This window comes from Callithrix jacchus, chromosome 1 (assembly GCF_049354715.1).
Source record: "Callithrix jacchus isolate 240 chromosome 1, calJac240_pri, whole genome shotgun sequence".
Classification (NCBI taxonomy): Eukaryota; Metazoa; Chordata; class Mammalia; order Primates; family Cebidae; genus Callithrix; species Callithrix jacchus.
In genome coordinates, this window is record NC_133502.1 from 96,324,427 (window position 1) to 96,732,028 (window position 407,602).

Below are 407,602 nucleotides of genomic sequence, written 5' to 3' on the forward strand. Positions count from 1 at the left end.
GGCATAAGTTCTGCTGATCTATTGCACAGTGTACTGACTAGCACAATAATGGACTGTATATTTCAAAATTGCTAAAAGATTAGATTTTAAATGTTCTCATGGCAAAGCAATGAGTATGTAAGGTAACAGATATGTTAATTAGCCTGGTTTGATCATTCCACAATATATGAATGTATTGAAATATCACTTTGTATCCCACAAATATATACAATTATTATTTGTCAATTTAAAGTAAAATTAAAACATTTTTAGAAAGCTTTATCTGCCTGCGGCAGGATTCTTTGCTGCCATGCTGGGCTATATGCCTCATCAGAAAAGATGCTGATAGGCAAACCCACTCAGACCTAAACCAGTCTGCAAGGGAGACAGACCTTCCCTGAGGTAAGATTAAAACCTGTGTTTGTGGCTTGGAGGTTATCTCAGCAACATCCCTTAGTGAAAGGTTATCTTTTCTGAAAGTATCACAGAGTGAATGAAACTCATTATAAAATAGGGGAGAAAAGCACGAGAAATCAAACAAGAAATACCACCTCCAAAAGGGAACAAGTTTATTTAAGGTTAATCTACACGAACAGAAAGACGATTGTCTATAGGACCTTAAAGTACGCAGGCAAGTATGTAGCAGGTGGGATCTCCAAGTTGCTGCTCTGGGATTTCCAACCTTTCACTGTGTAGCCTGAGGGCAAGTCTCTTTGTTGAATCTGTACTTCAACTTCACCGCAGAATACTTCATTTTGTTCTGTATTATGATCTTTTTCAGAGAGTTGCTTATTTCAAGGGAATGCCATATACAACCAAGAGACATCCAGAACTACTTTATGTCAGATCTGTGCAGTTTCCTTGAGACAAAATGGCTGCCCACAGTGTTTTCAAAGGGGCGGGTCTTTGGTCATTTTTAATTGACCTCAGTGCAATTTGACCTGTGTCTAGAGGTTTCCAGGATGTGTGCTTGAGTTTACTTCCTCTTCTTTAAGCTCTCGCAACTCCACCAAGCAAAGCAGGCGATTGAATGATTGACATCTGTCTGCTGAAGGCTCTCCTGGGAACTTCAGGAGCATTCTATTTCTAGGAAGAAAGCAAGACTCTAGGGTCAGGATTTTCCATTTCTGCTTCTGGAAAGCTAAGAAATGCTTTATAGTCTCTCTAATTCCCTTCTTCTGTTCCACCGAAAAGAAAAACTTTCCCCCAAACCTATAAACCCTGAAAGTAGAGAGATAACACAAACAGACATTTTTGTTGAATTTCCTTCTTTCATTTCAGCTTCTTTGTTGGAAACAATTCATGGCCTTTGAAGGTCAATCAAGAAAGTTAAAGGACTGTAATGATCCAAAGTGTACTTTTCTTCTGGGGCTGCTTGGGGGTTGACTTTGGGTTCCACAGCCTGGAAATTTAAGGCAATAAAGAGCAAATAATAGTGACTGCCTCACGAAAAGTTTGCTTTCTCAATGCTCTGAGAGGGGCTGTAGAATTAAAAAAAAAAAAAAATGCTTGCATGTCATTTACTCATAATCTTATGAAGTAGATTATCTTTGCCCTATTTATGTTTTTCAGTTTAGATGATTGGGGAACGGCCTGACTCCAGGGAGGGTGATGTTTCTGGCTTCTTGCCTTGTAACTAACTTTTTAGCAACTCTCAGTTTATTGATTTCACTAACCTTTCCCAAGGCCTTAAAATCTCTTTCTAAGATATAGAATTTTAACTGATAACAAGTATATTTGAAGATAGGGCTGGTAGAAGAAAAAGAGAACTACACAGTAAGTATAACTGCATATGCATATTAACAATGGCCTACATTTATTTTCTAGCCATTGGGCTAAGCTCCTTTATAGGAATTACCTTATATAAAAAATTTACAATAATCCTATAAGGTTGGTACTATTATCATATCCTTATTTTCTGCTGAGGAAACTGAGATTTAGAATGATTGAAATCGCCATTGCAAAATTGTAACTGAGACAGTGAAAGGGATCTGACCAAACCAACTCCATCTTGCCTCTAACCTCCAAGCTGTCCTTGTTCCTTCCTGGGTATAGGCCAAACTAACTTTGGGAGAAGCTTAGTTTACAGTTTATAATTTAAAACAAAGATGATAACAGCCCTTTTCCAAAACACACCACCTTCTTGCCTGGGGACTGGATTGCCACAAGATTAAAAATTATGATTTAGAAGTCAGGGTTGAGCGGTGGCTCAAGCCTGTAATCCCAGCACTTTGATCACGAGGTCAAGATATCGAGACCACTGGTCAACATGGTGAAACCCCGTCTCTACTAAAGATACAAAAAATTATCTGGGCATGGTGGTGCATGCCTGTAATCCCAGCTACTCAGGAGGCTGAGGCAGGAGAATTGCCTGAACCCAGGAGGCGGAGGTTGCGGTGAGAGCCGAGACCGCGCCATTGCACTCCAGCCTGGGTAACAAGAGCGAAACTCCGTCTCAAAAAAAAAAAAAAAAAAAAAAAAGAAGTCATGCAGCTGGAAGCTACAAGATTCTGACGCTCCCTAAACTGCTCCTAAGATGAGTGCTTGAGACACTTTGCAGACCCTGCACTTAATGGCTCAGCTGGCACCACCCAGATCGATAAACTGGCTCATCTGATCTTGTGGCCCCCACCCAGGAACTGACTCAGCACAAGAAGGCAGCTTTGACTAGCTATGATTTCATCTCTGACCAATCACCACTCCTGACTCACTGGCTTCCCCACACACACCAAATTGTCCTTAAAAAACTCTGATCCCCAAATGCTCAGGGAGGCTGATTTGAGTAATAATAAATCTCCCATTTCCCGCACAGCCAGCTCCGCGTGAATTACTCTTTCCGTATTGCAATTCCCGTCTTGATAATTAGGCTTTGTCTAGGCAGCAGGCAAGATGAACCCATTGGGTGGTTACATGTAAACCAAAAAATTTGTCTCAATAATAGGAATTCCAATCCTGTTTTGACAGCTATGGTATCTTGTGCTTAGGAAATGTCACTAGTTAGGCATGAATTGCCAAGAAGAGAAGGATGATGGCAAAGCTTACAGGAAGGAAAAGCATCACGGCTCCTTTCACCAGACAAGGCGATCCTGGAACCCAAAGCTGGAGACAACTTTGTATAGCATCCTTCACATTCCACTCCAAGCTTTCAAACGTATGATAAGAATTGGCCAGTTTAACCAGTTCTACAATCCACAAGACTCTATAGCTTCCGTTGTCCCCTTCATTCATGAAGTCATGCCCAAGCACTCAGCCCTCAGTGATATCCAGTCCCATGATTTTCTGCAGCACTCCCTAGGAATAAAGCTCACTAAAGAAATTCCTTATAGTGTTGCATAGAATGTATTGGGTTTTGTTTTGAGATGGAGTCTCCCTCTGTCCACCCAGGCTGCAGTGCAGTGACATGATCTTGGCTCACTGCAACCTCTGCCTCCTAGGTTCAAGCAATTCTCCTGCCTCAGCCTCCTGAGTAGCTGGGATTACAGGCACGCACCACCACACCTGACTAATTTTTTTGTATTTTTACTAGAAACAGGGTTTCACCACATTGACCAGGCTGGTCTCAAACTCCTGATCTCAAGTGATCCACCCACCTTGGCCTCCCAAAGTGCTGAGATTACAGGCATGAGTCACTGCACCCGGCCATAGCATGTTTGTTTAATTACTGCATTTCATCCCCACTGAACTTTGTGAAGTAGGCTAGAGCATACATTAAATTTTATTTCTTTTCTGTAGATTTGGAAATTGAACCCCAGAGAGGTAAGTTAACTTGCCAAAGGTACTGGACAAGTTTAGGGTAGTGCTGGGACCAGTACTTAGGACCTTCAGCTGTGAGACCTGATTTGTTCTATGACACCATGTCCCTCCCTTCAGCATCAAGAGATGTTTGTCCAGAGCCTGGGAGATATTAGGCCTTTGAGCAAAGCTCTCTGGATAGGAAAACAGATGTGGTCTCCACCCTGCGAAGGATTACTATTTTCTTTGGGAGATGGCCCTTATTCTAATCCAATTACTAACCACACAAATAGTTCTTTGGTTTTTTTGGAACTATATTGCAAGCACAGTCAAGCTTATACTTCTTTTCTGTGCCCCCTGGGGATTTTATACATTGTCCCACACCCAGCAGGTGGTTTGTGAATTGGTTCAATAAAGCTTACATTAGAGACTGACAGTGGCAGCTTGGTAGAACAAGTGGAGATGCTGAAACCTGGCCAATCTTCGTTCACATTTTGCCTCTGCACTTTCTGGTTGTATGACCTAGGCAGGCACCTGATCTCTCAGTGCCTCAGGTACCTCAACTATAAAAGGAAGACCTTAGTACCTACCTCACAGAGAGATGCAAGGACTCTGACATAATACAGCTATGGTCCTGAGTATACTACCTGGCACAGAGTAAGGAGACAGGAGATGTTCACTGTTTAGTTACTATTATTAGAATGTGTACCTTATCATCTTCCTAATAGAGGTTCAGCTTGTCATCATTGAGCCTGCAAAGCTTCCTGTGCGTATTTCAGCACGTGTTTCTGTTGCATCTAACTGCAGGTGGTTCTCTTTTATTTTCATTCAGGCGAGGAGGATGATCACATTCAAAGTGATAGTTCAACCAAGTGCAACTGAGCACTGTAACTTCCTTTTAAGTGCCTATTAATAGGGTGCCTATTAATAGGATCAACCTGGGACCTTCTTGGCAGGTGTCAACTCCACCCACAACCAAGTTCACCAAAAACACAAGTTAAATTTGGAACAGGAGGCTTTGAACAAGATGTCCCTAGTTGCTATGAGTGGTACCCTTACCCTAAATGCAGTGGCTGGGGGAGCTACATTTTAGTGTTATAGATACTTCCAACAGGACCAGCAACTGCTAGAAACTGCTAGAATCCCATTCAAAGGATTCCTGGAGCCCCTTTAATACAGCACATTAGTGTGGGCCAAAGAGTGGTACTCCCCAATCTCCTGTGCCAAAGTCGGGCACAAGGGCTCATAGAGCCTGTCTGCTATCTCACAAGATGTCTCTGAGGCCAGATGATTTCAGCTCAGTAATATCCAATCTACCTGCTTATTTTCACTTCTGCTTTCCTTAAAGCAGCCTCAGAAAAAAAGAAAATGTTGCCTGTGTTGAAATGGGGCCTTTGCTGAAAAAAATAAAACACACTTTCACTGCAGGTCAGTATATCCAACCCTACACTCTCCTCATAATAGAATATAAAGCAACGAAACTCAGGTTCATGACTTGGAACTCTACCAATTTGTCCCCAATTTACTCATTCCTTTGATTCAGGTAGGAGAGGTCAATGATGAACTTGACTTCCAGTCACCTCCCACCTGGGACTTCCCAGGGCCAGAAGCACACTACTTTCCATTGCTCTAACTCTTACTTCCTCTCCCCTGCCCCACTGCATAGAAATTAGCGTAAGCAGAAATATCTAGCTCTACTGTATACTTAGCATAAAATACCTTCAAAATAACTTGAAAGCAGCTCAGCTGTCTCTGGAAGTATACCCAGTTGAACCTTTTAATTATAAAATGTTTGTTGTTCCCCCTGACATTTGAACAATTGCTCCTCTAATTTTTGAACCTACCTGTAGCTATATTTAAACTCTTAGGATATCCTAGGCTCTGCACTGGGATTTACTTGCATTTTCTCATTTAAACCTGACAAAGGCCCCATGAAATAGGTACCACTGTTATATCCGTTTTACTGTTAAGAAAAAAACAAGGGAAATTAAGTAACTCTAGAACCCATAATGCTAACCTTTCTGCCTCAGTTCCTCCCAGTTATAAAAGGCTGTGGGCTTTATTCTCTATGGAAGAAAGCACCTTGAGGGTGGGGACCAAGCCTTAAAATGCTGTGCCAAGTTTTCAGTTGCATCTGCATTACCAGGTAGGTGTTTCACAAATGTTACAATCAGTCCAGTTCTCAATAATAATTTATACAAAGTACATATCTATTTAGAACCTTCCAGGTTTGACATTTACTACACAAAGGAAGTACATAACCTATTTAGGGGATATTAGCCCACATGAAACAGAAAAATCAGGCCAGGCCTGGTGGCTCACGCCCTATAATCCCAGCACTTTGGGAGGCTGAGGCGGTTGGATCACGAGGTCAAGAGATCAAGACCATCCTGGTCAACATGGTGAAACCCCATCTCTTCTAAAAATACAAAATTAGCTGGGCATGGTGGTGCGTGCCTGTAGTCCCAGCTACTTGGGAGGCTGAGGCAGGAGAATTGCTTGAACCCAGGAGGTGGAGGTTGCAGTGAGCCGAGATCACGCCATTGCACTCCAGTCTGGGTAACAAGAGCGAAACTCCGTCTCAAAAAAAAAAAAAAAACAAACAGAAAATCAATTAGATATTTAATCTAAAAATACATGTTTCAGCCTCCAGAGAAAGGGGAGACCAGAACCCTGGGGAAGAACCCTGGAGAGGTGGTGGGATTTCAGGTGGTCCTTGAAGAACCAGGCCAATGTCAAGAAGTGGAGAAGGGGGAGAATGTGGAATAAGGTGTGGGGAAAGGCAGTCTTGGGGGAAGGAAGATGGGAAGTTGGCCTGTAACAATAGAATATGCACATTGTAATTTCTTTCACCATCAAGGATGAGAATTCTGGAAGCCTTATAGAGACTTCTCTTGATTAAAAAAACAAATACTTCTTAGCTCACCAAACAGATTTTTCTCCAGGTCCTGGTAGAGGATACAAAGGGCCCATAGAAGGCAAGTTCCAGATACAGAAGGAACTGATCTTTGCCTCCTTCTGGTTCTGGTGTTCTCCCTTGACCATCCTTTTCTATTTCCAGCTATTTTTCTCTGAATTTAGTTTTTTCAAATGGAACATACAGAAGCTTTATGAGCAGAATAAAACAACCAGAGTTGGCAGCCTCATTCTCAACCCGCTAGCCATGTGCGTCTCTGAGGAGGAGGATGGCAAACCCTGGCTCAGCCTGTCTTGTGTGCTAGGTGATGCATTAGTTGATGTGCCAGGTACTCTGTGTGTGTTAACTCGTTACATCTTCCCAAGTAAGATGTGTCATTACCTATTACCATTGCCCTTTTGTGACAAAACAGAAACTTAGTGAGATTAAGAAATTTATCTAAATTCCTTAATTTGACACTGCTGGTCAGCAGCAGAGGTGGGCCAGACGATGTGACCTCCAAATCTGCTCTTAGCCCACATGTTACTACTTCCCAAGTCATCGAACTTCTTGGAGCCCTAGTTTCCTCATTTGCAAAGCATCCATAAATATTAAATAAATATAGGCCAGGCGCGGTGGCTCAAGCCTGTAATCCCAGCACTTTGGGAGGCCGAGGTGGGTGGATCACGAGGTCAAGAGATAGAGACCATCCCAGTCAACATGGTGAAACCCTGTCTCTACTAAAGATACAAAAAATTATCTGGGCATGGTGGCTCATGCCTCTAATCCCAGCTACTCAGGAGGCTGAGGCAGGAGAATTGCCTGAACCCAGGAGGCGGAGGTTGTGGTGAGCCGAGATTGCACCATTGCACTCCAGCCTGGGTAACAAGAGCGAAACTCCGTCTCAAAAAAAAAAAATTAAATAAATATAATAGCATATTCATAAATATATTCTTTACTATGGCAGAGAGTAGGGAGAAGTAATGTGATAATGTAAGTAAAGCATCTAGCCTCTCCTTGGATATAGTGATTATTCAGAAGGGGCATCATTATTCATTTTCACCATTCAAAAACAGTGAATGCTTAAACTGACTGTCTTGTTTTATGGCTTTACACTTCTTTGAGGATTCTGTAGGCACTCTGGAAGTACGGAGGACACCTAACATATTCTTGTATCTTTCTCAGCCACTGTGATTTTTTTTTTTTAAACAGAGCCTTGCTCTGTCACCAGGCTGAAGTGCAGTGGCACAATCTCGGCTCACTGCAATCTCCACCTCCCAAGTTCTAGTGACTCTCCTGCCTCAGCCTCCTGAGTAGCTGGGGCTACAGGCACACACCACCACACCCAGCCAATTTTTGTATTTTTAGTAGAGGTGGGATTTCACCATGTTGGCCAGGATAGTCTTGATCTCTTGACCTTGTGATCCATCCACCTCGGCCTCCCAAAGTAGAATTACAGGTATGAGCCACCGTGCCTAGCCTCTGATTTTTTTAAAAAATGACACAATTATTTTTTAGCTTCTTTCTTTAGCGTTCTTTTTTTTCTGTTTCTCTTCTGTATAGCTTTTCAGACCTCATTGATGGTGAAACTAGGAAAGTACTTCCTCAGAGGTGAGTCTATAGATAATAAATATGTGGAACAGGGCTCTATTGTCCTCAGGTAAAGGAGGGTGACCCTGGGTTAGGTAAGCCGTTAAATACTGTTCGACCACATACTGGGCAGGTGTTTGAGCAGGTGTGGCAGCCTTGGGGCAGACGCTGAACGTGGCACATAAGAGGTTAGTGGATATAGATATACCTTCATAAAGCAAATGCTGGACTCTCTCCCCTGCCGTGTCTTAGCTACAGGGACGAAAATAAATATTTTAATTAGCTTCAGCTTCCAAAAGAGTCTTAGGCCAGACTTCTGAATCTGCCTCCTATAAGGAAAACACTTTCAAATTCTACCACTTGGCAACAAATCCCTCCCAGATAAAACCCCAAAACAAAAAATTACATTTCTAACTAAACAAGTAACTGTGCTTCTTAGACAGATAGCTTCATTATACATTCAGCAGCTTGGACTGACACAATCTTGGACAAAAGAGGAAGAGGCAAGAGGTGAAGCTGAGCTGTGTTTGGAAGTGCAGCTCAGAATGATGGCAGAGAGATTGGAAGGAGCAGGGAAAAATCAAGGTTGATTCCTACTTTTTTTCCCCCACTGAGCTTGTTTTTCCCCCGAGCTTGTTTCCCCTGACTTGACAATGGTGTTTTTAGGAATTAACATTTTACTTTGTAAATATCACGTTCACTTTTTCAAAGAGCTTTTATCTCTACCCCTGTTGACATAAATGATCACACTGAGTTTTATCTAGGTAAGTTTTAGAAGAGAGTAAGTTCAGGGATTTCTGAGATAAAGAGATTTTTATTTTATTTCTTTGCCTCAGGTAGAATTCAACAGATAAATACTTCTCTTTGTTAAATCCAAATCAAGTTTAACTAAACTTTCAAGACAGTGAGGAGTTGTTATTTTAATTATAACAGGCATCCACACAGACTTCTTTAAAGCAGTGGAGTTTTCCTGGTATTCATGTATTTATTTGACAGGTATCTTTGAGTTCTGACAACGTCAAAACACTGTACTGAGTGCTCCTGCCCAGTGCTGCTGTGTGTGAAATGTGCAGATACAGTTCTGAATCGTGATAGATAGAAGGAGCAGGAATAATGGTGGGTGGAGGAAAGCCCCTTTGTTTCGTGTCAGTCAAAGCCTCTATGAAGAAAGGACATTTATGCCAAGACTTGACAAATACAGGGGACCCAGTTGGGTAAAGAATGAGGCAAAGAGAAGAAGAGAGCAGGAACACATTTCTGGAATAGGGAACAGCATTTGCAAAATTCTGAAGGTGTAAAATATTCGGCAAGTTTGAGAAACAAGCAGTGGGGCTGGAGCATAGGGAATCCAGGAGGAGAAGTTGAAGACCAGGTGGAAGTGGGACTACACTGACATGACCTTTCATTTACTGATAGATAATCACTTCACAGATGATGAAAGAAGTAAGAGCTATCTTGTTAGGAACCCATTGATCATGGAAGAACTATCAGAAATAAAATGATCATTTTCTCCCTGAAATTATAAACTCAGTCATTGGAGAATTGATTCAATTTTCATATAGTCATTTTACCACACAGTTGGATAAATGTGACACGCTTATTTCTGTGCAAGTTAAGAACTTGTTGGGTAGCAAATTTTTTCCCTTTCAATTCTAGGGAATAACATCTGGGCCACAGGTGAAACTGTTGGTCCACAAGCTTACTTTGGTCCACAGGCATAGCTTCTTTGGCCTGGACAGTATTTTTACAAATTCTAAATAAGTTGCAGGCTGGGCACGGTGGCTCATGCCTATAATCCTGGCACATATGGAGGCTGAGATGAGCAGATCCCTTGAGGCCAGGAGTTCAAGACCAGCCTGAACATGTGGAAAACCCCATCTCTACTAAAAAACAAAAATAAAAATTAGTCTGGTGTGGTGGCACATGCCTATAATCCCAGCTACTCAGGAGGCTGAGGCAGAAGAATCACTTGAACTCTAAAGGCAGAGGTTGCAGTGAGCTGAGATCATGCCACTGCACTCCAGCCTGGGCAACAGAGTGACACTCTGTCTCAATCAATCAATCAGTAAGTTACAGTAGCAGAAACTGCTATGTGTTTAGCAAACCTATTTCCTTCTACAGTTGGTGCACAGCTGCACTACATTTCCCAGCATCCCTAACATGTAGAAGGGACCACATGTCGAGTTCTGCCAATGGATATAAACAGAAGTGCTGGTCACTGTTTCCAGGCCTTGGCAGCAAAAATCCTCTTCCCAGCCCTCCACCTTCTCTATCTGTCCCCATCTGCAACTGAATGCAAAGAAGGAAGGAGTCACAGAAGATGGAGAGCCACTTGATACAGGGAGTCTGGCTCCCTGGATGATGGAACAGTCTCCACAATGACCCTCATTGAAACATTATTGTGTTTGCCACTGGGATTTTGACTTTGTTTGCTGCAACAGTGTTTTTGTTTGGATTCCTCCCAGGATCAGGTTCTGAGACATGGATTGGTGCCCAAGTAGTTCATTGGGAGGTGATTCCAGGAAACATCAGTAGACAGGCAAGTGGGAAAGTGAGAAGGAAAAGGGTTGGATTTCAATGAATGGCACATTATCTACCAGTTTGTACTGTGGCAGCTGGAGCTCAGTCACACAAGGAAACTCTGGGAGACATACAGAACATAGCTCAGAGCTATCCTAACTGAGAGGTAAGATTAGCATATTTATGTACTTACCTCTCATTGCCTGAAAGCCACTTGCAAGTGCATTAACATTTTAGCATTGCCACATGCGTTGCATGCAGGTCAAGTGTGTGCACAGTGCCTTAGGGCAGAGTTGAAGGCAGTGGCAGTAGGCAGCCTCACCTGCAGAGGGGAGTGCTGAGTGAATATGATGGAGCACCAACAGCATCTGCTAAGAACATTCAGCCCACGCTGACCGATACTATGGCCAACACTTAAAATTAGGTGACTTCCTCCAAAAATAAGATAGTCAACATTGAGCCTACATTTCTGTAAGGCAATAACTGTCTGGAGCTGACTAGTGACTGCCACTTTAGATTGGGGTAGGGTCTCTAATCTCCATAGTCCTCATAACCCCCCACCAATCCTATTTCTTTTGTTCCCCAGGCTGGAATGCAGAGGCATGATCTTGGCTCACTGTAACCCCTGGCTTCTAGGTTCAAGTGATTCTCCTGCCTCAGCCTCCTGAGTAGCTGGGATTATAGGCACCACCACAGCTGGCTAATATTTGTATTTTTAGTAGAGATGGGGTTTCACCATGTTGGCCAGGCTGGTCTTGAACTCCTGACCTCAAGTAATCCAACCACCTTGGCCTCCCAAAGTACTGGGATTACAGGTGTGAGCCACGGTGCCTGGCCTACCAGCCTACCTTATGATTCTTTCTGTAGGCATTTGAATCTGTAACCCCAGGCCTTCTACTAGAACAAACCTTGTGTTTTGTTCATTCCCTCCCATCTTTCTGAATCCAACTGCATTTTCTTCCCTCCTTACACCACTTCAAAAGCCTCTCAAAATGTACTTTCTTGATGAGGCATTCCCAGACCACTTCACCATACTTCTATGGCCACGCATAGCTGTGCTGTCCAATATGGTAGCCACTGGCCACATTTGGCTATTTAAATTTAAATTTTAGTTCATTAAAGTTAGCTAAGCTAATAAAAATAATTAAAGTTTAAAAATGAGTTCCTCCATCATATTAGGTACATTTCATGTGCTCCGTAGCCATAGGTGGCTAATATATTGGATATGTCATATATTGAACAGCACAGATATAATACATTTGCATAATGACAGAAAGTTCTGTTGGACAGTGCTGACCTGTATCATAATTCTTCTGGTTTTTCTTGTAGGTGCTTTTTTGTTTTCCATAAATATTTACCTCTTAAGGTGAAATCATCTTTTAAAAATGAATGCCAGTGTGTTCCACATGTCTTGTATTCCTGTCCACAGTCAAGCACCTAAGTGATTGCTTGTAGTAATATTGCTGATGTTTCTCAAGTTGCTGAATGAGGTGCCGTTACCAGGGTCCCCCGTAGTCCCATTCAGGGAGACATTGCTGGCTCTCTTGCCCTCTTCAGGCTTAGATGAAAGTCTGAGGATGCAGCCTAGGAAGAAAAGAGACAGAGATTTAAACATCATACTTTTTTAAGACTGGAAGGAAACTCATTAAGACCAGTTATTGTTTCCCACTTTGTAAAAAAGGGGAATCACCATACTTTGGTGATTTAATTTTTAAGTCTTTATTGCATTTAAAATTCAGTCGGAACTGGGACATTAAAACATTAAGGTAAAGCATCCTGATTTGGGAGTTTGGCACACAAGAGTGGCATCCCAGCTCTGTCATTTATTAGCTACAAGATGTCACACCATTTACTTGCCTTCTCTAAGCCTCAGTTTATTCCAAGGAGAATAATAATAATATCTACACTTCATGGACTTTTGATGAGGATTAAATGAGAGAAATGCCAGAGGAATTACTCTTAGCAACAAAAAATTAAATCCAAAGGAAAAGCAAGCAAGATAAGAATAGATCTCCAGTTGTGTGCCTTATTGGAAAAGACCAAAGCATATAATGCATTCAGAAAATTCCAATAGAAACGTGTACACAGCTGCAGGAGGATCATTTTACAAACACTCATTTTCCTTGGAAAATATTAATGTATTTCCGTTAGCATAAAGACTAGAGTTATGGGGCAGGCATTGCACCCTCCCCTTGTCCTACTCTGCCAAACAAGTAATATCGCAAATTAAAGCTCCCATTTGGTGGGGAAAAAAAAAAAAGGATAATGGAAATAGGATCACCAGGAATAAAAGTACTGGAGAGCTCCAATCACTCAGTTTTGGGTCAGAAGATAAAACATTATGAGGAATGTCTTATCTTTTTTTCTGTCTTTGCTGCCCATATGTTTTATACGTTTGAAAATAATAAAACATTCTGAATGCAATTATTGCCTTCATTCTCCAAAGAGATAAATAAGCCTGGGAAGGTTCATGTTCTGAAGCACCTCTGAGGCATGACTGTGTCCTTCTCTTGGTCATCAAGCTGTGAAAAGTCACAGTGCTGTCCAATAATCTCATGGAGAAACAAGCTACAGGCACTTCCTTCTGGACAGAACAGATCAGGCTAGGCCTACCTGCAAATGGCATTTTGGCTAGTGGCCATGATGTCATGATGAAACTTGATTTGGGCAGAGGCTCAGAAGTGGCATTTGGGAGATTTTCCTTCTTTACTGTATACACTTGATTGTTAGGGAAAGATTCTCAAAATTAGTTGCAAAGGGAAATAAAGTAAACGACAAAAGAGGATGTGTGATCTGATTATATTCTGTTACAAGAATGAAAGACTAGTTGGAAAGTATCTAATAGAGTCCTTTGTTTAATGCTACAGAAATTCACAAAAAAATGGAATTTATCAGAAAGATGTGGAAGTTCACAGAAGTATGAGTTAAGTATTGCTGCATAACAAACCACTTCAAACTTAGAGGCTTAGAACATTTATTTAGCTCTTGATGTAAGCTGGTCTCCTTCATGTATCTGAGGTCAGCTGTCTGTGCATGATGTGGTTCTGCTTCTAAGAGCTGGCCAAGACCCCTGTGCTCTCCTTCAAGTGGTTTGTCATCCTCCAGCAGCTGACACCAATCTTGTTCTTGTGATTCCAAGAGAGACTGGAAGCATACAAGCCCTCTGGAAGTTGAGGCCCCGAGTGGACACACCTTCCCTGTTCCAGCATTCTCCTGGCTAAAGCAAGTCCCAATGCATCCAAGATTTAAAAGGTGGGAAACTAGACTTCAGTTCTTGATGAGCCTCCGTCTCTTGCACAGGGCATGGATATGGAGGCCACTAGTTGGGGCCATCAGTGCAATCAATTTATGGTATTAGAATTGAAGGAAAAGGCGAAGAATTAGTTCTCAAGAGGCCCAGGACTCAGAGCTGCTTCAGGTGTTTGGGTGCTACGTGCCAGTGAGTGATCTCACCACGTTCCTCTTTCAGGAGGAAGAACTCCTGCCTTTTCAGTCCTTGAGTCACTTAGTTAGCTACTGAAATCACACCTTGCTCACCTGCCTACTGCTTTCCCAGCAGAGGATGTGACACCTGGATTGGTAGTCCCACTAGAAATTATATTCCATTGATTGCGTGGCTATCCCCAGAGCAAAATGTGGGTATGACTCCCTGAAGAAGGCAGAATGAATGCTGGGCCCTTCATACCAAAGTGCTTTCTCTGTACACTAACGTGTTAACAATAGTAATATCTATATGTCGGATTAATGGAAGAGAGTTTTCTTTTGTTTGTATGAAATCCTAGATTTCTCTAAGGAATGTGTATCATTTATGTACATTTTTACAAAATTATAGGGAAAACAGTTGTAGAAGCCCATAGCGGGACACGTGTAGTGGCAAGTACTTGTACTTCAGGTCTCTCTGCCTCTGTTTTCTTCCTCCTCCCTCTTTTATTCCTCCTCCTCCTTCTCTTCGGCCTTCTCATTTTGCTCCTTCACCATCTCCTTCTGCTACTGCTGCAACTACTACTGCTCGGCTTCTGCACACACATGCACACACACCCCGTCCATCACATTCCAAAAAGGAAACTCTTTTGAGCCTCTGTATTCTCATTTGCAAAATTATAGGAGGCAGAGAGATTGTCTCCAAAATCATTTCTTTTTTATTCTTTTTTTAAAACTTTTTATTTTAGAGATGGGGGCGGGGGGAGAGAGAGAGAGAGAGGGAGACTGTTAAATTCTGGAGTGCAGTGGTGACATCCTAGCTCACTCACTGCAGTCTGGACACTCCTTGGCTCGAGATTTTTCCACCTCAGCCTCCAGAGTACCTGGGACCACAGGCACGTGCCATTGTGCTCAGATCACTTTATTATTTTTATTTTTTTAAGAGACAGGGTTTCACCATGTTAGGCTGCTCTCGAACTCCCCACCTCAGGTGATCCGCCTGCCTCAGGCTTGCAAAGTGCTGGGATTACAGGTGTGAGCCACCGTGCCCGGCGTCTCCAAAATCATTTCTATTAATAAGTAATAGATACATATATAATTCTGATTTTCCAGATAATTTATTCCTATATCCTATTTGACACTTTTTCTTTGATTGTCCTAATAGGCTATATTTTATCTCTAAAAGCAACTCATCTCTGTTCTAAGAGCACACAGAGGGAAAGGTTTTCTTCAGCTCCCTCCTCTTTGGTCCCCATCGCCAGATGCTATGATAGTTGGCTGGAACACTATAGAGATCTAATAGCTATTGGTGCTCCAGGCTCAGGCCTTACCTATCAGAAATCAGTCTCCAAAGAAAACATGCCTTCTCAACCTCCACAACACCTCAGCACTCACGAAGGAGAGAGCTCTCTCTCCACTGATGAGGGCTTTTACCCTGTGGGTAAAATAATTAAGGTTGCCAAACAAAAATACTGGATGTTCAGTGAAATTTGAATTTCAGATAAACAATAATAGTTTGTTAGTATGAGTATATCCCGTAAATTCCAGATATTGCCAATTTGAATGGGGGCATACTTATACTAAAAACGTACTCACTTTTACCTGAAATTCAAATTTCATTTGCCAAATCTGCCAACCCTAGATGGAATAGATTCCTGCTGCTTATTCCCCCTCTACCACCCGACTCAGGAACAGAGAAAATACATCACCTCAGCCAGACATTGGCTAATGAAAGTCCTAAAACTTCTAAATATTTTGAAGTATCTGAAAGAAATCATGAGCAGAAACATTTCATGGGAAGATATTTCTTATTTCCTTGTGGTCATGATAGTCTGAAACAGGAATTAATGTCTGGTTCTAAATTCAGAAATAGAGCAGTTCTTTTTTTCTTGTTTTTATTTTTTCCTTCACAAAGGTATCACATATATTTTTTTAAAAATTTAAAGCAAGTAAAAACTACAATCAACCAGATGTAGTACAAGGGAAGCTAAGTGAGATGTCTGCAGTTTCTTGGATACTCTAATATTGAGAGTGGGTTGCCTTGGTTTAAGGATGTAAAGAGCTCCACCTAGAGATCAATACCCACACTAAAGAAAAAAAAAACAGACATTCTGCTTCATGTGTCAGTTGCATGTGAAATTCATGTGAGTTCATTACTATGTGCTTTCTCATTTCTGAGTGTTGTAATGAGTTTATTGTTGGATTGGAAGGCCAATGGCCAGATCTCAGAGTGTGGAATAACATGAAGACAAGGCCATCGCAGAACAGAGTCTTGACAGTCTTCCTCTAGGTTCACCCAACCGCATCTTCATGCTTTTATCTTTTTTTTTTTTTTTTGAGACAGCATTTCGCTCTTGTTACCCAGGCTGGAGTGCAATGGTGCGATCTCGGCTCACCGCAACCTCCATCTCCTGGGTTCAAGCAATTCTCCTGCCTCAGCCTCCCGAGTAGCTGGGACTACAGGCATGCGCCACCACGCCCAGCTAATTTTTGTATTTTTAGTAGAGACAGGGTTTCACCATGTTGACCAGGATGGTGTCAATCTCTTGACCTTGTGATCCACCCGTCTCTGCCTCCCAAAGTGCTGGGATTATAGGCGTGAGCCACCGCGCCCAGCCTATTTTTCTAACTTCAGCACGCACTTGGTCACCTCAACACTTTGGATAAGAATCAACTGGGAGAAAAATTTTGCTGTGAGCATTCTAGGTTAAAGTGAGCAGGATATTTACATAGAAAGGCTTGGACTTCTTTAATTAATAATTATTGGTAGTAAGTTTACATTGTTCTAAAGTCTTCAAAACAATCCTGGAGACAGGATTTTATAGATATATAAAAATGAGTCTTAAAGGCCCTCCTTAACTTAATTGAGGTCATATCAGTTTAAACATAGGCCAGTTTAACCCCAATATCTATTTTCTTCCCTGCTACCATACTATACTGCTCTTTATTTCTGAGAGTTGCAAGATGTTTTGTAGGTAAATCCAGCCCATGAACTAATCTGACATTAGGCAATATTGTTTCACTAGTATCACTTTTTTTAACCTTCAAATTTGAATGTCTTTAGGCTGGAAATATACCTCCCACTTTGTCAACAGTCACCACCACTTTCCATAGTGTTACATCTGCTGCTAATCACGCATTCATGTTACCTGTCTGCCCCCCACAGGCATTCGAGCTTGCAACTCCAGGTTTGGTGTTTGAAAAGTGTTTTTACCAATATCATTTGATACTCAGAATGACTGTATAGGCGAAATGGTAGATTTTATAAAGATTGATGAAGAAATGTGCTAAGTGGTGCAAGATGTTTTTCCAGAGGAGTCTCCGACCAATAATGAGCAGAACCAGTGCCCTTTTTAATACATAAAGATCAACATCCTACACTGAACATTCTTAGTGACCCATCATCTTGGGTGAAGGCCATTACACCCTCAGGGATTTGCATTAGAACACAGGGAAAGCTAAAGAAAACAGGAGAACTTGGAATTAGAAAAGACTCAGTTCAAGGAGAATTTGTATTTTACTGATATGTTCAGCATAGTAAGAACTCTGGCTCTGCCAAACATCCAGTCTGCCTTATGCATAAAAATTGCTGATCCATTGCAGGAGAAAATTATAGAGGAATGTACTTCAATTGTGTGCCCCAAATAAACTCCATGGGACCCCAAGTAAATGAAGAAATGGCAGTAACTAGGAGTGGTAGTTGTTTCCCTCTCATTGTACTTTTGAATAAGATTCATTGTAGCAACCATTTAACATATTAATATGTTCCTGGTACTGATGAGGTTGGACTATTTTAGCCTTTACTGACAAGGAAGAAATGGCAGGCAGGCAGGTGTCCAAAGCACTAATCTATGAAAGGACAATTTCTTCTGTGTTTGCAACAAGTGGAATGCTTCAGCCGATAGAACTCTATTCTTCGTTATGTTTCCTAAACAGTGCAATTTAAACCTCAAATTTGCCAAGCAGGCCCATTCTCACACCTCTTGTTTATATTATTTCCTTTGACCATTTCAGTCAGAAATCACGAAATCAGAGTCATCTCATTTGTTTTTCATTTCTTAGACACTTAAGTAGCATATCTTATGTGCCAGAGATTCTTTTAAAGGAATAGCTCATTTAAACGTTATGTTAGCTGTATGAAGGAGGGACTGCTATTATCCCCATTTTACTGATAATGAAACTGTGGCACTGAGTGGTTAAAAAACCTTCCCAAGTCACATAGCAAATATGTGGAAGAGCTGATCCTCTTGACCGCTTTTCTGTGTGCTCTTATCTTGGTCATATGCTGCCATAACATGCATATATTGGCTATACCATTGCTAATTCTTCTGATCACCAGGGGATTATATTTTCCTACTATTCCCTTTATACATTTCCCTTGCTGTTTTTGTCCTGAGTTGGCATTGATAAACCAGCCAGGTTTTATAAGTGTTGGGAAAGCTTGCCATGGTGTTCTGATAATAACTGCATGCGTGTCCTGCAGACCTGGTTTCATCCATCACTGATGCATGAAATTAGAGCACCTTTAATACAGCACCTGAGACCCCAAAAAGTTAGGCCAAGTTGGTGCAAGAACACAAAGAACCATGTACTCGCTAATTTTCAACAGATGGCCAACTGCCACCTGAAATTCTGAGTGGGTTTTTCTCTGAGCCCACTTGTATGCTTTACTTCAGTGGGAGGAGGGCAGTGACAAGAAGTCAGCAAGACTTGAAATCCTGCCTACGGAGAGAGAGCTGAAGGAAATGAAAACATTTATCTTGGAGAAGAGAAATATGGAGGCCTCAAGGATTGGTGTCAGGTAGCCAACTCGCTGCTAAGTGCAGTAGAAAATGGAAACTCATGGAAATCAGATTTCAGCGCAATGTAAGTGACTTCTCTTTTTTGTTGTTTTGTAAATTTTGGAGAAAATGGTTTTAAGTGATAAAAATAGAAACATATTGTTTATTAAAAACAAATCAAACAATAACAAAATGTCTAAGGTGAAGAGTAAAAGCCTCTTTTCCTTTACCCACTTCCACTCCCTAGGAATACCCTTGATGTCTACCCTCTCATGTCCCTATCTATTCACATGGAAATGTGCTGTCCATACATCCACATATGCCTACTACATGTCCATATAATTTTGCTGTATTTTTGTTTGTTTTCAAATATATGGCCATAAAATGGACATTTCTCAGAAAGTAATGAACAGGAAAGGCCCTTCAAGTGTAAATTTCTGTGATTTCCAAATGTTATTGTACATAGATGGCCTGCTGAAGGATCCAAAATATATGATTTAAGTTATTGACTGTAAATATTCAAAGTGTTTCACAATTTTAGTTAATCTGATTTGACATTTTTTCACTAAAAGCAAATTACCAGATACCTAAGAAATGGAAGTAGGCATTTTGTACTAATACTTATTCTTAAGAGAAAGGATATTCAAACAATTTAAGCTATTCAAAAATGGATGAGCTGCTTAGACATTTTAGCCACTGGGTATGTTCAAATAGAAGTTGGTTGACCAGTTGGTTATCACATTATAGAGGTGATTAATGCCACAGATGGGAAGGTGGGGAGAGTTGGACTGGTTGCTTTCCAAGATCCATTCAGCGCTCTGATTCCCTAACTTCCTGCGCTCTGCTCACCTGGGCAGTGAGAGACCGCAGGTGGTGCCCTATGAAGAGGAGTGACCAAATGGCTCCTGCTCCCCATGGCAGGAACCACAGGTGCACACACAGCCTGGCTGTGTCCAGGGCCACTCACTGACACGTGGCTGGTGGACAGAAGTGCCTGCAGGCAGCAATTCTTGTTCCAGCTGCTCTCTGGACATTTGGGGCTTTCAATTTTGGTACCTGGATTTAAAAGAAAGCAAATTCCTTTCTAAACACTGCAGGTTTCAAATTGACAGCAAATACTGTACATTCTTAGGAGCCTGGCAGTGCAGGAAATTACTCCTTCACCTGTTTCCTATTTCAACATTTCATAAAGATGGAATTTAGTGGCTAGAAAAAATAATATTAAATATTTGATCTTAATAAAAAAATACTGGTTAGAGTCTTCAGTGTTTAGAACTCCCTCTGCTTGTATATGGGTTGGGTAGATATATTTCTTTTCTTTTCCTTTTGAAAAAAATATGAAGCTCCCAGAGAAGTTGCAAAAAGAATACATAAAACACCAGTATACTTTCACCTGTATTCACCAGTTATTAACATTTTGCTATGTTTGCTTTATATATACATTTATTATTATTATTGTTAGGAACTATTTGAGGTAAGTTGCAGATATCATGACCCTTGCCACCCAAACACATTGGCAAGTGTCTCCTGCGAACAAAGACATAGTGCAATGATCAAATTTAGGAAATCTAACACTGATACGAATCTCTTACTGAACACAATTGCATCCAAATTTTGCCAGTCTCTTTCCAATACTGGGTTTTATAACATGTTTTCCCAATTCCAGGACTTGTATTTCTACTTAGTTGTTATGCTTAAGTCTTTTTTATTTGAGAATGAAGAGGCTCCTCAACCTTTGTCTTTTAAGACATTGGCATTTTTGAAGAGTGTAGGCCTGTAGTTCTCTAACATGTCTCTGGGATTTGTCTGGTGTGAGATGCAAATTATGCACACAATGTGTCCTTCCTGGTGTGTCACATTAGGGGGAATCTGATGTAGTTTGCCCCATTGATGGTGAAGGTAACTTTCGGTCATGTGGTTAAAGTAGTATCCATGTGATTGCTCCACTTCTAGGGAATCTCTCTCTCTTTGTAATAAATAATCTATGGGGAGGTACTGGTGGCATCACCCAGATTTCTTCACTCTAAAGCATTTTTCCTTTGTGGTAATAATCTTCAGGAGGATAATTTTAGACTGGATAAATAGCTTGTTTACAAACAAACTTGTTTTAGCATCCATCAACGGCCCTTGCCTGCCTGAATCATTTACAGTATTGTTATAGTGGATAAATGTTTCTGAAAATGGGAATATTGTCATATTGAGGTTTTCTCCCTGCACTCCCCACCCTCACACATTATCTCCCCTAACACCAAAGGGGATTCCCCAGCCAAACCATCTGGGCAAATACATGCCAGCTATGACTAAAGATCCGTAGTAGCACCTCTTCCCCTCCATCTCCAAGTCTGAGATGTGTCTGAGGGATAAAGCAGCTATGGAGCAGCAAGGAGAGTCCTAGACTGAGACTCAGAGAACTGATAACCTGATCTTCACTTGAAAGTTCCACGGTTGCTCTAAATGAGCATGTCCTAAACTGAACTTCCTTATCCTACCAACCTTTGCCTCCACCAGAGTTCCAATGTGAGTGAATTCACTGCCATTTACTCAGATGCCCAACCCAAAAATCTGAGCAGCATTCTCTTACTCTTTCCTCTTCCCCATTCTCTACATCTAATCAACAACTAAATCCTGAATGATGAGACTTTCCAAATATGTCCAAGAATTTGTCCCCCTTTCTTCATCTCTATCACCACCACCTGGTCTAGGCTACCTTCCTCTCTCACTTGGTCTTCTGAAATAGCCTCCTCCTGCCTCTAAGATTTTCTGTGCTGCAATCCATTCTTCTCACTTTAGCCAGAGTGAGCTTTCTGAAGTATACATCTTATCATGTCCTTCCAAACCCAACCCTCATTGAAGACTTTAGTAGCTCTCCTTCGTTTTAAGGACCATTGGTTAAAGTGATATGTCTAAACTCTTTAAATGGTGTACCAGGTCCCTACAACACAAGAGTTGGAGGTCTTCATCAGAGAAATTTTCGATCATGGCTCCTCTTTCTTGCCTCATTTCTGGCCAGACAGATCAAGATGTTCACAAGGTGACACATGTCTGGAATGTGTTTTTGAAAAAACACGTTCAACTTGGCATGGTAGGCATACAAAGTAATCATCGTTTAGGAAATCATGGAAGCAGTCTTGACTTGGTCATTTCCAGGACTCTAACTGGATAAAGCTGGCCCCAAGCTGTGGCTCCTCTTCTCAGTTGAAAGAGAAGTACCTTGAACAGTTTGTTCTTCAGGACAGGTGAAACCATTTAAAATGATAAGCAACTATGATGTGCAGCATGAGCTCACAACAGGCTTGAATAAGAATGGCTACCACATTTATTATATCTTAAGAGAAAACATATTGCAAACGTATTGAATATATTTGTTTACTCTTTTTTCTTTTTTTGAGATGGAGTTTCGCTCTTTTGCCCCGGCTGGAATGAAGATGCGTAATCTCAGCTCACTGCAACCTCCGTCCATTGGGTTCAACTAATTTTTCTGCCTCAGTCTCCCAAGTGGTGGGGATTATAAGCACCTACCACCACACCTGGCTAATTTTTGTATTTTTTGTAGAGATGGGGTTTCACCATGTTGGCCAGGCTGGTCTTGAGCTCCTGACCTCAGGTGATCCACATGCTTCAGCTTCCCAAAGTGTTGAGATTACAGGCATGAGCCACCACACTAAGCCTATTTGTTTACTCTTTCTGACTAGCATGTACATTCCAAATCTCAGAGCATGCACATTCCTCTATTTTTATGTTATATCCATGGTTTCGGGACAAACATGCAGAGAAATATGAAGTCTTGGCTATTTTTTCTCTCCAAAAAGTCAGACTACATTTCAAATAGTCTCTCCTTACATCAGAACTCTTCATCCATTGAAGAAACTTTTAAAAATCTATAAGGCACATTTTAAATAAATATTTTAAAATCCTCAAGAAAATTGAGAGCCAGACAGAATGATAAAGTATGATTAATATCGACCTCTTACTGAGTATTTACTGTGTCCCAGGTACTATATTAAGAGTTTTCTTTGTATTTAACTCATATAATAAGCTTTAAAGTTAATTTTTTTTGTTCCCATTTTGCAAATGAGAAAACTGAGGCCGGGAGTGCTTCAGCAAATTTATTAAGATCACAAAATTCAGATTTTTAAAATTGATTTTTTTTTTTTGTAGAGATGGAGTGTGACTGTATTGCTCAGACTGCTCTTGAATTCCTAGGCTCAAGCAGTCTCCTACCTTGGCCTCCCAAAGTGCTGCAATTACAGGCGTGAGCTATCATGCCTGGCCCAAAAAATTAGGAATGGAAAGCAGGACTATCAGATGTCAAATACCACATTCCTACTCAGTGTGTTGTATGTCTTGGCAAGCTCTCATCTTTCTCTTAGAAGCCTACCTCCTTCATTTTAGGTCCTCCCTCCCTCCTTCTTCACGTTTACATTGCCAGGTATGACTCCAGAAGCCATCTACCACACTCTATTTTCTTTCTTTCTTTCTTTCTTTTTTTGAGACAGAGTCTCTGTCTCCCAGGCTGGAGTGCAGTGGCACGATCTCAACTCACTGCAACCTCCACCTCTGGGTTCAAGCCATTCTTCTGCCTCAGTCTCCCAAGTAGCTGAGATTACAGGCACCTATTACCACACTTGGCTAATTTTTGTATTTTTAGTAGAGATGGGGTTTTACCACATTGGCCACGCTGGTCTGGAACTCCTGACCTCAGGTGATCCCCCACCTTGGCCTCCCACAGTGCTGGGATTACAGGCATGAGCCACCGCACCTGGCCATCTACCACACTCTAGATCCCAACTGTCCCACTGTTTTCTAGATTTTACCTTCTATTCCCAATCGAAAATGGCCTATTCTGTGCCTCATTCTTTTAGGACTGCTATTTCATGCTATAATACCTTTAGTGTCTGGTAGTCAGATATTCAATAAATACTTATTGAACATCACCATGCGAGACCAATGTGATTCCTGTACACCTGGGGCTTAGCAAATACTTGGTGGATAAATAAATGAATCCTGGTATAATTGAGCAAGGAAAGACTAATATACAACCAGTGACAATAGAGGAAGTTTTGAGTAGAAGACAGAACATGAGTTCTAGAATAAGAAATTTGGATTTGGATTCTGGCACTTACCATTTGGGTTGTACTTAGTACTATTCACCAAATATTTCTGACTGTGGTCATTTCAGCCATTTGGTGGTACTATATCTTCCACTGCTTGGTGTTTTCAAATTTCCAAGAGGCATACGTCTTTGGGATTGGGGAACAAATCAGGATTTTTAGTTCTCAGGAATCCTGAAATCATAAATTATTCTTTATTTTTTATGATCTTTTTTCACATGTTATTTATATAATAATAAGCAACTGCAATAGTGAATACTAAGTCATTTTCCTGTGATAGGATTATGCTATCAGAAGTTTTCTATTAGAAATGACATAATAATAAATGCATGGCTTATTATTACTGTGAATTGATTTACTGCAACAAGAAAACATATTTCAATGCAAAAAGAATATATATTTCAATAACATGCAAAAATAATCTCTTTATATAAACATCTGAGACTAGAAAATATTGAAAGATGGAGAAAATAACATAAGATAAATAGAAAGTAAAAATTATTACTAAAATGAAATATATTACCACAAATATTTCTATAAGTTATCATTATTAAAATGAAAATGTGGAGCACACAAAGCATTATTTGCCTAGACAATTTCCTGTCTTGCATTGACATCTGTTCAATTGTAAGGAGTGCATCCAAAAGCATCTTCAGAAAAGCTCAGGCTGAGCTTTAGAGCACCTATTGCTTCATATAAGTTATTTGCTTTTTTAATAATGAAAATAAAAATATTTGTTTTTCTTGTCTGCTAGGTCTGGTTTTGATTTTGCCATTGAAATTGATATTGCTTTTGCTAATTCAGGTTTTTGTTCAGTCTCTGATTTCCTGTCAGAGTCTCCCACAACATTCATATCATCTGCTCCTTGAATTTCTTCAGTTAAAATATTTACAAAGAACTGTAGCCTAGAGGGAATATTCAAACACTGAAAAACACCAGTCAATATTACTGGATTGTATTCAAATAATATAACATTCAGATCCCTCAGCAAAGTTAACAGCACTAAATAGAACCATGCATTGAAACTGCCAATTTAAAGACATTTATTTTCAAAACTGGTTTCTCAGAACATCACTCATAGGATTTGTATGAAGTACACCACACATACACACTTACTGATACTGATTTTATTTGCAAGAATGACTCACCCAGCAACCAAAGCCATGAATACACACTTATAATATGGCAATGCTACAAGCAAGACTGATTAGATGATTCTTACTTCTCCAGTCCATCCTCCTATCCTGGTTCCTAGAAATATTGATCTTTACCTTTGATTTTGCACATTAGCATTTTTTGGTCTTGCTCTTCAAATCAACATGAGTAATATGTCTATGTTGATTCCTATGCTTTAATTATTGTGGAAGAATCATAATACTCTTTTTCTGTTTTCCCAATTTGTTGACTACATTTCACTGGGACTTGGGATTTGGAAAAACACGTAGATTTACAGAAAACTGCCAGGAAGGAATTCCCTCATGGAACTACTACCACTGCCTTTAAAGTTAGGTGTGGCCATGTCACAGGCTTTGGCCAACTGGACATGGAAAGGAGTGGCCTGTGTTACTTCCAGGCAGAAACTTTGATGACCATTAAGTGACTTGCCATGTTTCCTTTTCCCTGCAGCATTGAGCAGGGATGGACATGTTGTTAGAACCTCCAGAACTAGCATTCCTGAGTAACTTTGATAAGCTGAGACCACTAACAACTCAAGTCAAACATATAATATGCATGAGCAATTTTTGTGTGGTTTTGGAGTTTTCACTACAGCATTCCCTACAGTGACAGGCCCCATGGATCAGGCAGATTACATATCCTCCCTGAGTTTCAATTCCATTATTGAAAAAGAGGAAAAGTAATTTTTCACTTCAATTTTTTTTGTAAGGACTATTAAGATACGTGCGTAGCTTTGAATCTGTCTAATACATAATAGTCAATACATTTTTCCACTTCAAAGGGATAAAAAGAATATTCTAGAAACATATATTTTTAAAAATGGGAATCAGAATGACATCAGAATTCGCAAATGCAACATAGAAAGCTAGATATCCAAGGAGAAAAGCTTTCAAAATTCTGAGGAAGAAGTTTAGACACAGCTAAACTATCAGTTAGGTAGAAAATTCTATACCTAGCCAAACTATCAAATGAATATGAGGGTAGAATACAGTCATTTTCACAACCATTTTCATCCTGTGCATCTTTTCTCTGGCAGTACTTCACCAAAATGAATGAATAATTAAGAAGAATACATGTATTCTAGGAAACAGGAGAATCCAACCTAAGACCAAAAGGATTCCCGTGAAGGGTTTTCCCCACTTGAAGTCTGGACAGAGCTAGTAAGCAACTAGCTAGTCTGAAGCAAGAGAACAGGACTCAAAGGGAGACGTAATCAGGAACAGTGCTTAACTGATAGAGAACCAGATGTATACAGAAAATAGTGCTGAGAGGGAGAATGCAATCTGCTGGAAAGTTTGAGATGAATTCATGAAAGTACATGGCTAACCAAAGGAAAAAATAAATATATAAGGAGATTACTAACTCCATAATCAAGAAAAAAATTTAAAAAGAAAGAAAATGAAGTCATAATAGACTCAGCAGAGAAGACTTGCAGGGTTTTAATAATTTATTTACTAATTACCAACCGAACCAAAAATTTAAAAATAACTGCCAAATATAGGTAGAACAGGGGAGAAGTCGGGAGAGGCTAACTCTTTGTTTTTCAAATTAGGATATGAGTAGATTATGCCTAAAATTGGTAAAACAAGAAATCTACTATTGGCGGATTATCTTAAAATATGGAGGTGCTGCATGTGGTGGCTCACATCTGTAATCTCAGAACTTTGGGAGGCTTTGTGGAACACCTTTGTGAATCATCTGAGGTCAGGGTTCAAGACCAGCCTGGCCAACATGGCCAAACCCTATCTTTACTAAAAATATAAAAAATGAGCTGTGATTGCGCCACTGTACTCCAGCCTGGGCGTCAGAGCAAGACTCTGTCTCAAAAAAAAATAAAAAATAAAAAAATGGAGGCATGTGTCAGAGGAAGCATGGGATAGAGGTGAAAGGAGTTACCTCTGAAGAGCTGCACTTAGGGTTTGAGACCACTGTTTTCTGTTATAAACTACATAGTGCTATTTTACTCTTTAAAATATGGACATGTACTTACTCTGAAATGAAAATCAGTTACTATTTAAAAATTAATAAATACATATGTAAATCCATAAATATTTACATATTTACAGAAAGCCCTAGGCTCCAGGCCTAGGTCAGCCCATGGCAAGTTTTGTGATCTGCATAAGTCCTTTCACCTCTCTGGGCCTTTGTTTCCCCATCTGCAAGGAGAAGGTTTGAATTCCCTGGTTACTGCACCATCACTGTTATCAAGTGCACAATTGTACTAATTCATTATCATCAAAAGGCAGACTTGTAAAATATCTTGAAAAAGGTCTCTCCTTAGTTTTATAAACACATTGTTTTTATTAGCTTCTTCATTTTTGGGACGGAATCTCACTCTGTCACCCGGGCTGGAGGGGCAGTGGCACAATCTTGGCTCACTGCAACCTCTGCCTCCCAGATTCCAGCAATTCCCCTGCCTCAGCCTCCCAAGTAGCTGGGATTACAGGCATGGGCCACTGCATCTGGCTAATTTTTGTATTATTAGTAGAGACAGGGTTTTACCAAGTTGCCCAGGCTGGTCTCGAACTCCTGACCTCAGGTGATCCACCTGCCTCCCAAAGTGCTGGAATTGCAGAAGTGAGCCATTGCACCCAGCCCCAAACACATTCTTTTTCTTAGATAAAATACTAAAACCAAAACTTGTTAGATATTAAAAAAGGAAGTACAAAGGCTTGGACATAGTGGTCATCTATGTTTAATGAAGTAGTTTCCGTAGCCAGGCTCTGTATGAGCTACATTTTTCACTCTAAACAATGTGGGTAAATATGACCTTGAGTGTTCTCATTTTCACATGCCCCATTTTTTTTCTCAAGACAGTTTCAATAGTGATTAAACCAGAATTCAGCATCCAAATGAGCACCTGGGGAATAATCTTCTCACTGAAGAGCCCAATGTGTCCATCGCATGCCTAAGAGGTCTTTGTGGAACTAATGAAGCACTCTGATGGTTCAGGGATTTTCATTAGAGGGAATTCATCTCCACCTCACCTCAAGCTTCATGAGCCGTTTCTCTAGCAGTACTAAACCCAAACAAGTAGCAGCAGAGAGCATTTCCAAAAAAAGAGAGATATCAAAGTCGTAGCTACTTCAAGACAGAGCCTCCCCTCCAGTTTCTGCCTCCTGCAGCTTCTCCTTTATTCATTCTTCTCTGTTCTTTTCATTCATGCACGCTGCCCACACAGTCCATTGCAGACGGATGTGTGGTTCCGGAGATTTAACCTTACTTTCTCCCTTCGGGCCCCTCAGGCGCAATTGAGTCAGAGCTCGCTTTCCTAGCACCAGGTGGTGTGGCTGTGAGCAGGTGAAGTTAGCCGGGTATAATTTTCAAAGTACCATTTATTTATCTGGCAAGAGCAAGCCCCAGTGATCTGCCTCCAATTAAAAGTTCAATCCAGAAGAGTGAATCTGACAGGCCCAGACTTCGGGCCTCAGAAGTCTTGATTAATTTTTGTGCCCAGAGTCTGAGGAGAAAACAAGGGCAGGATTTCCTGGGTTGCTGCTGGAGGTGCATTTGCCAGCCATTACTGCCCTTCCAGCTTCTTCACTCTATTATACTGAGCTGAGGTTTGTCACACTTTGCATAGGTGAACTCAAAGAATACTTTAAAAGCCTTATTCCCATTTTACAGGTGAAGTGACTGAAGCACAGGGCGGTGAAGTGGCTTACCCAAGCTTGTGCAACTAGCCGTCGGTAGCATCAGATTGGAGCTGAGGTCTGTGCTGCTCTAAAGCTCCGAGTCTTTTCCACTAGGGTTGCTTCTTGTATCTCCTTGAGGGCACCGCCTGCTCTGTGATGCCTGGACTGGGCTGGAGGTGGCCACTGGGGTTTCATGCAGAGGGTCAGAGATTTGGTGAGTGAGTGTGGACTGTCCCTGCTTTGGCTGCAGAAATACCGTTCCTCATTCTTCATCGCCCTCATCTTTTTGAACCCCAGGTATAGGTGGAAAGTGACTATAGGTCACATGCAGAGTGCACCAGGATAGAATTCCAGTCCAACTTGGTCACAAAATGCATGTGCTGCTATGCCAAGTTACTGGACATGCATCTAGGGGCAGAGAGTGACTTCACTGCTCCGTGTCTTCTTTGCAGTGCCTTCTGTTTTCACTCCTTCAGCTCTGTCTTCCTGCTTGTGGTGGGGATAAAAGTCTCAGCGTAACCCTGTTCCCTAGACAGGTCTGTGGCATGTTCTCGGCCTTGGCATTGAGACTGGACTTGGACTGGTTTATAATCTGGTTTGTAGTGACCAACCCTCCAGTTTGGGAAGGTGAGTGACAGGGCACTGTCTCCCAAGCAGTAAGAGTAGCCTCTGGGATAAAGTTGCTGCCGTCTCTGTGGGGCCTTGGGGCCCTGGGACTCATGTGAGTGCAGAAGGCTCCAGGTCTTTGAAGGCTGCATCAGACAGGTTCCAGCCTCAGCTGAATGAACCCTCTGGGTTTGATCTTCCATAACTACTCTTAATATTTATTTTTTAAAAAAAGACCTGGCAAGGACTATAAATGTTTTATTTTAAAATAACAATTCTTGGATATATTTTTTTGTGGGGCAGGGTGCAAATAGAGTTCAAATATATTACATATTCATTGCAGAACATTTAGGGGGAAAAAGCAGAAACAAGAAAAATATATTCTATAATTGCAATAATGTAACATTTAAAAATACACATCGCCTTTCATTCATTACAGACCTATCTATATTCACTTTTCTTTATCCAAATGAAAATATATTGCATTTACTATTGTGTTACCTGACAGTCATCTAATTAACAGCCATTTCTCTCCATTCTGGTTTGTGAGCCAACACTGATTTTGTTGAGATGTAGGACAGCCATGTGCTGTGGGGAAAGCTGGGACCTTCTCCTGCCTGGGGGAATGAAACTTAACTGGTCTAGGTCATTCTTGATCATTCCTCTCACCTTGTCAGTGATTGACTTGGGAGTAAGCATGTGACATTATTATGGCCAAAGAGACATCAGGGAAGTCTGTAGGGAACTTCTGGGAAAAGTTTCTCTGCTCTTTAAAAAAAATGACTTGTAGAAAGAACCTTCCCTTTTCAACTCTGGGTATTGTTGTCTGAATGTATCTGAAACAATGGCAGCCAGTTTGCAAACATGAGGGATGAGGTACAAGCTTGGTGAACAAGATCAGAACCAGGACTGCTGTTCCTTTGTTAAACTTCTCAACGTTGCAACCATTCCCAAACTGGACATCTTGATATATGGTAAAATAAATAGCTGTATTGTTTATGCTGTTTAAAATTTTCTTGTTACTTGTAGCCAAAATATCTAACAGAAATTCTCTTGTTTGGTTGATAGGGTGTATCCATAGTTCATTTTTATTGTTGAATGTTACTCCATATGGATGTGCCCCTATTTGTTTTTCTTGAAAATAATGCAGTGTAGAGATGCCAAAGTTTGGAGGAGAAACCAACTTCAAGCTGGCATCATACCGGAGAAGTTCTGTGTGCAGAGTGTACCAGCGCTGTCCTTGGGACGGTGTTTCTGGACCTTCCACCACATGGTCCCTTTTGATTTGGTCACCTAGTCAGTTACCACTGTCGTTATGCATGACAAATTTATCAAGGAACACTAATTGACTTTTTGGTCCATAAAATCAGTTGTAATTTGAGTCCACAATAGCCACAGTCCTTTGAAACCTTGGCAGCATGGTTCTATACTTAAGCCACAGATGGTCAAAGTGGTTGATGTCAAAGTGCCTCTGGACAAGTAATCTGTGTTGTAAGAGTGATCTGGTGGTGTAGCTGCCATGCAACTCCTTCATAGAGGGAGCGATCTGTCACCTCCCTTGAGCAAGACCAGAGATTTTCCATAATGGTCAGAACTTGTTTGGTCCATAAACCGGCTTCTTGAAAATATCTTTGATTCATCAGGACTAGGCTTCCTGTGGGCAAAGCCATGCAGTTGCTGATGATTGTGCAGGTATTGAAATCCCCATCCTCTCCTGTTTGAAGTTTCGTGCATATACCCTGAGGCATTGGCAATCACTTCAAGAAACTTCTCCTGTTGTGTCTGTCTCAGGTAGTTGTATAAGAAGTTATAAGTGGTGGCAAAACCAACCAGGGAGTGAGGAAGTCAGACCTCATCTTAAGGAGCATTTTAACCAACCAATGAGGCTGTACTGCCATTCTCTCCATGTATCTTTGGCCACATCTTGGATTTTAACGTTCTCAGGATACAGCACACAGAACACTGTCAAGGCACCCAAGTTGTTTCCATAAATTTCATTGCAGCAGGCACTATAGTCCTTTGGGTCCCAGGGAGGGAGGTATTCCAAGGGGCTGGACAGCATCATGTGCACAGCCTCCGTGAGGCGATCTGCAATGTGCCCATGCAAGCTGGCAGCCCTGAGCTGCAGCTCCGCCACCTCTGCCCTGGAAAAGTATGGCATGGGGTGGCTGTCGTAGATGACATTGGTGAAGGGAATCATGGCTTCCTGGTTCTTACCAGTGATGTAGGCTGACCCAAAGCAAAGCAAATATATGAAAAACACACTTGGAGCCCCCTGGTGTGTGAGTCCTCATCGTGGCATCAGATCTCCAAATCTCCAAGGCAGTCAAACTATCTTCAAAAGCTCCACTTCCTGCCGAGGCTCTGTCTTCTCTGGTGTCACCTCTGCAGCCTCCAGAGCCCACTCCCAGCCCTCCTCACTAAGGGCACCCAGGCTTCCAGCACCCCTCTTTGCTGCACCATGGGTGCTGGTGAGCGCCACACCTGGGGATGCGCTGGTGCAGCCTTAGGTGGTGCTACTCATCATTAGATATTCTTATACAGTATTATTTCGGTGGCCTTGTACTATTCTTTTTACTTGTATACCATAATTTATGTGACCACTACTTTTTATTTGTTTGCTTGTTTTGGATTCCCATGTTTCTGCTATTATAGCATTGCTAACATGGCACACTTGTGCTCTTATTTCCTTAGTTTAAATTCTGGGTTAAATGTTATGAACAATTTAAAGGCTTTTTATGCATATTCTAAGTTTCCTAGAAGTTGTTAAAGTTGTATTAATGTGTTTTGTACTAACATTTAAAAATCTTTCCAGTTAAGGTCCTAGCCTCCCCACACTGTCTCTCTCTCTCTCTCTTTTTTTTTTTACAATGACATCAATCAGTTCTAAAAGAATTATTGTCAAAAAATACTGTTCCTGCAAGTGTAAACTTAGGTCCCAGAATGAGTTCTGCTTAAGTAAAGAATGCCTTGTAAAAAAAACTTTGACATTTCATGTGCTTCAATCACATTACATTGAATTCAAATGATTAGAATCTTATGATGTTAGATTCCAGGGCCAAGTAAGGTTATATGTATGTTTGGGCTGCCGGTTCTTAACTCTAGCTATACACTTGGAATCACCTGGGGAACTTAAAGAAAAATGCCTTTAATGGTGCATAATTGATGTACAATAAACTGCACATATAAAAAGTACAGAAGAATTTGCTAAGTTTTAATACATGTGTATATACACCCACGGAACCATCCCTATAATCAAGATAATGAGCAGTATTCATCACCTCCAGATTGCAGAGTTCACCGTCTTTGGTTGCCTGATGGTCAGTGTCTTAAAGCCCATTGTTTCGTATATTTTGTCTGCTTTTCCTTTGTTGACTCAGGTGGAAGGGAAAATCCACTCCCTGATATTCTGTCTTGGACCAAAGCAGATATTTTCCAACTGAGGAGTTTTTAAAAATTAATCTCTAGGCTCCACCCAAGACCAAATGAATTATAATATTTTGGGGAAGGCCTTTTGTTTTGAAGTATAATTTATATGCAATAAAATGTATCTTCTTTAGGGTACAGTTTTATAAATTTTGCCACATGCATACAGTCATGTAACTTACAATCCATATAGAAGAGGATGGATTGTAATAGTTCTCCCAAATTCTCCTATGTCCCTTTGTAGTCAAGCTGTTCCTTGCACCCTGAGCTCCTGGCAGCCATTGATATGTTTAATTTTCCTATAGTTTTGTCTTTTCCAGAATGACATAGGAATGAAATCATGCAGTGTACAGTTTTTCAATGTAGGCTTCTTTCACTTAGCATAATGCATTTGAGATGCATCAGTTTGGTTGATATGGTGTGTCCATAGTTCATTTTTATTGCTAAGTGTTACTCCATATGGATGTGCCACTATTTGTTTCTCTAGTCCCCTGTTGGAGAACATAGCCTTAGAAAGCTTCCCTAGGTAATTCTAATGTACCTCCAGAGTTGAGAATCACTGGGCTAGATAAAACTGCTCAAGCGTCTATTAAGGTAAATTTTAGGCCCTTCCCTCATGGCCTGTCTTCTTCAAATCACATCATCCTATATCACTAGCCTCCTCTGCCTTATCAAATAACTCATGATCTAATGTGTCCCCTGGTCAATCCAAACTCTCTTCTTGCCAGCCTATCCCTCGGAAACATTCGCACAACCACCCCATGTGCCAGTCTCCCTACTGCTCATTTTCATGTACTCATTAGAATGCAGATCTCTCATATCCAGTTTCTCAGAAGATTCCTCTTAGATCTCTAAGATGAAGGCATCCAATTGATAATTAATATTAATGCTTTAATGGTATATTAGGATTCTCCAGAGAAACAGAATCATATATGTGTGTATATATACATATGTATTTATGATAAGAGCTGACATACATAATTAAGGAGGCTGAGTACTTCCACGATTTGACATCTGCAAGCTAGACAACCAGGAAAGCTGGTGGTGTAACTTTAGTTTGAATCAGTCTGAATCAAAAGGCCTGAGAACCAGGGTACAGTTAATGTTAAGTCCCAGTCTGTGTCCAGAAGCCAGAGAACCAGAAACGCTGATGTCCAATGGTGAGAGAATATGAATGTCCCAGCTCAGGAAGAAAGCAAATTTGCTTTTTCACACATTTTCGTTCTACTTGGACCCTCCATGGCCTAGATGATGCCCAACCACATTGGTGAAGACAATCTCTATTCAGTTTACTTATTCAAATGTTAATCTCCTCCAGAAGCACCCTTGCAGACACATGCAGAAATAACCTTTCAACAGCTATCCAGGCATCCCCTAGCCTAGTCAAATTGATACACAAAATTAATAATCAAAAATGGGTAATGTTGGCCAAACACGGTAGCTCACACCTGTAATCCCAGCAATTTGGGAGGCCAAGACGGGTGGATCACCTGAGGTCAGGAGTTCAAGACCAGCCTGGCCCCGTGGTGCAACCTTGTCTCTACTAAAATAATACAAAATTTAGCCGGGTATTGTGGTGCACACCTATAGTCCCCGCTACTTAGGGGGTGCTGAAGCAGGAGATTCGCTTGAACCTGGGAGGTGGATGCTGCAGTGAGCCAAGATTGCACCATTGCACTCCAACCTGGGTGACAGAGCAAGACTCAAAAAAAAAAAGGGGGTAAGTACAGAGGTCAATATCAATCTGGGTTTCTTGGAAACACTCAAGAAATATAGCATGGAGACTCAGATCCTCTCAAATCCTCTCTTCATTTTTAGCTGTATATAATCCTGAAGCTAGACTAGTTGCAATCCAAAAGGATGATGTTTTTTTTAAAAAAATCAAAATAACATGCACAGAAAGTTCATCAGCAGATATAAGTGATAAAAGATCCTCCCCACCCTGTAGCACCAGTTCCAAACTCAGAAGTAACAACTGTATCAATACAGTTTTTTAGCACATTTCCAGAAAATCTTTCATGCATATGTCAGCACATAAAAATCAATCTGTATTTTCTCTTTTTAAAATTGTTTGTTTATACAAGAGGGAGTTTATTATATACAATGTTCTGTGCCTTGATTTTTTTCCCTTAATATATTATGGAACTCCTTTCACATCGTACCCACCTCATTTTTATTTTTCAGTGTGTCAGATGAATATGCCTTAATTTATTTAACAAGCTTACTGTTAATAAAATTTAAATTGTTTTCTTTTTCTTTTTTTTTTTTTTTGGTATTACAGTGTTCCAATGAATACAATGCTTGCACATGAAGCTCAGAAGTATGTCTGCAAGGTATCTGGAGGTGAATTCCTAACAGTGGACTCTTTGGATCACAGGGACTATGCATTTACATGTTTTAAAGCTGCAACCAGGTTTGAAAAGTGACACTTTTTAGAGTCCAATTTTTGTTTTAGAATCGTTTTAAATTTACAGAACATTTCAAAGATAGTAGATAGAGTTCCTATACATATTTCACACCGTTTCCCCTATTATTAATATCTTCCATTATTAGTATGGTACATTTATCACAACTATTGGAATAATATACACTGTTACTAATTGAAGTCCACACTTTATTCAGAGTTCCTTAGTGTTGACCTAATGCCCTGTTTCTATCCCAAGATCCCACCTGTGACACCATATTACATTTGGTCATCCATCTCCTCCGGCTGCTCTAGACTGTGACAGTTTCCGGACTTTCCTTGGTTTTGATGACCTTGACAGTTTTGAGAAGTACTGGTCACCTATTTTGTACAATGTCCCTCTACTGGGGTTTATCAAATGTCTTTCTGATAGATTGGGAATACGGGCTTTAGGAGGAAGGCCACAGAGGGAAAATGTCATTCTCATCACATCTTATCAGGGACACATACTATCAACATGGCTGATCACTGCTGATGTTGACCTTGGTCACTTGGATGAGGTAATGTCTGTCAGGTCTTTCCATGCTAATGTTCCCTTATTTCTGTTCTTTCCATGCTGTACACTTTGGAAGAAAGCCACCATTTGCAGCCCACACCTAAGGGATAGAGAGTTCTGCCCTACTCCTGGATGGAAAGTATCATTTAGATTTTGTTGCATGGGATATTTGATTACTCTTGCCTGTTTCGAAGACAGGTACTCTGAAGGGATTCCAGATATATAAGATACATCCTGGAGATGATCCCATAGATTACAGAGAGATATTTGTTGTTCTTTTTCATAACCACATAGCACTGTATTGAGTATATTTGTCTAGCTTAATCAAACAATTCTTTATACTTGGGCATTTGGGTCTTTCTATTCTTTTGCCATTATAAGTAGAGCTGCAATGAACAAAAGTTTCCACACACCTTTTTTGCCTTTGTATTCTGCAGTGTAACTTTGGGATAGATTTCTAAAAGTGTGTTTACTAGGTCAAAAAGTGAGGACATGCACAAGATGCTATATGTTTATAATGTTTGACATTTCCACCAGCCAAGTATGAGAATGCCAGTTTCTCCATTACCTTCCCATAAGGTATTTGGCTAAACATTAATATTCTTGCTCATCTGGTAGGTAAAAAATATCAACCTCAAAGGGTTTTAATTTGCATTTTTCTAATTCTGAGTAAAGCTGAACATCTTGTAATAAATTTTTTTTTTTATTACAAGATGTTGTAATAAAACCACTGACAATTCTTATCTGGTCTATTTGTTACCCACCCCCTTTTCTATAGGATTATTGATTATTTTCTTCTCTATTTTTAGTACTTCCTTATATATTAGGAACATTAACCTTTTGTGATATAATTTTCAAAATGTCCCTGTTTGTCAAATGTCTTCTAACTTTGCAGTGGTGTTTTATTGCCATGCAAAGTTTTATAAAGTAAAATGTATGCATATTTTCTGGCTAGACTTTTAGAAGTAGACTGAAAAATCTTGGCTCTAATGATCTTATCACCTCTCTCAGCAGGAGGTCCTATGAGCATCACTTGTTATCCATCAGTTGTTTTTGCAGATACTTTTGGTGCAGAAACTCAAATGCACCTACTATGCATCAGGAGTTAGTTGGACCTGGTTCCATCCTTCAAGGTAATTATAGCATACAGAAGGAGGGAAAAATGAGAAAACACCCATGTATGGTCCTGTGTGATAAGTCCTGCAATAGAGCAAAATGTTAACGGGCAGGCATTTACAGTGGGGTGACAGCTGGGACAGGATGAAGGAGGGCTTTGCAAAAGAACTGATATTCAATTGTGGTTTTGAAGAGTAAATGGTGTGAGACCAACAAAGGGCATTCCAGCCAGAAGCCACAGGCCTCGTGTGCAAAGGCATGGGGAGTGTGCCATGTAGGAAATTGCCTTGATATAATGGCAGCCTCACAGAACACTACCAGGCAAGCGCTCTCAAAGACAGGGAATAGAAGGCCTCCCAGAACAAAGTAAAATACTTGAATGAGCTGGTTTATTGATTCCATTTAAAACACATAGTGAGAAACAAGGAGACATGTGGAGTAGGCTAACACACTTAGAGAAAGATCTCAGTGGGTGGAAGAGCCCACTGTCTGCACCCTGTGCTAGCAATGTTCATTTGTCCTCTCTCTCTGCTGCATCAGCCTCCCCACCATGTCTCTTGCATGGAGACATGGTCGGATGTAAGCGAGGGAGTCAGGCATATGAAAGGTGTCTACAGTTAGCAACAGACACATTTGTCACTTTGCTGAAACAGGAATAAGCACTCCTGAAGGCAGCGGTAGCTCACCCCTCAGCCTGATGAGAAGCACTATGGCCTTCACATGCGCTTCTTGCGCAGACCACATATAAGGCCAGAATGGCCATCAGCTGGGTTGGTTTAAGGCCTCATGAATATTGACTGTAACATGAACAATAGGTGCCTCTCGCCTCTCTATATTCAGCATTTACTTCTTCTGTATGCTCTAACTTGTCTTGCAGGTATCAAGCTACTTATCCACACTTCCCATTTGTTTTTCTTATCTTCTTTTTTTTTTTTTTTTGAGACGGAGTTTCGCTCTTGTTACCCAGGCTGGAGTGCATGGTGCGATCTCAGCTCACCGCAACCTCCGCCTCCTGGGTTCAGGCAATTCTCCTGCCTCAGCCGCCTGAGTAGCTGGGATTACAGGCACGCGCCACCATGCCCAGCTAATTTTTTGTATTTTTAGTAGAGACAGGGTTTCACCAAGTTGACCAGGGTGGTCTTGATCTCTTGACCTTGTGATCCACCCGCCTCAGCCTCCCAAAGTGCTGGGATTACAGGCTTGAGCCACCGCGCCCGGCCGTTTTTCTTGTCTTCTAAACAAAATAGTTATTTCTCCAATAATACCCAGATCCGCATTACATTGTGACACATGTCAATACCATCTTTCATGAGTAGTTACAGAAAAAAAGATAGAGGGCTGCACCTCTCCAGGAGGAGGAGCACCCTTGGAGCTTTCAGGCACACTGGATCAGTGGGGACAGTGGTAGAGCAACATTCTAATTGTGGAAAATAATAACCATGATACACAAAGCATATTATAGTGCTTTCAAAGGTTATATTGTTTAGTTCTCACTAAAGCCCTATGAAGGAGTCACTCTTATTCCCATTTTCCAGATGAGGAAACTGAGGTTCAGACAAAGTAAATAATTGGTCAAAGCATTCAATTAGTGAGAGGCAGAACTGAGAGCAACCTTAGTTGTTCTGGCTCCAGATCCATCTCTCTTTTTACATATATAGTGGGGATGAAATGGTCTCCACCTTCTCAAGTTCTTTAAAAAGATGAATAGCCCTAGGTCTGAAAACAGTGTTCAGAGATGGGTAGATGGGCTCATGTGAAGTGAAAAGGAAGAATTATCACTGCTTCCTCAATGCATGAGGGAAATCTCACAGAATGGCAGCAACTAAATCTGAAGAAATCCTCTCCATTGCCAACTTTCCCTCACCTTTTTTTTTTTTTTTTTGAGATAGGGTCTTGCTCTATTGCCAGGCTGGAGTGTGCAGTGGCGTGATCTTGGCTCACTGCAACCTCCATCTCCCAAGTTCAAGCGATTCTCCTGCCTCAGCCTCCCAAGTAGCTGGGACTACAGGCACATGCCACCATACCGAGCTGATTTTTGTATTTTGAGTAGAAACAGGGTTTCACCATGTTTGCCAGGATGGTCTCTATCTCTTGACCTCATGATCCACCTGCCTTGGCTTCCCAAAGTGCTGGGATTACAGGCTTGAGACACTGCGCCTGGTCTCCCTCGCTCTTTAAAGTCCTCTTTATATGCCAGAGGTGAATTGTCAGCTGAGACAAGTGCAACTGCATTCAGACCCCTCCTTTGTTTGGGTGGTTCAGAACTTCGATTTGGAATGTGGATGTGGCTGCCAGCTTGTTGGTCCGAGCCCAAACTGAGAGCAAAGATTTCCAGTGCAACAGCCTGTTTCAGCCTTCCTGAGTTCTCAGCTGTAGACCTGCTTGCTGGATTATACATGGAGGCATCCATCTATTTTGGAAATTGACTTTTCTTTAGTCTCTCTGTGCCTGTAACTAAAGCCACTGCTTCTCAAAGTGTGGTCTCTGGGCCACATCAGCATTACCTAGAGACTTTTTGTTTTGCTGAAGTAAACTTCCCATTACATACAATCACATCGAGTACATTCTCAATGTTATGCAACCATCACCTCTATCTCGCTGTAAAATATTTTCATTACTCTAAAAGGAAAACCTATACTCATTAAGCAGCCAGTCCCCATTTCCCCATCACCTTTGCCTCTGGCAACCACAAATATACATTTCGTCTTTATGGATTTGCTTCTTCTAGGTGTTTCATATAAATTGAATCATACAATCTATGATTTCTGTGTGTGGTTTCTTTTACTTAGCATGTTTTGGCAGTTCATTCATGTTGTAGTATGTATTACTACTTCATCTATTTTTATGGTTCTAGGAACCTTTTAGAGATGCAAATTTCCTGCCTTGTCCAGATCTAGTAAATAAGAAACTCTCAGAGGTGGGGCAGGGGAGGGGGTGGCAGGACAGCACTTTGCTTTTTTGTAAGTCTCTTGGTGATTCAGATGCATGCTAGAGTTTAGGAACCACAGACTTAAGGGATGCCAGCTCTGATGTTTAACTCGGAGGAAAGTTGCTGGCTTCCTAAATTCAGTATTTTATGATTCAGCTGGAGACCCATGGTTGATGTAGGCATTTTAAAAACAAAATATATTTTCATTTTTCTTGATGTAATAGATAGCTGTCACCGATCTGGCAAATTCACTTCTTTTCTTAAAATACATATATATCAAATAAACTACAGGACATTCTTTTTTTATTGCATTTTAGGTTTTGGGGTACATGTGCAGAACATGTAAGATAGTTGCATAGGTACACACGTGGCAGTGTGATTTGCTGTCTTCTTCCCCTTCACCCACATCTGGCATTTCTCCCCATGCTATCCCTCCCCAGCTCCCCCGCCCCACTGTCCCTCCCCTATTCCCCCCAATAGACCCCAGTGTGTAGTGCTCCCCTCCCTGTGTCCATGTGTTCTCATTGTTCATCACCCACCTATGAGTGAGAATATGCGGTATTTCATTTTCTGTTCTTGTGTCAGTTTGCTGAGAATGACGTTCTCCAGATTTATCCATGTCCCTACAAAGGACACAAACTCATCGTTTTTGATTGCTACATAATATTCCATGGTGTATATGTGCCACATTTTTCCAGTCCAGTCTATCATCGATGGGCATTTGGGTTGGTTCCAGGTCTTTGCTATTGTAAACAGTGCTGCAATGAACATTCGTGTGCATGTGTCCTTACAGTAGAACGATTTATAGTCCTTTGGATATATACCCAGTAATGGGATTGCTGGGTCAAATGGAATTTCTATTTCTAGGTCTTTGAGGAATCGCCACACTGTCTTCCACAATGGTTGAAATAATTTACACTCCCACCAGCAGTGTAAAAGTGTTCCTATTTCGCCACATCCTCTCCAGCATCTGTTGTCTCCAGATTTTTTAATGATCGCCATTCTAACTGGCGTGAGATGGTATCTCAATGTAGTTTTGATTTGCATTTCTCTGATGACCAGTGATGATGAGCATTTTTTCATGTTTGTTGGCCTCATGTATGTCTTCTTTTGTAAAGTGTCTGTTCATATCCTTTGCCCATTTTTGAATGGGTTTGTTTGTCTTTTTCTTGTAAATCTGTTTGAGTTCTTTGTAAATTCTGGATATCAGCCCTTTGTCAGATGGGTAAACTGCAAAAATTTTTTCCCATTCTGTTGGTTGCTGATTCACTCTAGTGACTGTTTCTTTTGCCATGCAGAAGCTGTGGAGTTTGATTAGGTCCCATTTGTCTATTTTGGCTTTTGCTGCCAATGCTTTTGGTGTTTTTGTCATGAAGTCCTTGCCTACTCCTATGTCCTGAATGGTTTTGCCTAGATTTTCTTCTAGGGTTTTTATGGTGCCAGGTCTTATGTTTAAGTCTTTAATCCATCTGGAGTTAATTTTAGTGTAAGGTGTCAGGAAGGGGTTCAGTTTCTGCTTTCTGCACATGGCTAGCCAGTTTTCCTAACACCATTTATTAAACAGGGAATCCTTTCCCCATTGCTTGTTTTTGTCAGGTTTATCAAAGATTGTATGGTTGTAGATATGTTGTGTTGCCTCTGATGCCTCTGTTCTGTTCTGTTGGTCTATATCTCTGTTTTGGTACCAGTACCATGCTGTTTTGATTACTGTAGCCTTGTAGTATAGTTTGAAGTCTGGTATCGTGATGCCTCCTGCTGTGTTCTTTTTGCTTAGAATTGACTTGGCTATGCGGGCTCTCTTTTGGTTTCATATGAAGTTCAAGGTGGTTTTCTCCAGTTCTGTGAAGAAAGTCAATGGTAGCTTGATGGGGATAGCGTTGAGTCTGTAAATTAGTTTGGGCAGTATGGCCATTTTCACAATAATGAAGATGGCCTTCCTAACCATGAACATGGAATGTTTCTCCATCTGTTTGTGTCCTCTCTTATTTTGTTGAGCAGTGGTTTGTAGTTCTCCTTGAAGAGGTCCCTTACATTCCTTGTTAGTTGTATTCCTAGGTATTTTATTCTCGTTGTAGCAATTGTGAATGGCAGTTCATTCTTGATTTGGCTCTCTTTAAGTCTGTTATTGGTGTAGAGGAATGCTTGTGATTTTTGCACATTGATTTTATATCCTGAGACTTTGCTGAAGTTGCTTATCAGTTTCAGGAGCTCTTGGGCTGAGACAATGGGGTCTTCTAGATATACTATCATGTCATCTGCAAATAGAGACAATTTGGCTTCCTCCTTTCCTATTTGAATACCCTTTATTTCTTTTTCTTGCCTGATTGCTCTGGCTAGAACTTCCAGTACTATATTGAATAGGAGTGGTGAGAGAGGGCATCCTTGTCTAGTGCCAGATTTCAAATGGAATGCTTCCAGTTTTTGCCCATTCAGTATGATATTGGCTGTTGGTTTGTCGTAAATAGCTTTTATTATTTTGAGATACGTCCCATCAATACCGAGTTTATTGAGGGTTTTTAGCATAAAGGGCTGTTGAATTTTGTCAAAGGCCTTCTCTGCATCGATTGAGATAATCATGTGGTTTTTGTTTTTGGTTCTGTTTATGTGGTGAATTATGTTTATAGACTTGCTTATGTTGAACCAGCCTTGCATCCCCGGGATGAATCCTACTTGATCATGGTGGATAAGCTTTTTGATGTGCTGTTGCAATCGGCTTGCCAGTATTTTATTGAAGATTTTTGTGTCTACGTTCATCATGGATATTGGCCTGAAGTTTTCTTTTCTTGTTGAGTCTCTGCTGGGTTTTGGTATCAGGATGATGTTGGTCTCATAAAATGATCTGGGAAGGATTCCCTCTTTTTGGGTTATTTGGAATAGTTTCAGAAGGAATGGTAACAGTTCCTCTTTGTGTGTCTGGTAGAATTGGGCTGTGAACCCATCTGGACCTGGGCTTTTTTTGTTTGGTAGGCTCTTAATTGCTTCCTCAACTTCAGACCTTGTTACTGGTCTATTCATAGTTTCGGCTTCCTCCTGGTTTGGGCTTGGGAGGACACAAGTGTCCGGGAATTTATCCATTTCTTCCAGGTTTATTAGTTTATGTGCATGGAGTTGTTTGTAATATTCTCTGATGATGGTTTGCATTTCTGTGGAATCTGTCGTGATTTCCCCTTTATCGTTTTTTATTTCATCTATTTGGTTATTCTCTCTTTTCTTTTTTATTAATCTGGCTAGTGGTCTGCCTATTTTGTTGATCTTTTCTAAAAACCAGCTCTTGGATTTATTCATATTTTGAATGGTTTTTTGTGTCTCTATCTCCTTCAGGTCTGCTCTGATCTTAGTTATTTCTTGTCTTCTGCTAGGTTTTGAGTTTTTTTTATCTTGTTCCTCCAGCTCTTTCAATTTTGACGTTAAGGTGTCAATTTTGGATCTCTCCACTCTTCTCATGTGGGCACTTATTGCTATATATTTTCCTCTAGAGACTGCTTTAAATGTGTCCCAGAGATTCTGGTATGTTGTGTCTTCATTCCCGTTGGTTTCAAAGAACTTCTTTATTTCTGCCTTCATTTCATTGTTTATCCAGTCAACACTCAAGAGCCAGTTGTTCAGTTTCCATGAAGCTGTGCGGTTCTGAGTTAGTTTCTGAATTCTGAGTTCTAACTTGATTGCACTATAGTCTGAGAGACTGTTTCTTATGATTTCTGTTGTTTTGCATTTGCTGAAGAGTGATTTACTTCCAATTATGCGGTCAATTTTAGAGTAGGTTTGATGTGGTACTGAGAAGAATATATATTCTGTGGATTTGGGGTGGAGAGTTCTGTAAATGTCTATCAGGTTTGCTTGTTCCAGGTCTGAGTTCAAGCCCTGGATATCCTTGTTAATTTTCTGTCTGGTTGATCTGTCTAATAATGGCAGTGGAGTGTTAAAGTCTCCCACTATTATTGTGTGGGAGTCTAAGTCTCTTTGTAAGTCATTAAGAACTTGCCTTATATATCCAGGTGCTCCTGTATTGGGTCCATATATGTTTAGGATTGTTAGTGCTTCTTGTTGTATCGATCCTTTTACCATTATGTAATGGCCTTCTTTGTCTCTTTTGATCTTTGTTGCTTTAAAGTCTATTTTATCAGGGATGAGAATTGCAACTCCTGCTTTTTTTTTTTTTTGCTCTCCATTTGCTTGGTAAATGCTTCTTCCATCTCTTTATTTTGAGCCTTTGTGTATCCTTGCATGTGAGATGGGTTTCCTGGATACAGCACACCGATGGGTTTTGGCTTTTTATCCAATTTGCCAGTCTGTGTCTTTTCACTGGTGCATTTAGCCCATTTTCATTTAGGGTTAATATTGGTATGTGTGTATTTGATACTGCCATTTTGATGCTAGCTGGCTGTTTTGCCCGTTAGTTGATGCAGATTCTTCATTTTGTTGATGCTCTTTAGCATTTGGTATGTTTTTCGAATGGCTGGTACTGGTTGTTCGTTTCTATATGTAGTGCCTCTTTCAGGAGCTCTTGTAGAGCAGGCCTGGTGGTGACAAAATCTCTGAGTACTTGCTTGTTCGCAAATGATTTTATTTTTCCTCCACTTATGAAGCTCAGTTAGGCTGGATATGAAATTCTGGGTTGAAAGTTCTTTTCTTTAAGGATGTTGAATATTGGCCCCCACTCTCTTCTGGCTTGTAGAGTTTCTGCCGAGAGATCTGCGGGGAGTCTGATGGGCTTCCCTTTGTGGGTGACCCGACCTTTCTCTCTGGCTGCCCTTAGCATTTTCTCCTTCATTTCCACCCTGGTGAATCTGAGGATTAAGTGCCTTGGGGTTGCTCTTCTTGTGGAATATCTTTGTGGTGTTCTCTGTATTTCCTGGACTTGAATATTGGCCTGCCTTGCTAGGTTGGGGAAATTTTCCTGGATAATATCCTGAAGAGTATTTTCCAGCTTGGATTCATTCTCTTCGTCATATTCAGGTACACCTATCAAACGTAGATTAGGTCTCTTCACATAGTCCCACATTTCTTGGTGACTTTATTCATTCCTTTTTGTGCTTTTTTCTTTAATCTTGGCTTCTCATTTTATTTCATTGAGTTGATCTTTGACTTCTGATATCCTTTCTTCTGCTTGGTCAATTCAGCTGTTGAAACTTGTGCATGTTTCACAAAGTTCTCGTGTTGTGTTTTTCAGCTCCTTCAATTCACTCATATTCCTCTCTAAGTTGTCCATTCTTGTTATCATTTCCTCAAATCTTTTTTCAAGGTTCTTAGTTTCTTTGCATCGAGTTAGAACATGTTCTTTTAGCTCACTGAAGTTTCTCATTACCCACCTTCTGAAGTCTGATTCTGTCATTTCATAACACTCATTCTCTGTCCAGCTTTGTTCCCTTGCTGGTGAGGAGTTGTGGGCCCTTGTAGGAGGCGAGGTATTCTGGTTTTGGGTGTTTTCTCCTTTTTGCGCTGGTTTCTTCCCATCTTTTTGGATTTATCCACCTGTCGTCTGAGTATTTGCTGATTTTCCGATTGGGTCTCTGAGTGGGCATCCAGATTGTTGATGATGAAGTATTTGTTTCTTAATTTTCAGTCGAGCCCCTCCACTGTACGACTGCTGAGGTCCACTCCAGGCCCTACTTGCCTGGGGTACATCTGTAGCAGCTGCGGAACCGTGAGGGTTGCTACCAGTTTCTTCTTCTGCTATCTTTGTCCCTGAATGATGCCCGCCAAATGTCAGTCTGATGGGTCCTTTGTTAGGTGACTCTTTGGATATACGGGGGTCAAGGAGCTGCTTGAGGAGACTGTCTCTACTTTATACTTGAGGAGATAGTCTGTACTTTATAGGAGCTCAAGTTCTGAGCTGTTAGCTCTGTTGTTCATTCAGGGCTGCTAGGCAGGTACGTTTAAGTCTGCTGCAGCAGAACTCATAAAGCCCCTTTTTTTCCTCAGGTGCTCTGTCCTGGGGAGTTAGGGCTTTATTTATAAGTATCCATTGCACTGTCCTGTCCAGCAAAAAGGCAGTCTAATCACTGCCTGCCTGTAGTGGCTATTCTGAGCTGCCGTGGGCTCCTCCCTGTTGCTGTGGGTTCCACCCTGTTGCCATGGGCTCTGCCCTGCTGCTGTGGGCTCTGCCCTCCTGTAGTCCTGTTTATATGGGTGTGGTTAGAGTTTCCATGGTGATGATGGCCTGCCTCTGTAGTGGTGGACTCTCTCTGTCATGGCGGGTTGCCTCGGCAATGGTGGGTTGCCTCAGCAACAGCAGGCTGCATCAGCAATGGCAGTGTACTTCCATAGGGGTCGAGTGCCTCAGTAATGGCAGATGCCCCTCCCCCTCCAAGCTGCACCGTCCTGGGTTCAGCTGTGCTTGCCATGAAACTCTCAACCCCGAGCATTTCCAATTGCTGCTTTGTTTGTTTTTGTGGGGGTGGGACCTGCTGAGCCTGATCACCTGGGTCCCTGCCTCAGAGCCCCCTTTTTTTTTTTAAGTTGAACGGTTAACTCTCTCCCAGGTGTTCCAGTTGCCTGCTGAAAGGGCACTGGGATCTGTGTGATTTCCCATGCAGCAACCCACTGTGCTGGCTGCAACCACGTTGCTTCCTGGGAATCTCCTGGCCTGGCTTTCTGTTTAAGTCCTGTTTAATCAGATGAATGTGCTAATCTGCCTTCCAAAATCTCCAATTGCCTGTTTAACAGGGCAACTGAACCAGTGTATTTTGTACGGAGTGCTGCTGCACTGTGGCCCCAGCCCAAACAGCCGCGCTGGCCCAAACAGCTACGCCAGCCCAAACAGCCATGTTGGTGGCCCGTGGGACTCCTACACCTGGGAATCTCCTGGTCTGTGGGCAATAAAGATCCATCTGGAAATGCGGCATCCACTCACCATCTGCGGTTTCACTGGGAGCTGCAATCCTGAGTTGGTCCTACAGCACCATCTTCAATATGTCAGACCTCCTCTCCCATTCTTGAGAGAGTGATAGACCAAGAACCTGGAAAAACGTCCTCTCAGGGGAACTGAGGGCTCCCCTGAACTCCTGAACCCCAACATAATGAGGGAAATATGAATGAAAACAACAATGAGATACTGTTATATACCAATGAGAATGGCCAAAAATCAAAACACTGCCAAGACCAAATGCTGGCAAGGATGTAGAGCAACAGGAACTTTCATCGTTTTTGGTGGGAATAAAAATGGTACAGCCCCTTGGAAGACAATGTGGCATTTTCTTATAAAAGTAAACATGCATTTACTATATTATCCAGAAATTATGCTCTTTTATATTTAATCAAATGAGGTGAAAACTTGTGTCCACACAAAAACCTATTTGTTTTTACTGCAATCCATTTTTACCCCTACTCCCACTGAATGCAAGTGAAATGGATAAATGAATTTTTTTTTTTTTTTTTTTTTTTTGAGACAGAGTCTTGCTCTGTCCCCAGGTGCCAGGCACCAGGCTGGAGTGCAGTGGTGCAATCTTGGCTCACTGCAACCTTTACCTCTCGGATTCAAGCAATTCTCCTGCCTCAGCCTCCTGAGTATCTGGGACTACAGGTGCATGCCACCAGGCCCAGCTAATTTTTGTAGTTTTAGTAGAGACGGGGTTTCACCATGTTGGCCAGGATGGTCTCGATCTCTTGACCTCGTGATCCACCTGCCTTGGCCTCCCAAAGTACTGGGATTACAGGGGTGAGCCACTGCGCCAGGCCAATGGATGTTTTATTTCTATTTTATTTTGTTTCACATGGATATTAATAGCAGCTTTATTCAGCATGGGCAAAATGTGGAAGCAACTGAGATGAACTTCAACAGGTGAATGGATAAAACAGCTGTTTTATATCCATAGAATGCCATACTATTCTGTGCTAAAAAGAAAGGAGCTATCAATCCACAAAAAGACATAGAGGAAACTCAACTGCATAGTACTAAGTGAAAGAAGCCAGTCTGAAAAGGCTACATATTGCATGATTCCAATTATATTACATTCTGGATAAAGCAAAACTAAGGAGACAGTAAGCAGATCAGTGGTTGCCAGGGTCTGGGGAACTTGGAGGTAGGAGGGAGGGGTAAATGTGAAGCACAGGGGATTTTTAGAGCAGTGAAACCACTCTGTATAATGCTGTCATGATGAATACATGACATTATGCATGTATCAAAACCCATAGAACTGTACAGCAATAGCAGTTGCCAACCTAGAACTGCTCTAAAAAATAGTCTATTCGTTTTTGAATAATTAATCTAAAAATTGCTAACTTAGAGTCTAACATCAGGGTTCACACTTTCCATCTAAATAGTTACCAAGTCTCTTTCAATCCATTTTTACCCCTTCTCCCACTGAAGGCAAGTCATTACCACCTACGTGCACAGGTGTAGCCAACTCTCTGTTCTCCCGGCCTTAGATTTGACACCAGTCTGTCTCAACCGCATTTTTGTGCTGCAGTAATCTTTCAAAATGCCAGTCCAATCAAATCACACTAAAAGTCATTTTGTGCTTCCCCTTGTCTTTAGGATCAGTCTAAACTGAACCACTGTCCACAGATTCTCCCTATCATACCCCTCAGCTCCTGCCTCTACACCCTCTAGCCAGAAGCCCTAGGGAACTTTTCCAGTTCCTATAACTCACTCTTGGGACTTCGTTTAAACAGGCTTCGTACCATGAGACAATGCTACAGTGGGCCAGCTAGCACTTCCAGGATTTCTCAGCATCTTGATCTTGACATTTTGATGCTAGCTGGTTATTTTGTCTGTTAGTTGGTGCACTTTCTTCATGGTGTTGATAGTCTCTACAATTTGGTATGCTTTTGCAGAGGCTGGTACTGGTTTTTCCTTCCCATATTTAGTGCTTCCTTCACAGACTCTTGTAAGGCAGGCCTGATGGTGACAAAATCTCTCAGCATTTGCTTATGTGTAAAGGATTTTATTTCTCCTTTGCTTATGAAGCTTAGTTTGGCTGGATATGAAATTCTGGGTTAAAAATTCTTTAAGAATTTTGAATATTAGCCTCCACTTTCTTCTCGCATATAGGGTTTCTGTAGAGAGATCTGATGTTAGTCTGATGAACCCCCTACCTTAATTTCATCCCAACTCCTACCTATCCTCCAAGACTGGCTGAGGTCTCACCTCCCCTAGGGGCTTCTTGACCATTTCCCAGCCCAAAGGCATCTTTCTTCTGATACTCTCAACTCTGGCTGTCATTTATTTAGTCCAGTGCTAAAGCACATGGGCTACAGTCAGGCTGCCAGGACCCAGGCTGTGTGATCCTGGACAACTAACCCACAGTATCCTCAGTTTTCTTATTTGTAAAATGGAAATACTCATTGTGCCTACCTTGTAGGGTTATTGTAAGGATTAAATGAACCAGCTACATACTAAGAACTTCATACATCTTAGCTTTTCTCTAGATAGCCTGTATTTTTCAGGTTAGCTTATTCTTATTTTCCTTTACATAGTTTGCATGTTGCCTTGTTAATGAGATTACAGGTCCTCTGAGTGCTACCACTAAGCTCTTGATGGTGCCTCTTTGTTGTCTTCATAGCACCTAGCCAGTAATCTACACAAAGTAGATGCTTAATACTTACTGTTTAAATACAATGATAGCAGTGTCATGTGGTCTGCAAAATAGATCATACTAAAATGTAAGTTATGGGTCACTGTAACTCTCAAAGGCTTCTGGTTTCGGGTAGACTTTGCTGCAACACAAACCAGCCTAAAACATGGTGGCCTAAAAACAACAATGACAATTTATTATTTCTCATGATTCTGTGGGTTGACTGGGTGTTCTGTTAATTTGCAACATTTAGCTGGAGGGTTAGTGGGGCTGGAGGTTCCAAGAGGGCCTCACTCATGTCTACCCCTTGCTTCTGGCTGTTGATTGGGCTCTGTGGTTCTTCTTCATGTGACTGTTTATGCTCTAATAGGCTAGACTAGGCTTCTTAATAGCATGGTGGTGACTCAGGATGAGTCACAATTAAAAGTGTTACAAGCAAAGGTATATTAGCATCAAGGCCTAGGTTCTGGAACTTGCTGTGTCACTTTTGTCATACTGTTGATCAAAGCCAGTCACATGTTTGGCCCCAGTTCAATGGGGTAGCGAAACAGACATCACCATTTGAGGGTAACACATCCTTAGAGGTTTGGTTAGCTTGTAAAATGACAATCTTAATAATCTTTCTGGATCATGCTTTACAGTTTAACAAAGTTGTTTACAAACATTTGCTATTTGATCCTCATAACAACTCAAAATTCCTCTGAGGCAGGAAGGAGAGATGTACTATCTTTAAAATGTGGAGTAGAAGGCTAAATTTACACAGGTTTCTCAGACTCACATGGCCAATTAATAGAATTGCACTCATGCGACAGTTTCCTCTTTTTGTTTTGAAATATTTCACTCCTACAAGTACAGAAAAACAATACAAACACTCACCCATGTATCTTCTACCCCACTTAAGAAATAGGATGTTAGCAATTCACTGAAGCTTCCTGAACATCAGTTACCAATCGCACAGCCTCCATTTCTACATAACTGCTTTCTAGCCATCTTGGATTTGGTGTTTATCATGTCCGTGCAAAAGTTATGCATTTTACACATGTTTTGTTGTTATTGTTGTGTTGTTCTTTTATTTATTTATTTATTTATTTTAAGACAAAGTCTCATTCTATCACCCAGGCTGAGTACAGTGGCATGATCTCGGCTCACTGCAGCCTACACCTCCCGAATTTCAGTGATTCTTGTGCCTCAGCCTCCTGAGTAGCTGGGATTACAGATGTGCACCACCATGCCCAGCTAATTTTTGTATTTTTAATAGAGCTGGAGTTTCACCATGTTGGCCAGGCTGCTCTCAATCTCCTAACCTCAAGTGATCCACCTACCTTGACCTCCCAAAGGGCTAGGATTACAGGCACGAGCCACCCACCGTGCCTGGCCTTTTTTCCATATATGTTTTTATCCATCAGTAAAAACTAGCATATTTCATTGTTTCTAAGGCTATGAGACTACATAAAACAGGGATGGCTAAAATTCCATTTGGAATTACCTGCTGCACTATAAGGCAGTGTGACCACACCCGCAACCCTCTGTTATTGCCAACTCTCAGTAAAAGCAAGGCTCATGCAGCCATATGTGAGTGGTTCTTGGAGAAGAACCAAAGGCAGCTGCTGTTTATGTTGAGCTGATATAGGCAGAAGAAAGAGACAACTGCAAAAGAGGAAATGTGTGGTTAGTAGAAGCAGAAAACTGGAGCAACATATGACTGAGAGATATGGACAGCCCTCAAGAATTCTCAGATATGGATGGAAAGGGTAGTGCGAAGCCGTGGGTAGAAGCTTGAGCCAGTTCATTTGACAATTCAACGAAAATATAAATACATAACAAACGATGCCTCCCAAAGCTGGAAGATTTGGAAACATCCAAGAAATGAACACCTGGGGGACAGTTAGAAGGCAATGCAGACCACCATGTTCTGTAATGCCGCGCTATTAATTCTGAAAAAGACCCAAGAGATACCCAGAACAGCAGTTTTAAATCTGGTCCACAAAGCCCCTGGTTTCTCCAACATGACACAGGGACTTCCAGACAGTCCCCTCAGTTTGGGTCTGTCTTATTCCCTTCACACTGTTGTAACAAAACACCATAAACTGGATGGCTTATAAACAATACACATTTCTCTCTCATCGTTCTAGAGGTTGGGACGTCAAAGATCAAGGCACCAATAGATTTGCTGTTGGGTTAGGACCCACTTTCTGGTTCATAGATGGTACCTTCTTGCTGTGTCTTGACATGGTAGAAGGGGATCTCTTTGAAGCCTCCTTTATAAGGCACTAATCTCAAGCATGAGATGCTCTCATGACCTAATCACCTCCCAAAGGCTCCACCTCATACTGTCACATAATTAGGTTTTAACACAAGAATTTTGGGTGGACACAAACATTCAGCCCATATCAGGCATCTAATCCAATCCTTGCTTCATCTGGAAGAATTTAATCTATATTACATCTTAAGATTCCATGTCATATGTTATTTTTAAAAATTATTTTTGCTCCAACTAACACAAAAAACAGAAAACCAAACACCGCATGTTCTCACTCATAAGTGGGAGTTAAACAATGATAACACATGGACACAGGAAGGGAAACATCACACACCAGGACCTGTCGGGGGTGGGGTGCTAGGTGAGGGATAGCAGGGGGTGGGGGGATGGGGAGGGATAGCATTAGGAGAAATTCCTAATGTAGATGACAGGTTGATGGGTGTAGCAAACCACCATTGGCACATGTATACCTATGTAACAAACCTGCACATTCTGCACATGTATCTCAGAACTTAAAGCATAATAAAATTTAAAAATATATATATTTACTGCTACGCAGAAGAAAGAAGCAATGATATCATCTAATCTCTCAATACAGAAAGGCAAAGTTGATAAATGCTAAGTAACTTGCTACAATCACACAGCAGAGTTGTTAAAAGCCCACTCTAATTTTCAGTCTGCTCATTCCTCCTTCTCAGCTTCGAGACTGACAAAGGTACCAATAGAAAACAGATGTACACTCAGGGTTAGTTTGGCTTCTGCAGTATTAGAGGTTCTCATCAAACAGAAGTCCCCATTGTCCAGAGATCCGGAGTCTTCTCACTGCCATAACCAGGTAGTAGAAAAAGGCTACAAGGATAGAGGAAACTCCTGCCCTCTTTCTGCCTGCTGCAAATATCTATTCTAATACAGGTTAAAGGCTCTAGAGAAAATTTGAGGCCGACAGAAAAGTCCACATTTTCTTAACCTATCATCCTGACAAAGGCTGCAAGGATGTCTTTTTTCCACTCCATGAGACAGTCGGAACTGCCTTCCCTTACATTCCCACAATTTGTATCTAACAGAGTCAACCACCATCTCTCTATAAAATTGAATCTCCTACACCAAAAATTAAATTTTAGGAAAGTTCCAGGCATAATGGAAAGAAGACTGGATTGAGAACCCAAAGACCTGGATCAAAAAGACAGTTCTGCCAATTTGCTGTGTGACCAGAAGTAAGTTGATTAACTGTGGGTTTCAGCTTCTTCATCTGTAAAATGGTTACAATAATACTTACCTCATAGTGTTATTGTGTGAGGAGCAAATGAAGTAAGCCACTTAAAACAACTATCCCAGGACATGTGAGTCATTCCATAAACATCGGTTGATTTTTTCACATTTTAGTTCAACCTCACAAAGTACTACAGTACTGGCTTGGCAATCTGTCATTGGTTCTCCACTAAAGCGAGGAGATCAGCAGCAGCCAAAAGGCCTGTGAAGAGGGATTTTTGTCTGTGACTGAATTCTGAATGTGTTTCCTAAAATCCTGATGTGTCCACACTAAAAGGCAAAGATGTTTGCCAACTTCCCTCCAGAACACACAATCTGAAGAAAAAAAGGCAGAGTTGTTATGTGGTCAGAGTTGACCGCCCGCCCAGACCACTCTTCCTCTGCTGGTCTCTTGTGGTCCAGGAGAAATGTCGACATCACAGAAAATATGTCATTCTGTTGGTTTAAGCTTGTAGAGTGAGTCAGCCATACAGTGCCTCATGAAGCAGGTGAATCCAACCACCTCTAAAGGAAACTCAGCTCCCTTCCTTCCCATAAGACATTTTAGAACAGTAGACCATCAACTTCACATGGCAGCAGCAAATCCATACTCCTCTCTTCCCCTTACACCAGAAACCATTATAGGGCTCTTCCTCAACTGTGTATGTCCAACTAGGCCACTTACCTAATTCAAATAACAGATGCAATCCCTAGCAATGGGAGAACTGCCCCACCTTCCTTGTGATACATGCCCAGTTGCTCAATTGTCTAGTTTGTAGCTCTTCTGTAACCTTACACATAGTCCTCTATCCTGTCCTCAGCTGACAACCATCTTTTCTCATCACACACTCACTACTCTGAATAAATCAAAGTTTTGATTATCATATTTTGTGTTTTTTTTTTAAGTTTCATCCAACTTGCAACCATAAAAGCAAGCAAACTTAATGTATAAGCACAAGCTCTGGGAAAAAGAAATTTACACATAAGTTGAAACACACTTCTTATATCAATCAGCAACTGTCACAATAATGCTGAGTAACAAGCCAACCTAGAACTCCGTGACTACACCTTAAGACTCTGTGATATGGTTTGAATCTGTGTCCCCACCCAAATCTCATGTTCAATTGTAATCCCCAGTGTTAGAGGTGGGGCCTGATGTGAGACCATCAGATCATGGGGGCAGTTTCTAATAGTTTAGCAGCATCCCCCTAGTGCTGTTCTCATGATAGAGTTCTCATGAGATCTTGTTGTTTAAGAGGGTGTAGCACCTTTCCGCTCTCCTGCTCTGGCCGTGTGAAGATGTGCCTGCTTCCCCGTCACCTTCTGCCATGATTGTAAGTTTCCTGAGGACTCCCCAGCCATTCCTCCTGTACAGCCTATGAAACCAAGACTCAATAAAACCTCTTTTCTTTATAAATTACCCAGTCTCAGGTATTTCTTTTTAGCAGTGTGAGAAAGACTAATACACTTTGCTTTAGGCTGCAAGTCAGCTGGAATAACTCTATTCCACAAATGGTCATTCTAGACCCTTTGCTAGAGAGACAGCTGCTCATATCAAAAGAAGTTGAAGCCTTCCAGAGGTTCATGTGAACACATGTGAAGCATCTCAAGACCTGGAATCACAACTCACACACTGTCACTTCCTATATAATCCATCAGCTGAAGCAAATCACAGTCCCAAATCTGGATCAGCAGAGTAGGGAAATACACTCCTCCCATGGAGGTAGTAGGGAGAAAGAGTAAATATTTGCCAAACAATGCTAATCTACAACACCTATATACACATCAGCTAGTTACTCCTTACACACTAAACATTTCCCTGCAACTCATTATTTATGTCTTTCTTGCCAGATATTCCCAGAGTTAGAAGCTAGGTAACACAATACCTCTATAAATAGGGAAGTTATCTCTATAACAAAACCTTCATGAGGCCTACCGACCATTGCCTCTTCAGCATTAGGTAAGAGAAATTACATAATAAACAGATATTAGAGCATTAGGTAAGAGATAAGCCTTTCTTCTAGTTGTATGTAGCAGTCACTAGAAATAGATGCATGTATAATAGATGTGTAATTCAAACACACACACAAACCACAGACATTTTTGCCCAGGGCTTTCTTTTTTTTTTTTTTTTAGGGATGAAGGGAGGAAGGCAGGAAGAGAGGAAAAGAGGAAGGGAGGAAGGGAGGGAGGGAGAGAAGGGAAGGAAGGAAATCAGGCAGTGAGAGAGACATTGGAAAGGAAAAAAAAGGAGTGAAGGAGAGGAAGAAAAAGAGGGAGAGAACAGAAATGTTGCTTTATTCTAAAAAAAGTGGGTATTAATAATGGCCAATCAATATTTCATTTAAACCTATGAATAGGTGTGATGTGGTATTGACAAGAATGTATATTTTGTGTATTTAAAGTGGAGAGCTCTATAAATATTTATTAAGTTTACTTGTTCCGGATCTGAGTTCAAGTCCTGGATATCCTTATTAATTTTCTGTCTCATTGAGTCTAAGTCTCTATGTATCTGGGTGTTAGGATCACTAGCTCTTATTGTTGCATTGATCATTTTTACCACTATATCTTTGCTGCTTTAAAATCTATTTTATCAGATACAAGAATTGCAACTCCTACTTTTTGTTTATTCATTTATTTTTGCTCTCCATTTGGTTGGTAAATCTTTCTCCATCCCTTTAAGTCTTTGTGTATCCTTGCATGTGAAATGGGTCTGGATATAGCATACCATTGGGTTTTGGCTGTATCTTTTGATTGGGGGATTTAGTCTATTGAAATTTAGGATTACTGCCATTGGATGTTAACTGGCTGTTTTATCCATTCGTTGATGTAAATTCTTCTTTATGTTGATGCTCTTTGCTTTTTGGTATATTTTTAGAAAGGCTAATACTGGTTGTTTCTTTCTATGTGTAATGCTTCTTTCAGAAGCTCTTGTAAAGCCGGCCTGGTGGTAATAAAATCTCTGAGTACTTGCTTGTTCATAAAAGATTTTATTTTTCCTTCAGTTGTGAATCTTAGTTTGGCTGGATATGAAATTCTGGGCTGAAAGTTCTGTTCTTTAAGGATGTTGAATATTGGCCCCCACTGTCTTCTGGCTTGTAGAGTTTCTGCCGGGAGATCTGCTGTAAGTCTGATAGGCTTCCCTTTGTGGGTAACCTGACCTTTCTCTCTGGCTGCCCTTAGTATTCTTTCCTTCGTTTCAACCCTGGTGAATCTAACAATTATGTGCCTTAGGTTGCTCTTGTTGAAGAATATCTTTGTGGTGTTCTCTGTATTACCTGGGGTTGAATATTGTCCTGCTTTGCTAGTTCAGGAAAATTTTCCTGAATAATATCCTAAAGAACATTTTCCAGCTTGGATTCATTCTCTCTGATGCATTCAGCTACACCTATCAAACGTAAATTTGGTCTTTTCACATAGTCCCACATTTCTTGGAGACTTTGCTCATTCCTTTTTATCCTTTTTTCTCTAATCTTGTCTTCTCGTTTTATTTCATTCAGTTGGACTTCGACCTCTGATATCCTTTCTTCTGCTTGAACAATTTGAGTGTTTAAACCTGTGCATACTTCTCGGAGTTCCTGCACTGTATTCTTCAGTTCCATTAATTCGCTTATATTCCTCTTTAAGTTGTCTATTCTCATTAGGATTTCGTTAAACCTTTTTTCAAAGTTCTTAGTTTCTTTACATTGGGCTACAACATGTTCTTTTAACTCACAGAAGTTTCTTATTATCCATCTTCTTAAGCCTGATTCTGTTAATGGGATGCGCTCGTTCTCCATCAAGTCTTGTTCCATTGTTGATGAGGAACTGTGATCCTCTTTAGAGGGAGAGGCATTCTGATTTTGAGTATTCTCAGCCTTTTTATGCTGGTTTCTTCCCATCATTGTAAATTTATCCACCTGTAGTCTTTGTAATTACCAACTTTCAAATTAGGTCTCTGAGTGGATGTCCAAGTTGTTAATTCCGAGGGCTGAAATATGAGCAACCCACTGCACCGGCCAAAACAGCGGCGTTAAAACTGATGGTGCTTTTCCGCCCAGGAATCTCCAGTCTGGCTTCCTTCTTGAGTCTGAAATAGGTGACTCTGCCTTCCTGGAGCTCCAAACGTCAGTCAGAAGGGGAACCAGTCCCGTTTACTCTGCACCAAGAGCTACTGCGCCGAGGTGCCAGCAAAACCGCTGCGCCGGCCACAAGAGTTGCACTGGCGACCCATGAGGCTCCTCCACTGGAAATCTTCTGCTCCGTGAGTGACAAAAATTTGTCTGAAAGTGTGGCGTCCTCTCGTTCTCTGCGCTTTCACTGGGAGTTGCAATCCCGAGATGGTAGCGATCAGCCATCTTGGATCGGTCTCCCCAGGGCTTTCTTTTAATAGATATGTGGTCAAAGACACACAGCCAGCCCAACTCCTGGCTAAATATAAATCATACGATCCCAGGAATAGCATTCATAATCTTATGTTACAAAAACACCATCCTTGCGTAGAACACCCAGGACTTCAAACAACTCTATTTTCTTCTAGGAGCCACCACAGAAATAAGCCCATGCTCAAATCCAGCCCCACACAACTATGAAAACCTAAAAACAGCCAGAGCCAGCAACTTGTATGAGTTTTCTAGTTACATTCTTGAAGACAGGCTTTGGGTCAAGTGTGTCCTGAAAGAGTGAGACCACATAAAGTAAATCTTAGAGCAGCAGACCAGGCCTCTGTCTGTCTCAGAACTTCCTAAACACAGAAGCGACTGTAAGTGTCCCTCTACCACCCATATTTCTCTTTAGGAATGAAAGAACTAGTCTGTCATTGCTGGGAGTGCTGCAGGAAGACAGTGCTCAGCTGTCCTCACCCCACAAGGATTGCTTCTGTTAAAGAAAACCTCCACATTCCAGATCACCTCATTCCTGGGGCAGCCCGTGTCTGATGAACAATTATTATGGTGGTGCATCCAGGACAATTCTGAAGGACCATTCCAACATCAAAGCTCCCCATGGGTTGGCTGAGGCTTCTATTGTGACTGCATTGCAGTTCAATTCTCCCTCTGCCCAATCTTTCTTTTCTTCCCTTCCACAACTGCCAATCGCCATAGGACTTCTTAAATTTCATGTGCATTCATTTCCACTCAGAATCTGCTTCTGGGACAGCTCAAGCAGTGCTAATGTTTAGTCACCATACTCTCTAAGAGCATACCTGCTTCGTCAAGTTCTTCTGGGTTAAATCAGAATTTCTAGGACAAAATTTTCCTAGACTAGTATAACAAAAGATGAGAATAAATTGGTCTAGTCCCAGAAGAAGATAGAAAGACCAGAAGAATTGAAGAGGCAGTGTGCAAATGAACACTGCCATGTTTTTTGTTTTTTTACAAGAACTTATTTTGGGATAGATGAAATAGGATTGTCAAGGGTGCTTAGTCTGTAATTAATTGACAGGGGAATGCCTTAGTACTCAAATGTCAAAGGTGTTTGAACCAGAGTGACTCCATCTTGAAAAGGGGCTGGGTAAAATGAGGCTGAGACCTACTGGACTGTACTCCTAGGAGGTTAGGCATTCTAAGTCACATGATGAGACAGGAGGTCACCACAAGATACAAGTCACAAAGACCTTGCTGATAAAAGGCTGTGGTAAAGAAGCCAGCCAAAACCTGGCAAAACCAATATGGTGATGAAAGTGACCTCTGGTCATCCTCACTGTTCATTATATGCTAATCATAATGGATTATCATGTTAAAAGACACCCATACCAGTGCCATGACAGTTTACAAATGCCATGGCAACCCAACCTCAGGAAGTTACCCTATGTGGTCTAAAAGGGAGGAACTCTCAGTTCTAAGAATTGCCCACTTCTTTTCCAGAAAACTCATGAATAATCAAGAGTTGAGCATATAATCAAGAAATAACTATAATTCATCAAGCAGTCCATGCCACAGCTCTGCCTATGGGGTAACCATTCTTCTATTCCTTTGCTTTCTTCTTTTTTTTTTTTTTTTTTTGAGACAGTTTCGCTCTTGTTACCCAGACTGGAATGCAATGGTGCAATCTCGGCTCACTGCAACCTCTGCCTCCTGGGAGCAGGCAATTCTCCTGCCTCGGCCTCCCGAGTAGCTGGGATTATAGGCATGCGACACCATCCCCAGCTAAGTTTTTGTATTTTTAGTAGAGACGGGGTTTCACCATGTTGACCAGGATAATCTCTATCTCTTGACCTTGTGATCCACCTGCCTCGGCCTCCCAAAGTGCTGGGATTGCAGGTGTGAGCCACCGCGCCTGGCCTCCTTTGCTTTCTTAATAAACTTGCTTTCATCTTCCTTTATGGCCTCTCCTCGAATTCTTTCTTGCACAAAGTCCAAAAACCCTCTCTTGGATGCGGGGGGATCTGGATCAGCATCCTTTTCTGGTAACAAAAAGACCATTCTGTCTTCACTTCAGCCCTAGAGACTGAGGTGTTGCTAAGTAATACATAGTGACAATCCTTTACAAGTGGGATGGATCAGGCTGAAATTGAAAACAGGAACTTTATAGGTACATCTCATTCCCAGGGACTGTCACTGGTACCCTGAAATATGGCTCCAGGGATATTAGCAGTTTGAGCCATTAAGATAATCTCTCAACTATATCATTTACAACTGCTCCCAACTTCTAAGCTTTCTAGGTCAGGTTCCCTAGAGACAGAGTCTGAGACAGGGAATATTGTGCAAATGACTGACTGAGGACATGCTTGCAGGTAAAATCTGTAAGGAAGTGACGAGAGGATAGAACAGGAAAAAAACCTAGAGGAAGATGCACGTTAAGCCAATGTCTACACTTTTTCTGCTTCCACAGGGCATTTTGGAGCATGAATAGCACCCCAATTGTCCTACTTTCTCAACAAGCCCAGATGTTTTTATCCACATATTTGTCAGTCATTGGCTGGGGGTTGCCCTTGGTTAGGTGTAGGCATGGCAAGAAACGTACCTCCCAAACATTTCTAGATGACGCAGCTTTCTAGGCCAACAAGAGGCAGAAGTCTGAACTGTGAGCAACCAATGCTCACATCAGCGGCTAACAGGCACCCTGGCCCCATGAAAGGAATCATTAAAGGGAGGAGAACCAACAGTGACTGTAACACTGAGCAAATACCATGTGCCAAGGTGCTGGGCAGGTGAGAAATATAAATGCAAGGCTGAATCACAGCAAGCATAATCTCAGTGTCCTCCTCTGTCCCTACAGCTATGCCAGGCTAGCCATAGGCTTTGGTTGTGTTGTAGGCTATCTCTTGAGAACAATTTCTACTCTTGTCAGGAAGGATTCCTGCAGGAGGTTCCAGACAGGAAAATGGAAAAGAAAAGGCAGTGGTCTCTCAGTCATTTATCAAGAATTACTCTCTTACAGACTGACCATGTTGAATGATCCTTTTAAAAGATTATGAACTTTAGCAGAGAAGTTCATTCTTGGTTTATGTGATTCTCATAAGTCAAGTCATCAGGAATATGTGATTGCAGGGAAGCCCACAGTCCCCACATTCAGAAACAGGCTGACAGAAGTTGATTAAATTCCAACTACAGAGTCATAACATTTCACCTACCTAAATCAAGCATGTAACTTAAAAACATGTAGCTAGTCTCATCCAATACCTGAATGAGAGGCTCAGGAAACTATTTCCACTACCTTTCCATCATTGTACAACTAAATCCAATGCCTGACATAGAAAGGGATGGATCCAGTCGTTAAGTCTTCATGTTGCACTGAGTAAAACACTTCACCTCAACAGACTTAATTTCCCATTTTATTATGAGGAATTTGAATTAAGTGGTTCATTTATTGAACAAGTATCTCTGGAATACCTACTATGTGCAAGACAGTTTGCTAAGAGCCCAGGACAGAATGGCAAAGAGACACAGAGCCACTGCCCTAGTGGAGCTCACAACTAAGTAAGGAAGGGAACCAACACAAACAAGTCCAAAAATATTAATTGCAATATATGCTATGAAAAAAACAGAGGTGATGAAATCAAAAATAATGTCAAGGATGTATTTTGGATGGGATTTTTATGGAAGGCCCCTGTATAAAAGTAATATTGAAGCTGAAACCTAAAGATGATAAGGAGATAATCAGGTCAAGAAAATTCCAGACAGAGGGGCTAGACTGTGCAAAGATTCTGAATAGGAGTGAACTTAGCATGTTTAAGAAGCTGGAATATCACGGCGGATGGAGTATAGTGAGCAAGGAGCACAGAGACACAACACGAAGTTGGACAGAACCAGATTGTGTTGGTCAGAATAAAAAGCACAGATTTATCCTGAGAGCAGTGAGGAGCCATTGCAGGATCTCAAATAGGAGCCCCACCACTGCTGGCAGTACCGCTTGGGACAGGCCCCATCCCAGCCCCCAGCAATCCGCAGCACACCCCAGGAAAGGGCCCCCAACCCTCTCCCCTACGCGGGCTGTGGCGCCTCAAATAACCCCACCCCCCCGACCAGCCCCCACAACACCAGCAGTGACACCCTGGATAGTGCCCACTGCCCATGGCAGGTCACTCCCAAGTCGTCCCCCATGCCTAAGGCTGTGCGGGCCAAGATGGTGAACCTATCCTGCCATCTTACCTTTCTACCTGCGCTGTAGTCTCCGTCAGTGCCAACAACCGCAACAGCGAGGTGAGCTGAGCCAATACCGCAGACTCTAGCCTCCAGCATGGGTGGTGGCGGCTACTCCCACTTCTCCTTGAAGCCAGCTCAGAGGAGGTGGGCCCTCGTCTGAAATGGCGAGACTCCCGCTTGCCATCCTTTATAGACGGGGTTCCTAGACTACATGTTCGGATCGGATGAGAGCAAACTTCAAGGTCTACTCTAATTGGGCTTTATTTCTATGGTCTCATTGGCTACCTAAAACTTGTTCTCATCCAACCCGAAGCTATTCTAGCCAGGCTGATCTGCGGCCCCTTTAAGAGGGTGTGGTGCCTCAGCCTTGAGGGGAGTGCCTGTCAGCATGCGTGCCCTTAAGGAAGCCCACCCGGTCTGGCCAGAGAGAAGTCGGCGGTCCTCGAGAAGTCAGCGGCGGTGGTGGTGGGGACCCTCAAGAAGTCAGGGGTGGCGGCAGCAGCGGTCCTCGAGAAGGTGGCAGTGGCGGCGGCGGCGGCGGCAGCGGCCCTCGAGAAGGCAGTGGCGGCAGTGATGGCGGCCCTCGAGAGATCCGCGGCAGCCCTGGAGAGATCGGCAGCAGCCCTGGAGAAGGCAGCGGCAGTGGTGGCGGCAGCCATCGAGAAGTCGGCGGCGGCAGTGGCCCTTGAAAAGTTGACAGCCGTGGCAGCGGCGGCGGCCCTTGAGAAGTCGGCAGCAGCAGTGGCCCCAGACAGCCCGGCCCGGCCACAGGGAAGGCAGCGGCGACGGCAGCCCCAGCCCGGCCGGAAGGAAGTCGGTGTAGGCGGAGGCGGCCCTGGCCCGGTGTGGAGGGAAGTCGGCATAGGTGGCAGCAACAGCGCTGTCAGAGCGAGTTTCTTTGGAGAAGCGTGGTGGCTTCAACATGATGGTGGAGGATGAGACAGGTCTCTGTAGTAAGTGGCGGGAACTTGTACCCCACCGGGAATCCTCCAGACCTCCCTGCTCCTTCTCCGCGGCTCCCTGCTTTGTTTGGGATGGGTTGGGGGCAGTACGGGGTGCAACACTGCCAGGGGTGAGGGATGGGTTCAGGATGCTGTCAGGTGTGACGTTGCCCCAGTGCGGGGGGGGGGGCGGGGGGGTGCAGGTGTGAGATCCAGGACATCATTGCCCGTGTCTGGGAGCTGGTTGGGGGCACTATCCAAGGCTGCATCACCCACACGGGGAGTGGGTTGGGGGCACTGTCTGGGGCTGCAGTGCTGGCGGTGGAGGATGGTTTGGGGGTGCTGCACTGCTGGTGGGGGGAGGGGTGGCATCATGGGGACTACACTGAGACAGAGGTTGGGGGGCTTGTTGGGAGAGCTACACAGGGTTGGACTGCCTGTGGAGTGGGGTAGAGGGTTGGTGGGGGCACTCTTGGGGCCGGATACACAGCCTGAGTGGTGGGGAGGCAGCGGGTGGGTCAGGTGCTCTCAGGGATCTGCGCTGCCTGGTAAAGAGCGGGTGAGTGTGCTATTCTGGGCTGCGTGGGTTGTGGCAGGGGCAGGTTGGGTGCGCTATCAGGGACTACCCGAGCTAGCCATGGGGGTACTTCCCAAGGTGGAGAGGGAGTTTGGAGTGCTATCGGTGGCTGCACTGCCCGAGGCAGGGAGTTGGTTGGGGGCGCTATCCAGGGCCGCACTGTTTCTGACGGGGAGTGAGTTAGGGCACTCACTATTCAGGGTTGCAGCACCCGCAGTGGGGGGTGGTTTGGGTGCCATATGGGGGCATCACTGCCTGTGGTGGGGGTCTGCTTGGGGACACTATCTGTGGCTACACTGCTCACCCCAGGGAGCCTGTTGGGGTGCTATCTCAGGCTGTGCTGCCCATGGTAGGGGGGTGGTTTGCGGGTGCCATCGAGTGCTGCAGTGTCTAAGGCAGGGGCAGGTTAGGGGCTGCCATGACGTGCTACATTGCTGGTGGTGGGGGATGGCGTGCTGGCGCTATCCTGGGGCTACACTGCCGGTGGCAGCTGGTTAGGGGCTCTGTCAGAAGCTGCACTGCCGGTGGCAGGTGATGGAGGTTTCAGTGACAGCGGTGGTCTCTGCAAGAGGAGTAGTCCTCCTCTCCCCGGACTCTAAATGGCCATCTGCTGCTGCATGGTGGGCACAAATTTCTGTAGCAGATACCATGGGGTGACAGGGCCCTGTGGGTGGAGGTCTCAGGAATGGGAACCAGCACATGGGTGGGGAGGGCTGGCTGGGGCTGAGTTTCTGCTGCTCCTGTTTCCAGAGCACAGCCTGGGTGGTCCCAGTGGTTCCTATGGAGCGGGAAGCCCAGGCACCATGGTGTCTCCAGTCTCTACTCCCTAGCCAGTTTGGGCCAAAGAGAGATGCTGTGGTCTTTGGAGGGTGGGTGTGAGTGCCTTCACTGAAACTGGCCCATGCCACCTAGTGGACAGCAGTGGGGGTCTAATGCTACCATTCTCTTGTGTTCCATTCTAGGCTTTTCTGGCTTTGCCCGCCCAGCTGCTCCATGCCACGAGAAGGAAGAGCTATCTGCTGCATGCTGGAGCCTGGAGTCTGTGGCACCACAGCTCACCTCACTGCAGTGGGTGGCAGCGACAGAGACTGCAGAGCGCCGGAGAGGTAGGAGCGTGTCTGGCTGCCACCAGGGCAGGGACAGGTGCAGAGGTGGCCAGGTGGCAGCCTCTGAGGCGGCCTTGGTCCTAGGGTCCCCCCCTGCTGTTTATGGCAGGCAGAGTTGGGGTTGCCTCTGCTTCTGATGCGCCGTTTGCAGGTGGCAGCTACAGTTGAGCCATAGGGTGGCAGTGCTGGTTTCCGTTCTTCTGTTCCTTTTTGTCCCTGGTCCCAGGTACTGGTCGCACATGCTGGTTACCCTACAGCCACTGGGATGGGGCTGGGCACCAGTTCCAGTCCTCCTCCTGCTGTGGGGCCTGATTTAGGTGCCATAGCAGGGTCTGGCCCTTAGGTCCGCATTGCTGGAGGAAGCGGGCAGGATCAGGGGTTGCCACCACGCTGCCGAATGCCATCTCTAAGTGGCAGGTGGAGCAGAATGCAAGGGAGGCTGCAGGGCTGGTCTCAGACAGCCTGGGAGTCACCCAGGGCACCTCCCCCCACCCTAAGATCCGTGCTTCCTTGGCCCAAGCCCAGAGCGTGGGGTTGTGGGCTCTGGGCCCACGACAGCACCCAGGATGAGTCTGAGTGCCAGTTTCCATTACCCTGTAGCTTTCCAACAAGACTGCATGGCTCACTGGGCCTGACTGTGCTCCAGAGCCTCAACTCTTGCTGTCACTACATCTGACCAGAGCCATCCTCAACATTACAACCAACGCTTCAGCATCCTCTTAGCTCCTTTTCCATGAGAGTCCTTTCTCTCATCCTCTGTACATACCATTTTCTCTTCTTGGAATGCTCTTTCTGTTAAAACCACTCCTTCCCCCCAAGCCTGAATTTCCCTAAGTAACTCTATTTACAATTCCATGTCTAAACTTAGTCATCTCTTTTCCCTGGGAGCCTTCTGTGGCTCCCACTCTCACAGACCCCCATCATCACTGGAATAAGTGCATCTCCCATATCCTCTGTGGCATATTTGACAGGCACTCCCCCATCACAGCATCATCACACAGTGCTAAAATCACCTCTTTGCTGGTTTCACTCTTCTACTAGACTTTAAAGTTTCCAAAATGGAAAAGGAGGGGAACAGCGTCTATCTTGCTTATGGCTATATTCTCACCCAATGTGTAGTTTACACAGCACTCAGTATTTGCTGGATGGATAAGTAAATGAAGCAAGTCAGCACTTGAGTCCAGATCATTTGACTCCAGTCCTTTGCATTTTGTACTACATGTTCCCATTTCATTTAAGACAATTTCTCTTTCTAAAATAGAAATTACTACACAAGCCATCACAAGGGGGAAATGCCAGAGATAAAATTTGGAATTGGGGTATCAAATTATCAAAATTCCTCTAGGTTTGACTGCAACTTCAAGACCTGTAAGTGGGCTCTTGGGTCTAGGCATGCCCTTTACAGCATGAGGAGGGAGTGAAGGAAGGAATCCACTGGGATGGTCCTGTTTGCAGCCAACTGTAATGCACAGCTTGAGTCATGGAAGGCACACCTGGAGATGTTTGAGAAGCAATCAGCCATTCCCAACATAGGATAGAAACAAAATGGAAAAGGTTAAAGTTAACATGGAAAGATTCAAACCCATTTTGGATTATTTCAAAAGAATGTCTTGTGGATTCGGAGAGAAGATGGCACTGTAGGACCAACTCAGGATTGCAGCTCCCAGTGAAACGGCAGATGGTGAGTGCACAACGCAATTCCAGATGGATCTTTATTGCCCACAGACCAGGAGATTCCCAGGTGTAGGAGCCCCACGGGCCGCCAGCATAGCTGTTTGGGCCGGCACGGCTGTTTGGGCTGGGGCCGCAGCACAGCGGCACTCCATACAAAATTCACTGGTTTGGTTGCCCTGTTAAACTGGCAATTGGAGATTTCAGAAGGCAGCTTAGCACATTCATCTGATTAAACAGGACTTAAACAGAAGGCCAGGTCAGGAGATTCCTGGGCAGCAATGTGGTTCCAGCCAGTGCAGTGGGTTGCTGCAAGGGAAATCACACAGATCCCAGTGCCCTTTCAGCAGGCGACTGGAACACCTGGGAGAGAGTCAACCGTTCAACTTAAAAAAAAAAAAGGTCTCTGAGGCAGGGAGCCAGGTGATCAGGCTCGGCGGATCCCACCACCACAAAAACAAAACAGCAATTGTAAATGCTCGGGGTTGAGAGTTTCACAGCAAGCACAGCTGAACCCAGGACAGTGCAGCTCAGAGGGGGAGGGGGTGTCCGCCATTACCGAGGCACTTGACCTCTACGGAGGTACACTGCCATTGCTGACGCAGCCTGCCGTTGCTGAGGCAACCCACCATAACAGAGAGTCCACCACTACAGCGGTGGGCCATCATCACCACAGCAGCTCTAACCACACCCATATAAACAGGACTACAAAGAATTATACATGGCAGCAGGGCGGAGCCCACAACAACAGGGTGGAGCCCACGGCAGCTCAGCATAACCGCTTCAGGCAGGCAGTGATTAGACTGCCTCCTTGCTGGGCAGGACAGTGCGACGGATACTCATAAATAAAACCCTAACTCCCCGGGACAGAGCACCTGAGGAAAAAAAGGGGGCTTTATGAGTTCTGCTGCAGCAGACTTAAACATACCTGCCTAGCAGCCTTGAATGAACAACGGAGCTCACAGCTCAGCACTTGAGCTCCTATAAAGTACAGACAATCTCCTCAAGCAGCTCCCTTACCCCCACATATCCAAAGAGTCACCGCCCAAAGGACTGATCAGACTGATATTTGGTGGGCATCATTCAGCAACAAAGATAGCAGAAGAAGAAATGGGTAGCAACCCTCACGGTTCCGCAGCTGCTACAGGTATACCCCAGGCAAGCAGGGCCTGGTGTGGACTTTAGTAGTCCTACAGCAGAGGGGCCAGACTGTTAGAAGGAAAACTAAGAAACAGAAATACTTCATCATCAACAATCTGGACATCTACTCAGAGACGCAATCGGAAAATCAACAATTACTCAGACGACAGGTGGATAAATCCACAAAGATGGGAAGAAACCAGCACAAAAAGGAGGAAAACACCTGAAACCAGAACACCTCGCCTCCTACAAGGGCCCACAACTCCTCACCAGCAAGGGAACAAAGCTGGACGGAGAATGAATGTGATGAAATGACAGAATCAGACTTCAGAAGGTGGGTAATGAGAAACTTCAGTGAGCTAAAAGAACAGGTTCTAACTCAATGCAAAGAAACTAAGAACCTTGAAAAAAGATATGAGGAAATGATAAGAAGAATGGACAACTTAGAGAGGAATATGAGTGAATTGAAGGAGCTGAAAAACACAACACGGGAACTTCGCGAAACATGCACAAGTTTCAACAGCTGAATTGACCAAGCAGAAGAAAGGATGTCAGAAGTCGAAGATCAACTCAATGAAATAAAACGAGAAGCCAAGATTAGAGAAAAAAGCACAAAAAGGAATGAACAAAGTCACCAAGAAATGTGGGACTATGTGAAGAGACCTAATCTACGTTTGATAGGTGTACCTGAATATGACGAAGAGAATGAATCCAAGCTGGAAAATACTCTTCAGGATATTATCCAGGAAAATTTCCCCAACCTAGCAAGGCAGGCCAATATTCAAGTCCAGGAAATACAGAGAACACCACAAAGATATTCCACAAGAAGAGCAACCCCAAGGCACTTAATCCTAAGATTCATAAGGGTTGAAATAAAGGAGAAAAGACTAAGGGCAGCCAGAGACAAAGGTCGGGTCACCCACAAAGGGAAGCCCATCAGACTCACAGCAGATCTCTCGGCAGAAACTCTACAAGCCAGAAGAGAGTGGGGGCCAATATTCAACATCCTTAAAGAAAAGAACTTTCAACACAGAATTTCATATCCAGCCTAACTGAGCTTCATAGGTGAAGGAAAAATAAAATTCTCTGCGAACAAGCAAGTACTCAGAGATTTTGTCACCACCAGGCCTGCTTTACAAGAGCTCCTGAAAGAGGCACTACACATAGAAACGAACAACCAGTACCAGCCATTCCAAAAACATACCAAATGCTAAAGAGCATCAACAAAATGAAGAATCTGCATCAACTAACGGGCAAAACAGCCAGCTAGCATCAAAATGGCAGTATCAAATACACACATACCAATATTAACCCTAAATGAAAATGGGCTAATGCACCAATGAAAAGACACAGACTGGCAAATTGGATAAAAAGCCAAAACCCATCGGTGTGCTGTATCCAGGAAACCCATCTCACATGCAAGGATACACAAAGGCTCAAAATAAAGGGATGGAGGAAGATTTACCAAGCAAATGGAGAGCAAAAAAAAAGCAGGAGTTGCAATTCTCATCCCTGATAAAATAGACTTTAAAGCAACAAAGATCAAAAGAGACAAAGAAGGCCATTACATAATGGTAAAAGGATCGATACAACAAGAAGAGCTAATGATCCTAAATATATATGGACCCAATACAGGAGCACCCAGATATATAAGGCAAGTTCTTAATGACTTACAAAGAGACTTAGACTCCCACACAATAATAGTGGGAGACTTTAACACTCCACTGTCAATATTAGACAGATCAACCAGGCAGAAAATTAACCAGGATGTCCAGGGCTTGAACTCAGACCTGGAACAAGCAAACATGATAGACATTTACAGAACTCTTCACTCCAAATCCACAGAATATAATTCTTCTCAGTACCACATCAAACCTACTCTAAAATTGACCGCATAATTGGAAGTAAATCACTCTTCAGCAAATGCAAAACAACAGAAATCATAAGAAACAGTCTCTCAGACTATAGTGCAATCAAGTTAGAACTCAGAATTCAGAAACTAACTCAGAACCGCACAGCTTCATGGAAACTGAACAACTGGCTCTTGAGTGTTGACTGGATAAACAATGAAATGAAGGCAAAAATAAAGAAGTTCTTTGAAACCAATGGGAACGAAGACACAACATACCAGAATCTCTGGGACACATTGAAAGCAGTCTCTAGAGGAAAATATATAGCAATAAGTACCCACATGAGAAGAGTGGAGAGATCCAAAATTGACACCTTAACCTCAAAATTGAAAGAGCTGAAGGAGCAAGATCAAAAAAACTCAAAACCTAGCAGAAGACAAGAAATAACTAAGATCAGAGCAGACCTGAAGGAGATAGAGACACAAAAAACCATTCAAAATATGAATAAATCCAAGAGCTGGTTTTTAGAAAAGATCAACAAAATAGGCAGACCACTAGCCAGATTAATAAAAAGAGAGAATAACCAAATAGATGAAATAAAAAACGATAAAGGGGAAATCACCACAGATTCCACAGAAATGCAAACCATCATCAGAGAATATTACAAACAACTCTATGCACATAAACTAGTAAACCTGGAAGAAATGGATAAATTCCCGGACACTTGTGTCCTCCCAAGCCCAAACCCAGGAGGAAGCCGAAACTATGAATAGACCAATAACAAGGTCTGAAGTTGAGGAAGCAATTAAGAGCCTACCAAACAAAAAAAGCCCAGGTCCAGATGGGTTCACAGCCCAATTCTACCAGACACACAAAGAGGAACTGTTACCATTCCTTCTGAAACTATTCCAAATAATCAAAAAAAAGGGAATCCTTCCCAAATCATTTTATGAGACCAACATCATCCTGATACCAAAATCCGGCAGAGACTCAACAAGAAAAGAAAACTTCAGGCCAATATCCATGACGAACATAGACACAAAAATCTTCAATAAAATACTGGCAAGCCGATTGCAACAGCACATCACAAAAAGCTTATCCACCATGATCAAGTAGGATTCATCCCGGGGATGCAAGGCTGGTTCAACATTAGCAAGTCTATAAACGTAATTCACCACATAAACAGAACCAAAAACAAAAACCACATGATTATCTCAATCGATGCAGAGAAGGCCTTTGACAAAATTCAACAGCCCTTTATGCTAAAAACCCTCAATAAACTCGGTATTGATGGGACGTATCTCAAAATAATAAAAGCTATTTACGACAAACCAACAGCCAATATCATACTGAATGGGCAAAAACTGGAAGCATTCCCTGTGAAATCTGGCACTAGACAAGGATGCCCTCTCTCACCACTCCTATTCAATATAGTACTGGAAGTTCTAGCCAGAGCAATCAGGCAAGAAAAAGAAATAAAGGGTATTCAAATAGGAAAGGAGGAAGCCAAATTGTCTCTATTTGCAGATGACATGATAGTATATCTAGAAGACCCCATCATCTCAGCCCAAAAACTCCTGAAACTGATAAGCAACTTCAGCAAAGTCTCAGGATATAAAATCAATGTGCAAAAATCACAAGCATTCCTCTACACCAATAACAGACTTAAAGAGAGCCAAATCAAGAATGAACTGCCATTCACAATTGCTACAACGAGAATAAAATACCTAGGAATACAACTAACAAGGAACGTAAGGGACCTCTTCAAGGAGAACTACAAACCACTGCTCAACAAAATAAGAGAGGACACAAACAGATGGAGAAACATTCCATGTTCATGGTTAGGAAGGCCATCTTCATTATTGTGAAAATGGCCATACTGCCCAAACTAATTTACAGACTCAACGCTATCCCCATCAAGCTACCATTGACTTTCTTCACAGAACTGGAGAAAACCACCTTGAACAGCAGGAGGCATCATGATACCAGACTTCAAACTATACTACAAGGCTACAGTAATCAAAACAGCATCGTACTGGTACCAAAACAGAGATATAGACCAACGGAACAGAACAGAGGCATCGGAGGCAACACAACATATCTACAACCATACAATCTTTGATAAACCTGACAAAAACAAGCAATGGGGAAAGGATTCCCTGTTTAATAAATGGTGTTGGGAAAACTGGCTAGCCATATGCAGAAAGCAGAAACTGGACCCCTTCCTGACACCTTACACTAAAATTAACTCCAGATGGATCACAGACTTAAACATAAGACCTGGCACCATAAAAACCCTAGAAGGAAATCTAGGCAAACCCATTCAGGACATAGGAGTAGGCAAGGACTTCATGACGAAAACACCAAAAGCATTGGCAGCAAAAGCCAAAATAGACAAATGGGACCTAATCAAACTCCACAGCTTCTGCATGGCAAAAGAAACAGTCACTAGAGTGAATCAGCAACCAACAGAATGGGAAAAAATTTTTGCAGTTTACCCATCTGACAAAGGGCTGATATCCAGAATTTACAAAGAACTCAAACAGATTTATAAGAAAAAGACAAACAAACCTATTCAAAAATGGGCAAAGGATATGAACAGATACTTTACAAAAGAAGACATACATGAGGCCAACAAACATGAAAAAATGCTCATCATCACTTGTCATCAGAGAAATGCAAATCAAAACTACATTGAGATACCATCTCACGCCAGTTAGAATGGCGATCATTAAAAAATCTGGAGACAACAGATGCTGGAGAGGATGTGGAGAAATAGGAATACTTTTACACTGCTGGTGGGAGTGTAAATTATTTCAACCATTGTGGAAGACAGTGTGGCGATTCCTCAAAGACCTAGAAATAGAAATTCCATTTGACCCAGCAATCCCATTACTGGGTATATATCCAAAGGACTATAAATCGTTCTACTATAAGGACACATGCACACGAATGTTCATTGCAGCACTGTTTACAATAGCAAAGACCTGGAACCAACCCAAATGCCCATCGATGATAGACTGGACTGGAAAAATGTGGCACATATACACCATGGAATATTATGTAGCAATCAAAAACGATGAGTTTGTGTCCTTTGTAGGGACATGGATAAATCTGGAGAACATCATTCTCAGCAAACTGACACAAGAACAGAAAATGAAATACCGCATATTCTCACTCATAGGTGGGTGATGAACAATGAGAACACATGGACACAGGGAGGGGAGCACTACACACTGGGGTCTATTGGGGGGAATAGGGGAGGGACAGTGGGGTGGGGGAGCTGGGGAGGGATAGCATGGGGAGAAATGCCAGATGTGGGTGAAGGGGAAGAAGACAGCAAATCACACTGCCACGTGTGTACCTATGCAACTATCTTACATGTTCTGCACATGTACCCCAAAACCTAAAATGCAATTAAAAAAAAAAGAATGGGAGAGGAGACCATGGCACAGTGTACTTGTAAAATAAATACTAGACTCAAAGGTTTTTGCAGAAAAGTGATTTATTTAGGTAAAGAAAGAAAAAGGAGAAGGAGAGAGAAAGAAACAGCTAGCTCTCACACTGAGTGAGAGAAAGAAAAGCCGCTCTAACACTGAGTGAGAAGGGTTCCCAGAGGTGAAAATCTAGAGGACAACTCCTCTTACACTGAGTGAGAGAATCCAGAAATATGAAATCCAGGAGAGGAAAGCAGCTTCCATACTGAGTGGAAGGGAATAGAGAGATGGAGATTAGGAGGGGAAGACAGGCTTCCACGAGAGAGTGTGGAAGGGGACTCCAGAGAGGAAATCCAGGAGAGAGAAAGAGGGCTTCCATGAAGGGAGTGTTCGTGGAAGGAGACCTGAACATGGAGTCCAAAGGAGTGTGGAAGAAGGGGACTTTTAACCTTGGAGGAACCCTCACCTTCTCTAAGACCACCCTGACCAATGTAAGGAGTTCCTTGGAACTTCCGCTGGAGTGACTGACTGTTGATTCTTCCCGCGCCCAGGAAAATTAAAACAAAAACCATTAAATCTCCTGGATAGGGAGAGATCCAGGGGTGGGGGTAGGGGGTGGCGGGCATGGCACTGGGAACTTCTTGCTCTTAAAACTTCGCCCCCTGGTGGACCTTGAAAGAGAACACATTCCCTCAATGACATAAGTTCAACATCTTTTCATATGCTTACTCAGATCTTTTGCCCATTTTTAATTCAGTTTCCTATTTTCTTATTGTTAAATTTTAAGAATTCGTCAGATTTATTTTAATTTTTATTTTATTTTATTTTGAGACAGAGTTTCGCTCTTGTTACCCAGGCTGGAGTATAATGGCACCATCTTGGCTCACCGCAACCTCCACCTCCTGGGTTCAGGCAATTCTCCTGCCTCAGCCTCCTGAGTAGCTGGGAGTACAGGCACGCGCCACCACGCCCAGCTAATTTTTTGTATTTTTAGTAGAGACGGGGTTTTGCCATGTTTACCAGGATGGTCTCGATCTCTTGACCTCGTGATCCACCCACCTCGGCCTCCCAAAGTGCTGGGATTATAGGCGTGAGCCACCACGCCCGGCCAGATTTATTTTTTATTGCTTACTTAGCGTGGGCCCTCTCTTTTCCTTTACATTTTGCCAGTTCTACTTCCTCTTTAGTCTCATTTGCGATCTTTCTTTCTACAGAGACAACTTAAACCAGAGAAGTAGGTAGACTCTTTCCCAACAGGAAGATGAAGGAATGTGCACATGCAGTTCAGAGAGGGAAATAAAAAGCATTCTTAGAATACTTCCTTGGTTAAAAGCAGTAAGTTTGGCAAACACACTTACTTTCTCAACTCTAGATTTACTGAGAATGCTAGGTAGCATATTTTTTAAGAGAATAAATCCTATAGCTCACAGAATAATTATTTGAATTATTTTCAGCATATTCTTTGGCCTCTGAATAAATGAGGGGTCTGCTTTGATCAACAGATAAAGTACTTGATGGGAGTTCTTAGAAGTACAACTCTTGGAGGGTTATTTTATTCTTCACTGAGAGGGGAGGAGCCATTGAAAGCTACTGAGTAGTCGTGGAAAATGATCAGAATTCTTCCTTCTTGGGAGGACGAGAAGGGCAGATCACTTGAGGCCAGGAATTCCAGAACAGCCTGGCCAACATAGTGAAATTCCATCTCTAATAAAAATACAAAAAATTAGCATGGTGGTGGCACATGTAAACCCAGCTACTTGGGAGGCTGAGACAGGAGAATTGCTGGAGCCCAGGAGGTGGTTTCAGTGAGCTGAAATTGCATCACCCCACTCCAGCCTGGGTGACTGAGTGAGACTGTCTCAAAGAAAAAAAAAAGAATTCTTTCTTCTATATCCTATGCTGATTACACAGTAATTACACATACGTCTTGACGTGTAAATGGTAGTTTAAAAGATTGGAGCCTGACTGCTCCACCTTAAACATTCTACAAATCTCTCCTTTTTTCATACATTTATTTCTTTGTTTATTTATTTATTTATTGAGATGGAGTCTTACTCTGCTGCTCAGGCTAGAGTGCAATGGAGCAATCTCGGCTCACTGCAACCTCCGCCTCCTGAGTTCAAGCGATTCTTCTGCCTCAACCTCCCAAGTAGCTGGGATTATAGGCGTTTACCACCATGCTCTGCTAATTTTTGAATTTTTCTTATAGAGACAGGGTTTCACCATGTTGGCCAGGCTGGTCTGGAACTCCTGGCCTCAGGTGATCTGCCTGCCTCAACCTCCCAAAGTGCTAGGATTACGGGCGAGAGCCACTGTGCCCGGCCTGTTTATTTTTTAGTGACCGTGTCTGGCTTTGTCATCAGTCTGGAGTGCAGTGGTTTTAATCACAGCTCACTGCCACCTCGAATTCTGGGGCTCAGGTGATCCTCATGCCCCAGTTCCCCAAGTAACTGGGGCTATAAGCACGAGCCACCAACACTTGGCTGAGAGTCTTGCTCTGTCTCCCAGGCTGGGGTGCAGTGTTGTGATCTCAGCTCACTGCAACTGCTGCCTCCCAGGTTCAAGTGACTCTCATGCCTCAGCCTCCTGAGTATTTAGGACCACAGGCAAGTGCCACCACTCCTGGCTAATTTTTGTATTTTTTATAGAGACGGGGTTTCACCATGTTGCCCAGGCTGGTCTCCAACTCCTGAGCTCAAGTGATCCACAAGCTTCGGCCTCCCACAGTGTTGGGATTACAGGTGTGAGCCACCGTGCCCTTCCCTGGCTGATTTTTAAATTTTTCTTTCTTCCTTTCTCCCCTTCTTTTCTTTTCATTTCTTTTTTTCTTCTTCTTCTCTCTCTCTTTTTTAATTTTAATTTTTAAATTTTTTGTAGAGACAGAAGTCTCCCTATTTGACCTAGGCTGGTCTTGAACACCTTGGCTCATGGGATCCTCTTGCCTCCGTCTCCCAAAGTGCTGGGATTACAAGTGTGAGCCACTATGCCCTGTCCATTTTTTTTTTTTTTTTTTTTTTTGAGGCGGAGTTTCGCTCTTGTTACCCAGGCTGGAGTGCAATGGCGCGATCTCGGCTCACCACAACCTCCGCCTCCTGGGTTCAGGCAATTCTCCTGCCTCAGCCTCCTGAGTAGCTGGGATTACAGGCACGCGCCACCATGCCCAGCTAATTTTTTTTTTTTATTTTTAGTAGAGACGGGGTTTCACCATGTTGACCAGGATGGTCTCGATCTCTTGACCTTGTGATCCACCCGCCTCGGCCTCCCAAGTGCTGGGATTACAGGCTTGAGCCACCGCGCCCGGCGCCCTGTCCATTTTTATAAGTTTAGGTTAATGCTTTCCTCCAAAGCTGATGAGAGGATTACATCGGACAGTGTGAAAAGTACTTAGCATTCTATTAATTCTTAAAACCACCCCTCCTCATTTATCTCCTATGACTCATTTAATTATTTTATCTCATTTAATTCTCATACCTTCTTGGAACGTAGGGTTTAGTGGAGTAAGACCCAGGGATGACTTCTCAAGTTCTCACCTCCAGGCTTTTCTTACTTGGTGTATCACTGATGATGAAGTCAAAAATATGTCAGAATGGCTATTTTGAATTAAAAGCACTTGAAAAACAGTAGATACAAGAAAATCATTCTGACCTCTTTTCTGTTTCTTAAAAGCAGATAAAAAAATTACCATGTGAGCAACATCCTTCCTATATAAGAAGGAATGCAGCATAATCTTATCAAGGATGGGAGTCAAGAGTGAGAGAATACTGTGAAGACCTTGGTAAAATAACTCTTAAGCCTCTCCAGATAATTTAATTGCTTTTCATAACTTGCTATTACTACTCTTACTACCGGTATCACTATTACCGTTATTGTCACTATTGTTTATTTAATTCTGTATAGATAAGTAACTGACCATAACTGCTTCTTTAGGTCCTTCTCTCCCTTCCCTTCCCCTGCCTTTCACCATCCCTTCCCCTTCCCTCCTTTCCTTTCTCTTCTTTATTTGTTTTAAGGGGTGGTCTCACTATGTGAGACTCCAGGCTGGAGTACAGTTGCGGGATCACAGCTCACTGCAGCCTTGACCTCCTGGGCTCAATAAATACTCCCTGGTCGGCCTCTCAAACTACTGGGACTACAGGCAAGAGCCACCGCGCCTGGCCTTGAACATAAATTTAATATCAGGTAAACATTATCAGAGTTACAGACATGGAAGGTAGAAACAAGACCACACGGTCTGGACAGAATTTTATACAAATGTATAGAGCAAAAAAGAAAAGAACAATTAAACTTATTTCTTTGGATTCCATTGATTAAAATTTTTTAAAATAAAAAACGCCTTTGTCCTTGAGAGGTAAGAGGATGCCCCTTCGTATAACTTTGCACACTGCATATCCTGTGAGCGATCCCTAAGCTACTTCCCAGGGTGCGTGCGTGTTTACAGCTCCGAGGGGCGGAAGGCCTCTATTTGCCTTGTAGTAAAGGGATAGCCTGTCACCGGGCTCGTGAAGTAGTCTAGCAGAAGCCTGGAGGAGACAGTCACCGCCCATCTCGGTAAGATTCCACTACTCGCTGGGGTTAACAGCGTCACAGACAGGGACTGCTCCCCTGGAGCTTACATTCGCATATGTTAATAACTCCAGAACCTGGTCAGTGGTCCGGGAAGATGACGACCGCTTCCGGTAGGGCTCCCAGCAAAAGCCTCTGTGAAGAGGCCATCTTTGAGCTGGATTTTGGAGCTTTAATAAATGTTTAAAGAGCGAACGGAACGAGCAATGCCTGACAATCAACACAGCGGTTGCCAAGGAGCTAAAAAGCGTCTGGCTTTGGCGTCCGTATTGTTGGAAACAGGAGGAAGGAGAAGAAAACCCAGAATTTTTCGACAGTGGTGCTTTCGCGGCTCTCAGTTGAAAATGGGGTTCCCACTTTGGGAGGCCGAGGAGGGTGGATCACGAGGTCAAGAGATCAAGACCATCCTGGCCAACATAGTGAAACCCCGTCTCTACTAAATACAAAAAAATTTAGCCGGACATGGTGGCACATGCCTGTAATCCCAGCTACTTGGGAGGCTGAGACAGGAGAATTGTTTGAACCCAGGAGGCGGAGGTTGCGGTGAGCCGAGAATGCGCCATTGCACTCCAGCCTGGGTAACGAGCGAAACTCCGTCTCAAAAAAAAAAAAAAAGAAAAGAAAAAGAAAATAGGGTTCTCACGTTAGTTCATATCGCCTGGGTCTGAAACGAAGCCCGCGATCGAGACAGTAAGCCTCGGGGCCGCGGCGGGAGCAGGGCGTGGCCCCAGCCAGACGAGGCTACGGTGTTGGGGGGGGCGCGGCTACGGAAGCCGAACGGGCGTAGGCGTTCTGCTGTGGAAGCGAGCACACGCCGGCGGCGCGGGGACGGGCTTTGGGCGTCGGGCCGCCCCCTCCCCACACCCCGCCCACACCGGCAATTACTTCTGTTGTAGGCCCTGCTACCTCGCGGAGACGCAGCTCCGGAGTTGCTGGGCGTATTTTGTTGGGTCGGCGGCGTCAGGGATCCGCTGCGGCGTGTCGTTGGCGTCGCCCGGCCCCTTTGCGCCACGCGGCAGGCAGCCCTCACATTCCTGCCCCCTGGCTGGTCCGGGGTCCAGGCACTGAGTCAACGGCGGCTCCACAGGGCGCGCGCACCGGGCCGCAGCCGATGCCCCGAGCGGACTGCATTATGAGGCATCTGCCTTACTTCTGCCGCGGCCAAGTGGTGCATGGCTTCGGCCGTGGCTCCAAGCAGCTGGGCATCCCTACAGGTGAGCGGGGCGGCAAGAGGTCCCCGGTGTGGGTCACGTGGGAAGCGGGGAAGACGGCAGCCGCAGTCTCGGGGCCGGGTCGTGGGACCTCCGGGCCGCGGCAGAGGGGACACCCTTCTTCCTCTCCGAGCTCCTCCTCTGCGACTAAGGACCGTTGTTCAGGTTGAGGGAGCTGGTCCTGCCCCTGGCTCCGAGCTCCGCGGGACCGGGGTTGAGGGGCGGTGAGGGCGGGAAGCTGGTGATGTATCGCTGGATCCCCGTTAACACCTCCCTGGCCAGCCAAGGTACAGTTGGCCAAGCATGGCGCTTGTCTTGCCCATTGGAGACGTAACGTGGGCCAGATCGGGTGAACTCGAAAGCTGGCTCTAAGGTGGTTTTGTTTTCAATTTGTAATTATATAGTGTCCAGATGATGACATAGTTGAATGAGAGTCAGCTAATCTTAGTCTGTCTACATTAATTTCAGTAATTGAGACCTGACTGGAATTCATCCTTAGTACACGCCAGGGCTGCGTTTTGACTTAAGTCAGCCTTGAGCTTGGGGCCTAGGCTGGTGTTTTCAATAAGAAATTGGCCGGGCGTGGTGGTTCACGCCTGTAATCCCATCACTTTGGGAGGCTAAGGAGTGTGGATCACCTAAGGTCAGGAGTTTGAGATAGGGCTGGCCAACATGGTAAAACCGCGTCTCTACTAAAAATACAAAAATTAGCCTGGCATGGTGGCGCGTGTCTGTAATGCCAGCTACTTAGGAGGCTGAAGCAGAAGAATCGCTTGAACCAGGAGGTGGAGGCTGCAGTGAGGCCAGATCATACCACTCCGGCCTGGGTGACAGTCTCAAAAGAAAAAAGAAAAAAAAAGAAAAACTTTTCAAGTGATTCAGTACCTGATTAGGAAAGAACAGATTTGAAAAAAATCCGTCTATTCTCGTACTTGTGTTTTTCCTCCTACTCCAAGAGTATGGCTTTTTTTTTGGAGAGCTTTATACACTTACCTGGTACTTTATTCATAACCTAATCATGTGGACAGGAGAGGGAAATCTGAGCCGGAAAATGGAAGGATGGGATTGATAATTATAGACAGCGTAGGAGTCTTGTGAATGTAATGATTTACGTTATTAGCTTTGCATGTGATTTTACCAATGTTTGGTTTTTGTTATTACTATTTTGAGACAGAGTCTGGCTCTGTTACCAAGGCTGGAGTGCAGTGGTGGGATGCGATCATAACTTACTGCAGCCTCCATTTGCTGGGCTCAAGTGACCCTCCTGCCGCAGCCTTTCTGGTAGCTAAGACTGTAGGTGCAGGCCACTATGCCCAGCTAATTTTTAAATTTTTTAGTAGAGACAGGATCTCACTACGTTAAACCCGGGCTGGTCTCAATCCCCTGAGCTTAACATGAGCCTCCTGCCTTGGCCCCTCAAAGTGCTAGAAATACAGGCATGAGCCACTGCACCTGGCTACAGACATTTAATACAAAATTTATAATACTCAAAATATTTACTTTTGTTGTTTAGCTAATTTTCCTGAGCAAGTGGTAGATAATCTTCCAGCTGATATATCCACTGGCATTTATTATGGTTGGGCCAGTGTTGGAAGTGGAGATGTTCATAAGATGGTGGTGAGCATAGGCTGGAACCCATACTACAAGAATACGAAGAAATCCGTGGTAAGCATTATATTTGGCTCTGTAACTGAAAATGGTATGATGACTTAGAGAATGTATTATAGCATTAGGTGAAGAAATAGCTTATCAGTGGTAATCACAACGTGGTTCAAATACTGGAATTTTGGGCAATCTCTGCCTTTTAATTGGAGAGTGTAATTCATTAACATTTTAAGTAATTACTGATAAGGAGGGACTTCTGTTTTGCTGTTTTTTATTTGCCTTACAACTTTTATGTCATGTCCCTCACTTCTTCCATTACTGCCCTTTGTAGTAGTTTTTATTTTTTTTGTAGCGACATATTTTAATTTCCTTTCTTATTACTTTCTATGTATTTCTATAGATACTGTCTTTGTGGTTACCATGGGGTTTATATTTAACATCCTGAAGTTCTAGAAGTTTAATTCGAGTTTATACCAACTTAATTTCAATAGCATACAGAACTCACAAATTGCATCCATTTTTTTTCTTTTGTAAAAGATAAGGTCTCACTATGTTGTCCAGACTGGAGTGCAGTGGCTGTTCACAGGCCAGGTTGTAGCACACTGTAGCTTCAAACTCATAGGCTCAAGTAATCCTCCTTCAGCCTCCAGAGAGCTGGGACTATAGGTGCATGCCACTGCCTGCGTCCAGCTCAGATTATATCCTTATATATTGTGGTACCCAATAACAAAGATTAATAATTTTTTTATGCATTTGTTTTTAAAATTATGTAGAAAATAGAGTTAAAAACCAAAATTATAATACTGACTTTGATAATTGTTGTCTATGAAAGACTGACTTTACCGAAGATAAAAATGATTTAAAAGCATGTTTCATAAAATTGAGCTTGCGGCAATTAGTGCACTTCATTTACCGTTTACTTCATACATCAATTAGTTGGTCACCCTCTTAAGATAAAACAGGTTGTATGGTGCTTATTGATCTAGTCCCTGATTGGTGCTTTTCTCCTTCCTTTTTAAACCACCTGAGGGTATGGTATACTTTTCTGCCCTACTCTTTTTACAGGACCCACACAACCTCAGTGTTTTATCTGTTAGATTTGGCTGAACCTTTTGTCAGCTCAAATGTGTGGCAAAAGCAAAATACAGTTAATCTAAATTTTGTTCTGCGTCGAGTTAATAGAAGTGAAGTGTGTCACATTTGGAAAACTACGAAGTTAAATGCTGGTATAAGCAATAGTAACGACCAAGAACTGCTTAACATTTTGCTCAGTATTCAGTTATTTTTGAGTATTAATGATTTGGAAATTATTGTTTGGAGACAAGGAAAACAATGGAAAGATCACAAAATACTTTTCTGTTGAATGAGGAAGGAAAAGAAGGGGAGGGGACAATATCCCATGACTAATTTTTCTTTACTCAGATAACAAAAATGTTATAATAGAGCCAGTTAACAAATGCCTTTTGAGTGTTAGGAAAAATTGAATTTGAATTGCAGGCATATCTTACCAGTGGAAAATTGAACTTTTCCTTGCCTTTGCCAGTAACGGACATCTGTGAACTGCCTGTGCAAGTCCTTTGCCCTTAAAAAAAATGTGTTGTCTTACTGACCTTAAATAAGTTCTTCGTGACACAACTAGATCTACTTTCTTTGTTGGAACTGTGTACTGTATTACAAATTTCTTTCATCATGTTGCTTTTTTTTTTCTTAAAGTCAATGGTGTGTTGAACGGAGGTTTTTTTTTTCTTCTCCAGATAGGGTCTTGCTCTGTCACCCAGTCTGCAGTACAATGGCAATCTCAGCTCACTGCAGCCTCAAATTCCTGGGCTGAAGTGATTCTCCCATCACAACCTCCTGAATAGCTAGGACCACAGGCATGTGCCACCATGCCTGGCTATCTTAAAATTTTTTTTATAGTGATGAAGTTTCAGCATGTTACCCAAACTGGTCTCAAACTTTTGGGCTCAAGCAATCCTCCTTCCTCAGCCTCCCAAAGTGCTAGGATCACAGGCATGAGCACTGCACCCAGCCTAGAGGTTCTTAATTTTTAATATAATCCAATTCAAAATTTTTCTTTAATAGCTAATGCTTTATATAATCTGTTTCAGAAATCTTTGCCTACTCCAAAGTAATGAGATACTTGTTTGTGTTTTTTTTCTAAAAGCTTAATTAACTGACATATCTTCAAATTGATTTTTTTTTTTAGTATGGTATCTGGTAGAGATTAAAATGAATACTTTTTTCCTCATGGATGTAGGATTGACCTGCTTATTCATTGAAAATACCATCCTTTCACAACAGTGCTGCAGTATTACCTGGGACATAAATCAAGTGACCTTACATGTGTGTGAATCCAAAATAAACTTATACATACTTGGTCTGCTTGTCTTATCATAGGTCTTGATATCTAGTTGTATAAGCCCTCTAGTTTTGTTCTTAAGATTTTCTTGGATAATTTTGGCTTTTCCATATACATTTTGGAATCACTTGTCAGGTTCTCCTATTTTTAAAAACTCACAAGGATTTTCGTTGGGGCAGCATTGACTTCATAGATTAGTTTGGGAAGTTTGCCATTTCTCTCAATATCTCAATAATGTCTTGTAATTGTCAGTGTCATGGTTTTGCATATCTTTTTTTTTTTTGAGACGGAGTCTTGTTCTGTTGCCCAGGCTAGAGTGCTGGAGTGCAATGGCATGATCTTTGCTCACTGCAACCTCCACCTCCCAAGTTTGAGCAATTCTCCTGTCTCAGCCTCCTGAGTAGCTGGGACTATAGGTATGCGCCACCATGCCCCGATAATTTTTGTTTTTAGTAGAGATGGGGTTTTACCATGTTGGCCAGGCCTATCTTGAACTCTTGACCTCAAATGATCCACCCTACTCGGCCTCCCAAAAGTGCTGGGATTACAGGCATGAGCTTCTGCACCCGGCTGGTCTTAAATATCTTAGTTTCTTTTTTATTGTTCAAATGTTTACTGAAAAGAAAGAATACACATCAGATGTATTGGTTCATAGCCCCAAAGCCATGGGGCAGTTTATGTATCTTCTAACTCACACTGCCCCCTGCCCATTACAGACGAGAAAACTAAGCCCCACAAAAAGCTAGTCATACAGTTAACCAAGTATGGGAATCCAGACTTGACTCTAAATCGGTGCTCTTAACCACAATACTGCCCAGATTATTTAGCTGAACTAGATTCTAGGGCACTTTCTACCTCATGCAGCATTTTGCTTTAACATGCCCTATGCCCTTTTGCCACTTTGCTCCCTGATCAGGAAGCTGCATGGCTCTCCTGTCCCATCAGTTCTCAGCTCTGCCAAACTCTGAAGTTTCCATACTTGTTGTGTGTCAGAGATGTGCAGACCTGACTGACCTTACAACTAATTGTTTAGTAGTAACATCTTTTAATACTTTTCTTATTCTCTGTTTGGTGTCCTGTTTTCTCACCTTGGTAAGATGCTTCCTTGGATACATGTCAGGTTTTGGTTTTGTTTTTTTTTTTTAAGTAACGGCAAATCATGCCAGATGCTACCACCTCACTCAGTTAGGTTTATAAGACTGGGGCACAAATAGGAACACTGGGAAAATTTAGGGAAAACTGCACCTAGATTTTAACCTAAATCATTAAAAATTTAAAGAGTGTTGATTGTTTCATTTAAATTAACCCACCATAAACATTAAGATATATTTCAGATTTCAGGTACACTGTAATCTGATAGCATTCTTTTTAACATTTCTTGACTATAGGAAACACATATCATGCATACCTTCAAAGAGGACTTCTATGGGGAAATCCTCAATGTGGCCATTGTTGGCTACCTCAGACCAGAAAAGAACTTTGATTCTTTAGGTAAGTTCTTATTTTAATCTTCTTAAATATTACTACTGCTACCGCAGGTACCTCTACCGCTACTACCAGTAATAAATAATGGCAGGACAGATAGCATTTGAGCATTTAATATATGCCAGGCACCGTTTAAATGCTTTACATTAATTTATCTTCTTTTACCTCTGAGGGATTTTATTGCCTGTCTCTCAGATGAGGAGATGGCACAGAGAGATTAACATTCTCAAAGTCATAGAGTAAGTAAGGGAGCCTAGCTTCCAACCTAGCAGGCTGGCTGCTTCTCTCCAGCAGTAAGAAGTTAATGAAATCTTTCAAAATGTGTGATGATGTTTGAGATATAGTAGATGAGAGAATATTTGAAACAAGTGTTATCAGGTATCTATTAGTGTAGTGTGATACTTTTAACTCTGTTGTAAAGTATCTTTTACAAGTATAAATACCAACCAAAAAGAATAGTGAATGCTTGTTTCTTCCATTTGATATTTTTGCCTATGCCTTTCTTTTAAATTATAAGATTAGGGACATATCTTTTTTTTTTTTTTTTTGAGATGGAATTTTGCTCTTCCTAGCCCAGACTGGAGTGCAGTGGCGCAGTCTCAGCTCGCTGCAAACTCCGCCTCCCAGGTTCAAGGGATTCTCCTGTCTCAGCCTCCCTAATAGCTGGGATTACAGGTGCGCGCCACCACGCCCAGCTAATTTTTCTATTTTTAGTAGAGATGAGGTTTCACCATGTTGGTCAGGCTGGTCTCAAACTCCTGACCGCAGGTGATCTGCCCAAAGTGCTGGAATTACAGATGTGAGACACCACGCCTGGCCTAGGGACATGTCTTTTGTGTACCATTGACTTAGGCCTGGAAGGAGTGATGGAACAAACATTTACTGCGTATCTACCCTGTGCCAGAGATACTGCCAGCCTATGAGTCTTTAGGCGAGGCTAAACAGGAGTAGTAAAAAGTAATGTTAACAGTTTTTCATCATTTTAATCTGGTATATTCTTTCTGCAGAGTCACTTATTTCAGCAATTCAAGGTGATATTGAGGAAGCTAAGAAACAACTAGATTTACCAGAACATTTGAAAATCAAAGAAGACAGTTTCTTTCAGGTTTCCAAAAGCAAAACAATGAATGGCCACTGATGAAAAATTGTATTTATTCATTCACTGTTTTCTAGTGTTTCTGTGTTTATTGCTGTCCATTCTCATCTTGGTTATGTTTTAAGAATCAAACACTTTCGTACAGTTGTGAATTAAACAGTACAATGTAGTTACCATATCATGCTTCAACTTTTAAATGAAGCCCATCATATCATAGCACTAAAAAGATTCATTTAAAAATCAAGATTCTAAAAATACATATTGATTAAAATATACCACTAGAAAGGTATTACTTGTGTATAAGTATGGGTGAAAAGGCAAGTCACTAGTTTGAGATGAAATATGAAATTTTCATGGTAAAATACCAGCATGTATGTACTTCTATAGTGTATACTTCTAAACAAAGTAAATGCATTAAGGCCAAGTGCAGTGGCTTGCGCCTGTAATCCCAGCACTTTGGGAGCCGAGGTGGGAGGATTGCTTGAGTTCAAGACCAGTCTGGGCAACATAGTGAGACCCCCATCTCTATAAAAAAACAAAACAAAAAGGAAATGCATTATATAGAAAATTGATAGTTTATCATAAACCTACAGGGAAGAAACCCAGACTTTGTATTTTTGATATTTTGTGCATTAATAAATTACAAACATGAAGATATTTGTGAAATTTTGTTTTAGCTATTTTCTTTGAAGTCACATCATTGTACCATCTTCATTTTGTATAAAGCTACTTCAGTTCTAAGTCCTCTGGACTTCCCCTATCTGTTTTTTGTTGTTGTTGTTGAAGACAGTAAAATAAGTGTTTTTAAATCTGTATGGCTCCTTTTTGTTGGATAATGCTTCTTCTTTTTAAAGGTAAATATTCTTGTTCTTCAACATTTGTCTTTGTTTCTTTTTTCCTTTTTTAGGAAAAACAAAACAGATTTTTATCTTTAGTTTTCTCAAGATTTAAGTGAGCACATACTCATTTACATGTACCAATTTTTTAAAGAACACAATGTTTCCCTCACTAGCAAAATTATTTAAGAGCCAATTAAACTATGAAATAATTAGAAAATTATTTATTTTTAATATTTAAGGCCTTGAAATTAATTTTGTTCCAAGGCAAATCTAAACTTGTGTAGCTGTATATGTGCAATATAATTTAATGCTAGTCTAAAAAGTACTTGTAGCTTGAGATAAAAGCATAAAGTTTTAGTTAACTAGTCTTCATACTGTGGATTTTTCCTCCAATTAACTAATATGTGGGAAATTAAGATTACAGATTCCTTTGGGCCCTCTCAAATAGTACATTGCATCATTGTTCACTGTAGCAACAGATTTGGTGGTGATAGGAGAATAGAGATAGAAATATAGAGGGTAATTTTAAAGTTAATTAGTTATGAATCATTTTCCCCTAATCTGCATAAATGAATGAGAACTGATTTTAATAAAAATACTTTATTTTGTGTAAAAAAGTATTCAGAAAAACATCTAAAGCTGTTGGAGAAGAGGGAGTCATAAATACAGTTGGATTGTGTTTTACTTTTTATTTCTTTATAAATGTCAAAAACAGTTTTTAATGTTTGAAATCCTATACTTGAAAGAAACCTCAATTATCAGTGGCTTTATGAGGCAAAGTTAACAAACATGGGAAATATGAAAATGTTTGTGTTTTGTCTGAATACCTTGCTACTAAATGCCCTCTTTAGGTGTGTGAAAGTTCGTTGATATGTTATTGTCCCTTTACATCTTGTTAAATAGCCATTGCTTCTGAGAATCGGACTGTGTGGTGTTTGAGGGGTTAATTGTGTCTATATATTTTTTTAATTTTATAAGAAGTTACAGTAGTACCATTTTGATTAGTCTGAATGTTTTCAGGCCTTGAAATAAATTTTGACTAAGTGATATTTTTTCTTTCCCTGCGTCAGCTTGAATCTTTGATATATTTCTAATTTGTTGGCTGATTGTTACTCTTAAGTGTGTTAAGTTGCCTGAGGAGCAAGTTATAGGTGGCAGCTGTAGGGAGAGACTGGCATACAGCAGTAGTTCTACAACCAAGGGCATTGCCTTCAAGATCCCCTGTGTTTATGCCTGCAGCACCGTGACTGAGGTTTATTTGGAGAGCATTCACAGGGCATCACTGCTAAAGTCCACTTACTGAGAATAAGGGTTCCTGTTACATTTTGGACTTATAAGAGCCAGAAAAGTATAGGTAGGTCTGGGTTCCCTTGCATAACTCCTGCTCCAAAACAGAGTTCTGTTGTAACCTTCTAGTCTTTTGCCACCAAACCCACAAGCAGCAACATTGAACTCATTTGCCTTTCTCTGTTGCATGCTGATACTCTTTCAACCCTCATCCCCAGAACTCATCTTCCTCAACTATGGAGACTTACAAGTCTGCAGTTAGAGCTTACCATGAAACATGATTCCAATTGGGAGATGGAAGTGGAAGTCTTGTCTTCAGAGATGCAGCCAAGAAACAAACCTATTCTGCCAAAAGAGATGACATCATAAACAAAAGTAAAAACAAATTGTAGTATAAACTCTACAAAGATGGCAGATCCAGGGTTATCAGATACAGAAATTGAAACGACTGTTTAATATGTATAATGTAATAAAAGGGTAACAAAAATGATCAAATGGCAAGGTGTATAAAAACTGGGCAGCTGTGTGCTGTGGCATGTGCCTGTAATCCTAGCCATTTGGGAGGCTGAAGCAGGAGGATTACTTGAGGCCAGAATTGCTGTGATGAGCACATGTGACTAGCCACTACACTCCAGCCTGGGCAACATAGTAAGATCCTGTCTGTATTAAAATTTAAAATAAAGTAAAAATTGGGCAGATACTTAGGAATTCTCCAAAATAGAATTTATAGTTATAAAGAAAACTTGAAATTAAAAATTCAATGGATGGGTTAAATACATATTTAATGAGAATTAGTGAACTATGAGGCTTAAGTCTGTGACTGTGCTAGTGGCAGTTGGCTTTTAGATCAGGTGATAACTGGAATTTGAACCCTAGCTTGTTTCTCAAGCAGCTCACTAAGCCTTTGGACCTATCCTGTGTTTATTTTTCTTGTTCCGTGTGTATATTTGAGAATGACATACTTGACTATTGTCAGAATTTCCGCTTTGGTTCCCTGGCCATTACAGGGGCCAAGTAGGAGCCAGGATAGTAACAACCACAACAATGCTACATCTCCAGGAAAATTGGAGAGGTCATTATCAAAAATCCTGAAAGATTAGCTGGATGTGGTGGTGTGGACCTATGGTTCCAGCTACTTGGTAAACTGAGGTGGGAGAATAGCTTGAGCTCAGGAGTTCGAGACTGCAGTATGCTCTAATCATGCCTATGAATAGCTACTGCACTCCAGTTTGGGCAGCATAGGGAAACCCTGTCTCAAAGAACAAAATGCTGGAAGTTTGAGGATAGAGGCTCCTATTGTATCTGTTTAGCCTATACAGAAGTTTGCTAAATCTTGGAGAATGACTATTATCAGCTAGTCAGGTGATTATTTCAACTGCAGCTATTGTTTAGAATATATAAAAGTATCAGCAGATTTCTAAGGACTGCTGTAAGGAACATATTGAACACAATGCAAGGGAGAAAAATTAGGAATAAAAATATGTCATAAAGCTATTTTGTAATGAATGATAATGTGACACAAACATTTGCCAAATGCAGCTAACAAAAGATTTATAGTTTTAAATAATATTAGACAAGATTGAAGATGAGTCATGATCTAAGCTTTCATCTTAAAAAGCTAGAAAACAGTAAAAGAAACCAGATACCTCACAAAAATATGTATGTATATACATTTCAGGAACAGGCAAAAGCTATCTACAGCTGGGTTTGACAACCCTAGGCCATGGATCCGGACCGTGGCCATGGATTAGTACATTAGGAACTAGGCCACTTAGCAGGAGGTGCACTGTGGGCAAGTGAGCATTACCACCTGATATGGTTAGGCTTTGTATTGCCACCCAAATCTCGTCTTGAATTATCCCTATAATCCCCACATGTCAAGGAAGAAACCAGGTGGAAGTGATTGAATCATGGGTGAAACCACCAGCCTTGCGGAACTGTGAGTCAGTTAAACCTTTTTCCTTTATAAAGTTCCCATTCTTGGACAGTTCATAGCAGTATGAGAAAGGACTAATACATCACCTAAGCTCCGCCTCCTGTCATCATCAGCAGCATTAGATTCCCAGGAGCATGAACTGTATCCTAAACTGCATGTGAGGGATCTAGATTGCGCATTCCTTATGATAATCTAATGAAGTGGAACAGTTTCATCCAGAAGCCATCTTACCCACCCGTCCATGAAAAATCTTGCACGAAACCAGTCCCTGGTGCCAAAAAAGTTGAGGACCAGTGATTGATAGCAGGTTGATTACTGAGGACAGGGTTGACAGGAGAATCATAAGGTGTTGGGAGCTTCTGTTTTACTGTCCTATTTCTAGATCGGGGCAATGGTTGCCTAGTGTGCTCACTTTGAAAATTTAAGCTTTATCCTTGTGTACAGACAAATAACAATGTTCTGTATAGGCCAGGTGCTGTGGCTCACACCTGTAATCCTAGCACTTTGGGAGGCTGAGGTGGGTGGATCACCTGAAGTCAGGAGTTAAAGACTAGCTTGGCCAACGTGGCGAAACCCCATCTCTACTAAAAATACAAAAATTAGTGGAGTGTGGTGGTGGGTGTCTGTGATCCCTGCTACTCAAGAGACCGAGGCAGGGGAATTGAACCCAGCTGAGGTGGCACCACTGCACTCCAGCCTGGGTGAGAGAGTGAGACTCCATCTCAAAAAAAAAGAAAAGAAAATACATTCTGTATAGCTCAGGAATGACTATCATTTACATGGTCAGAATTACAGCATTAAATCTTTTTATTTTACTTTTAAATTGCATTTTAAGTTTTGGGGTACATGTGAAGAACATGCAAGATTGTACACACATGGCAGTGTGATTTGCTGCTTTCCTCCCTATCACCTATATCTGGCATTTCCTGCCATGTTCTCTCTCCCCAACTCCCTACCCCGTGCTGTCCCTCCCCTATTTCCCCCAGACAGATCCCAGTGCGTGATGCTCCCCTCCCTGTGTCCATATGTTCTCATTGTTCAACACCCACCTATGAGTGAGAACATGCAGTGTTTGATTTCCTGTTCTTGTGTCAGTTTGCTGAGAATGATGGTTTCCAGGTTCATCCATGTCTCTACAAAGGACACGAACTCATCGTTTTTCATGGCTGCATAGTATTCCATAGTGTATATGTGCAACATTTTCCCTGTCCAGTCTATCACTGATGGGCATTTAGGTTGGTTCCAGGTCTTTGCTATTGTAAACAGTGCTGCAATGAACATTTGTGTGCATGTGTCCTTGTAGTAGAATGATTTATAATCCTTTGAATATATACCCAGTAATGGGATTGCTGGGTCAAATGGAATTTCTATATCTACATCCTTGAGGAATCAAAAAGTGTCTGTTCATGTCCTTCGTCCACTTTTGAATGGGCTTGTTTTTTTCTTGTAAATCTGTTTTAGTTCTTTGTAGATTCTGGATATTAGCCCTTTGTCAGATGGTAGATTGCAGAAATTTTTTCCCATTCTGTTGATTGCCAGTTCACTCTAATGATTGTTTCTTTTGCTGTGCAGAAGCTGTGGAGTTTAATTAGATCCCATTTGTCTATTTTGGCTTTTGTTGCCAATGCCTTCGGTGTCTTAGTCATGAAGTCCTTGCTTATGCCTATGTCCTATATGGTTTTGCCTAGGTTTTCTTCTAGGGTTTTTATGGTGTTAGGTCTTATGTTTAAGTCTTTAATCCATCTGGAGTTAATTTTAGTATAAGGTGTCAGGAAGGGGTTCAGTTTCTGCTTTCTGCACATGACTAGCCAGTTTTCCCAACACCATCTATTAAACAGGGAATCCTTTCCCCATTGCTTGTTTTTGTTGGGTTTGTCAAAGATCAGATGATTGTAGATGTGTAGCATTGCCTCCGAGGCCTCTGTTCTGTTCCATTGGTCTATATCTATGTTTTGGCACCAGTACCATGCTGTTTTGATTACTGTAGCCTTGTAGTATAGTTTGAAGTCAGATAGTGTGATGCCTCCAGCTTTGTTCTTTTTGCTTAGAATTGACTTGGCTATGGGAGCTCTCTTTTGGTTCCATATGAAGTTTAAGGTGTTTTTTTCCAGTTCTGTGAAGAGGATCATAGGTAGCTTGATGGGGATAGCGGTGAATCTATAAACTAGTTTGGGCAGTGTGGCCATTTTCACAATACTAATTCTTCCCAGCCGTGAGCATGGAATGTTTTTCCATCTGTGTCCTCTCTTATTTCCTTGAGCAGTGGTTTGTAGTTCTCCTTGAAGAGGTCCTTTACATCCTTTGTTAGTTGTATTCCTAGGTATTTTATTCTCTTTGTAGCAATTGTGAATGGCAGTTCGTTCTTGATTTGGCTCTCTTTAAGTCTGTTATTTGTGTATAGGAATGCTTGTGATTTCTGCACCTTGATTTTGTATCATGAGACTTCGCTGAAGTTGCTTATCAGTATCAAGAGATTTTGGTCTGAGACGATGGTGTCTTCTAAATATACAATTGTGTTGTCTACAAATAGAGACAATTTGACTTCCTCCTTTCCTAATTGAATACCATTTATTTCTTTTTCTTGCCTGATTGCTCTCGCTAGAACTTCCAATACTCTATTGAGTAAGAGTGGTGAGAGAGGGCATCCTTGTCTAGTGCCAGATTTCAAAGGGAATGCTTCCAGTTTTTGCCCACTCGGTATGATATTGGCTGTGGGTTTGATGTAAATAGCTTTTATTATTTTGAGAGATGTTCCATTGATACCTAGTTTATTGAGAGTTTTTAGCATAAAGTGCTGTTGAATTTTGTCAAAGGCCTTCTCTGCATCCATTGAGATACTCATGTGGTTTTTGTCTTTGGTTCTGTTTATGTGGTGAATTATGTTTATAGACTTGCATATGCTGAACCAGCCTTGCAGCCCCAAGATGAAGCCTACTTGATTGTGATGGATAAGCTTTTTAATGTGCTGTTGCAATCAGTTTGCCAGTATTTTGCATCTATGTTCATGGATATTGCCTGATGAAATGGCCGCCCTGATTTGTGTGAGTTTTTGTGCGGAGACCCTCTGCACTGGCTGAAACAGCCGTGGTGGAGACTTGTGGTGCTTTTCATCCTGGGAATCTCCTGGTCTGTGGGCAGTAAAAATTGTTTGTTGATGCAATGATCACTCACCCTCTGCATTCTCGCCGGGAACTGCACTCCAGAGTTGTTCCTATTTGGCCATCTTGGATCCAACCTTGGTTTTATATGTTTTTAGAGATGGAGTCTTATTCTGTTGCCCATGCTGGTGTGCAGTGGCATGATCATAGCTCACTGCAGCCTAGAACTCCTGGACTCAAGAGATCCTCCTGCATTAACCTCCCCAGTAGCTAGGACTACATGCACCATGCCACTGTGCTCAGCTGTTTTTTTTTTTAAGAGTCAGGGTTTTGCTCTGTTACTCAGGCTGGAGTGTAGTGACATAATCATAGCTCACTGCCGCCTTGAACTCTGGGCATCAAGTGATTCTCCTTCCTCAGTCTCCCAAAGAGCTGAGATCACAGGCTTGGGTCATTGTACCTGACAGGCAGCACTCTTATTTTATTTTTATTTATTTATTTATTCTCACCCATGGACTCAGGTCACATTAATTGTTTTATATGTGGGTTTCTTCCATTGCTAAGAAGTACTAGGTAATTTCTGCTTGGTTTGATGAGTACACTTGTTTCCTTCTCCCTCAAGGTTCCCATTCTCTATTTTCACGTCAACAACATAGCATCATAAGCAGCATCTCAAGCACTTTTCTGGTAGTCCATATCACTCCTAGGAGTCACTACCTCTAGGGCACAGAAAGGATTCCCAGGTGTGGGTTCTGCTTGGCTCCACATACCAGCTGCTAACTACAAGTCAGTCATGGGAATTTCAGGGCTCATTTCAGAGTCCCTTTAGGTCTTTCCGAGCCTTCAAAATATTTTCTAGGGTTACCCAGGGAATTGTTTTGCTTACAGATTTGAGGATATTTCAAATTAATGGCTCCCCATCTAGTACAGAATGTCTGTCACATGAAGTTTTTGTTTTATTTTCCATTTTATCTCCTGAAATTAACAAAACCTAATACTAATAAGATTCTGAGGTTCTCAGCATATTTCAAAACCAGACTTTTCCCCTGGCCGTTCGTCTGACCAGCTGACTTATTCTGTTCTCTACTATTTTCTGTGAATTTGGTTTGAGGTTTTTTTTTTGTTTGTTTTTGTTTTTTTAAATTTTAGAAGATGGAGGGCAATGTTAGCTTGGATTCTTTGCTCTTTTGAAAAGTTTATTTTCTTCCTTTTTAGACAGTCTTGCTTTTTTACTGCAACAGCTTAACCACATTGAAGACATCTCGTTCTTTGTAACATTTTATAAGTTAAACAAAGATAACTAGATGCACATTGAACATTCAAAAGAAAAAAAAAAAGAGGCCAGCATGGTGGTTCATGCCTATAGTCCCAGCATTTTGGGAGGCAGAGGTGGGAGGATCACTTGATCCTGGAGTTGAAGGACAGCCTGGGCAGCATAATGAAACCCGTCTCTACAAAAAATTAGTTGGACATAGTGGCGCATGCCTGTAATCCCACCTACTCAGGAGGCTGAGGCAGGAGAATGGCCTGAACCCAGGAGGCGGAGGTTGCAGGGGGGGCGCGGGGAGGGGGAAGAAAAAGCAGGGCGCGGTGGCTCACACCTGTAATCCCAGCACTTTGGGAGGCCGAGGCAGGTGGATCACAAAGCCAAGAGATCGAGACGATCCTGGTCAACATGGTGAAAGCCAGTCTCTACTAAAAACACAAAAAATTAGCTAGGCATAGTGGCGCGTGCCTGTAATCCCAGCTGCTCAGGAGGCGGAGGTTGCGGTGAGCCAAGATTCCGCCATTGCACTCCAGCCTGGGTAACAAAAGCGAAACTCCGTCTCAAAAAAAAAAATAATAAAATAAAATAAAATAAAACAAAACCCGAAGGAGGAGAACTTAAACATAATGAAGCTTCTTCGCTGGGCGCGGTGGTGCGTGCCTGTAGTCCCAGCTACTCGGGAGGCTGAAGTGGGACGATCGCTTGAGCCCAGCAGTTCTGGGCTGTAGTGCACTATGCCAATCAGGTGTCCACACCAAGTTCGGCATCAATATGGTGACCTCCCAGGAGCAAGGGAACACCAGGTTGCTTCAGGAGGGGTGAACCAACCCAGGCTGGAAATGGAGCAGGTCAAAATTCCCATGCTCATCTGTAGTGGGATTGCGCCTGTGAATATCCACTGCACTCCAGACTGGGCAACATGGTGAAACCTTGTCTCTACTAAAAATACAAAAAATTAGCTGGGCATGGTGGCGCGTCCCTGTAATCCCAGCTACTCAGGAGGCTGAGGCAGGAGAATTGCCTGAACCCAGGAGGCGGAGGTTGCAGTGAGCCGAGATCGCGCCATTGCACACCAGCCTGGGCAACAAGAGTGAAACTCCGTCTCAAAAAAAAAAAAAAGATGGTGGAAAAGCCCAGGCGCCGTGTGTCCCGCCTGTAATCCCAGCACTTTGAGAGGCCGAGGCGGGCGGATCACGAGGTCAGGAATTCAAGACCAGACTGGCCAACATGGTGAAACCCCCGTCTCTACTGAAGATACAATAAATCAGCCGGGCGTGGTGGCTCGGGCCTGTAATCCCAGCTACTTGGCAGGCTGAGGCAGGAGAATTGCTTGAACTCGAAGATGGAGGTTGCAATGAGCAGACTGCACCATTGCACTCCAGCCTGGGTGACGGGGGAGACTCCGTCTCAGAAAAAACAAACAAACAAAAAATGGTGTTTCGCTTTTGTCGCCCAGGCTGGAGTGCAATGGTGACATCTCAGCTCACTGCAACCTCCGCCTCCGTGGTTCAAGTGATTCTCTTACCTCAGCCTCGCGGGTAGCTGAGATTACAGGCATGCACCACCATGCCCAGCTATTTTTTTTTTTTTTTTTTTTTTTTAAGTGGAGATCGGTTTTCGGCATGTTGGCCAGACTGGCCTCAAGTGATCCACCAACTTCTGCCTCCCAAACTTCTGGGATTACAGGCGAGAGCCACCGCTGCACCCGGCAGGCATGGAAGAGGTTCCGCTGGGGTCTGCTGGGAGGAGTCGCGCTGGGGAAAGCGAGCGGAGGTGCTCCTTGACGAAACTGGGGAATCCCAGATCTCAGGGATTCTGTCCTGGCCTGCGCCCTGGATCGTCCAGCCTTGGCGGGAGCGGGGAGAAGACCTCGCCCTTCTTGACGGGCTGCGTGTGAGGGTCCAACTTCGCCAAAGGCCCAGCCCGGGGTTCCCAGCCCTTGGCCCCACCCTGTAGCGCCCGGGCCCCCCTCCCCTCCAGACCTGGCATTCGCCCTCAACAAACATGGCGCCGACGGCCTCAGTACGTCCAGCGACACGCCCGCCGGCCACCTCCCGCGCTTCTATTAACCGCAGCCGGAAGCCGAGCGGCAGAGCGGGCAGCCTGGCTTCCGGACTGGCGGCGGCCTGCGCGGCAGGTGTGTGGCTGCGCGCTAGCGCCGCAGGGCGGGGCGCTGTAACCCCTGGAGAGCCCGTCGCGGGAGCGCAAGGAGCTGGACGGACTCTGGAGCTTCCGCGCCGACTTCTCCGACGACCGGCGCCAGGACTTCCAGGAGCAGTGGTAGCGGCCGCTGCTGCGGTAACTCGGTGCGGGGCCGGGAGGCGCGCGGAAGCCGGGAGGAAGGAGTGGGGGAGCCCAGGCCGCCTCGCAGACTCCTTCCCCTGGGCGCCCGGGGGTTGGGGACGCAGAGAAGGTTAAAGATCAGTGGGCTTGGGGGCGCGGGGTTGGGGGAGTGGGGCAGGGAGGGGACCCAGGAGGACCGCGGGGAAGCAGGCGCAAGGAGGAGGAAGCGCCCATGCCGAGCTCCCTCCCGAGGCGAAGGCTGAGCCCGGGCAGTGTCCTTTTTTTTTTTTAATGTTTGTTATTAATTTTTAAAACATTTTTTGAGACCGGGCTTGGCCCTGTTGCCCAGGCTGGAGCGCAGTGGCGCAATCCTAACTTGGCCCTCGAGAAGTCGGCGGAGGCGTCGGCGGCAGTGGCCCTGGCCAGCCCGGCCCGGCCACAGGGAGGTCAGCTGCTGCGACTGCGGCCCCGGCCCGGCCGGCGGGAAGTCAGCGGAGGCGGCGGCGGCGCGGTCAGAGTGAGTTTCTTTGGAGAAGCCGTGGTGGCTTCAACGTGATGGTGGAGGACGAGACAGGTCTCTGCGGTAAGTGGCTGGGACTTGTACCCCACCGGGAATCCTCCAGACCTCCCTGCTCCTTCTTCGTGGCTCCGTGCTTTGTCTGGGATGGGTTGGTGGCACTATGGGGTGCAACACTGCCAGCGGCGAGGGATGGGTTCGGGGTGCTGTCAGGTGTTACGTTGCCCCCAGTCGGGGAGGAGCTGTGAGATCCACGACATCATTGCCTGTGTCTGGGAGCTGGTTGGGGGCACTATCCAAGGCTGCATCACCCACATGGGGAGTGGGTTGGGGGCACTGTCTGGGGCTGCAATGCTGGCGGTGGAGGATGCTTTAGGGGGTGCTACAGTGCTGGTGGGGGGAGGGGGGTGGTAAAGGCGTCATGGGGACTACACTGAGACAGAGGTTGGGGGGCTTGTTGGGAGAGCTACACAGGGTTGGACTGCCTGTGGAGTGGGGTAGAGGGTTGGTGGGGGCACTCTTGGGGCCGGATACACAGCCTGAGTGGTGGGGAGGCGGCGGGTGGGTCAGGTGTTCTCAGGGATCTGCGCTGCCTGGTAAAGAGCGGGTGAGTGTGCTATTCTGGGCTGTGTAGGTTATGGCAGGGGCAGGTTGGGTGCGCTGTCGGGCTACCCGATCTAGTCATGGGGGTACTTCCCAAGGTGGAGAGGGAGTTTGGAGTGCTATCGGTGGCTGCACTGCCCGAGGCAGGGAGTTGGTTGGGGGCGCTATCCAGGGCCACACTGTTACCGACGGGGAGTGTGTTAGGGCACTCACTATTCAGGGTTGCAGCACCCGCAATGGGGGGTGGTTTGGGTGCCGTATAGGGGCCTGTGGTGGGGGTCTGCTTGGGGACGCTATCTCTGGCTACACTGCCCACCCCAGGGAGTCTGTTGGGGTGCTATCCCGGGCTGTGCTGCCCATGGTAGGGGGGTGGTTTGCGGGTGCCATCGAGTGCTGTAGGGGCAGGTTAGGGGCTGCCATGACATGCTACACTGCTGGTGGTGGGGGATGGGGTGTTGGCGCTATCCTGGGGCTACACTGCTGGTGGCAGCAGGTTAGGAGCTCTGTCGGAAGCTGTACTGCCAGTGACAGGTGATGGAGGTTTCAGTGACAGCGATGGTCTCAGAGAGGAGTGGTCCTCCTCTGCCCGGACTCTCAACTCTAAAGGGCCATCTGCTGCTGCGTGGCAGGCACACATTTCTGTAGCAGACACCATGGGGCGACAGGGCCCTGTGGGTGGAGGTCTCAGGAATAGGAACCAGCACATGGGTGGGGAGGGCTGGCTGGGGCTGAGTTTCTGCTGCTCCTGCTTCCGGAGCACAGCCTGGGTGGTCCCAGTGGTTCCTATGGAGCGGGAAGCCCAGGCACCATGGTGTCTCTAGTCTCTACTCCCTAGCCAGTTTGGGCCAAAGAGAGATGCTGTGGTCTTTGGAGGGTGGGTGTGAGTACCTTCACTGAAACTGGCCCATGCCACCCAGAGTGGCCAGCATGACAAGGTGGGGGTCTAATACTACCATTCTCTTGTGACCCGTTCTAGGCTTTTCTGGGTTTGCCTGCCCAGCTACTCCATGCCACGAGAAGGAAGAGCTATCTGCTGCATGCTGGATGCTGGAGCCTGGAGCCTGTGGCACCACGGCTCGCCTCGTTGCAGTGGGTGGCAGCGAGGGAGACTGCACAGCGCTGGAGAGGTAGGAGCATGGCTGGCTGCCACCAGGGCAGGGACGGGTGCAGAGGTGGCCAGGTGGCAGCCTCTGAGGCGACCTTGGTCCCTGGGTCCCCCCCCTGCTGTTTATGGCAGGCAGAGCTGGGGTTGCCACTGCTTCTGATGCGCCATGTGCAGGTGGCAGCTACAGTTGTGCTGTAGGGTGGCAGTGCTGGTTTCTGTTCTTCTGTTCCTCTTTGTCCCTGGTCCAGGGCGCTGGTCACAGGCGCTGGTTACCCTGTAGCCACTGGGATGGGGCTGGGCACCAGTTCCAGTCCTCCTCCTGCTACGGGGCCTGATTGAGGCCCCGCAGCAGGTTCTGGCCCTTAGGTCCGCGTTGCTGGAGGAAGCGGGCAGGATCAGGGGTTGCCACCACGCTGCCGAATGCTATCTCTAAATGGCAGGTGCAGCAGAATGCACAGGAGGCTGCAGGGCTGGTCTCAGACAGCCTGGGAGTCGCCCAGGGCACCTCCCCGCACCCTAAGATCTGTGCTTCCTTGGCCCAAACCCAGAGTGTGGGGTCGTGGGCTCTGGGCCCACTGCAGCACCCAGGTTGAGTCTGAGCGCCGGTTTTCATCACCCTGTAGCTGCACTACCAACTGCCTAAGTTGGGCACCATGGTGACATCTGTCCCTGGGATTCCTGCTGCTGGTGGGGGAGGACAGGGCCAGGGGTTGCCACTGATACTGACTTGCGCCATTTCCAGGTTGCAGCTGTGGCTGAGCCCATGGCAGAGTCTTGCAGGGCTGCTTCCTGAGGGCGTGGAGGTCAGGGAGTGTACCGCCATCCCACCCTAGGGTCCACTTTTCCTTAGGCCTGGCCCAGAGCACAGGTTTGCAGGTGCTGGGCACTGTGCAGCCACAGAGTTGTGACTGAGAGCCTCCTGCCCTCCCGCACCTGCGGGCTGACTGTGGCAGTATCCGGTCCTGGGTTCCATGCTACTGGAGTCAATGTCCAGGGATGCCACCGCTGCTGCCCCATGCCATGTGTAGGTTGCTGCGGCAGCTGATCCCAGACCAGAGGCTGTCAGAGCTGGTCCCAGATAGCCTAAGGGTCGCCTAGTGCACCAGCCAAAGGGTCCGTTCTTTCTTGGCCCACACCCAGAGTGAGGATTGCAGGCTCTGGGCACTGCACCACTGGCATGGGGAGACAAGTGGTGGGGGGCTTCCTTACCTGCTCCACACAAAGCCCAGGTTGTCAGGAGTCAGCTCTCTCTCCAGCATGCCCCAGTCTCATCCTTGGTCAGCCCAGAGCACAGAGGCACAGAGCCCCAGTCTCATCCTTGGTCAGCCCAGAGCACAGAGGCCCACTCAGTCCTGACTTCATATCTTATACCAGGTAGGCACAGAGGCACAGAGCCTCAGCAGCTTTGTCTGTGGCTGGGTTAAACTGGTGCCCGCCTCATCTTGACCATCTGCCCAAGTGGGCACAGCCTCCAGCGTTGCTTCCCAGACAGCTCCAGGGTGCTTCCTCCCTGGCCCCTTCTTCGGACTCCCAGTCCCAACAGCAAACCACCCCCACCCCAGGCAGAACATCTGTTGCCCGTGGGGCACTTACTGCTTGGCCTCCCAAAGTGCTGGGATTACAGGCGTGAGCCTCTGCGCCCAGCCTGTGGGAACTGTTTTAAATGTCGGCTGAGAAGAGGAAACATTGAAAAGTGGCAGGGAAACAGCATTTCCTGACCGCACACCCCACACCAGGCATGTATCAAAAGCTCCGCTAGAAAAACATGTTCAGAGAGGTCTGGTAACTTGCCTCAGGTCACACAGCAAGTGAGAGGCAGTGTGGTAGGCAAACCCAGGCCTGCTGGGCTAGTTTCTCCCCCTGTCACGTGGACCTGGGCCACCTCTCAGGCACAGCAGAAACCCACCCAGGAACACAAACCTCGAGGGCTGACAAGTTTGGAAAGTCGGGAAATGTCTCGTGCAAGGCTGAGACCTTTGACGCGCCCCTGGGGGAGTGGACTAGGGGAACTGGGCCATGCATGTGAACACCAGGCTGATGACATTTACCAGCTGCCTCCTAACGAAACCCACCCCAGGGCCTTTGCCTCAGCTGCCTCCTCACCCCAGGGCCTTTGCCCCAGCTGCCTCCTCACCACACCTACCCCAGGGCCTTTGCCCCTGCTGCTTCCTCACTGCACTCACTCCAGGGCCTTTGCCCCAGCTGCCTCCTTACCACACCCACCCCAGGGCCTTTGCCCCAGCTGCCTCCTTACCACACCCACCCCAGGGCTTTTGCCCCTGCTGCCTCCTTACCACACCCACCCCAGGGCCTTTGCCTCTGCTGCCTCCTCACCGCACTCACCCCAGGGCCTTTGCCCCAGCGGCCTCCTCACCACACTCACCCCAGGGCCTTTGCCCCTGCTGCCTCCTCACCACACCCACCCCAGGGCCTTTGCCCCTGCTGCCTCCTCACCACACTCACCCCAGTCAAATGGTGTTTCTGGTTCTAGATCCTTGATGAATTGTCACACTGTCTTCCATAATGGTTGAACTAAAGTAATATTTTTCTTACGCTGCTTATTGGTGTTATGTACTCTCAAAGCAAAAACAGCCAAGTATGTTATTTTCACAGATGTCAGACTATGCAAGTGTGTTTCCAAAATCTCTGGTTACTTGGGTTTCTAACCCTTCCCCTCAACTGTGTAGATGGTATTCTAGTGTTTTCCTGAATTTTCTGTCACAGAGGAAAAGCCAGGGTCAGCCTGATTTTCATTCATTTCTAAATACTTTTCTCAGATCCCGGAATGGTTTAGTTTTCCAGCATTTCAATACATATTCTGCCAGGATATGTCTATGTGAGGATTTCTTTTGATAGAACATGATTTTTTTTTTTAAAAGGTCAAGAAAAAATGTTCTCTTTGTTGTTGTTTTTTCATTAGTTTGTTGTTCTACTCTATTCTGAAAATGTTATTGTATTAATCTTGGAGTTTTAAAATTGGGTTTCACAGAGCTCTCATCATCACTTTCATTCTGTTATCCTTTTCCTCTACATTCTTGGAGGACTTCTCCAATGTATTCTTAGTATCACTGATTTGATTTTCTTTTCTTTTCTTTGTGGTATCAGTCTTGCTGATGAATATCTTCATGTGGATATTTAAATGCTTTTTGATTCCTTGCAAATCTTTGTTTTTTTAATTGTACTTGAGGTTCTGGCTTACATTTGCAGATCATGCAGGATTATTGCATAGGTACACATATGGGAATGTGGTTCGCTGCTTCCATCCCCTGTCACCCACATCTGGCATTTCTCCCCATGTTATCCCTCCCCAACCTCCCCATCCTCCCCCGCTGTCCCTCCCTTGGCCCCCGCAACAGACCCCAGTGTGTGATGTTCCCCTCCCTGTGTCTGTGTGTTCTCATTGTTCAACACCTGCCTATGAGTGAGAACATCTGGTGTTTGATTTTCTGTTCTTGTGTCAGTTGGCTGAGAATGCTGGTTTCCAGATTCATCAATGTCCCTACAGATGACATGAACTCATCATTTCTTATGGCTGCATAGTATTCCATGGTGTGTATGTGCCACATTTTCCTTGTCCAGTCTATCGTCGATGGGCATTTGGTTTGGTTCCAGGTATTTGCGATTGTAAACAGTGCCGTTATGAACATATGTGTGCATGTGTCCTTATAATAAAATGATTTATAATCCTCTGCGTATATTACTCAGTAATGAGATTGCTGGGTCAAATGGAATTTCTATTTCTAGGTCCTTGAGGAAGCGCCACACTGTCTTCCACAATGGTTGACCTAGTTTACACTCCCACCAGCAGGGTTAAATTGTTCCTATTTCTCCACATCCTCTCCAGCATCTGTTATCTCCAGATTTTTTAATGATCGCCATTCTGACTGGCGTGAGATGATATCTCAATGTGGTTTTGATTTGCATTTCTCTAATAATCAGTGATGATGAGCATTTTTTCATATGTTTGTTGGCCTCATATATGCCTTCTTTTGAAAAGTATCTGTCCATATCTTTCTCCCACTTTTGGATAGGTTTGTTTGCTTTTTACTTGTAAATCTGTTTTAGTTCTTTGTAGATTCTGGATATTAGCCCTTTGTCAGATGGGTAGATTGCAAAATTTTTTCCTATTCTGTTGGTTGCTGGTTCACTCTGCTGATTGTTTTTTTTTTTTTGCTGTACAGAAGCTCTGGAGTTTAATTAGGTCCCAGTTGTCTATTTTGGCTTTTGTTGCCAATGATTTTGGTGTTTTAGTCATGAAGTCCTTGCCTATGTTACATATATTCCTTTTCATCTCCTTCCATTTCATTTTTTTTCCTTTTTTTCTTTTTCATGAGACAGAGCCTTGCTCTGTTGCCTAGGCTGGTGTGCAGTAGCACCATCTCAGCTCACTGCAACCTTTGCCTCTTGGTTTCAAGCAATTTTCTGTCTTTGCTTCCTGAGTAGCCGGAGTTACAGGTGCCCACCACCGCTCCTAGCTAATTTTTTGTATTTGGGAAATAATTGGGTCATGGGAGCATGAACCTACATCACAGGGCTGTTTCCTAAATGCTGGGGCCAGTTTAATTCTCACAAGCTCTCATTTTGCGGAGGAGGAATTCCCACCCGAAGGCCTTGCTGCCAGGATGTGGAAAAGCTGAAACCTGAACTTAGGTCATACCAACTAAATCCAGGTTCCCATCACTCCATGACACAGCCTTCAAGCCCCTTCCCCCTGGAATGATGACATAGCGGTGGGCTTGGCCATGCACTGCCTGACCCTGGCCGGCAGTGAACCAAGGAGACCACCCAGCTGGGACCCAGGGAGGAGGCAAAGAGGAGACCCCTCAGCAGGGTCTGTTTCTCTTGCCTGGGCTTGTCCTGCACCCAAGGCCAGTGTGGTCCTAGGGGGTATCCAGAACCCTCCCTTCCTCTTCAGGTGTCCCCAGAGCTTCAGAAAAGTCTGTGCTTAAAGAAAGAGTCAGGGAAATCATTTTCAAAAAAGGATGCTTACATGCATACATACATACAGAAGCAGGAGTGTACAAGCCTGGGCAACATAGCAAGACCCCACCTCTACCAAAAAAAGGTTAGCAAGGCATGGGGATGCATGCCTGTTGTCCCAGCTACTCAGGAGGCTGAGTCTGGAGGATCACTTGAGCCTAGGAGTTCAAGGCTACAGTGATCTGTGATTGTGCCGTTGTACTCCAGCCTGGGTGACAGAGCAAGATTGTGCCTCTAAAAATAAAAAATTTTTTAAAGGAAGTGTGACTGTGTGTCTGTGTGTCAGAGCATGCAAATTCGACGGGTGTGTGTGTATGAGAGAGAAAAGACCACACATACACACGTGATGGAAAGAATGAGGACAGTTGAAGGAGAAACACACACACACACACCCTCAGCCAGAGTGACACTGAGAGGCCTGGCCCACTGGCTGGGGGGGCTCAGTTGTTTGAAGTGGCTTGGGTTGAACCAAATAAACAAATGTCACAGCTCTAGAACTGGCACACCCGGCACCCCATTGAATTTTCTTTTTTTTTTTTTTTTTTTTAACAAAAACAGGGTCTCACTGTTTCCCAGGCTAGTCTCAAACTCCTGGGCCCAAGTGATCTAATCGCCTTGGCCTCCCAAAGTGCTGGGATTACAGGCATGAGCCACCAAGTTTCACCTACTGAATTTTCAGAAAAGCACCATGAGGTCGCTCTTCTAATCCATGTTACATCTGGTGGGGCTAAGGATCGGGAGGGGAAGCCTGCTGCTCAGGGTTACTTGTGACACTTGATGAGTCGTCTGTGAGCCAGTTCACCCCAAGCCCAAGCCCTTCTCCCATGCACCAGCATGTCCAGGTCCCTCAGCAGCAAAGACACAACGTGGGGCCCCATCAACTGGGGGTCTCTTCAGGCCTCTTCACGCCCCACAAGTGGCATGTTCATACATTGGCTCTTTCCTTTGTGTGCATTCATTCATTCATTCATTCCTTTGTGTGTGCATTCATTCACTCATTTCTTGGTTTGGGCATTTATTTACTCATTCCTTTGTATGTGCAGTCATTTCATTGCCCCCTTCCTCCCTCCCTCCCTTTTTTCCTTCCTGCCTCCCTCCTTCCCTCCGGTGCCTCCTTTCCTCCCTCCTTCGCTCCCTCCCTCCCTTTCTTCCTCACACACTTTGGAAACCTTAGGGCTATGCTCATTCCATTTGCTTATTGGCTCCCATCTAGGTCATACTGGGTAAGAACAGAGAGGACACTTCTGCCGGGCCATTGGCTGGGACCTAGTCCAAGGCAGTGAGCTGTAAGTGGGAAAGGACCACCATGCAAGAGCTCAGCAGCGCATGGAGGCCTGACAAGGCTGGGGGGTGGGAGGAACACATCCTGGGTGCCTTCCCCAGCCCCCCCTCCCCACCCCTACTCATTCACTCAACACCTATCAGGGGCTGCTCCAGGCCTGGCCCCACTTGCCTTCCTCCAGCTCACAGGGCCAGGGTGCCCAGAGAGAGAGGACCAGTCTGGGTGCGGTGGTTCATGCCTATAATCCCAGTACCTTGGGAGGCCAAGGTGGGTGAATCACTTGAGGTCAGGAGTTTGAGATCAGCCTGGCCAACATGGTAAAAACCTGTCTCTATTAAAAATACCAAAAATTAGCTTGGCCCACGTGGTGGTGCATACTTGTATCCCAGCTACTAGGGAGGCTGAGGCAGGAGAATGACTTGAACCTGGGAGTTGGAGATTGCAGTAAGCTGAGATCATGCCACTGCATTCCAGCCTTAGTGAAAGAGCAAGACTCCAACTTAAAAATAAAAGAGAGGCTGGGCGAGGTGACTCATGCCTGTAATCCCAGCACTTTGGGAGGCTGAGGCAGGCAGATCACGAGGTGAGCTGCATGAGTGTTTGCATGAGTTCCCTGTTTTATGATTCTGTGTAAAGGCTCTGAGGCCTTTGTCAGGTGTGAGGCCTCTGTGTGAGAACCAAGGAAGGTCTCTGAAATTTGCAGGAGGTCTCTGTGGGACTGAATGAAGTCTCTCAGTGTGGTCTCTGTGGGGTTCTCTGAAGGGGTCTGTGTGAGGACTCTGGGAATCTCAGTGCTGTGTCTCTGTGGGGCACCATGAGGTCACTGAGAGCTCTGTGGGGTCTCTGGAGGCCACAGTGTGTCTCTCTCTGTGGCAGTGAGTGGTCCCGGTGGGCTCTCTGTACGAGATGTCTCTGTGAGGTTTCTGTGGGAGGTCTCTGTGGTCTCCACTGCTGGCCTCACTGCACCCCATGGGAGACTGAGTAGCGGAGGGGTAAGGGCTTGCTTGTGCCTTCCTATGTTCTTGTTGGTCGGCCAGTGTTTCCTGTGGTGCTTCTCCTGGCCTGAGCCGTGGGGTCCACACGTCCAGCTCCTCCACGTCCCAGAACTCGCCTATCAGTTTCCTGAGGGAACCCAGCAGCAGCCAGGCATGGCCCCTGCTCAGCAGTCAGGATCCCAGCTCTGTGACTCTCTCTCCTGAGCTCCCCAGGGGGACTGGAGCTGATCTCTGTTCCAGGTCCCAGCCCCTCCTTCTGGTCCTGGTTCTGCTGTCACTGCTGGGTCCACCTTGGAGGCTGCCTCAGTCATTGGGCCCCAGACAGACCTGGCCCTAGGACAGGCCACATGCTGGGGACTGTTGCTTACTGCCCCCTTTACCCAAAGTGCCAGCCAGTCTTACATGGAATGGCAGGGCCATTTCCATTTTCATCTAAATCAGTGGCACCGCCTGGCATGGTCCTCTCCACCATGGAAACGAGGCCCCCGTAACTGGGCCTTCTGCGCACCTGTATGTGCACAAGGCACGGAAACTCCCTCTAGAGACCTCACACTCCTCTTCCTGATTTGTGGGGACCTCCTGCTTTCCCATACGGAGAGGGCCCAGAGAGGAGGAAGCTGTGCTGAAAGAAGAGGGAGACAGAGTGGGGACGGCTCCTGCCCTGCCCACCCCCTGCCCATTCTGGACAGGTCACTTCCAGCTGCCTTGTGTGTTCAAATCCTACCTGCCTCTTCCCCTGTTGGTCTGTGGGGCAAGAAAGGACCTCAGGAGCTGGGGGAGATTTGCTGTGTGACCCCAGCTCAGCTGCTGGGGTCCTTCTAAGTCACCACCTCTCCCCTGGGGGCAGTCCTGGGGCTACGTGTATGTTAAAGGTCACCAGACTCCCGAGTCATGCCTGGGGTTCTCTAGTCCTTGCTATCGTCAACACATCCTCTTAAAAATTCAATAGGTAGGCCAGATACGGTGGCTCATGCCTGTAATCCTAGCACTTTGGGAGGCCAAGGCTGGTAGATCACCGGAGGTCAGGAGTTTGAGACCAGCCTGGCCAACATGGCAAAACCCCATCTCTATTAAAAATGTAAAAAATTAGCCAGGTGTGGTGGTGGGTGCCTATAATCTCAGCTACTTGGAAAACTGAGGCAGGAGAATCACTTGAACCCAGGGGCTGGAGGTTGCAGTGAACTGAGATTATACCACTGTACTCCAGCCTGGGCAAAGGAGTGAAACTCTGTCTCTGTCTCAAAAAAAAAAATTCAGTAGGTTACTATGTGCAAGCTTATTAAAGATGTTAAGAAATTCATATTCCCTTATTCAGTTTGCCTTCTCACTGGTCTGGCCCTCTGTGTTGGGGCTAAATGCATTTTTAGGTCTGTGGTCTGGGAGCTGGAACAAGGACAGACCCTGGGGTGGGGCCAGGATGAGCCATAGGCCCCTCTATGCCTGTGGAAGGGGTTGGAATGTCAGAGGCTCCCAGGTCATGGCACTGCCTACGGAGCCCTCACACCACTTTGCCTCCTTTTCAATTCTTTGTCTGCATCTGGCTGTAGTTCTACAGAGTCCCACCATCGGAAGCCTCTGCACACACAGGCATGCCCTGCCCCATTCACCCAGAACTACTTCTCTGAAGCTGAGACACACATAGGTGAGACAGACAAAGGCAGGTGACCCAGGAGCAGGGTCATTCACTCATTTTGGGCAGGGGAGCTCACGGTCCTCAGCAGCCTCTGTTAAGGCCTCCCCACACCCCCCACTTTTACATCCACAGCGCTGGAAGGTCTGTCCCCACCCCCACTCCAGAGTGCAAGAAAGGGAGAGGCAGTGGGATGGGGACTCTGTGCTTTGTATGTAGGCTGAGCTAAGAGGGCCCATCTCCGTCCCAGCCTTTGCGAGGGAGAGAAGGGGCTTCCCAAGGGCAGGCATTATCTACTCTCCCCCAGGATATCCAAGGTCAAGACTTCCCTGGCTTCTGAACTCAGGGCCCACACTCTCCCACCCAAGCTTCCACTGTTTTGTGACACATGAAGCTACTTGACTGTGGCAGTTCCTGGAGCCTGCATGGAGATAGTCAGTCCTATGACATCTCTGCAACCCTTCTTCCTACAGCTGCATAAAGTTTGAGGTAGAGTAAGTAGTAGAAAGATGGGTTGAACCATATCTCTGAGTGGGATCTTCGTAGGTGTTCTCGTCTTGTTTTCAGAATTTTTTGTTGTTTGTGTAAAGATAGTATTATGGAAACCTAAGTTTCAGTGAAGGAACTCAGGATGAAGGTGGGCTTACAACACCACTCTCAGAATCCTTCCATGTCCTGTCACTTCTAGAAAACAAGCTCACACCAAGCACGACACAAATAAAAGCCATTATCCTTTTATGGGGGAAAAAAAGGAGATATTTATTTATTTTGGAATATTAAAAGTTCTGTATCTTCACAGAAGACTACTTGACCTTCTGTGAGACAGCCTTGGGGAGCAAGAGTTGGGGCTGTCCTGGCCCCGTTGGTCACTGTTGCGCCGGACACTTTTCAAGGACTGTTGATCTCTGATATGCTTCTCTGTGTTGGGGTAACTCTGGCTCTTGAGAGTGGCTTGTTGACTGCTGGCTGCATAGCCCAGCATTCTGCTGTGTTCCGGGTGGAAGAGGTGCCTGCGGTTGCAGGGAAACCCACAGACTGGGGCTTGGAACTCCTGTTTGTGCTGATATACGTTAGAGGCACGATGCTCACGGCAAAGTGTCATTTTTTTCTCCAGCATGTGTCCAGCTGCTGCCGTGAGCCCCTCAGCTTCAGCACAGCTGCTGTACATATGTGATCTATTTTTCACTATTTTCTGGCTGTTGGCAGTGACTGGTACTGGCTTGCTTTTTTTCACTGAAAAGACCTGCTGAAGAAATTGTTTGATGTTTTCTCCGAAGTCGCATATTGAAGGAGGCTGTTTCTTTGATGGCAGCAGCTGGAGGCCTTCATCCTGATGGGTTTTTTCTGTTTTCCTGACTGGGGTGAGTTGGGGAGTCCTCAGTTCTTCAAGTCTTTCTTCACATTTTTCTAAGTTGGGCTTCTTTGGGTTCTCACTGTTGTGAGTAGGGGTAGACATCCGGCTCTGGCTCTTGCATGAGCCTTGACATTTCGGGTTCTTGGGCTCCTTGTACCCCAGGTTGCTCCTTCTGGCTGCCATAAAGTCACGTTGCTCCCGGGAAGCCTGCATGTTCCCGGTAGGCATGCTCTGGAGACAGCCGTGGGGCACTTGAGAAGCCAAACTCTCTGTAGCAAGGGGAATGTCAGTAAAACCATCTGGAGGGAGCACAACAGCGCCACAAACTTGAGGCTGGGTCTCTGAGTTAGGAGTTGAGAGCCTTTACTGGTCCGTGGAGCCTCTGAACCACTCATATCCTTACGTGTGGCTTGGAGGTTTGCCAAGTTTCCCAAGGGGACTCTGGGTTGTGGCGCTGCCTCCATGGTCTTTCCAGCCCTTGAAGATTGGGCTCCTAAGCTCCCGCTCTGCTGGGCGCTGCCTGTGAGGCTGCATGTGAGGGACTTAGAAGGCCACCTGTCCTCCTGTCCAGCTGGAGGAGGCTTCAAGGGCCCATGGGCATTCCAAGACGGGATCCCTTGTGGGGCCGTCTGGAACTTCATAAATGTGGGTGAAGACACCAGAAGACTGTCTGGCATCTGAACAGATGCTTTGGTCAGCACCTGCTTTCTCAGACCTGCCGGTGGTGACTCTCTCAGGAACGTGGCTTTCTCAACTTTTGAGCTAGGCTTAGATTCATAGGTGGCTGAGGAGGGACCAGCAAGCTGTGGTAGGGATAAGGATGAAACTTTTTCCAGTTTAAAGAGCTTAATGGGCTTGAGGACCCTGAGGGGTAGGCTCCAGTTGTGTTTGGCCCACAACCTCACAATATGGTGTCCCAGCACCTGTTGAGTGCACGGATTGAGGAAGAAAAGCTCCTGGGATGTGTTCACACTGGCTCTTTAACTTTTTGGGGGTGTTAGATTGCTGGTCTTCATGTGAGTGTTGGACACGGGAAAAGCCTGGTTGACAGCAAGCAAGGATCGACGCACACGAATGGGGATAAAGCCCTCATTGATCTGGGCCAACTTCATGCCCACGTGGGCTTTCAGGATGTTTTCTATACGATTTGTCCCTGTGCGTCTTAAGAAATCACTTTCCGAGTCTCTCCTCAAGGGCATCTTCAAGTCTCTTTCCGATTCCTCAGAGACTTGAGGTTCTGCCCACAGAACCTTCCCTGGGAAGCTTTCCATGTCCCTGGCTAGATTTTGCGGGGTCTACCCCCGAATTTGTCCCAGAGGTGTGCACGGATTACTCTCTAGCGGGAACGTCACCTTCTGTATATCCTTGCTGCTTTTTCCCATGGACTTGGAGAACTGCAAGGGTCTGAGTTTGCCCCTGGCCTGACTTGTCCCTGGCAATTTCTCCTGAGGCTGCGTCAGATCCGGAGACTCTTGGGTCGTTCCTGGGTTGCTCCGGAGTTCAGGACTGACCGGAAAGTTCTCAGGAATGATTGCTGTCAAGCTGCCCTGGGGAAGGTTAGGAGTGGAGGCGCTAAAGACATCCTGAGGTTTTTGGGCCCTAGAGGGTAAAGCCAACCCATCTTCTAGTTGTTTAGAAGACCGTTCAGGGTGCTGCATTTCAGGTAAGGTGAGAGCTTGCGTCTTAATCTGCGACGCAGGGCAAGCTACTCCAGAATTATTAATCCGGGATGCAAAAGCAGGAGATTGGACTAGGAAAAAGGATTGAAGACGGGCCTGAGCCTCCACCTGAGCCATGTGTGAGAGCTGGAATTGGGGTGTGGGCTAAATAAAGGGTTGGGACTCAGGCCTCAGATGGGACAGGTGCTGGGCCTGGTAAAGCAGTGGAGACATTGTAGTCTCTGTTTGAACTGGGTGGACATTGGGAATGCCATTGAACAAGAAAGGAGGAGACTATAAAGTATATGATCTTTCAGACACCCAGGCATTAGCCACCAAGGATTCGCTGTGCCGAGAGGGGAGGCCCCAGAAAAGCTGGCTATAATTCTTCTGAAAATGTTCCTTCAGGGTTCCAGAATCCGAGAGCTTCTGAGGACTGTACGATTGTTTCAAGTCTTCCATGTCCCAGACGGGTTTTAGGGTTGTGGGGTCCTGCTCAGCATTCAATGATTTCACCAAATTCCCCAAGGAATTCAAGTGCTTTTCCGTGTTTGTTTTGGAAATGATCCATCTTTTTCCTCCCGAATGTTGATCCTGGCTCTTTCTGTGACTTGTATTCCCACGGCATTCTGGCCATCAGAGCTGAGCAAAAAGGGGCTTCCAGCTTCCATCTGACTGTTTGTGGGGTCTCCCGAGGATGAGTTTTCTGGTGGGTGGCCGGAAAGATGATCTTGCTGGACAGATGGGTTGGAGACGCGCCAGGTTCTGGTAGTTTCCTGACACCAGAATGCAGGCACAGAGACATGACTGCTTGAGCCACCAAGGCCTGAGATGGCTGGGCCAGAAGTCACCAAATCCTCACACGGAGATGAGCTTTGATGGTGCCCAGTGGAAGCGCCACCGAGTCACAGTGAGATGGAGTCGTCAGAGTGGAGTCCCGCAGGGGAGGAGCAATGAAGCCTTTCGGAGGAGGCGGAGAGCAGGCCAGAGGATCAGGTGTGTGTGGTGGGTTAGGGAAAAGCGCAGGTGGCTCGGGTGAGGGGTGTTCCAGGGGAAGGGAAGGCTCTGGTGGTTGGGAGGCACTCAGAGGGGAGACTGAGGTGGCCATTGGGCCTGGTGATGGGGTGGAGACCAGAGGCGAAGGATGCTGGGTTTGAGGATCCTGGGAAGCTAATGGGGAAAGCACAGGAGCGGCATCTTTCATCGGCTCCTGAGGGGACTGGGAGGCTTCATCAGGTGCTCTTTTGCACTCCTCACCTGGGGGATCTGGACCAGAGAACTGACCAAAGTCGCCTTTCTCAGGATGCGGCACCGGGATGCTGCAGGAGACAGGAGGCACAAGCTGCAGCCAGGAGCAGGTAGGGCCATAGGGCAGAGTGCGTGCGTGGGCCCTGGCCCCTCCACTACCCCACATGCTGACTGCCCAATTCTCCTCTGTCCCTCCACCACCCCACATGCTGACTGCCCAATTCTCCTACGCCTCTCCACCACCCCAAATGCTGACTGCCCAATTCTCCTCCTATGCCCCTCCACCACCCCACATGCTGACTGCCCAATTCTCCTATACCCCTCCAACACCCCACATGCTGACTGCCCAATTCTCCTCTGTCCCTCCACCACCCCAAATGCTGACTGCCCAATTCTCCTATGTCCCTCCACCACCCCACATGCTGACTGCCCAATTCTCCTCTGTCCCTCCACCACCCCACATGCTGACTGCCCAATTCTCTTCCTATGCCCCTCCACCACCCCACATGCTGACTGCCCAAGTCTCCTATACCCCTCCAACACCCCCCATGCTGACTGCCCAATTCTCCTCTGTCCCTCCACCACCCCAAGTGCTGACTGCCCAATTCTCCTATGTCCCTCCACCACCCCACATGGTGACTGCCCAATTCTCCTCTGTCCCTCCACCACCCCACATGCTGACTGCCCAATTCTCCTCTGTCCCTGCACCACCCCACATGCTGACTGTCCAATTCTCCTCTGTCCCTCCACCACCTCACATGCTGACTGCCCAGTTCTTCTATGCCCCTCCACCCCCCACATGCTGACTGCCCAATTCTTTTCCTATGTGCCTCCAACGCTCCACACCCAGACTCCCCAATTCTTCTCCTACCCCTTCCTCCAGGGTTTTACTCCCATCCTCTGTCCCCCTGGTCTCCCCATCCCAGGTCAGCTCCAGGCTGCCGTAAGGCCCTGGGGTCGAATCCCAGCCCGGTAAGAAGGATGCAGGGAAGGGGAAGTGCCTCACCGCTGCAGTTGTGAAAGCAAGTCCAGAAGCCACTCCAGGCCTTTCAGGAGGTCTCTATAAGCTGGAAATCAGGAGACCAGGTTAGGGCAGTGAGGGAGGGACCTGGGATCTCACAGGAGGCTGAGTGGATGTTTCTTGAGGGAAGACCATGGGGAGTCAGACCCTGGAAACCGCATGTCTGTGTCCAAGGCTACATGGCCTGGACGGTGGTAGCGAGGAAGGGAGGGCAAGGCTTTGTTGTCCACAAAGGGCTTCCACACACAGACGCCCCCCCCCCGACCCCATAGTTCTCACAGCTGCCCTGTGGGGAGAAAGGACTAGGGTGGGCTCAAAGAGGAATCAGCCTTAGCAGAGTTGAACAGCTGTCCACACTCCCCTCACCCCCCTCCTGATTCAGACAGGCGTTAGTCTCCTCCCCCTACACTGTGCCCTGCTGGGGAACACCCAGTCCTTGGCCCACCATGGTTTTATGCCAGCATGGAATCTGAGAGGGACCCGGGGTTCTGATTTCCTTCCTAGGAGCCCCCACCTCAGGCCTCTTCAGTTGACTTCCTCAGACAGAATCACTTCCCTCCGGGGACAGACGAGATCAAATGAACTCTAGTGTGCCCCGGCAGAGCCTTACCTTTCAGACTGCAGTTTTTCTTCCTGCCTTTGGGCCTCCCCCTCCGCTGACCCTTGGAGAGAAGGTGACCCTGGGAGACAAGTAAGGGTGAGGGGCTGAGACCAGCTCTCGCTCTCAGCCCCCAGTCCAGCCGCGGCGCTCATGAACCGCACAGCTCTCTGGTCTTGCTCAGGGAGCGGTGTGCTTCCTCCCACTCATGTTTAAGTGGATGATAAACTGCTTTTCTTCTTAGAAAAACACAAAGAGGGGGCCAGACCCGGTGGCTCATGCCTATAATCTGAGCGTTCAGGGAAGCCAAGAAGGGTGGGTTACCTGAGATCAGAAGTTTGAGACCAGCCTCGCCAGCATAGTGAAACCCTGTCTCTAAAAATAACAAAAATTAGCCGGGCGTGGTAGCGCGTCCCTGTAATCTCAGCTACTCTGGAGGCTGAGGCAGGAGAACTGCTTGAACGTGGGAAGCAGAGGCTGCAGTGAGCTGAGATCGCCATTGCACTCCAGCCAGGGCGACGAGAGTGAGACTCCATCTCAAAAAACAAACAATAAAACCCACCACAAAGAGGGATTTACTATATGAGGAAATATATATATATATTATATATATTTCATATATAAACTACAATATACATAGTATATAATATATAATATAATGTAAGTAATGGTAGAGGTGCTCCTCTACTCAACGAACACCCAGGCTCAGGCCCGCGGGCACACCTGAGCTGTCAGGTAGGATTCTGCTTCTCAGGAGATCAGAGGAGACTCCAGGCCCAGGTGGGAGGCCTTCAGAGGCTCAGCACAGCCCCCAGATCACCCCACACAGATGAGGCTGGGCCCCCAGCCACCTGCCCCAGGAAGGGGCTTATGAGCGCCCCCCCCCCCACAAAGACCACCCCCATGTCCTGACTGGTCCTCACCACTGAGTCCAGGGGTTTGGTTTTGCCCTGACGCCCCCTGTGCTCCCCCACAGATGGACTTAGAGCTTGGGATGGAAATCCCAGTCCCGACCAACCCCTGGGTGCTCTGCCTCTCCCTGGAAGGACCATGTTCTGGTCTCTCCTGACACATCCCATTGCAGAATTTTCTCCACTGGATTTGGAAAAGTAGAGCTAATAATAGAAAGAAAGGAGAGAATTGTGCTGTGTGGATCCAGCCTAAGGGCTCCTTACCATTTTCTTCTCCCCAGGCGATGGTCAGGGTGGATCATGATAGAAGTAAGAGAGGCAGGGGGCTAATAGGAAATATAACTCCACGACAAATACCAGGGTGAGGAAGATATCCAACACCCGTGGTGTAAAGCTGGGGGTGTTTATCCACAAATCACTAAGAAATTTTAGAGGAAACGGAATATTCGCCATCTGAATAGGTATGCTGCCTTCGAGCAACTGAGCTCTGGGCATTCCCTTGCAGACTAGGGACTGGGGCCCAGGCCTGCGTCACAGAGCTGGGGCCTTCACATCACAAAGGGCCCCGATGGGGGCGGGCAATGAGAGGGGGAGGCTGAAGCACAGCCCAGCCCTCCCCACCCCGCAAGCCCGGGATCCCTCCACCCTCCTGCCTTCCAGATTACTCCTTCCCACTAAGTTTTGTCAGTGACAGAACTCAGCCAATTTTCTGTTCTTTCTCCCTGGAACACAGATACTATCTGGTTCCTTTTATCTGTTGGAGATGGTGATATGAGGTTATTTATTTTATAATCCTTGAAAATCTGAAGTCGACTCTGAAACTTTGACTATGTACCAGGGATTTTTATTCTCAGAATCTCATTCGTCCTCAACTCCAGCTTTCCCACACAATGTTTCTGTCTTGTATCAATCCAGGGACAAAATGTAAATTTGTTTTACTCTTATTTAGTTTTGTAAATTTTGAATAGTAAGTTTTTTTTTAATTGTTTCCATTTCACTTTCAATCAAAGGGACCTACCCACATACAATTAAGATAATTTTTTAAAATTTTATTTGTGCATTTATTTTCTTTATAGTTCTGGGGTACATGTGCGGGACAGGCAGTTTTCTTACACAGGTCAATGTGTACCATGGTAGTTTGCTGCATCTGTCATCCCATCACCTAGGTACTAAACTCAGCATGCATTAGCCATTTTTCCTGATGCTCTCCCTACCTCTGCCCTCCCCCAACAAGTGCCAGTGTGTGTTGTTCTCCTCCCTGTGTCCACATGGTCTTGTTGTTCAGCTCCCACTTATAAGTGAGAACATGTAATATTTATTTGCTTTTCTGTCCCTGTGTTAGTTTGCTGAGGATAGTGGCTTCCAGCTTCATCTACATGTCCGGAAAAGACATGATCTGATTCATTTTCATGGCTGCATGGTGCTCCATGGTGTATATATACCCCACATTTTCTTTATCCAGTATACCATTGATGAGCATTTGGGTTGATTCCATGTCTTTGCTGTTGTGAACAGTGCTGCAATGAACGTACACGTGCATGTATTTTTGTAATAGAATGATTAATATTCCTTTGGGTATATAATATAAACACCATTATATATAATATGTAATATACATAATGTAATATATATTATAGCTGATTAATATATTCTAGCTAATGCATATATAATATAGAACATATAATATATATTTGGTTTGGATTTGCATTTCTCTAATCAGTGATGTTGAGCTTTTTAAAATACATTTGTATATATGTTTAAAACATAATGTATATGTGTATATATATAGTATATATGCATATATATTATATACTTTGTATATATACACACCTATATACATATATATTATATACTTTATACTATATGTGATACATACTATATATATATATATATATATATATATATATAGTATAAATAAGAGCCCAACCTCACTCTTTGCATATGGATATATACATAGTATATATACATAAACTAACTCAAACTGGATCAAAGGTCTAAACATAAGACTTAAAACTATAAAGGTCTTAGAAGAAAGCATAAAGGAAAAGTTTCGTGATTGGGTTTTGCAATGATTTCTTGGATCAAAGACACCAAAAGCACAGCCAATAAGGGAATAGATCGATTTAATCAAAATAAAAATGTTTTGTGCATCAAAGGACACTATCAGTAGAGTGAAAAGGCAACTCATGGATTGCAAGAAAATATTTGTAGATCATATTTACATATAAAAGATTAATATCGAGAATATATTTTTTTAAATGCCACGTTGATACACGGCCACTTGTTTTTACTTTTGTTGCATTTGGATGATGTGTCTTTGCCCAGAGCTTTATTTTGTATCCATATCTGTTTCTATGTTACATTACCTGTTTGTTTACAATAGATACCTTTGTTTTTTTCGAATCCAACTTATAGTCTCTGTTGATAGAGTTTTACCTCTATTTATTGTAATAATGATTTATCTGATTGTATGCCTTCCATTTGATCACTATTTAGCTCTTTTTATTTTCTGCCTTTTCTTTATATATTTTGATTGGATGGATGAAATTTCTGCCCATTGTTTCCATTCTGCACCCCATTTTTTCTGTTTTTTCCTGAGATGATTAGGAACATTTTATCACAGGACATTATTAATTTTCTCTTTAGTGGCCTCTTGATCACATTGTCACATTGTCCATTTTTGTAATTATGTATATTTTGCAAGAATTATTACTGAACAGTATTTTCCTGTTGAAGATTTCTCATGAGATTCATTTTACATTTATTTGGACTACTTCTTCCAGTATTTCTCTCAAAGATAGAGATACCCTCTGCAAGTGCTTTTATTTCTGAAAATGTCTCTCTTGTCCTGACAGAAGAGTGGTCTTTTAGTTGCTATTTCTGACATTATTTCGCTCTCGGTACTGCAAATAAAGAGTTTTCTTATTTCCTTCATTCTTTCTCTCTGAATAGTCTGGTTTTTCACACTTAGAAGTGTTTTCTATTTATAAATTTATCCTATGCATTCAATAATTTCCCCGATTTGTTCATTGATTTAGTTCTTTGTGTGTGTGGAGGAGTTTATGGCCTAGTTTTGTCAGCGGTGGGAGATGTGTTTGTGTGCTAAGGCCCCAGTGCAGGTACAGGTGTGCCTAGGATTGGGACTCTTAGGATGTCATGGAGATACAGGCATGCAGGCCAGTCATGGGGACATGGGATTGATTGGTAGGGAGCTAGGACCATTAGAATGGAGGAATTGAAGGCTCTCTGATCAGGAATTGTAGGATGAATGATTCAGCACTCATGGGCAGCAAGGCATGGGAATCAGTGAATCTGAGATTTCAGTAACAGCTTTGGGAGTAGAGTCACTGGGCAGCAATTGACACTTAGAGCAGGTTAAAGAATGAGAATGAGGAGTGAGGTACCAGGGTTGGTGATAACTTAAAGGGCCTGTGAAATCAGATAGTATGATAATGTAATAGAACAGTATGTTCTTTGGATATTTTATAAAATATTTAAGCAATCCACAATTATTGGATATTTAAATGTAATTTTTTTTTTTTGACAACCACCATGTTGGATAATCTAATCTTTCTTTTTTATTAACCATGTTATGGTAAAACTTTTGCACTTAAATCTTTGTACAGTATGCAATGATGGGATGATATTTTAATGTTGTAGCTCTAGAAATAAATTTTTGAGTAAGGCACATGGGCACTAACTGATGTATGTGTCCATGGGTGACACTGGCACACTTCCTTCTCCCATCTGTACCTCTGCCCATCTGTTTTCTCAGATCTCTGCCCCTTCGTCCGAAGAGCCAAAAATGACCAAGACCTTGATAAGTTCTTATTTGTTCATCTATTTATTTGATACTTTCTTTTACTTTTAGTGGATTTAGGCGGCATCTAAGAATCTCTATAGTAAGATGACAAGACTAGATAAATAAAAACTAAGATCAGAGAAAATGAAGAAGTGACTGTCAACCCCAGGTCAAGTTTAGAATATATGGTCTGACACGGTTATGAACTTTGAACTGTTAAATTGTCTCTGATCTTCCTGAAAGACATAGCAATAATGGAAATTGGATACATGGTGTATATTTTTAACAAGTGATTTATCATGGTTCTTGATGTTTGAGAAATTTTTTGAGAGATCTTCTGGTAGATAATGACAGAACAGTCTTCAACAGTAACTCTGTTGAAGGTGCACCAACAGGCCAGACTCGGTGGCTCACACCTGTAATCCCAGCACTTTGGGAGGCCAAGGTGGGTGGATCGCCTGAGGTCGGGAGTTCGAGACCAACCTGGCCAACATGGTGAAACCACATCTCCACTAAAAATACAAAGTTTAGCCAGGCGTGGTAGCAGGTACCTGTAATCCCAGCTATTAAGAAGGCTGAGGCAGGATAATTGCTTGAACCTGGAAGTTGGAGGTTGCAGTGAGCTGAGATTGTGCCATTGCACTCCAGCCTGGGCGATAAGAGAAAAACTCTGTCGAGAGAGAGAGAGAGAGAGAGAGAGAGAGAGGCGGGAGGGAGGGAAGGAAGGAAGGAGCACAAACAGTTTTTCTGTTTTTGTCTTAGAGAAAAGTGCTTCTGACACTTTACTTGCATTTGGATTCAGATTCTGATTTAGTAGATATGGGATGGAATATGAAAATTTTTATTTCTCACAAATTTCCAGAGTATCAGTGCTTCAAAGACTACTTACTGAAACAATCTCATTGAGGTTTTATCATGAATGGGAGTTGAATTTTGTTAAATGCTTTTTTTGCACCAACCAATGTGATCATGTGATTTTACTTCTTGAATCTGTTGGTTTGGTAGATTACATTGATTGATTCTTGAATATTGAACCAGCCTTGCATCTGTGGAATAAATTCCACTTGATTGTGGTATATACATTTTTTTTTTTTTTTTTTTTTTTGAGACGGAGTTTCGCTCTTGCTGGAGTGCAATGGCGCAATCTCAGCTCACCGCAACCTCTGCCTCAGCCTCCTGAGTAGCTGGGATTACAGGCATGCGCCACCATGCCCAGCTAATTTTTTGTATTTTTAGTAGAGACGGGGTTTCACCATGTTGACCTGGATGGTCTCAATCTCTTGACCTCGTGATCCACCCACCTCAGCCTCCCAAAGTGCTGGGATTACAGGCGTGAGCCACCACGCCCCGCCCGTGGTATATACTTTTAAATTATTTATATTTGCTAATATTTTGTTAAGGATTTTTGTATCATATTTATGAAGGGTATCTTTCTCTTTCTTTTTTTGTTTCTTCTTTTGATACTATTTCTGGTTTAGGTATCAGGATAACCCTGGCCTCATAAGTTGGAATGTGTTCTTTTATATTGATTATTCGGCCAGAAATTGTGGATAGGTTGTGTTTTCTTTTTTTATATTTTGTCCAATTTTTGTGTCAGGGAAATCATATCCTCACATAATAAACTGGGAAGTATTCCCTTTTCTTTTGTTTTCTGGGGAAAAAATTGTATAGAATTGATGTTAATTATGTTCATTCTTTTTTTCTTTTTTTTTTTTTTTGCGATGGAGTTTCGCTCTTGTTACCCAGGCTGGAGTGCAGTGGTGTGATCTCGGCTCACCGCAACCTGAGGCAGGCGGTTTAACAATGCAATGGGAACCGCAGTGTGTCTCCTCCATGCCCCTCACATTTAGAACAATACAGGAGCTTGAGGAAAACCTCAGCAGTTGAAACTATGTCAGGGTTCAGCAAAGAAGAAGCTCCTGTCACGGATATCCTCATTGAGTGAGTTGTGAAGCTTGCTGACTTAATCAGAATGATCACCCAGCATGCATGTTCCAATATGCTCATTTGTCAATGATAATGAGCGGCTGCAAAGTCTAAGAACAGGCCTTTAGTCATAGTCTGTTCACTTGGTAGCACGAGTTGGTTGTGGATGCAAGAGTGTGGCCAAAGTCAGGAAAGGCTTCTATGAGAATCACTTATGTGGAATTTATAATAAAAAGTAGGGTATATTATTTGTAAATTGTGGGCTACACATGTATTATATCTAAAATTTACTGCAGATGTGTGTGTGTGTCTTCTTGGGCAGTTGGGTCAGTGTGTGTACTTGAGAATGTAAGAAAGATTTGTTTTGGACTTTGGGATATGAGATATGTGGGGTGGTTGTGTGTCTGTGAACAGTGTGTTTATATGACTTCTTAGTTTGCAATTTGATACGTATTTAACTGGTGAGAGTCTAATATATATTCACGTGTGTGGGTTGGTGGTGTCTGTGTGGATACTGCAGATTAAAGAAGGTCATAACCGGGCTGGGTGTGGTGGCTCATGCCTGTAATCCCAGCACTTTGGGAGGCTGAGGTGGGCAGATCACCTGAGGTAAGGAGTTCAAGACCAAACTGGCCAACATGGTAAAACCCTGTCTCTACTAAAAATACAAAAATTAGCTAGGCATGGGGGTGCACGCCTGTAGTCCAAGCTACCTGGGAGGCTGAGGCAGGAGAATCACTTGAGCCGGAGAGGCGGAGGTTGCAGTGAGCCAAGATCGAGCCACGGCACTCCAGCCTGAGCGACAGAGCAAGACTCTGTCTCAAAAAAATAAAATAAATAAATAAATAAATTATTGAATGTCAGAATCAAAGAATGGGGTTTCAGGTTGAGTGTGTGTGTGTGTGTGTGTATTTTCGTGGTACTGTGTATTTTGACGGTACTGTGAGATATTGTGAATATGTGTGCATACATTTGAAAAGACAGGTAATGTTACATGTTTTACTGTTTTGTGTGTATTCAGAGTAGAGGAGTTTTATGTATGCTCATGGTGTCTAGATGAGAATTTAGGTGTACATTTTTGGTATGAGGAATTTGAAAGCAGAGGGATGGCTGGGTGTATTTGGGTGTTACGAGCTATATGTATGTAATGTGAGAATATGGACAGAATATAGTTCTCATGATGGAGGCTTGTGTATGTTTGTATTTGTATCTGTGAGTACATTGTGGATGTATTATTCAGGCATCTGGATGTTTGAGTTTGTGTAATCTGGACAGTGTGAATTTATTCAGGAAATGTGATATTTGTGTGTCCATTCTAGAGCTGTGAGTGTGTGGTCTGTGCTTCTACCAGGGGAGTAGAGAATAATTTCATTTTTTTTCCTATTTTTATAACATTTTATGTAACTTTAAACTGTCTGCATAAACATTCATACAGAGTTGCTAGAGAGCATACAATTTCCAAAAATGTCCTGGGTTTTTTGTTTCATTAAGTTTTTCTAAGGATGCACTCAAGTCAGTGGTAAAATGCAGACATTATGCAATACTTCATTGTCTTTAACAAATTATTCTTATTATTTTGTCTCCACAGTTTCAACCCTGATATCCACTTTGTGCAGGGTTTGCTAGAACTAGGATGTCAGAAAACCATTAAGGCAGGATCGATCTATAAGAGGTATTTCCAAAGAGCAGAATAGCCCCTTGACCCTCACGCTCACTTTATATATCCATTCAGTCCCTCTACACAACCTGGCAGGGTGCCACGTCATGACTTCCACTTGGGAGTCTCAAGATCTCCTCTCGATTGGGCAAGAAGCAAACATCTGGGGGGAATTTTGGAAACTGAGGCCATTTCTACAGGAACCCATGTGGCCATGCTGTAGTGTGGTCAGGCTGGTGACTCTTACCAATTAAACAGCCAGTCCACTCACCACTAAGTAGATCCCACTGGTTGGTTGATGATTGCTGCTGATGTGGTCCCCTTTCCCCCACAAAACTTGCACATGGTTGCAAAGGACTTCACACTATTTCTTCCTCTCTACTGCCAAACAAGGGGCATCTTGACTCTTCCATAATCAGATGTTAAAAACAAGGTTGGTAAAATCAGTATCCATCCCACCTGAAGATATGATTAGCCATTGTGCACAAACATGACACTTTTATTTTACTTTCTATTATTTTATTTTTTTGAGATGGAGTTTCAATTTTGTTGCCCAGGCTGGAGTGCAGTGGCGTGATGTCAGCTCACTGCAACCTCTGCCTTCCGGGTTCAAGCAATTCTCCTGTGTTGGTCTCCTGAGTAGCTGGGATTACAGGCGCCCGCCACGATGCCAAGCTAATTTTTGTATTTTTTAGTAGAGACAGGGTTTCATCATGTTTGCCAGGCTGGTCCTGAACTCCTGACCTCAGGTAGTCTACCTGCCTCAGCCTCCCAAAGTGCTGGGATTACAGGCGTCAGCTACCGCGCCTGGCCTGAACATGGCACTTTATTATAAAGTTTTTTTTTTTCAGCAGGGAGCAGTGGCTCACACCTGTAATCCCAGCACTTTGGGAGGTCGAGGCAGGTAGATCACAAGGTCAAGAGATCGAGACCATTCTGGTCAACATGATGAAACCCCATCTCTACTAAAAATACAAAAAATTAGCTGGGCATAGTGGTGCATGCCTGTAATCCCAGCTGCTTAGGAGGCTGAGGCAGGAGAATTGCCTGAACCCAGGAGGCGGAGGTTGTGGTGAGCCGAGATTGCGCCATTGCACTCCAGCCTGGGTAACAAGAGCAAAACTCCGTCTCAAAAAAAAAGATATTTTATAGATAAGAGATGACAAAAAGGGAACCAAAACACATGGTAAGTAATAAGGACTCTTGGGGTTTCGACGGGCATTTTGGAACTATCTGTTGGACGTCAACATTTATTTTATTTTTGTTTTGTTTTGCTTTGAGACAGAATTTCACTCTTGTAGCCCAGGCTGGAGTACAGTGGCACAATCTTGGCTCACTGCAACCTCTGCCTCCTGGTTTCAAGCCGTTCTCCTGCCTCAGCCTCTTAAGTAGCAGGATTATAGGCATGCGCCACCACACTCACCTAATTTTTTGTATTTCGTAGAGACAGGATTTCACCATGTTGGTCAGGCTGGTCTCGAACTACTGACCTCAAGTTACCCACCTGCCTCAGACTCCCAAAGTGCTGAGATTATAAGCATGAGCCACCACGCCCGCCAACTTCAACATTTATTTCTGGGTAAGTCTCACCCTCCCTATACCTAGTGCAGCTCTTTCTGGTGAACACTAGAGTAGGTTGGCGAGGTCCTTTGCTCATTGCTATACATTCTCCATCCTTTTCCACCCTGCTTCCTTCCCCAGGAGGTGAACCTGTGTGGATTTCATAAACCGACTCTCTTGTCTTCTGGTGTCCTGTTGGGTTTGGCCAGTAGGAGACAAGATCAGCCACAACCTTGTCTTTTACATTGTGTTTGTGCACAATGGCTAATCATAGCTTCAGGTGGGATGGGTACTGATTTTACCAACCTTGTCTTTTACATCTGATTCTGGAAGAGTCAAGATGCCCCTTGTTTCCCAGGAGACAAGAAGGAAGGAGAAAAGCAAAGTGAGAATATTTAGTTCATTCCTCCTCTTTCTTCAGGGGAAGGAGAAGTATGGAGGCCAGGCATGGTGGCTCACAGCTAGAGGCCCAGCACTTTGCAAGGTGGAGGCAGGAGGATCACTTGAGCTCAGGAGTTCAAGACCAGCCTGGGCAGCATAACAAAAAGCTATCTCCACAAGAAATATAAAAAACTAGCCACATGCGGTGGCATGCACCTGCAGTCCCAGCTACCCAGGATCTTGAGGTGGGAGAATCACCTGAGCCCAGGAGGTCGAGGCTTCAATGAAGTATGATCATGCCACTGCCCTTCAGTCTGCAAGATAGGGCAACACTTTGACTCAAGAAAAAAAAAAAAAACCAAAAACTCATAGAGTTTTGCTCTTGTTGCCCACGCTAGAATGCAATGGCATGATCTCGGATCTCTGCAACCTCAAACTCCCAGGTTCAAGTGACTCTCCTGCCTCAGCCTCCAGAGTAGCCAGCATTACAGGCATGCGCCACCACACCCGGCTAATTTTATATTTCTCTGTGTTGGCTGCCCTGGTCTTGAATTCCTAACCTGAGGTGATCCACCTGCCTCCACCTCCCAAAGTGCTGAGATTACAGGTGTGAGCCACCACACCTGGCTTTTTTTTTTTGTTTTTTTTGTTTGTTTGTTTTTGAGATGGATTATCGCTCTTGTTTACCCAGGCTGGAGTGCAATGGGGTGATCTCGGCTCACGGCAACCCCTGCCTCCTGGGTTCAGGCAATTCTCCTGCCTCAGCCTCCTAAGTAGCTGGGAGTACAGGCACGCGCCACTATGCCCAGCTAATTTTTGTGTTTGTAGTGGAGACGGGGTTTCACCATGTTGACCAGGATGGTCTCCATCTCTGGAGGTCGTGATCCACCCACCTCAGCCTCCCCAAAGTGCTGGGATTACAGGCGTGAGGCACTGCGCCCGGCGGTTTTTTTTTTTTTTTTTTTTTTTTTTTTTTGAGACGGAGTTTCGTTCTTGTTTACCCAGGCTGGCGTGCAATGGCGCAATCTCGGCTCGAGGGAACCCCCACCTCCTGGGTTCAGGCACTTCTCCTGCCTCAGCCTCCTGAGCAGCTGGGAGTACAGGCACGCGCCACTATGCCCAGCTAATTTTTTGGATTTTTAGTAGAGTCGGGGTTTTAGCATATTGAGCAAGATGGTCTCGATCTCTTGACCTCGTGACTCACCCGCCTCGGCGTCCCAAAGTGCTGGGATTACAGACGTGAGCCACCACGCCCGGCGTTTTTTTTGTTTTGTTTTGTTTTGTTTGTTTGTTTGTTTTTGAGACGGATTATCGCTCTTGTTTACCCAGGCTGGATTGCAATGGTGCGATCTGGGCGCACCGCGACCTCCGCCTCCTGGGTTCATGCAATTCTCCTGCCTCAGCCTCCTGAGCAGCTGGGATTACAGGCACGCGCCACTATCCCCAGCTAATTTTTTGTATTTTTAGTAGAGACGTGGTTTCTCCATGTTGACCAGGATGGTCTCCATCTCTGGACCTGGTGATCCACTTGCCTTGGCCTCCCAAAGTGCTGGGATTACAGGTGTGAGCCATCGCGCTGGGCTCTTTTTTTTTTAATTATTTTTTATTTATTTTTCAAGATGGAGTTTCGCTTTTCTTTACCCAGGCTGGAGTGCAATGGTGCGATCTCGGCCCGAGGGAACCCCCGCCTCCTGGGTTCAGGCACTTCTCCTGCCTCAGCCTCCTGAGCAGGTGGGATTACAGGCACGCCACTATGCCCAGCTAATTTTTTTGTATTTTTAGTAGAGACGGAGTTTTAGCATATTGAGCAAGATGGTCTCGATCTCTTGACCTGGTGATTCACCCGCCTCAGCGTTCCAAAGTGCTGGGATTACATACATGAGCCACCCTGCCCGGCTTTTTTGTTGTTGTTGTTGTTGTTGTTTTTCAGAGACGGAGTTTCGCTCTTGTTTACCCAGGCTGGAGTGCAGTGGCGCGATCTCAGCTCACCACAACCTCCGCCTCCTGGGTTCAGACAATTCTCCTGCCTCAGCCTCCTGAGTAGCTGAGATTACAGGCACGCGCCACTATGCCCAGCTAATTTTTTGTATTTGTAGTAGAGACGGGGTTTTACCATGTTGACCAGGATGGTCTCGATCTCTCGACCTCGTGATCCACCTGCCTCGGCCTCCCATAGTCCTGGGATTACAGGCTTGAGCCACCGTGCCCGGCCCCGCGCTCCCGTTTAAACTCACTCAGTTGACCGGGCGGGGTGGGTCACGCCTGTAATCCCAGCACTTTGGGAGGCCGAGGCAGGTGGATCACAAGGTTGAGAGATCGAGACCATTCTGGTCAACATGGTGAAACCCCGTCTCTACTACAAATACAAAAATTAGCTGGGCATGGTGGCACGTGCCTGTAATCCCAGCTACTCAGGAGGCTGAAGCAGGCGAATTGCCTGAACCCAGGAGGCGGAGGTTGTGGTGAGTCGAGATTGCGCCATTGCACTCCAGTCTGGGTAAACAAGAGCGAAACTCCATCTCAAAAAAAAAAATAAAAACAAATCAAAATCAGTTGTATAATTAAGTATAAGACCTCAACTTATGAAACAACTTATAAAAAAGCTTTGGGGAAAATCTCTAGGACATTAGGCTGGACAAAAGTTTTTTGAGTAATAATGCCACAAGCTCAGGCAACCAAAGCAAAATAAAGGGAATCATATAAACTTCAAAAGCTTCTGCACAGCAAAAGAAACAATCAACAAAGTTAAGAGATAACCTAAGATGGGACAAAATACTTGCAAACCACCCACCCATATGACAAGAGATTAATAACCAGAATATATAGAGTGCTGAAACAACTCTAAAGGACAAATTTTAATTATCCAATCAAACAAAGTTAAAGAGACAAAGCCAAGTGTCATTGAGGACATCGAGCAACTGAAATGCTCATGAAGTGATTGTTTAAGGATAATTTGGTATCTTCTTCTTACATAGATATACCTAAACATATTTGGATATGTAACCATCTGACTCTATATTAAGCAAGACAGGAGTTCATACTGATATCTCCAATTTTAATTCATTATTATATATAACATTTCAGCGTGCTCACTGTGCTTTTCTGTAAACAATTATTCCAACAGTGAAAAACCTGCCTCTGACCATCTGACATAATCCATTTACTTAATTTTAAAAAATTATTTGAACTTATTGATGTATTGACATCTTACAATATTAAGTCTTCTAGTCCATGAACAAATAATTATTTCTCCATTTATATAGGTCATCTTTGATTTGTTTCATCAGAGTTCGTAGTTTTCAGTATTTACACACTGCACACATTTTGGTAGACCCATACTTAAGTATTTCATTTTTCTTGGTGCTATTGTAAATCATATTTTTAAATTTCAAATGCCAATTATTCCTGACTGGTATATAGGAAAGTAGTTTTTATAGTATAGTTTGATAATACAAGTTTGTTATCAGTGTATAACATACTAGTGACATCCTTTTTTTAATTGACTTTGGGAACTTTTCTGCATAGGTAATCATATTACTTTCAAAGATTGTTTTATTTATTCTTTTTCAATCTATATAACTCCTATTTTTTAAAACTGTCTTACTGCACTAGCTACAGCTTCCAGTATGATGTTGAACTGATGTGGTGAGAAAGAACATTCTTCCCATGTTCCCAAAAGTGGTGAAGCACCCACTTTCTTGCCATTAAATATGTTACCTGGAGACTTTGTGTGAATGTTATTTACCATGTTGAGAAAGTTTGCTTGTATTCCTAGTCTTTTGAGAGTTTTATCATAAATGGGTGTTGGATACTGTCAAATGCATTTTATGCATTAATTGATATTATTACATAATTTTTCTTTTTTAGACTATTGATATGGATTATACTGACTGATTTTCAAATATTGAAGCAGCCATGTAAACATGGAGTAAATTGACCTTTGTCATGGTGTATATTTTAAAATATGTTGTGAAATTTGATTTGCTAATATTTTACTGAAGAATTTTTGAGTATGTGTACATGAGAGATGGCTCTATAGTTTTCCTTTTTGTAATAAGTTTATTTGGCTTTTATATGAGTTAAGAAGTTGTCCTTCTGCTCCTGGTTCTTAGAAGAGATAAAAGATAATTTGTGTTTATTTCTTAAATATTTGGGAGCGTTCACCAGGGAACACTTCTGCGCCTTGTGCCCCTATTTTGGAAGAGTAAATTTTAGGTCATTTTCTCTCATAGCTTTATGCCTATTCAGATTATGTATTTCTCTTTGTGTGAGTTTTTATAGTTCATGGCTTTGAAGAAATTGATCCCTCTCAACAAAGTTGTCTAAATTGTGGGAATACACCCAAAAAATAAAATACCTGGGAATGGCATTTAGCCAGGAGGTGAAATATCTTTACAAGGAGAACCACAAAACACTGATGTAATAAATTGTGGACCACAAAACCAAATGAAAAATCACCCTATTCTGATGGATTAGGAGAATCAATATTACTAAAATGACCATATTGTCCAAAGCAATCTATAGATTCAATGTTGCTCCTATTAAACTACCAACACCATTCTTCTCAGAATTAGAAAAAAGGAACCATCTTAAAATTCATATGGAACTAGCACTTTGGGAGGCCAAGGATGGTGGATCACAAGGTCAGGAGTTCCAGCCTAGCCAATGTAGTGAAAACCTATCTCTAATTAAAATACAGAACATTAGCCAGGTGTGGTGGTGGGTGCCTGTAATCCCAGCTACTCGTGAAGCTGAGGCAGCAGAATTGCTTGAACCTGGGAGGTGGAGCTTGCAGTGAGCTAAGATCGCACCATTGCACTCTAGCCCAGGCAACAGTGCATGACTCCGTCTCAAAAAAAAAAAAAAAAAAAATTATATGGAACCAGAAAATAGCCTGAATAGCCAAAGCAATGTTAAGCAAAAGGAACAAAGGTGGAGACATCCCACTGCCTGAGCTCAAATTTTACTATAAGGTTATAATAACCAAAGCAGCATGGTGCTGGTACAAAACAAACACATAGACCAATGGGACAGAATAGAGAACACAGAAATAAAGCCACACATCAACAATAAAAACCATCTGATCTTTGGCAGAGTCAACAAATACAATAAGGAAAAGACACCCTATTCAATAGATGGTGCTGGGAAAATTGAATAGCCATGTGCAGTAGTATGCAACTGGATCCTTAATCTTTCACAATATACAAAAATTATCTCAAGGTGGATTAAATAATTAAATATAAGAGTGAAACTATAAAAATCTTTAAATGAAACCTAAGAAACACTCTTGAGGACCTTGACCTAGGCAAAGAATTTATGACTAAGACCTCAAAAGCAAATGCAACAAAAACAAATATAGACAAATAGGCCCTAATTAAACCAAAGACATTTGTACAGCAAAGACATTTTCAAGAGTAAATGGACAACCTAGTGAATGGGAGAAAATATATGCAAACTATGCATCTGACAAAGGACTAATATCCAGAATCTATAAAAAAACTTAAAATAATTGAAGTTGCTAATTAGTTGATTTTGGAAATGGGTGATTTTCTGAATTATCCAGATGTGCCCAATACAGTGAAAAGGGTTCTTTCACATGGAGGAGGGAAGCAGAGGGCCAAATTCAGAGATTTGAAGATGCCACACTGCTGGCTTTGAAGATGGAAGAAAGGGCCAGGATCCCAGGATTTCAGATGGCTCCTGGAAACTGAAAGAGTCAAACGGATCATTCCCCAGCCCCGAAGAAGGAATGTAGCACTCTTAACACTTGATGTTAGTCCAGTACATCCAGCTCAGACCTCTGCTCTGTAGAAGTACATGATAATCAATTTGTTTTGTGGCAGTATTTTTGTAATTTGTTACAGCAGCATAGGAAAATAATACAGATGCCACAAACCCAGCATTAATTAAACCGTTTTTTCCCTAAGAAACTTGTGGTAGAGAAGGGATCTACCAAAGGCAGGGCAGTTGAAATGGTTCATCTGCAAAGTAGGTAATAAAAGAGGCGCATTGTATGTGGACAATTTTAAAACAAGAACAAAACTGAATAAATGCCAGTGTTTTCCCTTACCACCACCATACCCCAACATTTCTAAGCAACACCAGTAATAAAATCATTTCCCCCAAAAAAATTCCAAAATTGTTTTGTATTTTTCATAAACAATATATTTTTAAAAAGAGCTTTTTAATGAGGTATAATTGGCATACAATAAACTGCACAAAGTGTTCAATTTAATTAGTTTTGATCTTTGATTCTTAGAATTTGTTTCCTTACGTTGTCCATCTGTTCTTGCAAGTGTTCTACATTTTCCATTAGTGCCACCACCATATGGGTCATGATTACTTAAAATGCCCTGTACAATAATTCCAACATGTGGTTCAATTTCTTGCTTTGTGTCTTTAGATTGTGTTTTTCTTATCTTTTTGGCATGCCTGGCAATGTTTTGTGAAAAGCCAGACGTGGTGAAGTGGAACTGAGTTAAACAGTCCTTTAGTGTGAAGGTTTATGTTCATTTGTGTTTATGTTGGGTACAGTCATAGGTATCTGATGCTTCAAGTTCCCCTAGGATCTCTGCCAATTTCTCCCTTCTTGACTTTGTGCTTCCCTAGCTTCTATTACTCAAAAGAATACACATGTTGCAGCTCTTTCAGCCATAATCCACTGTTATTATACTGGAGCTTTTAGTGTGGTGGCAAAGTGCTGGGAAGTGTAAAAATTAGCGAAGTTTATTTGCAAATCTCAATCTTGTAATAATTCTGTGTTTCAGCTGGGCGTGGTGGCTTAAGCCTATAATCCCAGCACTTTGGGAGGCCGAGGCAGGTGGATCACGAGGTCAAGAGATCAAGGCCATCGTGGTCAACATGATGAAACCCCGTCGCTACTAAAAATACAAAAAGTTAGCTGGGCATGGTGGCGCGTGCCTGTAATCACAGCTACTCTGGAGGCTGAGGCAGGAGAATTGCCTGAACCCAGGAGGCGGAGGTTGCGGTGAGCCGAGATCGTGCCATTGCACTCCAACCTGGGTAATGAGCGAAACTCCATCTTAAAAAAATAAAAATAAAAATAATTCTGTGTTTCTTGGATTTGATATTTGTAGATGTTTTTCCAGTGATAGAGGGTTTCCTCACTTATATGAGACGAAAGTAAGAGGGGCTGGAGCGGTGTGAATGCTTTCACCTAAGTAGGATAAGGCTCTAGTAAGGTTATTTTCCTCTGGAGATCGGGACTTCACTATGAAGAAAAAAAGCTGAGTCTGTTTTACAGTCATTACTTTTTCCCTCTCCTTGCCAGAGCCAGAAGGGAATTTTTCATGGATCCTCATCATGAGAAACTGGTACTATTCCTGGAGGCAAATCCCATGACATTGCGTCCTTTGCGAAGACTCTGGCAATATCTCTGAAAATGGCATTCTCAATGACCTAGACATTTCATTCCTTGGTAAAATCCCAACATAAATATGTTTATATGCTTATCAAAAGGCACATGCAAGAAAGTGTATAGCAGTATTACTAATCATAACTCAAAACCGGAAAATAAAAATCAAATGATTATGGATAGTAGAATGTAAAAATAGGTTAATAGGGTTGTAGCTGCCATCCTGGGGCAGGGTATAACTGCTATCCTGGAGGATGTAGCTGCTGTCCCAGGAGAGTATGTAGTTGCCATCCTTGGGGGTTGTAGCTGCTATCCTTGGGGGGGGGTGTTATAACTGTCATCCTTGGGGGGGGTTGTAGCTGCCATCCTGGGGGTTTTTAGTTGACATGCTGAGGGGGATGTAGTTGTTATCCTGGGGGAGATGTTGCCATCCTGGGGGTGTTAAAGTTGCTATCCTGGGGGTACAGTAGCTGTCATCCTGGGTGTGGGGCAGTCTTGTAGCTGCCATCCTAGAAGGGTGTGATAGGTGGCTTCCAGAGTTCCAGAGATCTAGTCACTTTCTTCTGGTCCCTCCGCTGGGTACTTGCAGATGCCCAAGGGCCTTCCATGCCCAGTGGATGGTTTGATACATATCTCTGCCTCTGGGCAACATTTTCACTAAAAACCTGACTGAGAAAGAGGAAGAACAGGACAAATTAGCATAAAAAAGAATGAGCTTAAGATGACAACTTGTTCTTTTTAAAAGCATGCATTAGAGCTGAGCCATGTGTCCCCAGGCCCTCCTTAGGCAGCTGCTTTGGGTGGGGATTTCAACAGCACTTCAGGGCTGGGGGAGCCAGCACTCTCGGGTGTCTTGGTGGCTGTGTGTACTGGCTGATCCCACAATGAGCACTGTGGCACTGGCGACTGGCAGCTCATTCCCCAGCAAAGCCACTCTGGGGCTGTGTCAGCAGGCACGACTGCAGACTCCACAGCAGCAGTAAACAATGGGTCCAACCAAGTTCCCTCCACTCCTACCACAGAATACCAACGAACCAGAGCTCCCTACCACTGACAGACTGAGGTCAGTAAGAAACACTATCCAGTGAAAAGAGCAAGGCAGAAAAGTTGTGGAGAAGGTTACCACTTGTGTAAAAAAGTCGAAGGAAGAACTAGAAGAACATGCATGCATGTTGACTTAAATATGTTTAAAGGAACTCAAGAATGATCCCTCAGAATCAGGTAACAGCAGTTTCTTGTAGTGGGGAGGGGGGAGGGGGGAGGGACATCTGGGCAAATGAGAAATGGAACTTCCCTTAGTTCTTTAAACTATAGGACTAGTTGGCCAGGTGCGGTGGCTCATGCCTGTAATCCCAGCACTTTGGGAGGCTGAAGCGGGTGTAACACGAGGTCAGGAGTTGGAGACCAGCCTGGCCAACATAGTGAAACCCTGTCTCTACTAAAAATACAAAAATTAGCCAGGCATGGTGGTGTGCACCTGCAGTCCCAGCTACTCAGGAGGGTGAGGCAGGAGAATCGCTTCAACCTAGGAGACAGAGATTGTCACACCACTGTACTCCAGCCTGGTCTACAAGACTCCATCTCAAAAAAAAAATTATAGGACTAGTTAACTATTCAATAATTGATAAATGAAAAGGTAACATAACACCGTAAAGACGATGAGGCTATGTCCTTTGCAGCTGGTATCAGGTAAACCTACATCTAGGCCTATTCTGCCTAAGCAGAACATTATTCTTTTATTTCAAGAGCCAATTATTGGGCACCCACTAAGAGCCAGGCCAAGAAATACTTGCAATCTCTACTCCTTTGGGGAACAATGTGGAGCAAAGTGTGTGGGGTGAGAGGTGAATCGATCGGTTCAGGGGGACTGGCTGTGGCCAGGAGAGAATCAGAGATCTCACTTTGAAGCACATTTACTTTGACACAGTCCCCTTTTCAAAGTTCATCTCGAAAAGGATTTTAGATGTTCGCATAGGAAACACACAGAACCAATGCCTGTACAAGATTTCAGACATCTGATCACATACTGTCCAAAAATAGCTATCAGTGTGGAATTGTGAGGCTAAAGGAAACCTGAGGTGAATGTTTAAACAGTGTTTCCAGTGTAACAGAGCTCCCAACTAACTCGGGAAAACAAGAGGTTTCCTCATTTTCCTGAGTTAGTTGGGAGCTCTGGTATACTGGAGTAGTTAATCACACACCTTAAATTAGTAGAGAAAAATATATCCAGTGCTCAGACACACAACAATGATTATAAAAAAAATGTAAGCAGTGCAAAGGCATTTGTGACTTCATGTGGCTGGATTAAAAATCATGTTTAAGTGACCTAATAGCTGTGAAAACCTCCCTGTTGTGTGGGTATGAACAAGGACAGGCACGTTACTAGTGATTTGTCTGAATTGTGCATCTCAGCTCTAGAATCAGTTGTTCTGGAATATCCCAACTAAGTCACTATTATTCAATTGCTGTGTGACATGGTAAAAGCCCCATAGACTGCACACCTCAGCCATACCTCAGCTTTCTGTTGAAACTGCTCTCTGTGACCCTAATGTGACAGGCAAGCAGTCCAGACCCACACCATCTTGGCCCCTGCGACTGTAATAAGTAAAGCCTGTAATTTCCACCCTATCCAGACAATGTGTAAACTAATGCTTATCTTGAATTCTGTGAACCACTTAAGTAACAATCGGAATGTCTAAAGTCCCCTGGCCCTTGGAATGTGCGAAGTCCCTGGCCCTCACCCCTGTCCACGAGGTGGTTTACAGAATGTTCAAAGTCCACTGGCTCTCAGAATATCTGAAGGCCCTCGCCCTCACCCCCGCCCAGGAGGTGGCATAAAAGGTCATGACACTCTCCTTTCGGGGCCATGTGTTGGGGAGACATGAGTCCTCTGTGGCCACCGGCAATATAGATCCTGCAATCTGGCATACTTTTCTCTTGATGTTGATTTTCTATGCTCGTTCTGGTACAAAAGCAGGAACTTTAAAAACTAAGTAATTCCTTATGATGCATCACAGTTTTACAATTAGACTGATGGTAACGCACAGAGATGTTCAAAATCCCCCAAACCAAAATCTCCCCAACTCTGCAAAAATAAACCTGCCACGTTGTTCTGCAGAATCTGCTGCTGTAGCTCTGTGACACTGTCAGTTGCCTGGGGGTTAATTCTGGCAGCTCAGGGTGATGGTCAACTGACTGTGCTTGTGGAGAAAGCAGCCACAGGGCCATTTCCCGTTTTTCACTGTCTGGCTAGAACAGTTAAACCATCAGGTGTACCTAGTAAGAGATAAAGTAAGTTCCTTTTTCAGATCAGTGGAAATGAGAAGTAACTCCATTTCACCGCAAGCTTCTTTACTGTTCAATCCAGACCCCACTGGCCCGGAGAGGTGCTCCAAATCCTTACTCTAATCATATTACTTCCTTCTGCTGAGAAGGGAGGGTCTACCTGACGTTTTAGGATGCACATTAGAACACTGTATTTGTTTGTGTGTGGGTGAATCTGTGAGCAGTGCTACTAAGGAGCCAGGGGAGGTCAGTGATGGGATCAGGACATGATCCCCAAAACGTGGCGCCTGGCACTTGAGGAAGCCACAGAATCAGGAAGGTCTCTCTGACCTTCTCCCACCCTTCTCCTCCCAGAAAGGCCATAAAACTCTCATTCCAGAGGTGCCCACTGTACCTGGAGGCAGGGAAGCTTTTTATCTCTGAAGATACAGAGAAAGAAAGCAATCTGGGTCAGGTGTGGTGGTTCAAGCCTGTAATCCCAGCACTTTGGGAGGCCAAGGCGGGCGAATCATGAGGCGAAGAGATCAAGACCATCCTGGCCAATATGGTGAAAACCCATCTCTACTAAAAATATAAAAATTAGCTGGGCATGGTGGCACGTGCCTGTAATCCCAGCTACTCGGGAGGCTGAGACAGGAGAATTGCTTGAACCCAGGAGGCGAAGGTTGCAGTGAGCTGAGATTGTGCCACTGCACTTCAGCTTGGCGCCTGGTGACAGAGTGAGACTCTGTCTCAAGAAAAAAGAAAATTTGAACAAACAAACCTTACAAGCCCCACACCTGCCCCTGCCCCACCCCACCCTGGTCTATTGCCATTGGTCACATCACTGTCCAATCACACTTCTGCAAGCCTGTCCACTCCACCAAACTTAGTAGGTAAATACACAGGCTTCCCTGCTTCTTTGGGTCACTCCTGAGGCTTTTCTCGTTAGGCTGTCTTTTGTTATAGAGGTCTCAGCCATGGGCCTTGCGGTGGGTTAGAAAAAGATGTTACTTTTTCTCCCCGGTGACAAGATAAAGTTCAGGTCGACATGGTTAGTTTGGTGACCTACTATGTGGGATCTACTCCAGGTGAGGGGACTTGTTACACCTGGGTCTCTGTGCCCTCTCTCCCTACGCCAGTAATACTGGTAGCTCTGAAGCCACTGCTCCCCGAGTGACCATGTCCCAGCTGTGCTCTGACCCAGGTATACCTTGGCCCAGCCAACTACACTGCAGATGGAGCCCGGAATGCAGGCACCCCATGAAGGAGGCCCATTCTCTTTTTCCCCCTCCCTTGAAGTCAGCCCTGCTCCAGGGCCCCAGGATGTGCCAGGCTCCAGGTTTAGAAATGTCAGGGGCTCTGGGATCTCAGGAGAGGGCAGGTTTAAAACCAAAGACCATCTTCACACCACCTGCAATTAACTAATCTGCCTTTGAGGCCTTAACAGAGAGAAGCCATGGATTTAGTTCCATCATGTATCTGCCAAGGGATATCCCCATTAGCATGGGGACCCTGGCTTGGGCAGGCCTCCCAAATCCACAGAAAGAGCTATGCCCAAACCATCACCATTCGGCATCTCTGGCATCCAGCATGCCTCCCAGTGCCTCACGTCCTTAACGCCCTGCAAGAGAGCCAACCAAATGCTTTGTTTCACTTTATTGGATACACCAGGTGTGGGATTTACAAATGTGTGCAGGATACAGACCGCTGCCTGCGGGTCTATGTGTAACGGGGGCTCTAAAATGAACGAACTTCATGTGCACGTGGTACAAAGCCAAGCAAACCAAGACCAACTGGATCCCAACGTGGGTAATGTAAACAGTTAAATTACTAAAGTCATTATCTTAAGATCACAATACTTCAATGAAAATGACATATTAAAAACATATAAATTACATTTAAGGTCTGTACATGATTCTTAAAAAAAAATAACAATACTGTGTTCTGTACAATATTGCTTCCTCTGAACATTCCAAACCCAAGAAACACTTTCCCTTGAATTCCCAAAAAGTGGGCAAAATACACATGCAGTATAATTAAAACTGTTTCACCAAATACAAAGCTGATGGATTCTTTAAAGGCACACATTTTGTTATATCTCAGGAACTCTCCTTTCAGGAGCCCTTGTCTTCCGACCCCAACAGGCAGCAGAGGGTAGCCTCGGTTCCAGCAAATCTTTGGCTGCTAAGGAGAGAATATTCTTGGCAGGGAGGCAGCAGAAATGGAGCCCCCGCATCCTCAAACCAACAGACCGGTCGCAGGGAACCTCAAAACCTGAGGTGCCTCCTTGCTGCCTTTTGCAGGTCCTCATTCCCAACGTTTGAAATATTCACTCCACATACCATACGGCGTGAAGGTGCCACCTATTTTCTTGCAAGGCATGTGGTGCTCACTACCAGTCTACCACCAGAATCAATGCAAGCAGCCCCCAGGGTGGCCATGTGTCCTGCTCCCCAGGATGTCGTACTGCCAGGCCCCCTGCCTGGCTCGGGTGCTCTTAGGCAGGGCAGCTCTCTGTGTCGGAGGACAGAGAGGAGCAGGACTCCACCTCACCCAGTCTGCAAAACCAGCTCGCTGGTCTGTGGGCCCTCCTGACTGCTGGGTATGCTGTCTTCTCAAAGGTGACTGAGGTCCCTGTGGAGTATCAGTGGGGCTTCTGTCCCAAACCCTGGGCCCAGGTGCCACTCAAGCTTCCAGCTGGACTTGGGCCTCGTCCACCTGCAGAGTGTCACTGTCTCCCAGCAGTTCAGTCTCTGGGACAGAGCATTCCTTCTCCTCCTCCGCTTCCTGCACGGGGATCTGGGTTCCATCTTCTGGGGCGTTCTGTGAGTCCTTGGTGCCCTCTGAGAGCAGGGCTGCCCTGTCTGCCATGGAGGTGTTCGAGGGGGCTGTGGTGACATAGCCCGTGCTGCTGGAGCCACTGCCGCTGTGGTGCGAACTGGGCTTGGGGAGCATCTGAGGAGGCACCTGCTGCGGGGCCATCTGCATTGGGATCTGCACTGGGTAGAAGTTGGGCAGGTAGGCCCCATAGGCCGGCACCGGCTGGTAGCCGTTGACAGGGATGTAGAGCTGTGGTGGGGGCACCATGGGTCTGATCTGGCCCTTCATGGGCATGAACTGGGGCTGCGGGAAGGGTGGGGCCTTCTGCTTGGGTCCCACATAGCGGGCATTGCTCACATTGCTCACTGGGCTGGTGCTCAGGGAGCTGGTCTGCGTAGTGTTGCTGGCCCCCGAGGTTTGCGCCGAGCTGTTGTAGTTGGAAAGGTTGCCCCAGGCTCGGAGCCGGCTGTGGATGTCCTTGAAGCGGGGCCGCCGGCTGGGGAACTCATTCCAGCACTCAATCATGAGGGCGTACACCCAGGCGGGACAGTCGTCGGGGCAGGGCAGCACCTGCCGGTTCCGGATCATCTCCACCACGTCCTGGTTGGAGTATCCACAGTAGGGCTGCAGCCCGTAGCTGAAGACCTCCCATAGGACCACGCCATAGGACCAGATATCCGAGTCGATGGAGAACTTCCCGTACGTGATGGCCTCGGGGGCCATCCAGCGGATGGGCAGCAGCGAGTTCCCCAGCAGCTTGTAGTAATCGGCGGCATACACCTCTCGGAAGAGGCCCAGGTCTGAGATCTTCACGGTCAGCTTGTCATACACCAGCACGTTGCGGGTGGCCAGGTCCTTGTGAACCACATGGTGGCTGGACAGGTACTCCATCCCTGCCGCAATCTGCGCCACCAAAAGCACGAAGTCTGGGGACTCCAGGGCGGACTTGACTGTGCGGTCATCGTCGGCGCTGCCCACGTCTGAGTGCGGCGAGCGCATGACCAGGAACTCGTGGAGGTCGCCGTGCGAACAGTAGCTGAAGATCATGCTCAGGGGCTGCTCCTTGGTCACGACACCCAGCAGGCAGACGATGTTGGGGTGTTGCAGCCGCGCTCGCAGCATGGCCTCATGCCGGAACTCCTCCCGCAGGGGCCCGTCTGCTTTGTCCTTCAGCGTTTTGATGGCCACGGCCTGGGTCTGCTCCCCCGGGGCAGGACCCAACAGGTGGCCTTTGTAGACTTTCCCGAACCGGTCCTCTCCCAGCTCCTCCATGAACCTCACTGCAGACAGGCTGATCTCTTTGAGTTTGGCCTGTCAAGAAGAAAAGCCCCATGTGAAACTTTGCTGTTACCAAAGCCCTGGAGGATGGTGGAAGGCAGCTGGGAGGAGCCCCGTGTGGCCACAGCTGGAAGGGCCTTGCAGAAGACCCGCTGGTTCTGCCCACCCAGCCTTTGCCTGCCCGCCCACGGCTCCTGGTTAATCTGAAATACGGCTCTGATGCCGAGGTTACTTCCTTTCCACTAGTGCACCTGTGGACACACGTGGGGACACACACACACACCAGGCACCAGCTGTCCTGGGGCTGCCCTGAATGCACCTTAACCGGGTCCCTTCTACCCCTCATGTGTGCCACCACATGATGTGAGATGCGATGTCTTTTTCTCAGGAATCCCACGCTGGCTTTCCCAGGACATTGTTGTCTTGGCAAGTTTGTCACTTTCAGAGTTCAGGCCAGTTGTTCTACAGAGGTTCCTTCAGTGGGCATGTAATATGGGCTGCTTGACTAACGTCTCAGTTAAACATGTTTTTGGAAGGACTCCACAAATGATGGGCCCCCTCAGAACCCTGCATCTCTCTCAGCCTCTATGACGCGGGCTCCTCCTGTGTGGCCATCCCTCATCCTTCCTGGAGGCTCCTGGGCCTCCACGCAAGCCCCAGGGGCTCTGTGCCTTCCTCACTGGTCAGACCCTGGCTACAGCAAACCCTCACCGACTCTGCGACTGAAGAGCCAAGTGCATCAACTCCCTCCTGGACACCTTGAAGAGCCCTTGCAAAGTCAGCTGGGAATGATGTTCCCTAAGGCTGCATATGAATGTAAATGCCCTTTTACAACAAAAGCTGGAGAGGCTGCAGCACATATTCACATCTGTTGTATTTCACTGCCCCCACCCCCAGCTAAGGCGGCTCTGGGATGAGGGTGGCCTTTTAGTGGTAGCCTGTCTGTCTACTCCCATTTTAGGGCTATTCTTCCATCCTTCCCTGTTAAAGCATAACAACCTAACCCTAAAGTGACAAGAAAAACTGTGGGAGGCATTAGAGCCCTCTTTTTCTTGTGTGGTCCTCTGGGCACAGCTGAGGTACCCAGACAGTGTGGATGCCCGCTGGGGCCCACAGGGGCAGCATGGTCCAGGCAAAGGGAGCCCCATGGACTCTGGGGCAGTGAATTCCCAACATACCTGCCATTTATTTTCTAAGGCACACATGTCCTGATCTAGTTTACAGAAAAAAAGGCAAAACAAAGAGGAGTTTAAAAGAATTATGTGTTATGTATCAAGTAAATTAAGACATTTACTGGCGGGGAAACAACTCCTGAGGATTAAACCTGGAAGAGCAACCCGAGTGGAATACGTAAGCACGGAGACCTGTTTGTGCTGGTTAATGAGGGGCATTTCCATGTCTTGGCTGGGTGAGGCCATCAGCTGTCGCCGCTGCGGCATGGATGCAGATGCCTTTTGCTTATTCCGGCACATGCAGACCAAGAAGAAAAGGCAAGCAATGACCAGTGGAATCGCGATGCTGGGGACCAAGATGTACAGAATCCCCATCTTGCTGCTGTCTCGGGGACCTGTGAACAACATGGCTTTTGTGATTTTTTCAGAAAACATCCCCTTTTCAACTGTAAGTTCCCTACCAACCCATTCTCAACCTCCAGCCACAATCTTTACAGGCACATGGGTAATCACCCAAGTTACACAACGGGGTAAAAGGGCATCCCACACCCAAAAAAACACGATGCACCAAAAACCACACACCGCGCTGCATCCTGAGGAAATACAACCCAAAACCGCCCAACCTGGAAACAAACTGGAATATGCAGCATACAAAGTAAATGGACTCTAAAGATCTTAATATTTATAGTGATCACATCCACTCTCTGTTCCTGATGTTTGAATATCATCAGAGGCAGGCGCTCTGCCCAATTTTGCTTTTATCAAAGGTCTCCCCAGATAGCTTGATGAAATTCACTGGAGACCCTTGTCCAAGGTCCGTGAAACTTGGTACTGGGATTAGACACGATCCTTTTCCTCATTCAGCATTTTAATGTTTTCTTCATGTTTTTATCCAATGATGACAGATTCTTTTAGACTAATAATCCAACATGCACTAGATTTAAAGGCACACCGGCAGTCCATGCACCTGACCCAATATAATACACCATAGGGGCACAGGAATCCTTGGAAAGCACGGGGTACCTATCAACAGTCAAGGCCTCCAGCTACCTTCCCTGCATTTTTTTATCACAGGGAAAAGTAACTCTTTGTCTCCCTCTACAGGATTTACGGAAAGGCACAGGGGGCACACCGGGCAGGCTGAGGTGACCTCAGGCTCTGAGCGGGCATCCCACAGGGCTGGCTCCTCCCAGGCTGCATGAACCCCAAGCAATCTGCAATTTGCGCACGTCAAAGCAACTGAATGTAAGACCAAGCGGCACGTTTCAGGAGGCTGACCCTAAGCCTGGTGGAAGGTGAGTTCTCTACAGAGTCACTTTCCCACATCCCTGGAGTTCTGTTTCCTCCTTAACCCTGCAAATAATCTTATCAGACTTAGAAGGCCCCATGGCCAGGGGACAAATGGCTTCCCATCTGGAAGCAAACAAGTGATTTCTGATCAGTGTCATCTTTAAAACAGTTCATTCAGTTCTAAAAGTGAACATGCTATTGCCACCTTAGGAAAAAAGCACCTTGTCCCAAACCCAGCCTTGCCCCACCCCTGCTCCCCAAAGTAAGATGAAAGCAAGTAAAACCACAAACAAAACTATCTTCTGACCCACCCAGCAGCTTCCCCTCCGAAAGGGCTCCAAGGCAGGTGTCCCAGAAGTCTTAGGGGCACCGGGGATGCCGGTCCATTCTTCTTTACTAGGGTTTGGTTCATTTATTATTAAGGTTAGCAGGAGGGTCCAGGCCTCTCACACCAAGGTCAGAGGTGTGAGCTCACACCGACACTATCACCTGCCTTTATCATCTGCTTAACATTACCAAACACGACTCATGCTTACTGGGAAATACTGCAGTATTCTAGAAATGTGGCCTTTCAAAAGATAATGTTTCTAAGAGCCCTCTTTCCCAAAGGCTATAAATGGTTGCGTTTCATGTTCTCCTAATTTTATGTGTATTTTAGATTGAACCACATGGAACTGATATTCAACTATTCTGACATATAGACACTGTAGTTCCATATGGTTTTCTTAAATCAAATGTTGAATGAACTTCATTTTATATTTTATTTATTTTTGAGACGGAGTTTATTTACTTATTTATGAGATGAAGTCTTTATTTATTTATTTATTTTTGAGACAGAGTCTCGCTCTGTCTCCTGGGCTGGAGTACAATGGTGGGATCTCGGTTCACTGCAATCTCGGTCCCTGGGGTTGAAGTGATTCTCCTGTCTCAGCCTCCCGAGTAGCTGGAACTACAGGCACGCGTCACAATGCCTGGCTGACTTTTGTATCTTTAGTAGAGATGGAGTTTCACCATGTTGGCCAGTCTGGTCTCAAACTCTGACCTCAGGTGATCCGCCTGCCTCAGCCTCCCAAAGTGCTGGGATTACAGGTGTGACCTGCCACACCCGACCTGAATGAACTTCATTTTAAGTAGAATTGTGTCATCCATATTTTCTCCTGTCTTTTTGGCAGAATAAAATCTCTTGGATGACAGTTCATGCTGAAGCAAACAGATGTGCGTGTCCCCCACAGCTGCATGCCACTCCACAGTACGGGCATCTCCAACTATCCCATCCAGACCTACTGATCAACAGTCTGTTTTGTGTTTAGCTCTCACAAGTGAGTCTGCAATAAATATCCTTTCATTTATGCCCTCGAAGTACAAATCTGCAATACAAGATTCTAAGAATTGGTCAACATGGTGAAACCCCATCTCTACTAAAAATACAAAATTTAGCTGGGCATGGTGGCAGGCATTTGTAATCCCAGCTATTCAGGAGGCTGAGGCAGGAGAATTGCTTGAACCCGGGAGGCGGAAGCTGCAGTGAGCCGAGATTGCGCCATTGCACTCCAGCCTGGGCAACAGAGCAAGACTCTGTCTCAAAACAAAAATAATAATTGACAGGTCCAAAATCATACTTTTCTTCATGTTTTGATTTACTTTTAATTACAAAAGTAATTCCTACTCACTGCAAAAAAAAAAAAAAGTCACTTTTGTAGGTCCGGGGAAATCACTGCTAAAAGTTTGATATGCATCTTTCCAAAACCTCATACAAGTCAGGTGCCTGTGTGTGCTCACACACAAAAGTCACTCATTTTCTTTTTGCCAGAGACAAAACAATGAACAAAAAAGCACCTCTAACACAGTTCTATCCTACAATCTGCTTTTGTTCCTTACAGGGGACGAGGCCATTCTTCCTTGCAGAAAACTACGGTCTGGAGTGCTCCAGAGTGCCTACAGTGCAATTTGAACTACTGATAATTCCATTCTTAAAATTTTTCTCCCATAATGAACACATTCTTGAAGACTTGTGTCTGACCAGCTGAGCCAGAGGAGCTCAATGCCAAACTTGGAGCTACTGAATTCACACATCAGAAAGGCCATCAGTATCAGTGTTTACTCCCTGCAGTTCGGGGTAGAGACACGCAGGCTTGCACCCCAGGAGGAGGCCTCCAGGTGCACGAGGAGCGCAGCCTTGCTCCACCGGCTGCTCTCTATCAGCAGGTGCCCACTTATTCACCAATCACTGCTTCTAGCTCCCAGCCCAGCCTCAGTTATCCTGCTGCCTGCAACTGGTGAGCCGTGCATGACTAAGAGGTGAGAACTGTCGAAGCTGTGAACCATCAACTACACGTGCTTCCGTATTCATGCCATTACAGACACCCTTGCAAGGAGTAAGGAATGCTTTGCTGCCCAGGCTGTAGGCGAGTGGCAACATCACGGCTCACTGCAGCTGTGAACTACTGAGCTCAAGCAGTCCTCCCGCTTCAACCACCCAAGTAGGTAGGACTGCAGGTGCCACGCCTGGGTAATTTTTGTATTTTTTGTAGAGACGGGTTTTTACCGTGTTGCTCAGGCTGGTTTCAAACTCCTGGGCTCAAGAGACCCACCCGTCTTGGCCTCCCCAAGTACTAGGATTACAGGTGGTGAGCCGCTGCATTGTCCTGTAATGTTAACGGAGAAACAAAATGGAAAGTGACTATCCCAGGACCATCCATCCATGGAAAGCGAGTGATGGAGAGCGTGAGCCAAAGTGCAAATGAGTCACTGCTGGTTAAATTAGGCGTGATCTCCACAATATTCTTCAGACTTTTCTATATTTTAAAATGTCTTATAATATGCAGATGTTACTTTCATTATCACCTACAGCTTGCTTTATTTATCTGTTTGTTTTTGAGACAGGGTCTCACTCTGTTGCCCAGGCTGGAGCACAGTGCTGCAATCTTGGCTCACTGCAACCTCCACTTCCTGGGTTCAGGTGATTCTCCTGCCTCAGCCTCTTGAGTACTGGGATTACAGGCAGGCATGTGCCACCTCACCGAGCTAATTTTTGTATTTTTACTAGAGATGGGGTTTCACCATGTTGGCCAGGCTGGTCTTGAACTCCTGACCTCAAGTGATCTGCCCGCCTTGGCCACCCAAAGTGCTGGGATTATAGGCATGAGCCACTGCGCCTGGCCCAGCAGCTTTATTTAAAATAGTCACTGTGGTGAGATGGGGGTTCTGGTGACCACGATACAGAGGCGCACCCCAACCCAAGTCAGGACAGAACATTCTCATCACAAGGTTCACTCAACAGTCAACACATTTAAAAAAAGAGAGAGAGAATACATACTACACGAGGGTACGTCACACAGTTCCATGCGTACGTTTTTATTCTGCGTAAAGCACCAGGGGCCCTCCATCTGGCCACCGGGGTTCCGGCAGTAGGCGTGCCCCCCTCCAAGCTCGGGGAAGTCTGTGCTGGACAGGCGGTGGCTGTGGGGGTGCTGCAGGGCCCATGGCTGGCACTGATGCCCTGACTTGGTGGTGCTTGCCGTTCCTCTGTAATCCGTGCCTGAGCCGTTATAGCACTGATGGTCTGAATGAGGAAAACATGTTAGAAAAACCTCCAGGGTACAAGAAAACCATTCTGCCTACACATGCCCAAACTAGAATTTCCAAAAGATCCAAGGATTTTACCTAACTTACCAGAAAAGGGCATTAGAAGTAATGGCTTAATGAAGTCAGCTCACAAATTAAATGCAGAGCACATCAGGGATATATATGGGGAAGGAAACCCGTGAGAAGTATTCCACAGCCCCAAAACCATCTCTGCGACCCACAACCTGTACACCACCACCTCGTCAGAAGAGGGTGTCATTTCCAGCCTCAGGATCACTTGCTCTAGGAAGAAAGCCAACTGCGCAGGCAAGAAGGGTGACCTCCCAAGTCTGGCCCCTCCACCTCAGGGCACCTTTTTCACCTCCATGGAGGAGCCCTGGGGTTGGGGTGTGCCTTTGGTGAACACTTCTGTAGTGTGTACCATGTGTGAGTCACTGCACTAAACTTTCCTGGCTAGGCACTGTGGCTCATGCCTGTAATCCCAGCGCTCAGGGAAGGTGAGGCGAGTGGATTGCTTGAGGTCAGGAGTTCGAGACCAGCCTGGCCAACATGGAGAAACCCCGTCTCTACTAAAATACAAAATTAGCCAAGTGTGTGGTGGCACGTGCCTGTAGTCCCACGTACTCGGGAGGCTGAGGCAGGGGAATTGCTTGAACCTGAGAGGTGGAGGTTGCAGTGAGCCAAGATGGTGCCACTCACTGCACTCCAGCCTGGGTGACAGAGTGAAAGTCTGTCTGACAAAAAACAAAACCAACCAAAAAAACACCTTCCTAAATATTGCCCCGTTTGACCTTCATTCCAGCCCCACGGATTTGTACTGGTGTCATCCCCATGGAATATGAGGATATGAGAGCTTAGCAACTTGCCCAGAATCACAGTGAGGGTTTGTGGGCCCTCTGCAGGCAGTGGGCCCAGGGACCAGGCTCTGGCTGTCCTGGTAAGGAGTTCAGCCCATTCCTGGATTAACCAATCATGCTAAATAGAGGCCTGGGGCCATGGCAGGTGGTGGCCCATTCCCTGGGTCTCACCCTTCAGGGAGGCAGCAGCCCTGATGGATGCAGTGATGTGAGCCAATGGTTTTCCTTGGGGACATCAGCAGAGCTCTCTGTCTGTCTGCCACCCTGAATGGCCACAGCCACCCTGCTGGGGCTCACAACTTGGGGTTTACTAAGCCTCCAAAGGGCAGGGGCTGCTCTGCTGCCAGCAAGAAGGGCAATGGGAAGCATGCTCTTTCGTCCCATGCAGACCCCAAACAGGCCACATCCAAGCCTTGGCTCAGATGAGCCCCTCCACCATGCTCATCCCTTAGGTCCCAGGATGCAGGAACCTGTGAAAAGGTGCCTGCAAAGGTGCAGGGTCCTTGCCTAGCAATGCCTGATCATGACAGGTTCTTCTCAGATGCCCACCAGGCCAATCCTGCAGCATCTCCGTGGGCCTCACACTCCTCCAAGCTTACAGATCCAACAGGTATCTGGGGACTGATTCTACAAGTTCAGGAGGATGCGGCAGGAGCTGAGAGTCTGCATTCTCCCCTGGCGCCGGAGTGCATGCTGACCCTGACTCCTCTAAGAGCCATTTCCCACTTCAGAGAAGGGAAATTCCAGGCTCCAGCAGGTGGAGGGACTTGACCTGAGTCCCACAGCTGGACACAGTGCAAGCCCAAATGAGAGCCTGGGGCTGACTGGCTCCAAATCCCCTGCTCCAAGGCCCCACCTACTGCCCTGCTGGAATGGAGGCCTGGGCTGTGGGGCCCTCGGCTGCTAATGGGGTTCTGCGGGGCTGCGGCCAGGACAGATGGAGCTCCCTGAGCTTTACCAGCTGCCCCATACACGTTTCAAGGGCCCCCACTCCCTGCCCCCACTGGTCCCACCCCGGGCCCATGGGCACTCACAGCGGCCCAGCCTCTCTGCCGGGATGCCGATGCGCATGCAGTTGGCAGCATCAGGGCTCTCGGGCATGGGCAGCGCCTCACACTTGGGCAGCTGCAGCCGCATGAGGATGAGCGGGTTGGAGCGGGCGATGGTGTACTCCTGGCGGCACAAGTCGCTCTCCAGCACCTCGCACTCGTCGCGACACAGCTCGCGCGGCTTGGGTGCCCGGGAGCGCGCGTCACACAGAGGGAACACGAAGTGGCAGAAGGATGGGATGGCGAACTGCGAGCACTGGTCTGACAGGTGCGTAGAGGTGCCGATCATGGTGAAGGCCGCTGCAGAGCCCAGAAGACTGGCGTTAGCGGTCGACCCACCTCACGCCCCTGACATTCATCCAGTCCCCACCCCCAGCCTGCATCCCAGATTGCCCACTCAGCCCCCTGATGCCCTGCCCCACCCCCGAATCCCCAGCCCCAAGCCACCACACCACTCTGGAGAGGCTCCCTGCCGGCAGGCCAGCCTGCCCATCACATGCTCTGATTTGCAGCAGACACGGAAGGTCCCTGGCCCAGGGCCTCACTTAGAAATATGAGAAGCAGAACAAGAAAGAAGGAAAACTAGGCTCCCAGCTCACTCCACTAGGTGCTTCTTCCAGGATAGGAAGGTTCAGACTTCAGATGCAAAAGCAGATCCCAAGGACCCGCTGTGTGTGGAGAGCGCAGGCCAAGAGGTCCAGTCATGAGGCCTGAGCTTCCCAATGTCCCAGGTCTGTCTGGGAAGAAGGCTGTCCCAGAGGAGGGAGTCAGCTCAGCTCTGTGAACTGCAGCTACAGGAGGCAGCTGACAAAATGCAGAAAGCCAAGAGGGTGGGAGCAGCACAGCAGGAGGAAGGCCGCGTTACAACCGGTAAGGGGGAGCAGAGTAACATGAAAATTCAGGACCCCCTTTTGTGGGGCGGTTTGTTTTTTAAGGGCAATATGTCAGAGGCTGCACTGTGGCGGCAAGAGGGTGGGTGAGTTCCGGAACAAGGTGGGGGCGTTTGGGGGAGCTCTGCTGCACCTGGAGTGCACGGCTACACCACTGGTAGGGGTGAAGAAGCTGGCCAAGGCAGGACTCCAAGGAATGCATCGGCCTGCCCTGCGCTCACTACTCTACTTTCACCTGTGGAAGGCTGGCTTACAGCAATTGAGCTTGGGGACAGCGGAGGCAGACAGGCGCCTCTGCCCCCACATCCAGCTGAGGCTATGTCCTCCAACAGGGAAGAAAACCCAGAAGCTGGCATTTAGTCCCTGAGCAGCCCTAGCTCCACCCATGAATGCAGTTCAATCCCATCATTATGGATTTGGTGATTATTTGGTAATTATACGAAGGTTGTCAAGATTGCCGGCCTTGACCTCGGGGCAAGGAAAGAGTGTACATGCTATGCCAAGTTTGGCCAGCAGGTGGCACTGCCGCTGCCAGTCATTCCTGGGAACCCACCCAGGACTGGGATGGGCAGCTGTGTGGGAACAGCCTTATGCATGATCACTTTGTGGTATCACTCACGCCTTTCTGGGCCTGTTTCTGTACCTGCAGAGTGATTTGAGACCCCACACTGGGCAATGAGAGTGAACACAGAGCCTATAAAGTGGCCCTCAGTGTGAATGGGCCCAGGGGTCTGGTAATAGGTGGTGTCAGTGGGTGGGAGCAGCCACACCGTCGTGACTGCCATCCTCATCACATCACCTCCCATCCTCCGGGTTCCTGTGGCCAATATTTAAATGGAGGAACACAGAGGGTAAACGGTTACAGTATAGGATGTCTTAGATTTGGAGGAAGAACGGAGGCTTCAACCTAGTTCAATCCCATCATTACGGATTTGGGATTATATGAAGGGCTGTCAAAAACGTAGGCAGGAAAAGATTGTCTAAGAATGCCAAAGCTGTCACTTCTCTTGGGCTAATCCACTGATACGATGATTCTGCTGATCTTTATAGGATTTCTCTTCTTCCTTCTGCTCACCCTGAGAATGTACTGCTTATTTCTGAAAGTGCAATTCCAGGCACCAAAAAGATGCAACACCTGGTCTCTGTCCACACCCTGAATGTCACACCATGCTTTCCAGCAGAATACTGCACCCAACGCACTCATTACTATGCTTATGTCAAAACCACAAGTCTGCTGAAAGCAACTTCAAATTTATTCTTTTCGAAAAGCCACCAACCTAGGAAATTCTCATTCTAAACTCTTCACTAAAAGCTGCTATAAAACCAGGCTGCTTGGATGCGAGTTGATTCCTTAAATAACTCCTGAAGAAATAACTGAGGGAAGCCTTGTACCTGGATCAGTGCTTGCCAATTAGTGGGGTGTCTAATAACTCTGGAGTCTGCGGCTAACATTCTTAAACAAGGTAAGAACAGACTGGAGGATGTCAGAGTGCAGGGTTCCTACTAAGGGCTGTAACTTTTTTATTTTTATCTTTATTTTTTGAGACAGAGCCTCGAACTGTCACCTAGGCTGGAGTGCAGTGGCATGATCTCGGCTCACTGCAACCTCTGCCTCCCGGGTTCAAGAGATTCTCCTGCCTCAGCCTCCCGAGTAGCTGGGATTATAGACGCCTGCCACCACGACCAGCTAATCTTTTGTATTTTTAGTAGAGACAGGGTTTCACCATGTCGGCCAGACTGGTTTTGATTCCTGACCTTATGATTCACCTGACTTGGCCTCCCAAAGTGCTGGGATTACAGGCTGAGTGCCACTGCACCCAGCCACTTTTTTCTTTTATGAAATAAAACCAAAGAGAAAAATCCAAGTGCACCACTTTTATGAAGGGTGAAAGTTATTCCCTGTAACCAGTGTCAGTTGTGTGAAATACCTGTATGTGTAAACTAAGTCATGGTGTAAAGTAAGTAAAGTATACTCCAGATTTTCCACTTCATGCTTCAGTGAAAACATTTGAGAAGCCCTGCTTTAATGGCAAAGAAAGCTTTTATAGTGAGAGGTACCCATATTTTCAAAACCGCCTCCCGCTAGAGCAGAATGACACCTTCAGGTTCCTCTGTGTCTCATGATGGCTCTTTCACTTTGCATGGGACCCTGGCCCTGGCCTCATGGGTCAGGCAGTCTCATGTGACCATGACCTTGGACTCTCTAGTCTGAGAGTGACCTGAACTTGGAAGAACTTGTGACATGAGGTGAGTTTCTGCCTTAGATCTCATTGTTGCCCCTTACCAGGTCAGTGCCCTGCACCCGCTTTGCCCCCACCACACTCTCCTGGGAGCACAGGTATCAGAGATCGCCCACTGATTCTAATCTGCAGCATAGCCTCCCACACCCGCGGAGAGGATCCAGCTAATCCAAGGTGCTGGGGCACCTGCCATCCACACAGGGTATTTCTTGCTCTTGTGGGGTCTGCAGAGAAAACGTGTATGTGATGTTTGTGGGGAGAGTAGGTACAGCAGATGGCGGGCTCTGTAGGACTTTTGTCTAATTAATTTTCTTGCTATCCAAGGCCTCTCCCCGAAGGAGGACTCCAGACCCCATCAATGTGTTTGAGTTGTGTGCTGGGAGCTGGGACAGCCAATCAGAGAAGTCAAGTCCTAAAGAGAGCAAAGATGGGCAGCTCCAGTTCCTAAATGACGTGCACTTTCTCAGACCCTGAATCACGTACCCAAAGACCTGGCTTTGTTCTCTGGAAACGCAGGACTGATGAAGTATGTGTTCACTGCAGCGTCCCTTCCACCAATGACCCAACTCTTTCCCCCACACAGCTGCAATCAGGCCTGGCTGCCTTTGGACCAAAAGTGGCTCAGAGAGGATAGAAGAGTCAGGAAGTGCAGAATGAGAAGTCAAGCAGAGGGAGTGTGGGGGCACTGAGGCTGCCTGTGCCAGTGTGGCAGGCCAGGGGCAGGAGGCCCTGGCACTGCAGTGAGGACAGGGCTTTGGACCCACACAGTTCAGTTGAGTTAAATCCCATACTTGCTAATTTAAACACACAGGCCAGGAACACTTTTAGGGCAGATCATGTTAGCAACTGCAACTACTTCTAAAAAAGATCTCTGGTTTTCTACCACAAATTAGATAGAAGAGGGACTGTCCACGCCATTAACTGATGAAACACAGTGGCTGCATATGCTTATCCCCCTGTAAGAAAGGTCTGCAACTCCTACCTGTGATTCTGTTTTCAATCTCCCCCTGCATCTGCAGCGAGTCCACATAAATGGTCCGGTTGCCAATGAAGCGCGCACAGGCAATTCCCCGGTAAGGCTGGCAGAACCCGTCCTCATGGTAATCATCCCTGGGAAAAACACATCAAGTCTGTTAGAGCTCTGGGAGGTGCCAGATATCGCCAGTGACGTCTTTTATAATCCAGCATCTTGTGAGCCAACAATTTTGTTAATTGGTATTTATCCAAATAAGTAAAAAACGTAAGTCCATACAAAAACCTGTGCATAAATGCTATGGCAGCTGTATTCATAATGCCTAAACTTGGAAGCAACCAAGATGTTTCCTTAGATGAATGAATAAACAAACTGTGGTACATCCAGACACTGGAGTATTATTTAGTGCTTAAAAAAATGAGCTATCAAGCCACGAAAAGAGAGGAAACTTATATGCATATTACTAGGTGAAATGAGCCAATCTGAAAAGGCTACATACTATATGATTCCAACCACATGACATTCTAGAAAAGGCAAAACCATGGAGACAGCAAAACTACAGAGACTGATTACGGAGAAAGATCAGTGGATGCCATGGGTGATGAGGGATGGATTTTAAGAGGTGCACTGGGGTTTCAGGGCAGTAGAACTACTCTGTATGATGCTGTAATGGTCAGCACACGTCACTATACATTGGGCAAAACCCACAGAAGGCAAAACACAAAGAATGAGCCCTAATGTAAACTACTGATTTTAGATAATAATGATGTATCAATACTGGCTCAATGGTAATAAAGGTATCACTCTAATGCAAGATGTTAAAATAAGGGAAATGATGAGGAAGGCAGGAAGACTCTAGATTTTTCTGGAAACCTAAAACTGTTCTAAAAAATGCCTGTTCAATTTTTCTGGAAACCTAAAACTGTTCTAAAAAATGCCTGTTAATTTTTTTTAAAATTCAGCATCTTTAAGGGAGTATAAAAAAAGAAGGGGAGGGCTGATTAAGGGTGAGGATGGCTCGTGAGGTGAAGGGTACACAGGGATGGGTACATGTTTGTGTATATGTGCACACACCCACAACATCAGGCACATGTTTCACCTTACCCTTGAACTATTTTTTTTGTACTTTAGGTTCTGGGGTACGTGTGCAGATCATGCAGGGTTGTTTCATAGGTACTTACATGGCAAGGTGGTTTGCTGCCTCCGCCCCCATCACCTATATCTGGCATTTCTCCCCATGTTATCCCTCCCCAACCTCCCCACCCCCTGCTGTCCCTCCCCTATCCCCCCCGTGAACGGACCCCAGTGTGTGATGTTCCCCTCCCTGTGTCCATATGTTCTCATTGTTCAACACCCGCCTATGAGTGAGAACATGCAGTGTTTGATTTTCTGTTCTTGTGTCAGTTTGCTGAGAATGATTTCCAGATTCATCCATGTCCCTACAAAGGACACGAACTCATCATTTTTTATGGCTGCATAGTATTCCATGGTGTAGATGTGCCTCATTTTCCTTGTCCAGTCTATCCTTGAACTATTTAATACATCATAGACATTAACGACGATGCCCCTGCAAACTTCCCTTATTTGCAAACAAGTCTTTTATGATAATGATGGCAATGCAGAGGTAAATAGCACAAAGCTTTGAAAAAGAGAAAAGCAGTACACAAATGTATTCTCTACTATGTTTAAAGGTGATGGAAGGGACTCTAAGAAGTCCAACCCTCAAATAACTCACAGAATGACATACCTGCATGCCTACTATACACAGAAGTATGACCTGGCCACCGATGCACAGACATCACAGACTGTACGGCACAGGCACAGGTCATCAGAAAGGGGAGAAACATAAGCAGGCTGTTCTCCCTCCTGCTCTCCCAGTCCCCACAGGGACAGCCTGCATGCATAGGAAGGGGACACAATCCTTTCCCAGCTCCCCAGGTTGGAGTTTGTGCTAAATTATTTTCAGCAGAACCTGTTGGTCTGGCTTCAGACAATGAAAGTCATCATGATAAGTATCCTGGAGGATTTTAAAGTGGTGCTCAGGACCCTCCAAAGGTCCAGTGACATCAATCAGCCACAGCAGACACATCTGGGGACTGCCACTGCTGGCAGAAGAAGGAATTGAAGATGCCAGGACAACCCTCACATGAGTAACTCAGGCCTGTAGTTCAGTAGCCTGTTTTCCAGCAAATCTGGAGCCTACCCCATCAGCCTAGAGCAGTTGGCTTTCCACCCTACAACCATTTAGAGTAGACCATCCCCAAATGAAATCCGAATTCTGTTCAATTTAAGGTCAGGCACAGTAGCTCATGCCTGTAATCCCAGGACTTTCGGAGGCCAAGGCTGGTGAATCACTTGAGCCTAGGAGTTCAAGACCAGCCTGGGCAACATGGTGAAACCCATCTTTACAAAAAAAACAATTAGCTGGGCATCGTGGCATGTACCTGTAGTCTCAGCTACTCAGGAGGCTGAAGTGGGAGGATCACTTTAGCTGGGAGGCAGAGGCTGCAGTGAGCTGAGATCAAACTACTAGACTCCAGCCTGGGTGACAGAGGAAGACCCTGAGAAACAAAGAAAGGAAAGAGAGAAAGAGATGAGAGAGAGAGAGAGAGAGAAAGAAAGAAAAAGAATGTGTTCAATTTAACCAAATGGATTTAAAATCCTTATCTGAATTCTTTGCTAAGGTAGAGGCTGAACACTTGCAATAGTGGAGATCTTTTCAAGCTTCTGCAGAAACCCTTTCCTAAAAGAAAAGAACCTGGAACCACTAATCATTTAAAGAAGATTTTTGTGTTAACTCCAGCTCACCAGCCAGTTTCCTTGGGTTAACTGTTCCTTAAAGGTAGTTTAAATAGGCAACACATGGGTTAATGCGGACCTGCCTGTCCCGCTTTCACTCCTTTTGAGCTGGAGTTAACTGCTGACTAGACACTGGCATTAGACAGTATCAACATAAATGGAAGTCACCTCTGCGTGGGTATGTGCTGGACATGTCCCTGTCTGGAGGCGGCTCAGGGTGCTTGTCCACTCTGCCAGAAAACTCATGAAGACATGCCTGATCAAATTAATGTCAGCTATGCCTACGCTATGAGATTCGGCTCTGTCCCTTGGGATGATCCTACAGGTGTGAGTGATTCCTTTTCTTCCTTGCAAGAGCCAAGGAAGAGAACATTACTTCCCCTGTTGCAGGCTTCTCCCTGGCTACTGGTCAGGTGACCACAGGATAGAGAGAGCAAGGGAGTGTAAGGAAGATGGCAAGGGTGTGCTGAGGGGGGCTCCTGCCATCACACTCCGCCCAGAGCTCCCTCACCGAAGCAGGCTTTCAATCTGAACAATGTCCAAAAATCCAGACAGAAGTACTTGGAAAACGCCATCCTTGCTTTTGAACTGTATGAGAAAACAAGTGGGAGTTGCTTTCTATTTTCAAACAATTATATTTTATCTTTATCTGACACATTTTGGGACCTTGGAAGAGCAACAGAGCTGGAGAAAATCTGTTAAGTGGATCCCTGGGAAAGCAAAGAAAGGGCTGAGACAGAATTTGGCAGCTATAAAATTCCTTCAGCAACATAAGTGCAGTAGACATGCTCACCCGCTGGCAGAGCATCCACATTTCAGAAATGCAGTGTGGAAACTCCTGCCCCTCATGCTGCCAGGCACTGCTCCAAGGCCTCATGAGACATAAAGGAAGAAGAAACTTCTACACCAAGAAGTGACTCAAGGAGGAGAGAGGGCGCTAAATAATGACAACCCTGGGGAGAGAGGTAGGAGATGGGGGGGAAACAGACTGTGATGGGAGGTGCTCCTCCGCCAAGGCTGGGAAGATGGAGGAGTCGATCCGCAGCCTTCCCCTAGATGATACATGCTGAGAATAAAATGCATGGGTGTTAATAATGAAGGAGCTTTAAAGGAAACTAAAGTTTTTTGAGGTTGAAAAGGAATCCAAGTCAAAATTCAAATTAGCTACATATCAACATTTTTCCCCAACAACTGTTTTGTTACAAAGTGGTAACCTATTTTCATCATCATTTATCTTACTATGAGAGAGGCCGACTGTCACTGCCGGGCTGCCTGCCTGGGTGAAGCAGAGGAAGCTCAATCTGTGACTCACCAGGAAACAGAGCAAGCCAGCCATTCACAAAGCAAAAACTCCCTAAGCATTAGGTGCTCTGACAGTCATCTAATGTGTGGCTGTATCAAAGCTCAACACTCTTCACTCTGAGTGCAAAACCTAGAGTACAAACCATGGTGTCCTTTATACAATAAAATTACCAGACATGCAAAGAAACAGGAAAATATAACCTATGTTCAAGAGAAGCAAACCTAAAGATAACCCAGATGTTAAAATCAGCAGAGCCCGGTGCATTAGGCCGTTTTCACACTGCTGATAGACACACATGAGACTGGGAAGAAAATAGAGGTTTAATTGAACTTAACAGTTCCACATGGCTGGGGAGGCCTCGGAATCATGGTGGGAGGCGAAAGGCACTTCTTACAAGGCAGCAGCAAGAGGAAAATGAGGAAGAAGCAAAAGCAGAAATCCTGATAAACCCATCTGATCTCGTGAGACTTATTCACTATCATGAGACTAGTACAGGAAAAGACCGACTCAGTTACCTCCCCCTGGGTCCCTCCGGCAACACATGGGAAAAATTCTGTGCAATACAATTCAAGTTGAGATTTCGGTGGCGACACAGCCAAACCGTATCACAGGGCTTTAAAGTAATAAATGTGGGAAACACAGAACCGAAGAAGGTGTCGTGAAGACGTGAGATATTTCAGGAAGGATGGAAACTGTAAAAGAACTAAATGGGAAGCCCAGAACTGAAACATGAGTCTACAATAAAAGAGTCATTGGATGGCACAGCCATGCACCACGTAACGATGGTTTTGGTTAACAACAGACCACAGACACAACGGCGGCCCCCTAAGATTATAATGGAGCTGAAAAATTCCCATCGCCTAGTGATGTCAGAGCTGTCATAACACTGTAATGCAATTACTCAATTTGTTGTTGTTGTTGAGATGGAGTCTCGCTCTGTCACCCAGGCTGGGAGTGCAGTGGTGTGATCTGGGCTCACTGCAACCTCCACCTCCTGGGTTCAAGCAATTCTTCTGCCTTGGCCTCCTGAGTAGCTGAGAATACAGGCAGGTGCCACCACACGTGGCTAATTTTTGTATTTTTAAAAGAGACGGGATTTCATCACATTGGCCAGGCTGGTTTCCTGACCTCAAGTGATCCACCCACCTTGACCTCCCAAAGTGTAGGGATTACAGGTTTGAGCCCCCATGCCCGGCCAACTCAATTTTTAATAAACTCACTGTAGCCCAAATGTCCAGTGTTTACACAGTCTACAGCAGTGTGCGTTCATGCCCTAGGCCTTCACTTGCACTCCCCACTCACTCACTGACTCACCCAGAGCAACTTCCAGTCCTGCAAGCTCCATTTGTGGTAAGTGCCCTGTATAGGTGTACAATTTCTTGATTTTTATACCATATTTTTACTGTACCTTTGCTGTTTAGATACATAACACTACCATTATGTTACAGTTGTCTACAGTATGCAGTATAGTCATATGCTGTACAAGTTCGTTGCCTAGGAGCAACAGGCTGTACCATACAGCCTGGGTGTGCGGTAGGCGACACCACCTGGGTTTGTGTAAGTGCACACTATGATGTCCCTACAATGAGAAAATTGCTAATGCATTTCTCACAACCGATCTCCATTGTTAGATGATGCATGACTGTATTAACAGATTAGATACAGCAGAAGAAAAAACCTACGGACTATAAGACAGATGAATCAGAGATCTCCAAACTGAAGCGAAGAGACAAAAAGATTTACGACGATGATACAAATATCTAACAGCGACATCAGAAATACATGATAAAGGCCAGGGGCTCACACCCACAATCACACTCTTGTGATGTCCTTAACATATTTTTCTTTTTTTTTTTCTGACATACAGAGTCTTGCCCAGGCTGGAGTGCAGTGGCACAATCTTGGCTCACTGCAACCTCTACCTCCCAGGTTCAAGTGATTGTCCTGCCTCAGCCTTCTGAGTAACTGGGATTACAGGAATGCATCATTATGCTCAGCTAATTTTTTATTTTTAGTAGAGATGAGGTTTCACCATGTTGGCCTGGCTGGTCTTGAACTCCTGACCTCAAGTGATCCACCTGCCTTGGCCCCTCAAAGTGCTGGGATTACAGGTGTGAGCCACCATGCCCAGCGGAAATTTGTTAACGGAATGATTTCCTTGAGAAATAGATGCTGTATATTTATGACTCTGCTTCCAAAATGAAATACTCTAAATATCTGACTATACTGTTAACATATTAGCTGTGACAAAACGTCCACTTGTTTCACCTGAACACGCCCAACACCAACGTTTGACGTTATAAAAATCCTAGTCAGCAAAACCTTGGAAATACTGGCTTTTGCCACGGCCACCTCTAAAGCCAGGATCACATAAGGTGGCCAGAGGCAGAGAAGACAACGGCCCTAAGGGTTCCAGTTCCTGGGAAGTAAATACTATTCTCTCCTACCCTGTTCAGATGGCTGGTCCCTCCCAGGTAAGGCAAACACGTTGCCCCTTGGAAGGTTGCTGTTTCCTTGGAAAACCCTTAAGTCAGTCGGTAAAAGGCTCTCACTGTGCATAATACAGCATAAGAGCTAGCCCCAGGAATCCATGGGCTCAGGTGGAAAAAAAATGACTTAAAAGGACATTACATGTGCGAGTGCACATCAAAGTGTGCACATTTTCATTATTGCTGAAATACAAATATCCTGTGTTGCCATATGGTCTAATTTATTATTTATATTTTTTTGAGATGGAGTTTCACTCGTTGCCCAGTTTAGAGTGCAATGGTGCACTCCTGGCTCACTGCAACTTCCACCTCCTGGGTTCAAGCAATTCTCCTGCCTCAGTCTCCCAAGCAGCAGAGATTATAGGTGCCTGACACCACACTCAGTTAATTTTTGTATTTTTGGTAGAGACGGGATTTCACCATGTTGGCCAGGCTGGTCTTGAACTCCCGACCTCAGGTGATCCGCCTGCCTTGGCCTCCCAAAGTGCTAGGATTACAGGCATGAGCCACCTTGCCTGGCCTAGAGCCTGCATTTAGATGTGTGTATATATTCCCTAATTACCTTACTGATGATTATCTATTTAGTCACCTAATGCTTGTATCACATAACCTTAAAATGAATTCAGTTTCTAGCTTTTATTCTGGTTCTATACTATGGGATTTAAGGAAAGCTATATTTTCTAGAAAACAGACCCACCTTCCCTCCCTCCCTCCCTCCCTCCCTCCCTCCCTCCCTGTCTCTTCCTTCCTGGAAAGTTATATTTTCTAGAAAATAGAACTTCCTTCCTTCTACCCAGAGCCATTGTCTTCTCTGCCTCTGGCTGCCTTATGTCATCCTGGCCTTAGAGGTGGCCATGGCAAAGGCCGCTATTTCCGAAGTTCTGCTGACTCAAGATTTTTATGACATCAAATACTGGTGTTGGGCGTGTTCAGGTTAATCAAATAGAAGTTTTTGCCACATCTTCCTTACCATCCATCCTCACTGAAGGAAGAATCAATCCTTCCTTCCTTCCTTCCTTCCTTCCTTCCTTCCTTCCTTCCTTCCTTCCTTCCTTCCTTCTTCCTCTCTCCCTCCCTTTCTCCCTCCCTCCATCCCTTCCTCCCTCTCTTCCTTTATTTTTTTTCATGGAGTCTCACTGTCGCCCAGGTTCGAGTGCAATGGTGTGATCTCAGCTCACTGAAACTTCCATCTCCCAAGTTCAAGCAATTCTCCTGCATCAGCCTTCCTAGTAGCTGGGATTACAGGCACATGGCACCACACCCGGCTAATTTTTGTATTTTCAGTAGAGAGAGGGTTTCACCAAGTTGGCCAGGCTGGTCTCCATCTTTTGACCTCAAGTGATCTGCCTGCCTTGGCTTCCTGAAGTGCCGGGATTACAGGAGTGAACCACCGTGGCTGGCCTGGCTTGGTTTCTGCTGAAGTCATTTTTAATTATTGGCTTCTTATTTGGCGCCTTACTGTTTTCCTGTAATTAGGATAAACTCTGAACTAGACATGAAAATTCCCACAAAATAGCAATGGAGGGAGTTTAGGCTGGCAGCTGGCTGAATTCATGTAGACGCACTCAGTGAGAGGTGCCTTCAAATCATCCGCTTGGAGAGGCTCATTATGTGGGTGAACATGTGGGGCTGGAACTGGGGAGAGAAGTCAGACTTGGAAATAAGGAGTCCCAGGTCACAAGCATCTGGATGGAGAATGGGTGAAGTCTTGGAATTAACTGATGCTTGTTACCATAAGAAAGTAAGAGGGCCATGGCCCCAGGAAGATGATTTCCCAGAGGCCAATAATTAACATACGTAACTTTTAATTATGCAAAAGAACACCACACTTTCCTTGAGCTGTGTCTGTGTGTGTGTGTGTGTGTGTGTGTGTGTGTGTGAAGCACAATATACATGCACATACCTGTGGGACATGGGGTGGGTCCAGGACAGCAATGCAGGCCAGCCAAGGGCTCTGGTGCTCTGGCTTCAAAAAGGGGGCACCCCCTACCCTACCACCTCCTTCCCCCTAGAACCAGGACCTGTGTATAAGCCTAAAACTCATCAAAATGTGTCACTTTTCAGTGGAGCAGGAAAAACAAAACCCACGTATGAATATCAGACAGGCAGCCTAGCATTAATTCCCAAGCATACCAACACCTCTGCTGAGTCAGCTTGGATAGAACCCCGGCCTTGGAAGTCCATCTGTGGAGACACCGCCATTTTTTCCAGCTTTGTTCTCCACATACACGCCCTCCTCTTAACAAGGACAGAAGGGAAAACAATGTCTTATGGTAGAAAATTCCTTAACCTTCGAGGATATCCACAGCCACCTCCCTCAACTTGCACAAACTTTAGTCCCACACACCCACTTATGTGGATGGGCCAGATCAGCACCCAAGCAAGAGCCATGAGTGGAAGGTCTGAGTTAGCAAGCATCAGAGTTCATGGCTAAGACTCAATGGCAGCACGTCCTGCTGTCATGCTGCATGCAGGGCTAAGCCAAGGAGACACTACTGTTCGCTGTTCAACTCTCCACTTACACAGACAGGGCACACCTCTTGACCAACAATGAAAGAACGTGAACTGTTGTGCATTTTCAGCGGACGTGGCCCAAAGGAGGTGTCACTGATAGGATAAACTGGTCATTCGAGTAAAAGAATCAGAGACCCTGTGGATTCTTATTTTAAGCTCACTGATTCTCTCTTTCTGCCTTCGTTTGGTTACGGTCCAGAGATACCACAAGCACATCATTATGGAGGTGCAGGGGAAGACTCAGGCTACTGAAACACAGTCAGTCAATGGGGAAAAGAAATTCATGGCCGCAGAAAGATGATGGCCAGTGGGCTGTTACCACACACTATAAGGTCAGAGAATGTCCTCGGCTGGGCGCAGTGGCTCATGACTGTAATCCCAGCACTTTGGGAGGCCAAAGTGGGCAGATCATGAGGTCAGCAGTTCGAGACCACCCTGGCCAATATGGCGAAACCCTGTCCCTATTGCTGGGTGTAGTGGCAGGTGCCTGTAATACAAGCTACTTGGGAGGCTGAGGCAGGGGAGTCGCTTGAACCCAGGAAGCGGAGGTTGTAGTGAGCCAAGATCGTGCCACTAAACTCCAGCCTGGCTACAGAGTGAGACTCAGTCTCAAAAAAAATGTCCTGATGTGGAAAAGCTCTCTGCCAGAAAGCACAGTGGTGGTCGCCAGAGCCTAGGACTGCAGAAGAGGGGAAGTGTTGGTCAAAGGATACAAAACTTCAGTTAGATAGAGGACTAGGAGCGCTGCGGAGACCCGTAGAGGAGCTCGCTCCCCAGCTGCTGCCGCCACTGGCCCGTGCCGTCACCCCACTTCTCCGCGCCTCAGGAGGCACCCAGCCAGCCCCTGGTGCCACGCCACCACGCGGACCTGCCCTCAGGACACTTCCCGCTACCCATGACATCCCCGGAGCCGGGCCTAGGGCGGGCGGCAGCGGCGGCTTGGCGCGATCAGGCTGGGCTCTGTGGTATCCCCATGGCTGCGGCCGGCTGGCGGGACGGCTCCGGCCAAGAGAAGTACCGGCTCGTTGTGGTCGGCGGTGGCAAGTTGGCGCTCACCATCCGGTTCATCCAGTCCTATTTTGTAACAGATTATGATCCAACCACTGAAGATTCTTACACAAATCAGTGTGTGATAGATGACAGAGCAGCGCGGCTAGATATTTTGGATACACTTTGGGAGGCCGAGGCGGGTGGATCAGGAGGTCAAGAGATCAAGACCATCCTGGTCAACATGGTGAAACCCCATCTCTACTAAAAATATAAAGAATTAGCTGGGTATAGTGGCGCGTGCCTGTAGTCCCAGCTACTCAGGAGGCTGAGGCAGGAGAATTGCCTGAACCCAGGAGGCGGAGGTTGCGGTGAGCCGAGATCGCGCCATTGCACTCCAGCCTGGGTAACAAGAGCGAAACTCCGTCTCAAAAAAAAAAAAAAGAGAAAAGAAAAATCTCAATACATTATTGAGAGTAAAAATATAAACAGCCCATATTCACTAATAACAGTGCAATGAAAATCAGAAAACAGTAGCAAACAACAAAAGCCTACATGCATGGTGGAAGCTGGGAGATGGTATCAGAGGAAACTTTATACCTTTAAATGCACTTACTTGAAAAATTTAAAATGACTAGTAAAAATTACTTTTCCAGGAGGCTGGAATGATATAAAAGATCACTTGAATCACTACATACACCAGAATAGCCACACTTAAAAAGGCTGACCACACCAATGTTGGGAAATACATGGAGTGATCTCAAGTCTCCTACACTGTGAGTGGAGGTAAAAAGAGTTTAGGAAAAAGCCCAGGAATGCCTTATAAAATTAAGCACACACATGCCCTATAATCCAGCAATTCTACACCTAGGTAACACTAACAGAAATGAAAATACATGTCCACAAAACAACTTGCATAGAATATTCCGATACAAGGAACTTTATTCATACTAGTCAAGCCTGGAATCTGCTTAGGTGTCCAACAACAGGAGAATGGATAAACCAGCTAGTATGTTCATACAGTGAAATATCATTCAGCAATAAACAGCAGCAACCTATGATATGTGTACAACACAGATGAATCTCAAAAGCATTGTGCTAAAAGGACACCAGGCTTAAGTGGCTATATGCTGAAGGGTGTCATTTCTGTGGTGTTTAATAACAGGAAAAACTAGTCCATTATTTAACAAATCAGAACAATGGGTGCCCGAGGTAGAAGGGAGGTGACCAGGAAGTTGAACAGCTGAAGCTGCAGATGTGACGGATGTTCTGTACCTGAATAGGGTGTTTGGACTGCAGAGATTTATGCATTTGTTGGGCCTTATTAGTGCTATACTTAAGACGTGTGCATTTCATTGGTATGCAAATTTTAACTGAAGAACCAGCAGCAGCAAGAATCACACCCAGATACTGAACTCTCATTAATAATATACATGTTGAAGCATTTCAGGGTAAATGCACAAGTATCTGCAACTCAGTGAAATGAACAAAACATAAGATGGACTGATGAACAGCTGGAGGGTAAATGGAACGATAAGTGATAAAGCTAGCACAGTAAAATGTAAATGCTAGCATCTGGCTAGTGAGTATATAAGTGCCCATTATAAAATTCCTTCAACTGCTCTGTATAAGTTTGAAATTTTTCATTATAATATGTTAAGAAAAAGAAAACACCTTGAAACACAAAGGAAAGTATTCCTTGATAAGAAAATTCAATTTAGATATTAATTCTCACCAAACTGACCTAAAAATTCATTGTAATTCCAATCAAAATACCATCAGAACTTTTCAAGGAAATTAGGACATTCTTTAACAAGACACAACATGAAAAACAAATTATTCATTTGTAAAAGTTTAATTTCTATATGACCAAGAAATAAGACCTAAGGAATTAAAATTCATTAAGAAACAATGTAAAGGGAAAATGAACAAATATGAACTGCCACTTGACAAAGAGATGTGAGTGTCAAGCCACATGTGTCCACACGCTCAGCCTCACTAGTAACCATGGAAATGGAGAACACCAAGCCACGTGTATCCACATGCTCAGCCTCACTAGTAACCACGGAAATGGAGAACACCAAGCCACGTGTGTCCACACGCTCAGCCTCACTAGTAACCAGGGAAATGGAGAACACCAAGCCACGTGTGTCCACACGCTCAGCCTCACTGGTAACCAGAGAAATGGAGAACAAAGCAGGTCATTTATTCCTTTGTCTTCCTTCAGGGTGGCGGAAGTTAACAAGTTTGGAAGTCATCATATGGAAGATAAGGAGAAATGGGTCCTTAGAGGTTGTGTTGGGAAAGTAACCTACGAGTGACCACTTGACAGTATCAGTTACAAAAAGGGGATGCCAGTGCTCCTGCAGGTTTTCCTCTTCAGAATCTCTCCTAGAGAAACCCAGCCACAGGTCTCAGGGCCAGGGCAGGGAGATGAGGTGGCACAAGCGGAATGGAACTTTATTCCTAATGGAAATGCCCATCACTATGGAATAGGCACCTGCTCTGCACATGAGTCCAGAGAGAGGGAAAGAGAGCATCTGGAAACTTCAAATACACTGAGATGGAAAGATCTCCATGAATACGGTCAACGAAACATGTCAAGTAGAGCACCGTTTGTGTAAAAACGTACACAAAAGTGATAAGTATTTCTTTTTTAAAATATTTTTATGTTCATTGTCAAATAGCATTCCAGAAATTCTCACCAACAGTGTATGGGTAAGCGTATTTATTCATTGCCTCAGTAATACTGGGTAATTTATGTTCTTTTAAATATTTTTTCAAGTTGATTGTTCTCTTAAGATGTACTTCTTTAGGTCAATTTATACATGTACTGAGTGCCTAGAAACTCCCCAGACGATTTACCCTCACAACAAGGGAGGCAGGAGGCCAAGGTGGATGGATCGCTTGAGGTTGGGAGTTCGAGACCAGCCTGACCAACATGGCGAAACCCTGTCTCTACTAAAAATACAAACATTAGCTAGGTGTGGTGGTGTGCACCTGTAATTCCAGCTACTCGGGAGGCTGAAACACAAGAATTGCCCGAACCTGGCAGGCCAAGTTTGTAGTGAGTGGAGATTGCACCACTGCACTCCAGCCCAGGTGACAGAGTGAGACTCTATCTTAAAAAATAAAATACATAAATATAAAATAAGAGAAAATAATAATTGAACTTTTGAAATGACTTATATGCCTTTACCAAAGCCCCGTAATTGTGCTCATGGTGCAATTTCTTCTTTCCTTACTCTGTGTCTGAAGAATTAATAAGGAAAAATGCTCCATCACTATGCTTAGCACAGACTCTTCCCACATATCTTCCCTTAAAGGCCAGGTGTGGTGGTGCACACCTACAATCCCAGTGATTTGGGAGGGCAAGGCAGGAAGACTACTCGAGGCAAGAGTCTATGACCAGTCTGGACAGCACAGTGAGACCCCATTTCTACAAAAAATAAGAAAAAATTATCTGGGTGTGTGGTGGCACACGCCTAAAGTCCCAGCTACTTGGGAGGCTGAAGTGGAAGGATGGCTTGAGCCCAGGAGTACAAGACTGCAGTAAGCTGTGATCGTGCCACTGCACTCCAGTCTGGGTGAAAGAGCCAGACCATGTATTTAAAACACAAAACAAAACAAAACAGCCCTCGGCAAGCAAGCTGCTGATGTCTGCTGAGACAGGTCGCCGCCCTGCCTAGCCTCCCATCATGGCATTGTAGCACATCAGGGGTGGATAATGGGTACAAGGTCCAGGGAAACAGAAGTCAGCCAACACTGCACACTTTAGCAATCACATAGTGTTCATGCTGTTGCTCAGACCATCTGAAAAGTGAAGCACTGCTCTCCAATTACATCTGAGTAGGAAATGCAGGAGACCTGGATAGTCACTGCTCACCTCAGACACAGGCAACGGAATGAGAGCTTCTCCATGTACATGATGGGGGAATGCCTGCAGTTCAGAGGGGACTCTCCCAAGACAGCCCGGCCACAGTGGAACAACCTTGTAATGGGAAACCAGGGGCCCCAGTTCAAGGCCACTGCTGTCAGCAGCTCGCAAAGGAACATGAGGCTGGCTGTGAGCCTCAGTCTTCTCATCTGCAAGGTGGGGTTGAGACACATCCACTATCACAGGGTGGCCCGAGGCTTAGGGACACACATGTATTAACTGCATCTGGTGGTGCAGGGATGTCAGAGTGAATTGTGTCTCTGTTTCCCAGTGTCTTAATGAGCCAGGATCCTTCCTGGTGTCCAGGAAACCTGGCCTGAATGCTTATACTCCTCTCAGTTGCCCTATAGAAGGTCATGATCACAGAAAGAAATTAACCATTTTTGTTTTTATGACATTTTTTCTATACAAGAAACATGGAAAATGCAAATGCTTCCCAACCCCAAACAAGCACGTGGCCGTCCCTATGTGAAGCCCAGCCAACTTCTAGCAAATTCTGCAAAGATATAAGCTGGCAGGATTTACAGCCCGGATTCTTACATAACAAAAACCTTCAGAGCATCAGAACGTGGTTTGGGGAAAACAGATACTTACTGGAAGTTATTATTTGGGCTGTGCGTTGGACCTAAAAAGAGGAAACAGAAAGACAAGTTATTCATACTGCATGATTTGGAAAACAAGCTTCTTCAGATCAGGCCAGTGATCTTCAGATCAGGCCAGTGGCAAACAGGCTGAAGCCAATGGGCTCACTGGTGGGCAGCTGTCCTCGGGCCTCAGGCTCCGATTTCCTGAGGAGCTCATGATTTCCGTTTGAGGCTGGAAACCACACACAGGGAAGGGCGCTTTGTCACTGAGGGTATTTTTGGTTTTGGAGTTTTTGCCATCCTTACTGTCTCTCTTCTCATCTAGTCTTTACACAAAATCTGTTTTACTACTTGTAATAGCATGGCATGGGCTTGGGTGGCAGGGCCAGGGCATTCATTGCCTGGGAGTTTTTCACAGCTGGGATCAAGGGGACACATTCCTTCCTGCCACTTAATTCCTTCACCACGTGTGATAAGCACAGAGATTCAGAATGGTCATTGAGCTCAGCTCTCTCCCGACCCCAGCCAGGCCAGCCTCGGGCCCCGCCCAGCCATCCTGCAGCGCGGTCACCCTCCCAGGGACACCTGACCTCCTAACACTGGACTTTCCTGCTAAACACCATGGCTCCCGGTGCACGCCTGGGATTGTCTTCTGGGCTCCAGGTCTATAAACCAGTCCACTTGCATCTATTTTGTTTTTGTTTTTTGTTTTTTGTTTTTTTTTTGAGATGGAGTTTCGCTCTTGTTACCCAGGCTGGAGTGCAATGGCGCAATCTCGGCTCACCGCAACCTCCGCCTCTTGGGTTCAGGCAATTCTCCTGCCTCAGCCTCCTGAGTAGCCGGGATTACAGGCATGCGCCACCATGCCCAGCTAATTTTTTGTATTTTTATTAGAGACGGGGTTTCACCATGTTGACCAGGAAGGTCTCGATCTCTTGACCTCATGATCCACCCGCCTCGGCCTCCCAAAGTGCTGGGATTACAGGCATGAGCCATGTTTTTTGTTTCTGAGACAGAGTTTTATTCTTGTCACCCAGGCTGGAATGCAATGGTGCGATCTCAGCTCACTGCAACCTTCACCTCCTGGGTTCAAGTGATTCTCCTGCCTCAGCCTCCCAAGTAGCTGGGGCTACACCAGCTACATGCCCACCACCATGCCCAGCTAATTTTTCTATTTTCAGTAGAAACGAGGTTTCGCCATGTTGGTCAGGCTGGTCTTAAACTCCTGACCTCAGGTGATCCACCCGCCTTGGCCTCCCCAAGTGCTGGGATTACAGGCATGAGCCACCACAACCAGCCCTGTCCTCTTTTATTACTAGTAAATGGTAACAGGTCAAGCTGGGCCTTGGGGTACACGGGGAAGGCCTTAGGGAATGGTTTCATTGCTCTCCCATCGTGCTGACTCCTGTGTTAAGTTTCAAATAGCAACCGGACCTCTTGCTCAGTGGCTGGGAACCTTCCTATCTGCTAACTCACACAACTTCACAGTCCCACTCACCCAGCCGCACAAACAGGACGCCGGTGGCAGTAATGGTCTTCATCCCGTTGGTGGCCACGCACTGGTAGTAGCCAGTGTCCGTGGTGTCCAGGTCTTGGATTCGCAGTCGCGAGCCATATTCTGTCTTCCGGATGATGATCCGCCGCGGCTCCTGCACCACCGGGGCGTCATTCTTCAGCCACCGCACATTGGGGGGTGGGTTTCCCGCCACCTTGCAGTGCAGAATTGCTGTCTGGCCTTGGACAATGGTGATATTGTTTACTGGTTCCAGAAAATTCAGAAAGTAACCTGCCAAGGAGAGGGGTCACAAAAGAGCAAGCTTCAGTGAGGGCTGGAAGGAAGGGCCACCCAGTGGCTCCATTATGAACTCCTCCGAGAGAAGGTTTCAATTTTCTGTCACCTACATAAAATAGGTTCTTGTTATCTGCAGTCCTTATCTTCTAGCATGCTACGGGGAACACTGAATTCGTGAAGACTGAGTCACTGCTCCTATGGGAAATACAGAATCAAATTCCTGCGAGCCTCTCGTCATGTTTTCATCAACCAACCAGTATATAACCTTGGTTTATGTGTGTTTTGTTTAAAGACACCATATTCAATATGTGCTGTTGATTCCTTCATGCTGAACCCATGGCCAACAGCCTCATAACTCACACCTGAATGAAGCTTCTCTCACACACACTATTTTCTCCATGAGGCATGTCGCATCCTTCTTGCACTTAGGAACGCCAGACCACTTCAGCACTGTGCCCAGGGGCCATCACAAACAGTAAAATCACCAACAAAAAGCCCAATTATGCAAGAAACGTGGCACTAAACAGGCCAAGAAAAGGACACATGTTCACAGTATGAAAGCAGAAACCGGGAAGCCGAGCATCGCCTTTTTCAACCCCAGCTGGGACACAACATTTTACTGCCTTGGGTGTGTCTGTGAAAGACCACAAAAGCACCATGAGTATCGATTTGGGGGTTACAAAGAGATTTTAGGTATTACGTGAACTCACAAATACAAATGAGGATCAACTGTGCTTCTCTTTCCAAACACTACATCTAACCCGGGCATGTAAATCCATGCTCAGAAAGTCCCTCCTCCCCACCTACCGCATCGTTAAGCACAAAGCCACAGAAGTAAAATATAAAAAGATGTGTGACAAACCATGGGCCTCTCCAAACAGCTAACCACTGTCCTGTGAATCAAATGGAAGTTATGATGCTGAGGGGAGGTGAAGGCCTTGTCCTACTGCACCCAGGTCCAGAGCAGGCAGAAGCAGACCCACACTCATACACCAGAGGGCACCCTGAATGGGGAGTGAGTGGGCTGCTCCTAAGATAGGAGCCGGACTGCCCTGATATGTGGGAAGCCCAGTACAGCCACAGCCAGGAGCTCAAGAGCAATGCAAGGCTACAGAGAAGGGAAAGGGAAAGGGACAAAGGAGAAGGAGTGTGTGTGAGTATGCATGTGTGGTGTTTGTGTGGTGCACACGTATGTGTGTGCATGCACATGCAGGTATGTGGTGTGGTCAGGGGGGCCGAAGGACTACTCTTTCTCTTAAGAAGAACATGCAAACTACAATTCTATTAATATACCATGTAGGGAAATGAATGTTGGACAAGAAAGTTAATCAAAGAGATGAACTTACATCAAACAAAGCTAAAACAACAGAGCAATCAGAAAATGACTTCAAAACAGATATATTCATGTTCTAGATTTTTTGGCTCATTTCTGTTTGGCCTTGATCCTTTCTTTTCAAATAAAGTTCAAAGATGGCAGGTATCTGTTGTTACAGATTTAACTGGAAAATTACAGTATTTCTAGTGGACCCAAAGGGTAACAAGTGTTGTAGGATCCACCAGTATCTGGGGAGGTAGAGGTGATGGGGCCGTGGGGGAAACCAGGAGGTGGATTTAAGATGAGGAGATGGTCTTCATTCATGGGGACAGTGGAAATGCACCTGTCTGCAGAGTAGTCCTTAATGAGCAGAGACCACTACTTACAATAATTATTAACATCATTAGGTTCTACCTGGATACTCTCCTAGCCAACCCTTCCCTATGCACTGAATTAAGTTACAGAAGGTCATTCTTATTGACAACATAAAGCTGGAAGGTCACTAAAATGCTTATGCAAACTCTTTAGAAAGATAGGCTCAATCAGGTAGGGTATAGTTCTGCATGTATGGTCTTCATGAGCTCAACCACACAGGCACAGCATGGGGAATCTGCATTCCAATGCCCCTGTCCACTGGACCCTTGATCTTTGTTTCTTTGTTGAATGCAGTACCTAATCTGCTGTGACGATGTGAAGTGGTGGCTCTGATATAACCTGGGCTGCCCATCTCAACATATTATCTCACTGTGTTCTGGCCAGACTAGCATTGTAAAGAATATTGCTAAATGGCCAGCAGTTATACCTGGGAAGGTGCTGATGGAATGGCATATAAAGCCCTGCCCAGGTGGGAAGGGACGAGGGCAGAGAGTCTCACGGACAGCACCATGTTCCGGCCCAGACCTGGAGGCAGCCACCTTCATGTTCTATATGAAGCTCAGCAGGACTAGAACCATAGGCCATCATTAGATAATCTGGTAACTTACGGCTGTCTCCCCAAGCAGGTGAGTAAAACTGAGCCTTCAGATAAAGTGGAAATTTTGCCCAGGATTTTGTCAGCACGTTGTCAGCAGCCATTCCTGTTTTTGAAACTGACCCTACTTTTGTTAGTCACTGCCTCTGTACTTCAGCTTACTGCTTACTAACTGGAAAACCTTAAGAGAAACTGCCTGCTGCGTTGTCTAGAGTCCTGAGTTATTTCCCCTGCCCCTTCAGCTATAAAAACTGTGTACTTTTCAGACTTCTGGGCCCGCCGGCATAATAAAGTGTGTTCCTCCAATCCCTTGAGTGCCACTTGGGTTGCTTGTCTAGTAAGATTTTCCAGAACACAGAAAGAAATCAGAAAGACAGATAATGGAGAATAACTAGATTATATCTGCAGTATCAATGCTTCCAAATTTTCTCTATCCTCCCCACACTTCTCCCCAACTAGGAGTTTGGGGAGTCCCTTGCTCTCCCCAAAGCACAGCAAGCTTCTTCCTTGTTCAGTTGGTCAAGGCCACTCCTCAGAGTTGCTGTCTCTCACGGATCACGCCTGCTAAAATGTCACCACCATGGAAGGTGTTCCCGGGCTACCCATCTAAAACAAGCTCTATTCACTTCTAACCTTGCCTTCCCCTCCCCACTAATCACTTGTTCTGGCAGCATCACAGTTGTTAAATTACAATGACTCAAGTACATTTAGACATTAAGAAAAACAGCTGTTACATTTCGGGGGCCATATTCTCAATCTCATGGCTGTTTTTCTCTTCTAAATTTTAAAATCATCCTAGCAAGTTTCCATTTTAAAAGTAGGACTCATATCGATAATCTGCATAATTTGCATAGAACTACCCACTTGACGATACTGACAAAGCATGGTCTCTGTATCTATTTCAGACCTTCCCAAGTATTCAGAAAACCTTTACAATTTTCTTCAGATAGATCTTCACATTTATTTTTAGGTAGACTTCTAGCTACTCTCTAATTTTTCTTACTAATGTAAATAGGTTTTCTATTATTTCTGCCTAAATGACTTCGTTTGTAGGAAAACTATTAGATAGCAATCTTCTATATTGTGTACTAATTTCCTATGGTTGCTGTGACAAGTTACCACAAACAGTGGCGTAAAGCAACACACGCCTTTCACCTTACAGTTATGGGAGTCGGAAGTCCTCACTTCCACATGCCATGACTGCCTTCCTTCCAGAGGCTCTGCGTGAGAATCGCTTTCCTCAAACCTTGCCCAGTTTCCAGCGAAACTGACCCAACAGTCCCATAAACCAGTGGTCTCTGGCCTTTTTTAGCACCAGTGACCAGTTTCATGGAAGACCATTTTTCCATGGCCTGAGGTAGGGGCGATGGTTTTGGGATGATTCAAGTGCATTACATTTATTGTGCACTTTATTTATATTATTACTACACTGTAATATACAATGAAATAATTCTATAACTCACCATAATGTGTAGAATCAGTGGGAGCCCTGAGCTTGTTTTCCTGCAACTAGAGGTCCCATCTGGGAGTGATGGGAAACAGTGACAGATCATCAGGCATTAGACTCTCATAAGCAGCACACAACCTAGATCCCTCAGGTGCACAGTTCACAATACGGTTTGTACTCCTATGAGAATCCAGAGCCATTGCTGCTCTGACAGGAGGCGGAGATCAGGCAGTGATGTGATTGATGGGGAGTAGCTGTAAATACAGATGAAGCTTCACTCGCCCACCCACTGCTCATCTCCTGCTGGGTAGCCCAGTTCCTAACAGGCCATGGACGACTACCAGTCCACAGCCAGGAGGTTGAGGACCCCTGCCATAGGCAGTTCTTTTGGATAAACATAGAACTTGACCCTTCCTCGGGAAAAGACCTCTCAAAAAAGTATCAAATAATTGCAACTCACCAGAGCATGCCATCACATCCAGACAATAAGACACCAGGCCCCCCTCAATCATCATGATGGCTTCCTTACCACTTCCATGTTCCTGTTTTCCCATACACAGCTACATTTCTTCCCTGCTATGTAAAGCCCTCATTTTAGTCAGTCAGGGAGATGGATTTAAGGCTGAGCTCCCATCTCCTCAGCTGCGTCACTGGATTAAAGCCTTCTTCCTTGACAATAATCATTGTCTCAGTGATTGGCTTTCTGTGTGGTGAGCAGCAGGACCTAGAACAAACCCTGGTGTTTTGGTAACATCAGGTACCCCCTCTTTCCTTGGCCCGTGGCTCCTCACTGCATCTCTCCGACCTCTGCTTCCATTGTCACATCCATTGCTGAATCCAGTCTTCCAGCCCCTGTTTCCTCAGGACCTCTGTGGTTACACTGGGCATACCCGGAGAAACCAGAATAATCCTCTCATCTCAAAATTATTAACTTAACCACATCTGCAAGTTTGTAAAGATCTTGCCACTTTACTTGGCTATTGTAGTCATAACAGTTTCTGAGGTGATTGCCTTGGATTTTCTACACAGATATCATCTTCAAGTAACAATAACATAATGTTTTTGCTTTCAAAAGTCATACCTCCCATATCTTTTTTTTTTTTAGACGGAGTCTTGTTCTGCCACCAGGCTGGAATGCAGTGGGGCAATCTCAGCTCACTGCAACCTCCACCTCCTGGGTTCAAGCGATTCTTCCGTCTCAGCCTCCCGAGTAGCTGGGACCACAGGTGCGCGCCACCATGCCCAACTAATTTTTGTATTTTTAGTAGAGACGGTGTTTCACCATGTTGGCCAGGATGGTCTTGATCTCTTGACCTCGTGATCCACTTACCTCAGCCTCCCAAAGTGCTGGGATTACAAGCGTGAGCCACCTCACCCGGCCACCTCCCATATCTTTTTGCCTAATTCTTTCGTTCAACATTCTTTTTGATTTAAAATTTTTAAATGCTAAAATGCTTTAAACATACAGAAAAAGACAGATAACAAATGATAACCATGAATAAAACATCAAGATTTGACATTAATTTTCCCATATTTTACTTAGAACACTTGAAAAAAAAGTCTAGAATGCAACCAAAACCTACTCTTGTTTCTTCTCCAGGGAACTTGTAAGCATCATTTTAATGCGTATTTGTATTATTTTATGTTTTTAGAAATTTTCTCTGAAAGGTCCTATTTGTTAGTTGCTTCATTTCATCCATCTATGTTGATATGTGCCATTTATTCTAATTACTGTGTAACAGAATAGTCCATTAAACAACAAAATAAACAATTTCCTTATCCATTTCCCAGTTGAAGGACAGTAAGCTGTTTCCACATTCTTGCCATTATAGTATTTAATGACCACCTATATGCATGTCTTGTCCTGTGCATATACAAGGTCTCTCATAAGTACACACATGACTGGATAAAGAAAATGTGGTACCTATTCACCGTGGAATACAACGCAGCCATTAAAAAAAAATCACATCCTCTGCAACAACACAGATGTAGCTGGAGGCCATTACCCTATGCAAATTAACACAGAAACAAAACCCCAAATACCTCACGTTCTCACTTTTAAGTGGGATTAAAACAATGAGTGCACATGGACATAAAGAAGGGAACAACAGACACCAAGGTCTACTGGAGGACTGAAGGTAGGAGGAGGGTGAGGATTAAAAAACTACCTGTTGGGTACTATGCTAATTAACTGGGAGACAAAATAATCTGTACACTAAATTCCCATGACACACAATTTACCCATGTCACAAACCTGTACATGTACCCCTGAACCTAAAATAAAAGTTGGGGCGGGGGGAAGTATCCACCTGGATGTGGAGTCATACAGTCTTAAAATCTTTAATTGATCTGAGTCTCAAAAGTGCTTGAAACAGTCTGTAGCTCACTAATAATATCTGAGTTAAAGTGCTTCCCTACATCTGTGCCGGAATTTGGTGTTTGGGAGCTGTAAAATATTTGCCGATCTGATGAACATAAAATAGATCTGCGCTACTGTTTTAGCTCACATCTTAGGAATTCCTTGTGAGCTTCCACATCTTTGGAATATTTCTCGTCACTGGGGAACCCTTCTGTAACTGTCTGTTCATCTCTCTATTCTGTTGCTTTTTCCAACTTCCACAGTCAAGACATTTTCTATTTTTTTCCTTTTCTATGTATGCATTAAGTGTAAAATTTTCCCTTCCACTTCTTTAGCCGTCCAATAAATTCAGCTTCACATCGTTAGTCAGACCCACATATTTTGTAATTTATCTTATGACATGTTTCTTTTAGCTATGAGTTATTTAAAGTGTGCTTTAATGGCACTGTTGTCACAGAACATGATCTATGTGATGACAATTCTTTGAAGCCAATGAGATATGCTCCACAGAGTCAGTGTCCTAAAGATGATCCACATATGCTTTACGTTCATGGCAGAGTGTATTTTTTAAGTGCCCATTTGATTAAGCTTATGGATTTTGTTGTTCATATGCTTATCTACTAGATTCAGGGACTTTGCATTTGTCAAAGAGCTTTTATTAATTCTGCCAAGTTGTAAAGATATATGAAAAACGACGTGGCTGGGTGCATTCCCAACTTCAGTTTTATAACACCATTTGGTCCATATATCACTAAGCAACGTTTCTGTTTAAAAGATCATTTTGTCATATTATTATAGCCATTCTCAGGGTACCTTTGGTTAACATAGCCCTAACTTTTATCTTTTTAGTATCTTCGTCATTTTTTATGATTCTGTATTAGACATCACTCTTGTAAGTGGCATATAATTTTACATATTGAGTCTATGTTCTTAACTGATAAGTTTTATTTTGAATGTTTTCATCTGCCTTTTATTTTTTTCTTTCCTATCTTCTACTGGATTTTTAAATTCTGCATTTTTCCCTTTGCCTATTTGAAAGTTATATATAAGTAGCTAGCTTAAGTACTTTTTATAGGCATGCTTAATTTAGCAAAGTCCCCCAAATACAAAAGACTTTAAATGCTATGAGCTATAATCACTTAAACACACACACACTCACGAACGCATGCACATTGAACTGCTTCCTGGTGCTTAAATACACCCTGACTTTAAATCTCCAATTATTATTTTTACCATCAGAGTGTTTTGAGATCTACCAATTTGTTCACCAACTTCCTTCCTCACCAACACTTCTTGCATCTCACTCCTTCCTCTTAGGTTCAACTGAGCTCATCCCAAATGACATTCATTCTTTGAGTAAAGGACTAAGGCTATAAATACTGTTAGTCTTGGTCTAAAAACATCTGTTACTTTCACACTTGAATAATAGTTTAGCTGGGCACAGGATTCGAGGCACTGCTGTCCTCTGGCTTTTATGGTGACTACTGGAAGTCCTGCGGTTCTTGTTCCTTTGCAAGTATTCTAAAGTTTCCCCTGCTTAGGCTATTTTCAATATTTTTCCTTTGTCTTTGTTGTTCCAAATTGTCTATTACTAATAGCAAATTTATTTTTATTTCAGCCTCCTCAGGTCTTAGTGCCCTTCCTCAAATCTGAAGATTTGTGCTTTCCATCAATTCTATAAAATCTCTATCAGTATTTCATAAAATATTAAATATCCTTCTAGATATATGCTGGTTTTCCTCATATGATGATTCCGCTCTGCTCTTTCTTTACCTATTTTTAATACTCCATTTCCTTTTTGTAGGAATGTCCACCTACCCTGTAATGTAGCCATCAAGTTTCTCATTTCGCAGACTATATTTTTCTTTTCTAGAAGGTCTGTTTCATTGCCTTTCAAATCCACCACTGCTTTTTCTTCTCTGTGGTTTCTGTTTCCTCCTTTGTCTTTAATACTCCTGGCTTCATTGTTTACTAGCTTGCCACTCATCTTGGGCCTCGCCAAGTGTGCTGTGTAATTTTTTTATTGTAAAGCTGGTTTTTCTGAGGGAATCCCTTGAGGACTGGGTTTCTTTGACAGGCAGTGCCAAGTTTTATCTTAACTTTTTGGCTTGGAATTTCCGACAACATTCTGGTAATGTAAATCTGGCTTCCAGAGTTGCTGGTCCCTGTTGATTTCTCATGGGAGAGCCTTCTGTGTTTCCCATCTGGAGCCAGGGTGGAGGCAATCTCTCATCTCATCTCCTGGGCCTGACCCGTGGCAGCGTGCTCATCCCTCTTCCCCAAGACTGCAGCTCGCAGGTCTCCTAGCTTCACAGGGAAGCTTGTCAACAAAGTTTCAGTTCTGTGGAGCCCATGGGTTCCCTCCTGGCTTGGTGTTGAAACCCAAGGCTCTTGATGAAACTGGGCCAAGCAGAATTGTTTCTATAGCAGGGATGACATTTCACAGGCCTTATATTAGGGTGCAAGAAATGTAAATTCCTTTGTTTTCCAAACACCAAGCTAGATTTTTCTCCTAACCCCTCATTTCTCCTGATTAGAGGAAACAACACATTCCAATTCCAAGTGAAATCAGTATCTTTAGTTGCTTATTTCATTTACTCTCCATCGGGGTTCCACTTCCCCTGCAGATTCTCCAGTGTAGCATTTATGTTCCAGAGCCTACTCTGACACTGAAGCCCAGGAGGATTTGGTGTGTCCACGTCTTGGTGCTCTCTCTGCTCTGCGGCACACAGACCTGTCCACATGTGTACCACGGCAAAATGGTGACACCACTTTTCACTGCTGGTGAGCTCGTGTCACAACTTCATGATGCTTTCAGAATCTGGCCCGTGGTCTCAGAGAAACTCCTCCTGAGGACCTAGGAAAATCGGGCTGTTCTCCAAGGCTGCAAACATAGTGGCCTGCCTCAAGTGGCCTCTGCTTCCTTTCCGTTCCTGGCTCCTGGGCATTTCTCCATCTCTCTTGCACATTCATATAAGCATTCGCATCTTTTACTAGTATTTTATTGAGCACTCGTACGTAATTTACATGGAAGGGCTGCCAAATGAGTGTGCTCCACCATTTTCAACGTCATCAATCCTCTAGGGGCGAAACATGAAAGTGGGAAAGAAAGCTCTCTAGAGACTAAGCATAATATTCCTTTTTCCCTTGCTGTTTAATTTATAGCCAGTCATTTAGCCTCTCTTGGCTTCATTTCCACTATGTGCAAAGTATGGGGTTTATACTAACCATTTTCTAAGCTCTCCTCCAGCTCACAAAAGCATTCTTTTGCAGCTGCCCCAAACCTCTCCAGAAACAATATGCCAGGCCAAGAGAAGCCAGGCATGGCCGACTGAGATTTGGCTCACTTGGATTCGGGCAGCACTCATGCTCCACAGCATTACAGAGAACAAAAGTCTTCCTTTTAATCGAACCAAAAAAGTTCCCCTTCCTAACTTAACAGTGGCACAACTTAAGCAACTGGTGGTACAGGCTCATCTCCCCAGTGCCCAGGCCAGCTCTCTGTGCACCACAAATCTCTGGACAGGGAGCTCAGTCCAAGAATTAAAACAATGCAAAAGCAAAGTAACAGAGGAATCCCATCACCAGGGAACGCTGCTCTGCCTCACAGTCACAATCAGACCAGTGATTTTTAAATCCCAGCCGATCATTCAAGTATTCACCAACTTGGTCAAATTACTTAGGTGTTTGAGGATCTGCTTTTACCATGTTACACTGATCAGTCTGGGAAGATCAAGAAAACTTTATGTAATTAGAGGTCATGAGGTCACGGAGCTTTGATTAGTGGGAGATAAAACAAATTTCCTGGAAGTGCACGTGGAATGGAAATCCTGGGAGCTGCAGAAAGGACATAAAGCTGCTTGCTCCTCCCAGGGGAAAATATTTTCAGGTTAATAAATCCATTGCAGGCGTGGAATAGAGGTCACGCTACTCAGGCTTTCCCACTGAGCTGCAGTGTGGTACGTGCAACCAGCTGCAGAAGACCAGAGGCAGCGTCAGGAAGGATGAGTCAGAGAAAACGAGGAAAACGAGAAGCATGGGGGCCTGCGAGGTGAAGAAAGAGTGTCTGTACCTTTGGAGAAACTGAGAGTATGGTGTGGTGAACTGTGTCCACACGTTCTGCCGTCCACACCCCCGGGACCCGTGAGTATCACTTCATTTGAAAATAGGGTCACCGCAGACATAATGACCTTAAGAGAAGTTGATTACAGAGGGCCCTAATCTAACAACAGTGTCCTTATAGGAACAGGGAATTTTAGACACAGACCTAGAGGGAAGGAAGAGCAGAAACTGGAGTGAGGCCGCCACAGCCACAGAGCACCATGGACACGGAGGATCACCTGCAATGCCTGAAGCTCCAACAGAACGTGGGACACTGTCCCCAGAGCCTCAGAAGGAACCGACTCTGCCAGCAAACCTTGATTTCAGACTTAGGCGTCCAGAACAGAGCAAAAACATTCTGATGTCTTAAGGTACCTCGTCTTGAGAGCTTTGCCATAACAAAGGACCTATTCTTTGCTAGGGTAGAGGAATTAATGAAGAAAGAAGAACTATTGTAGAAGGAAGGAGACAGCCCAAGAAACTAAAACTAAGACCTATACACAGGTGACACCCGCACCCCCTCAAAGGGACAGAGACATGGGTGTGCGCACACCCTGGGGACAGACAGAGACAGGTGGTGGCAGCACAGCCCTTTCCAGGGCAGTCTCAAAACCAGAGCGCTCAGGAAGAATCACTGTTGTCCGTGTGTGTCACCCACAGGAGGAAGCACAGCCACTGATAACACCAGTGAGACAAGGAAAACGGCAGCCTGCCAAAGGGACGCCACCCCGCTGGGCGTGGGTTGTCAGAACGCTACCCTGGGAGAAAGAGAAGGGCTGGCGGGGGGCTGCAGGGAAGGCTTGGAGGCAGAAACCAGCCTCACCGATGGCAGGAAGCCACTGTGGGTCTCCAGACAGTCTCAGGTGCCCAGCCCAAACTCTGCCTCAAACAACCGACAGTGCAGCTCTGAAATCTCCTATTTGTGGGGTAGAGCTTTCTTCCAAGGCCATTTCACACCCAGACAGCCCAACGGGCATTGGAGACTCACAGCCAATAGAAGGATAAAGGGTCCCCTACTTGGATCAAAGGTGCCTCGAACACGGCCTTCAGTCTCCAGAGTGGTGCAAGGTTCAGAACCTGGAAATCTCACGTTTGTTTTGTCCAACAAATGTTAGAAAACGTCTCAGAGAAAGCTTTGCTTGGGATTGTGGGGCTGTGGGCTGGGCGGGAGCAGACAAGCCTGGCAGGGGCTGAACCGGCTGCCAACCTGGAACCGAAGAATAACCTGCCTGGGGGCTTCCCCCCACCAAGTCCTGGTGCTTGTCAGTGGCTCCCTCCCATGTCACCCTGGGGCTTCTCTCTGTGCCACAAAAATGTATCCCCAGAAATCCTCAGCCCAGGGTGGACATGCATGTGGACACAGGGCTCAGTGCAAACCTCCGATGCACTTGTAAAATCAGTTTCTAGCTCCACCTGACCCCGCAGGGCCGAGATCCCACAATGAGCACAGAGTCCACCCCAGCCTCCTGGTCCTCTCCCTACCTGTGCCCCTTAAGCATATAAGCACCTTCACAGCTGCCTTGGCAGTTCCCTGAGCACGCGGGGCATGTGGGACATTTTCTCCAATCCTACCCTTAGCTCCACAACAGCCAAAGTGGCCAGAATTAAACCTGAGTCTGACCCTGGGTGCCTACCATGAGACTGGGTGTCATAGCCTTGCTGCTGAGTGGGACCCCACATTCCCTTCCTCTCCCATGCCCACCTCCTGCCTGGAGCATCCTGAGCTGTGGGGCCTTTGCCAGCCATTGCCCCTACATCCTCTCAGTGGGGCTCAGCCTCCTGACCACCCCACGAGCCACAGCCAGCACCACTCGCTCTCGTCCCGGCCCTACCTCCCTCCAGCACCTTCATGATCTGAGTTCCTCCTATGTTCCCATGCTTGTCTCTCCTTCTTAAGAAAATACTCAGTGAGCCCAGGGGACTCATACTGAGACATTTTCAGAGACTCTGAGTGCTCAGCTGTAGTGGGCTTCGGTAAATACTTGCTGAATAAATGAAGCCTCAGTTCAGGGGCCACAACCTCCCAGAAATGCCCCATGCCCATCTGAGTACCGCCTTAGACGTCCAGACCATCAGTTCCCTGTGCATTTCTGCTGCACCGTACTCTTCATATTCTCTGTATTGCTCTATGTATCTAGACCCTGTCCATTCTCCCCTTGCAGGGAAACTATTAAGGAATAACAGAGCAGCCTGCTGCAGGGAATGCCTGCATGGTGGCCCTGGGAGAGTGCACCCCTGTGCTTCCTTATTTGTGCTTGAGTCCCCCTTGTGGGTATCTGGCAAACTTCAGCGTCACCTCTGTGTTCAATCTTTAAGTTCTCAGGATGAAAGGAATTCTGAGGACAAGCCACAGTCACCTGGCAGGAGGACATTCCTCATAATCTTGACGCTGGGTTGCCTGCTGGCAGTCAGCATGGGGGCCCACCCCAGGCTCCCTCGGTATGGATGGGCAGGGTGTCTCTTACCTTCTGGTCTGGGCACTTGGAGCACACCCACTCCAAGGAATGTCTTCCCTATTCTAAGTGATCAACAAGCCAAGGCACAATGGTACCGCCTCCTGGAGCCAGGTGTTCACCAAGCAGCTGACCCACACCTGCCACCTCTGTGCATGCTCAGAACAACTAACATGCATCGTGCCCTTTCTGTAGGTAAGAAACTGGAGACTGAAAAGTAAGCTTCTGTGACCGGGCAGAGGAGACATAGCTGGGAGAGTCGCATGGTGCATCCTGACGCCGAGCTCAGGCTGTGAATCACAGACACAACAGACTTCATGCTGACTATGTTTACAGTGATGATCCCATTTTCATTTTCTACCCAGTTAGCCTTGGAGACCCTTACTCTATGTTAACCCTAACAAACCGTCATACATACACAAAGGCACGCACGCCAGTAGATCCAGAGTAAACCAGAAGCACACACAATGATTCAGCCCATATGACCTACATGAACTGGGAAACTGATGCTTGGCAAACAGAGACCAATAGCCACAGTCTCCATCCCACTCAGCGAGCTCTGCTGACTGCTTTGTTTTCTCTTTCCAAGGAAATTTTAGTTCAGCACCACAGCCTGACATGTCACAAATAGCAGGGAACAGCCTAGTAACCAAGGCACTGGTTTCACTACCTTGTTATTTAGAATCCACTTGAGAACACCTATAATTGCAACACATCCTCACATGGGCAAAGTCAGGAATTCCCCTGCTGGCTTCACTGTGGACAAGGAGCAGCTCTTCTCTGAGACAAGAGACACAGTTAGTGGGATCTATTCTGGTTGAGCTGGAACAGGAGGCCAGCAGATGGGCAAGCCCATACCACCTCACCCCAGCCTTCAGAAATTATCCACTTCCCACAAACATTCCAAAGCACTGATCTTACAAAACACAAGCCATACTCCATGTGCATTTAAAACACAGCCTAGGAACAAAAGAGCATGTGGTTTCTAGGTCAAATATAAGCTTCTGTAAGGAATATAATAATTCTAAAACATGTATGTGTGTATGTGTACTGCATGTCTAATGTAGCAAGGAATACAAAGCTCTGATAAATATCCACTCACACGTTAACCAGGGTTATAACTGAGTCCTAGAGCCGCCTGCAGTCCTAGCAATGACAGTACTTTGGCTTAAGAAAACTGAAGGCAAACTTTTCATCTGCAAATCACAACATCCTTAGTGTTCACTTTCTCTTCTATGTAGGCTTTTTGCTCTGGGATTTCTCTCTCTCTCTCTCTCTCTCTCTCTCTCTCTCTCTCTCTCTCTCTCTCTCTAATACCATCTACAAATATAAGCTTCGTGTCAAACACTAACACAGTATATCTGAAGAAAACCCCATTTTCCAGCTAATTCTTAGATTTGCTTTTGCTCAGCCAAAGGTAAAGCTGTCGTTATACCAGTGATGAACTGATCCACAGGCCAATGTCACCTGCCAGAGATTCTGCAGATGTTTATACATCATGGCTGATGATGAGTTAAATAAACAGCTAATATAGTGCATTCAGCTATGATTACTTTATACAAGTCATTAGGCCAAATGTGGCCAAGCATGACATTCCCAGAAGCTCTATGAGCAAAAACGGGCAGGAATAATGCGTCTGGCTTTGCAGGCCAACTCCTTCAATTACTAATGATATAAGGAAGGGGCCCGGAGTAGAAGGACAGGTGGAGTGAGTCTCCATTTGTGCAAAAGCGAGAACTCAAAGATAAGTAAAATCACACTACAAAACCACATAATTTGTGGGCAAGGGAAAGATTGGGGCCCCTGGGCCACCTGTAGACTTTTGGGGGGCAGTTCACTGCCTATCCCGCAAAGGGTGCTGATGGATCCACAAATCATCGTGATTGTGATACTGACAAATGGTGCCAACATCAGCTACTGCTTCTGGGTGCTTGCAGTGAGCTGAGCAAGCCCTTTCCAACCTGGGCCGGTTCAACCCTCCTTAGGCAACCTGGTGGTCCCCCGCTCCCGGGAGGTCACCATATTGATGCCGAACTTAGTGCAGACACCCGATCGGCATAGCACACTACAGCTCAGAACTCCTGGACTCAAGAGATCCTTCAGCCTCAGCCTCCTGAGTAGCTGGGACTACAGAAACATGACACCGCACCCGGCTGAGCAAGCCCTTTCATCCCTCCTACGCTGGGAGTCCTCCCATCTTGAAATTGTACTGAGAGCAGTGCCATGCCCAAGACCCTGGCCCCAGGAGGAGGGTGAAGCCAAGGCCCGTCCTCTTGCAAAGGCAGGCTCAGAACTGCTGCACTATGCTACACTATCCTGCCACTGCAAAGAAATGCAGCCTTGCCTTACATGGTTCTTTGCTTTCTTTTTGTACTACCCTTTTATAAACAAGCACGTATGTACACATGTGCCCACTTCACAAACCACCTTCAACAACCGTATTTCTGTGCTCTGGAGAGAGAACAGAGTGTGTCCAAGGCAAACTTCCAAACTCTGAAATTAATCAACTCCTTTCAGCCATGGGAACGCACTGAACACACATGGTGTTTAACCCAATCACTTGTGAGTTGACAATAAGCACAACAAAAAAGTCAGGATATTATCAAATCCCAACAACAAAATGCAGAGTAGAAAGCATTCTATTCTAAGCTTAGAAGTTGCTCCACTTCCAGAAACAGAAGTGAAAGAATCCCACCTTAGGGCACTGAATTTGACTTATAAATGCTGGGAGCTTGCAGCATCCAAGGAATACAATTTTCTATTAAATATCATACAATGGTCATTTTTTCACCTTCATAATTAAATGCATCTTCCTAAGTGCATCATGAATATGCAGCTGTTTCTGCCTTGCAGGGTTATTTACGATCAATTAAAGAACAATTCCCACCCCACGTGCAGTCCCAGGACCCCTGCAGTCCCCTGCTCCAGAAGCCTCAGCACAGTCCCGCCCCAGGCCCACAAGGAAACCCCCATGCTCCCCACCTGGGCAAGGGGTTTTCAGTGCATCTGAAATAAAGGATTGCAATACATTTTCCCAAGGAAATATCAGAGTCTATGGAATGACTGAAGTTGGATTCTCTGCTGTACTTGTGGCCTGTCTGCTTCTCGTCACTCACCCCTCCCCCTCAGCTGCACCCTCTGCTCCTCCCCGAACCTTTCTTCACAGCTGCCATGTGATGTTTTTCACCGAGTGAATCAGACTGCACCACCCCCCAGACCAGATGCCCTCAACAACTGACAATGAAACACAAATTCCGGGACCTAAAGTGCTGTGCAGGATGTAGTCAAAGGCTGCCCCATGAACTTTCTGTGATACTGGAACATTCTGGATCTGTGCTACCCACTGTGGGAGCCTCTTGCCAAATTGAAATGTAGCTAGTACAACCAAGGACCTGAATTCGTAATTTTATTTATTCTAACTGACTTGAATCTCAAGAGCCACACATGGCTCCCGGGTGTTCTCTTGAGATTCTCGAGTTCAGCCCCGGCTGAGTATGACCTCCACCTTGTCCCAGCCCATAAGCCAGGCATCTGCCCCATGGCACCACCAAGACGCCAAGTCCTGCTTGACCCAGGGCCACCACCAGGCTCTGCACACACTTCCCTCCCACTTAACACGTGGCCAGTGTCCACTCTTCTGATCTCAGCACAACCATCTGTCCCTAGATCAAGAGGCCCCTTCCTCTTCTACCCTCCCAAAACCTGGTCTCTTCCTTCAGGCCACTTGCCACAGCTCGGAATTTTATACTGACCTGAGAGCTTGAGTCTCCTCAGATCTGTAAACTCCACAAGGCAGAGAGCACATTTCAGCCAACACCATGACCTAGGATCTCAGGCAGAGCCAGCTATGGAGGCAACCAGTAAGTCTCAGTGGTCTGTCTGCACTGTGGGTTAAGTCAGGCTTTTGAGAAACAAGTTGAGACTCTAACCATTAAAAACTATTTTTCTTCCTAGGGAAATGTGGTCCCCAAGGCCAGTGTGCTAAACAAGCTTTCAGAGCATGTGTTTACTACATTTAACATTCTACGGAGAATGGAATCCTCTTAAGGAAGCCTCCAAGCACCAGCCACCAGCCCCACCACCACCCTGCATGCTGGGAAGAGCTTCACCTGCTCTTGGTTTTAAACTGCCCTCCAGGCGGATGCTGTGCAGAGCTGCACTACATATTGGACAGAAAGAAAGTGGCTGTTCCGGCAGCTGACTGTTATGAAATGAGTGTTTGTGGCTTTCAAACTCGTAAGTTGAAGCTCTAACCCTCAATGTGATGATATTTGCAGATGAGGCCTTTGTAAAGTAATTAGGATTAGGTAAGGTCATGAGCGGGGTGTTACGGAAACTCCAGGGATTCAGTCTAGGTTCTGCTGCTCCCCACACAGACAGCCAATCCTGGAAACTTCAAGTACTGTTAAGGAAAAGGCTTTAATCGGCTTTAATGGGGTGCTGTAACCAAGGAGATGCGAGTTTGGTCTCCAATCCATCTCCCCAATGAACTAAAATTTGGAGTTTATACAGCAGAGAAGAAACATAACTACGTGTGAGAAAACAGGAACTAGGGAGGGGTAAGGAAGCAGACATGATGAAGGAGGACCTGGGGAACATGATTTGATACTTTTTTGACAGGCCTGAGCATCCTTTTCCTGAAGAAGGAACTCAGATAAAACAAATGTAAGTTTCAAACTTTAAGACCAGAAGGGTTAATTTCTAAAGAACTGCCTATAGGACTATTGGGTCAGTTTCAGCGGGGCCTCCATGATGGAATTAGTGTCCTTACGAGAAGAGAATCAAACAGACCTCTCTCTCTCCACCGTGTGAGGACACAGCAACGTGGTGGCTGTCTGAAAGCTAGAAGGAGGGTCCTCTGCAGAATCCAACCGTGCTGGCACCTTGATCTTGGACCTCCAGCTTCCAGAACTAGAAAGTGTGTGTTGTTTCAGCTGCCTAGTCTGTGGAGCTTGCGAAGGCAGCGCAAGCTGACAGACAGGCTTTCTGTGACTATGAGGTAGCACTATATGCATTGGCAAAGGCATCGCTTCCTCAAGCAATGGGTCTGCATCCAGGAGAAACTTGTTCTATCCACCCTACGAATCTATGGTGTATTCCAGTGAGGTGTGCCAAGTGAGCACGGCTCTGACCACAGACCCGGGAGAAGAGCTGAAGCCAGAGGGTGGAATTCCAGGTGGCCAAGAGGAGGAGGGCCACCTGTCCACTGAGACGTACACCCACACCTCTGGAGTCACATGCAACCGGAATCCAGCTCCTAAGGCTTCGCTCAGCCTCCTTCCCCATCTGCCAGGCCACCACCTGTCCGCTCACATCTCCCTGAGTGTCACCTCCCACCAGCCCTCAAAGCCCTCCAAGTCAAGAAACACAGGAATCAAGGTGGCATTCAATCATGCCCACCACCGGGGGGCAGCAAGGGGCCAGAGGACCCCCAGTGCCTTCAGGCAGAGGCAGTGCAAAGTGAGCCTCTGCACAGGGCATTCTGAGAACACCCGAGAGCACCTGCATGTCCCAGCTTACCTTTCAGAGTTGGAATTGGGCTGTCCTGCCCGTCGAGGGGTCCCAAAGGGTCGTTTAGATCCGGAACCTCCACTTCACCTGGAAAAAAGAAGCCAGGACAGGTATTAAACAAGTTTTCCCTTCGGGAGGCTTTAATTTGCTTCTTAAGCAAAGACAATGGCATTCCAGCAAAACTACCCAGTGTTTGTAGTAAACACAGAGGGATAAGACGTCATGGTAACCTCTACAGGGGTTTTATAGTGATATAAAGATTAGATGTAATAGTAAAAGTGATTTTGAAGTTTATCCCAAGAATAGCAAATGCTGGGGCTTTGCGGAACAGGTATGGAAATAAGTCAATGGAGCCTGGGGTTCATTCAGAGACGTACAGAGAGTAGGAGGGAGAGGGAGAGAAAGAAACCAAAGCACTGGCTGGCAAAACCAAACACTTCTGTAGCCAGATGCCGCAGGCTGCCCTCCAGATGGAGGCCCTGGTAATTGGGTAATAAATTCAGAGATGGAGAATTTCTTAAGCAACTAATTCCCCTGCCCATCCCCAGACCCACTGGCAGCAGCCAAGTACCCACCACACAATGCAAAGGACATAAATGGGCACTACGGCTTTTCACTTCCATTCTTCCTATCATTTCTAGTCCAAATTTACCTGCCCTCAAAAGCCAAACCCTGAGCCACCTTTCATAAAATGTCCCTGACCTTTTTAGGGACATCTAGAAGAAAAATTTCTATTCTCTAAGTCTCCTTGAAACCGTACACCTCTCCCAGAGCCCATTCTTCCCTGGGTTAACAGCTGCGTATATTTTACTATTCCTCAACTGTAGGTAAACCGCATGGGGACAGCTGGTGCTGTACCCCTGGGAGAGGACGAGCAATCCCATCATGGTAACCTGGACAGAAGCACCTCCTGCTACAGAAAAGAGACTGGCGTCAGCTATGCAAGGCAGTCCATGGACTTCTGCTAAAGGATTAAAGACTTCAGTTTGGATTTGAAATTTTAAATCAGCACATTACACACACCATCACTCAGCACTGTTTAAATGTAGAGAGACCACATGAAATCAAACATACTTGCACTATATACACACTCCGAAAAGAGACATAAAAATTATTAACTGCTTAGAAATTGACAAACGCTGTGAAACACTCAAATAAATACATACCCCAAAGCAAAATAAGCTCCCCTAGTCCAATTGCACTGTGAAAAAAAGAGACCTAGCTCTTCCCAAGTCTGCTTCTAATTCAGAAGTGGAGGCATTTTCACACGTGGAAATTTCACTTCCTCTGCCAGTCAAATGTGGTTAATAAACTCAGCATGTCCAATCACTGAGATCCTCAGAACTGACACTTTCAGTTTCAACAAAACTAGGTTGTTATTGCTAATCTCAGAAACGAAGACACCATTTATAGTTTAAAATTGTGAAGTGTCATCTTCCTATACTACCTAGTTTGAGCTCGCTCAGGATACTGCAGCCTTCCTAAGTTGATAAGCAAAATGTGATAGTAAGTATGTGAACTTGTAGGATGCGTACAAATGAAAACAGGGCTCAGTGTTTTCAGCAGAACCCAATAGGGTTTCTTCTAATCCTTCAAAGAGCTAAGAATACCACCTTTCCTCCAAAATAAACAAAGCGTGGAAACGGTAACAACAAAACTGCCACACACATACATCATCAGCAGCATCATCATCAAAATGTTACTATTAGTTATCTGGAATTATAGGTAATTTGAATTTCTTCTTTTATTTCAATTTAAATGGCTCTACTGTGAACAAGTATCAATTTTTAACGGCATGTGAAATATAATTCACACACCATAAAATTCGCCATTTTAAAGTGTGCAATTCAGTGGTTTTCAGTACATTCTCAAGGTTGTGCAATGATTACCACTATGAAATTCCAGAACATTTCATCAGCCCCCGCAAAAAACCGCATTCCCATTAGCAGTCATCCCCCCACTAACCCATCCTGTCTCCTTCAGCCCCTGGTAACCACGAATCTGCTGTCTCTATGGATTTACCTATTGTGGACATTTTCTATAAATGATATCATATAATATACAGTACTTTAAGCAAGCATCAATTTTATAATTATATTTTTTAAAACATATGCCCTATAGAAGCAAAAAGAAGAAAGCATGCTGTACCTCAGGATTAATAAATAAGGACATTAATATGGCTGACTCAGCATCAGTCAGAGCACTGTCCAGACTGGGTGGGATGGAGTGGGGGTGGGGGTGGAGGCTTGGCACCACAAGGAGAAGGGGATGTGGAGAACGTACATGAGGCCGCAGAGATGACTGAAGGGTGAAAGGGAAGAACTATCCCAAAATCTCAGAGCTACTAAGATTGCTGCTCCCAAGGTGGAGCAATTTAGAACTGGACAGTCTTGCCTGGTGGGGACACCTGCACATGTCCCCACTCCTGCTGCACACAAACCGGGAGAAATGGCTGGCTATTCGGAGGATCAGGGAACAATTTCAACTTGGCCAGTTTAGGGGCCACCACAAGGGATGTCGCACTGGGCACACGTCCTGAGCCTGTGCTTCTGCACATAACGGGCTATTACCGTTCCTGACCAAGTGACTGTGTCAACCTCACAACACCACAACCTGCCTCAGTGGTGACTGCCAACCCGATGTGGCTGGTGGCTGATAACAGTCGTGCGCCCTGCAACATCTCTGAGGTGCCTGTTCTGAATCGTTCTTTACATAAAGGACCATTTGGTTTTCGCCCTGTGCAGACACCCTTGCACCCCGGCTAGAGGACAAGCTTACCAAGGAAGGTCCCTGTCCTCGTTACTTAGCTGGATTTAACTGGCGGAGCAACAGAGAGGCCACACAGCTTTCTGAGCTATCAGAGAAGAGATTCTGAGAGAAGGTTCATCTGTCCTGACTCCTCAGGGCTTCAATATATTTTGCTCCTGAAAATGAGGACACTACTCTAGCCAAATCACATGTCCTTCATTTTGGTAAAATGCTAGTAAGCGTGCCCTACATGAGCATCAAGAATGTCATCTGTATAACAGGAACAGTGCCCTGACTTTTCTCCATTGGACTTGGGTAACTTCCATTGTAAAAATATCACAGAGTGGAGAGGTGAAGCCATAGGGAAACTCAACCCTTGGGTAGGTTAGTAGGGGAGTGGTGATTTATAAGCTCCTAGTAGGGCCAGGCACGGTGGCTCACACCTGTAATCCCAGCACTATGGGAGGCTGAGGCGGGCGGATCACGAGGTCAGGCGTTGAAGACCAACCTGACCAACATGGTGAAACCCTGTCTCTACTAAAAATACAAAAATTAGCTGGGCGTGGTGTGCACGCCTGTAATCCCAGCTACTCAGGAGGCTGAAGCAGGAGAATCGCTCGAACCCAGAGATTGCACCACGCACTCCAGCCTGGGCGACAGAACAAGATGCCATCTCCAACAACAACAAAAAATGCTCCTTGTTCATTTTTTGATACTTTTAAAGACAGGAATACATTTAATATAAAACAAAAATTTAACTGTGGCTGGCATAATGAAATGACACATTAAATATCTAGTTTTATCCATGTCAAAAATACACACGGCAGTCTAGAGGCAAAGACTAAATGTAACGTGGTATCCTGGTTGGGACCCTGGAACAGAAAAAGGATATTAGGTAAAAACTAAGGGAAAATGAATAGTGTGAACTTTGGTCAAGAATAATGCACCCATATTATGGGGCCAATGTAAGATGTTAACAATAGGGGAAACTGGGTGTGGGGTGTATGGGGGTTCCATGTGCTGTCATCAAGACTTTTCTATAAATCTGATACTAAGGTAGAAAGTTTACTAAAGAAGAATTACACATTTCCATCATATTGTTCAATCCCTTAAAACCAAGGCTCACAGGTAGAGAACTGCATAAAACATTCTACCTCCAAACGCTTTACATTCTTTTTTTGAGACAGTCTCACTCTCGTCGCCCAGGCTGGAGTGCAGTGGTGTGACCTCAGCTCACTGCAACCTCTGCCTCCCAGGTCCAAATGATTCTTCTTCCTCCATCTCCCAAGCAGCTGGGACTGCAGGTGCCCACCACCATGCCCAGCTAATTTTTGTATTTTTAGTAGAAGTGGGGTTTCACCAGGTTGGCCAGGCTGGTCTCAAACTCCTGACCTCAAATGATCCAACTACCTCAGTCTTTCAAAGTGCTGGGATTACAGGCATGAGCCACCGCGCCCGGCCAACACTTTACATTCTTAATGGTGCAATCACTGGTAAACGGCCTCAGAGCCAAGCATGTACCCTAACCATATGAACAGAATCTGACACAGATTCACTGGATTTAATATGTTATTCAAGGAGTCATACAACATGCTGGCAAATATTTAGAAATTAAAGCACTTTGGAGAATATTGGGTGTTTTAGCTGAATCCTACATGAGTTGTCATTGGCATGGTGACATCGGTCTTAAGCAGGAATTTGCAGCATTTCCTTGGACATACTTTAGGAATGTCTTGTATGTTCCAGGCTGAACCAAATGGTGTCTATGGAACGGCCGAAGAGAAAGGGTGTCCTGTGGATACTGATGGTGCCTGTTTGTTGTTAAGAGTCACATCATCTATGGCATCGATAAGACAAGATAAATTCATATCTGCGAAGAGGCAGGCAGGTCTTTCCTGATTCCCAGGCTCTACTTCAGTATCACAGTAATTCTCTCATTAGCAGCAGACACATCACTACGCAAGCATTTATTAATGAAGTTCAACCTATGCCCTTAAATTTGAGTCCATGGTTTTGATTTATGTTCCTTTTTAACATGCTTTGTTATTCAGAGTTTTCATCCATTCATCTCTTCACCTGTTGATCTGAATCGGCACTCTTACTGTGATGTAACTAAATGCAGTCTTCGGAATTTTCAGACAACTTCAAAGCAGTCTCCTTTTAATTAGTAAGGGCATTTTATTCACCAGAGCTTGGCATTCTTGGATTTGGCTGTCCTCATGCGAAGGTATAATTTGCAGGATGTGTGAAAGAACAGAAGTCATAGCAGGGAAAAAGCACAGCCTGAGAAGGTGCCTGTGCTACAAACCAGAAACCCGCTGAATAGCAAGTATAGATTTCACAAGGAGCTATGCTGCCAGAAAATTCCACGCGTCCACTGGCCCACATGCAAGCGCAAAGGTCAGTCACGTGTTCCACAACAACTCCTTAGCTCAGCAACAGGTCAGATCAAAAGCACGCAGGACACTAGAAATGCAGCAGTGAAGGAAAAAAAGTTAAAAATTGGAAAGGGGTAGAGTATAAAGTCCTAAAAGGGTGAGCCAATTATTAGTCTGGGATCTGGGTCAGGAGGAATATGTCAATAGCAAAGAGCCTTGAGAACGTTTTGGGGAATGCTCTTCCTAAGACATTGCGCCCTGTGTTTCAATTGCAGCTAAAAAACCAAACAGCACTCAACCGTGGGCTGCCAGTACCTAATTGGTACTAGTCTTAACAGTCTGTAATTTTTTATTTTCATTATTTCTAACTTTGAGTTGAGTAAATACTAGCCTCTGGTCTAATATTCCTTAAAGGGCTGGCTTAACTCTACTTTGGAAATACAGAGTAAAACCAACAACTTGAAAATGGACTAACCGTTTCGCCAATTTAAACGTTGCTTTGATTCCACTTCTACAGCCAACGTATTAAACCCCCAGAGAGTCAATGTACCAGCCCCACTCTCTTCATTATTGCCTTCAGAAAGCTCTTTCTACTTTCTGTCTCTGAGAGCCCCCAGAGCCCCCAACAAAAGCCCACTGTCAGGGGCCAAAGGAATATTTAGTTGAAGGGGGAGAGAGGCCGCTCAGGCAGCTGAACTGAGGCCTTTCACAGACCTTCTCTCTTCCCAGCATCCACAGCCCTGGCAGTGGTGAGCTGAACACCACACCTCCACCCCACCAGAGATACAGTGAGAAGGTGAGATCCCCTCGCTGTGACAGGGAGCTGAGGCCTGCTTTCTCTAAAGTGGCTGCTTGTTTCTGCACCAAAACCAGCAGAAAAAGAGCAAAGACAATGCTAAGTAAAGGCTCCGGGTTTATTGTATCTTTTTATCTAGTTTCAAGGAAGTATCTCTTGAATATTAGTTATTCCCATGCATACAAAGGTCACTTTTTCATCTTGAATCTCTGGAAAGTTTTTAATTAAAGGGAAGGATGTAAAAAAAAAAACAAAACCCTTAATTAGGAAAGAATCTGCACTATCCTTTGGCAGTGAAAGCAGATGTCTTCCATTTGCTTAAGGCTTTTCAGGAGTGTCCAATCTTTTGGCTCCTTTGGGCCACAGTGGAAGAATAAGAATTGTCTTGGGCCACAGATAAAATACGATAACAATAACGATAGCTGAAAGCTTTAAAAAAATCTCATAATGTTTTAAGAAAGTGTACGAATTTGTGTTGCATACAAAGCCTTCCTGGGCTGAATGTACTGCGGGTTGGACAAGTTTGCTTTTAAATTAAGGCCAGGTCTGGAGTAGACTCCACCTCCATCAACCAGGAATCCAGGTCCCAGCCTATGCAGCCAGTGACTACTCTCATCCCCAGAGGGCTTTCAAAAGCAGAAGATTCTCTAGCAGCCAGAATTTGCTTCGGAGTTTTGGAAGCAAACGGGTGAATGTTTGATATGACCACAGGAAGTGGCAGTGATTCTTTTTAAGGTTGCCTCTGTGTTAGTTTCCCAGGACAGCCACAACAAAGCCCCACAAATGCAGCGACCTGAACAATGGAAATGCCTTGTCTCACAGTTCACGAGGCTGGAAGGCCAGGATTAAGGTGTCAGCAGTGTGGGTTCCTACCCAGAGCAGGAGAGACAATCTGCTGTAGGCCTCTCCTTGCTTGCAGACAGTGGCTTCTTATCCTATCTCTTTGTTGTCCCTCCATGCACACGTGTCTTTCTGTCCACATCTCTCCTCTTATAGGACACCAGTCCCATGGGATCAGGGCCCCTGATGACCTCCTTTTGCCTTGATTACCTGTGCAAAAACCCTATTTCCAAATAAGGGCACATTCTGAGACACAGAGGATTAGGACTCCTGTGTTTCTATTTTGGGGGACACAATTCAACCCATAAGGGGAAGCATTATTCATCTTCAAAACTTAGTGCTGATTTGAGAATGACTCATACAACGGTAAGGCTCAGCCTGACAGTGAGTACCTCGCTGAGAAGGGATAGACAGGCTCTCAGGGCCGAGTACAGGCATGCTGGGACTGCCCGCATGCCAGAGGAACTGCCAACTTGCTACTTGCTTCTTACTCTAGTGCTCCAAACGCCTCCCTTCTGAAGCCAACTCTCGTTTATATGGAAGCCGCCTCCAATCCTCACAGCCATCCGCTGAGACCGCTGGTCCTCCCACTTCACCCCTCCAGGGTTTCAGCCGCAGTTATGCCCCTTCCCTAGGCCTAGTCTTGTGCCCATATGAGTTTTCAGCTCTTCCCTCTTTGGCTGACATTTCCTTTTCTCATAGTATTTACACCAATGCCATTCCATGGCTGTGCAAGCGGCATGTCAGGCCTGGAGGGCACACTAGGTTTGGAGGTGGCACCGGCCTTCTGCAGGCCGACCATCGTGGCTAACGACCCTGTTTGGCATTCACACACCCCCACGCCATGCACATCATGCTCACGACCCTCCCCACTGTGCTGCCCATGTCTGGATCCTTTCCTGCCTCCACCTGCTTGCGAGTTCTCCTCCTCTCCAGTCCTCTGAATGCAAAAGCTTTCCCTCTCTTTCCATCCTGACTCCTTGAGGGCTTGCTTTAAGTAACATGAGAACACCCAGAACCCCCAAACCACGTGTCCAGGCAAGACCACTCCCCTGAAGGCCGACTCTGAAATCCTGCTCACACCTCCACTTGCGCGTCCAGGAGACACCATGCTGGACCTGCCCACACCTGTGCCCTACGGGGCCACGCAGCTCCATCAGTGCTGACTCCACCCCGCGCCTGGCTAAGGCCACAAAGCTAGAGTTCGTCTTGACTCCTTTCCTCTCAAATCCTATGCCCAATGCATCACGAAATGCTGTTTGCTCTACCTGCAGAGTGTATCAGGACCTGCCCTGCTAACATGCTCTGAACCACTGCAGCAGCCTGGGCCTGCCCCTGACCCCCACCTGCTCACCATGCAGCAGCCATAGGAAGCCCCTCAAAGGGGCTTCAAGCACTGTCACCTACAAAACATGGGTGAAGCTCAGACACATAAGGTGGGGTGGAGAAGGCCAGACACAAAGAGGTGTGCTGTACAATTCCACTCACACTAAGTTCAAAGGCAGGCAGATGTCATCTGTGGGGATGGTGGTCAGAACATGGATCGCCTTAGGGCCATGCCTGGGTGAGAGCAGGTTGCTGGGAGTTGCTGGCGTGGCTGTTGTTAGGTGGGTGTATATACCACGTTAACTTTCATCAAACCACACACTGGTAATTTGTGTACTTTTGTAGGTGTAAATAACATTTACAAAGTTTACCAAATTTTTAAAAATCTCTCTCATATAACATTACATCCTTGAGCAAGGCCCTCCCTGGCCCTTCTCAAAATGTCAAAGACTTTCCTCCACATGTACACATGCAGTCCTAACTTAACCACTCCCAACTTGCTTAACTTTTACTCTTAATAACTTCCATGAGACTACTGACTGTTTATGTTTCTGTCTCCCCTTTGTGGGGGCAAGAGATTCTACCTGTGTGCTCAATGCCACTCCTCAGCACCTGAAGAGCAGCATGCAAGTTGTTCATCAGGTGGACAAAGGAAGGAAGGAGGGGAGGGAAGGAAGGAAGGAGGGAGGGAGGGAGGGAGGGAGGCAGGCTCCTGTACTCAGTACTCTCCAGCATCTTCCCATTTGCTCAGAGTGGAAGCTAGCTCCCTTCACTAGCCCTAAGCACATGCGCGTGCACACACACACACACACACACACACACACACCCCGTTTCCTCCTGGGCTGGCCCTTACTCCTGCTCTCTACCTCCCTCCCTCAGCTCCAATTCCAGCTCCTCTCCTGCAGTTTCCATTTGTTCTTCCCTCTGCCTGGAAAATGCTTCCCTGTATGTGCATGTGGCTCGCCGCCTCACTTGTTTCAGGGTCCCTGTGCATATGATTTGCCCCTCACTTTGTTTCAGGACCCTGTTTCAGTGTTAGCTCCTACACAAGGCCTCCCTGGACAACCTGAAGACTACTCAGCCCTACTCTCAGACTGCTGTCTTCCTTGCTGTATTTCTTTCCGGACCACTGTGTGTGTGCGCACATGCATCTGGTTCAGTGTCTGTCTTTGCATCAGAATGCAAACTCCACGCTGGCAGAGTCTAGGTGATGGTCTCCTGTCCCGCCCCAGAACAGAGCCCACGATGCACTAGGCACTCGAAAAATATCTGAGGAGTAAACAAATACTTGGGTGACCAGGCATCATCATGTTCATTTTGTATGAGGAATCTCTGAGCTTTGGCTCAGTATGAAGGCTGGGGCCAGGACTCCTATCTGCTCCAGATGTGGGACGGTGCCTGCTACACCAGAGGCAGATGACAATGTCATGGTTCAGAGCCCCTGGGACACAGCTCTGTGGCCCTTGAGATCTGCTGCAGAGCACAGGTCCCTCTTCCTCCACAGCACTAGAGAACACCGACCTGCTCCACTGCCTTCAAACCTGAAATGCCCCGAAATTCTCCAGGAACTCTGGCAGGCCCAACGTTCCACAATCTCTCTAATAACAGCCCCTTTTAAATGTGCATATATATATATCTTTACAGCTCCAAAGAAACTCCCATAACTTTAAAACTCCACCAAATGCTACTCAACCATAGAAAGAGTCAACGGATACAACAAGATACGGACAACAGAAGCATCTCCAATACATTTCACTAAGTTCATGAAGCCAGACTCAAAAGGCAATATGGCTGGCACCAGAGGCTCATGCTTATAACCCCAGCACTTAGGGAGGACCACTTGAGCCCACGAGTTCAAGACTAGCCTAGGTAACATGGGGAGACCCTATTTCTACAAAAAAAAAAAAAAAAAAAAGTCAGGTGTGGTGTGCACTTGTGATCCCTGACACTCCAGAGGCTGAGGTGAGAGGCTTGCTTGAGGACAGGAGGTTGAGGCTGTAGTTAGCCATGATCATGCCACTGCACTCCAGCCTGGGCAATAGAGCAAGACTCTGTCTCAAGATAAATAAATGCACAAACAAACACACAGGCAGTATACTAGAGAATCCACTTCCAGAGTGGTAGCGTGATATCCAGGATGAACTTGCTCTCTGCTGACACCAATGAAAATATGACGTGAAAACTGTCTATGCAAGGGAAGCTGCTGAACCTTGACAAAAAGGTGGCTCTGTGACCAGTTAACCCAGGCTACTCCCACTGCCCCTCCCTCCCCAGCTACGTGACAAAATAGTCAAGGCCACCAACCTCTCAGACCACAAACAGCCTCTCCACTCTTGGAGCTCTGTGAAAAGCCCTGGCCCCATAACAGAGCCAACATTTTGTCTGGACTTGTAGCTCTCTGGGAAACCTCTAGATTTGCAGAGCTCAGCTGGCAGTGGAGGGGTCGGGAAGGTGGCAGATGGCAGACACCCCTGGGGCATTATGAAAACAACAACAAACTGCTGGCAACCTCAGCTGCCTAGAGCTGACTACAACTGCAGTCAACATGAGCCTGACACTGAATTTAAAAGGAAATCCTGAAGAATTGGAGGACCTAGGGAACTTCAAAAGCTCTGACACATTCCCAGGGAAGGGAAGAGGCTGTACGCATGCCCAGAAAAGACCTGGGAAAACAGAGGACAAGCGTAGTCACTCTTATCTGTGTGATGATGTGACCCTCTGACCCTGTGTAATCAGGAAATGAAAGCTAATGCCATGTTACAAACTCCCTAAAGCTGGACAGCATGCCGTCTCATACAGATCCCCTCAATGAAAGGTGTCAGAAACACAGGCAAGGCATGTCTAGAAAGGAAATCTGATTATTTACTGGCTAACCATACAATTATACTGGCTGCAATGTGACCCCACAGAATCCAGAATTTAAAAATAAAAAGAGGCTGGGCACAGTGGCTCACACCTGTAATCCAAGCACTTTGGGAGGCTGAGGCGGGCAGATCACTTGAGTTCAAGACCAGCCTGGCCAACATGGTGAAACCCCGTCTCTATGAAAAATACAAAAATTAGCTGGTGTGGTGGTGGGCACCTGTAATCCCAGCTACTCAGGAGGCTGAGGCAGGATAAACACCTGAACCCAGGAAGCTGCAGTGAGCCAAGATCAGGCCACTGTATTCCAGCCTGGGCAACTGAACAAGACTCTCTCAAAAATATACAAATATAAAACTTTAAAAATTAGCAGATAACTCAGCGGTCACACATTACAGGAAATACAGAAACCAGAGAACTAGTAAAGGAAAGCTGCTAAACTAACAGTTAACAAGGAAAACACCACCAACCAACCAATGAAAAAGAAAAAACGCAGCAACAACAAGCTTTGAAGGGTATGGGGATTCACTATCTGAATTGTCCAGTTTTTAACAGCAAATTACAAGATATGTCAGGAAACAAGAAAATATGCCACCTGTACAAAATGCGGGGGAAAGGTAGCCAACAGAAAATGTCCCTAAGGGGCCAAGATTTTGGACTTAACAAACACTGTATCAGCACCACATGCTAAACTGAGATAACCAGCCACACAATGAAGACTTTAAATAAGATGCTATCAATATGTTCAAAGAAACTAAAGAAAATAATCTATAAAGAATTTTAAATTACAATTACTTTATCTTCCTAAATAGAGAATAGCAATAAGATAATTAAAAGCATCAAGCAGAAATTCTGGAGTTTAAAGTGCAACAAGTGAAATCCACCAGAAAGACTCAACAACAGACTTGAGCTGGCAGAAGACAGAATCAGTGAACTGGAAGGCAGTCAATAGAGATTATCCAGTCTGCAAAGAAAAAAGAATGAAGAAAAATGAACAGAGCCAAAGAGACCTGTCGGGCACTATCAAGAATATCAACACATACATACTAGGAGTCCAAAAAATACTTGAAGAAAACATAACTGAAAACTTACCAAATTTGATAAAATATTAATTTACACATTTGAGAAACTCAAAAAACTCCAAGTTGGATAAACTCTAAGATATCCACAACCAGGCACATCACAGATTGTTGAAAGACAGAATCTTAAAAGCAGCAAGAGAAGCAGTTTATCTCATAAAAGAGACCTTCAATAATGTTAAGAGCTGGCTTCTCATCAGAACCCAGGGAGACAACACAACTATTGAAATTTCAATCAAAAATTCAATATCCAGGCTGGGTGTGGTAGCGCACACCTGTAATCCTAACACTTTGGGAAGCCAAGGCGGGTGGATCACCTGAAGTTAGGAGTTCCAGATCAGCCTGGCCAAAATGTTGAAACTCCATCTCTACTAAACATACAAAAATTAACTGGGCATGGTGGTGGGCACCTGTAATCCCAGCTGCTCAGGAGGCTGAGGCAGGAGAATCACTTGAACGTGGGAGGTGGAGGTTGCAGTGAACCAAGATCAAGTCACTGCACTCCAGCCTAGGTGACAGAGCAAGACTCCACCTCAAAAAAAAAAGAATTCAATATCCAGCTAAGCTCTTCTTCAGAAATGAAGGACAACCTAAAAAGGCTGATCATAGAAGTAGAGAGTAGAATAGTGGCTACTAGAGGTTGGGCAGGAGAAGGAGAAGGGAGTATTGGAAGATGTTGGTCAATGGGTACAAAGTTACAGTTACAAAGAGTAAGTTCTGGTGAGCAACAATGTAATGTCTATTTTACAATAGCTAGAAGAGAAGTTTTTGAATGTTGTCACCACAATGAAATAATAAATGTTTAACATGATGGACATGGTAGTTACCCCAATTTGATTATTATAAAATGCATACATGCACTGAAACATCAGACTGTGACATAAAAATGCAAAATTATTGCATCAATTTTACATAAAAATTAAATTTAAAAAATGAGAAAATCTATCATTAACAGACTACCCTATAAGAAACAGTCAAGAGTCATTCAAGATGAAATAAAAGACCACTGGATAGGAATTTTATTCACACAAAGAAATAAATAAAAGAGTACCAGTAAAGGTAACTAAGTAGGAACTATGAAAGACAGTATAAAAATATTTTTTTGTAATTCTTTTCTTTGCTTATTTGTTTTAAAAGACTACTGCATTAAGCTCTAATTATAAGGCTGTGTTGATGAATTAATAGCACATATGATATAATGTCTATGCCACTAATAGTTCAAAAGAGAGGGAAGAGAAGCAAGATATTTTGGAGAAAATTTTTTGTTTACTACCAAAATTTAGTATTAATTCAAACTAGATTTTTAAAGATTTAATTTCAGATACTTCCACTAAGAAAATAACCCCAGAAAATATATAAAAACAAATGATAAGGGAATTTAAAAAGTGTACTAAGAACTATCTAATGCACACAAGGGCAAAAATAGAGAAATTTTTAAAAAGACATAATTATAGCATTCAGAAAAGTAACAAAATGGTGGAAGTGAAGCATATCACATTGGTAAGCAAATTAAATGTAAGTGGGTAAAAAGGCAAATCAAAACACCAAGATTGGCAGAATAAATTAAAAAAAAAAAAACATTACCCGAATATATGCTGGCTACAAGCAATACACTTCCAATTCAAAAACACTAATAGGTTAGAAAGATGTATCATAAAGGACAGACGCAGTGGCTCATGCCTATAATGTCAGCACTTTGGGAGGCTGAGGCTGGTGGATCACAAGGTCAAGAGATCGAGACCATCCTGGTCAACATGGTGAAACCCCGTCTCTACTAAAAATACAAAAAATTAGCTGGGCATGGTGCCGCGTGCCTGTAGTTCCAGCTACTCAGGAGGCTGAGGCAGGAGAATTGCCTGAACCCAGGAGGCGGAGGTTGTGGTGAGCCGAGATTGCGCCATTGCACTCCAGCCTGGGTAATCTCAGCTCACTGTAATCTTCGCCTCCTGGGTCCAAGGTATTCTCCTGCCTCAGCCTCCTGAGTAGCTAGGATTACAGGCATGTGCCACTATGCCCAGCTAATTTTTTTTTTTTTGAGATGGAGTTTCGCTTTTGTTACCCAGGCTGGAGTACAACGGCATGATCTAGTCTCACCGCAACCTCTGCCTCCTGGGTTCAGGCAATTCTCCTGCCTCAGCCTCCTGAGTAGCTGGGACTACAGGTATGCGCCACCATGCCCAGCTAATTTTTTGTATTTTTAGTAGAGACGGGGTTTCACCATGTTGACCAGGATGGTCTCGATCTCTTCACCTCGTGATCCACCCACCTCGGCCTCCCAAAGTGCTGGGATTACAGGCGTGAGCCGCCGTGCCCAGCCCCCCCTTTTTTTTTTTTTTTTTTGGTGGGGGGAGAGGAAGGGAGGGAAGAAGGACGGTAGGGAGGAAGGAAGGGAGAAAGCGGGGAGGGAGGGAGGGAGGAAGGGAAGGGAAGGAAGGAAATCAAGCAATGAGAGAGACATTGCCGACCTGGATCTAGAGGTTTACAAGTTCATTTTTTTTTTTTGAGAGAAGGAAAGAAAAAAAAAATAATAAGTAAAGGAGAGGAAGAAAGAGGAAGAGAAAGAGGGAGAGTAAATGGAAATATTGCTTTATTTTGAAAAAACTTGGTATTAATAATGGCCAATCAATGTTTCATTTAAACTTATGGGTAGGTGTGATGTGGTATTGACAAGAATGTATATTTTGTGTATTTTAAGTGGAGAGCTCTATAAATATTTATTAAGTTTACTTGTTCCGGATCTGAGTTTGAGTCCTTGATATCCTTATTAATTTTCTGTCTCATTGAATCTAAGTCTCGTATCTGGGTGTTAGGATCGTTAGCTCTAGTTGTTGCATTGATCCTTTTACCACTATATCTTTGTTGCTTTAAAATCTATTTTCTCCGATACGAGAATTGCAACTCCTGCTTTTTATTTATTTATTATTTATTTTTGCTCTCCATTTGGTTGGTAAATCTTTCTCCATCCCTTTGTTTTGAGTCTTTCTGTATCCTTGCATGTGAAACAGGTCTGGATGTAACATGCCATTGGGTTTTGGCTGTGTCTTTTGATTGGGGGATATAGTCAATTTAAATTTAGGGTTACTGCCATTTGATGTTGACCGGCTGTTTTATCCATTCGTTGGTGTAAATTCTTCTTTATGTTGGTGCTCTTTACTTTTTGGTGTATTTTTAGAAAGGCTAATACTGGTTGTTTCTTTCTGTGTGTAATGCTTCTTTCAGAAGCTCTTGTAAAGCAGGCCTGGTGGTCATAAAATCTTTGAGTTCTTGCTTGTTCATAAAAGATTTTATTTTTCCTTCAGTTGTGAAGCTTAGTTTGGCTGGATATGAAATTCTGGGCTGAAGGTTCTGTTCTTTGAGGATGTTGAATATTGGCCCCCAATCTCTTCTGGCTTGTAGAGTTTCTGCTGAGAGATCTGCTGTAAGTCTGATAGGCTTGCCTTTGTGGGTAACCTGACCTTTCTCTCTGGCTGCCCTTAGTATTTTCTCCTTCGTTTCAACCCTGGTGAATCTAACGATCTGGCTTGTAGAGTTTCTGCTGAGAGATCTGCTGTAAGTCTGATAGGCTTGCCTTTGTGGGTAACCTGACCTTTCTCTCTGGCTGCCCTTAGTATTTTCTCCTTCGTTTCAACCCTGGTGAATCTAACGATTATGTGCCTTGGGGTTGCTCTTCTTGAGGAATATCTTTGTGGTGTTCTCTGTATTACCTGGGGTTGAATGTTGACCTGCTTTGCTAGTTTAGGAAAATTTTCCTGAATAATATGCTGAAGGGTATTTTCCAGCTTGGATTCATTCTCTCCGTCGCATTCAGGTACACCTATCAAACGTAAATTTGGTCTTTTCACATAGTCCCACATTTCTTGGAGATTTTGCTCATTCCTTTTTATCCTTTTTTCTCTAATCTTTTCTTCGCGTTTTATTTCATTAAGTTGGACTTTGACCTCTGATATCCCTTCTTCTGCTTGAACAATTCGAGTGTTTAAACCTGTGCATACTTCTCGGAGTTCCTGTATTGTATTCTTCAGTTCCATTATTTCACTCATACTCCTCTCTAAGTTGTCTATTCTCAATAGGATTTCATCAGACTTTTTTTCAAAGTTCCTAGTTTCTTTACGTTGGGCTACAACATGTTCTTTTAACTCACCGAAGTTTGTTATTAACCATTCCTTGAAGAGTGATTCTGTCATCAGGATGCGCTCCTTCTCCATCAAGCCTTGTTCCACTGTTGATGTGGAACTGTGATCATCTTTAGAGGGAGAGGCGTTCTGACTTTGAGTATTCTCAGCTTTTTTACGCTGGTTTCTTCCCGTCATTGTAAATTTATCCTCCTGTCGTCTTTGAATTTACGAACTTTCAGATTAGGTCTCTTGAGTGGACGTCCAGGTTGTTAGTTCCCAGGGCCAGAGCAGCGGCGTTAAAACGGATGGTGCTTTTCTGCCCAGGATTCTCCTGTCTGGCTTCCTTCTTGTGTCCGTAGTAGGCGACTCTGCCTCCCGGGGCTCCAAACCTCGGTCAGAAGGGGAACCAGTCCCGTTTACTCTGTGCCGAGGTGCCGTCACTGCCGCTGCGCTAGGCTCTGGTGTCGTGCTGGGGGCCCTTGTGGGTCCTCCGAACCTGTTTACTCTGCTCCGAGAGCTGCCGGGCCGAGGTGCCGGCGGAACCTCTGCGCCGGCCACGAGAGTCGTGCTGGCCACCCGTGTGTTTCCTCCACTGGGGGATCTTCTGCTCCGTGAGCGACCAGTATTTGTCTGAAAGTGTGGCGTCCTCTAGTTCTCCGTGCTTTCCCTGAGAGCTGCAATCCCTGGATGTTAGCAATCAGCCATCTTGGATCGTTCTCTTTTTTTTTTTTTTTTTAGATGGAGTCTCGCTCTGTAGCTCAGGCTGGAGTGCACTGGTGTGATCTTGGCTCACTGCAACCTCTGCCTTCCTGGTCCTGGTTCAAGCAACTCTTCTACCTCAGCCTCCCAAGTAGCTAGGATTACAGGCACGAGACACCATGCTCAGCTAATTTTTGTATTTTTTTAGTAGATATGGGGTTTCACCATGTTGGCCAGTCTGGTCGTAAACTCCTGACCTCGTGATCCACCCCACCTCAGCCTCCCAAAGTGCTGGGATTACAGGTGTGAGCCACCTCGCCCAGTGGTACTCCTACTTTTAACAGTTAAACAGCCCCAGGCAGGTCCCTCAGGAGGTATCCAGAAGGCATTGTTATCACAGGAGATGACAGCTCCATGCCTGCTACTGTACCTGAGACCTTGCAGTGGGACAAGAGGTGGAGGTGGAGGGCAGGAAAAAATTTGGGTACAACAAAAAAGGGCATTGGGCCGGTTTATTCGTCCAAAGCTGCTCCGAGTGGACTTTGGATGTGCCATCTTGTTTCTGACTTCGATGGCTTCTCTGGGAGGTTTAAAGTTCTAGCCAACCAATACAAATCTATATACCTCACTTTGGAAATAGACATAGAAGGTGAATTACAAACCTCAAGGGTTATATGGAAAGGATTAAACTAATATTGAGAGAAGGAGTTTATTTCCTATATGAGGCCCTATATGGATCACCAAAGAAAATCTTGGTAGAAGGTGCAAATGCAGCACTATTAGATATTGATTTGGAGACTTACCCTTTTGCAAGCTCTTCAAATTGTACTGTTGGAGGTGTTTGTACTGTTTTGGGTATGCCCCCTCAAAATGTAGGAGAAGTGTATGGAGTTGTGAAAGCTTATACAACTAGAGTTGGTACTGGTGCCTTTCCTACAGAGCACCAAGAAAATGAAATTGGAGAATTATTACCAACATGGGGTAGAGAGTTTGGTGTAACTACTGGAAGGAAAAGAAGATGTGGCTGGTTGGACCTCGTTTTGCTCAAATATACTCATATGATCAATGGATTTATTGCATTGGCACTTACCAAGTTGGATATTTTGGACATGTTTACGGAAATAAAAGTTGGAGTTGCTTACAAGTTAGACAGTGAAATCATACCTCATATCCCAGAAAACCAAGAAGTCTTAAATAAAGTTGAAGTTCAGTATAAGACTCTCCCAGGTTGGAACACACGCATATCAAATGCAAGGACATTTAAAGAACTACCTGTTAATGCACAAAACTATGTTCGATTTATTTAAAGTATCACGACGTCAAGAGATCGAGACCATCCTGGTCAACATGGTGAAACCCTGTCTCTACTAAAAAAAAAAAAAAACATAAAAAATTAGCTGGGCATGGTGGTGCATGCCTGTAATCCCAGCTACTCAGGAAGCTGAGGCAGGAGAATTGCCTGAACCAGGAGGCAGAGGTTGCGGTGAGCCGAGATCACACCATTGCACTCCAGACTGGGTAATAAGAGCAAACCTCCGTCTCAAAAAAAAAAAAAAAAGTTCTAGCCAACCAATACAAATCTATATACCCCACTTTGGAAATAGACATTGAAGGTGAATTACAAAAACTCAAGGGTTATATGGAAAGGATTAAACTAATAGTGAGAGATGGAGTTTATTTCCTATATGAGGCTGTACATGGACCACCAAAGAAAATCTTGGTAAGTGCCCTATACAGGTGGTACATTTTAATATTTTATATTTTTTACAGTACTTTTCCTATGTTTATATATGGAAGATACACAAAAGGTATTTGTGTATCTTCCATATATAAACATAGGAAAAGTATAAGTTTGCCTATAATATTCAGTCCAGTAACATGCTGCACAGGTTAATAGCCTAGGGGCAATAAGCTCTACCATATAGCTTAGGCGTATAGTAGACTAAACCCTCCAGTTCTGTGTAAATACACTCTATGATGCTCACACAATGACAAAATAGCCTGGTGACATATTTTTCAGAACGTTTCCTACCGTTAAGAGACACATGACTCTATTAGGTGAAAACTGATTACTAGAAACAAAGAAGGACATTTTGTACTGCTAAGAAGGTCAACCCATCAATCTATTATAAAGGTATATGAGCTTAACAGAGACCCACAACCTGTGAAGCAAAAACTTACAGAAATAAAAGGAAACCTAGATAATTCAACAACAATAACTGGAGATGTCAGCACTCCACTGTCAATAAGAGAAGAATTAGGCAATACATCAGTAAGAAAATAGAAGACTTGAACAACATTGTAAACCAACTAGATGTAACATGAACAGAACATTCCACCCCGAGGGCAGAATATATGTTCTTCCTAAGTGCACATAAAACCATAAAACATTCTTCAAGATACTAGGCCTTAACATAACCTTTAATACATTTTAAAAGATTAAAAATCATGAAGTATGTTTAACCACTTGGAATAAAATTAAAAATCAGCAGAAGAAAATTTGGGAAATTCACAAATATATGAAAACTAAACAAAACATTATTAATGAATGAAGCACAGGAAAAAATTACACACACACAAATTAGAAAATGCTTTGGGATGAACAGAAAGAAACACAACATAAAATTTAAGGGGCACAGCTAAAACAGTGCTTAAAGAAAAAAACTGTAACTTTAAATTTTTCGTCTATTTTTTAGAAGATTTTAAATCAATAGCCTAACTTTACACTATGGCATTAGAGAAGAAAGAACAAACTAAACCTAAAGCTAGCAGAGGGAAGGAAACAGCAAAGATTTGAAGGGAGATAAATACGAGAAATCAGCAAAACAACAGAGAGAAATCAATGAGACCAAAAGTTGGTTCTTTGAAAACATATTGACAAACCTTTAGCTAGACTGACCAAGAAAACAAGAGACTCAAATTATTAATATTAGGAATGAAAGGCAGGGTTTACTACGACCTTCAGAAATAAAAAAGGACTATAAGGGAATACTAAGAACAATTATGTCCCAACAAATTAAATAACCTAGAGGAAATGGACAAATTCCTATAGAAAGAAAACCACTAAACTGACTCAGGAAGGCACAGAAAATATAAATAGAACTGTATTAAGAGGCTGAATTAAAAAAAAAAAAAAACTCCCCAGAAAAGAACACGAAGGGCTAAAAGGCTTCCCTGGTGAATTCTGCCAAATGTTTAGACATGAGTTAAGGTGAATCCTTTATAGTCTCTAGAAAGAGAAAAGGGGATACTTTCCAACTCATTCTATGAGGTCAGTATTACCCTAATACTAAAACCAGACAAAAACATCTAAGGAAACAACTCTATATACTAATATCTCTTATGAATATAGACATGAAAGTCCAAGAAAGTGCAAAGACAGCACCTCTTTCTTATGGAAGTAATGCCTATTACATTACTCCATAAAGTCTAGCACGTGGACTGACGGATCAATAGGATGGAATTTGAGAATACAGAAATGATCCAAATGTGTATGGAAACAAAGATTATTATTATTAATGGGGGAATTTTTCAACTAAATGAGAAGATGAAGGATAAATCCATAAATCACTGGGACAGGGCAGTTATTTGAGCAAAAATAAATAAAGCTGAAGTCCTATCTCCTTCTTCATAAAAAAGTAAATTCCAGGCCGGGCGCAGTGGCTCATGCCTGTAATCCCAGCACTTTGGGAGGCCGAGGTGGGTGGATTACAAGGTGAAGAGATCAAGACCATCCTGGCCAACATAGTGAAAGCCTGTCTCTACTAAAAATACAAAAATTAGCTGGGCATGGTGGCGCATGCCTGTAATCCCAGCTACTCGGGAGGCTGAGGCAGGAGAATTGCTTGAACCTGGGAGGCAGAAGTTGCAGTGAACCGAGATAACACCATTGCACTCCAGCCTGGCCACAGAGTGAGACTCTGTCTCAAAAAAAAAAGTAAATTCCAAATGATCACAGACTTAAGCACATAATATAAAACCATGAGTGAAGAGCTCTGTTCATTAATGAGAAAAAAGACCAACAATCCAATATTGAAAACCAAAAGCACTCTGGGAGGCCAAGGCAGGCAGATCACGAGGTCAGGAGTTCCAGACCAGCCTGGCCAACATAGTGAAACCCCATCTCTAATAATACAAAAAATTAGCTGGGCACGGTTGCAGACGCCTGTAATCCCAGCTACTCAGGAGATGGAGGCAGGAGAATTGCTTGAACCTGGGAGGTGGAGGTTACAGTGAGCCGAGATAGCGCCACTGCACTCCAGCCTATGAGACAGTGTGAGATTCCATCTCAAAAAAGAAAAAAAAAGACACGAAGAGTTTACATAAAAATAAATTGCAATAGCTAATAAATAGGAAAAGAGTCAAAACTACAGCATTAACTAAACAGAGGTAAACTGGAGTGGGAGACAGAATTCACGTGTGACAATGGAAAGGCTGGGAGGCAGATGCTTGTATGGCCTGGCCCATGGTGTGAATGATGCCTCAAAATCTCTGCTGTACCACAGGGACATCTACCAACACCAGCCATGTGCCTATGCGCAGTTCCACAGCCAGGAATTTACTTCCAGGTTCATTGGAGGTGCAACTATAAGGATCCAAGTTCCAACTCTGGTTGTCACAGGAAAAGATGGAGACTATCCAAATACCAATCAAGCCCAAATTGGTTAACGAAGTACAGTATAGATATGCAATTGTTAAATGTAATAGATAATAGTGGATATAATAAAAATACAATAAGGACAGCAATATTCACAAGTTTTGAGTGCTGAACACTGGCTAAACCATTTCTCCTTAGTTATCTTGTTTAATTCTCAAAACAACACTGAGTTTCTATTGTCACCCCTATCACCAATTAACTGCCGCCCTTCACTGGGCTTGCAGCTTGAAGTAAATGTGTGCATGAGATGCAGAAACTCATCAAACTCACCAGTCAGCAAAGCAAGGTGAGAACCATGGTGTGTTCCTTTCATGCCATTACTGGACACACAAAACTTGACTGGTTATAGTCACCAAACATCTCAGAAAAAACAAATCCATATAGAGGCTTTAGGGAGGGAAACCCAGTGAGCTGCCGTCTGAAGTATTTTAGCACATTTAGGCATTTTTCTTTTTCTTTTTTTTTTTTCTTGAGGTAGAGTCTCTCTCTGTCGCCCAGGCTGGAGGGCAGTGGCACAATCCTGGCTCACTGCAACCTCCACCTCCTGGGTTCAAGTGATTCTCCTTAGGCATTTCTTTTTCAATTTTAAAAAAAACTATTTATTTTTTCTAACAAAATAGTAAAATAAAATAATTCACCTTGGAAATTCTGATTTTAATGCGATTCTCTAGTTTTCTAAAAATTTTTAAATATTAATGTATTATAGGCCAGGCACAGTGGCTCACACCTGCAATCCCAGCACTTTGCAAGGTAGAGGCAGGCAGATGATTGAGGTCAGGAGTTTGAGACTAGCCTGGCCAACATGGTGAAACCCCCATCTCTAGGCAGGAGAATTGCTTAAACCCAGGAGGTGGAGGTTGCATTGAGCCGAGATCGTGCCACTGCACTCCAGCCTGGGCAACACAGCAGGACTCCACCTCAAATGAAAAAAAAAATAATAATGTATGATGTAACAAAATATCAACTGCATAAAACTATATGTAGCTGCATTTAGATTTCTCTGCCTCTAATCGCCCCATGCATTTCTAACATGAGACAGTCTTCATATTCTATTTTCTGAATATCTTCCATCCACCATCTTTACATATTCAGTACCATTAGATGATGTCTGATTTCTACAATATGAAGAAAGAGAATTTTAGAATGACAACATAAACATCTATTTTATGGTAACTGTATTGTGGCACTGATGTTGAATATACTTAAGCAAGTTAAACTACTGCTTGTGATTATCATAAAAAACATGTAATTGCCAACTATGAATTTTTTCTATAAACTAATGGATTAGTCACTGCTAAGCTTTCTCCTTTTAAAAGAATTTATTGAATGAATTAAGTTACCAATCATATCCCAAGACACTGCTTACTTCCCACGCCCCTATAAAAAAGAACATTTTTCAATACCATTGTTTTCTCTAATTGAAACTCATAAACTCATAAATCATGGTTGTTTCCAAGCTTTTCCTTGAAGCCTTTTTATTTTCACAGCCAGAAGCCCTAAACTAATCAATCATGGCATCATGTCATGGGTAATTACCACTGGGTGATGTGCCTCCCATTTCTCCAGGCTGAAGAGACTCTCAGTTTGGTATTCTAAAGCACTTTTGCCTTAACAACCAAATGGCACACAGGAACCTCTGTTATGGCAAAAATATGCATGAATGTACACACAGGTGGGACAGCCTAGGAAACACGTGCACATTCACACCCATGACCCCTAACTTGGGCTCCTAGTGATGCCACCCTTACAGCTTTAGGTGACTTGGAGGAAGATGAGACCTCATGAAAAGAACAAGTGCTGGTGCCATGCTCAGGCAAAGACCCCCAAGCTGGAGGACTTGGCATCTGAAGAAAACCAGAGCAAACTTCAAAGATCAGGGAACCTGGGTATCTGTGAAGGGTTCACTTGAGACTGAACACGTTCCCCAGGGAAGATCTATCTGTATGTTTCTAAAGAACACTTTTGGCGAGGCACAGTCAATCATGCCTGTAATCCCAGCACTTTGGGAGGCTGAGGCGGGTGGATTGCTTGAGCCCAGGAGTTTGAAACCAGCCTGGCCAACATGGTGAAACCTAATCTCTACAAAAAATACAAAAATTAGCTGGGCATGGTAATGCACGCCAGTAATCCCAGCTACTCTGGAGGCTGAAGTGGGAGGATTGCTTGAGCCTGGGAGGTCAAGGCTGCAGTGAGCCAAGATGGTGACACTGCACTGCAGCATGGGCAATAGAGTGAGATCTTGTCTCAAGAAAAAAAAAACACTTTCATGTGTTTTACCTTTTCTTTCCAAATTCTCATGGCACATCTTCACTCTACAATTTTTGTGTCTTTCCAGATCTAGCTTCTGGAGTAGTTTTGATAGTGTCTATTTGAGGTTCCAGTGTGACTAAGCTATGACTGGGTACCTCGATGGGAAGCTGACATCCTGGGCTCAGTAGATGGGGTTGACATCCTGGATTCAGTAGGTGGGCCTAAAACCCTGGGTTAGTGGATGGGGCTCGTACTCTAGGACTAGGAGGTGGGGCTGACACCCTGGGACTAGTGAGTGGGGAATGACATCCTGGGCCCTGTGGGAGGGGCTGACACTCTGGGCTCTGTAGGTGGGGTTGACTCCTTGGACTAGTGGGTAGGGCTGACACCCTTGACCAGTGGGTTAGGACTGACTCATTGGGCTAGTGGGCAGGGCTGACACCCTGGGCTAATGGGCGGGGCTAACACCCTGGACTCCGTGGGCAGGGCTGACACTCTGGGTTCTATGGGCAGGACTGACACCCTGGACTCTGTGGATGGGGCTGACACACTGGGCCCTGCTATATTGTCCATGAATTTTTCAGTGTGAGATGCCCCCCTCTCATCCTTCAGCTCTGTGCTCTACTTTCATCAAACCCTCCTTGCCAGGACACAGTGTGGAGCAAATCCTGTTCTCTCTGTTGTGACTCAGTTCTGTATCTGTGAGGTGAGTGACCCTTGGAATGGGAGAAGCAGCAGGGAGAGATATGCCACCCAGCAGAGACGCTCTGACCCTGTGCACCTGCAGATGCCTTCACAGAGACAGAGCACCCCCTTGGAGACTTGCGATTAAGAATTTCCAACAGAAACACCAAGCTAAAGAGAGATCTATTCCCCACCCACTCTGTCTCACACATGCCCTCGCTCCCTGTCATTCTGACTTGGCATTATTCCTTTTCTTGTTCAGAATCCACCTGTGTGGGGTGGAGCAAGTTGTGATGGAGTGGTTTTCGTTTTCTGCTGCAGTTCTCTCCCCCGCCCTGTGGAGGGTTCTCAACTCCAGTGGTTCTTCATGACACTGTCCCAGGGGACATTGCCAAAGCCCAAGACATTTTTGATGGTGAGACTTAGTAAGTGGCCCTTGGTCTCTCATGAGTGGCATCCAGGGACGCTGCTCACTCCCCACAACACACAGGACAGCCCAACATGGAGTATGACCGTCCCAAGTGTGGACAATGGCAAGATAGGAAGCCCGGGTTCCCCTCCAACAATGGGCTCTCAGCATGGAGGCGGCCAGCCTTAGGGCCGAAATAAAATCCAGCTATAATGGATCCAGCCATCAACTCTGCTACACCCTCTCACCACATGCACTCAGAAACGGAGCCGCCAGGAGGTTCTGACCAGATAAGGGCCATGCAGAGCCTGCCTCTGCCACCTACTAGCCCCGAGCCAGGGCAGGAAACACAGCTTCTCTGCCTCCATCTCCTTAAATACCAAGTAGGGACAAGGAAAGCTTTCTCCAGCTTACTGAACTGTATGCCTCACATTCCTGACACACAAGTCCATAAATGCCTGCTGTTTTCCTCCATCTCTCCCCCTTTTTCTTTTTTTTTTTTTTTTTTTGGCCAATCAGTTTGAGCTTATGTGGTTGCTCAGGTTAGCCTTGAACTCATGACCTCGCCTTCGCAAGCGCCACGACCTCCGGCCGGAGCCACTTTGGACCCCCTCTCCCCCTTTTTCTAATTTTTCCTCCTCTGACCACTCATTTGGGAAAAACCCCTGATGCGAGCAATGCTCCTGGCCCACTGTATCCCTCTCAGCAGGGGCCATGGCTCCCTTCTCAAGGGAGGCCCACACACAGTGGCAGCTGGCTCCAACCCCAGGTATGCGTGGCTGGGGTCCACCAAACCACGAGGCCACAGCTGTGGAGTGAAGGGAGACACATGGGGTGGCACAAGCCCCTCAGGCCTTACTTTCCTTTTGTGACTTTTGGACATTTGTTTATTCGTAACTCATCAGCCTCTTAGAGAATAATGCCATTGAGGATGTCACTGTCATCTGCAAAACACTGTTGGCCAACTCCTCTTTTAGCCAACGATGGGAACACCACAGTCGCTGGCTGGAGACCTGAAATGCCCAGAAACATCAACTCCTTGAGGATGCACATGGCCTGTCACCAGGGAGGGAGCAATTCATTTGTGGCCTCTCCCTCTCTGTGGTCTCTCCCTCTCTGTGGTCTCTGATTTGAGTTGCTGAGCTCACTGTATTAAAAGTGCTAACACAAAACCGAGGCCATCTAGGCAGATCAGCTTCCTGATCAGGATGGAAAACGTGAAGGGGCTAGGGACCAGGACACAGCACTTGGACATCACGTCCATGCACCACTTTTGTCCTCCAAGCCATTCCCGATGGCTTAATGTGTAGTTACGAGGCCACAGTAAAGTTCACAGCCCCGCTTCCAAAGAGACTCATTATTTATGCAAACACACTGCTCCTCCACACAGGCTCACAGACAGCAAGGAGCCCTTCATGGGCTTCGGCCCTGTTTCAAATATTTACCAAGATGGATGCCAAGTCTGACAACGTGTAAAAGTGGATGGGGAGAAAAGGCCTGGAACACTTTCTTCTTGGAGGGGAAAGTTTTGCAGAAATGAGGCTATGAGACCAATGCAGCCAGGAAAGGCCCCCGGGAACTCTGCTACCTATGAGTGCAGATGAAACCTACAGAGGGAGCAGAATCTCACCCCCTCCCGCCCCCACTTAAATGCTTGCTCTCATCATCATTTTTATATGTAAAGAATTCAAAGCATTGAGCAGTTTAATTGGACACTTCTCCATAATTAACCACTCTAACCCCAACCTTTCTGTCTTATCATGTTTCCATAGTTTACTCTTCTTTGTTCAACCTGGGATAGAGGCATTCAGCTCCAAACGCTGCTTTGAGTCTTCATTCTTCATGTGAAAGCTCCTATGTACATGAAAAGCTTACTAAATAAAATTTGCATGCTTTTCTCCTTGTCCATCTTTCTCAGGCCAGAAGCCCTAGGAGGGCAGAGGAGGAATTCTACCTCCCCTATACTAGAAATTGCTCTATTCCACAAGTTCACTCAGTACAGACAGACCCCACAGGAGGATGCTAATGAGTCAAAGGATTTTCCAGCAGCTTTGACCTCCCAAAAGGGTTCCCTGACTGGATGCGCTGAACGTGTAGCGGGCAGAGGTGAGCTCGGCAGGGCAGCATAAAGGACATGGCCTGAAATGTCTGGGGACCACTGTGCACAGCAGGCTCTCGGAGCCTGGGCAGATAGGCCATGCCCCAGTGAGTGCACTTTTTCAGGTTTGCGCAAGTGGACTTAGGACTGACTGACAGCCGAGCCCAAGCCATTTGGTAGATGGAAGCCCACCATAAACAAACCTTTTCTTAAATTTGGAAGGTTTTTGATGGAGCACTTGGCTCACTCGGCCCAACCTACCCTTTTATCACCCAGCAGAGCCTGTAGGCATTTGGATTTGAGACCCCTGCCCAGTCTCAACTGCAGGGAAAAGGAGCTACTTCCAGAGGCATCACTGTTTACCGCAGTTTCTCTGGGCAGCAATTTCTGCAAAGGCCATTTAAACATAGACAATTTCAACTACAGGGCTCAGCAAAGAGAAGGCAGCCAAAAGAGCTGGGGGAAGAGAGGGCAAGGCTTACAAAACACCAGTTTAAACAGCACCAGCAATGCCTCCCCTTCTGCCCAAGGGAAACAGACTGAATCCAGCCTGGAGTGGTGCCAGGTGCGCAGAAAGCCAAGGTGGAAAGAACGTGAGAGGTTTTCCTGGTTTTCCAATCACTGTGGAAGTGGAGGACCACCACACTATGACTCCAAGTGGAAGGCAACAGGTATTCAGGGGCCACACAAAGACAAAACCACCACAAAATGAACAATGCGCTTGAGCAGACATTTCCCCAAAGAAGACAGGTCAACAAGCACACGGAAAGATGCTCAACATCATCAGTCGTTAGGGAAACACAGGTCACAACCACAACAACAGGTTATCGCCTCACGCCCACTAAGGCCATCGTAAAAACAGAAAATGACAAGTTTTGGTGAGGAGGTAGAGAAACTGGAACTCCGTGCACTGCTGGTGGGGGCGCAAAATTATGCAGCCTCTGTAGAAAACAGCATAGAAAAAAATTACAAAGGAGGAGGCAACCCAAGTACCCTCGGGTCGGATGAACAGATAAACAAATGCGGCATGTTCCGTAATGCAATATGATTCAGACTTGAAAAGAACGAAAATTCTGTCATTTGGTACATGAGGGATGAACTTGAGGACATTAGGCTAAGTGAAATATGCCAGTCACAAAATGACAAAGACCATGTGAATCCACTTATGCGGACAATCTAGATCAATCAAATCCACAAAAACAGAAAACAGGATGGAGACTGCCAGGGGCCAGAGGCAGGGACAGGGAGTTGTTTAACGTTTCAGTTATGCAAGATGAAAACTGTTCTGGAGACTGGTCTCACAACCACGTGAATGTATCAGAACTGTACACTCAGAAATGTTTACGATGCTAAATTTTATGTTATGTATTTTTAACATAATTTTTTAAAAACCATGCAAAAAATGAGAATTCCACAGAAGGAAACAAAAAAAAAAAACCCATATAGAACATTTCAAGCAGAGAAGCACACTCTACTGATGTGTGTCCCCTCATGACTGCACACGGCCTTGCATAAGGGTCCTCGGGGAGACCACAGCCCAACATGGGTGAACATAGATGTGCCTCCCTTGTGACTGTGTGTGGCCTTGTACATAAAACCGACAGCTTATACTTTCCAGGGAGCTTCGGCCATTTCCACGAATTACTTCAACTGTGCAAGTCCTGCTTCATGGTAGGCCTTACAATTTTTGGTGAATGTGCAACCCCACGGCATAAAACACCTTGTTAGGGAGTTGACTTTGAGGCCACGTCACATATTTTCTGAGATCAGCGCTTCTCTGGGTGAAAAAATTTGAGATTTTGTTATTAACTTGCTATGACCCTAAAATCGCCAGAAACACACTCATTTCTGACCTTTTGACATTAGGAGAGTGCCTTGTGGCTCAGTGTACTCATCTGAAACTATGAACAATCATGGTATCATCCAGCCTTTGAAGTGGCTCAGCACAGAGCCAGGCCTGCCACACGGCTCTGCCAGGGTCCCACTGAAGCATGGCCACTCTCAAGGCTGGCAGCAGGAATGGCAGGAGGGGAGAACCGTCAGAAGGGAAGAGTTTAACACCACCTTTGCGTCTCTCTCTCCTGCATTCCAGAAACCCTCTGATTTAAAATGTTGAGCCAATTAACACGGTCTTAACTCCCAGAAGCAATTCTAACAGTGCGTGTGCCTGCCCCACAGCTGCCAAGGCCACAAAGCTGCCCTCGGGGGGCCTTTGCTCAGCAGCCTCTTATTAAACTCCAGCCTCATGGAACTGCCAAGCCCTGGAGTCTTCAAGTGCCAAGGGCTTAGCACCCCCTCAGCCATCCTTGGAGAGACTGCATGCTCATCTCCTGAGGAGAGAGAAAAGGCAGCTCCCGTGGGCAAGGCTTTGGCCAGGGTAGCAGAGCATCACGTGGCCTGGACTCTAGTTCCAGGCAGGCCTTCATTGTGCAGCTGCCCTGCCAACTCTTGCCCAGGGCTAATTCCTAAACTCCCATTCACCAACTAGGACCAATCTTTAGAGAATCCAAACTACAGCAATGATTCAGAGTGCGGGGCACAGAACTGCACTCTGAGATGAGAAGTATGAATGAAAATGGGCTGTCAGGCTCCTCTGTCAGTTGACTGAGTTATTTTTACCAAACTTAGCTGGATCACTCAAACACTGCCTTCTACTATCCAGCCCTCTATTACTGAACACCCACTCTCTAGGAAATTCCTTTTTCTTTCCTTTGTGATTTAAAGGCTGAAACTAAAATGCTTCATAGAAATAAGGTATGTGAACTTAACCCCCCTTCTCCTCACAGAAAAAGTATTTATTCAAAGTGCTTCCCATGGTAGTACAAAAATAGTATTCAATGATGACACACAATTTAAATGGCTTCTGGCCTTCCAAAGCCACATGACTGTCCTCAAGTTCCCTGAGGGTGAGGCCCCTCAGAAGCCTCGGGACCACTGCTCATACGATCACACGAGCCGCTGCTGCCAGCACCACCCTCAGGCCTCTAGACACCTTTGCTCAGTCTGGGACAGTCACATTGCCACGCGGTTCTATTCATCCACTTTAAGAGACTGCGTTAGGGGCAGAGGAGAAGAGATTTGAAAGACCGTCATCCAGCATTTCTCCTCCCAGCCTGGCCCAGGTACACAGCCCGGTGAGGACCCCAAGACATAAACTCATGGCAGTCAGTAGCTGCTCCTGGGATTCCAAGTTGTCCCATCAGCCCCTCTGCTTCCATTAGTTTTAGCTTCGCTCCTTTTCTTCTGCTGCCCCTGAACAACAGTCTCCACTTCTCAGCTAGAGCAGGAAGCCTAGACAGGCTGCTCCTGCTAGCCGGAGGGGCACACACTCTCGGCATGAAAGCTGGACATCTAAATCACACTCACAAACTGAAGGAGTGGCAGATGCCAGCGTGACCTGGGCACGTCTTCACAGGATGGCAGGACAAGTACATGTACACACCCACGCACATGCACACACACATGTGCACACACATACACGCACATACGTACACCTTTCAACCCAACACAGAGCGCTGAATACGGAAGAAGAGGGATGGGAAGATGGAAGGCCACTCAAAAACGTCCAACGAGATTGCATTTCTTCACCAACACTGCCCTCCCCTAGCGGGTGAAGGTACAGACTATGCCCAGATGACAATCCTTGCAGAGACACAACCAATGGAAAAACACAACCTCTCACCACTGCAGAGAAGCCTAAAGCTTCAATAATAGATTTGGGCAGTTGAGGATTCAGTGCAACTCAATAAGCTTGATTTTAATTTGATGATAAAAAGTACAACTGCATCCAATGTGTCTGTTCAAGGTAGAGCTGGCTGCTTTGTGCGTTCAGGTGTGGAGAGGTGGAAAGGAACAAGCATGGCTTATTAGCAGAAATAGGGAAAGGGGGTCTCTCAGCACAACTGGGCCACTCTAACAGCATACCACAGATCAGGCAGCTTATAAGTAACAGAGATTTGTTTTCAGTTCTGGAGGCTGGAAATCCTGATATCTAGGCACTGGTGCATTCACTGTCTGATGAGGGTCCACTTCTTGGCTGACAGACAGTACCTCCTGGCTGTGTCTTCACATGGCAGAAGGAGCAAGGGGTCTCTCTGAGGCCTCTTGGTTAAGGGTGCTAATCTCATGTATGAGAGTTCCACCCTCCTTACCTCACCACCTCCCAAAGGCCCTACCTCCTAATACCATCACCTTGGGAGTGAGGCTTTCAATAGAGGCGTTTTAGGGAGACACAAACATTCAGACCACAGCAGGGGGCAACTGATTGGAGAGATGAAAACATCAGGCTGGACGCGGTGGCTCACGCCTGTAATCCCAGCACTTTGGGAGGCCGAGGCGGGTGGATCACGAGGTCAAGAAATCGAGACCATCCTGGTCAGCATGGTGAAACCCCATCTCTACTAAAAATACAAAAAATTAGCTGGGCGTGGTGGCGCGTGCCTGTAATCCCAGCTACTCGGGAGGCTGAGGCAGGAGAATTGCCTGAACCCAGGAAGCGGAGGTTGCGGTGAGCCGAGATCACGCCATTGCACTCCAGCCTGGGTAACAAGAGTGAAACTCCATCTCAAAAAAAAAAAAAGAAAACATCAATTTCTATTTTGGACCTTGTGATACTATGATCATATTGGGTTTTGTCCACAGTTCCTGGCTCATAATTTTTTGTTATAATGTTAGGGCGCTTTAGGCTTCAGAAGCATGCTCAGGAACCAGAATCTCTCTCTGACCTTGTCCTGCCCTCCTTTCACCTGCCCAAAGCAGGACTTAATCAGACTGTGGGTTATAAAAGTCTCATTCCAGAGGGGTCCTGCCGCATACCCTGGAAGGCTACGTAGAGAAGTCAGAAAGAATTTGAATAGACAGTCCCTGCTGCGTTTAGATCACACCCTTTTTATCCAATCACGTTTCATCATGGTTGTCCACGCTGCATCCTGGACAACCAATGAAGTCTCCATGAAAAGCCCAAAGGACAGGGTCTGGGGAGCTTCCTGAGAGATGAACACACGGAGGCCAACGGGAAGGTGAGGAACCCATCCACGTGCTGGGAGGGTGGTGCACCCCAGCTCCACAGAGACAGAAGCTCCTGCCCTGGGACGTTTCCAGACCTCACCCTGTATATCCCTTCATCTGGCTGTTCATCTGTATCCTTTTATCCTTTGTAATTATCCTTCATAATAAGCCAGTAAGCCTAAGTGTTTTCCCTGAGTTGTGTGAGCCATTTCAGCAAATTAAAGAAACTCAAAGAGGGAGTTGTGAAAACCCCAACTTGAAGCCAGTCGATCAGTCAGAAGTTCTGGAGACGTAGACTTGCAACCAGAAGAAGGAGAGGTGGTCTTGTAGAACTGAGCCCTCAACAAGGAGCAGGGAGGATCAGAAGCTACCTCCAGGTAGACAGTGTCTAAACTGGACTGGAGCACACCCAGTGGGCGTCTACTGCTTATATGTGTGGAAAAAGCTCCACATTTGGCCACAGAGTCTTTGTCTAGTTGGTGATTGTTGCTGCGGTGTGAGAGCAGAGGAAAAATACATGGGAGTTTTCCCAAAATAGGCTTGTTGGGGAAGTCAGTGAGATCACTGTACACTATGACATGGCGACCCTCTCCAAGCTGATCTGCCAGATGACACTGTCCATTTCTTCTATGAAAGGCGCTGGTGAATGAATGCCTCTTGCACCAGCTAAGACTTGTGCTCACCCAGGGTTAGCTTGGTTGCAAACCTGTCTATTCCAGTTTTATTACTATAATTATGTTGTTTAGGTGACTACTGCAAAATGCGACGTCACCTGACAGCTAACAAGAAGAAAGTTATTTCTGTAAACACTAAATGGAATTAAAGCTAGGTTGCTAAAAACAGTTATTGTGCACATGACAACAGTAAACCAACGGAGTGAGGGGGTGAAAAATCTATTAGGATCCTGCATTTCACAAGTGTGTAAGAGTTTTTGCCCATTTTAGAGAAACTGAAACCTGGGAATCACTAAATATGCACTTTGAGTGTGGTTGCTGTGAGAAACGTGAGGTGGCATTCCAATCAGTAACCTTCTCCTCAATTAAAATATTCATACATTGGCCAGGCCCAGAGGCTCACGCCTGTAATACCAGCACTTTGGGAAGCCAAGGCAGACAGATTACCTGAGGTCAGGAGATCAAGACCATCCTGGCCAACATGGTGAAACCCTGTCTCTACTAAAAATACAAAAATTAGCTGGGCATGATAGTGTGCACATAATCCCAGCTACTCGGGAGGCTGAGGCAGGAGACTCGCTTGAACCCAGGAGGCAGAGGTTACAGTGAGCTAAGATCATGCCTTTGCACTCCAGCCTGGCGACAGAGCAAGACTCGGTCTCAACAACAACAAAAATCATAAATTATCATGCATTGTGAATAAAGTAAAATGTGTGAAGTATTAAACTGTTTTGGGCTGTCATTTGAAAATGGGCATGCCTTAAGGGATGAAAGGTTTCCTCTCCCCTAATATTAAATCAAATCCTCTTGCCTCTGTGATGCACATCCCTATAATTGGCTTCCTCCAGGGGTCCCCAAATTGTCTACAGTATCACTCCTCCCTTCCATCTCTCCTCACCAGGTGGTCTTTTATGCCAGTTGAGAGTACTTTTCAGCTGACCCCAACTGTCTGCCACTGTGACACACCAGGAACAGTGGGCTCCAGGCACACAGCTTTTCTCTGTCTTCCGTTATTTCAGCTTCTTTGCAAATGGCCACATTCATTTTCACAGTCACTGTTACGGCAAAAGCAACAATTTTGCTTCACAGTTCTCTGCATGGCTCTTAATAGCCACTGACCCCTCGGTCCCACAGAGAGCAGGGGGTGGAGGAGTGTAGCTCACAGTTTGTACTGACCAGGCAGGTCCAAGGCCAAAGCCAAATCCTGCTCAGAGGCTAGCAGCACCTGCCAGTGTGATTCATTTTTAGTTATTCACAGACATGCAGCAACATCTTCTCTCAGGGAATCTGGGGTCTAGCCAGCAGCGAGAGTGGGCAGGGGTCATGGGTGTCCTGCCCACCATGTTTAGAGCCCACGTGCCCACAGACCAGGTCGGTGGGGCTCCCAGCTCCACTGCCACTTTCAAGGGCACTGCTACCCTTTCGGGGAATGGGAACGGCATCACCACAAACTGCCCTCAACACATCCTGACTCAGCAACGGTGTCCAGAAAAGCAGGAGGGCAGCTGGAACTGAAACAAGTGCTTCTCTCACACACCACTTGCGTCAACTTAGTAAAGCTGATTTTTCCTTTTTTTTTTTTGAGACGGAGTTTCGCTCTTGTTGCCCAGTCTGAAGTGCAGTGTCGTGATCTCAGCTGACCACAACCTTCGCCTCCTAGGTTTAAGTGATTCTTTTGCCTCAGCCTCCCAAGTAGCTAAGATTACAGGCATGTGCCACCACGCCTAACTAATTTTGTATTTTCAGTAGAGACGGGGTTTCTCCATGTTGGTAAGGCTGGTTTCGAACACCCAACCTCAGGTGATCCGCCCACCTCATCCTCCCAAAGTGCTGGGATTACAGGCGTGACCACCACGCCCGGCTGTAAAGCTGAATTTTCGATGCACCAAGGAGCAAGGGAGACTCCATGCACACTGCTCAGCAACTAAACCCACCATGCTGCACAGGACAACCCAGCCCTGCCCTACAGATGCCCCAGGGCAAGACAGCAGGCACAGGACCTCCTCCCCCCATGCCAGCGGAGCCAGCACCTACAACCCTGGGCTGAGACATTTCCCACCATGCCCAAGGCTATGGTGGTAAGAGAATCAGAATGGGGTCTATAGTTTCCTGAGGTTCACCAGGGCTTGGCATTGGTACGGGCTGGCTTCTTTGGGAAGAGTTGAACAGCTGTGCTATTTAGTTTATGGAGCAAGCCAGACATGTTGTCAAGCGCTTAGGTGAGAGGATTCAGGTGGCAAATGTGAGAAGCCGTCAGCAAATGCCTCCCCAGAGGCAAGTTTCAAGCCCGAAGCACCTGTGGGACTGACGGGTGCGGTTTTGCCTTCTGCTAGAGCAGATCTTTTCCGGGGTTTACCTCCTTGTAAGACACGATCATCTACTTCTGCAGGCAGTGCCTAAACACGCCAGCCCAGCTGAGACCCTCTGCTCTGCACTTCAGCTCCAAGCAGGGCCAGGCCCAGGCCCTTGTGTTCTCCACTGTCAGCGGCAGCAACACCTCAGTGAATTCCACCTGAGATGAGACGGGATATTCACACAAGGCACCAGTCTGCTCACTCCCGGTGAGGCTCATGCTCAGCAATAAATGCTGCCACGAGGACAACTGCAGGCAGCACTGGGAGCCATGCGGTCTGTGTCACCAGGTGTGGCCTGGACTGGAGGGACCACTCGGGCCTCTGCTTCCCCAGAGAGCCCAGGCCTGCAGATGACACACAAATGGAATGCACCCCTAATTAGGACCCCATTTCGCTGTGGGAGGGGAGACATGGACACCGTCATGCTGCACAGGGGCTGGAACCTAAGCCCCACCTGGCACAGGAAGGTACAAGGACAAGTGGTATTGAGTCTGGTGTCACATGTCACATGGTTCTTTTCTCAGCAGGACTATAAGATGCAGTTTCTCATCAACAGAGCAAGTGACAAACTCACGGGAATTCACACTCTCTTCAGCCTGAGAGGCTGGCAAGGAGGAAAGGGACACTGGCTCTGGCAGCTAGGGGACAGGAAGCAAATGCTCACACTAATCTTTCCTTCCCATACCTCCCCCAGGCCAGGCCAGCAGCGCTGGTGGGGGATAGACTGCCAGCATCTCTGCCAGCCCTCCCCGTGCAGCAGCAACAGACAAAGGTGGGAAATGCTGTCCCTCTAGGAGTACCCGGGCCCAGACTGCACAGGGACCGCAGGGGAGAACAGGGCCCACACAGGGACATCCTTCTATGTGTGGCCGGGGGTGCTCCTTCAGCCTGTGTGGAAAGCTGGCCATCACCCCAGGTCTGACCCAGCATGTCTCCAGTGACAGGGCTGGGGTCTCCAAGGAAGGGGCTTTGTTAATCCTGCCTTTATATTTTCTGTATTTCCTGATGTTTTGACATCTAGGACCTTGCTGATCCTAAAGAGATGGCCCCTCTTAACCTCTCAACTGCTAGGACTGGCCAATTCCCTAGAGAGAAGCACTCATGACCTGCCAGTGGACCTTCATGTGGAAACCAACCACAAAGAAGCCACCCAGCTTATGCAGTTTTCACACCCCAGGCCACCATTCCCTGGCCACAGTCATCCAGAGCCAGAGATCCAACCGCCAGGGGCAGGCCCACACCTGAAACCTGCTGACAAGCCTGCCCTATTTCCCCACACTCCCTCGGCCTCTTGCTGATCTCAGTGTTGCCTGAGTGGGCCCTCATAGTAAGCCTCCTCCTTCTAGGGTCTGTGACACCAGCCATTTCCATGTCTGTGTGTCTTTATATTCCTGGGTAAAACAGATCCTGGCACACTTTAATATAGGGTCTTGCTCCCCGGGGGATCCCCCCCGCCCCACACACACACTCCGAGCGCCTGCCTCCTTCTTACTCCGGTTTGGTCTTACTGGGGGCTGTCCAATCTTTTGGCCTCCCTGGGCCACACTGAAAGAATTGTCTTTGGACGCACATAAAATACACTAACACTAATGATAGCCGATGAGCTTAAAAAAAAAAAGAATCACAAAAAAATCTCATAATGTTTTAAGAAAATTTAAGAATTTGTATTAGGCCACATTCAAAGCCATCCTTGTTGGCCCCTGGTGGTGCACAGGCTGGATAAGCTCGGTCTCAGTGTTCCACTCACTTGACTCCTCATCTCTGCTGAAATCTACACAATCCCTTCGGCTCCTTCTGTGTGTTTGTGTGAAATCCCTACATCACATCTCTTGCAAGTAGAGATGCAGAAGAAAATAGGCAGATTTAGCAAACAGCTTGTAAAGATCACCAGATCCTTCTATTTTTCCCAAGGTTTTGTTTGTTTTGTGAGACAGAGTCTTGTTCTGTTGCCAGGCTGGAGTGTCGTAGGGCAATCTCGGTTCACTGTAACTTCTGATTCTCTGGTTCAAGGAATAATCCTGCTCAGTCTCCCAAGTAGCTGGGATTATAGGCATGCGCTACCATGCCCAGATAATTTGTGTATTTTTAGAAGAGACAGGGTTTAACCATGTTTGCCAGGATGGTCTCAAACTCCTGACCTCATGATCCACCCGCCATGACCTCCCAAAGTGCTGGGATTACAGGTGTGAGCCACCACACCCAGCCCCAAGCAGGTAATCTTAAAACAAATATATCCTCAGGCTCCTGTGCAGGGGCCGGGCATGTGGGGAGAATGGGATGTCAGGGGAGACCTCCGAAGCTAATCCACGGATTGGCAATGACTGTGAAAACCAGCATCGAATGTTTTTTCCAACATAAGACAGACTCAGCACCTCTGGCCTGCACCCCCCCACACATGTGTGGGCCATCGCACACACTGGGGCCCACTCAAACAGGCCTTGGATTGGAGCCGTGTGTGTGTGAACTGCGCCATTAGTGGAGAGAAACCCAGTAATCCCTCATACCCAGGGGACTTTCTGCCTTGCCCCTTTCTCCTTGTAAAGAAAAATACTTAATTTTATAGGTCTTCAGACAGTTCCTACTTTGGCCAAAAAATAAAAAGAGGCAGGCTTCACTCTACCCTTTAACCAAAGAGAGATCCAGCCAAAGACTGTGTTGACTTACAGAGCTCAATTTCCTATGTTCTGAAAGCCATGAGCATTAGGCTTTACCTGGAACCAATGTTTGCGGTTCTTTTGCACGTGTTCATCTGTCTCCTTACCGTAGAATTCACCTTAATCATATGCCTTTGCGGTTTGCCCTTAAGTATTTTTTCAATACTCAGAGAAGAGTGGCTAACCAAATGCAATCTTTGATACAAAGTTCATCATCACTGCCCACAACAGTCCTGCCCGTCAGCACCGGCCACCTAGGTGACATTTACTTTTAGGGGAAAAAAAAAAGTTCTGGCAGGTGCTGCCCTCTCAAGATTAATTCTCAGCAAAGGAAATATAACAAAGTTCTTCTTCTGGCACAATGACAAAAAGACACATAAACGAAATGCCGGCTTTCCACAGTTTACATCACTCACACCCCTTGCTCTACAAGGGCCTACAAATTACAGCTGTTGATGTTTTCCCATAACCTAAACTTTCACTCTACAGAACTCTGACTTGTCTAAATGTATTTATACTCTTGGTAATGGAGGGCTCATTATTTACACTGGTTGTTTAAACAGTAACCAGATTGTTTGGGGCTGACGCGTCTGGGTCAGGATGGGTTTGCCGTCTGTGGAACAGCACTCAGGGCCCGCTGGGTGGAAGGAGCCACAGAAACTAGCCAGGTGGGAGTGGGAGTCAAGAAAGGGGCTTTGTGAACTGAAATGAGGTCTATGCTGTGGATCCTCGATGAGCCAAAGGGCAATGTGATATCAGAAAACACCAACTCCGGAAACCCAACTGGCCCCACCTCTGAGCCCAGAGCAGACTCTGAAAGATTCCAGCATGCCCCATTTCCTCAACCGTGCTTTGACACTCCACATGAATTAAGGGCCTCCTCTAGTAACCTCTCTGAGAGTCCTTTCTGACTGCCTCCACCAAAACACTCCATTGTAACCTTTAAGTTCTCAGGAGAGTGTGTTAATAGCCTGGGAAAACGAGGCTTCCCCATGCCAGAGGTCAGAAGGCCCTTGGACACTGGAAATGAGCAAAACTCACTCCAAAAACTGAAAGGGGACGGCAAGAATGAGAGCTGAGAGCCCAGGGGGCATGGTGGCACTGAAGGCTAATCCTGAACTACACTGCATTTTCCCTCCTAAAGGAGAAGATATTGCAAAACAAGATGTTCTGTCAAGAAGAAAAATGTTCCAGCCAGGTACAGTGGCACGCACCTGTAGTCCCAGTTTCTTGAGAGGCTAAGGCAGGAGGATCACTTGAGGCTGGGAGGTCGAGGCTGCAGTAAACAGAGACCATACCACTGCACTCCAGCCTGGGTGACAGAGGTAGACCCTGCCTCTAAACAGAAGAATAAAAGAAGGAAGAAGAAAGAAGGAAGGAGACTATTTGAGGGAGAAAAAAAATCAAAGTGAAAGAAACCTTGACCTATTTTTGATCATGGAAGGCATCCTCCACCTCTAGAAGTCAACAGCCTGGTTCTGTCACTTCCCCAGAGAACAGAAATCACTCCGTCCGTTCATCAGAGGCCACACACACTTACCCACACGCACTCCAGGGAGAAGAGTGCCCACCCACCATGCAGGTACCACAGGCTCTGGAGGGCCCTGGCATGACAGTGTCACCCTAGAATCTGGTCACCTCCATGACTGCCAGCTGCTGACAAGCCATGACTTCTGAACATAAAAATAACATCACCATAAGTGATACCACTAAAGCAGGCCAGCTGTTAAGTACCACACTTTGGAAGAAATCCACAAATTAATGACAAAAAGTTTACTTCAGATCCCCGACGTTCACAAGCTCCCTCATGAAGTCAAATGGTAGGACTAATATTACCACCATGTGCTAATTTCTTCTTTGTACGATAAAAATGACAGGGCTCTGCCTTTCAAGGATCTGGGTGATGGTGTGAAGACAAGAAACTCCCAAGGGAGGAGCCAGTGTGCCCAGGAACTAATACACACCGCCGGCATGGCTGGACAATGGGCCTGCGGGCTGTGTAAAACACAAAACAAAGACAATCCAGGTGGAAGCCAGGCCCACTGATTTCCAGGGGCTTAGAGAAGCATTCTGGGTCCCCTCCTCATCCTGCAAGGGCTGACTCGGTTGGTGACAATGCCTCGAAGCACCTGCAAGCGTTTGTCCCCACCAACGGCTCAGGATGTGCCCTCTCATTGCCTGCTCAGAAAACAGGACATGCAAAAATGGTTAAGAGCTCGAAGGCAGAACCAGGGTATACACATATTTAATTCTTGTCGGGAATTGAGGAAGCCTCCTTACCGAACGGGTCTGAGAAAAAGTTCATGATTATAAGAGTATGTTTCAAAGAGGAAATCCAATAATGTCCCAAAACTACCTTTTTCCATAATAAATGATACGCATTACATTTTTAAATGATCTATGGCTTCCAACATGCCATGTTACAGATTCATCATTTGTATAAAATGATTTTTCTCTTACGATCAGTTATTTGGAATACTATGGCTTCCTCTCAGGAGCAAAGAAACCACAGGCATTTTCATTCATAATAAAAGTTATCACATGGCTTGAAAAATAAACTTTAAAGACAATTACAATACATGGGTCAAAAAACGGTGCTTGAAAGAGAACATTAAATGTTCACAGGTAAAATGAGTACAACCAGACTGAGCCATTAAATCAAGATCCTCCTGCCTTTGACAGGCACATAGTGAGTTACAGGATTTTCACTAATCCTCAAATAAACAGCGCAAATACTGTTCTTAACTCAGAAAGTACCTGCTGGCTATTGAGAGGTATTCTTGACAAACAATGTGATAGCACTGTAACTGTCAGCCTCCCTGAAACCCATGGTGTTTGGGTAAATTCCCTGCAAAGGAAAACTATTTCACAGGATGCCGAGGGCCACTCTGCAATGCACAGTAGCTCCCAAGGCCCTTCTCAGTTGATCGAAGGATAGCATCACATCCCTACGCAACACCCAGATGTATGGAGATGGGCGTGTCTCAAAAACCCAACAGCAACACAAAACCACCAGAGCCCGTGGGAGGGGTTGCCCTGAGACTAGCTCCCACGACAGAAACGCGGCCTGCCCCATGGGACCCTCCAGGCCACTGTCTATCTGCTCACAGTCACCTCCAAAGCTGGTGCACCTCCTCTCAGAAAACACTTCTCCGTAAACAGTAAGCAGCCTCACCTTCTACCCAGTGGCTCGAGGCAAACACCTGATGCCATCTGGCTCCCCCTTCCCCGGATCCTTCACAGACGGTCCATCAGTTGTCAGTTCTACCCCCAATACAGGTCTCGGACCCAGTGTCCCCTGTCTTTCTCCCTGGGCCTGCCCTCACAGCAGCCACCAGTCACCTTGCTCACTGCTGTGGCCCGGCCATACCTCCACGCTCTACCATAGTACCCAAATGTTCACAGCCACAGGAGATCCTTCAAAAGATCAATCAGATCACTCTCCTCCTTGCTGAAACCCTCCCAGGCATCTCCACCTACCTCAATTAAAGCTCCAAATCTTCACCAACCCCAGCCAAGGACCTGCCCAAGCTCTTTGGGCAGGCTTGCCTCCCAGAGAGTAACCCCCTTGCTCCTCTGTCTGCTCATAGACCACCCACACTCTTTCTTGCTTTGAGACATGGACACTCCTGCTTCCTCAGCCTTGCCCTGAATGCCAGCTCTGCACCCCATCCTGGAACTGATCTCCCTGCAGAAGCCACCTCCCCCACCAGGCTTCCTACCCATGCCACCCCACACCTTCCTGCTCTGGTGTGCAGGGCCCTCCCTGGCATCCGAGATCCCCTCCTTCAGTGGGTCCTTGTTTACCAAACCACCACCACCACTAGAATTGCCTGGTTCTGCGTATTTCCAGGGAGATGACATGTCAGTCCCCAGAGGATTTAAACATGACATAAAGGAGCAAAGGTGTGGTAGAAGGGGGGAAATATCAGCATTTACCACTCACCATTGGTTTTCAGCCCCACTTCACAAAGACAAGACAACACTTGGAGAGAAAGCGATAACCATCCCACAGCAAAGCTGCACTACCTTAAGTTGACATCATCTTCAATCTCCTAAAAATGTGACAAAGCATTTTAAGAGGTGTCTTTTAACTGACCATCTACACTTTCAAATCACTTTGAACATCTCAGAAGGAGAGATATAGACCACCTGTGGGAGATCCATGGGCTGTGGCTCGACCTGCGTTCTAGAAACTTCCCTCTCTCCCACTCCGGGCCTCTGAGCAGGCAGAGGGCAGGGATGACATCTGCCATTTCAAACACAACCCCAGGGAATCAGTGCTGGTGAGGCGGCTGGCTTGGCATTTCTCTCAGCCAACCTGACTTCTGAAATAGAATTGGGAAAGAAGTTGACTTCAGCGAGGAAGAGCAGAACTGGACTATCCCCACCCCGAGTTCATGCCAGAACCCTGGCGTGCCTCTACCGAGGAGGGCAGGAGACCTTCTGTGGGGTTCAGGGCTCCTGGTAGCTCCCAGACCAGTGCAGCTATAGGACCACTGCAGGTGGTCATGCAAGACAGAGCCAGTGACCTGCAAAACAGAGATGGTCTCTACCCACCTGAGCTCGCCTCCTCCGGGGAGGAAACGGGTCCCTCTTGAGCTGCACTGGGCCAGGCACTGATGCCCAGGACCATCCATCCTGCCTGGCCATCAGCGCCATGAGCAACACCCCCTTCGCCTGCCAGGCACCCATGGGGCCTCCTGGGTCCCGAGGTCCTATGGCCACCTCTCCAATCTGAGGCCCCATCTGGTATCCATGGGAACGGAAAGAAAGTCAAGGCTGGGGTTAACGACCAGGATTAAGATTTACTTAGGGAGTAAAAGCAGTAAGAAAACAAAGGTTCAGCTAGTTGTTAAGGGGAGGGCAGAGGAGGGGAAAGACGAGGAGAGGGAGGGAAGGGGCCATGGGCTGTTTTAGCGTCTCCAGCTTTTGTTTATAGCTGTTCCAGACGATCTGAAAATTATCAGGTTAGGGAGAGGGAGCCTCAACACGCTCTGGTCCGAGATGCAATTTATGAAGCATTTCCTTTTCTCTGGGGCCAGAGCTGCGATCACATGAGCCTTTGCTTTTCTAAACTCCGTGTTTGTTTTTGTAGTTTCTGCCAAACTAAATCAATTCAGCTTGTGGCAACTTTAAAGAATCATGACTCGCTCAAACAGCCTCAAAGTTTGACTTCTTTCCAAGAACATGGACCAACATTTGTATAGGTTTCACATGCCTGGCAAGCAAATCCTCTAATTACGCAAATCTGTGTCACAAAACTTCAAATTAGTAACTTCTAAGATGACAGATTCCTATTCTTTGATATGCAAGGCTAAATGTCTTTCATTCAGGGAGGGCAGAAATATTAAACTTTTTTTGCAACAGCACAACAGCTATCTCTTGCAATATCTTTTTTCTTTTTCTTTTTGGAGGGACTGGTTCTTTATTTCAAAAAGACACTTGTCAATATTCAGTATCAAAACAGTCACACTATTGATTTCTCTTTCTCCCATCGGCCCAAAGAGACCACATCTTTAACTGGAACAAAATGTTCCACCCCCACAGGCTGTCTCCCTGTACTCCACCACTGCCACCAACTCCCCTGGGTGGCCAGCCCCCCGCCATGGGGGCCCTCATATCGCGTGGACCCCAGGAGAGGTGGAGACCCCTCAGGTGACATGGTACTGTCAATAACGGAAACCTTTCTAACAGCCTTTTGGGGTGGGAGAGAGGAAGCCTATGCCACAAAGGAAGCCCCTGGGACTCTAGAAGAAAAGAGACACGGCCCATGATGGCATAGTAAGCCTGACACTGTATCCATGAGAAAGCAGAAAGAATGGAGTGGGCTGAGAGGGCCTAGTGACTGCCCCAGCAGTCCTAGAGATGGAAATACCGATGGAGTGGAGAACAGTGCACTGAGAGCCTCGGGCGGCCTCACCTCCGGCCTCTTAGTTGCACAGGAATCCACCAACTCAACTCCCTCCCACCCTGAGCCCTACCCATGTGCAGTTTGGGGGAGCAGGGCCTCCCCAGCCTGTAGAACCCTGCCCCTCCCTTCTCTGCACATCATGCTGTTCTGTCTCTGTTCTTGAAGAATGACCCCCTTCTTCCATCCCAAGAAGAACCTGTCCCACACAGCTCTGTCCAGTCACTCCCCGAAGAGGTGGTCCACCTCTTCCTCTCTTCCCAGCTAGAAGCCTGGTGGGTCTAGATTAGAGAAATGTCCACTGTGGGGTGAATGGACTGTGGCCCAAGGTTGAGCCCCAGTGAACCATCTCAGCAGCCCCTGCAGCCACAGGGAGCTGGTGGGGCAATGAGATGTCAGACCGGGGCAAGGACTGACACAGCATGGGCAAACCACAGAAGCTCCAACCTTGTCACTGAGCTGCTGACCCCAGGGCTACAGGCAAGGCTGCTCATCTGTGTGTGTGTGTCTATGTCTGTGGCTACGTGCGTATCTGTGTGTGAGTCTTTGAGTGTGTCTGTTAGTCTCCGTGTGTGTTCTCTGTGTGTCTGTGTATGCGTCTCTGTCTTTGTATGTGTCTGTCTTTGAGCGTGGTGTATGTGTATATATGTGTGTGTCTGTGTATGTCTGTCTTTGTGTGTGTTCTATGTCTGTGTGTTTGTGTGTATCTTTGTGTATGTATGTCTTTTGAGTATTCTGTGTCTCTTTGAGAGTTCTGAGTGTATATCTGTGTTTGCCTTTCAGTCTCTGAGTGTGTGTTGGTATATCTGAGTGTGTTCTCTGTGTGTGTCTTTCAGTGAGTCTGTGTCTTTGTGTGTGTTTCTTTGAGTGTGTTCTGTGTCTGACTTTGAATGTGTGTCTGTGTGTCATTGAGTATTCTGTGTGTTCTGTGTGTATGTCTGTGTCTGTGTTGGTGTGTTCTCTGTGTCACTCAAAGACAGTGTGTCTGTCTTTGAGTGTGTTTTGTGCATCTGTCTTTGAATGTGTCTGTATGTCCTTGAGTATTTGTGTGTATGTTTCTGAGTGTATGTCTGTGTCTTTGTTCTGTGTGTGCATCTGTGTCTGTTTTTGAGTGTATCTCTGAGAGTGTTCTGTGCATCTGTATCTGTGTGTGTCTTTTTGGTGTTCTGTATGTGTGTCTGTCTTTGAGTGTGTGTCTGTGTGTGTGCCTCTGAGTGTGTATGTGTCTGTCTTGGAGTGTGTCTGTACCTGTGTGTCTGCAAGTGCACACCTGTCTTGTGAAGAAGAAGGGGTGGCAGGAAGGTGGGGATGGTGATGAGCCTCTCACAATGCAGCTCTCAATACTTGAGCTATCTTTGTAATCTTTTTTCTTTCTACTTAAAAATTAACATACATTTTGCATTCTCCATTACATATCCATGTTTGTTTTGGTTTTTAAAATCCACTGCTCCCACCTCAAATTTTAATTTAACGAACAAAACAACGTCTGGGAAGATGGAAGTGTTTCTCCTGTGGCTCCAAGTCTCATCCTCAAGACCCGAGCAAAGCCACACTCCCTTGCAGGACGTCCTCTACAGTCCACTGGGAATCTGTACGAGATGGACCCCAGGGCCCCAGCAGAGACCAAAGGAAGCAGAGTTCAATGCCCTGAACACAGGCATCTGGGGTCCTGGGGACCTCATAAAGAGCCAGGAAGTCACTTCCCCAGCCCTGAAGAGAGAAAATGCACAGTGGCTTCAGTGTGGTCCCCAGATCTGTGGTCAGGAGTCACCGCAGGCAATCTACCCAGAGGGTCCACCACTACACTGGCTCCCTCCCTCCGTGCCCTCCCCTCCATACCCCTGTGCGTAATGCTGTTTCGTAGCCCAGTGGGTTACTACATACCCAAATGCTTCCTATCAATGGGTGTGTTACAGGTTGAATTGTGTCCCCCAAAATCATATATAGAAGCCAAAATCTCCAGTCCCTCAGAATGTGACCTTATTCTTTAGGGTCTTTGCAAAGTTAAACTGAAGTTTTATACCTGAGCCCTAATCCACTATGACCCATGGCCATATAAGAAGGGAAGGCGAGGACACAGACAGACACAGAGGGACAGCCACAGGGAGAAGACGGTGTCTGCAAGCCAAGGACAGGCCTCAGGAGAACCAACCCTGCCCATAACTTGATCTTGGACTTCTGGCCCCAAGAATTCGGAGAAAGCAAATTTCTGTTGTTTAAGCCACTCAATCTGTGGCACTTTATTACAGTAGCCTGAGCAAATAAACACAGCATGTGACAGGCATGCATTGCTTCATTATTACTGCCCAACTTCTTTTGTTAAAAAACACCTCCACTCCACCATGAAGCCACCATTCTGCTGTCTGTGCCCTTCCTGGTGGTATCCATTCCACACTGGCTGCCTGGTCTTCCCAGCAGGCTGCAGGTCACACTGCCTCATACAGTAGCACCCCCTAGCCCACAACCCCTCCACAGCTCTGCACCCCTGAAATGCCCACATGCTCCCCTGGGGGTCACTTAATCCCCCTGTCCTCGTTCTCCAACCCTTGCAAATGTGAGTCAAGCATCTGTCAGCTCCAACCCTTGGTCTTTCTGCTATCCTCAAACATCATCTTGGCTCAGACGTTCACTCCAGGACACAAATATTACTGCACTGGGGAAGATTCTTGCATCTCCACCTTAGGCAAGGACTCCAACACCGGCATCATTATGCAACACTCATCATGCCCACCATGCTAACTACTCAGCAGTTCCCAGGCACTGGGACCAAGGGTCCTTGACTTTCAAGGCTTCCTATCTCTTGGGTAAAACTTATTCTGAATGTATGCTTAGTGAGAGGTGGATGCAAGCAATGGAAAGATGGAAGGAAAACAGTTAAAAAAACATATAAACAAAAAAGCCTCACTGCTAAGCAAAAACTAAGAAAAGGCTAGAAAAAAAGATGCTTCAAAACAAACGGTAAATAAGGCAGTTGACCCAAATCAGGATGAGAGAAACCCATGAAGTGATGGAAACGCAAAGAGGCCGACATTTGAATGTGACATTTGAACTAGAACCAGCTGTACAAAGTTAGGATTTTTAAACATTTTCTCCTGGAGCTGGCTACTGAAGGCCCTGGAAGCAGCAGCAGCCCAGGGTCCCTGAGCACACCAGCACCTATGCACTGATGCTTACACACCACCACCAAAGACCAGAGCTGCTTGGAAAAACAATTCGCCTTCTCTCTGGAACAGGGAATGTATAATACAAGGTGAGCCGGGGTTCCTCACTGTGCCAGATGGCAAGAAAGGGCCAAAAACTAAAAGAGCAAAGGCACCTGCTTCCGGGGCTCCCATAGGCTGAATCTGAGTATCAGGAAGAGCAAAAATGACTCTGTAATACACTGAGTTTTTAAAAATATCATCAGCCATCAATGATTCTCAAAAATTGGCAGAGGATTCTTTTCAGTAGAAACGGCAAAAATGAGAAAAATCATCATTTTGCAACCTGCCATAAAATTCCTGATTCAGGTAAGACTCACTGGATGCAAAAACCACTGAGCAGAAGGCTGTTTGGGGAAGAAGACAGATGCAGAATGTTCAAGTATCATCCTACTCGTACTCAGGACAGGCAGAAATACAACACGCCTTTTCAGAGGAGCAGGAGCAGGGGGCAGCCACCACTTTAACCAGGTGGTCAGAGTTAGCATCTCTGACAGTGGGACCACTGGCCCCCACATGTGATGCAGCAGGAAGTGCACAGCTTCTCCAATAAGTGTTCTGACCACAGACGTAGAGACGTCCAGTCTGACAGCAAACATAAGGGCAGAGGAGCCAGTAAGAAACATCACCAAAGGGAACAGTCACACCAATTCAAATGTGCGACATTCTAGGAAATAACTTTTGCTCTTCAGTCAATGTCGCAACGATAAGAACAAAAAGGAAGGGCTGTTTTAGATTACAGAGTCTAAGCAGTTATAACAAGGGGATCCAGATTTGCAGAGAGAGAAGATATAAACCACATTCTGAAGAGAACTGGAGCAAGGTGAATACCAAGTAACCATTAGATGATATCATGGGACCGCTGTTAATTTTGCTCCACATAAGAAAGGCATTGCCATTATGGAGAACAACACTGTTTTTCTTAGAGGAGATGAAGGCTTATATATTTGGGGTAGGGGCATGTCATGATGTCAACAACTTATTTTCAAACTGTTCAGCAACATTTTTCTTTTCAAGACGGAGTCTTGCTCTGTCACCCAGGCTGGAGTGCAGTGACATGATCTCAGCTCACTGCAACCTCCGCCTCCCAGTTTCAAACAATTCTCCTGCCTCAGCCTCCCGAGTAGCTGGGACTACAGGCGCCTGCCACCATGCCAGCTTTTTGTTGTTGTTGTATTTTGTGTGTGTGTGTGTGTGTGTGTGTGTGTGTGTGTGTGTGTGTGTATTTTTAGTAGAGAGGGGGTTTCACCATGTTGGCCAGAAAGGTTTCGAACTCCTGACCTCGTGATCCATCCGCTTTGGCCTCCCAAAGTGCTGGGATTATAGGCGTGGGTTACTGTGCCAGCCTCAGCAACAAGTTTTTATAACATAAGGATGTAAGGGGCAGAGAGGAAGTGGGGGCCAGAAACAGCATAGTATTAACCGCTGAATCTGGGTGGAGAGTTTATGTGTGTTTGCAGTATTATCTTTCGACTTTTGTACATGTTTGAAAACTTTCATAATGAAAAGATGGGAATGAATAAGGAGTCCCACATTCCCAAAGTGACAATGAATAAACAGGATTACATTTACTTAGGCTGGGGCATCAAGAAAGGTGCCCCCAATCTCCCAATGCATGATGCTTCTCAATCTCCTGAATTTCCCTAAAATACATCATCTCTGCCAGATTCACTGGCGGTTCCTCTAAGATCCTTGCAGTTGTTGCTGTTCTTCCACACCTGTACTCAGGTTCAGCCTGCTTCTACCTCCACTAGCAGAGCTCAGAGAAAACAGGCTTTTCATAATGCTTCACAGTAGTGCATCTAAGTCCATAGGCAGAGAAAAGAATTTCATGTGCTGAAGATAAAATTTGCCAGACCTTCTCTATTTCACAGTTCCCAGGTAATCATCATGACCAGGCCACCCTCCCAGAGAGACAGTTACCAGCATCTTACAGACAAAGGATGAGCCTCAGGCAGGCAAACAAATGCTGAGAGCCACAAGGCAGTGATGGAGCTGGGCATGAAGTCCCACTCCCTTGGATTACATACGTGTGGGGTTCCCCCAGCCAAACTCACTGTGCCTCCTGCTAGAGGGGCCTCTCCTCTCTGGGTGTGGCCTTTGGGGACTGCAGCATCAGCATCACTTGGCACTACATGTTCCCAGTGAAGTGGGCACTAAACTTCACTAAAGAGTAGGAACGTGCATGCGCCCTGCGCAGGGCATTGCCTCTGCAGGACACAGTGCATTCGAGAGGTCTACTTCATAATGGCAAGCACTCACAGGAAGAGAAGGAAAAGGGAGAAAGCTTTCAAAATCACTCACCAAAAATGCAGTAGAAAAGTGAGGATGATGAAATGCAAACAAATCCTAATGTTTTAATGTACACCAAAAATGTTCCCAACAGGCACATCTGGGAGTGCCCAGGGACTCCCCCACCCAAGGCAGCTGTCCTCTGGCCCTGGTATGCAACACCCCCGTTTCCTTGATGAAAAACAGGGCATCAGGGGTGGGACACACACAGCTCTCCAAGGCGGGACATGGAATCCATCCCCACACTCTGGAACCAGCCCATGTGTTTGCAGTTAGGAAGCAGCCTGCCCTGGCAGGAGGGAGTGCTGGGCAAGGCCTCTTGCCAGCTGTATTCTCTTCTCTGCCAAAGCAAGGCCCCCCTTAACCCAGTAAACAGTGCTGCCCACAGGGCACCCCCCAGTCCTTTAGCCTCAAGGAAACGAAAGGAACGGGGAGCTCTGGGCTTGGGTCCTGTTCCCAAGTCGGACAGGCCACAGGGCCGGGCTGTCAATGTTTCTCTGTGGCCTTAAGTAAGCCAATGACAAATAACATGCGTCTTTCAGACATGGAGGCCAACAAGAAAAACATACACATCTGTTTCCCCCACTGGCAGTGTGTCTCTAACACACAGAAGCCCTTAAAGTGGGGCACCCCACCCAGGATGCGGAAGAAAGCCTTTGGTAATCGGGGAAGGCTGGGGACATGCAGTAAAGTAAAAGCTTGCTCAAGCCCCACCCCACTCAGGAGCAGATGCTCCCAGATGCTGGGAGAGACTCTCCATGGAAGTGCGGGGCACGTGATGAGCTATTCACCCACCTGGACACCTGGGGCAAAGGCGTCAAACTTGTGGGGCACCCAGTGGGCTCCAGTCACCTGTAATTCATCTCTAATTCCCCTGTGGTGAGAACATAAAGCAAAGTCAAAGTACTTGTGAAGCTATCCTGAGATCTTACACTTAGAAGATCTGGACAGCTGCCATTGCCTGCAAAAAGACTTGTATGGGAACATCTGCTGGGACCCAGGGGGAGAAGGTGAGTGTCCAGAAACATTTCAACATCCAACAGTATTTCAGGATGCTGGGAGAGAACAGGGGCACTCATCCAATGTTGTATTTCAACAAGTCATAGGACTTTTGAGTCAGCTGTGAACTGGTTTCACCACAGAGAAAGGATGACTCTTATGCCTCGAAGATGAGTGAACTATCGCTCATTTTGCTGGGAAAAAAGTAGTGGAGGAGTATAGGATGGACTGTGGAGGAGACGCCTCCGTTTAGCAAAGTCACAGAAGAATTCGCAGATTTTCTCCATTTTAGCAAAGTCACAGAAGAATTCGCAGATTTTCTCCATTTCTACAAATTGCTGTCTTGGGCAAACACTGATTCTGAAGCAAGAAAAATAAAGAGAAGGTCCTTCCATTGGCACATGAATCAATGAAAAGCTTGACAGCTGACCTACATTAGCTTTGATCCAGCAGGAGCATGGGTCTCCTCCCTTCTGGCTCTTAGGAGCTCTCACTGGGTGGCTTCGCCCTCCTGCCTGCTGGTGATTTGGGCAGCGAATGTCGATGTCTTCTGTTGCACATGTCCTGTGGTTTTATACTTAACAGCCCAGGCTCCCTGGGTTCAAAGCCCAGCTTGGCCAAGGCTACCCAGGACACTTCCAAGAAGCGTGACTACCAGGCTTCAGTTTCCTCATCTGCAGAATGGAGGGATGATTCCTTCCCATTTATAGGACTGAACGTATGGAGCACAGAACGTGGTGCAATGCAGTGAACATTCTACCAGCAATCATGCCGTTTTATTTTTATACCCAGATGTGCCTCCACACACAATCCCAGCCCCATTTTTTATTTCATTGTGTTTTTAACCTTGACATAAACCTTACATTTTTACTTGTGTTCCTTACAAAACAACGACAAAAAGAAATACACTCATTAATTACATGATCCTGCCATGGTACCAGCATAACTTGCTATGCACAAATCAGTGGTTAATTATTGGGTTAAATAAATGTGACCTTTGTAATGTAAATGTGACCTTGTAAGTGTCAATAATCAACAAGTATGTACTGTGTCCAGTAACACTTTGAGAAGGGGAGACGCTAAAGGTTCTTTTATAACTTTCCTCTGATTATTAAAATGCAAGTCAGCTTTTACAGAAAACTGAAGACATACTAGAAAGAATATGAAGGAAAAAAAATCATCTGCCATAGGTTTACCAGACAAGACCACTATTAAAGTGATACATAACTTTCTGAATTACCTAACTATATATGCACTCCATATTTGACTTTTTGTTACAAGAATCATTTCATAAATTGTTCTTACTACATTTTTAATAATATAGTATTAATAATATTTTGTTACATTGCCCCCTAACTATATGCTCCATAAAGAAGGCAATTCTTCTATGTAGTCAAGTATGTCCTGTGAGCCTGGCACACTGCCTGGGTCCTAAGAAGCACTCAGTGTGTCTTAGTTGAATAAATCAACATTATATTATAAAAGTTTCCCATATCAGTATAGATGAGTATTATAATTTGAAGGCTTTGCTTTTTTTTTTTTTTTAATGTGACTTTTAAAATATTTCTCTATGTAGCTCCCCAATTGTACTTCAGTATTTTCCTGCTTCCGAACACTCGGTTCATTTCTAATTGTCAACTGCACCATACAAAGCTATGATAAACTTCCACCTGTAAATCTTTACTTCTCTTCCCATCTACTCAGGACAGATTCCTAGAAGTGAAAGTACGGGGTCTAAGGAGCAGAGAGGTCCAAAGAGCAGGGCCCAAAATGTTCTCTCGAGATCAATCAGCAGTATCTAAGAATATAACTTTGTTCAATTTGAAAACCAAAAAGTGTTCCAGTGGTAGGCTTAATTTCTAGTTCTGGAATTGCAATGATTCTCATGACTTTTAAAATTTTTATGCCAACCATAGTACTTTCCTTCTGAAAAAATGTATTTGTTTCCTTTGCCTGTTCTCCTATCAGTATCAATCATTTGGGGCAGTAGTATATTGTTGCAGTTTCTGCAGCTTTTTAATATACTGGAAAGCAACATACTGCTTTCCAAAGATCTCCTTTCCCCATTTATCATACTCAGAACCTACTTTGGCATTTGCCATGTTTATTCTTCCAGCTGAGTCATAGGATCCTTTTGTCCAGCATCCCTGAAAAGTCCCACTGGAACAAGGCCTGAGGTTATTTTAAATGTCTGCTACCTTCGGAAGAACTGACATCTTTAAAACATTCACTCTTCCAAAGGATAAATACATTATTGTACTTCTGAAAACGTCATTATTCTAACATACTTTCCTATGGTTTGGTAGAGGTTTTGGTTTACTTCAACAGCACCTGCAATATTTTTGATGGTACAGTAGTGTGGTTTATCTGTTTTGCTTTTTGCAATGGAATACTTCCCCTGTACATCTTCTAATTATTGATGATACATAGAAAATATTTTCCAAAATGTTGTATGTAAATTCATTAGTAAATTCACAAATTAATTCTAAAAGTTTTTAGTCTATTTACTTCTGCTTTACAACTCCAGCACTGCCTGTAATTGTAGCACTCTGGAGGTCAAGGCAGGTGGATCACTCAGGGTCAGGAGTTTGAGACAAACCTGGCCAACATGGCAAAACGCTGTCACTACTAAAAATACAAAAATTGGCTGGATGTGGTGGTGCACACTCATAAATTCAGCTACTCGGGAGGCTGAGGCGGGAGAATCACTTGAACCCAGGAGGTGGAGGCTGCAGTGAGCCAAGATTGTGCCACTGCACTCCAGCCTGAGTGACAGAGCAAAACCCTGTCTCAGTAAAATAAGTAAATAAAGTACAGATTCTCTTAAAAATAATAACTGCATCTTCTACAATCCGTTAGCTTGCCTCTTGTTTCTGTTTCATGTCTTAATACACTGACAAGACTTGCTGAGCAACTTCACACATGGCTTTTTGAATTAGCCTTGATATTAAAGAGACTACTTAGATTATTACACTATTAATGTTTGCTTTGAGTTTGATAGACATTAATTAACATTATAAAAAGCTAAGTGGGAGATTAATTTCTTAAAAGCTTTGCAAGTGTCTCATCATCTCCCTATTTTAAGTGGCCAAATGATTAGAAACATCAGAGGATAAACACAAGCTGGGCACTAGGGAGAATTCCATTTTCAAATGACCTCAAGGCATAACTTAAATATATGTTAAGTAGACATCATGGCACTGTCCCCACTCCAATCCACTTAAACTGCACAGGCAGTAGCTTCTGGGGAGTGCAGCCAGAGTAAGACACACAGATGAACACTCTCTACCCTTCTCTGAAGTACATGGGCATATTTGCCTGTAATAAAATGCAGGCATCTCAAAGAAGGCTATGAGCTCAGGTGTAATCTGTAGATATTCCCACATTACCTGAAACCAAATGAAAGAAAGTATTAAGTAACCAGAGCAGGGAACAGTGAAATGAAGGCAGAGCCATATTCTGGAACTGGACCAGCTGATGCCTTCCTGTGGATATAACCAAGATCCATATGAATCTTCATTAATGGAAACATTAAAAATGATAAAGTTAGGCACTATTAATAATGATACACCCTTACAATAAATATTTTTAACCTAACACACATAAATGAACCATCATTAATCAATCTACAGATGTACAGCCCAGCCCTTTTAGTAAAAAATACTCATTGCTGTTCACATTGATTTCTTCATAAATCACATATATCATCTGTTTTCTGGTTTGGTTTTCTTAAAATGAAGTGTTTCAATACACCTACGCATCTGAATGCAAAACCCTGATCAATTTTTATTGTGACTCTCATCTAATTCAACAGGAATTGCTTTTAAAAGTTTTCCTCATTCTCTATTTTCAAATCAAAGAATCAGTCAGTCTGAGTTTTCAAATCAGGAAATCTGAGTTTTTCCTTTCTGAGTTTTTCTACATCCACTGAATTTACAGATTATGTCATTTATGCTATTTCTGGTTGGCTGTGGTGGCTCATGTCTATAATTCCAGCAATTTGGGAGTCCAAGGCAGGCAGTTTGCTTGAGCCCAGGAGTTCGAGACCAGCCTAGGCAACATAGTGGGTCTCTACAAAAAATTTCAAAACGATCCAGATACGGTGGCATGCACCTGTTAGTCCAAGCTTCTCTAGAGGCTTAGGTGGGAGGATCGCTCGAGTCTAGTTCAATGCTGCAGTGAGTTCAATGCCGCACCACTGCATTCCAGCCTGGGAAACAGAGTGAGACTCTGTCTCTGAAAAAAGAAAAGCTATGTCTGTATAATAACAAACGCAACTCCCATAAGCAGGTTTGAGAGCACACAGCACTAACAACACAAAACCCAACTGCAGAAGCAGGAAAGTGGACTGGAGCCCACCAGCCTCCCTCAGCTGGGTGTAGTAGGCAATGGTCTTGTTTATTTACAGAAGAAATGGAGCTTCGAGTGTATTTTGCAGCCACGAAAAGGAATAATAAAGAATTATGCAACTAATCCTTGATGGAAGTTTATGTTATTATATTAAGGAAAAAATTCAAAAAAAGTTAATGTGAACCCATTTTACCAAAACTAAATAAATAAATATATGTGTGTGGAGAGAAACTCAAGTTTGAAAAGGTAGACATCAGACTGTTACCAGGAGCTATATTTGGCCTTTGAGACCTGGGAAGGGATTGAAAGTGTACACTTTCTATGACTTGAATTTCTTAAGAAATCTGTATTAATACTTTGGTAACATAAGTTTGCTATTATTTTCAAGAAGAAGAACACAAGCTGGAAGTCATGTTTTGGGCTGAGAGGAATCAAATGTCTTCTTGGAAGGGAGCAGCAGCGTCCGGTAGAAATGAAGTGAGGATTCTGTGCTGCTTTTCCTTAAAGGCAGCTGGGGGGATAACATGCATTCCCCTGCAAAAAAGCAAGTGAACTGGATGTGGTGGCTCACACCTGTAATCCCAGAATTCTGAGAGGCCGAGGCAGGCGGATCACATAAGGTCAGGAATTCGAGACCAGTCTGACAGACATGGTAAAACCCCATCTCTACAAAAAATACAAAATTAGCCAGGCGTGGTGGCACACACCCGTAATCTCAGCTACTTGGGAGGCTGAAGCAGAAGAATTGCTTGAACCCAGGTGGTGGAGGTTGCAGTGAGCTGAGACCGCACCATTGCACTCCAGCCTGGGCAACAAGAATGAAACTCTGTCTCAAAAAAAAAAAAAAAAAAAAAAAAGCAAGTCAACAACTGCAGACTTCAGCTCACCTCGCCAGAGGAGGTGGTACCCTCTCCCTTCCCTGTAAAAAGATGCTGTGTGCAAGGTCAAATGCAAGTCAATTATGTCCCTGACCTCAGAAAGAAGTCCACGTCAGAAAGCCCCAGTCCAACAGTGTCGCCGTCGGGCTGGGCTACAGATGTTCTGTCCTGTTTGGACTTGCAAGCTGACCAATGGTGACCTTGACTGTAAAGTCACTACAAGGCTGACCCTGTAGAGCAGTGAACGGAATGGAGATGCCCTAATGATTCTCTCACAGAGCCCAAGGTACTCACAGCCAGTCAACCCCAGCCATGTTCACTGCCATTGCAGGTGTGAGGGAGAAATAATTCATCTTTGGATTAACATTGGTACATTTCACTACTTTAAAATTTAAACACAGTAAATAACAACAGAGGAAACCACGGATTATGTTATGTTTTCAAATATCCATGAGATGTTAAATGAGAAGCCTGGATGAGTCTTTGTCTTCTGGGATCACGATGGCAAAGAAAAGCCGGCTGTGTCCCCTCCCTGTGACGGTCAGGGTCCACGGTCCAGCCATCAGTCAAACATGCCAGTCAAATGCAATGCTAGGTGCTGCTCTCCAGGTGTGCTGTCACATGACTAAGTTGGCTGTCATGTGACTGACTTTAAGGAAGGAAGATAATCCTTGATGACCCCGGTGGGCCTGGCTCAGTGAATCAAAGACCTCAAAAGCAGAGCAGAGGCTTCCCTGAGAAAGAAGAAACTCTGCCCAGGGACAGCAGCCTCAGTGGTGCTCACAGTTCCAGCCACCCTTCCCTGTGGGCTGCCCCGTGGATTTCAAATACACCTGGTCAGACCCTACAACCCAGTAAGTCGATTCCCTGTGACAAATCTGTTCATATATATCTCCTACAAGTTTTGTTTCTCTAGTTGGACCTTGACAGGTACACTCCTCCAATCACTCCAAAACAATGGAGAGAAAAAGTGACGAAAAATGCAACGTCCATCTTGGGGGAAATTGGGGCCTCCTGTAGCCCCAGACCTCAGTGGAGGGGAAAGGGTGAGGAGAGATGCCAGGAGAAGATGCCGCAGCGCCAGCCCTGGGGAACCCAGCCCAGCACAGTCCTCCCAAGTAGGAGCCCACCAGCAAATCAGGATGTGGAAGATGAAATCCGGTGAGGCGCTAGTTCAGTGTGGGCTCCCCCAAGCCCTGCAAAACCCCTGAAGAGGGACAGGAAAGGTGGACCGAGGGAGAGAACACCCAGCTGCTCTCTGCAGAGTGGGCAAGAGGCATGGCATCAGGGTGGCTGCAGATGGATCACCACGACACCAACCCACAGACATAAATGCTTGGGCGAAAGGGAGGAACCCCAAGGCCGCTCAGCAGCTCGTCCACTCAGCCGGCTGGACACTGCTGACACATCCATGCTGGGTTCCAGCACCCTGCTCTGCACTTCTGCAACACGTCCTCACCCTGCCACCCCCAGCTGGACATCCATATAGCACATCAAACGCACTGTGCCCATATCGCGACTCCCAGCTTTGCCCCACCATCCACTAACGCTTTCCCAGCAAAAGGTAGCCACATCCTTTCAGGTGCTAAAATCAAATTTCTTGAGGTCACCTTCAACTGACTCCAAAACAAAGACAACTCCCAGTGCCACCACCGGCACTGCCACGCCAGAGCTGCACCCCTCAGGCCCCCCAGGTAGCTGAGTACTCCTTCCCATGCACGTGCCTCAATGGCCCGCTACCAAAAAGAAGCGGTTCATGGCCAGTGCGCCCTGCAGACCTGCATGCCCGCCTCGAGCCACCTGCACTCCTGCAAGCCTCCAGCTGATCAGCTCTGCTCAGCCCGAGGGCTCCCTGGGGCCTCAATAGGCAGGAAGAGCTGTCCTGGGCATCTTCTGGAGCATCCCCTCTGCCCACGCAGCTGAGAGCAGACCCGAGTCCTGCTGCCAGATTCAGTTTGAAGGAACATGGAGGGAGGTATGTCCCCTCACTGTGCCTAGAAACAGCTTTCCCCAGCCCAGTGCAGCCCAGTGTTCTGGGAAATCCAAGGTGTATGCGAGCCATGGAACTTCTCTCCATGTTCCTTCCCCCTGCCTCAAGCACCCATGGACTGAAGTCAGGGATGGTTCCAGTGAGGACACAGTGTGGAGAGTGGGCAGGCCGTCCCCCTGGGCCTGTGAGCTGTGAGGCTCATTCCAGCTTTTGTTCCAGCTGACAGATGGAAAGTAAAAATGGGTCTCAAGTTCCAAAGTACATGATCTCCATTGTAAAGGTCACTAAGTCTATCTTGTTACCCAGAGACAAAGGCACAACGTGGTGAAGGGAACAAGACAAGAAGTTGTGGGCTATGGGAGCCCACTGGAGACGTGGCTCTCCTGAGCACTGCTGTGTGGACTTGCCCAGAGCCCCTGCTGTGCTTCATCTCCTCCCGCCCCTGCACCGCAGATACCCAGGACCACGTCCTCACATGCAAACCCACCACCCACAAGTCATTTGACAGCTGCTAACTCAACCCCAGCCCTGCTGAAAGGGCAACTATGTTTGTGGTTTATTTTCTAATGCAGGCACAGAGCAAACATCAATCCTGAACTTAGCCCGGCTTGAATTTTCCTTTAACTCTAGCCGAGGCAGAAGACATACTCTGTACATCTCATGCATGGAATACCAGGAACAAAATACCCCACCGGTCCCGTCAGTGGCAGGGCTGCTCTGTGACAGCCATGAGAAGCAAAGGTCAGCAGATTCATGCAGACACCCAGCACTGAGAAAGGGACCCAGCTATCAAAACACTTCAGATTCCAACATGGAAAACCTAAGTGTAGTCAAACTGTTAAGACCTTCTCCAAAGGTATGGATCCCAAATGAGAGCTCCTGTAATTTTAAAGCCAAGCAAAACTGCTGTCCTGAAACCAAGGAAAGTGTGGCCCATCTGCGCACACTCAGGTTTTACCTGAAAGTTCCAGTAAGCGTTTGACTCCTGCAGAGCTCAAGATAAACACGGCTCCAATAAAACTCTATAGCATGGGCTCTGTTCAAGTGAGACCACTTTATAACTTGACCAAGCTCTCTGCTAGGAAATGATTGCTTTTCCAGTCCAGCCCTGCCTTATGTCTCTGGGCATAAACATCACTGCGAGTGGGTGGGCCAGTGAAGAGGAGCCTGAGGCCAGGGCAGGTCTTACAACCCACGGTGATGGAGCTGAAGATGTCCCAAGAGACCCCTGCAGACACAGACCATCCAGTCTTCATGTGCTGCCCTTTGTTGGAAGCCTGTCTCCACAACCAGCTGCCCCCTCCTCACTCCTAAGGGTCCTGCACCAACCCAGCCAGTTCACAGCAGTGCCGTTTGCTAATGGAAGCAAAGATGAGCCTCATGAACCAAATGTGCTAGGCCACCCCAAAATAGCCTCAGGTCCTCTGTCTTAAAGCACTCCAATTTCCGTGGTTTCTTTAAGGAGACATGTACAATTTCACTGTGACAGTTGCAGTGATTTACAGGCTCCATTGCTCTCTTCTCTGCACACCCACTGCCCCCAGCTCTCATTCCACATACTGGAAAAGCAGAAGTAGCAAAAACAGCCCATCAAAGCCACTGGGGACTGCCCTGACATGCTCAGAGTTCAATGTACATTGGAAAGGGTCTCTCCACGGCCCTGCTGCCCCATGCTTGATCCCCATCCCCTATGAAGGTAAATGCTCCCAGTAAGGCTCCTGACTCATCACAGTGGACTCAGAAGCCTGCAGCAACAGCAGTGAGCGTCTTTCCATAAGATCAGTAAAAAAAATAAATACACTAAATCTCTCCAGAAAGGTCAGAAGAGGCAGGAGGGAAAAGCTGCAGCTGCTATCTACCTGCAGCTGCAGAAGGTGGAAAGGCGCACCTGTGGAGCTCAGGGGCTGATGGGTGGAGGCCAAGCCACCTACCAGCCTGGGAAGGTCTCCCATGAAATCTTTCTCAAGAAGAAACCACAAAAACACTCTCATGAGATGTCTCCTCCACAGGTCTGCCTTCCACTTCTATAGTAACTGGTTAATTTCTGGGTGCTAAGACAATGCTTTTGTGATAGTCACTTCCCTACTTTTCTATATCACTTGTAAACAGCTTTTCCCAGCCCAGTGTCTGGTAAAATCCAAGGCATATGTGAGCAATGAGATTCCACTTCCTGTATTCCCCCGCTAAACAACAGAGTTTCGCCTATTTTAAAAACACCCACAACTTTGCACTTGGAATCCCACCATGCTTGTCTATGGCCTCCTTCTTTCCTTTGTCATCTGGTGGTGGGATTCACCCACAATGTACCTTGTGGGTGATGTTCATTTGTTTTTATTGTATGGCACTTTGTCCTATGAAGAGGTGACAATTATTAAACCAGTCTGGGCAGTGCACAGTGGCTCACGCCTGTAATCCCAGCACTTCGGGAGGCCAAGGTGCGAGGATCATGAGGTCAGGAGATGGAGACCGTCCTGGTCAACATGGTAAAACCCTGTCTCTACTAAAAATACAAAAAATTAGCCGGGCGTGGTGGTGCATGCCTGTAGTCCCAGCTACTCGGGAGGCTAATGCAGGAGAATTGCTTGAAAAAAGAAAACGGAAGTTGCAGTGAGCCGGGATCGCCCCACTGCACTCTAGCCTGCCAACAGAGCGAGACTCCGTCTCAAAAACAAACGAACAAGAAAAAACAGCCATGTCATAAGATCACATCACATCCACTACAAAAAAAAAAAAAAAAAATTTGTAACAATTTTTAAAAATCACCAAATGTAACAATTTTTTAAAAATCACCAAATACAACAGCCTGAAACTTAGCTGTTTAAGAGGGGAAGCGGCGAGAGGCCTCGCCATATCAAAACAATCCCCCGATCTCTGCACTTTATGAACACTACCCAAAGGTAGTGATCTTAAGGGGCTTGGGGAAGGAGGCCAATCAATTAAAGGATCAGCAGTTATTCTCAAATCCATCTCATAAATTTTTCATGTCCCAGTTGTCTCATTTTCAAGATGTTTGACGTGTTTTAAAAGGAGAAGACAAATTCCACTTGCGCATAAGAAAATTTCTTAAGGTCCAGTTTTCTTAGATTCATCTACACACATTTGGCAGGCAGAAAAAATATATATAGTTTTAATCACTGTTGTAGGTTTCTTTTAAACTACAAGGTAAAGAATTGAAAGAATAAAGAACGTAGGCTATGGTGCCACAGGTTCACACATTCTAAGTGGAACACATAAAAGAAAAAAATTAGACCATACTTTTCATTGTCAAACTGCCACTTTAAATATGTATTTTAGGAAAAACAGAAATTACCTATACTCCCTCTACTCTCACAAAACTGGTTTCATTTTTGCATGTTGACGTCTAGCTTTTTACTGCCTCGTCCAGGAGTTTATTTAGGGATTTATAGTTTACTAGGCAGTTAAAATCTTTACCGTGTTCCTTAACCTGGGCATACCTTATGTGTATAATTCTCCCTCTGGATCCTGAAAGATGTGTTCACTGCAACTTTAAGAGGGAAAAATTGCCCGTTTGAAATACTCAACTTAGCCTATTAGCTTATAACGGCAAATTAAACCAGGCACCACCAGGCCATTTTGTAATCAAGTAAGCCACTCAGACCATGGATTAACCTGAAGGTCTGAGAGCCAAAACCAGGGCCAAGCGCACCTACAGCATTGGGTGAGGTGCTGGGACACCCTTCTGCATCTCCTACAGCCCCTCCCCTCCTCGCACCTGGAACATTCCCGGACACCAGTCATGCCATGCCTGGTTGCAGCCTCTGTCTTTTCTCTCCTTGGCATAAGCTACCTTTTGTAAAGACAAGACATGAAAGCACCATGAGAGCAGACCCCAGGGTTTTGTTCCGAGAAGATCTCATCTTCAAAACCCTCCGCTTCTCACGTTACCACTCAGGAATGGGTCCCTCACCAGGCTTGCAGGTGGCCACCCCAGCGTGGCTCTCTCTGCCCCTTGGGAACAGAGACCCCGAGCATCATGGCTGGCACAGGAGACCCCGCTGCAGGCGGAAAATGCGATCTCTCCTGTTAGACCCTTTTTGAAAGAGTAAAGGCATTGTGTGTCTAACATTAACCATGGCAGATGTTATGAGTTTTCGTGAAACCCGGCATTCATAAAAGCAGTGCTCCATTCTGGAGTTTTAAATAAAAGGGCACAAAGAACAAGAACATCGTTTTTCAGCACACAGTAGAAGTCTACTTCAGCAGAAACTAGAGAGAAGCTCCCTGTGGACTCTAAGGGAAAATTAGATAAACTTCAGTTTGGGCGAGAGGGAATCTAACAACGGAATCCTGGGCAACGAGTCAAAAATGACATTAAAATAAAGCACAAAAAGCACACATTACACAATGCACAGACACGTAGCAACACAAGCGTGGGATGACAGCAGCTCAGCAGTGAATTCACCAATTACCAAGATGAAGGGGTTTGGGAGAGGGGATGTCAGGGGGCTAGGTATCCTGGCCTAATTCCTGGTGCTGCCAGTTCAGGGCTGTGTGTGTGTGTGTGTGTGTGTGTGTGTGTGTGTGTGTGTGTGTGTAAGTATAGGCATGTGTGCCTGTGTGTACAGGTGTGGTGTGTGTGTGCTGTATGAACATGGGAGGCGTTTATCTGTGTATATGTGGTAAATGTGTGTCTGTGTATGTATGTGGTATGTTGTGAGTGTGGGTCTGTGGTGTGTGTGGTGTAGGGATATATGCGTGAGGATATGTGTTTGTGCAAATGGTGTGGGTATGTGTGGTGTGCACGCGTGTGTGTCTACCTCTCTACTGGGGGATGTGTCCCGGGGAGCCTCGGGAGCCAGAAGTTGGTTTCCTCAGCTGATGCTCCTGAAGATGCAGATGTGTTTAATACAATTCCCCTTCTCAACCACCTTTAATTTTGGGGCACCCCACTGAAAGTGCACCACCCACTTTCTTTTCATAAATGCATTTCTTTTCATCGCTCACAGAAAGGCTCTGCTGATTAAACGTCCCCACCTGTATTGCCCACAGCACCACATCCCCCCAACTCTGTCCCAGCCCCCATTCCCTGAGCTGGCCAGCATTTCTTAGGGAGAGCCCCACCCTGCCCAGGAAATGCCCACTTCATCAGGCAGAGCAGAGAGTGCCTGGCTGCTTAAGGGGCACTCTCGAGGTCCTGCTGTCCTAGGAGGCATGTAGGGAATGGGTAGCAGAGAAATCAGAGGGGAAGGGACAGCAAAGGCCAGCAGCTGCTCAGGAACACGTGTGACCTCATTAAAACGCCCGATGACCCGGGGCAACATAACTCATTCCTCTTCCTCTTTCTAACCTTCTCTTCTAATGAATGAGGAAACCTGGAGTTCTGCAGCCCACTGAAAACCCAGGGCCTTCCAGTGACACACTCAGACAAGAACAAACCTTCCCACACACACTCCACACCCAGATGGGCCCACCATACCCAACTGCTTCAAGGAGGCCTCTGTTCATTAAAATAAACCCTTATCTCTAAGACAGGAGAGATGGCTGATGTTTTCTTTCTAGTTTTGATGCCAGCTCCTCTCCCTCAAGCCTAAGGCTGCATGCAGTGAGGCTGGATCCCTGGCTAGGAGCCTTCCTCCTGGGCTGGCCGTGGCCCCTGGACCTAGAACAGCACCACCCACACACACTCTCCCAGTCAGTATCTGCCCAGAGCACAGGGAATGAGGAGAGACAGACAAACACACCAATAACCAAGACTGGTGAGGCAATGATGGCCAGAACCAAATGCCAGCATGAGCGACTCTCTCTGAACTGCCTCAGAGGCAGGCCTGGAGCACCCAAAGCTCCTGGGCCTGTCCAGATGAAATACTGGGAGCCCCGGGTTCCTGTGCAAGGACCTGAGATCCACAGCCCATGCCCCAGCTCTGCTTCATTCTCTAGCCATTTCCTTACATGCCTTTGTTGTATGATATACATGTGAGATCACTATAGATGTGTGGCCGTGGGCTGTATGGATTAATGGTATGATTTGCAAGACTGTGTCCCACTACCAAAGACAAGCTGAAACAGCTCCTTACATGTAATACAGCAGAGCTTGTGCACCTACAGCCAAATCACAGACTGAAGCCAACGTCATGTGGGTCCCGTCTCACCCATTCCCTGCCGACTGGCCCATCAATTGACAGTCCTTGAGCTCACAGTTGCTTCTTTTATCCTCATTTTACAAAGTAAAACAATGCACAGAATATAGTGGGATCTGCACAGATGACCTGGAACCCTGTGGGTGTTCAATCCCAGGGTGGCGGGAGTGATTAACACATTAATTAATACATTTGAACCCTCCCCTCCCTCCTGAGTCCATGGAAAACCCAGTATTTTCTAGATTTTGACCAGAAGCTTTTAAAACTCACAGCAGTCCCTCTTTTAAGCTGCCACACCAACGCTTTAAATGCTCTTCTACCAATTCATAAATGCTCTATGTCTTGAAATGTGGCTTCTGCCTGAATGCCCATGTGACTGCCCCTAAGGTCACAGGCAAAGCTGCAGTCCCCAATACAGACAGGGAAAGGCCTGAAGATCTTCAAGATATTCATTTTAAAAGATTATTTTTATTGGCTTAAGGTGATAACATTGTAAATCTAATCATCAGTTGGTTTGCAAATGGGTGTGGTCTGTGAGTAAGTCTGTAAATGTGTATTTCCATGCAAAAGCAGGTACTCAACAGCACACCCAGTGGGCTCCCCGAGCAGCCTCCCTGAGCCCTCTGCCCTCCATACGTCTGCATGAGCTTTCCCAGGAGCAAGCTTTGGCAGGTGACTCTCTTAATCTTCAGTGTCCTCAGGTGCCAGCCTAGTGATATTTGCACCAGCCCTCCCTACCATCCCCACTGGGTTTCCTATTTTTAGACTTTTTTTTTGGAGTCAGGGTCTTGCTGGAGTGCAGTGCTGCGATGTTGGCTCACTGCAACCTCCGCCTCCTGGGTTTAAGCGATTCTCATACCTCAGCCTCCCAAGTAGCTAGGACTACAGGCATGCATCACCATGCCCGGCTAATTTTTGCATTTTTAGTAGAGACAGGGTTTCACCATGTTGGCCAGGCTGGCCTCGAACTCCTGACCTCAAGTGATCCGCCCACCTCAGGCTCCCAAAGTGCTGGGATTACAGGCATGAGCCACTGCACCTGGCCCCGTTTCTTATATTAATGGCACCTCAACTGCCAGCCTCCTTTGCATTTCCTCCACATTCTGTATATGACCCTGGCAGCCATCATAAGAGGCAGCTCTGTCTACATTTTCCAAATAAAAGACAGAACGCCTTACCCAAGGCCAAGCAACGAAGTCAGGGTGGGGAAAGATGTGGACTTCGGATAAAGCCACCCTGCCGGCCCCACCTACCGCACCAAGTCAGGTTTCCAGTAACAGGACTTGGATCCTATTGCCCCCGTGCAGGTGCTGAATAAAGAAGAGAAAGAGAAGTAAGGAAAGAAAGGACAGAAAAAGCTAGAGAGGAGAGATGATCAAAAGCGAGTATTCTCCAGAAACAGCAGGTGAGGGCGGGAGTTCTTCTTTTCCTCATGCCCTAGTGACTCAAGCATACTCCTGATCCTCAAGTGTCGCGAATATCTACTGTCCTGATTACTATTACTGCTGTCGAGATTAGGAACAGCTAACACATGTGTGCCAGGTGCAGTGCCTGTATTATCTCCTTTTATCTTCACAATAACGCCATCGTTATCCAGATTAACAGCTGAGGAAACTGAGGCACCAATAACACAAGTCAACATCACAGGCACCAGAAGCCAAATGCGGGCCCCTGGGTGGCGAGTCCTTACTCTGTGCATTAGCATCTCATGCCAGAGGCCAATCAGATGCCACATACATGGACACTCTCCACTGACTGTCACCAAAAGAACAGCACAGCCAGCCCACTTCCAAATGTCCACAGCTTCACTGCATCTGAGACAATGAGGAGAAATGGGGAGAAAATGTTTCTCTCCCACTCAGACAAGCACTTTGGATATTCCAGTATCTTAATTCTACCTCTGGAATTAAGAGCTGGGCGGGGAGGGGGCCAATGCCCCCAGTGGCCCAACATGTCTAGGAAACAGAACTCCAGTGACTCAAGAGAGGGCTGTGGGCAGGAGGTGCTCCCGCCACCCCTTCCTTCTCCCCCAAGAGTCCAGAGGCCTCCTCCAGCCACGTGTCACTGATAACGCTGCTCTGCATCTGGCTGGCGCGCAGGTACCACATAATTCTCTGCAGCTCTGCTCTCCGGCAGCAGTCGTGAGGGGGGCATCCCCTCAGGAGGTGCCTTACCCCTCTCTTGACCAGAGGTGAAAACATGGGATGCTCCCAATCGAGAGCTGCCTAAATGTCCTTGAGTATGAGCCCCTCGGATGGGGCATTCTGAAGTTTCTTTACCTTTTTACACTTACAAACTACTTGCTAAAAGGACATGAATTTAAAAGAGAAAAACTCAAAGTAAAATGAGATAAATGAAAACCCACACCGAGTGTGTTTACATGTGCAGGAGGGAGAGAGAGTGTTGCAGCTAGAGGAAACAGCCATACTTATACAGGGAACACAGGAAAAAAAAGACGGTGGCCGGCGGCCCTGCAAAGGGCTGGGCTAGCCACTGCAAAGACCCTGAAGACAGGAACCAGAGGACTTCCTCAACCTTTCGTGGCTCCTGGAATGAGGGCCTCAGAACACAAGCAGGTGCTGTCCAGGAGCCCTAAAGTCAGTGGGGTCTGAGCCAGGGGCCCTCCATGCTCCCCCAGGGCAGATCAGGTCCACCACCAGGTCAAAGCCTCAGATGGCCCCATCACGACAGCCTGCTGTATCCCAGACTTATCTTTCCAGAAGTGTTCTTATTCCCGACATAATGCATCCTTCCTGACAGCCCTCAGTGCCTGTAAGAAATGCCGGTGTAGATGAGGGGCAGGGGTGGAGAGTAGGGGCTGTTGACTCCAATTCTCTACTTTCTTAGGAGAAAATGGACTTTCTCCTAAAGGGCTGTGACCCCCAATCCCACTAGCTTGCTCGCTCTTAGAAATTACTGTATACCAGAGACTCCATACAACAGTTCTTCCACATGCATGTTGATGTCTGCAGATGATAAATCACAGGGAAATGCAGGGGCAGCAAGAGGAGCCCCAGTAGAGAGACGAGCCCCGTGGCACCACCACTGGCAGATGACGGCAAAGCCCGTGTTCCCAGGCTCTGCACATGCCCCTCCTGGGTGGACTTTGTCTGTTTCTCATTGAGGAATGGGGGTCTTCAAAAGTGACCTCGTTCAGTTAGAAGGGCTCAGCAGAGTTTTTCTAAAAAGCTCAATTCAAAACACAACCAACCCCCACATTGGTTCCAGCTGCTCCCAGCCCTGGGCTGCCAGCCCTGCTGTCTGCACCTCTGGCCTCTGAAGGCCACTTTCCTGCAGAGCAGGGCCTTTCAACAGCCACTCTGGCACTAACGGCCGTCCACACACTCTCCTTCTAAATGCTTTTTCATCCCTGGAGCGGGGCGGATGAAGGGAGGGGCCATCAAACGCGGAGCTGCACACGTTTCACCGAGCTGCCCCGAGCCAGCAGCATAAATCAGAACGTGTTTTTCCATTTCAGGGTGAAGGAAATGGTTCTCCAGCAATGTTCCCTACCGTTTCTTAAAGTGATTATTTTGATTTAAACTGCTGCCTGGTGGCTAGACTTCTAGCTACCGGCTTCAGGTTGTCTGTCCTGGGAGCCGAGAGCACAAAGAAACACTGTTGGCAGGTTCCCGGGGGCCTCCTTTGGCCCAGCGCACGAGGTGGGCTCTCAGCCTCCGTGCTCCTGCTCCTTCCACAGACTAGCGCTTGTTCCTCGCCCGGGGAGCTGCCAGCCCCGAAGACACCGCCTCCTTCGTGCCGCTCACTGTCATGCAGGCTGTGGCTTTACTGGAGATCTTCCTGCCATCTGCCAAGTAGCAGGCTCTCTCCGTGTCTGAAGGGAACACATGAATTTTGGGAAGGGCACAATTCAGTCCACAGTGAATCTCCAAGGAGACTGGAGCTGAACTTGCTCGAAGTCATCCTAGAGAACTGCAGCCCCGAATGGGCCCCATGTCTAGCCCCCACACTGGCGAGGTGTAATAGGTTCATGGCTACCAAAACCTACACCGCTGGGACGGCTGAAAAGAAAACCAGAAGCTGAATGAGTTCACGGGGCAAAAAGGCTGTGTTTAGTAACAATTCTCTATACTTCCCCCGTATACAGAATAGCAAGCCTTGCCCCAGGTCCTTGCATGCTCCTGTTGGGACAGGGATGGCGGCAGGAAGGGGAGGTGTCATTCCTGCATTTTCTACACATGCACCCTCATTTAAAGCAGCCATTTCATGGTCTGCAAAAGATTGCCAGACAAAGCAAAATGCATTCATGACACAGTTCAAAATTATGAATTCAATCCAGCACAGAGAAAGTTACAGTGGCCTGCAGGGGGAGGGGCAGTTTCATATTTTCTACCCTCCCTTGAGATCAGGGAGCTGCCCTCCCCACCCCACGGTGCCCAAGGTGGAATGAAGAAACTTTCTCAGAAAAGATCTCTGTCCAGCAACACAAGCACACTGAGAGCCTCTGCACAACCCACCCCGCTTCCTGCCACCCAGCACCCTCATCCCCAGTGTCTGGCCTGGGCTGCCCAGGGTGAGAGCCCGTCCTGGGGAACACAGTCTCTGCCCACATGATGAGTCTCTTCCAGGGATGCTGCAACTAGCCAGACTCACAAGGCCATGCCTGCCCCCAAATCCAGGACTTCCAGGTGATCTCACTGTGTGGATCCAGGGCCAGAGGACGTTCATAGAGACATCCATCCTAGCGCACCATCCCATCTAATTCTTACCCAAAACTCATTCCAGGACAAGCATATGTGCTAGGGGAGCTCCCAGTCAGCACCTTTCAGAAGCCAACTCCACTCTCACGCACACCCAAAGCATGCTCCCACTAAAGCACAGTTTTAATCAGCTTTGCTGTGGTATAATATACATACAATAACACACACCCAGTCTGGGCACAGTGGCTCACGCCTGTAATCCCAGCACTTTGGAAGGCCAAGGCAGGCCCATTATCTGAGGTCAGGAGTTCGAGACCAGCAAGCCACCATGGTGAAACCACATCTCTACTAAAAATGCAAAAATTAGCCAGGCATGGTGGCGGGTGCCTGTAATTCTAGTACTTCAGAGACTGAGACAGGAGAATTGATGGAACCCAGGAGGCAGAGGTTGCAATGAGCCAAGATCGCTCCACTGTACTCCAGCCTTGGCGACAGAGTAAGACTCCATCAAAAAAAGAAAGCACCCCCATTTTGGGTGTACCTTATTAAGAGCTTTGACAAATGTCTACACGAATGCAACCACCACCACAGTTCCCACTGAGAAGCAGTTGGCAGAAGAAGCTATTCCCTGACTGTTGCAGCTGGAGGTGACTTAACACCCCATAGGGAGCCACAGGGAAAGACTATACCCAGGATGCCTGCCAGCTGGGCTTCTACAACAAAGGGGCCCAGGCAAGTCCTGCTGTTCTCTATCTGGACAACCTGGAGAGGTTAAGCCTCAGTCTCTTCATCTTAAAGCTTGGAATACTGTAGAGCGGATTACAGGCTTTGCCATGGATTGAAGTGTGTTCCCACAAAGTATGTCAAAGCCTGAACCTCAGTGTGACAGTGTTTGGAGTCAGAGCCTGTAGGGAGGCAGTCAAGGTTAAAAGGGTCAAAAGGTGCTTCCAATTCAATATGGCTGGCATCCTACAAAAAGGGGAAGAGACACCGACACCCACTCTTTCCACCCAGTGAGGATGCAGTGAGAAGGTGGCCATCTACAAGCCAAGAAGAGAGACCTCACCAGCAACCAAATCTGCTAACGCCTTGGCTGTGGATCTCCAGCCTCCAAACTGTGGGAAATCAATGTCTGCTGTTGAAACCACCCAGTCTCGGTGCTTTGTCAGGGAGCTGGAGCCTACTGAGACAGACTTTCTGCAGAGAACTGAAGGTTCTGAAGGAAATCGAGGAGAAACCTCAGTAAGCACAACGCAATGGAGCTGCTCTATTCAAGCCTGCCAGGGGTTTTGGATTTCAAGTTTTGAGTCTTGCCTGTCCCATCAGCCCCCAGATAAGCACTCTCTGTGGTGGTCCCTGAACCTCCTTTGAACTCCAGAGCTCCGGAGAAGACCCTTGGAGACACACTGGGCTGGAGTCTGTCTTTTCAGGTACCACTCTGGTGCCTTCCAAGGCAGATGGGGCTCAAATGTCAATGACTTCAGTATCAGAACTGTGCCTCCAGAAATTAGCTGTCAAAGCGGCTGTAGACATGTTTAAGAAGAGGTGCCCTTCTGGTGCCTGGAAAATGACAAGGTACCAAGTGGAGACACCATAGAGCAGAGCGGCGGACGTCCCAGGCTGAGGGAACAGCACATGCAAAGGCTCAGAGACACAAGTGGTATGGATTGGGTTGGGGAAAAATGGGAAAGGTGGAAGGCGAGTCCAGGAAGGGAGTGTGGGCTCCAGGTGGGTGTACCCATCCTACTTAAAAGCAGGATTCAGCAGAAGAATGAAATGAGAGCTTCAAGGCATCAGTATGTGCAGGTCTGCAGACAGCACAGACAGGCTTGGAACCAGGAAGATGGTAGAAGTGCCTTGTCACACTGGACAGAATGCCTGACCCCCTGGCAGGCCACTTTCCCTCCCTCCTGGACCCCTGATTAGGCCTCACCACCATCTCCCCAGCCTCCAGATAGTCCTTTGCATGCTAGATCTATTTCTAGGTCCCTACACGCCCCCTTGCCTGTTTATACAATGCAGCAAAACATGGGAGGCAGGCTACATTTGCATACCACACATATACTGCCCCAGAAAGGAGCCCCAGAAAGGGCTCAATAATGCAGTCCCTCCACTTCCCACATAGAGAGACTTGAGGGCGCCAGAGGAGGCAAGACTGGAGGGGCCAGCTCATATGGCAACAGTTCCAGTCTTTCAAAGTAAGCCTGGGCAGGCGGGACCCAACTGTACCCCAGCTCTCCAGAGCTGCTTTTCTCATTTCCGTGCACAGCCTGCCAGGGCTGGAGGTGGAGAGCAACCCTGAGAATGCCCACCTCCCAGCACATGGTGGATCTTGCCCTTCCCAGCCAGGGGATGCTGGTCACAGGAAGACATCCTTCACCTCTTCCCTGCCACCAAGAATCACACTCCTTAGAACTCAAGTTCCGCTTGGCCAAGTTCTAGTCAGGCTTTGATCTTGCAGGAAGACACCCACGCAGACTGACTTTCCAGGATGGGAAGGATGCAGGAGCCAGCTTCAGCTGGACTCCTGGCTAGCAGCTCTCCCTGGCAGTGTCAAAACTGTCTCAAAATGCAAAACAGATGAGCTTTTAAAGAAAGTTATTTATATTGTGGAATCTTTCAGAGCAAGCAGAAACTTGAAGAGCCTTATCACCTGGGGCACAAAATCAAGGCGAGTCTTCTCTCACCAGAGGGATGGATGTGATTTCACCAAAATATAAAGACAAGGAAATGTGTTGGGTTGATTCTGTTTCTTGATTTCTACTTCTGATAACATATGCATGCCAGTCCTAATCAAGGAAAAATGCCATATAATAAGCTGGCAAAGAACTCCTTTCCTGCGAATCCCCTACCCTAAAGGTCAGGATTAAGAGTGAAGCATAGAAATTAATTAAATCAGGGGAGCAGAGCTGTATGTAAACTCTGATGGTTTTTCAGAAAAGGAGTGGACCTCTGTCTGTCCACCCATCTGAAGGCAGGGCATCAGATGATGGATGTGGATATAGGGGGGGTCTCTGCTCAAGGCCATCTGCATTTTAATCAATCTAGCTAACACTTAATTTTTTTAAAATAACATTTGGGGCCAGGTGAGGTGGCTCACGCCTGTAATCCCAGCTCTTTGGGAGGCCAAGTCAGACGGATCACGTGAGGTCAGAAGTTTGAGACCAGCCTGGTCAACATGGCAAAACTCTACTAAAAATGCAAAATTAGCCAGGTGTGGTGGTGCACGTCTGTAATCCCAGTTACTTCGGAGGCAGAGGCAGGAGAATTGCTTGAACATGGGAGGCAGAGGTTGCAGTGAGCTGAGACTGCACCATTGCACTCCAGCCTGGGTGACAGAGTGAGACTCTGTCTCAGAGAGAAGAAAAAAAAAAACAGTTGGACATAAGGCTATAGTTGAGATTTTGTAATAGACTCAAGCTGGCTGAGAGTTGGGGACATTTTTATACTATTATCCAGATAGCATATGACGGGATGATACACACTCTACTTTAGTGTTTGGAGACTTTTAAAGCAATTACAATTCTTAAAAAGTATTACTGTCTAGGAACATCAGGGTTCTTAAGAGATTGCAGTGACTCCACAGCCCTAAGTGCAGTTCCACAGCGACCTCCCTCCATCAGCCCATCCGAATAAATGTCTCGCAGGCATGTCTAGTAGGAGCCCACATTTTGGAAGTGACTCTAGGGCTGGCTTGCTTGCTTGAGATCACCTTGACCAATGTTACCATGGGGTCAAATCCTTGCTTGTGTGGTTTTGTAATTTCAGAAGAATCACAGGAAATGTTCCCACAAACTCTTTACATCCCAACTGTGGTCAGATGAGATTCCCAGGCTTTTCTTGATTTCAACATGGAAAATCAATCCAGAGGTGAGGAAAGAGAACAAGAGATCAAATAAAGGGGCCCCGGAGGTAGAAATAAAGTGCCACATGGAAAACATCTTGACTGGCGAAAATGCAATCTCTTCATTTTCAAAGATGTGCCTCCAAGCTCCCCTCTTCTCTTCAACTTTCCTGTTAAAGCTAATACTTCCTAGGAAGCCAGCTAAAATAGAACGCTGGGCCCCACATGGCTGTGTTCATATGTAATCCATAGCCCTAGAATCAAGTTAGATTTCTTAAAGAATGTGGACTTCTGGAGATCACTACAGCATATCTGACCTTTTGTTTCATTATATGTTACCCTTAACATTTCAACCTTTCTTTTATACTATGCAAGTAATATGTGAATACACTCCTCTCTGAGTCACACTTGTAAATAAAGCTGAAGTCCCTTGGACATTACCTCAACCTCCCTGGATATAACCAGTTAGTACTGTGTCATTTATGCTTTCACATCTTCCTCTGCCTGTGGGAATATGGTGTTTTGAACATGTTGTTTGCCCGAAATAGCATCACTATCTGCATGCTATTTTGCAAATGACTTCTTTTCAATGAGCCGTAATTTGGAGATCTTTGAGGTTTTGAGCCTCCTCATTTTTTTCATTGCTGTGTAATATTCCCTAGAGCTAATAGTCCACATATATGGGTTGGTTTTCTGGTCATTTCCAAAACAATAGACACTTAGTTATAATGTTTCTTTTTCTCCCACAAACAGCATTGCCATGAATATCATCATACCTACTTCTCTGTGCCATGAGCTCACTCAGTTTTTCTGGTGGGCAAATCTCAAGACACAGAATTACCAGATTCGTAGGTATACCTACCACTGATTTTAAGGAGAGCTGATGTGTCCTCCTAAGCAGATGTGGTAATCTATACTCCACAGTTTATCAAAATGGCCATTTCCCCATACCCTCACCTTAAATCCTGCTAATATGATAGTGGAAGAGACAGAATAAGGATCCACCCAAGAGGGCAACATCCTAATCCCCAGAACCTGTCACTATGTGGCCTCGCATGGCTAAGGGGATTCTGTGGGTGTGATTAAACTAAGAATCCCGAGATGAAGATGTGACCCTGGACCACCAGGTACCCGATGTACCAGCAAGGGTCCTTATAAAAGGGATGCGGGACCACAAGAAAAGACTGTGATGCTGAAGCAAAGGGAGGGAGACAGAAAGATGCCACATTGCTGGCTCTGAAAATGGACCAGGGGCCATGAACGCAGGTGCCTCTGGAAGAGCCCACAGAGGAGTGCAGGAAGCCAGAGAAGAAGGCCAGGAAGCTGAAGAGCCTGTGCAGATAGAGCCTCACCGGAATGTGGCCACACCCACCCAGTCTAGACTTCGGGCCCCCAGAATTGTAAGGGCATACATCTGTCTTGTTTTAAGCAACTAAACGTCTATTTGTTACAGCAGCCAGAGGAAATTAACACAACTGGCAAAGATGAGTCTCTTCTCTAATTTTACTACTTGTATATTCTTTTTTGAAAATCCCTTTAAACATTTTCCTTTGCCCCTTCAATAGGGCTTCTATTACAGTTCTTGTTGACTTACTAAGAATGCTTTTCCTATCTCAATGTCATTAACAAATTCTCATCTACCTTTTTGGGGGTGACTGGTATAAAACAGATGTCTACTATGTATGATCTTCTCCCAAAGGCACACTCAATTGTTCTAACACCATGTATTTAAAACTTCATTATTTCCCTATTCATTGGAAAAGTCAGTGAATTTATCACTTAATAAATTCCATATATTCCATAGGTCTGCGTGTGGATTATCTATTCTAGTCTTTTGATCTGTTTGACTATTTAATTATTACAACACATTTTGACACTGGGTTAAAGCAGGTTCTCATGATAATTTCACTTTTTCAAACCTGTTTTGGTTCTTCTTGCTCATTTTCAGTTCTACATGAACTTTAGAAACAGCAAGCCAAATTCTGTAAAATAACATTTATTTAAAATAACGTACTTAACGTACTTAACGGGGTGCCAGTTGGAACTGCATTAAATTTGTGTTTTAATTTTGGTAGAACGGGTATCGTTGTATTACTTTCCCATTTACAAAAGGGTTTTCTTCTCTAGTTAGTCTAATCTTCTTTCAAATTTTTCAGCTTAGTCTCAGGAGTGTTGCGCATTTCTCACTAAGGTTATTTCTGGGTATCTGGACTGGCTTTCCTGCTACTGGATTTTTTTTCTATTACTTGTTTTTATGGTTACAGGTATATAAAAATGCCACTGATGTTTCTAGGTTGGTCCTGAATCCTCCAGCCAACCCACTACATCTCTGAAATGGTGCTAACGTTTTCAGCTGAGTCCCTTACATTTTCTAAAAGGAGACAATTGAACCAAGCACAACTGGCAGTTTTGTCATTTTACAAAATGTATACCTGTCATTTGCTTCATTTAACTTCCCCCCTTGGAGAAATTCTGCATGAATTTCTTAGGTGGCTCTGCAACCTCCTAGTATCCTTGAGACCAGCTTTATCTCTCACTACCAGTGACTACAACTGCTGTAAAGCAATTACTCCATCCCAGATGGTAGAGGGAACTGCATTCAAAATACAGTACAGGAGGACTTTCTGAAAGTGGTGCAGGGGCAAACATTTTATCTGTTCTTCACATGCAGGAAACTTGAACCCATCTGGATTCAGTTGAAAGGGTAGAGTTACAAATAAATGAAAGAAAAAAAAAGAAAAGAAATAGGGTCCATGAAATAGGCCAAGGAACTGTCCTTCAAAAAGTTAAAGAAATCATTCCTATCCTAATAGGAAAGAAGAGGGCAAGGATGCCTATAGGAAAATGGACCAAGAACTTGGGAGATTTCCCTCCTGAAGACTTCTTTCTCCTCTGAAGACAACAAAGGGAGATTTCTGACCTTCCTACTGGCACAGGCCTCTGCCACTGGATGCAGCGCAGCACTGGACACGGCTGCCCCTCGTGCGCTCACTGCCTTTCTTGCTTCATCTTCAGCGCATGCTCCGTGAGCACACTCCAGAAAGGCTAGGGGGAATGAGGGTAAAAATAACCACCATGGGGCAGGGAGGACCAGCCCCAGAGAAAGGCAGGGAGGTGGCCAGGCTGTGGGAGACTGGGGGCTGGAGCGTGAGGGGTCTGGCCTATGCCTGGGGTTGGGCCTTTGCTTATGGGACAGCCAGGCCTGAGGCCAGCAACCAAGGCAGCAGGGCTCCTCCAGGGTGGGCCTGATCAGAGGGCACCAGGACTCAATGGCCAGAGCCCAGGTGAATTTAAAGACCCAGCCACAGTTACCAGGAAAGGTGACCATGCTGTGAACAGGTAAGGTGAGGTGGAAGAAGAGGAGGTGGTACCAGAGGACCAGGGTCAAAGAGGTGGCACCGGGACAGAGTGAAGCAGAAGGTTCTGGGAGGTGAAGCTCGACACAGATGGCCTTTGCAGACACAGTACTGTGACAAGTCAGGGTGGGAGGACAGGGACTCTCCAGCTTCCGGCCCTCCACCACATCCTGATCAACACAGGAGACTCAGGTGAGTGCAGGACCCACTCTGGAGCCGCGAGGAGTGGTACCCACCCCATAACGCACAACAGGCAGCGCTCCTTAGTACCAAGGGCTACCTCACCCCCTTGGTCCTCGGCTCTGGGTACTGGCTGCTAATTCAAGACAACAGAACATGTCCCACTCAACATCCCACTCTGACAATCTATAGCGCCCGGGCTGACGGCCATGACAGTAATGCATGAAGAGTCAAGCTGGTCAAATTTCATGCATGAATATTCAACTTGACCTGATGAGGCTATGGACAGCACCAACTGTGGGAAATGGCAGAGAACACGGAAGACAAGAGAAAGCAGCAAACTGTGAGCTGAGTGGGAGTGCGTGAGACACTGAAGAACAAAGTGTTCCTTGGCCAATATCTGCAATATATCCATCATTGATTGGGCTCCCCAAGAAGCCAATCCAGAGTGCATTTGGGAGACGAAGCCAGAAGGCCCTGGAAGTGGAGTAGGAAGGAGAGGAGAAGCGGAGGAGGCCCACAGAGGGAGAGCTTGAGGAGGTTCCTGCTGTGGGCAACACCATGGAAGACACTGGGTCCCTGTGGGAGGCCACACAGGCCCTACATCTCAGAGCTGCCCACGCCATGGGCAAGGCAGCTGGAGCATTCACTACCCAATGATGGCTAATTTCACTACCAATGGCATTTCATACCAATAGCATTCACTATCCAATGACTGCTGAGCAGGGGATGCACTGGCTCCCAGCATCCCAATGTACCTTGCCTGAGGGCCAAGTACCCTGCCTGACCAGAAAAGGCCTGGGACCAGGTCACAAGGGCTTGGAGTAAGCAGCCTGCAGGAGGTAGTGAGGTGTAGGGTAGGGACCAATGGCAACACTCTCCACTACATAACGACCAAGGCTTGACTGGCACAGTCTTTTCTTGTCACAGACACACTTTGCTGCTGCTGACCTTCTGTTCCAAAGACAGTACTCCATTTGCAGAGTTCTCACTGCAAGGTAATGATGCAGTATTTTATTTTACCCTGAATCCCTCAGTGAAGGAGATGAGCCTTCCTATTTATTGCTGCCCCAGTTTTGTAGATGAAGAAATTAAGGGCAAGTGCCCTCTTCTAAGGAGCTGAGGTCATGTGACAGGAGTGCAAGATCAGACTCTCAGGGCCCCGCTGCCTCTGAGAAGGTTGCAAAGTGAAAGGCAGTGGGTAAGGTGGAGGTCTCAGACCTAAACGCTAGATCAAGCAAAACCACTTACACATGCCCTTTTAGAATAAGACCTGGCTGCTTTGCCTCTCGTTAGAGGTAAGGTTTGAATTGTAGAGTACCGTTTAAGTAGCATTGCCATCAGCCATTTGGCTTGGAAGGGCCAGCAGGGAATTTGCAAAGGCTTTTATTTTAAAAACTACTTTAATCCATCAATTAGAATAATTTGTAACTGCATGATATGCCTCCAATAGTTTAGTAGAGGTAAATGAAAACACACATCAATAGGTTATATTGTAACTGATATTAAAATGCTTCAAACAACGTTTTCTGGAGAATGGAATTGTCCCGTAGGCCTTGTGAACATAAAATTTAACTTAATTACTCTTAAAAATATCTTAACTTTAAATCAAATTATCACCCCATGCCCCATCCCAACAAGCGCCTCCCCTCATCCCCAGGACCCACATTCACATTAGACTCAAGGCTGGCAGGCCGAAGGAAGCTCCTGCTGGATTGCAAACAGTTGGTCCTAGAGTCCACCCATCCTCACTCCTTGCAAGAGAGTGGCACGTGCCCAGAAGCCCAGGCCCTGCAACTTTCCTGCCACTGTTGTGTCTTAGGGTGCATGAGAAGTGCTCCTGAAACAGGGCTCAGCCCAGAGAAATCACGGCATAGCCCTCCCCACATAGCAGCCTGGCCCCAGGGACAGTCAGGAGGTCAGGCAGGCTGAAAGTCCTGATCCCAGGCTGAGAAGGGAGGGGTGAAGGTTCATCTCCCACAGCCACCTTTCCAGGGAGCAGTGACCTCCACCACCAGTTTCCTGCCCCAGTGGCAGGGTAAGCATCTTAGAGAAGGACGGGACACCCAGGGGCAACTGGCCTGCCTTTGTTGGAGGGACACTTCTCCCCAGAGGGGCAGCAGTGTTAACAGGCTTCCTCCTCTGGCTACTGGTTTACAGACATCATGACATGGTAGCATGGATGAAGGGAGTTGGGGTGGTGCGGGAGAGAAACATCTGGAAGCAGAGGACTGGTTTAACTACACAGCTCTGGGATGCTACCTCAGAAAGGAGGGGCCAGCACCCCCCAGAGAGATTGCTGCAAACAAGTCTGATAAGCTTGCCAGCCGGATGAGGCACCGGGGCTACGCCACCAGAATGATCCTGGGGCTGTGGGTTCCAGGAGCCCCCAGTGAGCCAGAGAGGCAGAAATAAACAGGTTCCAGAGGTAACCCACAAAATCTTGGAATGCTAGGAAGAGGACCTTCCCAACAAAAAGTAAAGAAAATTTTTTAAAGAACACAAACTGTCCTTGTATACCATAAATAAGTTGGGTGCAGTGTCTCAAGCCTGTAATCCCAGCAACTCAGGAGGCTGAGGTGGGCAGATCGCTTGAGGCCAGGAGTTTGAGACCAGTCTGGGCAACATGGCAAGACAGGTATCTACGAACAAAATAAAATTAACCAGGCATGGTGGTGTGTGCCTGTAGTCCCAGCTACATGGGAGGCCAAGGCAGGAGGATCACGTAGCCCAGCAGGTGGAGGCTGCAGTGAGCTGTGGTTGCACCACTGCACTCCAGCTTGGGCAACAAAGCAAGACCTTAATACGCTTAAAATCTTGAAAGCTAAATTGCATGTTTCAGCTAAATTGTGTTCCCCCAAAATTCACAGGTTGAAGCCCTAACTCTTAGTATCTCAGAATGCATTTGGAGATAGACTTTGAATGAGGAGATTAAGGTAAAACAAGGTCATATGGGTGGGCCCTACCCCACCCTGACTGGTGCTATAAGGAGAAGAGATGAAGACACAGACACACACAGAGGGACGACCACGTGAGGACCCAGGGAGAGGACAGCCAACTGCAAGCCAAGGATCGAGGCCTCAGGAGAAACCAATGCTGCTGGCACCCTGATCTCACACTTCCAGCCTCCAGGACAGTGAGAGAATGAATGCTGTTTCAGCTGCCCAGTCTGGGGTGGGTACTTACTTATGGCAGACTGAGCTGACTCATAGGATGTCCTTGTCCGAGGCTCTACCTCCTAAACAGATGTCCCATAAAAAGGGCAATGCCCAACCTGCCCTGTGCTGGGTGCTTCACTGTGCAGGCTCATACAGTCTCAATAGTCCCATTCGGGGGGTATTATTCTAACCAACCACAGAGGACGAGGAACAAATTCCACCATTCTCTACTAAGGCACTCACTTGAGATCACCCTACTGGTAAGTGGCAGGACCCTACCCTTGAGGCTCCAGGACCCATGTTCACTCCCATCCCCTGAAACAACCCCTTCATCCAAGACCAATGTGCAGTGTGGCAGAGAGGGGACTAGCCCATGGGTCCTGAACCCGCCATCTCGTTTCACTGGTGACCATCGGGGAGACCTTCCTTCTTGCAGTCATTTCCTTCTCCCCTCCTATCCAACTATGCAGGTCTAACCATTTTTAGAATCCCACCCACATTACAGAAACAATTTCCCAAGCAACATTAAGGCAGCCTTTTCTTTTGCACAGGAACCATCCGCAGCCAGGCTTGACCTCTCTGGGCAAGCGGTGGGACCTTGTTGCCCTGCCACTCCAGGTCCCAGCGTGAAGCAAGGGCTTTGTGACTGCCAGGGCTGCGGTGGGATTTTTACACAGCCTTGCCTTTATGAGCAACTGCGACCAGCATGAGGAACTGAGTCAACTAAAAACACACTTTTTAAAAACATTCCAGCAGGTCATGTTCTGCAGCAGGAGACTTGCAGGCACCATGAGAAAAAAGGCCTTTATTAAATCCAGGGCCTGTGTGCAGAGCAGTGCCTGAGTGCATCAGGAGATGTTCCGCACAGGCTGCTGGGCAGGACCCTGGATGAGGGGGTGGCAAGCCCGGCAGCAGGCCCCTGTTTTCTCGGCAGGCAGGGGCAGGCAGCTTCCTCCCTGAGGAGCTTAAGTCCCCTCCCACGGCCCTCCCCGCGGCTCCCAGCGATAAAGCTCCCAGGGAGGGGCCTGGAGCCACAGGGCCGCCCTTGTTTCCCTGCAGGTTCAACAATCTGGTTTTCATTGAAGGAGTTTTTAGTGCTCTCCCACCACATTTTTCTTTAATTATGATAAAAGAGAGTAACTTAATCAAGCATAAATCCTGTTGAAATGAACAGGAGAAAATAAAGGGGTTAACATGGAGAAGGGAGGGAGAGGGTGGAAACTACGACCACAGGTCCTCCGGATTTAGGCCGCCAAGCCCAGCAAATAAAAACCAAGGCTGCTTCCCACCCAAAATCCGGTCCTAATCCTCCTACGGGAAGAAGAAACAAAGGCTGGCCATGGCCTGCTCCACGGAGGCACCTGGGGATCAAAGACCACGGTTCACCAGGCTGCGCCCAAGGGCAGGCCCCCCAAGATCCTACAGCCTCCACTCTGGGCTCCTGTGTCCCACACCAAGGCCAGACTGGGGGAGGGGTGGTGACTGCCGGAGGCTCACCTGTACCATAAGAAGGCACAGGCACACAAGCACACACGCATGCACACACATGGGCATATGCATCTGAGCACACGCACACATGCAGGCACCTGCATGCACACACACGAATGCACAGGCACACAAACGCACATACATTCACACGGGCATACATTCACACAGGCGTGCACAGATCACACACCAAACAGGGCAGTGTTTCTCAGCTCTGCCCTAAGGCCGCGGTCCAGCCCCCAACGCACCTGAGCCGGCTCACGACCAAGCAGGCGCCTCCCCGCTGCCGGCCGCCCGCAGCCCCCACGCTGACCCCGCATGGACGCCCCGCTTCAACCGGTCCCCTCAGAGGTCCCGCGCTCCCGGAAACGCCGAGGACCGCGCACCCCCGCCGCTGAACGCCGCCCTGCTGCTGACCCTGGGGCACCTGCACAGCCTCAGGAGCATCCTGGGCCCGCTGTGCGACCAGCTGCGGACCCCGAACCAGCACGAGGAGCAGCTGTGCGGCGCCTTCTGCAAGACAGTGTCCCTGGCCATGGGCTTCGTTCTGGGCAATGCGGCGGCCGTGGGCTTCATCATGGGCAATGCGGCCGCCTAGTGAGGGGTCACCAGGAACCCGTGCCAGTGACGCCTGGCTGCGGCTGCGGCCAGCCTCCCCGCTCCAGGCCGGGGCCCCTTCCCAAGAGAACTCCATTTACAATAGCATTAAAAATATATATATTACTTAGGAAGAAATTGAATCCTCCCGGAAAAGTACAAGAGTTACACTCTGAAAACTACAAACATTGTTGAAAGAAATTTTTTGAAGATCTGAATAAATGGAAAAACATCCTATGTTTATGGATCAGAATACTTAATACTGTTAAAGATGGAAACAGTACTCTTCAAATTTTTCTATAGATTCAACACAATTCCTACAAAAATCCTCACCTATTTTTTGAGGTTTTATTTTGTTTTGCAGAGATTGATCTGCTGCTTTTAATTCATATGGAAATGTAAGAAACCCAGAATAGCCAAAACAATGTTGGGAAAAAAATGAAAGAAACTAAGTTGGACGACTGGAACTTCTCAGTAACTGAAATACTGTGGTACTAACATAAAATTAACATACAGATCTACAGATCAATGGAGTAGAGGTCCAGAGATAAAGCCTCACTCACATTTTTGGCCAGCTGATATTTGACAAAGTTGCCAAAATAATGCAAAAGGAGAAAGAATCATCTCTTCAACAATTGGTACTGGAATAAATGAACATCTGCACACAAAAGAATGAAGTTGGAACCCTTCCTCATTAAGTACACAAAAATTAACTCAAGATAGATCACAGACCATCTAAGTGTTAAAATTATAAAACTGTTAAAAGAATACAGCGTACATTTTCATAACCTGAGTTAGACAATGGTTTCTAAGAAATAATACCCAAAGACAAAGCAACAATAAAATACATAAATTAGATTTCATCAATATTAAAAACCTTTGTGCCTCAACATATAACATAAGAAAGGTAAAAAGACATGCATGAAATGGGAGAAAATTCTTTCAAATTATGTATTTGTTAAGGGATTTGTATCTAGATCATATAAAAAACACTTTGATGGACTGAATGTATTCCCCTCCCCACCCCCAAAATTCTTATCCCTAATGCCCAATGTGATGGCATTTGGAGATGAGGTTTTGTGGAAGTCAGTAGGTTTTAGATGAGGTCACAAGGGTGGGGCCCCCATGATGGGATTAGTGCCCTTATGAGAAGAAGAAGGGGCCAGGAGTGGTGGCTCATGCCTGCAATCCTAGCATTTTGGGGGACCAAGGTGGGAAGACCACTTGAAGCCAGGACTTCAGAACCAGCCTTGTCAACATAACCAGACCCCCATCTCTATATAAGAAAAATGTAAAAATTAGCTGGGCATGGTGGCACATGCCAGTACACCCAGGTACTCAGGAGGTTGAGGTGGAAGAATTGCTTGAGCCTAGGAGTTCAAGGATGCAGTGAGCCACGAACACACCACTGCACTCCAACCTAGGCAACAGACTGAAGACTGTCTCAAAAAAAAAAGGGAAGAGAAAGAGAAACCAGAGCTTGCTCGCCTTCCCCATGTGAGGTCACAGCAAGAAGGCAGCCCTCAAATCTGCCAGCACCTTGATCTTGGATTCCCAGCATCCAGAACTGTGAGAAATACATTTCTGCTGTTTAAGTGACCCACTCTATGGTATTTTGTTATGACAGCCCAAGCTCACTAATCCGAACACTACTAAATAGTAAAAAAGACAATGCAGTCAAAATATGAATCTGAATAGTCACTTCACCAGAGAAAATACATAAATGGCAAATAAGTACATGAAAAAATGTTCAACATCATTAGCCATTCGTGAAATGCTAATCAAAACCACAATGAGATATTAGTTCACACCTACTAGTATGCTTATTATAAGAAAGATACACAATGAAAGGCAACCTTACACGCTGCTGGTGGGAATGTAAAATGGCACAGCACTGGGGCGAACAATCTGGCAGTTCTTTGGGAGGTTAAACAGAGAGTTACCAGTGGACTCTGCATATTCCATTCGTACGTATACAACCAAGAGAAATGAAACGTAAAAAAATGTATATAGGAGCATTCACAGGAGCATTATTCATAATAGCCAAAAAGTAAAAACAACCCAACTGTCTATATACTGATAAATAAATAAAGTATGGTATATCCATACAGTGGAATCTAATTTAACCCTTAAAAAAGGATAAAGAAATGTGGTAATTTATCTCAGAACTTAAAAGAAAAGAAAACGAAAAAAGATAGGCGGTTTATCTATACAGTGAAAGATGATTTAGCCATTAAAACAGACTACAGCATGGATAAGGCTTAAAAAAGCCTTATGCTCTGTGAAAGAAGCTAGATACAGAAGACCACGTATTGTATGACTCCATTTATGTGAAACGTCCAGAACAGGCAAATCCATAGAGATGGAAAGGAGATTTCCAAATGGTTGGGCCTGGGGAGAGATGGGAGAAAGGGGGCCGTGACTGATGGGTATGGATTTTTTTTCAGGTAATTATAATGTTCTAAAATTGACTGTGGTGATAGTTTTGAAATTCTGTGAATATACTAAAAACCACTGAGTTGTACACTTTAAGTGGTGAACTGCATGGTGCATGAGTTATATCTCGAAGTGTAAATATAAAAAGGACTAATTTGGAGATGCTGGAAAAGGGAAGGGAAGGGGAACAGGTTCTGGCAACATAAAAACTAGAAACAAATGCAAGGAAGGAGAAGCAGAAAAGGAGGAAAATAAGGTGGGTTCAGTAAAAGATGGATGGGCTCAGTTTGGGAGATAAACTCCTAGACCCCTGAAACGTGCAAGGGTCCCATCCTTAACTTCATGTGCAGACCAATTTCCTTTTCCACTGCATACCTCTGTGTTCCCTGAATTCAAATTCAACAGGAAAGGCCCCAGGACTCCTGTTAGATCATGTGAATTATCAGACACTGCCCAGGGAGAAAGATCCTCCTGTTCCCATCCATCCCTCAGTGATTCTGGCCAGAACAAGGCCTGGTTCTTGCAATGAAGAGAATCCTAAGTCCTGCAGCAAATCCACAAGCCCACTCTAAGCCCCAAGTCCACCTGTCCTTCAGGAGGCTGGGAACACGAGCCACGGACAGAAGGGTGGGGATTAGCAGCACTGTCAACTCAGATGGAGAAGGAATGAACAGTCCAGTCCTGCTACACAATCTTTTTTTTTTTTTTTTGAGACGGAGTTTCATTCTTGTTACCCAGGCTGGAGTGCAACGGCGCGATCTCGGCTCACCGCAACCTCCGCCTCCTGGGTTCAGGCAATTCTCCTGCCTCAGCCTCCCGAGTAGCTGGGATTACAGGCACACGCCACCATGCCCAGCTAATTTTTTGTATGTCGAGTAGAGACGGGGTTTCAACATGTTGACCAGGATGGTCTCAATCTCCTGACCTCGTGATCCACCCGCCTCGGCCTCCCAAAGTGCTGGGATTACAGGCTTGAGCCACCATGCCCGGCCCCTGCTACACGATCTTAATCATGACTTAGACACATTAGGATTTTCTTGCCAAAATTTGCAGAGATGTGCCATAGATCAAAGCATGTGGAAGGCTCCTGGCCAGGCCTGCAACACAAATCAAGACAATCGGCAACCTTGCCAGAGCGGTCACTTATGCCCACTCTCTCCTCCCACGCACGAGTCTCAAGAATCTACTGCTTCATACATTCGTGCTGGCATGCCAGAAGGGACCAGGGGGCCAGAATATTTTCAGGATGTGCTCATTTTAGACAGTAACTTATTAAAAGATAAGTAACTTTCACCATAATTTAGCACAGAAAAAAGCAACAGATGAATTACATCTTGGTCAGTCCAACTGTAGCATATGTTTTATGTTAAGCAGATGTCGCACACTCCTTTATATCTTCCTTCTGTCTGCTCTGAAGGAAAAGGGGGATGATCACAAAATAAAATGCTATCACATCACTTTAGCGGATGGCCATCTTCCTGTGGGAAGTTTAAATGGCCACAGCAGTCCCCTTAGCCAGGACGTTTTGTGCTTTGCAAAATGCTCACCTCAACAGCAAAGTCTTCAATAGAGTTCTCTGTAATCTACAAAATCCTCAATGTGAAACCTAAGGCTAAAAGTTTTTTTTTTTAATATAGTTTTCAAATATAGTAATTCTACACAGCAATAAAGAGCTTAAAAGAGCTCCACAAGTTCTTTCACAGGACAACAAAGAAAGAAACCACATAAAGGCACTCGCTGCTCTTAAGCCCATCAGCTGGCAGGTTACACACTTCCAACAAGCACTCTTCACTCGGGTATAGTGACAACTCCCCTATTCTGTGACTGCTTAAGAAAACAGTCTCCAGATTAGAGAGACTCAAGGAATCAAATGACCCAACTGTGAAGCCAAGTTCTGGTTTTCTTTAATGTATCTTAAAAATAACATGACTTTAATATCATTAGTTTTCTTCCTCTATATTAGAATACCAAAACACTGGCTTTGTAGGAGTCAACAAAGGGAAGGGAGACAACTCCTTTCATTTTTAAAAGCACACCAAGTAATCAAAAGCTATTAGGTAAATATCTTATTCTAAGCGAGGAAGAGATATCTTTTTGCAGATTATTCCTTTGTCATTCCTTTAAAAAGGGCCATGACAATACTTCATTTTCAAAATATGGGACCAAGGCTGTTTATTTTAAATGAAATACTGCCAGATTATGGACTGAGTCCTACTTTGATTTTTGGTTGGAGGCATGGGGGGTGAGGACGTGAAGTGAAAACAAGGTGGCTTCTTTGGGGGCCACATCAACCTGCCTAAGAACTTCTGAAAGAAGGGAAGAGTTCAGTCAGCATTGCCAGTGATGTTCAACAGGGACTCACCTTCAAAAAATAGAACACAAAAGATATTTTAAGTTGCTCCAGAGGATATATGCCTCTAACATGGGATGTTATCCACATTTAGCTACACATATTGAATAAATAACACTTTCTGAATTTCCTAAATCAAAATACTCCAGCCAGGTGTATGGTACAATGGTGGCATCACAGTGAAAATGCTTTACAGTGAAATAGCCAAAGAAGAAACAGTGATATTCTTTCCTCTGGCCAAATCCAAGCCTGCCAGCTACATGGTTTTGTTGTTTGTTTGTTTATTTGTTTTTTGAGACTGAATCTCACTCTGTCGCCCAGGCTGGAGTACAGTGGCACGATCTCGGCTCACTGCAATCTCCGCCTCCCAGGTTTGAGTGATTCTCCTGACTCAGCCACCCATGTAGCTGGGATTACAGGCGCACGACACCACACCCAGCTAATTTTGTACCAGCTGCATGTTTTAAAGACTGCTTTCCGCAGCAGAATAAATTTGCTTCATTGTACAATAAGGTAGCCTCCAGACATCAGGACTACTAAAACTGTAAAACTTAAATTAATTAAAACTAAAGAAGATTTCGAATTCTGTTAGCCTGTCCCACTAGCCACATTTCAAGAGCTTAATATTGCCACAAAGGCTAACAGCTACCATACACAGATAAAGAATATTTCCATTTTCCCCAAAAGTTCTATGGGATGGAACTGACAAGGGAATCTAGTAATTTAACAGTCTAATTTGGGGGAGAACATGGAAAGGATCTTGAAACAATCTGAAATCTGCACATCCTCCTCAAAATAGGGTTGGTGTTATCGTGCTTGAAAACAAAATAGAAAATAAAATTTATAAATTATTCCAATCAAAATATCAAGGGTTCTGGTTCTGGACAAGATACATTCAGCATATTCTGCCCATATCTCCCATGAATGGAGCTATAAAACCTGGAACAAATAAAGGAGCACCTCTTTGGGGACTCCTTAGCATCTCCAGGTTTGAACTTAACACAGTCCCGGACTCGTACAAGGGCATCAGCACAAAAGAGAGCTTCCAGAAAAGGCCTCTAGCTCTGAGCAGGGTAAAGGTAAGTGTATCGTTCCCCACTAAAAGAGCATAGAAAGCATGGTTCTTTTTTCATTTTCTTTCTTTTCTCCATTCTCTTGTACTCCAGTCCCCATGCTATTGAAGTGATGGTGGGGTGGCAACAAGTAACTGCAGTAGCTTAAAAGCCTGAGAGAGAATTTAACTCCATAATTGGAGGAGCTGGGGTCTCAAGAGGTGGTCAAACCCAGTGCTGTTTTTTCTCTCTCTGTCCTCAACTGTTTTTCTGAGACATGGAAATAGTCAAGGTGAGTATGCAGCAGAACAAGGTAACTAAAACCCAAGATGTGGGGCTACAGGATTGAAATGGGTGTTTTAGGGAACTTGAAAATACCAGGGAGATGATGGAGAAGGGAAAACTCAGAAAAGTGACCCTTTAAAGTTGTTTACAAGTTCCTGAGACCACCCATGAGCTATGTGTGTGTGTAGATCTGACCCTACACAGATGTTGAGAACAGAACTGCAAGGCAGAACACCACCCAGGTCCCAGTCTGGCCACAGTGCGACACACATGTAGGACAGATCCAAGTAGCACTACGGAGTCTTTGACACTAGAACCAGCATTGGGACCACAAACACGGAAAGCTGTTTGGAACTTGCAGCCTGAACCCAGACTCACTGCCTGTAAAACAGTGTCTACATTCTCCATAGCAGTTGAACAACACCCAGAGTCTCACCACTGAAATCTAATATTCAAAATCTCCATGATGCAATCCAACATTACTCAGCCTACAAAGAACCAGGAAAATCTCAATCAATGCACATTAGCAACCAGATATCACAGATGGAATTATCTGACAAAAAAGTCAACACAAGTATAATAAAAAACAGCCAACGAGTAAAGCACTTTGGAAACAAACAGAAAGATAAAATGTCTCAGCAAAAAAAAAATATATATATATATGAGAAAATCGAAATTTTTAGAATGAAAACATGTAATAACTGGAAGTAAAACCTCAATGAAAGGGATCAAATGGCAATAAGGACAGAGAAGTGTCAATAAAAATTATAGAAGGTGAACAAAGGAGAAAAATGTGTTGAAAAGAGATGAACAGATCATCATAGAACTGTGGGAAAAAATGAAATGGTCCAACATTTATATCCCCAGATTCCCAGAAGAAGAAGAAAAAGAGAGTGAAGAAACGACTAAGAATTTCATAAATACGGCAAAAAAAAGAATGTAAACCCACAGAATAAATTTGGTGAATCCCCAAAAAGATAAGCCCAAATAAATCTACATCCAAACACAGAACAATCGAAATGATGAAAATTAAAGACAAAGGGAAAAAACTTAAAAGCAGTAAGAGAAAAACATGTTATTTATAGACGTAAAACTATTTTAATGTCTGCAGATTTCTCATTAAAAACAATGAAAGCCAGAAGGATGTGGCACACAGGATATTTAAAGTGCTCAAAGAAACAGACCATGAACCCAGAATTCCATATACCCAGTGAAAGCACCACTAAGGAATGAAGGTGACATTCTCAAATGACGGAAAGCTAATAGAACCCACTGTCAGCAGACTTGCAGCAGAGAAGCTGCTGAAGGAAGTGCCTCGTGCAGAGGGGAATTAATACCAGAAAGAGAACTTGGACCACCAGGAATTAAAGAAGAACAAACATGATGAACTGACACTCTCACACATTGCTGTCAAAAATGCATTCCGGAAAACAGTTTGGCTCTTTCTTATAAAGTCAATCGTACACTTATGTCACCAGTAATCCCATTCCTAGGTATTCACCATAGAGAGATGAAAACATATGCTCTCACAAAAACCTGTATGTGAATATATACATTTTTCCTTTTCAGACAGAGTCTCACCCTATCACCCAGGCTGGAACGCAGTGACACCATCATAGCTCACTACAGCCTGAAACTACTGAGCTCAAGTGATCCTTCTGCCTCAAACTCCTGACAAGCTGGGACTGCAGGCACATGCCACCACACCCAGTGAATTTATTATAAAATGTTTTAGAAATAGAACCTCACTACGTTGCCCAGACTGGTCTCAACTCGGCCTCAAGCAATCCTCCCACCACAGCCTCTCAAGTCACCAGGATCACAGGCATGAGCCACCATGCCTGGTTGTATACATGCATATTAAAGCAGCTCTATTTATAACTGGGAAAAACTAGAAATAACCCAAATGTCCTTGAACAGGTGAATGGACAAGCAAACTGTGGGACACCTATACCGTGAAATACTGCTCAGCAATAGAAAGAAATAAATTGTAGATAACTGCAACAACTTGGGTGAATGAATGGCAAAGGCATTATGCTGAGTGAATCAACACATCTAGCTCAGAAAGTTAAATAATGTATAATTCCACTACTTGATATTCTTGAAAATACAAAACTACTATAGGAAGAGGAAAAAAGATCAGTGTTTGCCAAGGTTTGTGTGCAGGTAAAAGCAACTCTAAAGGTATACCACAAGGAAGCTGTAACTGCTCCATATCCTGATTTTATCAGTGGCTATACAAAGCTATCCATTCTTGTGTTAAAACTGAAAGAACTATGTAACCAAAAAGTCGATTTTGGTGTATTAACAACTAAAACTTTTAAAAATCTTCTTCAGGAACATTTTAAAGAAGAAAATAAAAAATAAGCATTCATAAAAGTTACCTAAGTCGGCTGGGTGTGGTGGCTCACACCTGTAATCCCAGCACTTTGGGAGGCCGAGGCGGGTGGTTCACGAGGTCAACAGATCGAGACCATTCTGGTCAACATGGTGAAACCCCGTCTCTACTAAAAATACGAAAAATTAGCTGGGCATGGTGGCGCGTGCCGTAATCCCAGCTACTCAGGAGGCTGAGGCAGGAGAATTGCCTGAACCCAGGAGGCGGAGGTTGCAGTGAGCCGAGATCGTGCCATTGCACTCCAGCCTGGGTAACAAGAGCGAAACTCCGTCTCAAAAAAAAAAAATAGTTACCTAAGTCAAGTGTCCTGTAAAAATCTGTGTCTATTCCAACAAGATGTTGGGAAGCAGTCAGCAATCTACGGCCCATGGACCAAAGGCAGCCCACCACCTGTTCCAAGAGCCAAGAATGGTTTTACACTATACAATTGTTGAAAACAACATCAAATAAAGAAGATTTTCAGGCAGGCTAAAATTATATGTCCAAAACAAAGTTTTAATAAGACATATTGTTTACATATGATCTCTGCCTGCTTTTACACAGGGGCAGAGCTGAACACCTGCAGCAGCAGAGACAGTAAGACCCAAAAAGTCTGAAATATTTACTATCTTATTGATTATTTATTGAAAAGGGTTTGCTAACCCCAATCTAAGTCAATACGTGGATAATTTAGTCATTACATATGAAATGTTGTGTGTTTTTTTTTTATTGATCCCAACTGCCCAAAGAACAGAACACCATCATCTGCCTACAGCCTGTATTTTAGAACCAAGGAAACTCATTTGTCACAGACCTGAAATGGCAGGGCATGCAGGCGGCCCGAGGTCAGGGGACCACTTGGCTGGGCAAGGGCAGCCAGGCTGGGTCTTGATGGCAACTTCCCCTGTAACTGCCCAAAACACCAGGGCTCCCAATATCCATCATTTAACAAAGAAAAATGAATATCTAATTCACCATTCACTTATTTTCAGGGATCTATCTATTTACAAACACCATTATCCTTGCAATTCCCTAGCACGTGTCCCATGTGACTTTTACAAAAGAAGGAAACATTTCTAGGATGCTGAAAGCATCTCATACTCAAAAGTAGATTTTTAATATCAAATAAAGTAATAAATGTTGAAAGTGCAGGTGTCAAAAGAAATAAAAACTCGTATTTCAACAAATCTGGACAGCATTAGTTCACGTGGCCTGCAAATGGCCCCAAGCCACAGCTATGGCAGTGATTTTTGCAGGACAGCTTGAGCTAGTGTGTAGAATATCTTTATACACCTGCGAAAAATACTTCAGAATAAGTATTTTCTAGTGACACTCACAGAGTCAAGAAAAATCAACACATAATCTTCCTTTAGTTTTTGGAATGCTATTAACCGAGTTCATATTAATTAAAAACATAAACGCAAAAAACTGCTAATACCTGCATTAAAATAGTATTGTTGTACAGATCTAATTACTCTTTAAAGTGCAATTTAAACGTCTTCCAGAGACAGGTAGAAACGTCCAGGTTTAGGGACTGTCCTGACTAAAGAAACCCTTGATTATTTTAACATGGTCTTCTCTAGAGCTGAGGACAGCTTGGAATGGTCTCTGTCCCATGCTGTCCCTCACAACTCTAACATGCAGCTAGCTTCCCCTGCTGTCTCTCCTCTGAAGAGTCTCGCTTTCTCTGTTTACATGTTGGTCTCCCTCCACGTGTGGAGCAGCTGTCTGCCATACATATCACTCTGTGTTTGTCTTCCCCTATCTAAACCACTATCTGTGTTTCTTACTATCTCCTTCTATCGTTCTCCCTCATCTTGCCATGGACTGGCATCATACATTGCACAGCATGTGCTAGATAAAAGCTAAGATAGGAAGAAGGAGATAGCAAGTGCTTGAATGAATTAATTAATCACCCTGAAAGTGGTAGAATGTTCATGTCCTATGATAATACAAATATATATATTCCTGTGACAAAGAGATTGTATATTCAGTTTCATTTTAAAATCTTGTGAGGGGCTGTATTTTCCAAAGAAGACTGCAATAATACCTTCCATTTCACACGCTCTTCCACGAGGTGTCCCGGACACTCCCTGACAAGAGCTGGAGTCTGTTTTGCCACTCTCCTGAGTCAGAGTGGGCCCTGTGATTGCTCTGACCCCTAGAATGCAAAGAAAGTGGCCTTGAGTGCTGGTTCTGAAAGAAGCCTGTAACTGGCCAAATTCCACTCTCCGCCCTTAACACACTCACGCTTGAGAGTCCTTTTTGGAACTCAGCCACCATGCTGTGAGAAGGTCAAGCTATACAAAGATGCCCTGCATGGGTTTTCAGGCCCCCCCGACCCCCACCAGCACCACCAACCACCATGTCAGTGTGCCATCTTAATGTCCAGCCCAGTTGACCCTCAGATGACTACAGCCCCCACCAGCATCTTACCACAGCCAGCATCTTACACAGCCACACAAGAGACCCCGGGAAAGACCCTGTCGACCCTCAGAACTATGTGCCATAACAATACATTATCCACTTAAGCCTCTAAATTGTGCAGCAGTGTTCTGTTACACAGCAACAGACAAAAGAAACAGATCTGTTGAGGAATTTTATTTTCTCCACAAATAATTCTAATAAAGAAATTGACATTACTTATTCACCCTCATTTGTTGTTTCTCCCTCTTCCTGGAAAACAGCACAAAAGAGACTCACTCTTGGTATGATATAACTTGAGTTTATGACAAAAGGGAAGTTTTCAGATTGTGGTCCCTCATGTAAGTGCACTCAGAGTTACATCCTCAGGCTGGCACGGGTCGTCCTGGGGAGCATCTCATCCTTTTAACTATGAATGACTGCCCACCCAAGGGAAGCTGTTATTCTTCCTGACAAATGTCCATGAACCCCAAGATTTCCAATACATCCAACTACTATCCTCGCCTCATTGCCAAATCTTGACAAAGAATAAGGCAGTGTTTACACCACACAGCCAGAATTTGTTCTATTTTCCTTGTACAGATTTTTGTCAGGCTACTAATAAGCTAACTCTTCTTTCATGCCAGTATGTCTCAAGTCCTACCTTGAGGCTGGTGTGTTTATAGGTCATTGTATTAAGTGTTCCTGATACTATACATTGCTTATGAAGCAGCACTGTTGACTGCTAAAACACAGGGTGTACATTTCAGTGTACTATAGAGGCTGAGGTAGAAATATGGAAATATGCAGAATAAGAACTCCCTTAGCAGCTCTTCAGTAGGAATGAGGAATGCATGGCTCATAGCCAAAGGAACAACATCCTTTGGGGAACGGAGAGGGACCTGGATGCTGTGGTCCCTTACACACTGAGGAAAAATAAAGGCACCCTGGTGCATTTTGCATAAATCTAAGGACTCAGACCCACGCAGGTCCACAGGCCAAGTATCCTCTTCACCATGGCAGGACTCACATTTTTAACTCTGTAACAGAACAAGTACACATTCTCTGAAATTCTTAAAGTTCTTGGAGACACGACTATTTTATGTCTTCATCATTTTTGTCATCGTCATACTTTCAATTCCAACAGACATGGGCTAAGGCTTGCTCCCACTAACAGTTTCCAGCCATGTGGGTCTGGTTTGCTGTTCTGGATGAAACAACACCAAAGTTGGTTTTCACCTTTTCCCATCATTTTTGCACTTATGTAAAACTGTACATCCTCTCATCTACCACTGCCTGGGTGCACCTGGCCCATGTCCCCCTATGTACCACTGGAAGCTCTCTCTAGCAAGAGCATTAAAAAGCCACCAGTGGTCTACTGGTCTATTCAGGGTTTCGACTTCTTCCTGGTTTAGGCTTGGGAGGGTGCAAGTGTCCAGGAATTTATCCATTTCTTCCAGGTTTCCTGGTTTGTTTGCATAGAGTTTGTAGTAATCTCTGATAGTAGTTTGTATTTCTGTGGAATCTGCGGTGATATCCCCTTTATCGTTTTTTATTGCACCTATTTGATTCTGCTCTCTTTTCTTTTTTATTAATCTAGCTAGTGGTCTGTCTGTTTTGTTTATCTTTTCACAAAAGCAGCTTCTGGATTTATTGATTTTTTTGAAGGTTTTTTTTTGTGTCTCTAGATCCTTCAGTTCTGCTCTGATCTTAGTTATTTCTTGTCTTCTGCTAGCTATTGAGGTTTTTTTTTTTTTTTATCTTGCTCCTCTAGCTCTTTCAATTTTGATGATAGGGCGTCTACTTTAGATCTTTCCTTGCTTCTCACAGATCAATAACAAGGGCTGAAGTTGAGGCAGCAATTAATAGCCTACCAACCAAAAAAAGCCCAGGTCCAGATGGATTCACAGCTGAATTCTACCAGACATATACAGAGGAGCTGCTACCACTCCTTCTGAAACTATTCCAAATGACACAAAAAGAGGGAATTCTTCCCAAATCATTTTATGAGACCAACATCATCCTGATACCAAAACCCGGCAGAGACTCAACAAGAAAAGAAAACTTCAGGCCAATATCCATGATGAACAAAGATGCAAAAATCTTCACTAAAATACTGGCAAACTGATTGCAACAGCACATCAAAAAGCTTACCCATGACAATCAAGTAGGCTTCATCTCGGGGATGCAAGGCTGGTTCAACATACGCATGTCTATAAACGTAATTCACCACATAAACAGAACCAAAGACAAAAATCACGATTATCTCAATAGATGCAGAGAAGGCCTTCGACAAAAATTCAACAGCCCTTTATGCTACAAACTCTCAAGAAACTAGGTATCAATAGACCGTATCTCAAAATAATAAAAGCTATTTCGACAAACCCATAGCCAATATCATACTGAATGGGCAAAAACTGGAAGCATTCCCTTTGAAATATGGCCCTAGACAAGGATGCCCTCTCTCACCTCCTATAGTATTCCAATATAGTATTGGAATTTCTAGCAAGAGAAATCAGGCAAGAAAAATAAATAAAGGGTTTTCAATTAGGAAAGAAGGAAGTCAAATTGTCTCTACTTGCAGATGACATAATTTTAATATTTAGAAGCCCCCATCATCTTGGCCCAGAATCTCCTGAAACTGGTAAGCAACTTCAGCAAAGTCTCAGGATACAAAATCAATGTGCAGAAATCACAAGCATTCTTATACACCAAAAACAGACTTAAAGAGAGCCAAATCAAGAACGAACTGCCATTCAAAATTGCTACAAAGAGAATAAAATACCTAGGAATACAACTAACAAAGAATGTAAAGGACCTCTTCAAGGAGAACCACAAACCACTGTTCAAGGAAATAAGAGAGGACACAAATGGAAAAACATTACATGCTCATGGTTAAGAAGAATCAATATTGTGAAATGGCCATACCATCCAAAGTAATTTATAGATTCAACGCTATCTCCATCAAGCTACCTATGATCCTCTTCACAGAACTGGAAAAAAACACCTTAAACTTCATATGGAAATGAAAGAGAGCCTGCATGGCCAAGTCAATCCTAATCAAAAAGAACAAAGCTGGAGGCGCATCACACTACCTGACTTCAAACTATACTACAAGTCTACAATAATCAAAACAGCATGGTACAGGTACCAAAACAGAGATTTAGACCAATGGAACAGAACAGAGGCCTCGGAAACAACGCCACACATCTACAACCATCTGATCTGTGACAAACCTGACAAAAACAAGCAATGGGGAAAGGATTCCCTGTTTAATAAATGGTGGTGGGAAAATGGCTAGCTGTGTGCAGAAAGCAGAAACTGGTCCCTTCCTGACACCCTACAATAAAATTAACTCCAGATGGATTAAAGACATAAACATAAGACCTAACACCATAAAAACCCTAGAAGAAAAACCTAGGCAAAACCATGCAGGATGTAGGCATAGGCAAGGACTTCATGACTAAAACACCAAAAGCATTGGCAACAAAAGCCAAAATAGACAAAACAGATCTAATTAAACTCCAGAGCTTCTGCACAGCAAAAGAAACAATCATTAGAGTGAACTGGCAACCAAAAGAATGGGAAAAATGTTTTGCAATCTACCCATCTGACAAAGGGCTAATATCCAGAATCTACAAAGAACTAAAACAGATTTACAAGAAAAAACAAAAAAACCCATTCAAAAGTGGACGAAGGACATGAACAGACACTTTTCAAAGGAAGACATATATGAGGCCAAGAAACATATGAAAAAAATGCTCATCATCACTGGTCATTAAAGAAACACAAATCAAAACCACATTGAGATATCATCTCACTCCAGTTAGAATGGTGATCATTAAAAAATCTGGAGACAACAGATGCTGGAAAGGATGTGGAGAAATAGGAACACTTTTACACTGTTGGTGGGAGTGTAAATTAGTTCAACCATTGTGGAAGACAGTGTGGCAATTCCTCAAGTACTTAGAAATAGAAATTCCATTTAATCCAGCAATCCCATTACTGGGTATATATCCAAAGGATTATAAATCGTTCTATTATAAAGATACATGCACACCTACGTTCATTGAGGCACTGTTTACAATAGCAAAGACCCGGAACGAACCCAAATGCCCATCAATGATAGACTGGACAAGGACAATGTGGGACATATACACCGTGGAATACTATGCAGCCATAAAAAACGACAAGTTTGTGTCCTTTGTAGGGACATGGATGAGTCTGGAAATCATCATTCTCAACAAACTGACACAAGAACAGAAAATCAAACACCACATATTCTCACTCATAGGCGGGTGTTGAACGATGAGAACACATGGACACAGGGAGGGGAGCATCACACATTGGGGTCTCTTGTGGGGGACTAGGGGAGGGATGGAGGGAGGGAGTTGGGGAACGTAACATGGGGATAAATGCCAGATATAGGTGACGAGGATGGAGGGAGCAAACCACATTGCCATGTATGTACCTATGTAACAATCCTGCATGTTCTACACATGTACCCCAGAACCTAAAGTGCAATAGGATATATTTTTTTAAAGTCACCAATGGGAACACAACGTGTCATAGGGCCTTCTTTGTTGCAATTCCACAGACATCTGAAGTGCATTTGAGCCATGGCAGATGTACACACCACCACCACAGTAACATACTGTACCCAGCCCAGCAATATATATGGCTGTGTTGACAGCACTGTAATTTAACCAGTGCCGAGCAGCTGAATCCCAGAGACCAAAGCCATGTTCTACATCCAGAGTCTTCCATCAAGAGATGCCTTCGGGGAAACCTTTTCCTCCCCTGAATATTCGGGCTGTAAATTACCTTTGACAAATTAACTTTCACTTCTCCTTAGAGATAAATTTTAAAAGGAGGGCACAAAGAGAGCACATTAAAGGCTTTCTGTCTGGGGTCCTATTGAATTGGTTGGGGGAGTTGGGCTTCTTTTATTTTGATGAAGACTTACAGCCTGTAATTTGGTCTCTGCCCACAGAAAATCAAGTCAGGGCATGGGAAAGTGATAGCATCCACCTGGAAGGGGGCTGACAAAGCCTTCCTCCCAGACAGGCCCTCAAGGAATCACCCCACTTGGGAAAAGAGAAAAGACCCTTCATTTCCAGCCCACTGGCATGAAACTCAATCTGCCTCAGAACAGAATTACCCCAGCAAACCGTGCTCTGTGGTGTCCACTTGGCCACCTGCGCCAGTGTGGGGGCTCTGCACACGAGCACTCGCTCCTCATTTCTGCCCCGTGAAAGTGACACACATCCCAGAACTCAACCACAGCTGCTCGCAAACCTGCTTAGGCCAGTTGCACTTATTCTGGTCATTAAATTATATAATTAAATATTTAATATATAATTAAATATTTAATAAAAACATGAAAAAGGTTCTATTTAGGAAAACTGAGTTGGCTTTGAAAAGGCTCCATACAATAGGAAAAAAAAAAATCCATGTTAGAAAGAAGGATAGAAGATAAAACAGAAAATGACTAGGAAAATATTGTAAACATCTGACCTCAGTCTGCTTCACGGATTTTTTCCTGTTGTCATACGACTTCTAAAGAAATCAACACTGAAAACTCTGTAGTGTAAGCAAGAAAGACGACTAAGAACTCCTATCAGCTGATTCTCACCAAAAAGCCTAGGCCTACATCAAAAAATTGGTAAATTAATGGACACTTATATGAGCTAACTGGAACAGAATGTTTAATATATGGGTGGATCATTTGATTACGTTTCTCCAACTTTAGAAGGCATTTTGAGTTATGCCAACCAATTACTGGTCCCTATAGCAGAGAATGGGCAGATTTCTACTGTAACTTCAATATGTAATTCTGTGAATGAATGCCGAGAGATATCCTGGCAAGTGTTTTCCCATTTTTGTGGAGAACAGTTGTTTAAATGAACAAGAATTTGACTAAATCAAAAGTTAACAAACATCTGGCAGTGGGAGTATATGTAGAAATGCCAGTATTTCTCTGATTCCACTCGACAAAGTTCTACAAATGCAGATGCTTTGAAAACAATGTCCAAGTGCCCTAAAGAAACTAACTGCTTAATTTTCTTATTTTAAGAGCCAGCAGAAAAGAGGCAAAGGTCTATTTCACTCCTCCTCAAATGATTATACCTACCAGGGAACAATGCTGGATTGACCATGCTTTCTTTATTTTCCTTTCTAAAAGTCCCACAAAATGGTAAGAATGAAATAAAGTATGAAACCCACGGCCACACAGAGAACACGAGAAAGGTCACAAGAGGTGCCAAGATGAGAAAACAAATCACTCCAGAGGAAACAAAGATGATTCAAGAGATGCTTCTTATAGAAGAAAGCAACTGAGAATGAACAACAAAAGACATGTACATTTAATGCATCATAATGAATGCCTAAGATAAATAGAAAGAAAATGAAGTTTTCAGAGACATTCTCTGGAGGCAAGAGAGCTCCAGAAGTTTGTAGAAGAAAGCAAGTCCACAGACACATAGCACAGCAGGCAGGGGACCCCAGCACACAGACGATCTATGTATGTGGAGTGCAACTCAAGGGGAAAGCAGTTTTATAAAGGGGGTCCAAGTGGCTCCCTCAGCCACAGGAAGACTGAGAACCTGGGAATACCAGGTTCATCAGAAAGCACGGTGGGGTAACAAACAATGAGATTAAGTGTGAATCTATAGATGGACATGTAGAAACCCAAATGACCAACTCCTATCTCAACAGAGCTTGGAGCACACCTGGCACACAGGCATTTCTTGCTCTTCTCCTAACCCTTGCAGAGGGGGAAAAAAAAAAAGCTGTGCTTGTCATTAAAATTAAAACGAGGCCAGGCGCGGTGGCTCCCACCTGTAATCTCAGCACTTTGGCAAGTCAAGGCAGGTAGATGACTTGAGGCCAGGAGTTCGAGGCCAGCCTGGCCAACATGGTTAAACATCGTCTCTATTAGAAATACAAAAATTAGCCAGGCATGGTGGCACATGCCTACAATCCCAGCTACTTGGGAGGCTGAGGCAGGATAATCACTTGAACCCGGCAGGCAGAGGTTGCAGCAAGCCAAGATAGCACCACTGCACTCCAGCCTAGGCTCAGAGCAAGACTCCATCTCAAAAAAAAAAAAAAAAAAAAAAAAAAAAAGTGAAGTGAAAGTGAAGGCCTTGGGAATAGATGTGTATATCTTGGTACTCAGGGTTCCCGGTACCCAGGGTTCCCGACACCAAATCTGTAGTGAAGTTCACCATCCATACATGCAAACTCTCAAATTGTATTGCTTTATCCAAGAATTAACCAAGAACAACCAGACAACTGCAGAATGCTCCCAATATGAAAAAGAGGTGCCAAGATAAGAAAACAAATCACTCCAGAGGAAACAAAGTTGATTCAAGAGCCAAAAGAAAGAAAATGAAGTTTTCAGAGACATTAGAGAAGGTATTGCCTTCTTAAAATATAATCGGAAAGCAACAAAAAGTAGAAAAAGTAATGAAATCAAAATAGGATTCCAACATTAAAAGGAAAATTCAGCTGAAGGAGTGAAAGATAAAGTTGAAATTCTACAGTAAGGAGAGGAGAGAAGAGGAGCTTTAGAAAGACAGAACAGAAAAAAATGGGAGGGGGGAATATTTTTAAAAGAACATAAAGAGGATCATCAAGCTGAAAGACTCAAATGTCCATACAAAAAGAGCCAAGCCACGACTGAGAACAAACAAAAGACATGTACATTTAATATATCACACATTCAATTACCTAATAAATGCCTAAGGTAAATAGAAGATCCCAAAATCTCTCCAAGCAAAAACAAGTCACTAGAAATGGAATGAGGCTTCAAGTGGCAGTAAACCTCTCAGAAGGCAGCACAGGGTGCTTGGAAGACTGTGGAGTGACACTCCAAGAATGTCAGGTGACCTGCAACTGAGAATGATACCCAGCAAAACTATCAAGCATGTGCATGTGGAAATTAAAAGGACTCAGAAAACCAACCCTTTAAACGCAGCTTCATACAACATTTCTGTCTCCTCTTCCCATCCCTCTCTATTTTCCTTCCAATCTCACTCACCACCATACACTCAAGGTTTCATTTATAATTCCTTAAAGAAGGTGATCAAGAAGTTCCAGGACTGTTTCAGATCAGCCTGTCAGGGAGTACATGGCTATCCCTAAGTCATGTGCCCAATCTAAGTGGACAGGGGCAGAAAGACACAGAATGACCTCCCCAAGAAAGAAAGGGGTCTTGAGACCAGAAGAGGATCAAGAAGATCAGACAACTGCTATGGTGTTCAGGAAAAGAAGATAGATACCTATACAGGGAAAATTAGTGATCTAATCATACACAAAATACTGAATATTTAGGAGACTAAGAGTCAATTCTCATTCTGCCTCTAATAATTCTGAAGAACCATCACTGATGACATTATCAAACTGTTTTACAACCGGAGTTCATTATACAGCAGCTATTCCTGCTATGTCTGTTGACAGACTGAATTATACTTAGGCAAGCCACTTCATCTCCCAGGTTTAGATTTATGCTAAAACAGAAGAAGGAAGTAGACCACAGAGTAATAATACCTGCCCCAACCTGGGTGGGAGACTGTCAGGCTTATAATTACATTACATTTGCAAACAGTTCCAGAGCTCCCCAGGGAGAAGGGTTATAAATACCTCAAGGTATTCTTTTCCCCAAAGATAATCAATTATTTTCTCATCAAAAGGAGGCTAACAAAGAAAGGCTTTAAGGATGAGGACCCCATAATTTGTGTAAGCCTCCAGCTTTAACAAGATTTCCAGAGTGTTTAGAACTTCACAGGGACCCAATACTGGCTCCGGCTTCCTCCAGCAAATGGAGTATTTACAGCACCTGAGAAATCCTTTCATTGCTGGGGGAAAAAATACCCTAGAGTAGCCTTTAAATGGGATACACTCATTAAATTCATTTATTCTGCACAATGATGTGGGGCAAGGGAAATAGCAGGAGGCAGGTAAGAATGAATGAATTTTGTCTCAACAGATCACAATTGCACCCCCACTTTCTGGACTTCTTCACACCTCTATGGCCCTTCTCCACCTGGTGAAGATGATTCACCCCTGCTGGTCAGTTCCTGAGGCCAGACTCCTCTTCTGCAAAGCCTTCCCCGCCTCACCTGGCAGAAGTAGCTTTTCTCTTTAGGTCCTCATGGTGTTTCATGCAAACCCACCTGACATCATCTTCCAAGTTATTCATTTCTTGGACTCTTTCTATAAAATGTAAGTTTCCTAAGGAGACAGTCTGGTTTTATTCATTGTCAGTAATCCCAGAAGCTCCTCCCTTGCACATCCAGCACCTGGCTGGGCTCAAATTGACGCAATTCACCTCTTTAGAATGCCACTTGGAGGCCCAAGCCAAACTGTGACCCATCATTCTCTAAGAAGCAAAGTCAGTGGAAAGGGCCCTTATTCCCTACAGACCAAAATTAAAACCCAAGTACAGAATCCCCCAGCAAGAAACTCATTACAGAAAAACCGCACTTTAAGAAACAAAGACAAATCCAAAAAAGCAGTGTTCTCAAAAGCCATGGAAATTGGTCGAACACAGGAAAAGAGTGTCTTAACGTGTGCATCACCCAACGGGCCTAGGGCTCCATTTCTAGGAGGGGCAATGTGGAATCCTAACAGACTGAGCCGCTGCACTGCACCAAGGAAGATCTCCACCTTGGTAGGACCTTGGAGGTTCAGGGAAAGTGATGATGTCCTTATCATGCTAAGGACAGAGGACAAGTGGTAAGAGTGAATGCTGATCCCCTTTTCTTCTCTACTTCCTTTTTCCAAAGTTAACTTTTATTTATTTTCTTACTAGGGTGTGTGTGTGTGTGTGTGTGTGTGTGTGTACACAAGACAAAATTCAAAAGTCACAAAAGAGTGAAAAGTAAGGCTTTCAGCTGAGTGTGGTGGTTCACATCTGTAATCCCAGCACTTCGAAAGACTGAAGCAGGCAGATCATGAGGTCAGGAGTTCAAGACCAGCCTGACCAACATGGGGAAACCCCATCTCTACTAAAAATAAAAAAATTAGCTGGGCGTGGTGGCAGGCACCTATAATCCCAGCTACACAGAAGACTGAGGCAGGAGAATCGCTTGAACCCAGGAGGCAGAGGTTGCAGTGAGCCAAGATCGAGCCAGCCTGGGCAATTCTGAGCAAGACTCCTTCTCCAAAAAAAAAAAGGAAGGCTTTCTTCTACTCTTTCTGTCTAGCCAGCCATGTCCCCCAATGCAGAGGCAATAACTTCAGCTTTCTTTAAATAATCCATAAACCCTTTAACACTTTTGATGTACCCTTGTGCATTTTTGCAGGTGTCTGAGAAGGAGGTCAGCTGGGCTTTGGGAGAGCCTGCTCTATTCCTTCCATATCTTAAGGCATGCAACATCAGGGCACGGCCACCAGGAAACAAATCCCAGGATAAGCCCAGGGTCCAACCAAAGTCTGGGTGCAGCAGACTAAGTGAAGACCTCATCATGTATCTAGACAGTCCTATTAACTTAAGAACTACAGAACGTCCAGAACAGAGGCAACACAACATATCTACAACCGTCTAATCTTTGACAAACCTGACAAAAACAAGCAATGGGGAAAGAAATCCCTGTTTAATAAATGGTGTTGGGAAAACTGGCTAGCTATGTGCAGAAAGCAGAAACTGGACCTCTTCCTGACGTCTTACACTAAAATTAACTCCAGATGGATTAAAGACTTAAACATAAGACCTAACACCATAAAAACCCTAGAAGAAAATCTAGGCAAAACCATTCAGGACATAGGAGTAAGCAAGGACTTCATGACCAAAACACCAAAAGCATTGGCAACAAAAGCCAAAATAGACAAATGGGACCTAATCAAACTCCACAGCTTCTGCACAGTAAAAGAAACAGTCATTAGAGTGAATCGGCAACCAACAGAATGGAAAAAATTTTTGCAGTTTACCTGTCTGACAGGGCACTGATATCCAGAATTTACAAAGAACAAAAACAGATTTACAAGAAAAAAACAAACAAGCCCATTCAAAAGTGGGCAAAGGATATGAACAGACAATTTACAAAAGAAGACATACATGAGGCTAACAAACATATGAAAAAATGCTCATCATCACTGGTCATTAGAGAAATGCAAATCAAAACCACATTGAGATACCATCTCATGCCAGTTAGAATGGCAATCATTAAAAAATCTGGAGACAGATGCTGGAGAGGATGTGGAGAAATAGGAACACTTTTACACTGTTGGTGGCAGTGTAAACTAGTTCAACCATTGTGGAAGACAGTGTGGCGATTCCTCAAGGACCTAGAAATAGAAATTCCATTTGACCCAGCAATTACTGGGTATATATCCAGAGGATTACTGGGTATATATCCAGAGGATTATAAATCGTTTTACTATAAGGACACATGCACACGAATGTTCATTACAGCACTGTTTACAATGGCAAAGACCTGGAACCAACTCAAATGCCTATCGATGATAGACTGGACAGGGAAAATGTGGCACATATACACCATGGAATACTATGCAGCTATCAAAAACTATGAGTTCGTGTCCTTTGTAGGGACATGGATGAACCTAGAGACCATCATTCTCAGCAAACTGACACAAGAACAGAAAATGAAATACCGCATGTTCTCACTCATAGAAGGAAAAAGAGAAGAATGAGAGAGAGACAAGAGAAGGGAGAACCTCTAAGGTCACCAAATAGATCTATCCAGCCACCAGCCAATTCCATTGGATTGGCTAACTAAGCCTTGTGGCCTTGCCAAGGTCCAGCTGGCTCATGGAAGCACAGTCATATCCACAGAGCACTTTACAAAGGCACCCACTTCCCAGAAACAAGGTGGTCCTAGGCCGGGCATGGTGGCTCATGCCTGTAATCCCAGCACTTCAGGAAGCTGTGGTGGGCGGATCACTTGAGATCAGGAGTTCGAGAGCAGCCTGGCCAACGTGGTGAAACCTCATCTCTACTAAAAATACAAAAATTAGCTGGGTGTGGTGGCATGTGCCTGTAATCTCAGCTACTCAGGAGGCTGAGGCAGGAGAATTGCTTGAACCCGGGAGGCAGAGGTTGCAATGAGCCTAGATCACCCCATTGCACTCCAGCCTGGGCAACAACAGCAAAACTCCACCTCAAAAAAAGAAAAAAAAGTGCAGGCAATAAAAGCTGACAGACAAATGGAGCTATACCAAACTAAAAAGCTCTTCACAGCAAAGGAAACAGAGTGAAGTGACAACCTGCAGAATAGAAGGAAATATTTGCAAACTATGAGGCTAAGAGGATGGAATTAATATCCAGAATATACAATGAACTCAGTAGCAAAAACCAAATAACTGAAAATGGGCAAGTGAGCTGAACAGACATCTCTCAAAAGAAGACATATAGATGGCCAACAGATACATGAAAAAATGCTCGACATCCCTATTCATTAGGGAAATGCAAATCAAAACCATAATGAGATATCTCATTCCAGTTAGAATGACCTAAGCAAATTAACGCAAGAACAGAAAACCAAATAACAAATGTTTTCACGTATAAGTGGGAGCTAAACATAGGGAACTCATGGACAAAAGGATGCAACAATAGACACTGGGGACTACTAGAAGGGAGAAGGAAGGGGACAAGGGTTCAAGGGTTCAATAACTGTTGGGTGCTGTGTTTACTACCTGGGTTTCAGGATCATTCACACCCCAAACCTCAGCATCATGTAATATAACCAGGTACTAAACCAGCACATATACCCCTGAATCTAAAGTAAAATTATTTAAAAAAAAAAAAAAAGAACTACAGAAAGTCTTGTTCCAACCCCTTCCACGTGCCCATCTTTGCATAAAATCAGAGCTTTTTTGCCTCTGCTCGCACTCACTTTTTCTGAGAAGATTCTCAGAAATGTTAAGGAGGTCAATACTAAGTTTTTCATCACAGTAGAAGTCGTCCAGGCAGAATGTTAATACAATACAAAACACAGTTCCTAATTATTGTGGGCTGATCTATGGCCTCCAAAATTCATAAGTAGAAGCCCTAACCTCCCGTAGCTCAGAATGTGACTGCATTTGGAGACAGAACCTTTGAAGAAGTAGTTAAGCTACAAGAAGTAGGGTGGGCCCAAATGCAGTATGACTGGTGTCCTCATAAGAAGAAAAAATGAAGACACAAACACAAACAGTGGGATGATCATGTGAAGACTCAAGGCCACAGGAGAAACCAGCCCTGCCGACACTTGGATCTCAGACTTCCAGCCTCCAGAACTCTGGTGAAATAAATTTCCGTTGTTTAAGCCCTTCAGTCTGTGGTGCTTTGTTACAGCAGTCCTAGCAAAACTCATGCTGTAATAAAATATATTTAAAGCATCTGTAAGTGCATTAGCAATAGGTATTGCCAAGGGGTAATGGCAGGATTATAACCCACTGGATAAAATAGGAGTGCTCTGTGCATACTGATATAAGTAAACACATGAATAAAGTGAGAGTCTGATGAGGTTGATGGTTTCTGAGAACCTCCCCACCAAACACCAAATGCTGATTAATTTGAAAGGAAAGGCCTAGCAGATGCCACCTCAGCCAGTCAGTCTCATCAGTTAGGGGACAAAGTGGCCCTGTGCACCATCCAATGAGAGCAACGAAAAGGACTTACACAATATCATTTCTGCAATGGGCATATACAAACCTGATAAACAGAAGTTGTGGGATTTCCTACAAAATAACCTACCTGGCAGGAAGCTGAACGAGGGGCAACGCGGACCTCTTTGGGCGGGTGGCGGTTGTTGGGGCCGTCAAGGAGGCAGCGACTCTACGCCCCGGCTCCAGATGGAGACGGGGCCGCATCCCTAGCCCGGGCACTCCTGCAGGCCTCGCGGGCGGCTGGACATGAACCAGGGCTTCGTGCACGATATCCGACGGAACCCGATCAACAGGGACGACTGCGACAAGAAGGTGAAGCAGGCGGCCAAGGAGAAGATGAAGACGCAACACACGCCCGCGCCTAGGCGGCATCGCGAGCCAGACCTGCGGGTGTACCTAACGCGACCCCGAGACGTCTCCGCCCACCCACGCAGCCCAGACGGTGAAGAGTCGGGTGAAAAATTAGGGAGGACAAGCACTCCTGAGCTGCCAAGTCTCATCAGTGAAGGTGATTAGCAAGGAGAAAACAAGACCAGGGGAATATCATACAGAGAGAGGGTTCGTAGAGAAAAGTCTGATACGGGCAAAGAGCCTTGTGGGATGAAGAAGGATGAGGGGGGAAACGCAAAAAAAGGCATTAAAGCATCTGAATTTTGAGGGCTTGGAAGAAAGTTCTACAGAGGGAGTTGGAGGGCTGGGGAGACTCTCAGGCTGGGCAGCAGTACGTGCTGGGCATCTATCTAGCTGGGCAAAGGGAGTGTAGGTTTCTACACGGAAGCTGCCCTCTCCTCGTCATATATGGGGAGCCTGGGGAACCTACAATTAGGGCAGTTTGGTTCCCAATCTTTCGACCTCAAATGAGAACCCAGAGCTGACAGCTCAGCCTGCAGAACTAGACCATGGCCAAGACAATCTACTCCCAGGAGAGCTGGAAGGTGGTCTCCAACGGACAATAAAGAGGCAAAGAAAATGCTGAATGAAAAAAGACATGCGGGCCGGGCGCGGTGGCTCAAGCCTGTAATCCCAGCACTTTGGGAGGCCGAGGCGGGTGGATCACGAGGTCAAGAGGTCGAGACCATCCTGGTCAACATGGTGAAACCCCACCTCTACTAAAAATACAAAGAATTAGCTGGGCATAGTGGCACGTGCCTGTAATCCCAGCTACTCAGGAGGCTGAGGCAGGAGAATTGCCTGAACCCAGGAGGCGGAGGTTGCCGTGATCCGAGATCGCGCCATTGCACTCCAGCCTGAGTAACAAGAGTGAAACTCCGTCTCAAAAAAAAAAGAAAAAAGACATGCAACATGCCTCCACTTATCAAAAGGTCACAAACAGGCAAGGCTAAGCAATCTGCTCTTTAGGGACTGTTATGGGCTCAATTGTGTCCCTCCAAAATTCTACCTTCAGGTCCTAACCCCAGGACCTCAAAATATGACTGTATATGGAGATAAGATTTTAAAAGGAGTAACTAAGTTAAAATGAGGTCGTTAGAGAGGACCCTAATCCAAGAAGACAGGTGTCATAAGAAGAGGAGATGAGGACACAGACACAGAGAGGCGCCCATGTGAAAAGAGAGGGAGAAGGCACCATTTGCCAGCTAAGGAGAGAGGCCTCAGGAGAAGTTACCCCTGCTGACACCAGATCTCAAACTTCCGGGCTCCAGAACTGAGAGAATGTAAATGCCTGTTGTTTCAGAGGCCCAGCCTCTGGGACTTCATTACGGCAGTCCCAGAAAACGAATAGAGATATACACACAGGTTGAGTATTTCTAATCTGAAAACAGGAACTCTGAAATGTTCCAAAATCTGAAATACTTTGAGTGCCGACATGATGCTCCAAGGAAATGCTCACTGGAGTACTTTAGATTTGGGATTTTTGGATTAGAGATGCTTAACCTGTAAGTACAGTACAAAACCCAAATCTGAAACACTTCTGTTCCAAGCATTTCAGACTAGGGGATACTTGACCTGTACTACACAGCAAAACTACCAAGATAAGTAAGAGAATTATTAACACAAAACAGAAGACAATCACTACCTTGGAAGAAGATACCCAGAAAGCTTCACAGAAGCATGAAGTTCAATTTCTTCAACAGGGTGGGAATCACTCAATTTGTTCATTTCACCATTCTTCATGTTTCCCATTCACATTTTCTTCACTGTTTTGTATGGATGATATAAAATCATTAAGGCGATAGCTGGTGCTCTGTAAAAGCACTGTACAATATGGTAGCCATGAGCTATATGGGGCTCTTTACATTTAAATTAATTAAAATCAAGTAGTAAGATCAGAAATGCAGTTCTTCAGTCACACTAATCACATTTCAGTGCTCAACAGGGACATGTGCCTGCAGGCTACTGATCTGGACACGACAAATACAGAACATTTCCATCACTGTAGAAAATTCTATTGGACAGTGCTACCCAACAGAATCTGATGGAAAAGAAGCTTTGGGATGAGACACCTACACACCAGAATCCTCTCTCACTCCAAATAGGAAACACACCCACCGTCCTACTGCCAATCACACCTCTGAAGTGTTCTTCCAGGAAGTTAGTGAATCATTTCCAACAGAGCTCTTGCCAGAGCTTAAATCACCACCAAAATTCCTTCCCCTTCCAAGGTCCTGGTGGCCTTGGAGCCCCCTTCTCAGCCCCCTACCCAGGGCCCCTATCTAGCATGAGTTGCATCTGGAAGCAAAATCTCAGGGGATTTCACATCAATGCAGTGCCACGTTATGGCCACTAAGTACACAAAGGAAACCCAGAGAGAAAGCACATTTACCATCCTACCAGGGAGCTAGAACCAAAGCTTACTCAACAAAGATGGAGCTAGAGGAGTCACCAAAGGGAATCTGTACTTCTGAAGTCAAGGTACTTGAGTACTAATCTCTTTCATTTTTCTCTGGTTTCACCAATCTGATCATCTGTCAATCAGGTTTCAGTTTGACCTGTCCCTCATTCAACACCATCTCATAAAACCCACCTCTTCAGTCCGTGTGATGACTTCTGCTGAAATACATCCAAATAAACACAGGCAGCAACACACCAGCCAAGGCCATTCAAATAAGCATTTCAGATCTCAACTAGCAGGAAAGTGTAGTGGTGGGTAACCCTGTGACAAGGAGTCCCAGCCTCCTCCAGAAGTCACGGGGGAAAGAGTTCAGGCATGACTTGTCTAACTGGCCTACAAAAAGGATTACTTACTGTCCACTTATATTTGATTACCTTTAAAAAAAAATAAAAAGACTTGGGAGCCGTCTTCGTACAGAAATTCTGTATTCTCCATTCTCCAATCCCCAGGCCTGGTTTTCTAAGATAGTTTTTAATATTGTAAGAATATTAATGCTAAAGGGTTTTATGTAAATCTTCTCCCTGATCTGACAATATCTGATGAACTCATCACTCTCTTCGATTTTTGGCTGGAACCGGAGCTAACACATCCTGCAGGTTGTCATATGCACTCAAGACTCCTCCCATCCACAGAACATAACACGTTTCCATTTCCAGTTTGGCAAAACTTTTCAGTCTTTTATTTTTTTAATGAAGGTCAGGATATAATCTGGATAGATATTAACATGCACAGAATTGAGTCCTAAAACGCTTTGGGGCCAATTTTTAAAATCATATGTTCTAAATTAAGTCCTCAACTTCCTGTGCTGGGAAGTGATCATCAGTTGGTTGGGGAGACCATTTTATTGCCTTAACTTGGTATCTTCTGTGTTACCATTGGAAGCTCATGAAGCCTTACCAACTAGAGCCTCATGCAGTCAAAGAGCTAACAAGCCTATGAGCTCACCAACCCCACACCTGGTAGTTCTCAGAACCCAACACTGTAAAGCCAGTAGCTCTCTCTAGTTTCCATCTTTCTCCAAAATATTCTCTGGAAGGCATGCGACTTTGCATCCCAGTTCTCTCCCATTTGTCAATCAAACCCAAGGAAACCCATTTCCAAATGGCGGTGTGGCCTGCAGCTGGCCAGAGAACAAAGCGGGAAGGCAAACAAAGAGCAGAGGGCACCAGAAAACTTTAAAAAAAAAAAAAGCCTTTGTTGAAGCTTTGGAGGTGGGGGTGGGGGTGGTGCAGGGTGGGAGGGAGTTGGGGTGGTCTATCACTCCAAAGGCCCCACTGTGGGATCTCAGGGCAGGAATGACCATCCTTTAAGGACTTTACTTTTCGTGAAACCTAATTCTGAGCCCATTATCTTCATTCCTTGCATAGGGTGGAGGGGCTTGGGATTCCTCAGGACCGAACACGAGTGGCTCCTGAATGGGCCTGCACCAGGGTGGCTATGACATGGGACCTAAGTCCAAATGCCTGTGTGAGACCAGAATCTGAAGGGATGCTAGTTGCTACCAAAACGTAATTCCAAATAGAAACAACAGGAAACCCTAACATTCATCTACAAAAACCCTGCCCCAAGGTTCTGATTTTTCTCCCATGTGACCACTATGATACATTTAAATCAACTAATCAAAATACCTAGGTCTTACCTAAATCCTGGCTTAATAAGACAGGGGAAAAAAAAAAAAAAAAACCTCATGAAATAAACAGAAAAATGTGAACAGTGAATATTTTATATTAGGAAATGCTTTTTTAAGTGTGATAATGATAGTGTAAGGTTACTGTTTGTTTTTTGAGACAAGTTTCACTCTTCTTGCCCTGGTTGGAGTAAAATGGCACAATCTCGGCTCACTGCAACCCCTGCCTCCCACGTTCAAGTGATTCTCCTGCCTCAGCCTCCTGAGTAGCTGGGATTACAGGCGTGCACAACCACATCCAGCTATTTGTATTTTTAGTAGAGACAGGATTTCACCATGTTGGTCAGGCTGGTCTCGAACTCCTGACCTCAAGTGATTCACCCACCTCAGCCTCTCAAAGTGCAAGGATTACAGCCATGGTTACTTCTTTAAAGGTGTTTTATCTTCTCGAGACATAAAGATGCCATCTGAAAGCGGCTTCACATTTAGAGGAGCAGGAGAGGATGTCCTGTGAATGGTGAAGATTGTTGGAGCCAGCGGGGGGGGGGGGGGCCACCAGGGCCCTCATTCTCCCCCTCCCCTAGCCACTTCCAGGGTGCAGAGCTAGACAGGGCTGGACCGACAACGTGGGCCAGCAGTCTGTCTACACTGTGGCCTATGCACACCCACTTGCGTCATCCCCGCACCGAGATCTGTCTACACCAGGGTCTCTGCCTAAACCACGAATTGTGCACCCACGGACGCCGAGACTGCTCCTCTGCCCTGAGTCACAGCCTCTTCCTGCCCTCACAAGGGGAGCCCCCCACCACCACCTCCAACCCCCCAGCCCGGAGCTGCACCGGAGGATTAAGCATCCCTGAGTACACCGCGTCTTCTCTGGAAATACAAACCAAATTCCGCTCCCAGAATGAGGTTTCTCTTCTCCTGAAGAAAATCAGGTTTTTCAGCTTGGGGGTGGGAAGTCTGTAAATGCAGGCTCAGGGGTGCTGTGCCTGCAGCAGGGAGATTCGCAGATGAAAGGAAAAGATAACGTTATCTGCTGGGGCATCTTTCTCTCACCATGGGTCACAAACCCACTATTTACCATTTAAGAGCCTGAAGGAGAGGATTCCTAGGGATATATGAAAACAGGCCCAGAAGGGGCTCCCCTGACAGTCTGACTGCCTGCAGTTTCTTTAATCCAGGACTGTCGGGAAATTCAACCTCTTCAAAAATCCCAAGTGAGGCCGCTTTTAACTTCTCTGGCTCCCAGAACAGATGCACAAAGGCAAGGCTTGCCAGGACTCCTTCGGGCAAGGGCCTGGGGTTTCTAGTCCAGGTGACAGTTCCCCATCCTAGGCAAAGGGTGCGTTCATGGAGAGGAGGAAATCTTTTAGAGTTCCATTTCTAACATCCAATTATTTGAAAGTTTCCATTTGTTTTATAGGTTTGTAAATAACGGTATTCTAATTTGGTATATACTATTTCAGATGCATTCCAAAAAAGTGTATGAATACAACAGGCCAAATGAAGGCTTATTCTTTTCTCAGTTCCCCCTCCAATGGTACCCACAATCCTGAGTTTATATTAACATAGTACTCCCCTGCAGTATGTATCCCAAAGCAGTATAGAAGATTTCCTTGTATAGGTTTAATCTCTACCTAAAAATCAAGCCTCCTATAACCTGTATTTCCTGCTCAAGGCTAACCTGTGAGATCCATCTATGTTTGAACATGTGGCTCCACTCAATAAATATGTCACAATTTTTCTTCCTACTGTTCTGTTGGTGAACATTGGGTTACTTGCAGTTTTTGCAAATTCCAAAGCTGCTATGAACATTCCCCTTACGGTTTCCTTGCACCCTTGTGTTAGGGTTCTCTTACCTGTGCCTGGGAATGGAATTGCACGGAGTAGGAGAAGCACGATTCAGCTTTTCCAGAAATTGCTAAATTGTCCAATAATGTAAATATAATGGGGTGACCAATCAACTCCCTCCAGCAGTTTCTTCTCTCCATAACACGTTTTTGCCAAAACTTGGTATTGTCAGACATCTACACTTCTGTGAATTTGATGGGAGCAATTCTTCTTCTACACTTTTGTGAATTTGGTGATACTTCCTGGTGATTTTAACTCTATTTCCCCAGCTCACGAGTGTTTGGAAGATTTCCTCCTAGTGAACTGCCTGTTTATATTTTTGAGATCCATTTGTTTAGAGCACAGCTCAAATGGGTTTAAAGATTTAAAGGTACTAACAATGGACTACAAACAACACTGCTCAATGGGAAGCAAATAATGCCAGATTAGAGGATGCAGATGCAGGAACACACCTGGGCAGGAATCATCATCCCCTCTTTCCCTGGATGCTGCTACCCTCCTGTAAGACTCAAAGAAGACACTGCTTCATTCTAGATCTCTAGCCACTAATGGAAGACACTCTTAAAATCCTTCCTGGCTTAATGTCTCTGTCCTACCCAGAAACAAGTGAAGCTGGGCTGGGATGGGATTGAAGCTGTAATCAATGCTTCTGCTTCCCTGCTCAGGCATCCTCTTACACTCTGGTCTCCGAGGCTGATCGAAGCCATGCCATTTGCTGAGAAATGGCAGACTAAAACATGTGTCCATGTGCGTTAATAAGAAACAAGGGGCAACTGGGCGAAACAAGTAGGAGGCAGTCACTGGCAGGGCTGGAAAGGGGCTGGCGACACTCAGAAACCTCTGGCTGGCTGTGTCCATACAGAAAGCAACATCTTTTCTTTACTCATCCCTCTCTGCCGCCAAAGCCCACTCTGGTGTGACAGGCTGTCCACCAAGTGGCTTGGTGGGGTTCTTCTTCCATTTATTCATGTTTATGGCTCTGTCCATTTTTTCTTTACTTTCTGACTCTGAACAACTTCTTGTAAAAACAAATGATCACAGAATAATCTCGTCCGGAAGAGAGACTGTGTAATAAAACAAAGAGCTGGCACTCCACTCCACCATGCCTAGCCAATAAAATACTAAATCTTACTCACTTTTCAGTGAGACTGCTAAGAGGATTCCATAGTCCCGGGACACCTCCTGAGAGGGGGAACACCTGGTACCAAGAAAGGAGCAACCACTTCCTGCAAAGCTGAAGCTGGTGAGTGTGGGCCCCACTCCCAAGCCCTGAGCCAGGGGAGGGGCCAGGATAGAGGAGCCGGGAGTCCAGGGCCCCAGGCACACAACGCTGGTCGACTGCACACATCACAGCCTGGTGGACGCACTGTGAAGGTCCCTGTCCCAAGTCTATGCCATGAAGGCACCCCAATAGGACACTGAGAAGGAATGTCCACACACACTAGACATATCGCGTGCTAGACATGTTTGGGGGTGCCTCGGAGTCTGTTTCTATTGCCAGGTGACTACCTAGAGCTGCTGACCCTCCCTGTGAGGACCAGGACAGACGGCCCCCACTCTGTGCAGGCTGCATAGCTGTGGCCCCTTCCATCTGAAGCAGTCAATGGGCTGTTGAAAAATGCCGAAGCCAACATCAGAAGCCAAAACTCTGCACATATCACACTCACTCCCTAAAATTGGGCCAAGGACCTGGCTTTGGAAAGGCTGACTCATGAATTTCTTGAGGTCCAAAAACTTAGCACTAAGCTGTATAATCTACATTTGTGCACCCGGCCCCCTTGAGGAGCCTTCAGAGAAGAAATTATGTTGTTTTATGGCTGACCTACACAGGGACACATTCTGCACAGGAAAAAAACTCCAGAATAATCCCGACTTGGGCCCATAAGAACACTGGGAATAATATATGGTGGGGGGCGTGGGGAGGTTTTACCATTCCTGCAGCCAAAGCTCCTGGCTGAGCCAACCAGAACAGGCAAAAAGACTGCAGGGCTTTTTCTCTCACCCGGCCTAGACCCCAGGGCAGCGGAGCTGATGGCTTCAGCCATGTGTAGTAAGAGCCCCGTGAGGGTCAGAGATGTTCTTAGGATGGATTGCTCATTTCTTAGAAAATGGAAACCTCTTTCCCTCACTTTCTGGAAGAAAGTCTGAAGAGAAAATCGAGGACCAGAGAGCAGACCAAAGGGCCACCTATGGGGACACCTGCAGGACCATTAAGGACCCACCTGGGGTATAGACCTGGGAACAGGGGCCAGGGAGCCACTTTCAGCCTCAAGCACAGAAATGCTAACTGTGGAATGAACAAGTTCCACGTAAGGAGGCAGGAATCTTCTGCAAAGCTTTTTCTTCATTTTCTTTTTTTCTTTGATATTCACTAAGACTTCTCATAACTTATGGGATTTTGATTAACAACAAACGTAAGTGTTATGGTTTTCTTCTCACAGACGTTACACTTCTTATTAAACCTATTCCCAAGGGTTTTATAGTTTTTGGTTTAAATAGGCCCCTAGCAATGCCTCCCGAAGTTAATGGGTTTTCTATGTTAATTAACGTGTGGCTACCTTGCTAAGAGCTCTCCTTAAGTTTCATAGTTGTCAGCTGATTCCCTTGAATTTTCCAGTTTATTACCTACAAAGAGTGGCAGCTTTGCTCTGATCTTTTCTAATTATCATATTGGCTGGGACATCCAGAGCAGCAATGGACAGTAACTATGACAGCAGACATCTATATCTTGTCCTGTGTTTTACCTTGAAATGAAATATTCACTGTAGATCTTTGAAAGAATCCTTTTATGGAGTTAACTAGGCCTATTTTGCTAATGTCAGCAAAGAATGCTGACATTTAGCACAAGCATTTATAGCATCCACTGGAACGATTTTTCCCTTTAAAATTAAAATGCCCTCGTGATTTTTTTAATGCTGAACCATCCCAGAATTGCTGTTGTTCTTTTAACACAGTACCACATCTTATTTGCCAAATTTTATGCAGAACTTTTATAACTGTATTTTCAAGTGTTCAGAGGGCATCTATAGTTTGATATTTCAGTTTTCTACTGTTACATAACAAATTGCCTCAAACTTAGCAGCTTTTCAAAACACCAACTATGTATTAGGTTACGTTTCTGTAGATCAGAAGTCCAAGACCATGGCTGGGTTCCCAGCTCTTACAAAGCTAAAATCAAGGAGTCAGCAGGGCTGTGTTCCTTTCTAGAGGCTCAGGGAAAGAATCTTGTCCAGGCTCGTTCAGGTTGTTGTCCGTATTCAGCTCCTTTTGGTTGCAGGCCTGCATCCCTGTTTCCTTGCTGGGTATGGGCTGCAGCCCTCTCAGCTCCTGCAGGCTGTCCACATTCCCACCCCTGGACCCCTCACCTTTAATGCCAGCACAGGGGCCAGGCATAGTGGCTCATATCTGTAATCCCAGCACTTTGGGAGACCAAGACAGGAGAATCACTTGAGGTCAGGAGTTCAAGACCAGCCTGGCCAATATGGTGAAACCCCATCTCTACTAAAAATACAAAAATTAGCCAGGCATGGTGGCACATGCCTATAATCCCAGCTACTCAGTAGGCTGAGGCAGGAGAATCACTTGAACCCAGGAGGCAGAGGTTGCAGTGAGACAAGATCACACTACTGTACTCTAGCCTGGGCAACAGAGCAAGACTCCATCTCAAAAAAAAAGCGGGGCGGGCAGCACAGACACATCAAATCCTTCTCACAGTTTATATCTTTGACTTCCTGTCCCAACCTCTAGGCCCAGATTTTAAGGGCTCTGTGATGAAGCCAAACTGGACAGATAATTTCCCTGTTTTAAACTCACTGTGCCACACAACACAACTAGTGATGAAAGGGAAACCTGCCATCATCACATCCTTGGGTAAGGATGGGCACCGGCAGGTGGGAAACATGGGGCATCTTCTGCTACCACCTGCAGAAGAGCAGAGCAGCCTGGGATGGAACCCCAGCACCTGGCACTCTGGCTCCCACCTTGGTTAAGTTCCTTCCTCAGCCTATGCCACAGTTTTCTCATTTGTTAAGTGGGGTAACTCTATACCTACCTCAATGGGTTCTCGAGGGGATGACATGGGTTAAACTATATAAAGAGCTTACAGCAGCACCTGACCTCAGTGTTGAATGTTTTGATTTTACCTCAGAATGGCAGATGCTTTTTCTTTTGTACTATTCTTGTGAGGGCCTGGGGTCTATACTATAAAGTAGACTGATGAATTTACAATCATTTTTAAACTTCTGCTCAACAAAAGATACTAAGGGTGAAGCAGAAAGTCCACCTGTGGTAACCACGGGAACAAGCTTCTCAGATCTCTCACTGCAGGGGGACACTGAGTCAGGACCCCAAGGCCACTCTTCCCACAGACAAGAACACTCTAGCTTTGCTGGCCCTGGAAGACACAGGACGCCTAGCTTTAGCTAGAAGACGCCCCTGTCCACTAGGCCAGACAGAACTGCAGGCTGAGGCCGGGCATGGTGGCTCACATCTGTAATCCCAGCACTTTGGGAGGCCAAGACTGGGAAATCACTTGAGATCAGGAGTTCGAGACTAACCTGGATGACATGGTGAAAACCCATCTCTACTGAAAATACAAAAATTAGCTGGGTGTGGTGGTGTGCACCTGTAATCCCAGCTACTCTGGAGGCCAAGGCAGGAGAATTGCTTGAACCAGGGAGGCAGAGCTTGCAGTGAGCCAAGATCATGCCACTGCATTCCAGCCTGGGTGACAGACTTAAGTGGGACTCTGTCTCAAAAAACTAATTAATTAATTAAGTTAAAAAATTTCGGCTGAGGTCCTAGCACCAACCCTCCTTCCCCACACCCCTCCACTGGGGGACAGGCCTCACAATAGGCTGGGTGGTTCTCCCAACTACCTCTGCCTGTTCCTCCCATTTTACTCATTGTAGTCATGTCCCTAATAAATGTTCTGCACCTCTTATCCCCATTTGGAGTCTGCATCTCAGAGGGCACAGACTAATACACCACATGTGTAAGAAAAGATATTCACATCCAAGACTCCTTCGACAGCCAGTGCCTCTCCCTCTACCTTTAAACTGTATGCCACCGCTGACCAACAAACACTCCATACCACCCATCCAACCCAAGCCACCATGCTCTCCCCTGCCATACTCTCCTGCCACTGCGAAGAGCCTTTCCCCTGAAATAGCATAAAATTTACCATCTTAACCATTTCTAAATGGACAGTTCTGGGGCTTTAAGTATATTCACGCTGTTGGCAGCCACCATCCATCAACCATCATCCATGTCCAGAATTCTTTTCATCTTTCAGAACTGAAACTCTTACCCATCAGAGAGTATTGGTGGTGGTGGTGGTTTTGTTTTTTTTTTTTTTTTTTTTTGAGAGGAAGTCTCTCTCTGTCACCAGACTGCAGTGCAATGACGCGATCATGGCTCACTGCAACCTCTGCCTCCCAGGTACAAGAGATTCTCCTGCCTCAGCCTCCTGAGTAGCTGGGACTACAGGCACACAATATCACGCCCAGCTAATTTTTGTATTTTTAGGAGAGACAGGATTTCACCATGTTGGTCAGGATGGTGTCAATCTCTTGACCTCGTGATCTGCCCACCTCAGCCTCCCAAAGTGCTGGGATTACAGGCGTGAGCCACCACACCCAGCTATAAGAGGGTGTATTTTAGCATAAAACCTTATCACAATATTCCCTTGCTGAATGCCTTCCAAAAGCTTCCCAATGCACACAGAATGAAATCCAAGTTCTCACTGTGGCCTGCACGGCCCCCGTGACTGGTCCCTGCTCCCCAGCTCCAGCCCTGTTACTCCTCCATCAGTCACCTCTAGGTACACTGGCCCCTACTCTTCCTTGAACACACCAAGCTTGCTCCAGCCACAGGGCCTCGGCACTGGCCACTCCCTCTACCAAGAAGGTTCTTCCCTCAGACATGCCAATGTTTGGGTCCCTCATTTCCCACCTTCATTTGCACAAGGAGCCTCAGCCTCATCTACCTCCACTGACATCATAACATGTGTATCTGCTAACTCATTAACATAGATTTTAGATTACTACTGAGCAGAAAAACACAATGACTTTAAACTTTAAGAGGAAGGGGGCAGATAAGTCTAATTCTTGGTGTTCAGTGAGACAATTTCTCTAATGGGAACCAGAGCAGAGAGAGTAAGAAACATGCTAATGTGAGCGGGCACCTTTGAGGTATAAGAAAATGTCAAGTGATTATTCACACTTCTATTAGGTGTGCAAAAAAACACATTGAGTTTAAATTGAATAGTCTCACAGAGAACTTGTGGGTGCCCAATATATGCCCAGGACTCCCGTTTTAAACATTGGATGCCCTGGGCATTTCCATTGTTATTCTTGAGCACAAAGGGGAATTCTGTCCTTTCCAGTTCCTCCAGGATGCTTAATTATTTCCTCCCTGAAAATTCCTCCTATCCAAAACACTGACGACACCAAATGCAACAGGATATGGAGAAACAGGAGCTCTCATTCACTGCTCGTGAGAACGCAAAATGGTACAGCAACCACGGAAGACAATTTGATGGTTTTTTTACAAAGCTAAACACACTCTTACCATATGTTCTCGAAATCATACTCGTTGGTATCTACCCAAAGGAGATGAAAACTTATGCCCACACAAAAACCTGCACAAGAATATTTATAGAAGCTTTATTCATAATTGCCAAAACTTGGCAGCAGATATTCTTCAGCAGGTAAGAGGATACACAAATTGTGGTACATCTAGTAGATGAAATATTCAGCACTAAAATGAAATGAGCTATCAAACCATGAAAACAGATGGGGGAAACTTAAATGCGTATTACTAAATGAAAGCATCCAATCTGAAAGGACTACATACTATATGATTCCAACTGTAAGACATCTGGAAAAGGTAAAACCACGGAGACATTATCAGTGATTACCAGGGGTGAGGGGAGGGAGGGATGAATAGGTGGAGTACAAAAAATTTTTAGGGCAGTGAAAAATATCTGTATGACACTGTAATCGTAGATACATATCATTTTACATTTGTTCAAACCCACAGAACATACAGCATCAAAAGTAAACCCTAAGGTAAACTATGGACTCTGGGTGATAATAATATGTCACTATACGTTCATCAATTGTAGAAAACGCACCACTCTGGTAGAGGCAGGTTACAGGGAATACGGAATCTCTGTTCATTCATCTCAATTTTTTGTGAACCTAAAACTGCTCTAAAAAATAAATCTATTTAGGCCAGGCGCCATGGCTCATGCCTATAATTCTAGCACTTTGGAGGCCAAGGCAGGTGAATCACCCTGAGGTCAGGAGTTCAAGACCAGCCTGGCCAACATGGTGAAACCCCGTCTCTACTAAAATACAAAAATTAGCCAGGCGTGATGGTGTGTGCCTGTAATCCCAGCTACTTGGGAGGCTGAGATGGGAGAATCACTTGAACCAGGGAGACAGTGGTTGCAGTGAGCCAAAATCACACCACTGCACTCCAGCCTCGGCAGCTGAGCGAGACTCTGTCTCAAAATAAATAAATAAATAAACTATTTTAAAAAAACAACTCTACTCTTAGTTGGTAATTCAGGCATTTGGTGATACAGGGCAGCCAGAGTCCCTCCATGTCACCTGCAAGCCAGTATCTTCACCAGACACCTATGGCAGCTAAGACTGCTTATGTATCAAGAAAACATGAGTCCATGTCACAATCTTCCAAAAATATTCAAACAGCCTCTACCTTTGACAAATGCCAAAGTTTAATGTTGCAAAAAAAAAGATGAAATTCATAGAATACATTACTGGAAAAGATTTCCAAAATCTGTCTTCCTTCCTCTAGAAGAGAAACTCAAACCGTGCACATGATATGGTGAAGATGAAGAAGTAGCATCCTCCTAAACCATCTCTCCTTAGGCTATGTGTCCCACCTGGCCAGTGCTGCTCCACTGGGTATATTCATAGCCCTACTCTGTCTTGGCTAAACATCAAAGATGCAACCTTGGTTCCCCTGCTTCCCCACAATGCTGTCCCCAACCAGTTTTTCTCTAGAAACACCACTTTAAAAACAACAGAATTAATTCTCCTCAGATCCCTGTTTCTCCTTGCAAGGTGCCCAAATTCCAGGTTTCTCCTACAGCTTCTGGAAAGATCTAACCATGCCCGGATTTTGCGCAGCCAACAGAAGTGCAAATAATCACTTGACATTTTCTTACACCTCAAAGGTGCCTGCTCACATCAGCATGTTTCTTACTCGGCTCTCTCTGCTTCTGGTTCTCATTAGAGAAATTGCCTCATTGAACACCAAGAAATAGAGATTTACCTGCTCCCGTCCCCTAAATGTTTCAACTCATAAACTGGATGGGAGAAATGTTCACATGTATGCTGTAATCCCTTTTAAAATTACTACTAAGGGCACTTTTTTTTTCATTTGGGCTTAGAACTGATTAAACAAAACAACGTTCTGTCCAAACCTGCATTTTTCTTATTACTTTCTAATCATTTTACCACCAACATAAAGGCCTGTTCTTTTCCAACACTGGGCTCTTTAATCATTCCTGACAGGCTTCTGCTTTCCGCTTGGCCAGGCCCCAGCAAACACCGTTGAGCTCCACCGCCCTCGGCTCTCTGTAAGTCCTCTCCGCTGAGTAACACAGCTCATTTAAAGAGCGAGTGGGAGCAAAGGGGAGGACAGGAAGGTCCTAGTGCCTTTTGAAAGCTCCTCTCCCATGTTCGGTGCAATGCAGCACCGGCAGCTGGATGCACATGCAGACACACGCAGACACACCCAGTCACACGCAGACCCCATAAGTGCACAGGAGGCGTGTGGTGGGTTGAGGAGCCCTCCACCCTTCCCCACACAGCGCTGTGATCAAAATAACTGCTTCCAAATTAAGGGAAAGGCTGGGAGTTTTCAAGTCCCATTAAACCTGATAGTCAAGCTACTTATTAAAATTAGCAATTAAATCTATAGAATTTAATTTTTAAACTGAAATCAAATATGGTCTCTTGTTTTAAGCCAAAATAATCCCACAGGGGAAGCAGGGCAGACATTCCTATCCCACTTGGACAGAGGAAAGAAGGTGATCCAGGTCTTCTGGCATGTTCTCCTCCAAGGCACCATTGAAAGTTATGTGGCTAATAAATGTTATAATAATTACAATCTCATGGGGGGTGGTAATTTTAATAGTTATTATAACCTTCCATGGCTTTAGGAAATTTTCATCGTAAAAACGTAAAGTGATATTGGGTGATGCTCTAACCAAAGAGCAGGATTTGGAAGGGGTTGGATTCCAGGTGGCGGGAACTACCTGGCCAAAGGTGTGATGTCAAGGCTGAGATGTGGGGATGAGCTTGCAGAGCAGAAGCTAGGTGGGCTGAGGACAGGCTCTAAGGCCCAGTGGCATCCCTGGAAGGGGTCTGGGGAGGCTGCCTCACTCCGAGCCTCATCCTTCTTTCTAAATAAAAACACTCAAGAGAATGAGTGGGACGTTCACACCAAAGTTCCTGGCCACCCAGACTTCCCTCCCTGAGGACAAGTCTGCTTCTGAGGGAGTCCCTGTGCTGTGTCACTGCATCCACCTGTGGATGCGTGGTAAAGAAGGTGGACTTGTGGACAGAGGGCACAGACCCCCTGCCTGGAGCCAGAGGGTGAGAATGAAGAGGAAGAGAAAACACCAGACGGGCAACACACAGGCTCCACCCTGACCTCGCCACAGTGGGGTCCACACACCGAGAACCCCTTGGGCCACGCCCCTGGGCCTCTCTGGCTCCTCCCACAGGCCTGTCCACAGTCCCTGAACCCCTCCATGGTCACCAGTTCTGGAAAGAAAGTCCCAAGTGGCTTTGGCAATTTAATGAAGCATCCTTATCTGGTTCCTTCTCTGCAAATGAATCCTGTGTCCAGAACCTTTCGAACCACTTCAGCCCAGACTTACCTTGGAGGAAAGGTGACCTGTGGCCAATTCAGAGCCCAGAGTGACGACAGCTGTCATCTGGATAACACCATGTGGCTGGCACTGTGCTCAGTGCTGGGTGCACATCCTATACCCCAAACCTCACAAAACCATGTGGAGAAGTGGTGTCCTGGTTTCAGAGATGGACATTGGAGACCCAAGATACTCAATGATCTGCCAAAAAACACACTGTAGAGCCAGGATTACCCAAGAGGTCCTGTAGAGCCCTGCCCCTTTATTCACATCAACTTTATGGAGGTGTGATTTATACAGGACAAAGTGTTCCCATTTCGAGGGCAAGACAAAATGTACAGATGGGTGACCAGCACAGCACAGAGTCCCACTTACCCAGGGAATGAGGACAATGAGGAAATGCCAGCAATGAGGGCATCTGCCCAGAGATGCCTGTACATCCTCAACTCTCACAGGACTTTAAAAGGACAAGCTGGTTTGCAAAGCAGAATTTAAATTACCCTTCTCCTGGCCATGGGAGTCACAATGCAGACTCCAGCCCTGGGGCACAAGGAGACGCAGCACAGAATGGCACGTGACAGCAGGCAGAGTGACCAGGTGCTTTCCACACTTGGCACATGGCCAACCGAGGTCACAGTCACTCCAGGAAGCTGTGAGAAGCCTCAGACACCTGATGCCATGTGGCCTGAACACCATCTTCTTGGTCTTGATGCTGTTACTGTATCTGATGAAGCAACAGCAGGGGCTGCTTTCTGAACAGAGACAGCAGGGGGAATTGCAGCCCGCCTCAGCACGTGTGTCAGGACAAACAGCCACCAAGAGCTGCCTGAGCCCACCAGGTGGCCTCTTCCTGTTCCACTGACTCCAGCCTGACCTGTCCTCCAGAAGCACATGCACCGGAAAGGGCCCCTGGGAATGTGGGTGATGGCAGAGCAGGACTGCACTTTGGAGAAAATGCATAGGAACTAACAAGGCAAATAGGTGGCCTTACGTGCTGAAAGCCTCCGCAGAGGGGACTGCAGACACCAGGCCACAGAGGGAGCTGAGGCCGGGCAGTTGTACAAATATTTGGGGAGCAGCAGACAGAGCAGGGCCTAGCACTTACCACATGTGGATCCCAGGCCAATGTCCCCTGCTTGGCTTCTTTCCTCCTCTGTCAAAGGAGACCACGGAACCCTGTGACCCCCTGTGCGCTGCATGTGAACGCCACACTACCAGTCCCAGTGCTGGAGGGTGCACACGTGGTATAAAGAGGTGTACGAGGTACACCTGGAAAAAAGGTCTGCTTAGGAGCTGAGCAGTAGGAAATGGGACCTGGCAGTGCGCAGGTGGATAGGAGGGGCCAGAACTTCCTTCATCTCCAAAGAGAAAGGTGGGGAGGAGGGGGCAGCTGAGGCATCCACCCAGGACCAAGTTCCTCAGAGTTCCCCACGCTCTGCCTGACACCTCAACCCTTAGACACACACACACCAGGAAGCTACACACAAACACATGCACAGACACTCACACATAAGCATGTGCACACATACATGCGCCACAATCCCCACATGCACTCACACATACACACATGTACACATACACCAGGAAACTAGTGGCAAACACACACACAGGTGCACTGTGCATACACACACATACACTCTACACACGCAACACATATGCACACACGAACACATAAACCCACCAGGAAACTAGGAATACAAGACTCAAGCTTATAAAAGTATAAAATCTACATTTGACTTGTGAACGTGGGCTTGATAATTTAGTAAAACATTAATCAATAAGTACTTAGAAACCAAAAGAATCTCAGCCTGGAACCTGCTAGTTGCACTCTCCAGCAAGATAAGTTTTAAAGCCTGAAAAGTGACAGACAGCAAGTCAGCAGGGCTCCAGATAAGCCTCCCTCCAGTGCTGGGTGGGCCCCCAGATAAGCTTGGGATGTGGCGGGTCCCCCAGCGCTGCCAGGGGGTGGAGAGCAGGGCTCCAGAAGCCTCTCATCTAGCCGCCCAGGTGCAAAAGCAAACTGAACCCCTCCAGGGGCCACAGCAACCACAGACGCAGGTCCCCCAGTACCCTCTCGCAGAAGATGGTCAAAGGCAGCCACTGAGAGGCACACAGGCGGCCAACCCCGGTGCAGACCCCTCCCCTTCTCAGGGGACAGTGGCAGTGCGGGGCGATCCTCCGACTGCCAGGAGCAGAAGAGGCTGGCAGGGACTCCAGGGTACCAGCCTGCACGTGGGACTTGCAGGAAACAGGAAATGCCGAAGGCACCGCGTGGCATCCAAAACGTTCAAAAGCGGCCAAGGAGGATAGGAAAAGACAAGAGTCTGGAAGAAAGTGCAGAGAGTGAAGCAGGACAGGCCCCAGGAGAGGACTCCTCGAGGGACATGATGTTCCCAGGACTGGGGGCAGCTAGGACACCAAGGCCCCTCCCACCTGGAGTCATCACTTGTCACAAAACCAGGGTCTTAAAAGTCATCCAAATTGTCAGGATCATTAGACCCATTTTGCACCTCAATTTTGTGCAAACAGAGGGAAAAAAATAGTAAGCCAAGAATGCACATCTGTCTTTAAGAAGGAAATCCATTATTAATTAAATAACAGCTAGGAAGCAAAGTTCTGGGAAGTAAAACACACACCGTTTAATCAGCTACTAGACTGTAAATCCCTTTTCTGTGCAGATAATTTTTGAAGTTGAAGGGTTTTTAATATGTACTACGAGGAAGCTGCACAACGGGCCCCTCGGCTCAGCCAGACTGAATCCAGAACCAGGAAGGTTGGGCAGAACCCCCTCTCCACTCCACCATCCTTCAACTACAGAAAAGAACTGTCTTGTAAAATTATGTTACTTGACAGCACAACTATACCCTTCTGAAATGCAAACTATACTAGAAACAGGTATAGTATGTTACATGGTATGTGTAACACACAAATTATACAGCACATTTAGTGTAAGTTAGATTATATCCAACTGTAGGGATGGGAAATGCAAACCTGCATGTCAGTAGTTTATGAACGTTTTAGACACCTGTGGGATGTCGTGAAACCCCAATAACTAGGAGGCTGTGAGAGTTTACTAGTCAACTCAAGTACAACCAAACCTACTAAGTCCTCATCGGCTTATCTTCCCGCCCACTAATTTAGAACTAAGATCTTTGTTTTCCAACAGGAGAAAAGGCTCCATGTCATTTCAAATGTGGGCTCAGTATATTATTTGCCTTCTACTGGGGGTTAAAAATAAAAGTGCTCTGGACCGGGTATGGTGACTCATGCCTGTAATCCCAGCACTTTGGGAAGCTGCGGCAGTTGGATCATCTGTGACCAGGAGTTCGAGACCAGCCGGACCAACATGATGAAACCCCAACTCTACTAAAATTATAAAAATTAGCCAGGCATGGTGGCATGCAGGACAATTGCTTGTTGGTGTTCCAGAAACAAAAGTTTCTGGAAGGTGGAAACTGCAGTGAGCCAAGATTGTGCCAATGCACTCTAGCCTGGACAACAGAGCAAGACTCCCTCTCAAAAAAAAACAACAACAACCTGAAAAAAAAAGGAGCTTTGTTTATTTTTCCATAGTTCCTGCATGAGTAAAGTCAGTAGTACCTTTGCCAAGTGTTGGTCGGGGGGAGCCTACCCTCAATTCTAGAGCAGCAGGCCAAGAGAGCCAGAGGCACTTAAAGAGGCCATTTGCACAGGATACCTCCCTCAGTTCATTCAACCAGTCCCAACGTTTAATCCACACAACGGGAACATTCCCATTTTTCAGATGCAGAAACAGAGGCTCATGGAAACGAAATATTTAATAACTCACAAGGGCTCCCCATCACAGATGACGGCGACTCATCTAAGGCCTCAGCAAGTAAGAGATGAGTACTCACGCAACAAAGAAGAGGAAGGAGTGAGAAACAATGATTTTTAAAATTTTTCTAAAGTTTTCTTTATTCTTTGCTCATAGTAGAAATATCTCATTTCTTAGCCAAAGCTCAATTTCTATCCTTAACGTACCACAAAACTAGGTAAACTTCCCCTGCCCTGCCAGGGTCTTCTCCCTTCTTTCCCTTCGGGAAACCCAAACCCCAGGCCCTCCATCACCTCTCCACCAAGCCCACCCTGCTCTTACCACTCACAGCCACCCAGGCCTTACCACGCCTCAGGCCCCTACTGAAAACAGAGCTCAAAAGCAGTTCCCGATGGGAAGCTGGGTGGTCGATGCTGTTTATGCACTGAGACCTCCTGAACTGCCAAGGATCTCCGTAACACCCAGGGCCCTCCTTGGGCGACCCTGCCCCCCACCCCCACCAAACCCCATGGGGCCCTCCCAGAGAATCAATTGGAGAGCCACGGGTTTTCCTTAAGCCTCAACTGAGTCAACAAGAAAGGGACACTGTTAAGCTCATTGTAAGAGGAAACCACTTCATCAGCATGGAGTTAATATGTAAACATTTTATCTGCCCTGGCAAAACAAATGACCATTTAAAAACCAGATCCTCAGGAATGGAACTGACACATGCTGCAACGCAGATGAGCCTCGAAGGCATGCTAAAGCAACTGGGGCAGTCACAGAAGGACACAGACTGCATGTTCCACTTCTACAAGGTCCCTAGAGTGGTCAAACGCAACGAAACAGAAGGTAGAATGGTGGCTTCCAGGATCTAGGGGAGGAGATGGCAGGGGCGTTTTTCAATGAGTGCAGAGTTTCTATTCAGGGATAATAAAATGAGTTCTATGGATGGTGGTGATGGTTGCAAAACAATGTGAATGTGTTTAATGCCACTGAACAATAGCTATGATGATGGTACATTTCATGATACGCATATTTTACTATGATAAAAAGATAAAGAAAAAATACACATACTTAACAAAAAGCAAATAAAAAAATACACATTTTCCCCTAAAGTATGCATGCCTGGAAAGTTAAAACTGCCACATCAAGAGAGCAATCAGATTGTTTTCTGTGTAGGCCAAGGAGGAATCCAGATAGATGATGCATGGCAGTGGCGGGGCGTGGGGGGTCTCAAATGCCCATTCCCCAACCCGCTGGCTTCCCCGCCCAAGAAAGCCTTGGAAGGGTGACCTGCTCCAGCTCTTCTCATCAAGCACTCAACTCACTTCTGCAACACAAACCCCAAAAATAAATGGAATTGAGGCTGCTGGAGTGGCTTGTGGCCCCAAGAGTTCAATTCATAGTTTCTTTTCTTTTCAAGTCAAAAATTAAGCCCTTCTTACATCTCCAGATTCTTCCACAGAGCATTTTCAAGGCAGACACTTCTGGAACAAACAACCCCAACCTAAATATATTCTATAAAGGGAAGAACAAAGATTTTCTCCTAAACCAGCCCCTAAGTCAGCAAATGGGAAGTGGTTTCCCCACATTCTCAATGTCCCCGAAGGGACAACTGCCCACCCCTTCCGGGTGAGCATTCGACAACTCTGTAGACAAAGAGGAACAAAAACAAATGCTATGGCTTGAGACCGGATTTACTAAGAGCTCATAAAAATACCTCAGACTGAGGTCGTGGAAAGCGTCTAGGGCAATAAAATGCCCATGCTTATTTTACGTATTTAAAGGGATATTACTGCATTCTAATCCATTTAATCACCAAAAATACAATCAGTGGACAGCTGAAATATTTTTCAAGGAGAGTGGCTTTAGTTAGATACTCAAAGAAACAAATGAACCATCCCACAAGGTAAAAGTCGCTGCCCTGACAGATCACCCTTTTTTAGCCACAAAGCCAGATTTGGCACCAGGGATCATGGAAAGATCCCAGGGTGAGAAGGTTTCTCAGATCAGAACCTCAGAGCTCCCCACCTCCATTCTGCCTTGTTTACCCGGCCTGGGGATGCCACAAGTCCCCCGGGAGGGGCCCGCTGCCCTCCTAGCACCAAGAACCCAAGAATGTTCTGGTCAGGCAGGCTCAGTCCATAAAGGACTAGAAGGCCCAGGGGCTCGGGTAGGGAGTGGTAGGACCTGGGCCACGACAAACAGGCCATCAACCTGGAGAAAAAAAGCCACCGGTCACAGCCTGGAGAGATCAGGCAGAGGGTGGCCCAGCCTTGTGAAGTCAGGCTCCAGGCCCATGGTGGGGGGTGCCTTGGCACTCGAAGCAGCCGCCAACACTATAGGAGGGTGCCCAGTTGGTGGCAGCAAGATGTACGGATGTCCCTTCCAGGCTGACAAGATCCCATCTCCACCCCAGCGCCCTGGCTCCTATGCTCCAGTGCTGGTCTTGGAGAGCTCCTCGATTCTGCCACCCATGGCCTCAGGGACCTCTGGTTCCAAGTTAATGAAGCGAAGCCTCCAAAAAAGGGAAAAAACAAACTGCTCATCACTCATTACTGCCTTCATACTGGCTTACTACCTGAGACAGCTCCAAGGTGCACAGCTATAGAACACACCTGTGCACACGCACATCACACACACGGCACATACACTATACACAAGACATACACAAACGTCACATGCCACACAACATACAACACACACAACACATACCACACCACACACACAAAAACATAACATATACACAAACATCACACTCCACACACAAAGACATACAACATATTCCACACCCACAGCACATACACAGATCTCATACACCACACAAACCGCACACAATATTCCACACAGCCCCCACACAACACATACGCAAATATCACACACGCGACACATACCAACACACAACACATACAAACACCACATACCTCATATACACCACACAAACACAAACACCACTCAACACATACACACACCACATATAACACATACCAAACACACAACACATTCACAAACATCACACATCACATAAATACAGCACACACAATATATACCACACACCAAAGACACACCACACATAATACATGTCACTATATCACACACACAACACATATATATAAACACACCACACACACAAAACATACAAAACTATCACACAACATACACATGACACACAACACATACCACACACATAGACAAAAAATTTAACCTATACAAACATCACACACCACACAAAGACACAACAGACAAAACCACACACAACCAACAGACACTACACACAACACATACCACACACAACAAAGACACAACACGTACCACATACACAACAAACATCACACTACACACAACATACAGACACAATACAGACAACACATACCACACACAACACACAACACACCATATACAAACACACAACACATACACAAACATCACACATGCCACACACAACACGCATAAACACACATAACACACACGTACACCACACACATACTCCAAAATCTGTTTTTAAAAGACCACAAACCCTTCCACTACATGGTATATAAGCGGGGGCGGGGGGAGGGAAATCACACTTTTCAGAAGAGAAAATAGAAATTGAAACAAATATCACACTTTTCAGAAGAGAAAATAGAAACTAAAACACAACACATACCACACACAACACACAAACATCACACCACATACAATATATACCACACACCAAAGACACATCACACTTTTCAGTGGAGGGAAATCACACTTTTCAGAAGAGAAAATAGAAACTAAAACAAATTTGAAAACCCAAGAACTAAGAGAGGCAGCCAATCAACAATTTTTTTTTTTTTTTTTTTTTTTTTTGAAGCGCTAAGGGCAGAGCCTGTCCTGGGAAATTCTTGATCCCAGTGGAAGATTACATATTAAAGAAAATGCAGAAAATTACAGACTACATTTATGTGCAACCCTGAATTGGTGGTTTTAAGAAACTATTATTAATGAAGAGGCGAAAACACCCCTTAAAGAGAATTCTTTGGAAAAAAAAAAAAAAACAGTAATAATTGCTGAGCAGGCATAATAAAGTTAAACTCAGAGGGTTTTTAAACCACACCAAAACCCTGAGAGGCATCAGCATCCCTGAAGCTCCTGAGGTCCAGACTGTGACCACAACTCTTACTGCAAGAGTTGGCAGGGCTGAAAGGGAGACCAGCGTGCACTCACAGCAGTCATGTAAGTCGCCCAGAGGGCCTGCGGGACAGAGCAGGACTGGACAATTCTGTGCGCGTGCACTCACAGCAGTCATGTAAGTCACCAAGAGGGCCTGCGCGACAGAGCAGGACTGGACAGTTCTGTGCCCGGCAGGATGTCTGCAACAACGAACTGCCCCATTCATAAAGAAAATCTCCCCTGACCAACAGAATAAGATCTCTGCACAGCAACCTTGGAGGAAAGTGTGTGCATTTGAGAGAAAAGAAATCTTAAAGTTCTGCAGTCTCAGCTCCCAGGTAGACAGCCTTAGCTCCCGCCACCAAGGGAAAACTGAGCAGCAGCCAGAGGACACCGCCCCTCAGTTCTCTGACATCACAAGAGCCGCCTCCCGCATTCATTCCCCCTTCATTCATGGAGTTCAAGAAAACCCCTTTGGTTTTGTTCATTTCGTTGTGATTTTCTTAAGTCATGATCGATGACCTTTACATTATTAAGGGGATTTCATCTATCCTTTTTGGTCTTTATTTTCTATGCATTTTAGAAACATTTGGTTTGCAGTTGCTGGAGGGAAAACCTGCTACATATGTCTGTACCACGGACAGTCTGAGAAGCACCAAGGACTACCCAGGTCCAGGCTCCAGCTTTAGAGCACCTCAAACTCAGTGCATTCAGGCTTTCATATTTTACTAATTGTGGTATACAGCATCATAAAAGTTGCCATCTTCACCCCCCTTTTTTTTTTTGAGACAGAGCCTGGCTCTGTAGCCCAGGCTGGAGTGCAGTGGCATGATCTCGGCTCACTGCAACCTCCACCTTCCAGGTCCTGGTTCAAGCAATTCTCCTGCCTCAGCCTCCCGAGTAGCTGGGATTATAGGAATATACCACCATTATCTAGCTAATTTTTGTATTTTTAGTAGAGATGGGGTTTTACCATGTTGGGTAGATTGGTCTTGAATTCCTGACCTCATGATCCGCTTGCCTCAGCCTTCCAACGTGCTGAAATTACAGGCATGAGCCACTGCGCCCGGCATATTCACCACCTTTAAGTGGACAGTTGAGTGGCAGTGGGAACATTCACCCGCTGTGCAGCATCACCACCTTCCCTCCCCGGTGCGCTGTACATCTTGCAAAACCGAAACTCTGTCCCCATTAAGCACTAACTCCCCTTTGGATTTCATCTATTTCTTTTTTAATTGAGGGAGATAAACTGATGGGGGCTGTCTCATAGCAGCATATGAAATCCATGAAAATAAAAAACCTGCATAATTGTCTTAAATGATAAACAGGAAGCCATTTAATCCTGGTGAAAAGCCCCTTCTCCTTTACATTCTCGGGGTTCCACACATAATGTTTCCCCTTGGTACAATGACATGCAGCCCCCAGACCCCTCCTCACATCAGCAGGCAAGACAGTGCTGGTGACTTGGGAGGCAACACACATGGGAATGTCCTTCCCAAACACAAATGGACACAGATTTGTCCAAAATCCACCAGCAAAAGGAAATGAAGCGCTGCCTCTCCTGAGTTCCTGGGGCAAGGGAATCTGGGTGACTGCGTTGTTAACCCCTAAGTTTCTTTCATGATCACTGAAGTGGAATCTGCACAATGAAAAAAAGTAATGTAAAAAAAGGGATCAAAATTGAGTCAATTAAGTAATCTTTCTGAGAAAGCCACACCCTGAGCAGCTACAGGAAGGCCTCTTCTGCCAGGAGACTCAGCACTTCCTACTCACTGCAATGTCTAAAAAGGGGTCTCGCTTCCCAAATTCCTGAGATCTATCCTTCAAAATCCATTCCTTAAACAGAACGCATCTTCTCAGGACACCTGATACTTAACAGGAGCATTTCTCTTCCTAATGGACCCAAAAATGCAGTGCATTGACTCAATGAGCTTTCTGCGTTACAGGGTCTTCAGGTTTCCCAGCTGAAGCATGTATGGAGTGCCGCCCTACCCCAGGTCAGCTTGGCCACCCCACACCCGGGGCCACCCTACATGTACTGCCTCCAGGAGGGCACAGGGTAAGGGGCCAGAATAAAGGGAAAGAAGGTGAGTTTCCCTGGTCTTCAGGAAAACATCCGGGCTTGTGATGACACTAACTCTGGTGGGAAAGAACTTCCTTTGGGAACTGCAAAGGCCACAAAACCCTATAATGAGAAGTTGGATTAGAGAGTGGGTACAGGTGACACAGCTGTACTATCAATGCAGGGAGGGAGGAGTTGAAAGCAATCCCTGGTTTCCATCTTGGTCCCATGGTGAGTGGTGGGGACACTATCTATGCTAGGAAGGGCTCCAAAGGAGAAAAGGGGACAAGTTTGCATTTAAATATGTGCCTAGGGCACCCACAGGAAATCCAGCTTGAGATGTTTAGTAGCAACTGATTGACAGAAAACATCAATCAAAACATCTCCCGATCATGCAAACTCAGAAAGCCTTTTAAAATGTAATGGTAAAAACATAACATTTCAATGACTTTTAACAAGCAGGTTTAGTTATCAGTTAAAAACAAACATCAATCTAACACTTTCTGTAAGTCAAGCGCTGGTTCTAAGGACTTTATAACCATTAATTCATTTAATCCTCAAAACAACCCCAGGAGGTAGGTGGGTACCAGGTACTTACGCTATGGGGGTTGGGGGATGCTTACATAAAATCAAGAAACACACCATTACGGGGGGGGGGGGGGGGGGGCGGGGAAGGGGAATAAACAGCATCAGTCCCAAAGAAAGACGTTTAAAATAAATTCAGCATCCCTCTACTGGTAATTCAAAATTTATATTAATAACAAATAAAATTAATATCATATTTAAGAGATTACCCAAAATGATCTCCACTGAGATTTTAAACACTGAATAGAGCCAAAGGAAACAGCACTAAGATTTCAAGTGGAGAGTGCCAATTAAGAAAAGTGACTCAAATTCCTTGAAAGGTAAACACCTTATATTTTCATTATGAAAACCCATAAAACTGGCACCTTGGACAGTTAAAAAGCCCACTGACCATAAGGGAAGGTTTCCTTTCCATTGCCCCAAATTAGTACATCCTGGACGATCCGGCTGTTGTCAGCATCGAGCCAATAGAGGACTTTAAGAAGAAACCACAATGACCCCAAACCCCTTTAATTTGCAAAGCAACAGAGTCCACAGGGCCTAAGGCAACATGCTGCTTTGCCAAAAACAACCTATATAATTTCCTTCTGATGAGAAAGTTAAAATTGCTTGCTAATTGCTTTTCCTTCTCCATTGATCTGTCTTGGATCTCTTAGCCTGGGTGCATTTCCTCAGCCAGGGTAACAAGAGTCTAATCTGTGCATCTCAAGAGTGGAGTGCATGATGCACACCCCCCTGCATCCTCTTCTTATTGGAAAGAGGAGCATTTTTAATCTATCATCACTGATTGGGAAACCAGAAATGAAGACCAAACCTGCCTCTCCTCTCAGGCTTGCATGGTTTGGTCTAATTTTGGAGACAGAGTCTTGCTGTGTTGCCAAGGCTGGAGCCTCAACCTCCTGGGCTCAAGCAATCCTCCTGATTCAACCTTCCGAGTAGTGGGCACCACAGGCATGCACCACCACACCTAACTAATTTTTTTAAATTTTTCTGTCGAGATGGGGTCTTGCCATGTTGTCCAGGCTGCTCTCAAACTCCTGGCCTCAAGTAATCCTCCTACCTCGGCCTTCCACAGTGCTGGGATTACGGGTATGAGCCACCACACCCAGCCCCAGTCTCCCATGTTTAACTGTATGAAGGATCTGGTTTTTCCTCCTGTTCCACCTACAGATTTTAATGTCTTGGAAAACTTTATGTCTTTCAAAAGTAAAGAGGCTGGGCACAGTGGCTCATGCCTATAATCCCAGCACTTTGAAAGGCCGAGGTGGGCAGATCACCTGAGGTCGGGAGTTCGAGACCAGCCTGACCAATATGGAGAAACCCCATCTCTACTAAAAATATAGAATTAGCTACCATGGTGGCACATGCCTGTAATCCTAGCTACTCGGGAGGCTGAGCAGGAGAATCACTTGAACTTGGAGGCGGAGGCTGCAGTGAGTTGAGATCACACCACTGCACTCTAGCCTGGGCAAAAAGAGTGAAACTCCGTCTCAAAAAAAAAAAAACTAAAGATACACTGTGTTTGTCTTCAAATCATTTGCTATTTCACAAGCATTCTGATTATCTTTACTTTTAACCTGTTAATTTAGCAGAAAAGAAACTTAAATGTTAGTGCCCAGTGCTGGCAATGGTGATGTGAAATAGGCAATTCGAGACATTTCAGACTGGAGAGTGAATTGATGACTGTATGCTAAAGGCAGTCTGGCCAGACTTACCAAACAATTCCAAAATATCTGGGCCTGTTACTACTATTATTCATATCTGCATCCCCAAATATCTTTGGAACCTATTAATTTTACATATGGGAATCTACGCTTAAGTAATGACTTTGAGATATGACACCAAAAACATAGGCAACAGAAGCAAAAAATAGAGAAGCGGGACTACATCAAACCTAAAAACATCTGTCCATCAAAGGAAACAACAACCAACAGTGAAAAGAAAACCAAGACAATGAGAGAAAATATTTGCAAATCATACACCTAATAATGGGTTAATATCCAGACTACATAAAGAGAGACAGCATATTGAAAACTGGTTTTCATTAAATACGTAATACCTTTTTTTTTTTTTTTTTGAGAGACAGAGTCTCACTCTGTTGCCTGTGCTAGAGTACAGTGGCCCGATTTCAGCTCACTGCAACCTCCACCTTCCGGGTTCAAGTGATTCTCCTCCCTCAGCCTCCTAAGCAGCTGGGATTATAGGCACGCATCACCAAGCCCAGCTAATTTTTGTATTTTTGGTAAAGATGGCGTTTCACCATGTTGGCCAGGCTGATCTCTAACAGCTGACCTAGGGTTATCCAACCACCTCAGCCTCCCAAAGTGCTGGGATTACAGGCATGAGCCACTGCACCCAGCCAAATATGTAATACTTTTAATAATACAGGATGATGGAAACAACTCAGAACAATAGAAAATGCTTAAGGACATTACTCATTCACTACAAATGATGCTTCCAAACAAATACCTGGGAGGAAGGAAAGGATCTGGCCCTTGCCAGTCCCATTTCCACATCTGCACATTACCCCACCACCTGATCCTTTGAAAATATACAAAATGCAGTGTTCTACACACAGGCTCTTTTTGAAAACAATGCACCAGAACAATATATAGTCATGCATCACCGAAGGACAGGGATACGTTCTGAGAAACACGTGTTCAGCCCATTCTGTTGATGCATGAGCATCACTGAGTATACAGTACTTACACAGACCTGGATGGCAGAGCTTACTACACACCTGCGCTAACCCTGTACAGCACATGACTGTACTGAATACTGTAGGCATTGCAAAACTGTGTAAGTACTTGGGTATGTAAATATCTAACAGAAAAGTGCAGTAAAAATTAGATATAATCTTAGGAGACCACCATTGTATATGTGGTCTGTTGCTGACTGAAACATCACTATGTGGCACATGACTATACTTTTAAAATAAGCTTGAATAAATAATTCAATAAGTAAACAGGGGAGTAGGGACAGAAGAATTCCAATTAGTACATTCAGAAGAGATGGTGAAATACAAAGCCACTTTAGATAAAAGCTGCAATCATTATCACTGCAAGCAAAAACCACAGATGGAGGCTGAGTTAGTGGGTAAGAACATGATGAGAAACAGTTTACTCACACAGTGAAAAGTATCTTCCCACAAGATACATACCAGTTAAGATAGGAAAAATAGCAGCTTTACCTTGGAGAAAGCTGGCAGATAGCACCTTAACCCAGTGATCAAGGTAAATATCCCCACCCGATGTGCTACCTGCTGCAACACAACATTGTATCTGCTGTCTTCCTGCCCAGTAGGCGTTACCTCAGTCTAAGCAAAAGAAAACAACACAAACCCAAATTAAAGGACATTCAACAAAATTTAGGGCAGTACTCCTCCAAAGTGTCAAGGTCAGGAAAACAAGGCAATACTAGGAGCTATCACAAACTAGAAACAAATCAGAAAAACAGGTGAACTAAATGCAATGCAGGATCCTGAATCCCACAAAACAGACATTAGTGAAAATACGGTTAAGATCCAAACAAGGTCTGCGGCTTGCTTAATAGTATCACCAGTATCATACCAAGGTTGACTTTTTAGTTTTGATAAAGTGTATTACTTGATTTAAGATATTATCATTAGGCTGAGTGCAGTCAGTGTCTCATGCCTGTAATACCAGCACTTTGGGAGGCCAAGGTGGGTGGATCACAAGGTTAGGAGATCGAGACCATCCTGGCTAACATGGTGAAATCCTGCCTCTAATAAAAATAATTAAAAAAAAAATATCTAGCGGGGCATGGGTGGCCTGTGCCTGTAGTCCTAGCTACTCGGGAGGATGAGGAAGAAGAATCGCTTGAACCCAGGAGGCAGAGGTTGCAGTGAGCGGAGATTGAGCCACTGCACTACAGCCTGGGCGACAGAGCAAGGCTCTGTCTCAAAAAAAAAAAAAGATACTAACATTAAGGGAAGCCAAGTTAAAGGGTATATGGAACAGTTTCTGTAACCTTTCTGTACAGGTAAAATTTCCTATTTGATAGTACTATAGCAAAATTATAGTTAACAATAATTTATTATATATTCCAAAACACCTAGAATTATAATGTTTCCCACAAAAAGAAAAGATAAATGTTTGAGGTAATGGATAGTACAACTATCTTGACTTGATCATCACACACTGTGTATACAGGTAGCAAAGTACCACATTGCTCCCAAAATATATGCTACCGTATATCGTTACAAATATATTGAAAACAAAATGATTTCAAAATAAAGTGTGTGTGCGTGTATATATTCTCCTGCCAGAATGCACTTTCTTGCAAAGTCAAAACAAAAATCTCTGTATTTAAAAGAATGTGAAGCTTAAGTTTTTTGGGAAAAAAATTATTAACAAAGATGTAACAGGTAAAAATTTAGAGTATTTTTGATTTATCAGCTATAACTATTCCTTAAGTAATTTTTAAATGTAATATGTTAATATTTTGATTTCCATAAGTATTCAAGTTAATAGAAAATTTCATCTTTAGTCTGGGCGTTGTTGCTCACACCTTTAATCCCAGCACTTTGGGAGGCTCTTGAACCCGAGGTGGAGGTTGCAGTGAGCTGAGATTGCACCATTGCACCCACTACAGCCTGGTGACACAGTGAAACTCCATCTCAAAAAAAAAAAAGAAAGAAAGAAAATTTCATCTTTAGCTAATCTTAAGATCATAAAAATTGACAGGAATACTTACAAAATAGGCCAGCAAAGAGTATACAATGGTACCCGGTTTTTAAAAGAAACGACTATAGTTACTAAAATTGAAAATAACTACAAAAATCAATCAGATAGCAATATCTGATACAAAGCCTTCAAATACAACACTAACAATGATTGTCAGTAGATACCACTTGAGCAGATATTTATTCTTTGGAATGAATCACACTTTCAGTCTTTCCAAAATTTGATTTTTTTTCTCTCTTTGGTCCAGAGAAGAGACAAAAAGATTCTTGCTTTGCTAATCAATAAAAACAGCAAAGAATTCTATGTTATATCAGCTAAGAATTTGTCAATTCTTCTGAAGACTCATTTGATTTTTTTTCTCTCTTTGGTCCAGAGAAGAGACAAAAAGATTCTTGCTTTGCTAATCAATAAAAACAGCAAAGAATTCTATGTTATATCAGCTAAGAATTTGTCAATTCTTCTGAAGACTCAGCAGCCGTAACTGCCCAAGCAGAGGACACATCATTAATAAAAACTTTGACATCAATTGGGACAAACCCAGGTGCCCATAGTTGGCATGGGAAGGAACTACTTCAACCTCTATTAGGTTTATTCTCTAAACTATCCCCCAATCCTCCTCTGGTCTAGCCAGTCTATACTTTCGACAATCTTGACAGTTAAAAAAAATCTGTTTTTCAAAACTTTCACGTATGAGGCACCTACAGCAGTCAAATTCATAGAGACAGAAAGTAGAGAGGTGGTTTCCAGGGCCTGGGGGAAGGGAGGAGTGGGAAGTTGTGTTTAATGGGGACAGAGTCTCAGTTTTGCAAGATGAAAAGTTCCAGAGATGGATGGTAGTGATGGCTGCCCAACATTATGAATGTCCCCTAATGCCACCCAGCTGTATGCTGAAAAATGGTCCCAATAGTCAACTGCATGAATATTAAGCATATTTTTTAATGTCAAAACCTGAATCTTCTGACCAACCAAAAAAAAGTCTCAGGCTATTATTCCCCAAGTCTGACCACTGCTGCCGGGTGCCCCCACCTGCCGTGTGCCAACACCCCTGTGTGTTTGCTGGGCCACACTCCACTGTCTGGGCACCTTACACCGTGTGTAAGCTAAGAACTCGGGTACAAAGTCTCTCTTCGGCCCACGAGTCATCCTGTCACTTGGTTGGTAGCATATTTCCAGCCAAGCATAATGTGGCCATATTTCAAATGTTACATGTAGAGAGTTGAAGCCTCCATGAGGCCTCAATTTAGTTCAACAAATTGAACACTAGAATAAGACTAAATTCCCAAGAGATACCCTGTAATGCAATTTCCTTCATTTCTAGCTGTGAGAATATTTTGGGCTGTACTGTGAAAGAAAACTCTTAATCATAAGGGTCTTCCCTTAACAAGAGAGCTGCAGGGAAGTGGTTCACAACATCGCTGAGGCCCTGGGTTTTCTTTCCCTCCCACCAGGGCTGTCGATGAGCTTTCCACCCTCCTTCCAGGCACCTTGTGGGCACAGTGGCCGCTCCAGGGATCACACCAGCTACTGACCAAACAGCACAGCAAGGCAGGGGAGAGGCTTTTCCCTAAAACTCCTCTGCCTGGAAAAGAAGCCCCTCTCCCCTTACATCTCACTGGCCAGAACCAGGATGCGCAGTCACCAACGACCAATCACTGGCGAAGGCAACTGTGATTGCCATGACAGATGTAGATGTCTCAATGACTAGGGGTCACCTGGGCCCTTCCTGCTCTTGAGCACCTGAACACCAGCACAAAGGAGGTCAGCAGGGCAAACTCACACAGGGCTTGGCCTTCCAGCTGCTTTCCTAGATTCTGGATGGAACATCACCTGTCCACTCAGCATCACCACTGAAGAGTACATTTGTTACCTTTCATATCTGTAGGTGGCTCCATCACCCATGTCAGAATATTTCCATCCCTCTGATGTAGTATCTGGCATCTTCTAGTGTCTGCTTCTAGGATCAGGAACTAGCCATTTGAATAAAGAGACCATCTTCCCAATAACAGCAAGGGTGGTTCCATGCCTCATCTTGCTACCTGACGTTTATGGCTCCTGAAGTCTCGACCCAAGCTCAGCAGGTGGTCAGGGTCATCATTCCCCATATGAGGACTCCTAGGTGCAGCGGCCTCTACCTAGCAGAGGACTGTGAAGGGAACTCAGGACTGTAACTACCATTTGCAGCCCCCTTAACACCAACAACGGCCCCCTTTTAACTAGAATCATCTCCTTCTCTGGTACCCCTGGGGAGGAGTTAGTGCGTTTCCAGTTTCCATTTCCGTTTGGAGAAAAGAGGGGCAGACTAAGCAAAGAGCAGGCTGCTGGCGTGGGCTCTGGCAGGATCTAGAACTGAGAGTTGCACAATTCTTAACACCTCTTTCCTAACTGTGTTACAGCATCTGTCAGCAGAGGCCCTGGGAGGTACATGAAGTCACATCTTGGCTGCAACTGATTCCATGCGGAAAAGTAACAAACAAGGAAGAAGGGAGGGAAGGGTGATTCTGCTCCTAGCAGCCAAGGCTGTCTTGACCTAATCGCGGAAATTTGTTTCCTCCCCCACTAATCTTTCTGGCACCTTTTATGTTCTTGCAAGGAGCCAAAACCCCTGGAATGGAATTAGAAATTCTAAGTCATGAGTAATCTTACGTGGATTCCAAATTACTAGCTGATTTTGTTCAGGTGACACTCCCCTGATTTTACATTGGTTAATTCTTTAATCTCGCTGAGCATTCTGCTTATCCAATGCCCTGCCTGTCACAGCCAGGCCAGCCCTGATGCACTCCCTGCAGGGAGCCCTTAGGGAAACCCTGGGCTGCCATTCTGCCCCTCACCTTTACCCTCAGAACTCCTCCTCTTCCCCACCTGGCAACTTCCCCCAGACTTCAAAGATCCTCCTCAAAGTCAGATACCTCTCAAGTAGAAGGAATTTGAAATATTAGGCAGCCACTCCCATCTGGTTGCATTATGTATGGTTTTTATTCAGATTGCTAGCAAAGCATCCAAATGGATGGCAATCTGGGACCCATTTCCCGGTCCTGACACTGGGATTTTATAAATGTACTTTTTTTCAGGTAATTTAAGAAAAAATCTTGACAATACACTCTTAGAATCTGAAGCCTTATTACATAAAAATACTTAACTACCATTTTCCCCCAAGAAACAGGTAAAGGAGGAGGAAAAGCGAAGTTAGCCACCAACATGGTAGAATCTCTCAAGATCTTTCAAAGAGGATTCCCTAGATGGTTGAGGTTGTCCCAGGAAGTGAAAATGTTCCCTGTCCCCATAGATGCTGTGCTTTTCCTTGCTTATTCTTTAGTTTTACTCCTTCCCAGCAGCTCCAAAATTAATTTCCTGTGTTTATTCATATGTTGCTTATCTGTTTTCCATTACCAACAATTTGTTGAAGGTCATTAATTTCCTCCTGACCCCAATGCACTCTTCCCACTCCCTTAAACAATTTAAGAGTAATACTTCAGCTCAGCCATTTTGGTTCTGGAATGGATTTCAAATTCTCTCTTCAAACAGGCTCTCTGTTCTACTTTTTAGAAGTAGAACATTTCCCCCCTTATGCTGGGTCTATAGCTTTCTTAGTTCTAAATACTTTGGTCAATACCATCTAAAAATCAACTTAGGAAAAATCATCTCAACTCCAGACACATGCAGGAAGAAGGTAAGTACAGAGAAACACTGCCAAGAAAGAGGCTGGAATTCATGGGGGAGTACAATTCATGTCACAAAAAAGGACCCAGACTGGAGGTGTGGATGCTGACACACTACGCAGCAGTCAAGGAGTCATGTGTGTCCACATTGAGAGGGCACCACTGGGCCACACCCTGAATCTTTTTTTTTTTTTTTGAGATGGAGTCTTGCATTGTTGCCCGGGCTGGAGTGCAATGGTGAGATCTCAGCTCACTGCAACCTCTGCCTCCTGGGTTCATGCGATTCTCCTGCTTGAGCCTCCCGAGTAGCTGAGATTACAGGCATCTGCCACCATACCCAGCTAATTTTTTGTATTTTTAGTAGAGACAGGGTTTCACTATGTTGGCCAGACTGGTCTCGAACTCCTGATCTTGTGATCTGCCTGCCTCAGCCTCCCAAAGACAAATCTTTAGAGAACGTCATTCGTGCTTAAAGGGAAAAGACGGGCTAGAAACCCTGGAAAGCTTGCCCAGGAGGATGTGGGCACCCACAGCAGGCACAGATTCTGCTTCTGCAGGCTGACCACAGCAAGGGTGCTCCCCACATTGGGCAAAACCAGCATAGCTGGTGTAGAGTTGCATAGGGGAGTGAGATGCATGGGTGCACACTCACCAGAGCACTTGGACAAGTGAGCAGAAGCCAAACAGGCCAGCAAGGCACTCCCAAGGGAGGCCACAGTACAGGGCATGCTTCTGCCTCCATCCAAGCTCACCCAATGACACCTGGACACTGCATAGAGCTGGAGAGTGAGGCAGCTTTATAGGTAGAAAGCTCGTTCTTGTATCAAGCTGAAATTGGTGTCCCAATAACCTTCCCCCAGTGATCCAAACTGTTCCCCTTAGAAGCTGAAGGGTACAGGGCCAGAGGTCAAATTCTCCCACTTAACAAACTTGCAAAGATCTGAAGCCATCTCCAACCTTAGGTGCCCCATAAAGTACCTTTAATGGTTTTTAGCACATGTGGTTCCCTAGCCCTAAATACTTTCCAATGGATTAAAAGAAGGTGGAGGAAAAACCTAATGCTGGCTTTCAGAGAAGGGTTTTTAAGACAAGTGTTTGACAGTAGGTAAATGAGGTTTGAGCATAGGAACCTGCCATTTTTGTAGGTTAAAAATGGATAAAGAGAGGCAATCTCCTATGGCACAATGGAATATGTTGTCAAAAGAGATGCAAGTGATACAAATTTTCTGCAATTCCATAGTAGTAATGGTTGTATGATTCTGTGAATATCTTAAAAACTGGTGAATTGTACACTCCAAAAGGCTGAATTGTATGCCTTGTGGATTCTATTTCTTAATTTTAAGAATTCTGTTGTTAAAATAAAAGGGAAAGGAAGAGCCTGCAAAAGTCCTGTGACCATAACTGGTGGTCAATTCTAAAAGGCTGGCTTAGATATAACAAAATCTCCTTTTATTACAGATGACTGACGTTAAAAAAGCAAAATAAGGCAAAATTCAGCAATAATCCCCTTCAACAGCCTCCTACCCCTGCCCTTGCAGGCCCACAGATTAACTGTCCCTCTCCGAGGTCTTCTGTGCCCCTCTCTGCAGCTAGCACCCCTGTGACCTTATTTCCAGACCACTCCCCTCAACACAGCCAGACTGCCTAGGATTTTATTTGCATCATGTTTTAACATATACAGTGCAGCTTCCCCAGGAGATTAGAAATCTTTAAGGACAAATACTACATGATGAATATACTTCTTCGTACTGCCAGGATAATAATATTGGCTTTTAAATGGCCACTCAATAAACATTTGTAATTGCCCCTGACAATAATTGGGTTTTTATGCACGATCCCCTTGCTTTTAAACAGCGGATGCTCAGGCAACCAGAATTCCTGAGCTCAAACATAAAATATGGTATGCCTTGGATTTGTACAAGACTCTGCTTTCTTGACTGTTCTCTCTTTAAATAGAGAATTCATTCAGGATAAATTCACATCAAAGGAAGGGCCAACTCATGTAAAAACAATGGTTCAGGAGAACCCACAAATTCCTTGCTGTCTGAGCACTGGACCATCTGAATCCAAGGGAAACATCAGGTTTACAACCTGCCCACCATGAATCCTGTGCCTCAACCTCATTTTCAGTATCAACATTCTTCAAAACTCTCAGAGGATCATTCAGCCTCATTTAGGTTGGTTTTTTTTTTTTTTTTCCTTCTTATGAAATGTGTACCTGGGTTCCTACGACGCCCATTTAGCTCTAAGTCTCCTGGAAAACCTCCCCTTCTGGCAGCTGGCAATATAAAGTCTACCAGCAACTGCTTCTCCAGCCCACTCTGCTCCTTTATCCTGCAGGGTGGGGGCCGGAGTGAAGAGGGTTTCACCCAGCCTGACCGATCTCACACTCTTCCTCCTGTGCCCTCCCTGGGAAGGTGTCCCAGCCCACCTTCATGGAGGTGTCAACCACTGGGGTGGACTCGAGGGAGAGCAGAACCAACAACTGACACCAACATTTACTAAACCTGTACTTTCAGAAGCATTTGAGCAGTTTAGAAGGGAATATTTGGAGCAGCCCCCAACCCCATCCCACGCCTGCCCCAGCAGGCTCCCCTGACCCCTCAGAAGTCAGCACACATACCCCACTCAGCTCCCAGGCTCAACAGGCCATGCTGTAAAACAAAGTTTGGGGAGGTATTTATTATTCCTTCTCTTTTGGGTAACATAAAAAATTAGAAATGAATCAAAACCTCAATGAATTCCATATTCATTAAGAAAAAAAAAGCATTTTTACTTTAACTTGAAGCCCTTACTTGCGCTTAAGAATAAACATGATGGCCAGGCGAGGTAGCTCATGCCTGTAATCTGAGCACTCTGAGAGGTCAGAGTGGGAGGACCACTAGAGCCCAGGAGTTAAACATCAGCCCTGGCAACATAGGGAGACACTTTCTCTACAAAAAATTTAAAAATTAGCTGAGCATGATGGCACATGCCTGTAGTCCCAGCTACTTGGGAGGTTGAGGTGAGAAGACCACTGTGACCAGGAGTTCGAGGCTGCAGTGAGCTATGACTGCATCACTGCACTCCAGTCTGGGTGACAGAACAGACCCTTTCTGGAAAATAAAAGAACAAGAACACAATGCTGGCCAGGCGAGGTAGCTCATGCCTGTAATCCCAGCACTTTGGGATGCCAAGGGGGGCAGATGACAAGATTAGGAATTCAAGACCAGCCTAGCCAAAATGGTGAAACCCCCTCATCTCTACTAAAAATACAAAAAGTAGCCAGATGTGGTGGCAGGTGCCTGCAGTCCCAGCTACTCAGGAGGCTGGGGCAGAGAACTGCTTGAACCTGGGAGGTGGAGGTTGCAGTGAGCCGAGATCAAACCACTGCCCTGTAGCCTAGGTGATAGAGTGACACTCCATCTCGAAGAAAAAAAAAAGAAAAAGAAAAAAAGAACACAATGCTTTACCCTGCCCACAGGAGACATTCAGAAAGAGAAGAGAAAACAGAGATCAGGTGGGAAGCCTAGCATTTCATTCCTTCAGCAGGAACTTTCTAAACACCTGCTCTGTCTCAGGTGCTTCCAGGCACCTGGGGGCATATGAACAAAGGAAATGCAGAGGTCTGCTCTGGGGTGGAAAGCAGATCACAACAAATACACATGACAGATAGATCAAGCAGGCGATATGTTCAAAGGTGACAGAGCTACAGGCGGAAGAGGCAGAGACCCCACTAAGGGGCACCAAGAAAGATCTGAAGTGAACATAATTGATGTGGCCCCAGACACTCAGGCATGGACCAAGGGTGTGCCTCATTGATCTGCATCAAAATGTGAGTTGGAGGTTTTATGCACTAAATATGAAAACAGCTCCTATTGAAGCCAACCAGAGACTGTTGAGGACAGCCAAGCCTTTTAGACAGCTTGTGTGCAGTATTACTGCCAACAAAGTGAACCTCCACCGGAGGGGGGTGAACACAGCATTGTGGAGGGGACACTCGTGTCCCATCCTTAACCAAGAGCCAAATGTCAGATGGTCAGACCCAAGAAGCAGGGGACAGGAGAAGCACTGTCCCTTCCCCACAAAGGGTCCCAAAAACTGGCTCTGGGCATGTCCTAGTGCTCTCTGACCTGCAGGAAAAAATAAATCAAGACCTCAATCCCGTATCAAAAAAGAAGTGGCTACTGCAACCTAAACACATGCAACAACAGTCCTTTTTTTTTTTTTTTTTTTTTAGACAGAGTCTCACTCTGTCACCCAGGTTGGAGTATAGTGGCATGATCTTGGCTCACTGCAACCTCCACCTCCTGGATTCAAGCAATGCTCCTGCCTTAGTCTCCCGAGAAGCTGGGACTAAGGCTCACACCACCATGCCCGGCTAACTTTCGTATTTTTAGTAGAGACAGGGTTTCACCATGTTGGCCAGGATGGTCCTGATCTCCTTACCTTGCGATCCGCACGCCTCAGCCTCCTAACGTGCTGGGATTACAGGTGTGAGCCACTGCGCCTGGCCAACAGTCCTTCTTTAATATAGGGGAAAGTTAAACATGGATTCTAAATAAAAGTAATTATATTTTTCTCCATTCTTAAACGTATAAATTTATACACACACTTATATATATGGCAAAAGTAAAGCAGAATCAGGAATAGCTTGCAGCGGCTGTGGAAATCCCAAACCACACTGGCAAAAGGAAACTTTTCAAGAGCCTGTGCTTAATCACAGACCAAGCCGCAGGCCTCTTTGTGTCACCCTTCTAACTTCCTCCCTTCTAACTTCAAGGGAATGATAATGTTTAGTCTTTTAAAAGTAAATGAGGGGGTCCAACATGGCTCCCGCCGGAGGTCGTGGCGCTTGCGAAGGCGAGGTCATGAGTTCAAGGCTAACCTGAGCAACCTTATAAGCTCAAACTGATTGGCAAAAATAAAATAAAATAAAAATAAAAGTACATGAAGCGGGGTGGTGGCTCACACCTGTAATCCCAGCACATTGCGAGGCCGAGGTTAGGAGGCCGACGTGGGTGGATCACTTGAGGTCAGGAGTAGGGAGACCAGTCTGGCCAACATAGTAAAACCCTGTCGCTACGAAAAATACAAAAGTAACCAAGGGTGGTGGCGCACCCTGTAATCTCAGCTACTTGGGAGGCTGAGGCGGGAGAATCGCTTGAACCCAGGAAGCAGAGGTTGCAGTGAGTCAAGATCATGCCACTGCACTCCAGTCTGGGCAACAGAGACTCCATCTCAAAAAAAAAAAGTAGAACGATCCAAGATGGCTGATCACTAACATCTCGGGATTGCAGCTCCCAGTGAAAGCTCAGAGAACAAGAGGACGCCACACTTTCAGACAAATTTTGGTGGCTCACGGAGCAGAAGATTCCCAGTGGAGGACCTCCACGGGTCGCCAGCGTGACTCTTGTGGCCGGCGCAGCGGTTTCGCCAGCACCTCTGCGCGGCAGCTCTCAGTGCAGAGTAAACGGGACTGGTTCCCCTTTGTGACCGACGTTTGGAGCTCCAGGAAGGCAGAGTCGCCTATTACGGACTCAAGAAGGAAGCCAGACTGGAGCTTCCCAGGCAGAAAAGCACCATCAGTCTTAACGCCGCTGTTTTGGCTGGCGCAGTGGGTTGCTCATATTTTGGCCCTGGGAATTAACAACTTGGACGTCCACTCAGAGACCTAATTTGAAAGTTGATAATTACAAAGACGACAGGTGGATAAATTTACAATGATGGGAAGAAACCAGCGTAAAAAGGCTGAGAATACTCAAAATCAGAACGCCTCTCCCTCTAAAGAGGATCACAGTTCCTCATCAACAAGGGAACAAGACTTGATGGAGAACGAGCGCATCCCATTAACAGAATCAGGCTTCAGGGAATGAATAATAAGAAACTTCTGTGAGTTAAAAGAACATGTTGTAGCCCAATGTAAAGAAACTAAGAACTTTGAAAAAAGGTTTGATGAAATCCTAATGAGAATAGACAACTTAGAGAGGAATATAAGTGAATTAATGGAACTGAAGAATACAATGCAGGAACTCCGAGAAGTATGCACAGGTTTAAACACTCAAATTGTTCAAGCAGAAGAAAGGATATCAGAGGTCGAAGTCCAACTGAATGAAATAAAACGAGAAGACAAGATTAGAGAAAAAAGGATAAAAAGGAATGAGCAAAGTCCCCAAGAAATGTGGGACTATGTGAAAAGACCAAATTTACGTTTGATAGGTGTACCTGAATGCGACGGAGAGAATGAATCCCAGCTGGAAAATATTCTTCAGGATATTATTCAGGAAAATTTTCCTAAACTAGCAAAGCAGGACAATATTCAACCCCAGGTAATACAGAGAACACCACAAAGATATTCCTCAAGAAGAGCAACTCCAAGGCACATAATCACTAGATTCACCAGGGTTGAAACAAAGGAGAAAATACCAAGGGCAGCCAGAGAAAAAGGTCAGGTTACCCACAAAGGCAAGCCAATCAGACTTACAGCAGATCTCTCAGCAAAAACCCTACAAGCCAGAAGAGAGTGGGAGCTAATATTCAGCATCCTTAAAGAACAGAACTTTCAGCCCAGAATTTCATATCCAGCCAAACTAAGCTTCACAACTGAAGGAAAAATAAAATCTTTTATGAACAAGCAAGTACTCAGAGATTTTATTACCACCAGGCCTGCTTTACAAGAGCTTCTGAAAGAAGCATTACACACAGAAAGAAACAACCAGTATTAGCCATTCTAAAAATATACCAAAAAGTAAAGAGCACCAACATAAAGAAGAATTTACATCAACGAATGGATAAAACAGCCAGTTAACATCAAATGGCAGTAATCCTAAATTTAAATCGACTAAATCCCCCAATCAAAAGATACGGCCGAAACCCAAAGGTATGCTACATCCAGACCCATTTCACATGCAAGGATACACAAAGACTCAAAACAAAGGGATGGAGAAAGATTTACCAACCATATGGAGAGCAAAAATAAATAAAAAGCAGGAATTGCAATTCTCGTATCTGATAAAATAGATTTTAAAGCAACAAAGATATAGTGGTAAAAGGATCAACACAACAACAAGAGCTAACGATCCTAACACCCAGATACATAGAGACTTAGACTCAATGAGACAGAAAATTAATAAGGATATCAAGGACTCGAACTCAGATCCAGAACAAGTAAACTTAGTAAATATTTATGGAGCTCTCCACTTTAAATACACAAAATATACATTCTTGTCAATACCACATCACACCTACTCATAGGTTTAAATGAAACATTGATTGGCCATTATTAATACCCATTTTTTTTTAGAATAAAGCAACATTTCCGTTCTCTCTCCCTCTTTTTCTTCCTCCCCTTCACTCCCTTTTTTGTCTTTCCTTCTCTCAAAAAAAGAAAAAAAAAAAAGTAAATGAAACTCTAACAACAATAATAAAAAGTCAAATAAGGCCTGGCACAGGGCCTTCGCCTGTAATCCCAGCACTTTGGGAGGCCCAGGCAGGCGGATCACAAGGTCAAGAGATCAAGACCATCCCGGCCAACATGGTGAAACCCAATCTCTACTAAAAATACAAAAATTAGCTGAGCCTGTAATCCCAACTACTTGGGAGGCTGAGGCAGGAGAATCGCTTGGACCCAGGAGGTAGAGGTTGCAGTGAGCCGAGATTCATGCCACTTCACTCCAGCCTGGCAACAAAGCAAGACTCGATCTCAAAAAAAAAAGTCAAATAACCCAAAGTCAGACTGGGCAAAGGATCTGAATCTGACTATGGTTCTATTTAAAGTTTTGTTTTTTGCTATTGTTGTTTTTGAGATGGAGTCTCTCTCTGTCGCCCAAGCTAGAGTGCAGTGGTGCAATCTCGGCTCACTGCAACCTCCACCAGATGATATTAATACAAAAATGGGAACGCCAGGCTAATTTTTTGTATTTTCAGTAGAGACAGGGTTTCACTGTGTTAGCCAGGATGGTCTCAACCTCCTGATCTCGTGATCCACCTGCCTCAGCCATCCAAAGTGCTGGGATTATAGGCGTGAGCCACCGGGCCGGGCCAAGAATATTTTTAAAAACTATTAGATGGGAATGTTCTCTAAAACCTGTCGACTCCTCGGTGTCCTCTTGTGTCATGCTCTTCATATCAGCTGCATGGCTGCTGCATCCAATCCCAGTCCAGCTGCTCAGCTGGGGCCTCAGCTGAGTGCACACTGGGGCTGCCTGCCTCTCCAAGCACTGTCCTCCAACAGACTCACCCTGCCTCGCTTCTGCTAGGCATGGCCTCCCCACTCCCCACTGTGTAATATCCTGCCCAATACAGCTCCATTCTATCTTCATATACATAAAGCCTCTCCCTCATGCCAAATAAGGGATGTCTGTTACTCTACTAAGTAGCTATTCCAAGGAATTAAGTTATCACCAGGGCAGAGAAGATGCCCAGTGTATTTTATTTAATAAGCCAGCAACTTAGCAGCCCCTAAGCAAGAGCAGGTGCTCAGTAAGTACTTATGACTGGTTGAAATGCTGGGGATGAGGCAGTGTAAACCAGCACTGCCCAAAAGAACTTGCTGTGATGAGGGAGAACGTCTGTATCTGCACTGTCCAGTGTGGCCTCCAGCCACATGTGGTATGTGGCAACTGAGCACTTCACTTTGGCTAGTGTAGCCAAGGGTCTGTTTGTAATTTTATTCAGTCTGAGTTAACTTAAATGAGATAGCCATATGTGATTAGTGGTTATCTATTGGATGGTACAGCTACAGAACAATGCACACCCTGGGCATCCTCATATATCCAGGAATATCCAAGGTAAGGGAATTGGCAGGTGGTTAATTTAAGGCTTGGAAAGCAGAACAAAGGTATGGAGACCAAGGGCTGAGGAAATGTGCAAAAATCTGAACAAATGCTTTCTTTTTAAAATTCATACCTAAACCATGACAGGACCACAAGTACTATATTCTTCTTCTAGTAGTAATCAATGCCTCATAGTTTATTTCAAGTTGATGCACTTAGTTTAATATTTTAACCCTCACATGCAATTTTATCAAAGTGCTTATAAACTTGTTGCTGTGGCAAATAATGTACACACAAAGAAGCCTGATTTCAGGATGGCATGGCTATCCGATGCCTCAGTATCTTTTTGATTTGAGCGATTCTGAGCTCCCTAAGTTCCTCAGTGGTCTCAGAGATGGAGGAACACAGGTGTTCTTTGGGTGGTAGAAGTGCTGGGTCAACTGTCCTGTGTGGCTCCTGGAATAAGAGCTGAAGAGGAATCAGGGCACATGGGTGCCTTCCTATTCCAGGGTTTTGTGGATGTTTTCATGCATCCCAACTGCAATCCATACTGGGACCCTTAATCTGGCTCTGAAATCCATCTCCACTACAACACTGGCAACTGATTCTTTCCTGCCCTCCCCAAACTTCTGCTCTATTGCCTGTCTACACTGAGAACTGAGCTGGCACTCCATGGATGGGAGGAACACTTGGGGGTGAGGTCTTTGTCCTCCATGGTAGGTGATTCCTCCTGCTGCCCATCCCCTTCCTGTCCATCTTTGTCCCCACCCCATCACCAGGCATCCTGGGGACTGCCCAGCCAACTCTCCTAGTCCCTGCGGTAGAGAGAGGCAAGAGGAGGATTGGAGGAAGGGGTCCATCAGGTCTCAGTCCCTCGTGGTGGAGTGACAGGCAGCTTCAATGCCGGTGGCTTCTGCCTGTCTCCTCCTGTCCCAGGCCCTCTACAGGAATCACAGCCAGTGGATCTCAACGTTTACATGCATTAGAGAGGCACAGATTGCTGAGTCAGCTCAAAATTTCTGATTCAGCAGGGCTGGGGCAGGGCCAAGAGTTTGCCTTTTTTTGTTTTTTTTGTGTGTTTGTTTGAGACAGGGTCTAGCTCTGTCATCAACACTGGAGTGCAGTGGCACAATCATGCCTCACTGCAGCCCCAACCTCCCGGCTCAAGCGATCCTCTCACTTCAGCCTCCCAAGTAGCTGGGATCACAGGCACGAGCCATCACAACTGGCTATTTCTTAATTTTTTTTAGAGATGGGATCCCATTATTTTGCTCAGGCTAGTCTCAAACTCCTTGGCTCAAGTAATCCTCCCATCTTGGCCTCCCTCAAAGTGTTGAGATTACAGGCATGAACCACTGCATCTGACCATGTCTGCATTTTTAACAAGCTCCCGGGTGATGCTGATGCCAATGGTCCAGAGACCCCACTGAGAGACCCATCGCCATAGGGCCCTGGTCTTCTAGAAGAGGACACTCTCATAACATGAGCTAATCTCATAGATACTAAGTTACACAGCTCTCAAGAACGCACTTCCCCCAAGATACAGCCTTCAGCCATCCCAGTAGCTCAGCCCAAGCTCACGAGACCCAGCCCCCAGCCTGGCAAAACTGTGTCCTTGCTCAGCACAGGTGAGCTCACAAGTCCACACCCCTGACAATGCTGTCAGCTGCCTGTGTGTGTGTGTGTGTGTGTGTGTGTCACACAAGTGCACTTGTTTTGGTTCCTGGCACAAGCACCCATTTCTTCTCAAACTTATGACTTACCTCCACACAAGCCCCAATTCCCAATTCCCTCACCATCCTTATTCTCCATTCTCCATACGTGCATGCACACACACCTAAATTTGCTGGATGGCAGAAAACCTACAGGTGGATAATCCATAGGAACTCAAATCCAGAGTGACAGCAATCCTACATCAAGAGCGCTTGCCAGAGAGATAAAAACTTGCTCACTCTACCCTTTCACTGCACAGAATTTGAAGGACCAGTCTTGAGGTGTGACACCACTCTGGGTTCAACAGACACCTGGGGAGAGAAGCCACAACTGACCTCGGAGACAGGGTTTCCTCCTGGTGAGGAACAAGTCACTTGGCTTCCATGCACTCTGCCTCATTTCTCCCAAGTGACTCGCATGCACATTTAAGAAGACATCCTATATTTATCCTTGCAACAGGATTTGAAACATATAAACATGGGCTACATTTTTTAAACTCCAATCACTGTAGCCAGATGTAGGAATCTGTCTACCTTCTGTAAAAGATCAAGAGTATTACGTCTGGGTGAACCCTAAGGAAATCATGCTCAGTGAAAGAGGCCACGCACAATGGGCAAACACTCTATGATTCCAATCATACAAGGTCCCCAGCGCTGTCAAACATATAGAGACAGAAAGGAGAATGGGGGCTGCCAGGGACTGGGGATGGGGAAGTAAAGAGGCAGTGCTTCATAGGGACAGACTTTCTGTTTGGGAAGATGAAAAAGTTCTGGAGAGGGATGATAGTGAGCTGCTGATGGCTGCACAACAGTGTGAATGATCTTCATGCTGTTGAGCTGTATTCGCAAAACCAGTTAACATGGTACATTTTATATCACGTGTATTTAACCAAAATTTTAAAAAGAAAAAAAAACATGTTTTTTTTTAAGAACTGTTACATCATTAAATTTTGTAAAACAGTGCTCTTATGCCTCATTTCATGGGCCAGACAACCCATCAGAGTGATGGGGTTTTTTTCAGACCATCAACCTTTCAAGACCCAAACTGCATCCTGGACACAGCTGGGACAGAGGTCACACTCTCCAGGTCAGAGACCCACAGCTCCCCCAAAACCAGGATGTTAAGGTCACTTGGTGGTCACTGGCCTCAGTGGCTTTTTGGAAACTATCCAAATTCCCAAACCACTACACAAGTGTGACTTCACAGCCGGCCTGCAGAAAAGTCCTAGCCGACCCACTCACTGCAGGAAGAACTAAGCCCCCTACACAAACTCCAAAGCAAGAGTACCTTGAAGAGGGACCAGGGGAGTAAAAAGCCCAAGGACCAGCTCCCTGACCCACCTCCATTCACCACCTCCATTTGTTGGTTCCATACCCCACCTCTGTACCCTCCATGGCTGGCTCTGTGTATTCTAGAGTCTATCATTGTCTGCTGGCATCCATTCATCACAGGGTCAATTGTATTAACTATATTTTATTTTCTGGATCCTTGATGCTCCTGCATTTGTGGCCCCACTAGCTAGGAAGAGACTGCCCCTCCCAGGCCTGGCAAATCCTAGAGACAGCAAAGGGCCCACTGGGAGCTCGCCTTTCTTATGCAAACCAACCACCCCAGAGCCCACCTCCCACCACCTCCAGCATCACACTCACTTCTCACCACCTCTGGCATTAAATTCACACACCAAGCCAATTTCCTGGACCTTTGTGATCCCAGGGCAGGCACAAGGCACCAGACACCCAGGAACAGCCCCCAACCCCCATGCCCCAAAGACTGCCAGTAAGAGTCACACCAGCCCATCCGGAACCATTCCCCGCAGCCTTGTCTTTCCCAATGCCCTCATTGCCGCTCTGCCTCCCAATCCAAACTGCTGCTGCATGGCTGTGGTAGGTCCCCTTCTCTTGGGAAATGTAAGTAACAAAGTCTTTCAGTGTAAAATCCCACCAGCACCATCACTGGGACACTACCCACCACAGTGTGGTGGAACTGTGCCCTGGTGGCCATATAAAGAAAAAAAAGGTGCACCACTCAGATGTGGGCTCCCAACTAACCCTGAGCAAGGAAAGGGGCAGACTGTGGGCTTCTGATGGGAAAGCGAAGCCTTGGAAAGCCAAACCACCCCAGCTGAATCCAGATTCGCCATTCTGGGGACATAATGCTGGGCAAGGCACGCTGCCACTCTCTGCCTCTGTTTCCTCATCTGTAAAAGGGACAAACAGCACCTCCCCTCACAGACTGTTTCAAAGACTGAATGACATAATTCATCTAAAGAGCTGGGCAGGCAGGGCACGGTGGCTGCCACCTGTAATCCCGGCACTTTGGGAGGCCCAGGTGGGAGGATCACGAGGTCAGGAGATTGAGACCATCCTGGCTAACATGATGAAATCCTGTCTCTATTAAAAAAACAAAAAATTAGCTGGGCATAGTGGCATGTGCCTGTAGTCCCAGCTACCTGGGAGGCTGAGGCAGGAGAATCGCTTTATCCTGAGAGGTAGAGGTTGCAGTAAGTCAAGATCGTGCCACTGCACTCTAGCCTGGGTAACAGAAAAAAAAAAAAAAAAAGCACAGCAGATCCTGGCACGAATCGCATGCTGAGGAGTGCTTCTGAAGACCCCACAATAGTAAGTGAAGGGTGTCAATCATGCAAGCTCCACGGGAGAAACTGTGCACCCTGGACTTTTCCCATCTTCATCACGAGTTCAATAAATATTAAGACTGGATATTGAAAAGCTGTCATGTCACTTATCCTACCTAGTCTGCTACAGGTGTTGACTAGAAAGACTGGCAAGAAAACCAGCCATGCATGCATAGTGCCACTGCTCCTTTCACAGAAGGCTGGGTTCATGCTGTCGAGCAAGGAAGCGTGGGCACTGCGGCTTTGTGCCTGCATGAAAACACGATTTGGCTTTTTGTGGTTCCACGGATTCAGAAACAGTAAACCTCCACACCCGTATTTCCCCTAACACAGTTCCCAGAATGAAAGAGCGATGTGATCAAATATGTTTGAGAAACATTAGAAAATACAAAGCAGGTGTTTGTAAAACAGCATGCACCAACTTCCAAATGTGCCCACCCTGGAGGCTTTTTCATTCTATGGAGGAACTCAAGGGAGGGTGCACAGGGAAATCCACTTTTCAAAACATCACTGCAGCCACAGAAGAAAATTTAAAAGCACCGCAAAGGCATGGCAGCTTTGAGATTAAGCTGGTGATCAGCACGGATGCCCTTGGACTACAAACACTCTGCAGCTTCTCAGAGGATAAGACAGCTGCATCAAAGTGTGGCCCATGGAGAGGGGGTTCCATCCCACACAGCCAATGTTCTATCCCATCAAGAGATTGAGTCAGCACCCCCAGAATGAGTCATGTTTACTGAAGCAAAAGAACCAACACCAGAATTTGCCTCTGGTCCCCACAGACGTTCTTTTGAATTCAACTTATGATCCAAAGACATTCCGACACCCAAGCCGGTGGCTTCCAATGACCGAGGACAGAATAAAGCCCTTCACACTGCTCCCCTCGCTGAAGCACTCCAAGTCCAAGAAAACCCAAAGGAGCCTCAACTCTAAACCACCCAGAAAGGTCAAACAGATCAAGAGTGGGCACCAAAAGCCAAAACGCACCTCCACAGACCACAGGAAGAGGACAGCCACTGCGTCAAGTGGCTTCCTGGGTCCAAGGCCAGGGGCATGAGGGAGCCTCAGTACCACGGAGCTTTCCCCAGGTTCTGACTCCCACATCACTGAACACAGAGAGCAAAGATGAAGGAAAGGCCAAGAAAATGTGCTGCCTCTGTTTTCATCCCCAGATCTGTGTCCTACAGCAGTGGCTGCTCAACCCTACTGCACACTAGTCTTAATTGCAAGCTTAAAAAAAAATCTGCATACCCAAGCTGCACTGCAGCCAATTTAATTGGAAATGTAAGTAGGAGGAAACCAAGCCAGCCACCGTATTTTTTAAAGCTCCCCTGAAAAGCAGATATTCTCAACTCTAGCTGCACATTAGTCACCCGGAGGCTTTTATACAGACCTAGGTCCCACACCAGAATGTAAAGCTGCAAAAGTGAGTTCATCATGGGGGCAAGGTTCACAATCACCGTGTCAGAGGAAGTCAAAGAGAAAGGACCGAACCGCTGGCTGCAGACAGCTGAGATACAACACACCTATAAGCGGTATTCCTGAAAAAGAGAATACAGCAAACAGAAAAACAGGTATTAAAATGTTCAATAGATGAAAATGAAGCCAAAATAAAGCAAGACTTAAGCTCCCAAGAAGAATGTAAATGGGCTGGTTATTAACAGAGCATGAACTGGTGAAGCTGCTAAATTTCAAGAATTCATAGTATTTGCCTGGTACATCGTTGCCTTTTTTATTATTTCTTTTTACATTCCAGTCACTTGGATTTGGACAGATATTTTACATACAAGTCAAAGAAAGCAAATGAAAGGGAGAAAAAAGGCACTAAAAATAGAAACTATGGCCCCACATGTGACAGACTTGAGGTCAAATATGTTATCTCAATAAGTACAACTGAGGGGGGAAAAAATCTCAAGAAAAAAAACAATGCAATAGGATTAAAACCCAAATAAAACTATTTGCTATATTTAAAATCTGTCTGAATCCAAACAACTAGAAGATAGAAAATTTTTAAATGGCAAAAATGTACCAGGCAAAAGTCACAAATAAAGAACCATAATATTAATGGCATATGCTCAATTAGAAGCAAAAGGGACACTTTAAAATAATGAAGGGTAGAATTCTCAGTAAGGTTCTGCCATGAATATATGTAAGAGGCATCCCAGTGTCCAAAAACACAACACAAAATCTGCAGCGAAATCAGAGAAACAGACCAAAATAATGGGTTAGGATACTTCAACTCATCTCTCTACCTAGGGCAGATAAAGAAAACTTAAGTGTAAGTGAAGATACAGAAAAACTAAACTAATACAACCAATGGCATTGCTCTTAACTGAGATTATATCTAAATTCCCACCAGATGTAACAAATAATAACCAAATTTTAAGCCATTAAAAAAAAAATCAAATTCCCTAGAACCAGAACACAGCAGATCACATGCTCTACACAAAATGCAATAAAACCACAAAATAAGGCCAGGCGCGGTGGCTCACCCCTATAATCCCAGCACTTTGGGAGGCCGAGGCGGGTGGATTGCTTGAGGTCAGGAGTTTGAAACCAGCCTGGCCAACATGGTGACACTCCATCTCAAAAAAAAAACAAAACAAAATAACTCCCTACAAATATTAAAATTTCTTCTTAACTTGTCTTGCAGAAGAAATAAAATTGAGATGCCAGGTTTTTTGGAAAAGAACAATACTGAAACATCATGCAACATGGACACACCATGAAAGCTGTAGCTAAAGCTACACTCATGGGACAATTTATACCCTTAAGAACTTGTCTTACTTATAATAAAATTGTGCTAAAGTTCACCTAGAAAAAGAAGTGAGACTAGCCACTTAACTTCTGGGAACAATGACTAAAGAGTTAGTGGTATCAAATACCAAAATTTAGAAAGCTATGATAATTAAAAGAGATTAAAAACTGAATTTTCCAGAAATAAAATCCCATCTATCATGGGATTTTAGTATCCAAAAAAACGGGGGGAACTGCTTTTCAAATCTTTGATAAGGAATTGGTTATGCAATGAAGAATTTCAGGACAGTTCATTTTTCTGAGGAAAATAAAGGGGTATTTAAATTCCATGTGAATCAAAGATTTCACCACAAAAAATTAAATCATAAGAACCCACCCAAAATAGCAAAGTCGAAGAAGAACCTGAGGAAAAAAAAAACATGTTGATAGGATCTGGAACATGGCTAAATATTCCTAGAAATAGTCTTAGATTGGTGACCAGGCTGGCCAACATGGAGAAATCCTGTCTCTACTAAAAATACAAAAAAAATTCGCACACCCATAATCCCAGCTACTTGGGAGGCTGAGGCAGGAGAATCCCTTGAACCCAGGAAGCGGAGGCTGCAGTGAGCCAAGATCGTGCCATTGCACTCCAGCCTGAGGGACAGAGCAAGACCCTGTCTCAAGAAAGAAGAAAGAAAGAAGAAAGAGAAAAGAAAGAAAGAAAGAAAAAGAAAGAAGGAAGGAAGGGAGGGAGGGAGGGAGGGAGGGAGGGAGGGAGGAAGGGAGGGAGGGAGGAAGGGAAAGAAGGAAGGAAGGAAGGAAGGAAGGAAGGAAGGAAGGAAGGAAGGAAGGAAGGAAGGAAAGAAAGTCTTAGAAACCAGTGAGGCAATTAAGAACAACTACAAACTACAACTACTAGAAAATTAGTAGAGGAAGTGAACACTTATTTGCCAGAAAAAAATAAACACAAATCACTTACAAGGACAGTTGGCCTGTTAGACAATTGTTAAAATGTCAACATACAGAATTATGATGCCATTTCTATGTTTCATACTTCTTAAGATTGAAATGCCAGATGATTTCCAATGTTCGATGGGGCCTAGAAAAACCTGAAAAGTTCATGCATTGTTACTGGGCAAATAAACTGCTTCCACCTTCTGGGAAAACAACTTTGCAGACACTATCAAAAATTTAAACATAATACCTTGGACAAAGAATTGGACTGGAAATTGGCTCTACAGATATTCAGATAGTGAAAAAAAATGTGTATGTTTACAGATGTTCACTGCAGACCTGTTTCAAGTAATAGCTAAAAATTGGAAGTATACAACCACAGGAGACCAGGGAAATAAATTCCAAGGAGAGCTATTAGCAAACTGTTTTAATAACAGATATTAGCAATGTATACACAAATCACAGATATTAGCAACGGTTTTAAAAAATGAGGTAGCCTGGCATGTACTAATATAGAAAGATTTGTAAGAACTATCCTTAAGTGAAAATGGTAGACTTTAGTATGTATGGTATGACCTCACTGTGTATGAAAACAAAGGATGGAGCAATGTGGATGTACCTTGAAAACATTATGCTAAGTGAAAGAAGCCAGACACAAAAGACCAAAATCTGACTCCCTTTATACGAAATTTCCAGAATAGGCAAATCCATAGGGACACAAAGTAGATTCCTGTTTGCCAGAGGCTAGGAAAAAAGGTAAGGAGGGGGAAATGGGGAATGATTGTGAATGGGTAGAGGATTTCGTTTAGGGGTGATGAAAATGAACTGCATGGTAGTGATGGTCAAGTAACAATCAGAATGGACTAAATGACATTGAATTGTTCACTCTAACATGTTTAATTTTATGGTATGTGAATTTCACCAATTTTTAAAAATAAACAAAGAAGAAGCACCGACAAGCCCATGAGCACAGAAAACATCGGGAACGAAGCACAAAGACCGTTCAGTGTGTTTATGGATTCGGGGGTCGAGTGAGAGGGAGAAGTGGGAGGTCTCTTCATTTCACACCCTTCTCAGTTTTGGTTTCTTTTTTAAAATCATCAAAGCGTGTTACTAGATATTTTGTTTTGGTTTTTTTCTTGTTTTTTACTTAATCTAGTTCTAAATACACTGTTCTAATAGAAAATTTAAACAGTCCAGTGAAAGCTTACAGTCCCTTTTGATCATACCCCAGGACCAGGAGGACTGCTTTAGAGGTATTTGCCTCCATAAAAGACAGAAAATGTATAGTATTGTTTTGTGGGGGTTTTTACATAGTGATTTTTTCAAATAAATACTTAGGATTATAAACAAATAATTGGTCCCACCCAAAACTCTCTGAATATTACAAGGACCCCTCCCCCACCAGCAACCCACCCGCACACATGCCCAAAGCTCACAGCAGGCCTGTCTGGCTGGGGAAGAAATCATGAAGAGCATTTTTAAAAACTTAATCCTGAGTAATTCAACATATACCCTCATTTGGCTTGTGTTCTTTCTTTTACATTTTGCTTTATTTTTAAACAGCTGAGTTTTTAGGGCCCACATGAAAGTGTGGTTGGTCAATAAGAAGAAACATGACTATCTCAGTTCTTTTTAAAAATTATTTTCTTAAAAAGAAAGAAAAGAAATGAGCTCAGAGTTTAGAAAACAGCAACAACAACGAAAAGAGTTCGTGAACCTTATTTGAACTGGGAAAACATATACAACACTTGACTAATTAAATTTAATTGTGTCGGGGCTCTGCCTTTCGAAACAATGGAGTTTCCTTCTTTCAAAGGAAAATGATAATGACATTTTACTTTCGAAATAAAATTTCCAAACTAAAATGTTGCAAATGGTAAAGGAAAACTGGCATGTCAAGAAAGCTGGCTGAATCTTACCTAATTACGTTCTTGACAGCACTGTTAATACAATCAGAAAACAGAATTCCACATTTCATTTCAAGCCAAAGCATCCACTAGGATCCATCCGTGAAAAGTCACCTTCCAGTCCCATGTCCCCAGAGGCCACCTGGGTCCACACTGACACCCCCAAATATGCTCACTGCAGATGTCCTCCTCCCACCGCTCCATGGATACCCCACCTCCGGCACCCAACAGAGACTTGGCTGCCATTCACCAGGAAGTCTCAGAGGAGCAGCGGGCCAGCCAAGCACCCCCGCCCCTGCCCTGGGGGCTCCACAAAAGCTGGGGAGCAAATGCAGCCCACTTCTTTTTCTGCCCACTACTTCAGGGCCTATCCCTGTGCTTTGGAAGACAGGACAAAAGTGAGAGAACTCCCTGACACACCCTCCCAGGGCGGGGACAGCGGCTCCTTCCTCCATTTGGTGCTGCCACAGCCTCCCCAGGAGACCAGGGCCGTCCACTCTGCCTCCTACTTCAAAGGGCTTCCAGGTCCCACATAAATCACACTTGCTGACAGTCCCACAATCCCAGCTGCCATGAGGCTGTCTGCTTTTGTTGGCTTTTTTGTTTTTGCCCAGGTCCCTGTAAGAGAAACAAAGGCCCTAGCACTGGCCGCCTGGCATCAGGGGGCTCCGGGAGCACACTGTCTTTCGACCAGCACCCGCCCCTAGAGAGCTACCTCATCTGCTCCGACATCTGGGATGCCCCGCTGCAGAAATCATGTACCACAATCACAGCCACAAGTTACACGGCTCAAGACTCTTCTCCAGGCCAACAGATGGAGGGAGATGATGGAGACAGATGGGCAGCCTACCAATGATCCCTACAGAGAAGGCCTTGGACATGGGACAGGGCTGCACAGAGGTGCCCCATATTTCCAAGGGGCTGGCCAAGTGCAGGGATGACAAGTGGTGAGCAGAGATCACAGCCCCAGCTGCTCCACGAAGCACCCCCCTCCTCCAGCCAGGACTGGCCTCATGAGTCCGTGCCCCCAACTTCTGATAGAAGCACCCACCAGTGCTGAGGGCCAGGGCCAGGCAGCTCACCACTGCCACCCCACCTCCAGAGGCTCAGCAACAGTTTAGCAGTAGAACCTTTTTATCAAGTTCATTCTTAGGCAGAAACCCAAAAAGTAAAACCAATAGTGAGCGGCACTTGATAAGCAAACACTTGTGGGTAGAACTGTGTGTTAGCTTCCTAGGGCCACCATAACCAAGCACTATAAACTGAGCGGCTTGAACAACAAGAATCTGTTGTGTCACAGCTCTGGAGACTGGGAGTTGGCAGGGGTGGTTCTTTCTGAGGGTCCTTGTGGCTGCCCATAAGCTTACGTGGTCTCTTATCTTCAGCCACTTTGCATATCATCTACCACTGTGTGAGCTGGCCTGTGGCCAAATTGACCCTTAAGGACACCCAGTCACATTGGATTAGAGCCCATCGTAAAGACTTCATTTTAAATTATCACCTCTGTAAAGACTCTTTCTCCAAATAAGGTTACATTCTGAGATACTGGGAGTAAGGACTTCAACATATCTTTTTTTGTGCAATTCAATAGATAACAGGGTGATGTTTCCTGTTAAAAAGTCAGTAAGCGGGAACACTCTTATAATGGCCATAAAAACTTGACACTGCAAGTTTAGGAAGCAGCTCTAATCATATTTCTACCTCAGTATCCTCGTAGATTTCCCATCTTTTGCTTTAGTTTCAAAATATCAAGAAAATTATGATTTTTTTTTTGTGGCCAATAACACAAGCTAAAGTATTTTATCAAGAGTTCACAATGCAAACTCGGGATTATAGAATTAAACAGAGACGCCTGCTTCAGTCTGCACTAAAACAAGCTGACCTAGAGATGCCTGGGGATGCACTGTTGATCTGGCAGGAAGCAAACTTGAGTGGAGGCTTTCATGATAATTTTTAAAATGTTAAATATGCTTAAAATGGAATGTGGATCAAATATTTGCAAAGCCCAGAGGCTCTCCTGGTGGGGAGTTTGCAAACCCAGAGGATGAGGCGAGTTTCTCACAATTCAAACTCCCATTTCTCTAACTCCTCACTGGACTCCCCGAAGATGCAGACGCCCCAAGGGTCCAGATGCACCCCAAATCACATATGAACTGTCACAGCCTACTCAATAAGTGGACTTCCCACCCTCTTCCTCATCGTCTCCTCTAGTCAGAGCCAGACAAAGAAGTCTTACAAAGCAAGGAGGGAGATGAAGGGAAAGAGGCCCTCACTGCAGCAGCCCCTGACTCACTTGTCCCAATTTGTAGAGCTGTCTTCCCCAGGAGCTTCAAGAACGGATTCAACAAAGTGATCACTAGCACAGGAGCGACAATGCACAAAAAGACCCTGAGTTTTTTTTCCTTTTTTGGAGACAGAGTTTTGCTCTGTCACCGAGGCTGGAGTGCAGTGATCATAGCTCACCATAGCCTTGAATTCCTGGGCTCAAGTGATCCTCCTGTCTTAACCTCCCAAGTACTTGGGACTACAGGTGTGCAACACCATACCCAGCTAATTTTTCATTTTTATTTTTTTAAAAACAGGATCTTGCTATGTTTTCCAGGCTGGTCTCCAACTCCTGGCTGCAAGTGATCTGCCCACCTCAGCCTCCTAAAGTGCTGGGATTAAAGGCAAGGGCCATCATGCCCAACCTAAATTTTGTTAATGACACGAGAGCAGCTTCCTTGTTATAATGAATAAGTAAATAAACAACTGCAGCTAAGATAGAACAACACCTTTGACCAACCCCCTCATCTTCTCCAGGGTAACCCTTGAGTTAGTTTGATATTTGTGTATTTTAAGAGCTTATTCTAGGCCAAGCACAGTGGCACGCCTGTAATCCTGATACTTTGGAAGGCCAAAGTGGAGGGATGGCATGAGGCCAGGAGTTGGAGACCAATCTGAACAACATAGTGAGACTCTGTCTCTTACAAAAAAAGAAAAAAATTTTTTTAATTAGCCAGATGTTGGTAGCTAATCCCAGCTTACTCGGGAGGCTGAGGCAGAAGAATCAGCTTGAACCCGGGAAGCGGAGGTTGCAGTAAACCCTGAGATTGCACCACTGCACTCTAGCCTGGGTAACAGAGCGACACTCTGTCTCAAAAAAAGCAAATGTGAAGCAAATGTGATGCAGACACCTGTAATCTTAGCTATGTGGGAGGGTGAGGCAGGAGGATCACTTGAGCCTGGGAGGTGGAGGCTACAGTGAGCTATGATTGCCTCACTGCACTCCAGCCTGGGCAACAGAGCAAAACTTCCGTCTCAAAAAGAAAAGAAGAGATCTTATTCTAGAGATCAGTATCTCCACAGAAATGAAAGGACAAAGGTGAGAGTTTTTAAATAAGTAAGTAGTACACTTCTCTCCTGTATCGTTCTTCTCCCCACTCAGAATCTCTTCTTTGAAATCTCCCTCTATTCACATCAATAGATCCCCATATTCACATGCATTTGTAGAATAACCCACAGTTGAGAACTGGTACCATTTATTTGGCTCCATTAAAAGACACATAGATGTTTCCAATGCTGCACTCCTGCAAATGCTGCTGCAAAGAGCATGAGTATTTCTTTAGCGTGCCGGAGTATGCGCATTTGTTTTTTTTTTGAGACAGAGCTTCACTCTTGTTGCCCAGGTTGGAGTGCAGTGGCACAATCTCAGCTCGCCGCAACCTCCCAGGTTCAAGCAATTCTGCCTCAGCCTCCCAAGTAGCTGGAACTACAGGCATGTGCCACCGCGCCCAGCTAATTTTGTATTTTTAGTAGAGACAGGGTTTTACCGCATTGGTCAGGCTGGTCTCGAACTCCCAACCTCAGATGATCCACCCTCCTCAGCCTCTCAAAGTGCTGGGATAACAGGCATGAGACACCATGCCCTACCAGTATGTGCATTTTAAATGTTAACAAGTGGCCAGTGCCGTGGCTCACACCTGTAATCCCAGAACTTTGGGAGGCCGACACAGGCGGATCACAAGGTCAGGAGATTGAGACCATCCTAGCCAACATGGTGAAACCCTGTCTCTACTAAAACTACAAAAAATTAGCCGGGCGTGGTGGCACATGCCTGTAGTCCCAGCTACTCAGGAGGCTGAGGCAGGAGAATCACTTGAACCCAAAAGGTGGAGGTTGCAGTGAGCCAAGATAGTGACACTGTACTCCAGCCTGGGCAAGAGAGCAAGTCTCCATCTCAAAAAAATGAATAAATTAAATAAATATTAACGAGTAACGTCAAATGGCCCCACATGTGGCCAGTCCCGCACCATTAATGCCACACTCCCCCACCATGGTTTTCATGCTCCTTATTACCCACTTCTGATTTCAGCCAATCCAGTGAGTCGAAAGAGCTTGGGATAACTGTTTTATAATCTGCATTTTCTTCAATCCTAGTAAGGCCACAGTTTTTTCACAAGTTTGTGGCCTTTGGTATTTGTTCTTCTGCAAACTGCCTGACTGTACATTTTGTCCATCATTTAATTGGGGCGATCATCTTTTTCTCACTGATCTTGTGAATTCTTTTACGTGCTCTGGATGTTGATCCCTCATCTGTTCTCTCTGTGGTAAAGACCACTTCTCCGTCCCACAGTGGGATGTCAAAGCCTCTACATTGAGAAGCAGAAAATTGTGTATTTTGTGGTTGTTATTGGAAAAAAGAAGAAGACAGGCAGTAAACATCTGGAGGTAAAGTGCCTCCTCCCTCCTTTCTACACATTAATACTACATTTGTTTTCATAAACTCAGGGTTCTTTTTTTTTTTTTGAGACGGAGTTTCGCTCTTGTTTACCCAGGCTGGAGTGCAATGGCGCAATCTCAGCTCACCGCAACCTCCGCCTCCTGGGTTCAGGCAATTCTCCTGCCTCAGCCTCCTGAGTAGCTGGGATTACAGGCACACGCCACAGTGCCCAGCTAATTTTTTGTATTTTTAGTAGAGACGGGGTTTCACCATGCTGACCAGTATGGTCTCGATCTCTTGACCTCGTGATCCACCCGCCCCGGACTCCCAAAGTGCTGGAATTACAGGCGTGAGCCACCGCGCCCGGCCAAACTCAGGGCTCTGAGTAAAGTGGAGAATGGTGCATGCCACAGTGTGCTGAAGCACCCACCAAAAGAGGGTTCCCGAATGAATGGGACTGGGAAGGACTGGATTAAACAAGGCTCAGCAGATGCCCCGTGGGCTGTATCTCTGGGCCCCACCCCACACTCACCTGCACAAAGACGTCCAAGAGAGACTCAGAGCCACTCAGAGCCTGGGTTCCTGGGTTCTGCACCCAGGGGGCCATGGCCTCTGTGATTCGAGGAAGCAACACCTTCCAGAATTCTGAACTTCCAAGCCCACAGGAACCCAAGAGCAGGGCTGCACTCAGGGCAACTCAGCCCCACTGGGTGCAAATCAAGTGAGAAAGGCCATTTCCAGCAGGGCTGGTTAACAGGTAACACCAGGGCTTCTCGTTGATAACAGTATTGAGATGCTGTGAAAAAACAGTTCTTACCATTCATGCTGAAGTATTTTCAGGTAAACAAGGCAGTGTGGGGCCTGTTAAGTAGGCCAGGGGAAATGAGGCAAAATGAACATGGTAACCAACAAAGCTGAGTGAAAAATATACAGGGGTTCACTGCACTAGTCTATGTCTGTTGCAAGTTTTCTATAATAAAAATCTTAAAAAAGAAATATCAGAAAATTTGGGGCAGTACAGAAACTAGACAGAGATTTTCAGTCCCTTCAATGAAATGTCATCTAGCCTCAAAAGCACTTGGATATCGCATACTGTGACACCATTTCCAATAAAATCATAACTGTTCAAGTCTTTTTTTTATTTTTATTTTTTGAAACAGAGTCTTGCTCTGTTGCCCAGGCTGGAGGGCAGCAGCTCAATCTCGACTCACTGTGACCTCCACCTCCTGGGTCCAAGTGATCCTCTTGTCTCAGCCTCCCAAGTAGTTGGGATCACAGGCACCCACCACGACACCTGGCTAATTTTTGCATTTTTAGTAGAGATGGGGTTTCGCCACGTTAGCCTGGTCTCAGCTACTGACTTCAGGTGATCTGCCCATCTTGGCCTCCCAAAGTGCTGGGATTACATGTGTGAACCATGGCACCCACCTTGAATCTTTCTTCTAACAGCATGTACTAAACTCCACTGTTGACTGCACTGGCTTCAGCCACACATCGTTAGAATTTAACCTATTTAATTATTTACTCTGATACCATTTCACCTTTACAGAGAAGTTGCAAGAATGGTGCATGAAACTCCCCTCTGCTCTTTGCCCAGGTTCACTAATGTGCCACTCTTGCCCCACGAGCTTCATCATCGTCTGAGATGACAACAGTAGGCTGCAGACATCAAGCCCCTTTATCCTTTAACATGGCAGCATGTATGTCCTATGAGAAAAGACATCCTCTTACACCACCTCTGCACAACTAACAAACTCAGGGAAGCGAAGTTTGACAGCATGTTTAAATAACTTACGCCCACCTTCCCATTTCCTCAGTGGTTCCATTAGTATCCACGACAGCGTGTTTTCTTCCTCCAGCACAGGGTCAGAGCCAGTATATGCACTGGACTGCCTTGTCCCTGTGCTTTTCTTTTCGAGACAGGGTCTTGCTCTGTTGCCCAGGCTGGAGTACAGTGGCGCAATATCAGCTCACTGCAACCTCTGCCTCCTGGGTTCAAGCGATTCTCCTGCCTCAGCCTCCCTAGTAGCTGAGATTACAGGCATGAGCCACCACAGCCAGCTAACTTTTGTATTCCTAGTGGGGACAGGGTTTCACCATGTTGGCCAAGCTGGTCTTGAACTCCTGACCTCAGGTGATCTGCCAACCTTGGCCTCCCAAAGTGCTGGGATTACAGGTGTGAGCCACCGCTCCTGGTCCCTATGGTTTTCTTCAAGCTGGACCTGGCCTGCCCTGTTTTATTTATCTCTCGTGTCATCAATGATTTGTGCTATAGACCACTGTTTCATAGAATGTCCCCCCATTTGGTTTGCTGATTTTTGCTCATAATCAGATTCTAAATCTAATTTCCTGCTATCTTTAGTGATTTATTCTTTGAACCCATAGAATGTTAACATGTTCCAAAAGTCAAAAACATACCAAACAATGAGAATAAACTAATAGAATGGAAAGCACCTCAACATAATAAAGGCCATATATGACAAACACCTCGCAAACATCACACTCCATGTTAGATGATTGAAAGCTTTTCCTCCAAGATCAGGAACAAGACAAGAATGCCCACTTTCCCCTCTTCTGTTCAACACAGTTCAGTCATGCATCGCTCAACGATGAGGGTACTTTCTGGGAAATGCATCCCTGGGCAATTTCATCATCATATGAACATCAGAGAGTGTATTCACACAAACTGCAGACCTAGGTTATGTGGTGTAGCCTACTTTTCTTAGGCTACAAACCTGTACAGCATGTGGCTGTACTGAATACTGTAGGCAACTGTAACATGATAGCAAGTATTTGTGTATCTAACCGTATAAAAGGTACAGTTATGTTATAGTAGTGTTATCCTATGGGACCACTGTCATATAGGCAGTCCATCGTCTGAAACATCATTATTCGGCCTATGTATTGGAAGTTCTAGATCCTAAGCAATTAGGCAAAGCCAAAAATAATAAAAGACATCCAAATTAGAAAGGAAGAAGTAAAATTATGTCTATTTGTAGATGATATGACCTTTCATATAGAATAAGAGCTATAAAAATGTTGTTTGTGCTAATAAGCAAATGCCACCAACTTGCAGATTAGAAAATCGACACTCAAAAATGTTACATATCCGGGCACGAACAGTGAGCAACGTGAAAAGGAAATTTAAGAAGATACAATTCAAATTACAATAGCTCAAAAAGAATAAAATACTCAGGAATAGATTTAAGAGGCAAAAGACTCATACACTGAAAACTAAAAAAAACACTGCGGAAAGAAATGAAAGATATAACAAATGGAAAGATATCCTGTGTTTATGGGCAGGAAGACAATACTGTTAAGATAATGGCCAGTGAGGTGGCTCATGCCCATAATCCCAGGACTGGGGTGGGGGGGTGGGGAATTCCTTCAGCCCAGGAGTTTGAGACCAGCCTGGGCAACACAACTGGATCTCCATCTCTACAAAAAAAATCAAAGAATTAGCCAGGCATGGGTAGCCTGTGCCTATGGTCCCAGCTACTTGTGATGTTAAGATGGGAGGATAACTTGAGCCCAGGAGTTAGAGGCCAGAGGCAGTAAGCCCTGATTGCACCACTGCACTCCAGCCTGGGTAACCAAGCAAGACCTTAACTCAAAAAAAAAAAAAAAAAAAAAAAGTTACTACTACTCAAAGCCATCTTCAGATGCAATGCAACCTTTACTAAAATCCCAACGACATTTTTGCGTAGCAATTTGTGGCTGACACCTGAAATGAAGCCAGTGAAGAGGAACTGAATCTTTAATTTTAATTAATTTTAACTTATATAGCTGTATGTGCCTGGTGGCTACTATATTCCACAGCACAAGCCTACATTGAGGAGTTCAGGCCTAAATGTTTCCTTAATTTAAGCCCCGGTTGTGTTAACTATCCCTCCAGGAGAGTGTGGAAACCATTAGGCTGGGCACATTTGGGATTTAGGGGAACCCTCCCCCACTCAGGGAGGACTTGAAGCAGCCGCCACATTCTCCTCTGATAACATCTAGAAAGTAACAGAGTGCTTACTGAAGCTCATTCCAGCAACAATTAAAGATACACACACCACTTCCCACTGGAACTTGAGGCTTTTTAGAGGACAAACTACTTAGGCGAATTAGGCTACATTTTTCTGTAATTATTTCCTTCCCTTTGGCTTTTGAGATTTTTGCTTCTTTCAGAGATAGAGCTTAAAGGAGAAGAAAACACCCACAGAAATCCCAAAAACAGTGCAAACCACACCGATAAAATTCCCTATTTTGTAAAAGCTTTATTAAAATCCCAACACTGTTCAACAATTCTTTGGCCACTCTACAAATATGATTTTAAACAGATTACACCCCAGACATATTTTATGACAACCGCACACGCAAGCAAAGCTGTCCCGCCCTCGTTTCCAACTTGGCAAGCTTCTCAACAAAACCAAATAAATACATGCTAGAAAAAGGCGGCTGCTACAAAATCCTGGCCAGTTGCAGCCATAATTAATGGGCCGGAGCGCCTCTTGTTGCTTGGATTTTTACTTTGAAAACTCAAGAACCCACACACTTCCCGCTGAAATCCTTAAGCAGTGTTAAGGTGGTGCCGTGGGACAATGCAGAACCTAAGAGCCCAAAGGGTCATTGAGAAGCAATGTTTTCAAAGTCAGACCTTTCAGCCCAACAGTCCCTTCATGAATTGCTATTGGCCATGCAGCTGGGGTGCGACCAATAAAAATGCAGACCTAACTAGCCATGCTTCCTCTGCAAAGCAAAGCTCCCTGGTTTCTTTATTTTTAAATCTTACATGCTTGGTGTTCACCTCGGGGCTCCCAAAAAGGGACTATCCTAATGATAATGTCTGGAGTCACAACCAATGGGCAGGTTCAAGAAAGAGCCCGCCCCAGGAGCCTCCAGGGAGGCACCTCAAGGTAAACCCAAAATTGGGCTGCCCAGCCCTTCACCATGTGGAAACCGCAGACTGATGGGGGCTGGAGGAGGAAAAGGGAGTACTTCACAGTGTCACCTCCAGGTTCCCAAGGAATGGGCCAGATAAATACCAAAAGGCCTGTCATCAAAGACCCATTTTAGAAGATGGTTATAAACCCTGGGTAGGAGTAACATTTCATAGTATATTTTCTTTCCCCTGACTAAAATGTGTAATTATATAATTAGAACTCTCCAAGGGAAAGGATTACAAAGAGTACAGAAATTTCCAGCACTACAACACACTAGACAGGTCCTGCAGATTAGGGTGCTTCACATCCAGTTCCCATTTCAATAATGATAACTTTTCCCATCCTGGCCTCCCAGGGAATGCATTTTAAAGGAGTGCCAGTCCTCCAGCTGAAACCTTTCTAAAGGGGATTAATCTTCCCTACCTGTCAGATGAGCTGTTCCTACCCCTGCATTTTATTCCACTGATTTCAGAAGAGAAGTGTAAAATTCAGACTCTGCCAGACTTAAAGTCTTGGGGGTTAAATTCCGGCTAACCGTTTAAGGGGCAACCAGTGATTCGCTGCAAACCACACCGTAACAGAGAGACATACAAACACCAATTACAGTGGCACTCTGAATAAACAAAAAAAAAAATGTTTCACAATAAAAATTAAAAAGTTGTTTAACACTGCCATAGAAATCTGCAGAGCACTGTCACCAAAAACTATCTCTGGAACATGCACATTTTTAAACCCATGTTGCTTTGTTACATATAAAATATAAAGCAAACTTGTCACTTTTCCATGATATTTGCTTTAAAAGTTCAGCTTCACTTTCCAGTTACACTGAATGTCACAATAGGGTCTATGGTGTTCAGATTTTCAGGGTGACATTCTTTATGAGTGTTAAGCTGGTTCCCACAATTATACTGAAAAACTTCAAATGTGTAGCTCTTTGCTTGGTACACAGCCATAATAAGAAAAATATGTTGCCTTACTATATACAAGAAAACTTTTCTTTTTCCACAAAGTCTTCTTATTCAAGATGTTTCCATTTATTTTCTCCTAGATGGATTTTTTCTAGATTGATTACTATCACTATTTATTACCACCATCACTCCAGGGATCTGGGCCAAAAGTAAACACTGCACTGCCAAAAATGGGGGCTGGGGGAACCCACTACCCATCTACCTGTTCCATCGTCCCCACCTACCCCACCTAGGAGGGGTACGTAGTCCCAAATCAGTATTTGTCATCAGAGGAAACAGTCTTGCTATTAAAATGTGGAATAAGAACTTATAAATCCTTTTAGAAAAACCTTGAAATGTTTTTACATAATAAATTATTTCGTGGATAAAGCACATTCAAATAACAGGGACTCCTCTTTTCACAGCAGAGAAGATCCCAAACACCCAAACCTCCTGAAATCATATAATTTTACTCATATTTTAAATAAGAATTACCATACTCTTTGGATTTTGTTAACCTAGCAGTCCAGAACGAAGATAAGTATATCCTATGCCCTCCCCTATAAAGATTACGAGTATTTCACTACAAAATCACCTCCACACGGAGTTCAAAAATTACGGAAAACAATCCCGGATTGCTTTGTTCCTAAAAAACATTTCTACATTCACTGGAAACTATGACAATTTTTAAATTCCTCCACCCGAAACTCAAGGAACTTTCCTGCTATAACAACCTTCGTGCTTTCTCATCACCCATCTCAAAACCCCCACCACAGCACCACCCTCAAAGACAGTGCTCACCCTCACGGTCTGAAAGGCGGAGTTTTTGCAGGACAATTAACCGCAGGGTGACCAGCAAAGGCCAAGCAACAGCACATCGAGCAACGTGTTTAAGCCGCTTCCCCCTACCCCACCTCCCTGGGAGATTCTTGGGTGAGGAGTTGCAGAAATCGACAGAGGTCCTGCGTGTTGAATACCAACTTAGAATGTAGTTTACTTATTTATCGTGCACTCCGAGCGGTTTATGTTTTAACGGACAGTGCTATAAACGCAAGCTCCCTTCCCAAATCAAGTAATTAGGAATGTCTATCGTAACCAACATCTGCTTAAACAAAACACTCCCAGGAAAGACTGCGCAGCCTTTCTGACTCGCGTACCTTGGCGAGGCTGGGGCAGCAGGCCGGAGCACCTAGAGCGCGCAGCTCCCAGCGGGACGCAGGAAGAGCAGAGAGTCTCCCAACCTGCAACTGTCCCCAGATTCTCACCAGCCAGCAGCAATGCGGGGGGGGGGGGCACTGAAGCCCATTTACTAATAACGAGCGTCTCACATTTCACGGGTTTAAGGTGAACCCCATCAGTCTCTAGCGCTCCTGGATCTGAAGGCCCCACCCGCCCTCCTCTACGCCCCAGGGTGTCCGGAATCCGGCTGGAGGCGCGCGGGCCGTAGGTGCTCCTGGAGTCTGCACTGCCAGGGAAAACGCCGCCTCCTCCAGGTATCCTAGGCAGGTCCCCAGCGGCCCCTGCGAACTTTCCTGCGGTTCCTCGGCGCCCTGGGTCTAGGCAGCCGACGCCGCGCAGGGACCCGGGGAGAGTAGGGCCCTGGAGAAAAACCCACCCCGGAGCCGGGCCCCACCCCTCCCGCCGCGTGCCTCCTACAGGTCCCGGGTTCCCCGGGCACGGTCAGAAGGCGGCTGGGCCCCCGCGGCCCAGGGACCCCTGATCCCAGTCATAAGCCATTTCAATCCAGATCACACGTCACTTCGGCCACCCCAGAGCGGTGGAAGAGGTGGTTTCAAGGACCAACAAAAGGGAAGCCAAAGGGCCTGTTTGCATCAAGCTGCCCACAGGCTGGGAAAGTCAGGACCCGGGAGCTGCCGGCGCCCCAAATCCCGCCTCAAGAGCCGCTTCTCCGGGGTCTCTTCCCACCCAGGCTTCTGCTAGGCATCAGGCCGCCCTGGGGGGAGCTCCGGCACAGACAGGGGACACTCGGGGCCGTGTGCCCTTGAAGGAGGAAGCCCCTGGGGAGAAAGACTGGGTCCTGGGATCCTCTGCGCACATCTGCGGACTCGGGTCCCGGGCCCTGGGCGCGCACTCTCATTCACACTCGCGCTCCCACTCGCGACCCTTGGGACCCTTGACCCCGGCAAAAGGCTCCCCGCCGCCCCCGCCAGCTCCCAGCCTCTGGAAACACTTAGGCGTCCCCAGAGAGCGGCTTATTGTAACCAGCAGGAGGGGGCCGGGAGTGCGGGGCAGATGGCCCTGCCCAGCGCCCCTCTTTCGGGATCACCGGCGCGGCGCGGCGGCCGGGAGCAGAGTGGCGAAGGAAGAGCCGGCCAAGCCAGCCGCGAGCCACCGCCTGCGCACGAGCGGGCGCGCGGGAATCCTACCTGAGGTCCGGGACACTGAGAGCAGGAGCCCGGCGGCCGCGCAGACGGCCGGGAAGCACAGCAGCGCCCGCCGCGGGAGCGCCGCGCCCCGGGCCATGCCGAAGGCAGTGGGGGCCGGGCCGCCCTCTGAGCTTCGGGCCGGGCGCCACCACCCCTTTCTGCCGCGCGTCCGCTCCTTTCTCCCTGGCGCTTCGCAAATGGGGCCACTTCGAGGACCTCGTCGTGGTCCTCTTGTCCCGGCCTGGATGCGCAGCTCGGCTCGGGCCGCGGCGCGAGTTCGCTGGGCACGTTCCTGGGCGCGGGCTGGGGCGTCCCGCCGGCCGCGGGGACGAGCGCGAGGGGCGGACCCCGGGCGGGCGCGCAGGAGGCAGGGTCCCAGCTCGCCCTCCCCGACGGGCAGAGAGAGGCCGGCGCCGGCGCCCCCTGCCGGGGGAATGCCTGAGCGGCGGGAGCGAGGCGAAGAGAAGGGGCCGCCGCTGGGGCCCCGGACCTGCCTCCCGCGCCCGCCCTCGGGCGTGAGCCTTGGAACGCTTAGACACAAAGGGGGCGCCTTGGGGTCGTCAGCGGGAGTTCTGCAGGGCTGCCCCTCGCAGGAGAGGCACCCAGAGCGGTTATCGCCCACTTTCGGTGTCGAGACACCCGGGGAACTAGGTCACAAATCAGTAACCTCGGGCTGCACTGCGCACCGGGACAAGTCAGAGAGACACCGGATCCCAGACACCAGCAGTGAGTCAAGAAGAGGAGAAGCGAAAGCTCGCAAAAGGAAATGTTCAGAAAACAGGCCTCGTTGGCACCGGCGCCCTCCCAGGTCGGTGGGGAAAAGCGCTTCCCCCCAAATGCGCAAAACTGCCAGGGGTGGAGCTGCGTGGAGGGAGCCCTCTGGAGCGCGATGCTATCTGAAGCCACCGCAGCTTTTGGTTTACTGTTGAAAGCAAATTGTGTAATTTTACTCTTTAAAGGCAGAACACTATTTGTTCTCTGTAGAGCCCCAGAACATGCAGAAGTAATTTGCTTCACTTATAAAAGACATTTTGAACGCAATTCAGATCGTATATTTTCTTACTTATTCTTGGTTGTGCTCAGCACATGCAAAGGTCTTTGTTTTTCCTTTTTTTTTTTTTGAGACGGAGTTTCACTGTTGTTACCCAGGCTGGAGTGCAATGGCGTGATCTTGGCTCACCGCAACCTCCGCCTCCTGGGTTTAGGCAATTCTCCTGCCTCAGCCTCCTGAGTATCTGGGATTACAGGCACGTGCCACTGTGCCCAGCTAATTTTTTGTATTTTTAGTAGAGACGGGGTTTCACCATGTTGACCAGGATGATCTCGATCTCTTGACCTCGTGATCCACCCGCCTCGGCCTCCCAAAGCGCTGGGATTACAGGCGTGAGCCACCGCTCCCAGCCTGTTTTTTCCTCTCTTAGAGGAAGGAATTGGATTCCCCAGCATCTTAGTTGCTTGTTCTGTGAGCTTGATCTTTTAACTGATTATCCAACGGTTTGTTTGGTGTTTTTGCTGGAGTACCAAGCCCTGTTAATTGAAGTGAATTAGGGAGAGCCCTGGCCTTGGGTCCCAAACCTGAAGCCTCAGACATGTCCAGAAATAAAAACTCTCTTGCTATAGTCTGCAGACAAAATGACTAAGCCAGCCCTAGCCCATTACCTCTGTTAAAATTATTTTAGGCGTTGGACTGTCTCTACCCAATTTGTATGGGGAAATATCGCACGCAGTTCTCATTCCTAGGAGCTGCTGTAAATCCAGTAGGAGAATGGGAGAAGATCCCAATCCCTCCTCAACTGGGTGGCAAATTCATTACCAAACTTCCCAGACAGGCTCAGGCTGTCCCTCTGCCCAGGCTGGTGCCAGTCTGAAGGTGGTGGGGGGGAGGATGCTCTCCCCTGTGTGGTCAGAGGACTGCCAAGGGTTTATCTCTGGGGTTTGCCTCCTTTTACCTTCCCTTGAAATCCTTAAGGATGCTTTAAGAGTAAGATTTTAAGAGTTGCTGTTGAAGCACTTAGTTCCACACCCTTCTCTTCTGGATCTAGGGAAAACCCTACAGGGGCTGCAGAGAAGGGTCCTGAACCTGCCCTGGAAACGCCTCCCTCAGCAATGATGTGTCCTCTCCGTGGTGTTGTGCGTCTCGGAGAGGGTAGTCCCAGTACCTTTGCTCTCCACTTCACACAGCTTGAGCATGTGGCTCCAGAACCATTTCACCAGCAGCCCTGCCATTTATTTTTGTGTGATCTTCAGGAAAATGACCTCATCATGCATCAGCTCCCCCATCTGTGTGTTATTTTCGCATGACTGAGGCCCCACAAACCCAACTCAAAGGTTTAAACAGCAGCATATATTTTGCTGAGTTTCTGGGTGGAGTCAAAAATGTGGGTTATATTGCATATGATTCCTTAAAGCTTTCTTTTTTGGCATTTCTCTCTCACTCTCTCCTTCCTCCCCTTTCTGTAGGTTCAGAACTGAAGGATAAACACAGAAAGCAAAGTTTGAAGGATGAAATACAAGCTTTCTCAGTGGTTAAGAGAATGTGGCTTACATCCAAGGCCAAATTGGAGCAACATATTCTTTCCCATCTGTATTAGTCATCAATTGCCACATAACAAATTACTCCATGATTTAACAACTAAAAACAGTAAACATTCATTATTTCATACCATTTCTCTTGGTCAGGAGTGCAGGAGAGGCTTAGCTAGATGGTGCTGGTGCAGGGTGTCTCAGGAGGTTGCAGTCAGATGTCAGCCAGGGCTTCCATCCTCAGAAGGCCCAGTGGACTCTCACAAGGTGGATTGCTCACATGCTCAACAAGCTAGTGCTGGGTGTGGATGGGAAGCCTCAGTTTCTAGCCACATGGGCTTCTTGAGCATCCTCACAAGATGGCTGCTAGCTTCTCCCAAAGTGAGTGATCCAAAAGAGAGCCAAGTAGAAGCCACAGTGTCTTTTACAGCTTAGTCTTGGAAGTCACATGCCATAATTTCTGCAACATCTTATTAGCTTCATGGGTGGGCCCTTTGTAATAGAATGAAACTAAAAAGGATTTTATATACGAAGTGATAGGAATCACTGGAGAATGACACCACACCAGCTGGATGGAGACAGCCATGCTGATCCTCGTGATGAACACCAAGAAAGAGAGAGAGAAAATGAGCAGGGTCCGTACTAGCAAGAGCAGCAGGATCAAGCCCTTGCAAGCCTTAAGAAGAGAGTCATGCAGATATCTGGCAAGAGTATTATAGCTAGAGTGAAGAGCCAGTGTGAAGTTTCAAGCCCATGGGTATCCTGGGATATCTGAGACCTGCGTGGTTAAGGTATGTGGTTTAATTCACATTTTCCTGATGAAGAGTCATGTTCTATATCTTTTCTTAGGCTACTTAGCCATTAGCGTACCTTCTTTTGTCAAATGTCTGTTCAAATTTTTGCTGATTTATTTTTATTTTTATTCTTTGTCTCCCTGAAATTATGTGATTTCTTTTTTTCCTCTGATTTTTTATTTTTTCTTTTAGATGGAATCTCTCTCTGTTGCCCAGGATGGAGTGCAATGGTGCTATCTCGGCTCACTGCAACCTCCACCTCCCTGCTTCAAGCAATTCTCCTACTTCCGCCTCCCAAGTAGCTGGCATTACAGGCACATGCCACCATGCCTGGCTAATTTTTTTGTACTTTGAGTAAAGTCGGGGTTTCATCATGTTGGCCAGACTGGTCTTGAACTTCTGCCCTCAGGCAGTCCACCCATCTCCACTCCCAAAGTGCTAGGATTACAGGTGTGTGCCACCGTGCCTGGCCTTTTTCTCTGATTTTTTTAAATAGAGTTGAATGTCTTCTTGTTTTTAAGTGTTGGCCAGGCATGGTGGCTCTTGCCTCTAATCCCTACACTTTTGAGGCCAAGGTGGGAAGATCACTTGAGCCTAAGGGAGATCTTGTCTCTACAAATAATAATTTTTTTTTTTCTGAGACAGAGTTTCGCTGTTGTTACCCAGACTGGAATGCAATGGCACGATCTCGGCTCACCGCAACCTCCGCCTCCTGGGTTCAAGCAATTCTCCTGCCTCAGTCTCCCGAGTAGCTGGGATTACAGGCGCGCATCACCATGCCCAGCTAATTTTTGTATTTTTAGTAGAGACAGAGTTTCACCTTGTTGACCAGGATTGGTCTCGATCTCTTGACCTTGTGATCCACCTGCCTCAGCCTCCCAAAGTGCTGGGATTATAGGCGTGAGCCACCACACCCGGCCTACAAATAATAATTTAAAAATTAGCCAGTAATGGTGGTAAGCACCTGTAGTCCCAGCAACTCGGAGGCTGAGGTGGGAGGATCACCTGGGTCCAAGAAGTATGAGGCTGCAGTGAGCCATAATTGTACAACTGCACTCCACGCTGGCCTGCAGAGTGAGATCCTGTCTCCAAAAAAAAGCTTTTAGAGTTCTTTATATGTTCTGGATAAAAACTCAAAGAGACCGATATATTTTCTTCCAGTCTCTGGCCAGTCTTTTCATTTTTTTAATGATGTTTTTTCATAAGTTGCAGTTTTTCATTCTGCTGAAGTCCAGTTTATCCATTCTTTCATTTGTGGATAGGGTTTTTTGAGTCTCAATAAATACCAAATTAAACCTCCGCTCCCCCCCCAAAAAAAAGCCAGAATATGGAGTGTCTGGGCATACCACGCTTCACTGTGTGGACATGGAAAGTAGATGATGGCAGTCCAAGGCCTTGAGCCCACCGCATCTTTGTGCAGAATACATGCACACCAGTGTGGTGGGGCTGTCACTTGCTCACTACTTTTTCAGTTAGGAAAATCCTCAGCTGAATTGTACCCTTCTGCTCCACTAGCAGGGAGCTTGACATATATCCCACTGCAAACAAGACAAATTGCCTGACTTGTCAAACACAATGGCTGCATTTCCTCACTCCACACTCCTTGCCAATCTGCCACCATGAATCCACACAAGCAGTTTGGTGTGGTCATCCACTTATTGAACCAACAGACATTTTTGTTCTCTCACGTAGTCTCTCTGCAGCATTTTACCCTAGACCATTCCCTCTTCAAAACACGTCTTCCCTCAGCTTGCATGACATCAAACATTCTAGGTTTTATTTGTTTCTTTAGACATTCCTCCTTGTTGTTCTTTGCACCTTAACCTCTTCCACTTGGCGATTATGCTGGCCTTGGGCCTCTGCCATCCTCTTGTCTCACTCCACACTCTCCCAGTAGGAAATCTCTTCCAAGCGCATGGCTTCCGCTATCAGCTATGTGCCTGGCACCTCCCAAATCTGTAACTCCAGCCTGTGTGTGCTCCCCTGACCTCCAAACTGACATTTGCAGCTGCCTCCCTGGCATTACCACATGACTGTCCCTTGATTTATTTAAATATTAATTTAAATGACTCAAGTTATTTAAATCATGGACTCAGGATTTACATTGCCCTACCCTAAACCCTGCCTCAAACCTCATCTTTTTCACATGTTCCCTCCTGCACTTGATGGCACCATCTTTCGTGTAGTTCCACAAGACAGAATCCCAGCTCCCTCCTTGCCACCTCCCTCTCCTATGTCCACCCAGCGCCATGGCCATTGATCTCCCCCATGCCCTCTACTTCCTGTCTTCTCTCTCCATCATCGTCACCCTGGCCGGAGATGCTTGCCTCGTTTGCCTGGAGAAGAGCCTCCTAGCTAATCTTTCCATCTCTAGCTTCCACCAGCTCCAGTCTCCTCTTCACACATATACGGGAAGATCTCTTCAAATCAAAGCTAATGATCCTTCTCCCAAATCCCTGGCTCCTATTCCTAAGTGAAAGCCTGAAATCTTTCACAGCCCTGGGGATCTGACACCTCCTTACCTGTCCAGGCCCATTCTGTGCTTTGTTCTTCTTGCTGTCTACTTTCCAGCTATTCTGATCTTTCATTTTCTCAAAAGCATAGAAAGCGCTGAGCTCCCTTTCACTAGGGGACCCTTTAGCAAGCAGCTCTTTCTGCCTGCAGCATGCTCTCCCTCACTCCCTTCACTCAAACAGCTTTGTCTCATCCCAGTAGATGCCGCTTCCTTGGAAATGCCTTTTCTGTTGTCCTCACCCCACAGCGGGGCAGGGCTCTGTGGTCTGAGCACAGACCACTGGACTCTGCATGCTCACTAGACTGAAGTCTGTGTTCCCTGCCCACCACAAGGAAGGGACTGGTGTGCCCCCAACAATCCCTGAGATGTGCCAGCAGCATATTTGTGGATTAAAGGAAGGCAGAGGGCCGGACGCGGTGGCTCACACCTGTAATCCCAGCACTTTGAGAGGCCGAGGCGGGTGGATCACGAGGTCAAGAGATCAAGACCATCTGGTCAACATGGTGAAACCCCGTCTCTACTAAAAATACAAAAAATTAGCTGGACGTGGTGGCGTGTGCCTGTAATCCCAGCTACTCAGGAGGCTGAGGCAGGAGAATTGCCTGAACCCAGGAGGCGGAGGTTGCAATGAGCTGAGATCGCGTCATTGCACTCCAGCCTGGGCAACAAGAGCAAAACTCTGTCTCGAAAAAAAAAAAAGAGGAGGGCAGAAAAATGCTGACATGTGAAGCTCTGATTTAGGGCAAATAGAATGAATTCTTTTATTTCCCAGTCTGCTGTCTTTCCCTCTAATGTACAGCACATTCTTACTTAATGATGCCGGTGGTCTCTCCGTTCCCCACTTACATGACTGAAGTGTAGACTCATCCTGAAATTACTCATCAGCCAGAAACATGAGGTTTTTGCAAAGTACATTTTATTTCAAACCATTTATATATGTATACATCTGTTTAAGCTATTCAGGCTTTCTTGTTTCCAAAAATTCAGATTCAGGAAGAATAAAACAAGGATTCTTGTTTTCACTAATAGCTACAAACTTTAGAAGTTCACAAAACTTAATTGTAGTCATCATTATAATAAAGAAATTTTGGACTGGTGCCTATAATCCCAGCTACTGGGGAGGCTGAGACAGGAGAATTGCTTGAACCTAGGAGTCAGAGGTTGCAGTGAGCCGAGATTGCACCACTGCACTCCCGCCTGGGCAACAAAGAGCAAAACTCCATCTCAAAAAAAAAAAAATTGGAAATTTAAGATAAATTAATTTTTTTACTTTTTTCTTTTCTTTTTTATTTATTTATTTATTTTTAGAGTCTTGCATCTTGCTCTATCGCCAGACTGAAGTGCAATGGCACAATCTCAGCTCACTGCAACCTCTGCCTCCCAGATTCAAGCAATTCTCCTGTCTCAGCCTCCCGAGTAGCTGGGATTACAGGCACATGCCACCACACCCTGTTGATTTTTATAATTTCAGTAGAAACAGGGTTTTACCATGTTGGCCTGGCTGGTCTTGATCTCCCGACCTCAGGTGATCCGCCTGCCTCAGCTTCCCAAGGTGTTGGGATTACAGGTGTGAGTCACCATGCCTGGCCTTAAATTTCCAATCTTTAATCATGAAATGGGGCAGCAGGAGGAGACTGGCAGGAAACAGTGCTCCCTCTTGTAATTCATCATTCTGTAGGAAGATGGCTGTCACCTCATAGGTGGTGATCTTGGGCAGGCCCACTACTAGTTGGGGCTCTAGACTTCATCTCCTTAATCATGTTGGGAATTCTTTTCTCCTGACATCAAGTATGTGGTGTCTTTACCAACACCGATTCTCTGATTCTCCCAAAACCAGCTGAGTGTCCAGCAATTTCATCTTATTATGACACTAGCTATCCAGATTTAGGAGCAGACTAGACAGTTTTAAAGGCTCAGTCTTTCAGATGCCAACCCCAAGTACTCAGTTCCCAGGTTACCTGTGCTTCTGTCTGACTTGCTACAAATTTGTGTGTTCACACAGCCTCCTCCTGAGTGGGATAATTTGCTAGAACAGCTCACATAACTCAGGATATAACGTAATACACTATTGTGATGTATTATAAGGGCACAGTCAGGAAGAGCCATATGGGAGAGGTGCACAGGCTGAGGTCTGGGGTTAGGAAGCACGGAGCTGCCCGGCATCTCCAGGCACACAACCCTCCTGCACCCCAGTAAGCTCACCAGTCCAGAGCTCCAATCTGTAGTCTGTCTCCCTTCCCCAGATGTTGGAGAAGGGTGTTGAAAGTTCCAACCCTCTAATTAAGATTTGCTGTTTCTGGTGACCAGCCCCTAACCCGAAGTTATTTAAGGCCCCCAGCCTAAAGCCATCTCATTAGGATAAACCTGGGTATGATCTAAAGGCATTCTTATCAATGACAAAAGACATGATCATTCAAGAAACTCCAAGAGTTTTAGGGCTATGTGCTATGAACCAGGGACAACAATTCAAGAGTAAAGTAGTAAAAAAAAAAAATTCTGGAAAAAAAAGTTCCAGAATTTGTCCTTGTTGCTTCTTGTTTTAGCTGTTGTTTGTGTGTTTAAAAACTCTTCGGAATTAATTATGTCTATAATTGCTTTAGACTGAATGTTTATGTCTACCCAAAATTCATGGGTTGAAACCCATGTGATGGTGTTAGGAAGTGGGGCCTTTGGAAGGGGATGAGGCCATGAAGGTGGAGTCCTTATGAATAGGATTAGTGCCCTTAGGAAAAGAGGCCCCAGAGAGCTGCCTTGCCCCCACTCCACCCCGTGAGGATACAGCAGGAAGGTGCCAACTCTGAAACAAGAAGCAGGCTCTTATCAGTTGCTCAATCTGTCAGTGCCTTGATCTTGGACTTCCCAGCCTCCAGAACTGTATGCAATAAATTTCTGTTGGTTTTAGCCACTCAGGATATAGTATTCTGTTACAGCAGCCCAAGTGGACTTAGAAAGTATTCGTTGTCATGTGTGGCAACTGAAGTCTCTGCTTGATTAGCTTATTGGCCAGCTAAGGAATGAACAGATTTCCTTGAACACCTGGAACCAGTCAGTCTCCCAATCTTTGCTAAGAGCCTGTGCATGCATGTTGGGATATGCCTTCCACACTCAGCAAGGCAAATGACAACTCTGCCTTTGCCTTCACTTCCTGCTGACACAGAAGCTCAGGATCCATCAGAGGAGGCATCTTAGGGGCCTCTCAGGTTCTTCCTGAGCATGCACACAGCAGAGCCTTCCACGTTCTCTAGAATGTGGTGGAACATTTCAAAGCCCCTATGGACAGCTCATTTTTCAGCTTTTCCTTTTAAATTGCCTTGTTAGCCTGTTGTTTTTTTCCAACTATGTAGCAGTCAGGTTAAACAGTTGCCTGTGAATATTTTCACCCCTAGGAAACGTTTTTCTTACTAGGCAAGCTCTGAATCTGGTCAAATAGAGACAGCCTTTCAAGTGGAACCTTCCAGGGAACCACCAGACAAGCCAAAGAATTACAATTCTTTGGGAAAGAGGCTTTGCGAAGTTCTACCTTCATTCTGCTGTTTCTGGTGGGCAATAGACTGCTGGTTATCAAGGTTTCTGGGAAGCTGGAGAAGGCTTTGGGAATAGGGCAAGTTAAAGCACCATAATTTTACTGCTTTTACTGAGACTCAGCCTCTTTCTTTGCATAAATACTCCCTGGATTGGTACAAACCTTAGGTTATTTCCAGAGTTCTTAGAAAGTTGATTCTGACAATTCTCTCAGTTTCCCATTGCTTTTATGGAGTGGAACATTTTTAGAGGTTCTTACTTCACCATTTCCACTGACCTTGAACCGACTTCTACCAGGATTTTGCCTCTATCTCTCTACAAAAGCTACTTTGACAAGGTTTTTAGTGACTTTCATGTTTCTAAATCCAAGGAATCAATTACAAGTCCTCGTCTTATTTGATTAGTAGCATTTGACCTTCACCTTGAAATACTTCCTTTGTTTGGCTTCCTAAACACCTCACTCTTCTGGTTTCCTTCTGACCACACTGGTCATTTTTTAAAATTTATTTTTCTGCTTCCTCTCACCAACCTAAATTCTAAATATTAGGATGTCTTCTTCCCTTGGATGGTTTCCAGTCTGATGCCTAAATGCTAACTCGATGCTGATATTCCCAAATGATCATCTCCAGTGTGGATTCCTGAACTCTAAGGTCAGATGTCCAATGACATACTCAACATTTCCACTTGAATTTTGAGAGGCATATGAAATTTTGAAATATCCAAAAAATAACATAATCCTCCTGTAATCTTTCTCATCTCAGTAAATATCACTTAGGCCAGAGACTTTGAAGTCACCCTTGACTCTTCCCTTTCTCTTATGTGCCAAATCTAATCCATTAGCAAACATACTGCCTTTATAATCAGAAAATATCCTGTAATAACCAATTTTTATGGCCTTGACCATGATCGAGGCCTCCATTGTCTCTTAGATGAATTAGTGCAACAGTCTCCAACTTGCTGTCTCCACTTGTATCCTTGCTATGCTAAGCCTAATCTCAACATAGCAGCCAGGATGCTGCATTTAAAATCCAACTCACACTGTTTCCTGCCCTTTCACTAACTTTTTCCACAATTGTTACCATCCGTAGAAAAGACAAACATCCTTCCAGTGGCCTGCAGACTCCAGGTGACCTGGCCATCTGTGCCCCTGTACCCTCTGCTCCTAGGACATTCCCTGTCTATCATTCACTCACTCCTGCTGCACCGGTTTGCTTAATCTTTCTCAACAGTTTGGGTACAGCTCCCCTGCTTCCTGGAATGCTCTTTCCTAAGATGTTATATGGAAGATTTCTCCACCTCCTTCAGCAGTGTCACCTTCTCAGTGGAGCCTCTTCTGACCATCCTAGTCCCAAAATGAACTGCTCCCATCTCCCTTCGCTGCTGTATTTTCTCCTTGGCCCATATCACTATCTATAAAACTATAACTTTGGCCGGGCGTGGTGGCTGTAATCCCAAAGTACCTGTAATCCCAGTACTTCGGGAGGCTGAGGCTAGCGGATCACAAGGTCAGAAGATCCAGACCATCCTAACTAACACAACGAAACCCCATCTCTACTAAAAATACAAAAATTAGCCGGGTGTGGTGGCACGTGCCTGTTGTCCCAACTACATGGGAGGCTGAGGCAGGGGAATCACTTGAATGGGAGAGATAGAGGCTGCAGTGAGTCAAATGAGCCAAGATCACACCACTGCACTCCAGCCTGGGTAACAAAGACTCCATCTCAAAAAAAGAAAAAACACTACAACTTGACTTACTATTATTGAGGCTTCGTTCAATATTTAACTCTCCACATGTGCTGGTCCAAATGGCCTCGTTTTATATTTCACTTTCCTGCTTTTTTTCTTTAAGACATTGGGAGCCTGAGGTGACTCGCTCATCCTAACAACAAGGACAGAGAAGAGTCATCAGATCCACAAAGACAGCCCAACTGGCAGGATGGCTGCATTTGTCCACTCCCTGGTCCCATCAGGCCTTTTGGAGTGATGTGCCACTACCTTTTTTGGGGAGTCTGTGCTGCCAGCCAAGACCACCACCTCCAGTGGTCTTTTTTCCACCTGAACTAGGGCACTGACATTCCACAGATGTGCTCAGAGTTCCTTCACTGGAGCACATGGGAACTCTTTCTATCCCACTACACAAGAATGTATGATTAATGCATCTCTTAGGGGGTATAGATTATACAAACGACACATTATATCATGAATTCCAACCCTGCTCCTGTCATGATTTATTTGAGAATCTGATGCCATATCATAAAAATGATATGAACAGTAACAACTAAAATTTATTGGGGCAATTTGAAACAATAAAATTGAGAACTTGTTGAAATAATAAAACACAAAAGTATTTTTCTTCTTAACGATAGAAAGAAATTTAGTATTCACATGGGATGGAAACGAAATCTGTCTTGGTAACTCCTGATCTAACCAATGTAGCAAAAATAATACAACAGGATGCATACCATCCTCAAAATTGATTATACTCTCAAGTTAAACATTTTCTGAATTGCCATCTATAGCAATTCTCACTGGCTTGTTGTAAATAGACTACAATGAAGTAATGTCAAATAAATTAATATATGTACAACATTTAGAATGGTACTTGGCATAATGTAAGCTCCATATGCATACTTAATTATTAATTACAGAACATAAAACTGTATATTACATTATGTATACTTTCCATATAAAAAAATAGATTATAGTAACATTACTCTGGAAGTAGCATTTTATAACATATATTGTTGAAACCATCAATAATCCATACTGACATGATATTGAATTTCTTGATTGTGTCATATTTTAGCCAGGATCCTGACTTATGTTTAAACAGCAGTGTTTCATAGCTGAGGCTCATCAGAGCCCAAATTTGAGCACAAGGATTTTGCTTATTTGTTTGTTTTCTTGGGTTTTTTTGTTGAAGCAGTTTAGCACGTACATTAAGAGGATGGATTTTGAGGCTGGGCGCGGTGGCTCAAGCCTGTAATCCCAGCACTTTGGGAGGCTGAGGCGGGTGGATCATGAGGTCAAGAGATTGAGACCATCCTGGTCAACATGGTGAAACCCCGTCTCTACTAAAAATACAAAAAATTAGCTGGGCATGGTGGCGCGTGCCTGTAATCCCAGCTACTCAGGAGACTGAGGCAGAAGAATTGACTGAACCCAGGAGGCGGAGGTTGTGGTGAGCCGAGATCGCGCCATTGCACTCCAGCCTGGGTAACGAGAGCGAAACTCCGTCTCAAAAAAAAAAAGGATGGATTTTGGCTCAGACAATTCAGGCTCTGAGACCATGTGGCCTGAAACAGTTTGTATTTCTAACATATGTAAAATTAAAATGTATAACAACTATAGCATAAAGACCAGGAAAAGAAAAATGAAGGCCGGGTGCAGTGACTCACGTCTGTAATCCCAGCACTTTGGGAGGCTGAGGTGGGTGGATCACGGGGTCAAAAGATCAAGACCATCCTGGTCAACATGGTGAAAACCCGTCTCTACGAAAAATATAAAAATTAGCTGGGCATGGTGGCGCGCGCCTGTAGTCCCAGCTACTCAGGAGACTGAGGCAGAAGAATTGCTTGAACCCAGGAGGTGAAGGTTGCGGTGAGCCGAGATCATGCCATTGCACTCCAGCCTGGGTAACAAGAGCGAAACTCCGTCTCAAAAAAAAAAAAAGAAAAATGAGAGTGTAGTCTTATAAGGTTTTCACTCTACATAAAATGGTGTCATATCCCTTGAAACTAGACTGCAAAAAGTTAAAGTTGTATGTTACAAATCCTAAAGCAACCACTGGAATAACTAAACAAAGAGTTATAGTTCATTAGTTGATGAAGCTGGTAACGATCATAAAAAAAAATTCAATTAGAGCTGGGCACGGTGGCTCACGCCACACACACAAAAAAACCCATTTAGTTAATCTAGAAGAAAGCAGAAAAATAGAAAAAAGAACAGATGGGACAAACTGAAAACAAAAAGCAAGATGATTGACTTACATGTAATTGAATTAATAGTCATATTAAATATAATTGGCAAAGCACTACAATTAAAAGTCAAATTATCAGATTAAATACAAAAGCAAGATCCAAGTATATGTTGCTTACGATAAATGCAATTTAAATAGAAAGACACAAATAGGTAAAAAGTAAAAAATAAAGATGTACTATATTAATATCAGATAAAACATTTTATAGCTAAAAATTTTATCAGTGATGAAGACCATTTCATAATAAAGGCCTCAGTTCATCAAGAAGGCACAATTTTAACATTTCTAAATTGTAAACATTTATGCATCAAATAAAGGAGCTCTGAAATAGATGATACAAAAGTGAAAAGAGAAAAAAAATCCATAATTATAGTGAGAGATTTCAGCACTCCTCGTTCAATAACTGATAGAAAATGGAAAATCAGTAAGGATGTAGAAGACCTGAACAGTGCTATCCTTCAACTTGCTCTGATCAATAGGCAAAAAAACACTCCATGCAATGCTCATCTAAGTACCCAAGAAAATTATGAAGATAGTATATATTCTGTACCATAAAACAAGTCTCAATGAATTTCAAAGAATTCAAGTCATACAAAGTATAATCTCTGACTATAATGTAATTAAATTAGAAATCAACAACAGTAAGATCTCTGGAAAATCCTCCAAATATTTGAAAGCTGAATAAAAGACTGCTAAATGATCAAAGGAATACAAAGAAGTAAAAAAAGAAACTTACAAAGTATTTGAATTGAAATGAAAACACCACATATCAAAATTTGTGAGGATGCTACAGAAATAGTATTTAAAGGGAAATTAACACACAAACCAATTACCTCTGTTTCTATCTTATGAAACTGTAAATAAGAAAGCAAACTAAATGCAAAGTAAGCATTTAAAGGAGGGAAACAGTAAAGAACAGAGAAGACTTCAATGAAACAGAAAACAGAAAATCAATAAAACCAAATCTTTCAGAAGCTCAATAAAGCTGATGAATCTCTAGCCAAAGTGACACCAAGTCTGAGTTATAGGAATGAAGCAGTGATGTCAGTACAGACTGTATGACATTAAAAGGATAAGAATGGGATCTTTTAAACGATTTTATTCCAATAATTTGAACAACTTAGATGTATCAGGCCAACTCCTTGAAAGACACAAACTACTCAAGCTCATTCTGGAAGAAATAGCTAAGCTGAATAATTCTATATCTATTAAGTAAAATTAAAGAAATTGCAATTGTTGGCTGGGCGCGGTGGCTCCAGCCTGTAATCCCAGCACTTTGGGAGGTCGAGGCGGGTGGATCACGAGGTCAAGAGATGGAGACCATCCTGGTCAACATTGTGAAACCCCGTCTCTACTAAAAATACAAAAAATTAGCTGGACATGGTGGCGCGTGCCTGTGATACCAGCTACTCAGGAGGCTGAGGCAGGAGAATTGCCTGAACCCAGGAGGTGGAGGTTGCAGTGAGCCGAGATCGCACCATTGCACTCGAGCCTGGGTAACAAGAGAAAAACTCCGTCTCAAAAAAAAAAAAAAAAAAAAGAAATTGCAGTTATTGTTAAAAATTTCCTCCCAAAGACAATAGCAGACCCAGATGGCATCATTGGTGAATTCTACAAAATGTTTAAGGGAGAAATAACAATTCTTTTATAAAATTGAAAAGGAAGAAATATTTCTTAGCTCAATTTATGAGGCCAGAATTACCCTAATACCAAAACAAGACAGACGTTACAAGAAAGCAAAACTGTAGATCAATATCCCCAATGAACTAGATGCAAAATACCCTAAGCCATATTTTAGCAGACTAAATTCTACAGATATAAAAAGGATAATACACCATGACCAAGTGAGTTTTATACTAGAAATGTGGGTTTTTGCCACAGAATGTCATCAGCATCAGCTATTCTGTTCTCACATGCACATATGGGTGAGAGTTTCATGGTCTTCTGTATCATCCCATCCTTGTATTTTCCTGAGGATCTGTTTATTTCCTCTCGTTAACTATTGCTATGTAACTACCTACCTCAAAACAGTGGATTTAAAACAATCATTTGATTTTGCCTATGAGTTTCTGGGTCAGGAATTTGGGAAGAGCTCAGCTGTGTGATTTGTCTCAGAGCCACATCAGGTCAACAAGGATAGCTGGGACTGGTGTACTTCCTTTCCAGATGGCTTCTTTACTCACATGTCTTGGGGCTCTTGGCCTTTCTCTCTTGTCACACAGAGTCTTATTCTCCAGGGAGTTTTCCACATAGCTTGAGCTTCTCACAGCATAATCATCTTAGGGTGGTCAAATGTATTATATGGCTGCTCATGACTCCAAAAGCAAGCTAATAGCCACTGGTCTTAAAGGCTCAGCCTGAAATGAAAAGAGCTTCACATGTGTTACATTCTAATGGTCAACGCAGTTACAGGCCATCCGAGGTCCAAGGGGAAGGAAAGAGATCCCTCATCCATGGGAGAAACAGTGAATTTGTGGCCAGCTTTAAACTGCCATATATATTTACCCCTCTAATGGTACTAATTTATGTTTTATTTTGGGTTCATTTTTTGGAAGGAGTGGAAACTCAGGTTTCCTTAAGTTAAAAGGAATTTGTATGGGGAAATATCAAGGAATGGACAGGAACCCCGAGGACGACTTGGAAATCACTGGAAACCAGTGGGCTTCAGTATGGCCTGCAATAGGAACTGCATGAGTTCTAGAATGGGGTCAGTCTGATGAGTATGAGCCTGCTACAACCAATAACTTCCAATCCATGTTCCTGCCCTCATGTTTCAAGATCCAGGAGACAGCAGTCACTTGGATGAACTTAGTGCAAAGGCATCTCTCTCCGCAGCTGTGCTGGCCTTGGCCATGGGGAGAATCATCTGCTATGACTCCAAGAGTATCATGTGGTGTATTTGAATGAGCCTTTGCCAGCACACAAGAGGGAAGTGATTCTCCAAAAGGATATTAGCAACCATTAGGGATGAGGAGCATTTATTGGGCAAACAAATTCCAAATGTCCACTATAGGTAGGAAGGATGAATAAAATTACAGAAAGTTAAAATTTGTGGGAGGAAAGTTGAAATGATTTATACATGATAGCAAAGTGTTATGGGTTGAATTGTGTTCCCTCAAAAAATTCATATATTGAAGTCCTAATTCCCAGTGCCTCAGCATGTGATCTGGTTTAAAGACAAGATCTTTATAGAGTTAATCAAATTAATATGAGGTGATTAGAGTGGGCCATAATTCACTACAGTTGTGTGTTTATGAAAAGGTGAAATCTAGGCCGGGCCAGATGGCTCACACCTATAATCCCAGCACTTTGGGAGGCTGAGACAGGTGGGTCATGAGGTCAGGAGTTTGAGACCAGCCTGGCCAACATAGTGAAACCCTGTCTCTACTAAAAATATGAAAAATTAACTGGGTGTGGCGGTGTGTGCCTGTAATCCCAGCAACTTGGGAGGCAGAGGCAGGAAAATCGCTTGCACCTGGGAGGCAGAGGTTGTAATGAGCTGAGATTGTACCACGGCACTCCAGTCTGGGCAACAGAATGAGACCCTGTCTCAAAAAAACAAAAACAAAAACAATTTGTGTCCCTTAGAAGAAGATCTTCCAATAATCATTCACTCCCTAAGGCCAACAGGTCCCTAAATTCAGCCTGTCGTGATTTCCTAGTTTGAGGATGCACCATTGGAATTGATGTACTCAGCAGCTGGTTGGATCCCCACATTTGTCCCTGACCAGTAGAGTGGAGTAAGGGCTATTATGGTGGGAATGTCCAAGTAGAAACCACTAGCACTACTTTGACTAGGAAAATAGCCAAAAGCATCGCCACCTTTCTGGAGAGGTTGCAGATAAGTGTCACCGTCAAGGAATTAAGGATGCATCATAAACCCATTCAGCTCACCTATTTGGACTGTGCAGAAGACAGAAGGATCTTGGAGAATGACAGTGGATGGATTATCATGAACTTAAGCAGGTGGTGACAACAATAGCAGATGTAGTTTCATTGCTTGAAGAAATTAGCATAAACCCTGGTACCTGGTATGTAGCTATGGGTCCAGCAAATGCTTCTTTCTCCATCTCTGTTAGTGAAGACCTCCAGAAGCAGTTTATTTTAGTCGGCAAGGCAAGCAATACACCTACATGGATAGGAGGGTGTCAGCTCTCCAGCTCTGTCACAATCAGGTCACAGAGATTTTGATTGCCTTCCCTTCCAGAAGACATAAACAGTCATCCATTAACATTGATGGCATTCGGCCAGGCGCGGGGGCTCACGCCTGATCCCAGCACTTTAGGAGGCCAAGGCGGGTGGATCACGAGATCAAGAGATCGAGACCATCCTGGTCAACATGGTGAAACCCTGTCTCTACTAAAAATACAAAAAATTAGCTGGGCACAGTGGCGTGTGCCTGTAATCCCAGCTACTCAGGAGGCTGAGGCAGGAGAATTGCCTGAACCCAGGAAGCGGAAGTTGTGGTGAGCCAAGATCGCGCCATTGCACTCCAGCCTGGGTAACAAGAGCGAAACTCTGTCTCAAAAAAAAAAAAACATTGATGGCATTATGCTGACAGGACCTATGAACAAAAAGTAATAAATACGCTGGACTTATTGGTAAGACATTTGCATGTCGGAGAGTGGGAAATAATTTTTTTTTAAATTTCAGTGGCTTTCTATGTCACTGAAATTCCTAGGGGTCTAGTGATGTGGAGGCATGTTAAGATGTTCATATGGGCCAGGTGCGGTGGCTCATGCCTGTAATTCCAACACTTTGGGAGGCCGAGGTGGGTGCATCACGAGGTCAGGAGATGGAGACCATCCTGGCTAACACAGCAAAATCCCATCTCTACTATAAATACAAAATATTAGCTTGGTGTGGTGGCAGGTGCCTGTAGTCCCAGCTACTCAGGAGGCTCAGGCAGGAGAATTGCTTGAACTTGGGAGGCCGAGGTCACAGTGAACCAAGGTTGTGCCACTGCACTCCAGCCTGGGCAACAGAGAGGGACTCTGTCTCAAAAAAAAAAAAACAAAAATAAAAGAATATTCATCTGAAGAGTAAGCTGTTGCATCTGGCCTCTCCTATAACTAAGAAAGAGGCATGGTGCCTAGTGGGCCTCTTTGAATTTTGGAGGCAACATATTCCTCATTTGGGTGTGTTACTCCAGTCCATTTACCAAGTGACCAGAGAATCTACTAGTTTTGCGTGAAGCCCACAATGGGAGAAGGCTCTGCTACAGATCTAGGCTGCTGCACAAGTTGCTTTGCTGCTTGGTATATGACTCCGCAGATTGAATGGTATTTGAAATGCCAGTGGCAAAGAGGGATGTTGTTGGAACCCTTGCCAGGTCTGTATAGGTGAACGACAGCACAGATCTTTAGATTTTAGAGCAAAGCCCTGCCTCCTCAATAGATAACCACCCTCCTTTTGAGAAACAGCTCTCAGCCTGTTACTGGGTCTTACAGGCTGAACACTCAAGCATGGGCCATCAGGTTACCAAACCGCCTGCACTGCCCTTCATAAACTGGGTGGCATTTGACTCGCCAACCCATGAAGTGGATGTGCACAGCAGCACTCCATCATCAGATAGAAGTGGAAGATATATGATCAGAACTAAGTAGGCCCTGACGGCACAAGTACATTACATGAAGTGGCCTTGCTACTGCTTTCTCTCTCCGAGCCTGTGCTGATGGTCTCACAAGTAAGTTCCTGACAATCTTTGTCAAGGAAGAAAAGGCTCAGTCCTGGACTACACAGGGTTCTGCATGGTATGCAGCCCCCACTCTGAAGTGGACAGCTGCAGCACTGCAGCCCCTTTCCAGGACAGCCCTGAAGGAGAGTGGTGAAGAGAAATCCTCCTAGTGAGCCAAACTTTGAGCAGTTTACTTGGTTGTCCACTTTGCTTGGAAGAAGCAATGGCAGGATGTGCAATTATCGACTGACTCATGGGCTGTAGCCAACGGTTTGGTTGGATGATCAGATACTTGGAAGGCACATGATTAGAAAATTGATGACATGAAAATTCTGGGAGGCTCTATGTGCATAGACCTCTCTGGGCAAAGAACATAAAGACATTTGTGTTCCGTGTGAATGCATAGCAAAGAGTGACCTCAGCAGAAAGGACTTTAATAATTGACTGAATAGGTGATCCATTCTGTGGATATCAGTAGTCTCTTCCCCAGACACTCTGTCGTGGCCCAATGGGATTGTGAACAAAGTGGCCACGGTGGCAGGGATGGGGATTGTGCATGGGCTCAGCAGCATGGAGTGGAAGTCCTGAGTTCAGCCTCCACTGAGTGCCTAATCTACCAGGAGCAGAGAGCAATACTGAGCACCCCCATATGTTCACCCAGGGGGACCAACCAACTATCTGGAGCCAGATTGATTACATTGAACTACTTCCATCATAGAAGGGACAGAGTTTTGTCCTTACAGGAATAGACACTTACTCTGGATACAAATTTGCCTTCGCTGCTCACAGTGCTTCTGCCAAAACTACCATTGTGGAGCCTTATCTACTGTCAGCTGCACTGCCTTACTTCTGATCAAGAAACTCACTTCACAGTGAAAGAAGTGTGGCAATAGGTCCATACTCATAGAATTCACTGGTTTTTACCATATTCTCTATCATCCTAAAGCAACAATTTTGCTAGGAGAGTGAAATGGCCTTTTGAAGACTCAGTTACAGTGCCAGTTATGTAGCAGTACCTTTCAGGGCTGGGGCAAGGTTTTCCAGGAGGTTAGATATTCTCCAAGTCAGCCTCTAATCTATGGTGCTGTTTAGATTCGTAGGTCCATAGCCAGGATTCATAGGTCCAGAAACAAAGGGTTGGAAATGGGAGAGGCACCACTCACCATCACCCCTAGTGACCCACTAGCAAAAGTTTTGCTTCCTGGTCCTGTGACTTTATGCTCCACTGGCCCAGAAGTCTTAGTTTCAGTGGGAGGACGAAAACAATGGTTCAGTTGAACTGGAAGTTGATTGTAACCTGGCCACTTTGGATTCCTCATGCCTCTAAATCAATATGCTGCAAAAAGAGTTAGTGTTGTCTGGGGTGGTTGATCTTGATTACCAAGGGGACATCGGACTACTATTCCACAACAGAGATAAGGAAGTGTATGATCAGGATGTAGTAGATCCCTTAGGACATCTCTTTTTATTATCTTTTGTTATCACAACAGCCTTGTCTACTATGTCTGTGACTGTAGACCATGCCTACAGGAGGAACATTACCTCTGTACAGGACACAGCACAAGCAGACATGGAGGCGTGGGACCATGACTGGTCCTATCAGACCAGGTCCAGGGATAGTGTGCTAGGGAGTCATGAGCATTTGTGGATAGAGAGCAGAGGCACAAGATCAGTGGCCAAGAAGCTCAACTCCACATGAAGCCTCACACAACTCCATGTGATGAGCAGACACCGTAAGAAATACACACATGGGGCTGGGCACAGTGGCTCACACCTGTAATCCCAGCACTTTGGGAGGCTGAGGGGGGGTGGATCATGAGGTCGTGAGTTCAAGACCAGCCTGGCCAACATAGTAACCCTGTCTCTACTAAAAATACAAAAAATTAGCCAGGTGTTGTCGTGTGTTCCTGTAATCCTAGCAACTTGGGAGGCTGAGGCAAGAGAATTGTGTGAACCCTGGAGGCCGAGATTGCAGTGAGTCCAGATTTCTCCATTGCACTCCAGCCCAGGTGACAGTTTGGGGCTCTGTCTCAAAAGAGAGAGAGAGAGAGAGAGAGACAAAGAAAGAGAGAGAGAGAAGGAAGGAGGGAAGGAGGGAAGGAAGGAAGAAAGGAAAGGAGGGAGGGAGGGAGGGAGGGAGGGAGGGAGGGAGGGAGGGAGGGAGGGAGGGACACACATGGATCTCTGCTATGTTCTTGGTAAAAATATTTTTAAGTTAAATCTCTCCAAACCTTTAACCTAACCTCCAGCTGACACACAATGCAGGAATAGAGGAACAGGTGAAAGGACATCAGAAGGAAACAATTTGACAAAATCCTTAAAGTCACACACTTTTCATGCTAACTATCCTGATCGCTTTGACAAGCCAAAATCATTAAGGGGGTGGGAGGGGCTAATGTAGATTAAAGCATAATGCAGTGATTGGATCCTGGTTTTTAACAAAATCAAAGAGAACATTTGGAGTTAGGTTATTGGGAATATTTGAATATGGATTGAGCACTAGATTATCTTTGGGAATTATTAACTTTGTGAAGTATGATATTGGTTATAGAGGAAAAAAATCCTCATTTTTTGGAAGTGTAGGAGGAAGTACCCAGGGGTAAATTATCATGAAAGCTATAATCTTTCTAAAATCATTATTCAGAAAAATATACACAGTTGACCCTTGAGCAATGTTGGAGTTAGGGGTGCTGATACCTACTCGTTTGTACAGTAAATAACATTTGAATTCCCCCAAACTAAACCCTGAATAGTACTTTTGGCTGGAAGGCTTACTGATAACATAAGCAGCAATTAACATGTTCTGTATGTTATATGTGTTATACACTGTGTTCTCATGATAGAGTAAGCCAGAGAAAAGAAAATGTTAAGAAAATCATGAGGAGGGCTGGGTGCAGTGGCTCATGCCTATAATCCCAGCACTTTTGGAGACTGAGGTGGACAGATCACAAGGTCAGAAGTTCACAAGGACAGATCACCAGCCTGGCCAAGATGGTGAAACTCCCATCTCTACTAAAAATACAAAAAAATTAGACAAGCATGGTGGCACGTGCCTGTAATCCCAGCTACTCAGGAAGCTGAAGCAGGAGAATTTCTTGAACCTCGGAGGCAAAGGTTTCAGTGAGCCGATTGTGCCACTGCACTCCATTCTAGGCAACAGAGTGAGACTCTTGTCTCAAAAAAAGAAAAAAAAAAGAAAAAGAAAATCACGAGGAAGAGAAAACATATGAAGTGGAAGCGGACCGACGTAAAGTTCTTCCTCCTCGTCTTCACAATGAATAGGCTGAGGAGGGGAGGAGGAAGAGGAGGGGTTGGTCTTGCTGTCTCAGGGGTGGCAGAGATGGAAGGAAATCCTTGTCTGAGTGAATCCATGCAGTTCAAACCCGTGTTGCTCGTGGGGCCGCTTTTCCCAGTTTTTTGTTGGTTGGTTGGTTTGTTTTTGTTTTTGAGACGGAGTTTCGCTGTTGTTACCCAGACTGGAGTGCAATGGCACGATCTCGGCTCACCGCAACCTCCGCCTCCTGGGTTCAGGCAATTCTCCTGCCTCAGCCTCCTGAGTAGCTGGGATTACAGGCACGCACCACCGTGCCCAGCTAATTTTGTATTTTTAGTAGAGACGGGGTTTCACCTTGTTGACCAGGATGGTCTCAATCTCTTGACCTCGTGATCCACCAGCCTCGGCCTCCCAAAGTGCTGGGACTATAGGCGTGAGCCACCGCACCTGGCCGAAGAGGATTTTTTTCATGTATAGCAAGAAGTCTAGAGGCAGCAGTTGTTACCAGAGGTTCAGGTACTCTACAATGCCTTTAGGAATGCTGATCCTTTCCGTCTTCTTGATCCTTCGTCCTTGACGGGGTGGATTTCAGATTCATATTTGCTGCCTTGTGGCTGCTGGTGGCTGCAGCAACCTTCAGTGGAAGAGAAGAGCCACAGGGAGGCCCTAGTCACCCCTTTCCTTGTCAAGAAGCCTCCCAAGGGACTCTCACTGATGTATCTTTGGCCACGCCTGAATCACATGGCAATCTGAGCTGCCAGGGAGCCTGGGAAGCCAGGATTTCACTATCCTAACGTCTTCTCAGTGCAAGAAAGGGATTTGAGGATTATGAATTGGGTTAGCTTGTTGGGAGCTAACAAGTTTTGCCTCCAACCATTTCCTAGGAAATCTAAATGTAGTTGAAGTAGATTTCCTTGGCAGGTATCTCTACAAAAATTAAAGTAAAACAAAAAGTTGAAAAAAATTTAATTTGAAACGTCATTGAATTTAGAATGAATAGAGCACCAATTCGTTAAAAAAAAAAAAAAAAACTAACAATCCACTGACTACACACCAGCATTGAGCAAAAATCCACGAGGCAAAGATGAATAAGGACTAGTCCACATCCTTAGAAAGGTGACGGCCGGGCAGTGGAAGCATGCCTACAGAGAAGTAGTTATAACATGAGAAAGACCAGCCAAAGAAACATTAAGTGGGCAAAGGGAACCTGGCTTGGGGACTCAGAGCTCTTTTAGGGAAACTCTGACTTCATCAGTTGGAAGAGAGTAAAACAGCGCAAGCACAGACCCGGGGTTGAGGCCAGCCTGGCGCCCCCCCGCAGAGCTGTGTTTCTTTCCTGTGGCCGCCAGGATGAGGGTTTTTGTACGTGTTACCAGAAGAATTTCCATTTTTCAGCCTTGTAGGAAATGGGCAAGACTTGGAATCACACATCTTCTTCTAGTTCTGCTGCTGATTAACTGTGTGAGATCAAGTTTGAAATTTAAGTCAGGGAGCCCCTTTATTTATCACTGTGACTCTGCAGCGTTTCTAATCACGAAAGCACGGCACGTGCTCTGCACACTTTCTTAACCATGTCGCTGACATGGTGGCTGCAATTGTATCCATCTGCTAGCACTTGGTATATATTTTTGCAGAACAAGCCAGACATAACTTACTACTGCAAATTTGTACCTGGAAATCACGGAGATGTGATGTCAGACAAGCTCTGCGGTCATCTGGGAATGTCTTGCCAAACCGAAGGAAACCTGGGTGTTGTGTGCAGGGATTTCCATGACAGCACTGACTTCCCAGTGACTGGCAGCCTCCAAACAACTGTCAATGGAAGGAAAGTATTTGAAATCAGAAAATATGGAAAAAACCTTGTATCTGCCAAATTAGGAGAGAGAGATCGGAAGACATCATCAGCTCTTTAATAATTTTTTTTTTTAATAGAAAGCCTTCACGTTTCCTTTTTTGGTCACTTAAGTGTTTGCTGGCAGTTTCTAAAATGTCTTTTACTCCATGACATTATAGGAAAGGCGCTTTTGGAGCTGTAGTTTGGTTATAAACGACTCTCCCACAACTGTTTTCTATTTCCATTTTGTTTCACTGACTGAGAATGTAAATTGAACTTTAGTGCTATTGCGCTTTGTTCTGCCTCTCTTTGTGGAAATGTGTTTTGCATTAAAGTCCACGAATAAACCAGAGCAGTCCCAAATATTGCCCTTCAGCTTTTGAACAGCTTGAGAGCCAGGAAAGACAGCGCATGTGGTTTTATGAGCCCCAGATGGTGTAATGGGTGTCACGCATGTCTTTATATGGGGAGGTCACAGGTTCAGGTTCCATCTGGAGCCATCTTAGAGACACTTCATATCCAAGGAATAAAGATGAGATCTTGGGCAGAAAACATGGCCACTTGCGGGGAGGAGACATGGTGCCTTTTCACTCTAACCACCACGATCTTGGCCAATACCTAATCACTTATCGGAGTCTAGTGATGTTGCCTTTGACTCAGAAGAAAACAATGTCATGAATTGTTTACTTGCAGTCTTCTATCTCTACTGACTTGTCTTTGCTAAGTTCCATGAATGAGCTTCTTCCCTTATTAATGATTAAGAAACCCAAACCATCCTCTCACTTACTCTTGAAGCAAGTAGGAACGTTTATAGGAATATTTTCTTCTCTTCCCTATGCTGTAGTCCTCGAAGAGAGAATAACTAAAAGTTTCTGAAACCATTTTCTACTCCACCAGAGTGGACATAAATCTAGACTTAGTGATGTGATTTGATTTGGTTTCCAAGTAGTATTGATATGGTATAGCCATAATGGATTTGCAACCATACTATCAATTAATGTGCTATTTCCTTTCTTCTCCTCCTCCTCCTCCTCCTCCTCCTCCTTTTTCTTTCTTCTTCTTCAGACAGAGTCTTGCCCTGTCACTCAGGCTGGAGTGCAGAGAGCACTCAGCTCACTGTAACGTCTGCCTTCCAGGTTCAAGCCATTCTTGTGTCTCAGCCTCCCTAGTAGCTGGGACTACAGGAACATGCCACCACACCCAGCTAATTTTTGTATTTTTAGTAGAGCTGGGGTTTCACCGTGTTGACCAGGCTGGTCTTGAACTCCTGACCTTGTGATCCGCCTGCCTCAGCCTCCCAAAGTGCTGGAATTACAGGCATGAGCCACTGTGCCCGGCCTCCTTTCATTTCTTAATTGAAAACTTAAATTGTGCCAGGCATGGTAGCTCACATCTGTAATCCCAGCACTATAGGAGGCTGAGGTAGGTGGATCACCTGAGGTTGGAAGTTCGAGACCAGCCTGGCCAACATGGTAAAACCCCATCTCTACTAAAAATACAAAAATCATCCAGGTGTGGTGGTGGGTGCCTCTAATCCCAGCTACTCAGGAGGCTGAGGCAGGAAAATCACTTGAACCTGGGAGGCAGAGATGGCAATGATCCAAGATCAAGATTGTGCTACTGCATTCCACCCTCAGCAACAGAGCAAGATTCCATCTCAAATAACAAAAATTAAATTGTGAGAAACTACACATTATATAAAATTTTCCGTTGTAACCATTTTCAAGCATACGGTTCAGTGGTATCAAGAACATTCATGTTGTTGTACATATTACAGTGGCTCACACCTGTAATCCGAGCACTTTGGGAGGCCAAGACAGAATCATTTGAGCCTAGGAGTTCAAGACTAGCTTGGGCAAGATGGCAAAACCCTGTCTCTGCAAAAAAGTCAAAAAAATAATTAACCTGGCATGGTGACACACACATGTAGTCCCCAGCTTGGAGAGGCTGAAGCAGGAAGATCTCTTGAGCCCAGGGGTTTGAGGTTACAGTGAGCGGTGATTATACCACTGCACTCTAGCCTGGGCAACGGAACAGGACTTCGTCTCTAAAAATAAAAAATTTAAAAACAAGGAAAAGTAAAACATATTGTTGTGCTACCGTCACCACCATTCATCCCCAAAACACCATGCCCCTCACCTGCTTTTTGTATTTTATAGAGACGGGTTTCACCATATTGAACTCCTGGGATAGGCGTGAGCCACTATGCCTGGCTCCAAGACCTACTGCAATCCTGCAAAATGGAATCTTCGTCCCCATAAAATGTTAACCCCCCATTCACTACCACACCCAGCTCCCAGGTCCTGTAAACCTTAATTCCTGTACTTTTGCTAGATTTTTAGGTATGAACTATAGGAAATGTATTTTCCCTCTTTTCCCAGCATTCTGAGCTTAGCCCATGTAGGAGAGGAAAATTCTCTCTTCTCTCTCCACCTGTCTTAGGTTCATTGGCCGAGACCCTGTAAATTAGACTGACAGAAGACAGATTAACAAGAGAAAAACAAACAAGTTTATCAGCATGTACACTGCACACACACGAGAGCACTCAGAGATGAGTAACTCAAAGGGATGGTGAAAACGTGGGCTTGTATCCTTATCAAAGAACAATACATTTGTAGAGAAGTGATGAGATAAAGGAAAAGGACTGAGCTTCCAGGTACAGCAGACTGTGGGAAGGGAAATCATCTATAAGTAGAGTAGAAGATAAGGGCGGTTAGTAAGGTTTGTTGTCTGCTGATAAGCATCTATAATTGTCTCTGGTGATTAGCTTCTGTCCTTCCTAGCAGAGAGAAGGAGGATATCTTTGCCAATTTCTGTCCTGCTTTTAGGCAAATGGGGGAGGGCAGAGAGCTTTTCTTGTATCTCCATCTTCTCAGTTGCTGTCAACTCCAATTAATCCTGATGTCAAAGTGCATATTTTAGAGCAACACGTTCTGAACCCCTCACCTATGAATAAGGAATTTACTCTCTTCCCCTTCACTCCAGCCTGTGGAAGGGAAGACAGGATTTTTTTTTTGGTGGGTTCTAGAGAGGAGAAGTGGAGGGTTTCTGGCTGTTTCACGATTTGGGAAAGTGAGGGGCTATTTAAGACAAAGTCATTGTGTTCTGTCATTTCAGGAGCTGTGGTTACTCACATATGCCTATGATTGGGTGAAGCTGGGGTAAGATTAGAAAAAAACTCACTGGAAAGCAGAGGAAAAACCGTTTTCCCCAGTGAGGTTTAACACTAGTAAACTGCCATATTGCTCTCTAGCTGACTGTATTAAATTGGTTCAGAACTCAGGCGGAGAAGAGAGGAGTGTTATTTTCTGATGCCCTCACAGCCTCTCCACAAGTCTGAGAGCCCTGTGATGCCAGGCATTTTCAGTGCTGAGCACATTTTGGTTAGCTTGCCTGTGTGTCTTTGAAGATCCCTGAATTCAAGCTTCTGCTTATCATATGCCAGCTATTGGTAAGCAAGAGCCAGTTCTTTTATTATTAATAACCAGCACTTTCCTATTTTTTCCAGAACTTAATTTACAAATCAATCAATCTCTACCAATTATCATTAATAACCAGCATTTTTCTATTTTGCCTAAAACTTAATTTACACATCAATCAATCCCTACCATGGTTCTCCTGGGGGCTGCAACTGTTTCCCTTGTGAGAAGCAGTCAGATCACAAATCAGTGGCAATAACTGGAGAACAACTCTCTGGGGGACAGGTGATCGATTTGGGGCTGAAGTGGGAAGGAACCATCCTGCTTGTAGCCATTGCTTCTTTCCTTTATATTTTTTTATTTTGAAATAATATTGGACTTACAGAAAACTCAGCCTCCCAAGTAGCTGGGATTACAGGCACGTGCCACTATGCTCAGCTAATTTTTTTTTTTTTTTAAGTAGAGATGGGGTTTCACCATTTTGGTCAGGAGGGTCTCGATCTCCTAACCTTGTGATCGGCCCACCTCGGCCTCCCGAAGTGCTGGGATTACAGGTGTGAGCCACCATACCTGGCCAGGACAATTCTTATATATCCTCATCCAGCATTCCCAATGTTCACATCTTTCATGGCCAGGGCAAAATGATCAAACGAAGAAATTAGCAGTGACATGATGCCAAATAAACTACAGACCTTATTTGAAGGTAGTCAGTTTCCCCACTAATACCTCTTTGCTTTTCCAGGATCCCATCCAGGAGCCCCCTTGCATTTAGTTGTTGTAGTTTATTAGTCTCCTCCAATCTGGGTATCTCAGTCTTGTCTTTCACGACCCAAACACACTTCTGCAGATACTGGTGAGTTACTGCTGTGGAATTTCTGTTGGTCTGGGTCCATCTGATGTTCTCTCATGATCTGATTAAGGCTATACATTTTTTTTTTTTTTTTGAGATGGAGTCTCACTCTGTCGCCAGGGCTGGAGTACAGCCCTTACCGCAACCTCCACCTCCTGGGTTCAAGCGATTCTCCCGCTTCAGCCTCCCGAGTAGATAGGATTACAGGCACACACCACTATACCCAGCTAAGTTTTTGCATTTTTAGTAGAGACGGGATTTCACCATGTTGGCCAGGCTGGTCTCGAACTCCTAACCTCGCGATTCACCCACCCCTGGCTCCCAATATGCTGGGATTACAGGTGTGAGCCACTGTGCCTGGCCAAGCCTATACATTTTTAGCAAGAATACTGCATAAATAATGCTGTGCCCTCAGTGCAATGCATCCTTATAGGGCTTCATCATTCATCATGTCTTCTTTTTGGTGATGTTAACCCCCATCACCCAGTGGAAGTGGCACATGCTGGGTTCCCCCACTTGCACAGAGTGATTATTAATGAGGGAATTATTTCAAGACAGTGCAAATATCCTGTTTCTCCTCTCACTTTTCTCCACTAATATTGGCATCCATCAGTGGGTCTTGCCTGCAATAAAACTTTATCTGGATTTAATGATTATATTTATTGTTCATAAAAATTTATATTCATTCAAGAATTTCTGCAGGCATTTTTATGAATTGTCCTATTTATAGCTATACTGCATATGAGTGATAAGAACGATGACAATAGGAATACTACTACTACTGGTTTTTGAGTTAAATAAGTACCTGAAAAATTGTAGGGCTCGTTAAATGTTAATCATTATTATCATTCTTTTTTATTTTTTTAAGAGAGGGACAGGGTCTCACTCTGTCACCCAGAGTGGAATGCAGTGGTGCAATCTTGGTTTACTGCAACCTCCTCCTCCTGAATTCGACCAACTGTCTTACCTTAGCCTCTCAAGTAGCTGAGACTGTTGGCATGCACCACCATGCCTGACAAATTTTTTCTGTCTTTTGTAGAGATGGGTTCTTGGTATGTTGGCCAGGCTGGTCTCGAACTCCTGAGCTCAAGTGATCGTGCCCGCCTTGGCCTCCCAAAGTGCTTGGATTACAGGCGTAAGCCATCACACCCAGCCTCAAACATTTGTTCTTAAACGATTCCTCTCCTACCTCCTGAATGAACTCTGTCACTAGTTGTACTGCATTTTTTTTTTTTTTTAATTTGAGATGGAGTCTCCCTCTGTCACCCAGGCTGGAGTGCAGTGGTGCCAAATAACTGGGAGAAGTTATTTGCAGCATAGAAAACAATGGATTAGTATCAGAATACAAAATAAACTTTACAAATTAAGAAAAGGGACAACAAATTCAAATCAAATGAACAGTTTCTAGAAGAAATCCACTAGGTCAATATATCTGTGATAAAATGCTCAGTCTCACTGGGTATTTCTTGTAACCTTAAGACTTGCGTATGTTTGTCACAATATAGTCCAGACTTTTAGACTATTAGATAGAGACAAGTATGGGTTCTTATCAAAAGCTGACATTTTAAAAAAATTATTATTATTATTATTATTATTTTTAGACAGAGTCTCGCTCTGTCACCCAGACTGGAGTGCAGTGATGCAGTCTTGGCTCACTGCAACCTCCGCTTCCTGGGTTCAAGTGATTCTTGTGTCTCGGCCTCCCAAGTATCTGGGATTACAGGCGCGCACCACCACGTCCAGCTAGACCCAGGGGCCTATATGTCATTTTAACAAAGAATGATAAATTGTGGAGACTGGACAAAGAAAAAAGACTTGTGCTTCTAGGAGCAGTACATTGTGGCAAGGTAAATTTGTGGGGGCCACCAGTGGATGTGAAGGGTTATTTAATAAGGTCTGTTTGTGCACTCACCTCCGTGCTTTCCCCACTCCAGTAACAAAGGATATCCTTCCATTCCTAATATGAGAGTAGGGGATGCCTTCACAACAGGAAACGCAGATAGAGAAAGGTAGAGAGCTTTTCTTTTTTTTCTTTTTAATTTTTTATTGGATTTTAGGTTTTGGGGTACATGAGCAGAACATGTAAGACAGTTGCGTAGGAACACACATGGCAGTGTGCTTTTCTTTCCTTCTCCCCTTCACCCACACTTGGCATTTCTCCCCAGGCTATCCCTCCCCACCTCCCCCTCCCACTGGCCCTCCCCTTTTCCCCTAGACCCCAGTGTTTAGTACTCCCCTTTCTGTGTCCATGTGTTCTCATTTTTCATCACCCACCTATGAGTGAGAATATGCGGTGTTTCATTTTCTGTTCTTGTGTCAGTTTGCTGAGGATGACGTTCTCCAGATTCATCCATGTCCCTACAAACGACACAAACTCATCATTTCTGATTGCTGCATAATATTCCATGGTGTATATGTGCCACATTTTTCCAATCCAGTCTATTATCAATGGGCATTTTGGTTGATTCCAGAGCTTTTCTTAAGTCTGCTGCTTTTCAATTGCCTTCAACTCAAAATAATTCTTATGCCAAAGTGGCATTGTTTGGAGTGACTCCCTTCAGAACATAACATCTGTCTAAGAATAGTAGAGGTACCTTGATTGCTTCCTTAGTAGGAGAACTGGAAGTAAGCTCTCCCAAGGCTGAACTGGCATCTCACTCTGCTTACCAGGGCCCAGGCTCCTTTCAGCTCTCTGTTCCTCTATCCTCAGCATGTTGATGATGTCACGCTTCAAGGAGATAAGATGACTGTGCCAGCTCCAAACATCACCGCCTGAGACACAAGGAGAGGAGCAGTAAAATTATACCATTCCCAGTAGATGTCTCCCTGAATTTCCTTGGTCAGGACTGTGCTGTAGTGCACAGGCTGATAGCCGTCCAGGGGGTCCCTGTGCCTGGCGCAATCATGATTCCTCCCTCGGGAGGGCCACACTACAGGCCTCCAAATCTGGCTTCTGTTAACAGGCAGGAAAGGGGAGATGGCTGTTTGGCAGACTATCTGCAGTGTCTGTTGCAGTAAAGGAAGTTTTTTTCCTCTTTGGAAGTTTAGGATTATCAGTTCTCTCTGGTGTTTTGGGTGGAATTAAGCCTCATTTCCTTGCAGACAGACTTGGCTGGAAAATCTAGCCGAAGTGGAGGCATTTAATGAAAAACCTTGAAAGAATGGGAATCTGTTAAAATAGATACTTTTAAAAGAACAACCTTGAACTAGACATTAAGATATTGTTTAGATAGATAAGAAACAGTTTAGTAACAAATCTGTTAAATCTACACTTATTCTGTGCCTTATAAGGTAAGCTTCAAGCTATGTCTTTTTGTTAAGTGTAAGGGCTAGTTTTGTGTTATCTATAATTATTCTATGCCCTATAGAGTAAGCTTCTAAGGCTACATCTTTTTGTTAAAAAGGGTAGGAGCTAGTCTTGTGTTAATAGTTTCAAGAACTGTTTTCCTGTAACCTTGAGACTTGCGTGTTTGTCATAAAATAGTTCAAATTTTTAGACTCTGACATAGAGAAGTATAGGTTTGTTCTTATCAAAAGCTGATTTATTTATTTTTTTTTTTTTTTAAGACAGAATCTTGCTTTGTCACCCAGGCTGGAGTACTTTGGCTCAGTTTGGCTCACTGCAACCTCCGTCTCCTGGGTTCAAGTGATTCCTATGTCTCAGCCTCCTGAGTAGCTGGGATTACAGGTGTGCACCACCATATCTGGCTAATTTTTGTATTTTTAGTAGAGACAGGGTTTTGCCATATTGGCCAGACTGGTCTCAAACTCCTGATTTCATGTGATCTGCCCACCTTGGCCTCCCAAAGTGCTGGGATTATAGGTGTGAGCCACCACGCCCAGCTGAAAGCTGATTTTGCCCATTAGCTTTACTTATTCACTATGATTTGTTCACTTAGATCTAATTAACCTAGCACCTTTAAAATAATGGCAGTTCTCTTCAAATTAGAAATGTAGGTCAAGCTATAGTCTTTTATGAATATGTATTTATAAATATAATAAGACGACAGTAACAAATTAGCTTAAACTACAATTCAGAAATTTCATGATGATGTGCTGTGATATATATCGCTTAAACATTTTCTGAGGTATTCAATAGGGTTTTTCGATATCTAAATTCATGGCCTGGTTCTGGGAAATTTCCGTGTATTCATTTTTGAGGGGTGTGAAACCTAGGTTATTTATCCATTTATTCATTAGTCATTTTAGAAGGGCCAATGTCTAACTAGTATTTTAGTTAAGGTTTTTGATAGTTTAGTTAAACATTTTTCTATTCTTTCTTTCTATACCTCTAATTTATTAGATATTGTACTGCTTAGTCTACTTTTCTTATATTTTCTCTTCTAGTTTCCATCTCTCTATCCCTCTTACCCTGATATTGCCTTAACTTTGTCTCCCACCTACCTACTGAACTTTGTTTTAAAAAAGCAGCTAAGTGCAGTTATTCACTCCTGTAATCCCAGCACTTTGGGAGGCTGAGGCGGGCAGAACACCTGAGGTCAGGAGTTCAATACCAGCCTGGAAACATGGGGAAACCCCATCTTTCCAAAAAATACAAAAATTAGCTGGGTGTGGTGGTGCATGCCAGTAATCCCAGCTACTCTCGAAGCTGAGACAGGAGAATTGCTAGAACCCGGGAGATGGAGGTTGTAGTGAGCCACAATGGTGCCATTGCACTCCAGCCTGGGCAACAGAACTAGACTCAGTCTCAAAAAAAAAATAAGAAAAATAATAACAGGCTGTTTCCAAGAGCTCTGTCCCTGATTATCCTCTATTCATGAGTGCAGATTTTCTCTTCCAGTTCTGATGGTATCTAACCACAGGAGTATGTGTGAATACTACTACCTGAATTGTCTCTGCTCTGTTCTGCTGTGTCTGCCCCTCCTGCGCTGGTGAACCTTGTCTATCTGCTTTTATTTACAACTAAGGTGTTAGGGCACTGGCTGTGCTGCGTGTGTGAGAGAGAAGCTTGAGGCTTGGTGGCTCCCACCAGAGCGTGCTTGGCAGGAATTCAAGTCTCCGCTCCACCGATCACAACTGCTGGTCTTTTCTCCAGGAATGGTTCTCAGAGGGGTGACACGCCGGGCAGTGAGAAGGCAAGTGTGCTGGACACAGACGCCGTACATAGCCCGCTCCCGGGCAGACCCTGTTGGCCCAAGTGGCAGCAGGCCACCTCCGCTGTCAGTTTGCCCCGGGCCCGCCTCCCTTGTAGGGAGCCCTTGACAGCCTTTGTGGGCGCATGCATGGGTACCTGATGGAGGCGAGCCTGCTGTCTACAGGATCTGCCCGGGTAGATCTGCCACTGTGTAGAGAACAGGGAGAGGCCGCACAGCCCAGCAGGGAACTGGGCCCCTACCTGTTCCTGGGCACAGCACCCTGGGGAGGCAGTTCTCCCTTCGGCTGCGGGACCCTGCCCGGGGGTGCGGCCCTCCCTCAACCAGGTCAGATGCCGTGGGTCGCCAGCCAGCTTCCTTCTCTCCAAGAAGCCGTCGTGAATGTCCCAACAGGCTTGAGCCCGGTTGCCCACAGCGGAAGCCTCAGTTTTCTCCGTGAAGTCCCTGCAGGGACTTGGGCGTCTCCCTTCCCTTCTCCCCTACAGGCGCTTCCTGGGATCAGCTCCCACAAAGCTGTGTGCACTTCAGTCCTTTCTCAGGGTCTATTTCTGAGGAAGCTGGAATCAACACACATCATAGTAGAGATTCAACTCTCATACCTCAGTGTGCTACGGGACGCCCTCTCTGCCGGGCTCTGGGCTCGAATCATCCGCGCTACTGCCATAGCGTTGATGACTGCCCTAATGTCACCCCCGCTCTTGCTGCGTGGCCAGCTGGAGGCCATGAAGCTTATTTCACAGACAAGGAAACAGGCTTAACAAGCTGCCTGAGGTCACATGGCTAAGAAACTGAGAGACCATTACCGAAATTCCAATTCCTATCTTCCTGTGACTTCAAAGCTCTATGTTGCTTTTTATTTTTATTTTTATTTATTTATTTTTTTTTGACAGAATCTCGCTCTGTTGCCCAGGTTGGAGTGCAGTGGTGTAATCTCGGCTCACTACAGCCTCTGCCTCCCGGGTTTAAGTGATTCTTGTGCCTCAGCCTCCCAAGTGGCTGGGATCACAGACACTGCCACCACACCCAGCTTTTTTTTTTTTTTTTTTTAGTAGGGAGGGGGTTTCACCGTGTTGGCCTGACTGGTCTTGAACTCCTGGCCTCAAGCGATCCACCCACCTTGGCCTATCAAAGTGCTAGGATTATAAGTGTGAGCCACTGCGCCTGGCAGAAAGCCCTATGCTCTTTTTTTTTTTCTTTGCAGGGGGGAAGGAGTCTCGCTCTGTTGCCCAGGGTAGGGTGCAATGGCACGATCTCGGCTCATTGCAACCTCTGCTTCCTGGATTCAAACGATTCTCCTGCCTCAGCCTTCCTAGTAGGTGGAATTACAGGTGCCCACCACCACACCCTGCTAATTTTTAGTGTTTTTAGTAGAGACAGGGTTTTGCCATGTTGGCCAGGCTGGTCTCAAAGTCCTGACTTCAGTGCTGGGATTACAGACCTGAGCCACCATGCCTGGCCCGAAAACCCTATGTTCTTAACGTTGAAGAGTCTGCTCTGGCTGGAAAGAAATCAGATAAAAACCAATTCAAAAACAACAAAAGAATATTCATCAACAAAGTTAAGTACTCAAGACTATAATACACACCTATTCTCTAACAAATAAATTAGTTTCTCTCACTTTCTTGTTTTAAGAGTCATTTTTGACACAAAAGAGAAAAAAGCAGACACTGTAATTTGAAGGGGAAAAAAACCTTACACTTGAAAGTAGAAGGTAGTGGGTGGGACACAGAATCTTGCAGCTTAGAGGAATGAAGGATGGTTAGAACTCAGTGGAGATCCAAGAGCCCTTTCGGAAATTATTGTTTGTCCAAGATTTTATCTTCCAGGGCTTTTAGTGCATTTTGGATAGCTGTGTGGTAAAGAGAAAGTACTGTATGGTAAATGGAATGAACAGGAGTTAAGAGCAGGTCTGGGTTGTGTCCTGGTTGTGAGATCACAGGCAAGTTAATCAGTTTTTCTGTCTCCGTGTTCTCACCTATAAATGGATTTTGTGGGTTTAAAATGACATGCACTTTATTAGAGAGCTTTGACATATAATACAGCAGATACAGATATTCTACATCCTTGAGTAATTTTACAATAAATCTTGGGGAGAAGAATGGGGAGGATCCAATTAAGTCCCCTTGACGTGTATAAATAAGAATCTGCATTCTAGATCTACAGAGCTGGCACAGATTCCTTCTTATGCAGAATCTCTTCTCAAAATATTTTCTTACAAAGTCCTTTACAAATATGAAAGCTCATGGAAATATCCCATTCAACTTTGAAACTTGGAATTCTGTTTCCATGAAATTGATGAGTGACTGTGTGGCAGCATTTCAGAAACAATATAAAAGAAGGAATAGAGACAGCTGGTAAATTCTTTAGATATGAAAGTGGTTTTTTTTTTAACCAGACTCTGATCCTGAAAAATAAACATCCCTGAAATCAGAAAATAGTACATATTAGCTGCTGAAACTGAGGTTGAACCCAATTTTACCCTGTCTTATTTAACTTCAGTTAGGAATGGAATGAAAAAGATAGTTTTGTTTTGAACTCTTGACCACTGGAAATAAAAGGGAGTGAAGTGTGCAGGTAGCCAAAAATCCACCTAATTTAATTCACCTCCCAAACCACACTCACATTTTTTTTCTTCTTTTTTTAGAGATGGAGTCTAACTTGTCGCCCAGGCTGGAGTGCAAAGAATGGTGTGATCTCTGCTCACTGCAACCTCCACCTCCCGGGCACAAGCAATTCTCCCACCTCAGCTTCCTGAGTAGCTGGTATCACAGATGCCCATCACACCCAGTTAATTTTTGTATTTTTAGTAGAGACCAGGTTTCACCATGCTGTCCAGGCTGGTTTTGAACTCCTAACTTCAAATGATCCACCCATCTCAACCTTTCAAAGTGCTGGGATTATAGGCATGAGCAACTGGCCCACTCACATGTTTTTAATGATAGGTTATTTTGGAGTAATTTTCCATTCATTTAACAAATATTCATAAAATCTATTCAGTGTCACTTACGCTTCTGAGGGAAGAAAGCACGTACTAGTAAAATGACATAGATTTGATTTATGTGTGGTATGAAGGCCACCATTATAGATAAACCATAAAAGGTTGTTACCTCGAAATTCTAAAGATTTATGAAATGAGGTACAAAACAACAAAATCAAGAATAAATATATAATTTATTTATACATATTTAGAACCCATATTAATTTCCCAAATCATCTCAGGATATAGGCCTACTGCAGTAGCAGTTTCATAGAGGAGTGGAGACCAGCACCCCACAACCTGATTTAAAATAATAAAGTCCAGATGCTGTTGCCAAAAAAGAGGTCTGCCCCACTCACTGCCATGACCTGGATTGTATTTCAAACGTGTCATATCAAAGCTGTCCCACCAAAGCCTGATTTCTTAATGAATTCCATATGCATTTCATCTCTTGAATACAAAAAGTTGGGTATCTATTGGGGAGCAAAATGTAGATTTAAGAAACAGAACCTAATGGGTGTGATCCTTTGTGAAATGCATCCCCATGTAGTTGGTCTCTTACTGTAGAGTTATTTACTGCACAGTTAAGATGCTTTCGTTTAAAAAGCCAGATCTGAGAATCATCACAATATTTACAGGGAAAAGGGAGTGTGAGATGAAGGAAATTTAGTAGAAATCAAGATATTTAAGTCTTTAAAAAATTATGACATCCCGTCATGTTGATCCAGCGCTTTTAAGAGTAAAATCTAAACATTTTTGTCATTTCGATAAGTTAAATGCTTGCATCTTTTCTGGAGAAAGATTCCAACTAAGAAGCTTGTTTTCAGTCCTAACTTATTATGCTCAGTATAACTGGATACTGAATAGCAAACATTCTTTTTGGAGAAGAGAAAAGGAGACCTCAGGGTGATCAGATAAATAAATAGAGACATCAGACAGACAGATGAACAGATGAATGGACAGACAGACTAACAGATAGATGAATGACAAGATGGATAGAAGAGTGGATGGATGGATGGATCGATGACAGATGAATGGATGGACAGATGGATGGATGGATGGATGGATGAATAGGTATAAGTAGATAGTAGTATCATCAGCTTTTGGAAAATAGTAAACTCTTCAGATTAGCAATCAGCATGATATTTTCTCAGAAAGATGCAGCCTTAAAACCCTGATAGGTATTTGCCCAAGAATTCAGGGATATGAGTTTCTGTCTTACAAATGGCTTAAGGATACAGGAATTGAAGTATGAAAGCTTTGTTCGTTCATTCATTCAACAAATCATTATAGAATGTCCACTCTGTACCATGGCCCAGCAATGACTCCTGCCACTATTGAACTTAATGGTTCACTCCCATTTTTATTTGTAAAATCTTAAATGACACATCTAGTTTAAAAACAAGAAAGTATAGATGGCTGGGTGTGGTGGCTCACTCCTGTAATCCCAGCACTTTGGGAGGCTGAGATGAATTTGTGGATGATTTGTGGTCAGGAGTTCCAGATCAACCTAGCCAACATTATGAAACTCTGTCTTTACTAAAAATACAAAAATTGGCAGGGCATGGTGGTGCACACCTGTAATCCCAGCTACTTGGGAGACTGAGGCAATGAGAATTGCTCAAATCCAGAGGCAGAGGTTGTAGTGAGCCAAGATCACACCACTGCACTCCAGCCTGGGCAATATAGTGAGACTCCATCTGAAAAAAAAGGAAAAAAAAAGTATAGATTTACTTTTTTCTCCTCTTCCCCTCTAATCTCTCTGAAAATAAAAAAATGCCCTGGAAATCATTCAACAGACAATGATCAATAATTCTGAGTGCTTGAAAGAAGAAGGTATATAGGTTAGAGGCCTTAAAACTTCAGAAATGACGACATGGTGTGAGTTCCCTGGTTTTTCTTTTTATCTCCCATATGACCCCAAACTGGATGCCAGAGAGGCCTGAAACCTCCAATAGGCATAGATGGTCAGATAGATGAACAAAAGTCTGGCTAGGGAACTGGGTAAAGGGAAGCACAACAGGGACCAAATGGGGAGCTCAAACTCCTGTTTCACAACTGGGCACAAATAGCTGGCCCGAATTTCCTCCAAATCCCTGTTGGGTTGACTCAATCCTTACTCCACATGTGGGCAATTGGTGAGTGGGCTAATCCATCCACAAGGGCAGCATCAGCAAAGCCCAGCATCTCCCTGCTCTGTATCACGAAGGGCACACGAAGATATAAGCCCAGTGGCTTCAGCCTCTTCTAATTCCCATGGCAGAGGATGGTCTAGCAACATCAGGTGGCCCAGGAAAGCAACTTCCACTCCTTAAAGGCAGCACCAGCAGGGATTAGGCGAGAACTCCAACAATGTCAGAAGAACAAGGCAAACCAGAATAGAACTGCAAGGGCTCTGAAATATAAACTGTTGTTAAATCCATTTTCAGCTGATATAACAGAATACTTGAGACTGAGTAATGTATAAAGGAAAGAAATTTACTAGGCTTACAGTTGTGGAGGCTCAGACGTCCAAGATTGAGGGGCCACATCAGGTGAGGGCTCTCTTGTGTGTCATCTCATTTCAGGTGAAAGAGCAAGAGAGAGTGTGTGTGAGAAAGGAAGAGATTAAACTTGCAGCCTCAAGTCCTTTTATAATTGGCATTAATCCATTCATGAGGGCAGAACCCTCATGACCTGAATACCTCCCACTAGGCTCCACCTCCCAGCACTGCTGCAGTGGGAATTAAAATTTCAACACATGCTTTTTGGGGAACAAATTAAAACCATAGCAGCTGTCATTGGAACTACAGCTCACAAAAGTAAGTCAGAAGCTAGACTAAATTGGAAAAGGGTAACTGTCTGCTAAAACAGAAGATTTAAGTCATGTCAGTAGCCTCCTAACAGAACAATCAAAGTGCTCAGGATACAAGAAAAATTCACTTACCGGCCAGGCGCGGTGGCTCACGCCTGTAATCCCAGCACTTTGGGAGGCCGAGGCGGGTGGATCATGAGGTCAAGAGATTGAGACCATCCTGGCCAACATGGTGAAACCCCGTCTCTACTAAAAATACAAAAATTAGCTGGGCGTGGTGGTGCACGCCTGTAGTCCCAGCTACTCGGGAGGCTGAGACAGGAGAATTGCTTGAACCCGGGAGGCGGAGGTTGCAATGAACCGAGATCGCGTCACTGCACTCCAGCCTGGCGCCTGGCAACAGAGCGAGAATCTGTCTCAAAAAAAAAAAAAAGGAAAGAAAAGAAAAGAAAAATTCACTTATCATACCCAAAATCACGAAAATCACACTTTTAATAATAAAAAAAACAACTGATGCTAATACTAAAATAAATGTAACATTGAAATTATGTACAATGATGTTAAAACTTTTGCAATAAGAATGCTTCAACAGGGGGCCGGGTGCAGTGGCTCACGCCTGTAATCCCAGCACTTTGGAAGGCTGAGGTGGGTGGATCACAAGGTCAAGAGATCGAGACCATCCTGGTCAACATGGTGAAACCCTGTCTCTACTAAAAATACAAAAAAAAAAAAAAAAAAATTAGCTGGGCTTGGTGGTGTGTGCCTGTAATCCCAGCAACTAAGGAGATGGAGGCAGGAGAATTGCCTGAACCCAGGAGGCGGAGGTTGCGGTGAGCTGAGATCATGCCATTGCACTCCAGCCTGGGTAACAAGAGCAAAAAAAAAAAAAAAAAAGAATGCTTCAACAAGCAATTATGATTTTCTTAAAAAAATTAAAAATATCAGCAAAGAAATAGAAGTTATAAAAAAAAGAACCACAGGGAAATTTTAGAACTGAAAAATACAATTGAAGTTAAAAATTAATTGGATAGACTCAATACTAGAGTAGAGGTGACAGGGAAACTTGAAAATAGATTAATAGAATCTATTCAATCTGGAAAATTGACAAAAGAATAAGCTGAAAAAGGTGAACAGAGCAACAGGGATCTGTGAGACAGATATCCAACTATCTAAAGTGTCTAACATTCATATCATCAGCGTTCCAGAAGGAAAAGAGAATAAGGTGGGAGTGGGGCTAACAAGTACTCAAAAAACTAATGGGTGACAACTTCCCAAATTTGGGAAAAGACATAGAACTACAGAATCAAGAAGCTCAGCCAAGTGTAACAAGATAAACTCAAAGAGATCCACACAGAGACACATCATAAACTTCTGAAAAATTGAGGACAAAAAAATTTTAAAACAGCTAAAGATAAATGATGTATTACCTATAGTGAAAGACCAACTTGAATGACAGTAGATTTCTCATCTGAAACCATCAGGACCACAAGTTAGTGGCACATTTTTCAAGTGATTAAAAAAAAAATGAAAAAGCAAAAACCAACCAAATGAAAACCCCAACTGTCAACAATGAATACTATATCTAACAAGATGTCTTTCAAAAATGAAGAGGAAATAAGATATTTTTAGACAGAAGAAACTAAGAATTTGTTGCTAGTAGACTTAACCGTTTAGCTAAAGGATGGCCCCCAAACATAAAGAAAATGTTAGGTACTAAATTGTGGCCCCTCCAACCTCACCCTTATATATTGAAGTCCTAACCTCCAACATGACTGTATTTGTAAACAAGACCCTTAAAGAGGTAATTAAGGTTAAATGAGGTCATAAGTGTGGGTCCCTAATCCACTAGGACTGGTGTCCCTATAAAAAGAGGCAGGCACACCAGCTGTGTGTACACAGAGAAATGGCCACAAAGGACACAGCAAGAAGATGGTCCTCTGCAAGCCAAGGAGAGAGGCCCTAGGAGAAACCAAACCTGCCAACATCTTGGACTTCCAGTTTCTCGAACTGTGAGAAATAAATTTCTGTTGTTTAAGACATTTGGCCTATGGTATTTTGGTATGGTTGCACTAGCAGACTAAGACCAACAAGGACAATAGATGAATGACTGGACCTTGGGAAAAGAAGAATAATGGAATAGGTAAATAGAAAGGTAAGCATAGGCCGGGCGCAGTGGCTCAAGCCTGTAATCCCAGCACTTTGGGAGGCTGAGGCAGGTGGATCACAAGGTCAAGAGATCGAGACCATCCTGGTCAACATGGTGAAACCCCGTCTCTACTAAAAATACAAAAAAATTAGCTGGGCATGGTGGCGCGTGCCTGTAATCCCAGCTACTCAGGAGGCTGAGGCAGGAGAATTGCCTGAACCCAGGAGGCGGAGGTTGCAGTGAGCCGAGATCGCGCCATTGCACTCCAGCCTGGGTAATGAGAGCAAAACTCCGTCTAAAAAAAAAAAAAAAGAAAAGAAAGGTAAGCATAATAGACTACTCCTCACTTGTGGAGTTTCCTTAACATACTAACATACTTTGTGTTTGAAGCCACAGTTATAACACTATTCAGTGTGGTACTTGGTGTATGTAAATACTTCATACAATTATATTTAAAATGTTGGAAAGGTAAAGAGATATAAATGGAAGCAAGGTTTCTTAACTTCACTTAAAGGAGTAAAACACTGACATGAATAGGCTATAGTAAATTACATATATATGTGATAATACCTAGAGCAATCACTAACAAAATTGTACAAAGTAGTGTACTAAGAAATATAAATAGGCCGAGAACGGTGGCTCAAGCCTGTAATCCCAGCACTTTGGGAGGCCGAGGCTGGTGGATCACGAGAGATCGAGACCGTCCTGGTCAACATGGTGAAACCCCGTCTCTACTAAAAATACAAAAAATTAGCTGGGCACGGTGGTGCGTGCCTGTAATCCCAGCTACTCAGGAAGCTGAGGCAGGAGAATTGCCTGAACCCATGAGGCAGAGGTTGAGGTGAGCTGCGATCGCGCCATTGCACTCCAGCCTGGGTAACAAGAGCGAAACTCCGTCTCAAAAAAAAAAGAAAAGAAACATTATAATTAAAAAAGACTCTAATTCCGAAGAATGTTCAAGTAATTCACAAGAAAGCAAGGGGAAAATACCAGAGGAATAAGAAACAAAGGAGACAAACAGAAAACAATAAAATGGCAGATGTAAGCCTTAGCATATGAATGATTATTTTAAATATATATGTGGTATAAATATACCAATTTAAAGATTGTCACATTGGATACCACAGGACTTAATTATATGTGTCTACCAAACATGTAAAAAATAACAACATAGGTAGGAAACAAAAAATGGAAAAAGACATACTATGCAAACATAAATGAGAGAAAAGCAGGAGTGACTATATTAACGTCACATAAAAAACTTCAGAGCAAATAACATTATTAGAAACAAAAAAGGGCACTACATAATAATTAAGAATTAATCCTCCAAGATATAGCAATCCTAATTGTGTATGTAGCACACAATAGGGTTTCAAAATACATGGGGTAAAATCCAATAGCGATGAAAAGAAAAATAAATTCAAAATTATAGTTGGAGAATTCAAAACTCAATTTGAAGCAGTTGATAGCACTACTAGAGATAAAAGTAGCAAGCATATGGAAGACTAAACAGCACCATTAACCAACTGACATTTTTTTTTTTTTTTTTGAGACTGAGTAGCTGGGATTACAGGCACGCGCCACCGTGCCCAGCTAATTTTTTGTATTTTTAATAGAGATGGGGTTTCACCACGTTGACCAGGATGGTCTTGATCTCTTGACCTTGTGATCCACCTGCCTCGGCCTCCCAAAGTGCTGGGATTACAGGCTTGAGCCACCATGCCCGGCCTGCCAAACTGACATTTTTATAGACTACTCCATTAAACAATAGCAGAATCCATATTCTATTCAAGTGCTCATGGAACATTCATCATAAAGACTGTATTTCAGGACATAAATAAACCTTAACCCATTTTTAAAAACTGACATCATGCAGAGAATATTTTCTAACCATAAATGAATTCAATTGGAAATCAGTAACTTAAAGATAATAGAAAAAAAAATCTCCAAACACTTGAAAAATAAATAATATACTTCTAAGCAATCTATGGGTCAAAGAAAAAGCCTCAAAGGATATTGAAAAATAAAAACAAAACGGATATAAATGAAATTAAAAACACAGCCTATCAGGAGGCTGAGGCAGGAGAATTGCCTGAACCCAGGAGGCGGAGGTTGCGGTGAGCCTGGGTAACAAGAGCGAAACTCGGCCTCAAAAAAAAAAAAAACAAACCCACAGCCTATCAAAATTTGTGGGTTTCAGCTAAAGCAATGTTTAGAGGGAAATTTGTAGCACTTAAATGCTTACATTAGAAAAGAGAAAATATATCAATTGATAAGCTAAGTTCTAGCTCAAGAGACAAAGAGAAGACATAATTACCAATTCCTTTCCCAAAAGCAAAGAAAAGTATGTCAATATATCCTGCATCCATTAAAATAACAAGTAAATACTATAAACAACTCTATGCTCATAAAATTGACGAAGTTTGGGCTTCTGTTCAATGAGACAGGTAACAAATAAATGACAAATATCTGGCAGTGGAATTGCATGAAACCTATAAGGGGTAACTATCCAGCAAAACCCAGGAACTCTTGTAACAATGAATGAGCAAAGGGCAGTAATTTGGATAGCAAAATGGGGAAAGAATATGTATAAACTGGTTACAAAATAGGAGAACCTAATTATTGCTGAAGGTTGATAAATCAGAAAATAAGGGCATCATATTATTTAGGCAAATGTTTGGTTCTTCAGTAGAATTAAAGAGAACATGGTTTAAGTGGTTTCCCTCCTGAGACTGTGGCTGAAGGTGAGAACACTTGGGGTGGAAACCTTCCAATTCAATTTGATTTTTAAACCATATGCATGTATTATTTTGCTAGGTTTTTATGTTCAAAGAAAAAGGAACAAACGTCAAATAGCCTCATCTACATCTTTCAAAAAGTTATAGGAAATACCTCACTTAAGAGTCACCCAGACAATAATATTTATACTTAGAAAGTTGCATAAAAATTAAACATTTAAAATATAATTCCCAAAATGATGGCAACATATTATTTACAAAATAGGTAAAGATAAGTGTTTATTTGACAAATAAAACACAGGTATAAATAAAGTAAATCTTATATAGCAATTAAATATAATCCCATTTTACTCTACAAAACATTTTTAGTAGGTTACAAGAATATAAAAATACATTAAACAAAAACATAGATTGAGAATGAAGTAGATATCGAATACAAAAGTGAAGAAGAATGTATAAAAACATAAACTAATAAATCTTTTTTTTTTTATACAGTCTTGCTCTTTCACCAGGCACCAGGCTGCAGTGCAGTGACATGATCTCGGCTCACTGCAACCTCTGCCTCCCAGCTTCAATCAATTCTTCTGTGTCAGCCTCCTTAGTAGCTGAGACTACAGGCGTGCACCACCACGCCCAGCTAATTTTTGTATTTTAGCAGAGACGGGGTTTCACTATGTTGGCCAGGATGGTCTCGATCTCTTGACCTTGTGATCTGCCCACCTCAGCCTCCCAAAGTGCTGGGATTACAGGTGTGAACCACTGCGCCCGGCCTAAACTAATAAATCTTTAATTTCTAAAGTAATTTATAGTACTTCCAAGCATTTTCCTTTTCTAATACATTCCTTTTTTTTTTTCTAAAAATAAAATGAGTATATTATTGAATTTTGAAGTAACACCAGAAAATTATAAAGAAGCTAGCATTTCTGAGCATTCCAGCATCTAGAAATAATCACTATTAACATCAGCTGAATTTCACTCCAGACACATTACTTTGGCTATATGTATCTAACACTTATGGACATCTAACATACATACACACTCAACAAACAGAAAGAGCACAATGAAAATGGGGTCTTGCTTAAGAAAACCGTGTGATTCCATGGTCAGGAGCACAAACACTGCAGCCAAACTGCCTGGGCTATATTCGGAGTCTACCTCTTAAGGGCTGTGTGACCATGGGTGAGTCCCCTCACCTCTCTGTGCCTCAGTGTCCTCAGCCATAAAATGTGAACGTTAGTAGCACCCACCTCACAGGGTTTGGGGAAGATTAAATGAGTTAACACACAAAGTGCTTAGAATGGCATAGGGCACGTTGCAAGCCTTCAGTCTAGGCATGTTCTTTTCTGGTGAGATTTCCAGTAGCCTGAAGACACCAAGATGAGCAGGAGGGAAAGGCTATTCTGGGTCTAGGCTCTGTACACTGGAGACTTTGCTTGATATTCTAAGCAGAGGTTCATCCATCATCTGAGGTGTTCTCCCGGGGTCACAGGCTGCTTCCCATGACTTCTGGAGGTTTGAGAACAGTATGTCTCTTGCCTCCTACAGGGCCTTCTAGGGGAGTGGTGCAAGGCAGATGGCTGGGGGAGAACATTTTCATTTATTTACTGGTTTTTACCTTTATTTTCACCCACTCCCTTTCACTTCATAGACATGCGGCATCACTGCAGTGCATTTCTTTAAAACTTTGCCAGCCCATCATGCCCATTTCATCATTTGGTGTCAAAATCACCCTGAGAGGTAAGGCAGCACCTGTACAACTGTGGTGTATTATTCATGAGAAATCCAGCTGTCTAGATGTAAAGCCAATTGCTTGAAGAAGAGTGGAAGTCTTATGGGTTCATACCAAGCGCTCTCTGCTCTTGTAGACATCCATTCATGACATAGCTGTTGACCGAGCATCTGATAGGGATGGGTCACATACTCATGTCGAGGGGCAAACTGAACAAAGCATAGTCTCTCTCTGAGGACTTTCTTGCTGAGCAGATTTTAAAGCAGCATCCAACAACACAGCTGGTTGGAACATTCTGATCTCACCAGGCGGCTGTGACAGACAGGATTGACATCTATCGGCATATGTGAAGGAGAGATGGCTGCAGACACAGCCAGACCAATTTTATAACATGATAAGCTGATTCAAGAGATCTGGCAGAGAAAAAGTAGAATGTAAGAATGGCCAAGAATCTTTTGAAAAAGAGAACAGCAGGAGACTTGCCCTACCATATACAAACACATAGTAGAAACTAAAAGAGCTGGAAAGTTTTAGTTTATTGGCCAAGAGATAGACAAGCAGCTCACCAACCAGCTGTGAATATGTGGGGAGCACTGGAAATTGCTTGGGGAAAGGATGACTTCTTTATAATTCTGGGGTAGGGATAATTTTCTAAGCAAGGCAAAACTTCCAGGCCATAGGCCCGGCTCAGTGGCTCACGCCTGTAATCCCAGCATTTTGGGAGGCTGAGGAGGGTAGATCACTTGAGTTCGGGGTTTGAGATCAGCCTGGCCAACGTGAAGAAACCCTGTCTCTACTAAAAATACAAAAATTAGCTGGGTGTGGTGGTGGGCACCAGTAGTCCCAGGTGTGGTGGTGGGCACCAGTAGTCCCAGCTACTCCGGAGGCTGAGGCAGGGGAATCACTTGAACCCCAGAGGTGAGCAGAGCTCACACCATTGCATTCCATCCTGGGTGACAGAGTCTCCATCTCGAAAACAAAAAACAAAAACAAAAACAAAAATATTCCAGCCCATAATGAGACTGGCAGATTTGACAAGACAAATATTTGATACAAGAGACAAATTCAGTAACAGAAAGAAAAAATATTTGCAATACTTACAAATATTTATTGGCAGGGTGCGGTGGCTCACACCTGTAATCCCAGCACTTTGGGAGGCCAAGGTGGGTGGATCACCTGAGGTCAGGAGTTTGAGACCAGCCTGACCAACATGGAGAAACCTTGTCTCTACTAAAAATACAAAAAATAGCCGGGCATGGTGGCACATGCCTGTAATCTGAGCTACTTGGGAGACTGAGGCAGGAGAATCACTTGAACCTAGGAGGCGGAAGCTACGGTGAGTGAGCTGAGATGGTGCCATTGTACTCTAGCCTGGGCAACAAGAGAGAAACTTTGTCTCAAAAAGAAAAAAGAAAAAATATATATTTGTTGGTATCTATCAAAGGCAAGCTGTTTGACTGAGCCATTCCAATTCTAGGAATTCATACCCTAGAAACACTTGCAGATCTACATAATGTGACAGGATCAAGGAGGTTCATTTCAGCATTGTTTGTTATAGAAAAAAAAGAAACTAAAATATCTATAAAAAGAAAATGGGTCAAATAAATTTTGCTACATCCATACTATAGAATACTCTGAAAGAATGAAAGGGAATGAAGTAAAAATATGGAAATATTCCTATATTAAATCAGAACAATGAAGTTGCCCTGTTTATGTTTTGTAAAAAGCAATTTGAATACGGGTACATATGTAAATATTTAGAAACCATTCTTGGGAGATAGCCAACAAACTGTTAAGAGAGTTACCTCTGGAGAAGGGAGTGAAATTTGGTGAAAAGAAATTCTTTTCTTACATCCTTACTGTTTGGATGTTTAATATGAAAGTATATCACTTGTGTGATTTAAACAATGAACAGAACAGAATAGCAAGGCTTCTTGTCCCTGGGGACAATAGATAAGGAACTTCCATGCCCACATGCAGCGAGAGAGTGAATCACACACCCTGAGCCAGGAGAGCCACACAGGCAGCAGGTGAGGAAAAGCAGACATGGAGGAACAATGGACAGTGCACAGTTACTGACCCTGGTCTTGCTCCGCTCCAGGCAGACATTGTGGGCATCCACATCAGGGCAAAACAAAGGTTTTATCTTCCCTTGAACAAAAGAAATCAAGAGTTTTGAAAAGGTCAATGTGACAGCCATTAAAACTGTATCTTCAAGCTGGGTGTGGTGGCTCACGCCTGTGACCCCAGAACTTTGGGAGGCCGAGGCAGGCGGATCATGAGGTCAGGAGTTCCAAAGCAGCCTGATCAACATGGTGTAATCCCATCTTAACTAAAAATACAAAAATTAGCTGGGCATGATGGTGAGCACCTGTAATCCCAGCTACTCGGAAGGCTGAGGCAGGAGAATTACTTGAACATGGGAGGCGGAGGTTGCAGTGACCGAGATCGTGCCATTGCACTCCAGCCTGGGTAACAGAGTGAGTCTCTGTCTCAAAAACAAAACAAAACGATAACAACAACAAAAAACCCTGTATCTTACAAAGATCTGGAGGCTGTGGAAACAGGAGGCTGAGACGCACACTGATGCTCAGTCCTGTTTCAACCCAGTGCCCACTCAGAAACCTTACCAGGACTCTCCCATGTGACCCTGTACCAAGGGAACAGGGGACTTCTTCCTGGGGAGGGCCCCTAGGCTTGTGTGTGTGTGTGGAGGGCAGCCTCACATTCACTTTATTCACTCTGAGCTTGTGGGCTGAGGAAAGGCTAAGCTGCAGGTAGGACTTTGTCACCTGGAAGGGTTGGGAAGGCCCACAGACATCAACCTCCCACAGACACCAACTCTCTCACTTCCGGTGGCAGGGTCTCTGTGCTGGGATGCTGTCAGTGATTTGAACAGAGTTCTCTTTGACTTGTTAACTTTCTTTAGCAGGGTGGGAGGTGCAGAGGTCAATGAGAAATTTACTGCAAGGATATCTGGATTTCTCAGTGTAACATCCAGGAAGTTGGCTCTAAAGCTGTGCATGTGAATAGGGATAGAAAATTCCTTTCTCTAAAGCAGGGGTCCTTAACCCCCAGGCCATGGACTGGTTGGTACCCGTCTCTGGTCTGTTAGGAACTGGGCCGCACAGCAGGAGGTTGAGTGATGGTCAGCCAGCATTACCACCTGAGCTCTGCCTCCTGTCTAAAGATTCTCAAAGGAGCGCGGACCCTATTCTGAACTATGCATGTGAGGGCTCTAGGTTGCGCATTCCTTATGAGAATCTAATGCCTGATGACCTGACGTGGAACAGTTTCATCCTAAAACCCTCAACTCCCCACGACCCACCACCTCTGGGCCAAAAAGTTGGGAACCACTGCCCTAGAGGATGAACAGCAGGAAATGCAGCTGTGAATAAATCAGTTCAAAGCCATTAATCAGGGGAGGGATAGTTTTGAGTTTGAGGGGACAGAGACACTGTGAGGATAAGTAACAAGAGTTCCAGGATTGAAATGCAATGCTTGAAGCTTTTGGTTTGCACACTTTGGTCAAAACAGAACACTGGCACCATGGCTCACACCTGTAATCCCAGTGCTTTGGGAGACCCAGACAGGAGAATCACTTGAGGCTAGGAGTTCAAGACCAGCCTGGACAACATAGCAGGACTCTGTCTCTCTAAAAAAATTAAAAAGTTACCAAGATGTGGAGGTACATGCCTACTTGGGAGGCTGAGGTGGGAGGATTGGGAGTTCAAAGCTGTGGTGCGCTATGATCGCACTATGCACTTCAGCCTGGGTGACAACATTAGACATCTGTAAAAACAAAAACAAAAACTGGTTAGTGTGAACAAGAACAAAAGGGGTTTTGCACTTTTCTAGAGAAAGGTATGTGTAGTAATTTCTCGGTGACTGAGCTGTGTTGGGAGCCAAGAGGAGTTTCCCAATCTGGCCTAGGGAAAACGCTATGAGAAGATGAAGCCCCGACAGCCCTGAAAAATACAGTCTTCCAGTGCAAACTCCTATTTTGTAGGTGAGGATGTGTTCAGCGAGAATCGTGTCCTAAGACTCGTGGCTAGGACTAGACTGGGATAGAGCTCTCTGTTGTAAGATTTGCTTCACGCTGCCTCCTTTCTCTCAGTGTAGCATCCTGCTCCAGTGCATAGACATGCCACATGTCCCACATCACAGACTTCTTTCTAAATGTTTGTTATGGGCAGCCCAGGTAAGAAACTCTTGGCTATAATGGCAGCAGAAAGTCAATTCATTAATGCCCCTGTTTACTGTCCAAGGCTGGTGCTTGCACTTGACTCAATGGTTTGTGGTATATTCACAGAGTTGTACCACCATCACCACGATCAGTTTTACATCTCTATCACCCCAGAAAGATCCATCCAGCTGGGTTTCAGTCAATCCCATTCTCACTGCTAGCTGTGGCCAACCACAAAATCTGTCTTCTGTTTCTTTCAATTTTCTTTTATTTTTGAGATAGAGTTTTGCTCTCTTGCCCAGGCTGGAGCGCAATGGCATGATCTTGGCTCACTGCAACCTTCGCCTCCTGAGTTCAAGTGATTCTCCTGCCTCAGCCTCCCAAGTAGCTGGGATTACAGGCATGCACTACCATGCCTGGCTAATTTTGTATTTTTAGTAGAGACAAGGTTTCTCCATGTTGGTCAGGCTGGTCTCAAACTCCTAAACTCAGGTGATCCACCCACCTTTGCTTCCCAAAATGCTGGGATTACAGGCATGAGCCACTGTGTCTGGACTCAATTTACTTTTTCTGGACATTCAATATATATAGAATCATATACTGTGTGGTCTATTGCATCTGGTTTCTTTCAGTTAGAATGTTTTTTGAGATTCATCCATGTTGAAGTATTTTTGTCAGTAGTTCATTTCTTTTTATTGCTGAATTGTATTCCATTGTGTGGATATACCACACTTTGTTTATTCATTCACAAGTTGATAGGTGATATGGTTTGGCTGTGTCCCAACCCAAATCTCATTTTGTAGTTCTTCTAATCCCCACATGTTGTGGGAGGGACCCAGTGGGAGGTAATTGAATCATGCTGCTGTTCTCATAATAGTGAGTGAGTTCTCATGAGATTTGATGATTTTATAAGGTACTTTTACTCCTTTGATTGGCACTTCTTCCTGCCACCATGTGAAGAAGGACATGTTTCCTTCCCCTTCTACCAGTGTTGTAAGTTTCCTGAGGTCTCGCCAGCCATGCTGAACTGTGAGTGAACTAAACTTGTTTTCTTTATAAATTACCCAGTCTGGGGTATTTCTTCATAGCAGTGTGAGAACAGACTTATACATTAGGCATTTGGATAGATTCCAGTTTTTTGTCATCATAAATAATGCTGCTATTAGCATTTGTTTACAAGTTTTTGCATAAATATATGCTTTTGTTTCTCTTAGGAGTGGAATTGCTATCTATATTGTCTTAGTCTGTTTGGGCTGCTATAACAAATACTGTACACTGGGTGGCTTATAAACAAGATCTTTTTTTCTCACCGTTTTGAAGGCTGGAAAGTCCAAGATCAAGGTGCCAGCAGATTCGGTGTCTGATGAGGTCTCGCTTTCTAACAGATGAAGCCTTCTCCCTTTGTCCTCACATAGTTGAAAGGGCTGCCAGACTTCCTCGGACTATTTTTTTTTAAGGGCATTGATTTCTATTCATGAGGAATTCACCCTCATGATCTAATCACCTCCCAAAAGCCCCACCCTTTAATAATATCACCTTGGGGGATGGGTTTCACCATACAAATTTCAGGGGAACACAAACATTTAGACTACAGCACGTGATACATTTGTTTACTTTTTGAAGAAACTGCCACATTGTTTTTCAAAGTGATCACACCATTTTACATTTCTACCAGCCGAATATGAAGTTTCTCTTTCTCCATATCTTGCCAATATGTGGCATTTCCTTTTTGACTATTCTAGTGAGTGTGTATGTTG

At 44.9% G+C, this 407,602-nt stretch overlaps 4 protein-coding genes, 1 long non-coding RNA gene and 2 pseudogenes across 22 annotated transcripts; 3 read left to right on the forward strand and 4 right to left on the reverse strand.

The window, feature by feature from the left end:
• Positions 1 to 412: 412 nt before the first annotated feature.
• Positions 413 to 77,467, reverse strand: LOC118142835 (uncharacterized). Its single transcript, XR_013533121.1, has 5 exons — positions 75,658 to 77,467; positions 24,042 to 24,203; positions 12,076 to 12,301; positions 10,911 to 11,039; positions 413 to 1,065 (listed from the first exon to the last, which is right to left on the reverse strand). It is a non-coding gene; the product is annotated as an uncharacterized LOC118142835 (long non-coding RNA).
• On the reverse strand, positions 30,453 to 32,436 carry LOC100399009 (dermatan-sulfate epimerase pseudogene; annotated as a pseudogene).
• A 57-nt stretch (positions 77,468 to 77,524) lies between the features above and the next one.
• RFK (riboflavin kinase) lies at positions 77,525 to 86,391 on the forward strand. The gene is made up of 4 exons (XM_002742880.7): positions 77,525 to 77,963; positions 79,474 to 79,625; positions 83,313 to 83,415; positions 84,417 to 86,391. Exons 1-4 carry the CDS (start codon positions 77,861 to 77,863, stop codon positions 84,545 to 84,547), a joined length of 489 nt encoding a protein of 162 aa, XP_002742926.3. The 5' UTR covers positions 77,525 to 77,860; the 3' UTR covers positions 84,548 to 86,391.
• LOC118154017 (uncharacterized) lies at positions 84,821 to 149,625 on the forward strand. Of its 11 annotated transcripts, none has more exons than XR_013533111.1 (8): positions 84,821 to 95,230; positions 95,565 to 95,798; positions 97,312 to 97,462; positions 139,460 to 139,650; positions 140,818 to 140,964; positions 141,526 to 146,006; positions 147,077 to 148,468; positions 148,591 to 149,625. XR_013533111.1 is itself a non-coding variant. In XM_078367218.1 (4 exons), the coding sequence occupies exons 2-4, from the start codon at positions 95,771 to 95,773 to the stop codon at positions 100,978 to 100,980; spliced, it is 258 nt and encodes an 85-aa protein (XP_078223344.1). In that variant the 5' UTR covers positions 95,024 to 95,238; positions 95,565 to 95,770; the 3' UTR covers positions 100,981 to 102,677. The 11 variants fall into 11 exon arrangements, 2 of the variants coding, with proteins under 2 accessions (XP_078223315.1, XP_078223344.1); XR_013533109.1 differs by lacking the exons at positions 139,460 to 139,650; positions 140,818 to 140,964; positions 141,526 to 146,006; positions 147,077 to 148,468; positions 148,591 to 149,625 and adding exons at positions 109,748 to 110,335; positions 110,642 to 110,697; positions 118,647 to 118,860; positions 121,947 to 122,081; positions 129,735 to 130,003; XR_013533106.1 differs by lacking the exons at positions 139,460 to 139,650; positions 140,818 to 140,964; positions 141,526 to 146,006; positions 147,077 to 148,468; positions 148,591 to 149,625 and adding exons at positions 109,657 to 110,335; positions 110,642 to 110,697; positions 118,647 to 126,467.
• LOC144581819 (spermatogenesis-associated protein 31C1-like) lies at positions 107,131 to 113,625 on the reverse strand. Its single transcript, XM_078367221.1, is given in 9 exon segments — positions 107,131 to 107,189; positions 107,192 to 108,031; positions 108,034 to 109,590; positions 110,058 to 110,219; positions 110,222 to 110,658; positions 111,594 to 111,654; positions 112,219 to 112,299; positions 113,348 to 113,351; positions 113,382 to 113,625. Coding segments are annotated over 9 exon segments (3,432 nt in total). The 5' UTR covers positions 113,613 to 113,625.
• Positions 134,727 to 356,053, reverse strand: ROR2 (receptor tyrosine kinase like orphan receptor 2). 7 transcript variants are annotated; one of them, XM_078367142.1, is made up of 10 exons: positions 355,775 to 356,053; positions 274,980 to 275,090; positions 183,810 to 183,887; positions 165,351 to 165,638; positions 163,863 to 163,893; positions 149,249 to 149,376; positions 145,122 to 145,436; positions 142,962 to 143,207; positions 138,548 to 138,750; positions 134,727 to 137,216 (listed from the first exon to the last, which is right to left on the reverse strand). In XM_078367142.1, the coding sequence occupies exons 1-10, from the start codon at positions 355,869 to 355,871 to the stop codon at positions 135,771 to 135,773; spliced, it is 2,943 nt and encodes a 980-aa protein (XP_078223268.1). In that variant the 5' UTR covers positions 355,872 to 356,053; the 3' UTR covers positions 134,727 to 135,770. The 7 variants fall into 7 exon arrangements, 5 of the variants coding, with proteins under 5 accessions (XP_078223268.1, XP_078223270.1, XP_078223287.1 ...); XR_013533100.1 differs by having other exon boundaries at positions 137,079 to 137,216; positions 142,996 to 143,207; XR_013533101.1 differs by lacking the exon at positions 274,980 to 275,090 and having other exon boundaries at positions 142,996 to 143,207.
• Positions 198,244 to 201,950, forward strand: LOC100894785 (adenylosuccinate synthetase isozyme 2 pseudogene; annotated as a pseudogene). The gene has a single exon (XR_013533103.1). The product of XR_013533103.1 is annotated as an adenylosuccinate synthetase isozyme 2 pseudogene (transcript).
• Positions 356,054 to 407,602: the final 51,549 nt, after the last annotated feature.

Coding starts and splice junctions, on each gene's coding strand:
- RFK (XM_002742880.7), top strand. CDS start 77,861: ATGCCCCGAGCGGACTGCATTATGAGGCATCTGCCTTACTTCTGCCGC. Junction 77,964..79,473: donor GCAGCTGGGCATCCCTACAG/GTGAGCGGGGCG, acceptor TTTGTTGTTTAG/CTAATTTTCCTGAGCAAGTG. Junction 83,416..84,416: donor AAAGAACTTTGATTCTTTAG/GTAAGTTCTTAT, acceptor TTCTTTCTGCAG/AGTCACTTATTTCAGCAATT.
- LOC118154017 (XM_078367189.1), top strand. CDS start 94,937: ATGGCGCCGACGGCCTCAGTACGTCCAGCGACACGCCCGCCGGCCACC. Junction 95,231..95,564: donor TGGTAGCGGCCGCTGCTGCG/GTAACTCGGTGC, acceptor CCTGTTGCCCAG/GCTGGAGCGCAGTGGCGCAA.
- ROR2 (XM_078367142.1), bottom strand. CDS start 355,871: ATGGCCCGGGGCGCGGCGCTCCCGCGGCGGGCGCTGCTGTGCTTCCCG. Junction 275,091..355,774: donor CTCAGTGTCCCGGACCTCAG/GTAGGATTCCCG, acceptor TTTGCATTCTAG/GGGTCAGAGCAATCACAGGG. Junction 183,888..274,979: donor AAGAGCGTGTGAAATGGAAG/GTATTATTGCAG, acceptor TCTTTTTTCCAG/GTGAAGTGGAGGTTCCGGAT.